General features: G+C 39.9%; 2 protein-coding genes across 9 annotated transcripts; both read left to right on the forward strand.

Annotated features, from left to right (window-relative positions):
* Positions 1 to 27765: 27765 nt before the first annotated feature.
* On the forward strand, positions 27766 to 474630 carry PKHD1 (PKHD1 ciliary IPT domain containing fibrocystin/polyductin). Of its 8 annotated transcripts, none has more exons than XM_061196096.1 (68): positions 27766 to 27918; positions 31870 to 32042; positions 33243 to 33370; positions 34841 to 34918; positions 35540 to 35684; positions 35921 to 36029; positions 40010 to 40067; positions 43392 to 43470; positions 45629 to 45703; positions 46716 to 46780; positions 48065 to 48104; positions 49254 to 49324; positions 50645 to 50746; positions 51547 to 51642; positions 54857 to 54998; positions 56963 to 57077; positions 58073 to 58351; positions 59446 to 59535; positions 59761 to 59851; positions 60597 to 60739; positions 62066 to 62196; positions 62943 to 63118; positions 65874 to 66012; positions 68134 to 68261; positions 70457 to 70641; positions 71541 to 71663; positions 72887 to 72992; positions 73974 to 74246; positions 85102 to 85232; positions 88048 to 88183; positions 91003 to 91198; positions 91904 to 91971; positions 93647 to 95239; positions 97086 to 97229; positions 102988 to 103207; positions 113063 to 113213; positions 165780 to 165936; positions 183367 to 183579; positions 204729 to 204939; positions 206214 to 206371; positions 208627 to 208818; positions 211727 to 211852; positions 222025 to 222081; positions 222317 to 222447; positions 230637 to 230749; positions 232220 to 232325; positions 234309 to 234443; positions 240724 to 240859; positions 243614 to 243860; positions 255175 to 255352; positions 256744 to 256939; positions 268468 to 268533; positions 274901 to 275029; positions 309251 to 309388; positions 329306 to 329419; positions 331909 to 331996; positions 355949 to 356103; positions 357462 to 357614; positions 361757 to 362635; positions 363347 to 363515; positions 365115 to 365272; positions 427067 to 428081; positions 439027 to 439177; positions 440151 to 440238; positions 449006 to 449113; positions 455382 to 455540; positions 459049 to 459162; positions 469204 to 474630. In XM_061196096.1, the coding sequence occupies exons 3-68, from the start codon at positions 33319 to 33321 to the stop codon at positions 469662 to 469664; spliced, it is 12231 nt and encodes a 4076-aa protein (XP_061052079.1). In that variant the 5' UTR covers positions 27766 to 27918; positions 31870 to 32042; positions 33243 to 33318; the 3' UTR covers positions 469665 to 474630. The 8 variants fall into 8 exon arrangements, with proteins under 8 accessions (XP_061052079.1, XP_061052081.1, XP_061052082.1 ...); XM_061196098.1 differs by having other exon boundaries at positions 439027 to 439162; positions 469204 to 474629; XM_061196099.1 differs by lacking the exon at positions 449006 to 449113.
* LOC133094420 (ubiquitin carboxyl-terminal hydrolase 1-like) lies at positions 315070 to 317514 on the forward strand. Its single transcript, XM_061194981.1, is given in 4 exon segments — positions 315070 to 315123; positions 315126 to 316681; positions 316767 to 317391; positions 317393 to 317514. Coding segments are annotated over 4 exon segments (2346 nt in total). The 3' UTR covers positions 317504 to 317514.
* Positions 474631 to 549701: the final 75071 nt, after the last annotated feature.

A 549701-nucleotide genomic window follows, 5' to 3' on the forward strand; every position in this document is an offset into this window, starting at 1 on the left:
CTAAGTTACTAAGAGTTTTCAGATTGAGGGGTTGTACACAACTGGAGACCATCCCTTTGGCTTCCAATCTTACCAGTAAACTTCAAATGGGGTTTGAGGAAGAATGGACATAAAATGATGTGAATATTTTTCTTGAGAAGGTAGCTCAGTAGAGGGTCCACTGACTCACTTGACCTCATATCGTATTTGCACAGGGATCATAATGATAATATAACACAATAATACAGAATATTGATAAAACTCTTTAGCTCCAAAATCTTTTACTTTTTTTTTTTTAAGTGCACCTATTAGATTGAGTGAGGATTAAGAAATACTTAAGATCCAGGGAACACGTTAGAGAATCTGGTTCTTGTCCTAGTTTTCCAAAGAAATACATTGCTCAGGGACTTCGTTTCTTAGTTTTTAAAAAAGATGTAACATTTCACATTGTCTTAGTGGGGACGTCTGTGGGGGTCATCAGAAGAAACTACTGCCATTCAGCAATTATTTGAGATAAATGACAGATTAGAAATAAATTTCTTTGTTTTGCTTTGAAGAAAATTTCAACATGCATTCAAAATATTTAACCAAGGCACTGAAAAAGCAAGCTGAAAGTTCAAGGTCAAGTGCTGTCCAAGTCTCATCCCTCACTCCCCAAACCCTAGCTCTTCTTTAGGTCATGGACCAGCCCCTAGGCGACTGTGAAATCTCTCCCCTCTTCATCGTCCCTCTGTCTTTTACACCCACCCTCCTCCTTCCCCTTTGCTTTTGCTTCAAGCCCCAGCACACAGAATCAAGTTCACTGTCAGGACCAACCGACAAGTCATTCCCACACACCAATCATGCGGGCTGGGGTGATTTCTCTCCTCCACTTCCCCTTGCCTAGCTCTGCCTGATGGAGCTGGATCCCAGCGATGCTCCCCTGCCCATGTGGGATGCAGACGTGAAGCTTCACCTGCTTCTGTAGACACTGAGGAGCTGGCTTCAGATGACAGAAGCAGGCTGCCCGCAGGGCTTCCCCAAAATGCACAAAGAGAGAAAGACAGATGGGCAAGGCAGGAACGGCCAGAGGACAGTTAGAGGAGAAAGCCCCACGTGGGAGCAGCTCAGTACATACCTGGGGAAAAGTTGCCGGCGGGTCCCTCCTCTGTGTGCCTTCTTCCCTGGCAGGCTTCAGCCCCGTGGAGGTGTTTAGAGCATGGATTTTTTTTTTTCCTCCAGAGCTAGCAGTGTTGGCTTGCATTTCTATGCCTTGCTGTCAGAATTCTCTCAAGGAAACAGCAGCTGGTGAGAAATGTCAGTCAGAATCTTGGCCTAGTTTGGGGCCTTGAAGATTTTACAGAAAGTTAAAAAGGTTTCTGGGCCAGTGTCTCCTCTGGGTTTTCCCTCTCCTGCTTCTCACCTTTTCCGTCTTGTTGTTTTTTTTTTTTTTTTCATTTTTACCTCAGGAGCTAGCTGCTTCGATTGCCTGCCTCCGTCTTTCTGATGGAGACCTTTCGGGTCTGGCTATGATGCTTCTCCCAGTCAGCCTAACCGCCTGGTGACTTTCTAACCATTTAGCCTGTCCTATGCACTTATTACTTATTTTGTCTCCTTACTACTTCCCTTTTCCTGTTTCCTTCCTTCCTTTTCACTTGTATCTTTTTAATTGCTATCCTTGTAATCACACACAGAGAAATCCTCTTTGTCTTTCCTTTGGGTGATTTCCCCATCCTGACCGTCCACCTTTTCTCTCTATTTGTGTCCAGTCCACTCATTTGTCCTTCATCCCTTTAGTTCCGTCCTTTTTTCTAGCTTTACCTCTCATTGTGTCCTGCCTAGATGGGACCTCCTCTGCTGCCCCCTCTCCTCTTGTTCCTGGGGGAGCCTCGCCCTCTGCCTTCTCTGTCTCTGCTCTCGAAAGGCCAGCCTCCTCCTTTTGTACCCTCCAGCCCTCTGCCCACCCCCAGCACTCTCTCCCACCTGTTTGTGTCTTTTAAGGGCCTTGGTCATGTCCATGCCTTCTGTCCACCTCAATCACTGAAGTGACGGGCCTCTGAAAGCTGTTAAATGACACCTCTTCAGCTGTCCCTTCGCAAGGAGAAATGCCCGTTGCTAAATCCTTTCTCAGATAGACCAATCTATAGTCATGCTTCCGTTTATGGAATACACTGAAATGATGCATCTATTATTTTAAAGACTAAGAACAGAAATTTTTTTCAAGTGAATGAATCCCCATCTCTCGACACTAGGTTTCTTTTAGGTGATGTCAATATATACCACCTCAGATACAGTCCTTTTAGCTTGTCTGTAACTGATTTTGGCCACTTTTCAAATGGGAGGGTGCTAGTAGTGGACTTAGGGAAAATGTGGCTAGCTGGGGACTTGACGAGACGCTCATTCATCTATACACAGTAGTGGTGCTTGCCGAATCATGGTGTAACATATTCAGTAGAAAGCACTGGTATTACAAACAAGCGTCTATGTTTCCTGCCTTGAGAGACCTAAGGTTCTTTTGGGGATAGGACCTGTATCTGGAAAAATATACACACACAGAAAAGAATATGATAATTGCAAACTGATAGTACAGAAAATAAGTGCTATCGGCATTCAGAAACAGGGATTGATGAATGAGGGACCAGGTTGTGAACACTTCCTGGAGGATGTTGGGTTTCACCTGGGTCCTGAAGGTAGGGAGGGCTGACATACCTGGAGAGGTGAGGGAAGGGCTTTCCCAGATGGGCAAATGCTTGAGCAAAGGCATGGAAGCAGGAATGTACAGAGTATGCTCAGAAAGTCCTAACTAACCAATGGCCAGATCCAGTGCTTTGTAAGGGGTCAGCCTGGGGGCAGCCTTGGACACAGAACAAATATACTCATAGTAGGAGATCTCAATTTTTAAAAAAGTTCCTTTAGCCCACACCTTATAGGTACCTTAATTTTAAAAGGAAAAAAGAATAATTGCTATAGTGTTATGATTTCTACAACTTAAATATATATGGATTCTTTGAGAATCAACATCTGAAAAACCATTGTCTGAAATCTGTTGCTATTGAATATAGAGAGAAATAAACATTTCTCTCCAAACCATAAATGTTAAAATTCTGTTTCTTATTTAATTCTGGCATTTGGTATTGAAGGTCTACTGTTATAAATGTAGAAAACTGCTCTCTCACTCGTTTCCAGTCTGTCTCCAGTTCTGTCTCCTTCACGAGCCTGCCCCAAACTCTAGTTAACACCAATCTTTCCCCTTGCTGAAGGCTCAGATCCCAATTTGGCTAGACTATGCATTTGTTATAGGCCTACGTACAGTTTAATGTGTCATTATACTGTTTTAAAATTTGTTTCACAATTTTTTTTTTTGTATGTGTGCAAGTCTTGAATTTACAAGGCTATAAACTCCTCAAGGTCAAGTTTATTCTTATTTTGATAAGAATGTAAGGCATACAGTGGGCTCCTAAGAATGCCTGTAAATCTAACTGGATAAAGAGGTTTGCTAAAACTCTACAACAAAATATAAACCCACCAGCCACCCTACCGATGGGAGGTAAGCATCTTTTTAACATTGCATCAATCTTTTAGCTCTTCTGAGATTTATCTAGGGTCAAAGGAGGGAAGTGACCTTAATTTCATGACTTATCTGGATAGAGGGTTATACTTCACATTTTCAAGCCACATTTTCTTGTGGGCCTCAAAGACTATTTGGAGTAGGTAAGTCAGAGAAGTATAGATATTTGAACTTGGAGGATGAGCCATCAGAGGTACAGAGCAAAGAGGGACCTTGGGCTTCCCTGGTGGCGCAGTGGTTAAGAGTCCGCCCGTTAATGCAGGGGACACGGGTTCGAGCCCTGGTCTGGGAAGATCCCACATGCTGCGGAGCAACTGGGCCTGTGAGCCACAACTACTGAGCCTGCGCGTCTGGAGCCTGTGCTCCGCAACAAAGAGGCCGCGATAGTGAGAGGCCCGCGCACCGCGGTGAAGAGTGGCCCCCGCTTGCCACAACTAGAGAAAGCCCTCACACAGAAACGAAGACCCAACACAGCCAAAAATAAATAAATTAATTAATTAAAAAAAAAAAAAAAAGAGGGGACTTGCTGAGGGCTACCTGGCTAGTTACTGAAAAAGCTGGCCTGAAATCCAAATCTTTGGACTCCTGATAAATTTATTTATTTACTTGTTTGTTTGTTTGTTTATATTTATCTATTTATTTAACCTTAGCACATTTTAGGTGAGGAATTCTGATTTCCCTGATAAAGAGCTACTTTTGTTTTCCCTAGAGTCTCGTTTAAACCACATTGGTTTTTAAAATTTATTTATTTATTTATTTATTTTTATTGGAGTATAGTTGATATACAGTGTTGTGTTAGTTTCTGGTGTACAGCCAGTGATTCAGTCATCTAAACCAGGTTGGTTTTTAACGGGAGTGAGGAGTGGGGAGGCTCTTTTCCTGAGATCTTTGCCGGTGAGGTGCTCTTCCTCATGGAAATCTCCAGAATCCAGGAAAAGGGTAAAACTAGAGCTGGTCTGAGCAAAATTATCCTCAAGATTAATCTTCAAAATAATCTCACTTGGTTACCTCATTTGATATATGAGGAATCCTATAGCACTGGGGACTGTACTCAATATCTTGTGATAACCTATATTGCAAAAGAATCTGAAAAAGAATATATATATGTATATGTATATGTGTGTATATATATATCCGAATCAGTTTGCTGTATACTTGAAAGTAACATAACATTGTAAATTAACTATACTTCAATTTATAAAAAAAGAAAAAAAAAAAAGAAAATATGAGAAATCCAAGGCCCAGGTTGGCAAAGAGACTTGCCCTCATTCACGAAACTGGCATCCCTGGATCAACTCTGTGCTCTTTGTATCACATTGTAAATTGGCTTCTGTTGGTAAAGAGCCCCTTGAAAGGCCTTTTCCCCACCAAGGCGACCCTGGAACAGAGCAGTGGTGGTGGAGGGACTCCTCGGGCTGACTTCTTCATGGCTGCAGGCCACTTCTTAGAGCCCTCCAACAGTGAGCAGAAACTGGGGGAAAATCCCTCACTGGTGGGGGGAATGCAGAGAACAGACTGTTCCATGTTAAACATGGGCTTCCCGCTTTGTAGTGGGCTCAGCTATGGCATTTCATAAGGGCGATAATAATAATAATGAAATCATGGGATGATAAGAATAAATCCTTTGAGATGCTGCCAGAACTATGAATTGGAGGCTTTAGACGCCAATGGGCAGCTGCTTGGCTAAATGTGGACCCCAGTTGTCAAGCAGAGACCCACCCTGATACAGGAGAAACAAATCAACAAGGATGTGCAGGGCACACACAGGGCAGAGCCACTTGGAGGTGAAGGTTTCAATTTAGACACCATTTCTGCCCTTGAGGAATTAGTCACTTGAAAATGTGCTCAAACTGTCAAATTTCACTTAGAGGCATTTATGGCCCCATGTGCTGGCTTGCATGAATCAGAGATCACATATCACGTGCTCTGGTTGCTTATCATGGTTTCAACCAAATGGTTGACAGTTACCAGCGTGGTGGAGCTGGACACACCTTACGGTAGCGTGAGCAAAAAGTTCCGCTAACTTTGTCATTTCCAAGATGGTTTGGTTTCTTCAGAACTGGAAGGTAAGACTTTGCTACTTTCTGTGTGATTGCCAGAAATCACTGATTCTCACCTCAGCTTCCTCATCTGCAAACTAGTGGTAATAAGTGAACTACCTCCCTTACTGGGAGGATTGAATGAGGTAGCTTATTTGCTGTAAGATATCCCGAAGGGGATCTTAGTTTGTTTTAGTCGTATTTGAGTGGGTAAACAGTACGCAGTGCAATGAAAGGAGGGACCAGTTTGAATTTCATTCAGCAGTGGATGGAGTTGACTGGGGGAAGTTTGCTTTGAGGCATCTGCCCATAGATGTTCATTTTAAGGGGAGATCACCCAGTCCAGACTTCTCATTTCGTAGTAAGGAAATGGAGTCCTAAGAGTTTAAATTGATTTCCGCCCCCCCCCCCCCCCCGCCAATGTCATTCATGGAATAATTGTCAGAGCTGGGGTCAGAACCCAGGCCCAGATTCCTAATGTTACAGAGTCAGCCAGGCTTGTGCTGAAGGCCAAGGGAGACCAAATGAGATCATGATTGTGAGAGTTATCTGTCAACTGAATAATATGACATAAATGTGCAGTGTTATTTTAATGAAATGTGTCCCCAAAATACCGTTATTGCAGAAAATGACACTTCATCCTGGGTGATGGCAGCAGTGTGAGGTCTTGGACACCAGCTGCTCCCTAGAAGTTTTCCCAGCTGCTGCTCAGGCCAGCTCTGTGGAGGGGGAGCCCCGCGGTGGGTATTCCAAGAGTGTAGATTCCTTACAGGATCAGGCCAAAGCAGGTCAAAGGCAGAACAGTTGAAGCTATTCAGGAAACAGGTGGGAACAATGAAAAATTCATTTGGTTAAATGTGTGCTTAAATCAACACAGAAATTTATCCCAGTTGCTTAGTTTGGGAAGACAGTCCATGCAGTGTTTAAAAGCTTTCCTTCCTTTCTTCCTCCCATGTTCCCTCCCTCCTTTCTTTTCTATTGTTTCCTTTTCTTTTGTTTCCTTTTCTTCTCTCCTCTTTCATTTTATTTTCTTTTTTCTCCCCTTCCCTTCCCTTCCTCTTCTTCTCCTCCTCCTCCTCCCCCCTCCCCCTCCTCCTCCTCCCCCTCCCCCTCCTCCCCCTCCCCCTCCCCCTCCTCCTCCCCCTCCCCCTCCTCCTTCTCCTTCTCCTCCTTCTTCTGCTGCTTTTTCTTCTTTTTCTCCTTCTTCTTCACCTTCTCCTCCTCCTTCTCCTTCTTCTTTCTCTCTTTCTCCCTCCATCCCTCCTTCCTTGTGCTTTGTTCTTTTTTAAATTTACATTTGAGGCTTGGTCAGAATTTAAAAGAAACTAGAAATGTGATTGAACTCTCTTTCTGAAGAAATATTAAATGAAAGTTGATTACCAGTCATGTGATTTTTTTTCCTGTTCTGTAACAAGAGGACTTGATTTCAATGCAGGAAAAAAAAAAGATTTGTTAAATGTAAGGGAAACTAAGTTTTATCAGGCCCCTGGCCTGGGACAGCTCCATGCTTTCACACATGTTTTTTAATTTAATCCTCACAAAACTACCTTTACCCCCCAATAGATGTTAAACTCTTCAATGGCAGGGGTTGTCTTGTCTTTTGTATCTTGTCACGGCTTTCTGCATTCAGATTATTATTTTAAAAAAGGTAGCTTATGTCTTTTTTGTCTGTGCTCCACTTAATTTTGAAAATGGACATATTCTCTAACATATTAAAAATTATATTTAGGGTTTAAAATTATAGTTATTTGAAAGACAATTTCTGATATGTTATAAATATTGACATTTTAAGCTCGAATATTATATCATTCTTTTGCATCCCGTGAAACCTAAACCGTAGCAATTTAACATTTGTCATCTTTCTTTAAAGGAATATGAAAGCAAGCTTTTCTAAACAGTTGGAATTTTGTAATGTTCTTTTTTTTTTTATTCTGGAACTTGTATTACTCTCTTTTAAAATGTTATCCTAATGAGGGCATTATGTTTGAAAGTACCTTATCAGATTTTACTACAACGAATGAATATACAAAGATTGAAATTAAATTTAAGAACTTTCTAATTAAAAATTAAAATAAAAATTGTTTTAATTTCCTGTGACTTACAGAGCTAAGATTATAATTTTTCTTTTGGACTGAATTATCATTACAATTATTACTGGTACAGAGTTACTCAAAATACCATAAATATATTGCAAGTAATAATTACTAAATGTAAAAATTAATATTTATTGGAAATACATTTCTCATGAAATTGATAGGGCTCTTAAATTTTTTCCTTCATTTCATACATCCATGGATGGATATTACTAATTGTTAGGGTGGAGGTTTAGCATCAACTCTTTTTTTTCCACTTATAAATATGGACACTGAGAGCATTTGTTCACATAAATAAGAAGATGGGAATGGAAGGAATTCTATGGTGGTGATTTCTCAAAATTCTTTGATACACATCTGAGTTTTATGCCAGAAGTTGTATAGTATCCCATTGTCAAAATTATTATTAATGATCCATCACTCACAGCTTGTTGAGGTTTTCTTTCAATTTTATTGAAAGCTACAAAATGGGAACTTCATGACTTGCAGGAGAGCTTGTTACTCGGTTATGAGAGTATTTTGTTGGGAGAGGCCATGAGTGTCTCTGCACATTCTTGCCTAGTGTGCCAAGAATGCGAGGTTCTGGCTGCTTTTTATCCAAACCATTTCTCAGGGTAGTGAGCAACCTTGAGATGAGGTGAGATCTCCACCCAAAGAGCGAGCTTGCTTCTGTTTGCTATAAAAGTGTCAAATCCCCCAGCTCAGGGTGATACAAACCCACAGTGTACACAGCATCCAAGACCATCCATCTACTTGCATTGCCCCCATGGGACTTGGAGCACATAGGAAACCAATGCAAACCAACATTACACTTATGCTTCTTGCTGTGTCTAAAGCAATGAAGGTCACAGTCTCTGACCCATAAATTTCATGTCTTTTGCCAGCATCCATGGGACCTTAACAGACTAGTTTATTAGCTTTTCAGTAGAGTAAAATCCCAGATCCTTCACAGACCCTGACATATTATGTTTTTAATTTCTGGGAAGAATACCAAGAAGGCATTACCATGGCTCATTGAATTGTTAATTGTAGCAGTCACTCTTTCACATGGAGGCACCCTGTTTACTATAATCCAAAGTGTTAGAAAAATCTAAATATTGTTAACTTCGATGCACCCTTGTCAATATATTTTTGAAAAACTCTTTGAAAAATCTTACTATGTACTTTAAATATATATTCATCAAAAATTTGGAACCATAGATTTAGTTCATTCAATTTGCGGGGGTGTCTTCCATTATAACTTGATTGGCAAAACCAGTCTTTATAGTCAAACCAATCAGCCAAAGTAAACTTATTCAGCGTCATTAATCTGTCTATTTTTGTGTCTAAGGGCACAGAAGCATGCAAACAGACATCTAGAGGGAGAGTCCAGGTGACTGCCTTTTACACTTTTCAGTCACAGTGGAAACTCTACTTTATTCAAAACATCAGATTGGATTTCACTGTTTTGAATTAGACTTTTTCTTTAAGTAATGGAGTGAGAGTTTCACATATCCATAATTCCATCTGGGAGACATCACATGGGTATAAATAAGCTACATTTCTATCTATGTATGTTAGTATTTTATTAATAATTAATGTGTGTAAGATGGATAAAAATTAAATTTGGAGAATGGTGCAGTCAGAGGGCACATTTAATTATACTCTATACAAAGCAGAATGGCATCCATATTCTGGTCTCTAGTACCCAAGGAAATGTCAGTAGTACTAGGAGAGGCCTTAGGTAGGTTGTGCACTCATCTGTGATAAATGAAACCCTCCCTGAGGAGTCTCAGAAATTTTGTTGTAACTGGGGAGAGTTGTAGGAAGTTAAAGTTCTGCTGAGCACGTGGGTAAGGGCAAGTACCACAACATTTGGGTTAATGACATCCCATTTGTCACCACATTCCAATGTATGAGGGGGTCCAGTGGAAACTTAGGTTACATATAAAAACCTTAGTTCTTTTGAGCAGCAACTGGTGAAACCCCTTCCTTCTTCCCTGTGAGCTGCCTCTTGGATTACCTCCCCCAGTGCCCTCCTTCGTTCCATAAAAGGCTAGGGCTGGAAGGTATCATTTTTGCAACGATTCAGGGTGAAGCAAGCCTTTTTCTTTTTGTTTTTTTCCAAAGCAAACACTGGAATGTTCCCTTTAAGCCCTTTGATGGACTAATTGAGACAGATCTCCAGGCCTCCTGGGATGTGAAGGAGGAATGAGGTGGTCCTCACAATGGCAGTGGGAGAATGATGAGCTCAGAAAAGGATGGTTTCTCTCCATGGGTAGAAACCAGCAATCCCACCTGTTCCCAGCTTAGTCCTGTCTTCAGAGCCCAAGGCTGGCAGGTTGCTTAGTTAATGTTTAAAACAAAAACCTGTTGAACAGAAAGAAATTCCTCCAAAGCACAGAGGCCTGCACACTGAAACCCCCTCCTAAACCTCTCCTGGGCAGAGAACACTAGACACATTATCTCCAGTAATGCTTGGTGAGAAGGCATTCAGTTTCTCAGGGAAGAGTATTATTGGCATTTAGGTCAGGAAAGATAAAGTTCTGAGGAAGAGCCTAGAATTTTAGGGCAAGGGAGGGGGCACTGAGAAGATTGTTGGGCCCCAAACACCAGTGTGTCCAAAGAGGGTCTTTGGTCCTTTGAACACAAACCAGCTATAAGGATGGCCATGAGTTGGGTCCATAGAACAGCTGGTGTCAGAGTGGTTTCTGAGAAAGGCCGTCCTGTCAGCCCTTTGGTGATGAGACAATCATTAACCTGCCCTAACGACACTGGAAGAATGTTTTGGAATTCTGAGTAAAAGTGGTTAACGTGGGCAATGAGAGAGAAAAACTAAGTAAATATTTGACATTCAGCTTGTGATCTGGAAAAGTGGAGGGAATGGAGGATTCTTCTGAAATAAAGGGTATTTTAGTATCTGGAGAGTGGATGGTTGAGGTTTCTGTGCACAGAAAGGATGATGGCTAAAATATAAATTCAGCGTTTTGTTCATGGATGTATCCTAAATGATCAGACCAGTGTTTGTTACATGAATGGCTCTGCTCACATGATGGGATGGACAGCCTGCTAAGGCCAGCACAGCCTCTGGACACATGGGTGCTTCTTGCAGTCTTGGCTTTCCCGGTGCCCTGCTCTTGCCTCCTCCAGGCCATGTCTCTCTTGCCCCTCTTCTTAGCCTTCTCACCCTAAAAATCATCTGAAAGTTGATTCTATCCCTTTTTCCAACTGATAGCATTTCTTCTTCCTGTCTTAGGGTAGCTGCCCTAATCCCCCTCCAAAGGGGAGCTACCTTTATAGTTTTCAGGTGAATAAAAGGAGACAAAAAGCACAATTTTATAGTCCATCAGGATATTTGCTACAGGGCAAATAACTGATCTGCATGTGAAGTCGGACTGTCTCCTCAGTGTGCTCCCAACCAGCATTGCATTTCTAAATTCTTAGGGAATATAGCTGTTATTTACAGGATATTTTATGGGATAGAAGAAGGGATAGAGCTTCATTCCATAAGAGAAAAATACTTGGCCCAGCAACAGCCAGGTTGATGTGTCATGATATATCCCATGATGGCACAGAATTGAGGAGCAGGAAAGCAGAGAGGAAATACAATTCCTTCTCCTTTGTCATTCATTCATTTATTCCACAAATATTTATTGCGCCCTGACTCTCTGCCAGGCACCGTTGCCAGAAGCCAAGATGCAGTGGTAAAACAGAGATAAGAGCCCTGTCTTTCTGGAGCTTAAAGTCTTTCCGGGAAGTTAGGTCTTTCCTACCTAGGCCAGTGGACAACTAGAGAGAGGAGTGATAGACAGCTAGGAGGCCTATGGCAATCTACGAATTCTTCCAGAGGAATCTAAAAACAGAAGGCTGGGAGCACTTTGATGCTAAATTAGCCTGACGTAATCAAGGCTATATTAACCCTAGGAGAGCTCTAACTGGACCCCAGGAAAAGAATTAAGAACCATATATAAAGAAATTTTCTAAGAAAATCTAGGAGTACCTCAGGATATGTTTTAAGCTCAGTTTTAATGTTGCAACTATTAATATACGACTTCTTCCTAGCTTATTCCTGACCATACCTGCAGAAAGCCAGAGGTGATACTCCGTGCTGTTTGGATGGCAAGAGTGGAGAGGGAGAAGCCCACTCATCTCACCCCTCCCCATACGCAGAATGTCTGCTGCCCTTATAATGGGGGGTGGGGTGACAGGTGGGGTGGCTGCGAGCACACCTCCTGAGCACCCACGGATACAGGAGGGCTGCACGGGGCTGAGCTGGTGGCTGAAACCAAAGAAGCCCCAAACCTGCTGTCAAAGCAGCTGCATGAGCCATAAATTGTTTGTAAAAGCAGCCCCAGTGGCTGTCTAAGGGGAGGGGGTGACGGGAGCAGCTACAGTCAGGATCGATTTCCCTTTGGTTTCTCCATCCAGCTCAGAGCTGTGGGATTCCAGGTTCTTTTTTGGAGGCAGAAATACATCAGCTGTATTTTCCTTTGGATTCCCTTAGTCAGGGTAGGGCAGGCAAGCTCAACCACCCTTGTGTGTGGTTCTACTATTAGGCTGATTCCCATTCCCAAGAGAGCATTGAAGGACTTCCCCCTTGTGAGGCTGAGAGAAAGGCATCCCTTCTCTAGGTCTTCTAGGGCTTCTTCTCATGTTGGTCTTTACGGCATCATATATGTCTTTTTACAGAAGAGAGAAAGCAATTCTGTGAGTTTGTCTCCACTTTATGTTTTTCCCTTGCAGATTACAAATAAAGACTTTGGTAATCAAGTGAGGTCTCATGCCTGTCTCCAAGAGAGGACCATACACCACACAGAAGTTATGTGTTTTTATGTGTGTGTGAGAAGGAGTGGCTTATGATTAAATTTGAATTTTAACAAGCATGTTAGTTTACTTCCTGTTACTGAAGAGTTTTTTTTTTTTAATCTTTTTTTTTTTTTTTTAGAGGGGCTGCACTGCACGGCTGGCGGGATCTTAGTTCCCCTACCAGGGATTGAACCCTCACCCTCAGCAGTGAAAGTGCAGAGTCCTAACCACTGAACTGCCAGGGAATTCCCCTACTGAAGAGTTTTAAAGCAAGGAGATATAGTTTGCAATTAGCAGATGCAAACTCTAATATATAGGATGGATAAACAACAAGGTCCTATTGTATAGCACAGGGAACTATACTCAATATCCTGTGATAAACCGTAATGGAAAAGAACATGAAAAAGAATATATATATGTATAACTGAATCACTTTGCTGTACAGCAGAAATTAACACAAAATTTTAAATCAACTATACTTCAATAAAATTTAAAAAAAAAGAAAGGAAGTATAGAAAAACTACTCACACTGGACATTAGAACTACTATAAGGGCAGTGATTTTACATCTTATATAACTCCCTGCCCTTCCTTCTCTTCCTCCCTCCTTCCTTCCTTCCTTCCTCCATCCAGGAAACCTTTATTGAGTACCTCCTATGTGCCCATTATTATACTACGTGCTGTGGATATTGAAATGAATTAGAGGCACCCCTGACATTGAGGAATCATCTATACTTGCTGTGTATCGAGAGCATTCCCCAAATCCAGAAGCAGGTTCGTTCTGTGTGCCAGTCAACAATTACCAGGTGCGTATTACTTTGGTGCTACTGCTGATCTAACCTCTTGATGGCCTGTACTTGGAGTTCTTTCTGTCATAGCGAAACTTCTTGAAAAAGTCATCTATTGGGCTTCCCTGGTGGCGCAGTGGTTAAGAATCAGCCTGCCAAGGCAGGGGACACGGGTTCGAGCCCTGGTCCGGGAAGATCCCACATGCTGTGGAGCAAAGAAGCCTGTGCTCCACAACTACTGAGCCTGCACTCTAGAGCCCACGAGCCACAACTACTGAAGCCTGCGTGCCTAGAGCCCGTGCTCTGCAACAAGAGAAGCCATTGCAATGAGAAGCCCGCACACCACAGGGAAGAGTAGCCCCCACTCGCCGCAACTAGAGAAAGCCCGCACGCGGCAACAAAGACCCAACGCAGCCAAAAATAAATAAATAAATACATTTATTAAAAAAAAAAAAAACAGTTAAAAAAATAGAGTCTGAATCTGTAAGACTTGGGGATCGATTAGAAACGGGAAGCTATGGTTGGAGACAAGATGGCGGAGTAGAAGGACTTGAGCTCACTTCCTCTCGTGAAAACATCAAAATCACAACTAATTGCTGAACAACCATGGACAAAAAAAGAAATGGGAAGCTGCATCAAGAATGAATCTCAGATTTCCCTGTGTGAATGGTTGGTTGTTCTATTCCTGGAGACAGAAAACACTGGAGGAGGAAGAGATTTCAGGCAGAAGATCAAGGGCTTAAAGTCTCTGAACTTGCTGAGCTTCGAGCGTCTGAGAGATAGCAGAGTGGAAATACTGTGTTGGCAGTTGGATATTCAGGTCAGGAGCTCAGAAGATTCGAGTCATCAGCACATAGATAGTACACGAAGCCATGGAAATGACGATAAACAAAAACCGGCATTGGGTTGCATCTGTGAGGTCAAAATTCATCAGACATTTTAATGGTTCTAGCATGGCTGTATCAACTGAAAAAAATGCACAGCCTAAAAGCTGAGAATTGTATTTTATTCAGAGAACTTTCTGAGGGCTCCAGCTCGGGAGGCAGCCTCTCAGATAGCTCTGAGGGACTGCTCCGAAGTGGGAAGGGAGGAGCCCGAATATATAGGGGTTTTTGCAACAAAAACCAGGTAGTCAGAACATCAAAAGATTATTGCTAATTAAAGAATTTTAATGAATTTAGCACTTTTCTGTGTCTGGGAAGATGCAAGAGTCCGCACTCATTGAAACCACTCCTTTATGCACCTTAGCTGTCTAGGGCTAGTATCCTGCTTTTCTCCATCCTGAATTCCCTCAGGGTTCACCGCTGGGGAGCAGCTGCAGTGGCGGAGGGCTTCATGGCCGCAACATCCTTTGTTTACTGATACGGCAGGTGACATTTTTCTCCCACAGCTGTTTCTCTCTGGGAAGGCTGGTTTGCTTGGTCACTCCTCTACAGTGTCAGAGTACTCACAATCTCCAACTGGGCCAGAACTTTCTGTTGGTCTGGCCTGTGACCCTCGCACAAGGGTTACTCTGGACAAGACTGGACCTCTCTCTTTAGACTTAGTTCTGTTTTCAAGTTTCCCTTCTGCATTAGGTCTGAGCCTTCTTCAACAACCAAGCTGGCAAGGGGATGGTGACAGTCACCTAACCCAGCTGTGCATGGGGACAGTATTTTCCTGAAGCTTTTGGACCTGTGTTTAGACCACCATCATTCAGTGTTATACGTGGGCAGGGGGACAGACCGCTCAAGAAAAGAGGAGCTCAGGACAAACAGAAGGGCTTTAAATTGAACCAAGATCTTGGTGTAGTTTTGAGAGCATTTTGATATCTTTGTATCTGAAATGGTACTTGTAGGAAACCATGCATTTATTTTAGGCTTTTTTTTTTCCCCCTTTCTTATTTAAAATATTTAAAAATTTAAAAAATATTTAAAAAAATTTTGGGCCGTACCCAGCAGTTTGCAGGATCTTCCCTGACCAGGGATTAAACCTGGGCCACCGCAGTGAAAGCCTGGCAATCCTAACCACTGGGCCACCAGGGAAGTCCTAAAACACTTCTTTTTTTTTTAACATCTTTACTGGAGTATAATTGCTTTACAAAGTTGTGTTAGTTTCTGTTGTATAACAAAGTGAATCAGCTATATGTATACATATATCCCCATATCTCCTCCCTCTTGAGTCTCCCTCCCACCCTCCCTATCCCACCCCTCTAGGTGGTCACAAAGCACCCAGCTGATCTCCTCGTGTGATGCAGTTGCTTCCCACTAGCTATCTATTTTACATTTGGTAGTGTATATATGTCAATGCTACTCTCTCATTTCGTCCCAGCTTACCCTTCCCCCTCCCTGTGTCCTCAAGTCCATTCTCTACGTCTGTGTCTTTATTCCTGTCCTGCCCCTAGGTTCATCAGAACCACTTTTTTTTTTTTTTTTTTTTAGATTCCATATATATGTGTTAGCATACGGTATTTGTTTTTCTCTTTCTGACTTACTTCACTCTGTATGACAGACTCTAGGTCCATCCACCTCACTACAAATAACTCAATTTCGTTTCTTTTTATGGCTGAGTAATATTCCATTGTATATATGTGCCACATCTTCTTTATCCATTCATCTGTTGATGGACACTTAGGTTGCTTCCATGTCCTGGCTATTGTAAATAGGGCTGCAATGAACACTAAAATATTTTTAAACATTACATATTTATGGTAAAAAGTTCAGTGTAGAAGAGTATAAGTGAAAAATACAAGTTCTTTTTCCTCCTCTCCACTTAAAAAGAAAGAAACTGGTTCCATTGCTTATCCTGTTACATTTTGTTTTAAATTCAAATTTGATTGGGTTCAGCAACTTAGCGTGATTCACTCTCCAGTTTCTTTGTGGCAGCTGTTTGCCGTGAATGAATATCTTGCTTGGGCTGGGGTCTCCTATGTGGCTTCTCCAGGCAGCCTGTGACTGCAAGGCACCTGGGAGAACAGTCAGATCTTTTTATTCTTGGGCAGGAGATGGCGTGCTCTGAGGACAGGCAGCTGCCTCCCTGCGGGAGGAGAGGGAGCAGGTGGGGCAAGAGGGCCGCATGCCACCAAATCCCTTGCAAAGTTTCATCCTTCCTCAGCAGAGGCTGCCAAACGGGCTGAATACCACAGGGAGATTTTTTCCACTGTGAACAACTGTCCCAGGATAGCAAGCTGGGATCACATTTCAGGAATCTCGTGTTGCCCTTGAGAAGCCGTGTGGATGGCTGTCAAGTATGTATAGGGGATAAGAAAGCTCCAAAGAGAGGTGATGAGTCACGAGGCACTGGGGTGAAAGGGGTGCCTTCTGGCGGGGTGGGAGTGGAGGGTGGCCAGATACCTCCAGCGTTCCCTTCAACTTTTCATGGAAGTGAATGATCAAACGAATAACTCACACTTCAAGGATTTATCAATATTTTTTGTGTTTAATCTTTTCCTTTCCTTTGAATTTTTTTTCATTTTAATTCAGTTTCCAATCCAATTTGAAATATAGTACTGTGAGATCGATTTATCTTCAATAATTTATTAAAGTTCATTGAACACATAATCATGTTGTTGTACTTATTTTCTTTCCTAATGTCATTTGACTCTGAAACATATCATTAGTACCTTCATTCCCAGCACCAACCACCTGGGATTTTTAAAAAATCACACAAGTTATGTATGAATACATCTTACTAAAATGTTCAAATAACACCCATCCTTCACATTTGAAGGCACTTTACAGTTTACAAAGTGTATTCACAGTTATTCTCTCATCTGTTCTTCACTAGCAGGTGTTCTCAGCTAATGGTCCATATCTGCATACCTTTTGAAAGACTCTGGGAGAACAGCCCTGGCCAGTAGACTTTTCTAGAGCAAGTGTGGGCAAGAGAGATGGAGGAAGAGGGAGAAGGTAGCTGCCTGGAGGTGGGAGGTCAGAAGGCAAATCTGGTCTAGTTCCTAATTTAGTTCAATGACCTTAAATCACTGCCCAGGAGGCTCTGAGTGGCTCCTGACCTTTGTCCCACCCTTTGTTACACTCACCCCCTCAAATCAGGTGACTTCTAGATCCCATACCTGTGGAGGGAGGGTACCCTGATTTGGTGACCAAGGGTATGGACAGGGGTTCAAGGAAGCAGCCACCTAGAGTTAAATAACTAAATACAAACCACAGACCCTGGGGAATGGTGTGAATATCCCATGCCCGCAGGTCTCCCTCCCTCCCTCCCCTCTCCCCACCCTCACCCTTCCCTCCGTGCAGCCCATCATAATTAGGGCCAAATAACCAGGTGAGATGCTCCTCTCCATTTCCCCCTATCCCCTTGAGTGCTATTTTATGTGCCTTTGAGTTACTGAAGTCAGTACTTGGAACTCATTTTATCCATATTTCATCTGCATAAATGTGTTGACGTGCCCTTAAACTTGGGGGGTCTCCCCGGCTCAGAATTCCATGAGAAGAGTCCTATTTGCAGGAAACAATGATGTCATTTCCTGCTTCCCAGAATGTCTCTAAGCTTCTTCCACTGGTCCTACATGCCAGAACTTTTAAGATTAAATCTCTCTGCTCCTAGCCCACCTCATAAATTCTTTGGCGAATAGAGGAGACGTTAGCAGTCAAACGGGTAAACAGGATGGACCAGGTAGCTAGTTCTTCTGGAAATGGTTGAACTCTACCAAACTACAGAAAAATCAATTTCTGAAATCCCATCTGGCATTTGTGGAATATGTTGTTTCTCTCGGGTAACATATTGGGGGCTTTTTGCATCCAACCGTCTAAATCAGGTGTGACCAAAAAACACTCTCCTGGGTGTCACCTCTACTCTCAACACTTCACTACAACACTCCTTCACTTTTTTAAAATTAAAAAAAAATTATTGGGACTTCCCTGGTGGCTCAGTGGTAAAGAATTCGCCTGACAATGTAGGGAACGTGGGTTCGAGCCCTGGTCAAGGAAGATCCCACATGCCGTGGAGCAACTAAGCCCCTGCGCTACAACTACTGAGCCTGCATGCCTAGAGCCCATGCTCCGCAACAAGAGAAGCCACTGCAATGAGAAGCTCGTGCACCGCAAGGAAGAGTAGCCCCTGCTCACCGCAACTAGAGAAAACCCGCACGCAGCAATGAATAAATACAGCCATAAATAAATAACACAGCCATAAATAAATAAATAAATTATTTATTTATTTATTTATTTTTGTTGAAGTATAGTTAACTTACAATGTTGTGTTAGTTTCAGAAAAGTGATTCAGTTATACAGACATATATATCTCTATTCTTTTCCATTATAGGTTATTACAAAATATTGAATATAGTTCCTTGTGCTATACAGTAAATCCTTGTTGTTTATCTATTTTATCATAGTAGTTGTATTCCTTAATCCCAAACTCCTAATTTATCCCTCCCCACCTTTCCCCTTTGGTAACCATAGGTTTGTCTTCTATGTCTGTGAGTCTATTTCTGTTTTGTAAACAAGTGCATTTGTGTCATTTTTTTTAGATTCCACATATAAGTGATATCATATGATATTTGTACACTTTTGACATCAGATGTATGGGTTTTCCACACATTAAGCAATTCATGCTGAGTGCCCTACTATTTTACTCAATTCTGATGCTTATCTACCTAGAGGTAGTGTCAGATCCCTCAGGTTTAGGGCTCAGTCCCAGAAGACTGTCCCCACGTCAGATGCCAATGTCAAGGACAGGTTACCTGTGTTTCTGAACCAACTGCCTATAAATTGGAGGTTGCCATGAACTTCTCCACAGGATTGATTAATTTCTGTGAGCTAGAGCAGCTCACAGAATTCAGGAAAGCATTTTACTTAATAGATGACTGGTTTATTATAAAAGGATATAACTCAGGAACAGCCAGATGGAAGAGATACATAAAGCAAGATAGTAAGTGGGAAGAGGCACGGGGCTTCCACGCCCTCTCTGGGCACATCACTCTCCCCACATCTCCGTGTGTCCACCAACCTGGAAGCTCTCTGAACCCAGTTCTTTGGGGTTTTATAGAGACTTCATCACGTTACATGGGCACGATTGATTAGATCATTGGCCATTGGTGATTGAACTCAATCTCTAGCCCCTCTCCTCTCCCTAAAGGTTCCAAGGCCGGGGCTGAAAGTTCCAACCCCCTAATCGCAGGGTTAGTCCCCTGGCAACCATCCCCCATCTTTACTTTTCAGAAGTCATCTTATTAACATAAACACAGGGTAGTTGAAAGAGGTTTGTGATGACTATCAAAAGTCACCTTTACTCCTCTTATCACTTAGGAAATTCCAAGGGTCTTAGGAGCTCTGTGCCAGATATACATTTCTTATTACAAATATATATTTCTTATTACAAATCACAGAATCACAGCAGAATTTTCCAAAGAATGTTCAGAAACCCTAGTTCCAATGAAAATGATGGCTCTGTGATGAAGTAAGTATTTGGGAAATACTTCAATGAACCTAAATAAGATTCATTTCGGCAGGACATTTCAGAGGCATTAATAAGCCAATAAATATCCTTTGTGAGTCTTTAAAGAAGGGTATAGCTCATAGCCTTTTCCACCCTATTTGACCACAGAACTTGTTTTCTCATGACTTGTCTTTCTAAATTATTGAGTTGCACAGAATATACTTTTTAAGGCTCCTTCAAATGAAAGAAGTTGCTCTAATGTCACACTGTGAAGTTGATTGATGGGAAGATATTCTGGGCCAGATTGGGTGCTAAGGTGCCTGAAATTTTACATTTTGGATGGCTGTCTTTTCCGAATTAGTTTTTTTTTTTTTTTTGGCTTAAATAACAGAAATTTATTTCTCACGGTCCGAATTAATATTTATTTGCTCACAGCAGTCTGTTTCTGTATTCATCTTCAAGGGTTCAATATTGCCCCCTAGTGGGTCCAGTCAGATCTTAAATTTTCTGCGCAATTGTCCTAAACTTGGGAAATGACCTTGGTAGTTTTTACCAAAAAAAAAAAAAAATCTTTTAAAGTCACAAAAAAGATACTACTTTTATCATACCTGATACCACTTGAAAAAATTTATGACACAATAATATGTGTTTGTTTTAGAAGGCGAAAATAAAGGTAAGCAAAATGAAGGGTTAAAAATAACCCATAATCGTACCTCAATTGTTAATCATTACCATTCTAACATGTATATCCTGTCAGTCTTTTTTATATACAGGCACATAAAAATTCAGACTTCCCCTGCTCCTAAACTAAAAAAGTATTTTTTTCCAGCCTTTATCTTGCGTGCCCATTTTATTTGAACTTCAACTATTAAGAACCTGCTCCTTGAGTATTTTTGGTCCTTTTGAAGGAGCCAGGAGGAGAGAGAGGGTGAAACATTAAAGGGGTAATTCAGGGGCTAAGTAACCCACTATGTTTCATGGGTAATTGCACCAGTGTCTTCCAAGAGGGACATATACACTTTAATGGCACCAAATGACAACCCTTCCTGGCTGTGTTAGTTTCCTATGGCTGCTGTAACATGGTACCGCAAACCTAGTGGCTTAAACAATGTGGATTTGTTATCTTACAGTCTGAGGGTCAGAAGTCAAAATCAGTCTCAAAAGGCTAAGGTCAAAATGTTGACAGGGCTGGTTCCTTCTGGAGGTTCTGTGGGAAAAATCTGTTTCCTTGCCTTTTTTTTTCAGCTTCTAAAGGTCCCCTACATTCCTTGGCTCATGGCCCCTTTCTCCTATCACATCAAACTTTGGCTTCTATCATCACATCTCCTACTACTGACTCTGATCCTCCTGCTTTCGTCCTATAAGGACCTTTGTGATTATGTTGGGGCCACATGGATAATACAGGATAATCTCGCCATCTCAGGACCTGTCACTTAATCACACCTGCAAAGTCCCTTTTACCATGTAAGGTCACATATTCACAGGTTCTGGGGATTCGGATGTGAATAACTTTGGGAGGGCCATTATTCAGTCCACCATACATACTGGCTTCTCCTCCTCCTTCTCCTTCTTCTTCTTTTTTTGTTTTGTTTTGTTTTAAGAATTTTAGGTGAGAATTAGGTGTTCATTTTCTGGAAATCATGGTCTCTAAACGCCATGGATTAATCTGATAAATATGAGAGTTTGTCAGATCTTGCCAGAAAGTCAAATAAAGCCCACTTGGATCACCTGCCTTGGCTGAAAGCTGCACTTCTGGGATTGACATAAATGGCTTTGGCCATTTACTGCATGGGGGTACAATCAGGCATTTCTGGCAGGGTTCAGAGCTGGCTCCCAGAAGCTGTTGTGCCCCATCCTTTCCTCTGAGTGTTCCCTCCACATCTCTGGCTTGGCTGTGTGCCCCCTTTGAAGTTCTGCAGCAGTTGTTGTCTATAAATAAGGCATGCCCAGCGCCATCAAAGTTCTGAGATGAAGGGCACAGCTCACTTACAAGACTGTTGAAAGTGCAGGACAGTGTTAGGCAGAGATCCTGCTTTCATACTTCTTCCCCCACCTCTCCTCAATTCTCCCACTTCCGACTTCATGTAAAAAATACATGAAGGCCCCAGAGAGAATAATCAAAGCTCCGTCACACTTGGCAGACTCTTTCTTGCTTCCTTTAGACAAGAAGGAAGAAGAAAGAAACGAGCATTTGGATAAGAGCCCAGGAGCCCATATCAGTTCAGACTTTCCCCAGCAGCAGAGCCTCCTGGAGTCTTCTGGTGGTAACACAAAGGATGACTACATTATTTGACTCTAAGATGCTAGGTTATCTCATCTCATCCTCACGACTTCCCCCTGGAGTGGGAGTATAAGAATTTCCATCTCACAGAAGAGGAGCTTTCCCCAATATTTCAATTCTAGGCACACATAGAAAATGGTAATATTTGAACTCGTGGGGGCAGAGGGAGAGGCTTCTTTCTAAGTGCCTCTCACTTCTCCCTGCCAGCCCTGAGCATCCCTTATGGCATTGGTGCCTATTTAGTCCATACAGCAGAATGCGTATACTAGTTACAGCCGAGAAAGCACGTTTGGGTCTGTGATCCAGGCATTTGGTTTCTAGGCCTGACTCCACATTAGTTAGCTGTGACTTTAGAAGAGCTGCTTGATACTTCCAAGTATCATGAAAAATGGGTACAATAGCCCCTATGATTGTAAGCCTTACCGGAGCCTTCCTCCTGGCATGGTGGCCCCAGGTAGTCGGAATTCTCAGGGATTGGCTCAGAGTTCCAAGAGTTAATGTTCCAACCCACATGGCAAAATTGCATTGTTTTTTCTGACTTAGCCTCAGGAGTCAGGCAGCATCATCTCCGATGATTTCTGTTGGTTTTAAGTGAGTCACAAATCCTCCTCGGTTCAACAGGAGGGCGACATATACCTCCTTCCAATGAGATAATTGACAAAGAACTTGTTACCATTTGTAAAAACACTGCCACACTATCTATCTTCACAAATAAGCATCTGAATGGTTTTCCTTAGATAGAGTAATAGCTTTAAGTCTTACTGAGCAATTTGATCCATTACTGGTTGTTTTCATTGTTTAACTCTGAAGGCAATCTTACTTCTAGACTTTTGGAGTTCCCCTCATTTTCACCACCCATGTTGTCCCTCATATCAGGTATTGGACTCTCTGCTATTTTATCAGCTGTGCAACATTTGCCAGAGAAGGGGAAAACATTTCTTCCATTTTAAAAACAATTTTTCTCTAAGATATAGAATTTGACAGTATCATAACATTCTGCTTCTAAAGCAAGCATTCTACTGGGCTGCAGAAATGTATGACTTCTATGTCACTCATAATTTTAAAACTAGGAGTGAGATACACTTGGGCATCTCAGTTGGGCTCCTGAATCAGAGAGCAGCATGGTATCAAACTAGAAAAAAATTAATTGCTTTTGTGTTGTTGCTCCCTGCTGATATGATTTATTTTAAATCCTGCTGAACCCAGGAGAAGACACTGTACTGTATGTAATTCAGAAACTGACATATGCTGTTTTGCCCACATTTCTCACAAATGCTCCAAATTCAAAGAAAAAGACGTTTCTGTGGTCTGGAAAACATTGGATATTGCAACACCTATTTTATCTGACATGGCAGGAATTGAGTTACTCGACATATAAGTGAATTTTATAAGGAACTGAATGAAATCTATCCTCTTTGAGTGCCAAAGCATTTTAGAAAATGTTGACTATGTCTGGACTAGGAGCTGTCTAAAGTGTAGGGTGATGAGCCATCCTGTTTTCCCCGGGACTTTCCCTGTTTTACACTGAAAGACGCATGACCTCGGAAAGCTCCTAGTCATAGGCAAACTGAGACAGTTGGTCATCCTACAAGTTAGATATGAACTCGATTTCACCGCTTTCCGATTACCCTATGTCATTGGTATGAACCTAGCTATGTTGAGCGTTGTGAGCCAATGATGCCCTCAGGATGATTGAGCATGTGGCCCCATAGGCTGCCAGATTATATGATGCTGGAGTAGCCAGTAAGCTCTGCTCATCCAAATGAGGAACCTACCCGCAGTTCAATGTTACTCCCAAGTTCATGGACTTCATTAAGTTATTTCACCTGTGTCACCCAGGGCACCCTTGATGGTTTTCAGAACTCTCATCAGGATGATGCAGGGCACCACAGTTTGGATTCCAGATAAGTGGGGGTCATTGTTATCAAAATAAGTTAATAAGCAAAACTGACTCCGGTCAGAGGCAATAATGATAGATTACTTTTAAGTAATTTTACTCTAGAGGGAAAGAAAATTTGTCTAAAGAAACTATGAAGCAAATATTTTACCCATAGCTTTGACCCTCTAGTGGAACAGATTCATTTCTTCTCCAAATCTGAGTCCATATACCCATTATCCTTTGGATCCAAAGTTAATCAGGGGTATGATATTGAACCAGAGAGAATATAATTCCTTTAGCTTTGTTTCTTTATGAAAAAGGGAGGCTAGCAAGACTTGAGGAAAAGGAAGGAGGAGGAATTGGGTCAATCCTAGACAGGTGAAAGGGGAATTCACCTGTCTCACCTCACCGGGGAGGATTCTGACCACACAGAAAATGTGAGGGCTGTGGCTGGGGCATACCTCCAGGGCTAGTCACACAAATGGTGTATCAGGAGAGTGAGAACACAGCTTACTCCAGAGTCCCACCTACCCAGTGAAGTTCTTACTTAGATGGAAGGACCATGTTACTGTCCTGTTCCAGGTTCACTTTCTATCAGAAATATGCCTGTACAACATGGATAAGTGCGTGTCACCCTCAGGAATGTATCCACAGTGGCCTTCCCTGCTTGTGGGCGGTGTATCCTGACGACAGGTACGTGTACTTAAGGGTCTGCAACATAAAGCCTTAAAGAGAAACACACACACAAGAGAAAACTGTCAAACATTGAACGTTGTTATTTATATTTTAAAAAATGAAAAAGAGGGGCTTCCCTGGTGGCGCAGCGGTTGGGAATCCGCCTGCCAATGCAGGGGACACGGGTTCGAGCCCTGGTCTGGGAGGATCCCACATGCCGCGGAGCAACTGAACCCGTGCACCACGACTACTGGAGCCTGCGCGCCTAGAGCCCGTGCTCCGCAACGGGAGAGGCCACCGTAATGAGAAGCCCGCGCACGGCAACGAGGTGTAGCCCTGGCTCACCGCAACTAGAGAAAGCCCGTGAGCAGCAAGGAAGACCCAACGCAGCCAAAAACAAAAAACAAAACAAAACAAAACAAAAACAATAAATCAATAAATTAAAAAATAAATAAATAAAATAAAATAAATAAAAATAAAATAAAATACAGATTCTGATAAAAAAATGAAAAAGATCATTTTTTGTGTGCTAACCACTTACTTGATTCTGTTTTGTGGTGGACGTAGACAATTACGTTTGAGTTTTGTATTTTGTGAGAACCGTAATGAAACAAAGAATTCCAAAGACAAAAAAAAAAAAAAAATGCCTGTAAGTTGAAGAGGGTATGATAAAACAATTTTGATAAAGAGAAAGCAAAAAAAGAAAAAAATGCGTTGAGCATTTTTGGTTTCCGTTTAAAACCTACTTTTGACTTTGGTGGCCCTCATCCATTCCAGAATGTTTTTCCTCCAATGGATTCCCAGGCATTCCTTTCCATTTAATTGTGTACCTACTCTATGTAAGGCACTGTGCAAAATGTTTTGAGGGTACAGAGGGAATATCTCATTTTTTTCTTTAACAAAGGCAGCATCTAGTCTGGGAATGACACGTATAACCCAAAAGTTGCCAGGCATCACCACACTCATGAGGTCACATTTACAGTGGCACCCACATTATGATGACTTGTAACTCTGTATTTGCCCATGTGGGAACTTAGTTATCTCTCAGGGCCTATATATCAGTTAGAGTCTGAAGAAATGTGGCCTTAGTGCAAATGTGGAGATGAATCTGAAAGGACAGCAGCTAGGCCTTTGGTCATTATGCTTCCTCTAATTGGAGATCGGTGAGATGCATTTTCATACCACCCCTCCCCAGTTCCCAAAGCTTCGAGTCCCCAGCAATTCAGAGTGGTGTTGAAATCCAAGGGAAAGGGGTCAGAAAATGACCTGCTCCCTTGACCTCCTTGAGTTTGCTTTATAGGCATTTTTTTTGTCTTGAGAATTTCACAAGGTCTTGTAAAAATAGCTTCCTATGGAAGAGTGTCAATGTCTGGGGGTGAGCATGGCTACCTGCCTTGGGGTGGTAGGGGAACCATGCTCTGGTTGCCTTCAGAGACCCAAGCTCAAGATTTTCTTCAGAATTTCTATTCGACAGGGACTTTGGAGTATGATTAGATGGAAGAGTTGGTGGAGGGGACTTGTCTGGAGGTTGTGTTTGCACGACAAACTTAGATATGTGTGTATATTTGAGGGTCTTGAGGTGGATGGAGCTCACAGAGAGGAGTATTTAAGGCTCCCCCAACTTCCATGTGGCAAAGCCACTGCCTGTGGAGTTCTGCAGCTTCTCCTTTCAGGCCTTGGAGCATGAAATGGCTCATTCAACTTCATTTCTTTAACCGTAGAGCTTGATTGCCCACCAGGAAGTTCCTAGAGCACAGAAACCAAAGTCCTACATATCATTAGGTTTCTTTTAGTCAAGAGTAAAGAGACACATCTACCCATAAGAAAATTAGGGTGTTTTAGTCTTGATAGCTAGGCTGCCAAAAAGAATTATAAATATCCATTATGGGCTCTTTACTCAAGGATAGATGGGGTTAATCTCTGGAATCTCTTGTTAAAGTAGCAAGAAATAAAACACGAGTTAAGTCTTAATCACGAGACTTGACTACAATATAGTAAATGAATCTGATCATGATGTCTCCCCTGTCAGACAGCAAGCACTTTGAGGGCAGAAACTGTGTTATAGTCTTTAAAAAAAATAATTTTGGATCATCTAAGTGGTTCATGAATATAATTTTCTTTACAAAAATAAAAATTACCAATAAATTTGAAATCTCCTTTATCTCCCCAGAATCTGGTCTGTCACCTCTTCCTTATTTCCCACGTGCGAAGCACACAAGTGTGGCTCAGATGATGCCTGTGGACCTGCATTGGAAGATCTAGAATGGAATCTGAGGTTCAGTAGGCAGGAGGGTAGCCTGATGACTGACCCCCTAGCTGCCTAACCTGGCCAGGCATCCTCTCTCTAAACTACTGGCAGCAGTGCTAGGAAAATCATTCTGCTTGTCGCCCGTTGCCAAGCTGAGATGAACATCAGATTTGGTATAAACTCCCATACTTTCTAGAGGATAGTTCCAGCACTCTTATGAGGGTTGTGCTCTATTTCCATGGATTAAATCTGGTCTTGCTGGGGATGCTTCCCAGGTCCTTTGAGGCAGAGACTCAGGGTTATCAAATTATGCTGGAAAGGCTTCTGTCTCAAAGGAAAGAAGATGAGAATTTCTTCTGGTCAGGAAACACTGGGCATGGACTGACTCGATCAGGAAACTGGTGATGTGAGTTGGAGTGTATGGTGGGACGGAGACAAGGAAGTCAGATGTGGACCAGGTAAGGAGGTGGTGCTGACCTCCTAGGTCAGCTGCTTGTCTGATTCCTCATCAAGAGAGTCAAGCCAGTGACTGAGACCCATGGTCTGGGTCCTCATAGACGGTGATGGGGACAAGTCAAGGACTTCCTCTTGGCCAAAAAAGCAAGGTCAGGAGGGAGGGAGGAAAGTAAAAAACAGGGAGGGCTAGTTGGCCCTTTCTTAGCAAGACTTTGAGTCAATCATCCTCTCTCTGCTTCTTTAGACTCACCCCCGATAGTGAGAATGCCAGCCCGTGGCAGGCACTTACAAGCCATCAATTTCTCTTGATGAAAAGTCAGAGACTGCTCATGAATGGGGACCAGCCCTCTGGTGGCCCTTTCTCCTGGGCCTGTGTTCGGTCACTGACTTACTGGCAAATTCTTTCAATTATTGAATGTCTGTTTGTGTCATTGGGTGGACTTTCACTTAAAATTCTTGTCTAGGCCACATGCAGTAAGTGGAGAAAAATGTAGGACACGCTTTCTTTGGTCATTAAAAAAAGACCCTGGGGAAAAAGCCTAAATAGCTTGTGTTAATCATTAAACTTGCCCCATGGTCAGCTCTGAACTTTCACTTTGGCGTAGGTTTGGTCGGGACACAAACGAGTTAGGTGAGTTACCTGTGTGGTAGCTGCAGGCTGGGCTCTAACCAGGTAACAGGGCCATCGGTTCTTGACAGAGAGAAACAAGGTCATTTGGAAAGGAAAGATAATTTCTCCCTTGAGTCACAACGAGAGAGAAACAGAAAAAGGTACTGTTGGGTTCAGAAATGTCTCTGCTCTGTGTTTTCTAGGTGTTGCCTTTCTTGCCAAAGTCGTGGTGAACAAAGGAAATGGGGGGTCTGTAGTAGCAACCTTGCAGCTCTGTCTGTCAAAGTCCCAAAGTGGGGGGAGGCTGGGAGGGGAGGGAGGAAAGGAGAAAGAGGAGGAATGAGGGCAGAGGGGAGAGAGAGACAAGGGGAGAGAGAAGACTTGACCCAATGCACACAGCTCTCCTCTGGTTGAAAATATTCTAGTTAAAAGAATTAAATGGAGGCTGAGTTTGTTCTTAGGAAGAATTAGTGGAAAATCACATAAAGAAAAATACATGTATTATTGATTTGATTGTTCTGTTTTAAAGGAAAAGATGTAGCTCTGAACATAGGGCTTGAAGAAAACCAATGTGTGACTATTTACTTCCATTGTTTTAAGCTTGAGAAAAAATGTTAAAATCACAGTCAGATTGAAAATAGACTCTCCCAAGCCGAGCATATTCTGTTGGGCGTAACAAGCAAATCAGATCCTGTGCTTTTGGACTAAGTAGAAAATACTCCTGAGTACATTTCTCTAGGCAGTAGATGTATTTCTGAAAATTGAATGTTTTAAAAACGAATTCTATTCCAAATAGGTGTAAAAATGTAGGGAATTTTGCAATTTAAAGGAACACCTGCTGAATCTACTTGAAAACTTTAGAACTCCTCTTGTAAATGTAAGTAGCCTCCACTCCTACCCCATCCACTGGGGACTTGTTGGCAGGTACACAGATTATTTGCCTCTGTTTTCCCAGCTCCTAGCACAGTGCACAGCATATATTAGGTGTATGATAAGTGTTTGTGGAGTTGAATTAACTAGAGATGATTTTATCCATTGCACTAACTTAATCAGGACATACCCATAAGATATGTTTTTTTAAAAGAATAAATTTATTTATTTTATTTTATTTATTTTATTTTTGGCTGCGTTGGGTCTTTGTTGCTGTACGCGGGCTTTCTCTAGTTGCGGCGAGCGGGGGCTACTCTTCATTGCGGTGCGCGGGCTTCTCATTGTGGTGGCTTCTCTTGTTGTGGAGCATGGGCTCTAGAGCACAGGCTCAGTAGTTGTGGCGGCACGTGGGATCTTCCCGGACCAGGGATCGAACCTGTGTCCCCTGCATTGGCAGGCGGATTCTTAACCACTGCGCCACCAGGGAAGCCCATACACATAAGCTACGTTTATTCTAAGTTTTTTGTAGATATTCCTTTTCTGGGCATTTATCTTGGCTTTTACTTTTTTGAAATGGTATAACTATTTTTTCTGGTCTCAGTGTTTTCTTAATCCCCCTGTATCAATGAAAGGGATCCATTACATCGATGATAGAAAGTTAACACGTGAAGCCTTGCCTCTGCTGCAGGACACTCTGCAGACTTTGCTGGAACATCTGCAAGGAAGAGGATGGGCAGTGAATCCACAGAATATTCAAGGCCCGGGCATCACTGTAAAGTTGTTGGGAGTTGTGTAGTTGGCTAAGACTCAAGTTGTTCCAGAAGCTATAACTAAGATGTAAGCCTATCCAAGCCCTAAGAGTATGAAATAGATGCAAGCCTTTGTAGGGATTTTGGGGATTTGGAGGACTTTTATTGCCCACCTGGCACAATGCCTCTGTCCCTTATACAACCTGGCAAAAAAAGGGCACATGTGGAACTGCGAGTCAAAACTACAAGCTACCTATGAGCAGGCAAGAATACTAGTGAAGCAGATTAAAGCTCTGGGCATCTCCCAAGCAGGGCTACCATGAGTTATATGTGTCTGTGACTCCAGAAAGTGTCAACTGGGCCCTGTGGCAGAGACAACAGAAGGAAAGAGTGTCCCTAGGGTTTTGGTCCCAGCTCTAGAAGGTGGCAAAACTCTGATATGTCGCCAGAGAGCAACAGCTCTAGCAGCGTACACAGCATATCATGGTAAGAACTTCCCTTCCTTTCAAGGGGTGGATTGAGAATATGTTCCATCAACCCACATTTGCCATGACTCAAAGGCCCAGTTTGACTAAGTGGCATGTCTCTGTGTAGCAGGGGAACACCCTGCCCACCAGGCCCCTGTCTCTAGAAATGTGAGTGCTCCTAGGCCCTGTAGAATATGTAGATCCTTCAAATGCCCCCTCTGGCAATCAGGAAGGTGATTGAAGCAACTGACCCTTCAGTAGCCACAGCAGATTGGGTACATAGGAAGAGCAGTCACTGTAACACCTCGGTAAGATGGCATATTGCCAAGGATGCTGGATTGCCCTTGAAATGCAGTGACTTGGTTAATGCAAGTAACGGCATGTCCTATATGTTCTAAACAACACCCAAAGCAACTTCCAAAGAGGTCTGGTACCATCTACTGGAGTTTCCAACTGGTGAAGGATTGGTAAATTGATTATATTGGGCCCCTCCCTCTGAGGGAGGGTTCTAAATATGTCTTGGTTTCTATGAACACTGCATCTGGCCTAACCCAAGCTTCCCTCTGTCTCTGCACAAACCAGGCTGCCACCATTAGGGGATTAGAGAACCGAGCACTATGTTTGGGTACCCTCATCCAAAAGACAGTGATTGATGGGTCACATTTCAAAGGTCATGATATGCAAGACTGGGCAAAAGAACATGACATGAATGGAGGTTCCACCTCCTCTATAAACTGTAAGAAGTAGGGTTAGTAAAAAGGAAAAGTGGAATATTAAAGCAACAGATTAAATTAATAACAGGTAAAGCCACCTTGGCTGGGTGCACTAAAGTACTATCCTAGGCTTTAATATAGTTGATCAACCAGTAAAACCTGTTGCCCCGTGTATGAGACTGAGCACCCTTACCAAGACACCCAACATTGTAAAGGTACAAAAGTCATGGGAGAAGGCCATTGCCCTGATTCTCACCATGTGTCAACGTGCTATGCTGCTGATAACAGCAAGCCCTATCACACCTTCCCAGGTATCCTAAGACATTATCTACTGGAATTTACAATGGGACATCCCACCAGGATAGGTGAATTACTTCAGTCTCCACAGGATCCCATTGTCCTGTTGCCAGCCAGACCTATGGAAATGTACTACATCTGGAATGGAACCGGCACCATGGGAAAGAGGGGAGAAGGTGCGGTCCTGGTATGGCATATCCCCCAGTCCATTTCCTCATGCCTAACAGGGCTGCCTTCCCTGGCCTCGTATGGTATACACAACCAGGTCAAGTTTCCAAACTTTCCAACCTCCCTTTCCTCAAGACCAGATGGGCATGTCTGTTTTCCACTGGTGCCATTGTTTGGCTGCTGCCTTTGTTCCCTCCATTGGCCTGGAGCACATAGAAGCTGTTACTAAATTCACCCAACAGTCCTTAAATGATAGCCAACAAAGCCTGTCCTTACGGAACACTGAAATGTCCCTAATGCGAAAAGTTGTCCTCCAGCATAGGATGGCCTCGGACACTATCCCTGCCTTGCAAGGAGGCACCTGAGCCATTATCCAAGCAGAATGTTGCGTGTTTACACCCGATGAATCTGCTGATGCATCATCTTTATTAAATCACATGAGGACACAAGTGAACTTCCTGAGTGATCTGACCACCAACCCAGGGAACTTGATAAATCAGTGGTTCAGATCATGGAGCTCTTGGTGGAAAAAAATGTTACGTATGTTGGGAATGTTAATCTGTGTTTTCTCTTGCATGTGCCTATACTGTTGCTGTGGCCTCTATCTCCTATGCAGCCAGATAGCTGCCAAAGGAGCCCCCTCCATGCTGGTGAAACCCTTTGCTGACCTCTCAGGGCACAACTCGGAAGAGGGGGCAAGTGAGATTGTTAGAGCTGGTCATGAGGGGCAGACTGCTGGAGGAGGTCATGCACAGGGCGTGACCACCAGTTGACCTGCAAGCAGGCCCCCGGGCAATTGGAGGCTCCTCACAGCCTCCCTGTCCTTGAAATGTACATTCTGCCCACAGGTCCCACAGCCGGAGCTGTTTTCAAGGATGCAGTTTTGAGAGAGTCATGTGGTGTTGAGACCACTGGGATTGAACATGTGACCGAATCCCACTGAAGTCTCTATAAACTTTTAAGATTGTGGAGGGGTGTGGAGATCTACTCATCTCGCTGACGCCCACGACAAGCCTCGTTTGTAAGTTTTCCTGAAACCTGACACCTGCCAATCTGGAGTGTCTGCCTCTTTCTAAGGTCTCTCCTTGCCCTCTGTGTTTGGGGGCCGGTTAATTTATGAACCAACACAGGGACAGATTACGTGGAGAGGCGGCTCCCAAGCTGGGCCCTGATGCAGGCCAGGAGTTCACTGGGGCACAAGAAAATTTGGGGAATCCAGAAAGCGACCAGCAGGATCCAAGGTAGAGGCTGCCGTGTGGGAAGCTTGTCTGCGAGACGGTGGGGAGAACAGCTTCGCCGCAGTACAGGGGTCACCTAGGAGAGCAATGCGAGGGGAAGTTGGAAAGGTGGGGGGCAGATCATGGTGGGACTGCAAAGTCAGAGAGAGGGCTTTCCTTTGGAAGCAGAGAACCCTCCAAAAGAAAACTAAAGTTCGTGGGCATCTCCTCTGTGCCAGGCCCTGTGTTAATTTCTTTATGTATCTATCATCTCAGTTAATCTTGATAAAAATCTTACCAAGTGTTCTTATCATCATTTTTGAAGTGATAGAGGTCTTGCTTTGAATTGAAAGCTTTAAGCAGGAGAAGGGCACAGTGAAGGCAGAGTTTAAAGAGGATGATCCGGGCATCGTGGATTGAGGTAGAGGGACCTGGGGTCATAGGGTCCAGTTTGGAGGGTCCAGTTTTTTCTTCCTGTTTCTTTCCTTCCTGTTTCCTCTGCTGTGAGGATAAGATAATTTCCCCCAAATTTCCATTAACACCATTTTTTTTCAACTTGTTACCATGTTTAACATTTGCTTTAACTCTTTACTCTTTTTGTGTTGATTGGTTCCTAGAGGACTGAGACTTCCAGAAAACAAAACAAAACAACCCGCCCGCACCCCCTCTCCATAATCGCCATTAACTAGTATTTTGAATCTGGAATTCATTTATTTTAAAAATTTAAGTGTTTATTTAATAATGAATTAAGGAAAGAGGTTATTATTACTTACCCAGCTTAAACATGCATAAAATAAGTCAATGGGACAAGGGGGTAGAATAATGATAATTTTATGTAAGATTCTTAGATTATCCTTTTCTTCCAAGCTTGGGAAGAAGGTGGGTCCCTCTGAAGACTCTAGGGTCATATTGGTATAATTTCCTTAATTTCCCAAGTTTTAACGAAGCAAAGCAATTGTATCTAAGCAAAAGTGATAGTAATTTTTCATTTTGTTTTTATAAAGCTCTGCTGCTCCAATCAAAATTGAAAATGTGTTTAATGTCTGAACAATTTTGAAAGGATTGATTTAAGTGAACAAGATGACTGGCTGGCTGGTCTCTCTGACAAGTATCAAAATACTACTTTTAGCAGGTGAGTTGGATGTGTTTTGAAGGGATTTTGGATAGAATGCAGCAGGTTACCTTGAGAACTAATTTATTGCTACTTAAATATTACTTTGGGAGGAAGTGTTATAGTATCTCCTCTAGGTTTAAATTTTCTCTGCTTAATAATTTTTTTCTGTTTAGTAGTTGAGGTTATATATTAAATAGTTATAAATATATACTTTAATTTTTTAACAGCCAGTGGAAGTTGCTGTTAAGTCTAGAGCTTTTAATAATAACTTATAACCTTCCTTTTATAATTTCTTTTTGAGCCATACAATGCAATTCTATTTAGATTTTATTACTTTATCTTCCCAAGGGGAGTAGCTTATCTTGTCTTAGTGATTAATGACCAATAAAAATTTCCTTTTCTCAAATCAGGTCTCTAGTTTTCTCAGTGACTTTGGTTATCCTCTGTATCTTTTTATGGCATTTGTTTTTGATCTTCTTAAGGTAGAAGTATCTAATACACCTTTGAGGGGTGAGCATGAGCCTATCTGGCCAGGGCTGCCACGAATGGTTGTGTCGATGTGAATGATTCTTCACCACTCTTGGTTGTGCAGAGCGCCACCTGCATAAATGTACATAAATGTACAAAGCCCTGGGCTAGCCAGAGTTAGCGTGGCCTGGATGATCCTTTAACTTTTCCGATACAGAAACCGAAAAGTGTTCTGTAGACCTCACTGAGGAGCTAACTGATTTTTGCTGACTTTACCTCGGACAAGGCATGTCCATCCAGGATCATCTTCAAAAATAAGGCATTGATAAGGTCACGCTCAGCCCATAGTCTCTATGCGAGAACCCAGTCTAGCCTAGTGTGTAAGTCTATAGTGGGCTTTAAAAAAAATTCTAACACTGATTCATGCTTTAGCCCCTCTCTGAGCAGGCAAAGCAAAAATCTAGAGAATGCTGTGTCTCTTTGGGGAGTCATTCTGATCATGTATTCAAAAGGGAGAAACTAGAGGATGATGCTCTAAGCAGGAGGACTGAAAGAGGGATAACTTCCAGAACTTTCTCCTCTTCTCTGGGAAGTGGAAATATAAGAAATAAGTGGTAACAGTTAAATATGACCACCTAATTAAAGAGTGGGAAAGAGACAAGACATTTTATGGATTCAGTTAGGAACCAAATGTATCCTGGAGGCTTTTCCAAAGGAAGTGGAAATTCAGGATTGTCCTGGTGAACACAGGGTTTTTCGATGTCTAAGATAAGAAGATCAGTCAAAACTTTCCTTAAAATGGGAGGAAAGTGTGGTCCCCAGACCAGTAACACCAGCAGCACCTGGTTAGAACTGTAAATTCTTGGGATCCACCACAGAACTACTGGATGGGAAACTCTGGGGGTGGGTCCAGCGATCTGTGCTGTATGAAGCCCTTGTGGTGATTCTGAGGAATGCTCAAAGGAAGCCGGTGGATTGAATTTGCACATTGAAGCCAGTATTTCTCCTACTCACTTATAGTGCCTTGTCTGAGTGTCCACATTGAACCTGAAGAAGGCAGCCTCGCAGGGGGAACATGGATCACTGTTATTTTTGACGGTAGGTTTGGGCCTTACCGAATGCAAGTTTCTTATTTATTGATCTAAAGAATCCTAAAGAATGAGTCTTTGGTGTTCTTCCTTGTCTAAAGACAGGTGTAAAAGAGGTCTGGAAGGGAGATGGACCAACTGACCAACTTCTATGTTACCAGATGCCCACATGCTAATGTTACATCACACCATTATATGTCTGTGTCCACTTCCTTATCCCAAGCTGTGGGGTGGAACTCTAGGAACCCTAATGAGATGATACCCATGTAGCACAGAACTTGGCAATGTGACCCTCAGAACCTTGGTTAGCTTCCTTGTCGATAATCCTACATATGGGAGCTTCTAAGCCATGGCTCAGTGTATCCATCTATACCACTGGAAAAGAGTAACTTTGAGGGTTGGAAAATTCTTTCCTGGATTTAAGTGGATGGACCTGAAGAGAGAATTCAGAAAATAAATAAAGTCATAAAGAAGCACACTCATTCATACAGCCTTTGGAAATGAGAAATATTACTTTTAACCCTTAGGTAAACTCAGGGCCTGCCATTGCCCCTGTGTGGCAGGTTTTTGTATTACCCTGTGTGGATTACTGCTCTGTTCAGCCTGAGACTCCACTCTCCCTTGTGTTTAGGTTTGGAGCCAGGTCTCCTTTATCCTGCCAACGGCTCTCAGCTGGAGATCCACCTGGTGAATGTGGCTGTACCCATGCTGCCCATCATACCCTGTGACATCTCTCCTGTCCTCCTGGATTTGCCGGTAGTGATGTGTAGGACCAGGTACACCTGCCCGGGAATGAGAAGACCAGACAGGATGAGTGCTTTGCTCATCTCAGTAGATTTCAGTGGCAAATTAGAGCAACTCCTGCCATGAAAGGCAGGAAAGGTGAAATACAGGACTCCTGGGTTAGCTCTGTTTCACAGCTGCAGGGGGGAAATTTGAAGTGGTCAAGTGGGGCTGCCAGCTTTGGCAATTCATAGTCTGATTCACAAGGATTGCCGCTTTCTGCCCTCAGATCTCTGCTGTCCGAAGCACATGAAGGTCTGTATCACCTGGAAGTGCAGGCTGGGGGACAGGTCGTAGGCAGCCCAAGTTCAGGACCACGAGACAGCTGCACTTTCAAGGTGGGTACTAAGCATGGAGGAATGTGTGTTTGCCTGGTCTGAGAGTGTGCTTGCGCTATCGACAAGCAAGTTATAAATCAGCTGAGGAGTCTTTCTGCTTTGCCAGGATGAGAGGAACAGGTGGATGATAGTTACGGAGTTTCCGAGACTATCTTAAGAAGGTAAGTATTGAGCATGTGTATGTCAGGCTCTCGCTAAGTGCTTTATGCACGTTCATTTAATGCTTACAGCAATTTTATGGGGTAGCTTTTTATTATCCTGCTTTTACGGATGAGCAAGCTGGGGCTCAGGGAGATTAAATAATTTGCCCATGTCATCTAGTTTGTAAATAGCAGAACCAGGATTGGAACCTGCATCTAAATCCTCACTTATACTGAAGCCCATAGAGGAGCCACAAAGATTACCATTGTGCATCAGTGTTTCATTTTACAGCTGAGATCATCTGGAGTGTAAGCATGGTGAAGGGACTCAGGGACCCAAGTTCCGCCTTCTTCTCTGCTTCACGGTTGATTTCTGCTTCTTCTTCCAACCCTAGACCGAAAGGGCATGTGCTGTTGGAATTCTCCTTCGAGCTCAGAGAGAGCAAAAAGCAAGCAGATAGAGAGAGTTTACGAGTCGATGCCTGCTTCTTTTAGAGCTTCCAGATGCATTAATTTTATGTTGGGGCTTCATTTTATGTTGTTGAGTCTACTGTCCATTTCAGATTGGTTTTACACTAAAATGCTCTCTGAAAGCATAGGTTCTAGACTTTCCATAAAATGCAGCAGTTTGGCAGGGTTGTACTTGCCTCAGGGAGCCTCTGTTTAAGAGCAGTTCCTAATAACACAATTTAGTTATTAATCAATGCTCCTTTACAACAAGACTTCATCTTCTAAATTCATCTCTCATATGATCCACGTTTTACATAGGCAATTCATCTTTAGAATTTGGAATTTGCCATCAGTTCACATTTAACAACTTGTTTCTTACTCCAAGAGAATCTTGTTTTCCAGAATTTTGCTTTTGCACGTGTGCGGCAGAAAGAAAAAAAAAATTCTTTTTTGTTAAGACCCACACCAGCACCTCTACATTGTATCAGTGAATAAAACAGAAGAGAGACGGCCGAGCATGGTCCTTAATCACTGTGCTGCTTTTGGTTTTGATGTCCTTTCACCCCAGATAATAGTTTTCCTACTTATTAAAAGACCGGTAGGGAGAGAGAGGGGAAAGAAGAGAAACACTTCCTAAAATTGCACATAAAAGAAAGCAAGTCCTCCGGTGGTTCCACTAGCTTGGTGAATTGATGAAAAATCACCAGGGGATGCAGTTAATGAGAGGCATTCTGAGCTTGAAGGAAACCCAGTGTCTCTCTTTGTTTGGGGGCTGGGGCTGGGGGAACCATATGTATTAAAAATTAATTCCACCTCTCCAGTCCACTCCAAAGAGCCTGCTGCAGGCACTGACAAGTTTGAACAACTCACAGGTTTATCAAGCAGCTGGTAGCTGCGGCTTTATCATTCTCATCCTCTGCTTTTCGGCTCCCCCTACCTTGCTGCTGCCGACCCCACTCGGGCTCAGGATCAGCCTGCAGGAAGCTGGATTTGGAAGCTCGTTAATTTTTCACTTTGTCATGTCTGTAGCTTCGTGGGTGACCAGAGACCTGTTTCTCTTAGAAAAGTGCCATTTTATATTGTGTCAGCTCAGAGAGATTCACAAGTGAAGCCTTTTTTGAGGTTTCACTCTGAGCCTGCCCTGCCACTCTCTGAGGACCTGGGAGGGAGTGATGCAGGAGTCGCCTTTATTTCCCCTGCACTTCTGGTGGAAGGCTCTCAGCCTGAAGGATAGACCTTGCATTTTTTTTTTTTTTAACATCTTTGTTGGAGTATAATTGCTTTACAATGGTGTGTTAGTTTCTGCTGTATAACAGAGTGAATCAGCTATACATGTACATATATCCCCATATCTCCTCCCTCTTGCATCTCCCTCCCACCCTCCCTATCCCACCCCTCTAGGTGGTCACAAAGCACCGAGCTGATCTCCCTGTGCTATGCGGCTGCTTCCCACTAGCTATCTATTTTACATTTGGTAGTGTATATATGTCCATGCCACTCTCTCACTTTGTCCCAGCTTACCCTTCCCCTTCCCCGTGTCCTCAAGTCCATTCTCTACGTCTGCGTCTTTATTCCTGTCCTGCCCCTAGGTTCTTCAGAACCATTTTTTTTTAGATTCCAAATGTATATGTGTTAGCATATGGTATTTTAGACCTTGTATTTTAAGTTGGAAGTCGAGAGGTGTGTTTCCTTGTGTGGTTTGGATTCAGTTGTTCCGTCTGCCTCAGTTTCTAACATCTGGAAGATGGGCAGTAACCACTGCTCTGTATCATAAAGCTCCTATGATAAAGTTCCAGTGGGAATGACAATGGTATGAAGGTGTCCCAGTGGGAGTTGAAGGTCTGGGTGCAGGAGGAAGCTGGGAGGGGGGTAGTGTATGTTTGGCAGGTGTGTGTGGAGTTGCATTAATCTTTATCCTTCAGTGAGATCAGAGCCAGCTCCCAAACTGTGAGGTCACAGCATTCTTATTTTGACCTCCTAACTGTACATATTTTCTGTGAACTCTTTTCTAACCCTTTCTGTTAGGAAGGGAGGAAACAAGCCTTGATGACAGACTGTACAGCCATGTGAATCAATACATAAAACCTGCACTTGCCAAGCCGCCATCAGCTTTGTTAAAATGTCTGTTGATTCTCCATGTCTGATGAGGGTTGTTGATTAACACCAGAGTTATTCTTTATTGCTCTTCTCCCTGGGAAGGTGGACTCCTGGGGTGCTGGAAGCAGACCAAGCAAAACAATTTGCTGTCTTTGTTTTGCAAATGGGAGGTACAGTAGGTTAGGAGAGTAAAGGTGGTCTAGGTGTCTAGAGTAGGATGGGGGTGAAGGTAGCAGGAAGGGGAGACCAGGTCTCTTCCTGGGTGAGTCATTAGCCTATGGGTCAAACCTTGGCCAGGTCAGTCCATCCTTATGATTCTCTCTTTTTTCATGCTGGCCCTGACTGTGAAATGCTCTAATCTGGAACTAACCCAGAGGCCTATAGGTGAGATGGAGTTCCCGGAATTGTCTCCTTCTCTCCTCTGCTTCCAGGCAGTGTATCAGTCATCTCAGATGGGGCCACTCCATTCATTCACAAAAATGTGAATGTCTTTTACATAGCAGGCTGTGCCCAGGGATACAACCAATGACTCAGCCAGGCATTGCCCCTGCCTTTCTGGAGCTTATAGTTAGCAGTTGATGTGCTTCAGGGGGTGAGGGCATCATAGGATGACTTGAGTGCCAGGACCAGGCTTCTCCAGGCTCCTGCCTCTCCAAACAATGCTGGTTTTCTCCTTGGAGAGTAATGTTGCTTCTCATTCCTTGCATCCTTTGAATCATCTTCCTCCCAGCAGGCACCTTCCATTTTCCCAAACAAACTTCCCTTGCGTATCTCTCCAACTTCCAATTTTTTGTAGCTTGCTAATCCCTACCAAGGTGCTGGCTGATAATAATTTAATTTGCAATCCTTTTTATCTAAATAAGCAAACTATTGTCTAGAAAAATTTAAAAAAAACTTCAAGACCCCAAGATATCAAGTTGCAATAATGGAATTAAAAGGTTGGTATTTTAAAGCATGGCCTGCCTACCTTTCCTTTGGTGAAACATGTTCCTGGTATGGCAGGTGGGCAAGTAGAAACAGACTTGCCCAGGTGTGAGTGATATGGTGCAGGGAAGACATATGACCTTGATCAGATTCCCTTGACCTCATCTATGGAAGAACTATAACAATGTCTGTTATCTCTGCTTCACAGAAATATCGTGAAGATGAAAGGAGATAGATGTAAGGTGATTTGAGGAAATGCAACCACTTGTTGCCTTAGATGAATGCTCTGTGTGGAATGACTTAGGCTTCTTGTGTATGTCACTGTGATGTTCTAATGAAATGCTCACTGTGATAACATTTTCTAAACAGTTTTCCAGGGCACAGACACCCATTGTTTACCAAGTTAATCCACCAAGTGGAGTTCCAGGTAAGAAATCTCTTATTAAGATAACAATAAATATAAATCCCTTTGCTGAAGCTTATTGCAAACTCTTCTACCCAGGTGGATGGTTTCTATAAATAGGAAATTTTAACCGCTTCTCTGATGCTGTTTTGAAAATAAGCGTCAATCTCTGGTTTATTTTTAACCTGGTTTGGTTTCACCTCTGGGCACTTTTTCTCTATTACTTCACTGATAACCAAAGGAATCTTAACATGAAAAGAAAAAGAGGCCAGCAAAATCAAACCAGGTGTTGCTGGAGAATGGAGAATATAGACATCATCATCACTCCTAACTTTATAATCATCCACACAATAACAAACCTTTATTGACCCTTCCTGGGAGTCAGGTTCTGTTCTAAGCTTTATTATTTATATTATCTCATTAGATCCTCACAACACCTGATGATATAGGAACTATTATTATTTCCATTTTGGAGGTGAGGAAAGGAGGTACCAAAAGGTCAAGTTATTTGCCTAAAGTCGTAATGAGTGGTACAGCTGAGATTTGAAGGCAGATAGTCAGAATCCAGAGTGGGCCCATGTACCTTACATTTTATTTTGTGTTGAGCCAAGTTGGGTACCACTTGGAAGGCCATTAACCCTGGTTCTGATCCTGGGGGTTTGTTTATGAGTTAGAGAGCACACTTACATGCAGAGACTAGGAGGATAGAAAAGAAGAGAGAGAACGCTGGGAGGGTGGTTATAAAAGAAGGAGTTGCAACTAAGAAACACTTACTTAAAACTAAGTAGTAAACAGAGCTGGGATCACATATAATTTGCTGTCTGATTCTTGACAAATTCCTACATCACTTTCAGGTTTTATTTGTTCAGGGTTTCCAGATGATATAAGTATGGGAATACAAGTTGCTCAATTTTTACATGTGGTTGCATCTCAATGCATAAACTGATCTAGTTGTTTCGAACGGTTCAAGAATGTCAAAATGAATCTCTGAGTCACTGAAAAGTGTCTGTACTTTTGGTGTGTGTGTGTATGTCTGTGTGTATAGACACAGATGATGTATGTGTGTATTTAAATTACATCCTGAAGGATATGAATTTGGCCTTGTCTTATTAAGGCATGTTATTCACAGATCTGTTCCTTTCCATTCATCTGAATAATCAAGATGTGATCATGTTTTATTAAGAAGAGTTGTGGTCTGTGAAAGTCACATGCCGTCATTTAGCTCCCCCCTGCTCTGGTCTTGTTAGAAAACTCCCGTTCGGATGGCAGAAACCTTGTTAGGGTGAGGGTTGAGGAGGAAAGCCCGCCGTGAGAGGTGTGACATGGGGCATCAGCTGGCGCCCAGATCTGTCAAGCCCATTTCTCCCACCCAGTTTGAGTTCTGCACACTGTCTCCTCCACCTTCGGGGAGAACGATTGGTGGCTGAGCTGGTTGGAGTGGTCCCTCCGGGCAGGATCCACACGGCTGCATCTTTGAAATCACTTTCCAGACGATTAGTCTCATCTCCTTTGGGAAGCCTGCCCAGAGTAGCAGACAGGGAGATGGGGGAGGTGGCAGAGACAGGAGAGATGTTTTGTGAACAGCTGAACTCCCATATGTGGTTAACAGTCCTCCACTGTGACGCGGAATCCCCCCTCCCCGCCCAGCACACGGTCTGGCTTAGCCATTTGTCAGCTGCTGTTTGTTGGGCTTCTTTGTTTAGAAACAAAACAAAAACTCCCAGGAATTCCTAGTTTCTATAACCTGTTATTCGTTTGTAAAATTGTGCCCATCAGTTGTAGAAATCATGCCTGCCAAAGCCAGGAAATCCATCGGTTAGCCCTAGTAAAATGAAGAATTATTTTGCTAGCTGGCAACAGTAGCCGAGACCTTCAGACTCTGGGCTTCTGCCAGTTCCACAACCTTTGTCTAAGTCACTGAATTTCCTCTCTTTCTACCCGCTCTCTGGTCAAGTGTCTGCCATACTTCCTGGAAGGTTTCCACTGTTTTAGGGCCAGTCATCCAATGACTGCAGATAAAAGTCACTTCCTATTAATAAAACACATGCACAGTATGTAGGGAAGCATCACTTCTTGCTCATGTTCTTTCGTGGCCTGAAGTGTAGCCATGAAGAGACCCAAAGTCCTCTGAATTCAGTGACCTCATGAGCCCCAAAGATGCCCTCTTCTCTTCTATTTGTGAGGTTTTGCCTCATTAACCAACACCTCTCTTACCTCTGAGTGTTGTGATGCTGGAAGAGTACAGCCTTGATGGTTAAATTCCATAATTACTTGGAAGGCACACACTTCCACGTTGTGGGGTTGTGTGGTGAACTTTAACTTGCTCTGGTGTGTTTGCTTAAAACCTTGCTTTATGCATTTCCGCAGAACTGAATTTAGGTGTTTTTCAACTCTGGAGGAAAGCAACTCATGTAGCATCAGGTATGGGCCCCAAACTCTTTCTGAGAAGGGGCTACTCTAGATTTCTTTCCCAGATCCTCTGAGCAGAGAAGGTGGGGGTAATGCTGAGAGTTCCCCTTGGTAAAAGGGGGTTGTTGATACCTGCACCCCCATTTTTATGAACTCAAAAGAGGCGAGTATCAAGGAAAAACTTGCTACCCAATGGGAATCCCTACACATTGCATAGAGGAGACCCAGCAGTGGAAGTCATCCATTTATCAGTGGACAAGGCAGATGCCAACTGTCTTTGGATCCCCATTTTGCCTGATCTTTGAACATGAGCATATTTGTTGAATTAACTGCATGTGCAGTGGCCCATCCTTTAAGCCATAACTCTGTTGCTCTCTCGTGCCCTTCTTTCTGACTTCCTTCCATTTGATTCATCCATGACATTCATCTTTTGTACTCTGAGATACGGAAAGAAGTTTCGTATCTTTGAATATCTATCCAGATCGTGTGATACGAGCTTCCTCTTATCACATGTATCCAGAGGAAAGTCTCATGAAGCATGGAGCACCCCCAAAGAATATTATTTTTAATCCCATGTGGGTGGATGGTCTACACACAGCCAAGAGAGTGGAACAAGGCAGTGTGTTTAAATTGGCCCCTCCCTGCCTCCCTTCCTGGGACTGTGAAGAAGCCCTGATATCCCTTCTGTGCTCCATACATACATGAATAAGTCCACAATGGCAATGATTCATTATTTTTGCCTCTTTGATATTTAATATTGATGAATGGGTTATACTTGGTCATCCTTTCCTGTTGTACAGTTTATAAAAATGTATTAATATTCTGAGTCATGACAAGCTTGGCCATTTTGAGTAGAGGTAACAAAAGAGAAATACAGTTTACGTTACATATTTAGAGTGTGAGCTGAGTAGATTAATTGAAAAAATGTTTTTCAAACAGGAAACCTTATACATGTGTATGGCTGGATTATCACTGGAAGGTCGGAAACCTTTGATTTTGATGCCGAGTACGTTCATAGGTAAGCGTGTGCTTGTTTCTGTGTTCAACTAGTTACAGATATGCTGGATTGATTCCTGAGACCAGCTTCCACGATAACAATAAATTGTAAGCAGCTGGCACGGAATTCCTCTTTTCCTCTTTGCAGTTTACGGTCCCTCGTGAGCTGGGCTTCAACAAACTTGGTTAATGTAATTGCGACTGGTCGATTAAGTTGGTCCATTTATTTACTGACAACTAGTCACTCTGGGCGCAGTGTGAGTTGTACTGTAATTGCATCTGTGGATTTTCTTTCTTGATTCTTCCCCTTCTCCCTCTTGTTTCTCAGGCTGAAATAAATTCTTTATAATGATGTGTGAACTCAAAAGACCACTATAACATCCTTGTTTGTTATACATTTGGGTATATAGAATTTCTGTTGGTGTGATCAGAGGAAAATGTGGAACAGGTACTGAAAGCCATTGAGTTATTTTTAAGATTTATTTTATTGAAGTATAGTTGATTTACAATATTGTGTGAATTTCTGCTGTACAGCAAAGTGATTCTGCTAATCCCAAACTCCCAATCCTCCCCTCTCCCACCTCTCCTCCCCTTTGGCAACCACAATTCTGTTGTTTATGTCTGTGAGTCTGTTTCTGTTTCATAGATAAATTCACTTGTGCCATCTTTTAGATTCCACATATGAGTGACATCATATGTTATTTGTGAAAGCCATTGAGTTTTTAATGTTTTCTGGGAATGATTAGGATGCCAACATGACTTTTTCGTTGGAGACTTTTAAAGTGCAAAGTGGTACTAGTAAATCATCCTTGCCAGGGAAAGGGGAAGACAGGATGGAAAGTGTTGAAGTTGAGGTGTTTGTGGGAAGGAACTGTGGTTACTCAACATATGAAGCAATTATAGTGAGGATTTATAGGGTAGAAGGACCACAGCTTCATTAGATGCTCTGTTGAGAGATGCTACATTCTGTGCCTAATATTTCCTCCACCCCTTGGACAGAATGGGGGGATCCTCATGTTCTGCTCCAAACCTTTGATTCTGTTCTAGTTGAAAAGAACATGATTTGACAAACTTTCAGGATCTACATTTCTGGCATAAAATAATGGCCAGGGTATTCCCCGGTGGTCCAGTTGTTAGGACTCAGCACTTTCACTGCTGTGGCCCCGGTTGGATCCCTGGATGGGGAACTAAGATCCTGTAAGCCACATGGTGAAGCCAAAAAAAAAAAAAAAAAAATACAGTAAATCCCCTACATATGAACCTTCAAGTTGCGAACTTTCAAAGATGCGAACGTGCATCTGGTTCCAGCAAGGAACCAGAACCTGTGCCATCAACGTCAGGCGTGAGTGAAATTGCAACTTGCCCTCCATCTCCTATTGCTGACAATCCTTCAGCTCTACCATCTCCCACCTCCTCTCCTTCCTCCAGTCAGTAACTCTTCTTGCCTGTTCACTCAATGCCAGCCCCTGTATGCCAGCTGTTGTACTGGACTACCGTACTTTTCAAGGTACTGTACTGTAAGATTAAAAACATTTTGTTTATTTTTTGTGTTTGTTTTTTATGTATTATTTGTGTGAAAAGTATTATAAAAGTATTATAGTACAGTACTATACAGCTGATTGTGTTAGTTGGGTACCTAGGCTAACTTTGTTGGATTTAAGAACAAATTGGACTTACGGATGCGCTCTTGGAAAGGAACTCGTTCGTATGTAGAGGACTTACTGTAATGGTCAACTTGTCTTGAACGGAAGTTACTCTTCCTGTGGAGGATTGAAGCCCCAAGTACATCCTTGATGATATGCCATATTCAGTACTTGGTCCCATCACAGCCTTGGTCTGGGGTACAGCCTTTGCAAGGGGGAACAAAGACACAAACTCCTCCATGGCTCTGTGTGAACCCAGTATAGCCAAGGAGGAGATGATGAAGATTTTTCAGGAAAGGGGCAGTGCTCCCTCTGTGGTGTGAAAGTGTGAGCCACAGACCAGTGTTATGCACCCTGCTCTTGGGCTGAGGGTCTGATTTAGCATCTCCTTGGGGGACAGTCTCCAGTCACCTGCATTAATGCCCCATAAGTTCAGAGATAAATGTTCATAACAGTGTTTCCTCTGGGTTTTTCCAAGAATGTTTGTTGAGAGCGTTCACTCTTGACTTGTGTCTGTTGTTTCTATTTTGTATCCAGCCCATTGATGTTGGAAGCTCAGGGAGACAAATGGGTCACTCCTTGTTCTCTTGTAAACAGACAGACAGGATGCCGGTGAGTGCCTTTCTTGCCAACATGTATGCTTTTAGGTTCTCCCACATGGGCATAACACACACACACACACACACACATACACACACACACACATCTATTTTTAATATAAATCACCCATAACTGTTGACTGCCTCATCTTTAGACTTCCTAGAAAAGACACAGTAATTGATTCACAATGCAACTTGAAGTGGGTTCTGAAAGCTTTCTTGAAAACAAATAGCTGATACTTACTAAGTGCTTACTGCACTAACGGTTTCACATTTAAGACAGATAATAACCTTGTGAGTACATACGGTTATTAGTCTCACTTTACAGATGAGGAAACCAAGGCACAGAGAGGTTAAGTGACTTGTCCAATGTCTCACAAAGAGCAAGTGGCAGAGCTCGGGTTTCAACCTGGGCCCACTAACTAGCCTCCAAAGTTCATCCTCTTTAACCACTATACTGTAACGACTAGCCAGAGAGAAAACAACTAACTTTTCAGTATTCAGTTATTTATTTATTACAAGGAAAATTTAGAAAATGAGTGTCTATGTGCTTGTAGTTCAGATAACCAACATCTTGTTGGATTTTCACTTCCCTCTGGACTGAGTGGATTAACCTTCTGTACCCTATGGCTTAGCTTTTAGGACTAGTGTTTAGTAGAGCCAAATTCTATAATGTGGTTTCTTCCTGGTTTCTTACATTTGATTGCTCAGAATTGTCCTGTTTCAGTTCACACTTGCTAATAGATTTTTTTGGGGGGATAAGGATCTTGCTGTCCTTGTATAAAATGGATTTTGGAAAGAAAGGACCCAATGGAGATTAGGAGTAGGCAAAATTTTATGTGTTTGACTGGTAGCATACGTATTGATGATAACTCTAGTTACAGTTTTGTTTTATTTTATTTTGTTTTATTTTATTTTACATTTTATTTTATTTTATTTTTTTCTTTCCTGGCTAAAGAGCCAGAGCTTCTGAACTGAATTGTCTGGTAATTCTTACCTCTTACCTTTTTCGGTTCTTTCCCTAGCTATCCTATTCAGGAAGACCATGGTCTTGGGACTCTGCAGTGCCGTGTGGAAGGCAACTACATTGGTCTGTTTGAGAAGTAACAGAATTTTAAAGTCTTTCTCTGTGTTGGAAAAAACGATTTCAAGAATTGGTTCTCCTAAAAGGGAACCCTCCTGCACTGTTGGTGGGAGTGTAAATTGATACAGCCACTATGGAGAACAGTATGGAGGTTCCTTTAAAAACTAAAAATAGAACTACCATATGACCCAGCAATCCCACTACTAGGCATATACCCTGAGAAAACCATAATTCAAAAAGAGTCATGTACCACAATGTTTATTGCAGCACTATTTACAATAGCCAGGACATGGAAGCAACCTAAATGCCCATCAACAGATGAATGGATAAAGAAGATGTGGCACATACATACAATGGAATACTACTCAGCCATAAAAATGGACGAAATTGAGTTATTTTTAGTGAGTTGGATGGACCTAGAGTCTGTTATACAGAGTGAAGTAAGTTAGAAAGAGAAAAACAAATACCGTATGCTAACGCATGTATATGTAATCTAAAAAAGACAGTACTGGTGAACCTAGTGGCAGGGCAGGAATAAAGGCACAGACGTAGAGAACGGACTTGAGGACACAGGGGTGAAGCGGAAGCTGGGACAAAGTGAGAGAGTAGCATTGACATATATACACTACCAAATGTAAAATAAATAGCTAGTGGGAAGCTGCTGCATAGCACAGGGAGATCAGCTCAATGCTTTGTGATGACCTAGAGGTGTGGGATATGGAGGTTGGGAGGGAGGCTCAAGTGGGAGGGGATACGGGGATATATGTATACATACAGCTGATTCACTTTGTTATACAGCAGAAACTAATGCAACATTGTAAAGCAATTATACTCCAATAAAGATGAAAAAAAAAAAAAGAATTGGTTCTCCTGAGGATGATAATAATAACTGCCATTTGCTGAGAACTCCCTGAGAGACACTATATGAAGCAACTTAAATATAAACTAAATTAATCCTCATGTATAAACCTGGAGGCTGGTGGAATTGTTTTTGCTTTACAGGTGAGAAAGTTGAACCTAGTAACCAGTGGAGCAGGATTTATCACGCTTGGTCTAACTCCAAGCCTGCTCTTACCTGCTCTGTGCTTCTACATTTATCCTTTTATGGTTAGAAGTCACCATCGCTGATGGTGTGAGCCTGAAACTTGTTTATTTTGGGCACTGTTAAAGAAATTAAGGTGTGGGTGGTACCTTGGTGATCTCCAGAGTCCTTGGGTTTATGGTAGCAGTGACCTGGTCCAGGCAGTTTGTGCAGGTTCCTGTATTAATGTCTGTTTCTTTTTGTTACAGGCTCCCAGAATGTTAGTTTCTCAGTATTTAACAAAGGAAAGTAAGTAACTGGGAGGAAGCAAAATTTATCTTTATCTTACACTATCTACTCTTTTGTCTTGCTTAGCTTCTTTAACCTTTTATAATGGAAAATTTTAAATGTACCCAAATAGAGTAGTGTAATAAAACCCCACGTACCCACTTGATTTTTTTTTTTTTTTACCTGGGTGAATATAATTGTGTCCTATGCACTCATCCTGAAGCAATGTAAATGTTTCAGTGTGATAATGGTACAGAATTTGGGGAATTACTTCTTAAATAATTTCATAATACTGGAAATTTAAAACAGTACAGTTCCATAAAATGCTTTGTATCATTCCAGGAAATGCCTTCTTCAAGATGGAAAGCGTCCAAATTTCATAGCGCTTTGGAAAGATCAGTTAGGATTCTGGATTTCTGCTTGCCTTACCTCATGCTCTGACATTATGTACTTTGTCAGTGTTTTCCTGAAAAGGGCATTGTCTAGCTGATATTAATTTCATCGTGAAGATAGTGACACAGCCCAAAGTAGAGATATTTGCTCTTTGTCTCTCTCTGTCGCTGTCTCTCTTTTAGGAAGGACTAAAACTAATATCTATTGAGTATCTTCCACAGGCCAGCTCCATACCAGGTCCTTTCACATTCATTATTCCATTTAACGCTAGTCACATTCTGTAAAGTAAGTATTATTATTCCCGTATAATTTTCTAGATCAGAAAACAAACTTTGCCCCATTGGTATTCTCTAGTCATCAAAGGGAGCTGGTATCCGAACAGTTTTAAAGATCACTAAAGTTAGTGATCTTCCTTTCAGGCAATCAATTTATTTATTTATTTTTGGCTGTGTTGGGTCTTCGTTTCTCTGCGAGGGCTTTCTCTAGTTGTGGCAAGCGGGGGCCACTCTTCATCGCGGTGCGTGGGCCTCTCACTATCGCGGCCTCTCTTGTTGTGGAGCACAGGCTCCAGACGCGCAGGCTCAGTAGTTGTGGCTCACAGGCCCAGCTGCTCTGCGGCATGTGGGATCTTCCCAGACCAGGGCACGAACCTGTGTCCCCTGCATCGGCAGGCAGATTCTCAACCACTGCGCCACCAGGGAAGCCCCAGGCAATCAATTTTAAAAACGTAATCCCAGATGCAGTTTTCATCCAAAACACAATTTTGTCTTTTTGAAGGTCAATGGTACACAAGGATGCATGGCTGGTCAGTGCTAAGCAGGACCTTTTCTTGTACCAGACGTATTCAGGTACCATTTCCCTTCATCGTGTATTTCTCGCCCCTCCCCTCACTCGGCCCTGGACCTTGGACCCTCTGTCCCTTCTTTCTGGCCATTTCTCTATGACCATTAACACCTGAAGCTGTCCCTGAAGTCATGGATGGCCCTTTGGTTTTGTATGAGAATAGGTTGCTTGTGTGAGTGTCCACTTTCGTTGCTATATTAAAAGAGGCTTGATCATAGATTTTTATACAAAGTCTAGGGATATAGACAATAAAAGAAAGGGGAGTCATCCTTGTTTTATGTTCTAAAAAAGTAACAAAAAAGAGATGGCACTGAAAAATCTAAAGCACATCTTTGCAGTTATTTTAACGTCTCATCTCTGAGCATTCATTCAACAATTTATGACTTGCTGATACAGATACTAAGTTTGTGTATTCCTATCTGATGAGTAAATCTTCATACAAAAAAAATCTGAAAACTGGAAACTTGCATGAAATCGTGAACTCAGTCCAGTAGTAGAAAGCTGGCTACTAAATATGAGTGCTAGATTCGCCGCTTGAATACAGTCCCAAAACCACTTAAAAAATGTCTGTGAGGTTGGTTCAAATTCCAGAGGCAGCAGAGTCTGTCTACCTTTGCCAAAAGTGCAAGAAACTTCCTAAGTCATGGGGCCAATGCCATTCACTCTTAGGTAGCCTACCTCTGTCAAAGCTGAATTTTGACCCTTGGTTTTATTTTGAAGTGGTAACCATTCATAATTAGCCTCTTTGTACCTTCAGTTTATCAGAGAACATGACTACTCATTCCCCTTGCGGAGACGAAACTTAGAACTCTCAGAGTTTGATCATAGGAGGGGGAAGGATCAGAAAAAGTTAAATTCTTGGGGATTTGTGGCATATGACAGTGTAACTCATTCCTTTGCTTAGAGTGAATTGCAGACTCATATGGGTAAATTGAGACCTTGCCTGGTGCATCCAGAGTTGATTCCTCCATAAATGTAACCTACTGTTCTGTGATATGTAAGCAGAGTCCTTGAGGTCAGGAGACAGAGTTCCTAAGAAAGCATCATGGTATGCAGGGACTTTTGCTGATAGCATGAGTGATTGCATTTCCCATTCCTTTCAAATATTGATCCTGTATAATATATATTATTATCCATATTGTTATATGTGAATCTTTTTCTTATATGCACTTTTAAATGACTATTACTAGAAAAAAATTACAACTGTTGCTGGTCTTAGAAAGTTAAAGTAAGAAATAAATTATGGATAGCTTCTATGATTATATTATTATCTGGCTCACATCCTGGTTTATATTTGGAAGCTTACTTTTTTTTCCCTCTTGCAGAAATACTATCTGTGTTTCCAGAAACTGGGAGCCTTGGGGGAAGAACAGACATCACAATTACAGGGGACTTCTTTGACAATCCTGCCCAGGTTACCATTGCAGGTAACTAAGTTGAAATGGCTGAAAAGAGTTCATAGATTTAAATGCCATAGGAGATTATGTATCTCTTACGGCCTGGAGAGGATGGGGGGAAGCAATATTTGCCTCTTCCGACTCATCATGGGACCCTGTTCTGAGGTCTTTGACCTGTGTTTGAGGCTGCAGGGGTTGGGGGGTGTTTTGGTCCTGCAGCTTGGCAAACATGTAACAGAAATAGGGTGTCCTGCTGCAGACACACTCACAACTCATGGGCAAGTCCCTCAGGTGTCCCCATCTTGGGAGTGAAGAGAAGGAAAAGCACAGCTGTGTCTTCACAAAGGTCTACTCCTTCTAAAAGGCGGCCCCTCTTCCTCCCCTTAGCTCTGTCTGAATAAGTAAGAATGGGCAGGCTTTTGCTATGCAGATTCTTCTGGAATGCCCCCTTAGCAAACCCTTTTGTGGAGAACGTGTCTAGAACCTTTTGTTCTGCCTAGTGGGATGCTCCTCTAGTTGGTGACACCAAGGATGCAGGAAAATGTCCTCACACTCTCCTGTCAATTCCTCTCCCCAGCTCTATTCATCTCCAGTGAACGACATGGCAAGGCATTTTCTTCCTGATTATTCTGAGCAGCCCCGTGTTCCACTGCTCTGCACTCCCCCTTTCTTGCCTCCTTCCATTGAGGTGACAACTTTCTTTCTACTCTCCACTTCTGGCCCTTTGCCTTGGAACAGGAGCCTGTCTACCTCAGTGTGGTCCTCTGTCCTGCCACATCTATATCTCCATTGATATTGACATCTGTATCTAATTTAAATGTTCCCCTCAGGCATTCTGTGTGATATTAGACACGTGTCTCCCAGGAGGATTGAGTGCACCACCAGAGCTCCAGGTAAAGGTGCAAGACTCTCTGCTCCTCAGGCAGGTAAGGAAGTCTCCACGGCTGGTCTATGATATGTGGTCAGTCTCAGCTGTTTGACTGGCTGCCCAGTGAGCCCTGGGTCCTGAGTCAGAGCTTTCATTTCAGAGAGGCTCTTAGCTTTACTCAGATGCTTGGCAACAGCCTGCACTCCTAGCCCCAGCCAGCAGAATGACCAATGCGGTTCAGTGGAAACCATGATCCAGGAAGCCTAACTGCCATCAAGATGTTGCTATAGTGACTGGTGGAGACCCCTGAGCTGCCCCTCCATCCTCTGGGTCAGTTGCCCTCCTGCCCACTATTTAAGAAGACAGAGCTTCAGACCATGTCTTCTATGTTCATAGGACAGCTTTAGACGAGGAGGAGGGTGGGGTGCAATGGGGTGCATTTAAATGTTGTTTCTTCTCCCCTGTGGGCACTGTCTGCTACTCTGAAAAGTAGAGATGTATTGTGATGGGGCCACCAGGTTACCCCTGAAGTGGGCAGAAATGGAGGGGGCAAGGGGACAGGTTCCACCTGGCCTTCTGTGTTTGTTTAAACCTTCTACTCCACGGCTGCAGATTGCAAGTGCACCGCGGGAGCACTCTTCTGGAAAGCGTTAGAACAGGAGCTCAGGCTTAGTTAGGGACGAAGGGCAGTTGGCGTGTTGGGCAGCCTGAATCACAGGCTGCCAGTTGGGAGCCCTATGTGCCCCGCAACGGTGTCTTCACCGTTAATCCACAGGCAGGGAGCTCATCTGAATCTCATCAGGGGAGAAACCTTTCTAAAGAAAAGCCATTCAGGTGTGAAACACATGCAAAGCTTTAGCTGGGAATTCTCCAGGTTCCCGATCTGCGGTTTTTACTCAGGCAAAGCTCCCATCCAAGGAAACAAAACTACTGTATGAAGCAAGTGATGGAGAGAATGCGTTTCCAGAGTCAGGAAAGAGGGCGCCTCCTCTAGCTACTGCCGTTGCGGTAGAGGAATTTCCTGAACACAGCTTTTCTTGATGGTTGATAACGTCCTTTCTAAAGCGCTTTTGAAATTTCTTCCATGGAAGTATGCTGGGGCGGGGCGGGCGCGCAGCTGTTAGCAGGTGAGCATTATCGCGAGACCCTTAGTGCGAGACCTTTAGTGCGAGCCAGTGAGAGGTCCTGCTCCGCCAGCGGCGGGTCTCGTGGTGGTCCGTGGGGCAGAGCGCGGTGAGAGGCGGATCTCGGCCTTCTCCCTGGGGCCCTCCAGGCCCTGTGGCCTTGGGCCGGTGGGTGAGCTGGGGGGCCCCGGGGCAGGCTGAGGGCTGTGTCCGGCAGGGCTCCAGAGCCCTCGCCTCGGCCGCGCGCTGGCCGGGCCCAGGCCTTGAGGCGGCAGCGAACCTCTCCCCTCTCCCCACCTCTGTGACCTAATGACAGTGGCAGTCTCCAGGGGTCCCAGTCTGAGGGACCTCGGCCCCCGTTTGGGCAGCCTTAGGAGCCTGAGGGCCGGTTGGGTCCTGGGCGTCTGGCTCCCTCAGTGGTGATGGCTGGGCGGGGTCTGGGGACCTGGCCCTGAGGGTGCCGCCAGCTGAGAGCTGCCTCGTCAGCCGGGCTGGGTGCTGGACGAACCCTTCCGGGCAGGGTAACCAGCCCGCCAAGGGGCCGCCTCCTCCTAGCCCGGGCTTGGAGCTCGGAGGGAGAAGGTTGAGCCTTGGGACCCTGCCCTTTCTTGTCAGAACAGAGAATAACATTTGTTTGGTAGAGATGTACAGGAACATCGTTACTTGACCGTGACCAGACTTCAAGAACAAAGGATCTGACACCAAGTAGTTTGCAACAAATAACCGCGCCCCTCCCTCACCTTTCCTATAAAAGGGCTTTGCCGAAGGCTTTCGGGGAGTTTGGTTTTTTTTTTTAAGGCATGAGCCACCCCTCTCTTTGCATGGCCCTGCAATAAACCTTCCTCTGCTCCAGACTCCGAAGTTTTGGTATTGTTTGGCCTCACTGTGTTGGGCATACGGACTTGTGTTCCGTAACAGAAGGACAAAGGATCATGTACTGCAGTGGTTCTCAATGGCCTGCAGGGGGCACTTGGAAATGTTTGGTCCTTACACCTGGGTTGGTGGTGCTACTGCCCTCTAGTGGGTAGAGGCTGGAAGTGCTGCTAAACATCCTTCAATGCACAGGACAGCCCTCAAAACGGAGTTATCCAGCCCCAAATATCAATACTGCTGAGGTTAAGAAACCTCAAATAGTATGTTAAAATATGCTCTTATGTTTATGCTTATTCCTTATCTGTTTTCCTTTCTTAGGATTTAACAAGGAATAACAATAGTAGTTTAAAATAATAACTACCCTAGCTATCCTTTATTGAGTACTTACTATATTTCAGGCTCTTTGTGTATATATTTTAAACTCTCTTAGTCTTTTTCCCCCCAGAATTGTCAAACTGACTTTATTTCTCTCCCCAGCTTTACTGTGATATAAATGACATATAACTCAGCTCCCTTAGTCTTTAGTGCAGTATCTCTGTTTACTATTGGCCCCATTTTGATAAAGGAGAAAACAAAGGCATGAAGCAATTTGCTCAAAGCTACACATCGACTAAGTGGCAGAGCTGGACTCTGAACGCACCCATGTGTGATTCCAGAGCTTTTACCCTCACCCCGATTAGTAGCCAATATTGATCGCACATATGCCTTTGGTCTCAGGGTTTGTTTAATATAAAACACAAATGAATAAGTACGACATCATTTAGAATGTTATGTAATAGCAGCCTGTCACGTGATTTGCTCCATGGCTACAAATTGAGGCCATGACCTATGAAAAATTTAAGGATTGCCAAATTTCTGGGACCCAGGGTTTTAGGGAATAGAATTCCCAAGCTGAACTGAACATTAAAAGAGACTGAAGTCCAGTCCTGGCTTCACGAGCCTTCATTTGCTCTTTTACATTTTCTCGTATCCAGACACTCCCATTAAAAAGAGCTCCTTCGTCTTTTCTGGTCCTCTGAGAATATTTCCCCTTACTGCTCCTTGTCAAGTCTCTCCTTCCAAGAGCTTAAATCCTACATCAGGCAGTAGTTTCCACTTTCTAGAACATTTGTATTATCTATAGAACATCTCACATGGCTACTCCATCTGTGTCTCAGTTGACTCACCTTCTAGATAGTTCCTGGATCATCTTCACTCTGTAATCTGTAGTAAAGCAGTTCCCCTGCTTGGGGGAGAAGTGCCCTCTGATGTTTATGAGGCTTACATGTCTTACAGGTAATCGAGGGCTTCTCTTTGAAGTTGGAGACACGGCTGAGGGCTTGGACCTGACAGAAGCCACCCCTGGGTACAGATGGCAGATTGTCCCTAATGCCAGCTCTCCGTTTGGATTTTGGTCAAAGGATGGGCAACCTTTCAGGTATGTTGTAGGAAAAGTGGGGGGGGGGGGTCCATATCACAAGTGTCTCTACTGGCCTAGGTGAGGCTAGGAGACAGGTAAGTAAGCCATGAGATTTCCAGGGGAAAATTTAAAATATCTACTAATTCAACAGCAACAAAGTTTGACCGCTGTTCTCAGCTGGTGTTGGTTATGCTTGTGGACCACAGGCCCTTTATGGGTACACACTAAATTTTGATCAATAGGTAAAATTTATATTTTCTACAGCTTAGTTTGGAATCTGTTTTGGGGAGGACTGTTCATCAGAACATTGAGCCGGGTAGTCTAGGAAGCTTGGTAGAGAGCAGGGCAAAACTTGCCGCAGGAACGTGGTTAAGAGGTGCAACTAATATCTGGATGATACTAAAGAAAGACTCGAGAATTTGCCCTTTGGGCATATGAGGGAGCAGAGGCTGGGCAGCCAACAGTTCTGTGGGAACAATTATCCAGTGCCAAAGGTCAACCAGATGGCTGGTATAATAGCAGGGGAAACTCCAGTGGGCTCTGGAGACATTGTTTTCTATAGTGGTGACTGCAGTGTGATAAAGTTTTTCCTGCTTAGTTTAGTTTTGTCTTTTTAATCCCTTCAAGGATGTGGCCAAAATTTCTCAGATTTTAATGTGGGCTTAAAAATATAGAAAGTTAGAGAATTGTGGAGACACAGTGTGCTCTAAGGTGTGGATTCAGGTGACTGAATCCTTTAGGTGTGCTGGATCTCTTCTCCTTTTGAAACTCTTCTCAAAGAGGTTGGTCATGACTCCTGAGTGTGAATTCCAGCCAACCTGTGACCTCTTTCAAGGATTTGGCCATTTTATTGAACTTTTTTCTTTCTTTCTTGTTTTCTTTTTGTCCGTGCTGCACGGCATGAGGGATCTTACTTCCCCAGTCAGGGACTGAACCCGTGCCCCCCTGCAGTGGAAGCACGGAGTCTTAACCACTGGACTGCCAGAGAAGTCCCTTGGCTATTTAAAACTTCAATTCAATTGTGAAATGGAAGGCTTTGTTCTCTGTTCAGGGAATTTCAGACATTGAAAAAACCAAGTAGGGAAGGAAATCTGAACAGAGTAGAGTTTCTGTTGTCTTGGAAGCCATACTAATTAGATATCTAACCACCAGTATGCATGGTTTTAAAGTGGCAATATATATATATATTTTTTTTTTTTGTGGCACCTAGTACTGCGTCTTTGTCATAGTTTTTGAGTCTCATCAATAACGTTCAAAGGAAAACCTTTCAGCTATATTCAGTGTGTGCAGGAGTGTCAAGGAGAGTCAGGCCACCTCAAAAAACAAAAGAACATTTGGACTGTCTGGTATGACCTGTAGGGTATGTCTCTCTAATTGCCATTTCGAGGAGCCACAAACCAGACAGTAACTCTTTCCATTCTTTCTGCCATTCGTTTCTATAAAATTCAAAAATTTTAAATGAAAAAACTGAAATATTTATTGATTGAAAAATTATGATAATGATGGACCTTTACATAGTTACTTTCAAAACTATTATCAGAAAAGATTCTTGGTATTCTTGGTATCTAGACCAAATCAGCGCAAACTCTGATTGGTGACCTCTCTTTATTTGTAATAATGAGAATAATATTTACTATTGATTGAGTTCCTACCGTGCACCAGGCTCTGCACTGGCTGTGTTAGGTGAGTGATCTCAGCTAAGCCTCCAGGCAAACCTACGCTGCGACTGCAACTTTCCCAAAGACAACAGGACTGCTCAGGGAGTTGTGCCAGTGCAAAGAGATGGGCTGAGCTACTGAGCCAGGCAAGCACCACAGGAAAAGCTGCATCCAGAGGGCTTTGGCCAAATAAATGGCACAAGAGTCAAGTGTTTCCTCCTCATTACCATAAAGACAAACAAGGTCCAAGGGCACCATTTTTTGGGTCGGTGATTCCGGACTTGGTTGCCCTCACTTCTTTCTCTGTGTTCCTCTGCTTTCCAGAGCGCGGCTCAGTGGGTTCTTTGTGGCCCCAGAGACAAATAATTATACTTTCTGGATCCAGGCTGACAACCAGGCTTCCCTGTATTTCAGTCAGTCGGAGGACCCCAGGACCAAGGTATACACCTCCCTCTCGTTTTCCTTCTTCTGGTCCCCAGTCCTTAACTCCTGAAAAAAACCCAAAAAATCACAATGAAAGCTCTCATGTTCTACTGATAGTTGTAACATGCCATTAAGCAACCAGAGATTTTTAACGTTTTGTTTTTTTGTGTGTGTGGGGTTTATTTTTTTATTAAAGTTTTTATAAAAAATTGAGATATAATTGACATGATTTTAATTGTTGAAAAAGAGCTTGGCTGAATGTGTTGGCATGTTTATTGAGGTCTTACTGTAAGCTGGGCATTATGCTACAGCTGTTATACACCTTGTTTCTAACCTTCACAGCATCTTGTGAGCTATGTCTCTTTATCTCTGTTTTCCAGATAAGGGCAATGAGGCTTGGAAGGATTGTATGGCCAATCCAAGGCCACTGGGATAATAAGAGGCATATTAAGAATTCAAACCAAGATTTGTCTGACTCCAAAACTTGTATCTTTACCACTAATTCTGGGTAGGGATGTAGTTAGTTTTATGCAGGAAATTTCTGATCAGCTTTGAAGGATAAGAAAAATTGTTTTAACAAACAGCCAAAATTAACTAGTGCCATTGACAAAGAAACACAGTATTTCATCTCAAATGATGAATATACTTCTATGAAATTGCTTTGGTAGTTGGCTAGAGAAACATCATAGATTTTGATGCAGTCAGGTAACATTTAGGTTTCTCAGAGGACTTCATACAACTTTACCCACAGCATCATGTAAAGCTAGGCTTTCAGGTTGTCTGTTTCAGCTCTGAACATGGACCATCCAGCCTCATCTGAATACTATGTAATTGAGAAAGAGAGAGAGAAGAACGGCTGGAGAAACATACACAGGCACAGGTCCTAACTTGTTGGAAAAGGCAGACCAGCCCCCAAATCCCTGTTAAGTAGCTGTCTAGACACTTGCTGTTTGAAAAAGAGAGACGCAGAAGCTTCATAGTGCTGGTCCTGATGTGTTGCTTGGGGTGCAGGTGAAAGTGGCCTCCATCACAGTGGGCACTGCTGACTGGTTTGACTCCTGGGAGCAGAATGGGAGTGAAGAGACCTGGCAACAGAAGACCCCCAAGCGGGAGCTGCTCGGGGGAGCTAGGTACTACCTGGAAGCAGAGCATCGAGGGAGAGCCCCCAGCAGCGGGCTGAGAATTGGTGTCCAGATCCATAACACCTGGCTGAATCCCGAGGTGGTCAGCACGTACCTCCGGGAGAAGCATCAGATCCAAGCCCGGGCCCAGAGACTTCCAGAAATCCAGGTCTCCGTGTCTTCCCTGTCCCATGGGGTTAGGTTCAGGGGGCGAACTCTGCAAGGAATATAGTCCCGCCTAGTGGAAGGATCACTGGCTGGGAGCCAGGAGACTTGAGCCGTGATGCTAACTCTGCTGCCAAAGAGATAGGGTATCCATCCAATAGGGTTGAGAGGACTTTAAAAAAAAATGCAAGGTCTTATTGTTGAGATGCCCTGATTTATGGACTTAGTTTCAGGAATTTAAGTTCCTGGTAAATCTTCCTTTGGAAACATATTCCCCAGAGAGGAGATAAGGTCATCCTAACACCCACACCCATGTATGCATGCCTGTGAGCATACACATACGAGATTTCATAGCTTTTTGACCCATTCGCGTCCTATTTCCCCGTATATTGTGTTTTCTAAGTCTGCTTTGTAAGGGTCAGGGCCTTTGGGTCTCTTGGTTGTGCCGCATATTTTAGTTGAACAAGTTTGGTGTGCTTTCTTTTTTTTAATTGAAATATAGTTGATTTACAATGTTGTGTTTGGTGTACTTTTTGTTGTCCACTTTTTGGTGTACAAGGATGACTCAATATGGACTGTGCCTCTTAAAGCTTACGGTATAATAGTAAAACATGCAGATAAAGAACCACAGAACAAAGGAGAAAACAAGTAATATAAGATGATAGGTGTCACCCCATTACAGAAGTGTGATGTGCCCAGCAGAGAATGCAGTGGAAGCAAAGCAGAGGCTGAATCAGCCTCTGAGAGGGTGTGACACGCATGGGGCTGCTTCTTCCTCCCAGGCCACCCCTGGGAGGGAGCTCGGTGAGAAGGGCTGAGAGTGGGCCCTTCAGTGGTGACATTTAGGTGTCACATTCTAAAGAGAAGGAGGGGGGCAGGCATCAATGGGGAGATAGACATGTATATTCTTCCAAGAAAAGTTTTCATTACATGATGACACTTGTGTTCTCCAGATAGTTCTAGAGGATAGTGAGTTTAACAATTGAAATTGTAATAAAAAGGAAATAACAAGCCAGGGAGGTATGTCCTGTGTTTCTAGGTTGTCTCCCTGGTTCAATGAGCACATGTTCTTTAATCCCGTCACTCTTGACTTTTCAGATGCTGATGGTGTCTGGCACCGGGAACTTCTTCCTTACCTGGGACAATGTCTCTAGCCAGCCAATCCCTGCAAATGCCACGGCCCATCAGGTGGGAACCTTCTTCACTTAAGCAGAGGTGGGGGAAGTAAAGGTGGTCTTTCTGCCCATGGTAGGAACTCCTGGTTGTTTCTCTTTCTTTCTTTTTTTGGCCACACTGTGTGGCTTGTGGGATCTTAGTTCCCCCGTCAAGGATCGAACCTGGGCCCTCGGCTGTGAGAGTGCCGAGTCCTAACTACTAGACCTCCAGGGAATTCCCTGTTTTTCTTTTTAACAGATTCAAACAGCCCTTGAGGAGTTACTTGCAGTTAAATGCAAACTGGAACCCCTTTCAGCGAACATCCTACTCCGGCTGGGATTCGAACAAGGTATGATCTCTGGTTTGACAAATTCCGACCCTCTTTTTCCTCCTTGTCTTCTTTCTTTCTTTCTCTTCTTTTTTTTCTGTCAAAGGGGAACAATCTTCATTTCCTCTCCCAGGTGACTCTGTTAAGAGTCAAATGAAAATATGGAAACTGGATTCAGACCCTGAGTGCTTGGGAGGGAGCTGTTTGGTGTGGGAATCAGAGAAAGAAAAGGCATCCCTCCCGAGCTGTCAGGTGGAGCAGAGTTAGAAACCAAGGATGCTGGGGAGCTGGAATGAGGAACTGTGTCTCATGCCGTACAGTGGGAAGCGGGCAACAGACATAGCAGGGAAACAGCAAAACAGTGCAAATCTTGTTTAATTCAAATTGCGTCTCAAGTAAAGGAATTATACATAAGACAGTAATCTAACAAATTCTAAAAATGTGAGGGTATGTTTTAAAAATACTAAGGTGAACTAAGTTACAGTCAATACTCTTTACCTCCTTGCTTCTCAATAGTTTTTCTGTGTCATGGTATACATAGAAAAGGGTAATAGATTTTCGATGCTGTAGGGCAGACACAATGGGTTTCTCATATCTGGAGCCTTCAAGCTGGGGGGTGGGCCGACCACTTTGAGCCCTGCCCAGCTCGCTCTAGGGCTGAGGGGTCAATGTCATGGCGAACCCATAACCCATTCCCTGCAGACATGTTGGGAAACTCTATTTAACATTTACACCCATCTTCCTATTTTGTTCGAAATGCATCCAGGCCTAGAAAGTTCCAGCTCTGATGGGCACCTCACCAGTGGGACAGAGCCCTTCTGTGGGAGGTTCAGCTTCCATCAGCCTCGACACCTTGTCCTGACACCCCCGGCTGCCCAGAAGGGCAACCGGCTAGATCAGTACACACATGTAAGTAGCAGCCTTTGTGCTTGCAGGCGAGGTGGGTAGGGAGGGATTGGAATTATTCTCTGGGGTTGAGCCTAGAGAAGCACAAGAGAGTGATTGCTGTGCCTCGCAGGGCTATTCGGGCTGAGGTGCTAGGTTTCAGGTGTGAACAGACACCTCTGGTCCTCCCATTAGCTAGTTGCTGTATGGAAATGCCTTTGTATTAGCTGAGACCTATAGAAGTTTTTCTACGCTGTAGTATTTTCTTTGCTCTCCAGGTATGAGCGCCGATTCTACAGTCAGACTCTGGTTTTGAATTCTGACTCTATACCCTGCATGCCCTCCATGTCTTACTTTAGTTTACTCATCTGTGAAATGGGTAATAATGAGGTTTGCCTTTCAGGATTTAGGTGAAGAGTATATGAGATAATCCAGTAAAGTGCTTGGGCAGTGATTAGGACTCATTTAAGGATAGTTTTTATTATTTATCATAGTTATTGTTATTGATGGATGGACTGACACATTCCTTCAATACCCCTTATATCTTTGTGTCAATAGCTCTGCTGTCCTTCATAAAAAAGTGCAGCTTACTTGCCCTTTGGGAACTAGAGTGAACCTTCTTGGGGTGGCTGAACTCATGGTAGTGGTTTCAGGTCCTTTCCTAGTTGAATGGCAGTGGGAGCCAGGACTAAACGGTTCAGGACAGGGCACTGCCCGACTTCCAGCCTTTCCTCTACAGCACAGGCTTCCAACGCTGGGTGGTGGGGATTTTGCCCCATGGGGAGAATTGGCAGTGTATGGAGACATTTTTGGTCACCAAAACTGGGGAAGTGTTCGTAGCATCCAGCGGGTAGGTTCTAGGAATGTTGCTAAACGTCCTACAATGCACTGGGCAGTCCCCCTCACAGAAAAGCATTATCCAGTCCCAAATGTCAGTAACACTGCAGTTGAAAAATCCTGCCATATAATTTTACTTAACTCAGAGTTAGAAGCCAAGGATGCTGGTGAATTAGGGTTAAGGAGTGAGGTTCAGAGAGGTACAGTGACTTGCTCAAGGTTGCACAGGTATCTGGGTCACAACAGGGGGTTTCTATTGATAATTGAGATGCTCTAAAATCCTCATGGCCACGCACAGTGTTAGGCATTGGATAACTCTCTGTTGGATGAATAACAATTTGCTCTAAACTATTTGTCTCTCCAGCTAGACCGGTAAGCTCCAGGAGGGCAGGAGCGGGCTGGCTGTCTCTCTGAGCACAAGGCAGGTTCTAGGGAGTGGATTGTCCTTGATAAACATTGCTTGAATTGCTGCTTCTTAGTGACAGAGCTGAAGGACTTGTTTGGTGTCTCTAGCTGTGCCTTGCATACAAAGGCCACGTGAATACGATCCTGAAGGTGACAGTGTCCTTCACAATTGGCTTTCAAAACACCGTTAAGAAGAACGTCACCTGTGACTGGAGTCTCGCGGGGGCCAGCCCTAACAGGTAGCTCATCTGCGGGCAGGTGTGGTGGGGATTCTGCCAGCTGGGATGATTAGCTTTCCTGGGGACAGTGGCCCACGGGAGGTACTAACTGTCTCTGATATTGGGGACTTGGATACTAACTTCAGCTCTGAACACATTTTATTTGGCAAAGAAGTTTGATTTAAGAGCCGTTAGTTGTTACGAATCTAATACTCCCCAGAAGGAGTCTGACTTTTCTCATAGGGATAGAACCATAGACCACCATATTTGGAAGAGATTTTAGGGAACATTCCTTGACGTTACAGATGAGAAAAATTGGGGCCCGGAGAATTTGTGATTCACCAAAATTCATTCAGCGAGTGAACAAAGATGCTGGAATATAATTCAGCATCCTGATCTCTTGATTCAGCTCTCTTTCCACATCTCTTAAGGGTTTTGTAAGTGTTTTTAAACTTAAATGAGTCTGGAAATGTCCAGAGTATTAATCTTCCCTGACAGTAGAGCCTAACAGGTGATCTGCTTAAGACACATAATCGTATTGTAGTTTCAAAGTACTGCTGACATTGTTATGAATGGATGGTGGACTTAAACGTGATTCACTCGTGTTGCATCCCAGCCAAGCTGAGCCCATCTCGGATGGGATGCTTGTACCGTGGCAGCCACGATGGATTGGGTCTCCTGGCTGCATGGTCCTCAGGCCCAGGCTCTCAGGAGAGAGAACTGTGGTGCTCACAGGAGGCCTGTTTCTGCTCTGCGCTTGTTTTCAGCTGGCAGTTCACCTGCACCGACCTCTGGAAGACATGTGTGCTTCACTCCGTGCATCTCCAGCCACCTCCCGCGAACTCCCCGGTGCTGGTTCATCAGGTTGATCTCCTCCCTTTGTCTCCGGAGATGGGCGTGTTCTATGTGGATGAGATTATTATTGCAGACACAAACCTAACAGGTGATTATCAAATCCACTCTTCTCCATGGGCCTGTCTGTCAAATGCCATCTTCGAACTTTTCTGGAGGGGCTGCTTTTCTGTTAATGGTGAGAGAACATATGATTCTCCATCTTTCCTGCCTCGATCCTGGAGAGAAGATTGAGTTGGAATTCTGTGTCCTTGGCCCCTATATCTCTCTAACTAGTTCCCTTCCTCCCCCTATTTATTCCAATGCTTGCTCTTGCTTTGGGTGTCTGTGATCTTACCCCAATTTTACCGCTTTCTTGCTGAGTGGCCTTGGTTTTCTCATCCATAAAATGGGCTTAATGAGGGCCCTACCCCATTGGATTACTATGAAGAATAACTGAAGTATAGTGTAAAGCACTCATCATGGGTCCTGACTAGTAAGTGCTCAATAAGTGTAAACAATTATTAGTACTATTATCATTACTGTTGTTAGGCCAGCAGGATTTCTCCACCTCTCCATCTGTGAATATCTGTCATACAAAGTGCTGTAAGGAACACAGCAATATCTGGCCCTGTAAATGGGCCACAAGTCTGATTTACAGCCCTTAGGACTGACTCGGTGGGAGTTGGAGGGTCACCGCATCCACGTGAGAACAACCTCGTCTTTCCTTCTCCCCATCTGGTTCCTCTCACACACCACTCAGAGCTCAGGCCTGGCCCCTCTCTGCACAGAGTGCCTTGACCTCTCTTGGGTGCAGTGCTCTCACCTGGCTTTGCTTGTCTTAAGGGCAAGGTGCTCATCAAGGGTTCTCCTGAGGCCACGTGTGACGCACACCCTGGGGACAGAAGCCCAGACAGATGGTGTGGTTTGCTCGCAGGGCCTCCAGGCTTCCAACTTTGTTCCCTCTCTCTTTTCTGTCAAATCCCTTGTGACTCTGGGCCTCGGCTTCCCTGCTTCTCATAGCTTCTCTGTTTTTCTCTCTCCAAGGAGAAAAGTATGGAACAGGCATTTGCATTCTGATTTTCAAGTGTGCAACTTTTTAATCTTTTGCCTGGAAGTTGTAGAGCTGGGGGCAGGGGAGTGTGGAGGTGGGGGGGTGGGGGTAGGAGAACTCTCTTTCAGCCCTGAAAATACATCATCTTTGATACTCTTCAGAATTCCATCTCTTATCTGTTTCAGTGATGTGAGTGTTTTGGGGGTATCTGGGTCAGAATGCGTCATTGCTTATTTCAAACTCTGTTTGTGTTCTGACACACAGAAAATAATATTCAAATGGTGTGCTGGGGTAACTGTCTGAGTTTCTTGGTGCCCAAGACAACTGGCTGGGGCCTCTGGTGACCCCAAGTGCTACCCAGATTCCCAGAGCACTGAGGGGATCATTACTGCATGCACTTGAACCCACTGACTGGACTGGGAAACTCAGGACTGGATAATAGGTGTCGTTTCCCTTTATCCTCCCCAAACCCTCAAAGCCCAGGATCCAGAATCCTTTCTCACTGCCATCACCGCTTTGCCACCAAATGCTCCAGTATCTGGAGCCATGTAAGGGTGAGGTGGGAGGGGAACAGAGAGGCAGAGACAAGAAAGATGGGAGATGGCTTGGGTAAAACCATCTATTTCCTACTGTCCAGTCATCCTGCTGGCCACAAGTTTCCTGTGAGTATTATTTAATGGTAATATAAACTCTATACAATTGGGCTCCATATTCATAGTTAATTGTCTGACATTTATCTGATCAGCTTAACACTTGGTTATATTCTCCCACCGAATATCCTCTATGAAAGTTCTTTTCATCTAGTGGTAGCTACCAAATATTTCTCATTTAATTCTCAGAACCCCATGAGATGGTCCTATGATCCCCGCTCTATAGATGAGGAAACCAAAGCTGACAGGATACTAAGTGTCTTGCCTCAAATCAGCTGGGATGTGGGGGAGATTGGAACCCAGAGATGGTTGACACCAGAGCCAAACCTTCAATGACTCCATACTCAGCTGAGCAAATAAACTTTTATTGAGCCCTTACTCTGTGCCTGGTGTTGTGCTCAGCATTGGGCCTGCAAAGACTGCCTCGATTGTACAGACTTGGAAAAGAAGCTGCCTTTACATGGTGCCTGGTAGGAGGGAAAGAGGATATTAAACTATATTTGCTGGTCATTTAAACCTGCCATCTCACGAAACTCTCCCTGCCATGCAGACTGATATCTGTCCTGAGTCCCACTTTATCAATGAGAAAACAGAGTCGTACAGAGTTTATAGTGATTAGCCAAATAGTAACCCAATAGAAGTGGAAAGTAAGGATTTGAACACTGGTCCATCTTAAAGCTTGCACTCTCTCTGCACACATGTTGACGCCATGCTGCGGATAAAACTCAAGTACCTTTAGTATGTGCTTTGTGTGTTCAGTGTTCCCAAGGGGGATCAGCTTGTGTTCCTGGAGCTGCCAGGCTTTGGGAAGAAAAGGAGGAAAGGGGGCAGTCCGCACTGCCATAGATGAGCTGTGTGTATGTGTGGCGGTGTCGTGGTGGGAGCCTCCAATGACACAGGCAGTGATGCTTGGCTGACTTGGGGCTTATTGAACTTTGCTGTGGAATTAGTCATCGTCTCCTTATGCCATGACCTTGCATTTTCCTTTCGCAACTAAATTCCTACTTCCTCTTCCTTTTCTCTCTCTGGCAGCAGGTAGGTCGGAATCTCTGCTTTAAGTGTATGCTGGGATGTGAGTAACTCAGCCTCTCCAGAGGGGACCTGCCACACAGCAGGTTTTCCACCTTGATTTACTTGATAATGATTGGATCATTGGTCTCTAGTTTCTCAGGCTGCCTCTGGAACAGCTCGCCCTGGCGGGAATCTGCTGGAATTGCTCTCTGTGGTGGGATCCCCTCCCATCTACAGTGTGACCTCCTGGTTGGCAGGGTGTGGCTTGGAGCTCCCGCTCATCACTGCAAGGTAGGGAACCATCTTTGCTCACCTATCCCTGCTTAAAATTGTTAACTGCCCTCAGAAGACACAGAGGTGAGACTTTTTATCAGGAAAAGCTACCTGCCGTGTTGCTCAAAGCAATAGTCCTCAGTCTTAAGAATGCCGTATCAGACTTACCTGGAGGTTGTGTTAAAACACAAATTGCTGGCCCCTAACCACACCATCATAGTTCAGTAAGTTTGGGGCAGGACCTGATAGTTTGCATTTCTAATGAGTTCCCAGGCAATGCTGATTCTATTGATCTGGGGGCTACATTTTGAGAACTAGTTCCTAGTGAATTTGTTTACAGGTAGTTGTATTTTTATGCTTTTCGAGGTTCACATTACCACTGTTTGAGAGGAAAACCTTGTTCCTCTCCTTCCATTCTCCATATATTAATCTTATTGGAATCATTTGAGGCCAAAGGAAATAGTCAAAGGAACAAAACCAGCCAGTTCTAAGAGCTCACCACCAGATGGCACTAGAGCCCCGTAAGCATTGGTTCTTCAATAATCAAACCCTCTGGCCACAGTTTACAAAGCAGTAACTAAGAATCAGGCTCCTCCAAGCTCCTGGAACACATGTATGCTGTAATTTGTTCTTTTAAATTTTCACTAAAATCCCAGTAGGATGGGAAGAATTGAGATGCCCTGTCTTTAAAATTTCTTTTTTCCTCCCATCTCTTTCTAACATGTTTCAAAATGAGTTCTCCTATGTATACTATGCTTTGGACAGTGTGTGAAAAGTAGGCAAAGAAACCTTGAATCTGTGCTCCATTTTCCTTGACTTAGTGTTTCATGGGCCTCTGGGCAGGACAGACACAGAAATCATCAATAGAATGAAGGAGGGAAAGAGCTTCAATGGAGGAGAGGGAGCTGTCAGATTAGCCAGCCCGTGGTCCTGTACTCCAAACCTACTGAATTATGTAGTTATTAACTCTGAAATGATGGCGTATAATTTAGGTCCACACTTAGAGGGGTCCTCACAACCTCCTTTTCTTTTTCTTTTTTTTTTGGCCGAGTGGCATTCGGGATCTTAGTTCCCCGACCAGGGATCAAACCCGTGTCCCCTACTGTGGAAGCGCAGAGTCCTAACCACTGGACCGCCAGGGAATTCCCACAACCTCCCTTTCTGAGTTTTCCTCAAGTCCCTTAGTTCCTTCTGGAAGCCTCAAGCCTGAGCAAGTCAGGACAACCTTCAGAGTGGCCCCCAAAACAGATAGTATCAGTCTATTTCTGTATGGTTTAAGTATGCACATCAATATGTAGCACTTAAGTAATATTATTGATTGAAATCACACATGTTTGTTGTTGAAAATTAGGAAAATACAGAAAAACACTTAGAAAAAGTTACGAAGCACTCAGAATCCCTTTGCTCAGAGATAACTTCTGTTAATGCATTGGATCCATGTTCTAACAGCCTTTTCCCCAAGCAGTTTTTGTATGAATATATACATGTATATGTTACTTTTTAAATCTCAGATTGGGACCACACATAAGACACTATATTTGTAACATGCCCTTTTCACCTACTGGTATAAATGGAATATTTCCCCATTTCATTAAGTCTGCTTCTAGATATGGTTTTTAATGGCTGAATAGTATTCCATCTCATGGTGTGTCATGATTTATTTGACCTATTTATTGTATTAAAAGCAGGATTAGTCAGGCAGTGTGTTTGCATACAGGTGCTGGATAAGGACTCCACTAGATGGAGTGGCCTGTTTCTGCTGGGGATACTGAGTGCAGAGGATCTGTGGACTAGGGCCCAAGTTTTCATCTGACTGTGCTTATGTGGTTAGAGAACACTGGGTTCTCCTTCCACTCTGCGCCAGGACCAGAGCTGTGGAGACCAGAGTCATCACTCTTTGCTCTGCATCCCTGTGCTTCCAAGATCAATAGAGGGGAACTGTGGAATGCCCTAAAGAACCCTCATATTTACCTTACATTTTCTCTGCTGTGATGGGAGAGGGGTGCCCAGTATTTGGGAGCTTGAGCTCATGGTCTGGAACCATGGGAGACCGCTGGTCTTTGAGATGGAGCTCTGTTCTGTCTGGAGCAGCTGCTGGAGGGTCCCCATGGTTAATGCTTTGCTTCTGATATGTCACAGCTCTGTGCCCACTGGAGGAGCAGAAGAAGGATCCGAGTTGGTCCAGGTGACAACACAGAGGCTACAGAGGACAAGTCCACCTTTAGGAGGACACTTTCGCATCCAGCTTTCTAACACAGTGATTCCTGGTAAAGGGGCCATTGGGAGTGCAGTGTTTCTCATTGTACACCATCCTGCCAGGCAGGGTGACAGTCTTAAAGTTATTTTGTTTTCCAGTGTCTGAGAATGACCTTCTTAAAGTTAAAGATCTGGGCAATAACAACCACACATCATTGTTAATATGATCCCAATCTTTAAGTTTTGTAGATGTGGAAACTGAGTGGATTAGCTTCCTGGGGCTGTCACAGCAAATTATACAACCTTGGTGGCTTAAAACGACAGAAATTTATTCTCTTCCAGTTCTGGAGGTCAGAGCCCACAATCAGGTTGTTGTCAGGGCCACTCTCCCTCCTCAGGCTCTAGGGGAGGATCTGTTTCCTGCCTCTCGCAGCATCTGGTGGCTGCCAGCATCCCTTGGCTGCGGGCGCATCACTCCAACCCCGCCTCCCTGGTCACACTGTCTCTTCCTGTCCTGTGTATGAGTGCGTTTAGGGCCCACCTGGATAATCCAGGATGAACTCCTCTTCTCAAGATCCTTAACCACATCTTTTGCTTTATAAAGTAATATTCATAGTTTCCTGGGATCAGGACACTGACATATCCTTTTGAGGGCCACCATTCAGCCCACTATACTCAGGCTTGCCCAAAGCTCATAAAAATAGTTGATGGCAGGGTCCAGGTATGAACTTGAGTCTTTGCTTCTCAGTTCGGTCCTCTTCTCTCTAGAGTTTCCTAGACCAAAATCCACAGTAGCCACGGCCCTTCCAAATTAAACTTCACAGTGACACCACATAATATTGAGGATTTTAGGAATCATAACACATATAGAAACAGCTTTCAGCTGCGATGAGGGTAGAACAGTTTCTAAATCTTCAAGTACATACACATCTCACAAAGGACAGGATTAGACATGATTATAATATGTTATTTATTTGGTAAAAACATAGGGGAATCAGAAAGGAGGCTCAGGAGAACTCAAGAATGGCCGTATAAAAATTGGCACATGGTCCAGGAGTCTTCTACCCTCTCAAGCAGAAGGATGCTGGACTTGCAAAGAATCTTCTTGGCTGGAGGAATGGAGTGGAGTTTTTACTCTAGTAGGGCAAATTAGGAAAAGTTGATGGCCCCTGGGCTATTGGAGTCTGATAAGTGGGTGAGTAAGTGCATCAGAGCCCTGCCTCTGAAGCCCATTACTGTGCTGTTTCCCTTCTCACAAATGAGAAAGCTGCAGCCTGTCTGTAGAGAGACTTTTCCTGCTGTGATATCCTGTTGCTGATACTCCTCACGTCACTGCCTGTAGACAACCGGGGGGAAAGCCAGCCTTCACCTGACCATTTGAAATGGCCCTCAAATGGCGTATTAAATCTTTTTAAAAAAGATGAGAATGTTGTTTGCATTTTGGAAATACAGTGGTATTTCACTAACACTCCAGGGCAGTGTGGGATTCAAAAGGAAAGCTCTTGAGTAGGTAGAAGGCAACCTGGGTTTTAATCTAAACCCCTCTCACTTGGTTGACAAGCTTCTGAATCACACTGGGTTTCATTTTCTTCATCTCTCAAGGAGGTGTTAGGATATTTAGATGACCCACCTCACAGAGATGTTGGGAGTACCTAAGGAGATGGAAACTTTTGGTAAAGCATGAAACAGTGTTCAAACACAGCAAGGCTTAAGCCCAAAGTGCTGTTATTTCTCTACGGGGATGTGAGATGGGGAAGCAGGTGGTTAGGCTTAAAGGAAATTGTAATGGAGAAACCGAAATTCAATGCCAACATTCCTCAGCTTGGTTGGCTAAGTTTTTATGGGTGTCAGCTGCTTTGTGCCTTCCCTACTCCTTGTGAAAGGTGGCCGGCCAACTTTTCCCTGTTCACAGGGCCAGCTAAATTTTTCCGGGGAAAACCCAATATTTAATTAGACTTTCAGGGATTACCAGGGTGTCTGGAATTTACATTTTGAGTTGACAGTTGAGATAGGTTTGTCTGATGCGATTGTGTCCTCTGCCTGAGAGATGTGATGCTGATTAAAGGGACCATGATATAAAAAGTGAGCACCTACTTATATTTGCCCTGAAAATGGCTTAACTGGACTGAGAATTTACTTGAACTTGATGGTCTCTGCACGTGTAGTAGGCATTCTGATGTGTATTCTCTGATGTCTTGATGATGAGATGCTACAAGGTGGACTAATTAGTGTCCTGTACTTTTTATATCATGACCTTCTCCCCCAGCTGTCCCTGTGCACATCTCAGCTAGTCACCTCCAAAAGCTCTTACAAACCAACGCTGATGACTTCACATCTAGGTACCTTAATGTCAGTGACTTCACTGTGACAGAGGATCTAAAGTCTTGCTATGAACATGTGTGGACTCTCTCCTGGTCCAACCAGGTTGGGGACTTGCCCAGCTTTATAAGGGTATGTATGGTATCCCTTTTGGTTTTGTGGATTTGCTGCTCTGGAGCAATTTTGTGGAAAAAAAAATCAGAATTATATGCATGAAAACTGTCATGATTTGTGAATTTTGTTGGAATATTCAAATAAAGGGGTTCAATGATCTTTCTGAAAGTTTTCAAGACGTATTTTATATCTCATATTCCTGATAAAGCAGTTTAAACCCAACATCACCTTTTCTAACTTGATGTGGTAGAGAAGTTGTTGGTCAGTGTCTACCATACAATAATTCTACATCTGTTATTGGATAATTTAAGCAGATGTGATTGACTTAGATTATCATGGAGGCAGATGGCACAGCAGAAGGAAGTTTAGGAAAGGATTTGCTGTCTTTGGATAATGACAAAACCAGATGCTCTTGCATATTTAGGGTTTTAAAAAATAATCTAACGATCATCTAGCGTTTGGTTTTATGAAGTGAAACCCGAGATGAAATTTTATTCTTGTTATTTGGTATTGCGGGTCATCTCGTTTTCATACAAAATCCTTGGGTGGAGATGGAGGAAGGATAGGAGTCATTTCATGGCACTTGTTTCCTGACATTTTATTTTAATATTTTGGATTGAAAACTTGTAAAATAGAAAAGCACATGGAAACAAAGTATCTCAAGACTTAGAAGATCAGTGTAGTGTGCATTTTTTTGGGTAACTCTACTTGCATATAAATATTCTTCTAGTCTACTGGGCTTTCATTAGCCATTTTTTACTGTTAGGTTACTAGATTTCAAGCCCCTGTCTCTCCATTTTCACTTTCTAGCTATCTGATTATCTTAAACAGAATGTGAAAACACCCTTTGTTATTTGTTTTAAGCAAGATTAGACTTCATTCCATGGCAGAATTCACCAGAACTGTAACCATCTTAGGTATCTGATGAAAACCTAACGGGAGTGAACCCTGCTATAACCACTCGTGTGGTATATGATGGTGGAGTCTTCCTTGGACCCATATTTGGAGACATGTTGGTCACTGCCAACCGGTACACTCAGGTGAGAGCGGATGGGCCACCCAAAGTGAAGTACTAGTTTCAGGTCTACTGCAGCCCCTCCTGATTTGTAATGTGGACCAATCCTAAGGGTCAGCTTTCTAATTCGCAAAACAGAGACAGTCGTGGCTGTGCTTTTCTACCTCCACAGGGTATGGAGAGTACGCTGAAAATATAAGTGCTTTGTAAATACAACATCCTGTTATTATAATTATTGATGCTACTGTGGTACCAAAAATAGAGAACCTCTCTAGCTACATATGATTTATACCTCCACACAGTGGCCTTGGAAAGTAAATGAGCTAAGTCAACCCCTTTTCTCTTAAAATGTCCTTTGCTATTTCCCATCTGCCCATACTCCTGTTATAAGTCATCTGCTTTTAATTAGAGACAATTTTGAAATGCAAAAACTATAAAGAATAATATAACCAACACCTGGGTACCCAAACGAGGATTAACAATTGCCAACATTTGATGTATTTATTTTATTTTTTTTTGGTCTTTATGAATAACGTGAAACATTACAGATGAAGAGTTTCTTATCACCTGTGCCTTCATGCCATCCCAGTACCCCTTCCCTTATAAGCAAACACTATCATAAATATAGTGTGTGTGCTTTTAATCCTTATTTTATATGTAGAGAATCAGAGTTCAATCTTTTTCACCTTTCTTATCTCCAAGTATTGTAGAGTTCTATTAGATTAACCTTAGTCCCAGTGAGAGGAAAAGACATATAATTTATTCTTGGGGACCTCCCATTCTAGGATAAAAAAGACCCCAAGCCAAATGTCCAAATACACTCTGATCTTCAGTTATACATCCATGTAGCAATGGTAGAACAGAGGTGCCTACTTCACTGGCATTTACCAACAAAGACAGGGCTTTTCACAGGAAGTAGGTACTCAGTTGAAAATATAAAGTGATAAAAAGTTCTCACTCAGTTTGAATTTACTTCTGTGTGACAGAGAGGGAATTTACTCCAGATTGAACATATTTAATTGCAAAAATTTTAGGTTTCCACATACTTACCATCGTTTTAAAAAAGCCTAACATGTTTGGAGCCATGCTTTACAATTTAGGGTCTATTACTGGAAAATAGAAGGAAAAAAAAGAGAATAAGTGAATCACTAACACATTTTAATTTGGGCAAACTTCGCAAGTACTTTATTAATACCCTTGAGCATATGAAACATGTACGTTTGCTTTTAATGCTTTTGTCTTTTCCAGGTGGTTGTGCGAGTGAATGACATACCAGCTCATTGTTCAGGTTCCTGTTCCTTCCAATACCTTGAAGGGTCAACTCCCCGGGTCCACTCTGTGTGGTATGCCCTCGGTATGATGTGCACTTGGCATTGAGATGGGCGTGAACTTTATTTTTTTATTGAAGTATAATTGATTTACAATGTCATGTTAGTTTCAGTACAGTGATTCAGTTATATATATATATATATATATATATATATATATATACACACATATATATGCACATATATATATATATATATATATATGCTTTTTCAGATTCTTTTCCCTTATAGGTTATTACAAATATTGAGTGTAGCTCCCTGTGCTATACGTTAGATCCTTGCTGGTTATCTGTTTTATATATAGTAGTGTGTATATGTTAATCCCAACCTCCTAATTTATCCCTCCCCCACCCCTTTCCCCTCTGATAACCAGAAGTTTGTCTTCTGTGTCTGTGGGTCTATTTCTGTGCATGAACTTTAGACTGAGAGTGACTTGTTGGAGGCTGTGTACCTGGTGATGTGTGGGTAGAAGGTGTGTCCGTTCATGGGGTGGATGTTGAGCGATGCAGCAGAAGGTGAATTTTTTAGCCAATCTAAATGAAATGGTTATGATTTGAAATGGTGGATTTTTTTTTTTTTTAAATTTCTTGGCTGCATCGTGCGGCATGTGGGATCTTAGTTCCCCGACCAGGGTTCGAACCTGCGCCTCCTGCAGTGGAAGTGCAGAGTCTTAACCACTGGACTGCCAGGGAAGTCCCGAAATGGTGGATTTTTGATGACTTAAAATGTTGTATTCTCTTTGTCCCTTGTTTTGAAATATTCTTTATTTTTATTTTTTTCCCCATTTTTTGTTGACTGGTGATTTCTCATCACTAGTTTGAGAAAATTTAAGATGAGGGCTCTACGCTATTAAAATCAATATAGATTCTAATACATGAGTCAGCATTTAATTCCTTGAATTTTGGGAGAGGAAGGTCAGAGGGAATGAATATTTGATAGAGTTCTTGTAAATGGAGTGATATCACTGAGAAATGATTTCTTTCTTTTAATTTCTTTCTTCTTTTAAGATGACATTGACCTACTGGTCTATATTACTGGAAATAGTTTCTCTGGTGACTCCGAGGCCTTGCAGGTTACAGTGAACAAAACAAGTTGCAAAGTTATTTTCTCAAACCAAACGAATGTGGTGTGTCAGACAGGCCTGCTGCCCGTTGGAGTGCATCAGATTTCAATGTTGGTGAGACCCTCTGGTCTTGCCGTCAATGCCAGTGGAGGAGACCTCTTCCTAAACGTGGAGCCCAGACTGGATGCTGTGGAGCCTTCCAGAGCTGCAGACATTGGTAATCCGGGGGCACCTGCATTGCATCTGACCCTCTGAAGCTAGCATTCTTGCCAATCTGCAGGAATCTAGTCCTGCCGTGTAATAAATTCTGTAGCCACTGTGATTCACAGCTTTCTGTTTTCTGCCATCAGCATTTCTTCCAATGAGTAATAGGCATTTGAGCCCTTAAATGAACTCACTTGCCACATAAAGGACCGTAGTTTGGCTGATGGTGTCAGGCATCACTGGGTCAATTATTGAGTCATTGGGACAATCTGATCAAATGGAAATGACACTAGGAGGGGGAGTTAGGACATGTGCCTGGGTTTTCAGCCTGCCAAAGTCAGAATTGTGACCTTAGAAGTTTCAGATACTTCTGTGGGACTTAGTTTCCTAACAGTGATGAAGATGGGCACAGGATCGTTTACTGAGTACCTCTTCTAGGTAGTCGCACACCCTAAATGCTTACAGCCGCTGGAAAGATGGAATTATTATCCACATTTTTTCAGGTGAGATAATAGTATTTCTAAGAGAAGAGTGACTTGCCCAAGGCTTCCCGATGGAAAGAGGTGGAGCTAGGATGCAAACCAGGATTGTGGGACGCCAAGGCTCCTACTGCTTCTACCTCACCATGCTGTCTTACCCATGCAATGGGCTGAACAGTGCTTAGACCTCTTAGTTTTGAGTGAGATTAAAATGAGCCAACAGGTGGGAAAGTCCCTTGAAAATTAAAAACATTTGCAAATGTGAAGTACAGGCCTGGCCCACTAGGAACTTAGTGGGTGTTTCACAAATGTTTGTAAAATGACGTACACTCGGATACTTGGCTAGCAGGCAAAGCCAACTACCATTTGAGTAGTGGGGTATGGAGAGGTCAGCGGGGCTTGCCAGCATCAGCCCTGTGCATTGGGTCTTAGTGCCATGGCAACCAAGGATCTCCCCAGGCTTTCTGAGGGACACAACCTGTTTAAAACAACCCAGCCAGACTGCAAGAATCTCAGGAACACTCATGCTTTATATGTTAATATATGATTTTTAGAGCATAAAAATTTTTCCTTAATGCCTTGGATTTTTGTCATTGTTTATTCTGTTGGCCAAAGATTCGTGGCTTAGAACACTTATTAAAGTAGTGTTTCCTGGCTACAAATTCATTGTTCAAAGGAACAGTTGATTTCTGAATTTACTTGGCCTTATAGAGTAAATCAAGAGGCCTGCTTTGTTTCTTCTCTGCACATAAAACCGAGCAAGCTTGCCCTTATTTCTCAGTGGTTTAAGGAGGGAGCCAGATGGTCTGTGGTACTCAGAGTGAAAGATCACACTCTATATTAACCCAATAATTATTGGTTTGAATCTTCCCACCAGATGTATAAGTGGCTTTCATCTTCCTATAAAGTTACCTTTGCAGTTCAGGCCACACCATCCTTCCCCACTTGACTCCCCCACTGGACTGCAGGTACCTCCAGGGCAGACAGGTGACTCAATCAGCTTTGTCCTCTACCCAGAGTGACTCACACAGGCAGACTGGCCAACTGTCGCGGTTTCCTGGGACTGAGGGGTTTCCCAGGACGCAAGACTTTCAGTGTTAAAATTGGGACGTGGAACTCTAAGTGCTAAAACTTGGAAAGTCCCAGGCAAACTGAGATGAGTTGGTTACCCTGTCAGGGTATGCTGTACCAACAATACATGGTGAAGGGGTTTGTCTAGGAGGACTGTACACCACCCCTCTGTATTTTAGTGAAAGATGGAAAACTCAGAGAAGGGATAATGTTGGGTGGGTCCAAATTAATCTCTGGTAAGACTGAGGGGAAAGGGAAGGAGAGAGAGATTCTAGCTGCTACTTTCTTTATTACTGGATTTAAACTTTCCCTCTGAACCCTTCCTCCACCCCGCCACCTACCTAGTACCAACCAGTATCAGTCCATCCATCCATCCATGCATCCATCCATCCATCCATCCATCCACCCATCCATCACTCAACACTGACTAAGCCACCCTGCGGAAAGCCCTGTGCCAGGTGCTGAAGACCTTGGTTCTCAAAGTGTGGTTCTGGACCAGCAGTATCTCCATCATCTGGGAGCTGGTTAGAAATGCAGTCTCAGGCCCCATCTCTCACCTCCTAATCAATCTGCATGTTCACAGGATCCTCAGGCAATTTCTATGAATAGGGCAGTTTGAGCAACACCGCTACTGAGGATTTAAAGAGAACCAGGCTGAGTCCTACCAACAAGGAATTTACAGAACAGTTGAGTATGTAATGAATACATGTAATAATGTGATCAGTAATATTCCAAATCACCACTTGCCCATATGCCAAGTGCCCTTAAAAGGATTTTTTTTAAAAAATATTGGTTCATTTCTGTGTGTTAGGTCCTAAGGTGTGGACCCTTGTGAGGCATTTCAGCTTTCAAATGGGAATGGCATTGTCACTGCCTCTCCAACTTTTAATTATTATCAACAATAATAATGACAACAATTTATTTAGCTCACTATGTGCCAGTCACTCTGAATGTTGAGGATACAATAAATTGAAACAAAGTCCCTGCTGTCCTGGAGGTAAGTGTGTAAGAGAAAAATCTAGCAGGCGAATAGTGACAGAGGGAGTGGTGGTTGTGATAGGATAGTCACTGGCATTGGAGAAATGACAAGGATGTCACTGGAGGATGGAGACAGGGAGGAAGTGAAGGAATGAGTCCTGGGGAAATCTTGGAGGAGATTCTACGCTGAGGGAACACCAAATGATAAAATCTTAAGTCAGAATGAGCTCAGCTTGTTCCAACCAAGGAGGTTGCTGTGGCTGGAATAAATTGAGTGAGGGAAGTGGTAGGAGATGACTGGGAGCAGATCATATGGCTTTAGAGGCTATGAAAGGATGTTGGGGTTTTTTTTTGTTTGTTTTTGTTATTGTTGGGTTTTTTTTGGCCATGCCATGTGGCATGTGGGATCTTAGTTCCCTGACCAGGGATTCAACCTGCGCCCCCTGCAGTGGAAGCTTGGAGCCCTAACCACTGGACTGCCAGGGAAGTCTGAAAGGATGTTGGCTTAAATTCTGAGTGAGACAGGTGCCATTGGAAAATTTTAAGTGCAAAAGCAACATGATCTGACTTAGGCTGCTGTGTGAGGATATACTGTAGGGAGGCAAGGATGGAGGCTACTGAAGCCATCCAGGGGAGAGAGAGTGTTGGGTTGGACTAGGGCAATATCTCTTAGAAATATATATTTATCATTTTATTGTTGTTGCTTGTGCCTTGGTGTCCTGTCTAAGAAACGATTGCCTAATCCAATGTCACAATATATATGCCTATACTTTCTTCTAACAGTTTTATAGCTTTAGCTCTTGCATTTAGATGTATAATTCATTTTTAATTTTCGTATATGGTGTGGGTTAGGGGTCTGTATTAGTTTTCTAGGGCTGCTTAACGAGGTACCGCAAACTAGATGGCTTAAATAACAGAAATTTATTGTCTCACAATTCTGGAGGCTATAAGTCTGGTATCAAGATGTCAGTGGAGGTGATTCCTTCTGCAACAACCTGTGAGAAAGAATTTGTTTCATGCCTCTCCCCAAGATTCTGGTAGTCTGCTGGCAATCTTTGGCATTCCTTGGGATGTAAAAGCATCACCCTGATCTCTGCCCTTATCTTCACATGGTGTTCTCTCCGTGTCTTTTCTGTGCCCAAATTTTCCCTTATTATAAGGACACTAGTCATATTGAATTAAGGACCCACCCTACTCCAATATGACCTTGTCTTATCTTAGCTAACTACATCTGCAATGACCCTATTCCCAAATAAGGTCATATTCTGAGGTACAAGTGGCCAGGACTACAACATACGAATTTTGAGGTTGACACAATTCAGGACTCATCTTCCTGGTGTTGAGCCCTAGGGTTGGGGTGCCCAATATGTGGCTCAAACCCCTCACTCCCCAGGGAGGGTCCCCGAGCCTGAGATATCCCCCTTTTCTTCTGTGTCCCCTGCTAGGGGTGTGGGTCCTGAGCTGATTGCTTCTCCTCCCTTCCCACCCAACTCGGTGAGGATTTTCTTACAGCCTTGGTTGTAGAAGAACCTTTCTGCCAGCCTCCAGGTTGTTTGCAGTGAGAGGTGCTCCACATGTAGATGTATTTTGATGTGTTTGTTGGGGGAGGTGAGCTCTGCATCATCCTACTCTGCCGCCTGATCTCCCCAATTATAGCTGTTTTATAAGGTATTTTAATGTCTGGCAGGAGACCCCTTCACTCTTATTTTTGAAATTTTGTTTTCTGGCTATTGTTGTTTATTTTTCATTGATTTTTAAAATCAGCTTGTCTAATTTAAATTAAAAATCTTTTTTGTATTTTTATCATGATTGTATTGATGCTTTAGTTTAACGTAGAAAGATATGCCACAAGCCTCTTAGGTAGCCTCATCCACCAGAGGGCAGACAGCAGTAGCAAGAAGAACTACAATTCTGCAGCCTGTGGAAGGAAAAACCACATTCACAGAAAGATAGACAAAATGAAAAGGCAGAGGACTTTGTACCAGATGAAGGAACAAGATAAAACCCCATAAAAACAACTAAATGAAGTGGAGATAGGCAGCCTTCCAGAAAAAGAATTCAGAATAATGATAGTGAAGATGATCCAGGACCTCGGAAAAAGAATGGAGGCAAAGATCGAGAAGATGCAAGAAATGTTTAACAAAGATCTAGAAGAATTAAAGAACAAACACCTAGAAGAATTAAAGAACAAACAAACAGAGATGAACAATACAATAACTGAAATGAAAAATACACTAGAAGGAATCAATAGCAGAGTAACTGAGGCAGAAGAACGGATAAGTGACCTGGAAGACAGAATGGTGGAATTCACTGCCATGGAACAGAATAAAGAAAAAAGAATGAAAAGAAATGAAGACAGCCTAAGAGACCTCTGGGACAGCATTAAACACAACAACATTCATATTATAGGGGTCTCAGAAGGAGAAGAGAGAAAGGACCCGAGAAAATATTTGAAGAGATTATAGTCGAAAACTTCCCTAACATGGGAAAGGAAATAGCCACCCAAGTCCAGGAAGCACAGCGAGTCCCAGGCAGGATAAACCCAAGGAGAAACACGCCAAGGCACATAGTAATCAAATTGGCAAAAATAAAAGACAAAGAAAAATTATCGAAAGCAGCAAGGGAAAAATGACAAATAACATACAAGGGAACTCCCATAAGGTTAACAGCTGATTTCTCAGCAGAAACTCTGCAAGCCAGAAGGGAGTGGCACGATATATGTAAAGTGATGAAAGGGAAGAACCTACAACCAAGATTACTCCACGCGGCAAGGATCTCATTCAGATTCGACAGAGAAATCAAAAGCTTTACAGACAAGCAAAAGCTAAGAGAATTCAGCATCACCAAACCAGCTCTACAACAAATGCTAAAGGAACTTCTCTAAGGGGGAAACACAAGAGAAGAAAAGGACCTATAAAAACAAACCCATAACAATTAAGAAAATGGTAATAGGAGCATACATATCGATAATTACCTTAAACATGAATGCATTAAATGCTCCAAACAAAAGACACAGGCTTGCTGAATGGATACAGAAACAGGACCCATATATATGCTGTCTACAAGAGACCCACTTCAGACCTAGAGACACAGACAGACTGAAAGTGAGGGGATAGAAAAATATTCCATGCAAATGGAAATCAAAAGAAAGCTGGAGCAGCAATACTCATATCAGATAAAATAGACTTAAAGAATGTTACAGGAGACAAGGAAGGACACTACATAATGATCAAGGGATCAATCCAAGAAGAAGATATAACAATTATAAATATATATGCACCCAACATAGGAGCACCTCAATACATAAGGCAACTGCTAACAGCTGTAAAAGAGGAAATCGACAGTAACACAATAATAGTGGGGGACTTTAACACCTCACTTACACCAATGGACAGATCATCCAGACAGAAAATTAATAAGGAAACACAAGCTTTAAATGACACAATAGACCAGATAGATTTAATTGATATTTATAGGACATTCTATCTAAAAACAGAAGATTACACTTTCTTCTCAAGTGCAACACAGAACATTCTCCAGGATAGATCACATCTTGGGTCACAAATCAAGCCTTGGTAAATTTAAGAAAATTGAAATCATATCAAGGATCTTTTCCGACCACAACGCTATGAGATTAGAAATCAATTACGGGGAAAAAAACGTAAAAAACAGAAACACATGGAGGCTAAACAATACGTTACTAAATAACCAAGAGATCACTGAAGGAATCAAAGAGGAAACCAAAAAATACCTAGAGACAAATTACAACAAAAACACGACGATCCAAAAACCTATGGGATGCAGCAAAAACAGTTCTAAGAGGGAAGTTTATAGCAATACAAGCCTACCTCAAGAAACAAGAAAAATCTCAAATAAACAATCTAACCTTACACCTAAAGGAACTAGAGAAAGAAGAACAAACAAAACCCAAAGTTAGTAGAAGGAAAGAAATCATAAAGATCAGAGAAGAAATCAGTGAAATAGAAACAAAGAAAACAATAGCAAAGATCAATAAAACTAAAAGCTGGTTCTTTGAGAAGATAAACAAAATTGACAAACCTTTAGCCAGACTCATCAAGAGACAGAGGGAGAGGACTCAAATCAATAAAATTAGAAATGAAAAAGAAGTTACAATGGACACCGCAGAAATACAAAGCATCGTAAGAGACTACTACGAGCAACTCTATGCCAATAAAATAGACAACCTGGAAGAAATGGACAAATTCTTCGAAAGGTATAACCTTCCAAGACTGAACCAGGAAGAAATAGAAAATATGAACAGACCAACCACAAGTAATGAAGTTGAAACTGTGATTAAAAACCTTCCAACAAACAAAAGTCCAGGACCAGATGGCTTCACAGGTGAATTCTATCAAACATTTAGAGAAGAGCTAACACCCATCCTTCTCAAACTCTTCCAAAAAATTGCAGAGGAAGGAACACTCCCAAACTCATTCTAACTCATCACCCTGATACCAAAATCAGACAAAGATTCTACAAAAAAAATTACAGACCAATATCACTGATGAGTATAGATGCAAAAATCCTCAACAAAATACTAGCAAACAGAATCCAACAACACATTAAAAGGATCATACACCATGATCAAGTGGGATTTATCCCAAGGATGCAAGGATTCTTCAATATATGCAAATCAATGAATGTGATACACCATATTAACAATCTGAAGAATAAAAACCATATGATCATCTCAATAGATGCAGAAAAAGCTTTTGACAAAATTCAACACCCATTTATGATAAAAACTCTCCGGAAAGTGGGCATAGAGGGAAACTACCTCAACATAATAAAGGCCATATACGACAAACCCACAGCAAACATCATTCTCAATGGTGAAAAACTGAAAGTATTTCCTCTAAGATCAGGAACAAGACAAGGATGTCCACTCTCACAACTATTATTCAACATAGTTTTGGAAGTCCTAGCCACGGCAATCAGAGAAGAAAAAGAAATAAAAGGAATACAAATTGGAAAAGAAGTAAAACTGTCACTGTTTGCAGATGACATGACACTATACATAGAGAATCCTAAAAATGCCACCAGAAAACTACTAGAGCTAATCAATGAATTTGGTAAAGTTGCAGGATACAAAATTAATGCACAGAAATCTCTTGCATTCCTATACACTAACAACAAAAGATCAGAAAGAGAAATTAAGGAAGCAATCCCATTTACCATTGCAACAAAAAGAATAAAATACCTAGGAATAAACGTACCTAAGGAGACAAAAGACCTGTACTCAGAAAACTATAAGACACTGATGAAAGAAATCAAAGATGACACAAACAGATGGAGAGATATACCATGTTCTTGGATTGGAAGAAGCAATATTGTGAAAATGACAGTACTACCCAAAGCAGTCTACAGATTCAGTGCAATCCTTATCAAATTACCAGTGGCATTTTTTACAGAACTAGAACAAAAAAATCTTAAAATTTGTATGGAGACACAAAAGACCCCAAATAGCCAAAGCAGTCTTGAGGGAAAAAAATGGAGCTGGAGGAATCAGACTCCCTGACTTCAGACTATACTACAAAGCTACAGTAATCAAGACAGTATGGTACTGGCACAAAAACAAATATAGATCAATGGAACAGGATAGAAAGCCCAGAGAGAAACCCACGCACCTATGGTCAACTAATCTATGACAAAGGAGGCTAGTATATACAATGGAGAAAAGACAGGCTCTTCAATAAGTGGTGCTGGGAAAACTGGACAGCTACATGTAAAAGAATGAAATTAGAACACTCCCTAACACCATACACAAAAATAAACTCAAAATGGATTAGAGACCTAAATGTAAGACCGGACACTATAAAACTCTCAGAGGAAAACATAGGAAGAACACTCTTTGACATAAATCACAGCAAGATCTTTTTTTGATCCACTTCCTAGAGTAATGGAAATAAAAACAAAAATAAACAAGTGGCACCTAATGAAACTTAAAAGCTTTTGCAAAACAAAGGAAACTACAAACAAGATGAAAAGACAACCCTCAGAATGGGAGAAAATATTTGCAAACAAATCAATGGACAAAGGATTAATCTCCAAAATATGTAAACAGCTTATGCAGCTCAATAGTAAAAAAACAAACAACCCAATCAAAAAATGAGCAGAAGACCTAAATAGACATTTCTACAAAGAAGACATACAGATGGCCAAGAAGCCCATGACAAGCTGCTCAACATCACTAATTATTAGAGAAATGCAAATCAAAGCTACAATGAGGTATCACCTCACACCAGTTAGAAAGGGCATCATCAGAAAATCTACAAACAAGAAATGCTGGAGAGGGTGTGGAGAAAAGGGAACCCTCTTGCACTGTTGGTGGGAATGTAAATTGATAAGCCACTATGGAGAACAGCATGGAGGTTCCTTAAAAAACTAAAAATAGAACTACCATATGACCCAGCAACCCCACTACTGGGCATATACCCAGAGAAAGCGATAATTCAGAAAGACATATGCACCCCAGTGTTAATTGCAGCGCTATTTACAATAGCCAGGTCATGGAAGCAACCTAAATGCCCATCGACAGACGAATGGATGAAAAAGATGTGGTACATATATACAATGGAATATTACTCAGCCATAAAAAGGAACGAAATTTATAGAGACATGGATGGATCCAGAGAGTGTCATACAGAGTGAAGTAAGTCAGAAAGAGAAAAACAAATATCGTATATTAACGCATATATGTGGAACCTAAAAAATGGTACAGATGAACCAGTTTGCAGGGCAGAAATAGAGACACAGATGTAGAGAACAAGCATATGGGCACCAAGGAGGGAAAGTGGCAGGTGGGGGTGGTGTGGTGGTGGTGGTGTGATGAATCGGGAGATTGGGATTGACATGTATACACTAATATGTATAAAATAGATAACTAATAAGAACCTGCTGTATAAAAAATAAATAAAATTCAAAAAAGAAAAAAGAAAGATATGCCACCTTACAATGTTCACTCTTTCCGTACATTTACTTTAGTTTTCTTATTTAAGTTTTAACCCATCTGTTAGGTTTGTCAGCAGCATTTCAAAGCTTTCTTCACATTTCTTCATACTCTTGAATTGTTCTTGTCAAGATTGTTTCCAGATATTGTATCTTTTATGTTGCTACTGTATGTTGGCTCTTCTTCAATGTTACTCTTTAACTTAGAAGTTTATTGTAGTCTTGTCCTGAATCTTAAGGGCATGTTTGTATATGTAACTTCAGGGTAATATTCCATTTAGTCACATGCTCCTGCAAGAGTTTCATCAGGTTGTATAAGTTTCCTTTCTCACCCTGACACATTTGAGAATGACAACCTTGCTTCTGTGGCCTCTCCCCACTGGCATGGGATATGTGTCTCTATTTGGTGGCTTCAATGCCTCTCTTATATCCCTTTCTGGAAAGATGGCAGACCAGAATCGTTGCTCATCAACAATAAGTGGGCTTCCTGTCCATCAGCTGGATCAAGGGCTGCTCCTCCAAATGGTATTGTGTGCCGTGATTTCAATGCGGTTGGTGCCATTCCTCCTCTTACGTTTGTGGTGTGGAGATGGGGGTTTCTGTGGTTGCTCCTCCTCAGTGGTCAGTACAGAAATCCTGGTGGCACTTGGTGACAATGACAGTCACTTCTGTGTCATCATGGCGACCAGAACGTAGTCTGTGTGGTATCGAATCACAAAGCTGGAAGGGTTAAGGCTGTCATTTAAAGATGAGGGAGTAGGAATTCCCTGGTGGTCCGGTGGTTAGGACTCTGAGCTCTCACTGCTGAGGGCCGGATTCAATCCCTGGTCACGGAACTAAGATCCTGCAAGCCGAGTGGCGTGGCCAAAAAAAAAACAAAAAAAAAAGATAAGGGAGATGAGGACCAGTGAACTCAGGGACAATAATGCAGATGATCTGCTCTAAGTGATAGAGCAGTCTATAGCACTGACTCTGGGCCCCCTGCTCTATCTACTGTCTTATACTTGCTCTCTTATACTGGTTTCTTGGGAAAAGAGTGTGTTTTATAGAATTGGCAGGGACAATGTTCAAAAATCTAGAGCAGAAGCAGTTTCCACAGACCATCTGTTGATACTTTACTTCTCTGTTCCATGGCTGTGTTTTATCTCTATGTTTTAGTCTTCAATATCTCCTTCTCTCTGCCCTTCAGTATCTCCCATCTTATTTAGCAGTTTATATTTTTAACTTGAGTCTTTTTCTGCAGTTTGAACATGCCTTGTGTTTTGACTAAGGAGTTTCATATTTTGATTTCATTTATTTCTCTTGTGGATAATTAATTGTTGTCTATCTGTATGGCTGTGTGTCCTATCTGAAAATGCTGCTTTTGTACAGGAGGGCTCTGGGCCACCATCCGCGGCTCTAGTTTGGAAGATGTTAGCCTGGTTTTATTTGGATCCCAGTTTTGTGCCATTAATGTCACCACAAGCGATTCACGAAGAATTCAATGCAAAGTTCCACCCAAGGTAAGTGGAATCTTTTGGCATCTCCTCTCTGAGTGAGTGACCATTGTTAATGTGTAGTGTAAGGTTCTCAGTGAATCGTTTCTTAGAACTAAGTTAACTGACGTGACGTTTTCATCATGAGAGCATGCTTATGTTGCTTACATGGAAACACTTCTGTTATGAATTGGGAAGCTGACCCCGCCAATGGGGCTTGTAATTAGCATCAGTTAATTTCTTTTAAAAGAAGACAACCAGGCAGTCCCAGTCCATACTCATAATGAGTATTAGTGCCACAGAGTAAATATATTTACCTAGTGCACATTCTGAGTGTTGGTTTGCAAGACATAGATCTTAGAATCTTGCTTCTTTCTCAAGTAAACAAATAACTTAGTTTTCATTAGCAATTTTGTTTTCTGGCATGGATGGGACTGGTGGAACTTGGAATCCTCTAGAATGTCTGGTTCCTATGAAATAGCTTCCTAGTTAGTCCCTACTGCTTCCCTTGTTTCTTAGAAACAAGTCCCTTAGCTTTCCCATCCCTCTTCAGCCGGTGCTCTCCCATAGATGGCATAAGAGTTTTTGGTCCAGACCCTTCCCTGGTGCTGTGGATGAGAGTCATGCTCACAACTGAAATTGAACTTCCTATTCAGAGTTCACTTCAGTGCCATCAAGATTCCTAGCACATCCATGACCCCCAAAGAAGGCTGTCTGCTGAACAATAAAGATCTCTGGAAGAAGAGAGGGTTCAGAATAATCTTTGATCTCTGGTCCCATATTTTTATCTCATCCAGTTATTCAAATATTATGAAATGTTAGCTTTTATATATAAACTGCATGCAATTCTAATATGTTTGTGTTGTAATTTGTATACTTCCCATTATTGGACATTTAGATAATTTCCAAAATTTCCTATTTCCTATATTTACTGTGTACTTACTATGTGCCAACAATAACAGCACAGAGATGTAAAGCTTTTGACATGGATATCCAGTTGTCTGAAACTCTTTTTAAATTAATACTCTCACCATCACTGTGTGGGTGTCTGATTTCTGTTGCCTTGGCCAAAATTGAGTATCAGCACTTTAGCATATATTTACCATTTTAATGGGTAAAATTTGTACTGTTTGAATTTCTTTTACTAGAGAGAATAAAAATTAGGAAAGCCAACTTTTAATTGAACAAAGCAATACATGCAAAGTTCAAAAGAAGATAGTAAGACAATCATACTCTCTCGTACCCACTTCCCCATTCTTCAGTCCCCCTTTCTGAAACAACCACTTTAAATTCCTTTGAATATAGTTACAGTGTCATTTGTTGGTTAAATCAATAAACCATATTTACATTATTAAATTATTTGAATGATACTGACAGAATCAGGCAATATATATTTTTTATAGTTTGTCTTTTTCTTAGAGTTTTTTTTTTTACTTTATACATTTATTTATTTATTTGTTTGTTTTTGGCTGCGTTGGGTCTTCGTTGCTGTGCGTGGGCTTTCTTTAGTTGTGGTGAGCGGGGGCTACTCTTCGTTGTGGTATGTGGGCTTCTCATTGTGGTGGCTTCTCTTGTTGCAGAGCACGGGCTCTAGGTGCGTGGGCCTTAGTAGTTGTGGCACACGGGCTCAGTAGTTGTGGCTCTCGGGCTCTAGAGCGCAGGCTCAGTAGTTGTGGCATACGGGCTTAGTTGCTCCACGGCATTTGGGATCTTCCTGGACCAGGGCTCGAACTCGTGTCCCCTGCATTGGCAGGCAGATTCTTAACCACTGCGCCAGCAGGGAAGTCCCTAGAGTTTTTTTTTTTACATGTCTTCCTTATTATAAAAATCCTCTATCTTTAAAAAAATTTCATTATATCAGTTGCTCTTTTTTCTTGAAGCTCCCTCTTCTTCTACTTCAATCTAACTTGGTGTTTTCTAGATTTATTCTATAGGTTTCATCCTAGTATTTCCCTTGACTGCTCTCCTGAGTAGCTTCACTGTTTCTTGGAGTTTTTTTTTCTCTTTTTTTGGTTATTGCTTATTTTATAAGATAATAGCCTTAAGAAATATCCCAAGAAAGAAAATATGGGAGGGAAGTTTTCTGAGTACTTAAATGTCTCAAAGTACTCTCACACTTGATGGATAGTTTAGCTAGATATAGATGTTTATTTGAAATTGTGTTTTTTTTGCAGAACCAATTGGTGTGTTAATTGCAAATCATTCTTCTTTACTCTTTAATCTGTTGGACGCTGCACTTGCCTATTCTAAGCACTTGTCACTCTGTGTGTGTGTGCATGTGAGAGAGACAGAGACAGAGAGAGACACAGAGAGAGACTTCAAAGTAGCAAATATATTCTTTCAAAACAATTTTCTTGAAATTAACCCTTTAAACTAATTCTGTATGGACTTTGCTCAACTCAGTCTTATTTACAGAGTTTTTATTTTATTTTTTAAAAAATATTTATTTATTTATTTTCCTTATTTTTTGGCTGTGTCGGGTCTTAGTCGTGGCACGTGGGATCTTCGTTGAGGCATGTGGGATCTTTTGTTATGGCGTGTGGTCTCTTCGTTGTGGCGCCCGGGCTTCTCTCTAGTTGTGGCATGTGGGTGTTCTCTCTTTAGTTGTGGTGCAAGGGCTCCAGGGCGAGTGGGCTCTGTAGTTTGCAGCACACGGGCTCTCTTGTTGAGGTGCGAGAGCTCAATAGTTGTGGCGCGAGGGCTTAGTTGTGCCGCGGCATGTGGGATCTTAGTTCCCCGACCAGGGACCGAACCCGCGTCCCCTGCATTGGAAGGTGGATTCTTTACCACTGGACTACCAGGGGAGTTCCCAGAGTTTTGATTTTAAAAATTAATTTTTCAGGGGGAAGATGGACCTACAGTGAATGTGACTGTGATCAGAGGGGACCATTCTGTGGTTCTTCCCAAGGCATTTACTTACGTCTCCTCTTTAAATCCAGTAATCGTGTCTCTCAGCAGAAACAGAAGCAACATAGCTGGTAAAATACCTGATCCTGCAGGATCGTTTCATCTTAGAGCACTGATTGTATAAAAAGGCAAACAATGGCCTATTAATTTTATTGAAGATAGTATTATATTTTGGATGGAAGTTATTTTTCTGAAAACCTGGAGACTGATTTTCTCCTCTTAGCCATCATTGAATAAATCTCCTTATTATCTATTTTTCTCTCTGTAAAATTGGGACCATTTCTATCCTGAAAATGACATGGGAATTCGAAGTTAAAAATTCAGTAAATATGTATTTTGTACGTACTATGTGCCAATAATAATAGCACAGACATATAGTAGACATTAATCTTTGTCATTAATTTATAGAATTATTAGCCTCAGTTTACAGATTAGGAAACTAAGGAACAGAGAGAATAAGTTACATGTCTAAGATGTTACCGGGTAGTAAGTACCAGAGTGGAGATTTGAACTCAGGCAGTCTGGTTACAGATTCCAAGCACGCAGCCACTTACAGTTTATTGTAAAATAACATATGGGGCAGCAGGTCCTTTTATAGCAGTTATTTGATATGATTAGAAAATAGTATATTCTGATTAACTTGTTCCTTGAGAAACATATATATAGAGAGTGGATTCTTTGGCATCCCTACATGAAATGATTTAATCTTTCTTTGATGATTCAGGTGATATGACAGGATGGAATTTTGACAATTTATTATCATGTCATAACATATAGATTTGGAAAAGTAGCAGGTAGCACTGTGTTCTGGTTAATTGGATGCCAGTTGACAGAGTTTATGGCAGACATGTCTAAGGGTTTATTATACAAGACCATCAAATTTCCTAAAGAAACAACCTGGACTCAATTTTTCTGGTACTATTTTCATTTTCCATTGCTCAAGAGTACATAAAGGGAGGTGTCCTTTAGCTTCTCAATATTATTCAGCTCAGATAGTGCAGAAGAAGAATTTGCTGCCTGAAGCGACCAAAGTATGTAAAATTCCTTAGTGGTATGGATTCTTCCCAACGAAGTAGAAAAGGGAGGAGGGAGCTCCGTGTTCTATTCAGATTTCAGTGATTTTGGCTTTTAATAAAATTTCCCACCTATAATGAAAAGAATAAATACATTGCATCAGTGCCTCAAAGGCATCTCAGATTAGCTTGACAATTGACCAAGAGCCCAAGGAGTTCATGTTATTGATATATACAACATGATGCATTATTTGCAGGATTTACACTTGCAATGAGATCTTTCTACAGGCAGAATAAAGAAGAACTTGTTATAAAACCCACAGTGAGTGGTGCCCTATTGGGAAAGTTTCTTTTGAAAGTTGGAGGGCTACATATCTCCATCCAGGAGATGCTGATGCTGATGATGACAGTAGAGCCAAGATGAAATCAAAGAAAAAAGAAGAGGGACAGGGAAGGAGGAGGAAGGATTTGATGTGAGGGACCATTAGTGTGGTTTTTGCCGTCAGCGCCCGATCTGAATGAATTCCAACTCAATCACTCCTTGGGCACAATACTTAACTTCCTTTATCTTTAGTTTCTCCAGCTGTTAGGTAGGAATAAATCTTTCAAGGTTACTGGGAAAAATGGAGATAAAGTATCAATAGGTAAAAGTACCTAGCCCAGGAACTAACACAGAGTAAGCACTCAATAAATGCTTTATTGAAGTGAGCACCATCATTCTGCCAGATACTGGGTGTTGTATAAATGGGCCAAAGATGGCCTCTCTACATTGGCCCCATGTGGTTTCCTTCTTCACAGCAGGCTGGGATCCATTAGCTGAAAAGTCCGCCAATGCCAAATTCAAATTCTTACGCACCTAATTGTTTTAAATATAGCCTCAATAAGCAGATTTTCTATAATTGTTTTAAATATAGCCTAATTGTTTTAAATATAGCCTAATTGTTTTAAATATAGCCTCAATAAGCAGATTTTCTATAACCTTTTAGAGCCTATCTGCTTTACATACCCTGCAAAACTTCATTTAACATCTGATAGCCATATCTGTTCCTCTTGATACTCAATAAATATGTGAGATAAAATGAAGTGTCCGTAGTATACATGGCATTTTAGCAGAATTGCTAATAAACTAAAAAGGTATTGAGATACAAGACTGCGCTCAGGCCCTCACATTTCCATTAATCAGCTCTGAGACCTGGGCTACTGAGCCTTAGTTTCCTCAAAAGCAAAATGCCAGTCCTGCTAACTGCCCTGCATATGTTATCAGGACAGTGTGAGGGTCAAATGGGATAATGTGGGTGAAAGGGCTCTGTAACTGCGAATGATTGCGCTCATATATAGCATTGCTACGGGGCTCGGTGCATAATCAAGACAGAGCTTTAGAATTTTACCTTCAGAAAAGTAGAGGCTAAAAAAAGGACATGGGGTGTTATTTTCTGGTTATGAAGACCATCATAACTACTTGATTTGCCTTTGCATGGAGATGAATTAATGCCTCTTGTGTACAATTGTCCTGACAATTTTTCTTTCTATGCCCTTGAAGTTATAGGCTGTAGCTCTATTAAAAGAGTTGTAAGTTTCATGATAAAAATTAGGTTGGCATTAAAAGCTTTTTCAAATTATTTTTATTTGTTTTGGCCACGGTGCATGGTTTGCAGGATCTTAGTTCCCTGACCAACGATCAAACCTGGTTCCAGCAGTGAAGGCACCAAGTCCTAACAATTGGACCGCCAGGGAATTCCCAGCATTAAAACTCTTAATCAGAGTATTATGCACAGGGCTAACTACGTGTTTAATCTCGAAAGATAATCTTAGAATTGAATAAACGGTTGAGATCACAAATCCACTTCACGGGAGCTAATGGATTCTTTTCAACACAGGAGGTGAGACCCTTTCCATTGGAATGGCGCTGCCAATGAACCACACGGATTTGAATGCCCAAGTCCACATTGGGGACACCAGAGCTCGAGTCCGAGCGCAGGCAGCTCAGGGCCTGGAGGTGGTGCTGCCCCCGCTGCCTGCTGGGCTCCACGGAATCTCAGTCTCCATCAATGGGGTCCACATTCACGCACAAGGGTGAGGTGGACCCTTGCCATTCATTTTAAGTCTGTTGATGGTCTAGCGATTCAGTTGAGGAATTCTAGTTTTGAGTTAGGTCTTTATTTTTTCTTCTTCTGAAGTTAAGGGATAAACATATGAGAACCCTAAAATTTGAACAAATCTTGGAGACCCTACAGGACAGTTCACTCTCAAGACCAGTTTTTGGCTTACTAGCTGGGGAAAGGAGAACTTTCTGGAACTAAGATGTCATGTCTCTCAGTTGGGTCGGGATGGGATGGGATGGGCATCTCTATGTGAGGAGGAAGAGTCTGTGCTTAATAAGAGACTGTGATTTCACTAAGACCTTTAATAATAACGGTGTCTTGGGCTTTGAATAAATGGCTTCAATTACTGCACAAGCCATGCTCAGTCCTCTTTACCCTGAAGTCCCTCTGCCCAGTATTTCTCCAGAAGTTCCCTTGCTTCATTCCAGAAAGTAGCCAAACTCTATGAGGCTGATGTGCCCACTTGGTATTGGAGCAGGAAAATATCCCACATAGCTTCTCTTCTTCACGTTTCCTTCCTTCTCTGGTGGACAGTGCCCCTCACCTGCACTCTCCATCACAGCCCCCTTTCTTTCTTCTTCTCCCCCCAATACATACATCTCGGCTGTCTCGTGCCTTCTTTTCTCTTTTTTTCTGACTCTCAGTTATTTCATGACCATCTCCCCATTTTCTATAGTGTGGATCTTCACATCCAGTACATCACAGAAGTCTTCAGCATCCAGCCTTGCTGTGGGTCCCTTCTGGGTGAGTGGCTTTGACCTGACTGGTATTATTTATTCAGCAAGTCTACTCCCTGGATATTCAGAGTTTGTTCCTGGTGAGACCAGAGAAGGGGCTGCAGGGAGGGGTGCTTTCCCCTGCCCTGGGAACTGAGTGATGTACTTTGGAAGGTGTGAAAACTCAGGATCCCTTAGCCCAGTGAGTTCAGGAAATTAAAGAATTTTTACGAAAAGGAGATGTGCCTGGTTTTCTTTTTTCCTAGTGGAAGGAGGCTGAAACATCTAAAAAGTGGCACATCTCGAGTACATATCACCGAATCACTTTGCTGTACATCAGAAATGAACACAATATTGTAGATAAACTATATTTTGATTAAAAAAACAACAGTAGAAAACAAGAGAAGAGCTTCCTGAGTTAGCCTTTTTGATACTGCTTATGCAAGGGCAAGAGGAATGAGTCTTTGATGTCTTTGCTTGCTCTAGGGATGTAACTGAAGGACGAGACAGAGTCAGAAACACAAATGCCAATATGGGAGATGTTAGGACAGGACAAATAGAGAAATCTAGAAAACTACTCATTTTCAGAAAAAACTGAAAGCTATATATTTGCCTGTGATAATCATTGTGATAGTGGATAAAATAACACATTATTATCCTTTTTAAAAAAATTTTTATTGGATATAGTTGATTTACAATGTTGTGTTAGTTTCAGGTGTATATCAAAGTGAATCAGTTATACACATACATATATCCACTCTTTTTTAGATTCTTTTCCCATATAGGCCATTGCAGAGTATTGAGTAGAGTTCCCTGTGCTATATAGTAGGTACATTATCCTTTTTGAACATAGTATAATCCTTTTTAAAGCTGCTTGGCTATACCACTGATTTGGTAATGATAAGGGGTACGTTGCCCCCATCCCTGTCCTGAAGATGGGATTTGATTGTACCTCAACTAGAAAGTGAGACAATGTCTATGAATACAGCAGCAAAATTACAAGCATGTTTCAATGTTTCAGTGGTTCTTGATATGTCATATACACACACACACATGACTACATAATATATGGAATACTGGAATATTACATAGAATAATATAGAAGATAAGTAGAAGACTTCAACAAATTAGATTTTTCATTAGTAAGTTTAATATATATAGAACAATATACATATATACTACATAATAACATAGAGAAAAATATGGAATATTAGGGCAGATAATACAACAGATGACAAGAAGACTAAAGAATCTGATTTTTCATTATGTATATGTTGTATACATATGTATATGAAATATTCATATCCTCTTTCTACATAATAATTTGTAGAATCATATAGACTGACATGTTAGATAATATAGCAGATGATAAGAGCACTTCAAGAAATTTGATTTTTCATTAGTGTCCAAGTTGATGGAGGTGGTGGTTTCTAGGATCTATAAACATACTTGGAAATTTTGTCTTAAATATTATAAACATTCCTCTTATAGGACAATTTATATTGTTTTACTATCATGTGAAATTTAGCCCATCTGACTCCTGCCAAAATGATCACACATCAGCACTGATGGGTGAGGTGAAATACTTTCACTAACACTTACCCCACCTTTTACTTAGTCTTGCTGGGGCTCACACAGGGGCTGTGAGTTCCTAGTTCTGAAATATCAGCTTTTCAGTTTTGTTCTAAATATTTGTGCTTTAGGTGGAACCATCCTCAGCATCTCAGGAAGAGGGTTCAGCAGGGACCCAGCTTTGGTTTGGGTGCTCGTGGGCAATCGGTCCTGTGACATTGTGAACTCAACGGAGATGAACATCTGGTGTGAGACCCCGCCAGCCCCCCTGCCGCCTGGTGCCCCAGCCCCTGTGGAGGTCTGGGCTGGCAGCCAGCCCTTCCCCCACCAACCTTTGCCAAGCCTGGTGGGGAAGGGCTTCACCTTCACATATGAAATGGCAGCAACCCCGGTGGTCACAGCCACGCGAGGAGAAATCACAAATCACAGCCTGAGGCTCTACGTGGAAGGGCAGAATCTCTCCAACTCAGAGGTCCTTCTGGGGAACTTGAGCTGTGATGTTGAGACCCAGTCTCCCAGTAGCAACACAAGCCTGTCTGGGTGCGCTTTTCCTCTTCACAGTTTGGAGGCGGGCATCTATCCTCTCCAAGTACGTCAGAGGCAGATGGGGTTTGCTGACATGTCTGCGGTGCCCCAGCAATTTGTGGTGTTGCCTCAGATAACAGCCATTTCCCCAACACTTGGGTCCACTTGTGGAGGGACAGTACTCACGGTGAGGGGCTCGTCTCTCAACTCCAGCAGGAGGTCAGTTCAGGTTGACATTTCAGGTCCTTTCACTTGTGTGATTTTGAGTTTGGGGGACCAGATGGTCCTCTGTCGGATTACCCCGGTGGGTAACCCCTTGCCTGGCACTTCCTTCAACCTGAATGTCACTGTCCTGGTCAATGGGCTGCCCAGCGCCTGTCAGGGGAATTGCACTCTTTTCTTGTGGGAAGAGACAACTCCTATCGTGGACGCCTGGACCATGACCATCAGTGGGTCTCTGGCCACAGTGCTGATTAGGGGTCAGAGGTTAGGTACCGCGGCTGATGAACCAATGGTGTTTGTGGATGATCGCCTTCCTTGCACTGTGACTTTCTTTAATACAAGCCACGTGGCATGCTGGATCAGTGACTTGGCCCCAGGACCTCACTACCTATCGGTTTTTCATAAAAGATATGGGTATGCTTGCTCTGGTTACGTTTACAGACACTTTCACATTTTGCCTCAAGTGTTTCATTATTTCCCCAAGAATTTCAGCCTCCATGGTGGAAGCCTCTTGACCTTGGAGGGTGCAGCCCTGAGGGGACGGAACTCCACGTTCGTCTATGTTGGCCAGCAGGCCTGCCTGACTGTGAACCTCAGCTCTGAGCTCATCCAGTGCTCTGTTCCTGCAGGGAATGGCTCCGTTGCCCTGGACATAGAGGTAGATGGACTTTCTTACCAGGTGGGCATCATTGGTTACAGCGACGCCTTCACCCCCGAATTGCTCTCAGTTTCTCAGACTGATGACGTCTTAACGTTTTTGGTGGCCGGGATCTCAGGAGCTGCGAACGTTGACATTTTTATCGGGATGTTCCCCTGTGTGGGTGTCTCTGGCAACCGTACGCTTCTCCAGTGTGTGGTCCCATCCCTTCCTGCCGGGGAGTACCAAGTCAGAGGTTATGACCGCCTGAGAGGGTGGGCCTCATCTATCCTGGTGTTCACGTCCAGAGTGACCGTTACAGCAGTGACCGAGAACTTCGGTAAGTCAGGCAGATGAGGCAGAAGAGCTTTCTTTATACAAGTGGATCAGTAGCTCCTGTCCCTACTCTGTGAGGTAGGAAATCAACATCAGTCTCAATGACAGAAGGAGAGAGAAGCCGGTTTTCCTCTTACAGTCCCAGCTTCCTCCTAAAACGTTGTCATGCTCCATTTATGAGGCTTTGTTTTTTGTCGAGGAGATTGTGCATATTCTCTAAGTGTTTGATTGTATTTTAATTTGATACATTAACCCGCTTTAATTTGTGCTTCAAATTAAGTAATACCATTTGTAAGAGCTCATAATTTGATCATTTAAGTAGAGCATAAATGCCTTCATGTATTTTTAAACCTGTCTGCCAATTTGAATTGTTTTAAACTTATTAAATATGATTAATTTTTATCATTTTGTACTATTTCACAGACGAATTCATACTCCACCAATAATAAGCCAATTGCACAGTACGATTGCATTGGTTGAACTTTTTCTCCTTTTAGATGTATTGATATTTGCCTTGCCTTTTCTTCCAATGATGGTTTGGGTTTCTGTCCCCTTAATGTCTTACTACACTTGAGATAGCTCAAATGCGATAGTGATGCAGAAAGTTTAGAAGTAATTGTGGGAGCAGGATCTTAGACTGATGAAGTACGAACCAAGCCATTTCTTGGAACAAATATGTCTGGCCTCAGCTGGGCGGGATGCTATGGGGATTGGGGTTTGGTCCTGAGTCTGTCACTATCTTAGCTGGGTAACTTTTTTAAGCCTCAGCTTTCTTATTTGATAAAGGGTTTGGGGCTGGATCCCCTTTCAACTCTCTCAGAATCCATGACTTTTATGGTGAGAGAGGAGGGGTAAGAATGCACCCAAGCAAAAAGTTTGTCAGGTAGCTGTGTAAGTACCACCTAGATTTGACCTTGAAGGCAGGAGAAACTAGACCTCTATCTCAGTGTGGACTACAGGTCTCTGCACAGCTGAGACTTCAGCTGACATTTTCCTTTATTGATTTTCAGACTGAAGCAAAACATGTTGTCTGTTAAGAACTGACATGATTTTACCCATCAGACAGGCACTCTTCCTGCACAGCAGGTAGGAGTATAAACTGGGGCAACATTATTTTGGAAAGAAATTTGGCAGTATTCATCAAAATTAAAAATATACTTTTCCTTTGACCTAGCAATCCCACTTCTAAGAAGTTGCACCAGTTTTACTCATATAAGTGTATATAGTTCATTGCACCATCCTTAATTGCAGCAAAAGAGGAGAAATTATGGAACTATCAATCAATAGGAAGATTGCTCAGTAAATTATGGCCTAATCATATGATGGAATTCTAAGTGGCTATTAAAATGATGAGCTAGATCTGTATATATAGACTTGGAAAAATGTTTATGCTTCACTTCTAATTTTTTTAAAAAGTTGTAGAATATTATGTATAGAATGATCCCTTTGTATAAAAAAACCTATGTGCTTAGAAAATTCAAGAAGAATTCACAAGAAATTCTATACATGGCTACTTCTGGGGAGTGAGATAAGTAGGGGAAGTTTTTATTTCACTTTATACTCTTCTGTATAAAAAGTTTAAGAACTATCAATAAGCATTATTTTTCTACATAAGAATTTTTACACGTTTTATAGGTTGTTGTATTATTGGGGTTTGACAAAATAAGGGCTCCAGGCTTTGGAGGCCAGAGCTTAGTGAGAAGAAACTGAGAAAACAGGGAATCTAAGGCCAGTGTGTGGACTCAGAAGGGCATAGAAAGAACGAAGGGGAGCAGGAAAGCATGGGTTTGAATTCTGAGTACAGAAAGATTTGCCTCTGTGATGGTGAACTCGTCATTTTGTCTTTAAAGGCTGCCTGGGTGGAAGGCTTGTGCATGTGTTTGGAGCAGGATTTTCTCCCGAGAACATCTCAGCTGCCGTGTGTGGTGCTCCCTGCCAAGTCCTGGCTAACGCGACAGTGTCTGCCTTCAGCTGCTTGGTTCTGCCCCTGGATGGTCAGGAAAAATGCCATATTCGTTTTTTAAACAGTGTATATGAAAAGGACATACTTTGGTTTACTCCATTTTTTGGATAATTAATGCTGTATTGACTCTAAATTTTTCTATATGTTCCTGGGGAAAAAAAATTCACTGATCCCCATCTAAAATGGTAGTTAGAATTGGGGACCACCTGTTAAGATGAGTCATAATAGCTTTTGTCATATTAATGACAACAAAACATTTATCACCTATGTTCTTGACGGCAGTCATATGAAGATGGAGAAAGTAGTTCTGAGTGGTGAATACTAGTTTCAGTGACAGCCTAGGCATCGTGGAGAAAACAATCTTGTCTTGTTCCGAGGTGGGGCTGCTGAAAATGTCTGCCTTCTGGAGGTCCTAGTGAAGGGATTAGACCATTCTGCTGGAGAGCTCTTGCATATTAGGGTGCTCAGGTCTTGAATCTTATTATAGGGAAAAAAGGCCAACATTAACATTATCCTTTTATTCTGTAAAGTCCAGATAATTACCTGAGCCCTTACTCAGTAAAACACCACGATCTCTCACTGCTTTAAGCTTTGTAGCCATCACGTAAATTGTGGCACGGGAAGCCATGTCTTTGTGGGGTGGAGGGTTTAGAATGGAAGGTGCAAAGCTTTGATATTTCTATGATGGGGCTCACAACACATTACCCACTGAGCTTCAGAAAAAAAAGTCTCAGGGATGAAATTACTATTATCACTACAGGGGCAGCTAAGCCAGGTGGTTATTTGGTTTGCATAATCATAGATCTTATACCCGTGCATTTAAAAATCATTTGTACTCATGTTTTCTGTAAAATGCTTTAAGTTATATTCCTAATTTCTGTGTCTGCAACTTGAATGTTGGTGAAAGATTTACAGTGATAAAAGCATCACTTCTGAGCTTGGACAAAAATTCCATGATGGATAATACTATTGTGATGGCAGTTTACATTGGATTGTCTTAGACCAGAAGGAGGAGGAGGAGGAGTGGTGGTGGTGGTGGGGATTGGGAGGAAGGAGAGGAGGAGGAAAGGAGGGGAGAGGAGAAAGAATCCTTGCTTAAAATACTAGAAATTGAGTGTCCTATTACCATCATGTATATGAGCAGAACATTACAGACGAGAGATCTATTCTACTTAAGATTCCACAATAGGAAATTTAGGATATGGTAGAAAATTGAAGTTAATTTGTCTGTTTCTTTCTCTGTTCTAACTCCTGTGCATAGAACTGTCCTGGCTTAGGGGACATGCAAAATTAATGTTTGATGGAAAAATAAATACGGGAATTGGGAAATGGTGGAAACATAAAACCGACTCCGCATTTCTAGGTCCTAATATTTAACAAATACTGCTACAGTTTTTTTGGAGGGGGCGGGGGGCTTTCACATATACACTGTTTAAATTAATCAACTCTTTGCTATTATTTCAAGACATCTAGTTTCAACCAGAAGTACAAACTAAAAACCAGTGAAGTTTCAGGGTCAGGTAAATTGTGTTATTGGGAGTTTTATAGCTCATAGGAGAGGAATAAAATAAATTATTATATTTTAAAAGATTTGATTAAATTTAGAAAAAGAATTCTCAAAACTCCTTGATTTTTAGAAGAGGAAAACGAGTGAGGCGCTGTAACTTTTACCATTGTCACTAGGTGTCAGCAAACACTCATTGATTGTGCAAGGGCTGCTCATTTACTCTAGGGAAATGGATAATTTATTTTCCTCTTTCATTAAAAAAGAATTGGGAGATTGGGATTGACATATATACACTAATATGTATAAAATAGATAACTAATAAGAACCTGCTGTATAAAAAAATAAATGAAATAAAATTCAAATTTAAAAAAGTCTTTTAAAAGACTTTTAAGTACAGTGTCTATAAAGATGTAGAGGAACTGGTGGAATCCAACTCCACTGGTTTCTTTTTTTTTTTTTAACATCTTCATTGGAGTATAATTGCACTACAATGTTGTGTTAGCTTCCGCTGCACAACAAAGTGAATCAGCCATATGTATACACATACCCCATATCCCCTCTCTCTTGCGTCTCCCTCCCACCCTCCCTATCCCACCCCTCTAGGTGGTCACAAAGCACCAAGCTGATCTCCCTGTGCTATGTGGCTGCTTCCCACTAGCTATCTGTTTTACATTTGGTAGTGTATACATGTCCATGTCACTCTCTCACTTTGTCCCAGCTTACCCTTTCCCCTCCCCGTGTCCTCAAGTCCATTCTCTATGTCTGCGTCTTTATTCCTGTCCTGCCTCTAGGTTTGTCAGAACCGTTTTTTTTTTTAGATTCCATATATATGTGTTAGCATACGGTATTTGTTTTTCTCTTTCTGACTTACTTCACTCTGTATGACAGACTCTAGATCCATCCACCTCACTACAAATAACTCAATTTTGTTTCTTTTTATGGCTGAGTAATATTCCATTGTATACATGTGCCACATCTTCTTTATCCATTCATCTATCAATGGGCATTTAGGTTGCTTCCATGTCCTAGCTATTGTAAATAGTGCTGCAATGAACTTTGTGGTACATGACTCTTTTTGAATTATGGTTTTTTTCAGGGTATATTCCCAGTAGTGGGATTGCTGGCTCATATGGTAGTTCTATTTTTAGTTTTTTAAGGAACCTCCATACTGTTCTCCATAGTGGCTGTATCAATTTACATTCCCACCAACAGTGCAAGAGGGTTCCCTTTTCTCCGTACCCTCTCCAGCATTTATTGTTTGTAGATTTTTTTGATGATGGCCATTCTGACTGGTGTGAGGTGATACCTCATTGTAGTTTTGATTTGCATTTCTCTAATGATTAGTGATGTTGAGCATCCTTTCATGTGTTTGTTGACAATCTGTATATCTTCTTTGGAGAAATGTCTATTTAGGTCTTCTGCCCATTTTTGGATTGGGTTGTTTGTTTTTTTTGATATTGAGCTGCATGAGCTGCTTGTGTATTTTGGTGATTAATCCTTTGTCACTCCACTGGTTTCTTACTTAAGATCCAGGATGGAAGTTGGGGATTCTATGTATCCCTGAAATTGGATAAGACATTTTGAGAATATGATTGTGTATTTTTTTTTTTTTTGTAGAAAGTAGGTCTACAGTGTACATCAAATTGTCAAAGGGGTGTGTCTCATAAATTATTAAAAACTACTCAATAATTCCCCTACTTTCAGATAGGATTGCACAGAACCAATTTAGTTAAGAATCTGTTATATTTTAAAAGATTTTTTAGTGGGCAGTTTCACAGCAGCGACCCATACAAGTGTTTCACAGTTGCCTTTCTCAGAGAAATCTATCCTTCTACCTAACTAATGCTCCCCACTCTTCTCTGTTCAACCTTAATCAGCTGGCAGCCTTTGGGAAAGCTGAATAATTTCAGTCCTTCTAACACAGTGCTTCTCAATGATATTATTATTGAGAATTACTGAAAAAAATATTATTACTGGAGCAACAACAGTAGCAGCAGCTGGGAGTTTGTTAGCAGTGTGAATCCTTGGGACCTGCTGTATCAGAAGCTTTACAGCAAGTAAACATTTTGGTATTTCTCTTCTGAGCTTCTTGAGTATAATCTGTAAAAATATGCAATCACTATGCTGTACACCTGAAACTAACATAATATTGTAAATCAGCTATACTTCAATAAAAGTTAAGAAATGTAGAGCTCTAAAAAAGTCCTGTTGCTGCTTTTGGGGTCATTCATCTTTACTTTTCCCCCAAATTGTACTTCTAACAAAAGAAGAATTTTCTTTTTTCATATAATAGGTTGCTAAAGCATCTTGTCAGTCTAATACTCTGTATTTGTTTTAAATCAGCAAGACCTCTGATCTTTTGGTTTCCTGCATTTATATCTTGAGTTATACCACATGACTTCTTCATGGAAACTTTGACTTTTCCATGAGGCATGAAAAGCTAAAGTGATTAAGGTCGCACAGCTATTTTGTGGCAGAACCTTGAGTAAAATCCATGGATTCTGATCCCCAACGCTGAGCACTTTTCATAATCCACCTTGTCAATTTGCATCCACCTAATCACCCATAATGAGTTCATTATTTTATAGGTGTTAAGCCTGTTTTTATTTGCCCCAGGGCTTACTAACTGGAAAGTTCTCATGTTTCCTCTATCCATACAAGACTCTTACTTTCCAGACATTTTAATTGCTGTAATTCTTTGGGAACACAGTCACAGAACCTACTATGTGTTGGGTGCTTTGGAATATACCAGCAATAATAATACTATTTGGGTGTGATTGAATAACGGCAAACCCTCTCATGTACTTGTCTTATCCCTTGCTGCATGCAGCCCTGTGATGTAGGCTGGCCTCTTAGCTTCAAGCTCATAGCCCTTGATAAAATGTGTTACGTACCTGCATGAACAAGCTAGCTGCAGAGGTAGAAGGCTAGAGAAAATTTTTCTTTTCTATTTTATTAAGGTTTTCAGGCAGAGATGCTCCCGAACTATCTCATGTAGAGATTTGTTCATCCTCCTGTTAAAGGTTATTGCCAGTCTGGCTTGGTGATGCTTTTTACATCGTGTCTCATGACCTGGAAAGAAATGTTCTCAGGGTCAGAGGGCTTCAAATCATTGCTATTCTTCTTTATGAAATGTTAATAGTCATAACTCTATGAGAATCAAGAACTTCTGTTAATCAAGAGATCCCATAAAGAGAATGAACAGTCTAGCCACAAATCTGGAGAAGGTATTAGTAAGCATATAACCTCTGTAGCATTAGTACCCAGAATATAAAACTCACAAATCAATAAGGAAAAGACAAGCATTCCAATAGAAAAAAAGGCAAATGACAGAAATGGGAATTTCATAGAAGGGAAAATATGTTATTACTAAACATATAATAACTTGCTCCACCTAAAAAGTAATGATGAAAATTCAAATTAAGGCCACAATGAGCTGCTGTTGTATACTCACTGGACTGGCCAAAATTAAGAGTCTGATAATCCCAAGTGCTGACAATTATGTGGGTTACTGGGAAGTCATAAATATAGGTGGTAGGAACGTGAAATGACACAACCACTTTGGAAACAACATGGCACTCTCTTGTAAAGTTGAACTTGCACCTACCCTATGAGTAGACAGTTTTCTTAGAGGCATATACCCTAGAGAAAATTCCATACGTGTTTGTAGTAGCAAAACCTGGGAATTACCCAAAAGTCCATTGGTGACAGAATAGGTAAATATATTGTAGTACTTTCACAGAATGCAGTGTTGAACAGCAGTGAAAATGTTTGAACAACAATTACATGCAATAGTAGGGCTAAATCTTGGAAACATAATATCGAGTGAAGAAAGCAGGTCTAAGGATATTATGCCATGTAGTCTATTTTCTAAAGTTCAACAAGAAGTAAAATTTAACAATCTCCTGTTTAGGATACAAACCCATGTGAGAAAACTATTTAAAAAATGCAAGTGTTTGTTTCTGAGAATGAGGAGGAAGTGGGTAGACTTGGCCAGGAGCATAGAGACTGGAGAGCATCTTGACGGTGTTGGCTTATGTTGGCTGAATTTATGGTACATTCACATGAGTTTTCTGACTAGATGATTCATATTTTACAAAAACATGATTTGTATCTTCTGTATGAATTATGTATACATAATACACTTTTAAGAAGAGTAAATGAATAAGTTTATTTTCCTATTGGTCAAGGGAAAACACATGGGCTTGGTTGATGTAACAAAGTAAGGCCTTTAGTTCTTTCTGTGGTTATTACCTAACCCAACGTTGTCCATTTCATGCAGTGTCCTTGGCTTTCCTGTGTGGCCTGAGGCCTGCGGAGGAGAACTGTGAGACCTCTGGCTGCAGCTACGTGCAGTGTGATTTGACTGTCGCTGTGGGGACAGAGAGCCTGCCCGAATCATGGCCTTATTTCTACACCTGTGAAGAGAGTTCCCGATGCATCTGTGCACAAGATCGTTGGACAGAGTCCGTCTTTCCGTCTTTCTCAGGCCTCTTCATCAGGTAACCCAGTCCTCTCCCTCCCTGACCTTCCCCACGAATGCACAGCCAGTGGATTAATGGAATTCTCAGGAACTGCAGGCTGTGTGGACACGGCCTGGGGCCAACCCTCTAGTTGGAGGGACTGTTCCATTGTGGATTCCAGCCAGTCTGCATATCAAAGAGTCTCCTGTCTTTTCAAGTGTTCAAGAGAACATCTGAAAAATCTGCCCAGTAAACAGCCTGCTTTGTTCTTGCTTAGATTTTAATATTTATCTTCCGATCCAAAGCAACATCTGGTGAATGCCAATGGGGGAAAAAGATTAGACATTATGAAAAACAGAAGGCTCTTTTCCCGTTTCCTTTTTCTTTTCTTTCCAAACAGATTCACAAGTATGAGAAAAAGTCATAGAGAAATCCAGCAGATTGTACAATGTTTATTCAGAAGAAAGGGGGATGCATGGGCCGAAGGACTGTAGATCTAGGATTTAGAAGCCATAAGCTTATAAGTTTTTGAACTTAAAAAACAAACAAATAAATACCACAACTTTCCAGGTAAAAATCCCCTTTTCTAAACACATTTTTAAAAAAGTGTGGCCCTGTTGGTTGCTCTAGATGACCTTCATTTCTGCAAGCAGCTCCCTTTCTGTGAAGTGTGATATTTCAGTGCTGAATGTGGCCCTGCGTCCTTCTTTATTTCTTATCTAGATAGAGTGGTTACATCCGATTATTTAATGAAGGCCTCTTTCCCCATTAAAAAATAAAACTAAACAAGACCAACTACCCAGAGGAAAAGTGAGAACCAGCCCTTTCCACGGCAGTCGGAATTTCTGATGTCCTAAGGCAGCCCGTGTTTGTTTGTTTATTTATTTACTTTTTAACATCTTTATTGGAGTATAATTGCTTTACAATGGTGTGTTAGTTTCTGCTTTATAACAAAATGAATCAGCTATACATATACATATATCCCCATATCTCCTCCCTCTTGCATCTCCTCCCACCCTCCCTATCCCACCACTCTAGGTGGTCGCAAAGCACCGAGCTGATCTCCCTGTGCTATGCGGCTACTTCCCACTAGCTATCTATTTTACATTTGGTCGTATATATAAGTCCATGCCACTCTCTCACTTTGTCCCAGCTTACCCTTCCCCCTCCCTGTGTCCTCAAGTCCATTCTCCACATCTGCGTCTTTATTCCTGTCCTGCCCCTAGGTTCTTCAGAACCATTTGTTTGTTTGTTTTTTTAGATTCCATATATATGTGTTAGCATACGGTATTTGGTTTCTCTTTCTGACTTACTTTGCTCTGTATGAAAGACTCTAGGTCCATCCACCTCACTACAAATAACTCAATTTTGTTGCTTTTTATGGCTGAGTAATATTCCATTGTATATATGTGCCATATCTTCTTTATCCATTCATCTGTCAATGGACACTTAGGTTGCTTCCATGTCCTAGCTATTGTAAATAGTGCTGCAATGAACATTGTGGTACAGGACTCTTTTTGAATTATGGTTTTCTCAGGGTGTATGCCCAGTAGTGGGATTGCTGGGTCATTTGGTAGTTCTATTTTTAGTTTTTTAAGGAACCTCCATACTGTTCTCCATAGTGGCTGTATCAATTTACATTCCCACCAACAGTGCAAGAGGATTCTCTTTTCTCCACACCCTCTCCAGCATTTCTTGTTTGTGGATTTTTTGATGATGGCCATTCTGACTGGTGTGAGGTGATATCTCATTGTAGTTTTGATTTGCATTTCTCTAATGATTAGTGATGTTGAGCATCCTTTCATGTGTTTGTTGGCAATCTTTATATCTTCTTTGGAGAAATGTCTATTTAGGTCTCCTGCCCATTTTTTGTTTGGGTTGTGTGTTTTTTTGATGTTGAGCTGCATGAGCTGCTTGTATATTTTGGAGATTAATCCTTTGTCACTTGCTTCATTTGCAAATATTTTCTCCCATTCTGAGGGTTGTCTTTTCGTCTTGTTTATGGTTTTCTTTGCTGTGCAAAAGCTTTTAAGTTTCATTAGGTCCTATTTGTTTATTTTTGTTTTTATTTCCATTTCTCTAGGAGGTGGGTCAAAAAGGATCTTGCTGTAATTTATGTCATAGAGTGTTCTGCCTATGTTTTCCTCTAAGAGTTTTATAGTGTCTGACCTTACATTTAGGTCTTTAATCCATTTTGAGTTTATATTTGTGTAGGGTGTTAGGGAGTGTTCTAATTTCATTCTTTTACATGTAGCCGTCCAGTTTTCCCAGCACCACTTACTGAAGGGGCTGTCTTTTCTGCATTGTATATTCTTGCCTCCTTTATCAAAGATAAGGTGACCATAGGTGCATGGGTTTATCTCTGGGCTTTCTATCCTGTTCCATTGATCTATATTTCTGTTTTTGTGCCAGTACCATACTGTCTCGATTACTGTAGCTTTGTAGTATGGTCTGGTCAGGGAGCCTGATTCCTCCAGCTCTGTTTTTCTTTCTCAAGATTGCTTTGGCTATTCCATACAAATTGTGCAATTTTTTGCTCTAGTTCTGTGAAAAATGCCATTGTAGTTTGATAGGGATTACATTGAATCTGTAGATTGCTTTGTGAAGTATAGTCATTTTCACAATGTTGATTCTTCCAATCCAAGAACATGGTATCTCTCTCCATCTGTTTTTATCATCTTTACTTTCTTTCATCAGTGTCTTATAGTTTTCTGCATACAGGTCTTTTGTCTCCTTAAGTAGGTTTATTCCTAGGTATTTTATTCTTTTTGTTGCAGTGGTAAATGGGAGTGTTTCCTTAATTTCTCTTTCAGATTTTTCATCATTAGTGTATAGGAATGCAAGAGATTTCTGTGCGTTAATTTTGTATCCTGCTACTTTACCAAATTCATTGATTAGCTCTAGTAGTTTTCTGGTAGCATCTTTAGGATTCTCTATAGTATCATGTCATCTGCAAACGGTGACAGTTTTACTTCTTCTTTTCTGATTTGGATTCCTTCTATTTCTTTTTCGTCTCTGATTGCTGTGGCTAAAACTTCCAAAACTATGTTGAATAATAGTGGTGAGAGTGGACAACCTTGTCTTGTTCCTGATCTTAGTGGAAATGGTTTCAGTTTTTCACCATTGAGATTGATGTTGGCTGTGTTTGTCATATGTGGTCTTTATTATGTTGAGGTAAGTTCCCTCTATGCCTACTTTCTAGAGGGTTTTTATCATAAATGTGTGTTGAATTTTGTCGAAAGTTTTTCTGCACCCATTGAGATAGATGATCATATAGTTTTTCTCCTTCAATTTGTTAATATGGTTTATCACATTGATTGATTTGCGTATATTGAAGAATCCTTGCATCCCTGGGATAAACCCTACTTGATCATGGTGTATGATCCTTTTAATGTGCTGTGGTATTCTGTTTGCTGGTATTTTGTTGAGGATTTTTGCATCTATGTTCATCAGTGATATTGGCCTGTAGTTTTCTTTCTTTGTGACATCTTTGGTTTTGGTATCAGGGTGATGGTGGCCTTGTTGAATGAGTTTGGTGGTGTTCCTCCCTCTGCTCTATTTTGGAAGATTTTGAGAAGGATGGGTGTTAGCTCTTCTCTAAATGTTTGATAGAATTCACCTGTGAAGCCATCTGGTCCTGGGCTTTTGTGTGTTGGAAGATTTTTAATCATAGTCTTAATTTCAGTGCTTGTGATTGGTCCGTTTATATTTTCTATTTCTTCCTGGTTCAGTCTCCGAAGGTTGTGCCTTTCTAAGAATTTGTCCATTTCTTCCAGGTTGTCCATTTTATTGGCATATAGTTGCTTGTAGTAATCTCTCATGATCCTTTGTATTTCTGCGGTGTTAGTTGTTACTTCTCCTTTTTCATTTCTAATTCTATTGATTTGAGTCTTCTCCTTTTTTTTCTTGATGCGTCTGGCTAATGGTTTATCAATTTTGTTTATCTTCTCAAAGAACCAGCTTTTAGTTTTATTGATCTTTGCTATTGTTTTCTTCATATCTTTTTCATTTATTAATTCTTCACACTTTGATCCAGCAATTTTACTTCCAGGATTTTAAGAAAGCAGTTGGAAATATGTAACATTTATGAAGAACTATAGTCTTCAAAGCTTTAGGTATATTAACAAAAACAGTTGAAATGAAGTAAGCGTTTAGTAATAAAGAATGAATCCAAGTGATAATATACTAAGAACCTTGAAAAACCATGGTGTAGAATATTTAACCAAGAAGGAAATGCTTACAATATACTGAGGAGTGAAAGGTACAGGTCACAAAATAGTGCATCAATGAAATCCTGATGGTGTTTATAGTACATGTACGTGTGTCGCACAACAGGTGATTGGGAAAAACACCGGAAGGATGTATTCTAAAATGCTGATAGTGCCTATCCCTAAGGGGCTGGAGGACTGATCATATTTGTTTTCTTCATTGAGTTTTTATGTAATTTTTTCAGTGAACATGTACTAATTTAATAACCAGAAAACACAATATAAATTATACAAGGGGTGCTAGGAATATCATGTGCTAAATGGCTTACCTTGGTTCCTCTTAAGATTGTGTTTGTGAACCCAGAGAACTACTTTCCAGGATCTTTGCAAAGAACCCATTTCCATTAAATGGTTTACCCCCTGCCAGCCACTACCACTATGGATTTGATGTCATTTGGCAAAGACAGACATTTGTATCTGTGGCAAATATATGCCCAGTTTGTCCATCCATCCATCCATCCAGTAGTTATCAAGTGTTTATTATGTTCCAGGTACTATACCAGGAGCTGGTGACTCAATGGTGAATGAGATGCAAAATCCCTGTCCTTAAGAGTAGAGGAGGAGGCCAGACAATAAACAAGATGATCACATGTTATGATAAGGGCTATAAAGTGATAAAAAACAATGGAGGCTGCTTTTTAAAAATTTTTTTATTTCATTTTTTGTTACTATTATTTTTTAAATTGCAGTATAGTTGATTTACAATGTTGTATTAGTTTCAGGTGTACAGCAAAGTGATTCAGTTATACAAATATATTATATATACATATATATATATATATATATGTTCTTTTTCAGATTCTTGTCCCTTTTAGATTATTACAAGATACTGAGCATAGTTCCCTGTGCTACACAGTAGGTAGTGATATCAAATGATATTTGTCTTTCTCTATCGGGCTTACTTCACTTAGTATGATAATCTCTAGGTCCATCTATATTGCTACAAATGGCATTATTTCATTCTTTTTTATGGTTGGGTAATATTCCACTGTGTGTGTGTGTGTGTGTGTGTGTGTGTGTGTGTGTGTGTATGTGTATATATCTCACATCTTCTTTATCCATTCATCTGTCAATGGACATTTAGGTTGCTTCCATGTCTTGGCTATTGTATATAGTGCTGCAGTGAACATTGGAGTGCATGTATCTTTTTTTTTTTCCCCCAAGGGAAAGATACTCATTTATTTATTTTTATATTTTTTTACATTTTTTTTGAATTTTATTTTACTTATATTTTTATACAGCAGGTTCTTATTAGTTATCCATTTTATACATATTAGTGTATATATGTCAATCCCAATCTCCCAGTTCATCCCACCACCACCCCCACCCCCCCCTGGAGTGCATGTATCTTTTTTAATTATAGTTTTCTCTAGATATATGCCCAGGTGTGGGATCACTGGATCGGCTCAGAGGAGGTTTCTCTGAAGAAGTGCCTTTTAAGCTGAGCTAAGGACAAGTGTCATTATGGAGAGTCAGGCAGTGGGGGCAGCAAGTGCAAAGGACCCATCAAGTTTCATGAACTGTCAGAGGTCAGAAGGGCAGGAGTAGGATAAGAAGGAGGAAAAGTGGCTTGAGAAGAGCTTGGGGAGGTATTAAGGCCTCAAAGGCCATAGTAAGGAGTTTGGATTCTATTCTAAGAACAGACTCAGTATCTTTCTAAAGTCACACAGTCAAGCCCCGGCAGTATCAGGGCTGGAACCCAAGGCTTCTGACTCACAGTGTACTCAGCATGATGCTGTACTGTCGGCATCAGTAACAGAGCCTTGGCCGGGCTGTGTGGGTCCAGGAGATTTGAGACATAGGAAGCAATTTCAGGCTAAGTGAGGGAGACAGAATGACGGCATGTGTTTTTACTGCCTACCATAGAGAGTGCATCCAAGGAGAATATCTGCTTACTTTTGGATATGATTGGACCGACTGAAAGAGCAATAGATTGGGACTCAGGAAACTTAGGTTCTAGAACTCTCTCTGCCACCATTTGGACCAAATATTCTTACCACATTCCCTCAAAATAAATACTTGTGTGCATGCGTGTGTGCGTGCACATCCATATCATCTATATCTGTGTATTTCTCTATGTACATATATGTCTATCGTTAAATCTGGCCAACTGTGTTCCTTAATTTGTAGGATGATTGTGGAAGAAAACATGACATAGTAATTATTAAGAAACTTTGAAATTTTGCAAATGTTAGTCCATTTTTGACATCCTGGTGTCTCTGCTCATCTTGATGATGGCTTTTTAATGAAAAAAGTTCTAGTCATATAATCAGGGCCAAAAAAGAAAAGAAATATGAGCTAAAGGTTGTGAAAAAGTCTAAGCCAGCAGAAAAGGGTTTTAACTCTTTCAGAGCAAAAAGAACATGATTTGTTTTCACTTTCTTCTTTTATCGGGAAGCAGGGCACACAGGGTGGGAAGCAGCCTGGAAACACAGGACAATGCAAGGCAGAGTCAGGGATGCCATGGTGGCCAGGCCTATGCCCGACATCACAGAGGTGGGAGGGAGGTGGACCCTTCTATACCATGGTCACTAGTCTTTCCTGGGAAGATCAGTGGCCCCACTGTGACATCTGCTTCTTCTGTCGTGTGCCTACGACTGCAGGGAACAGACTGTCTCCTCCGGGAACGGCCTGGAAAGCCACAGTGACCCTTGTTACAGCATCGACAGATATCAGCAGGGTCTTCTACTGGGGGACCAGCTGTTAGAGGACTTGCTGAAGAAACAGGCTTTGTTTAATTTGTTCAGGACTCGGTGAGCTGGAGTGACCTTCCAATGGCAGGTGATATATATTGTGTTTCTGGAGTCACTAGCAAAATGGAACAATCCACTGTGAACTGGCGGGCATTGCTACAGGCAGATGAAAAGAGGGCAGGGTGACTTACCTCATTTTACCCTAACCTTTGCTGATGAAGAACCTAGAAAGGGCAGAAGAAGTCTTGTTAGGAGGTGGAAGCCCATGATCAAGAAAGGTTGTAAAGGTCACTCCTTCCCTTGAGTTCAAGTCAGTATCTTAGATCATCATATAGTGAGTATAAAAAACCTGCTCATATGAGTGAAGATCCACAGTTGGAAATGAACATGAGAGGGGAGCACAGAACAGAGAGAGGTGACAGGCAAATATTCTTTCCCTTGCCTAAGAAGCAAAAGGAATTCTGGAAAGGCAGACAACTAAGTTTACATTATCCCTGGCAAAATTCCAGAATGAATTATTAATCAGATGACTTGTGAGCCTTCAGAAATGGGAGTAGCAATCTGGGAACCGATTCACAAGGAACGAGATGGTGTGGAAAACCAACTTCATTTCCTTTCTGCTGGCTTTGTAAGAGATTTATGATGGCAATGGTGATGGAGAGCTTCTTAAACAATTTTAGCAACCCGCCTACCCCCCGCCCCCCAGTAGCAAAAGAAAGGTTCTAGCTGCAAAGCCCAAGGTACCCTATCACAGCATCAAGTTGAAGTCAGGTGTTTTATTTGAAAAGTCCATGTGAATTTTGCATTCTACTTCATCATATTTCCATAGGTATCTAAATATTACATTTTAATTTGAAAGTTAAATTACTTTGCTTTGCTTTTCTGAATCTTTGCATGCAACTGACACTCCAGGAGCAAATGCCGTGTTTATCCTGTGGCTTTGTCTACCCCTGGACGATGGCTCAGCTAAATGGATGTGTAGCTACATTACAGGCTCAGATTCAAAATGTATTTGAGCAATGGGTCCACATCAGTGAGATGACCCATAACAACAATGAGTGTAAATTCCCACATTGACATTTCAACAATAATACCACCTATGTCACTACCACCTAAAACTATAACAAGAACTGACTTTATCGGACACTTCCTTGCACCAGATTCTGGACAGGTCCTTTTGTAGGCTTCATTTTGCTCCAGCCCCAAACACCTCTTTAAAAGAGGGTCTTTATGATTAGTAACTTCATTTTATAAACATGGAAAACAAATCTTAGAGAGTCATGTCTTCAACAATGTCAGATGGATGGTAAATATCTGCTTGGGGATTCAAATCTAGCTGGTTGGCTTTCAAGCCTCACTTCTGCATTATAATGCTTCTCAGAAAATCGGCTGAACAAATGCAGCATGGTGAAACCCTCAGGTAATTGTGGCTCTGAGACTTTGAGTTCACCACCATCTTAATTTAAGCTTAGGGGCTACAAAACAAACACAGTATTAGGTGCCATGGTGGGGAGGGCTTCGATAAAGGGAGACCACAGCCTCAATGGTCAGCCAAACTGGGCTGCACAATATTAACATATTGACAATCTACAGTAGGTCTAGAAGACAGTGAGTATGGAAGTCATGTCTTGGGTGGATATGGAGCTGGGAATGTTTTAGCATGAAGACGAGGAGATGAAGTAGATGTGATAGTTACTCTGCTCATTATTTCTAGCAAAGTGTGGGAGAAACCATTTCGACATTGATTTGAAAAAAGATGTTCTAGTTGGACATGAGTTATAGTTTCTCAAGCAGTGACCTTTTGCCCTTTGCATCACCAATCCTGGTCTTCCCGTGGGATATGCCAACTTCGTGGTGCTGTCCCATCAGCATCTCAAAATTTGGGAGTACTTCTCTAGGAGACGGGACCCCTTGGATTCTCATCTCGGAATTGCCTTATTTTTGTGTTTGACTTTATGCAAATCCCCAGATCTCTTTGAGTTACATTTTTTATGCCTCTACCTAATTTACCGGCTGAAATGAGATCATACATATGAAACTGTTAAAAAGTGTAAAACATCATGCGTTATTATAACTAATAATCTTGGAGCTAGTTACAATAATGCCTAAAGCCAGGATTATTCTTGAGTAAATATCACACCTGTTGGGGGCCATACCCTGCAAACTCCATGCTCTCCTCTCCTCTGGACCACATATTTTTAGACTTTCTGTAATGCTACACTGCAGTTTTTCATTTTAAATCCAGTCTGGTTTCTCTCCTTAAAGCAAGAGGACTTTTAAAGCAAGTGGCTGGTAGTATAACTGGCACATATATCGAATCTCCTTAGTCTGGGCGGTTAAGTAAGTTTAATTAATTTACTAAGTTAATGTTCCACTGCTAGCAACAGAGCCTCATTGCCATCAGCTGGGGAGAGGGAATTGAAAGCCTAAATGAGCTCATTTTTTCACAGTTGGAATTAGGGACCAGTTAGCCAGTCGTGTGGGTTTTCCAATTTCTCCATCTGCCCTGGGGGGATTCAGGCAATTCACTCCCCCATCACTGAGTGTAAGAACAGGAAGAGGGAAGGGGAAAAGCAAAAAAGTTTTTTTTCCCAACATTTGCTTCCATTTTTGGAACTGGAAGTATTATCTGTGCATTGCTTCTTTGGTTGGGTTTGGAGAAGCTTTTGCTAATGTTCCTGATAGACCTGGAAAAGAGAAAGGCCTCAGTGAAAGATATTTACCATGTGCATTTTCATTGCAGGGTGTGCAGATAAAGGGAAAACAAATAAACAATAAAAGAATGGAAACAAAATTACAGAAATTTGCAAAATTTGACAAATGGTGGCCTGTAGTTGCCACAAGCTAATGGCTTGCAATGATTAATAAGAGTAAAAATAATTGCATTTCATTAAGATTGATGACACCCCATTTAACCTCCCCTCTCGTTTCAGCCCTAAAGTGGAAAGAGATGAAGTTCTCATCTATAATAGCTCCTGTACCATTACCATGGAAACTGAGGCAAAGATGGAGTGTGAGACGCCTAATCAGCCAATTACCGCCAAGATTACTGAGATACAGAAAAGCTGGGGCCAGAACACTCAGGTATAATCAAATCTTTCTTACAGACTGATTCAAACAGCTCAAATTAAATTTGTAATATTGTGTACATTAAAAAAACAATTTAGCCCAAATGGCAGCGATATATAATATTAAATGCTCTCAAACTTTGAGGAGCTGGTCTAATGCACAGCATCTGAATTCATAGTTAACTATGGTTAATCATATATTTTCTCAAAAATAAATGAGTGCTGCCTGGGCTCTTTTAAAGCAAATTCTGAACAGATAATCTCAGCATTTTGTCCTGCTTTCCGTGAGCATGTTTGAAAGAAGCTCTCAGTGGTTTATTTCTCCATGAAATAAATGGCCTACAATTTAACCAGTCCATTCTGGAAGGTTTCCAAATCACTCAGCCATCCTCAGTTGGTGGGATGGCAGTGTCTCCTGGTCCATCCTGTTCATCTCTGTGCCATGTAGAGCCGAGTGGAAACTTCTACTTCTGAGGGGATGCCGTGGAAATTAGGACCGAATAGGAAAAAGGTCTGCAGGGTCATCTGGTCCAGCCTCCCTACCTCACCCATCCATTTTTAAATCATCTTAGCTACCCCTCCAAGTGGGTTTTGTAAGAATGTGTCCTTAAAAGTCCCTTGTGGGAGATTCCACAGCCTCCCAGGGAATTTTCAAAAATTGAAATCAGAGGCAAAGGGCTCTTTGGAAATGTATCAGATAATCTTTTACAACTCTCCAGGCTTCTCATGGTACACAGATAAAAAATAATATTTATTGAGCACCTACTCCCTTAGGTGTCTTTCTCTTTATGAAAGCGATCCTCAGATCTCCCTCTTTTGTCTGTTTTATTGGAACAAACGTTTATTGAGCGCCTATTAAGTGCCACACGCTATCGGAGACCCTCACATGGATGCTGCTCCGATGAAACCTTTGCAATCCCAAACTGTACCTCCTGGGTTCGCGAGGCCTGTTTTTCTATAACTTTTAGGCTGGTGCTGAAAAAACATGCAGTTACAAATAACGTGATTTTTCTGTCCTTTCTAAGCTGTTCCCTGTCTGCCTTTCCATCCCCCCTCCCCTGGAGTCTCCCTGTCCATCCTATTACCTCCCAGGCTTTTCACACCCCTTTCCCAAACCTTCAGGTTGTTGCACAGGGCTGTTGTTTCTTCCTTCCTTGTGTCCCCCCCTGCCAAATTCACCTCTTCCTTTCAGTGTACTGATAGCTTTAATTCTTTATCTGCAGCACTATGGTCCCCTAATCACAGCCTCCTCTTCATGCCCGTCCCCCTTCTCAGCAGTTGGCTGGCAGTGATGTCTCAAAGGTTTACTGTAGTGAGCGAGGCTGCTGAATTAGCATCGAATTGTAGAAAGAGAGCTGTGGGCTGAAGACTAGCTGTGGCACACTGAGCATTCTTTAAGGCTTTCCGGGCTTCAGTTTCCACCTTCAGTTTCCAATAATAAGCTGGGTTGTTAGGGCGCACATCTGAGCAAATGCCAGTGACAGGGAGGGAGAGGCAGGTAGCACAGGGGTTAGGGGTGGGCTTTGAGCTGGACTGCTGGGACTGGAATACATCAGTTGCTCCCTGGGGGACTTCAGGCAACTTAACCCCTCTGTGCATCAGTTTTCTCATCTGTAAAGTGGGGAGAATAATGGTACCCCACCCCCCCAAGTAGGGTTGGTATGAGGATTCTAGCATGTGAGCCGCTGTGAACTGCACCTCACACACAGTAAATGTCCAATGTTGGTTGTTTTTGTCCATGCTCATTTGCTAGTCTCAGTGCTAGAAAATGATACAGGATCATTTCTCCGTAGTGCTTGCTGCTTTGACCAGATCATTGCACTTCTTAGATTTCATTGAATTTCCCATCATCTCAAAGACTAATTTTGAGTTTTTTGGGGGCCTTAAATGTCTGTCATCTTTAAATGTTTATACAGCATGTATTTATTGAGTTCCAATCACGTTCAAGGTTCTCTACTATGAAAGAGAAAAAAAAATGTGGAAAGAGACCCCTCTTTAGGGGACAGTAGGGAAGACAGGTCGTGTTTGGAGGTAGGTGAGGTTCAAAGAAGGACATGAAGAGTCAGTTCATCACAGTTGGATGTAATGTTGGACACCATCCGACCAGTGCCTCAGCAAGGGATGAGTTAACTGAGGTCCATAAAGAGAGGTGACCTGATAAATCACACAGCTGTAATTTGGCATCATAACCCATGCAGCCATAAGTCATTGTGGAGGAAATAAGCCAATTAATCTTTAGGAACCAGAGGGGCATGTGTCTAAACCTACTAGGCTAATGTCAGTGCCTAGGAAACTCCAGTCCTGGGATGTATGGTTGTCCCATAGATGTTGGGAAGTCTGGGGACCTTAGGTACACAATTGCCTTTTCTGGGCCTGGGAAGAACCAACACTGCCAGGTGCTTTATCAGGACTAGAGTTCTGGTCTCTAGGTCCAAGTATTATGTGAGAACCTTGGAACACTAGTTCCATAAAATGTTAATAAGTATTCTGGGATAAAAGGGTTCTAAACTCAAATGCATTTATGAAAGTTGGGTTAAATATATATATATATATTTATATATAAAACATATATATATATGTTTATTGAGAGCATTCAGTATGTGAATATATAATGTAAAATTCTAGGAGAGGGCTGTAGTGTGGAGTATTACCTGAACTTGTTTGTCCACAGAGCCCTTTATTCCCAGAATTTCTTTGGGGGCTGGTATCCGTCCTGCTGCCCTCACTTTGGGAACTGTTGCCCATGCCATGCTCTTCCCCCTACCCTAGAGTGGAGGGTCAGAGGTGGGAAAGGTTACCTTCAGATGGGGCAGTCAACTGAAGGTAAGTAGGTAGCATTTGTATTATGCCAGGAAGGATGGGCAGGGTTCAGGCAGGCGGGGATGCAGAGGAAAGGTATTTTTGGTGGCGAAACCAGGATGCACAAGGCACTGAGGCAAGAGCCCACAGGAATAGTGTGAAGAGCATGGTGTATATGAAGGGGACTAGTGAGTCGTAGGTTTGGAAAGATGGGCTAGGATGAGATTGTGATGGCAGGTTCAGCGTTTTGTCCTTTAATTCATCAGGTGACAAGTAGTCCTCAAGGAGTTACTGCAAGATCCCAGGCGTGCTTTAGTCACACTGGTCTGGTAGCTGGGTGTGGGATGCCCTGGGAAACCGAGGGGAGATGGGTGAGAGGTAATCGAAGGAGGGAAGTGGCAGAGGGAGTGGAGGGGAGGAGGCACATGCAATAGTCAGCACTCGATAACTTGTGTTCGGCAAAGTGTTCAGAGAGATTGAAAATTCAGTGTGGGAGGTGGGAAAATTATGGGTCAGTTTTCCCAGTGGTCTTTTCAGATGTTTGAAGTGTATCTATATATCTATATCTATATATCTGTATCTATATATCCATGCTCTTGATTCCAGAATTGTAATCTCCAGCCCAGAACTATTTCCTGAACTTTCGATTCCCAAACTTCATTGCCTCCTGGCATCTTCACTTGGATACCGAAATGGCATCTCAAGTCCAACAGGTTCTGAGTTGAACTCCTGATTTCCACTGCTGCTCTCCCCTAGTGCCTCTCCCACCCACTATAGTCCTGAACTGAGTTGATGGCAGCTTTTCAGTTGCTCAGGCCGTGGAGGCATCCTTGATCTTCCGAATCCCATGTCAGACCCATCAGGAAATTCTGTTGTCTGTACCTTTCATCTGGCTGCTTTGTAGCAAGGCTACGGCTGTCACCTCCGCCGTCATCTACTGATGATTACACAGCTGGTCTCCCTGCCTCTCCCTCTGCTTCCCCTTTCAGTCTATTCTAATGGAGCCCCAGTGACCCTTTCCAAACATGTCAGGTAATTACACTGCTCTCAAAACCTTTCCATGGCTCCCAAATTCTCTCTCAATAAAAGCAAGTACTTACACTTATCTAAAGGGCCATTCTCTGCACCAGCTTCCCACCTCCAACTCCTCTTTGGCTTCACCTCTTGTTTCTGTCACCTGTACCTGGTCTGTCCAGGCCCAGCAGCTCCCTGCTGTTCCTGGAACACGCCAGGCTCACTTACACGCTGAAACTTTTGCATCTGCTCTTCCTTCTGTTTAAAATACTATCTCCTCCTTAAAATACTGTCTTCTGCTTAAAATAGTCTCTTTTTCTTTTTTAAATTGAAGTATAGTTGATTTACAATATTGTGTTAGTTTCAGGTGTACAGCAAAGTGATTTGGTTATACACACACACGCATATATATATGTATATATATATATTCTTTTTCAGATTCTTTTCCATTATAGGTTATTACAAGATAATATAGTTCCCCGTAAATCCTTGTTATCTATCTATTTTATATATAGTAGTGTGTATCTGCGAATCCCAAACTCCTAATTTATCCTTCTCCCTCCCCCACCCCCTTTTCCCTTTGGTAACCATAAGTTTGTTTTCTATGTCTGTGAGTCTGTTTCTGTTTTGTAAACAAGTTCATTTGTGTTAATTTTTAGATTCCACATATAAGTGGTATTTGTCGATGGACATTTAGGTTGCTTCCACGTCTTGGCTATTGTGAATAGTGCTGCTGTGAACGTTGGGGTGCATGTGTCTTTTCAAATTCGAGTTTCATCTTTTCCAGATATATGCCTAGGAGTGGGGTCACTGGATCATATGGCAACTCTACTATTTTTAGTTTTTAAAGAACCTCCATACTGTTCTCCATAGTGGCTGCACCAATTTACATTCCCACCAACAGTGTAGAAGTGTTCCTCCATTCTCCATACCCTCTTCAGCATATATTATTTGTAGACTTTTTGATGATAGCCATTCTGACTGGTGTGAGGTGATACCTCATTGTAGTTTTGATTTGCGTTTCTCTAATAATTAGCAATGTTGAGCATCTTTCCCCATCCCTTTTCAAGTACAACCCTCTGTTTTAACTTTTTGCTGAAATGTTACTTCCTCAATGAAGTCTACTTTTACCACGCTATTTAAAGTTACAACCCAGTGCTGCTCACTCCATATATCATACCTACAATTTTCCTTAGTCTGTTTTATTTTTTCCATAGTCCTTATCACCTGCTAATATATTATGTAAGATACTAATTTATTATGTTTATTGTTTTGCATCTGACTTTTCTTGCTAGAACATGATCTCCAGGAAGGCAGAAATGTTTACCTGCTTTGTTTGCAGGTGTATCCCAACTGCCTAGAAGAGAGCCTGAATCAGTTGTACAAATGAACAATATAGAAATACAAATAAAGGCAGTTAAAAGAAGCCTTCTCACATGTTGCTTCTCCAATTCCATCCCCTGAAGATTCTATCTGAAAGGAGACACACACACACACTCACACACACTGGTGTACATACCCTCATTTGCACACAAAGATGTTATTGCATCATTAATATTGTTCTTCAACTTGTATTTTTAAAAAACCTATTGACACTCCAGGGTATCAGCTCCTTGAAAAGAAGAATTTTGTTTTGTCACTGCTGTTTCCCAAAGCTTAGAACTATGCCTAATACACAGCAGATCCTGTTAAAAATTATTGAATGGACGAATGGATTTATGAATGAGTGAATGCGTCATGGTCATCTTTCCATTTTAGCACAGGTACATTTGTCTCTTCTTCAGAAGACATTGATTATACCTACTATGTATTGCCGTGGTACATGAAACAAGAGAAAAGATATTAGAAAAAGCAAAAATCTAAGAGTGCTGGAAAACACAATAAGGTGCCATAAGACAGCCAGAGGTTTTGAGGGATTTCTGAAGGATAAAGAGTGGATTGGGTTGGATGGGTAGAGAAATCACAGCAGAATAAACACAATGCAAAGCCAGTTTAGAGAAAACAGATAGAGTCAGCTATACTTTTCAATGGAGCTCCAGGAGAAATTCCAAACTTGAGAGTCATATAGGTCAGGTATCAGGGTAACTGAAGAAAGGATTGCTTGGGAGAACTACTAGGGCCATTTCCCTTCCTTTTCCCTCTCCCTTTCTTTTTCTCTGTCCCTGTGTACTCAGAGTGGTGGCTCTGTGGCTCTCAAGACAAAGTCTTAAGAGCAGCTCACAAAGCAAAAAGGGGATTATTCGCTTGGGGACAGGAGATGGGTATGGTCCTTTGTGAGTATTAGGGTCTTTGTTAAACTTGGCCAAACCCAAGGCAACTCTGAAACTCCAGGACAGACTCAGGGAAAGAAGGAAGAAAAGGGCAGGGAAAGCAGCGTTCTCCTCATTTCTGCCTCGAAGGAATCCCTTTACTTTCCCTCCACTCATCCAGATGTTTCACCTAGCAATTTTGGTTGTGATAACTTGAAGAGGTTTCTCTGAACATCTGATCTGCCATATCAGTGGAAAAAGAAGTTGGAAACAGTGCTATTAAAGTTATCTGGGAGATGATTTTAAACCTAGAATCCTATACCCTATCAAATACTATTTGGAACAGAAACAAAATAAAGACATGTACGCTATACAAAATTCAGAACGTTTATCACCCCCATGCACTCTCTGAAAAATCATGTGCTCTGACAAACCATAAAATGAATCCAAGGATGAAGATGATATGAGAAACAAGAAACAGTAATGAACAAAGAACCTGAAAATAGCAAAACCGGAGTAAAAATGGTTGAAAATATGGCTGTGAAGCTTAACGTAGTTAACAATGAACTCTTAACCAAACTGAGGCAGGAACCTCCCGTTTCAAGTAGATATAATAAAAGGAGGACAAGAAACAGAGGCATAAACCTCCCTTTTTGAAAAAATGAGATTTTTATAGCACATGCCCAGCATTATGTGAAGATGGAAAGTATATGGGAGAATGCGGATGACTTCATGGGGAGGAGGAAAGCCAAAATTAAGTTCCTGCAAAGGGACATTTAGATAAAAAGCAAGGCAGTTTGCTCTACTGGGCCCTAGAAGAGCTTTGGATTTAGAGAAATTTAGGTACCAGGAAACGGTCATGAGGCAGGAAGGGGTTGCTTGAAATCCTCAATAAAGAGTGTCTAGAGCCCAGGACCTTGCTATTGGTGGACCCAAGCAGACATCTCTTTCCTACTCCTTCCTCCGGCAAGCAGGGACATAATTTATGGACAGATTGTATTAATTAGGTGCCTGATACCAAGCACAGGGGAGGAGGGGATGGAGAATCTCGAAGATGATTGGAAGATCTGGTTACTCTTTGAAGAGAGGTCAACCTCCCCCGACCCCGCACGAAATTCTGTCCTTTGCCCCCAGCTCCAGCATCCTGGCAATTCATGTTCTATTCTTTCCAGAAAGGAGACTAAAAGATACTTTTCTGGAGCAATTAAACCAGAGTAAAGACCCACAGATTTGGACATTTGGAAGCCTCATGACATCCCGCTTATACAGATCGTCCACTTAGATTTTTACTGCGTTGCTCTTAAATGTGAATGGACAGACTTCTGGTTTTGGCCACGAGAGAGTGATGATTTTAGACTTACCCTCCTGCTGTACACAACTGTGAAACTAGTTGGAATATATTTCAGGCTTTGGATAATAGACGGCACAAGGCTCTGATCCTTGAGAGAAGGGAAACACACAAGGAGAGCAGCTTTCTGTCTGGGAACACTATTCCAGGGAAAGAGACCTCAGGCAGAGAGAAGCAGTCTCCCTTCGGGAGCCATCGGTGGCTGGGGCTCAGGGTTGCTTATGTAGGTAGGAGGTATGGAAATGGAAGAGGAGGTAGGAGGGATAGGAAAATATTTAATGAGATAATGGCCAAAATTTTTTCAAATTTGATGAAAAATACAATCCCATAGATCCAAAAAGCTTAATGAATCCAAATCAGAGGAAACATTAAGAGATCCATTATTGGAGTTTTCAATAATCTTGAGATGTCAGTCCTAAGTTAATATTTAGAGACAATGCAATTCCAGTAAAACAACCCAACTTTATTTTTTGGTAGCAGTTTCCAGGCCGATTAAAAATTTCTATGGAAATGTAATTAATAGCCAAATCTACCTTTAAAAAGAAGAACAAACTTTGATGACTTACTCTGCCCGATTTCAAGTCTACTATAAAGCTATGGTAGTCAGTAGAGTTCCAAGCAAGATCTCATTTGAAAGTAGGTTTCTGTTGCTAAAAGTATCTTTGAAAACTCTTGCTACAGTGTCGTGGAAGCCAGGGGAGGGGAGAGATTGAAGGAAGGGGTGATGAGGTACATCAAAAGGTAATGTGATCAGAAGGTCCTTAGTGATGCTTGAGGCTGCAGGACAGTATTGTTGGGGAGGAAAACCAGATTTTGAGGGGTTAAGGAATGAGTGAGTGGTGAGTAAATGTAGGCAGCTGATACAGATCACAAGTAGGAAGGGAAAGGAGGGATGCAGATAAGTATCGTGGTGGGCAGCCAGCCCCTTCCTTGTGCCCATACTCACTACCTCACTATCATTGGCTCTAGGGATGGTTTCTTATGTTAAAGGTGCTTTGATTCAAGCTGGCATCTTCAAGGATGTTACTTGATTTGACAAGACCAAGTCTCTGCAGGTCTCTCACTCTATTCATTCTTCTACTGACTACAAACTGGCTTTCACGCCCCTGATATTTGGCTGTTAAAAAAGCAAAACCCCACTGCTTAATTTAATCCCTACTTTCTGTTTAAGGAGATTCTCCTAGAAAATTGGTGCAATACAGTGATGCAACAAATTTTACATTTTCTTTATAATGTGTATAGCTAGTTAGAGGCTAATTTGAAACTACGTTCTATTCCCTAATTGATTTTGTTTCTTATATTACTGAAATCCCCAAACACTTTTTGACTTTTGTTTTCTCTCCTTTCCTTTCTTCTCCTTTTGGTTTTTCTTCTTTCCTTTTCTTTTTCTTTCTTTTCTCCCTTCTCCTTTTCCCTTCCCTTCCCTTCCCCTCCCCTCACTTTCTTCCCCTCTCTTTTCCCTTTTCTTCTTTTCTCTCCCTTCTTCCTTTTCTTCCCTTTAAACCACCTCTTTTCTTCAGTGTTTGTCTTCAGGGGTGTGTGCCTTTGGAGGGAGATGCTTTTGGAAGCAGGGTTGAGCTGGTCGTTAAGCCTAAGTGCCTAACAATTAAGTGCTAGTCACCTCCCAAGATGAATGGATATTTAACTGATTTTCCAGAACTGTATCTTTTAACTAAGAACGTACAGCAGCTCTGCAGTTAGTTCCCTCTGTGGTAGTCTCCTTCACTATCCAGTTCTCATCTGTTTTGAGCCCTAGGAAGCTTGGCACACTCCCACCCCTTTTTGAAGTGTGATGGGCCACATCACTTGCTTAGCGTGTGGGTAGAAACCCTTCATGTCTAGGGCTCGACTCTCCAGCCCTCTCTTTTCCTTTGCCGTGATGACTAAATGGTCCAGAGTGTGGTGTCAACTTATAGAGGACAGCTATTCCATCCTGGAGACTTGCCAACATTTGTAGTGGAGTTTGTGTTGTGCCCATGAGGATTTGGGGTTGTTTGTTACTGCATGTCATCTAGCCAGTCCTAGCTATAGACTAATGACCCCATCTAACCTTTAGCCTGGTGGCTGATTCACTGCATTCCACATGATGCCTTTAATTCTTCTCTGTGAGTCCACATGGACTGATGTCCTGGTTTATGTTCTTGGTGCAGGGATGACAAGCTGGACTATGAGATGGGACTATTAGGCAGAACTTATGGCCTGATGGGAGTTAGCGGGGTAAAGCCAGTCTCCTTACCAGACTCTGGATTCCCACTTTCCTCCCCCTTCATTGGTGGTGTGCTTCCATTCTCACCCTGATGCCCTGAAGATCCTCTGTGGAATTTTCTAGTGCCGAGAAATTAATCATCTTCTTTTGCAGTGTTGTTGCAAACTGTGGGAGTTTGGGGGGAGATGTGGCTATTTCTGATATCCCTACCTGTGCTGAATCTCTGTTTATTTCCTCCTAAGAATCACTCTGGAACATTATGTACGAAGAAAGTTTGTTCCAACAGAGCATATATTTATACTGTAGTCTATATGCATATCCATAGCCCTGTAGAATCTATGTATAGGCGTTTTTCCATTACACTTAGGCTCTTTCATTTCTTTCTTTAAATTTTATTTAAAAAATCTTATTATGAAGATTTCAATCACAAGGGAAAAAGAACACGACTCAAGTAGACTTAATAAAGTGACTCACAGAATGGTTCATGGGACAGAAAAGCTCAGTCAGGAGTCACAGGCATGGCCTGACTCAATAGTTCCGTGCTCACTCATGAGATGGCTCTTTCCATGTCTCTGCCCTTCCTTCCGTGGGGTCAGATTCAACCTAAGGCTGCCTGCTCTGTGGGCAAAAGATGGTTGCCAGTAGCGCCCAGGGCTACTTGCTACCCTATCTACATTGCGTGTGAATAAAGGGGTCTTTTATGGGCATGGTTTCAGAAGGAGGAAGTTTCTTTTCCAGAAGCCCTCAACAAATGTCTCTTCATGACTCATTGGTCCAAACTGAGTCCTTGTACATGACCATACTGCCTTGTGCTCAGGGTGATAGGATTTGCTGGCTGTTTTTGGCCAGTTATTGTGGACCTTGGAACAGAGTCAATCCCAGCCCCCAGCACCTGGGTGAGAATATGACAGCAGTGATGCCTGGAAGGAAAATCTTAGGGCTACTGATGAAGGGAAACTGGGGAATAGACATTGGAAGGTCAGCCAACTCTTGACCATAATGGCTTCACTTTTGTCTTTATGGCTCTAAACTAAGGCCTCTTCCTCTGATTCTCCTCACTGGTCCTTTGTGATAATCTAAGGCATTGCTGTTGCATGGAATTTTGATGCGGGTGAGAACAAGGCGCCAGTAAGGGATTTGGCTAAGTGAAAAGGAAACAAAGAGTTTGGTAAACCTCCCTTAGAATTCTGTAGAGTGGTTGCTTTTAAGAAACAAACAAATAAACAAGCAAATGAGAAAGCATCACGACTACATAAAACACACATACCTTCAGTAGCCTGCAGGACCTCAAAACCAGTTATGTGTTTCTTTTGTGATGTGCATCTTCCTGATTCAAAATGACAGTAGTCGTTTTTATGATGTACCAGCTCCCAAAGGGGATGGCTCATCATTCAGTTCTAACCTTCTTCTAACAACAAAGAAAAGAGCAATCTAGGGAAAGAAATGGTCTGTTATAGTGTTTGTTTCTCATAATGGGTCTTCCCAAATGCTTGGCAAATATTAATTAATCCTCCCAGTGTCCCTGTGTAATGAATACCTATATATACACGGGGTGGAGTAGACAGAGTCAACTGACCAAGGCCCCTCCATGAATTAATGTCAAAAGCAAGGACCTGGACTGTTGGGCTCACGGCTCCAGTACCAGTCACTTGAAAGCACTGCCATTTAACTTCTTTACTTCCCAGAGGGGAAAATTATGCATGGCCAAGCAGAAGCAAATATATTTTGTTCTGTTTCTGCTTGACACCAATGAGTATGCATTGGATACCACATGATGACTTTTACTAAGAAGTGAGCAAATACAGCAATATGGCCAGCAGAGAGGGCAAGGTACTTTTACACTGGGAAAATAAGATTATTGTCCTCAACCCTTCTCAAATATCATTTACAGATCACTCTCAGGGTGCCTGCTTTTTTTTTTTTTTTTTTTTGGCCATGCCGTGCAGCATGCAGGATCTTAGTTCCCTGACCAGGGATCAAACCTGTGCCCCTGCAGTGGAAGTGTGGAGTCTTAACTACTGGACTGCCAGGGAAGTCCCAGGGTGCCAGCCATTGTATTAGTCCCTGTACAGGATGGTCAGATGGTTGTTCTGAAAGATGACAGAAGACTTCGAAACTATGAAGGGCTTGGATAAAATAATTCGGTAAACTTTGAAAGGGTTGGGTTAATTCTACAGATGAATAACCCCTACCGTGTGGAATGTTCTCTTCATTAGGGGAGATATAAAAACCCCAATAACTGTAGTATAAGCAAAATGTAATAAATGGGATAATAAAGGTATGCATATTTTACTATGGAAAATCAGTGAAGGCCAAGAAATCTTCTGGATGGAAAAATCATTACCTACAAATTCCCTGGAAGGTGTGTCATTTTATCTGGGCCTAAATTTATGAGGATTTGAAGGATAAGGGGAGATAAGGAGAAAATGTATACTAGTGAAGAGACGAGTGTTACAGAATCCCAGAAGTGGGAAAACATGGTTTTTATATAAGTAATTGTATTTGGCTGGAGTGTAAAGTTTGAAAGGAATTAATGGGAAAGGGAGTCACTGGAAACAAAGGTTGGGAAACATAAGCCGTCTTGAGTGTCAAACTAAGGAGTGTGGATTTAATCCAGGAGAAAATGTAGGGCTGTTTGAGGCTTTGTAAATTTCATAGCTGCCACTTTGTCTCATGAAATATCCCTTAGGGCTGGTATCAGAGTCAGAACTGCTGGCTGAAGTGTGGCCCGACGCCAGGTTAGTACTGACAGCTCAGATGCAAGTGGATGCAGGGCAGTGCTGAGGCAGGAGCCCAGGAAAGGAGGCATCAGAAAGCTGCAGCTGAGAGAGGGTTGAGGATGGGTGTGCTGAATGTAATATGGAGAGACACCCCATGTCTCGTTGAGCGACAGGAAAGCACAGGTGATTCTGTGCTGTGAATTACAGAGAGGCAGTGTGGGACAGCGGTCGGTCTGAGAGTGGATGACCTGGGTCCTACCTCCCAGCTTGGGTGTCACCTACCTGTGTGATTCTGGGCAGGGCCTTGGGAGAACCTCAGTTTCTTCATCTATAATGAGCAATGGGACCAATGCAGCATCTTCCAAGGTGGGTTCTGTGGACAATTAGTAACAAAGAATGGCCCATTAGAAAAAAAGGTCTGGGGTCAAATAAGTTTGGGAAACGCTGCGGACTCACTCACAAAGCCCACATTAAGGGGAAGGTAGTTTCATTCTGTTGAACTCAGCTTTTCCCAAACCTCTCTGCTCACAAGAATCTTACTTATTTCTTGCTTCCATGCAATACCCATTGGCTGCCTGGGGAACATTTTGGGAAATTTTGGACTAGATCATTTTCAGGAAAGGTCCCATCCTCACATTCTCTGATCCTGTGTCACCTCTGAAGGTTTCTTCTCAGTCTAGGATTTTACAAATCCAAAGGAAGTTTTCTCCTCCAGTCTGATTGAGGGAATTTTCCTACCTATAATATAGGATTGACTATCATCCCCCAAGTCAACTTTCTCTCAGAATTGAGGCAAGGAGTTCTTTGAAAGTGTTTTTGAAAGTGCTTTGAGATCCTTAAGGAAGGAGATCCCTGGTGGATTCATCATATGACTTCATTAGAAACGTTGTATGCTAAGGAGCCTTCGACTTCACCTTCTAGTTTGGAATCATCATATTTCTAACGTACTCTATTAACCAGGAAAGAGTTGAGGGATTATTTTTTTCTTCTCTTTTTTGCATCTGTATATAATGTAATTTAACCTAGCAAAAAAGACACTGATTGTCCCACAGGACTTAATTAACTCCCAGCTTCATGGTGAGCTGCAGAAATAATAAGAAAAGGAAAAGTTCGGGTGTTCCATACCTGTCCACTTCCACCTCTGGTGCATAATGAGATGTCAGGAGTGGTGACACTGATGAGATGTGTAAAACGTGCTGATTTCAGGAGGCGGCGAGCTGCCGGCTTGGCTCCTGGGAACGCTGGCCGGGCTGGAGGAGCCGCAGACCCAGGGAGCAGTAGTTTTCTTCAGATGACAATTTCCAGCATCCTCCCCACCCTGCCACCTGAATGGTGGTTTTGCTAACCTTTAGCTCTGTCTTCTGCACCCTGGTCGGAGATTATGACAATTGTCACAGGACAGGTGCCATGTTTATTAAGCTGCCTGTAGCAAATCTGGATGGGTAGTGCAGGATTCTACCAGCCAGCCCTCGGGGGAGCCCATTAAGAAATTGCAGGGCTAATAAAAATCATGCTGGATAAAATTGCAGTCCTCTGGTGCCACTCTATGATGAGTTGAATCTGGTTTTAAATTTTAATGGGGGCAGAGACTGAAGGTTTGAATTGGGACCCTTGTCCCAGCAGCCCTGAAAGTTGTACCTTCTTAATCCAGAGCTAGAAGAGTGCAGGGAGAGGACAGGCTTGCTTCTCTCTTTGTGCGAGGCTTCTGCACATTTGAGATAGGAATTCATTAATGTTTCTTACACGTTAACAATGGAAAAGACTCCTGGAAGAAAGCCTCACTCTGCTATGTGGCATGAAATCTGGGCTACAGTTCACATCCTCTAGCCTCACATTGATTGAAGCCTTCAGCAACCAGGCCTTGAGGGGGCCTTGAAAACGCATGGGGAACAATTCCCAGTTCCTCGGCTCGGTAAAATTGTTATAAAACTGTCCTGTACTGGTAGCTTCTTGAAAAGGAGATTGTGTAGTTCTCTTGCAGAGCCATTCCAGCATTTAAATTCATCTTCACATCGTAACCCCTCCAATCCAGGGGCCACAGCCTCAGAGGGTGATTCTTCGTTTCTTTGCTGAATCCCTTCTGCTCACAGAATTCATCACTTCATCAGGATAAATCGATGATTTTCAAACATTAAAATGGAACAACCAAGTGTATACTTGCTGTTTTGGGAAGACTGAGGAAAATGGAAGGAAAAACATAATAGGGTATTTCAGTAGTAGATATGATACCATCTAGGGAAGTATATTCTGTATTTTCTCGGAAAGAAACACTGCTATTACTAAGGGAAGGAGGTAACGTTGGCTGAATAATGACTTCTTCTTGGGGACTGAATGAAGCCCTTTACTTGAACTTCCCATTCAACCCTCAGAATAGAGCTCTGACGTGATTACTATTATCATTTCCATTTTTTTTTTTTTTTTTTTGGCCGCACCGTGCATCATGCGACATCTTAGTTCCCCAACCAGGGATCAAACCCATTCCCCTTGCATTGAGAGTGCAGAGTCTTAACCACTGGACCACCAGGGAAGTCCCTATCATCTCCAATTTACAGATGCATAAAGGCTCAGAGAGGTTCAGTAGCTTGTTTCAGGACCCACAGCAGGTAAGTGGCAGAGCAGGGACTCAAAGACAGAAGAATTCCAGAGCCTGTATTGTTATTAAAATAGTAATTTTAATAACAATAGAATAGTCATTTACCAATATTACTAAATTAATAATTTTCTTTGGAAAAAAGCTTTCAAAGTAGAAGAAAGGAAACCTGTTCTCTTTTATAAACAATTCCAAAATAAGTATGCGAAGTTACAATATAAATTTGTGGAAGTAGATCTCTGGGTAGTGGAGAAAGTACAAGTATATGAAAATTTACCTCCCGAGCTTCAACCTCAGCTAGGGGCATGGGTCTAGCTGTGCCCGCTCACCCACCACAGCCCCTTCAGCCCCTGCCTTCTTGTGGGCACTGTCCTACCACTTGTGTTCTAGGTCCTTCCAGTGAGATTTTCTGCTTCCTCTACCCTTCTGCTCTGCCAGTGATTTCAGTGGACGTGCCCGTGTGTGGATGTGTGCTCATTTATGCCGGTGGGGTAGCAATTTGCAGTCTGAGGCTTGATATTCATAACTGTAGGAACTCTATAGGAATAAAGTTTTGTTGGATGAATACATAAGTGAGCATCATTAAAGCTGATGGTCACCAGATGGAAATCAGGTCTCAAAACTTTCATTGTGAAGCTTTTAGAAACTGTTATTGAGACTGGAGACATTGGGAAAGACAGAAGCGTCATACTCTTACCAAAGAAATAAGTTGTACAAAGGGTGATTTACTCAGAAAGGCCTTCCATTTACAGAGGAAGGCATCTGGCCTCCACAAACATAATAGTTTGGCCATTTGCCAGCTGGGTTTTCCTGAGGGTTGCAGAAATAGAGATCTGCTTGACAGGTGATTTTCACAATATCTTTCTGAACTGTTTCATTAAGTCTTGATAATGTGAGCAATATTTCGTAGAAATTACTAATCTTTGCAGTACAGAGAGAACCTCGTAAGTTCCTTTGCTGTATTATATTAGTGAAGTAATTGGAGACTAGGTCCGTAGTTCCAGAATATTCAGCTTAATTTTCCTTTTTTAAATTTTCTGGGAAATGAGGCAATGTGTCTTGTAAGGTTAGGGATGGAGGTGCTGTTGTAGGAGACACACAAGTGTCATAATTTTTAGGCACCTGCCAGTATCATATTGCCCGGTAATTCCAGCTTCTCTCTTCCTACTGTTTTGGACTCTCCATTTAAGTGCTTTAGTATACAAAACAAAACAAGACAAAACACCTTTTCATCTTACTGCAAAAAGGATACCTGCTTAGAGCAGAAAATGTAAAAAGAGATAATAAAAAGAGACCAAAAAAGATTCTCTACAATTTCAGCATCCAGTTGCTTTGATCCTGGCCAAGGGAATATTGGCCAGGGATGTCATGAGCTGTTAATGCTTCCCCGGCTCCTCCACCTCATAACCTTCAAGCTGGAGAGTTTAGAGACGGCCACTCCTGAGTTCAGTGTCTACAGGCACTGAGTGTAGACGTATGGTAGTTTGGTGAAGTAATTAAAAGACATGTTCTGTATGTTGGATGAATAAACTTGGAAGGGTCATAGGTTCAATGTCGGCAATGCGTGAGGGCAATATATTCATGTCTATGACTATATACCTATCCATAAATTTTATGACTTTTTTAGACAATTTTTAAGACTTCTTTGTTCCATCCTAAGAAACCATCCCTTTCAGTATCAGCACCGTGGAAAACTGACCGTATTATTTACTGTGTATCACACACTTCAATGGTACAACTGGGAAGAGCAGTGCAGTTAGCCTATATAAGGTAATATATTTATTGGGGCCCATTTTTTTCTTTAACTTTTTATTTATTAAAAAAAATTTATTTATTTAATTTATTTTTAAAAGTTTTGGCTGCGTTGGGTCTTCGTTGCTGCACGCAGGCTTTTCTCTGGTTGCGGCGAGCGGGGGCTACTCTTCGTTGTGGTGCGCAGGCTTCTCATTGCGGTGGCTTCTCTTGTTGGGAGCACGGGCTCTAGGTGCGCGGGCTTCAGTGGTTGTGGCACACCAGCTCAGTAGCTGTGGCGCACGGGCTTAGTTGCTCCGCGGCATGTGGGATCTTCCTGGACCAGGGCTCGAACCCGTGTCTCCTGCATTGGCAGGCAGATTCTTAACCACTGCGCCACCAGGGAAGCCCTCTTTAACTTTTTAAATAGACAGTTTCAAATATACTAAAATGGAGAGAATAACATAATAAACTCCATGTACCCATCTCCCACCTTCAACAGCTATCAACTTACTTACTTTTGTTTTTTAAGTTTGAACGGAAGACTATTTTATATGGGTTAATTTTGAAAGGGGAATCTGCTAGTGGGAATTTTGAGGATGAAGGTAAGTTTTAACCTGGGAATCTCTTGTAGTTTAGTATTTCACACAGAGTACAAAATGCTGTGAAAAGGATGACTAAGTTTCACATTTATTCGATTTTATAGGAACATAAGGGGGTTTAGATTAAAAATTATATCTATATATAAAGTTTCCCTTTGAGCATCTCTTCTTTTTTCATTTTTAAAAAAATTTCTGTCTTCCTTTCTTAACCAACTTCAACTCCTATTTAAGGTTTAAGTTCATAAAATCCAAAACTCTCCAGGTATGTTTGCATTTTATAACAGAATTCTTGGAGACTCAAATAAATGGTTATAATGGTAGAAAAATAAGTGGTGATGATGATTTTCATGTATAGGCTGAGCCATGCTTGGTACCCACCAAATTCCATTGCCTGAGCAGCTAAGTGACTATTTATTAACTTTAAGGCAATAAATAGTAGCTCATGTATATTGAGCTTTTATATGTGACGGGCACAAGGCATATGACTATTTTGTGTACATTATTTTCACAGCACTATGAGTAGATATTATTAGCTCCATTTTATAGATCAGGAAATGGATGCTTCTGAAGGTTGAGAGACTTGTCCAAGGCCCCATGGCTACAATGTTGGAGCTGGGATTTAGAAGTGCAGTCTGCCTCATGTGAAACTTTCTTTTCACTATGATGCTGCCTGCTGAATAAGTTACCAAAATGATAGCAAATGGTATGGGGCTGGGGTGGTGAGGAGAAGACAAGATGAGAAAAGGATGGAGTATCATGGAAAATAAATTTGAGTTGAAAGAAATCTTTTACTAAAATTTCATGTCTAGTGGAATTAGAGCAACACTCTGTGAGTTTAGTTTAACTTCAAGGGCATGGCTGAATTTCCTAAGGAACAAAAGTGTTTCAGTTTTATTTTGAAAAATTTGGCCTGGAAAGCCAGATTCTTTTCCCAGCCCATAACTGTTTCCCTGGCTCTGGAATTTGAAAAGGCTCTGAAAAAAGGGAGGGGCTTCACTCATTCCTACCTAGATTTTGTATGAAAAGATGTCCAGTGGAATAAAACAAAGAAACAGGCCAAACAAGGGAAGAAAACGACTCAGAAGCAGATGTTGTCAGGCTGGGGAGGTGACATCTGCAAGTCAAGATGGCTGCCCGGTAACCACAGGCTAGGCGCAGAGATAAATGGTTGACCCCGGCCCGTGTCAGCCCACGATTGATGCCACTAACAGCCCTAGTGCCTGCCCAATGAGTTTTTAAAAAAATCTTTGATAGAGTGTGTTATCTAGTTACTGGCACGAGGGCAATAGCCCTGAGGGGTGAAGAAAAAGGAAAGAATAAAAGGTCAATCCAGGAGGACAGTCTCTGTCGGAGTAAATGAGAAAAAAGGATCTGGCTGCAAAGGGGAGGAAATAAATAAATAACAATAAAAGTGGCTGTGAGATGCGTGGATGGATAAGTGAGATGGCTTGTTCCCTTTGCTTTCCTTCCTTTTCTCTCCTTTCTTTCCCTCTCTCCCTCCTTCCCTCCCTCCCTCCCTCTCTCTTTCTTTCCTTTCTTCCTCCCTCTTTTTCTTGCTCTTTCTCTTTATTTTCTTTCTTCCTCACTCTCTCTCTCTCCCTTCCTTCTCCCATTTTCTTTTAAATTAACACAGGCCTTGAGCTATTCTGGAGAATTTAACAGATGTAGCCATAGATCCTTCGTTTTTCTCTTGAACTTTTCTAATGGTCTGATTGGGATTGTTAAGCCTTTTAAAAAAATGTCTTGGAGAGGTGAAATTAAAGGCCTTAGTTAGCCCCCCACTTTGTCTGTGAAATAGTAACAATTCAAGTGTAAAAGGTACAAAACAAATAAAATGAAATTCCTCTAGATAATGGAAAATATGTCATTATAATATGGTATTATTAATTGATTTGTGGTAGATATGTGAATTCAATTCTGTAATAACTCTCTTGCCTTCCTACACACACACACACACACACACACACACACACCCCACACACACCTGTAGGCGTAGGTTTTATACAGTTTTGGAAAGACAGGAAAATAATTGCTTTTGCTCAGTATTGCTGCATCCACAGAATTCTACTTCATGATAATAGAATTTTTAATTGGCTCTTTTAGTCTTGAAATACATTTTGCAGGGAGAAAAGAAAAGAAGGGAGAACTGAGTTTTTTGGTCTAAAAGACCATGGCTTTAATTATGAATTTTTTCTTTTTATTTGACCTGGAAAAATTTAGTTTTTTCTTCCCTCGTAGAGTGTTTGTAGAAGGTAAGATGGTTCCAGGGCAAAAGGCCTGAAGGCTGGGCTGGATCCGTGCCATTAATGCTCTCCTTTGAGAAGAATCATGTTGGATATAAAAATATTGGTCCCCAAAAGCAACTCTGGAAAGAGTGGAGAAATATGCTTTAGGCAGAATCCATCCTTTTCTAAGGCCAGAGGAGTTTAATGATGTGACTTCCTGGCCTTACGATATTGGTTCTCACTAGCCAGTACTGGGCGGGGTCATCTTTAGTTGGCACAGGTTGGAGGACTTGTTTTGCCATCCTTTCCTCAGAGTAATGGAAAGAGATGAGTCTTGATGCTGGAAGATGTAGGTTCTAGTCTCTGCCAAGACCATCTTACTAAGAGGCCCCGGGTCCATGGCTCGATTTCTCAGAACCATCATTATCCTCATGTACATGATGGCACTAGTGCTTCACAGCATCTTCCTGCAAAGATTTTGAAATTTAAATGAGTCTACAGATGTGAAAACCCTCTGAAAGTACTAAAGCGCTACTCACCTCTTACAGGTCCTGTATCAGTGTGGATTCCGTTGGTGTATGGAGGTGGTGGTTGGCTATAACGTGGCACTTGCAGAATAGAGCAATGAATTGGTAGTTCCTGTAAATTTCCACAAGATTGATTAAAGTAGGGGCAAGGCGGAGGAATAAAATTTTAGGGCTAGCTGAAAAATATGTAGTGTGTATTTTTTGGGCTTTTAACAGGTTCTAGCTTGGCACCATAAAATGTATGCTGTATAATTTGGCTTGCTGATAGAATTAATATATTTGAAATACTAAATTTAAAGTTAAAGTTTATTTGTCAAGAATTTGTCTTTTATTGACAAATAAATTACATAGAACAAAATGCACAGATCTTAAGTGTATGGTTCATTGACATATGTATATACTATGAATCCCACACTCAAAATCAAGGTATAGAACATTTTCATCATCCAAGAAAGTTGATTCTACTTTGGGTTTTTTTTTTTTTTGCCATAAATGGTGATGCAACAACTGAACTTAAGAAATATATCTTCTCTTTGTTTTTGTTTAAGGAAAAGTATGAGAAAAGCAAGAAGTAAGCATTGTTATGTGTCAGGCACTGAGTTGGTCTTCATATATATTAGTTAACCATATATTATTATATTTAATTATAATGGCCCTTGAAGAATCTCCATTTTATGGTTGGGGGACTGAACTTCAAGGAAATTACATGACTGCCAAGGTAACTCAGTGAGTTAAGTGGTGAAGTTGGAATTTGAATGCGTGTTGCTACCTCAAAACCCTTTTTTTTTTCTTCAACTGATAAGATAAAACGATTGCTGAGATTTGGGGACCCGAGGGTCTTCTGCAGAGTCGGAAATACTGAAAGTCCACATTTTCAGGAAAAAAGGGCTAAAGAAAAGGAACTTCTCCTCCATGAGGGGAGAAAAGTGATTGGTTACAACTTTTGATTGGTGGAGCTCTTTCTGTTCCCGGGGTTATATTTTTCCCATAATTTCAGATTTCTGAAAACTTTACTATTATTGAGACAGTTTTTATATTGCCCTAGATTGTTCTTTAGGGCACAGGTGCCTGTGTCTGGAAACAGAGCAGTGAGCCCTGGCCCCATCACGTCCCAGTGTTTTGTCCTTGGGCATCCTTCTTCGCCTCTGCAAGTCTCAGTTTTCCCATCTGTAAATGGGACTGATAAGATAGACGTCTCAGATGGTGGTTGTGAGGTTCAAATAGGGTTATGACAGCGCAGGTCTTAGTGCAGTGCCTAAGATTGTCATTCCTCCAAGCCTCATGCCTTCAGCCCTGAAGTTTTAGTTGGTTTGGTTTTTATTTTGATATTTTCCAAATTCAGGTCAATTGAAAATCCTCCCCAAATGGGGGGGATCTGAGTGAGTGAGGAAGCCACTGAGTCTGGGACTGTGCTGTGCACATGCATTGCCCCATCCCTGGAGGGCTTTCTGGTCCTGTGGCTGGTGCTTTCTTGTGGTGGCCCGACATCCCCTGTACCCACCGCTGTACCTGATACCTGCTGTGATACCCGTTTTCTGTTAGATGACGTGTCCTGGGGAGCAGGCAGTTCAAGCACCCAGCACTGTGCCTGGCATTAGTAGGTGCTGCCCCACTATTTGTTGAATAAATGACACTTCCAAATTTCATCCCTGGACCAGACTCCTCATCTATTTTTCTGGGGGAATGAGGGATAATGTAGGAGTTAATTTTCCGGGCAACCAAACCATTGCCCTTAAAATACCGAGCCTTGTTTATTTTGGATGTTATCTTCTAGAACAGAGCAAAGGCTTTCCTGCCTTTTTGACTGGCTCTAGGCAGCAGAATCAAATGTTTTCTGGATGCTTCTGGATCATTAGCATAAACCTCAGTGATTTTGCTTTTTAGAAATAACACTTCCGCCAGAGGTAGTATTGAAATAGCAGGAAGGTGTGTGCTCCTCGCCAAATGGCCACGACTGTACTGACCCATCCTGCCCTTTCTTTGCTGTTCAGACTGCAGGTGTCTGTCAGGCAGGCTGCTGTCAGCAGCCTCCACTTCCTTCTAATCTGTCCTTCCGCTCTCTTCTTCACCGACTGACAAGATAACACAATTTTGGTAGATAGATGTGCAAAATCAAAGTAAAACAATTCTGAGTGCAGCTTTGAAAGATACTTCTTTTTTTTTTTTTTTAAATATTACTTTATTTATTTATTTATTTATTTATTTTTATTTTATGGCTGTGTTGGGTCTTCGTTTCTGTGCGAGGGCTTTCTCTAGTTGCGGCAAGTGGGGGCCACTCTTCATCGCGGTGCGCGGGCCTCTCACCATCGTGGCCTCTCTTGTTGCGGAGCACAGGCTCCAGACGCGCAGGCTCAGCAATTGTGGCTCACGGGCCTAGTTGCTCTGCGGCACGTGGGATCTTCCCAGACCAGGGCTCGAACCCGTGTCCCCTGCATTGGCAGGCAGATTCCCAACCACTGCGCCATCAGGGAAGCCCCTGAAAGATACTTCTTGAAGAAGTGCATGAGGTTCGGTGTGTGAATCTTGTGAAATTACTCCTGCCCTCCCACCCCCCACTGAGCCATGTCTCATTAGTCTTCATGACTGAGATTGTGAGAGGTCTGGGATGCACCTTCCACCATGAAGACCTAATCTCATGATCCTAGAGGACCAGGTGCTCTATGTCACTTACACTTCTGCTGCTGCTTCTTTTTTTTTTAATACTTAAGACACAAAGTAATTATAGTTACGCAGATTCCCCCCAAACGGAATTATTCCTGTTTATCATTAAGTTTTTACTTCACCCTCTCACATTTATAACTGGAAATATGCTAAGATGAACAATAAATTGGTAATGCAACCCTGTGCCATTTGTTAAGTAATAACTGTCAAAAGTACATTCTGATGCATTAATAATTGATATATATTATTAAAAAATTCTGCCTATTGTATAACTTTTAGAAATAATTTAGAAGTCACGTAACGTGTGAGAATAAGGGAACATATAACATAAAGATTCTATAATATTTGGTATTTTAAAAGAAATTAGAGTCTGATAATATTTGGTTTTTCTATGAAAATAAAATCTAGTAATGACAAAATATCTTTGGACAAAGAGCCCACCTTTCCCACTTCCTCCTCCTCCTCCGGTTGTAACCTCTGACTTACCTTCAAGATTTGGTGTCATCCTCAAGCCTTTCCCTTTTTGGTGTTGTAGGTGTGGCCCAACTTGGTTTGGTAAATGAAACCTTACACTGTATGTGATTTCTAGGTCACAGATTCTGAACTTCCTTTTCTTTGTAGCTGAGATTCTGTCTGCGTTCCTCAGAGGCATTCCAGATTGGGTTAGAAATTTTGCTTTCACTTTGCTGGGTCGGGGAGTGCCTCAAGGAAAGGATACCCCTAAATTCTCCAGCATAACAATGGCTTCAGGGAAAGGGTGGAGGTTCTGAATTTCATACTGATATTGACATCCCGGTGTGCTTGAGGTCAAGAATACGTACAGGATCACTGAACACTGGACAGTGCTCTTAAGACTTTGGCAGGAGATCCAGAAGGATGCTTCCATTTTGTTTGAATACAGCATGAAGGTGGAGACTGAATGCACAGACTCTGTGCAGGATCGGGGTGTGTGTGAGCATCCTTTTAGGTCAAGTTCATTCCCTCTTTATCCCTATCCTCCCTTCTTCAAAAAGTCAGTGCTCCCAAAGCCTTATCTGGTGAGGAGTAAAGGGAATAGCTTCCTTCTAGGCCTTTCTCTTGGGGAAATGACTGGTTAATGATGGATTCACTTCCATTCAATGAACCAAGATTTTAGCTAAGAAGAACACAGGCCATCTTTCCAGCCTCATTGGTCTACTCACTGTGCTCTCTTTGGAAAACGATCATTTTAATGGCATTGCCAATAACAGAAGTATTGTCATCTTGCCTTTCCAAAGGGCTGACTTCTTTTTCTTTGTGGCCTGCTCCTTTGTTATAACTCCATGGTCTCAGATCTGTCCTTATAATCCAGGTTGCTGTAGAGCAAAGAGCTTCATTAATGTTTTCCTGCTAGACTGGAAAACAATTAGAGCTATGACTAGGACGAGTTCAAGAGGGACCCCGAAACCCTGAAACCCAAGAGACATCACAGGGCAGGGATAGCAGGTAAAGTGGTTGCTATAAACACTTTCTCTTGAAAGCTGTGTCTTTTCAATAAACACACCGTTAGGCCCTAGCAAAATATTTCCAGTTGGCTTCGTGGGTGGTGCGGTGCTGGAAGCTGTTAGCTCATGCTCAGTTGAATTTCAAATGTCAAAGCTCATTAATAGTGATTTTAGCCAAAGACAGCTTGTAAGGAGCTGTGCACACTTAACTTCCTCAAATAAAAGGAGAAGAAAGATGACCATTGAACATTGCTTTTCCTCCCCCTGCTTTTTTCACCTCTGCTTCGAGTTTGTTTTGGGTTTTATTGACAGTAGGTTTCAAGTTTATATTTTGTATTTCCCTTAATTTGCCTTGTCCTTTGATCCCCCCCTTGGGAAATAGGCCTATTACAAAGGTGTCGGGATGTTTCTTTGAGCTTTAGGAGTGTTTTGTCTGTTTGAAGGGGGCCTGGAGGAGTCTGTGAAAGTGTTAAGGCAGACGGTTCAGCTTTTGAGTGAGAGAAACACACTGGAATATGATTATCCCAGTTCAGATGCTGTTTCCAGCCTTGTCTGAATACAAATGTCAAAGGAGATTCCGTTTACACAGTAACGATGTTTCGAATTAAAATATGAATACAAGCTGCACCCCCATTATTTGTGGTCTGGCCAGTTCTCACCGCTGTGGTGACCTGGAAAACTGAATGAAAAACAAAAAAGACCTTTTAACCTGGTCTGAGTTTACTTGTGCAGCTGTGATCGTGGGCTGGCCTGCTGTGTTAAAGTCTGTGAAAAACAAATTCATCATCGAGTTGCCGATTACAAATTTGACATCAACTTGGCCTCCCTTTTGATTCTGGGTTTTGTTAGCAGCAGGCTTTACTGTGTTCCCTTCCTGAATCTTGCAGAGGCTTCCTGGGCACCATGTAAGCAACGCCTGAATTTCAGCTTTGGTGCAGGAGGCCTAAGGACCCAGGGCAAATGCCTCAGAGATGGTCTGGGTGTGGATATCTCGAAGGTTCTCTTATTGGACTCAGTGACCACAATTGTCTTGAGGAATTTGAGCTTGGGTTGCACTGAGGTTTTTGTGTGACTCCAATTAGAGCAGACGTGGAGTGTAGGTGGACGAGTATGTAGGGGAAGTGTGTGTCCGGGGATGGTGTTGAATCAGGGGTTTCTTCTGAAGATTTGTGGCAGTTGCCTCTTGGGGGCAAGCATGGGTCCCAATCAGAGGTTTATGAGCCCTGTGGCCTTCTCCCATTTTCCAAAAAATAAGGGAATTTTTTCCGCCATAAGTTTATTTAGGTTTTTAAAGCAACTGACTGATTTGGACAAATGTTGCTATGCTGGACAAAGGTCATTAATAGTGAACAGTCCACCCTCTTGAAATGAAAAAACCCTAGTTACAGTCTCTAAATGGATGTGTGTCCAGTTATTGTTCATAGATTTTGATAATATTTGACTCCCTGGTAAAGGCTTTAATAACATGAGATCATGTTGAGTAGGTTTTCTTGTTCAGAGTATTAAAAGTGTGCATGATTTCTTTTTAAAAGCCAAGTAATTATATTTTCTGCAAGCAGGATCATAATCTGAGAAGTATTTCTAAGTATACTCTTTTAGCTTTTATCTTTTCTATCTTCTCTTGTAAACATCCAGATTTTGCCCTTGTGAGAAAAGAAACAAGCATGTGTGATATTATAAGGATTGGCTTTTATATTCGTTTCTTCTAGACAGTGAGCTTCCTGAGAGCAGGAAATTATGTTATGTATCATTTTATCCTCAGGACCTACCACAGTACCTGGCTCAACAGATGTTTATTGGTTGAATATAGTAAAACTTCATTAATTGATACACTAGCAAGATTATAGGTGGAATATTTAACTTAAGAGAAAAATCAATTTTATGGACTCCAGCACATTCATTATTTGCACGCAAATGGGGGCTGCAAATTACAAATAAGTGCTATCAATTTATCGAAGCAGGTCTGGAGGCACTCTTCTGGCAGACACAGCACCAGTAGTTTGGATTACGCCTTGATGAATATATTCTGCAATCTTTTAAAAAACATTAAATTATTTTAACAGAGGACAAAGAAATTGTAAAATTTCAGGCAAGAGAAAGGTTTTTGGTGGCACTGTAATCTGCTGTTTGCTGCTGCCTGTTTCACATAGCCGGTCTAATTCATGAATTTGATCTAATTGACTCAGTAGGTGCCCACTGTGTGCCAGGTACCGTGCTGGTGACTTGTGATATGCAGATGATTACGATGCAGCCCCTGCCCTGTGGAACTCACATTCTAGCAAGGTAAACATCAAGATAAATATGGACCACAAAAGTAGTAGGAGCAGGATGCAGGGCAGGCACTGAGGAAAGAATAGTTTCTCAAAGAGAAACTGAGAAAGTCATTGCAGGGAAATTTAATAATTAATTTTTTTTTTTTCATCTTGATCTTTTGTTAGCACTTTTATGAGCTCATCAGTTTTTCATTAGAGTTCTGAAAATGCTTATTCATTCAGTTCAGCAGTACAGTCAGGTACCAGAAACCTCTACTTGTCAGAGTCTTTTCCATGAATTTCCTGAAGGTGAAACCCTTTTATAGGAACATATTTACAAAAGCATCAGAGTACACCCAGAACTGTCTGTAAATGACAAAAGACTTAAAAATGACCACGGTTAAAGATCTGATGAAAGTTCATAATAATGCAGTTGACAAGAAAATTAGTTATTTCTGAGATATACATTTTAAAGTAATAACTAGGATTATGACTTATAACATTATACCAGAACAAATAAGATTTTTAGAAATTTCATGTAATGTCTGAAACATTTATATTAACATATTTCCATACAAATAACCCAATGAAAGTTTAGTATTAGTTGTTTTGTTTTGTTTGTTTATACTGCAGGTTCTCATCAGTCATCAATTCCATACACATCAGTGTATACATGTCAATCCCAATCGCCCAATTCAGCACACCACCATCCCCACCCCACCGCTGTTTTCCCCCCTTGGTGTCCATATGTCCGTTCTCCACATCTGTGTCTCAACTTCTGCCCTGCAAACCGGCTCATCTGTACCATTTCTCTAGGCCCCACATACATGCGTTAATATACGATATTTGTTTTTCTCTTTCCGACCTACTTCACTCTGTATGACAGTCTCTAGATCCATCCACGTCTCAACAAATGACTCAATTTCATTCCTTTTTATGGCTGAGTAATATTCCATTGTATATATGTACCACATCTTCTTTATCCATTCGGCTGTTGATGGGCATTTAGGTTGCTTCCATGACCTGGCTATTGTAAATAGTGCTGCAATGAACATTCGGGTGCATGTGTCTTTTTGAATTACGGTTTTCTCTGGGGATATGCCCAGTAGTGGGATTGCTGGGTCATATGGTAATTCTATTTTTAGTTTTTTAAGGAACCTCCATATTGTTCTCCATAGTGGCTGTATCAATTTACATTCCCACCAACAGTGCAAGAGGGTTCCCTTTTCTCCACACCCTCTCCAGCATTTGTTGTTTGTAGATTTTCTGATGATGCCCATTCTAACTGGTGTGAGGTGATACCTCATTGTAGTTTTGATTTGCATTTCTCTAATAATTAGTGATTTTGAGCATCTTTTCATGTGCTTTGTGGCCGTCTGTATGTCTTCTTTGGAGAAATGTCTATTTAGGTCTTCTGCCCATTTTTGGATTGGGTTGTTTGTTTCTTTAATATTGAGCTGAATGAGCTGTTTATATATTTTGGAGATTAATCCTTTGTCCGTTGATTCGTTTGCAAATATTTTCTCCCATTCTGAGGGTTGTCTTTTCGTCTTGTTTATGGTTTCCTTTGCTGTGCAAAAGCTTTGAAGTTTCATTAGGTCCCATTTGTTTATTTTTGTTTTTATTTCCATTACTCTAGGAGGTGGATCAAAAAAGATCTTGCTGTGATTTATGTCAAAGAGTGTTCTTCCTATGTTTTCCTCTAAGAGTTTTATAGTGTCCAGTCTTACATTTAGGTCTCTAATCCATTTTGAGTTTATTTTTGTGTATGGTGTTAGGGAGTATTCTAATTTCATTCTTTTACATGTAGCTGTCCAGTTTTCCCAGCACCACTTATTGAAGAGACTGTCTTTTCTCCATTGTATATCTTTGCCTCCTTTGTCATAGATTAGTTGACCATAGGTGCGTGGGTTTATCTCTGGGCTTTCTATCTTGTTCCATTGATCTATGTTTCTGTTTTTGTGCCAGTACCATATTGTCTTGATTACTGTAGCTTTGTAGTATAGTCTGAAGTCAGGGAGTCTGATTCCTCCAGCTCCGTTTTTTTCCCTCAAGACTGCTTTGGCTATTCAGGGTCTTTTGTGTCTCCATACAAATTTTAAGATGATTTGTTCTAGCTCCGTAAAAAATGCCATTGGTAATTTGATAGGGATTGCATTGAATCTGTAGATTGCTTTGGGTAGTATAGTCATTTTCACAATGTTGATTCTTCCAATCCAAGAACATGGTATATCTCTCCATCTGTTGGTATCATCTTTAATTTCTTTCATCAGTGTCTTATAGTTTTCTGCATACAGGTCTTTTGTCTCCCTAGGTAGGTTTATTCCTAGGTATTTTATTCTTTTTGTTGCAATGGTAAATGGGAGTGTTTCCATAATTTCTCTTTCAGATTTTTCATCATTAGTGTATAGGAATGCAAGAGATTTCTGTGCATTAATTTTGTATCCTGCAACTTTACCATATTCATTAATTAGCTCTAGTAGTTTTCTGGTGGCAGTTTTAGGATTCTCTATGTATAGTATCATGTCATCTGCAAACAGTGACAGTTTTACTTCTTCTTTTCCAATTTGTATTCCTTTTATTTCTTTTTCTTCTCTGATTGCCGTGGCTAGGACTTCCAGAACTATGTTGAATAATAGTGGTGAGAGTGGACATCCTTGTCTCGTTCCTGATCTTAGAGGAAATGCTTTCAGTTTTTCACTGTTGAGAATGATGTTTGCTGTGGGTTTGTCATATATGGCCTTTATTATGTTGAGGTAGGTTCCCTCTATGCCCACTTTCTGGAGAGTTTTTATCATAAATGGGTGTTGAATTTTGTCAAAAGCTTTTTCTGCATCTATTGAGATGATCATATGGTTTTTATTCTTCAATGTGTTAATATGGTGTATCACATTGATTGATTTGCTGCAGGGAAATTTAAAGTGGAGCCAGACCTTGAGAGATGATGGTATTGCCCAGGAGAGAAGGGACTTATGCATCAGCATGATCATGATGTGTTTAGGAGGTGGTGTGGCTTTTGGCATAACTTGAGGATGGTGCACATCCCAGTGGAGGAGTCGGAAGGAGTGGGAGATGAGGCTGCGGAGACCAATTCTTGGGTGGGGGGTTATATACTTATTTGAATTTGTACTTTATTTTCTAGGCACTGGGAATCAGTTTCACATCTCTGTATTCTAAGGGGGTGTGTGGCCAGGTGTGTGACTGTGAGTGTGTGTGTGTGTGTGAGCAAGGGAGAAAGAGAGGGAGAGAATATGAATTAATGAGGTTAGCTTTTCTAGCAAGAGAATATTGAATATTGGCAGTGCCTGTGGGGAGGAGGAGGATGGAAGGCTGCGAGCAGAGTGGAAGCAGAGAGGCCAGCTCAGCCATCGCCATGGTGGTCCTTCATGCAGCCTGCCTTCATTCAATGAACAAGGATTCATTACAAACCTGCTGTGGACCAAGTACTGTGCTAAACTCTAGGCGCACACACAGACCTGCTCTCTGCCCTCACGGAGCCTTTAGTCCAGAAGATCCAGGCGAGCAATGAGCACCTCCTGTTGCCCTACACACAGCAAAGAAAAGCCTGAACTAAGAGGCATTTCTGGGGTGAATGGACACGGTTTGGTGACTTGTTGGCCATGGGACGTAAAGGTTAGGAGGAATTGCAGGTGACTATATTTCTGGAGTTGGGGGACACTGTAAACTTGGTGGATAGGGCATCACTAAGTGTTGATGGCAGAGTGAGTGAGTTTGTAGGAAGGGGAGGCTAAGAAATGCAGTTTTACCCTTGTTATGGCTGACTGTTCCATGTAACATACATGTGGAGCTATCCGGCTATTTAGAGCTTAGGAGAGAGTTCAGGGTCTGAGATACAAATTTGAAAGCTGTCATAAGGTAGGTTATAACAGAGGCTAAGGGAGGTGGTGACAGTATCCAGGAAGGATGTGCAGATGAGAAAGAAGGGGCTGGATGCTTGGGGACTGCCAGTGCTTGTGGGATGAGCAGAGGAGGGGCTGATCCCCGCCCACATGTTGTATGTAAATCACCCCGTCTCCCATCTCGGCACCATTTGAGGTCATCAATGATCCCCTTTCTTTTCTCTTGTTCCATTAGCTCATTTTCCTCAGTATATAAACTGTTTAATCTTAACCAAAGAACTTCAACCTTTCCCTAATCTTCCTTCGAAGCTATGGCTCCTTTTACAAAGGGGTTGAGTTCTCTTCTTCCCTTGATAGCTGTGTTTTTTGAAAGGATAATGCCATTGGCTGTTTCTAGTTTCCCACACTGTCAGGTGCATCCTTACCCTCAAGCTTCTTGACTTTGAAACGCCCTGACCAGGGTCCCCCATAACCTCATCCTTATCTTATGACCTGCTTTTGAATGCAGTAGTCTTGATAGGCTCTAATAATCATCTAACTCCAATTCAGTTCAATGTAATTTCAAAGCCACAAACTTTTATCAGTTTAAAAATTGACTTCCCCATCCCCAGATGGCTTGAAGCTTGTGGTGGGGGGAGTGGTTATTTCTCTCTTCCCTCCATCCCCTTCCCCACTTCTTGTAGGAGTTGGCCTGGGGGAGGGAGGATTAGGGTAAAATTATACTTCAGATGTGGCAGGTACAGCAACAAGGTAACAAATGCACTGCTGGTGGCAGAGGTACCATTTTTAGCTTCCTCGTGGGCTCTTTTGTGGGTTCACCAGAAATCCTCCAACTAAGGTCCTTGGCCTACAATTCTTTCTGACCCATTCTGGCCCATTTCTGGCCCATTGAGGTTTTTGGGGGTGGGGAACTTCACTCTCCCCAGTAGTTCAGTCTGCCTCTTGGGAAAAATCCTTTTTATCACCCCCAGTCCGTTCCCTTTAATGGGATCCACAGACACCTTTGTTCCTCCTGTAGTGACAGGCAGCTTGCTCCCAGACCAGCTCCATCTTTTCCCTCTGCTGCTGGGCCAGGGCAGCTCCAGCCACAGTCTCTTGTTTAGACTTTCCAGGTCTGAAGCAAATGCTGGTGCCTTTTCTGTTAAGCTCTCCCATTGGTTCCCTTGAATCTGTCTCATCTGGCTTAGATGAGGTGGGCGTGGAGATAGAAAATACCACAAGACACCAAACACTGTGAAGATAAACACTATAGCAATAAGTTCAAAGCCCAGTGCAAGCAGAAAAAAGAGACAGCTCTGTTTCAGGGTGAGGGGACACTAGCTAAAGCTTCACAGAGAAAGGGAGATGATCTGGCTTTTGAAGACTGAGCAAGGGTTTCCCTAGTGGAATAGGGTAGAAAGGTCTTCTGGGCACAGGTAATAGAGGTCACCTCTGGGACTGGAGGCTGGAGATGGGAAGTAGCAGAGTGTGTCTGGGGAACTGCAGGTGATTTCTGTACGCTATCGAGCGGGGTGGAGAGGTGACTAGGGCCTAGAGCACAGAGGACTTCTGGACACACTCATGCACATGCGTTCACACAAACAAGGGGACAAACCCACTCTCCACAGAACAGCAAGGCAAGCTTATATGCTGAGCCTTGTCTTCAGTTTTGGTCTTGCATTCCTTCGTCTGGTTTTAGAACCTTGACAAAGTCATTTAGCCTCTCTGAGATCCAGCATCCTCATCTGAAAAAGAGAAGACAGGAGGCTCTAAAATTCCTTATTAGAAATGAAGAAACATTTTTCCCCCCCAGTTTTTAAATTGTGGTAAGATATGCATAATGTAAAATTCACCATTTTAAGTATATTTAATTGTGCAGTTCAGTGGCATTGTTGTGCAGCCATCACCACTGTCTATCTCTGGAACATTTTCATCTTCCCAAACTGAAACTCCGTAACCATTAAGCACTAACTCCCCATTCTCCCTGCCCCTAGGCCCTGGCAACCACTATTCCACTTTCTGTCTCTGTGAATTTGGCAACATAGGTACTTCATCTAAGTGGAAGCACACAATATTTATCCTTTTGTAGCTGACTTATTTCTCTTAGCATAATGTCTTCAGGGTTTATCCATGGTGTAATGTGTCAGAATTTCCTTCCTTTTTAAGGTTGAATAATGTTCCATTGCATGGATATACCACACTTTGTCCATTCATCTGTGATGAACGCTTGGGCTACTTCCACCTTTTGGCTTGTAAATAATGCTGCTATGAACATGGATATACAAATATCTGTTCGAGTCCCTGCTTTCAGTTCTTTTGGGTATAAACCCAATATTGGAATGGTCAGAATTATATGGTATGCCAATGTTTAATGTTGTGAGGAACTGCCATACCATTTCCACAGTGGCTGCACCATTTGGCATTCCTACCAGCAATGCACAAGGGTTCTAATTCTCCACATTCTCATCAATACTTGTTATTTTGTTTGTGTTTTTGTTTTAACTAGTAGTCATCCTAATGGCTGTCAAGTGACAGTTCATGGTTTTGATTTGCATTTTCCTAATGATTAGTGATGTTGAACATCTTTTCCTATGTTTATTAGCTATTTATAGATCTTTGGAGAAATGTTTATTCAGGTCCATTGACCATTTTTAATAGAGTTTTTTGTTGTTGTTGTTGCAATTCAGAATTTCTTTATATAGTCTGGATATTAATCCTTTATCAGATATATGATTTGCAAATACTTTCTTCTATTACACAGGTTGCGTTTTCACTCTGTTGATAGCATCCTTTGATACACAAAAGTTTTTAATTTGATGAAGTCCAATTTGTCTATTTTTTGTTGTTGTTGTGCTTTTGATATCATAGTGAAGAAATCATTGCCAAATCCAAATGTCATGAAGATTTCCCCTACATAAAAACAAAGAAGTAGTTTTTATATAAATCATGTTGGCTTAAGTTCTATCTTTAAAAATCCAAATCTCTAGCTTAGTCTGCAGAAAGTAATTAAACTTCATTTATTTTCTGCTTTTGCCTCCTATTCTCTAAATATCCTTTGGGTACCTTCTTATCATCTCAGTTTCTTGGGGATTTAGGCAAGGCGTCAATTATCTATGTCCATTACATTGTCTATGAATGTTCCCAATATGTTCAGAAGGTTTAAAAACTGTTTTAAACTAACAATGGTTTAGGTTTGCTTTGGACTGCCCCATATGAAAAACGTAAAGACTTGCAGATTAAAAGCTACCTTCCCACCCCACTTAATTGAGTATAATGGGAAAGAGGAGGGAGTAACAAGGAATCTTTCTGCTTCATGTGATTGATAAGGAGGTGAAGTGATTTTTTTTCTCAATTTTCTAAAACAACAAAAACGCCTTTGGGTAGATCCCGGGCAAAGGAGACTTCATCTGGAGGAGCTGTCCAGAAGTAGGAAATGGGGACTAATGGGAAGCTGTGCCATGTGCTTACCAGCTTTTCCATGGGATCCATTCATGTGGCTCATAGCTGCCAGAATGCATGTTGACGGGTCCATCAAGAAAATTTTAGAAGAGCTCCTTACACTATGTTAACTTAAAAATAAAGGCCACGTCTTTTGGTGGAAAAAACAAATCACTTCGTTTGGCTTTTGTCCTGACTCTACCCCTGCTCAATTCATTGAGTAAGTAGTCTTGTAGCAGTCACTTAATTTCACCTTTTTGGAATGAGATATTAGAATAAATACCTAAGCTTTCATTAACCCTAAGTAATAGAGGGGCTTATGGGAGCTATATTTCTTCCCATTGGGAAAATGGGGAAAGAAGAAGCTCCTATTTCCTTAAGGCAGAACAGAGCTACGTGAATAATTAACCGTCAGCAAGTTGAGGTCCTGATTTTCAACAAGAGGGTAATTCCCCAAAGTTGGGAGAATTCCATGGAAAGGCATTTTGCATGTGTTATGTCAGATGTTGTGGCCTCTGATCGCTCTCCCATATTGCTTATTGAATTAGTCTAGCCTTGGATCCCTAGAGAGTGAGTACTGCTGCTTTAAGGCTCATTTCATGGGGGTCTTTGTGGCTTTTAAACTTCCAAACTTCTTGGGTGATAACTATGCCTGTGGATTGTTTAGTATTCATTGAGGGTTCTGAGTTTTCTGCCTTTAAAGACACAATAAGGAAAGTTTTTCAAGTGTTTGTATAAACTTATGTGTATATGTTATACCCATGTTTATACATGATGTGCATTGTATACAACGAATGCCAGGTGACTGTAATGCAAATGATTAGAGTACATTTTGCTATCTGGAAAGTATAGTGAGCTTTATGAATTTTTGGAAAGGCTTTGGAAAATTTTTGCTTTATGGGGTTTTCTCTGAAGAAGAGTTTGTCGGAAAAAATGCATATATTTCATTAATTTTATTTATCAGCAGTCAAAGCAATAGCTTACACATATATATTTTAAAAACAGTTTAAAGCACACTGCTTTGAGTTACTAAATAGATGGCAGTTCAGTTGATTTTTGGATGTTTTATTTTCAATCACGGGGACATTTAAATTATGTCACTGCCTGCTTGCCACACCTACCCATACTGATAACTGGCATATGAAAATTTGGAAAAATAAAACATAGAGATTTTTTTCCATCATGTCAAAATAGCATGTGGTTTTGATCCTGAGAGTGGAGGTTTTCCATCAGACTGCCCTATCTGAGATCTCCGGGTCTATTTCCTCCTTTGCCTGGACTGCTGTTACTGGTAGTTGGTATTATTCAATTATCTCTACATTTTAACCTTGGTGTTTACCTCTAATGTCGCTCAAGTCAGTAGATGATTCATTGCATCTGGAGCCAATAAACAGGGTTTGGCCGAAAAGGGACAGTGTGTGGCAGATGCGTTTAGAGGAAAGGGAACAATGCACTTGAAACTGGGCTCTAAGAGCTTACAAATTCAGTTATGCATTTGTGGGTCCAGGGCAGGGTCCTGTAACACCTGGCCCATAGAGAATGTCCAGTGAAGGTTCACAAAGGGGATGGTGATGATTTAATCAACACAACCTGTGTATACAAGAAAGGCATCTGCACTGCAGTGGACAGGCAATTTCCCCAAATTCTAGATTCTTGAGATTGCATCCCAGCTCCGAAACCCATCATTTAACCTTTCTGGGCTTCCTCATTCCCAAGTAGGACTGATAATTTTGTGGTATTAGCCTTAAAACAAATCATCTTTTGCATCATCAGACAATACCAGATAATACATGCATGAATATTTAATGATAAAACATGATGCTACTTTGATATCAGGGGATCTAAAAACCTAAATTAACATTTCCTTTGTTCTTCCTAAAAAGTACCTTAATCTCTCCCCTTAAAGAATGAGAGAAAAGTTATTTAGTCAAGGCCGATGAAGATACCAGATACAGGTACAGGCTGGATTTCTCTGGTTTCTGAGCTTGGTTTTCCCCTGCAGAGCATAGCTTTTTTTTTTTTTTTTTTTTTTTAAGTGAGGGAATAAAAAAGTCAGATTCACCTCTCTCCTTGGAAGAAATGCAAGCAAAAGAGTAGTGCTATTAATACCAATTATATTCAAATACTATTCTCAGAAGTCAAGTTGGAATCTGGGCTTTCAAAAATTCTTAGTATCTCCCAAAGGACACACATCATGGTTGTGTTCAGGATCAGGAAGGTTTTGCATTTCTTCAGCCTTTTAAACAGAGAAAGGTTGTGAAGACATAGCAGTCGTATGGTATTTGCTGTTTTTCTTTAGCAGTCTTAACTCTTCCTGAGCAAATGAGTTCTCTATCAGGTCTTAATTTAAACTTCTTGGCATCATAAATGAAAAAAAATTCTGTATTGCCTCTCCTGTGTGCTGGGAGTCACTTATGCAGTGGGAGAACCACCTGGCCTTCTGTCCAGCACCACCATCCTGGCAACTTAGGACAATGCCCATTTATTATCTCCAAGGTTCTGGAGGAGGCGTCTGGGCACAGAGTAGCTGGGGTCTCTGTTCAACATCTCACAAGGCTGAAGTTAAGGTGTCAGCCTCGCTACATCCTAATCCGGAGCTCAGGGTCTTCCTCCAGTCTCATTCAAGTTGTTGGCCGAAGTCAATTTCTGTCAGCTGTAGGATGAGGACCTCATTTTCTTGTTAGCTGTTGGCCAGGGACCATTTTGGGTCCTAGAGGCTGCTCTTAGGTCCTCTCCATAACATGGCAGTTTGCTCCTTCAAGGTCAGTGGAGGAATCTCTCTTTTAAGAGCTCACCTAAACAAGAGATGTCTATCCCCCTTTTGATTAACCCAAAGTCAACTGATTTCTGAACTTAATTATACCTGCAAAATTCCTTCACCATAGCCATGTGATGTAACCTAATTATGGGAGTGAGATCCCATCATATTCAGCAGCTCTGTTCGTACTACAGGGGAGGGGAGTATCCAGGGCATGTACACCAGGGGGCAGGAATCCTGGGGGGCATCTCAGAATTCTTAATATAGGCAGTATGCTTGAATTTGGGGATTTGAGAAGATCTCTAGATAGCCTTTGTGAAAGTCAGGGTCCTGCTGGCATTGCAGTGATCTGTTCCATGTTTTTCTGAACTCCACATATTTTGCTGAGTCCTGAGTTCTCCTGGAGTGCCAAGGAAGGGACCCATTCTGGATCATTTCCATTCCTGAAGGCTTTAATGAGGCTGTTAGTTTTAGCTTCCAATGAGGGGTTCAGGTCTGTGGTGGTCTCTGAGGAACTTACCCCAGGAGAGAGGATTTGTACTCTTGGTAGAATACCTATCTCTATATTCAGTGTTTCTCGAAACTGGACATGTCTAATGCCAGCACAAAGATGGGGAGAAGTCTTGGCTTTGGTTCTGATCCAAATGTAAGGAATTGGTGTGGTGTAACCTCAGACCTAGAAATGTGGCTGGGCATCTCCTTGCCCTCTGTGAGCTGTGGGCATGATTCCTCCAAAGAGGTGGGAAAAGGAGGAAGGGGGAGGGAACCATGAAGAAGACCCAATTTGTTTGTGTTCATTGGAGACCTATCCTCTTTCCTAATTGATTGTTCACTACAAAGTAGCTTGATGCTTCTTTAGCCTGGGAGCTAAATGCAATCAACTTTTGTTTGTTTCTGTAAAAAAAAAATTTTTTTTTTTGCCCTTGAGGAGATCATTATTTCTACTGTATGAAGATGGTAGCCCAAACATTAAAAGTAATTAGAGCAGATGGCAGTGAATACGGCTTTTGTAAAGTACACTGATGCTTACAAACCAGTTTTCATTCTCTAGGCTTCCTCTTTTTCTCTCTGCCACCACGTATTCATTTTGCTTCCCTTCAGGTATAAAGGGGAGGGAAAAAGAAAAGGAGGAAAGAAAAAAGGTTCGCCTGGTACATGAAACTGAGGAGCTGTCAAAGGTTCATAGCAGGGAAAGTGAGCTCCCGTGTATTCAATCACTGAAATTAAGTGTTTTCTAAGGCGGTGCAGTCGCGGGTCCATTGCGTGGGGAAATAACACACTGTAGTCCATCACTTAAAATGTTAACCTTGTCTCTTACTAGTGACTGGGAACGTAAAAACGTGCTCTGAGCTTGCTGGTTAAATGGCAGTGTGTCAGCTCTGCAGAAAAGGCTAGCGTATATCTGTCAGTTTTCCGATTTGACTGTATATGTGTATGTGTGCACGCCCGGGTGACACACACACACACACACACACATGCACCCTCACTTCCACTTGCCTTTATGTAGCCTTCAGAGACCTGGCTTATTGCTCACTGGAAAATGAGGAGAATTGAACCAGTTTTCAGTATTTCAATATATAGCCTTTTGCTTGCCAGTCTGCAGACTCTTAGGTAGTTGTATTATAATTATTTATTTTTAATCGTAGAAAGTTCTATTTTGAATATATTTCAGTATTGATGGAACGTAGATGTAGTGTACTAAGCATATTATAGGTACTTGGACAATATCAGTTCTTACTCTTATACTGATTGTATAAATTATAATATACCAGGAGTAAGCAAATTTTTTGTATAAAGAGCCAGGTAGGATATTTTAGCTTTGGTGGGCCATAGAGTCTCTGTCACACATGGAAAGCAGCCTTCAACAATATGTAAGTGAATGGTCGAACCGATGTTCCAATAAAACTTTATTGATCAATACAATGGGTGGGTCAGATTTCGGCTGTAGTTTGCTGACCCTGTTACAGACTACTGAATATTTTACTTGATCCTTTTCTCTGTGACATGTGGAGAACTTGAAGTCTTCAGGCAGTGGGAAACGTCAATGAATGTCCTGCTGCTTCAGCAGGAAGACTGAAGAGCTGTGCAGCCTTCCTGCCTCCGGGCCCGGCTGCCCTCTCTGGGCTCCTTGCTGAGCCTGCAGCATGTCACACATCTCGTTTCTCAGGGCACCTCTGGCTCGCACTCCACCCACCTCTGCTCCCATCCTTTATCGGGGGGGCTGGTCCCTGATCACTGCCTATGAAATAGCTCCTCCCACTCTGACACTCTGCTCCACTTCCCCCTGCTTTTTCTTCTCAGAGCACATTATTTGTTTTATTTATTTAACTTTATCTCCCTAAGATATAAGCTCCCTGAGATCAGGGATTTGTTTTATCTTGTGCTTAATAAATATTTGTTGGATCCAGAGAGCCGTCTGCTCCATAGTTCCAGGCAAGGAGGCTGAAAAGTGTCTGGAGTGACTGAGAAAATACCTGTTTCTTAAAAATTTTATTGAGGTATAGTTGATTTACAATGTGGTGTTAATTTACGCTGCACAGCAAAGTGATTCAGTTATGCATATATAGATAATGTATATATGTATGTACATATGTATTGCATAAGTGTAATGTATATATGTATTATACTGTTAAGTGCACTCAAAAATGTTAGTCATTATGAGTAAATTTTAAAATTTCACATTAAAAAAATTTAAAGTAGAGAGGGTAATGTATAGGTTTTTCAGTTGTGAGGATTAGTGATACCAGAAATTAAATGTCTAGCACTGTGCCTGGGACATTGGAGGCGCTGGGTCATGGAATGATCTTCAGGCTTATAATTCAGAAGAGACATTATTTGAGGAGATTTGAAGCTTTGAATGGAAGAGAAGATGAGGAAAGTTTCGGCAAATGTGTTCTGTTTGCAGACTGTACTAGTTCCTGAAGCTCAAGAGTGCTAAAATAACTTACATGGATGAAGCACTGAGCTAACATCAATATTCTTAGAGAAATCGTGGCGTATAGGATGTGCACAGAAGGGAGAGAGAAGCTAGTGAACTGCCCGGTTTTCTAACAGGGACAAAGCATAAAATGTGAATTGGGCCAGTGTGGCTGGCAGGAGGCGTTACTGACATTTCCGTGAGTAGTCAATATGCCGGGCAGCAGAGGGGGACTTTCTCATGTTATCTCATCATCGTGAAGGGTTTATAGGCACCGAGAAAAGAAAGTGATCACTTAGAGCCAGCATGAGCCCAGTAAGAACAAATTATGCCAAACTAATTTAATTTCCTTTTTGTTCCCTAAGGAGTTATTGGATTAGAGGTCAGGGGCTCTATTCGTAATCCTGGATTTGTAGATGGTTGACTTTTCCTACAATGAGCATTTTTGGGTTTCATAATCAGCTGCAATCATCTCAGCCTGTGTTAATTCATGTGTAGTGTCCAGACTGAAAAAAAGAAAAGTAATTAATGCACAGGCTTTCATCTGTAAGGTGGTCTCTACCAGAGTTAGCCATCTGATTTTCTGAATTCACATAGTACCTTGCTTATGCCTTTAATTATTGAATTAATCACACTTTATATTAATTACCTGGCTATTTGTCTTTTTTTCAGGGATAACATGAGCACCTTAAGAACAAGGATGAAGTTACATGTATCTAAAAGAAATAGCTTTGCACTAGCTCATACAGGAAAGGTTTAGGATTTTAACTGGCCAACATGCTAAATATCACCCAACATTATAATACAGTTATGAAAATAGCCAAGACTCTATTGTTTAATAAATGGTGTGAAGACATTTCATTATATTTGGGGTAGGGGGGAACAAAGCAAAGATAAAAAATAAGGAAAAATGGAAAACTTCCCACCAACGTAAATTCTAAATTAGTTGAGGATTAACATGCAAATATAAAACCCTACAAATCAAGAAGAACATGTAAGTGCTGTTTGTGTCAGAATGAAAGAAGGGAGTCTTATGTGTAAAAGAATGGAGGATGTTACCAAAAAAAGATCAATATATTTGGTTTCATAAGAATTTAAAACGTTTCTATGTAAAAGAGCACTGAAAAAAGTAAAAAAAAATTGCAGTGTCATATCAAATTATTTTAGTTATTAAAACAATACTTTGAATTATGGCATAGTGATTATGAGCCCACATAAGAGTTGACTATTCATTCAAACACATTTTTTGGGGTACCGACCATGTGGCCAGGCATTGTTGTAGGTACTGGGATACAGCAGAAAGCCAAGAAACTCTCATGAAGCTTACATTCCACTGGGACTTGACTGACTATAAACAATACACAATGTTTCAGTGATGATAAGTTCTTTGGAGAAAACAGAGCAGTGTAAAGGGTGGAGAGAGCGTTGGTGACAGGGACCTGTCTTTTCCTATTTCCAGGGCTTGTTTGCTGAAGCAGGCATTCTGGGGAGGTGTCAAAATAGTTCCTCCTTGTCTTTGTCATCTAGGAGACACTGACTAGAAAGATCCCCACACTCTGCCTTCTCCACAGCCCTGGCTTAACACAGATGCTTGCAAATAGGTCTTTGCTTTGCCTGGTGTTCCACCTTGCTGATCAATGCTTTCTTTCAAGATAACTCTGGTGGTACTGCAAGTACATTTAAGGTGACACGTAAGATTTGCAGACACTGCACATTCCTGAAGTTCAGAGAAGTGCTGACAAGCTGTAAGACGAAAACAAATTGCATAAGCTTCTCGCTGAGCCAGGAAAGTTTTTGCTTGTGTTTTGTTTTGTTTTTTGGTTTCTGTTTTGGTTTATTTGGGGCTGTATGTTCTAAGGTAAAAATGAGGGCATGTTCTGGATAGTTCCCAAGTCTCTATTTTTACTCCACCCCCATATGCCCATAGGGAGATGATTTACTTCATCTGCAGAATGGGAATGAGTGATTTGTTTATCTTGAAGAAGAAAACTAGAGCTAAAGGCTGAACACCTTGGGGACTATGGTGGAAAGACCTGTTATTTGGTGAAAGTGAAACTTGCGTCGACCTGGGAGCTGGGTTGGTGATGCAGAGCATGGCTTGCACCAAAACATTACATTGGTATCAACTGAGAGGCTTTCGAATATATGGACAAGAAGTCTTTTTAGTGATGCTGTCAGCATTCTTTTTTGCTTGATTGGATCAGATTGAAGGAACTGAAGGATAAAGATGTTGGAAAGTGGGCCACCTCCTCTGTCTCATGGGGTTATTGCTCTAGGAGGCCTGTGGAATAGAATTATACTACCATTGTGTCAACTATGAAAATGTAGAGCTACAATTCTTATGACACATGTAACCATGAATTCCCTGACAACTTGAAATCATGGAGATATTTGACTCTTCTACTTCCCTAGGTGCTGTCGGACAGTTGAGGATGCATTAATTTTTTAAGAAGAAATTTTGCTAAAAGTTTAGGAATTTTTTACTTTTAGTATTTAGTCACTGTTTTGTAATAGGCATGAATCATTGATACATTTTATATAATTTCAAGATACCTTTATTATGATAAGGAAAAGCTTTGGGCAGAGGGAAGCTTAGATCTTTTGAAATTTAATGCTTAACATTGATAACCATTTGTAAAGTACCACATTCAGTAAAGAGGCTTAAGGTGAAAGAAAAAATCAGTGGAGGATTTCATAGGGAGATTGAATCTGAGTCTCTGGTTTTAATTTTGATACATTTACCCTTGTTTGGTTTTAAGTTTACATAGAGTTTGAAAACACAGAAAGGAGTGGGAAAGGATGTGGGCCAAACTCAGTGGATCAAGAGACCTAGGGAACATAACATTTTTAAGTAATTTTAGACCTTATCACTTATTTGCTCACCTACTGTATCAAGAAGGCATGTATGCTTATGTGTGTGTGTGATATCTATAAATGCGTGTGGAATTTGCAGGTGGATGATTCACTTAAGAAATCATTTCATCAATTTTTATTTTCCACTTAACTATGTGTCAGACACTTTTTAGGGGGTTGGGGATATAGCAATGACCAAAACAAAGTCCCTGTTTTTCATTTGAGTAATAAGCTCAATGGATGATAAATACACAAGGAATGGTATGGCCTAATACAAAGATGAAGCAGTATTAGGATGAAGGAGTGATGGGACGTAGCATTTTAATAAGGAGACAGAGAAGGAAGTGTTGTTTGAGCAGAGACCTGAATGAAGTAAGGGAGTGTGCCTTGCAGATATTTTGGCCGAGAGCATCCCAAGAGAGGCCATGTGAGCGGGAAGACCCGAGGTAGGAACTTGCTTGGCTGGGTCCCGGCTGTCTTCACCTCCACGGCCTTTAACACAACCTTTAAACTCTTTGAGCCTTTGTTTACTCAGCTGTAAAGAGGTTATAACAATATTTGACCTTCCCACCTGCTGGGTTGGGGCTAAGTATAGCAATTCTCTTTTTTTTTAACATCTTTATTGGAGTATAATTGCTTTACATTGTTGTGTTAGTTGATGCTGTATAACAAAGTGAATCAGCTTTATGTATACATATATCCCCATTACCCTCCCTCTTGTGTCTCCCTCCCACCCTCCCTATCCCACCAATCTAGGTGGTCAAAAAGCACTGAGCTGATCTCCCTGTGCTATGCTGCTGCTTCCCACTAGCTATCTATTGTACATTTGGTGTTGTATATATGTCAATGCTACTCTCTCACTTTGTCCAAGCTTACCCTTCCCCCTACCCACGTCCTCAAGTCCATTCTCTATGTCTGCATCTTTATTCCTGTCCTGCCACTAGGTTCTTCAGAACCTTTTTTTTTTTTTTAGATTCCATATATATGTGTTAGCATATGGTATTTGTTTTTCTCTTTCTGACTTACTTCAGTCTGTATGACAGACTCTAGGTCCATCCACCTGACTACAAATAACTCCAATTTCATTCCTGAGTAGTATTCCATTGTATATATGTGCCACATCTTCTATATCCATTCATCTGTCGATGGACACTTAGGTTGCGTCCATGTCCTGGCTATTGTAAATTGTGCTTCAATGAACATTGCGGTACATGACTCTTTTTGAATTATGGTTTTTTCAGTGTATATGCCCAGTAGTGGGATTGCTGGGTCATATGGTAGTTCTATTTTTAGTTTTTTAAGGAACCTCCATACTGTTCTCCGTAGTGGCTGTATCAATTTACATTCCCACCAGCTGCTGCACCAACAGTGCAAGAGGGTTCCCTTTTCTGCACACCCTCTCCAGCATTTCTTGTTTGTAGATTTTTTGATGATGGCCATTCTGACCGGTGTGAGGTGATACTTCATTGTAGTTTTGATTTACATTTCTCTAATGATTAGTGATGTTGAGCATCCTTTCATGTGTTTGTTGGCAATCTTTATATCTTCTTTGGAGAAATGTCTATTTAGGTCTTCTGCCCATTTTTTGTTTGGGTTGTGTGTTTTTTTGATATGGAGCTGCATGAGCTGCTTGTATATTTTGGAGATTAATCCTTTGTCAGTTGCTTCGTTGGCAAATATTTTCTCCCATTCTGAGGGTTGTCTTTTCGTCTTGTTTATGGTTTCCTTTGCTGTGTAAAAGCTTTTAAGTGTCATTAGGTCCCATTTGTTTATTTTTGTTTTTATTTCCATTTCTCTAGGAGGTGGGTCAAAAAGGATCTTGCTGTGATTTATGTCATAGAGTGTTCTGCCTATGTTTTCCTCTAAGAGTTTGATAGTGTCTGGTCTTACATTTAGGTCTTTAATCCATTTTGAGTTTATTTTTGTGTATGGTGTTAGGGAGTGTTTTAATTTCTTTCTTTTACATGTTGCTGTCCAGTTTTCCCAGCACCACTTATTGAAGAGGCTGTCTTTTCTGCATTGTATATTCTTGCCTCCTTTATCAAAGATAAGGTGACCATATGTGCGTGGGTTTATCTCTGGGCTTTCTACCCTGTTCCATTGATCTATATTTTTGTTTTTGTTCCAGTACCATACTGTCTTGATTACTGTAGCTTTGTAGTATGGTCTGAAGTCAGGGAGCCTGATTCCTCCAGCTCCATTTTTCTTTCTCACGATTGCTTTGGCTATTTGGGTCTTTTGTGTTTCCATACAAATTGTGAAATTTTTTGTTCTAGTTCTGTGAAAAATGCCATTGGTAGTTTGGTAAGGATTGTGTTGAATCTGTAGATTGCTTTGGGTAGTATAGTCATTTTCACAATGTTGATTCTTCCAATCCAAGAACATGGTATATCTCTCCATCTGTTTGTATCATTTTAATTTCTTTCATCAGTGTCTTATAGTTTTCTGCATACAGGTCTTTTGTCTCCTTAGGTAGGTTTATTCCTAGGTATTTTATTCTTTTTGTTGCAATGATTAATGGGAGGGTTTTCTTAATTTCTCTTTCAGATTTTTCATCATAAGTATATGGGAATGCCAGAGATTTCTGTGCATTAATTTTGTATCCTGCTACTTTACAAAATTCATTGATTAGCTCTAGTAGTTTTCTGGTGGGATCTTTAGGATTCTCTATATAGTATCATGTCATCTGCAAACAGTGACAGCTTTACTTCTTCTTTTCCGAGTTGGATTCCTTCTATTTCTTTTTCTTCTCTGATTGCTGTGGCTAAAACTTCCAAAACTATGTTGAATAACAGTGGTGAGAGTGGGCAACCTTGTCTTGTTCCTGATCTTAGAGGAAATGGTTTCAGTTTTTCCCCATTGAGAACGATGTTGGCGTGGGTTTGTCATACATGGCCTTTATTATGTTGAGGTCAGTTCCTTCTATGCCTACTTTCTGGAGAGTTTTTTTTAGCACAAATGGGTGTTGAATTTTGTTGAAAGCTTTTTCTGCATCTATTGAGATTACCATATGATTTTTCTCCTTCAATTTGTTAATATGGTGTATCACATTGATTGATTTTCATATATTGAAGAATCCTTGCATTCCTGGGATAAACCCCACTTGATCATGGCGTATGATCCTTTGAATGTTCTTCTGGATTCTGTTTGTTAGTATTTTGTTGAGGATTTTTACATCTATGTTCATCAGTGATACTGGCCTGTAGTTTTCTCTTTTGTGTGTGACATCTTTGTCTGGTTTTGGTATCAGGGTGATGGTGGCCTCGTAGAATGAGTTTGGGAGTGTTCCTCCCTCTGCTACATTTTGGAAGATTTTGAGAAGGATGGGTGTTAGCTCTTCTCTAAATGTTTGATAGAATTCACCTGTGAAGTCATCTGGTCCTGGGCTTTTGTTTGTTGGAAGATTTTTAATCACAGTTTCAATTTTGGTGCTTGTGATTGGTCTGTTTATATTTTCTATTTCTTCCTGGTTCAATCTCAGAAGGTTGTGCTTTTCTAAGAATCTGTCCATTTCTTCCAGGTTGTCCATTTTATTGGCATAGAGTTGCTTGTAGTAGTCTCTCATGATCCTTTGTATTTCTGCAGTGTCACTTGTTACTTCTCCTTTTTCATTTCCGATTCTACTGATTTGAGTCTTCTCCCTTTTTTTCTTGATGAGTCTGGCTAATGGTTTATGAATTTTGTTTATGTTCTCAAAGAAGCAGCTTTTAGTTTTATTGATCTTTGCTATCGTTTCCTTCATTTCTTTTTCATTTATTTCTGATCTGATCTTTATGATTTCTTTCCTTCTGCTAACTTTGGGTTTTTTTTGGTCTTCTTTCTCTAATTGCTTTAGGTGTAAGGTTAGGTTGCTTGAGATTTTTCTTGTTTCTTGAGGTAGGATTATATTGCTATAAACTTCCCTCTTAGAACTGCTTTTGCTGCATCCCATAGGTTTTGGGCCATCTTGTTTTCATTGTCATTTGTTTCTAGGTATTTTTTGATTTCCTCAGTGATCTCTTTGTTATTTAGTAGTGTATTGTTTAGCCTCCATGGGTTTGTATTTTTTACAGTTTTTTTCCTGTAATTGATATCTAGTCTCATAGCGTTGTAGTCAGAAAAGATACTTGATACGATTTCAATTTTCTTAAATTACCAAGGATTGATTTGTGACCCAAGGTATGATCTATCCTGGAGAATGTTCCATGAGCACTTGAGAAGAAAGTGTATTCTGTTGTTTTTGGATGGATTGTCCTATAAATATCAATTAAGTCCATCTTGTTTAATGTATCATTTAAAGCTTGTGTTTCCTTATTTATTTTCATTTTGGTGGTCCATTGGTGAAAGTGGGGTGTTAAAGTCCCCTACTATGATTGTGTTACTGTTGATTTCCCCTTTTATGGCTGTTAGCATTTGCCTTATATATTGAGGTGCTCCTATGTTGGGTGCATAAATATTTACAATTGTTATATCTCTTTCTTGGATTGATCCCTTGATCATTATGTAGTGTACTTCTTTGTCTCTTGTAATAGTCTTTATCTTAAAATCTGTTTTGTCTGATATGAGAATTGCTCCTCCAGGTTTCTCATGATTTCCATTTGCATGGAATATCTTTTTCCATCCCCTCACTTTCAGTCTATATGTGTCCCTAGGTCTGAACTGGGTCTCTTGTAGACAGCATTTATACGGGTCTTGTTTTTGTATCCATTCAGCCAGTCTATGTCTTTTGGTTGGAGCATTTAATCCTTTTACATTTAAGGTAATTATTGAGATGTATGTTCCTATTACCATTTTCTTAATTGTTTTGGGTTTGTTTTTGTAGGTCTTTTCCTTCTCTTGTTTTTTCTGCCTAGAGAAGTTCCTTAGCAGTTGTTGTAGAGCTGGTTTGGTGGTGCTGAATTCTCTTAGCTTTTGCTTGTCTGTAAAGGTTTTGATTTCTCCATCGAATCTGAATGAGATCCTTGCTGTGTAGAGTAATCTTGGTTGTAGGTTTTTCCCTTCATCACTGTAAATATGTCCTGCCACTCTCTTCTGGCTTTCAGAGTTTCTGCTGAAAGATCAGCTGTTAACCTGATGGGGATTCCCTTGTATGTTATTTGTTGCTTTTCCCTTGCTGCTTTTAATATTTTTTCTTTGTATTTAATTTTTGATAGTTTGATTAATATGTGTCTTGGCATGTTTCTCCCTGGATTTATCCTGTATGGGACTCTCTGCACTTCCTGGACTTGATTGAATATTTCCTTTCCCATATTAAGGAAGTTTTCAACTATAATCTCTTCAAATATTTTCTCAGTCCCTTTCTTTTTCTCTTCTTCTTCTGGGACCCCTATAATTCGAATGTTGGTGTGATTAATGTTGTCCCAGAGGTCTCTGAGAGTGTCCTCAATTCTTTTCATTCTTTTTCTTTATTCTGCTCTGTGGTAGTTATTTCCACTATTTTATCTTCCAGGTCACTTATCGGTTCTTCTGCCTCAGTTATTCTGCTATTGATTCCTTCTAGAGAATTTTTAATTTCATTTATTGTGTTGTTCATCATTGTTTGTTTGCTCTTTAGTTCTTCTAGGTCCCTGTTAAATGTTTCTTGTATTTTTTCCATTCTGTTTCCAAGATTTTGCATCATCTTTACTATCATTGCTCTGAATTCTTTTTCAGGTAGACTGCCTATTTCCTCTTCATTTGTTTGGTCTGGTGGGTTTTTACCTTGCTCCTTCATCTGCTGCGTATTTCTCTGTCTTCTCATTTTGCTTAACTTACTGTGTTTGGGGTCTCCTTTTTGCAGGCTGCAGGTTCATAGTTCCCATTGTTTTTGGTGTCTGCCCCCAGTGGGTAAGTTTGGTTCAGTGGATTGTGTAGGTGTCCTGGTGGAGGGGACTGGTGCCTGTGTTCTGGTGGATGAGTCTGGATCTTGTCTTTCTGGTGGGCAGGACTGCGTCCGGTGGTGTGTTTTGGGGTGTCTGTGAACTTAGTATGATTTTAGGTAGCCTCTGTGCTAATGGGTGGCGTTGTGTTCTTGTCTTGCTAGTTGTTTGGCATGGGGTGTCCAGCACTGGAGCTTGCTGGTTGTTGAGTGGAGCAAGGCCTTAGTGTTGAGTTGGAGATCTCTGGGAGAGCTCTTGCTGACTGATATTACGTGGGGCCGGGAGGTCTCTGGTGGACCAGTGTCCTGAACTCAGGTCTCCCTCCTCAGAGTCCCAGGCCTGACACCTGACTGGAGCACCAAGACCCTGTTAGCCACACAGCTCAGAAGAAAAGGGAGAAAAAAAAGAAAGAAAGAAAAATAAAATAAAATAAATAAAGTTATTAAAATTAAAAAATATATATTAAAATTAAAAAAGTAATAAAAAAAAAAAAGTAAAAAATAAAAAAAGAGAGCAACCAAAGCAATAAACAGATCCACCAATGATAGCAAGCACTAAAAACTAAACTAAGGTAAACATAGAAATCAGAATCTAGTCAGTTGCATACAGCAAACCCCACGTCTACAGTTGCTCTCAAAGTGCACCGCCTCAATTTTGGGATGATTCATTGTCTATTCAGGTATTCCACAGATGCTGGGTATATCAAGTTGATTGTGGAGATTTAATCCACTGCTCCTGAGGCTGCTGGGAGAGATTTCCCTTTCTCTTCTTTGTTCGCACAGCTCCTGGTGTTCAGCTTTGGATTTGGCTCCACCTCTGCGTGTAGGTCACCCTCTGGCATCTGTTCTTCACCCAGACAGGAGGGGGTTAAAGGAGCGGGTGATTAGGGAGCTCTGGGTCACTCAGGCTGGGGGCAGGGAGGGGTACGGAATACAGGGTGAGCCTGTGGTGGCAGAGGCCAGCATGATGTTGCAACAGCCTGAGGCGCGCCATGTGTTCTCCCGGGGAAGTTGTACCTGGATCACGGGACCTGGCAGTGGCAGGCTGCACAGGCTCCCAGGAGGGGAGGTGTGGATAGTGACCTGTGCTTGCACACAGGCTTCTTGGTGGCTGCAGCAGCAGTCTTAGCGTCTCATGCCCGCCTCTGGTGTCCACGCTGATAGCCACGGCTCCTGCCCATCTCTGGAGCCCGTTTAGGTGGTGCTCTGAATCCCCTCTCCTCGCGCATCCAGAAACAACGGTCTCTTGCCTCTTAGGCAGTTCCAGACTTTTTCCCGGAATCCCTCCCATTTAGCTGTGGCGCACTATCCCCATTCAGGCTGTGTTCATGCAGCCAACCCCAGTCCTCTCCCCAGGATCTGACCTCTGAAGCTTGAGCCTCAGCTCCCAGCCCCCACCTGCCCCAGAGGGTGAGCAGACAAGCCTCTCGGACTGGTGAGTGCTGGTCGGCACCGATCCTCTGTGCGGGAATCTCTCCGCTTTGCCCTCTGCGCCCCTGTTGCTGCGCTCTCCTCCGTGGCTCCGAAGCTTCCCCCCCAACCCCCTGTTTCCACCAGTGAAGGGGCTCCTTAGTGTGTGGAAACCTTTCCTCCTTCACAGCTCCCTCCCAGAGGTGCAGGTCCCATCCATATTCTTTTGTCTCTGTTTTTTCTTTTTTCTTTTGCCCTACCCAGGTGCATGGGGAGTTTCTTGCCTTTTGGGAAGTCTGAGGTCTTCTGCCAGCATTCTGTAGGTGTTCTGTAGGAGTTGTTCCACACGTAGATGTATTTTTGATGTATTTGTGGGAAGGAAGGTGATCTCCACGTCTTACTCCTCCGCCATCTTGAAGGTCCTGAGTAGAGCAATTTTCAAAGGCTTTTCGGCCAGGCCAAGATGATAGAACACAGGGAAGGCAGCCAATGATACACACAGCTGCTTCCGAGCCAGAGAGAAAGTCTTTAAAGTTCCCTCAGAGCTAAGATGACAGGTATCAGTACTAACCTTGAGGTTTGAAAGGTTCTGAAGTTAATTACGGGAAGACATCATGGAATGGTCCGCCTCTGACTTCCTTTTACCTAATCAACGTCTAGTTGTTCCAGATCTTCCCATTGTGAGGGTCATGAGCCCAGGTTTTTTGTGTAGTTCTGTAGCTGGGCTTGGATCTGAACACGAGGCTCACGTCTCAGAAAAAGTCAAGCTGCTGAAGCTGCTGAATTCTTCACTCTTCCTCATGGCTCATCCACACACCCTTGCTAGCCTTCCCTGAGCTTCAGGGGCTGGTGTGAAGGGAGCCTCCCAGTTCCTTTTTTGGATCTATCTCCCTCTTCTCTAGCCCTTGCCTTGAATTGGTCCTCAAAATTTGATGCAGAAGTGCCATCGAGGAGATGATTAAAATGACAGATCCCTGGTCCTACCTCCTGAGCGTTTTTTAAAAAAATGGAAGTATAGTTGATTTACTATGTTGTGTTAGTTTCAAGTGTACAGCAAAGTAATTCGGATATATATATATATATGTATTCGTTTTCAGATTCTTTTCCATTATAGGTTTTTACAAGATACTGAATATAGTTCCCTGCGCTATATAGTAGGTCCTTGTTGTTCATTTGTTTTATATATAGTAGTGTGTATTTGTTAATTCCAATCTCCTAATTGATCCCTCCTCGTGAGCTTTTGGTGCCATCCTGGTGGCATTGAGAGAATCTGCACCTTAAACAGCTCTAGGCTGAGAAACCCTGTCTGAAACATCATCTTTAAAATAAAGGGATAGGATTTCTCTAGAGTCCTTTCCATCTCTGACCTTCTAGAAATCCAAGCTTTTTCACATGTCTTGTCTTAGTGACTCAGGGCTGACTTACAGATAATCTGGTTCACCTTCTCTGGAGTTGTCCTCACCATCTTTTGGTCTTTTCCATCTTGTCACCACTTTATTCCACTCCAGTTTCCTCCTATTGGCCCCCCTTTTTCTTTGTGGATTCTGCAGAAGTGAATTAAAGGATTATAGGAAGGTAGAATGTCTAGTCGTATGAGGAGCCCTTTCTGTAATTTTACCTCCCCATGCCTAGCTTCAGTGTGAAATAGGTAGAGAGCTAAACTTCTGTCCCACTTTTTGAGTCTTTGGATGGTCATCCTGTGGTCATGGTTCATACAGCTCACAATGATGCTTGGGTACCACACGTTCTTTTTTTCCTGTGGTGCTGGGACTGCTTATCACTATGCCTGATGCCTTTCCATCTCTTAAATTGGGATGAGTCCCTGACTTATTTCTCCTTTGTAGATGCAGAAAATGAAAAGATCCTGCTTTTCCTTATCCCCAGGTCTTGTTGGTGATCGGGTTCAGTACATAACTCAGGACTAGTGAGCTGGGGGTCAGTACACCTGGAAAATCTACTGACTTCTGGCAACACATTTGTCCATTTTCTCTCTCAGAAGTACTCCAGGGCACTGTTCTCTCTGGAGGTGCAGTTATTGGTATTATAAACATGCCTCGCCTTCTTCATGATCTTCTCCCATCTGCCTCAAACATCTCACAAGAGGACTTTCTAGGCAGTTGTTTTATAGGAACTAGGGCTTCGCATTAGGTTGGAATCTGTGTGGGAAGAAGAACTGTGGGGAGAGAGGCATACACATGTCATCTGTATGACCTTGAGCTAATCACCTTGTCCAAGAGGATGTCATCTGTATGACCTTGAGCTAATCACCTTGTCCAAGAGGATTTCATTACATTTGTCAGAATTACAGTTCCATAGCTGCACAGGACATTTAAACCTGTTCTCCGCCTCTTGCATGAGCCAGATACTGCTTTCTGTGATTCTCACATCCTTGGTTTGAAAACCACGTGAGTTCAGTGTGACTGTAAATTAACAGGAAGCCAGAAGCTCTGAGAGGGAGACGGCAGGGGGTGAAGGGTGCTTCCTCCTCTAGGCTCTTCACAGTCCCGCTCCCGGCACCTCCCTCAAACATTCTGGGTTGTTATCTGAAGTCAGCTGGCACTTTTCCTGTGCACAAACTTTGCCAGAATGGAGGCACCAAACACAGAGGGAAAGGCATCAGTAATATCAAAAGAGGCAGGGTGGGAGGATGGATCTGAACACGTGGAGAGAGGAATGTTCCTATAAAACAGGGACACTTGGCAGCAGAGCCAGTGAAAAATGGTACCAATTATATAAAGCAAAATGCCACCCATCAAGCAGAATGTTTTAATTCTCTCTATTCCTGGCTATTTATGACTTTTTGTCCAAGACTCAGTACACGTCTGTAAAAATAAAAAATGGAATTGACCCCATCTGTTAGGTAGAAGGCAGCCTGTGCTTGGGCAAAAAGGTAAGAAAGTATTACCAGCATATCGTTGGAGAATTCCAGAGGCTGAACACAGAAGAACTTTGAGTACGACTTTGCCCCTTCCGGATTTTCCCTTTTTTGAGTTAGTTGTACGAGGGTGACTAATTTTATGGAGATGTTTAAAATTATATTTAAATTAATTTGAATTTAAGGAGTTTCTGTTCTGATGGATCACCCAGACTATCCTGCTTGAAAACAAAACAAAACAAAACAAAATAACCAAACCTGTTTTCCAGGGCAACTTTCCCTTTCAGTTCTGCCGGAGGTGGTCCAGGGCTCACAGCTGGTTTCCCGAGCGACTGCCACAAGAGGGCGACAACGTCACGGTAGAGAAAGGCCAGCTGCTCCTGTTGGACACCAACACCAGCATCCTCAACTTCCTGCACGTGAAAGGTTTGCGGAGTTTGGAGATGGGGGTGGCGTTATTATATATGATTCTATTATTTTAGGGGCAGAAGGAAGGGGAACTTTTTGGATAAGTTCCAGCACTTGGTTGACAATTTATTCTCGGACCAAATTGAGATTTCCCTATGAAAGGAAGAAGTGGTCAGAAGGTTCAAAATGAAAGCCCTTTCTTTTGACTCTTAAAAGCACAGAGCTTGATTATTTTAAGTTTTCAAATGCAAGAGGGTGAACAGTGTTCTCCAAGAATATGCTTCTTTATTCAAGTCCTTTGTATTCATGCTTGTCCCTGGCAGCACTCACAATACAGCAGAAGGCTCTGAAATCAGTTAATGCTGCTGCCTTTGAAATTCCCTGCCAAGAAAGCAATGCCTTCCTGCTTTTACCCTGTTGTGGTTGACTTCCTTGTCCCGTGGAAAGTCATATAAATAGGCTTCCTTATTGCGAAACCGGCCACATAGCTCTAGGGTCTGGGAATTTGGGAGAGATTGAGAATTCAAATTTTAACTCCTCCCCCTCATTACCAAGTGACTAAGTCAGTTTTTTCTACCTCCTCCTGAGTTTGCTTCCTTATCTGTTAAATGAGAATAAAAATCATTGCCTACTTCAGTGGCAGATAATAAGGAGTGGTTATCAAAGGGACTCTTGTTCACTGGCAAATGAAAATTACTTGGCAAATGTGATTAGTTGTGGAGATCTATAAAACTGCACTAAAACACCATTCTGTACTATAAATATATTTAACATTTACAGGAGCATTTGTTCTTGTTAAAGTAAGCTTGTGGCTATATGAGGGAGAATAAAATATTTTGCAGAGGATAAACTGATGGAGTGTTACTACCTGTCTCTTACAGGTGGACTTATTAGGAATTTTACATTCTTTATTCTGCAAGCTTATTTTTTTTTCCTCTGGTAGCAAGGAGAAGATTTCAGGCAAATCGATTAATTAGTACCCTTTAGGAAAAAGGTCTGTGAGCTTGAGCTCCTAACCTGTCTTTGTGGTGGTTGTGTGTGTGTGTAGCCAGTGGCTATGGGGAGTACTGACTTATTGACAGCTAGCAGCTACCTAAGGACTGGCAATGACAAAGGAAAATTACAGACTTCAAGTCTCAGCTCAGAGAAAAGATGCTCTTTACAGGCCTTTAACCCGGATTCTCGCCACAGGAGTCAAATCCTGTTGGAGGATGGGATGCCCTTCAGGCGCTCAAGGGTCTTTGCCTGATATTGATGCCATTTGGGAGAGGTTTTGCAGCTAAAAGACCTCAAACTCAGCCCATCTGAGTCTCTGGATATCCTAGTAGTTCCAGGTAGATGTTCCAGCAAGGAATGGTGTTTGTCCATAGGGCCAGAGACTGAAGATGGAGAAGAGGCATCAGAGGAGAACAGAGGGCAAGGGAGAGGCAGAGGTATGTGGATACACACCTGGCTTCCACTCTTGGAGATTTCAAGATCCTAGTAACCCAGATACTTGCCCCAAGCTGTCACCTTTCAGTGGTGGTTATTCCTAAATGTTCCTGGTTCAGGCAATACTTCACTCTCATTATTTAGAATAAGTGACTAGGTTTAGAAGGGCTAACCCTCATCCCATGGAGAGGGAAAGTCTGTTATGTGAAGGATCCCCCCCCCATTGGTAGGATTGTGAGGATAAGTGGTGGACACCCGTTTCTGTACAAACAGGAGTTGTTGGTAGGGAGCAGGGTTGCCTAGAGTGAAAGTAAGATTTTAATCACAGAGATATGGGTCATAGCTTCTAGAAAGTATGAGAACTGGGAAAGGACACAGATGAAATTTGGTTCAACAGATGACTTGTGAATACTTATCAAGTGGCCTGGGAACTCTGTGTGAGACACAAGAAGAAGTGAAGAATAATGCTTAACATGAGTAATGTGCATTACTACTAAAGAAAAAGTAATTAGGGAGCAAATATAAACGAGTAAAATGTCTAGTTCTAAAACATGTGATGTAGGAGGTAAGGCAGAATGTAGACAGAAGTAATCCGAGTGTCCGGGATGTAAGATTAGAGTTGGAGAGTGGAGAGGAGGTGAAGAGCATGTACTTTGTACCTGAGACAAGTTTTGATCGTGTAGACGTCAATAGACACACAGATTCAACGTGGGAGGAATTTCCCCATCTCACTTAATAGCCAGTGGCTCAGGCCAGAAATCTTGGTGGCACCCTAGATATCTTTCTTTTTCTTATATTCCATGACCAATCCATCAGTGAATCTTATTGGCTGAATCTTCAACCTGTGTCCCATTAGTACCAACCTAGTCCTATTCAACCTAATTTTTGGCCAGGACCATTTCAAACAACTTCTTAACTGGTTCCCGTGTTTCTAATTTCTTTGTCTTCTTTAGCAGCAGAACCCCAGTTTTTATTTGGGGCAGCAGTGTACCCAGCTAAAATGCTATATTTCCTCATCTCCTTTGTAGGTAGACATAGCCTGTGGCTAAGAGCTGGCCAGTGATATGTAAGGGGAAGAGTGGTACAGGACATCTAGGACATTTCTTAAAGTAGAGATGGCTTAGTAGGAGGCATGCCCTATTTGTCCCTCTTTCTTTCTCCTCCCTGCTTCCTGGAATGTAAATGTGATAGCTACATTTTCAACTGCAATCTTGGACCACGAGTTGACTTGCGAAGAATGGGAAAACAGGGAATTCCCTGGAGGTCCAGTGGTTAAGAATCTGTGATTACACTGCAAGGGCACGGGAACTAAGAGCCCACATGCCCCTTGGTGTGGTCAAAAAAAAGAATGAGGAAACAGAAGAATGGAAGAAACCCGGGACTCTGATGTCATACTAGCATGGCACCTGGGGCTGCCCACCTTCCGAGTTGTCATACTAGCATGGCACCTGGGGCTGCCCACCTCTGAAGTACTTTTTGTGATAGAAAAGTATGCCTTCATGTGTTTAAGTCATTGGTATTTGACTTTTGTGCTATATGCTAAAATAACCCCCAATAATTTATTGTCCACGCCCTTTAAAATATGTCAGATCTTATTACTTCTTTCCTCAACCACCCCTACCCCAGTGGCTTCTCACCTCACTAGGAATAAGGTTCACACCATTATTAAACTTCTGATCCCTTCATTGACCTTGCCTTCCTCATTCACTCTGCTCCAGCTCTTCTGTGAATATACCAGTGACACACCTGCCTCACGGCCTTTGCACATAATGCCCTTTGCCTGGAATATTCTTCCTCCAGATATTCATGTGGCTAGCTCACTTATTTCATTCTCTCTTTGAGAAAATGTCAACTTATTAGAGAGGACTTGCCATCTTTTCTAAAATTATAACAATCCTATTAGTCCATCCATTTATTTTGCTTTACTTTTCTTCATATCACTTATCACTACATGAGATACTACAATTTACTTGTTTATTTACAGTTCATTTCCTCTGCTAGGATAAGCTCAAAAAGGCAGAGAACTTCCATCAATTATTTACTGCTGTCTCTTCAGTGTCTAGGACCGTGCCTGACTCATGATGTGGGCTCAAAGTACATGTGTTGATTTTTGAATGGGTGGACAAGTAAAATGGTGCAGAATTCAGATCCCGGATGAAATTTAAGAAGTATAATTTTTAAGTTCTCCCTCTCTTAAATATCACTTTTCTCAACTAATTTGCTTTTACTATCCTTAGTTGTGCTCACTGATATCTATCTATATACGTATGTACACACATAAATACATAAATTTACATATATTCACATACATACACATGTATACACATCTACACATCTACATAAAAAAGTATATCTTTATGAGTTAGAAATATAAAATCCATTGCTAAGTTATTTTTTTGTTCGTTTCTAAAAGACATATGAAGAAGGCTTTCACTGGGGAAGAACCCCAGCTCTCAACGATCTGGTTGATATGGTGTAGCTCTCAACCCCTAATGTCTTCTCTTGGTCTATAATAGGTGTGAAGGTACTTGAAGGACAATAAAAATCTATTCAAATATAAGATTGAATTGTTATCATCATCATCAATAACAGCAATTCACTCTCTGAGTATCTGTTACTGTCTTTTTCATACACATTCATGGTATCAGAAAAATAGCTGTGTGAAATTTTCTTTATTTTTTGATACTATCTATGGGATGAAACAAGGCATGAAAAATTTCAAGCCAAAAAATAATTTATTCAAAAGATTTTAACGAACAAGATATAAAGTATTCTAGTGGAAGCACTTTCTCAGCCATTTCCACAGTATTATGAAGAAAACATTCCACATGAAGTATGTACACACTTTGAAAGGATTAGTGCTAAATAGAAGTGAAACTAGATGACCTAAGAACTACATTTGGAACTACTTTATGAAGATATTGCATCCTCCATATTTTTTCCATTCATGGAAACCAGGATCCCAATATATACAGGGACCAGGCTCCTCCATCAGGAGGAGTTCAACAGTTCTACATATGGCCCTTGAGAGTTCTGAACTCTCTGTGCCTTCCTTATGTTTCCATGTATAAAATAGAACACACTTTTTTTTCTTGCAAGTAAAACTTATAGTAGAAAGGAGGATTATAAATTTCTTTGAGGCAATTGGGAAATGGCACCCAAAGACTAAGTTTTCACCGTTATTTATGCTGCTGTATGTACTGATTCCTGAACTTTTTGGAAAAAATGGCACATTATTTTGTGACCCTGATAAGAGCTTCAGCTATATCTCTTATGATTTCATCTTAATTAGCAAAAGACCTAGAACTTTTGTCCAGTTACCATTTCTATTTGTTCCCTCCATTCCTCCTTCTCTCTCTTTTTTTTTTTTTAATTATTTTTTAGGAGGTACTGTTAAACACAAAAGAGAATTAACCCCATCAATTAATACTAATGAGCTGGGATGGAAATAGGCATATTGCCTTGATTTAGTTAATTATATTTTTCATTCTTTTATGTTAAGATGCCCAACGGCCATAGGCATCGCTGAATTAAAATTTATTATTTTATTCCAGGTAATTATGATGAGCCATAATAACAGAGACGGAACATTACCCTCTTGTGTGCACTATTATGGATTCTGGTCAAGGATCTTGGGCTTGTGGTCTGTAGCTGGGGAAGCATCCATATTTTCTGAATGAAGCAGTGACTCTCTGTCCTGGTGGTCAAGCAGCTTGATGTGAAGTGGTCTAGATCTGGAGACTAATAAAGGGGAGGATGAACTCTAGAAACCCCTCTTCCCTTGGTGTTGGGCTTTCAAGAGGAAGACATTTTGTAGTTTCTTATTACTCACAGTGCCTTCATTTTACAAGGCTTGAGCAGAAAGTTGTGCTGTTTAATAGTGCACTGGCTTCCTTTCATGTGATTTTCTATTTCTTGGTCTACTGGTGTATACCAAAGCAGTTAAATGCTTGGCAGGCTTCTGAGCCAGAAAGAACTGAGTCTGAATCTGGGCTCTGCTTCTTACCGGCTTTGTGACCTTGGGCAAGTTGCACAGCCTTTGTAAGCCTCAAGTTTCTCCTCTTTAGAGTAAGGCCTGTTTTAGTAATAGCAGCAGGGACAGCGATTGCTAACATTTACTGTTTGCTATTGTGTAGCCATACTACAATGTATCACCCAACTCCTATGGATGCTTTGGGTACTAAATGAAAGAATGTTTCTAAAGCCCTTAGTACAGGGTCTGGCCCAGCACAAGCATTCAGTTCATGTTAGTTGTTGTTTCTTTTGGATTGAAGGGAATAACAGAAGAGATGGCTGAATGTCAGGCCTAAGTTGCAATTTTATTTACAGCTAGTGGCTGCTTCTATATACAAAGCAAACTGGATTACTCAAAGAATTAGCTGGGCAATAAAGACCTCAGATGGCTTCTGCCTCTGTTATCTTCAGAATGCATATTGAAGTGTTTTTCTACAGCAAGAGAGGGAAGGATACAGAGGTGGAAGTAGCCGAGTTATCCACGAGGTTGCCTCCATTCTCCTTGGTATTTTGACTTTGTGGAAGTGTGTTTTTCTGCTGCAGTTGGGAATGTGGTCTCGTTTTCTCCAAACTCTTTCTTTTAGTTCACAGTTTTGAGGACACTCAGATCTTTTAAGTCTATTATACTGGCGATTTCTATAGTCTAGCAATGCATATTCTTGGTTTATTGCGATGAGCCATCTTTTCTTGACCAACTACTGGGTTCATTGTAGAGTTTCTTTTTTAAAAATTAAAAAAAAAATTTATTGTGGTATAAATGACATATTATATAAATTTCAGGTGTACAACATACTGATTTGGTATTTGTATATATTGCAAAATGATCACCACAATAGTCACCATAGATAGGTACAAAATTTTTTTTCTTTGTGTTGGGAACTTGCAAGATCCACTCTCTTAGCTACTTTCAAATATACAATACAGTATTATTAACTGTAGTCACCATGCTGTACATCACATCTCCAGGACGTATTCATTTTATAACTAGAAGTGTGTACCTTTTGACCCCTTTCACCCATTTCGCCTACCCCTCACCCACCCATGTCAGGCAACCACCAATCTGGTCTCAATATCTGTGAGCTCAGATTTGTCTGTTTTTTGTTTGTTTCTTTGTTTTGTTTTGTTCTTTTCTTTATCTTCCACATATAAGTGAGATCAAATGGTATTTATCTTTTTCTGACTTATTTCACTTAGCCTTATGCCCTCAAGTTTCATCCCTGTTGTTGCAATGGAAAGATTTCATTCTATTTTATCACTAAACAATATTCCATTGTGTGTGTGTGTGTGTGTACACACACACACACACACGTATATATACACCACATTTTAATTATCCATTCATTAGGTTGTTTCCATGCCTTGGCTATTGTAAGTAATACTACAGTGAACATAGGGGTGCATATATCTTTTTGAAGTAGTGTTTTTGTTTTCTTCAGATAAATACCCAGAAGTGGAATTGCTGGATCATATGGTAGTTCTATTTTTAGTTTTTTGAGGAACTTCTATACTCTTTTCCACAGTGGCTGCACCAACTTAGATTCCCACCAACAGTGTAGGAGAGTTCTCTTTTTTCCCACATCCTCGCCAGCTCTTGTTATTTGTTGTCTTTTTGATAATAGCCTCTCTAACAGGTGTGATGTGATATCTCATTGTGGTTTTGATTCGCATTTCCCTGATTATTAGCGATGCTGAATATTTTTTCATGTGCCTGTTGGCCATCTGTGTGTCTCCTACAGTTTCTTCATCTTAGTCAAGGGTTTGAGGATTTCGGAGTGAGGTATTAAGTGCTGTATCCAGCACAGCCTTTTTATCCCAGGGTTTGTACACTTGGTTCCTTCTAATTAGAACCAAACCGACCTCAGTTTCAGTAGGTGCATGCTTCAGATAATGCTTTACAATGCAGTGATCTGGGAATGCTGTGAAACAGGGCTTCCTGGGACATCCTGTGTGGTCTCTCTGTGCATCAGGACCTTGGGAGTTACGGGGCAGGTTACCCCGTGTCTGCAGTTTTAAGACTTCACTGACAGCAGCTTGGATTTAAAGGAAATCCATCTGAAGGCATTGGATACAAATGAAATACCCTGCATTAATATTTTTTTTCTTCCTCTCCTAACTATAGAATGTCTTGGTCAACATGGGAGGGTTTTGTGAACTGACAAAATTTGTTTCAAATGGGTAAGTTTAAAATAACTTATGTGCAAGTTGGCTGCAAAAGGAGATTGAGTGAATTGACTCTTCTTCCAGCTAAAAGCTACCCTTCAAGGCAGGAAATGGGATGATTATGTACAGACAAGGTGACAAGGTTGTCTGATTGGGGCTGGGTCAGCAAACAGGGGGCCTGAGTTCAAATATGAGGTACCCATGGACTTTCCTGTGGCTTTGGATAAGGATCTGGGCCTCAAATCAGTGCACAAAATGGAAATGGTGGTGACTTCCTCCCTTTACAGGAGGAGAGTGGCTTGTATAAATGTCTACCGGCTGTTAATGTTGTTCATCTGTAGCCCTCAAGAGGGAAGTGTGGTAAAGGAGTTGGTAAACTTCCTTCCCATAGTTTCAAGCATGGTGCTGAGAAGGGCCTGGGCTGTGCAATGATCTTAAGTGGAAGCCAGATGGAGAAGTCAGCACCAGAAAACATTTACCTGAGTTTTGTGAAATCCACCCTTAACTCCCTTAACTTTGTGCATCTCTATGTGTCAGTCTTTTCTTGGCGACAAATTGGTGTTACTTATTTTATGAGAGGGGACCTTGCTTATATCCAAAGCTAAGTGGATCATTGATAGAATTTTTCACAGGCTAAGAACTTTAATATCATTCATATACAAATCATATAACTTTTATATGAATTGCTTTTATGTTAATTCTTTACAAATTTAATATTAGGGTATGTTTTTTCTGCCCTTTACCTTTTGGCAAGGTGCAATCTAGGCAAGTAAGCTGAAGAAAGCAGGAGCCAGGTCTGTTTTTGCTCACCTTTGTATTGCCAGGATTATTATATTTCCAGGCACATAGTAGGTACTCAAATAATTGTTGAATGACTGAATTTCTGACCGGAAGAGGCAGATTAATGTTGGCTGTGGATTTCTCTGTAATCAGAGTCCTTCCTGTATCCTCAAATGTTAGTGGATTAGTCCAGACAGTGACCAATTTCATTTACTATTTGTGTATCAGGAGATCAGAGACAAAGGCTTTTTAATGTGGGGGACACTTGGCTCTGAAACCCCTTATTTTTCCCAGTCAGACAATGACTTACAATATTTACCTCCAGAGAACAGTCCCAGACATACTTGATTAGCCGTAAATGAAAGATAAGCCGTTGCTATGAGAAAGGACTTGCTTTCAGTAGATGGGCAGACAGACAGATAGATAGATATTAAACAATTTACAGTTTATGTCTTGACAACTTGGATATTGTAACATGAAAAATGCTATTGAAAGGGACCAGCCCTTTCCTAGCACAGAAGCTACAATATTTTCAGTAACAAAAGATAAATATTTCAAACATCCTTCCTTAAAACCCTTCTGGGACTTTCTGTTAGCCTTTAACATCAAGTCTAAACACCATGATATGGCTTACAATGTCCTTCAAGACTTGGTCTCTCCTTACCTCTCTACCTCATTTGTTGATTAATGATTCTCACATCCTGTTTATCCAGACTGCGAGTGAAGTTAGAAATCTGGGATGCTTATGTATCTGGGATTCTTGTGCAGACTGAAATATACTGAAGACAGCTTTTCATTATTATCATTTCCCATGTACTGTAATATTCCTGGGAGTCAAGTAAAGGTAGGATGTACCCTCATTTTTTAAATAAGTGCTATGAACGACTATTATTGTTCATTTCTAAAATTATTATGTTGTAGCTGAATCATGGTTACAATACTCAGAGAATAATTATATTTGGAACCTTTTAAATAGCAGATTGCTAGAGAAACATATCAGGTTGCAGGGCTGGTAAAAAAAAATGTGATTGGGTCAATGCTAATTGACCTTTGATACAGAGAAAGAAGGAGATTATTTGAATCAGTGAGTAACTTGGTAGTTACGGAGATTTTTACCTGCCTGGAGAAGACAGTGTCTTCCCCCCTGTTTTCTCCTTTCTTTTCTGAGGTCTTAAGTGACTTTCTAAGAATCCATGGAACAGATGAGCGGCTTCAGAACTTAAATATCAGAAACTTTGTTGGTAAAAGGAAGTTTTGATTTTCTGGAGGTAGAAAGGAAATCCAGGTTTAGTTAAGTAGTAATTGACAACAGTAGCTATAATAAAAGGCACTTATTTACATCTCAGTGTTTTGAGTGTTTAAATGTTTCTCTTCCACAAATATGTTTATACTTTGTAATTAGCATAGAGTTAATTCATTGATAAGGTTAACTTCATGAGTTTTATGTTTTATAGAAAAAGTAAAAGGCTGAGTCATCACCATTATCTTCTTTCTTGGTTATCTGTAAAGTTGGCCAGTTCACTAAAACCAGGGTATTTCTATTCACCTGGAACAATTAAACTTCACTGTGACCTTCTGAAAGTGTATTTTTAACATTTTTATTATGGCACCTAGCAGAAGGCCTTGGAAATAACAGCAAATGTTAGTTGAATGACAAAGTGAATTAATCTGCAATTCCAGCTTTGTATTTTTCTACCTGTTTTAGACTATGGACTATGGACATCTAGAACAAGCTTAATTTACCTAGAGCAGTGGTTCTCGAAGTGTGCTCCCTGATAAGTAGCAAGAGCATCGCCTGGGAGCTTGCTAGAAATGCACATTTTTGGGCCCCATAGCAAATGTACTCTGAGGGGGCAAGGTCCACCAATCTGTGTTTTAAGACCTCTGGGTGATTCTGGGTGATTCTCAAACACTCAAGTTTGAGAACTACTAGCCTAAAACAACAGAGGGAACCATATAGGATTGTCAGGACTGGAAGCCAATTAACCTGGCCCAGCTACTCTTTTCCCAAAGAACAGTGGAAAAAAATCTGTCTGGCCACATTGACTGGGCCTGTCCTGAGCATGGTATTTTTAGTTAGATGCACTTGTCTCTCCTACCAGGGAAATCCGAGCTGATGAAAACGATCCCTCCCTATTGTTCGTGGCTCTGAGTCAATGATTTCATTTCCGATATGTTTTCTCCTCCACATTGCCCACTTGACTAGTGGTGCCAGGCTAATTAAGGAATTAGTATGTGGCATCCATTCGGGGCGGTGTGTGATTCTTTTCTTGCATCCTGAGAACATTTTTGCAAACACTTTCTGGTTCATATTTTCTTTTTTTAATCAGGCAGAGACTTTACAATTAAAATACCGTTAAAGTGATTCTGGCAAGCATTGCAATAAGCATGTTTTTTAATTAAAGGAAGAACAGGGGGACGCATAAGCAGCATTGTCTAAAGGGGAGAATTTCATCTGATATCTGTTTTAATTGAAATGAAAATAGAGTTGAGAAAAGCGGCAGTAGCCTGTGTGTGTGTGGCTCACTCCTAGGTTGCTAGGCTGAGGTGTTCCGTGCTTGATTAATTAGTAGCCAGCCAGAGCGTCCATTGCCTTTGCCCCCAATCCTTAAAGCCTGATTTATGCCTCACCTCCCCCATGGATATGTGAGGGCCCAGGCATCTATTTCCTGAGCTGCTAGTGGATAAGATTATGGAGTGTGCACTGAGCTCTTGGGGGATCTCATTTGCCAGCCAAATTGATTTTCCGCCTCTCTGGCCGGGGACAAGCCCACCTCGAAGGCTTCCAGGCTCTGCTCCAGTGGATCAGGCAAAAGCCTAATCCGGATCTGAACAACAAAGGAAGCTGTGTGCATCCCCACCAGAATGCAGGCTCCGGGCTGTGGCTGCCTTCCCTGAATGCTAGCCTTCTCCTCTTCCTCACCTTCTCCTGACACCCACCTCCACAGCAACACGGTGCTGTAGGGTACAGTAAGGTGCAGCACGGTGCCCCAATTCTGCCCAGTCACTCAGCCTGCCCTCCTTATCCAGGCAGAGCAGGACCCGTGCATCCTGAATGGATGATCATCTCTAATTCTCCAGGGAAAGGGAATTCCACAGGCTCCCCCTGGGGAATTACTGGAAAGGTAACAAAATACAGGATGCTAAACTTTTTAAGGAATTATTCAGAGTCGACACAAAAAGCTGAATGGAGGCTCATCCACATAGACAAGTAAATTGGATAACTTACATCTGAAAATTTAGGTAATTCAAGCTTTGAATAAAGGAAGGATCTAGTTCGGTGATGCAGATTGATCTAATGAATTGGGGGTCATCCGATCTCTCCCTGCATCTTGCCTTCGTTCATCTCTGTCTTTCCCTCTGCTTAAAATGGAAGTCACTCCCCCCGAGTTCATTTCATCACCTGGCATGTACGTCCTAACCAAGTACACTCTTGCTCTGCACCCTTTTCCCCCAGATCCTCCTCAAAATGACACTAAGTATTTGCCATCATTATCTACCACTTTGCCCAGTTCTTAAAGCTCTTCCAGGAACCCACCCCAACCTTCCGATTCTTCTCCTAATTCACCTGTTTCTTTGACTCCCATGCAAAAATCTTTCTACTTCCTCTCCTGAGTCTAGTCTTTAAATACTATTTGACAGTCTTGTCTCTCTTCTGTTCTCACTCTACGTGTCCACCTAGGGAGACCTCATTCACTTCTGTAACTTCAACTTCTATTTATTCCACACGTATTTAGTGACCACCTTCCCAGCTCCCTGTATGCCTGGCACTGTTCTAGGCACAGGGGCTGCAGCTCTGAATGAAATAGACCGCAATTCTTGCTCTCATGGAGTTTATTTCTGTAAGGAAAACAATTAAGTCAGCAAGTTGTATTTTGTGTTAGATTTTCTGAGCAGCATGGAGAAAAATGCAGCAGGGAAGGTGGACAGGGAGCTGGGTTGTGGTTTGGTGGTGGTTGGGGGGATTTGCACACAGTGAGGGCGAAGGCTGTGAGTCAGGGGAGCAAGAGGGTGAGGGTGGCAGAGGATTGTGAGCCAGTGGAGAGTAGAGGGAGAGGCGGCCAGAAAGGGCCAGCCCTGCAGGGTTTGGTGGGCTTTGACTCTGTGTGTGGTGGGAACCGTTGGAGAATTTCCAGCAGAGAGGTGATGTGATAAAGTTTACATTAAAAAAATCACAGTGACTGTTGTTTTAAGAGTAGACCCTGGGGTGGAGGCAGGGGCAGAAGAAAAGAGCTGAGTTAACTTAGCTGAGCTAAGTTACCTGGGGATGAGATGAGGGTGAATTAGACCCCAGTGATAGGAGTGGAAGTGGTGAGAAGGGGTTGGATCACAGGGATATTTTGAAGGAAGAATGCACAAAATTCCCTGGAGCTTTGGTTGTGGTGTGAGAGAGAGTGAACACTGACTCTTTCAAACAAAGCAAAGGACTTTCAAACTTTCAAACTGAGCAAAGGGGGGATGGAGTTGCCATTTATGGAAAAGGGAAGGACTGTGGGAAGACCTGTGGGGCAAGATGAGGAGCTCACTTTTTGGACGTGCTAAGTTGAGAAACCTTTGAGACATCCAGGCGGAGATGTCAAGTAGCAGTTGGGGTGATGAGCCTTGAGCTGAGGGCGGAGGTGGGCCTTAGGGATGTAAATCTGGGAGTTATCAGCAATGAGCATATGATGGGGTTTAAAACCTTAAGACAAGGTGAGAAAAAAAGTGATCAAGGGACTGAGTCTTGTGACATTCCAAGTGTCAGTGGTTGGGACAAGCAGGAGGAATCAGGTAGAGGAGGTCAGGAGGGGAGGCTCAGGAGGTGGGAGGGAATCCGGGAGGGCACAGCTCGGTGGGCGAGGGGAAGGAGTATCAAGAAAGGAGTGAACAAGTACGTTAGATGCTGCTGGCTGCTCAGGAAAGGTGAGCGCTGAGCATCCCACCTTGGATTCAGCAACGTGGTTCTCATTTGTGACCTCAACAGGACCAGTTTTGGTGGAGTGGCCAGGAAAAGGCACAGCTGGGGAGGGTTCCAAAGAGACTAGAGGGAAAAAATTGGGGTAGAAGGTATACCCAGTTCTTTTGAGGAGTATTCTTGTAAGGTAAAATACTTATACTCTAAATGTTTTCTGTAAGGGGGAAAGTAGCTAGAACTGTGTATTTGTTTTTCTTTAAAACACACACACACACACAACAAAATCATTTTGCGGTTATTACAGAGGATGGCTAATTGTAGGGTTAGCCCAAAGCAGGTTTTGATGTACTTTGCAAACATTAACTAGCTGCTAAAAGTCTCTTTTACTTCCCTTTAAAAGAAATAAAAGAGATGTTTAATGGGAAGAAGTGATTACATGTAAAAAGTTGTGTTCATTTATTTATTTTGGAGGGGAAGTAACAATAATGATGGTTGATTGATTTTTATAAAATTACCCAAGGTCACTCGTGGGACATACTCAGCTTTCATGAACAATCATAACAAGCAATGTAAGGGTCACAGCCGAAGGCTGATTTCAGCCCTGCTCTCTTTATTTCAGCTTTCAGAATGGGGTGAGCTCTATAAAGTGGAGAAATAAAGTCCTCCCACTGCCCTCCCATACTCAAATAACTGTCCTTTAAGGCAGCCTGCTGTATATTTGACTTAAGCTAATAAAGTGTGAGGATGAAAACACTTGGGGCCTTGGCACAGAGACAGATTAAGTATAAACTTTCCATTCTTTCACACCAAGAAACTTTCGCCTTGGTTATCACGTATCTACCAAAATTAGCTGAATTCCGCATCAAACTCTCTTCCTTTATTTACCTAGATTTCTTATACGTACCTGCCACTGACGAAGTAAGGAGGGAAGGCTTTTTAGCAGGGAAGAGCGATTATTGCATTAATTAATTAGTCCTATTTATAGTACTCTTGACAACACAAGTCATTCATGTTTTGGGGCTGAGCTTTTCTCCCTTCATTAGCGTCATAATTAGTTCATGTCAGTAAATGACATTTTCAAATTTCTACCAGTTTGCTTCAGTGTATTTAATATTTTGCTTGATGGTATAAGGGACAAAACCCAGGTTATAAATGTACCCACTAATCCTTGTAATCTGCCTTTTCGGCAGATTATCTGCCTTTCGCCAAATCCTTTTCGGAATGAGGTATATCTACATTAACAAAATTAAAATAAACCACATATAAACAAGCCATAGGCAAAGTTACTTAGGTTAACACGTGTTTTTCCTTAAAAGTAACTATGATAAATAATGAAATTAATGAAATAATTAATGGAAATTAATTTCCTAATTAATAAAAAAGCTACTTGGGAGGGTTTGCCAAGTGGATAGAGTGTGAGTGCCTCTGTCAGGTGGTCCTGGTTCTAATGCTCGCTCTGTCTCCCCCAGCTCACTGTCTGCTCTGAAATACAGAGCATGACATCGACCTCCTGGGCTTGTTTGGAAGGTCATTTCAAACAACATAGCTAAAGGTACTGGCATATGGTAGGTGCTTAATACATGTCAGCTCCCTTGGTTTCCCCATAATCTCTTTTGAATTCCTGACTGTGCAGGTAATCCCTTCCTCAAGTGATATTCAAAGTTCCCTGCAGGGTAGGTGGTGGTATTCAAAGTTCCCTGCAGGGTAGGTGGTGGTATTCAAAGTTCCCTGCAGGGTAGGTGGTGGTATTCAAAGTTCCCTGCAGGGTAGGTGGTGGCCGGAAAACATGAGGTCCCTGTCTCCATCAGTGTCAAATGCACGGCTCTGACAGCATCTTTGCAGATGCAGATGCCAAATGTTCTAGAGCTGGAAGGAGCCTCAGCGAATGAACAATTCTGTTCTGCACGTCGCCAAGGGGCAAACAGACCATACCATAGCAGTGAGTGGGACAGATTTGGAAACTGAGTAGTCCGAGGCCCAGCAATTTTGTGAGACTTACTGAGGGTCATTCAGAGGTCAGTAGCAGAGGGGACAGGAACCTGATCCAATATCCTGTCTCCATCACTGGTTCATCTCGGTTCAGATTCAGATTTCCTGACTGTTCATAATGGTGGGACCCATTGCCCAACCCATGGTCCACCAGCTGAAGATAATTAGTTGGGACATTAATGACACATGGCTGTGAGTGAAAAAGTTCTAGTGAACTCAAGAAGGTGGCCTGTACCACAGGTCACATTTCTTACCTCTTGTTCACAGCAGGATGCGTGATATGATTGCATTTCTAATGATTATTCTTGTCATCATGATGACAATGGAAGGGAAAATTAAGGTCAGAATTGCCAGCAGGCCCTTTGGAAGTCTGGTAAGCAGTGTGGTGCCACTCAAGCATCAAGCCTCTAGGTCACCAAAGGAGAGTTGCTTCTTGGGTCGATTACCTTAGACTGTGATCTCTACGCCATATTTGAAAAGGGATGTCAGGACAATGGAGGGTGAGGTGTTGGAAGGAGGTGGTCTAGTAGGGCTATTACACCACTGCATTAAGTGTCTACTAGGTCAGACCCAGGACCAGGGATCTACAAGCATCATTTCAAGAAATCTCACCACAAATCTCTGAGGGAAGAGTTCTAGCCATGGACAATTTATAGATGGTGAAACTGGATACCCACGGGGGTGTGTTGTTCTAAAATGTGGCTGAAAGGAAATAGGAAAGCACTTTAAGAGGTTGAATCCAAGTAAACACTCTGTGACTGTTATTGATGGTGTGTGGCTCGGGCTTTAGGATCAAAGATAAAGGAGCCAAGGAAAGCTGAAGAGAATGTTAGAACAGAAGGTCAGGGGAGGAGTGGCCTCCATCTGTATTGGTCACTATCTCTGTACTAAGATGGAGATAACAGAAACGGCTAAAAGCGTCTTGGCCTTTTTCTTTGCTCCCTCTCATTCCTCCAGCACATGTTTAAGTACAAAACAACAATCCAGCTCAAGGATTTGGTACCTTGGATTCAGGACTACATTTAGCAGATGGAGTCTCTGCTCTTCACTGGCCCTCACCATGACCCTCCTTCTGCCTGTGGAATCTGCCTTTTGAGCCACTTCTGCCACTTGCCTCCCCCGCATTCTGGGCTTACCTTTAGCTCATTGAGACAATGTGTGGACTTACAGATTCAATGTCATAACAATATCCTTTCTGAGAAAATGGGAGTGAGTATGTGTGTGTTTGTGTGTGTGTGTGTGTGTGTGTGTCTATAAGGAAATTCAGGTACTTAAAACAGATACTCTAAAAGGATATAACCATTTATTCATTTACTCAGCAATTATATATTGAGTGCCAACCTTCTCCCAGTCACTGTTCTAGACACTGGGAATGTAGAAGTGGACAAGGCAGATAAGTGCCCTCATGAAGCATGCATTCCTGGGGGGCGGGAGGGCAGACAGTAAACATGTAAATATATGGTATGTCTGATGCTAAGCGTTATGAAGGAAAATATACGTGGGTAAGGGGCCAAGGCATGCTATTTTCTCCAGCCTGGGGAGGGAGATTTGCTTGCTCCACATTTCCTTTTGAAGCCTGGGTGCATGACTCAGTTGATGGTAGGATAAGACACCATGTTTGAGAGTCCCACTCACCTCTATTCAATGGAGCAGAACAATTCCTTGTGGAAGTTAGTGTCTATTGTCCAAAGAAAAGGATAATGGATGTTGGTCAGCTAAAGTGCTAAAAATTTCATAGTGCCTCCTAATTACACTTCCTTTTACCGTAATTCTTATAATTTTGGCATATTTTCTTCGATTCCTATTTCCCATTTACTGTTTCCCAGTTTTTTTAAACTTAATTTTCTAAGCTGCTGTTACATGGTAAAAACGGTGACCTTCTCGTTTCTTATTTAACCAGTCCTAAACTTGTAGGCATTTCGGTTACTGTCATTAAAAATGCTATAAATGAAGCTGCTGTGAGCTGTGACAGCTATCCTAAGCTAGGTTAGTAATACGGTACTTCTGCTCCTGGGTGTCTGATCCACTCAGCTGTGCTTCTAGAAGAGAAGGCAACATAAAATGAGTCTAAATTTCAGCAGAAGTACCTAAACGAAGAGGATTTCATCAGACATTGGAACTGTCAAAAGGAAGTGAGCCTCATTCTCCCAGAGACTGACTGTCTTCTCTTTGGCTATTAGGAGGAAAGCTGATTTTCCTGGACTCAGGACCCGTCGAGCTCAGAGCGCACTCCATCCTTGTTTCTGATGGCGGAGAGCTCAGGATTGGATCCGAGGACAAGCCCTTCCAAGGCAAAGCTCAGATCAAACTCTACGGGAGTTCCCACTCTACCCCCTTCTTTCCGTATGGAGTCAAGTTCCTGGCTGTGAGGAATGGAACTCTTTCCCTGCATGGTGAGTGAGGCAGTTGACCAGAGGAACTGAGGTAGAGCTGTGTGTGTCTAGCGAAGGTGCAGACAATGGGGAAAATGATAAAACTACTTCCATCTCTTTGGCTGTTAGTCGCAGAGGCAACAAAGTCAATTAGAGCATGAGCCCTGCTTCCTTAAATAAGGAATATTAACTGTGATGATACTCATGGCAGAGTGTACTGTGGTTCTCAGTCATTTGCCCCCCTTTCTGTCACCTCTGCCCACCGTCAGGTGACTTTCAGTGCCTCTCCGTGGGTGGACCATACTTCCCTGTCCCGCTGAGAGTGGGCTTAGCCTTGGACTTGCTTTGGTCAATGGAATGTGAGCAGAAATGATGTCCTGCATGGCCAAGCAGAAGTTTTGAGAGCCATTGTGATACTTTGGTCATTTTTCTCTTTTCCTTCTGCTTGAGAATAGCCCATCCCCCATAGGGATAGGGGCAGCTCCTTAAGCTTGGGCAGACCTGCATACTGCTCCTATGTATGTGTGTGAGGAATAAGCCTTTGTTGTCATGAACCACTGAGATTTGTGTTTGCAACTGCAGTTTAACCTAGTGAAAACTGACCAATATGATTACTTACTGTTACTTAGCCTACACCCGTGGCTGTGTACACTGGTGGCAGCCCAAAGCAGAGGCAACTTCACTTTGTTGTTGTTGTTGCTGTTTTCACCCCCTGGGAACAGGGTTCAGTTAGAGTTCTACCTAGAATTTTGTTACAGGTGGGTTGGTGTTTATGGATTCCTGGGAAAAAATAGGAATTAGACTATAATGTGTTTCTGCTACAATTTCGTTTGCCTTTTGATAACTTCATCCCACTTTGCAAAATGGACATTTTTATTTTCCTTGAGATTCAGGAAATTACTAAATGTGCCAGAATAATCCTTAGTATCAACTAGAAAATGTAAGTGTAACATGATGAGCTTGGAGTGTCTTTCAGTGGATGCTTATATACATTTGATTACATAACACGAGCCAAAGTCAGATCAAAAGTGTGGGCACCAGATAGTAGCCCGATCTCCAGAAAATGTGACATTCTCTACATTGGAATTTCTGTGCTGACGTAGCAAAATAAGACCCTGCCACCTATCACAGAGTAGTTATTCTAGGCATGGCATGTGGCTATGCTGAGGAGTCACCCTTCTTGCTCCATTAAGGCTCTGTCCATCACACATTGTGGCCCTCAATCATTGTCTACTAAAAGCCCTCTTTTGCCTTACTATGAGAGGAAGTGAGATCTTATCATCAAGCATTTATTAAGTGTTGACCATGGACCAGCCAGAGTGATACACACTGGGGATAAATTTTGTAAGGATTAAAATCCCACGATTATCTAGACAGAAATTCAAAATACCTACAATATTGCTTCTTGTATTCTACTTCTAAGGAGGACCTTTTTCTTCCCGTCTTCCTCAGCAAGCACTTATATCGATCTTGTAGCCCAGGATCCATGTGGGGCTTCTGTCTATTCACACGTCAGTGATGGTCTTCAAGTGTTTGCTATAGTCTAACAGCCAGTTAGGTCACCAACCCAATGTGCTGCTGTTTACCATTGAGAAAACACAGCTGGAGAACAAGAGGGCACAGATCAGTGTTTCAACCAGCCCGAAGACCATCTGAAGAATCCTGAAGCTTAACAGGGATCCTCTGGTTTGAGAGCCACTGTCCTATAAGATGCAGATGGCACAACTCTTGCTCGAAATGGAAATTCACCTGAAGAAGAATGAAACTCTTCTAATTCTTTTACTCGGCTTCTTTCATTCCAGCCCCCTTTTTTTTTTCTCACATTCTATTATGAAGGATCAGCAAAAGAGTTTACAAATATACCTTTATGTGCTTGTATTGTAAATGTACCCTGTGCTCCTAACCTTTGTGTTTTAACAGATGTCAAGTTAAGAAAATCCCTAGGACCACTGCTTATAATTAAGATGGGGCAATTAAAGCAAAGTAGATACTTCTAATGTGTTTTGAGAATTCTGGAAGTTACAAGTGTTGCTACTTTATCCTGGTGACATTGCTGGATACTGAGAGTGCAGACGCCTCCTCTCCCCTGCTTCCCTCATTTCCGTCTTCTCCCCTCCTCCTCCTCTCCCAACACTCTTCCTCTCTTCTTTTTCCCTCTCCTTCCTCTTCCTCCATCTCTCCTTTCCTGTATTCCCAGGACTAGGGTGTCATCAATGGCTGTTTTACCCATTTCCCCACAGCCCTGTCAATATAGGCCTGAGTAGAATCTCTCATGAACCACAGAGCTTGCACATTGAACACAGGCGAAATCAAGCTGTTTTCCTCATTGAGGTGATGCTGCCGCATCTCATCCATTTGAAAGAAATAGTATGTAGGAAAGAGCTTAGCCACTGGGTGAGAGGGATTCCCTTCTGCCTTCTCTGGCAGAGAATCCCGGTCACAGCCTGCGGTCCATCAATCCTCTCCCTTCTCTCTCCCTCACCACCTGAGGTCTCAAACAGACTTCCCCTCTGGCGGCGTGGTGGTATATCACGGTTAAAATCGTTACGTAATTTCACTGGCCTTTTCCCAGGGCCTGAGGTGGGTCTGGTGACACTGGGGCTTTAGGGAAAAACTAATTTTCTTTTGCTGTCAAGTATGCAAAACAGTGAGCAACTTGATTCACTGCTTTGCCCCCAGAAGGTCCCTAAAGACCCAACATTCGCTCAGCTTTCCAGGATGCTGTAGGGAGGAGATTCACCAACTTTAGTTAGTGGAAGACTCTTCTCAGGAAGATTTTAAAAATAGAGGTTTCTGGACCTCACTTCCAGAATCTGACTCGGTGGGCTTGGCGTGGGCCCAGGAATGTGCATTTCAATGGAACCCTCAGGTGATTTGATTCAGGGGGCCCACTGACTACACGTGGAGAAACGCTGTTTTTAGTGGTTTATATAAGTTTTGGAGTCAGAAATCAGTCCAGTTCTGCCATTCATCAACTAAGACCTTGGGCAGATCAATCTCTATAAAACCAGGAAAACATAGTTCCCCCTCATAGATTTACTGCTTGTGAACTGCTCCAAAGTATCTGGCACACGGTTTACACTCCAGCACTGTTAGTTATGGCTATTCTCATGATATTTTTCCCCCAAAGCAGTGAGTCCCCTGTGCCTATGATCTCATAGTTTCTTTCAGGGGTGAGGGATGGAGGGACTTCTATTTGGCACGGGTCCATCTCTGTCTGGAGATTTTTCTCCTTATTCATGTTCTTGTCTACCTCTTCATCACAGCAAGAGAGAGGTTTTAGCTTTGGAGGTCGTGAAGGAACGACATTCCTCTTTTTCTGGGTTTGGGAGTGGATGGGGCAGGCCGGGTTCTGAATCTGTGGTGGAGATTAGATGGCTTAGTAAGTTGTCAGCTGCATACTTTGCTATGTTAATATGACTAAAGGGTCGCAGATTCTTCATCGGTGTGGGGTTTGGGGGGCTGTTTTCAATGAGGAAATTTCACTCTTGCTTTTTGCTCCCCACCCTCGGTCTGCCAATACAGGTTCACCACCCCAGACCGAGTGCCAATCACATGTCACTTTCGAGGGGGTCGCTGTCAGCTTGGGCAAGTTGAATTTTTGACAATCTAATTACGGCCCTTGCTTCCACAGTGGGAGTCTGAACAGGATGGTGGGGCTTTTATTGATTGTTCAGAAGGGAAATTTATCAATGTCTCTCACTTCATTTCCAGTTCCTCCCTGAGAAATTTGGCTGACAGTTTCTTAGGAGAAAAAGCCGTCTTCTGGCCTTGAACGGACTTCTGTCTTTGTCCTTTTCAAGAAATTACAAGATCAGGCATTAAATATAAATGGAAGTTTCTGGGAAAAGCGAGAATGTGGGAACATGGTTGAGGAAAACACTAGTATAATGTTATGAACAGGAGACTTTTGTAGGAATAAATAGGAAAAAAGGAGTTTAAATAAGCAGGTTTAAATACAGTTTGCTTCCCTTCTCAAAGTACCAAATATCTGTATGTAAACTCCATGCTTTTTATGAGTACTGTCTATGGACACTCATATTCTGTTGCTAAAGGGTATCAGGCTGTCTGGAAACACAATATTGTGTGCATGGAGTTGATACGTGTGTCCTGGGCAGTGGTTTTCCTACCAGGCTCCACAAAATCTGAATGTTTCCTGGGGGAACTTCAGGGGTTCTGCCAACAATGAAGTATTTGAGGATCAAGCTGTAAAGGTTTAAATTGCTCAAGTAATTGCTTCACTGCTTTTATCTCTAGCTTAAATTTGTGTTAAAGTAATATTTCATTGGAAGAAAGAGTTCTTTTGCTAAAATAGTGACTAAAAATGACTCAAGTAGCTCATCTTTTTTTCTTTTTCTTTTTTTAATTGAAATATAGTTGATTTACAATGCTGTGTTAATTTCTGCTGTACAGTGATTCACCATATATATGTGTGTGTGTATATATATATATATATATATATATATATATATATATACACATACACACACACACACATTCTTTTTGTATATTCTTTTCCATTATGGTTTATCATAGGATATTGAATATAGTTCCCTGTGCTATACAGTAGGACCTTGTTGTTTATCCATCCTATATATAATATCTTACATCCCTCCTACACTGTTGGTGGGAATGTAAGTTGGTGCAGCCACTATGGAAAACAGTATGGAGGTTCCTCAGAAAACTAAAAATAGAATTACCATATGATCCATCCTTCTTATTTTGTGGTCTCTCGGTGCTGGGGCAGGTAGAAGAAGTGAGGCGGGTGCTGGGCAGGTAGAAGAGGTGAGGCAGGTGCTTGGCAGGTAGAAGAGGTGAGACGGGTGCTGGGCAAGTGGAAGAGGTGAGACGGGTGCTGGGCAGGTAGAAGAGGTGAGACGGGTGCTGGGCAAGTGGAAGAGGTGAGGCGGGTGCTGGGCAGGTAGAAGAGGTGAGACGGGTGCTGGGCAGGTAGAAGAGGTGAGACGGGTGCTGGGCAAGTGGAAGAGGTGAGACGGGTGCTGGGCAGGTAGAAGAGGTGAGGCAGGTGCTGGGCAAGTGGAAGAGGTGAGGCCGGTGCTGGGCAGGTAGAAAGATGAGAAGGTTGGCCAGCCTTTTACTGAACCATGCAGTTGTATCCTCTGCTGGGCATTGCTGCCTCTCTGGATAATACTGGCTGACTGCTGATTCTCTCTCCTCGACCACTGGAGTCCTGTAGGAAATCTTCCCACTGTTTTCCAGTGTGGAAGCCCCACCTGGGTTTGCAGTCCCCTTAGCTTCCACCAGAAATTTGGCTCAAGTCAAGCTACCTTCCCCAGAATCCACTTGATCCAGAGGAAACTTAAAAATCTTTAGACACCAGAGATGTTCCTCTCAGCACCCTTTCCTCTGTTCTCTCTCTAAGTCTCTTCTCCCCTGCTCAGATAAGCATGGGTAGCCCACACATATGCTGCATATGCAGACATCCAACCTGGGAAAAAGAAACCAGTCTCCTTTTCTCGCAGGCAACTGTATGACTGGGCTACTTTTGAAGCCCTTTTTCTTTGCTTAAGTGGAGAGAAGTAGCCTCAGATCTCCCTGTATGAGAAGGAGAGGAAAAGGCCATGGCTGTTCACTGAGGCTAATGACTCACCCCCACCTCTGAGAACTTCTTTGTATTTCCTCTCTTGGTTGATCATGTAGCTGGGGGCTGGGGTCTGTCCAGGCGTGGCTCAGATGGTGGAGTTAGATTAGCCTACTTTAAATAAGCCCCAAGGAAATGTCTGCTCCCTGTCTGTTTATGGCTCACATACAATGTGGGTGCTTATCTTCTTTTGTCCCTGGCCTGGGTCCTCTTCGTGGGTTTGGGGGGCTAGAAGTCTGTGCTCAACAGTTTGCTGCATATGTGAAAGGGTGCTGCAAAAGGATATTAGATTGTTAGGGAAGGCAGCTGTTGTGAGTGTGTGTGTGCGTTTTATTTGATTTAGGGGTGGGAAGAAAGTAAGATCAAAGCGAAAGGAGAAATAGAGGAAGAAGGATGAGAAAAACTAAAAACCTATTCGTTGCTTTCTGTAATCTTAAATTCAAACACACTTCAGTCCAACACGGCAGTTCTGGTCACCTGGTATGTTGTGACGGATGGTAATTACTCAGTCAAGTTCATGCTGGTGAGCGTGGTTCCGGTGGACTTGGAACCCTCAGCATGTAGGATGGCCAGTGACTAATGACTGGTTCTCTATTCAGAGCACATGAGGATTGGTCCTTAACTATGTGTCTCTGAAAATATAACCAACACCACCAACAAAAGTGAGGCAGAAATTTTCTCTGTTGCCTAACAAGGCTTCAAAAAAAATCCAAAATACCACTATTCTTTATGTGCAATAACAGAAACATATCTGGTAAAATCTCATTGATTCTTAACTGAGATAACTTACAATTTGTAACTGCTTGATCTGGGCAAGAGTGACCTTGGAACAATGGATTAGAAAGGGTTCCTTCCATTAAGAGTATAAAGCACACCTTAAGGAACTCATTTAAACACTTTAAAGTGAACATGCTGTTTTTAAGGTCCTTAGCATTTTAGGTGTTTACATGTAAATGTATAATGCTAATTAGAAACGAGTTCTAGCTATCCGATAATCCAAGTACAGCAGGAATCCCACTTAGAAACACATTATAAGATACTTTAAGTTTCTATATATACCTGAACATCTTGACATTCGTCAGGTCTTTTTTGGTGGCAAGTGACAGAAAACCCAATTTGAACAAAAAATAAGGGCACTTATTGCCTCGTATAACTAAAACAACTGGAGGCACAGCTGAGTCCAGGTGCTTTGATGAAGTCATTAGGCCTTTGTTTCTCTGCAGCTCTAGGTTCTGCTTTCTCCTGAGCCGGCTTCCTTTTCCAATCTGACTCCTAGAGGTAGAAATAGGCCCCTGTGGCTACAGATGAAATAAGGGCTCTTTTCCAATGACTATATCTGAGCAAATTCCAACATTTCCCCTCATCAAAATTTCACACCCCCTTTGTTTTTCCCATTTGGCTTTTAACACTGTCAAAATGTAACATATTATTAATATATTAATAATATATAATAATATTATGACATATTATATAATATATAATAATAATATTATAACATATTATAATATAACATATTATATATAGTTTATTTGTGATATTTATTGTACTTATTCTAGTGTTTTCCCTAGTAGAATGTATGCATCATGAGGGCAGGGATTTTCCTGTTTTGTTTTGTTTTGTTTTTTATTGACAATATCCTAATCCCTACAACAGTGGCTGGACTCATAGTAGGCTTTCAAGAAGTAAACGTTGTGTGAATAACTGAATGAAAAGCTTAAGCAGAAGACTCAGGATTAACTTTGACCCTGTTTGGGTCATAAGCCCATCACTGAAGCTGCTACCGTGGCTGGGGAAGTGGTGCTCTTACTGGCTGGGATGGAGCAAGTGTATGATTGACCCCCCAGAACTACATGGTCTGAGACTGAGAGAGGATGATTCCTTAAAATTAGAGGTGTGTTATCTAACCAGAATAAGAGAATGAGCAAGTAAAAACAATAGCTTGTGTACTTTTAAAATATTTGACAATCTGACATTTTTACTACTTTTACTAATTTGGAATTGAAAATTAATAAAATTTTACTGGATATTTCAAACCTGTTTAGTTTGCCTAGGAAAATAGGAAAAATTCCAATCAATTACTTCACTAAGTAAAACCAAATTCACTATTGATAGAAACACAATTAATAGAAAATTTAGAATTAAAAATTCTAATGTCTAACAACATTGTGATATTTTCTAGATTCAATTATATGTAGAAAGTGTTACTGAAAGTATGAGGTTGATTTGTAAGATAGTTTTTAGTTAGGGGATTCAGGACCACATGGATCTTGATCTGGACTGGCCACTCTTGTGTAAATATGTATCAATACATCCCGGGGAATGGCCAGCTAAGGCATCAATATTGCGTATTAGGGTTTGGCCCAAGCCAAAGAGAACCTCTTGTGAACAACGATGTATCATGTGACTAATTCTTGACTAAGCTATGAAGGGGATGGGCAACGAGCTTGCGTTCCTTCCTTATCCCTAAGGCCACACAAGACACTGGGGACTTTGCCCTTGATGGATGACAAGTCCAGCGTAGCCAGTCAGTCCAAGAAGAGAGGAGAACACACTTGCCCCAATGCTCAGGGGAGAGCTGGTCTTGCCCACCTATTCCAGGCCTTTCTTGAATAGGAGGCAGAAACCAGGGAGCTGCCTCCTGGACCCTTTTCCCTATCCTTGAAAGGGGAGGAGAGTAAAAATAGAGACCTCCCCTTTGTTTGGCCTAGTGAATTTTCCATCCCCTGGGACTTAAAGGCAGAGTCATTGGCATGTTATAAATATTGGTAGTCTAGTAGAGTCTTTAGACCATATGAAAGATAAATTAGGAAGGTATTTCTCAAATTAGAACAATGGATTTGTTTTAAAACCGTGAACTACTTCCTTCTAAAATTCTAACCGTTGATAGAATGAAGTAATGAAAATAGTACATAAGGCCTTAAATTTCCTATCTAAGCCCTTATAGTTCCAAAGGTTTTTCTGTACTTCCTTTTGGCAGTGTTAGTCATGAGTGAACAAGTCTCTGTATTAGTCAGGGTTCTCCAAATAAATAGAACCAATGTGATATCATATATATACGTATAGATAGATAGGTATATAGATAGATATAGATACAGATATACAGATATCACATTGGTTCTATTTATCCGGAGCACCCTGCCTACAGTGACTATACAGTGACTTATTCATTCACTAATTCACCTATTTATATATACATTAATATAGATATATATACATATGAAGAAACTTATTATAAGGAAATGGCTCATGTGATTATAGAGGCTGAGACCTAGGAGAGCTGATGTGTATGTAGCTGTAGCCTGAGTCCAAAGGCCTGAGAACCAGTGGAGTCCATGGTGTTAGTTGCAGTTCAGAAGCCAGCAGGCTTGAAACCAAAGAGCCAGAGTTTCAGTCCAAATCTGAAGCCTGGAAGAGACCAGTGTCTCAACTCAGCAGTTAGGCAGGAGTTCCAGCTCACTCAGGCTTTTTGTACTATTCAGGTCTTGAATGGATTACTGGATGAAGCCCCCCCACATTAGAGAGGACAATCTGCTTTACTGCAGTCTATGGATTCACATGTTAATCTCATCCAGACACACCTTCCAGACATGCTAGAATAATGTTTGGCTAATTCTCTGGGTACCCCAAAGCCCAGTCAAGTTGACGTATCACCGTTACTAAAGTGGATCCCATTTTCTATAACTGACCCTGCATCATATCTTAGACACATAATCCAGGAAGGTAGCAAGCCTCTTGTCTTGACACAAAACTTTCCAAGGGAGATCCACGTCTTCCTTTGAAGATTTCTGTAGTTTACTTTCTCCTTCTAGGTCATGAGGATCTTGGCTGACATTCTGCATCTTCTCCAGATGAACTTGGCCTTGCTCAGTCACAGAGCACTCACTCATCTTCCTCTGGATGAGCGTTAGGAGCGAGGACTCTGGAAGTAGGCTGCTTAGCTCCAAATGCCATCTCTACCTCTAACTGTCGGGTGGTCTTTGAAAAGGTCAACTCTTCAGTGTTTCAGTTTCCATGTACAAGTTGGAGAGATGATTCTAAAACATTTCTCATGGTGCTGTTAGGTGGTTTAAATGAAACAAAACATGTAAAGCACTTAGCACGAGGACAGGCATTGAGTAGTTACTCAGTAAGTATTATTATTATTATTATTAATTATATGCCTACAGTTTTGATTTGATGAAGCTGCCTCTCTATTCTAAGAAGGCTGGGATGGTTTTTATTGCTTTTCAGTAATCTGTCATCTGGAAACATGGTTGTCATTCTTGATACCCCCATCTCTATCGTTCCCCGTATTGTGTCCATCACTAGGTCTTGATTTTAATTCTTGGGTAACTCCTCTCCACTTCCATGACTATTACCTTAGTTCATGATGCCATGAACTTGTGCCTGGACTATTGTTTAAGCTTTCTAGTTTATCTTTTAGTTGCTATTTTCGTCCCTCTCCAATTCATTGTTTACCCTGGAGCCAGGGTGATCTTTTCACAGATCTGTTCACATCATGCCCCTGCTCAAAACCTTTAGTGGCTTCCTGCTGTCCCTGGGAAAAAGCCCAAAATTTCTAACATGGTTATAGCACGCTCTCTAACTTAGGTTTCTGCCTGCATCTCCTGCTGTGTTCTCCAACCCTCACTCCTCCCTCACTGCGGTGCATTTCAGTCTTAGTAACATTCTTTTAGCTTATTAAATGGTTAATGTAGTCTAGATTTTACATTTTTTACGTTTTTGAGTACCAAAAGAAATTCAGCTTTGTTAAGTAAATGGAATGCTCCATAGGCAGGAGCATGTGATTTTTCCTTCAAAGAGAATTCTTCCACATGTATCATCAAAGCAATATTATTAATAGTATTGCTTTCAGCCTGGTCCTGAAGAAGGAGTATCACTGGATTGGGCATTATATTCAGTATTTGTTAAAATTGGATTTTTACCAAGATCCTGGCACTTTATAATTTTCAAAGCTGCTTCCCATTCTTTCCTCTCATTTAACTTTCACAACAACTCTGTGAAGTAGGAACGACTGGGATTGTTACTTTCATCTCAGAGATGATGAAACTGGAGCCCGGAAGGGGAGTTAACTAGTATTCACTCCATCCTCTTCATAGGCTTATGACGCACATGGGCTTTCTGTTATTTTGCATACACATAGCTGGTGTTTACCTGTGGCAGAAAGATAAACAGACGATACTCCTTCCAGGTTTCTGGAGCATTCTTCCTAATTTTAATTTTTTCAGGTTATTTTGGGATTCTAAGTAGGGCTTTGTTCCTTTTGGCTCCCTTTGTAATATTCTTGATAGGGGTACAAAGAACCTGCTTCTTCCCCAGTTTGTTTCTTATGTTCAGTATTTTTTATGGCATTTTCTGATTTCTAAATGGCAAATCTACAAATATCTTCTTTTATGGTTTCTGCCTTTGATTTCATGTTTAGAAGATTCTCACCTGTACAAAGACTATATAAAAATTTATCTATTTGTTTCCTGGTACTGTTATTGTTGTTTTTTTTTTTTCACATTAGTGTCTTTAATCTAGGGTCAGCAAACGATGGCCCATGGGACAAATCTGGCCCATTGCCTATTTTTGCAAACGAAATTTTACAGAAGCACAGCCATGCCCATGTGTTTAGGTATTATCTATGGGTGCTTCATGCTGCCATGGCAGAGCTGAGTTGCAACAGAGACAACCTGGCCTGCAGACCAAAATCTATTCATTGTTTGGCCCTTTATAGAAAATGTTTGCCAACCCCTTCTTTAGTCCATCTAGAATTTATTTTGATATAGTGTATAAGTTAGTTATTTAATTTTTTTTCCAAATGGTTGGTCAATTTTCTCAACACTATTGATGCAACAGTGCAATTATGGTATGCTGAAAAATGACCTCCAAATATGTTCACACCCCAATTCCTGGAACCCATGAAGGTTTGGCAAAAGAGAATTTGCAGGTGTGATTAAGTTAAAGATTTTAAAATGGGGAGATTATCCTGGATAATTCAGATGGGCCCGATGTAATCACATTGGTCCTTATCAGAGGGACACAGGAGGAGTCAGAGGAGAAGGAGATGGCAATGGTGGAAGCAGAGAGAGGAGTGATGTGTTTGAAGATGAAGGAGGGGCCACAAGCCACAAGCCTCAAGCCAAGGAATACAGGTGGCTAGTAGAAGCTGAAAAAGACGAGGAAACAGATTTTCTTCTCAGAGCCTCTAGAAGGAAGCAGCCCTGTCGACACCTTGATTTTAGCTCAGTGAATCCAATGTTAGAATTCTAACATCTGGAACCATGAGACAGTACATTTGCATTGCTTTTTTGAGACACTAATTTTGCGGTAATTTGTTATAGCGGCAATAGGAAACTAATGCATTTCCCTGGGAATTTTAAATGTTACCTTTATCAGACACTAAATTCTTATTTGATACAGGTACAGATTAATGTCTTTTATAAATAAAGAGCTTTTTAGAACAAATTTAAAATCTGGCCATGGGTGTGAATAGACATATCAGTATAATTAATGCAAATAACCAACATGAATGCATGTGGAGAGGGCTTGGGTTATCCTGTGCTCACAAGGAGGGAGAGATTCTTTTTTATTCTAATGAGTTTTCTCCAATCTTCGCCTCATTAGTAATTACAGAAATGCAAATTAAAACAAAAGTGATTTTTTTTTCTTTTAACCATCAACTTCACCAATATTAAAAAAAGTAGTAGAAAGTCTGAGGAATGGGCATTCACATATACTGCTAATGTGTATAGAGTATGTGCAGTCTTTCTGTAAGGCAATTTGGTAATAACATCAAAAGGTTAAAACTAGGCATATGCCTTGATATGGCAGTGTCACTTTTAGGAATTTATACTAGTGAGATAGATGATCATGAGTATGCATAAAAATTACACTCAAGAATGTTTACATCTGCACTGTTTATGAAAGAAAAATATTGAGAAAAAACTGAATATGAAGAAATAATGGATTAGTATATAAAACACAGATTTTTAAAGTGGGATACTATGATGCTATAATGATATTAAATAGTATATAATACAATTGAAAAATGTTCCTTCTCCATTAAGTAAAGAAAATTTCACAAAATGGTATGTACAGAATTATAGCATTTTTGTTTATATGTATATGAAATTTTGTCAACATATGAATACAGGAAAAGAAGGACAGAAAAGACATATATTAATCTGTTGTAATAAGATCATGGATGCCTTTATTGTCTTCTTTTGCTTCTCTATATTTTTATTTTAAACATTATACATTTATTGCCTTTCTAAAAGAAATTATGTTATTAAAAAATAGCTCTTTCCTCACTGTCACCTCCACTCCACAGCCTAATCCATAGCAATGATTATCAAAACAATTGTCTATCTGGTCAGAAATATGTCTGAGTTTTTATCTTTTTTTTTGACAATGAATAGAAGTGGATGTTAAAGATACTCTATAGAAGTCTTTATCTCTGACCAAGTGGATCTTGCCCCTCTAACTAACGAACTTTCCGCACAGTTCTATAGGGCCTAAGAATGGCATTTGTTGAACTGGCCTGAAATTCACACAGGAGCTAGGAACAGCATTCCAGATGTTTCCACTTATCTCACAATATACGATTTCCTTGGTATTTTGAACTTTATCCTTTGATTCTTCTCAGTCACTTTTAAATCATAGTAGCAACAGTAAAGCTCAGATTGGTTAAAATAAAAAGTTAGCCTTTCTTTCATACCTCTAGAAAAGGCCTTCAATTATAGTAGGGCTCATTGCACCATCCAAATAACCTTGCTTAGCCTTGGTCTAAACCTTTGTGCCAAAAGAATGGCAGACTTCTTAGCACTGGGGACAGATGCGGTACCCAGGTCTTTCATTGCAGGGCAGAAATGCTTGCTGAGCAGCTGTGTATGGAGCCAGCTGATCTGCACATTTAGAGAACGGCTCCATCAGTACCGCTGGAGATTGACCAGTAAGGATGCAGGAGGTTCGCAGTGCACACACAGAGCCAATCTCATACAGGATTCCCCCGCCAGGGTTTGTCTTCATCCAAGGGAGAAATCACAGCGAGTGATTCTCAAGGGCAGAGGGAAATGGTGCACGCAAAATGCCTCCATTCCATCTCTTTGGTTTGCCAGATAGTCTTGTATTAATGCTAATGTCACAGTCTTCTCTTCTAAAGTATAGTAAATTGGATCACCTCCGATTCACAAATGGTTTGGGTGCAAAGAATTCCCTTCTAAGTTGGTTGTTTGCAACTTGGAATACATTTGTTTAAAGATGGTTGGGATTAACATATACACACTACTATATATAAAATAGATAAACAACAAGGACCTACTGTATAGCATAGGGAACTATACTCAATATTTTGTAATAACCTATAAGGGTAAAGAATCTGAAAAAGAATAGATATATATGCATAACTGAATCACTGTGCTGCACACCTGAAACTAAAACAATATTGTAAATCAACTATACTTAAATTAAAAAAAAGAAATGCTGATAAACCTATGGTTAAGGGCCTATGTGAGCCCTCAAAAGTGTGTTTTACTTTTCTGTCTAATGCTAAGGGGAGTATAGCAGCTGACCTCTGTGTATACGAATAATTGTGTGGGGAAGCAGGTCCATTTTCAACATGGGATGTCAGGGACCCATCTCTCTGGGCTCTTATCCCATTTGGACTCTACTATATCAGTCTTTTCTTGTTGAGTACTAGTGACAGAGGGTGCTAAGTCCCTCTGCCCTGAGAGTGGCTTCTGTGGCCCAGAGGTGACACGATGGCCTGGCACAGTGTGGGTTCTGGGAGCAGAGAGAGCCAGCTTAGATGCGAGGTGGAGTAATCAGCAGTAGTCAGCCCTTTCCTAATTCCTCTGGTTACTTATAACCTTCTGCTGTTGTTAGGGTAGTATATGATCAGAGAATCTGGGCCAGCTGCTGGCAGGGAGAGGGGAACTGAGAAACAGTAGAAAGCCAGGGTTTTCTCTCCACCCCTTTCCTCTCAAAGCTCATATCCTGCTACTCTACCTTCTATTGGCAGATGGATGAAATGAACAGTGGGAAACAAGGCTCAAGTACAAGAAATGCTGGGCAGATGCCCAGAGCTTAAAAATTACAAAAAAGAGCAAGGAGATGGGGGAGGAATGAGTCCTCAAGCAGGTGTATGGAGAACTAAAACTTTCCTTCCACTGCATTATTTTCTTTAATTATGGGTAAATGCATACCTTCAATTTTTTGGTTTTCTTCCTTCTTCTGATCCTCTTACATTCCTCTTCATCTGCCCAATCTTTGAATGACGATGTTCCCGTGGGCTTGGTCTTGAATATTCTTCATTTATAATATGTACTTTCTCTCAAGAAACCCCACTTATTCCCAGTGTTAACCTTTATGCACATATTTCTTTATATATCGAGCCTCAGATCTCTCTTCTGAGCCCCAGACTCAACTTTTTACTTGGATATTCTCTTTAGTATCTAACATGTAACCTGTCTAAAATGGTCATCTAAAACTGAATATGTCTAAAACTGAATACTACTAGAATATAAACTACACGAAGGCAGGGATTTTTGACTGTTTTTCTCACTACTGTATTCCCAGTACCTAGAACAGCACATGGCACATAGCACACAGTAGGTGCTCAAAAAATATTTATTGAATGGATTTGTTATTTTTATTTTTTGTTATTTTTTCCCAAGATGTCCCTGTTGTCTACTGACTTGCATCAGCTCTGGATCTGTAAGGCATTATTAACCTCTTTCCCCTTACCTTTAGAGCCAATCACCCAGTCCTCTTGATTCCCCAAAAGGTACCTCAAATTTTTATACTCCTCTCCAGATCCGCTGCCTTACTCTTATTCAGACCTCCAAAACTTCTTGTCTGATCTACTACATTAGCCTTCTACAAACTGCAGAAGGCTTCTACATACACCTCTTACTTTTATGCACTTTCTTGCAATCTACTCTTCATGCCACATCCAGTGTGACGCTTAAAACCATAAATTTGATCAAGTAACTATTCTGAATAAGGTTCAGTTCCTTTAAAGCAGGCCAAGAGGGTCCGGCATTATTTGTCCCAGCTACACCATGGCTTCTTATTCATCTGCTCCAGAAACCCCCATCTCCATTCAGTCCCTGGAGCACATCAAGCTCCCTCCTTCCCCCCTGGCTGGCTCCTACCCAGCTCAGGACATGACTCAGACTTTTCTCGTTCTCCCCAGTGTGCAGTATATACAGTTTCTCTCTAAGGATTCTCTCCCCTCAGTTTGATATGTGAGCTTATGAACTTAAAATATTGCTGGTCTCACAACAGTATGATTCCTTAGTTGTCATGTGAAATATTTCTTTGGTGGTTTCCAAACCACTTTTGGAGTAAACTCTAAGCTCTTTGGGAGGGCCTGCGAGGTCCTTCCAGGGCAGGTCCTGCTCACCTTTCCAGGTGCATTCCCACGGACCCTCCTCAGGTCCCCATCCCTGCCATACACCTGCATTCTGGCCGTGCCACCTCTATGGCAGTTATTTGAATGTGTCATGTTGGCCAACACCATTGTACACAGTGTTGCCTTTGCCTGGAGGGCTCTGCCCATTTTGTCCTCTGCTCCACCGTGGCTTATCCTTCAAGACCCAGCTCAGTTGTCACGTCTTCTGGGAAGCATTCCCAGAAACAACCCCTGCCTCTGTGTGAGGTGTTCCATGTCTCTTCACTGGCGGACCCTGGGTGTCCCTCTGTCTTAACACTTAACAGAGTGCATTTGGGATTTTTTTTGTCTATTTCCTGTAGTATTCATGGACCCCGGAGGGCAGTGACTCCGTTCCCTTTATGTCTGTCTTGCTAGTGCTTGACAGATGTTCATCTACACAAAAGAAAAGATAGCATTCATTGTTTTGCTATGAATAATGGTGAAGCTGCATGCAGAAATAAGGGGAAATAATTTACATATATTTGAGAAAAATATTTCTAGTTCTTTTGTGAATTTCTTTATATTTCTGTTCTGATGTGAACATGATTTTGATGAAATGATTCTTTCCTCCCTCTTTCCCTCCTTCCCCTCTCTGCCTTCCTTCCTCTCACTCTCTCCCTCTTCCCCCCCCCCTTCCCCCCTCCCCCTGCCGTTTACTGATTTGGAAAGGTCTTGGCAGTTATTCACTTGGAATAAATTGAACGATTGAAGTCCTACAAAACAAACAGAGGATAATTAGTGATTTTAAAGTGTGTTAACCCACAAAGTTGATTTTCTTTCTCTCCATGACCATTTGGCAAGATGATTCTCTGGGCCTGTGTAATTATGGATGAATGGCACTGAAATGCTTGAACCATAATTTGTAGGAAATACAATTATGAGTAGAAGTCATTAGTGGGAGTAAATGAGTAATTTGTTGGTTAACAGGTCAAAGTTGAAAGCCCAAAGAGGTTAAACATTGTATTAAATTACAAGTCAAGAGCATAATCTTTTTTCTTGTAAGCATATGCATAAATTACTGAGCTTTTTAAACTGTATTTTTATATGGCTTTTCTTTTTTTTTTGATTTGTGGTACAGAAAGGAAGGGAGACACCCGAGCTGGGTTTCTGAAGAGTTCTGTGAAGTGAAATGACTCACATTTGAAATGTGTACGATGCTGTTTTCATCAGAGAAGTCGGTTGATCTACCTTGTATGGCTTTTAAATAGTATTTATAAAGTAAAGGATATACTGTTTTGAGTATCAAAGCTAATTGGGTACAGTTAATATACAGTTACTTCCAGAGGCTAGAATTCCATTAGGTGTCCAGTTCTTTGGTTCTGGATTCAGAAGAGCCAGTTTCAGAACTTGGCACTGACATCTCCTACTGTGTGATTTTGTCCTGGAAGCGTTATTTTAGCTTCCTAATCTACACAGTCTGTTAAAAGGAAAACAAAACAAAGCAAAACCCAGAAAACCAACAGTTCTTACTTCAGAGTAACACTACTTAGCATAGGTTGGATTTATTCTAAATTCTCAATAATGCTTGTGTTGTTTTTCAGCTTTTTACATGCTGGATATCATATGCTCATTTAGGTATATATCTGATGAAGGTTTGTAAGTGATTGTCCATATGGCAATAGTCAGAATAATTTAAATCCCTATGAGTTGAATGCTAATCATGAACCCAGTTGACTGCTGTGTTAGAAATTGCGACATTTGTAAAGGAGACATGAGGCAGTGGCCCTGCGTTCAAGGTGGGGCAAGAGACATATGTACTGTAATAATTACAGAATAACTTGGTATGAAATATATGGTGCTGACTATAGGTTGCATCACTCAAGTCTCCCAAGGCCTCCCTGAACACTCTCAGCCTGTGGATATTTCAATAGTGATAACAAAAGTATTCCTGCTCACCTCCCTCAACTCTCACAGATCCTCCAGCCCTTACCAACATCCCTGCCTGCTTGTTATAGGTGTTCTCATGACAATTTCATCAGTTAGTCTCTTTTCCTCTTATTTTGGTTTTCTTGGTCATTGTGCTCCCTTCAGGGAGGCAGCTGGGGGCTGCCCTGCTGCCCTTGCTTCGGGTACCTGCCATGAAAATACTGAACACAGGGTGCCAAGGGTGCAGACTTTCATTGCTGCCCAGGTGGTCCAACCCTCAGGTGTGGGAGGGTTGCGCTCCATGATGGAACCAAAGGCAACCACCGTTGCCACTTGGGGTCCCACCGGACCATCTGGGTGCCAAAACTTTGGGGTGCTTGCTTCTCCATGTTTCCATCATGATTTTCCTCCTTCAGTACATATTTATTGAACACTTATTATATACAAGACACTGTGATATGCATTGGTACTATGATGGTGGGCAAGTAGAGGTATAACTTCTGCCCTGTTTAATAGGGGAGATGGAGAATGACAGTAATAGAGGTCAAACCACATGTGTTAAGTGCTAGAAAGGAGAGGGACACAATGATACGACAGATTATAAGTCAGGGTTTGACCTAGTTTGGAGGTCTCAGAGGTTTCTCTGAAGGGCCAAGTTGAACATCGTTCTGAAGAATGAGGCAGAGTGAGTTCATGAAGGAATCCCAGGCAGAGGAGCATCAGGTACAGAATCCATCTGGAGAGTTCCTTCAGGTTCTTTCCTCAGGTTCAGTCATGGGTCCATGAGAGAGAGCCCATGTCTGAGACAGACCCCGTACCATCTCTGTCATCCTTTCCTATCTGTTCCTTTGTGGAAACTTCTTCTCCCATGGAAAGCAACTCAGTCAAATGGCCCACAATCCAGCCAGACATGTGGCTTGCCTAGTCCGAGACGTACACTGACCTTTTACTCCATAAGAACCCCCTTATCACTGTGGCATCTATAGGAGGCAGTGGACATCGGCATGGGCTGAAGTGCTCCCTGACATCCAACAGAAGAGGTGAGGCTTGAGCTGTTTTTAGGAGAGCAGATGAGGGGAAGAAAACTGGGCACCCGGTGGAAGGGATAGAACAGGCAAAGGGGTAGAGGTAGGAATGATCCTGTTAAATGAGAAGAAGTACAGTAAAGAGGCTTCCTGGAATGGAGAGTTTATTCAGGAGTCAGAGACCATACAGTGGAGTCTGATTAAGGAGACTCTTGAAAGTCAAGAAGGGAATTTGTGCCTTTGTTACTGAGTACTGTAGGCAAATACGGCAGGTTAATGAACAAAGAAGGGATGTAATTAAAAAAGAACAATGCATAATGGTCAGAAGAATAAAAGCTGTTTGCAGAGGGTCTAGCTCAGGTGATTATTAAATTTATTTTGACATTCTCCAGTTTGAGATGATGGTAACTCATCCAAATATCCATATCTGCTATGTAGCTGCAAATATGAGGCTGGCACTCATGAAACACTCAGGTTGATGTTTTAGTCAGACATGTAGAGGTGTGTTGTTTTTGCAATGAGAGCGAATAAATTATGAGATAATTTTACTGCTTTCTAGAGGCTCTGTCAACATTTGAAAGGTCTTAAGTTTATGTTAATAGTTAAAAATTCACTTCAAAGATTCTCTGTGATTTTTTTCCATTCATTCTGACTTGACTATTATTTATAAGAATGATTAGCTAAAAAATATCTTTGTTGTGCCTGTTCTTGGTTCTGCCACATGTAGCTGCTTGTTGATAGGTGCACAGCAGGTGTTTGTTGAGTATTGACTGAGTATTATGAACCATTGATCAAGCGTTTAACAGAATTTTGTCCTTGACAAACATTTTCTATGCATATTAGAGATTTTTCTGCGCAGACATTCAAGAACAGATCATAGAAATTCGCATATATATGCATATACATCAAAATAGACTTTATTTCATTTATTGTTCCCAAAGGTTAAAACATACAAACCAGGAATAAAATTAAAATTATTTTCTTTTTGGGATGATTTATGTCTTAATTTTCACCTGCTCTATAATTAGAAATTTTGAACTCTGGGAATTTTGTTTTAAGATAAAATTATTGCCCAAGTAAACTTCGGAAATTACATCATTAACCCAGAGACCTTCCTAAGCCTAGAACAACATTACTGGTACAATGCCCCCGCCACCCAACACAGACAAATAAATAAAGAGGGAAGTTTAAAATAATTTGAAAATGATTTATTGTTGCCCACCTCTGTAGTTAGAGATTCAAGTATTATTACTTTAGTGCAACAAGGGAAGACAGGAAGTTGCTGTGGGCTAGAGGTAAATTATGATCTGTTGCGAAGGAGGAAGGAAATGTGCTGAGGAAAGGAGAAGCTGGGAGTCAGCCTTGTGTTTTCTGAGGTATTGCTTCAGGTAATGGCTGGAAAAAAATCTTTGCCTTGACCCTTGCTGGAAAAGGCCAGAGTAAACTACGAGGCTGGTTAAGGAGCAGCATACTGGTTTGGGGAGGATCAGACGGCTGCCCTGAAGCCTAAAACAAACTAAGGTGTCTAGAGTCACACGTCCCCCCTTGTTCAGCTTTGCTGAGCCATCCTCTCCTGGATACACCTTGTCTTAGAGTATAAGGGGGTCACTTGATACCCTAAGACTTAGGACAACCATTCTGAGGGTAATTTTGACTTAACTCTACTGTTACTATTTGTACAGTGAGTTGAAGTCTTCAGTTTAGAAATACATGGTGAACTTCTATCTTGGAGAGTCTACTTGGAAGAAGAAAGAGGTGACCAATTTCATCCTCAAAACAGTGTGATGCAAGGAAGGAAGAGAGAAGACTAAAATATATTGAGGGTCTGTTATGTGGCAAGGTCCACACTAGTTGTTTCACAGATATTTTCTCATCGAATCGTCCTAAACCCCCAGGAGGGAAGGCTTTGCTGCCTCTGCTTTGTAACTGAGGAAACTGAGACCCACCTTTAAGTGTATCACCCAAAGAAACATAGTTAGACTATGGCAAGACTGTGATTCAACTGTAAAGTTAGTCTGACTCCAATTCCTGTGTTTTTCACCCCATATCATTCTCTATCCTGGATTACTTTTATTGTCCCTGTGTGACAGACAAAAAAAACCCCAATATCCAAAAAAGTGAAGGCATTGGTGCCTATTGAGCCTGAAGCTTGCTTTCCCAGATTCTTCTTTCACAGGATTTTTTTGGCTGAATAACATCACGTTCATATTAAGTTTTAAAAATGTCTAAAGGCAAGTTTCCCTCGGACTTGCTTTAGGTTCACTCCCAGAAGTAGTGGTCACCCATCTTCGAGCAGCTGCCTATGCCCGTGACACAGTGTTGGCTCTGGAAGATACTGTGGACTGGCACACGGGGGATGAAGTCATTGTCATCAGTGGGATGGGTGCAGAAGGCACCAAGCCCTTGGAAGAGATTGTCATTGTGGAGACTGCACAGAATACAGACCTCCATCTGAGGTCACCCTTGAGGTACTGCATGTCACCTTGCCTCCTTTTAGATGGAAGAAGATGAGGTCTTCACTGTGTTGGTGTCTGACATTTGTTTATCTTTCAATAACGTAGTTTTACATTAAATAATAGTAGACATTCTGACAAGACGATTACGAAGCATGAAACATTTGGAAGATTAAGACTTCTTAAATAAGTTTCTCTGGTAAGACTCTAGAACTTTTCGTCTTGCAGTAGATGGTCAGTGCAATAGTCAGCATAGTTCCTGATTTTCACATACTTGTGATGATAGTTCACTCTTCTTTATCTGAGTTTCTAAAGAAACAGAGCCCCAGATGGAGAATTAGGCTAATTTAGTGGCTTACTATTCCTAATAAGGTTTGGAGTGATACCGGTCAGAATGGCCATCATCAAAAAATCTACAAACAATAAATGCTGGAGAGGGTGTGGAGCAAAGGGAACCCTCTTGCACTGTTGGTGGGAATGTAAATTGATACAGCCACTATGGAGAACAGTATGGAGGTTCCTTAAAAAACTAAAAATAGAACTACCATATGACCCAGCAATCCCACTACTGGGCGTGTACCCAGAGAAAACCATAATTCAAAAAGAGTCATGTACTACAATGTTCATTGCAGCTCTATTTACAATAGCCAGGACATGGAAGCAACCTAAGTGTCCATCGACAGATGAATGGATAAAGAAGATGTGACACATGTATACAATGGAATGTTACTCAGCCATAAAAAGAAATGAAATTGAGTTATTTGTAGTGAGATGGATGGACATAGAGTCTGTCATGCAGAACGAAGTAAATCAGAAAGAGAAAAACAAATACTGTATGCTAACACGTATATATGGAAAAAAAAAAAAAAGGTTCTGATGAACCTAGGGGCAGGACAGGAACAAAGATGCAGACGTAGAGAATGGACTTGAGGACACGGGAAGGGGGAAGGGGAAGCTGGGACGAAGTGAGGGAGTAGCATGGACATATATACACTACCAAATGTAAAATAGATAGCTAGTGGGGAGCAGCTCCATAGCACAGGGAGATCAGCTCGGTGCTTTGTGACCACCTAGAGGGGTGGGATAGGGAGGGTGGGAGGGAGACGCAAGAGGGAGGGGACATGGGGATATATGTATACATATAGCTGATTCACTTTGTTATACAGCAGGAACTAACACACCATTGTAAAGCAGTTATACTCCAATAATGATGTTAAAAAAAAATAATGCAACAACAAAGATTTTGGGTGATATCTTCAGATGTGTCATTTTCTTTTTCTTTGTTTCAGATATTCTCACAACTCCACAGAGAACTGGGTGGCTGGAGAGCTCCATGTTTTAAAGGTCATGGTGGTTCTCCTCAGCAGGAGTGTTACCATACAGGGAAATCTCACTGATGAGAGGGTGCAGCTCCTTGCTTCATGCCAGAGGGCCAATGCTTCAGAAGGTAGAGAAACATTTTGTTGGGAAGTCCAGTGGGTGAAAAAGAATGTTCTTACTGTCCAATGATAAGTGGTATGGTTGACTTCTTTCAAGTGCATGTTCCTAATATTCTGTAGTTTTCACAGTGCTCTTGATAAGTCATCATTTCCCATCCTGCCTTCAACCCCCTTGTGAAAGAGATAGACAAAAGTATCTGCTTGAGAAAGTAATTATTTTTCTGGGGAAAAATATTCGTGTTAAATAATGAAATCTGGAGAGTTGAATTAAATTTCCAGGTTAGAGGTTATAATGAAGTCTTGACACTGATTCCAGGCCTCTTCTAAAATTCTCAGGAAAACTGATTAATGCCAGAGTCAGGGATACAGGCAGCACATTCTTATGGGTTAGACCTGTAAGGCTCTTCCCTCCCTCCACCACCCCCAGTTTTAGAGTTCGTTTTCTGAGTGAAATTACCACATACTTTAAGTAAGTGGTTGAAAAAGTCAATTTATCTTCTAGAAGAATAACAGACACTGAATCACACTGATGTACCTATTAAACATCTATTTCAGGGATGGTTAGTTTAGTAGGTTATGTTTTGGTTTCCCAGGCTGTGGATTATGAGGCTTTCACATGTTGTGAAGACATCATTTGTCAACTTTGGTCCAGGATCGTGTGGGTGTCAAGGATGACTCCCAGGCATGAGCTCTGGATGGATGAGGAGGCTATTTATTGAGATGGGAAGAGGAACAGGTTTTGGGGGTGGGAGGGTGGAGATCATGAGTTTAATTTTGTACATGTCGGGGCTGAGATGCCAGGCCAGCATGTGAGTAGAGATGTCTGGTAGTGTCTGGAGCCTGGAAGAAATGTCAAGGCTGGAGTTAAAGGTTTGAGTCATGCCTATGTATAGATGCCTGTGGGTGTAATGTTGGGATGTGGTTGGGTAAGAGGGACCTTGATCCCACTCCCCACCCCTCTAGTCATCTAGCTCATAAATGTGTCATTCTGAAAAAAATGTTTGCATCCAGTGGGTTAGAATCCAGTGACTGCCAACTTTAACAATTCTGCTGAATTGGGACCTGCAGTCTATTCAAACTCTCTTGGTAATTCTCATACAGGTATTCTCAGATCATATTGTACAAATCATGGCACTTGATCATGCTGCAAGAGAGACCATGCTTCTAGGTTTACACCAGTATAAATCTGTTTTCTCCTAATGGAAAAAAAACCCTAGTTACACCACAACTCTTAAACATTACTAAACAATCTAAAAATAAAACAAAATTCATAGACCCTTATTAAAAAAAATAATATGCCACTCACCTCTTCTTTGTGTGGGGCTCAAGTATGGGAACAAGGTAGCCAAATACAATAACAAGAGGTCTGGACACTGGAAAATATTATGGATCAATGTCATATATAATCAAAATTGTGACAAAGTGTACAAATATAAAACACCTCTTTATTCACCTCACACATTCATCCTTTGGGTGCTGGCAAATGACTGTTGAATGGTCCATCATTTTGTATTAGTGACATTTCTTCTTTGGTTTATTAACCTGGATAATAATGAGTTAATTCAGGAGATGATTTCTTCTCCATCCTGAGGTCAGTCCACACCACCAAATGCCATGTGTCAACACAAAGCGTCTGGACCCTGAGGTCACAACACTTTGGTAGTTGCGTGTGGTACTATGTTCATGCTGTCTGCTGTTCTCACTAGGGGCTCTGCTGGGAAGGAGACCCTGGTGTGGGGGGCTGCTCAGTCACTCCTCTGGAGCCCTCTGCCATTTCTTCAGTGGCATGATTGCTGTGCTTCCAAACCATAAAGCGGCAAAATATCGGGAAAGCCCCACTGGACATCTCAAGACTAAAAAGAGCCGTGGTTACACTCAGCGCTCACATCTCTTCCCTACAATTATCCACCACGAGAGGGTCATTTGATTGCACACTCCCTCCGGGGGATCTCTTGGATTGAAATAAGCATCTATTTAGGTTGGGTTTGTGGGTTCTAGTCATCCTCTTTGTGACAGTAATTAAGGTGATTGATTTGGGGACTTCTGGAAATAATAGAGTGAAGGCAACATCATGTCCTAGTTATTGGATGTTTTAATTAATAATCCAAAGAGGAGAATCAAAGTAAAAGGGAAGTAAGATTATTAAAGGAAATAAACAATCATGGTTTGCCCTTTGTGCCAACAGTGCCTTTCGTACTGGGAGATTTGTCCCGAAGCATATTGTAAATACTTCTGCTCCCCTTGACTTCGTTCTGTGTTTCAGGTGATTTGCAGAACTGTTTGTATTTCAAGAGTGAGAAGATGCTGGGATCCAGGGATCTGGGGGCCAGAGTCATCATTCAGTCTTTTCCGAAGGAGCCCAGCTGGGTCCAGTTGAAGGGAGTGCAGTTCCGGGACTTGGGGCAAGCCTTCTGTAAGCATGCGAGCTCGCTGACTCTGGTGGGAGCTCTGAGAGGTAAGGAAGCCCAGGCATAACGTCTCATTTTTCTTTCCTCTTCCATATTCTAGGCTCTCCATGCAGGGGGTCCTGGTAGGTGGTATGTGGGGACATGGGGGGGGATCAGAGATGGATAACTATACCCTAGATCTGTGGTTCTCAAACTTTAACATGCCTAAAAAGTCACTTGGGGAGCTTATTAAAATTCTCACTTAGAGACCCTGCTGAGACAAATTCTGTTATAAAGTGGGCCTAGAGATCTGAATTTTTAACAAACCTTCTGATTCTGGAACAAGTAGTCCAAGGAGTACCCTTTGAGAAATGTCACTATAGGTACAACAGATGTGGAGGGAACCACACAAATCCGTGTTTTGAATGCTGCCACTACGATTTACTGGCTTTGTGACTGCAGGCAGATTGACATTGAATAGTGTAAATCATCAATCAAGGCTAGCGGAAAGCACTTCGTGAAGATGTCCTAACGCAGAGGAATCTCCTGCTGGGAAAATGGGAGAGAATGGCTGAGAACCAGGCACCCTTCCGGGGGATATAGAGCGGGCAGAGTGTGCAGATCTTGGCCAGACCTGAAGAGATAGGAAGGAAGTAGGAAACATCCAAGGCAGGTGGGAACAAGTAGGTAAAAAAGATCAGAATCAGAAAAGAAGAATGTGACCAGATGTACTGATAAAGGCTCTGAGATCAAAGTTGGAGGGATGTGGGAGCATCCAGGGCAAAATGCCAATGCCAGAATCTGATATACAGACATGAGAGACTTGGGTACAGATGCTGAGTGATGAGGACAGCAGCTCCGTCTCACAGTTATGCCCCCCAGACCTCAGCACCTCAGCACCCACATATGCCAGCTTTGCCTTCCTTGATAGGGTGGTGCTCTGGGGGCTGATGCCTGGCAAAGCACATCAGGGCATATTGGAGGTTCAGGTGGGCCTTGAGAGGTGCTAGAATTTCAACAGGTAATGACAAAGTAATCCTTGAGGTCATTGAAAGCAAGATCCTGGCTAGCCAGCTGCAGCATTTTTTTTTTCTTGTTTCAAATCATCTGCATGCCAAGAATGTCTATTTATCCTAATTTTCCAGATCTCTTCCAACTTATTTATTTCTTTTTACGCCCCTATAGGAGGATGGTTCCTCACATGGCTCTTTCCCTAGTACATTAGGACCATCAGTATCTTTGTGTCCTTCTCTCTGTTTCTTCGGTCTCATGGTGCTTATGATGCTGAGGAATATTTCATGTGGGCCAGTTCCAGTAGAAGTGAGGGGAGTAGTCACATATGAGTTATCAATGAACATAATCAACGCCCCCATCAAAAACTCACTTAATCTGCCTCCTCAACCTCTGCTTCAGAGTACCTGCACTTTTATTTATTTATATACATTAAGTTTTATTTGAAAAAGGGGTCGGTGCTTAACAAACGTTTGAAATCCACTGAATTAATACATTATCTCCTGTAGGTCTCTGTTAAAATGCAAATGTGTTTCCTGGGAGGGGGAAACCCATAAACACAGAGGTTAGAAACTTCTGGCATGCTTGCCAAAGAATCCTTTATTGATTCATGCCCTACAGACTCCCATGACCTGTATGGCCAACTGTCTCCAGTTATTGGAGTTGGAGAGTGTTGGAATTTTTGCATGCAAGCTGCTTTTAAAGGTTTACCGAGCCCTGACCTCCACCCACAATAGACAGCTCTGTAAACACATTAGTACTTCCTGGTTGTTCAGATGGACAGGCGTATTCTGATGGAGTGACGTTATGGTGGAGGTCTGGAGTCGGGAAAAGTCTGCAGCAGGCAGTGTTTCCTATGTGAGTGGGTATGGATGGGTTAACTCATTTGTGACTGATGTGAGGGCATCTGGTACTGGGGGAGCTGAGGTCGAGGGGAATCTACAGGCTCTGTGTCTAGGGGACATCATAGTTGAGAATTTTCTTGAGAGTCCCAATTTAAAAGTCAAATTATTACATAATCCAAAGTCATTTTTCCAATACTTCAAACATTTGGTATTGATATAATCTCTCTCACTACCTGGAAATAATACAAAACTCCTTTTTGAGGATTTATAATTTTACTATCCAAATAATACATTTTTATTATTTTAATGTGAGTTTCCTCCATCAGACTCAAGATACACAAGTTCAGAATTTACTTAGTTTTATTCATCTTTATGTCTTCGGCACAAGGCACAATTCCTGAAATATATAGTTGATTCTCAGTAAATATTTATTCATTGATTGATTCAGTCCACATGCATTGATTTGGGGATCATAAAATATGCCATGGAGCCAGTGTAATGGTTTTCCTAAAATGTCAATGTCTCTTAGTATGGTAGAGGGTATTTCCCCTTCAGTTTCACAAACCACCGTATTCAACGGTGGTTATATTCAATAACTTTGCTATATACCTGAAACATTGTAAATCAACTATACTCAATTAAAAAAATTACTTCATAGCTCAGGAAATAATGACCACCTCTCCTCATGCCAGAGGCAGTTTTCAGAGATCAGGGTTGGTCCATAAGCCGTGCTCTTCACATCGTCCTTAACATCTTTTGAGCTGCTGTCCACCATATTGTGATCAGAGTAGATACCAAAGATGACGGCCAGTTGGAAATCTTGACGGCCACGCATTCCTCTGTGGTTAGACCATACTATCTCTTTCTCAGGTGGTTTTCTTTACTAACACGTGGTCCTTGGATTCCACCCTGCTTATCTTTGGTATCTTTGAGGTACCTTGGTCTGTGCTGCCCATTTTCTTGATTTGATTTATGCTGCCAACTCCTTATTTCTTGAGTTTTATATATTGTGTGGGAGAATGTTCTTAGTTATATTCTAGCTTGCTTTGGAGATGATTAACAGAATGTGAGGAACCTTCGAGATTCCCATCTAATTTTTACCTTCCTCTTTGCTGTTCAGGTTCCTACATGCAGGGCTGTACCGTGTGGCGATCTTTCAGCAGAGGCCTCAGCATGTCGAGGACCTTGGGCCTGAAGGTGGACAGTAACGTGTTCTACGATATTTTAGGCCACACGCTGCTGGTGGGTAAGTGAAACAAGCTTGTTTAATTTTGGCATTCTGGTGGAGGACACATCATTTAATAAAAGGAATCATCCCCAAATTTAAATTTCCAATTTGTAAAAACTTTAGCCTCTGATCATTAGAAATAGGCCGTAGTTTAAAATTGTAATTTTAAATTTAGTCATTACTGATTGGCTAACTAAGCTTTACCAATAGGAAACTGATTTTTATTTTTTATTTATTTTTATTTTTAAAATTTTATTGAGGTATAGTTGATTTACAACGTTGTGTTAATTTCTTCTGTACAGCAATGTGACTCAGTTATACATATATATATATATATATATATATTCTTTTTCATATTCTTTTCCATTATGGTTTGCCACAGGATATTGAATATAGTTCCCTGTGCTATACAGTAGGACCTTGTTGTTTATCTGTCCTATATAATAGTTTGCATCTGCTAATCCCACACTCCCAATCCTTCCTTCCTCCACCCCTTCCTTGGCAACCACAAGTCTGTTCTCTGTCTCTGAGCCTGTTTCTGAGGAAACTGATTTTTAAAGATGGCATTTCAGTTCAGGTTAATAAATATACAATGGGAGATTTTAAAATTTATTGTCAGTAATTTTTTTTTTTTTTTAAACATCTTTATTGAAGTATAATTGCTTTACAATGGTGTGCTAGCTTCTGCTTTACAACAAAGTGAATCAGTTACACATATACATATGTTGCCATATCTCTTCCCTCTTGCATCTCCCTCCCTCCCACCCTCCCTATCCCACCCCTCTAGGTGGTCACAAAGCACCGAGCTGATCTCCCTGTGCTATGCGGCTGCTTCCCACTAGTTATCTATTTTACATTTGGTAGTGTATGTATGTCCATGACACTCTCTCACCCTGTCACATCTCACCCCTCCCCCTCCCCATATCCTCAAGTCCATTCTCTAGTAGGTCTGTGTCTTTATTCCCATCTTGCCACTAGGCTCTTCATGACCTCTTTTTTTTTTTTTCCCTTAGATTCCATATATATGTGTTAGCATACTGTATTTGTTTTTCTCTTTCTGACTTACTTCACTCTGTATGACAGACTCTAACTCCATCCACCTCATTACAAACACCTCCATTTCATTTCTTTTTATGGCTGAGTAATATTCCATTGTATATATGTGCCACATCTTCTTTATCCATTCATCCGATGATGGACACCTAGGTTGCTTCCATGTCCTGGCTATTGTAAACAGAGCTGCAATGAATATTTTGGTACATGACTCTTTCTGAATTATGGTTTTCTCAGGGTATATGCCCAGTAGTGGGATTGCTGGGTCATATGGTAGTTCTATTTTTAGTTTTTTAAGGAACCTCCATACTGTTCTCCATAGTGGCTGTATCAATTTACATTCCCACCAACAGTGCAAGAGTGTTCCCTTTTCTCCACACCCTCTCCAGCATTTATTGTTTCTAGATTTTTTGATGACGGCCATTCTGACCGGTGTGAGATGATACCTCATTGTAGTTTTGATTTGCATTTCTCTAATGATTAAAGATGTTGAGCATTCTTTCATGTGTCTGTTGGCAATCTGTATCTCTTCTTTGGAGAAATGTCTATTTAGGTCTTCTGCCCATTTTTGGATTGGGTTGTTTGTTTTTTTGTTATTGAGCTGCATGAGCTGCTTGTAAATCTTGGAGATTAATCCTTTGTCCGTTGCTTCATTTGCAAATATTTTCTCCCATTCTGAGGGTTGTCTTTTGGTCTTGTTTATGGTTTCCTTTGCTGTGCAAAAGCTTTTAAGTTTCATTAGGTCCCATTTGTTTATTTGTGTTTTTATTTCCATTTCTCTAGGACCTGGGTCAAAAAGGATCTTGCTGTGACTTATGTCATACAGTGTTCTGCCTATGTTTTCCTCTAAGAGTTTGATAGTGTCTGGCCTTACACTTAGGTCTTTAATCCATTTTGAGTTTATTTTTGTGTATGGTGTTAGGGAGTGTTCTAATTTCATACTTTTACATGTACCTGTCCAATTTTCCCAGCACCACTTATTGAAGAGGCTGTCTTTTCTCCACTGTATATGCTTGCCTCCTTTATCAAAGATAAGGTGACCATATGTGCGTGGGCTTATCTCTGGGCTTTCTATCCTGTTCCATTGATCTATATTTCTGTTTTTGTGCCAGTACCAAACTGTCTTGATTACTGTAGCTTTGTAATATAGTCTGAAGTCAGGGAGCCTGATTCCTCCAGCTCCATTTTTCGTTCTCAAGATTGCTTTGGCTATTCGGGGTCTTTTGTGTTTCCATACAAATTGTGAAATTTTTTGTTCTAGTTCTGTGAAAAATGCCAGTGGTAGTTTGATAGGGATTGCATTGAATCTGTAGATTGCTTTGGGTAGCAGAGTCATTTTCACAATGTTGATTCTTCCAATCCAAGAACATGGTATATCTCTCCATCTATTTGTATCATCTTTAATTTCTTTCATCAGTGTCCTATAATTTTCTGCATACAGGTCTTTTGTCTCCTTAGGTAGGTTTATTCCTAGGTATTTTATTCTTTTTGTTGCAATGGTAAACGGGAGTGTTTTCTTAATTTCACTTTCAGATTTTTCATCATTAGTATACAGGAATGCAAGAGATTTCTGTGCATTAATTTTGTATCCTGCTACTTTACCAAATTCATTGATTAGCTCTAGTAGTTTTCTGGTAGCATCTTTTGGATTCTCTATGTATAGTATCATGTCATCTGCAAACAGTGACAGCTTTACTTCTTCTTTTCCGATTTGGATTCCTTTTATTTCTTTTTCGTCTCTGATTGCTGTGGCTAACACTTCCAAAACTATGTTGAATAATAGTGGTGAGAGTGGGCAACCTTGTCTTGTTCCTGATCTTAGTGGAAATGGTTTCAGTTTTTCACCATTGAGGACAATGTTGGCTGTGGGTTTGTCATATACGGCCTTTATTATGTTGAGGAAAGTTCCCTCTATGCCTACTTTCTGCAGGACTTTTATCATAAATGGGTGTTGAATTTTGTCGAAGGCTTTCTCTGCATCTATTGAGATGATCATATGGTTTTTCTCCTTCAATTTGTTAATATGATGTATCACGTTGATTGATTTGCGTATATTGAAGAATCCTTGCATTCCTGGAATAAACCCCACTTGATCATGGTGTATGATCCTTTTAATGTGCTGTTGGATTCTGTTTGCTAGTATTTTGTTGAGGATTTTTGCATCTATGTTCATCAGTGATATTGGCCTGTAGTTTTCTTTCTTTGTGACATCTTTGCCTGGTTTTGGTATCAGGGTGATGGTGGCCTCGTAGAATGAGTTGGGGAGTGTTCCTCCCTCTGCAATATTTTGGAAGAGTTTGAGAAGGATAGGTGTTAGCTCTTCTCTAAATGTTTGATAGAATTCGCCTGTGAAGCCATCTGGTCCTGGGCTTTTGTGTGTTGGAAGATTTTTAATCACAGTTTCAATTTCAGTGCTTGTGATTGGTCTGTTCATATTTTCTATTTCTTCCTGGTTCAGTCTCGGCAGGTTGTGCATTTCTAAGAATCTGTCCATTTCTTCCAGGTTGTCCATTTTATTAGCATAGAGTTGCTTGTAGTAATCTCTTATGATCGTTTGTATTTCTGCAGTGTCAGTGGTTACTTCTCCTTTTTCATTTCTAATTCTATTAATTTGAGTCTTCTCCTTTTTTCTCTTGATGAGTCTGGCTAATGGTTTATCAATTTTGTTTATCTTCTCAAAGAACCAGCTTTTAGTTTCATTGATTTTTGCTATTGTGTCCTTCATTTCTTTTTCATTTATTTCTGATCTGATCTTTATGATTTCTTTCCTTCTGCTAGCTTTGGGGTTTTTTTGTTCTTCTTTCTCTAATTGCTTTAGGTGCAAGGTTAGGTTGTTTATTCGAGATGTTTCCTGTTTCTTGATGTAGGCTTGTATTGCTATAAACTTCCCTCTTAGAACTGCTTTTGCTGCATCCCATAGGTTTTGGATCGTCGTGTCTCCATTGTCATTTGTTTCTAGGTATTTTTTGATTTCCCCTTTGATTTCTTCAGTGATCACTTCGTTATTAAGTAGTGTATTGTGTAGCCTCCATGTGTTTGTATTTTTTACAGATCTTTTCCTGTAATTGATATCTAGTCTCATAGCGTTGTGGTCGGAAAAGATACTTGATACGATTTCAATTTTTTAAAATTTACCAAGGCTTGATTTGTGACCCAAGATATGATCTATCCTGGAGAATGTTCCATGAGCACTTGAGAAAAATGTGTATTCTGTTGTTTTTGGGTGGAATGTCCTGTAAATATCAATTAAGTCCATCTTGTTTAATGTATCATTTAAAGCTTGTGTTTCCTTATTTATTTTCATTTTGGATGATCTGTCCATTGGTGAAAGTGGGGTGTTAAAGTCCCCTACTATGATTGTGTTACTGTCGATTTCCCCTTTTATGGCTGTTAGTATTTGCCTTATGTATTGAGGTGCTCCTATGTTGGGTGCATAAATATTTACAATTGTTATACCTTCCTCTTGGATCGATCCCTTGATCATTATATAGTGTCCGTCTTTGTCTCTTGTAATTGTCTTTATTTTAAAGTCTATTTTGTCTGATATGAGAATTGCTACTCCAGCTTTCTTTTGATTTCCATTTGCATGGAATATCTTTTTCCATCCCCTCACTTTCAGTCTGTATGTGTCTCTAGGTCTGAAGTGGGTCTCTTGTAGACAGCATATATATGGGTCTTGTTTTTGTATCCATTCAGCCAGTCTGTGTCTTTTGGTGGGAGCATTTAATCCATTTACATTTAAGGTAATTATCGATATGTATGTTCCTATTCCCATTTTCTTCAATGTTTTGGGTTTGTTATTGTAGGTGTTTTCCTTCTCTTGTGTTTCTTGCCTAGAGAAGTTCCTTTAAAACTGGTTTGGTTGTGCTGAACTCTCTCAGCTTTTGCTTGTCTGTAAAGGTTTTAATTTCTCCATCAAATCTGAATGAGATCCTTGCTGGGTAGAGTAATCTTGGTTGTAGGTTTTTCTCCTTCATCACTTTAAGTATATCCTGCCACTCCCTTCTGGCTTGCAGCGTTTCTGCTGAAAGATCAGCTGTTAACCTTATGGGGATGCCCTTGTGTGTTATCTGTTGTTTTTCCCTTGCTGCTTTTAATATGTTTTCTTTATATTTAATTTTTGATAGTTTGATTAATATGTGTCTTGGTGTGTTTCTCCTTGGATTTATCCTGTATGGGACTCTCTGTGCTTCCAGGACTTGATTAACTATTTCCTTTCCCATATTAGGGAAGTTTTCAACTATAATCTCTTCAAATATTTTCTCAGTCCCTTTCTTTTTCTCTTCTTCTTCTGGGACCCCTATAATTCGAATGTTGGTGCGTTTAATGTTGTCCCAGAGGTCTCTGAGACTGTCCTCAGTTCTTTTCATTCTTTTTTCTTTATTCTGGTCTGCAGTAGTTATTTCCACCATTTTATCTTCCAGGTCACTTATCCGTTCTTCTGCCTCAGTTATTCTGCTATTGATCCCATGTAGAGTATTTTTAATTTCATTTATTGTGCTTGTCATCGTTTCTTGGTTCCTCTTTAGTTCTTCTACGTCCTTGTTAAATGTTTCTTGCATTTTGTCTATTCTATTTCCAAGACTTTGGATCATCCTTACTATCATTATTCTGAATTCTTTTTCAGGTAGACTACCTATTTCCTCTTCATTTGTTAGGTCTGGTGTGTTTTGACCCTGCTCCTTCAACTGCTGTGTGTTTTTCTGTCTTCTCATTTTGCTTATCTTACTGTGTTTGGGGTCTCCTTTTCACAGGCTGCAGGTTCGCAGTTCCCGTTGTTTTTGGTATCTGTCCCCAGTGGCTAAGGTTGGTTCAGTGGGTTGTGTAGGTTTCCTGGTGGAGGGAACTAGTGCCTGTGTTCTGGTGGATGAGGCTGGATGTTGTCTTTCTGGTGGGTTCGTCCACGTCTGGTGGTGTGTTTTGGGGTGTCTGTGGCCTTATTATGATTTTAGGCAGCCTCTCTGTTAATGGATGGGGCTGTGTTCCTCTCTTGCTAGTTGTTTGGCATAGGGTGTCCAGCACTGTAGCTTGCTGGTCGTTGAGTGAAGCTGGGTCTTGATGTTGAGATGGAGATCTGTGAGAGATTTTCGCCGTTTAGTATTACGTGGAGCTGGGAGGTCTCTTGTGGACCAGTGTCCTGAAGTTGGCTCTCCCACCTCAGAGGCACAGCCCTGATGCCTGGCTGGAGCACCAAGAGCCTTTCATCCACACGGCTCAGAATAAAAGGGAGAAAAAATGGAAAGAAAGAAAAAAAGAGGATAAAATAAAATAAAATAAAGCAATTATAATAAAAAATAAGAAAAAAAATTATTAAGAGTAAATTTATTAAGAAAAAAAAATTTTTTTTTAATTTTTGAAAATAAATTTATTAATTTTTTATACTAAAAATAAGAAAAAAATTATTTAGAAAAAATTTATTAAGAAAAATTTTTTAATTTTTTAAAATAAAAAATGTGAAAAAACTTATTAAAAATTTTTTTAAAAATAGAAAATAAGGAAAAAATTATTAAGAAAACATTTATTAGGGAAAAAAAAATTTTTAAGCCAAAAAAAAAAAAAAAAAAAAAAAAAACGGACGGACCTAACCCTAGGACTAACGGTGAGAGCAAAGCTATACAGACAAAATCTCACCCAGAAGCATACACATCTACACTCACAAAAAAAAGGAAAAGGGGAAAAGTTAATATATCCTGCTCCCAAAGTCCATCTCCTAAATTTGGGATGATTCGTTGTCTATTCAGGTATTCAACAGATGCAGGCACATCAAGTTGTTTGTGGAGCTTTAATCCGCTGCTTCTGAGGCTGCTGGGAGAGATTTCCCTTTCTCTTCTTTGTTCGTACAGCTCCCGGGGTTCAGCTTTGGATTTGGACCCGCCTCTGCATGTAGGTCCCCTGAGGGCGTCTGTTCCCCGCCCAGACAGAACGGGGTTAAAGGAGCAGCTGATTCGGGGGCTCTGGCTCAGTCAGGCCGGGGGGAGGGAGTGGTACGGAGGAGGCGGGGCGAGCCTGCGGCGGCAGAAGCCGGCGTGACGTTGCAGCAGCCTGAGGCGCGCCGTGCGCTCTCCCGGGGAAGTTGTCCCCGGATTGCGGGAGCCTGGCCGTGGCGGGCTGCACAGGCTCCCGGGAGGGGCGGCGTGGAGAATGACCTGCGCTCGCCCACAGGCTGTCCGGTGGCGGCAGCAGCAGCCTTAGCGTCCCACGCCCGTCTCTGGGGTCCGCGCCGACAGCCGCGGCTCGCGCCCGTCTCCGGAGTTCGTTCAAGTGGCGCTCTGAATCCCCCCTCCCTGCACGCCGCGAAACAAAGAGGCAAGAAAAAGTCCCCTGCCTCTTCGGCAGCCGCAGACTTCTTCTCGTGCACCCTCCCGGCCAGTTGTGGTGCGCCAGACCCTTCAGGCTGTGTTCACGCAGCCAACCCCAGTCCTCTCCCTGGGATCCGACCGAAGCCCGCGCCTCAGCTCCCAGCCCCCGCCCGCCCCGGCGGGTGAGCAGACAAGCCTCTCGGGCTGGTGAGTGCTGCTCGGCGCCGAGCCTCTGTGCGGGAATCTCTCCGTTTTTCCCTCTGCGTCCCTGTTGCTGTGGGATCCGCGCTGATAGCCGCGGCTCGCGCCCGTCTCTGGAGCTCGTTTAGGCGGCGCTCTGAATCCCCTCTCCTTGCGCGCCGCGAAACAAAGAGGCAAGAAAAATTCTCTTGCCTCTTTGGCAGCCGCAGTCTTTTTCCCGGACTCCCTCCCGGCTAGCACCGAAGCCCGAGCCCCAGCTCCCAGGCCCCGCCCGCCCCGGCGGCTGAGCAGACAAGCCTCTCGGGCTGGTGAGTGCTGGTCGGCACCGCTCCTCTGTGCGGGAATCTCCGCTTTGCCCTCCGCACCAATGTGGCTGCGCTCTCCTCCGTGGCTCCGAAGCTTCCCCCCTCTGCTACCCGCAGTCTCTGCCCACGAAGGGGCTTCCTAGTGTGTGGAAACCTTTCCTCCTTCACCGCTCCCTCCCACTGGTGCAGGTCCCGTCCCTATTCTTTTGTCTCTGTTATTTCTTTTTTCTTTTGCCCTACCCAAGTACGTGGGGATTTTCTTGCCTTTTGGGAGGTCTGACGTCTTCTGCCAGCGTTCAGTGGGTGTTCTGTAGGAGCAGTTCCACGTGTAGATGTATTTCTCATGTATCTGTGGGGAGGAAGGTGATCCCCGCGTCTTACTCTTCCGCCATCTTGCCCCTCCTGTCAGTAATTTTAACAATAATTCAAAGTCACCTAAATAGGTTTTTGTGCAGTCTCATGGAGTGTCAAAACTGGATGTTGAACAAGGAGTTAAAAATGTTGAATTCTGTTCTTTACTGCTCTTGTGGCTTGCTGAAGAAGCCCATGTTTCAAGAATCTTCTAAATGGTCACTTGTATCCACTTTTGTTTCCTAAAGTTCATTCCCCTTGCGATGCCTCGAATTATCCTTAACAATCTCAGATTGCATCATGTCACTCCTCTCCTTAAAACCCTTTAAGAACTTCTGATTTCTCTTAGAATACAATCCAAAATCCTTAGTCTGGCTTAAAAGACTCCCTTAGTGATTTTGCCTTTATTAACCTTGGTACACTTATCCTGCTATTGTCCTCTCCTCATGTACTCTAACTGCACGGACCTATTTTATTTTAATTCTTTCCAAAGACCACGCTTTCTCCTGCATCAGGGCCTTTGCACGGCTCTTTCCTTCTGCTCATACCGCGCACTCTCCTCCTGTAAAAGTGTCTCCCCCACACTCCCAAGGCAAGGCTGTCTGTCTGAGCTCTTTTACCAACAATCATTACTTATTGATTTAAAAATTATATATCACGTTTCTGATCATATGTTTTGCCGCCAGATTTCATGTGAACATTGTCCCCTTCGCACTTAGCACCTTAACTAGTGCATTTGGAGATATATTTGTTGAAAGAAGTGAATGTATTAATGAACAACGGGTCTTTGGTTATATCGGAATAAAAAAGCAAATCAGAGGTTTTCACAGAAAGTAAGACTCTAACTGTACTTGTTAGATAGTGTTTTCTATTTAAATAAATTCTGTGATATCATCAGTGAGAAAATGTGTATGTTTCATTTAGGAATGATCTGTTAAGATAAACGCTAGAAAGGTTCTAACCCTGAGAGGGAAACTGTTTAGTGGGAAATTATGGATCATGTAAACTAACTCAAGCTCGAAAAGGCAAAGAGCTAAGGACAGTAGAAGTCATCAGGTGAAGGAAAATCTTTTGATTGGAAAAGGACAGCTACAGGGCAGTCAGACTAACATGTGGAGGATTGACTTTGCTTATTCTTACTTTTGTTGCTGTAAGGGAAAAGTTTTTTGAAACCTGGAGCAGAAATTCAGGGAGGTACCCTAACAATATTATTTTAGGAGGAAACAATTATATGGAATAGACATTAACTAGGCAAGGAAGAAAACCTGCAGGAGGAATTTGGCCTTGAGTGCTTGGATATCGTGAATTGGAGGCTCTTGACATCTACTGCATTACAGGTGATGGAATTAGAATATCTGTCAGTGCATTTTAGATAATGTACTCAATCCATGCAAGATGAGTTTGCAAACTCAGACTCATGAAGTGACATGGGAAGCCCAGACACCTAAAGACCTAGAAGAAAGGGGGTCTGTGGGGTTGCTCTGTGTGGATACCATGTAAGTGGCTGATCTCTGTGTAGCATGGCCCGTGCTCTTTTATTCTCTTCTATTTCAAACCTCTGGTTTGACTGTGAGGGTCTGAGGTCTTGTCTAGCCTGTTCCTCCAGGACATTCCCGCTCTTTCAGGGGAAGAGAAGGGCATGCAGATGGCTGGTGGCCAATTCAAACAGCTAAGGATGGGGCTGGACCTGACACAGGGGTGTGTGACATTTAACTAAGAAGACAGTCAGACTCTTCCTAAGAAGTAAAACGGTAGATCTATCTCTTTGTTATTATTTTTTTAATTTAAAATGAGCTTCTGATTCATGATACTCTAGAACTAAAAAGTTCACATAATCTGAATCTGTTTGTCTGGTTCATAGATAAAAACACAACACAAAATCAAAACAAGCCACACCAAAAAAAAGAAATAGTATTTCAGCGTCTCTCATTTTCCTGGGTGGCATGAAACATGCTGAGCTAACATGATCTTTTGTTCTCAGGTGCATGCCCCGAGATAAGGTATATCCCTTGGGAGGTTATTCCTGGAAGAGAAAATGGTAAATATGTAAATTGGTTTTAAAACTGTTACCATCCATTTAAGTTGTCATACATTTTATAGACAAGCCTGCTGGCAGTATGTTAGATATCTTAAATTTGTTGAACACACTAGATGTTTATATATATACATATACGTATATGCATGATGAGAACTATAACGTGTATTAGTAGAAATAAGAAGGTTGAGTTGAGTACATTTTAATTATGTTGGTGAATCCCCTTTTCTTAAATTAGACTGGTCAGAACAGGGGAATATAATAAGAAACAATGTGATCGTCAGTGTTTCTGGCGCTGAGGGACTTTCCAGTACTGAAATGGTGACACCCTCTGGTATCTACATCCGCGATCCCACCAATGTTATAGAGGTAAGATCTTCAGCTCCCAGGACGGTCAGAAATGAGAGGCATAAAATTCACTCCGGAAGTTATCCAGAGTGGCAGCATCAGTGGTGTGGTATGCAGCATCTACTAGCTGCACAATGGTAACAGGAAACTACTTTATGATTTTGGGTTAAACAGTGCTTTAGGATAAATGCTATCACTTCCTTCAGAATTCCCGTGAACACCCTTTGAAGCAATATTTATACAAAGCAAAACAAAGTAGATATTGATTATTTTCTGGTCATTTAGATTAATGCAAACTAGAATATCTTCCTGAGCCATCTGCTGTGGTTGCTGAATTTGGTCTCGATTCCAATAATAATTACTTACTAAATCTTCACTATGTTACTATACTAATGTGGTCATATTGTTGCCCTTTAAGAGTGTTCAAAACTGAGGGTCAGCAGAGTCACGAGGTGTGTGAGATCACATCACATTCCAGGATGAATGAATTACATTTGACCCTTGAACAACACGGGTTTGAACTGCATGGGTCCACTTACACTCGGATTTCTTTCAATAGTAAATATTACACTACCACACTATCCACAGTTAGCTGAATCCTTGGACGTGGAACCATGGACACCGAGGGATCATGTATATGGAAGGTGGACTATAAATTATATGCGGATTTTTGACTGCGTAGAGGGTTGGCACTCCCAACCCCTGCATTGTTCAAGGGTCAGCTATACACTCTGATGGCCGTGGTTTTTTATCCCATTATTTAATACAACTTAACATTACTTCTTCTTGGTAAATTTCTCTCTAAACACTTTAAGAAATTAATTTTTCTGGTAGTTTAACCATAGATCCGTGAATGAGGAATTGCATCAGAGTAGTGGGAAGGCCATTTAGTTTCCCCTTTTCCAATAATTTTGTCCCATGGACCATCTATGAAAGGGTTAAGGGTCTCACTCGTCAGGACTCGGCTCCGAGTACCTACTGTGTCATGAGAGTTATGCCAAGTTTCTGAGGACCAGAGAGAAGGAATTTCTCCCTCTCTGATCATCTGTTTTTAATTACCTTCAGCTGAATAACCCCTAATAAAAGTCATGGTTATCTCCTCAACCCTCCGCCAGACTCTTAATTACCTTTATTCCAAGCACAGTGCTTACACACTATTTTCGGTGCCTAATGGGGGCAGCTAATGTGCCAGTGAGGGCAGGAGGCAGCAGTGCATGGATTGAAGGAAACCAACCGGTAGACGCAGAACAATGAGAGTGACGTTTAACTTGTTGGTGACCACAGGGCTTGCTGCACAACTATGCCAGCAAGCTTTGGGGACTAAAGAGTTACGTTTTTGCCTAGTTTCTTGGGTAACATAATCTTGACTACTCTGAAGTAGTAGACCCTCAGGGTTGCCCAGGTCATTTTCCTTCAGGAGGCTGGAATGTATCTAAATCCCACATTGAGTGTCAGAGGTGCTGCCTGGCTTTGCTTCACTGGGTAGCTCGTTGCCTCCTGGGTGGGTGTTCTGGCCACTACTTGACTAGTAAGAAATGAGCTGACGAGCAGTTACCACAGAGAACAGTACGGAGGCTCCTTAAAAAACTAAAAATAGAGTTACCATATGACCCAGCAATCCCACTCCTGGGCGTATATCTAGTTCGAAAAGATACGTACACCCCAGTGTTCATAGCAGCACTATTTGCAATGCTTCCGAGACATGGAAGCGACCTAAGTGTCCATGAACAGATGAATGGATAAACAAGATGTGATATATATATATATATATATATATATATATATATATATATATATATATATATATATATATATATATATAAAATGGAATATTACTCAGCCATAAAAAGAATGAAACAATACCATTTGCAGCAACATGGATGGACCTAGAGATTATCATACTAAGGTGAAGTAAGTCAAAGAAAGAGACAAATACCATATGATATCACTTATATGTGGAATCTAAAAAAAATGATACAGAAGAGCTTACTTACAAAACAGAAACAGACTCACAAACAGAAAACAAGCTTATGGTTACCAAGGGGGAAAGGGGGGAGCGGGGTAAATTAGGAGTTTGGGGTTAACAGATACCAGCTACTACATATAAAGTGTAAACAACAAGGACCTACTGTATAGCACAGAGAACTATATTCAGTATCTTGCAATAACCTATAATGGAAAAGAATCTGAAAAAGAATATATATATATGTATATATATACACATACATATATATATATATATGTATATATAACTGAATCACTTTGCTGTATACCTGAAACTAACACAAAACAAACAAGCAAAACAAAACAAAAGAAATGAGCTGGCTATATAGGTGCAGAGAACCAGAGAGCTGCCTACAAACTTATAGGTCACTTGAGTCTTTGCAGACTGACCTGCAGAACAGTGCCTAGAAAGCAATGAAAAATTTGAGCCCAAAACAAATTGTTTGTTCTCTGTTAGATGCCTTCCCTTTCCATCCATTTACTTTCTTCCTCTTATATCCACTTTACAAAATTGAAAAATAATACAATGCATGTGTTTGGAGAATGAGATTTTAGTTCAAGCTGGTAATGTAAATTCATTAAGTATATTCATTAGGTAAATTCCTGACATTTTCATCTTCAATGATCTTAAAATTCTGTAGTTCTCTTTTCATTAGCTTATTAACTTTTAGACCTTAGCACAGCATCTGGAATATAATAGTTGCTCAGTAAAAATTAATGAAATATAATGAATGAATGGCTGTAGGTATAATTCCATAATCAAAGAATAGGGGGAAGAAAAAGGAAAATAAAGAATAGATTCCAAGATCCCGCAATCATTTTGATGACTGACAAGTAAGATGTTTCATCTGTGTCAGCATTTAGATCCTGTGGAATTCATCTCTCAGTGTTAAATTTTGCACAGTCCTCTCCAATTTTGCAGCTGCGCTGCTGGGGTTCCACTGTGCTGTCTCTTTCATAGTCTATTGTCTGGAGTGTGCCACAACCAAGGACATAGGTGTGACTGGGAGTATGTGTCAGAACCTAAAAATTAGGAACTTCTCCTAGTGCCAACGAAGGTCATTTCAGTCAGTGGGCAAACAGTAAGCTAGTGTTTATTAGGTGTGTCCTATGTGGATGATACACAGAGTACTTTGAAAAATATATTTTAGAAATATATTTTTATTCCAAAGTGATAATAAGGAGGCTACAACAACAATGATAAGGGTGGCGGTGGTAGTGGTGTGTGTGTGTGTGTGTGTGTGTGCGCGCGCGTGCGTGAGAAACCTGTCCTCTTCCAGTGTTGTTCTGATGCTCAAGAGGGGGATATCCCTTATATTGTGAGGAACTGTCTCACGGGGCATGGCGTTTATGTTCTGCTCTGTGAGTGGTTCAGAGCTGACTGCCCCTTAAGAGGATGGAGCCAAGCCTTGCATGTGCTCAGTTTTTGTGACCCCTTTACCCACCTTGCTTTTCAGTTTCCTTGCAGTTTGGCAAAACATTTTTTTAAAGCCACTGTATTACTGTGATTCATTAGGCTATTTCTTTTATAAACTTTAAATTTTGAAATAATTTTAGACTCAGAAGTTGCAAAAATAGAACAGAGAGTTCCTGTGTGTCCTTCCCCCAGCTTCCCCCCCAATGGTAACATAACCATAACCATCGCCATAGAGCAATGGCAAAACCTGGAAATGGACATTGGGACAAGACTGTTATGTAAATGAAAGCCCTTATTTAGGCTTGAAGGTGACCTAATCCTAGTGGCTGGGCAACCAATCCAGAAAGCCTAAACCCTCTCTCCTACATACAGAAGTTGACCTTAAAATCTCTGGCCTGGCAGGTAGGCAGGAAGAAACGGAGCTGATCCTTAATTAAGTCTCTGCAGTTATTTGTGGTTGTATATTGTTCCTGGAATGCTCAGACCCAGAGCCTAGGACCAAATGCTCTGCCCAGTGCATGGAATTCACCTGGGCTCCCAGGAAGCCATCTTTACAGTTCACTCACCCTCAACCCTGCTTGGTATAAGGGGATTTCAAGTGCGATATTCCTTTTTAGTTTTCATAGCCACAAGTGGTCTGCCTGCCTCCCTGTCCAGGCTGCTGCTGAGCCAGGTCCAGGGCAGTTTTTCTGAGAAGCAAAACCTGAGCTTTGTGCCTTCTTGCTGGTGAGGACTCAACATGATATTCCCATCTAAATGTCCAAGGAACTTGGAATATTCCTTTGTATACTCCTTAGATAGGCTTTGCCAGGCTTTGCATGCATCACCTTGCAGTGTCCGGAGCACTTCATTTCCAGGCTGTCTCCCCACCGCACTCCAGCATCTGAGTCTCTGACTCCTTTATGGGTGTTTCTTATCTGTCCAGAGGCTTCGTCTTTCCAGGAGACATAACCTACGTTGACCTCAGGCTGGAAGGTCTTTGCTCTCTGTCAGCGAGAGACTGTTCACTCCCAGAGCTCCAGAATATCCCATGTGTCTGTGGGCATTGGACATTTCCCACGACCAGACCCCTGTTTAGAACAGCCAACAGAAACCCCCTGAAGACCAGCCCTTTGAAAACATCCATTTAATTTGAGGGGAATTTGTTCTGGTTTGTGAATCAATTTTGTAAGGAATTCTGTGTTTAAAGGCCGATTTCAGCTCTCTAGCTCTCTCCACTCAATAGCTAATGTATATTTAAGAGCTGCCTGAAGGGTTAACTCACTTTTTTTTTAGTGACTACAGATGCACACCACAAGGAACTGGCTTACTTGGGCAGTTAATTTCTCTCTGGAATTTCTCTTGCTTGAATGTCCATAATACATTGACTTCCGCAAAGAATTGATTTCCACACAAAATTCCCTGCTTGCCTTAAACCCTTCCCCACAAGCTGCCAGCTGCCTGCATACATATGTGGTTTCTGCTCACAAGTCATTTGTAGCATACCCAACTGGAATGCAGAGTGAAAAGGACTGGAAAGTAATGTCATCTGACTGTTCAAGTGCTTCTTTTAAAAGAAAGTGAGCCTTATTGGCTAACAGAAGACCGAAGTTGCAATATCCTGCCCAACTATAAATGCACTTGGAAACATTTATATATGACCACCCAGATGCTCCAAAAATACTATTGACACCAGGGAAGATGATTCAACAAATCTGTTCATTCATTCAAAATACATGCTCTCTGAGCACCTGTATGGCCAAGGTGATGAATAAGGATGAAGTCCTTGAAATATATTCTGCATATGTTTGAATCTTTCCCTTCCTCGTGGAGTCATGGTAATGAATTAGCATCTTGTTGGTAATGAAATAGAGGTGTACGTCCAAGCGAGATGATCATTTCTAGCCTCTAGTGCACCTTTTTTTTTTTTTTTGGCTGTGCTGCGAGGCATGTGGGATCTTAGTGCCCTGACCAGGGATTGAACCCAAACCCCCTGCAGTGGAAGTGCAGAGACCTAACCACTGGACCGCCAGGGAAGTCCCAGTGCACCTTTCTTATTGTTTGTATACTTGCAGAAAAGGTGGGTGTTTCAGAAGCCCCCATTCCCTAACCCTCAATTCTTATATACTCATGGCCTTTCTCGTGGCTCATGGGGGTGGTAGAGACACAGCCACTCAACGCTGGCTATGTGGAAGGTGGAGCTTCATATGTGCTTCCCCGAGGAAGGTTCCAGTTGTGTAATCATAACAGAATCAACAGCCATATTACTTGCTTGTGTTTCTATGAGGGCACTTGTATTTGGTGCTTCTATTGGATGCTTGTATTTGCCAGCCCAGTGACAGTGATTATTCCAAAACTGAGGATCATAAGTACATGTCTTGTTTTCTAGCACGAGGGAAGAATTGAGATAACTGATTCAGTGCCAGTAAGTGTTCTTTGGGGGAGTGTCTAGTGGCAGATTTGGTTGTTTAAAAAGATATAAATACTCTCCCAGTAAAAACTGTCAAAGTACTCTTATTGTAATTAACCATGTTTTTATATTTAGGTTGGTCTTTCCATCAAAATTTGGAGATGGGATACTGGAAAGTTATTTCAAGAACAAGTGAAGACTTTAGACTTTTTTTTTTTTTTTTTTAACCATGCTTGTATTAACATTTGGGGCCTCTCACATTTGTGAGAGGCTGTCCTCTATATAACAGCATCCCTGGTCTCTATCCACTTAATACTAGTAAAACCCCTCTCCCTCTGACTGTGACAATGAAAACTGTCTCCAGAGATTTCCAGATGCTCTCTGGGGAACAATATCATCCCTGGCTGACAACCACAGCTCCAGACTCTGCCACCCAAGGATAACTGGGGTCCTAGAGATGGCCCAGGTGTCCTGAAGTCATGTTAGCATCTTGAATAGTGATTCAGCTTCATATTCAATGATGCCCAAAAGTCACTTTTAGTATGTGGTAAGACATGTGATTAGAATTTTAAGTGGCCTCAGAAAATTGGAGAAATGCTTAGAATCCAAAGGAATGAAGTGCAGTAAAGAATGGGCCACTAGTGCACAAAGAAAGAAGGCGTTCTGTAATGGAGTGAAAGAGGAGGCATGGCTGGTGGATTACAGATACCCAGGGTGAGAGGGCCTTCAGTGCCCACAGTGAACTACTGGCTGATGTTCAGGAAACGGTACCTGTGGTTGTGTCAGCAAGTGCTGGCTCCCCTGGCCAGGTCCCAGCTGCTGCCTGCTGGTCAGGCCTCCCGTCTCAGTGTCAACTCTGGCCCTCATTCATACTTCCCCAGAGGCTGACGGCCTCCAGGTGCTGGGGTACTGGTGCCTTCTCTCACATAAGCCAGGAGTTGAGTATTGTTTGTTTTAAAACATCCTATTTCAGTTTTTCTTCCATATCGACTTTGCTTGCTTCTGTGTGCTTGTGCGTATGTGTGTGTGTTTGTGTGTGCGCACATGTGTGTGGAACATGTGGCACTCCCAGAGAGGAACAGACTTTTTAAAATCCCCTTCTGTAGGGAGTACTGCTATATAATGACTGCCAGTGGGTCACCCAGGTTCAGAGCGCTGCCTTTAATAATACCTAAAGTCCTTTCATTTAAGAATTAAAGCCAATAAAATATTAGTCTAGAATGGCTGAAGCTATGGGATGAAATGAGTTTGCTAACCTAAGGATAAATAGAGAACAGCTATGATTCAAAGGGTGTGATTGCGGTCTTTGGTCTTAATCCTTACTCACAGTGTAGTATAATAAGCTCCTCGAGCTCTCTAAAAGGCTGGGAGGAAGAGCTGTGTCCTTGAGTGGGTCAGAACTTCCTCTTTCAGTTCTAACCCTTTTCTGTGTCTCATCCCAACGTGCATATCCCTTACCATCTGCATTGATATTAAATAACCATTGCAGATAATCTCAGTTTTTTTCTTCTGTTCAAAGGATCAGAGAGAACACTCTGTGGAGACTTGGCTTTAGGGACGACTTTGCTCCCGAGTATTTTTTACACACTAAAGAGGAGAGCTTGTATGAGGTGACACAAGTAAGCTTCTCACTGTGGAAATTTACAAGGACGTTTTAACATGAGATGCCAGCTACTGAGGTGGACAAAGTACAGTCAAACTGAACTGCCTGGAGGAAGAGGAATGAGCATATATATATATTTTTAGATTTACAATGTTGTGTTTAATTTCTGCTGTACATCACAGTGACTCAGTTACACATATGTATATTCTTTTTCATATTCTTTTCCATTATGGTTTATCACAGGATATTGAATATAGTTTTCTGTGCTATGCAGTAGGACCTTGTTGTTTACCCATTTTATGTATAATAGTTTGCATCAGCTAATCCCAGACTCCTAATCCTTCCCGCTCCCCCACCCCTTGGCAACCACAAGTGTGTTCTCTATGTCCGTGAGTCTGTTTCTGTTTCGTAGACATGTTCATTTGTGTTGTATTTTAGATTCCACATATAAGTGATATCATATGGTGTTTGTCTTTCTCTCTCTGACTTACTTCACTTAGTATGATAATCTCTAGGTCCATCCATCCATGCTGCTGCAAATGGCATTATTCCATTCTTTTCAATGGCTGAGTAATATTCCATTGTATGTATGTGTGTGTATATATATCTATATATATCTATATATACACACACCACATCTTCTTTATTGGAATGAGCGTATTTTTGAACCAAGGTATATCAATACACCTTGGCAGGAAGTAAGTGAAAAAGCAGAATGAGCACATAGAAGAGTGTTTCTTTCCAGCAGCCTTATTGTAATGGACTGACTATGATTTAACTATCCTTAATTTCCATAGGGAAACAGGGTATGTGCTGCTGGCTATGGCTACTTTTTTCACCTTGTGACCAACCAAACATCGCAAGCTCCACTTCTCTCCTTTACCCGGAACAGTGCACATGCTTGTACGAGGTAACTTGGGGGAAGTTCATCTATATTTTGGGTGTAAGCCTTATGGTTTAACATTTTTTTGCACAACACTCACCAAGAGGGTTGTGTAATGCTTGGCATCCATGTGAGATTTGATGATGTGTCTGAGTGAGCATCTTGGATCATAAATTTGGTGGGGAAGGGAAGGGAAAGAGAGAGAGGTCACTTGAAGGGGCATAGGACAGAGGGCACCTTTTGTGGCCAGAGGAGAATTCAATAGAGAGATGAATTAAACTCCCAACAGGTTGGGGGCACCTGGGAAGCCAGAGTGCCTGAGCTCAGGAGCTGAGTGGGGAGATGAAGTTTGGAGAAGAGGCTCTTTGCCTGTGACTTGCACGCTGTGAGATGAGAGGGGCTCATTCAAAGTCTTTGCTATTTAGAGGATAAGGTCGTCTGCTAAGAGCAAGGACTGGGAAACATGGTGGGAACATGGGAAAAATGTGAACTTCAGAATCAGTCAGGCCCCGATTCAAATCTGGACTTTGTCTGAGTAAACTGCCTTTTTTTTTTTTTAAAGAGTTAGATCCCTTATTTGTGAAATAGGGACAGATCTCTAGTGAAAGTTTGATGTGAAAATTAGAGATGACTTCTATAACGCACCTAAGAGAACATCTCGAATATGGTAGGAACTCAATAATTGATATAAATAATTCTATTAAACAGTTTATTTATTTATTATTATTATTTTTTTGGCCATGCAGTGTGGCATGCGAGATCTTAGTTCCCCGACCAGGGATTGAACCCACACCCTCAACAGTGAAAGTATGGAGTCCTAACCACTGGACTGCCGGGGAATTCCTCGATATAAATAATTCTGATAATAGTTATGTTAATAATAGGGAAATAATACTGCAATGATGGGAAACGATAAGGAGAGTGGAATAAGGATTAAGCACCATTGCTCCGCCATGTTGAAGCGCCGGCTGAGGCTAGAATTAGTACATGTGTCATGAAATTATTATTAAGATTATGAAGTTTTTTATCTAGCAGCTCTCAGCAGCCCTGGGATGTGAGGGGAGAAGGTATCCAAAATACCACAATGCTAAGGCATTTCAGGGAGAAGCACAAAAGCTTCAGGGATTACAGGGGCTGGTATCTGCTGTCTCAGCAAAGGGATGGATCTAGAAGGGACTGATGGAAGAGTGAGACTCGTGTTATGAAGGGCTGGACAGGGGTGTCCAGGCTCCCAGGAAGGGGATGGATCTAGAAGGGTTGAGAGAATGGAATGGGACCATGGCAATCTGTGTCTTGTTGAGATCCAGGAGCAGGCCACAGAGGGTGACAGAAAGGAAAGGCTGAGGGATAGGCAATGACAGTCAGAGAGAAGGCTCGCAGGTCTCCTCTTCACTCTCCCTTATTCAGTGCCTTTAGTTTTATATTTTCCAATGAGAAAAAGTGAGACATTTGGAATGCAGAAATTGGCTGAATTTCACTCTTTATCTTTCTTCCTAGGTGTGGCCTCTTTGTATACCCTAAGTTTCAGCCAACTTGGGATAATGGCACTGGTCCCACCCTGTTCCAAAATTTCATGGTTTGGGGAAGTGCAGGTGGTGCCCAAGTACGTCTCTTTAGTTTTTTGTTCTTGTGGTGATTTATTGTGCATCTCTACTTAAAGGGGGATGATTTGCTGCTGGGGGAGCATTGCGATATTCTCACAGCTTTAAGGAGCCAACAGCATCATAGGTGTGTGTGAAATAGTTGTTGAATGAACAGATTCCTAGTCAGTAAGCCAAGGTTAGTTCATTGCCTGCCTGGCGATTTTCCAGCAGCTCTAATAGGGAACAACAGAATCGTAGAGATTTACAACCAAGAAAGATCATAGGGGTCATCTGTTCTTCCCCTCACATGCCTATTTAGAGAGAAAAAATTAAGGTTCAGAAAGTAAAGGGATTTGCCAAAGGTCACACAGTTTGTTAGCAGCAAAACCAGGTGCAGAATCCAGACTCCAAAAGTTGTGCATTTGATACCCTAATATCCTGAATAGTACATGTTTCAGTTGTAAGGAAAAGTGCTGTTCATCACTGAAACACAAAAATTCCAGCTCAAGGGGGCATTCTTACCTTCATCAATGAGCCAAATTTTCTCCTATTTTCCTTGAAAGGAAACAATGTTCATGTTATCCATTTAATTTTCATTATTTCAGTGATGTCTTATAAGAAAGCTTTGTATGTTCACTATTACCAGCACCATATAAAAATTATCCAGGGTCACTATTTGGTGCTACACAGAGAAAATTACATACATTTGGTCTCTGCCACGTAGAAATAGGGAGCCTAAGATACACGGATGAAGAAATATATCTATAGGGCATTCAGGAAATAGAATAAAAACATATAATTAAGTCACAGTAAGAAAGTTAGGCATTTATTTCACATATCCAACATGAGGAGAACTATTTGGGAAAGTCCCAAAATACAAAATTGGGTGAGCTAACAGGAAGAATCCCTATTGTATTAAGTATTTTCTTCTCATTAAATTTGATCAAGTACTTTGTTTCCCATAAGCATTATAAATATAGAGGTGACAAATCCCTCTTTTGCAGGGAAGCAATTCGTTTCTTGCAGAAGGGCTGATGCCTGTAATTAGGTAACAACTGTTGTCAAGTTATCAGTTCAGATCGTACCTATTTTGTTTACATAAACGTGTCTTCAAAGATCTATCATTTTATAAAAGCTGTCAGCGCATACATAGTGGGAAATGCAAGCTATTCAGTTCTTGAAAATTCAAGCACAAAGACTGATCGACAAGTAGAAGCACCATACTGTGATAAATCAAGGCTTCCTTGGCCTTAATTTATTGGAAACTCCAACTTTAAGGTACGAATGTAAGCATGACCCTATTTAGTAAACAAAGAGGCAACTGTGTAAGGTTAACTGGTAGTCCTAACGGCACCCTGATTTTCAGGGTGGTTGAGCTGAGGCCTAGGAAAAGTTAAATGTCTTGCCCAAGATCACATAATTAGTTAATATGAGTGCTAGGTAAAAACCAAGGGCTCTGTCCCCCAAGCTAGTGTGATTCAACTCGAACAAGCTCATTTTGTTAATACTTGATCCTTGTTTGGGGCCACTAGCCCAAGCTGTCATCATTATATATGCATGTAACATATTTTGAGTCTGTAGTCATGCTGAATTACTTACTTCATATTTACAATTTTCTGACAATATTAGTAAACGTATACAACACTGAGGAAAATGTTAAGTACTGGAGTTCTTGGATGCTCTGTTTTTCTCCGTTAATTTTGTGTTACTTGACAGTTGCAAGTTTACTTTAGGTACACGAAGAATTCACATTGACCTTTTTAATGCATCAATTGTTAGGAGGAGAAATGAAAAGTACAGAGGGGATGTTACCAAAGGGGACTAGTTAGTGCTGACCTCACGGCAACTTTGGGATGCCCGCACAGATATTGATGGACAAAAGCTGCTTAAATATGGTATAGCATGCTTATTTATACTTCATCAATAATTAAAGAAGCTACAGGAAGTCTGCAAGAAAACCCGAGCCTCAGACCTTTGACATAATATATGCTGTTGTTTTATAGATTTTTAGAAGTAGCAATCTTCACCTGAAAAACTTCCAGGTTTATGCATGCAGAGATTTTGGAATTGACATCTTGGAAAGTGATGCAAATACTTCAGTTACTGACAGCTTATTACTTGCTCATTTTGCCCCCAAGGTAAGTGCCTTCGTGTGATTCTTTTATGTTGTCCATCAAAACAGAATCGCATGTGTTGGGTCCCCTGGTAATCCAGGATATGTAATTTAAATAGCATTCTTTAGTAAATCTTGTATTTAATTGGTCAAATTTGGAGGAGCTTTTGATTTGTAACAGTGGTGATGTTTATCATAAAATTCAAATATACACAAGATTTCCATGTTATGTGTCCATGTACATCACAAAAGCCCTGAGTGGTTCGCAGAACTCTTATTTGTTTGCGATTTAGCATTATTGTCCATACAATTCAATAATAAGCCTAATAATTTTAGGGTCATTTACTCTAACTTCACAAGGATTATGAGGTGATTCCATATCGTCTTTGTGCATCTGTGATTTGCCAAGTTTCGACATCAACATTTTGTTCATAGGGTTCTTACTCTATTTAGGGTCCCTGCCCCAGAAAAAAAGGTGATATAATTTATATTGTTTGCTTAATATACTAGGGTTTCTTATGTGATTCCCTAATACTTGCCTAAGTGTGGGTTTCTACATGATAAACATCAACCTATAGATGACTTCCCTGCCACTGCATGGCCAGGGGCCCAGAATGTAGGTGAGCCTTAGAGGACTTCCTGGATAAGAAGCACTAGTTCTCAAGGGAAGTCCATGGCTGCCATTGGCTTCAGACCTATAATGGTTCCCCCAAGTTCTTTTTCTTGAAGGAGTTACATGAATATTAGTGTCCCATTGTCAGAATAATCATAGATGGAAGGGACCTAGAGTACTTCTGGGGACCAAGGAAAGAGCATTCTCTTTAGTTTGCTCCTGAATGCTTTGATCAACTGATATTTAAATGATAATTATTGACTTTCGTACTTCCCTTGACTATTTCATAGCTATAGATACAAACATTAAGAGTAAAAAAATCATTTTCTTACTAAGCTACATTTTCCTACATTTAATTCTCCAACTTCCTTCATTACTTCTCTTCTGAACCATTCTTTTCAGGAGGGAAATACCTGCCAGTTTTTCCTTTTCTCTGAAAGGATTACCACCTTGAGAGATTATTCTTCTTTTCAGGTTGCATAGTTTTCAAAAGAGCATGGGACCCAGATTTAGATTCTGTGACTCTGGTTGACCCAGGCCCTTAAATTTCTCCAAAATAACCATAGAGAAGATGCTAAAAACAAAATGCCCATCAAGCTGAGGAAATAACTGTCCTGGCAAATTAATGTCACAACATCCTAACTGATGCTAAATAGACATCATAATTAATGGGAGAGTGACATAAGTTAAGAGATAGATTATGACAAAAGGGTGCTTATCATGAGATAACAAAAAATAATCTCACCCCTGGGGTGTGATTCACCAGCAAGGTAATGCAACTGAGGGCTTCTTAGTCTCCTAACAAGTAAGTGCAGAACCAAAGTCCCTGGATGGAAAATGTTAAACAGCTTGTTTTAGGAAAGGTCTAGATCTTGGTTAGGCATCCAAATCATAAAACCGTGCAACTTTAGAGGTAAATATTACCTAAGAGTTGGTCTAGTTAGAACTCCTGAATTTACAGGTAAAGAAATGGAGGCGTTGGGAAGTCAAATGATAGCCCAAAATCATTCCCAGTATTGTGGAGCTAGGACCACCTGGATATCTTCCCACGCCTGGTCTAATACTCGTTTAATTACATATGGAAAATGGCTTTGGCAATAAGCATTTATTAGTGCCTACTCCAGTATTCTCTGAAGTGTTTTTCATTTAAGGCTGGTCCCAAGAGAGGCTCTGAGAAAAGAAAGATTCTTAGGTTAATTACATACAGGATATGCTGTTTACCATCCCTCCCATCCCCTGAAATTCACATTGCATATTAACACTTTAAAGTCTTTGCAAAGTTCTAGAGTTAAAAACAAACAAGAAAAATATCTATGAATCTTTAGTTAACACAACATTGCTCAGATATATTTGGGAACCACTTTATTGCTGTATAAAACTGTGTTAATTGTTTTTTTAAAAAAAGGAGGATGCCAAACCTTTCTGTGGTTGTGGAAATCTGATTTTAGCCTCTTTCTTTCAAACCTGCCATTTCTTTAGGAATTAAAATTTTCAGAGAATTTGGCTTAACTATTCTTAGACCTTCCACCCACGTATAATTGGTGACACACAATTATCAGTGAGTCTTTTTAAATTTATTTTTATTAAAAAAAAAATTTTTTAAACATCTTTATTGGAGTATAATTGCTTTACAATGTTGTGTTAGTTTCTGCTATCAGTGAGTCTTATTCTAAAACAAACACTAGTTTCTGGAAGAAAACTAATTTTTCTCTGGAAGAAAAAAAGGATTTTTTTTCCTTTAGGCATATTTGTGTACGCCTTATACCCAACATTACCTTGTTACTGAGATGGGTAGAACAATTTTCAATGAGGATGGCTTTATTATGCAAGAGAAAGAGGCGCGCTAACCATCACTATACATGCTAGTTTGGTTGTGTGGTTTTGTTTGTTGTGCGGTCCTAGCCTTCTGTCTAATTAGCACCCTTTTTCACACTCTTCAAGATGTCCTGATTTGGATGTAAACTATGGTCATCCTACTTTTGGAAGTAACTGTAGGATGGTTGCCTTTTTGTTGTTATTGTAATTAATTCAAGCAGAGGATACTACTTAAAAAAAAAATCTTATTCAGACAGGTGCTGTTGGGGATGCTTCATTCTTTCTCCTATTTGTCTCAGGGTTACTCCTCATCTTCACTTGTGGATTTCTCTTCCCCAGTTTAGACCTTTCATCTTTTTGTTTGTCTAAATTCTATCGTAGGGCCCCTTCTTCTCTCCATATACTTGCTCTCCCTGGGAGAAATCTCATTTTCTCTAGCGGTTTCAGTTACCATCCGCATGCTGATGTCTCCCACATATTTGCATTTATTTCCACCATCTTATTTCGTGTTTTCAGTTTGCAACCCGTTTTCTATGTTTCTTTTTTTTTTTTTAATCAATTGCTCATTTTTAAAAAATTAATTAATTTATTTATTTTTGGCTGTGTTGGGTCTTCGTTTCTGTGCGAGGGCTTTCTCCAGTTGCAGCAAGTGGGGGCCACTCTTCATTGCGGTGCACGGGCCTCTCACTATCGCGGCCTCTCTTGTTGCGGAGCACAGGCTCCAGATGCGCAGGCTCAGTAGTTGTAGCTCACGGGCCTAGTTGCTCCGCGGCATGTGGGATCTTCCCAGACCAGGGCTCGAACCCGTGTCCCCTGCATTGGCAGGCAGATTCTCAACCACTGTGCCACCAGGGAAGCCTCTATGTTTCTTTTTTTCTACTTTTGGAACTTGATTTGTCCTGCATTGAATAATACCTTTTTTATATTTACTCATTCGAACGTTATTCATTCTGTTATGATTGTTCACTTTGGACTTAAACTTGTGACACACCTGCTCGTCTTCACAAAGTCTTAATTACATCGGCACTTAATTACATGAGCCATGCAAGGACCTTAAACTTCTCTAACCTCTTTCTTCACCCTCCCGTCTTATACGTTACTTTTCTCTAGTATTGTCCCACCTTTTAAAACAAATTGTTTCATGGAAATATAACGTTTATGGGGAAAAGTGCACAAATCACAAGTGAAGAGCTCAATGAATTTTTATAAAGCAAAAACCACGTGCATACCACCCAGATCTAGAAATAGCACATCACCAATTCCTCTGAAACCCCTTCATGCCTGCTCCCAGTTAACCCAACCCCCAGCCCCCAAGCCAAAGGAGAACCATTATTCAGACTTCTCAGACATAGGTTAATTTCAAATCTGTTTTTGAACTTTATATAAATGGAATCATAAATCGTGTAACTCTTCTGTGCCTGGCTTCTTTGGCATAATATTATGTCTGTGAGATTCATCCATGTTTTTATATGTTGCAATCATTTATTCTTCCCATTGTTACGTAGTATTCCATTTTATGGACTCTATCACAATTTTTTAAAGCTATGTTGCTGTTGATGCACATTTGCTTGTTTCCAGTTTTAGGTTATTACAGAGAAGGATGTTATGAACAATCATCTATGTCTCTTGGTGTTCACAAGTATGCATTTCTGTTGAACATGTGCCAGATTGTAAAATTGCTGGCTCAGAGTATATCCCTTTAGCTTTAGTGGCCGATGCCAAATGACAAACAACAATTACAAGTATTTAAACTTGTACCAGCAGTGTGAGAAAAGGGTTTCATAGCTAGGTCTTGGAATTTCTCTTGACCAACATTCTGGAGATTTTCTTCATGTCTCTGTAGTATTGGAACTCTTGTTCCTGATTCCCCTGTCTCCCTCCTTTCTGATTTAATTCTCATTTTATTAGCCTGCAGTAACTTTCTTAACTAACTGGGGGTCTATGGAAGTTAAAGATTTTGACCTACAAATGGAGACCCCCTTCTTGGAAGGTTGTGGCTATAGACTACTAGGTTGGAGTTCATTTTGCCTTGACATTTTGAAGGCAATTCTTCATTGTCTCCTAGCTTCTAGTCTTGAGGTTAAAGAGTTTTTAGATACTCTGTGCAAACCATTATATATATATAGGATGGATAAACAACAAGGTCTTACTGTATAGCACAGAGAACTATATTCAATATCCTGTGATAAACCATAATGGAAAATAATTTAAAAAACCATATATATATACTGAATCACTTTGCAAAAAGAAATGAGTTTTTAGATACTCTGATTCTAGGTCTTTTATATGTAACCTATTAGTTTTTCCTCTTTGGAGATTTTTAGGGTCTCGCCCTTGTCCCTAGTATTTTGCAATTTCAATATGGTGTACCTTGCTGTGTGGCTTTTTCTTCTAACCACTGTATTAGGCTCTGGACCGGACTTTTCACTGTGGAAAATCATATCCTTTCCTTCTGGGAAGTTTTCTTCACTTATTTCTTTGATACTTATCTCCTATATATTTTCCTTTTTCTTGAAACTATTATTATTCAGATATTGGCTCTCTAAATTACTTACCTAATCTTCTTAATTTTCTCTCTGATTTCCCACTGCCCCACTGCCTTTTTATCCTGCTTTCTAAGGTATTTCATTTTTTTTTCTATTGAATTTATTATTACTGCTCTCCTGTTTTTGTTCTTTTTTTCTTTTCTGAAAAATTCCTTTTTAGGCTTCTTCTTGTTTCATGCACATGATACTCTTATTTCTCTGATGTTATTAATGATAGTGTTTAAGTTTTCTTCTGATTTCTATACTGGCTTTGTCTCCACTGGGTTTCTTTTCTTCTGTTTGTTTCTTTTTATCACTGTCTTGCATGCTGGAGACCCTTGACAATTTCTGGTGATCCTCAGACAGACAATTATCTTTAGCAGTGGAACAGTGAAGCACTAACAGCTTGATTAGATGGAGTCTGTTGAAGAGATTTTGTAGAAAATCCTGGAAGTAGTTTTTGTTTCTTTTTAGACTTTTTACTATTTATTTTTATATTAACATACAGTAAAATGGACTTTTTTGATGTACAGTTCTATAAATTTTAACGTATGTGTAGATTTCTGTAACTACCAATGCCACAATCAAGATACAGAACAGTTGCATCAGCCTGAAAAAACCTCCCTCTGACTCCGTTTCTGTAGCCACATCCTCTTCTCATGTCTAACCCCTCGGAGGTCACTAATGTATTCTCTGTCATTATAGTTTTTTCTTTTCAACAATCATATAAATGGAATAAGATAGTATGTAACCTTTTGAGACTGGCTTCTTTCGTTCCCAAATCCTTTGGTATTTATCTAACTTGTATTTTATTCCTTGTTATTGTGGGGCAGTATTCCACTATAGGGATCTACCACAGGTTTACCTACTCATTTGTTTAAGGACATTTGAGTTGTTTCCAGATTTGGTGATTGACTACAAAGAAAACTGTTTTAACCATTTGTGTAAGGGTTTTATATGAACATAAGTTTTCATTTCTCTAAGGTAAACACTTAGGAGTTGAGTTATTAGGTCAATGATAAGAGTATGTTTAATTTTGTAAGAAAGTGCCAAACTATTTTCCAAAGTGATTGTACCATTTTGCATTTCTACCAGCAATGGATGGGAGGTTCATTTATTTCTTTTCCTCATCAGCACTTGGTACGGTCACTATTTTTTCATTTAGCCATCTAACAGGTGTGTAGCGTATTTCATTGTGATCCTTTGTCATATATTTGACTTGCAAATATTTTTCCCAGTCTGTAGTTTGTCTTTTTACTCACTTAATTGTTTTTATTCATGTATTAAAATTGTATTTCATGTGGCCAGTCCCCTTATTTTTCTTCCCTTTTTTTCCCCCTTCTAAATCACAGGGAAGCCTGTGTATGTCAGCTGGGATCAAAACTCCCAAAAGGTGGGAACTGATAGTGTCTAACACAACCTTTGTGAATTTTGATCTCATTGACTGTGTGGCCATCAGGACCTGTTCAGGCTGTTCCCGAGGACAGGGTAAGTTGAGTAGATAAGATAGATAGTGAATAAGGTGAGTACTCATATAAATGTGATAAATAGTGGCAAAAGCCATTGTGATTCATTGTTTCTTTTAGTTATAAGGTTGCATTAGTTGAAACTGCTGCTCAAATCTCCTAAAAGAAATTCTAGAGGAGGCCAGGTGCTCCCAATGTGGCTCCTGCAGCTCCCCAGTCTTTCCCTATATGGTGCCTATCACACTCTATGACTATGGTGCCATGTCTCTGCTGCACTCTGAGCTTCATAAAGGCAGGGATCACATCTTTCTCTCTGTCTCTTTTTTATTGAAGTATAGTTGATTTACAGTTAGTTTCAGGTGTATAACATAGTGATTCAATATTTTTATGAATTATACTCCATTTAAAGTTATTATGAAATATTGGCTATATTCCCTGTGCTCTACAATATATCCTTGTAGCTTATTTATTTTATACATAGTAGTTTGTCCCTCTTGCGCCCCTCGCCCATCTTGCCCCACCCTAGCCACCAGTTTGTTCTCTATATCTGAGCACATCTCTTTTGCTCAGAGTTTTATCATTAGTAACTAGTAGCCTGATGCCCAGTAGGTTCAGTGATTAAATCAATGAATGGAACTGGATGGCTAGACATATGGATATAAACTAACACACGTGCAAGCTTTCCTGAAAGAGCCAGAGTTCAGGTACTTTATGTTTGCAACAGCCCAAGACTTGTTGTATGCACCACAGGAATTCTTGTCCACTTGTTAACCACATCTCAGAGGCAGTGAGAAATACCTTGGAGAACTCATGGGCCAAGGTGAAAAGAAGCAGAGAGCAATCTAGTTGATTTGATCATTGTAAACAGACAAACCAAGTGATTCAAGTAAATATGCTCTTGTGGTTTGAATCACCAATTTAGATAATTGTTTGTTTTTTTAATTAAATGAATAATCAGCAAGTTTCCACTGTGCTTTTTTCCGCCCCACCCCCCCATAGGCAGAGCCAAATATTGTTTTTATTTGGGTGGCATCTGAGTTTAAGATTGTAGAAATAATAATAGGAATAAAAAATGCCTTATGGCAATCACTTCAAATCATAATTCCTCAGTCATTTAATAGCTTCACTGTTTCATATCATTCATAAGACACTGAAAAAAAAGCACACTGCTCCTTACGAGCTCTAATCTCTTCTCACTGGATGGTCTTGGCGAAGCCATCTCTTTCCTTTGTTTAAAAATTGTCTAGTCCAGGTTCTGTTTAAGGAACTGGGCAGTACAGAGATGAAAAACACATAGTTCTTCTCTTCCAGCATCTCTCCATCTAGGCACAAAAATAAACGTCTAAGCCAGTGCTTGTAATAGTGTGATGAGTCCAGTACTAGAGGACTGAGCAAGGTCAGTGAGGGGAGCAAGGAAAGGGGTCAGGTAAGATTTCATCATAGAGTGCCTTGAGCAGGATTTAGAAAGGTGAAGAGAAGTTTGCAAGGAGGAATAGGCAGAGAAAAGTTTCTACGTATTAGAAACAGCACATGCAAAAAAAATTCCAAAGAGCAAGTTATGATTGGGGAATTGCAAAGAAATCCAATATAACTGAATTGTAGAACTGCTTGTGGTATTAGATGAACTACAGAAGTTGCCAGAGGTGGAATCGTGGCATCTTGAATGTGTGACGATTCAGTACATGGACTCTACTGGGATGAGAATGAAAGCATTAGGGCCTCTCTTTGTATCAATATTTTATTTAAAAATTTTCCTTTTTTTGTGTATTTTATAAGGTATATAATACAGTAATATGGTAGCATATATACTAAGAGATGTGTACTGAATTTTTAAATTTTAATGACAGGAAGGTGAGTATTAGAAGACCACTGCCATCATTTCTTCCTGGGCAACTGGCCCGGCAGCAGAATCACAGTGAATCACATGGAGGTGGTATGAGGGAAACCCTGCTAAGGAGTGTAGCCCTAGAGCTAATATTTGAAAAATGTGTTACTATTACTATTTACCCACGTGATTGATTGACTATTGCTTTTGAGGGTAAATGTTTAAAGTATAAATCTCATAAAAAGTGGGGTTAGGTTTGCCGTAGAAGAACTAGAGCAGAAAGATGGAGAGACTAACCCACAGCACTTTTAGCATTTAATAATCAGTCAATTAATGTTCTGTGTCATCATTTCCCACTAGACCACAATTTCTCACCCTTGGCACTATGGCATTTGGGGTTGGATAACTTTTTTTTTGGCTGCACAGAGCAGCATGGGGATCTTAGTTCCAGGACCAGGGATGGAACCCGTGCCCCCTGCAGTGGAAGCACGGAGTCTTAACCACTGGACCACCAGGGAAGTCCCTGGATAACTTTTTGTTGTGGGGACTGTCCTGTGCATTATAGAATGTTTAGCCTCATCCTTGCCTCTACCCACCAGATGCTTGTAGCACTGCCATCCACCCAGTTGTGACAGCCAAAAATGATTGCAAATGGTGCCAAATGTCCCCTGGAGGGCAAACCACCCCTGGTTGAGAAGCATTGCCCTAGAATACAGGCTGCATGAGAGCAATGCCACTACTGTTCTTGTTTCCCTCTCTCTCCAGTACATAGCACAGAGCCTGGCATATAGTCAACACCTAGGATTTTTTTTTTTCTTGAATAAATGAGTGGATTGTAAAACTGTATAAATATGCAATTTAAAATACTGAAAATATCCCAGTGACTTCAGTTGCCATTTGTGATCATATTCTTTGGTGTCATTGCATCACAGTCTTTCTTCCAATTTATAGGTGGATTTACTGTCAAGACCAACCAGTTGAAGTTTACGAACTCTCCAAACTTGGTAGCATTTCCATTTCCTCATGCAGCAATTTTGGAAGACTTGGATGGGTCTCTGTCCGGGAAAAATAGAAGTCATGTTCTTGCTTCTATGGAAACCCTTCCAGCTTCTTGTTTGGTCAAGGCCAGCTTCAGTCAGCTTGTCCATGGAAGTGTCTGTGAGGAAAATGTTCTCTTTCATCGTATGTCTATTGGTTTGTAAGTTGAATTAACTCTACATTTTGGCTTGTCAATGCACATGCATATATCATTCATGCTGTTGATATTCGTAGAAGCGAAATTGTTTTCCGGAATCTTCTGGAAGTATTTAGTTCTACAAAAGTGACGTGGGGATAATTTTGACAGCTGTCAGATCATAAGTTTATGGTAGTTTTAGACTTATTCAAATGGCAGCTAACTTTCAATGACAATGGACCAGGTCTCATAGCCCTTGACCTCTTATTGGCATTTTGAGCTAATAGCTTCCTCTTGAAAAGACTTGCAACCAACAGAGAATTTGAAATATATTTAAATTAAGAGGATTATTAAAAATTCCAGTAATGTCCATTCTCATTTATGTACACCTACTCCCCCTGAGCTCTTTTTAAGTGTTCAGTATGCTCCAGGGAAGCAATTGCTGGTGCCTCCCTATTACTTGCAAAGTTGCTTCACCCCAGTTCATTTTCCTTGTTAATTTCATGAACTATTGGATTTGTACAATACATTTCCTATTAATATTGGAGCAAAGACTCCTCGGTTATGCTACTCAAACTACCATTAAGTCAGCAGCTGGGCTGTTTATAATGCATAATAGGATTGCTTCTGCCCTCTTTAATTTCCAGGTAAAGATTGCTGAGTGTCTAGGGTTCTATCTTTTACCTATTTCAAATGCATTCTATACATTTAGCCACACTTCTTTCCTTTTGTTTTGTGTCCTAACTGCATGAATATTAAGTCAAGTGCTTCAGCCAGATCATGCTGGCATCTTATTTAAACAGGTAAACTCCAGAGAGTGAGCCTATATGGTCAGGATTGCACTAAGTCTGCATTCTGAATGCATATGGCATCAGTATCTTGACTTTCTGTTTTAGACACCTTAGTAATATAATACCCTGCTAGCATTGAATCATCTGAAAATGTTCCACTTTTGCTTTCCAAACTGTTTATTATTCTATCTGATGTTAATGGACCCAATTCCAGTGAGTAAAATAACAATGTGGAGGGATATATTTTCATTTCTAATCATTTTGATTATGCAGAGCATGCCTTTCCTTTTCATTCTTAGGAGTGCATCCTGATTTTTATCATTTTAGTGATTTTAACAAAGATGTTTTTAATGAGCATTTTGAGCTTTATTAAAGTTAGCGATTTATTTCTTATATGAGTTTTTTCCAAATGAGGAAAATTAAAATAGATTTATGCAGTTAAAAAGAACATTCTGTGCTTGCATGATATTGATTTCTCTGTGTTGTTGATATTCCTTTATTTATTTATTTATTTATTTTATTATTTATTTTTGGCTGTGTTGGGTCTTCGTTTCTGTGCGAGGGCTTTCTCTAGTTGCGGCGAGCGGGGGCCACTCTTCATCGTGGTGCACGGGCCTCTCACTGTCGTGGCCTCTCTTGTTGTGGAGCACGGGCTCCAGACATGCAGGCTCAGTAGTTGTGGCTCACGGGCCTAGTTGCTCCGCGGCATGTGGGATCTTGCCAGACCAGGGCTCGAACCCGTGTCCCCTGCATTGGCAGGCAGATTCTCAACCACTGCGCCACCAGGGAAGCCCCGATATTCCTTTTTTATGCCTTACTTGGAGACCTACTGGGAGACTGTGTCTTAGAGAGGCATTTAGTGGCATTAGAAGGCTCCGCAGGGTAATCCTTCTGAACATCTGCTCTTGGAGATCTTTAGGACAGGATTATTAGGTGCTTACCTAGGCAGCAGGTCATGATCCCAGCACTCAGGGACTGACAAGGTCAAAAAGATAATAATCCTGATACTGTATTCTAAGTAGATTCAAAAGACTCCTACTAGGGTGAAAAACTTGCCTTGGTTTGTTTGTAATTTTCTTGGTTTTAAAATAGAAAACCTTGTGTCCCAGAAACCCCTTCAGTCTTGAGAAAACCAGGATGGTTGGTCACCCTACTCCCTAGGCTTCTATTTAAACATTTTCAGGTTGATTCACAGGTCTGCGGACAAGTGCTCAATGACCCCAAATTCGCCCCAGGGGAGTCTTAGCACACTTCCAATTATGAGTCTCTTAGCCTTCGTGTCCTCGTCTCTAGGGTAAGGAGGTTGGGTTAGATGATCTCGAAGGCCTTGCTAGTCAGAGTGCATCAGTGTGACCTGGGATTAGACTCGGGAATCTCAGACTCACCGCAGACGTTCTGAGTCAGGACTCACAGGGGATTTATATTCAAGTTTTAGAAGCACTGCCCTAAGGTCTTTCTAACTTGAGCTTTCCAGGATTCTATCCTCAGCTATTTGTGTTCAGTGACTTGATCTCTGTCCCAGAGCATTTCATTAGGAACATGTCAGAGCTAATGAGCAATTTGAATTCTGCGTAGATACAAACTTTGCTGCATTTCATGGAGAAAGGATTAATTTGTTGTGCTATTTGCCCTGGAGCACGCACCCTGAGAGTTGATTTACAAAGCTCTCACGGTCCCCATCTTTTGGGGTTGCATGTTGATGGAGATCTGATGTGGCACAAGGACCCTGCCCTCTTCCCTTTCAACTCTTAGCCTCCTCCTGCCTCCCTCAGCCCAGGTCCCCAGAGGGCAAGGCGTGAAGGCTGCACAGCTGTTTAACGGGGCACCTCTGCCCCCTAACCAGCAACCGAGTGCTTGGAGTGTGATCTCTTCCTTGGAGGCCCCTTCTGGTTCATGTTCACTATAAGTTCCTTGTTTGACATTGGCGACCTTCCCTCACTACCTTTTCCAAGAGTGATGGGTGCTTACATTGTGGCATTTCCGGTTTTGTAGCTTCCTCTGACTTGACCTTGCAGTTGGGTTGACTGAGGCTTAAAAATGTTTGAAGTTGGTAATAATGTTTAATATTTAGGTGAAGGAAAGATTCCCACCCTCTACAAGGCAGAGTCTAGTTTCTGTTTTGTTAAAATGATGACATGCTTGGTTTGGGTGAGTTCTCTCTCACTTGCCAGTTCTAAAAACATGCTTTCTTTAGGGGCCACAGTTACTCAGCATAGCGTTCCTTTCCTGGCTTCCAATCTCATTCTCCCAACCCCATCCTTCCTGATAAGACTGGAAAGCATTAGCCCTATCAGTGTAAGTCAGGACCTCATTTCAGAAAAATGTCAGGAACGTTTCCTATAGAGGCCTCATAATGACAACATGCCTCACATAGTTCCTGGATTTACTGATCCCACATTTCTTATGTATAGAGATAAATTACCTGGAACAAGGATCATCTCACCAGTAGATTTCTGTGTGCTCCTTCTAAACCTCCTTTGTAAGTTCTTCTCCCTGCCCCTTAAATGCTAGTGTTCCTTAGGGTTCTGTGAGAAGCTTTCCTCTCACGTCATGCTCTTCCCAAGTGATCTGGATTATTCCACAGCCTCAGTTAACAGTCACTGATGATTCTAGATTTTTTCCCTCCAGTCTACATTGCTTTATTGAATTCCAGATCCATTTATCCAACTGCCCTTAGAATCTGCCCTGCCCAGTACTGAAGTCACTCGCCACAGGTGGCTACTGAACACGTGAAATGTGACTCGTCCAAATGGAGATGTGCCATAAGTGTGAACTATACACCTTATTTCTAAGACTTTGTATGAAAAAAAAGAATGTAAGAGAGCTCAACAATTTGTTTATATTGCTTACGTTGAAATGATAAGTTTTGAATATATTGGGTTAAATATATTATTAAAATTAATTTCACCTGTTTCTTTAAAATTTTTCAATGTGGCTACAATAAAACTTAAGATTCTATCTGTGGCCTGCATTTATGGCTTGTATTATATTTCCGCTGAGCAGCTATGCTTTCAGTATTTCTAGTAGAGTATTCAACAGCCATCTCAAACTCAACTTGTCAAAACTGAACTTATGGTCTTTATTCCTTGGACCTATTCCTCCCTCGGTGTTCAGAATCTCTGGGTGTTCAGACAAATGATTCAGTTATCTAAGCCAGAGATGGGAGTCATCCTTGACTCATCTTCTTACTTATTCCTCACAGAAATCAAGCCTTGATCTCTCTTCCAATTAGGTACTGAATTGAATGTGGGGGAAATTAGAAGAGTTTACGAGATGTTGTAGGTTGGCCAACCAGTCCTTCTGAGTTTTAACAGGAAGCACATAAAAGAAAGTCAAGATATATGCATATGTTTGAAATTATTTTTCAAAGGCTGAAGAATAGAGAGGTAATTAAGAACCATTTGTGGGCATAAATCATAGCCCACCCTCCCTCTGCCACTTCCTAGGTATGTTCCTGGACAAGCTCCTTCACCTCTTTCTGCTTCAGTTCTCCTATCAGTAAAATGAGCCAAATGGTACTTAACTCACAGGGTTGTTGTCTGGCATGTAGTAAGTGCTCAGTAAATGTTGTCTTTTAAAAGTCTCTACATTTATGAATGGTCTGATGAACCTAGGGGCAGGACAGGAATAAAGACGCAGAGGTAGAGAATGGACTTGAGGACACGGGAAGGGGGAAGGGTAAGCTGAGACGAAGTGAGAGAGTAGCATGGACATATATACACTACCAAATGTAAAATAGATAGCTAGTGGGAAGCAGCCGCATAGCACAGGGAGATCAGCTCGGTGCTTTGTAACCACCCAGAGGGGTGGGATAGGGAGGGTGGGAGGGAGATGCAAGAGGGAGGGGATATGGGGATATATGTATACATATAGCTGATTCACTTTGTTATACAGCAGAAACTAACACAACATTGTAAAGCAACTATACTCCAATAAAGAAGTTTTAAAAAAAAGTCTCTACATTTATGATTGACAAAACAACATATAAACTTACTACTAATAGAATAAAATATTATAGATGATTATGTTTCTGAGAAGCAAATGCCTGGCAAGGGAATTAAGTTTGCTCAAATGAAACTTAATCCAATTCTTGAAAAATAGGGAACACTTTCCAATAGCCACATGACACTGCACTTATCCAACGAAATATCCCAGAAAGTCATGGAATCTGGAGTCTTTCAGGACACAGTTTATGGTTCATTGTGCCCCAAAGCTTCTGTTTCTTTCTTCCTATTTCTCCTAGAAAAGAAAAGGTTAATGTTGCTGTTGATCACCTTGATTCTTAGATCCTGCTTAATATCCTTCCCTGTAGTGCTTTTGCGTTCAGTGTTTACCTATGGAACTGCTCTTAATGTGTCAGTGTTCAGAGTACAAGGCACCCCCTGCCTCTATGAATGCAAAAGTAAAGAAGAGTTGAAATGGAAATTGTGGCCTAGCTTTTCCTTTAATAATCGCCTAACGCTCCTTCCTAGGGATAAATAGGCATAGCATCACTAATGGTATCTTTTCAGTTCTCAAAAAAAACGCATGTGAGACAGGAAAATTCCAAGAAGTTTTATCCGCTCTCGGCAGCAGAGGTTACAGCAGTAAAATAGAAAAAGATCTAAACATCGAAATGGAGCCCAAACTGAGGAATATCATCAACAATACTCCATGGTTATTAAATTTCATGAATAATAAAGGGGTCCAGGGGTGTGCTGGTACCTGTTTTACAACTAGCTTTCTAGAATAAAGACCCGGATTTGTAGCATTTGCTTAATTCCGTGGTGAAAATACTCTCACACGATCTGTCCTGATATCACGGAATACGGAGTTGGGAAGAGGAGCTGATGGTGAGCTCATGAGGGGGAGGCTGTCAGCCCCACCAGCACCAGGTGTGCATATATATATAAGAGAAGGTAGGCTTTATAGTCTAACTCCCTACTAGATGCATAAAATTGTTTTTCAATGTTTCTGACAAGTAGTTGTCTACCTTGGAGTTGTGTAGCTCCAAGGGGTGGTGTTTTCATGTTCTGAGATTGTCATTCCAGCTGCATTCCACAGATCAAGAAAGAGATGCAATAGTATGTGAAGGATAGACAGATAGACAATAGACATCTATTGCTTCTCTTCAAGGATTAAGGTATAATAAGCAAGAATTATTATCCCAAGTGTGTCGCAAAAACTTTAGACACTACCTTTGGGGAGGTGCTAGGTTGATTTTGGGACTTTTCTACAATCAATTATTATTGCTTTAGCTAACTCTGAAAAAAGATAAACAGAAATATATATCTGCAAAGTCTTGGAGGAGTGATGTGGGGTGTACCTGCCGGAAACGCAAGGATTCATACGGCTTGCCTCTCTGCCTATCATTTCTATTTTTTACGTGAATTTAAGAATTGTTAAAAGTTTGGAAGAAAGTCTGAGGGTTATGGTTTCTTTTCTCTTAGGTTTCTTACTCAGAAGGAGAAATCTTTGTTTCTCAATCAATAAGGGTAGTATATACAGGAAACCCCTTACTGATACATGTCAGTTATCACTGGGTGATGGCAGATCAGCAGATAGAATAGTGGGTCTCGGACAGGACTTTTTTTTCATTAAAAAAAATTTTGTTTATTATTATTGCTCACCAATGGGGAGGTGCGGTTTCTTTACACCAGTAGGCATAGGGGCAAGGGGAATACACAGTTAGCAACCTGTATAGGATGGGCTACTTATGCAAAAATAAGACTCTCCAAAACAAAGGACAGTGGTGAGCTTCTGACAAGGACTTCTTATGAGCCCAGTGTATTTTTTTTTTTTAAACATCTTTATTGAAGTATAATTGCTTTACAATGGTGTGTTAGTTTCTGCTTTATAACAAAGTGAATCAGTTATACATATACATATGTTCCCATATCTCTTCCCAGTGTATTTTTAAAGGATGCTCAAGAAAAGTTGTGCCACAAAAATTTGTCGGCTGTGCTCAACATTTTGATTTTGTCCTCTTTGTGCAGTAAAAGATGAGAGTAACAGCAGCAAGCATGAATATCCAGGCAATGCTGACAGTACCATTTGGGGCTAGTTTTTATGATGTGTCTGGCTTAGGAGATGTGTAATTATAAAGGGTTTATTTCACAATTGCTCCGAATCTAGAGCATTTAGAGCTCAGTGCAGTGTTTGTCTTAATACACAGAGATATGGACCCTCAGGAAAAGTAAGCTAATGGTAAACACAAACCAGGGAGTTAATATTTGTTCTCACTGGTATTGTTGATTGCCTAACAACTCCTCTGTGGGCAGTATACACTCAACAGTTCTGCACAGTATCTGGGCACTAAATTACATAACTGTTGATGCAACTAGTATTGTAAATTGGTACTTAGGTTGGGAAGTTTTATCAAGTGATACTGCTATATTTCTAAAGGAAAATGTCCCTTAATTAAAAACAGGCTTGGTGATTAAAAAAAAAATTAAGCTACCTCATAGAAAAGGAAAGGCTTGTAGTCCTCTTGTCTTTTTGACTGTATACAGGAGCCATTGCTGACTTGGAGGTAAGGGTTAACATTTCAAATGGACTGGTTGCCTCCTGATTTCTTGCACATAAAGCCATGAGAAGTTCAGGGAGAGACTTCTTCCCCTAGTAATGAAGCTTTCTGCTGCTAATGGCCCATGCAGACTCCCTTGGCTCCTCCAAATTAGAAATACTTGTGTGCTCCTTTGCTTCATTAACAGTAAAGAGAGGGAGATTGGTGGCTATTTAGGGCACGGGGAAATTAGTGGCTATTTAGGGCAAGCGAAAATTGTAGTAATTATGGTTGGTAAATTCTCTTCATGGTATTCTTCTACTCTTGATGTTCTTTGGGTGCTTTTCAGAAGAGCCCACCACTGTCACTGCTGGCATTTGGCCTAGAAGGATGGGAGCTGATTTGACCTAGAATTTTTGGCCCTTGGGGTGATGGTCAACAAAAGGCATCTTGCCTACTGGGAGATGGGTCTTTCACATTTCGATTTGCTTTTCAGAATGCACAATATGATCCTTTCCACTACCGACTGTGATAAAGGAATATTTGATAACCTCCTTCTCTACCTGTATTTCCCTAAAGGAAGCTCATGCTGCCCTCGAGTGCCTGTGAAATTGCATCCCACATGAACCTTGGTTGAGGTGGATGGGGTGGCTTGATAGGATCGGGCAGTGAATGAGGAAGGTAGAGGAAAGGACGATTTAGGATCACAGTGTGCTATGGTTGGGTCTCTGGTTGACCAAGGGGTTAGCATCAGATTACTGGATGCTGTTGGAAGAAGGGCATCAAAAAGAAGGTGCAAAAGTCCCGAAGACGAATAGAACTGAATTAATCTTAGCATTTAGTGGTTTTACAATATTTGAAAACAGGGTCATGTTTATAGGGGCCTTCTGAAACTGGGGAGTATGGCCTGAAAAATGGCTCCTTCAGTAAGTGAAATTACAATCTATAGAAACAGAATCAGGAGAAATTAGATCTTAAAACTGACTTATAAATGTGATGCTGATAGAAATCTGAGAAATAATTAAGTCTAGTCCAAGTGACCAGGGGGAATTCTTGGGGCCACATTGCTGGAATGAAGAAGAATTTCTGGAAATATGCATTATCTCTTAAGAAAAGAGTGATAAAATATAGGCTGGTCAGGGAAAGTAAGTGACAAAATACAGGTTGGAGTAATTAGATGTGAACAGATGGATGCATTTGAACAAATAGAATTCTTTTGGTGTATAGTTAAAAAAAAAACCCAAAACCCTAATGTAAAAGTGGTTTAATTGAGAGCACTCAACTAGGATAGAAGAAATCTAAGTTCATAAGGAAATCTTAGTATTTTCCTAAACCAGGGCCCACTGTTAGGCAGATTGCTTGTATATGTCCAGGAGAGGTTTTCTGACCACTAAACTTAAGTGTGTAAGTCCTTTTGGTGAATATCTTATTGATAATGGGGTTGACTGTATCAGGATCTGATAACTTACGATCAATTGCTTATCTCCTTTGATGAGTAAGTTTACAAGAAATCTCCTGACACTCGTGTAGTTTTCTGGGTAGACTTCCCTGGGACCAAACATCACTAAGTAGCCAGTTAGAGTGTTCTAGTCCATTTAACACTCATTTATTCATTCAACAAACATTTGTTGAATACCCACTATGTGAAAGGCAGTTTTATTTCTCACTGCGAATTATTAAATGCAAATTCTGATTTATCAGTGAGTCTTTCTTGGAATTCAGTCTTTGTGATTAATTTTCCAGAGCCCATATGTCTCTGTGAAAGCTGAAGGGCTGCTCTTTCAGAACCTGAAATTCTCGGCATCATTTTCTGGACTGTGGGGAATTCCACCTGATGTATTGACCACGGTACTTGCTGCGTCTAACTCATTTGCCTCTTTGGTGTTTCAGCTTATCTCTTCTTATCACATTTGTTTTACATTTATTTCCCAGTAACCTATCTTCACTTAGTAAATATATTAGTTGGGCCAAATTGTGCTGGCTGATCTCCTGGGACCCTGGGACTCATGGTTTCAGTCAGGGTAAGAGAAAGCCATAGCGATTGAGGAGAAAGGGCTAGAAAATACAAGGGAGAAAATTAAGCTTTCTCAAGCTTGTCTAAAATTAAAATTTACAAATAAATTTCATAAATGGAGGAGGAATTTGAGGATGTGAGCTCCCCAAAGCTGGAAGAAGGAACAAGATAAAATATGGAGGGAATTTCCACAGTAGATTGGATGTTAGAACAGATGACCTTCATATCCACTCTGATTCTAAGAATGTGAGTCCAGGATTTACTTAAGTTCCGATTTAAATCTTGATATACATGCAAAAAAAGCCCTCCGTATCCCAGGCCCAAAGAGAGGAAGAAGCCCCCCCACCCCAAAATTTCTAAAGGTTTGGTGAATGCTATGTAGGGACATCTGGGAAAGAGTAGTTCTTTTATTCCAAATGCCCTGAGCATTCTTTATCCCTTTCATTTTACTTATTAACGGATGAAACAAACGCATTTAATCTTACAAGAAATATGTATCAAGTGCTACATTGCCAGGGCTAAAGCTCTGTACCATGAAAGGTTTTGAGTGTGTTTTTAAATGACCAAATATCCTGGATAAACTCTAGACAGTAAAATAAGTAGACAGAGTGGCAAACCAGGCACATCTGAGGTTCTTTCTTAAATGAGCTATAGGTAGACTTATTGGGCTTAGCGATGGTTACTGAATACTTCACATAGACTATCACTTTAAGTTTCACAGTTGCTATAGGAGATACATACTGTTGTTGTTTCCATTAAAAAAAAAAAAAGGAAATTAAAGCTTAAAGAGGGTCAGTGAGTCCCCCAAATTCATACACCTAGTGCACGCAGATATAGATTTCCAATTTACACCCATTTGACAATGGTGCCCAAGCATTTAACACTAAAACCAGTCTCCTCTCTATAATATGCCACTAGATTGTAAATTGGCTTTCCATGTGCTCACATCACCCCTCACTTTGAAAACCCAACATCCTCCTTTGTCTCATTTCCCTTTACTTTGAGAATTTAATTATCTGCCTGTAGCAACATGCCACAGTTAAAGATTCTCATCAAAACTAAACCAGAGGGGGAAGGACGGTCGTAATGGGTGTTGATTTCTTTTAGCTTTTGCTTTATTTTTTTTCTGTCCACTTTTTCTTTTAGGGTCTAAGCAGGTGGCAAAATCTATTTATCTTCTATTGAAGTCTTAAAAATCACTTTCTGGAATGGGCTGCATAGAATACTTTGTAGAAATTTAAAACTTTCTAGTTCTACCTGTGATGTTCACATACTACTTTTACCATACTCTGTCTCAGTTTCCTCACTTGGTAAAATGCTGTTCTTCTAGAAGCCCTTTCTCTACATTGGGAAGTTGGCATCGCTTTTGGGAAGAGCTCCTCCATGCAGGCTTTGTTTGTGTAACAAACATGATTTGAGTGCCCATAATGTGCTGGGCCCAGTGCCAAGGGGCAGGATACCAAAAAAGAGAAAATGTCTCTAACTTCAGGATGTCACATTCCTTGTTAACAAGCAAGAACGCAAACCCACCGGCACTGAGTGAGCCCTGGGCATCGCGTAAGCTCACAGGAGAGGACCCAGGGCCCTCTTCGTTCCGGGGAAGCTTACTGCGGCTGTTCCTGCTGGGACGTTCTAGGTAGGCTCTGAGGTTCTGGGCTTCAGCCACTGCTCCCCAGAGGGATAACTAGTAACTGTGTAATATGCTTTCTGCTGCTGATAAACCTGGGTTATGGCAATATTCTGACCTTGGACATTTCTGTGTTAAAATAATAGTATATAGTCCTGGCCTATATGAACTCATTAAGATGGCATTGATTAGTGGCCTAAGATGTGAGTGTTACAGGTCAGTGTGATGCACAAATGGTCCAGTGACACCTTCCCACTGGGCTTTTTGACACACACCATGACCGCTAAAACCTCTATAGACACTGGGACGAGAGACGTACATGGAGAAAATAGATGAATTATAGCTGATGGGAGAGGAGTGCCTTAGATCCAGGATGGACAAAAAACTTACCACCCACTTTTTTTCTTTTTAAATCACTCTAGAGCCAATGCCCCAAAAGTTTCTTATGATTTAACCATAACGGACAGCAGAAATAAGACAACCACTGTCAGTTATGTGCATGACACACTGTCTAACCCTTATGGCTGGATGGCGCTGCTCTTGGATCAAGAAACCTACTCACTGCGATTTGAGAGCCCTTGGACCAACAACTCTCTGCAGGTAACCCCCGGCATCCACTTGATGGTAGATTCCATTCCCCAGGGCTTCCCGTCTTTCCTTCTGTGATGTAATAGTTTGCAGGTATTAGCATCGTCTGGTGCTGATCAAGAAAACTGCAGCAGCATTTTGACCAGATGAATGTAACCTGAATTTGAGGTATGATTGTTTTTTATTTTAAACTTGAAAATTTTAGAATCTCTTTAAACCTCACCTTGAACACAGAATGGTTCTGCCTGAAATTTTAACTTTATTAATACAATGAAAAACAGCTTCTAAGCATCCTATAGAATTGTAGTCTTATATATTATGGGTTAAGAACCAACTTACCCCAGGGAAGTGTTTGTAGCCCAGAGAAAATATCTTCACAAGGCATTTTTTTACGTTGCACACTGCCACCTTGTGGTCAAAGATTAACTTGCACCTGAAAACGAAAGGCACTAGCCTTTCGTTTGGATTGGGTTGAAGGAGTCAGATGGTTAGGGGGAGGGAAGGTAGGAAAAACCATAAGGAAAATAGGTGCATTTTCTGAAGAAAATGAATCCAGTGGATTCCCTCAAGCTTCTTTTATTCCTTTTAACACATTTCTTTCTTCCCGTCTCATCACACACATTCTCCCTAAAGGTCATAAGAGCAGGTCTTAGGGAGCTGGAAGCAGGTGTGCCATAGATCTGAAGAATTCAAAGCAGAATCCCTTTGATCCCCTCACCACGGCTCTCAGGAAGAATGTGCACCTCTCTCTCCTTCCCCTGAGGTTCCCATGAGAACATTCTGGGAAGGTGAAGGCAGTAGTATGGTGACTCTGGAGGTGGACACCTGGGTCTCTGTCCCAGATCAGCGCTCTCCTGCTTTGTGATGTAGGGAGAGTTACCGAACCTCCACCTGCCTCAGTGTCTTCGTCTATAAAATGGAGGCAATACTAGTAACAATCCCCAGAGTCTTTCAAGGGTTGGATGCCTTGATATGAATGATGCCTGAGCCAATGCTCGACCATTAGCTGTTACTGTCATAAATGGATGGCACTCCTGTCATTGCCTGCCTGTTTGAGTCTTGGGGAAAACTGGACAGGAATTCTACATGTGTCTCTGTCTCTTCTTGCTGTTTGACCACGGACAAGTTACTTCGCTTGTCTGAACTTTGGTTTTCTCCTCTGTTAATTGAGATTGTTAAACAAGAAGAACCTTACAGCTTTCCGTCCTCACACTGTATGATTTTGTAGCTTTAGTTATGAATTTATGATGGAGTAGATTTAAGTAAGCCCATTTCCCACAAGAAAAGTAGCTGGTGTGAACAGTCCTGTTTCTAAACACTCCATCTGAGTTCTTTGTAACTCTTTTTCTGGGAAGAGTCTTCCTCACTCAATGAGCAATTTTGTACTTTTCTCTCACTTCAAGTACTCAGCGACATTTGAGAACTTTGCTCCTGGGAATTACCTGCTGCTGGTGCACACATACCTTTGGTCTTACCCTGACATCCTCATAAGGTGCGGGAGTCAAGCGGGGCGGTCCCTTCCGTCTCTTCCATCACCTGGTCGGGACCAAGGCTGTGACTGGTTCTTCCACAGCCAGTTGAGACAACTCACCTATCTGGGTAAGTATAATTGGATGAGCATGTTGAGCACATAGTCAGAAACCACTATTCCCTTTGGAATACCAAACACTGGTGCTATGAAGTGATGAGGAACTGAAAGAGACCGCTGTGTGTTATGGTTAAGTGGTTGGGCTGTGAATCAGACTGCCTGCCTTTGAATCCCAGCTCTAGCACCTACTAGCTATGGGACATCGTGCAGGTATTCTTTCTAAGCCTCAGCCTCCTCATCTGTAAAATGGGATAATAAAAGGACCTATCTAAAGGATAGGAAATTAAATCAAGGATAACATGTAAAATTCTTTAGCAGAGGATCTAAACCAGAGCAAGTGCTTAATAAACTTTGACTGCTATTCGTATTTTTCATTCATGTTAAGGCCATGTTGTATTTGTAGAAAAGTCAACTGCACATGTAAAGACAGGATGGCTGGTTGTGATCACCGATACAAGGAGCAGCAAAGGTACAGAGAGGCAGGATGAAGAGTGTAGTCAATGTGGAAGGTGAGAAGCCTTGGAAGGAAATCTGAGGTCAGGAAAATGAGATGCATGGAAGGCTATCTGAGGACTGGGGGATGGGCTGTCTTGTCTTGTGTCAGATGCAGCATCAGGGTGAAGGGTCCAGGAGCCTCATTTTATAGTACCAGAAACCCTACAGTGATTGCAGAGTAACAGGGGCCAAAAGGATTTCCTTACCTTCTTACTGTGCATGTTTCACGGGAGCCCAATGTGTGGGTCAGGGCCATAGATTTCTTTTGACTTCCTGGAGCTCATCTCATATTTCTTTTCCATATTATTTCAGCATTGGTCACTCTGGGTACGTGGTGTCCACTTATACCAACCTTAGCTCAGTGTGGTCTGTAAGAAGGAGAATCTGACAAAATGAGTCTCTAGAAGGACAATTTTGTTATGAACTGGTCTTAATAGATCCTGGTCGAAATCAGGGCCATGTCAAGCATGGCAAGTCCCAGTCTCTGCCACAAGCCAGACTTGGCCTTAAGGGTTTAGGGAGCTGGTAGGCATCCTGAGTTCTTTGTCCCTCTCACTTGTGCCTATCCATTTGTCAACTGGGTCTGATTACACTTGAGCCCTGGGGCGATTACATTTTAATAGCACCAGAGAGGAGAGGATGGTGCTTCCTGGGTTTTTAAAAAGTCTTGGCCAAATGGATTGCTCTATATTTTATTTGCACTGAATTGTATCATTCAAATTTTATTTCTGATTTGATTCATCCATAAATACAACCTAAAACTATAAAAAATCAGGATGGACAGAGATCCCTGAGACTGTTTTACCACTAGAGTCAAATACAGCCATTAAGTAAGAGCAAATAGTTGCCATTAACTTTAACTATGGCTATTCATTTGATGTATATTCCGAAACAAAATTTTAATTTCAAATTGCTTTTGTGTTATTAGTTAGCACGCTTCTGAGGAACCTGTCTTGTCCATGGATCAGATTTGTTCATGAACTGCAGACTAATTTGAACAGTCACATAAACCAAGCATGATAAAGGAACATTTGTGGCATAAAGAAAACAAAATCAAGTCATGCAGCTAAAGATTTTCTTCCCCGCATTATTTATTGAATTAACAGCAAGTTATGGTATTATACTATATTTACACATATGGTATAAATGCACATCTGTATAAGTATATATATATTTTATGTAGATGTGCATCTGTATTATATATGTACATATATAGGACTGAGGTGAATATTTCAGTATAAACCATTTTTATTAGGCAGACGGCTTTTATTAATTAAAGAGTCTTTGTATCAGAATACCTTGGTATCTCCACTTTTGAATAATATGAGTTGGGCAAGGACCAGGAAGTCACAGAGGGTTGCTGGAATGTTTAGTAAAGTTGGATACCCTGACTCCTTGGAGAGGATTCCTAGTCCTCCAAGGAGCGGCTTTCATGGTCATCTGTGCTCCCGTCATCCTCTGTCTGAATGGAGTAGGTAGGTGGCGAGAGCCAGGCCTGTTCCCATTCCTGGGCTGTCACAGTGAGGACTTGAGGTTTCAGGCGGAGCCGAGGCTCACACTGGTCTTCCGTGGTGGTGTCCCGTGCAGCTATATTGGGGTGTGTGCATTGGTCATGATTGTGGATATCCTCTGTGTAAAGTCTGCACCACCACTAGGAAGTTGAGGAGGCTACCATGGTGTCCGCAGACCAACAGCCCAACGGCGGTGACGTAGCTGCGGCTGACACCTCCAAAGGCTCCAAGCAGGAGAGTGCCAGTTATATGTTGATTAGTTTGTTACTTTCACTTAATTGTCTTCTTTGGACCATGGGGCTTTATAGGTCTCTGTGATTGGGATAATTTACATAAAATACATTTAATCCAAGAAGAGAAGCCCTCACAGTCTATGTGGACATATTCCTGGAATGAAAAAAAAACAAAACAAAACCCATGGGGAGGTTGTGTATACAGAAGATTCATTTTATTATAGGGAAACTGCTTGACCCTCCTCCAGGTCCACTGAGTTTCCTGTCAGGCTTTGGGGGGTGGGCATGGTTGGGGGAACACTGCTCCTTTCCCTGCTGGCCTTCCATCTGGAGTCCTGCTCCACTGACAGTTGGCTGGCTTTCACTCATTCCTTGACCACTTCTCAGTAGACCATCTTTTGTATTGTTGGTGTGCAGCCCTACCACATCCCCCCAGAGGGGAAGTTTTAAAAAAATCACAATTATCTTCATTTCCTCCATTTGGCTCCTTGCTATGTGATTTAAGATGCCTGACTCATCTTCCACCCAGCCGAGAATGGCAGAGAGCAGAACCCAGGCATTCTGGCTCCTGGCTGTGACTCTCTCCACTAGAGTGTGCTGCCCCCTCAATAATCATGGGCCACTGACCAACAAGGGTGGGGGGTGCCAGGCAGTGGTGCAGGAGAAAATTTCTCACTGGTCCCCATGACAAGGAAAAAAGTCCCGCACATATAGTATTTTTTGACTCTCGCCTTTCTCTTCTTTACCAAGGCAAGTTTTGTCTTTGTTCAGCAATGTCTTTACAGAATGCAGCTTCTTTGGAAAGCTCATGGCCAGAGTTTAGGGCTTCGGGTTTTAATCAGTGGCTGGCTGGCTATTTTACCTGGGGCATGGAATTATAAATTCTCCATGCCTCCGTGGCTGCATCTATACAACGAGGTTAAGAATGCTTACTTATCTCTTGGAATTGTGGTACAAAACACCCAAACATCTTCAAGTGTGATTAGCATGCCCATGTTATTTTATTACACATTTTCTCAGTAGATTGTTTCTCTAGAATGTTTCTTTTTTTCCCGGAAGGTGGTCAGTCTCAGGTGCCTTGAATTCCATATACCCGTCATAACTTGTCTAAAAGAGTCTCATTCTACTTTCCTTGACTAGCTTTTGTAAGATAACAGATTCATGATAACATGACGTATATGATATATGGGTCCACTGATTGAAACTTAATATCACTTAAGCAATTGTTACCCACAGAATAAGATAACCTTGCTCATTTAAGAATCTTTATTAAGGAGATTGGTTCTAAAGCCTTTCTAAAGCCCCTTAGACTTCTGCCCAAGGAGCCACTTACAAAACAGACCACAAGTGAAGTCCTTGTGTGCTACAGTTTGTGGTAGGATCCCGGAGGGGCAATATTTGGTGTGATAAACTATCATGAACGGCAGTGGTGAACTGCAACTTCTACACCATGCTTGCGAACGGGTCTGACTATAAAACAAGCGTTCCTTCATATTGTCAAACTTGGAGTCAAATCCAGAGAGCCCATTTTTCAGTCTCTGTGATCGGATTCACTAGCACTCCTGTCTCTGACTTACACAGCCAGTTTCCCACTGCCTCTGTCCCTGTTGGTTTTTTCCCAGGGATGTTTTAGTTCGTGGTGAACTATTTTTATTTTTTAGTTACATTCACGCTATGAAATAATTAGTCAGCTAATTAATCTGGTTTACAAGCTTTGTAGGATTCTTCAGCTGTCAGTCAGGCCCAGGCCTGAGGCCTACATCTAGTCTCAGCTCTCTTGCCCATGTGATTCCCGTTGCCATGGCTACCGGCTACATCTGCTGACACCCCACTCTCTATTTATTGCTTAATTAAGAATTTCACGCTCTGCCCTTATCTGCCTCTAAGAACAAGCGCATACTGTTAAGAAATTCCGAATTTACGCCCGGGCACAAGGAAAGCCTTTCTTGCGGGCTTGGCTGGATGGAGCCTCTCTAACGATCTTCTCGGCATCCCAGCCGCCACCCTTCAATCAAAAATCATTAAATGGGGCAGAGATAATGAGCATGCAGCGTATCAAAAGCAGGATGTTTGCTTGGTCCAAAGGAGGAAAAGCTGCTAGGCCCCATGGTCTGCTCCACTTCAAAGGGAGATGAGACCCCCTCATCACTGGGGCCTGATAAAGCCTCATTTGTTCTGGGCTTGACTTATGCAAAAGGTCTGGTATGTCAGAGTCCCATCTCACAGACGTGGGCTCCCCCCACCTCTTGCCTCCACCTCCACCGGCCCGGCCCCCTCCCCGGCCTTCCGCACACTCGTGTGTCAGCACTTAGGCAGCTGGGTCCCCCAAAGCATCAGGCGGAGCGTGTAATCACTGACTCCGCGCTGACAATGGCCACTTGTAGGGGGGTGGCCAGGAGGAGGTCTTCATCACAATAGGGACACAATTATTGCAGCTGCTAGGGAGGGCTATGCTTCTTCCTGTGGAAACGCAATAGGACTTGCCCAAAACAGGAGGACAAGGCTGGGGGAGGTGGTGGGGGTGAGGAGGGGTGGAGAAAACACCCTTGAGTTGATTATTCATATTCTGACTCTTGGAAGCCTGATGCGGAACCGGTGGGGTCCCAGCAGCTGTTCCTGCACAGTTCTCTTCTAATAATTGTACATTCTGTCCGGGGTCAACTTACTTTTGACCCTGTCCTTTTATATTGGGAAGAGGCTCTTTAGGGCAAACTGTTGGGTTGTGGCAGTGTGCATTAAACACTCACAGCCCCCTTCCCCTTGCTTTATCCCCTACCCAACCAGCAGCCGGTGGGTGATAAATTCCTATCAGATGCCGAGCCATTCACACTCGCCCCCTGGCCCGAGTTCACACAGCAGAGATGCAGCCGAGCTGGGATATTGTGTGAGGCGGCAGCTGAGAAAGTCCGCCTGCTAGGCTTGGAGGCTCTCGTGTACCACCTTCTTCTGATCAGACTGAAAAAAAAAGACACGTCTAGCCAGGCTGGTCAATGCTTGTTTCCAAATGTCCCCCTCACCAAGATAAAGGCAGGCTGTTTGGCAAGAAGCCGGGGCTGTTGTCTATGAGGGCAAGTGGGCTGTGGATAGAAAGACAGATGGACTTTATTGTCTCAAAAAAGAACTCAAGTCACATCACCCAGAAGGCTCAGAAAAGATGCTGTTAACTTGGAACATCCTGAAAATAAGGCATGTTTTCCCAAGTTGGCAGTGAGGCGAGCAGGGATTCGGCCCAGGTTTCTCTTTTCTCAAAGCGCTAAGGCACTGGGATGGAGCAGGCTGCCGCCTAGACCCTTCTGTTCTTCAGCTGGTCTAGGAGACCCCATGCAACTCCTTGAGAAGGAATCTTGTTAGGTTCTAATGAGAGAGGACTCAGCTGGCTCCCCAGAGCTCTTTGGGAGGATTTTATGAGCAGAGCAGAATCATAATCCTTTGAAAATCTGCAGCCATTCCCATGCCGAGGCCCTCTAAGGCAATCTATAGCATTCTAGTTAATAAATTAATTTACATTCTTATAGAAAACTCATTCCCCAAAGATCCCCAAGGATTGGTACCGGTAATATAGAGAGCTGACTTCAGGGAAATGCACGACAAACCTTTATGGCAAAAATATAGAGAACGGAACAGGAGCTGCGCATGTGAAAAGGGATTTTGCCTCTCAATTACAAGCAACTTCTCCAAAAGGAGAAGGAAGGAAGAAATGGAGAAAAGGAAAGAAAGAAGGAAGGAAGGAAAACTCAGGAGTCAGAATCAGATACTTTTTCAAGGAATCACTCAAGGTTAAGGAGCTAATTCTCAGCGATGCTGGTGGCTGGCCTCCGTTCACACAGGTCATGGGTGGTATAACCAGTATCCCGACTTGGCTTTTCTGACTCTATTTCAGTGTTTTTTCTAGTATACTAGTGTTTTGTTTTGTTTTAATCTAAGCTTATGTACCTACCCACCCTTGTAAACCAGTTCTTCTTTCTCCTGTTTGTAGGAAAAAGCTGTACTTGTTAACTCCTCTGTGCTTCTTGAACTTTACATATTTGAGTATCGCCTTCACACTTTGTCACATCCTTATGCCTCCTGTGCTATTACTTACTTGATATTTTTCTTACATCAATTCCCACACTGCCTTATTTTTAAAACCTGTCTTTTTTTTAAGCAATATTATCCATAAAATCATGGGTTTAATGACCTACTTGCTTTCTCTAAAACACATTAACATTCATAACTATTAAAATAAAACTTTTATACTACTAAAATGATCACATTACATTTTATATTTTGGGAGTATACTTTGGTTTTCAAATTTTTGGTATAATTGATGAAAAGTAAGAATTGTGAATATAAGGATCTCTCTCTCTCTCTCTCTCTCTTTTTTTTTTTTAACCTGGGTTCCTTTCCTCACCTGCTAAGAATACCTGCCACTTGCTAAGAGAAACTTTTACTCACAGGTTTTTACCTGTGAGTAAAAACCACATTTTTAAGAGTAGAGTATGGAAAAGTTTGTAAAATTCCTTCAAGAAGTGCTTTCTAAGTGTGCCTCATGGGCAAACAGCTGGAATGCTTGCTCCCAGGTCCCCCGCCCCCGGAAGTTCTGGTTCTGTAGATCTGTGCAGGGCCCAGGAATCACACACGCCCTGTGCAAGCATGGCAAACCTTGCTCTGAGTCAGAATAACAATTGTTATTGTTCTCTGAGTTAATTAAGAAGGTTTAATTGAGCTAACTCTCAGGACTGGTTAATGCAGATGTATCTCTCAGCATCTTGATCAAGTTCTTTTACTCTTAAAAAAATTACACCTTTTTATGAATGAATGTTATTGGGAATAATAGAAGACTCACAAGTGTTGGAAGGATTTTCATATCATATTTCTGTGAAGGTCTTGAAAAGATCCTGGGTGACGAGGTCAAGGTCATTCAGTGGCTGTCTCCAAGAGGCTGGAATCAGACGAGAGTGGTCCTGCGAATCAAGCTTTAGCTGCCCAGGGACCAGTTGACAAGAAAGCCTTCTCTGTGGCTGAGTGAATGAAGCTCATTTCTGAGGAGCAAGAACTGAACAGGGAGGGAGAAACAGAGCAGGCGGGTGCAGGAGTGTGAGAAGAGGTGGAGGTCGAGGACAGGGCAGGTGAAGATGAAAATGCAAAGAGAGGACCAACCCAAGAGCTGGCCCATGAAGATGGCACTGGAACTGGGTCCAGGGCCAAAAGAGAGGGAGAGCAGGCACGAGTCAGGTGAGACTGGAAGAAACTCACAGACACAGAAGTAGTTGCTGTTTCCCATTCTCTCCACGTGTAGTTAGTAGCTGACTCATGCTAGATAAATGTAAGCTGAGTGAGAGGTCCTAATACGTGTACAGTCCTCAGTGGCAAGGTGAGCATGTGGATAGAGTGAAGAGGAAAACAGGCAAGGGATCTATTACTAAGATACCAGCTGGTTTTTCTTTTTAGGTAAGCAGGTACTCTCTCCCTCCAAAATTCCAAGAGAAAATGGGACCTGCCCTGGGAGAGAATCAATTAATTTTTCTCTTCCTTAGGGCCCTCGTGAGGACAAAATTTGCCAACACATCACTCTGGCAGGCATGAGAATCAGATCTACATGAGTAACTCTCTTTTCTCTCACCAGGAGCCATTTTCTTACACGTTTCTCTCTTTCTCCTAGATGTCTGTGTTTATAGCAAGCTTAGATCATGTAGCACTCATCAGAATAATTTGGCTATAATTGACCCAAAGGTTTCTTTTCTTTTTGAGGACCAACCAGATATTCTTACAATCTGTAAGGATCAACGGCAGTGAGGCTCCATTGATAAACAAAGGAGATTAACCATTCTCATATTACAAATACAAAATCAGAAATCATAAGCACTGAGAAAGCATATGTACAATATCACAGCTTGTGTTAGGCTCTTAAACTCTTCCTGAGTCAATACCTTTATTCTCAAATGATTTTTATCCCTCTTGGTATTTCTCCAAATTGGAAATGACACTGCATTTACGCTGTCTTTTATAGAGTCAAAGCACTTAGCAAACTTCAGCGGATCTGGTTAAGTTGCTTACAACTCTGAATACTAGGGCTTATCGTGATTAGGTGCAGCTGTCAAAAGAGTGAAAGCATATTTTTTGGGTTTTGTTAACTGGCTCCTAGAATAATGAACCTGTCGTAATAACGGTATTGATGATGACTCACATGTATTGTTCATTTGAGCCAAGAGCTATGCTAAGCACGTTACCTGGATTTTCCATCTTTTCTTCCCAATCACCCTATGATGTAAGGCGGTACGATGATTCCCATTTTCACAGGAAGTGAGTGAGGTTCAGAACTTGTCAGGTGCCCGCATCTAGGACCTGGAAAACCCAAGATTCAAATCCAGGCTGTTGGATTTCACCCACACACTTCCTGCCCACTCTCTGTGGTCTCTCTCCGCCTAGAAGTGGTGTTTGGGAAGAAACAGCCCTCTGAGCCAGCTCCCACGCTCAGAACCAGCCCGCAGGGGGCATGTGGTATAGGAAATCAGACTTTTCTAATTTTTCCTGCTTTTGGTGATGTTGCTCCATTTCCTGTGATACTGAAACTGCTTCTCTTCTCAGATTGAATGATATTCACACACCTGCTTTAATAAAGTGAACAGTAGCTTTCCAAAGCATGTTTTAGTTTCAGTGTCTGCTTTGGGGAAGAGGTTGCTCTGGAGGTGGGAGCCATTCGTGCACGTGTAGAGGCTGAACAAAGTCAGAGTTCACCCAGATCAGAAGCCACCAGTGTCGAGGTGCAGGCGTGACAGCTCGCTGCTCCAGGGAGCCTTGGTTCACCAGGGACAGGGCCTGGGTAAGGGCTTTAATGGATGAAGGAAAGGGGGACAGCCTATACTGGGGGTCCGGTATGTCCAGGGCTCACCTTTTCAGTTTTCTGGGTGATCATCACTGCTGCCTATGACGACTACGTAATCATCATAACTACAGTTCCTGATACTGTACTGGCTGGGGGTATCCTTTTCACCCAGGGGATTCTGGATACACTGATTATTTTCCCTCTACTTCAAATTCCCTCCTCTATATAGTGGGAAAAATGATGTTTCAGTCTAGTTGATTTACAACGTTTTGTTAGTTTCTGGTGTACAGCAAAGTGATTCAGTGATTATATATATATATATATATTCTTTTTCATATTCTTTTCCATTATGGTTCATTACAAGACATTGAATATAGTTCCCTGTGCTGTACAGTAGGTCCTTGTTGTTTATCTGTTTTATATATAGTAGTGTGTATCTGCTAATCCCAAACTCCTAGTTTATCCCTCCTCCCCACCTTCGGTAACCATGTTTGTTTTCTATATCTGTGAGTACAAGGATGATTTTTATAACATCTTTAAATGAACTGACTTCCCTTTCCAAATGATTCTTGGAATTTTTAAAAAATTTACCTTTCTTAGAGTTTGATTCCATTACAATATTTTATTCCTTTCTCTTGTACAAGGGTATTCTATTGTTACAGACTTTTGCATGTTTTTAGATGTCATTTTGCCGTATTCCCTTTCTCTTTTCTTTCTGATGGAACCTATCTTTTTTACCATTTTGTCTTTTGGCTCCTTTAAAAGGGTTAATTCCTGCCTCCATTTGTTTAATTTGTCAAAATTGCCAGTTAAGTTCTGGCATCCAGAGTAGAGAAGTATAAATTTAGGATTTCTGATTGGTCCATGAAAATTAAGTATCTACATGTCCAACAATGTCTAGTGTCTTAAGGTACAGGAGAAAATTCCCTCCCTCAAAGATTTAAAGACAGAGCTAAGGACTGAGGCAATCCTAAATTCACCACAGTTGATGCACAGTGGTATTTGCTCAATTGAAAGAGAGCTTGGGATAAGTATCACTGCATGGTTTTAGAAATGCTTTTAAACTTTAGAAAATGCATAGATCAGTGTGAGCAGAAGTGGATGAGTTAGACATGATAGAAAAAAAGAGATGTTAAGCTGGTGGCTTTATTATTAATTACTTTTATTATTTAAGTTAGAAAAGTGGGTGAAATTTGCAATAGTATAAAGAAACAATGTAAGTAAAGCTTTGGAAGTGATGATAAAGTAGAGCACATAAAGAACATGTTGGCCATTCTACCTGGTCAAAAAAGTGTGTACAGTGGAAGGAGAAAGCCACAGACTCATGCATTTTATAATGGGAAAGAATTTTAAATTGAAATATAGTTGATTTACAGTATTATGTTAGTTTCGGGTATACAACATAGTGATTCTGTATTTCTGCAGGTGATACTCCATTATAGTTTATTACAGAAAAATTTTAAATGAGAATAATGAACAAGATAAGAATAGAATCAGAGAGGTCTCATCATGGGTGTTTTGGGGGATTATTTTCTTTGTAATGTTCTGAAGCTTATGCTTTGTAATTAGAAAGAATGATCCTAGGTCTGCTCCATTCTGTGATAGAGGAAAGGGTTTAGGGTTCCAGGGAGCGGCAAATGGAGAGCATGGGTGGGACCAAGGCCCCAAGGCAGCAACCTTCAGCATCATTGGGTCCTTCGGTGGTGGGAGGTGCTGGCCTCCATGGCATCAAATAAAGCAGAAAGGTAATTAACCACTAAGAGACAAGGTGTTACTGAAAAGTGGAGTTGGCGCACCTGATTACTAATTAATCAGGCGTGAGAGGACCTTGTAGATGCATTCACTATTTAATTACAGCAGCCTCTCTTGGCAAAGGAGCATATGTTCCCAGCTTAATCTACTGGTTTATACTGACATCAAATTGTCATTATCAGAAAGAATCAGGCCTTTTGATTATTTCCACTAATTTATTGAACACTTAAAATTAATGAACCCCAGGCCTTTAAATGTGCTCAGTTGGTTTGGAAGATGGGAGGAGAAAGCGGGGTGGGGAAAAGGCTTCATTAAAAGGACAATTTGTTTGGATAAAGGTAAAGCAAATACATTTCATGGGTGATCTGAACTCTACTGGTGAAAAATACATGAATTCTAAGAGCTGAGCCTTCAAACTGTTCAAGGGGAAATAGGATATGAGGGGTGTCCTGCTCACCAACACTGGCCTCCAAAGAACATACAGTGAAACAATTTTTTCCCTAATTATTTATGTGCCAATTCTTTTGGAAAGCTCACTGCAATTAAGTTTACAAATAAAAACAATCAAAATCAAATATTAGAAATCAATTGTTAGACTAACTAACAAGGACTTCATTTTTTTATTTTGAAAATTTAGTTAGGTTGGGGAGAATTTAGCACAAAGCCATTGTTCTCACATATGAATCTCTTTCGTATTAAGATAATCTTTGTATCACATCCAAGTTATGGTTTTTTGTGTTCAGTTTCAGGTGAAGGCCAAGTTCAAGTAATTCTCCAGGTGAGGGAAGGTGTGGCGCCAACTATTTCAGGTGAGTATTAACTCATCAAATAGAATTGCCTGGTACAGCAGAATGTCCTCCAGTCGTTTTATAAATTCCTCCCATCATACTGTTTGTAGGGCAAGTACCATACAGCCCTAATGCTTTTATGTCTGACAACTCCTTATTGTGTCACCCTTACGGCTAAAATATACGTCTGCATGTCAAAGAAAGATATAAGAATTGGTGCATTTCAAAACATAGGAAAGTAAGAATTACAACATGTAAATAAGCACATTTCATGAATTATGGACCACATGTGCACACAGGAGTCCAGATCTGCAGATGAGCCATTAGGCCCCCACCAAATGGAAAGAAAAATTCAGGGTATCTCAAAACTCTAATTGTTCCCAGTAATTTCAGGAAATCAGGGTAAACAAATGCTCCCCATAAGTCAGATGGTTCTGTGAAATCTTTCTAACTCATAAAAGCTAAACTCTCAAAGACTAAATGACTCATAAGCACCTTCTAATATATTTCATTGTTTGTTTTTGTTTACCCTGAGTTAATTAAGTTTGTTTGTTTTAATTGAGTTTGTTTTTATTTGCAGCCGGGATAAATCTTTTCAAAGGCTGAGTTTTCCTTTGATTTCCAGGGGCATTTTTGTGTTATGTCAGAGAAGAGCTCGGGCTAATCAGAAAATGATCTAATTTCTCCATTTAAATTAATAAATAAATGAGGTTAAGGTATAGGACTAAAACTGTATGTAAACTAGAAGTACCGACGATGACCCCTTCATGCTTATTGGACCAAGAAGAAAGGGATTCTTTGTTTTTATATCTGTTTCTGAGCTGCCATAGCCTTTGCTCTTTCTGTCCCTGGTTCTTTATCACTTTTTTCCTTTAGGTGACTCAAAATGCTTTGTTTGTTGAATGCCTCTCATGTGAGGTGTGGGAGGTGACAACAGTGAACAAGATAGAATGGTCTTTGACTTCATGGGATCTTATGGTCACCGGGGAATGTCAGTCAAATGACTAAATAATCAAGGAATATGTTTCCTTTAAAATAACTGTTACCAAAGAAAAGTATCTTACAATTCTCTCCTCTCTGGATGTCCTGTGTTCAAATTCCCCCGAGAAGAGATACGTTTGGTTGGGTCAGCCCCTGTTTTGTAGAGAACCTACCTGTTGGGGGAGCTCTCATGTCAGGCCCCCTCAGAGGATACTGGACCATCTGTGGGTGGCCATTCCTGGGTGCGGCAGCTTTCGTCAGCATGACATGCCTCTCAGCACTTAGTGCGAAGATTTCTGTATTAAGGACTCTTTGGAAGGACACTGTGGGTGGCTGGCATCCGGGGCTTTTCAGCAGGGGTCAGTTTAACTGGGAGATGCTTCACTTGGCCTGTCAATTACAACATGCTGAATAAATAGAAAACTGATGCTTCATAGAGTTGTAGAATTTTAATAAGGGAAGGAACCTCACAAGCTGTCCTATCCAATTGCCTCATTTTACAAATGAAGGCATGGAAGCCTAATCATTAAATAGTTTACTTAGTCACATCAGTAATCAGTGGTTGAGGCTGGATGAGAACTCAGGTTTCCAACTCAGTCCAGTGTTCTTTCTGTTATACCATGTAAACCCTAATGTATTCAAATTACCTTTTTGGCATATATTAACTTATGAGTTAGATTAAAATTAATTATATATATATAGCCAATTTTCCTATCTTATACAGGTTGGGACAGAAAACTCCTAAGACCCAGGGAGTTACAGAACTAGTACATTACCATTTGTTATATTCAAATATTTATTATTAATATGGTTCTAAGACATTGCTTGATTTCTATCGTGTGGGGTGTAAGTGCTAATGTCAAAATTTAAATATGGCATGCATTTTGTTTAATGGAGAGCTCTATGAAAAGCAGTACAATTTTTGCAATATCAAAAATTCTTTGACAAAACAAGAATGGAATAAATAATGGAGTTCCATCTATATGTTGACCCATTCAGAGATTCAATGAATATGTAATGCAGAAAAAACATTTTGGGTTGAGGTGTTCTGCTATAGGGCCTTTTAGCTCACTCAGTTAGTTGAGGGTTTATTCTGTGTACAAGATTGTGCTGGTCATTATGGGGACCTGGTAGACAGGATACTCCAGAGGCAGCAGAAATTAGGGTATATATGGGCCAATGTTGGAAAGAAGCAGAGGAGATGGTGCTGATGAAAGTTGTTGTATGGGTGCTTAGTGGGTTTGGGGTAAGGATGTATGCTAATTTGGGTCAAGATGGTACCCAGGTTTCTGAAGACCCCAGTGCAGGTTTTTCATGCTCCTCCAACACTGTGGCTCCATTGATTTCCTCTTGGTGTCCATGATGCATTATAAAAGATGGGAGAGAGGAGGAGGGTGAAGCAACCCACCCTGGGGGAACACAAAAAATATTTCAGAAGAGCCTTTACCTCAACCATGTTGTCTTTTCAGTGGGGGCTAGTTGCAAATATTGTTGACAGTCATATAAAAATATTCAGATGATCAGATACTCTCTTTGTAAATTTGCCATCCCTTTCCCCACAGATCGAGTTTATTTCCTTTTCTCTGGTCTCTGGATCTGTCAGCCTTTCTCCTGTTTAAACTCATCCCATCCCTTCTAACATCTTCTGAACTTTGTTTTATCAGCAAATGACTCTTTGTCACCTCTCAGTTAAAAAAATCAGATCAAAACAAAATTCATAGACCCTAAATCCTCCTGTAGTTTATATCACTCCTGCAAACTTCTCAAATTACTAGCTCCTCTTGATGTGGAGCCATAGAATGCTGGGGTAGATGAAGGATTAAAGTGGAGACGGCAATACTTGGCTCACGTACCACGTTAGAGACCATCTCAAATGGTGGCTGTTGTTGACTGACAAATTTGAGAGGAAAGCAGGGTGAGGGCTCATCACAAAGGTTGGTCCTGACCAAAATTCATGGACTCCAGTTTCAAGATAAGTCTAGCTTATTTAACGATTGGGAAGACAGATCAAAGGCTGAGGATCTCAAATCTTAAAGCTGTTCATTCCTTAATGAGCTTTCTGCAGGATCAGACCCAGCGTCTTCCCTTCCTTACTTCCAGTGCATTCCTCAGTCCACTGTAATCCAAGTGGTTGCCACCTCCATCACTCCACTGGGACCCTCTTCATCTTGATCACTATGCTCTAGTTGTCACATTCAATAGCCACTTCTTATTCCCTCTCTTATTGGAACTTTGCTATTAACAAGATCACTTCTACTCTCTGTACATTCTCTATTTCTTAGTCTTCCAAGACATTCCTCTCTTCTGGTTCTCCATGTATGCCTCTGATAGCTTCAACTCTTTAGGCTTCTTTTCTTCCCCTCTTCTTTCTATATTAAAAATAGTCATCTAGAAGCTTGATTTTAACTGTATAGACATCTCATAATTCTGCAGGAGACTAAACATGTCCTTGTCCATTAAGGGTTCTTATTTTAAGGCAGGATGGTATAGAATGATCAAATTCATTCATCATAACGTTGCTTAGAATAGCTACCTTAAGATTTAGTTTGTTCAATTAAAGGCAGTTTCAACCTTCCCATAAATGAGAGTGAAGATGACAAAAGTGAAGACTGTTTGTTTCCAACATCTGTGATACAAAATTGAAGCAATGAAGGGTTTTTGGAGCTTGGAGTAGGGTTTTAAAGAAACTGGTCATTTCCTGTTTGAAATATCACTGGAAGTAAGAACATCTTTTTCTGGACCTTCTGGTGTTAGTGGCCACCTCAACAAATACCCCCACCCTATCCCCACCTGGGTATTTAGGGTATAGCACTGAAAAGGAGACAAAACTGGGAGGAAACTTAGAAAGACATTATTGGTGTTTATAAACTATTTATATTTTTTATTTTATTTTAATTGAATTATAGTTTATTTACCATGTTGTGTTAGTTTCTGGTATACAGCAAAGTGATTCAGTTATACATATATATATATATATTCTTTTTATATTCATATATATATTCTTTTTCATATTCTTTCCCACTATGGTTTATTATGGGATATTGAATAAATATAAAATATTTCTAAAACCTCTTTCTGAGTAGGGTTTGTTGCAAAACGTTGCCTGGCTTCCATGGTGTGGGGTATATTTTGTGTTAATTAAATTGTCTAGGATTTCTTTTTTTTTTTTAAACATCTTTATTGGCGTATAATTGCTTTACAATGGTGTGTTAGTTTCTGCTTTATAACAAAGTGAATCAGTTATACATATACATATGTCCCCATATCTCTTCCCTCTTTTGTCTCCCTCCCTCCCACCCTCCTTATCCCTAGGATTTCTACTTGACCACAATCCATGTACTTTTAAGTTATCCTGGGGCCCTAATTAGGCCACGACCACTGGAGAGTTGGGTTCAGGTAGACAAAATAGTCAGGTGTTCCCCGTGGTTCTGACCTTAGGCATTTTGTCTTTCCACACTGTAGTCCCCTGGAGCTCTCACAACCATCCTCAGATTTTCAAATACGGCCTCTGGGGTGATAATGCCAAAATCCATCTCTCGGACTTAGAGCTCTTTCCCATCCTTCAGATTCACAGCCATCCCCTGCTTGCTGTGTATCTCCACCTGGAGGCTTCAAAGACACCCCAAACTCTAAATGGCCCAAACTGAATTCATCGATGTCTGTCCTAATGGGCATCTCCACCTGACACCACACCTGCTGGAAACCCAGGGCTTACCCTTGGCTCCTCCATCTTTGTTACCCTTCCCACTCTGACCTCTGGTTATTCCTCTAGCCCTATCACTTGCCTCTTTCCAGCTCTGTGACTCAGCAACACCAAACTGCTTATAGTTCTTCCACGTGATCTCTCATTTCTTGCCATCGCACATGCTCACCCCTCTGGAGTGCAGACTCTCACCACACACCCTCGCCCCCTTCACCTGGGTGGGTCCCAAGCCTTTACAGTGCAGCTCAGATCTCAGGTGCTTCTCTCCAGGAAGCCTCCCCTGGCAAGGTCTCACTCCCTCCCTTGGTCAGGTACTCCCTTTAGCGTTCTATCCCCCCAGTGTCTACTTACATACTTACACAATGCCAGTTGCTCCTTGGGAGCAAGCATGACATTTTATTTCTTTTTGCATCACTGTTTTGTAGGACCGTTCTGATGGACAGGGCACTCATTATTTATGCTTGTGAAATTAGCAAGTAATAGATGAGATTCCCTCCCTCATCATGTGAGTTCTTGAATCTCCTAGGAAATCTCCCTAGGTGGAAAAGAAAATATTTTTCATAGAACAAATATATTTGCCCTAAAAGAACCTAATGTCATTTATGGTTTAACTTGAACTTCTTAAGTGAATGCTGAATAAAAGAAGATCTGTACTGGAAGAAGAGAGTTTGGTCATCTGTGAATCTTTTCATCCTCCTCTTTGGAGACAATCTCTCTGCCCTTCTGACTCTGTACCAGGGATCATGTTCCAGAAAAGAATGTGTGGGTACATTTCACATTGGCGTGGTATGGTCCCCACTGGAAATTATTAGATTTCTGCTTCAGAGGCCAGTGGGATGGTTGAAAAGAAGATGCCACTTGATCATCAGTGGCAGAATCAATAAAAACCAGTTGTTAACTTATGAACTATATGTAAATTATTGCAGTGAGAGGTGTTCAGATGATTGCCCTGCCTTTAATATGCATTAAGAGCTGTGAGAAAATCATACCCTTTGACTTAGTGATTCCATTGCTAAGATTCTATTTTAAGAAGAAATCATGATTATTGGCAGATTTGCACAGAGATATTTAACACTGCATTCTCTATAATTTGAAAAGAGAGTGGACAAAGCCTAAATGCCAAACATTAGGGATTAAGTAAATTGTGGGCTTTTCATGTGATAGAACATTATGTAACCATTAAAATCATGTTTACAAGGAGTTTTAATGACATTACAAAATGCATATGAAAAACTACCAAGTAAAATAAGAACTGAATATAAAATTGCATGTTATAGGATCTAAATTATGTAAAAATGCTGAGAAATTCTGGAAGGAAATACAAATAAAAGGTTAATGGCAGTTATCTCTAGGTGGTGAGATAGCAGACAATTATTATTTTTCTTTTTCTTTCTATATTTGCATTTTCCAAATGTTTCGTGATAAACATATGTTGTAGTATTTATAGTAAAGGCAAAACACAAAAGTTTAATAACAAAAGTAGAATATATTTTCCCTAGAAGTGGAGGTAATCTTCTAAGGATTGAATAATTACCTGCTTTATGCCTGATAAATGTTTTTATGGAACCTTATAAAATATCTAAAGGCAGCTTCTTTGGGAAGTGAAAATGTCACCAGGATCCTAATATAAGGATAGAATTTGTAAGTTATCATAGTGAATCAGATTTTCATAGTTACCCTTGCTATCTTCCTTTTGTTTTCTAGCTTCTTCCTCTGCACCTGAGTCAGTTTTGAAATGGTCCCTCCCCGAAGCATGGGAAGGCATGGAGGAGGGCTGGGGAGGACACAGCGGTACCATTCCAGGCCCTGGGGATGACGTCCTGATTTTACCCAGTGAGTGAAACAATCTATGGGGTAAATAATCACAGACAGACTGAACTGGGCCAATCTAATTGGGGATTATCTGTCATTTAAATATATTGAACAACACAGTAAAGAATGTGGAAATAAATAGGCAATTATGTCTACCACTTTCTCTTTTGGGTTATTACAGGAGAGGAATTTCATAATCCAGTAAAAACCAGAAAAAATAGTTCAGCATACCTTCATTAAAGGTGGGATAAATAGTCTCCATGCCAAAAGGAGTTAGACTAATCCACTAACTGGATAATTTTTCTAACATGTCAGAGAACAGATTTACAGAAAATTTTAGTATCCTTACGTTTGAAAGACACAGGGTATATGGAAAGAAGCAATTTTCAAATGCCTCCTATCTTTTGCCTTTGTGAATCTTTTAAATATAGGACTGAGAAGAATGACAAGGTCTTCTGTTGCCATGATTTTTCAAAGATGATGGATAAGGAACAGATAAATCAAATAGAAAAATAAAATACTATCAATCTATCAGCTACCTAATCTATCACCTATCTATCCATCCATCCATCTACCTAGAACTCTCTTTTTGTTTACATAAGAAGGGAAAGATGATTCCTCAGAGGTACAGAAATACACACCATACTTATAAAATTCTTCTTTCTTAGGAGAGAATTCTTGAAACTACTAGAAAATTTCCCTAACCCGAGAAGAAAATGTTTTTCTTACAACAGATATATTTCTTAAGACCTATTTCCATTTATGGTTTACTTTGAACTTCTTAAAGTAATAGTGAATAAAAGAAGATCAGTACTGGAAAAAGAATATTTGGTCATCTGTGAAATAATAATAATGCTAATATCAAACATTTGTTGACAACTAACAATATTTGGGAATTGTTCTCCATATATTAACTAGTTTAATCCTCACAATAACTCTGCAATACAGGTAATATTATCATTCCCATTTTTACTGACAGAGAAACAGCGGTCCAAGGCAGTTAAGTTGCTTGCCCAGGGTCACACAGTTTGCAATTCAGCACAACCAGGATTTTGAACCGGACGATCTGACTCCAAGTCCTTATTCTTAACCAGTCAAGTACATTTCCTTTCTAAAAGGACTAAGGGTAAATGAAAAGAGTGGTGGTGTTGTTTGCTTTATTTACGATAGGAAATGAAGGAAGAAAGGTTAAAACGTACTGACCACCTTCTGGGCATTGGTGGAGTGCACATGTAACTGCACAGAGAGGTGAGGACAGAGGGAGCGGGCTGACTGATACAAACTTAAACTGTTATTATCATCCCACCCCCCTATCATCCACCTCTCTCCATGGAGGATGGAACTTTTTGAATGAACAAGCTCATGAGTCATTCCTATACGGAAAGGAAAAATCTGTTCTGCCTCAGCCTTCTTTTTGATGAATGTAGCCAGTGGATTGGCCCTGGGCTATGGTTTTTCCCACTAAGCAAGCTGTTTCCCCCACCGCATGCAGGAAGCAAGAGAAGCTTTTGAAGGTTGCCAAGCTTTTCGTATCCTTGGGACCTTTATGCTGAGCGAGGAGCAATCTTAGTGATCTTGCTTGGCACTGCATTGACTGTATCCACTGTGTGTCCTGGTTGCTGGGGCCCCTGGCATTCTCCATCATCCTTCATTCCTTTGTTCATGGTCAGCTTGTAAGATGGACCCGAGTTCTCCGTGAAGCTGCTCTTAAAGAGCACAGATCAGTGCTCTGGAAAAAGGCGGCGGGGGGGTGGGCGGGCACAGATACTGGATGTCTGAAGTATCTCCCAATTGGTCCTTCAGTATTATTGTAAAGATCAGAGAAGTTAAGATTTTTAAAATCTGCAATTATTGTTCATTATTTAGTTTTCAGTTGGAAAAATAAGGGAATGAAAACAGATTTGTAATATATAATAAATGAAGTCCTTACTTCTTTCTGCCTCTCTCCTCGAAGAAGCCCTAATTCCAGAAAATTATCTTATAGTGGCCAGTGTTTTAATCTGTTCTGTTTAGTTTGGGGTCTTTTGTAGGCGCTGTACTAGCTTACTCTTCTGTTTTGATTTTTTTGGCAAACCCTGATATTTTGACCTCTGACGGACCTTGGGATTGAATTCACCTCATCTTTCTACTTGTGGTTTTACCTTCTTGACCCTTCTGGCTGTTCTGGTTTCTTTCACTCCCTGCCTCCTCTGAAACAAGTCAGTTTGTTCACCCAAGTCTGGCACAAAAGAGACACCGAGTATTGCTTGAATGAAGCGCATGTTCTCCATGCTGCCATCCAAAATTTCATACCAGAACTGAATCTTTGGATTTCACAGGATCAACCCAGTACAACTATAAGATTTTACAGTTCTGTGGAAAGTAATGCCTTCTCCTTTGAACAGAGTCCTAAGAATTAAGATGTTCCTGATGATGACGATGATGGTAACAGCAACTGTAATTTTAGTGCTGGGTGTCTGCCATGCACTGCGCTAAGTGTTCTACATGGGTCATCTCGATCATTCCTCACAACTACTTTGATTTGGATCCTGCTGTTATCTTCCTTTTTATAGCTGAGGAATTTGGGACATATAGAGGTTAAGTAACTTGCCCAAGTTTCTCCCAGCTAATAAGTAAAAAAGCTGGCCCAGGAAAGCAGACAGTTTGATTCCAGAGCCCTAACTCTTTACCATATATATATTTTTTAAAAGTCACCATTCCTACTTGCTCTGATTCACTCAAATCAGACTCCATATTATACTGAATTTATACTTCTCAACTTCCTGTTCCCATTGTTCCCTTCACTTGGAATTAAAAAAAAAATTTATTGACTACCTAGCATATGTCAGATACTCTACGTGAGGAATTCAATCTTGCTACATTCTCGTTAGGTACATACATGTGGAGAAATTGGAGAAACTTCCCAAAGAGGTATCTGATGCCATGAGCCGTTGGTAGAAGTATCTGCTTTGCATCTGGTAGCAAATATAGTTTTAATTCAAGTTAACATTCCTTTCCAATTCAGTTTAACCAACAATAACTGAACACTCACCACACCAGGTGCTCTGATCTGGGGCTCCAGAGGCAAGTCGGATACAGCCGTGATCTCAAACAGCTAGTAACTTAGCTGGGTTGATAAAACACATACTAATACTTAATAATACAACAAATAGCTGTAATAAACACCAGAAGTGTTTAGAATCAAAGTGTCTCAGGCAAGATGAAGAGAGATGACTTCACAGAGGAAGGGGCATTTGAAGAGGACCTTGATAGATGGGATAAGAAACTGAAGGTCAGTTACGAGACACAAGGGTGTACTGGGGAGGGAGCGATGTTTTAGGAGATACAGGATGGGCTGTTGACTAGGGCAAAGCTGTGTTCACATTCGGATTCTGACATTTACCAACTGTGTGGCGTTAGACACGTTTTAAACGTTTCCGACCTTCATCTATAACATGAGGGTTAAAATTAATATATCATCATGTTGAGGGGATTAAGTGAGATAACATCAGCACACATGACCGCCACGTGGAGTGTTGGCAATAATGGAATTATAGATGAACGCTGTGATTCTTAATGTGTCAGGTGCTCTTTTCCTTCGTTTTTCCATCTGCCTGCCCCTCTTGGCCTCTGGTATTAGCAACACTTTGTATTTGCTTTCCAATGGCTTATTATTTAATTTTCACACCAACCTTGGGAGCTAAATAGGTAATAACTATTATTACAGTAAAAACCCATTTTTACGTAATACGATTTTAATGGAACTGCTGATGTTACAAAATGAAAGTGACTGGTAAAGAAGATTTAAGTGATACTTTTGAACCTCTAATATAATTTTATGATGTTTTGTGTATTTTAATTCATTAATAAAGGAAATGCGTAGAACATTCCCATCATTATTCAAATAGAATAGCATAATTTTTCAATAAAATTCTTAGGGTAAATTGCCTATTTCCATTTTCTGGGAAATCAATTTTATGGAATGACCTCGGACCCATCCTATTCCATAAAAATAGGACTTTACTGTACTAATAAAAGATATCACTATTTTAAGTATGGTACCATTTTCCTTTGAGGCATTCTGTCTTTATAGACATTGGATTTTGAAAGCTGTAAATTCTTCTTGGTGGTATTATATGGAGTGAGCTGAAGTCATCATGGAGAATTTGCTTTTGTAGTTTAGTTTATGATAACTTTGCTTCCCACAAACAAGTATATCTGATTGTCTTTGCCTCCTAAATACTGGGAGAATTGGTCTAAATGCATTCAAGACATCTTGCAAAGTGGGAACAAGTTCTATCTAATAAATCATGCAAATTGCAAACCCTCACAAATGATCCTGCTAACTTGTACTCCAGGTTTTGTCCTGAACTGACCTGCGAGGATTTGATGCTTCCAGTTCTTTCTCTGAAGGAGTTTCAGCCATGACAGGATGACACCCTTTTCACACAGAGCAGCTTTAATGAAAGGAAAATGTGTTATAATTCCAAGTGGCAGGATTCTGTTTTGAAGGGTACAGATATGATATCATATAGCCTCCAGCATGGTTTTATTTTTGCGTGTATGTGTGGTAGAATTTACTGTGTTCCATTTTCCCATATTACTTTGAACCGTCCTTATTTGAAGAGATGAATGGAGAAGTACTGGTTTTCTTTCATAATAGTTCTTCTGTTTGTTCTGATTTTCAGTACTCGGGTACTTTAAATGGCAGTGAGGCTCATCAAAGTCCTGGGATGTTCAAAGTCGACAATGTTTAACATATTTCCTTGTTAAATCGCAAGACGTTGAGGTTGGAGATATGAGTTAAGATGACCATAAATCAGGAAATAATTTTTCTGGGGGAGGAATTTCTACAGAATGCTGTGAGTAGAGCATTACTAGCTTAATATACGTTTTTCTTACCCGAGATTATAACTGATATAGGGTAAGATACAGGTAACACAGAGATTTGGGTCTGCAACGTCAGTTAGAAACCAAATACCATAAATATCAGTGTTGTCTCTTGAATAGTTTCAAAATTCTGGTCTTGTCCCATTTGGATGGGACAGAAAGTCACACAAGCCGGTCACCCCCATTTATTCTGGATTACTAGCAAGTGGGAAGGGGAAGTTCATTTAAACTTGAGTTACTGGGGTCCTTTGTAGGATGCATGGCATTAGCATGGTGCCTGCAGGAGTGTGTGTATTCTGGAAATCTATCACTATTTAACAAACCACCTAGAAACTTCATAGCTTAAAACGTACATTTTATTTTGTTCACAATTTTGTGAGGAAGGGCTAGGCTGGGGTATTCTTGCTGGGGTCTTTCATGCATTGCCGTCGATGGTGGCTGGGCTCATCTAAAGGCCCAGCGTGGTTGGGTGGTCCAAGAGAGTTCACTCATGCAGCTGGCGGTTGACACTGGTTATTGGCTGGGAGTTCAGTCAGGCCAGTCAGCTAAGAGGCCTCGGTTCCTCTCCACAGGGGTTTCTCTGTGGGGCTTCTTGGGCTTTCTAACAGTGTTGCAGCTGGATTCCAAGAAGGAACATCCTGGAAAAGAGGAGTTCCCCGAGAGTGAACAGTCCAAGAGACCTGGGTGAAAGCTGCATGCCTTCCAAGCCAGCCTTAGCAGACTCAGAATATCATGACCATCACATTCTCTTAGTCAAGCAGGGCACTAAAGCCAACCCAGATACAAAGGAGGAGAATTAGGCTCTACTTTCATTGGGAGGAAGAGCAAAGAACTTGCAGCTGTCTTTAATCTACCACTGTGTATGCGTTTATGTGTGTAGTGTGTGTGCATGTATGTAATTAAGAGCAGATGTACCTGACTTAATTCAAAAGGTTTGAGAGTTTTAGGGTCTGGTCAATTTGTGCTGTCTTCCCTCTCTGGGCAGACATTATTTAGATTCTGTTGGCTTACGTGAGTCAGAAATTGAAGCACACCAGGAGACAGACTGGTCAAAGGATTTTAGTTTCTTTATTCTCTACTACCTACCATGCCAGGTGTTATGGTATTGCCTCTTCACTGCCTGAAAGTGGGATTCTTCAACCCTTGAACATAATTGGGGCCATGATCTGGGATTTCTCACCCTGAGATGGGCAATGGATGACAGTGTTTGGGCCACAGCCTGTGTCCAAATCTCTATTTGGGTGACCAGAAGCCTCTTCTTGGGAGAGAGAGGAGTGCTTTGGGGTGAGGGGAGAAGTGGAGCACGAATACGGTGAGCATTTTGATTCCTTCAGGGCAGAAATGAAAAGTCTGCAAGAATAACAGTCAACAATTCTTTTACCTTATTTAGAGCATGAATGGGAAAGCTATTCTTTAAGATTATATAAGGGAAGAACAAACAAATATGATTTCAAGAGGTACTCGACACAGAAATTTTAATCAGCATTATTAGCAAATAAAAATAAACAAATAAAAAGAAAATCTGAAAACAGAGATCAAAGGACCTTTAGATACTGTATAAACCTCCTTCTTTTAGGCAGTTTCTTAGAGGTGAGCACAGACCTCCGGGAACCTTGCTTCATGGTAAAGGGTGTTGAGGCCATGTCCTTCCCACGGGAAGGAGACATCAGGATCCCAAGCTCCCTGGAGCAAGTATTTCCACAGGCCTCCCCAAACAGTTCTGAAATGTTTAACTTAAACTGACTTTTTATATATCCAATATTTAAGAATGTACCATAGAAGCTTACTATTTAAGGCAATCTAAGTGCAAAATCCTTTGCAATATGGACTCCTTTGATGAAATGAATGATTGTCGAACAATTTATTTGTTTTATTTGTGGTGTTTTTCCATGAATTTAATTGTATTAAGTAAACATTAATATATATGTAAAATATGGATACATAGAATTGTTGAGCTGGTAGGGAACTTAGTGACACTCAACTCAAATGAGCTAAGGTAATGCAAGTGTTTTCTAAATTGTAGAATCCTATGAAACACATTATTATCATTGCCCAAACATATATGACATTTGGTATCAAGGATAAGAGTGGGATTTCAGTCTCCTTGTTTTCAACCCAAGTGTTGCAGATTGCCTTCTAAAATTTATAAGAAGAAGTAGTGTTGCTTTATTTGTTATATTTTAGATGATTTGTGTCCTTAAAATAGGTTTACATCTGAGAGACACACTTGGAAGCTAGGGAGTTCCTTTTAGTTGCAATGACTGTGATTCAAACGGGTTTTTACAAATGAATAGCAGTAATGCCATAACTACCAAGCAAGACCTGTGATAGGGTGTCCTTGCCAGGGGTAGACAACCAGGAGTTGAATTTGTTTTTAAAGTATTTTTACAACTGTATATGTTTTCCCCACAAAAATTAAATTTCAGTTAAAATCACAGCAGAGATTTTTATTTCCTGCAAGTGACAAAAGGAACACAATAAAAAAATATTAAAATAAATTGATATCCTTTCTCTAATCTCAGTTTGTCAATCTCTGCTTGACTCAGTCATGGCGCTTGTTTCTGGGCTAATTAGAACTTACTTAGAATCTTCTCTTGGAACCCAAGACATGAAGACCCTGACACTCTTCATGGCTTGCTAACTTGCTGGAACTAATTGGAGTTTTAGTCTAACTGAGCGGATTTTCAAACCCTTTTCTGTCCTTACTCACCTGAGAAACACACTCATTGTCATAGTCCATTAGTACTAGGATCATAGCAATTTTCTAGGAGGGCACATACTTCCCCAGGGTTTGCAGATCATAATTTGGGTGGGGGGATATTGGAGTGTGAAGTGTGTAGGAGACCTAGGATTTATTTTTGGCACTTACCGCACCTAGAGAATCACTACTTTTATAACTTTACAAACTCCTAACTCCAGTCTCCCAGAAGTGTGACCCTTCTGGGAACTTTGGGTTCTAGCCTGAGAGGAACCTAACAGGTATACCTGTAAAACACCTGTGGTGCGTTTCTTCCATTGACTTAGGTGTGATTCCTTTGCTACTATAACAACTTCTTTCTCCATGTGCAGTTTAAAACTAATTTTTAAAGGAATTATGAGTTATTTTCCTTAGGACTTTTAAGAGTACTTTGACAATCACAGTACAAACTATAAGATTCCTAGTAGCAATAAATGCATTGGTGGTTGCTATGGAAAAATACAAGTAAGTGTCATAAACTTGATAAGAAAGGAGAATTGGCAGGACCTGGCATTTTATTAATTGTTAAGGGTAAAGGAGAATGAGGTTGAAAAGATGACTCAGGAGTTTGGGAAGGAAGCCAGTTGGGAATCTGGATTTAGATTTGGTCATCTTCGAAGAGTTGACTAAGGAAGACTTGGAGATTGAACTAGGGTTAGAGCCAGCATGGGAGCCAACAGAGACATGCAAGGAGCGGGTAGGAGACAACATCTTGGAGGAAATTCTAATTTAAATTGCAGGAAGAGAACCCAGAGAAGGAGCAATCGTGAAACCAGGAGGAGAAGTCAGACAACAGAAGGCAAGAAAAGAGTGATACCGAGATGGTGGAGGTGGTTCATAGTAAACGTTCCATGGAGGACCAGGAGGATGGTAGTTTAGAAACTGCCTGAGAAAAAACTGTATACTCTCTGCAGGCTCCTACAAATCAAATGCAAAATCTAATGCTTTTCTTGGCTTATTGTTTAACACATCTGTATCGGATCTTTATAAAAACCCTGGTAGAGATCAATGCCTTCAAGGATCCCCATATTATTTTAAGGTTATATTCCATTTATAGTTATTATAAAATATTTGGCTATGTTCCCTGTGTTATAAAATATATCCTTGTAACTTTTTTTGTACATAATAGTTTGAATCTTTTACTCCCCTATCCCTACATTACCCTTCCCCTCTTCCCTCTCCCCACTGGTAACCATTAGTTTGTTCTCTATATCTATGAGTCTGCTTCTTTTTTTTTAAAATTATATTCACTAGTTTGTTGTATTTTTTAGATTCCACATATAAGTGATATCATATAGTATTTATCTTCCTTTGACTTATTTCACTTAGCATAATGTCTTCTAAGTTCATCCATGTTGCCGCAAATGGCAAAATTTCATTCTTTTTTATGGCTGAATAGTATTCCATTGTGTGTGTGTGTGTGTGTGTGTGTGTGTGTGTGTGTGTGTGTGTGTGTGTGTGTGTATACCACATCCTCTTTATCCATTACTCTGTTGATGGACACTTAGGTTGCTCCATATCTTGGTAATTGTAAATAATGCTGCTATGAACATTGGGGTGCATGTATCTTTTCAAATTAGTGTTTTTGTTTTTTGTTTTTGGATATATACCCAGGAGTGGAATTGCTGGGTCATATGGTAGTTCTATTTTTAGTTTTTTTAGAAACCTCCATACTGTTTTTCACAGCGGCTGCACCAATTTACTTTCCCACCAACAGTGTATGAGGGTTCCCTTTTCTCCACAAGGGAGAAAATTAAAAGAAAGAAAATTTGTTAAAATTTAAAGCAGTTACTCCCTGGTGAGATAGCATCACTTCTAGGGTGGCAGCCTGGTTGTCCCTAGCCACTCTCTTTCTAGAATACTGCCAAATGTTCTAAATAAATAGGTCATATAATAGGCTTAGTCCAACAGAACTGGTCAATTTGTATAGCTCAGTCAGTTTGGGAGACTAGAATAGACTTAGGCTATCTTCTCTAAGATATCATTGTCATTTCCTAAAGGGGTACAATATTACAAAAATATAAATCAACACAATAAATATATTTTTTATAAAAATGTAGATGATTGTATATAATTGTTACAATGAGTTCAATTCTGGAGGTCAGAAGGTCATATTGAAGGTCATATTTTAAACAGCCAGTAGTAGTCCATCAGAGTACATTGGTGAAGTCCTTTCAAATTCAGAATACTGAAAGCAGCATCCAGAGATTTTGATATTTATTTTGGGATGTTGACCTTAGGAGCTAATCTCTTTAAAGTCATTAGTAAATAGAGTGACCAACTACTCTGATTTATACAGAACAGAGGAGTTTCCTGGGACACATGACTTTCAGTGATAAAACCTGGAAAGTTCAAGGCAAACCAGCACGAGTTGGTCACCCTACTAAGAAATCACCTTTCAAGCTCTTACCGACCTCATAGTCTGTGATCTGCACTGCAACAAATTTGCTGAGAATTAATGAAACTTTTCCTTGACGTTAATGCAGAAACCTATATTTTACCTCGTTTTATTCCCCCAAGAAATTTGTCTCATGGAATTAATATCCTTTGAGGAGACACAGGCACTTCTTACAAGAGAAGGGGACCTGAGTGACTGCATATGTATTTTACCCTCCTGGTTGGGGCCGGGGAAGTTTGAGCCAAGTAAGGAACAGCTGCCCATGGGGCCCTTAATCTAGAGCAGGGCTTTTTTCACTTGCTCTAATTGAATTACTTCTTTTTCTCTTTACTTTATGGTCTGTTTTCCATGCAGATATTCTCGGAATGTTGAATTAAATAATTCATGATTTCCCAATTATTGGTTTAGGTACAGTTGACATTTCTTGAATTGATTATACTTCTTGAGAGAGCTTTTGGAGTCTCTTCATATGTAGAGCTTTAAAGATAAGAAGTTTGCCCATGAGAGGTACAGCCGGGCCAGCAGGGGCGGGACTAACACAGTGGTTCACTGTTGATCCTTGGGGGTCACCACCCTTTCACACAACCCAGGGGTTCTGAACTTCTTGTGTGCCCTAGGTCCCTTTGGCAGTCTAGTGAAGCCTAGATCCGTTCTCAGAATAATATTTTTAATGCATAAAATAAAATAGGATCATAAAAGAAACCAGTTGTATTGATCCAGCTATCAAAATACTAAAAACCAAATTTGTGATGTAATAATATATATGCTTCTTTATTAGCACATTAAATAACGGTATCTAGTTCTGGTTCTAATTACTATCATAATGTCCATGTTGTTGTTGTTGTAGATATTCTGTGAAAAGTGCTGCCATAAATTCCTTCTCTCCCTGTAAGTGTGTGCTATTCCTCCCCTGGAGAAGTGGGGGCTCACTCCCTTTCCTTTGAATGTGAGTCTGCCTTCCTGACTTGCTTGACCAATAGAATATAGTAGAAGTGATGTTCTGGGACTTTCAGGCCTAGGTCACAAGAACACTTGCATAAGAAGACCATTTTGCCTGGATGTCTTTCTTGCTTTTGGGATGCTCCCTTTTGGGATGCAGCCCTCAGGCTATGGGAACCCCAAATCCTATGGAGGCCCTGTGTTTTTCACACTGGTTGGCAGCCCAGATGAGCTCTAGCTAGTAGCCAACATCAGTTTCCAGCCATGTAAGTGATCTCTCTTGGACATCCAGACCAGAGATGAGCCCAGTAATGGGATCTGGCTGGTAACTCTGTTTTTTCCCCTTTATTTGAAAACACATGAAAAATCTCTTATTTTACCCTTATGTCAATATTTCTCAGAATTTCTTATGTGTATTCAGGAATGCTCCCTTAGATGGCGGATTCCTACATTCAGTTCATTAGGATCCACATGGGCCCTGAGGAGTCCTTGGCCTTCACCCTATCCAAGGGAGTGAAAGTGGTTAAAACTCCTCCTCAAAGTGAGCATTATAAACTAATAAAATTAAGAATTGCTGTAGAGGGACTTCCCTGGTGGTACAGTGGTTAAGAATCCGCCTGCCAATGCAGGGGGCACGGGTTCGAGCCCTGGTCTGGGAAGATCCCACATGCCACGGAGCAACTAAGCCCGTGAGCCACAACTACTGAGCCTGTGCTCTAGAACCCGTGAGCCACAACTACTGAAAGCCTGAGTACCACAACTACTGAAGCCCTCGTGCCTGGGGCCCATGCTCTCAACAAGAGAAGCCACTGCGTTGAGGAGTCTGCGCACTGTAATGAAGAGTAGCCCCCGCTCACCACAACTAGAGAAAGTCCATGCGCAACAACGAAGGTCCAACGCAGCCAAAAATAAATTAAAAAAAAAAAAAAAAGAATTGCTGTAGAAAACATACAGAGAGTTATGAAAGTATATACCTGAGGACCTGGACTGGAATGACATGAATCTAATTAGGTAAACCAAACTGTAAGGCTAAAACAGTCATGTAGATGTTACCTATTACTAACGGTAAGTTTACCCAGAATTTCTCAAATTGTTTCCTATGAAATTAGCTCTTTATAAGCATCCCAGGTAAGAAAGATAACGACGTCAAATGAGTTTGGGAAATTTGGGACTAAACAGAAAAATAATTTCTTTGCTTCTGGTCTTTTCAAAGCCCTTTATATGATAATATGGATTGTGTAATTTCCAGGGGGGATATAGTAGGTGCTGTTTCTCCAGGATGTTTAACCATGTAACCCTTTTATTCACAGAGCAGCTCATGATGCCAGGATTTTAGGGAAACACTCCAAGTACAAAGTACTCTCACACTTAACGTTTGCTACCACTCCATGAGGTTAGGCATCAGTTGTATTAGGTAAGATTAGGTCTTCTGTGAGTAACAAAGACCTGAAAAAGAGAAGTTTCTATCTCTCTTATGTCTGTTCTGTGGTGTCAGGGACTTGGACTCTATTTGCTCCATTATGTGCTGTTTCCATTCCCAAAGTTACTCTGTGGTCCAAGATGTCGGCTGGAGCTCCAGCCATTGCAACCACATTCTAGGCAGCAGGAAGTAGGAAGGATTCCACCTCTAAGTCACACTTGACACCTCTTCTTACATCTTATTGGCCAAAACTTGGCCGAATGGCCATAACTAATGGGAAAGGAGACTGGGAAATGTAATCTTTTGGCTAGGTGACAATGTATTAAGCTAAAAATTGGAGTTCTTGTGACTAAGGGAAAAGAAAAAAGATACTGGGAGACAACTAGTGGTCTCTGCCACAATTATCTCTGATTTTATAACTGAGGAAAATGGGACCCAAAAGGGGTGTCCAAGAAAGAGTTCAGAGATCATGGAGACAGCACAGATTCAAATCTAGGCCTCCAGATTCCTTGAGTGTGTCTAGTTCATTACACTATCCCTATTTAATCATGTGGGAGGGATCAGAATAGAGCCCTTCAAAGGCTATGATCTAAAGGGTCATGGTGATATAAACAGATACACCACTGTAAAGCATATCTGTTTCTTAGAGGTATATCCCCATATTTGGAAATTAATAGCATTTGATAAACAAAAACCTATAGGTGGGATGTGACTGCCTTTTGCTACGGATGTGTTGTTAAGACCAGGATCCTGTTTGTCAGGCTGCTGTGTACTCCTAGGGCCTGCTCTGTGTCTAACGGCTTGTCCTCACTTTCTTGCATTTGTCACATCAGTGATGCTTTGTGAGCCCTGGATCCTGTCTGAAGCCATCCGTTTGCCTCTCTTTATTTACATGATAACATCGCCTGATGGCAAGTTAGTGTCTGGATAGAAAAACATTGCTCTTACCTGGATTGAGCTGGGTTTTTGTCTGGTTTAAGGACAGGCGGATAGCCCCTCTGACTGCATTTCTCGGGCGGCAGTAGTGTGTGGAGGGTTTGCACAGAGGTGGTGAGCTTGCTGCACTGTGCCAGGATCGTCTGGGCTGTGCTCACAGGTGCAAAAGGCGGGCGTCACCCTGCTGTCTTCCAGCACGTGATGAGTACCAACAGAAACTTCGCATCTTTGTGTTCCTATGGTCCATGATAGCTCTGGAACAGAGGAGATGCTCTCTGTGTTTTTGTTAAGTGAATGAATGAACAGTGAACTGGATGGGATGCTGATGAATCCCAGCCCCTCTCTTCCATTCATATTGATGGCATCCTTGCTGGACTTGCAGTGGGTCAGCAGGAATGATTGTTGTTGGCATAGTGAGGCTGGATGCCTTGGGGTGGTTGCTCTAATACCATATTAGTGTTTACTAACTGTAGTAAGAGTCCTCTATATTTGGACTGTGTGTGTGTATGGTACATATCATTCTATGTGTATATCACTTTAGATGTTTTAAAAATTCAGTGACAAAATATAAAATTAGAAATTTGACTTCAGAACCTATTTTATTTTGAGAATAGGTTAACCTTTTTGGAAACCTGAAAAACCTAATTGTCAAAAGCAGCAAGTTTCAATTTTCCAAAGGCCTTGGTCTTGGGTATAGAATATTGTAGAATATTCCAGGGCCTCCCCAAGGCCTTTAGGGTAAATCTCCACGTCATTGATTTGGACCACAGAGTCGTTTGTGATCTGACCTCGTTGCCCAGCTCTTCCCTGTGTGCCCTGCCGACCAGTCGCACACGTCTACTTACTGTTTTCGGACGGAGGCAGCTCTTTCTCCTCTCCGCTCATTTATACTTGCTATTCTGTCTGCCTGGAACTGCCCCACCCCTCCTTCCCAATTCTCCCCACCCCCTTTACCACCCTAACACTCTGCCAGTTGCTACTTTCTGTCTTTGAACACTCAACTTAGTGTCACCTCTTCCAGAAAGTGTCCCCGAATCCCGTTTGATGTAGTTCTCTTTCTTCTGTGTTTCTGCAACACCTTGGGCCTATTTCCATCCTATTTCCTTATTCTATAATTATTATTTACGTTTATGTTGCCTTGAGGACAGAGGCCATATCTTATTCAACTTATCCCAGTGGAAAGCACAAGATTTGGTGTGGAGCCAAGACTCCATAAATGCTAGAGTGAGTAAAGGAGAGTGAGAGGCAGGTACTGCCTAGCCGGTTCCTGCGAAAGTGTTTCTAGGGGTTTTGGAAGCTGCAGGGACAGCTGTCACTGTCACTCTGAGAATCTTTGCACACTAGGGATGGGTGGAGGGTGGTGAGACCCTAAGAGCTTTAGCAACTGACTAGCAGGTGCTGACCTTGCTGGGGAGCCCTGGTGGTCCGCTGCAGAACCCGGCCTGGGAATCGTTCAATGCCAGCATTTATTCAGGTTCCTTGGGCCAGAAACTTATTCTCTGTGAGTTGTGCTTCCCACAGCTAAGAGGATGCTCTGTGCAAGAGAGCACAGGCTCATTCCTTTTGCTAATGGAGTTCTCCGAACTCTTGTGTTCCCAGTGGGTTTCCCTTCTCCCCTGCTGAGCTGGTGGCCTTCGTTCAAGCTCCTCCTCCACACAGCTTGCTCCTTCCTCCTTCCCGCACCTTGCACCTGAGCCTGATGGTCCTCCCGTGGGTCAGCACCTGAGGATCTGCTGGGCCTGGCGTGGCTTGCTGAGCAGGAGCTCGGAGCTCTCTGGGGACTTAACTGCCTCCCCAGCCCTCAGGCCCGCCCTGGCTTAGCACCTGGGCGGTTGACACACCTCCTGTGGTGTTAGCTAGGAGCAGCTTGAGGATCTTCTGCTTGCTGGGAAGTTGTTTCAGAGGTTACCTTTTCTCATTTGCATAGCGTGGATGCACCTGGTTTTGTTTGTTTTCTTTTTTTGGTGAAACTATAAAAGGAAGAGGGTAAACGAGAAGACATCAGCGCCTGCTTAGAGCTATGACACTGGCTACTGCAAAGGGACCCAAGTGCTGCTGTTTGATAACTAGTTCAGGCCTGAATCGTAGTACTAGTGAGGAAATCATTGTAACTGAGGGAATTTTTGGAGTGGTGCGGTATGTCTTTTTGGCTCCGGGTGTGTGTACCTGGTGTGTATTTAATGATATCTTATGAGTCTGAATGAATTAAAAAGGCTTCTCATACTTCTTAAATTATCTCATTCATCAGAGAAGGCTTCCGGCAGAGTAGCCCAGTAGTTCAAGTGGAAAGGGAAGGAAACAGTTAAAGGGTTTTAAACTGCTAAAGAGGGCTTTTCTGTTTTTCTGGGAAGGCAGCAGTTTGCATGGAAATCACAGCTTTTATACATTAAGTATGGTTATGAGTCTCTTCTCTTAAGCTGTGTGAGAAATGTGGACTTTTTTCCCCAAGGGAAAAGGAGAACTAGGACCAAAGGGGCATGTAGCTTCGTGCCAAGGTCTTTCAGGTAACAAAGAAAAGGGAGAGACTGGTTGGTACTTAGAAAATAGAGGATTTTGTTGGTAAATAGTTTTTGCCATAGCATGCTTAATTCAAGCCCCACTCAGAGAGGAAAACTTTAGCCACAATTTTTGGAAACTCTACGATTTTACTCTTTTCTTCTCCCATCCAAATTCCACCATATTTCATCACAGGCAAACCCAAATCACACTGCATAATAAGGACCATTCCAGCACTTCAGTGCCAAGTGCTGGCCTTGCTACAAGGTCCCACATTACTTGAATGATGGTAGTCAGAGAGGCTGGGTTAAAATCAGAAGGCCATAAAATATTATCAGCAAGAAATGATGCAAGAAATAGCAGAAGTATTCAAATTTAATTTTTTGAGCCAAAAAAAAGGAATACATTATGTAAATATAAGGCTACAGAAACATATGACAGATCAAAGAGATTTAGATCCTTCATTTAGTAATAGTAACAGTAATTACAGTATAGTGTTAATAGTAGTGCCACTGGTAATAATATACTCATTTGTTTAATAAGATAATAAAATGAGTTCAGTTTTTTTATGTGCTGGGCATTGTGTTAATATTATTTTATCTCACTGAAGCGTTATAAAGATGCTGTGATGTTGGCACCACATTCTATGCACAAGGAGACCAAGATTGAGAGCAGAAGTTCTTAAACTTTAGCATGCGTGAGATCAACTGAGATGGTTGTAAACTACTAATGATTTGCATTTTGAACCAATTCAGCATGAAAATATGTCCTAAGTATTCATATGGACTTTTAAAAAATTAACAATATATCTTGGAGATAACATATCAGTAAAAAGAAATCTACTATGTCCTATTAAATGACTGCATACTATTCCAGAGAAAAAATGTAACGTGATTTATTGAACTACTATTTTACTGATGAACTTAAATTTTCCCCCCAATTTTTACAAGCATTATTACAGCAAAAATATTTATACCTTATTGTATGAGTGGGAGAATTTCTCTGGGCCAATTGATTTCCAAAGTGGAATCCATAGCCCACCTATGTCTGAAATCACTCAGGATGCTTCTTAAAAAATTCAAAACGTACCTTCAAGGAACATGTAATCACCATATTATCAACTCTCTTTGAGCCCGGAAGAAGACACAAAGCTTCTGAATTCATTCTCAAAGCTATAAAATTGATTCTAAAATTAGACAAAGAGAGCACAAAGAAAGAATATTAGGTGCTAATCTAATTGACATTGATGAGAAGTTTTAGAAAATCAAATGTACCTGTACTTTAGAAGAATCATATATAATGATTAAATAGAGTTTAATCCTAGGAATGCAAGTATGTTTCTACTTCAGGAAAAATTTATTAACATAATTAATTAAGGCAACATTAGAACACTTTTCTCTCCCCAAGACTGTACCTTGAATCTCTTTATAATAATAAGGCACACTTTTCAATATATGAAGAGCCAGAGAACGGCCAAAAAAGTTTAACTTACTCCCCTTATCAAATACAGTGCCCGTTTTCACCTACACTACTCTGTCTCTCTACCTAAGAATGGGCTCTTGAAGACCTAAAACGTCCAAGGCTGCAGAGCCTGCGTAGTCATGGGGGTGAATGATGGAAGTGTTGTTTATTTTGGGGAACTAACTTTGAGTATGAAGAAAAAAAAATACTAGGACAGTGGGGCAGAGAGGATGGGTTAAGAAGTGCTGAGGAAGGAGTAAATCATTGAAACAAGTTATAGGTTTATAATGGTGTCCAGTCACAAGTTTCTCAGCATATTTGGGACACTGAAGGGAAAATTTCTCCAAATTATTTCATAGAAGCATCTAAATAAAATAAAAATAAAATCTAAGCAAATATTTCAAGCAAGATTTTTTGACAGTATTCCATTTTTTGCTTTTTTTTCTTGGTGTGAAAAATATGCAGTCTTCCTCTTGAATGGGGCACAGAGCTATCTTTATGCATTGCTTAGGGGCAAAAGTTACAGCTAATGATCACAGTGTGTCAAACTTATCTTCTCCCCACCCAAAGGAAAAATGTTTACATGGTAATAACAAGAGGATTCTGTAGGAGTAACAAGAGGATTTCCCACAAAGGCTTACCAGCTTATGAAAGAGAAAGCATTTGATCAATTTCATTGCCTACTCAACCAACCCCAAAATTATTAGGCTAGAAATAGAAGAAATTTTTCTTAACCTGATATAAAGTATTTACAAGAAATCCACAGGAAAGTTCAAAGATAACCATGAAAGATTAATTACTTTCTGTTAGAGTCAGGAGCAAAACATCTCCTATGACTGGAGATGACAGACAATGCAATAGGACAAGAAAAAATATAATAAAGGGCATAACCATTAGAAAGAAGGAGGAAAACAATTACTGGTAAACATTATTTTTCACTAGAAAAATACAAGAAATTCAAATGAAATATTGTTAAACAAAAGAGGTCAGTAAAACAGCTGAAACCACACCAATATATAATGAGCAATAGCATTCTTATAATAATCATCAATTAGAAAAGGTAATAGACAAAAGATTCTAATTTTTATGGGAAAAAAACCCTAGATGTAAACTTAACAAGGCATATGAAAAAAAGAAAAACGCTTAAAACTTAGGTGAATAAATGGAATGACACACCAGTACAAGAAGACACAACTTTGCAAACATTTCCCCCCCATATGAATCTATAAATTCAATTACTTTTAAAAGAACCCCATTCAGATGTTGTAGAGGGAATATAATTTCTTAGGGAGAAACTAAGCCAAATGCCCAGATATATAGATTCATTTCATACTAAAAGTTTTGTAATAGAGATCATCCCTGATTGGTTATTGTCAGGTGGATTTTAATGTTTACATTATGTGATTTAAAGGCGAGCTGAAAGGGTGTCCCAAGTTCGCAATCTTTGCAGGGTATTTTAATTTTTACACTTTGTACAAATATTCAGTTTCCTCTTGAAAGGAGATGAGTGCACACGGATTGCATGTGCCCCTACCTTCTACTCTTCTGTTCTAACAGAGAAAATGTTTTACCTTCTCTCAAAGGTCAGTCTCGCCTGGCGTTCCCTGCATCACGTGCCGGTCTTCCCCTCCAGGTTGTTTCCTTTCCCTGTCTACAACCTTTCCCTGCTACAGGATGCTTCCCAACAGCATTTATACATCTTTTTGCATGTCCATATGATTAAAAAATTCCCTTGAACCCTCATCGACTTCTTGATGCTATTTCTTCTCTCCTCATTCTGTCTCTGCTTCCCCAGTATTTCTGAGAGTGTAAATTTGATAGACATCAACCTATAGACAGTATTTAAAGCCAGGAAAATATTTTTTCTTTTTCCAAGTATCAGACCCATATGTCCAACTGTCAAATTGAAACCTCTACTAAGATGACTTACAGGTATCTCAAACTAAACCCCTGGAGAGCATCCTCTATTCCTCTCCTCCCCGCACGAGTCTGCCATTCCCAGCTGCCACCTTGCTCCTCCCCAGCTTTTCGGATTGAGCCCATGATGTCGTCTCCCATTACCGACTGCACAGTTCTTCTTGACACTTCAGCCAATCTTGTATATTCTGTTCCTAAGTATTTCTCCCATCTGCCTGCTTTTCATCATCTCTCCTTTCACCACCTCTCGGGTGAACCACTAGGATGCCCCTTAGGTATTCTCCTCTGGCTTGTCTTGCCCTCATCAACTCCATTCTTCTCCACTGCAGCCAGAGTGATCTTTTGAAAATACAAAGTGGTTATGTAATTTCCCTGCTTATAACTCTTTGTTGGCTTTATGTCACTCTTAGGAGAACATCTCCAATTTGTCACGTAGCCTTCAAAGTCCTGCCTGACCCGCTTACCTGCCTGCCTTTCCACCTCCACCTCTCACCACTGTCCTCCAGCTTCTTCAGTCTATGTGCCCTTGCTATTTTTCAGTCTTCTGAGTGTATGGAGCTTTTCCCCACTTTATGCTATTCATATATACTACTTTTTCTGTCTAGAGCGCTCTGTCCCCACGATATTTTGCATTTTTCCTTCTTACCACTTAGCACAGTTTGTGCCTATGTAGTTATCTGTGTGATTATATTTAGATGTCTATTTCCTCCACAAAAACTTAAGTTTCATGAGAGCCAGGCCTGTGTCTCTTTGGCTCACCAAATAATGAAGTGACAGGCATAGAGAAAACACTCAAAAATATATGTTGGATGTAAAAAACAGATGATAGCTAATACTTTTATGCCTGGTAAGGGCAGGCACTGTAATACTTTTATATGTGGTATTTCACCTAATCCTTACTATCACCTCCATGAAGTATTAGTTCTCTTATTTTGCACGTGGGGAACAGAAAATCAGAGAAGCTAAGCAATTTTCCCAAGGAATGGCTTATTTGGGATTCAAATTTAGGTCTCTCTGAATTCTAATAAGGTGAGTGCTCTGCTGCACTTGGGCAAATAGTAGTAGATGGATTAGCCAGTGTGTTTTTCCTACACTAATTCTTTATTAGTCACCTGTCAGTGACTATAGCCTGGAGAGAATGGGGGTATAGTTGAGACATGAATGGGACTATAGAACTACTTAGACCCTGGATATGTGTGGAGGGTAGGTAGGTGGGGCATCATGGGGATTCCAGCCATTAGAGGGTTATGAGCAAATGAAGGCATTGAGTTCTCCGGGATGGATGGGCACTAGAAAGAAGGGAGAAACAGACACAGTGTTCCTTACTTTGAAATAGTGCCTGGGCCTTGCCATGATTATTTTGGTGCATATCAGAAGCAAATACTAAAAAGGATTCAGATCTACTTCTTCCTTCCACCAAAAACTCATCCGATCAATCTCATAAAAGTATTTACTTCTCTCTGTGGAATGGGAAGCCTTATTTTATTTATATTCATTTCTTTGACATATATCAGTATCCAACAAAGCACTTGATAATATTTGCTAAGTGAATGAATGGGTGAATGAATAAACTTATTGGCCAGTGATAATGCTTTGCTTTATATATCATTCTTCTCTTGGGAATTTCTAGACACCCTGGATTAAAAAGAAGGATTAAACCTAAGGATGGGGATTTCAGTATCTTTGCCAAGCAGTATGAAGATATTGTAGAGTATTGGGACTTATGGCAGGGGTTGTAAAGTCTGGATATTATTGTTGAAATACATGTGAATTGTGAATAAAAGTTTTAGGAAACTTCATGGTCTCTGGGATGTATTTGAACTCAAGGGGAAAGGAAGTTATTTTGGAAACCCCAAGCATTAAATAAATGTAATTTATTGGAATTTACAAAGAAATTCTTAAAGACTTTGGGAATTTTAAAAATATATAACAATGGAAATGTTTAGAACAGTGAACACCTCTACAGAAGTAATTCTTATATTTATATAGAACATAAGTACTTAGGAATGATCTTAGGAATGGAAAATACAGACTAGTTTGCTCAGAAGTTATGAACTTGAATACAACGTGTTAAAATGTAGAACAGAGGTTATTTACTCAATATTTATTAATCAGGTACTATATTCTAAGTTCTCTTTTAAGCATCAATTATGCATTTATGAAAGAATGCATATAATTTTTAAAACAAATAGAATACAAGCATTTTATTTTTAAGGAATTTAATAGTGTTTTGGAGGGGTTTTTCCCCCCAGCTGGAAGAAATAATTGAAAGCTTGAGAAAACAATAATCAATAACATTAAAGGCAAGTAAAGAATCTCATAGTTTTCTGGACACGTTGCCCTCTCTAGTGTCAAGCAGAGAAAAAAAGAGAGGATTTGTTTTCAAAAAAGAGCTGAAGGGGAAATAAACTCATTGAATATAATGTTTGCTACATGGAGCTATATCACTTATTTCATAGATCTTCATGTTTTTTCTTCAGGATTAAATTGAGAAAATATATTTATTTACTAGAAGTTGATTTCATTATTTTTCTTAAGGAAACAAATCAAAACAAAAACCCACATAGGAAAATAAATTTGGTGCCTCATTTGGCTTTAACACTAACTGCCACATGTAAAAATTTAATAATTGGATCACCTGAGACTTATCAGTTTATGCCTTTCCAAATATGAATGTATCATTTACTGCAAGGGATGGAGAGGAATTTAATCATGAAACTTCAGGTTAGTACAGATTCATTAATGATATATTGAGATAACAGAATTATGTGGATAAAGCCTCTGACCTCATTATGTGGATAAAACATCTGACCTCAAATTTATCAGAATGCCTGCTCTTCAATTTTATGTCTCCTGGGGATTGCAAGGTCTAGGTTTTTGCTGTTGTTATCCTGTTGCTTGTTTTTTTTGAGTCTCGAGTCATCTGAGCAATCAGAGCACCATGGATCTTGTTTCAAGTGGCAACACCAATGACCATGGGCATGCAGATATCTCTGAGGTCCTGTTTTCATTTCCTTTGGGTAAATACCCAGATGTGGAATTTCTGGATCATATGGTGGTTCTATTTTTAATTTTTTTGAGGAGCCTCCATACTGTTTTCCATTGTGGCTGTGCCAGTTTCTATGCCCACCAACAGTGCACTAAGGTCCCATTTTCTCCAATTTCTTGCCAACACTTGTTATCTGTTTTTTCTTTTTTCTTTTTGATAAAAGCCATACTAAGAGTTGTGAGGTGATATCTTGTAGTTCTGATTTGCATTTCCCTGATGATTAGTGATGTTGAACACATTTTCATATACCTGTTGTACATTTGTATGTTTTCTTTGGGGAAATGTCTATTCAGTTCCTTTGCCCATTTTTTAAATTGAGTGGTTGCCGGGACAGGGAAGATGGGGAAACGAAGAGGTACTAGTCAAAGGGTACAATGTTCAGTTATGCATGATGAATAAATCCTAGAGAGCTATTGTACAGCAAAGTGCCTTTAGCAAACAGTACGATATTCTGTACTTAAAATTTGCTAAGAGGGTAGATATTATGTTAAGTGTTCTTATCCCAAAGTAATAATTAATAATAAATAAGTAAATAAATTGATTAATTAAAAGGGTGGGAAGAAATTTTTGGAAAGAATAGATAGGTTTATGGCCTAGATTGTAGTGATGTTACATGGGTGTATACTTATCTCTAAACTCATTAAGTTGTATACATGAAATATGTACAGCTTTTTGCATGTCAATTATACATCAATTTTTTAAATATTAAAGTTGTTTTAAAGAAAGGCAATACCAAGTTGGCCACGCTGAATTCTTTGAAGCCTAATGGAGAGAACTGCAGCATAACAGCATCTCAAGACTAAAAGCAAAACAAAACCAAGAAAGCTGGAATGAAAGAAGGCACAAATTCTTTTCTATTTCTATAAAAATGGCAGCACCTTCTGGTATGTTCCTTTCAGAATTTGGGCTTTAGAGGATTGATCTGATACAGTTGGTAATTTTACTTAAAGACCTTCCTATTAAATAGATTCAAAATATTTTTGAAGAACAGATGGTATAGATTAGAGGAAGGGATAAACACTGTATGTTAAACATTTTATTGATCAATTAAAATATCATAATTTAAAATGTTGATTCTACTGTGGGAATTATGCACATTTGTCTGTGATGGAGAAAGACACAGAGAGAGTGTGTGTGGGGAGGGGATGGGAATTTGTTGTCTGAAGTTTAGATTGGACTCTCCTCATGAGGTGAGAGTGAAGAGAGCAGCCTACCCCCACCCCCACCCCAAACACACACACACCAGGCAGGCAGATGGCTTTTCTTCAAGGTGTAAGGAAGCTGGCTTTCAGGCCTGAATCATGTGCCTCTGGGTACTTTGAAAACTGCCTCTTCTGCCTATTTTTAAGACCAGTTTGAAAAAAATGATAGAGTAGAATAAAGAAACTACCTGTGTGGATTTGACAAAAAAGGCAGGCTGTAAAGTTAGCAGCTCTTTGAAAAGCATATAGTTATAGAAGGACTGCATCATCTTCTAGCACTTCTTTGTTCTGCTTTTTCTATAAGAGAATGAATTCTTTATAAATGAATACCAACATCTCTGTAAATTAGTCTACTTGACGTTCATTTTCAATCATGTTAACCTTTCATTCCTGTGAACTGTTTATGTATGACAATTTCCATTCTATTATAAAAGTAATTTTTTTGGATGAGCCATCCTCATATATCATGATAGATGGAATATTTGGATAAATCATTAGAGTCACCAAAAGCTAAATGACTACAAAGGAGAGAAAATACTACCAATGACTGTGTACATATGTATATCTAAGTATCTAAAATAGTTACTTTAGAGCTAAAAATAGTCTTCTCTTTTTAAAAAGGAAGATTGGGTCACTTAATAGTGATTGAAATGGCATTAAAACTTATTTTTCCATTGGTTCACATATTTATGGGAAAGTATTGGAGCTAAGACTGAATGTAGAAACAAGCTCATTAATTATGGAAGGTACAGGAAAATAACAAGCCTACAAATAGTCCTTGTATGTCCTGCTCTGCCCTTGCATGCCATCATTCTCCCCTAGAAGTCAGAGACATGTCCAAAGTTGGTGTAGGCTGTGTTCCTGACAATAGCAGGGTTGTAGTGGAAACTGTCTTCACCACCTAAGTTATGGGCCTGATACAATGAATATAACACAAGCAGTGGGTCTGGCTGCCCTAAATTGTGCTTATTCACGAGACCCCATCATTATTCCCAAGATCTGTGCCCTTCACCCTTGATCTCTTTTCTACAGGATTTAGATGAATGTCAGACCGTTGGAATGCTATGCAATAGTGACCTTGATTCCCTGACTTTTCTGGGGAAAAAAATGAGTTTAAATCTAGTGTTGAAATTATATGGCACGCTTTGTAGCTATAGTAGTCAGATCATTCCTGATACAAAGAAGCCCTCGCCTTCTGTCAGAGACATCTGCCTTTTGATTTGGCTCAGGATTTCTGGTCTTAAGGGTAGCTATGCATTTATAGAAGACTAATGCCTCTTTTTTTAAATTTTTGTAGTTGCATTTGATACGTGGGGAAAGTCAGGTGCTTTTTCCTTAGTGTTAACTTTCCAGATATTATTTATAAAGCTTTATCCTTCTCATTGTCAAAATACAACCATTTCAGGGGAGAAAAAACCCCAAACACCGCTTGGGAAAAAACACTAAAATAAAGATGGTGGATGTTTAGTGTTTGATGGATGAACAAGTGGAAAGAGGGTGTAATTTGGGACCAAGAGGCACCACCCCATGGCTGGTCCTGAGCTCCTTTGAGGGGGAAAGCAGTCTTTAATTACATCTGGTACTCATTAATTCTTTTTGGAGTCTCTTTCCAGATATGTTCCCCCATCAGCCTCCCATCGAGCAACAGAAATTCCAGATGGTTCCCTCCATATGCCATTGCTCACTCTCTTCAGTAGGATAGATTGGTCACTGACACAGTAGGATGCAGGAGCCTTGGCCAAGTCAAGACAAGGTGAAAAGCATTGGGCCACAGTTAAATTAGATGTGGTCCATCATTCAAGTTTCTAAGTGGGTTGTGTGCGTAACTGCTTCTGAATGATTTTTCTGAAACATCTTGAGTAACTTCATGGAAATCATGCTACTTCTAGACAATGTGGCATATTGGTCCTAACTTTCCACACCTGGAACAGAGAGAAATCCTCTAGAAGCTGTCATTATAGCTGAGGGTTGGTCCATTTGGACCTGATTTGCTCCAGGGACTAAGTCAGGAGGAAGTGTTTTGCCTGCATCACTTGCAATGCTAGCTGTCACCTCTGTTACCGTAATACAAGGAGAATTCTTTTACAAAATTCTTTAGCGGTAATAGGTTTATTTCATTTTCACAGAATTTTGTTATAATAGGCACTTGGACAGACCTTCTATTTTGAAGTCGATGAAAATGAAGATGAGGTCAATCTCCATATAATGAAAAAGTATATTAGCATTTCAAGGATATTGCATTGTATTTATTTGTCTGTCTTCACCTGATGATGGGAAACATGTCTAACATATTTTTTTTAACATCTTTATTGGAGTATAATTACAGTGTTGTGTTACTTTCTGCTGTATAACAAAGTGAATCAGCTATATGCATACGTATGTCCCCATATCCCCTCCCTCTCGCGTTTCCCTCCCACCCTCCTTATCCCACCCCGCTAGGTGGTCGCAAAGCACCGAGCTGATCTCCCTGTGCTATGCGGCTGCTTCCCACTAGCTATCTATTTTACATTTGGTATTGTATATATGTCAGTGCTACTCTCTCACTTCATCCCAGCTTACCCTTCCTGCTCCCCGTGTCCTCAAGTCCATTCTGTATGTCTGTGTCTTTATTCCTGTCCTGCCCTTAGGTTCATCAGAATCTTTTTTTTTTTTTTTAGATTCCATATATATATATGTTAGCATACGGTATTTGTTTTTCTCTTTCTGACTTACTTCACTCTGTATGACAGACCCTAGCTCCATCCACTTCACTACAAATAATTCAATTTCATTTCTTTTTATGGCTGAGTAATATTCCACTGTATATATGTGCCACATCTTCTTTATCCATTCATCTGTCAATGGACACTTAGGTTGCTTCCATGTCCTGGCTATTGTAAATAGTGTTGCAATGAACATTGTGGTACATGACTCTTTTTGAATTATGGTTTTCTCAGGGTATATGCCCAGTCGTGGGATTTCTGGGTCATATGGTAGTTCTCTTTTTAGGTTTTTAAGGAACCCCCTTACTGTTCTCCATAGTGGCTGTATCAAGTTACATTCTCACCAACAGTGCAAGAGGGTTCCCTTTTCTCCACACCTCTCCAGCGTTTCTTGTTTGTAGATTTTTTGATGATGGCCATTCTGACCGGTGTGAGGTGATACCTCATTGTGGTTTTGATTTGCATTTCTCTAATGATTAGTGATGTTGAGCATCTCTTCATGAGTGTGTTGGCAATCTGTATATCTTCTTTAGAGAAATGTCTATTTAGGTCTTCTGCCCATTTTTTGATTGGGTTGTTTGTTTCACTGATATTGAGCTGCATGAGCTGCTTGTATATTTTGGAGATTAATCCTTTGTCAGTTGCTTTGTTGACAAATATTTTTTCCCATTCTGAGGGTTGTCTTTTCATCTTGTTTATGGTTTCCTTTGCTGTGCAAAAGCTTTTAAGTTTCATTAGGTCCCATGTGTTTATTTTTGTTTTTATTTCCATTTCTCTAGGAGGTGGGTCAAAAAGGATCTTGCTGTGATTTATGTCATAGAATGTTCTACCTATGTTTTCCTCTAAGAGTTTTAGAGTGTCCGGCCTTACATGTAGGTCTTTAATCCATTTTGAGTTTATTTTTGTGTATGGTTTTAGGAAGTGTTCTAATTTAATTCTTTTACATGTAGCTGCCCAGTTTTCCCAGCAAAACTTATTGAAGAGGCTGTCTTTTCTCCATTGTGTGCTCTTGCCTGCTTTATCAAAGATAAGGTGACCATAGGTGCATGGGTTTATCTCTGGGCTTTCTATCCCGTTCCATTGATCTATATTTCTGTTTTTGTGCCAGTACCATACTGTCTTGATTACTGTAGCTTTGTAGTATAGTCTGAAGTCTGGGAGCCTGATTCCTCCAGCTCCATTTTTCTTTCTCACGATTGCTTTGGCTATTCGGGGTCTTTGGTGTTTCCATACAAATTGTGAAATTTTTTGTTCTAGTTCTGTGAAAAATGCCATTGGTAGTTTGATAGGGATTGCATTGAATCTGTGGATTGCTTTGGGTAGTATAGTCATTTTCACAATGATGATTCTTCCAATCCAAGGGCATGGTATATCTCTCCATCTGTTTGTATCATCTTTAATTTCTTTCATCAGTGTCTTATAGTTTTCTGCATACAGGTCTTTTGTCTCCTTAGATAGGTTTATTCCTAGGTATTTTATTCTTTTTGTTGCAGTGGTAAAAGGGAGTGTTTCCCTAATTTCTCTTTCAGAATTTTCATCATTAGTGTATAGGAATGCAAGAGATTTCTGTGCATTAATTTTGTATCCTGCTACTTTACCAAATTCATTGATTAGCTCTAGAAGTTTTCTGGTAGCATCTTTAGGATTCTCTATGTATAGTATCATGTCATCTGCAAACAGTGACAGCTTTACTTCTTCTTTTCCAATTTGGATTCCTTCTATTTCTTTTTCTTCTCTGATTGCTGTGGCTAAAACTTCCAAAACTATGTTGAATAATAGTGGTTAGAGTGGGCAACCTTGTCTTCCTGATCTTAGTGGAAATGGTTTCAGTTTTTCACCATTGAGAATAATGTTGGCTGTGGGTTTGTCATATATGGCCTTTATTATGTTGAGGTCAGTTCCCTCTATGCCTACTTTCTGGAGAGTTTTTTTTATCACAAATGGGTGTTGAATTTTGTCGAAAGATTTTTCTGCATCTATTGAAATGATCATATGCTTTTTCTCCTTCAGTTTGTTAGTATGGTGTATCACATTGATTGATTTGAATATACTGAAGAATCCTTGCATTCCTGGGATAAACCCCACTTGATCATGGTGTATGATCCTTTTAATGTGCTAGTATTTTGTTGAGGATTTTTGCATCTATGTTCATCAGTGCTATTGACCTGTAGTTTTCTTTTTTTGTGACATCTTTGTCTGGTTTTGGTATCAGGGTGACAGTGGCCTCATAGAATGAGGTTGGGGGTGTTCCTCCCTCTGCTATATTTTGGAAGATTTTGAGAGGGATAGGTGTTAGATCTTCTCTAAATGTTTGATAGAATTCACCTGTGAAGCCATCTGGTCCTGGGCTTTTGTTTGTTGGAAGATTTTTAATCAGAGTCTCAATTTCAGTGCTTGTGATTGCTCTGTTTATATTTTCTATTTCTTCCTGGTTCAGTCTCGGAAGGTTGTGCATTTCTAAAAATTTGTCCATTTCTTCCAGGTTGTCCATTTTATTGGCATAGAGTTGCTTGTAGTAATCTCTCATGATCCTTTGTATTTCTGCAGTGTCAGTTGTTACGTCTCCTTTTTCGTTTCTTATTCTGTTGATTTGAGTCTTCTCCCTTTTTTTCTTGATGAGCCTGGCTAATGGTTTATCAGTTTTGTTTATCTTCTCAAAGAAGCAGCTTTTAGTTTTATTGATCTTCGCTATCGTTTTCTTCATTTCTTTTTCATTTATTTCTGATCTGATCTTGATGATTTCTTTCCTTCTGCTAACTTTGGGGTTTTTTTGTTCTTCTTTGTCTAATTGCTTTAGGTGTAAGGCTAGGTTGTTTATTTGAGATGTTTCTTGTTTCCTGAGGAAGGATTGTATTGCTATAAACTTCTCTGTTAGAACTGCTTTTGCTGCATCCCATAGGTTTTGGAACATCATGTTTTCATTGTTTTTTTGTTTCTAGGTATTTTTTGATTTCCTCTTTTATTTCTTCAGTGATCTCTTGGTTATTTAGTAGTGTATTGTTTAGCCTCCATGGGTTTGTATTTTTTACAGATTTTTTTTCCTGTAATTGATATCTAGTCTCATAGCATTGTGGTTGGAAAAGATACTTGGTATGATTTCAATTTTCTTAAATTACCAAGGCTTGATTTGTGACCCAAGATATGATCTATCCTTGAGAATGTTCCATGGGCACTTGAGAAGAAAGTGCATTCTGTTGTTTTGGGATGGAATGTCCTATAAATATCAATTAGGTCCATCTTGTTTAATGTATCATTTATAGCTTGTGTTTCCTTATTTATTTTCATTTTGGATGATCTGTCCATTGGTGAAAGTGGGGTGTTAAAGTCCCCTGCTATGATTGTGTTACTGTCGATTTCCCCTTTTATGGCTGTTAACATTTGCCTTATGTATTGAGGTGCTCCTATGTTGGGTGCGTAAATATTTACAATTGTTATACCTTCTTCTTGGATTGAACCCTTGATCATTATGTAGTGTCCTTCTTTGTCTCTTGTAATAGTCTTTGTTTTAAAGTCTATTTTGTCTGATATGAGAATTGCTACTCCAGCTTTCTTTTGATTTCCATTTGCATGGAATATCTTTTTCCATCCCCTCACTTTCAGTCTGTATGTGTCCCTAGGTCTGAAGTGGGTCTCTTGTAGACAGCATATATATGGGTCTTGTTTTTGTATCCATTCAGCCAGTCTATGTCTTTTGGTTGGAGCATCTAATCCATTTACATTGAAGGTAATTATCGATATGTATGTTCCTATTCCCATTTTCTTAATTGTTTTGGGTTTGTTTTTATAGGTCTTTTCCTTCTCTTGTGTTTCCTGCCTACAGAAGTTTCTTTAGCATTTGTTGTAAAGCTGGGTTGGTGGTGCTGAATTCTCTTAACTTTTGCTTATCTGTAAAGGTTTTAATTTCTCCATTGAATCTGAATGAGATCCTTGCTGGGTAGAGAAATCTTGGTTGTAGGTTTTTCCCTTCCATCACTTCAAATATGTCCTGCCAATCCCTTCTGGCTTGCAGAGTTTCTGCTGAAAAATCAGGTGTTAACCTTATGGGGATTCCCTTATATATTATTTGTTGGTTTTCCCTTGCTGCTTTTAATATTTTTTCTTTGTATTTAATTTTTGATAGTTTGATTAATATGTGTCTTGGCATGTTTCTCTTTGGGTTTATCCTGTATGGGACTCTCTGTGCTTCCTGGACTTGATTGACTATTTCCTTTCCCATGTTAGGGAAGTTTTCGACTATAATCTCTTCAAATATTTTCTCAGACCCTTTTTTTTTCTCTCCTTCTTCTGCGACCCCTATAATTCGAATGTTGGTGTGTTTAATGTTGTCCCAGAGGTCTCTGAGACTGTCCTCAATTCTTTTCATTCTTTTTTCTTTATTCTGCTCCCTGGCAGTTATTCCACCATTTTATCTTCCAGCTCACTTATCCATCCTTCTGCCTCAGTTATTCTGTTATGGATTCCTTCTAGAGTATTTTTAATTTTAGTAATTGTGTTGTTCGTCACTGTTTGTTTGCTCTTTAGTTCTTCTAGATCCTTGTTAAATGTTTCTTGTATTTTCTCCATCCTGTTTCCGAGATTTTGGATCATCTATACTATCATTACCCTGAATTCTTTTTCAGGTAGGTTGCCTATTTTGTCTTCATTTATTTGGTCGTGTAGGTTTTTACCTTGCTCCTTCGTATGTAACATATTTTTTTGTCGTTTCTTTTTTTTTTTTTTTTTGATGGGTGGTGCTGTATTCCTGTTTTACTTTTTGTTTGGCCGGAGACATCCAGCACTGGAGTTTGCAGGCAGTTGTATAGAGCTGGGTCTTGGTGCTGAGATGAGGACCTCTGGGAAGCCTCACTTTGATTGATATTCCCTGGGGTCTGAGGTTCTCTGTTAGTCCAGCAGTTTGGACTCAGAGCTCCTTCCACAGGAGCTTGGGCCTGACTTCCGGCCTGGGAACCAAGATCCCACAAGCTTCGTGGTGCGGTAAAAAAAAAAAAAGTAAGAAAGAAAGAAAAAAAGGAGAAGTACAATATCAGCGAATAAAAAACAAAATAAAATTAGAAAGATAAATATTGTATTTGGAAAAATAAAACTATAATTGAAACAACCAGTTGCTGGGGGTCCCTTCCATCCTCTTAGGTGCCCGTGGTCCCCCACTGGTGTCTGGTAGGTGCCCTAGCTGTCCTGACTCATCTTTGAATTCCTACCACCCAATAAGATTTGGCACAGGAAGGAAAGAGGCAAGAAGGAAAAGGGGACTGGGTGGATCCAGGAAATTTCAAAGTGAAAGGTGGCACTGAAAGAAATAAGAATAGTGTTTCTACTCTTGCCTTCAACCTATACTTTGCTTCTGATGGCTGTTGGGTTTTACATGTGGGGGGTGTGTATACACTCTTTGGTTTATTTTTGAGCACCTACCAAATTACGGGTATTGTTCTATGTGCTGAGCAAATAAACCTTAGAGTCACAGTTATGGTCTCTGTTCTCACAGAGCTTAAAATAGTTAGGCTAACAATGATTTGTGGGAAATTTGTTGGTATATTTGGAGTGGGTAAGGCGATTTTAAGAAAAACATCTACGAAGGGGAAATGTGCTAAAGACCAAAGGGAAAACTTTAAATTCCATGTAATAGACATATTTTAACTGAGAAGTATATTCAAAAGAGGCCTAATATCATGCTTTTGTATATGTGTGTGTGTGTGTTGTGTGTAAGTATTTTGTGAATGAAAGAAAACATTTGTTGAAGAAATTCAGTTATTTTGTACAATCAGGTTCAACAGCCAAACACTGGTAGAATGGGCCATAGGTTGGAAGAGATAAAGGCTATTTATATAGAACTCTTGTATTGAAAGGCGTTTGCTTGAAATAATTTCTATCTTGCTTTTGAAGTCATGTTAAAATCATGAACCTATAAAATATATGTTAAACCTGGAACATTCTCTAGATATTTCACTCTTTTGTTTGAATGTGTGGAAAGGAGCAGACATGAAATTGAAATGCAAATTTATTTTCATCTGTTTAGTCTGATTATTCATTTTGTATCAGTCACTAATAAACTCTTGAATTTTAAGGAGTGTCGGGAACTAAACTCAACAGATCTGGGCAATGTTTATTTAACAGCTTTATCTTTGATGTCACAATAAGCACTAGGGATTTTTAAAAAGGGATGTTCTCTTCTCCTAAGGAAGTAACAGTTGGAGAGAAAGACATAATTACACTGAGGACCATCCCAGTGACAGTCCCCTCCTTACAAGCAATAATCATGTATGTAATTACAATAATGTGTTTTAGTGCTATGTTGTAAGAAGGTCCAGGGTATCACTAGAGAGAGATTTCCACAGGGGAGTGGTGGATCCAGTGTGAGACCATGAATGGCTTACCAGCAGAGCTAAAACTTGGGTTACTTCTGATGGATGAGTGAGTGATGCAGATGCTGTTTGGCCCATGCCCACACCATGAGAACCTGTGTTCTACTATTTAACGGAGACACAAGGGGAGGGAGGGAATACTTGCAGGAGAATTTAGGGACCAGGTCTGGAGATGTCACACTTCAATTCTGCCTACATTTTATTGACTACACCTCAGTCACATGGCTTCATTTAATTGTAGAGGAGGCTAGAAAAGGTAGTCTAACTATGAACCAGGAGGAAGAGGGAAATGGTTGGTTCACGACCCTCTACTCTCTGCCATAGGAAGGTGTGGTGGTCTCATCCTTTGAGCAGTAGGCAGGAACCAGAAAAGACAACTCCTGAGAAGTTAATTTGGGTGAGCAGGTCCTTAAGAACAATAGGTACATTGTTTTCTGGAATGAGAGGTGAGATTATGTTAAAAAATTCCTTAAATATAAAACAGAAACAGACTCACAGCCATAGAGAGTAGACTTGTGGTTGCCAAGGGAGAGGGGGTGGGAGAAGGAAGGACAGAGTGTGGGATTAGCAGAGGCAAATTATTATATATAGAGTGGATAACCAACAAGGACCTACTGTATAGCACAGGGAACTATATTCAGTATCTTCTAATAACCTATAATGGAAAAGAATATGAAAAAGAATAGATATATATGTATAACTGAATTACTTTGCTGTACACCAGAAACTAACACAACATTGTAAATCAACTATACTTCAACAAAATAAATTTTTTAAAAAATTCCTTAAAAATCTTTGCGTGTATCAGTGATTATGGTACTTAAGACGTAAGCAGAAATGTTTATTTGATATCTTTAATTTGGGTTGAATTACTACTAAGCCTCAGAAGGTAACACTTAATACTTTGGCACACATGAAATATTTACTGTTTTAAAGGTGAATTTTTACTCATGTATTACTCTATTGTTACTTTCAAACAAGAATCAATGTTTCTTTCTCCTGAAGTTGGATGGTAACTGCTTTTATGGAAGGGGAAATGAAGAATAAGTTTTAAGTTGTCCCATGAGCTCTGCAAGCTTGCCAAGCTAATGGACAACAGTACTAATAATGAAAATTTCCAACGTTTATTGAGCACATACCAGACACTGGGCTTTTTGTGGTGGGATTGGGGAATTGAGAATGGTTCAGCCCTTTAGGTCTATTGATTCATTTAATCCTCACAAAAACCTTATGAATGAAGCAGGTATTTTGATTATCATCCTCACTTCACAGATTAGAAAACTGAGGCACAGAGGGGTAAAATTGTTGGTCCACGCAGTCAGACAGTAGCAGAGCTGGGATTCACATCCAGATAGTCTGACTTCAGAGGCCAAGGTCGTCTGTATGGTTGTCTACCTCTCAGACATGAGAGCCAAACTGGAGGGATGGGGACAAAGGGTGTGGAGCTCATCTGGACGTTTGCACTAAAGTAGGCCTGGGGCAGGGTTTGGGGCATCGGCAATGCCTTTGGCCATGACCCTCGGTTTGTGAAGCGATGGCAGAATGTATGCATCATGCCTTCTTGTTTCCCCTGCCTCTTTATAAAAGCCTAGCCTTTGGAAAGCCATTTGTTATTCCACTTCCTGCCCCTGTCCTGGCCCAGGCAGCAAGGGAAGCAGCTCCTGAACTGCCTGGAGCACCGCAGTGCAGGTCACTGGAGGAGAGGAGGTAACTCTCGTTGTGTTTATGGGTCTGAGCAATTTCTTTTCCTTCTGCAGACAGGACTGTCCTTGTGGATACAGATCTTCCATCCCTCAGAGGCCTCTATGTGATGGGGACTCTAGAACTCCCTGTGGACAGAAGCAACGTTCTGAGCATGGCGTGCATGCTCATTGCAGGCGGGGAACTGAGAGTTGGTGAGTCAAGGGCAAGGGCACCAGGATTGGGAGGAGAGAGAGGCCTTGGGAGAGGACGGTGTCCTCCAGCGGGTTGCTTGAGGGAGTTTGGGGAGGGCTGAGGCAAGGAGGAAGTTTGCTAGTAAAGCTTCTCCCTGGCAGGCTTTGGACACAGAGGTGATGTTTGTTGGTCACCCCCTCCTGTCCACCCGCTGTCTGCTGCCATCTGGTCCCAGGGTCCTCATGCTCATTGCAGGGCTCTTTTTGCCTCCTTCAGGCCACACATCAATTCTCCCTTTAGTTCTTTGTGTGAGAATTTACCCGTGGCTCACTCTTTCAGAAGATCTTATAGGGTGGATTGGTTATCCTTTGATCAACCAACTCACAAGAAAATTTCAATTGCTGTCTTAGTGCACATCCTTCAGAGAACAGACCTGAAAGCTAAGCTGTGCGCTCGTGCTATACTGGGGCTGAAATCGCTGTGAAGTGAGAGTGAGTCTCTCAAGGAAACAGGGCTGTTTGCGCAGCGTGGGAGATGCCTTGAGAGGAGCCTTATAGAACCATCACATCCTAGGACAGTAAAGGGAGAAAGCTTGGGAGAAGGCAAGCAATTCACCTGGCCCCCTCCCCCCCAAACCCATGAACTGCTCTGTCTGTTATGTTTTGTGGCTTCCTGGTCAGGGGCCAGAGATGCAATGGTGCTAGGAGATGAGGGTCCTCCCGCTGGGAAGTGAGGGATGTTGCAGGATAGAGTGGATCTGGGGTGGTGTTTAACCAGGTCTGGTACACTGGCTTACTTAAATAAAAACCCGAGTTGCTCTAGGTAGGCTCTGTACTTGAAACTGTTGTACACAATGATGGGAAGACGTGTCCCTTGCCCTCAAAGGAACTACTTTTGAACTCAGAAAGGCATTCTACTTTGCCCCCACAGAGGAGATTAAAAGAGAATTTTCAGAAACAAAAATACCTTATCCCAAAGAAACAATCTCTGATGGTGAGGAAATGTTTAGATATTGTTGTTCAGTAGCATGCAAATTTTAGACTCTCTGGAAGGAGAGACTTCTAGGCCTAACTACCTGTCCAAAGTTTAAATCACTGCAAGAAGCTTCCTGAAAAATTTTGGTCAAACCTCTTCTTGAATGCTTCCAGTGACAGAAAAATCAAACCCTTTTGAGACAACATGTTCCCACTTTTAAAAAGTCTATTAGAATTCTTTCCCTTCTTATAGACAAAGTCTATCTATCTTCCTCTAATTTCTGTTGGTTCAGGTTCTTCTGTTTGATCTATTTAGGACGAGTGTCAAACTCTTTCTTTTGATAGCCCTTCATCTACATTTTATTGAATCTTTTCTTTTTCAGGTTATGCAGTTCCTATTATTTTAGCCATATATAAATCGCAGTTATTTTAATCACAGTTATTATTATGATTATATAATTATAGTTATATCATTTTAATCACAGTTATTATTATGATTATATAATTATATCATTTTAATCACAGTTATTGATGTTTTAAAATAATTTTTATTTTTTGCTTCTATTGTGCCACCTGGAAAATATAGAAAAGCAAGTAGAAAGTTATACAGAAGAAATAAAGTAATCACTTATACTCCCAAATGTAAAGATAGATGCAGTTAATGTTTTGTAGTCCTAAAATCATTTTTTTCCCTACACGTGCATGTGTACATGCACACACGTGCTTTAAAACATAGAGTATGCAGTTTGATAATCTTTTGAATCCTATACTAACAATGTGAGAATTTCCTCAATTCATTCTATTTCCAAGACACAATTTTGATAGCTTTAATATTCCACATCCATGTGAGTCTATACATATACATACCTGCATAATAATTTAGTTAACTGTTTTTCTATTGTTGAACTTCAAGGTTATTTCAGGTTTTGTTTTTTTTGTTTTTCTTGTCCTTGTAACTTACTCTGCATTGAACATCTTAGTACTTAAGTCATTATTTACATCTCTGATTATTTTCTTAGGATAGACTTTTATAAGTGGAATTAATGGGCCTAAGGGTAAGTGCATGCTTTAAGGTCCTGGATGCATATTGTCAAATTGCTTTTCGGAAAGATTTTACAAATTTGCACTGCCTCCACATTTCTGAGTTATGAGATCCCCTCATGCTTCCTGAAATAGTTGCTAAACACACTTGTTTTGTTTAATTCCTCTGAAAGTATGAAGCCAGGGGGAAAGAACTATTCTCCAGATTAAGAGTATAAGCATAAATCATGACTTATTCTGAACAGAGTGAAATGAATATCGCAGAATTGGGCTATATTCATGGGCTCTAAGTCAGACAGCCTGGGGTCACATCCAACCTGGTTACCTACTTGCTATTTGGCCTTAAGTAAATCAGCCTCTGGATGCCTCCATCCCTTCATCTGTAACATATGATAGAACCTACCTCAGAGAGATGCTGAAACCATAAGTATAACAGCTCCTACTAAGTGCTTGGCATATAGTAGGTGTTTAATAAATGCTAGTTTTTCTGTAAGTGTGCCTGCGGGAAGTACATGTCATACTAAATTGGGCAATTGGAGGAGATTTTAATGAAGGAACCATTTACAAAAATCCAAATGGCCTGCGGCAAACCCCAGGGCTAGAAACAGGAGAGTATCCTTATCATCCCTTCCCCTAAAGGAGTAAGAGAAGGAGATTGTTACTGGAATCAGAGATGGAGGTGAAGGCCTGAAGATGGTTGTCAGACAGCACCATGAACTTTTGTGTGACTGGGACACACTCAGTACCCAGAAGGACCTCTGGGAGTAAATACCCACATCTTACTCTCTGTCCTCCCTCGTCTCCTGCTCATGCTACCATTTAGCCAAACCCAACCGGAACTCCGAGTAAAGGAAGACTCATTGATGTCCTGTATCCAGGACAGCTGTGTCCCGGGGCAGTGAGCAGAGTAAAGGAGTTTGGAAATGAGGTGTCAGTGGACGCTCTCCACCACAGATATGGTTTTTCTTTTAAAAGAGCCACAGATTCAACTTCATCCAGCTGATTATGCCAACTACTTCATCAACTCTAATTCCTTCTCTTTTTGCATATGCTGCCTCAAATACATATCTCTACATTGTACACTTGTGTAAGAATTATTTTGCTTTCACTTGGGTTTTAGGGAGACCTAAGTGCAATATTCTTTACTCATCTCTTTTTTTTATTATTTCAATCCATCTTTCCACAGTGAGGAAATCCTTTTGGCTTCTGATTTTTTTCCTCCCAGATTAATATCACTTGCTCATTTGTTTAATATTCTATAAAATTCTCATCCAGTTAACTGATAGAAATATTCAATAAAATTGAGCCTTGTTCTTGTTACTACAAAACTTACTTCAGGTTGGCATCTTCTATTGCTAAGAGTGGTCTTTTTTGTAAGTTTTTTAGGTTTCTGAGGTCACTTATTACTATAATTCAAACTTGTTGCCTGAAAATCTGTACCTTTGAAGGGAAGTGACACAATGCCACTTTCCAGTTTTGATTTATACATTTCAAATCTTATTTTTAATTGTGTCCATTACCAACTATATTTTTATCTATTACTAGACAATAGTATGTTCTTTTTCTCTCTGCTTGTCCATGTCTTCCAGGCTTAAAGGTTGATTATCTGAAAGGAACCCATCTGCCCAATCCTATGTGTATGATGCCTGAAGGAAGACTTTCAACCCATCTGTCCCATTCTACCACACCCTAAAGAAATCCCAACATGAAATAGATAATAAGACTAGTTAGCAAATAAACCTAATAGATGTGGACATTGGCACAGAGCACTGCCAGAGTCTGTCTGCTATCTGATGCCATTTGATCCAAGTCCCAACATTGTGGAATTATATTTCTTGGTGGTTCTGCTTTTAAGGCAACTGGTGCTGGCAAAAGGTATCAATTGACTTTTAGTAGAGTGGAATCATAATGCTAGCATTAGAAAGGAAGTTTAAGATCAAAGCTTTGCTTAGAGGGCTGCAGCTGCATCACAAATGCCAAATTCAGTTTCATTCTTTGTTCAGTGGTTGTCTCATTAGTCTGATAAAACACTTAAGATAAGCTTAAGGTATTTCACTTTTTTGTCCATCCTTTCATTCATCATGTTTTTTGCTCATTGCCTACCACGTGCCAAGTACCACAGGAGAGGTTGATGTACAGAAATAGAAGTCATGAACCTAGCTTTCAAGAGATGTCTCAATAAAGCCATGGAGACAAACAAATAAAAACATAATTGGAAGTGTCACCTCCTCCAATGTGGAGGGGGATTAAAGATAAAAGAAGAGATCAGAAAAGGCACATATTTGTGGATGAGCGTTATACCTTCAGGAAATTGTAGGGAATGGGTAGGTCTGGATTGTAGGATTTATAGAATGGTGGTAGCTGATGAAGCTTCTTGGCCTTATGCATTATGTTAGGGAGTTTGGGTTTTACCATGAAGGCAGTGCACAGTCACTGGGTGGTTTTAAGCAGGGACGTGACATGATTAGATCTGGTCTTAGAGTGATCACTCTTGGCAGTGTGGGGGGATGTGTTGGAAGGGGCACAGTGAAAAGTGAGAAGGCTACGAGGTGTTTCGGAAAAGAAATTGTAAAAGATTGAACTAAGGCACTGGAGTTAAAGAGGAAGAATGAATTAGGGAAGTACTGAGAAAGTAAAAAATCACTAGAACTGCGTGGCAATTTTGATGTGAGGAGAGGAGTTGGTTAGGATACATCTTAGGGTTCAGGTTGGGAGATCTGGGTCCACGGCGGTGCCAGGACAGAACCTCCTTCCCACCACTTTTTAGTTGAGTGACTCTGGTAAATTAATGAGCTTTCTCTCTCTAAAATGGGAGCAATAATAATCATGCTTATTTTATAGAGTTTTATAAAAATTAAGTGAATTAATATTTATTAAAGTGCTTGAACAGTGTCAGCCACCTAGTAAGCCTGTACAGTAGTTTGTTGATTACATAGATTCATATTTGTCAAGTTTAGGTTTCAGTGGGATGTGTAAGTGGTAACATGTAGAGGGCAAATAGATTTATGCGAAAGCACAGGAGAAAGGACTGGGTCATCAGCCAAAATGTGCAATCAAAGCTGTGAGATAGAGAAGAAAAAATGACCAGTGCTGAAATTTTGGCAAAAACCAACCTTTTAAGGTAATGGAGGAAGCTGAGTTCAGGAAGGAGAAAGGAAAAGAAACAGCTGTGAAGGTAGATGGAAAGTGAGAAGAAAATAATGTCTTGTCATCCCAGCGGTTCGGGAGCCGGGCGAGCGGAGCCGCTTCTGGCGCTCCTTGCCGTCCCCGGGTGCGGACGGGGGCGGGCGCGGCCGGGCGCAGCTTCGGGGATGTAGTCGGTGCCGGCGCCTGGCAGGACCGAGCGGCAGCCCGGGTTCCCGCTCTTGAGAGCGAATGGTCACTCCCCTGCGGGGAGGGCGATCCGGCTAGCTTTTCCGTGGGTCGCGGGCCCCCGCGGGCTCGGGGCAGGGGCTCACCTGTCGCACCCGCCCTCAGCCCGGTTAGACTCGCTCTGGGCCATGACCAGAGTTACGGGAGAAACATTTTTGATGTAACAACCCCCAGTGATAAGGACAGCCAGGAGCAAGAAATGGTGTAGCAGAAGATTCGGCACCTGGTAAAATGTTATATCCTAGATATGATTGGTGATTACAAGGTCCCTGTATAAATTAATTCTTGTCAACTCCTTGGGATTTGACAAGAAAATGCCTGGTGTCGTACCTAGTGAAAGTAATGGGCTTTCAAGAGGTAGTCCATCAAAAAAAAAACCAGACTTTCCTTGAAGGTTTTTCAGAAAACGGAAACCAAGAGAGCCTTGGATTTCACAGATTCTCAAGAAAATGAAGAAAAAACTTCTGAATATAGAGCGTCTGAAATTGATCAAGCTGTTCCTGCAGCACAGTCCTCACCTATCAACTGTGAGAAGAGAGAAAACTTGTTACCGTTTGTGGGACTGAATAATCTCGGCAATACTTGTTATCTTAATAGTATACTTCAGGTATTATATTTTTGTCCTGGTTTTAAATCTGGAGTGAAGCACTTATTTACTATTATTTCAAGGAAGAAAGAAGCCCTAAAAGATGAAGCCAGTCAAAAAGATAAGGGAAATTGCAAAGACGATTCTTCAGCAAGTTATGAACTAATATGCAACTTACAGTCCTTGATCATTTTAGTCGAACAGCTTCAGGCTAGTTTTCTCTTAAATCCAGAGGAATATACTGATGAACTTGCTACTCAGCCAAGGCGACTACTTAACTCACTCAGGGAACTCAACCCTATGTATGAAGGATATCTACAGCATGACGCACAGGAAGTATTACAGTGTATTTTGGGAAACATTCAAGAAACATGCCAACTCCTAAAAAAAGAAGTAAAAAATGTGGCAGAGTTATCTACTAAGGTAGAAGAAAAACATCAGAAAGAGGAAATGAGTGGTAATAGTGGCATGGAGATGGACAATATGAGGCATTCTGAAGACGATAAAGAAAAATTGCCAAAAGTAAATGGGAAAAGAAAAAGTGACACTGAATTTGGTAACATGAAGAAAAAAGTTAAAGTCTCTAAGGAACACCAGTTTTTGGAAGAAAACCAGAGACAAACCAGATCAAAAAGAAAAGCTACAGTTGATTCATTAGATATTTCTGCTAAAATAATCCCCAAGTACATTTCTGAAAATGAGAGTGCAAGACCGTCACAAAAGAAATCAAGAGTTAAAATAAACTGGTTAAAGTCTGCAGCTAAGCAACCCAGCATTATTTCTAAATTCTGTAGTCTGGGTAAAATAACAACAAACCAAGAATCCAAAGGACAATCTAAAGAAAATGAATATGATCTTGAAGAGGACTTGGGGAAGTATGAGAATGACAATATAGCTAATGGTTGTGGACTTGAATCTCCAGGGAATAATGTTATGCCTGTTAATGAAGTTAAGCCCATAAACAAAGGTCCAGAGCAAATTGGTTTTGAGCTAGTGGAGAAATTATTTCAAGGTCAGCTGGTATTAAGGACTCATTGCTTAGAATGTGAAAGTTTAACAGAAAGAAGAGAAGATTTTCAAGACATCAGTGTACCAGTGCAAGAAGATGAGCTTTCCAAAGTAGAGGAGAGTTCTGAAATTTCTCCAGAGCCAAAAACAGAAATGAAGACCCTGAGATGGGCAATTTCACAGTTTGCTTCAGTGGAGAGGATTGTAGGAGAAGATAAATATTTCTGTGAAAATTGCCATCATTATACTGAAGCTGAACGAAGTCTTTTGTTTGACAAAATGCCTGAAGTTATAACTATTCATTTGAAGTGCTTTGCTGCTAGTGGCTTGGAGAAAATAAAGAAAATTAAGGGGGGAAGTGCCATATATCCTTCACAGAAGCACCTGAATATTAGTACTTATTTCAGTATTCTTTGTGTTTGATTGTTATGGTGGTGGACTTTCCAAGATCAACACTCCTTTACTGACACCTCTTAAACTGTCACTAGAAGAATGGAGCACAAAGCCAACCAACGACAGCTATGGATTATTTGCAGTTGTGATGCATAGTGGCATTACAATTAGTAGTGGGCATTATACTGCTTCTGTTAAAGTCACTGACCTTAACAGTTTAGAACTAGATAAGGAAAATTTTGTGATCGACCAAATGTGTGAAATAGGTAAGCCAGAACCATTGAATGAGGAGGAAGCAAGGGGTGTGGTCAAAAATTATGACGATGAAGAAGTGTCAATTAGAGTCAGTGGAAATACCCAGCCAAGTAAAGTTTTGAACAAAAAAAATGTGGAAGCTATTGGACTTCTTGGAGGACAAAAGAGTAAAGCAGATTATGAGTTATACAACAAAGCATCTAATCCTGATAAAGTTGCCAGTACAGCATTTGCTGAAAATAGAAATGCTGAGACTAACAATACTAATGGGACCCATGAATCTGATAGAAACAAGGAATCCAGTGACCAAACAGGCATTAACATGAGTGGTTTTGAAAACAAAATTTCATATGTAGTGCAAAGCTTAAAGGAGTATGAGGGGAAGTGGTTGCTTTTTTGATGATTCTGAAGTGAAAGTTACTGAAGAGAAGGACTTTTTGAATTCTCTTTCCCCTTCTACATCTCCTACATCTACTCCTTACTTGCTATTTTATAAGAAATTATAGAGTGAGTGTATTTTCCTTGCATATATATTAAACAGACCTGGACAAACATCGGTAAATTGATTACATCAAAAAAGTCTTTAGCTTATCTTTTGAAGCTGTTGGATATTATTGGTGTCTCTAGGTTTTTATATAAATAGTGAAATTTGAATTATTGAAAACCATGTTAATTTTTAGAATTCATTTTCCTTAGTGGAGACTAGTGATTGATGCATTAGCTTCTGGGAACAAACTTGTATAGGTTCTTAACTGAATTATTCAAAATGGAAGCATTTAAGCACTTTGAATTTACACCTATCTTTTGTGTTTGCTTTTTCAAATAAAGTGCTTGTATTTGTATCTCCATATTTTGGAGTAATTATCCACACGATGTTTATAGGTTCTGTGGTTTTTCAGCTAAGAAGCAGAATCTCATTTCAGTACATTTAGTTTTGTAAGTCATGAAGCCAAATCTTTGATGGGCTGTATTAGAGGCACATGTATGTATTCACAGTAGTGCACATTTTGTGCCTTGAATCACTTTGAAAAGTGTCTCAGAAAACCTGAAGAGTCAGTCCTCTTCTATCTTCACAAGAATTTTATATGTATTTATGAAAATGATTCTGTACCCTAGTAAATCTTTTTCGGCGTGGACTAATTTGTATCTCTTCATAGTCATACTCTGCACGATCTGTATATAATGCATCGAACTTAGAGGTGTGACCTTAAATTTAACTTTTTTTAAAAAACCAGGAGGTCAATAAAATTTAAACTGCTTAACAACTATGTAAAAAAAAAAAAGAAAAAGAAAAAAATGTCTTGAAACAAAGGAAGAAATTTGCAAGAAAGAGGGAGTGGTTAGTAGTATGATATACAGCGGAGAGAATAAAGAAAGCAGGAAAGGAAATTGTCCATCTTTTTTTTCTTTTTTAAAATAGTGGCTGTCAAATATAGTGTTTTTTTTTTTCATATATAGTTTTGATAGAAAATGTTACTTTGCATGTTTTTTTAAAATTCTTTTTTTTTTGTTTAGGCTTTTTTTTAAAAACATCTTTATTGGAGTATAATTGCTTTACATTGTGTTAGTTGCTGCTGTATAACAAAGTGAATCAGCTATACGTATACATATATCCCCATATCCCCACCCTCTTGCATCTCCCTCCCACCCTCCCTATCCCACCCCTCTAGGTGGTCACAAAGCATGAGCTGATCTCCCTGTGCTATGCGGCTGCTTCTCACTAGCTATCTATTTTACATAAAATTAATTCTTATTGGAGTATAGTTGCTTTACAATGTTGTGTTAGTTTCTGCTGAACAGCAAAGTGAATCAGTCATACGTATACATATATCCACTCTTTTTTAGATTTCCTTCCCATTTAGGTCACCACAGATCATTGAGTAGAGTTCCCTGTGCTATACAGTAGGTTCTTGAACAAAGAAAAAAATTCGACACAATACCTGAAAGACAGTAACTTCTAATAAGTTTAATGCCATTTATCTATACTTTAACAACTTCATTTTTTGGCTTAAAATATAGCCTTAAATACAATTGAACAGATTCAATCTCATGTTTGAAATTGAACAGTTGTCTATATTAAGAGTGATGTCATCAAAACTTTCTATGCTTTCATGAGTAACAAACTTTCTTTTCTATGATAAAATGGAGCAACACAGTAGATATTAAGGAGAAAATAGATTTGCCCCTGTCTCCATCCCCTTCCTCCTCTCTTCCCTCACTTTCTCTTTCATTGAATGCCAACTCAGTGCCAAGCATTCTTCCTGGGACTTGAGTATTCAGCAGTGAGCAAGACAGGTAAGATTCCTGCGTGCACTCTTTTGTTGGGGAAATAGACAATGAAGTAGTAAAATAAATGGGGAAGATAATTTTAGATGGCAATACATGCTCTGAAGAAAACTAAATAGAGGAGTGAGCTGAAGAGAGGTGTTGGCACCATAGATTAGGTAGTCGGTAAACACCTTTCTGAAGAATCAGTGTGACTGCAGACCATAGAGCCAAGAAAGAGCTAGACTCACAAAGATTTGAACAAGAGGGTTTCAGGCAGAAGGAAGAGCTGGTGCAGAAGTCCTGAGGCAGAGCCAGGCATGTGCTTTACATAGTTGTGAGGCAGAAAGGCTGCCATGGTAGCTGGAGACTAGTGACAAGTAGGCAAGAGTTTCACAGTGTAGGATGGATTTTAAGCTATGCAGGGTTGTTTTCTAAAGCGATGAAGAACGCAAGTGATTCCAAATTGTGCTGAAAATTGCTACTTTTTGATAATCTCATGCATATGACTTTAAGAAGACAGAAATTAGTGTAGGACCTTCATGAATATGGGAATTCTAGAAATCTGGATTATAAATCTAGTTTAGCAAGTCATTATACAACTTCTGGAAAATTCCTCAATAGTGGATTTATAACTGTGATATCTCAGACCTCAGAGATTATGTGAATCATCTGTATCATTGTATGGATAATGGAACTGAGATCCAAAGAGATTATTGATTGGTTCCAAGGTCTCATAGCTCGTAAAGAGCAGGACCAGGATTAGAGGTTATTTTAGTCACTTCAAATACTTGTCCTTCAAGCCTTTGCCCAAGGACTACCTTTACTATGGGCATTTTCCATTCAGTAGGTTTCAGTGTATCTTTTCTCCTGGTTCATTCTGTCATTCATATTGTCATTACTGCATTCATTTTACTGTTATGAAATGGTATGTTTTCATGAATGTCTTCTCTGTATTAGATGATAGGCTTCTTTATAGAATTTTGTAACCCTAGTACCTTGTGCATAGTAGGCTTCTGATAATGTGCTGTGTGACTGATTAGTGTATTGATAAATGAATGGACACATCTAAGTCTGTCCTTCAGCTCAATGCCTTTTTCTTGTAATACATCCAGTCTACTGACACCTAAATGACAACATCTGTGAGGAAGGACTTACAGTGTTAATGTATAAATGACCACAATGTTTCCCCCCTCTCACTACATGAAAGAAATGAACGGGCTAAAAACACATTGAAAAAATTGATGATCTTATACAAATCTAAATTTTATTCTGTCTAGGAGAGGAAAGCTAATAAAAATGCCCGACTCAAAGCCTGTTCAATAAACATTGGTTCATTTAGTGTTTTAAATGTTTGTATTTCTTTGCACAGGAATAGCTGTCTGAACTCATCCTTTTCACCAGTGTCCTTTTTTAGTTGAGACATCATTTCCATGCTTTAATATGCGTCCTTTGTTATCTTAGATATCAGTGATATTAACATGTTATTGATCCAAATGTGCAACTCAATAGAAAGTGTTTTAATCTTATGCATACTTTTAAAATTGCAAATGGAAAATTCTCTTGTGATAGTTTGTAGGAGGATTTCAGAGAGGGATAATCAGTAATAATATATGTGTGTCTTTAAAACTTAACAGAAGTCTCCTTGATCCCTAAGTAAACAATACATGCCCCACATTTCAGAGTCCCTGAGGACTCAGCAGTGCATTGTTCCTTCAGCCTGTCACAGCCAGGTCACATGATGCACTGCCTAGTCACTCAGTAATTATGCTAGGAACTGGGTTTTTATCCTAAAACTTGTCACATATTGTTTTGCAGAGCCAGTGATGTGTATTTGTCAGCCCTGTCTCACATTTGTAGCCAGGAGCCTAAGGTCATCATTAGCCCATGACTTTGATTGTCAGGAAATGAAGTACTAGGTGTATAGAAGTTTCTTTCATTGCTTGCATGATTGGGACTTTCTCAATCCTAAAGAAGAAGAAAAATCCATACACAGTTTATTGCCTTCCAAACTGACAGTTCTGTAAGGCTCATTGGATGATTAAGTAATAAGAAGGAGACAAACCAGAGAAAAGTGTAGATTAAAACATATCCTCCAGCTTAAAGACACAATACCCAGTAGTCAGACTCATTGAGTAGCCAGAGAGAATCTTGTGGTGATGTTTGTTTAAAAATAATATATTAAGTGAAAAAAACAAACCAAACAAAAATATATTCTTTCAAGTTTATGATTAAAAAATAATACAAATTAACCACAAATTTAATGTGTAAATATAAGTGTACATAGATATCTGTAAAGTAGATGGTTTATAAGTTAGCTAATATAGATCATCCGTCAACAAATCAGTTTCTGTTTATACTGACCATTCTCTAATCAAACTACTAGTTAATAAGAAGGTGAAATCAAAGGGATGTGATTTTTAAATATCATACTTACTTAACTCTAAGGGCAAAAGCATAAAACCTTTGTTCTTTACAGGTTCAGGAAGCACTAAACTCCACTTCTGTGAGTTCCTAAGAAGATTGGTAGCCAACAGTTAAATAATACTTATTTCAAAGTTAGATCAAGCATAGAAATATCTGTTTGTTTTCAGATGGATATTAGTTCTCTGACAAATATCACATTATTCCTTTTTTTTTTTTTTTTGGTGTGAAACATTTTTTAATTTTTTCCATTAAATTAACTGCGTACAGAGACAGCATCAGGTGGGTGCCAGGGTCCCTTTTTGCACTCATCTCATCTCGTCTTCCCTTTTTTTCCCTCTGCCCTATCCCCAGGATCCTCTCCATCCAGTCAGTGCTCTCTGTGGTCAAGTCCACGGAAATTCCTGTCTCTAGTACAGTTCTAGGAGGGCAACTGTGAGACCTCTCAAACCTTCATTTTAATTGACTAAGGCCTTTTAGGGTCTTTAGAGTGTAGCACCTACAAAATAAACACACAGACACATTTTAAAAACAAGAGTTTTTTCCTGCAAATATTGCTCTCCTCCTATAGTACAACTCGGGTATATTATTTTACTAAAGACCTTCTGCTCACCCTGTGTGAGAAAGCGAAAGATTCTGGGGAGAGGGCAGGGAAGATGAAGAAAGAATGGAGTGGTAGCTGGAGATGCAAGTCATGTCCAGAGAGCATTTCAGGAAATGGAAATAGCATGTTGAAGGCCCCAGAGCTGGGAAGCTGGAACATTTGTGGAACTAAAATAAGGCCAGTGTAACTGAAGCTTTGTTAGCAAGAGAGAGAATGGTTTGTGAGATAGAGCTGAGAATCAGAGAAAGCAGAGCATCATGGGTCACATTAAGGAGCTTGACCTTTATCCTAAGCAAAGAAAGGGTGGATGGTTTGGGGGAAACCAGAGGGAAGGCAAGTTAAGTAAATATTGTAAAAGTTTGGTTAAGAAAGATTGAGAAGCTGGCCCATGTATCACATTTTTCTTAAATGTATATGTATTTTTAAGCAAAACACGGATACAAGAAATAATCCTTCCATCTTGTTGGGTTTGTCTCTACTAAACACAATTGTAGTAATCATTTTACTTTAATATTTTAATATTTTCTAAATCAGCATTTCCCAAACTATATTTTGGACTCTTGAACTTCTATCACAATAACATAAAATTCCTTAGAAATTTATTAATTATTTTAAAATGATTAAATAGTTAATTATATAATAAATAAAAAATTGTTAAATATTAATTATTTTTTCATGGAAAAGCTAGATAATTTTAAGCAAACAAGTGAATGAATGAATGAATACTTTATTTTCTTGGTTAGAAAACTCTTATGAGAGTATTTGAGTTTAAGAGGAATTTAATTGTGTTTCCTGCAGTTCCTTGGTCTGGACATTCAAGTAAGTGATCACCTAATATTTTTACCTTTGAAATGTCTAGTTTCTAGTACCTTAGGGATAGGACATTACTTGCTAGGAAGAGCTTGCCTTCTTTCTCTTAATTTCCAAATTTAAACATTGATTTTAAAATGTTTCATTTCTCTATTGTTACTACTACACTGTTATTACTACTAAGAGCCAACATTATTTTTCTTAATTAATTAATTTTTATTTTTGGCTGTGTTGGGTCTTCGTTTCTGTGCGAGGGCTTTCTCTAGTTGAGGCGAGTGGGGGCCACTCTTCATCGCGGTGCGCGGGCCTCTCACTATCGTGGCCTCTCTTGTTGCGGAGCACAGGCTCCAGACGCGCAGGCTCAGTAGTTGTGGCTCACGGGCCTAGTTGCTCCGCGGCACGCGGGATCCTCCCAGACCAGGGCTCGAACCCGTGTCCCCTGCATTGGCAGGCAGATTCTCAACCACTGCGCCACCAGGGAAGCCCCAGAGCCAACATTTTAAGAGCATGTATTATATGCAGACCCTGCCATGTATCTTTAACATGTACTAAATCATTTAAGCCTAATTAAAAATGGATGCTTTTACTGTGCCTATTTTATATGAAGTTGCAGAAACTGAGGCTTACAGAAGTAAATTAGCTCAATCTTATTTATGAAATTATAAGGGTTTTTATACATGTTGCAAATATGTGAATGAATAGGTTATATATTAACTTTTATTTTAATTTCTATCAATTGTTAACAAATTGAGAGCCCTCCTCATCAATGATAGAAATTTGTCAGCTTGAATAAAATCACTCTCTGAGGGGCTGGAGATTATCATTTGATAATGTCTACTGGTTATTCTTATAACCATGTCTTATTTCATTGGGCTGAAAGCCCTTCCACCCTCCATTGTTTTTTTTTTTTTCACATGGGATTGATTTTGTTGAGGAGGGTGTTTTAAGGCTAAGTGGGTCAGGTATACACTGGGAATTAAAAGCTAATTCAGAATAAAACAGGCTTCACAATTTAATTGATTTATCAGTGTTTGTCCAGAATGTTCTGGAGGCTCTACTCTGAAGAAAATAGCTACAGCAAGACATGAGAAAAATAGTCATGCTTCAGTTGGAAGCTCAGCTTCCAAAGTCATCAGTGTAAAACTTAGTTCTGAGGGCAGGAGAAAATGTGTAAAATTGATATTGGGGGTAATTTCTTAACCTATCTTTTATGGGCAATCATGATATTTATGGAATTTCAAGGTTAACTTGGAGGGAAATACAGATTATTTAGAAACACAATTTGTTGTTTTGGATTCAGTGAACAGGACCCGACAAAAAGTTTATTAGGGAGATGAGTCTAAAATTTTGGTCAATATTTATTAAATACATGCAGTTTTTTTATACATCAGTTATACCTCATTAAAGCTGTAAAAGAATTTAATGCGTTAGAGAAGCAGAAAAACAAATACAATTTTGATCAGTTTCCATTCTATTGATGAACAAGTACATATTGATGAGTGTCCTTGAAACATAATAGTTTATTATGAAATATGACACACACGTTCAGAAAAGTTTGTAAAGTAAAAACTACAAGTTCAACTAAAAACGAATCCATTCTAGTGGGTATGTAGTGGGATCTCATGATTGTTTTAATTTGCATATCTCTAATTTTTAATGTGATTTGAGCACTTCTAAAATTTTTATTTTCTGTTTGGTATCTTGTTTTGTGAAGTAGCTGTTCTCATGCCCTTTTTTTTTTTTAAATAGATCTTTATTGGAGTATAATTGCTTCACAATACTGTGTTAGTTTCTGTTGTACACCAAAGTGAATCAGCTATATGCATGCATATGTCCCCATATCCCCTCCCTCTTGATCCTCCCTCCCATCCTCCATATCCTACCTCTCTAGGTCATCGCAAAGCACCGAGCTCATCTCCCTGTGCTATGCTGCTGCTTCCCACTAGCTAACTATTTTACATTCGGTAGTGTATATATGTCGTTGCTACTCTCACTTCGCCCCAGCTTCCCCCTCCCACCCTGTGTCCTCAAGTCTACTCTCTATGTCTACATCTTTATTCCTGCCCTGCACTTTTAAAATGATGAATTATCTTTTTTATATTGATTTGTTGAAGTCATTTATATACTTTGGAATGTACCTTTTGTTGGTCATATGTGTTACAAATACCTTTGCCCACTCTGTGGCTTGCTTTTTCACTCTCTTAATGGTATCTCTATATAATTGGAAAACCTTTATTTAATACAATTCAGTTTATAGACCTTTCCCAAGATGAATTGTACATTTTGATTGAACTATTGTAGGCGAGTATATGCGATATGGTTTTAATTCTTTTAAGTTTGCTAAATTTGCTTTAGGGTCATCATATGACCAATATTTGTGAATGTTTTATGCAAGCTTGAAAAGAATATGTATTCTTTGTGAGTCTAGTTTTGCATCTACACATATTATGTTATTTGCTAATTGTATTAGTCAAAACTGTTGCATCCTTACTATTTTCTTGTTTATTTAATTTGCCACTGTTATTTTTGGTATATCTGCTCATTTTTGCTTTATTCTGAAGCTATGATGCTAGGCACATACATACTTACTATTCTTATAACAGCGGTGTCTTTTTTACTGTGGAGTATCCCTCTTTATTTCTAATTGTTTTCTGCAAGAGGATTAGTTAAAATTACCTAGTTCACCATTTTGGGGACAAAATAGATGTGAACTTCGCTGGAAAGACACAGCTCCTTCTCTCAGGGAGTGTACTGTAAAGAGGAGGCAGTCTGATAAAAGACACTTACAGTACAGTTTTGAAGCACTGAGGTCAAGCATGGCCTGTGTGGTAGCCCACAGAGGGCTACTTAACACAGACGTAGTTGACAAGGAATGCTCCCAGAGGAGGTGGCCTCTGAGCTGGGTTTGCTCTTGTTTGGGGACTCGGTTTAGGTGGCTCAGCTCTCAAGCGTGGCAAGGAAACCGGGGCGCAGGTGGCGGGGAAGGAAGGGGTTCTAAATGCACAAAGCTGTTCCCAATCATTTGCTGTTTCAAAGAGTTTTCCGATGTCCGCTATTGTAAATAGGTAGCACTGCAGTGGAGAACTTTGAGCATTAACCCTTGCCCGTGTTCTATACTATTTCTTTAGGACAAGTTCCTCGAAGAAGACTTACTGCAGCAAGAGGTGCGGACATTTTTATGCACAAAAAGGGGCATCTAGCTCTAGGTCATAGGAGGCTTTTAGAAATAAATTATAGTGGAGCCAAGTTTTGAGGGATGATTAGGAGTTAGACAGGATGAAAGTAGGCATATAAAAGCCTGGGGAATCTCATGGGCACAGAGGAGGGTGGAGGTAAATAATTCAGTGTGGGCTGGCTTAGTCACAAGCTATGGAGAGTCGTGCTAAAAGAGTGGACTTAAATGTAAACTAGGTTTATATTTGATTCCATCAAAGAAGTTCAGTTAATAAAATCATATAAAGTCCTTTTCCCTTTTTCTTACCTTTGAAGTTCATGGAATCCATTTGTACCATATTCCTCAAATCACTATAACCGTTATCTTTTATATACCAGAACTTATTTTCCTTCCATCTCCCCAGGTGATTTTAGCATCTGGAACGTATTCTGTTTCCCCTCCGTTGCCCACCATCATCCTAAGTTGTGACAACTTCCGTTTACTTCCTTCCTATTCCGCTACGTCCATGTGTCCTCGGATGCGGCTTTTAAGTCTAAGCCCAGCTTCCCCACTTTTTAGCTGTGTAATTTCTGACAGGTTCTTTAACCTCTCTCTGTCTCCGTTTCCTCATGAGAGCCTCAACAATATCCTTCACAGGGTTGTGAAAATTAAATGAAATCATGTATGCAAAAACACCCGGCATGTCTCGGCAGCATGACGGACGACAAGGATTTCCCCTCCATTATAAGTATCTGCATTCATCCAGGTTGAAAATGCCTTTTGTTACAGTTTAGAGCAGCTTGAAGCAGCTTTAAAAAGGAAAATCAGAGAAGAACTGCATGATCCCGTGAGCCTTCTCTTAGCGGTGGCTCCTTTCATTTAGGGACAAAGCCCAAGCTGGTGAGAGCACCTCACCTTTCTTTGAGTGCTAGATTTGAGAATAAAATGAGGCGTTCGGACTTTAAGGCTTTCCATTTACCAGCTTTCACACATTTGAGAAGCACTGCATTTTCATGTTAAAATAGTATCTATTTCCTTCTCTTAGGTCACTCTTGCCCTCTTTCTGCTCCGTCCCTATTCTCCATCTTTCCCTTCCCCCACATCACAAAAAAGAATACAAACTCTGGTCATTTCAGATACCAAAAGATCACGGCAGGCTGACTAATTTTGCCCAGACTTTCTGTGAAAGCTCCACATGTGCTGCCGTTTTGGGTTGCATAATTGATTTAATCTCTGATTTTAGAGGAACACTGAACTCTTTTCGTGGGACTCTGCATACGTTTCTCTAGGGCAAAAACTGTCCTACTTTTTTTCTCTCTGGTATCTGTTTAGTGCTAGACCATTTTTCCCCAAGAATCTAAACTATCCTCCGTGAAATAAATGAAATCACAGTTGGAAAACGGCTTACTGGCCAGACAAGAGCTATACCACGCCCACTTTCTCAACATTCTGCTCCTCCCCACATCCCTTCTTTCTGCTCTCGCACATCTTTGTTTTGGCTAAGAGGATGTGTTAGTCACTCAGCTGAGGATTGGCGTTACCTACTTGGAGCCACTGTGTACCTTAGCGTTTTATTGGGAAAGCACATGCTGTGGGGTCCAATCCTTGCATGCCCGTTGGCCTACTGTGTGACTCCAGGGAAATTTACTTACCCCTCTGAGTCTTACTTTCAACAGTCCCTGTAGACCAATGGCTGTGCAGGCTGAACTATAGAGCTAGGTATGTAGCAAGCTGGAAACTCACACCGAGCCTTTGGCTAACCAGGTATATATGGGGTGCCAACTGGGGAAAATGATTTTATGCCCCTGAAAGACCACTTAGCCAAAAGCACAACCAGGCAATTTTAAGTTTCCATTTACTTCATTGTACCATATTTGGCAACCTCATTTTGGGTTATGTTTTCAGGAATTTCTAAGTGGAAAGGCATGTTTGATAGCAGATGTGTTTTGTCAACTTCTCCAATCCAGTATATAGTTTGGAGACAATCTTCTCACTAGTTGCTTCTTAAAAAAGCTAATGCTTTGTAATATTTTATGTACTCTAAGATACATTTTCTGAAGAAAATAATCTTTGCTAGGTCCATACTCAGAAACACAATTTTAGTAATTTCCCCAAATTATTCTCATACTGTGAAAGTGACCAAAGTCTGCTGTTTACATCAGCAGATTAAGGTCAAAAGTAATTCCCAACTGCTATTTGAGTATCACAGCTTGAAAGTTGTGTCCTTGTACTGCTGAAAGAATTTAGGCTTAGATAATAACCTATTACTTGTTTAATAAAACACAGCATAAACAGACCATTGTTCAAATTCAGACTGTTACTTACTAGTTGGATAAATTTGGACGAGTCCCTTAACCCCTTAGCCTCATTCTGTATGAATATTTAACACTGAGATAAGAATCATATTTACTTCTCAGGTGTGTTGTGAAGATTAAATGCTAAAATGCATGTAGAGCAATGTGGGGATCCAGCCGTAGACAGTGTATCAATCAGGTTTTGCTGTAATAATGTTGTGTAACAAAGAATCACCAAGTCTCAGTGGCTCACAACAACAAATATTGATGCCAGACTTGGTTTGACTTGGTTCCAGCTCATGGGTTCTATTCGAGTCTGCTGTGTACGTCTCTTCATCCAGGCCCTAGAGGTTATTTAAGGAATTCTCCTTTCATGGCAGGGAACATTATTGCAAGTGATCTGGTGAAACTTGCCAAGCATCTTAAAGCATCAACTCGGAATTGGCATTACTGTCACTTCTATCTGAATTTCATTGGGCAAAACAAGTCATGTGTCCAGGCTCAATATTAGTAGGTCAGGAAAGGATACTCTGCCCTAAGAAGAGTGAATATTTGCTGAACAGTAATCCAATCTCCCTCAGAGAAGTTTACTGCATCTCATTTTTCCACCTTTTCTTTTTTCATCTATGAACACTGGCTTTTCTCCATCTAGTCTACTTTATAGCATCTATTTTGCATTCTCAAAGTTACATCACAATTTCCCTCTCCCTCCTTAAATTTCAAATTAATTTACATGATATACTTTTCTTGTAAACAGGTACTTTAGAAAATCCCTTAGAAAAAGAAAAAAAGCTTCTGATTCTCCTTAGAGCTTCAGAGGGAGTCTTTTGTGACCGTTTCATTGGAATTCGTATTGATCCAGGAACAATTGGTAAGAGTATAATGCAGTTTTTATTAAAAATGAAATGTGTGTGTATTTCTGATAGGGAAGTACCATTCATAGAACACCTACTAAATTCCAGGCAGTCTTCTAGAGAATTTATTATTTCACTTACCAGCTCTTCTGTAAGGAGTATGCATTTTACAGATGTCAAAACTAAGACTCAGAGATGATGAACAATATGCAGAAAGCCACACAGTTTTATACTGTCAGAACTTAGATTCATATCCAGATTGGTCACACACCAAAGGCTGGATGAAGAGTCTGTGTTATCAACTTTAAATACTATGTGGTTATTGATTTATTTTTTAAACTGATAGGTCTATAGATTACAAAGAAACATTTACTGTTGGCAGTTTCTTCCTTTGATACTGCCACAATACCAAATCCTGTTTTATTTTATTTTAATGTTTATTTATTTATGTATTTATTTCTTATTAGTCATCCATTTTATACACATCAGTGTATACATGTTAATCCCAATCTCCCAATTCAAATCCTGTTTTAAAGCACAGAAGAGCACAGAAACTAGGACTGGACTTGTATAACTATGATGTAAGGGCCACGCAATAACTTACTTTTAAGGGAAAGGTATAAGAGGCTTTTTATAGATTTCTAGCATTTTAAAATTTTCTTTGTATGGTAATCCTAATTTTATAAGATTTCAGTGACTCAGTAAAAACAATCATGTTAAGATGTTTTGAAGTTTGGTAACCTAGTTTCATAAAGTATAGCCATTGCCATATAATACTTTGATAGTGCTTTATTGTTTTCAAATGATTTTTCATATATGCTATTTATTTTATCTTTTTAAGAATATGAGGTTAAGGAATATTTTACTTTTTTCAAGTTGACAAACTAGATGGATCACAGCAGGAGCATGGACTCTTTTTGCCTGTGGTGTCCACTCTGTTCCAGGGAGCGCCATGTTGAACTAGACTTTGTGTTAGGAGCATATGAGGGCGCCTGTCTTTATCCCCAAGGCCAGCTGTATTGCCAAACAAGTGTTTCTAAAAATTTCTCTGATACTAAATTGAAAAAGGAATGAAATGTTTGTCACTGAATGCTTAAAATTTGGTGATATCATAAGTAAATAACATATTTTAATCTCTTCAAGTATTATAATCTCCTTGAAACAACTAAGAAATGGTGTCATTTTACAGTTAACCTTTGGTGATTGGGAATGATCAAGAAATCTGCTTTCTGGTAAATTAAAGGAAATAAACTGGTTTTGGTTAAAATCTTTGTAGTTGGAAATTTCTCTAAATTATTCCATGTTACTCTCCTGTCTAGCTTACTTAGCTAATAGTGATTAATTTTTTGATGATGATGATGATATTATTATTGGAAAGATTGATTCCAGGTCATGTCCTAAAAGTGGGAGTATTTTTTCCATTTCCACTAATTCTTATTTTAGTTTTATTATCTTCTGAATTTTTGCTGAATTAGAGTATGGTAAAATTATGGATGTTGACTTAAACACTTGGTTAGGTTCTAATTAACTGAGCTTTTTTAGTTCACATTGGATGAAAACCCAAGGCATATTATTTGTACCTTACTGGTTTTTACTTCCCTTATACATTTTCTGCTAAAATTTGTGCAATCTTTAGATTTCAAGATTAGTGATTTGCAATAAAATGGGGGTGCACTAATCCAGGGGTATGAAGACAATCAATCCATTTGGGTGCAGGAAGAAAATATTAGAACTTTTATTCAAACATGTATGAATATATTCATTTGTATATATGGTTATTTATCTACAAACAAATAGACATGTGTTAGGTGTGCATGATCATAATTTTGTTACTGCTTGGGTTCATGCTCAAAACATGTTTAGACCACTAGAATATGAGGAATTTTGCTTCATGTGATTTTAAATGGCAATAAAATGTGTAAGAGGAAAGACCTGAAGGAATAAAACTGGACTGCATCAAGCATGTCCCTGGTAAGACTTTAATTTATGAGTCTGAAATAAATTATATTTTGAACAAAGGAGCTAGAGATTTATCCTTTGATATCTGTAATACAAAAATATCTGAGGTCCAGCTATGGAAAACAAAGCTAATAGCAGCAAATCTCTTTCCTCAGGAAACAAAATTAACTTGCCTTTGGAAAGTCTACTGTATAACACAAAATATCAAAACCAGTTAACTTCCAACAGAATTGCAAATGGTTTGGAGTCACTTACTGGTAGAAATCTAACTAGTTAGCTGGGAATAGACCATTAGAGTGGTCTATTTCCCAGCTCTTGGATTACTAGATGTGGTGTAGCATTCATTTCTCTATAGCTTTTGAGAGAATAAAAATGTTTCATAGCCAAGTGAGATATTAAGTGTTCTTTTTCTGATAAGGTGGACATCTTCATATATAGTTTCTATATCATGTATCTTGCACAATAAGCTCTCTAATGAGTTTTGCTTATGTGGCTTTAATTTCTTGGAAGGATTTTCCTATCCAACTGTTGCTTCTTTTATTTTCAGGGGTGTTTGGGAAAGTTCAGCTTCATAGTGCTTATCCTAAGACATCCTGGACACATCTTGGGGCTGACATTGCCTCAGGCAATGAGAGGTAAGGAATGAGAGTAACTTAAGGATGTAGTTTTTGGTTTGGTTTGCTTCTGCTGGAGGTTTTGTTACAATATGAAATTAAATTTTAGATTAAGGATCATAATTCAAGGATGAATAAATAGAAAAATAAAAGGCTAGAAGGAATTTAAAATATTCTCTGTAACATAATGGAAGAAGAACAAAACAAGCTAAAGGCAGGGGGGATATAATTTATTTAAGGAGTAAATTTTAGATCATACATGTTTTCTGCCACCAATAAATCTTTAAAAATATGAATTCTATGAGATAATAGATGAAATATAAGGAGGGACCACAATGTCTGAATTGAAATGATAGCTGGTGAAGAGATAGATAGAAATGAAATAAGAGTGAGATGAAGCATATAAAGAATCTTACGGAATTTAAATTGCAGTAATAGAATTTAATAATGCATTGGAGGCAGTAAAGAATGAAATCACCACTGCGTCAAAGTGAGCAGGCAACATGAAGAAATTGATGGAGTCTACATGAATGAAGAAGACAAAATCAAGAGATAAAAATAATAAAAGAGAAGGTATTAGAAATAGAGAACAGAAAATACAAAGCACATTTTGATAACTGCTCTTTTTAATGAGTCCAGAATAATGACAACACAAAGAATAATTAAAACTTAACTAAAATACACATAACAAACCTGGGATTATTCTTATTTAATTTGAAAAACATCGAGAATAATGATAGATACATATCCTCACAGTACAAGAAAAAAAGTGAAAAAGTAAAAGAAAAACAAAAAGGGACATAAAGCTTGATAACATTAGAATTTTCTACAACATCAAATGTAGGAAGATAGTGGTGCAAAATCTATAAATGTTTAGGGGAAAAAAAATTATAAGCAAAGGCTTGGCTTGTAAACATAGACCCTGCCAAAATGCTGTTCACATGTGAATGCAAACAAAAGATTTCTTTTGCTTTGCAAGAACTGAAAAAAATTCAAAAATGTGTTATAATAAAGAGATTAAACTGAGTCTAAAATTTAAGAATACAAATAAAATTCAGGAATTGTGTAAAGGTAGATAAAGTATAGATATCAAAGGCAAGCATTGGAATAAGTTAAATATAATACTGTAACTATGGTTATTAAAATAAGACAAATTCTAATTGCTCTTATAAAAGAAACTACATAAAATCTGAAAGTTAATGTATTAGTCAGGGTTCTGTTTCTATAAAATGTATATAATAGTAGGTTATATGTGTATGTATGTGTATGTGTGTATATATATTATATACAGTATATATTATATATAAAGAGATATGTTTCAAGGAATTAGCTCATATGCTTAGGAGAGCTATAAGTTCAAAATTTTGTAGGGCAGGCTGGCAGGGTGCAAAGACTTGAGCAGGATCTGATACTATAATCTTGAAGTAGAATTTCTTCTTTTTCAGGGAAACTTCAATTTTGCTTTTAAGGTCTTCCAACTGATTGATGAGGCCCACCCACATTATCGAGGGCCATCTCCTTCACTTAAAGTCACCTGATTGTATATGTTAACCACATTTGCAAAATACCTTCACAGCAACACTAAGCTTCCTGTTTGATTGAATACCTGGCTACTATAGCCTAGCCAAGTTGACACATAAACTAACCATCACAGGTTATAATTCTCAAATAAAAATCTAGGTTTGAAATTGGGGACTGTAGACACAGGAAACTGGAGATGGAGCATAAGAGAGCCATAGGAAGTAAATATGTAAATATGAGTTAATTCTAACAGAATTTAAAATAGGACATATACCTTCCAAATCACCAGAGAGAAAAAAGAATGAAAGAAACTATAAAATGAAGGGTGAAATACAGAGAAGACCGTGAAATAGTAAGAGAACTAAAACAACAAAAAAGGTACAAAATGACAATAAAAGTAAGAAAGTAAGACTAAATCTGCCAATTATAAAAAGAAAATATGCTTGTTAAAAATGATCCTATATAGAAAAAAATAATTAGTAATGAAAAAAAATGTAATCATAACTTTTTTTATCAGAGGAAAACAAACCAGTTCAGAAAAATGTTTAGTTAAATATTGGACAAAATGAATCCTTAAAATAAAAATAAAATGGAAGCAAGAACTTCAAAATTATTCACAAGAAAAGTAAAAAATCAAAATGAATACATTTTTCTATTAATAAAGACTTCAATCTTCAGTGAGACCCCAGTAGTAAGGAAAGTTTTATACCAGATAACATAATATAGAAATATATAAAGTAAATCTGTAAAAAACATGAGAGGAAATTAACAGAAACAAAAATAGTAATGAAAGTAATGAAATTTACTTACCTCTTTCAGTTTTTAACCTTTAGATTAAAATTATAAAGAAAATATTAAGAAATATAACCAATATAATAAAGGCAATTTAATTTGTATATATGTATATCTTTACTCCAATATATATAATTAAAAACCTTAATAAATTTTAATAAACAGAAATTATATATTGATACAATATAATCACAATAAAATAAACATGAAGATTAAAACAAAATTTTAGCCAACAACCTTAATCTCTTGCAAGATGGAAGAAAAAAAAGATAAACCCTCTCCTACATAACTTTTGTATCTAAGAGGAGATCAAACCTTTATCAATAGACTACTTGGAAAATAACAGTAATGAGAGTATTGCATGAGAGATGGCTATACGTGTCATCACATTAAATGCTTTCATTGTTGAATAAGAAAGTACAAAATAAACAAAGTTGTCAATGTAAGAAATCAGAAACAAAATAACCAACAAATCTAATGAAATCAATCCGTACCTGATAAAGGCAGAAATTGATGAATTACAAAGTAGGAAATTAATAGACTTGATTTTTTTTTAGAGGTACTGGTTTAATCTCTAATAACGAACCATACAAAGAAAACAAAATGTAATTCAGAAATGGGGATTCAACTATAATAGCTATCAAAGAGATTAAAATTGTAATCTAAAAATATGTATATCTATATAGTGTCATTCTGAAATTAAAAATTTATATATAGAAATATAAATGATTGGGACTTCCCTGGTGGTGCAGTGGTTAAGAATCCACCTGCCAATGCAGGGGACATGGGTTCAAACCCTGGTCCGGAAAGATCCCACATGCCACGGAGCAACTAAGCCTGTGCACCACAACTACTGGCCTGTGCTCTAGAGCCCGCGAGCCACAACTACTGAAGCCCGCATGCCTAGAACCCGTGCTCCACAACAAGAGAAGCCACCGCAATGAGAAGCCCATGCACCGCAATGAAGAGGAGCCCCCGCTCGCTGCAACTAGAGAAAGCCCGCGCACAACAACGAAGACCCAATGCAGCCAAAAATAAATGAATAAATTTTAAAAAAAGAAATATAAATGATCATAATCGGCTAAAGAAGAATAAAACTGAAAGAACCAATAACAGCAAGACATAACGTTATCACAGATTTATTCCCAAGAATACATTTGGCTCAAGTAAATTTATGTCATGTTTTTCTAGCCATTCATTTAGTCATCAGACATTTATTGTGTTGTACAATCTATTCCATAGCATAGGAAAATATGTGAAGCTTTCCAATTTGTTTTAGCAAGCAAGCATAAAGTAATTTATAAAACAGCTGCTAAAGGTAACTCAAAAAAAGAAAACTGAGGCAACATCCAAGTCATATCCTAAATAAAACAGCAACAAATGAAATCCAGTAATTTATTTTTTTAAAAAAGAGTGTGATTTATTCAAGTAAAGAAGGATGGTTCAAAATGAAATAATTAATTAATATAATTTACCTAAACAAAAATATAAAGACTAAGAATCTGTTCAGTTTGATACAAAACAGAAATGCATTTAGCAAAATTCAGCTTGCATTCTTGGAATAAACAGTAAATTAAGACTGTAAGGATACTTTTTCTTCTAAAAATAGAACTACCATACGACCCAGCAATCCCACTACTAGGCATATACCCTGAGAAAACCATAATTCAAAAAGAGTCATGTACCAAAATGTTCATTGCAGCTCTGTTTACAATAGCCAAGACATGGAAGCAGCCTAAGTGTCCATCAACAGATGAATGGATAAAGAAGATGTGGCACATATATACAATGGAATATTACTCAGCCATAAAAAGAAACGAAATTGAGTTATTTGTAGTGAGGTGGATGGACCTAGAGTCTGTCATACAGAGTGAAGTAAGTCAGAAAGAGAAAAACAAATACCGTATGCTAACACATATATATGGAATCTAAAAAAAATAAAAAGGTCATGAAGAACCTAGGGGCAAGATGGGAATAAAGACACAGACCTACTAGAGAATGGACTTGAGGATATGAGGAGGGGGAAGAGTAAGCTGTGACAAAGTGAGAGAGTGGCATGGACATATATACACTACCAAACGTAAAATAGATAGCTAGTGGGAAGCAGCCGCATAGCACAGGGAGATCAGCTCGGTGCTTTGTGACCACCTAGAGGGGTGGGATAGGGAGGGTGGGAGGGAGGGAGATGCAAGAGGGAAGAGATATGGCAACATATGTATATGTGTAACTGATTCACTTTGTTGTAAAGCAGAAGCTAGCACACCATTGTAAAGCAATTATACTTCAATAAAGATGTTTAAAAAAAAAAAAAAAAAAAAAAAAAAAAATATAAAGACTAAGAATCTGTTCAGTTTGATACAAAACAGAAATGCATTTAGCAAAATTCAGCTTGCATTCTTGGAATAAACAGTAAATTAAGACTGTAAGGATACTTTTTCTTCTAAAAATAGAACTACCATACGACCCAGCAATCCCACTACTAGGCATATACCCTGAGAAAACCATAATTCAAAAAGAGTCATGTACCAAAATGTTCATTGCAGCTCTGTTTACAATAGCCAAGACATGGAAGCAGCCTAAGTGTCCATCAACAGATGAATGGATAAAGAAGATGTGGCACATATATACAATGGAATATTACTCAGCCATAAAAAGAAACGAAATTGAGTTATTTGTAGTGAGGTGGATGGACCTAGAGTCTGTCATACAGAGTGAAGTAAGTCAGAAAGAGAAAAACAAATACCGTATGCTAACACATATATATGGAATCTAAAAAAAATAAAAAGGTCATGAAGAACCTAGGGGCAAGATGGGAATAAAGACACAGACCTACTAGAGAATGGACTTGAGGATATGAGGAGGGGGAAGAGTAAGCTGTGACAAAGTGAGAGAGTGGCATGGACATATATACACTACCAAACGTAAAATAGATAGCTAGTGGGAAGCAGCCGCATAGCACAGGGAGATCAGCTCGGTGCTTTGTGACCACCTAGAGGGGTGGGATAGGGAGGGTGGGAGGGAGGGAGACACAAGAGGGAAGAGATATGGGGACATATGTATATGTATAACTGATTCACTTTGTTATAAAGCAGAAACGAACACACCATTGTAAAGCAATTATACTCTAATAAAGATGTTAAAAAATTTTTTTTAATTAAAAAAAAAAAGGAAATAAATAGGGTGGTATGATCCAAGATAGCTGGGGCGGGGGGTATGGGGTGTACCCTTTTATATTGAATGGACAAGGAAGATCTTTCTGGAGAAGGGAAATTTAAGCTGAGATATGAATGGTAAGAGGGATCCTCCTGTTTGGTGAGAATGGACAAGAGTTCTCAGTGAAGGACAGACATCCAGCTGTGTCTCTGAGGTGGCCTTTGGGGCTCGGGGAACAGAAAGGTGGTCACTCTAGCTGGACCAGAGTGAGCAGTAGGTAGAGTTGCATGACACGACAGATGCCAAGTCACATGGTACCTTGTTTAGGTGTGAGAGGTCAAAGGGAAAATCACTGAAAGGTTTTATGCAGGGGAATTGGTGGAGTCTGATTTAGGTTTTGAAAATCACTCTGGCTGCTATGTAGATGATGGATCATGGAGACAAGAGCAGAAGCTGGGGTATCAGGACGTCAGTCGAGGTCAAAAATCATAATGGCTAGGACTAGAGGCAGTGGAGATCGAGATAAGAAATGATGCTGTCTGGACTTAATCATGAATTGAATGTTGAGGTGAGGGGAGTCCTTCAGGTTTTTGATTGACCAACCTGGTGGGCAGTGGAAGCACGCACTGAGATGGGGAGACTGGGAGAGGAACAGGCTTGTCAGGGTGGATGATAGTAGGGATGTGCTGAGTTGGAGACACCAAGTAGAGATGTGAAGAAGGTAATTTAACACATAACTTAGGGCTCAGGGAGACAATGGCAGGGAGTCATCCTGGAAGTGGATGATGTTACTGATAAGAAGACTATCAATAGGTAGAGGAGAAAACTGAGGCCTGGAAATGAGATTGGAGCCAGTCTAATTTTTTAGAAGTTGATAGAGGAGGACCCAGCACAGGTGGTTGAGAAACAGAGACCCAAGAGGTGATTCTGTGCTGGGAGAAAGAATGGAGAACACGAGGGACTTGAAAGAATGCCAGGATGGCTGACAAAGAGAGAACAGACCAAGCCGTGATGATAGGGTTCCAAGGGGTAGTTACAGGTCAGGGCCATATTCATTGGTGATGTCAAGAATTTTAGTGTTTGGCCTCCTGAATATTGTGCAGCTGTTTTAGGTTTCTAAGGGGGTAATATGGGTGGAAGGTAGCACCGATAATCACATTTTTATATCTTAAAAAATAATCTGGGGCTTCCCTGGTGGTGCAGTGGTTGAGAATCTGCCTGCCAATGCAGGGGACATGGGTTCGAGCCCTGGTCTGGGAAGATCCCACATGCCGCGGAGCAACTAGGCCCATGAGCCACAACTACTGAGCCTGCGCGTCTGGAGCCTGTGCTCCGCAACAAGAGAGGCCGCGATAGTGAGAGGCCCACGCACCGCGATGAAGAGTGGCCCCCACTCGCCGCAACTAGAGAAAGCCCTCGCACAGAAACGAAGACCCAACACAGCCATAAATAAATAAATAAATAAGTAAAAAAAAAAAAAAAAGTGATGGAAGTTTAAAAAAGAAAAATCTTTCTAGCTATAATGCAGACTATAGGAGGAGTCAAAAATGGATCTAGGGATATCATTTAGGAGGTGCAAGCAAGAGATAGTGTAACTTGTGGTCAGGAGCTGAAGTGGCAATGGAGAGAAGTGGGCAGATATGTAGACAGGAGATAGAATCTCTTGGATGAATCGGGTGTGAGGTGCTTTCTTGGTTCTGGTTTACGTAGATGGATGGTGGCACCCTTCACTAGAGGAGGACTAAATTTGTGGGAAAAGATTATGAGTTCAGATTTGGTCATGTTGAGTTTGAAGTGCTTTTCTGATCCCCAAAAGGATTTGTGAGGGAGGCATTTCCAACAGGGATCAATAAGAATCTTTCATTATTATCAGGTTAGCAAGTTGGAATTTGGCAGGAGCCATATGAATGGATTTTTCTTATAAGAATGTGTTAAAAACCTCATTCAGAATCTGAGCTACAGGCTATTTTGAAAGAAACTCAATTTTATTAATTAAAACTATCGATAGTAATTAACTAGCTGCCACTTACTGAGTTCTTATCATGTGGGCTCACTCTGTGTCAGGCATCTACCAAGCATTTTATATACATTATCTCACTTAAATCTCTCAGTGCTATAAGTTAGGTATTATTATCTTCATTTTACAGATATAAAAACTGAGGCTGGAGAAGGTAAGTAAAATTTCCAAGGTCATAAAGCTAGAATTCCTGAGGCTCAATTTTTACCACAGTGGGTCTGATTCCACTGTTTGTGTTCTATATACTGCAAATATTAAAAACAAAATCATATTAAAACCAAAATTATTTAGTATCAGTCCTGATGAGGAGTACTTTAATGAGTTTATATGAATGATACATAATTATCACAGTGTATTCATTTTATGGATAATTTCTTTTTTTAACCTTTTAAAAATTTGTAACATAATTTAAGACTCACAAGAAGTTGCAAAAATAGTACAGAGTTCCCATGTACACTTGACTTGGCATTACCTGGTGGTATCTTACATAACCATAGACTTTATCAAATCCAGCAAGTTGATATTAGTACAGTATTAACCAAACTACAGACCTTATTCAAACTGTTTCTTTAAACATTGATCTACAATCTTTCTTCCATCAAAAGCCAGTTTAGTAAGTCTTTCTAATATACTGTTATGGGGACAGATTTTACTTGGACCCCTTTAGGAACTTTCACCAAGAATTCTTCCTACCAGAATTGTTGATCTGAATTTATTTGTATATAATGTATTTATTTTTATGAAGGATGTTACAGTGAAATCTTCAGAGGAAAATTTTCATTCTATAAACTTAGACTTTATAAACTTTAACTTTATAAACTTAGGCTCATTTCTTACACTACCAACCAAAGTAAGCTTAGCCAGATATTTGAAAAAAAAATTAGTTTCTTTTGTTATATATTATTATATCAATTTCTCTCTAAATTAAATTACTCTTTGCTGTTGCTTGCTTCAGTTGACTTTTGGGGAGACTGATGAATAAAAATGTTGGATTTTTGGATTACAGATAAGTCAAAGGAGGTTATACCTAGATGAAAAGAAATTCGTTTTTTATCCATTAAGTATGTTTTACTGTGAGTCTTTTTAGGGAGACCATGTGCTCTTTGAAGTTAAATGGTTACTTTTTCAATCCTATGATAAAGTTTTCAGATTTTATACTGGTCTGGGAAGATTTTAAACAGGATATGGTCCAATTTATGTTTGAATCTGATTTACGCTGTGTGGACAATTGACTGTTAGGAGGACAAAGGTGGAAGCAGAGAGATTAACTGTTAAAACATTGCAATATTTGTCTTTTTGAATTATGGTTTTCTCTAGGTATATGCCCAGTAGTGGGATTGCTGGGTCATATGGTAGTTCTATTTTTAGTTTTTTGAGGAACCTCCATACTGTTCTCCATAGTGGCTGTATCAATTTACATTCCCACCAACAGTGCAAGAGGGTTCCCTTTTCTCCACACCCTCTCCAGCAGTTGCTGTTTGTAGATTTTCTGATGATGGCCATTCTGACTGGTGTGAGGTGATACCGCATTGTAGTTTTGATTTGCATTTCTCTAATGATTAGTGATGTTGAGCAGCTTTTCATGTGCCTCTTGGCCATCTGTATGTCTTCTTTGGAGAAATGTCTATTTAGGTCTTCTGCCCATTTTTGGATTGGATTGTTTGTTTTTTTAATATTGAGCTGCATGAGCTGTTTATATATTTTAGAGATTAATCCTTTGTCCGTTGATTCATTTGCAAATATTTTCTCACAATCTGAGGGTTGTCTTCATCTTGTTTACAGTTTCCTTTGCTGTGCAAAAGCTTTTAAGTTTCATTAGGTCCCATTTGTTTATTTTTTTTATTTCCATTGCTCTAGGAGGTGGGTCAAAAAGGATCTTGCTGTGATTTATGTCAGAGTGTTCTTCCTATGTTTTCCTCTAAGAGTTTTATAGTGTCCGGTCTTACATTTAGGTCTTTAATCCATTTTGAGTTTATTTTTGTGTACGGTGTTAGGGAGTGTTCTAATTTCATTCTTTTACATGTAGCTGTCCAGTTTTCCCAGTACCACTTATTGAAGAGACTGTCTTTTCTCCGTTGTATATCCTTGCCTCCTTTGTCATAGATTAGTTGACCATAGGTGCATGGGTTTAGCTCTGGGCTTTCTATCCTGTTCCATTGATCTGTATTTCTGTTTTTGTGCCAGTACCATATCGTCTTGATTACTGTAGCTTTGCCAATGTTCACTGCAGCACTATTTATAATAGCCAGGTCATGGAAGCAACCTAAATGCCTATCGACAGACAAATGGATAAAGAAGATGTGGTACCTATATACAGTGGAATATTACTCAGCCATTAAAAGGAACGAAATTGGGTCATTTGTAGAGATGTGGATGGACTTAGAGACTGTCATACAGAGTGAAGGAAGTCAGAAGGAGAAAAACAAATATTGTAGATTAATGCATATATGTGGAATCTAGAAAAATGGTACAGATGGAACCAGTTTGCAAGGCAGAAACAGAGACACAGATGTAGAGAACAAACGTATGGACACCACAGGGGGAAAGCGAGGGGGGCAGGTGGTGGTGGGATGAATTGGGAGATTGGGATTGACATATATACACTAATATGTATAAAACAGATAACTAATAAGAACCTGCTGTATAAAAAATAAACTAATTTAATTAAATTTAAAAAAACATTGCAATAACATTGCAGTATTTCAGGTGACACATGCTGATGGCTTAGATTGGGGTAGGATGATGGAAGAGGAAAGAAGTGGTTAAATAGATGTTGAAGAAGAGCCAACATGATTTGCTGGTGCGCTGGGCAAAAGGGAAGAGTTCAAAGGTCACTGACTTGAGCAACTGGGTGAAGAGTGGTATAATTTAGTGAGTGAGGACAACAGGGAAAAGAGTAGGCTTATGGGGAACCTTTCTCAAAGGCTCTCATTTTTTTCTTATTTCTTATCTCATTTACTTTTTTTTTTTTTTTGCATTAAACATTATTATTTTTTAATTGTAGAATATACATAAAACTTACCATTTTGACCATTTTAAACTATATAGTTCAGTAGCATTAAGTATGTTCACATTGTTGTGTATCACCACCATCCTTCTCCAGAATTTTTTTTTTTCACACACACTGTATTTTATTTTTACAAGCGATAAATAGACTGACACCAAGCATTGTACATGGATGACCACAACAAAAGCAACAATGATTGCAATTACCAAACATGAAACACACTCATACTATGTCATAATATTGACATTCAGTCCAGTAATCCTCCACTGTAACAGCTCCTTTACTTTGCAGTGAAAATTGATTTGTATATTCTTTGCCTCTGAGTCCTTGTGGGATTTTTTCTTTTTTTAAATTCAACCAGAAAGTCACAAAAATTATACTCATCCTCATCAGTTCACTCAGTCCCATGTAATTAATTTTTTTTTTTCATCTTGATCTTTTGTTAGCACTTTTATGAGCTCATCAGTTTTTCATTAGAGTTCTGAAAATGTTTATTCATTCAGTTCAGCAGTACAGTCAGGTACCAGAAACCTGTACTTGTCAGAGTCTTTTCCATGAATTTCCTGAAGATGAAACCCTTTTATAGGAACATATTTACAAAAGCATCAGAGTACACCCAGAACTGTCTGTAAATGACAAAAGACTTAAAAATGACCACGGTTAAAGATCTGATGAAAGTTCATAATAATGCAGTTGACAAGAAAATTAGTTATTTCTGAGACATACATTTTAAAGTAATAACTAGGATTATGACTTATAACATTATACCAGAACATATAAAATTTTTAGAAATTTCATGTAATGTCTGAAACATTTATATTAACATATTTCCATACAAATAACCCAATGAAAGTTTAGTATTAGTTGTTTTGTTTGTTTGTTTTTACTGCAGGTTCTTATTAGTCATCAATTTTATACACATCAGTGTATACATGTCAATCCCAATCGCCCAATTCAGCACACCACCACCCCGACCCCACCGCTGTTTTCCCCCCTTGGTGTCCATATGTCTGTTCTCTACATCTGTGTCTCAACTTCTGCCCTGCAAACCGGCTCATCTGTACCATTTTTCTAGGTTCCACATACATGCGTTAATATACGATATTTGTTTTTCTCTTTCTGACTTACTTCACTCTGCATGACAGTCTCTAGATCCATCCATGTCTCAACAAATGACTCAATTTCATTCCTTTTTATGGCTGAGTAATATTCCATTGTATATATGTACCACATCTTCTTTATCCATTCGTCTGTTGATGGGCATTTAGGTTGCTTCCATGAGCTGGCTATTGTAAATAGTGCTGCAATGAACATTCGGGTGCATGTGTCTTTTTGAATTACGGTTTTCTCTGGGTATATGCCCAGTAGTGGGATTGCTGGGTCATATGGTAATTCTATTTTTAGTTTTTTAAGGAACCTCCATATTGTTCTCCATAGTGGCTGTATCAATTTACATTCCCACCAACAGTGCAAGAGGGTTCCCTTTTCTCCACACCCTCTCCAGCATTTGTTGTTTGTAGATTTTCTGATGATGCCCATTCTAACTGGTGTGAGGTGATACCTCATTGTAATTTTGATTTGCATTTATCTAATAATTAGTGATGTTGAGCATCTTTTCATGTGCTTCGTGGCCGTCTGTATGTCTTCTTTGGAGAAATGTCTATTTAGGTCTTCTGCCCATTTTTGGATTGGGGTGTTTGTTTCTTTAATATTGAGCTGAATGAGCTGTTTATATATTTTGGAGATTAATCCTTTGTCCGTTGATTCGTTTGCAAATATTTTCTCCCATTCTGAGGGTTGTCTTTTCGTCTTGTTTATGGTTTCCTTTGCTGTGCAAAAGCTTTGAAGTTTCATTAGGTCCCATTTGTTTATTTTTGTTTTTATTTCCATTACTGTAGGAGGTGGATCAAAAAAGATCTTGCTGTGATTTATGTCAAAGAGTGTTCTTCCTATGTTTTCCTCTAAGAGTTTTATAGTGTCCAGTCTTACATTTAGGTCTGTAATCCATTTTGAGTTTATTTTTGTGTATGGTGTTAGGGAGTATTCTAATTTCATTCTTTTACATGTAGCTGTCCAGTTTTCCCAGCACCACTTATTGAAGAGACTGTCTTTTCTCCATCGTATATCTTTGCCTCCTTTGTCATAGATTAGTTGACCATAGGTGCGTGGGTTTATCTCTGGGCTTTCTATCTTGTTCCATTGATCTATGTTTCTGTTTTTGTGCCAGTACCATATTGTCTTGATTACTGTAGCTTTGTAATATAGTCTGAAGTCAGGGAGTCTGATTCCTCCAGCTCCGTTTTTTTCCCTCAAGACTGCTTTGGCTATTCGGGGTCTTTTGTGTCTCCATACAAATTTTAAGATGATTTGTTCTAGCTCCGTAAAAAATGCCATTGGTAATTTGATAGGGATTGCATTGAATCTGTAGATTGCTTTGGGTAGTATAGTCATTTTCACAATGTTGATTCTTCCAGTCCAAGAACATGGTATATCTCTCCATCTGTTGGTATCATCTTTAATTTCTTTCATCAGTGTCTTATAGTTTTCTGCATACAGGTCTTTTGTCTCCCTAGGTAGGTTTATTCCTCGGTATTTTATTCTTTTTGTTGCAATGGTAAATGGGAGTGTTTCCATAATTTCTCTTTCAGATTTTTCATCATTAGTGTATAGGAATGCAAGAGATTTCTGTGCATTAATTTTGTATCCTGCAACTTTACCATATTCATTAATTAGCTCTAACAGTTTTCTGGTGGCAGTTTTAGGATTCTCTATGTATAGTATCATGTCATCTGCAAACAGTGACAGTTTTACTTCTTCTTTTCCAATTTGTATTCCTTTTATTTCTTTTTCTTCTCTGATTGCCGTGACTAGGACTTCCAGACCTATGTTGAATAATAGTGGTGAGAGTGGACATCCTTGTCTCGTTCCTGATCTTAGAGGAAATGCTTTCAGTTTTTCACTGTTGAGAATGATGTTTGCTGTGGGTTTGTCATATATGGCCTTTATTATGTTGAGGTAGGTTCCCTCTATGCCCACTTTCTGGAGAGTTTTTATCATAAATGGGTGTTGAATTTTGTCAAAAGCTTTTTCTGCATCTCTTGAGACGATCATATGGATTTTATTCTTCAATTTGTTAATATGGTGTATCACATTGATTGATTTGCATATATTGAAGAATCCTTGCATCCCTGGGATAAATCCCACTTGATCATGGTGTATGATCCTTTTAATGTGTTGTTGGATTCTGTTTGCTAGTATTTTGTTGAGGATTTTTGCATCTATATTCATCAGTGATATTGGTCTGTAATTTTCTTTTTTTGTAGTGTCTTTGTCTGGTTTTGGTATCAGGGTGATGGTGGCCTCATAGAATGAGTTTGGGAGTGTTCCTTCCTCTGCAATTTTTTGGAAGAGTTTGAGAAGGATAGGTGTTAGCTCTTCTCTAAATGTTTGATAGAATTCACCTGTGAAGCCATCTGGTCCTGGACTTTTGTTTGTTGGAAGATTTTTAATCACAGTTTCAATTTCATTACTTGTGATTGGTCTGTTCATATTTTCTGCTTCTTCCTGGTTCAGTCTTGGAAGGTTATACCTTTCTAAGAATTTGTCCATTTCTTCCAGGTTGTCCATTTTATTGGCATAGAGTTGCTTGTAGTAGTCTCTTAGGATGCTTTGTATTTCTGCAGTGTCTGTTGTAACTTCTCCTTTTTCATTTCTGATTTTATTGATTTGAGTCCTCTCCCTCTTTTTCTTGATGAGTCTGGCTAATGGCTTATCAATTTTGTTTATCTTCTCAAAGAACCAGCTTTTAGTTTTATTGATCTTTGCTATTGTTTTCTTTGTTTCTTTTTCATTTATTTCCGCTCTGATCTTTATGATTTCTTTCCTTCTGCTAACTTTGGGTTTTGTTTGTTCTTCTTTCTCTAGTTTCTTTAGGTGTAAGGTTAGATTGTTTACTTGAGATTTTTCTTGTTTCTTTAGGTAGGCTTGTATAGCTATAAACTTCCCTCTTAGAACTGCTTTTGCAGCATCCCATAGGTTTTGGGTTGTCGTGTTTTCATTGTCATTTGTCTCTAGGTATTTTTTGATTTCCTCTTTGATTTCTTCAGTAATCTCTTGGTTATTTAGTAACGTATTGTTTAGCCTCCATGTGTTTGTGTTTTTTACGTTTTTTCCCCTGTAATTCATTTCTAATCTCATAGCGTTGTGGTCAGAAAAGATGCTTGATATGATTTCAATTTTCTTAAATTTACTGAGGCTTGATTTGTGACCCAAGATGTGATCTATCCTGGAGAATGTTCCGTGCGCACTTGAGAAGAACGTGTAATCTGCTGTTTTTGGATGGAATGTCCTATAAATATCAATTAAATCTATCTGGTCTATTGTGTCATTTAAAGCTTCTGTTTCCTTATTTATTTTCATTTTGGATGATCTGTCCATTGGTGTAAGTGAGGTGTTAAAGTCCCCCACTATTATTGTGTTACTATCAATTTCCTCTTTTATAGCTGTTAGCAATTGCCTTATGTAATGAGGTGCTCCTATGTTGGGTGCATATATATTTATAATTGTTATATCTTCTTCTTGGATTGATCCCTTGATCATTATGTAGTGTCCTTCCATTGTCTCTTGTAACATTCTTTATTTTAAAGTCTATTTTATCTGATATGAGTATTGCTACTCCAGCTTTCTTTTGATTTCCATTTACATGGAATATCTTTTTCCATCCCCTCACTTTCAGTCTGTATGTGTCCCTAGGTCTAAAGTGGGTCTCTTGTAGACAGCATATATATGGGTCTTGTTTTTGTATCCATTCAGCAAGCCTGTGTCTTTTGGCTGGAGCATTTAATCCATTCACGTTTAAGGTAATTATCGATATGTATGTTCCTATGACCATTTTCTTAATTGTTTTGGGTTTGTTTTTGTAGGTCCTTTTCTTCTCTTGTGTTTACCACTTAGAGAAGTTCCTTTAACATTTGTTGTAGAGCTGGTTTGGTGGTGCTGAATTCTCTTAGCTTTTGCTTGTCTGTAAAGCTTTTGATTTCTCCATCAAATCTAAATGAGATCCTTGCCAGGTAGAGTAATCTTGGTTGTAGGTTCTTCCCTTTCATCACTTGAAGTATGTCATGCCACTCCCTTCTGGCTTGTAGAGTTTCTGCTGAGAAATCAGCTGTTAACCTTATGGGAGTTCCCTTGTATGTTATTTGTCATTTTTCCCTTGCTGCTTTCAATAATTTTTCTTTGTCTTTAATTTTTGCCACTTTGATTACTATGTGTCTCGGCGTGCTTCTCCTTGGGTTTATCCTGTATGGGACTCTCTGCGCTTCCTGGACTTGGGTGGCTATTTCCTTTCCCATGTTAGGGAAGTTTTCGACTATAATCTCTTCAAATATTTTCTCTGGTCCTTTCTCTCTCTCTTCTCCTTCTGGGACCCCTATAATGCGAATGTTGTTGCGTTTAATGTTGTCCCAGAGGTCTCTTAGGCTGTCTTCATTTCTTTTCATTCTTTTTTCTTTAGTCTGTTCCGCAGCAGTGAATTCCACCATTCTGTCTTCCAGGTCACTTATCCGTTCTTCTGCCTCAGTTATTCTACTATTGATTCCTTCTAGTGTAGTTTTCATTTCAGTTATTGTATTGGTCATCTCTGTTTGTTTGTTCTTTAATTCTTCTAGGTCTTTGTTAATCATTTCTTGCATCTTCTCAATCTTTGCCTCCATTCTTATTCCAAGGTCCTGGATCATCTTCACTATCATTATTCTGAATTCTTTTTGTGGAAGGTTGCCTATCTCCACTTCATTTAGTTGTTTTTCTGGGGTTTTTTCTTGTTCCTTCATCTGGTATATAGCCCTCTGCCTTTTCATCTTGTCTATCTTTCTGTAAATGTGGTTTCTGTTCCACAGGCTGCAGGACTGTAGTTTTTCTTGCTTCTGCTGTCTGCCCTCTGGCAGTTGAGGCTATCTAAGAGGCTTGATCGGAGGCTCTGGAGGTGGGTAGAGCTGACTGTTGCTGTGGCGGTCAGAGCTCTGTAAAACTTTAATCCACTTGACTGTTGCTGGGTGGGGCTGGGTTCCCTCCCTGTTGGTTGTTTTGCCTGAGGCAACCCAACACTGGAGCCTACCCGGGCTCTTTGGTGGGGCTAATGGCAGACTCTGGGAGGGCTCACGCCAAGGAGTACTTCCCAGAACCTCCGCTGCCAGTGTCCTTGTCCCCACGGTGAAACAGAGCCAGCCCCCGCCTCTGCAGGAGACCCCCCAACACCAGCAGTTATGTCTGGTTCAGTCTCCCCCAGGGTCACCGCTCCTTCCCCTGGGTCCCGATGCACACACTATTTTGTGTACGCCCTCCAAGAGTGGGGTCTCTGTTTCCCCCAGTCCTGTCGAAGTCCTGCAATCAATTCCCACTAGGCTTCAAAGTCTGATTCTCTATGAATTCCTCCTCCCGTTGCTGGACCCCCAGGTTGGGAAGCCTGACGTGGGGTTCAGAACGTTCACTCCAGTGGGTGGACTTCTGTGGTATAAGTGCTCGCCAGTCTGTGAGTCACCCACCCAGCAGTTATGGGATTTGATTTTACTCTGATTGCGCCCCTCCTACCGTCTCACTGTGGCTTCTCCTCTGTCCTTGGACGTGGGGTATCCTCCTTGGTGAAGTCCAGTGTCTTCCTGTCGATGATTGTCCAGCAGCCAGTTGTGATTCTGGTGCTCTCGCAAGAGGGAGTGAGAGCACGTCCTTCTACTCCGCCATCTTGGTTAATCCTCTCATTTACTTTTTAAAGAAAGTGTGTAAAGCATTGGCCAGCCTCTTTGTCCTGATATTTTTCTGTTTCTTAAGTGGTTTATTAACTTATTCTGTTACTTATAAGAAAATAACTCTGACCTGAAGAACAAATAATTTCTCATCTCAACTTTTTCCAGGACCTAGGCTTTTAATTCTAAGGTTATCATTGATGATATCTATTTTATTATCTCCCATATCCAATCAATGATGGTATTCTATGGATATACTTTGGTTTTTTTCCTGTTCTTTTTCATTATAGTTTATTACAAGATATTGAATGTAGTTCCCTGTGCTATACAGTAAATCCTTGTTGTTTATTTTATATATGGTAGTATGCATCTGTTAATTCCATGTTGCCAATTTATCCCACCCCCCTTCCCCTTTGGTAACCATAAGTTTGTTTTCTACATCTGTTTCTCTTTTGTAAATAAGTTCATTTGTATTATTTTTTAGATTTCACATATAAGTGATATCATATAATATTTGTCTTTCTCTAACTTCACGTAGTATGATAATCTCTAGGTCCATCCATGTTGCTGCAAATGGCATTATTTCAGTATTTTTTTTATGGCTGAGTAATAGTCCATTGTGTATATATACCACACCTTCTTTATCCATTCATCTGTCAGTGAACACTTGGGTTGTTTCCATGTCTCGGCTATTGTAAACAGTGCTGCCATGAACATTGGGGTGCATGTATCTTTTCAAATTAGAACTTCTGTCTTTTCCAGATATATGCCTGGGAGTGGGATTGCTGGATCATATGGTAACTCTATTTTTAGTTTTTAAGGAACCTCCATACTATTTTCCATAGTGGCTGCTCTATGGATGCACTTTGTTTGGAATATTTCTTGTTTGTCTCCTTTCTGCTACATTCTCACTTTGGCACTTCCACGTGGTTCTCTATAACAGCTTCTGTACTGGCTTCCTAAATATTTGATATATGCAATTAGGGGGTCAAAAGTACCCTTGCCTCTCCTCTCTACCTTTACACTTCCTACTGATCCTTAAATATTCCATCACATCTCCTACAAGACATTCAATCTCCCCTCCAGCACACAATGATTTTCCCACTGTCTGAATCACTATTCCATGTGATTTTCTGATTTATAATTTTAATAAAAATGTGCTTCTTAGTGATTGGTACTGAACTGCTTCAGGTATGTATTTCCTGTTCTTCCAAGCAGCTTCTATAGGAGAGGAAAATATTGTTTTTTTTATTGATTTGGTGTATTACTTAGCATCTAGTACACAACAGAACATAGAGAAGAGTTCCAATAAATGCCTGCTACATTGGATTGATGTATCTTTTCTGGAAATCAGAACTTGTTGAGCCTGTTGACTCAATGGCATCTTGTCTAATAAATTAGAATCTTGAATTTAATTTCAAAAACTACTCTAATTTTTTGGCTCATTAATCAAACCTCATTATTATACTATAAAAATTCAGTTCAAATATTAGAACATAGAGCTGGTGGCCTTATTCATTTATTAGCAGGAGTTCAGGATCACTTTTGTAGTCTCCAAAAGAAGATGATTCCTTCTGGTCCAATGAACTAGTGGGTGTTAATCTCAGATTGGCTATTTTCTCCATGCTAGGAAAAGACATGTGAGTTAGGAAGGGAGGAGGGCAATAGATTTCTACAATGAAAACGAGCTTGGACTTTTAGATCAGGCAGGTTAAAATACTTCTAATTATGCAATTAACTAAATGTGTAATTTTGGGTAAAGTATTCTCTCTGAGTCTCAGTTTCTTTTTCTATAATATGAGAATAATAATGCCTGGTTAATAGAGTAGTTATAAGGATTAAGTAAATTAATGTGGACAAAGAACTTAGCCCGGTTTCTGGCACCAAGTCAGCCTCACGACATGGTAGTTATCGTAGTTATTGTACTGTATTGTAAGAATCCTGATTCTTTCAGTCAAAAGTAAAAGTAAAAGCCACCCTTCTTCATCCACTTGGGAGATTGCATCAGGCCCTCCCTCCACCTCTCCTGTTTCTATATTTCAACCTCATTTAGTTCTGCTGAAGAGGTTTCCACATTCTGTGGGGTGCACATGAACCCAGAGCTGTTGGCTCTTCCCAGCTTTACCACCAGAGAGGCCATTTCTCTTTCCACTTAGTTTCGATTCAAAAGTCCAGGTGACTACAGTTGATAACACTGTACTGTGTAATTTGCTAAGAGAGTAGAACTTAAGTGTTCTCACCCAACAAAAGAAAAGGGTGAATATGTGAGGTGACAGATGTATTAATTCAATCAATGGGGGAATCCTTTCACAATGTGTATGTATATCAAATCATCATATTCTATGCTTTAAATATCTTAAAATTTTAGTTTTTGATTATACCTCATAAAGCTGGAAAAGGGGAAGGATTTTGACCAACGAAGGCAGGTTGGATCCCTTGCTCACCCTTTGGCAAAAGGCTTGTGAGACTGCAATTCGCAGCTCTCACTAGGACCACTTAGTGTGGTGGGTGAGGAGAGCGGTTCTCAGAAGAGATGTGGTGGATTTCCTGGAACAAAGGAGAAAGGAGGTCAGGTAGACAAACAGTTGACACCTACGACAGCTATTCTTGTTGTCACCATCAGCATCATTACAGGATTCGATTTCTTAAACACCTCACATAGTCCAGTGTGGTCTGAGAGTGTCAGTAGATTTCAACGGCAGTTGACAAAAGAAAGTTTAAACTGGAGTTTAAAAAAAAAAGCCTCAGTATTACTAGAGTTCAGAAGTCTATGGCCACTCTTATTCCTCGGGGGAAAACATTTTGGCATCTGGACACTCTGAGACTGTGGTCAAGTGCAGCTGTTATCATTAAGACCTCCCCAAAGTTTAGTTAAATTCATTTAAGTTGTAGATGTTTCTATGTGAATGTTTTATACACAGTGGTAAAAACTTTTAAATCAAATTTGGAAGTATTTTTTTTTCATTCTTTGTAATGATGTTCTTTTGACCAAAAGTGTTATATTTTCCCTATACTAGGTAAAATTTAATGCCAGAATAACGGAAACTGCTGATATTTTGTTTATACTTTTCAAAAGTTATCTTTCAGGAGACTTCTGCAGTGATTATTGTTTCCTCTCTCTTCTCATATGGTTTCCATTTAGGTCCAATTATGTTGCAAACAGCTCTTTTAATTTTTTTGTTTATTTATTAATTTTGGTGTGTTTTGCTCAGAACAACAAGCAGGTCTCTCCTCTTCCCTGTAGCTATAGGATTCTTATTAGTATTAATCAGATACATGAAATAGGGCTGGGATTCAAATCCTTAAGCTGGGATTCAAATCCTTACGCTAGGATTTCTTGAAACGGTTGAAGGGCAGCCATAAGAGTCAAAGACTGCAAGTGGGAAGAGTGGATATTGGAATTTTAGGAATACTGAATACTGATACTTGACTAGCAAAACTTTTTAGGCTATTGATATGAAGATCAAAATTTTCTCTGAAGTTACCGCTGTTGCTATGTGGACATAGAAGGGGTCATGCTCCCTTGCCATCTGTGTATGTTCTTATGAGATATAGACTCCCAAGGCTTCAGGAGTATAGAGGAGAGAGAAATGTTTATGAATCTGTAAAGTTTTGGAAGCCTTCATGAAAAAGCTTGACTTAAGTTCATTTATGTCTTTAATATAAAGTTTGGGATAATAATTTCAATAATTCCCTTTTCTCTTTGCCTAGAAAATTGCGAGGTGCTCTGGGGTTTACATAGCTGGATAGTCACATTTTCATTAAATATTAGCTAACAATATCAAAGTTGAATAGCCACAGAAGACAAGAGTACAAAATCATTTACAAGGCAGCAGTATCTATTGTGTCAAAATGATGAACAGAAAGGCGGCTGGGTGTTCAGTGGAGAAGAGACCCCCATGTGATGAGACCCCCTTTGCCCCCTTCTTGAAGGCAAAGGAACTCCAGTAAGTTTTTAAGACTGAAGAGCAGAATAAGGGTGATGATATTTTAAGTGACAGGTGAGAAACACATTATCTGTTTCTTGGCAGAGTGAGTAGATTCATCAGGCTGGAGCAGAGGACTTATATAAGGAAGTCGGGGGATGAGGCTTTGTTTATTTCTTAGTTACATTACAGTTCATGCATTGTGTTGTTCTGTAGGTTTTGACAAATATATAATGACATGTATCCATCCTTATAGTATTACACATAAGACTTTTACAGACCTAAAAATCTCCTGTGCTCCATAGACAATAAGTTTTAATCTCATTTTCACAAGGAACTTTCCTGAACATTGTGGTAACGTATTGTCTGAAAAGTTCTATTCAACAATATAGACAAAATAAAAAGATTATCCCAGTAACATTGGCCATGAAGGAAAGAATTGATTTCAGTTATACTGCTAACTGGGTTTGGTGTGACTTTATACTCATCACCTGATTTTCTTTCTTTCTTTTTTTTTTAAAAAACATGTTTTTTAAAATAAATTTATTTATTTTATTTATTTATTTTTGGCTGCGTTGGGTCTTTGTCGCTGCGTGAGGGCTTTCTCTAGTTGTGGCGAGCAGGAGCTACACTTCGTTGCGGTGCGCAGGCTTCTCATTGCGGTGGCTTCTCTTGTTGCAGAGCACAGGCTCTAGGTGCGTGGGCTTCAGTAGTTGTGGCATGTGGGCTCAGTAGTTGTGGCTCGCAGGCTCTGGAGCACAGGCTCAGTAGTTGTGGCGCACGGGCTTAGTTGCCCCATGGCATGTGGGATCTTCCCGGACCAGGGTTCGAACCCATGTCCCCTGCATTGGCAGGCAGATTCTTTAACCATTGTGCCACCAGGGAAGCCCTGGTTTTATTTTTAAGAAGTATTTTTTTTCTTACTTCAATATACTACCTGGTAAGTTAGAAAATTTAGATTTAAGTGAAAATGACTAATAAACCCACCTTCCACTGGTGAGCTGACATTTTTAGTGTGCATCTTTCCTATTTTCTGTTTTTGTGCATGCATTATTTTTATTAAAAATAAATGGGGCATATTATTTTATATCCATCTTTTTTCAACCAATACATAATGAACAGAATTCATTGTAATTCAGTGCTCTGCTACAATGTGCTTTTTAATGGCTATATAATAATCCACTGTATGGGTCATAGACCTCATAAATTCATGGATTATCATAATATAGTCATTATGAAATGTGGGAGTTCTGCTTTTTTATTGCAGGTGAAGAACTAAGAATCAAACAGGTGGAATGATGTCATTTAATGGAAAGAACCTGGACTTGATCAGGAGCCTTCCTTTGTCCTAATTCAACCTCTAACTCCATTTAGTTATCTAATCTTGAGTTTTGTTATTTTTCCTTTCTGAATCTTAGCTTCCTCACCTTTAAAAGGTAGGGGTTGCTTTATTATTTCGTAACTGTGAGTTTTCTAGGATGTCATAGCAAATCAGCAAATCCTGTCTTACAAAGGTAAGACTCTAAATTCTTTAATTAAAATTGCAACCATTCACAATTGTCTTTTTTTCTCTCTTTTTCACTCTCTCTTTTTCTCTGTCTAACCTCAGGCACACAGATTTAAATTAATTACAATCTTTGGTTCATAACAGATTCATATCATTGGTCCAAGAATGACCCCCTTTAATTTCTTTCTTTCTTTTTTGGTGTTAATATTATGTACGAAACATCTGTGAATTCCCCACTCACACAGTAGACTCTTTAAGGGTGTCTGCTAGTCAAAATTTAAGTTGTCATTTTTTAACACAAAGGCCATATGTTTTATTTACCATATGTCTCTAGCACCTACGATAGTGTCTGGTGCATACTGTTGCTTAGAGCGGACAATATATATTGCTCGGTTGAATGGCCTTCACGTGGACCTGCTGCCTGGATGAACCTTTACTGGTAGAGGAGACTATTGTCAACACTTGCTAAAGTGTGGACATTAGCAAAAGAGGCAGGCGATTAATATAAACGTACGCCACTGAAGTTGGTAATGACTGTACATGGAGAATAAAGCAAATATATTCACTGGAAAAGCTAGGCAGCAGGGAACGACTGAACAAAAACTTTATTAAATGTGAGTTAAAAAAACAAAAGTGAACAAAACCCTTATTACATATTGTGATGAAAGCACAATGCTTGGAACTTAGCACCCTCAGGGAATGCATACCTTTGTCCCTGCAATAACAGAGAGATGGGGAAGGGAAGCTCGAAATATCATCACTTTTCAAATGAAGATATGAAACTCAGAAGAGTTACGTGACCTCTCAAGGTCACACAGCTACTAAGTGGAAGCTCTAGGATTCACACTTTATCTGCTTGACCACGAAGGTATGAGCCTTAATGCATGATGATTAATTCTCTGAAAATGGTATTAGAGATCTTCAGAAAATTTGAGAAAAGATCCCTTCTGAAATACCTTTATTATTCAAACTGTTTCCCAATCGAGGAAGACGATTTCCATTTTAGGAAACCATATGTAGATGGCATATACTAACTCTGGAACTTTTACTCTTTCTTGTTCCTTTGTCTGGTACTTCATGGCCACAGAGTATCTTTGTTATCCCTGTATTGTATACATATCAGCCAGAAGATGAACTCCATTGGCATTAATTTTTTTGCAAAGACCTTTTTTCTCTGTCTTGACTTGATATTTCTACTTTACTCTCCCTGGTGGGAATTGTTGTTTGCAGTGGATTTCCTCTTCTCCCTGGAGTTAGTAGGTCATCTGTGTTGTACTGCCAGTGTACCTGATTCCATCTTTATGCTGTTACAGAATTATAGTAGAGAACACAGTGGATTGGCGACCCCAAGACAAGATTGTCCTTAGTTCCTCTTCATATGAGCCTCACGAAGCAGAGGTCCTCACTGTGAAAGAAGTCAGGGGCCACCATGTTAGCATCCATGAACGGCTCAGACACCGGCACATCGGTAAGGCTTTGGTTTGTTAGTTAAGGGAAGTGAATGAGCCAAGAAAAACATGTTCAGCAACCTGCCTTGGGACCTTGGATCTGATTGGCGTTCAGAGGGGATGGATAATATTTTACTGCTGCCCTAGGCTCATCCTTAGAAGGCTTTATCTCCATCCCTTCATTAATTTTATTGCCTAATTAAAAAAAATACTTTGATGTGAGGGAATTTTTAAACTTTTTATTTATAATGGCAAGCCTAGAAGCAAGCAGAAGGGTTAAGAACCTTGTTCAAGGTCACCGGGCATTTTCATGGCTAAGCCAGAATAAATCTCATGGGAGATGAGTTTCCAGTTCATTTCCTGGCATATTGAATCACACAGCCACTTAGAATGTGGTAGTTATTGTAAATAATGACTCCTTTTTCCATACTTAGGAATGTGTCCTTCCTGACATGAAGTTCATTTTATCAATTGACTACTACTACTGCCCCAAAATATAAATAAATAAATAAAAGCCAAATACCTTTTTCTTGGAAAAAAAAAAAGTACTGAATATTTTAATACAGTATACACACTTAAAATATATTGCATATAAATAATAAATAACCATATTTCCCGCTTCAGCCTAATAAATAAATTTAACCCAGGAAATATAGCTAATAAGTAAAAAACATGGACATAAAGGGATTAAGGGATATCTCTTGTCTCTGATATGTGAGAGGGAAATACATGCTTTCAGCAGGACTGTATCTAAAGCTATTTCTAAATCATGGTTTTAAGGATGATTTTGTTTCCAAAGAGTGGCGGGGAAAAGAGACATCGTTAGCAATCCTTGCCTATAATACGCAACGTACAATGCAAAGGGGGGTGGGCAGTGGAACAAACCCGCAAGACTGGGGAGGCTCTTTCTGGGAGTGATGAGTTCCAGACCCACCAGGAGAGGGCGCTGCCGCTGCTGCTTCAGTCCTATCACTGCCTCAGTGGATCTGCGATTCCTCACTCTCTTAAAGAGGTTCAGGAACAATGCACAACCAAAGGCGGGAATCTCACACTGAGGAATTGAAGGAAGGAGGCTGGGGACCCCACTAATTGGACCGGTCTGCCCTGACATCCCTGTCCCGGTACCCATAGTGATTGAGGAGAAATGAATTCTTGCTCAAACACGCTCACTCTGATCCCAATGAGGGACCAGTGAACGGGCTTTTCATTTCTCAGCTGACGTTTGTGGAGGACGCCCGAGGAAAAGCAGACCTTAATGTTGGGAGGACTTCCGCGGGGAAAGGAGTGTTTTCATTTGTCAGGTTCGCTGGGTCCCCAGCTGGCGATCTCCGAAATAGGTTTTAAAAAATTTTTCCTTTCCCAACTCCCGTTGCCCCAGGAAGTGTCCACGTCATGGAGGATGGCCGACACATTCGTTTGGCTTCAGAGGTTGGACTTCTGACCCGAAACATACAAATCCAGAGTGATACGTCATGCGGGGGGAGACTACTTGTGGGGTCCTTCAGGAAGTCCAGCGTGGAAGAATTTTCAGGTAACTGAAATTTTAAGTTACGAAGCACTACCAATTGGAGGCTATGCATCTGGGACATTCAGAAATTCCAACGGTGGGAATTTTCATTTATAAAACAAAATATTTGAAATAGATGCTTCTCTGTGCTCTGAGAAGCTATGAATTTTCAGTCCTAATCTGTGCTTAATTATCAGTGTGATGTTAAAATAATATACTAGCTATCAGCACACAGGCACATTTTTACCTCAAAAAAAAACTATCTTCAGCAGATGTGAAATTTCCTCTGCTTTGAAATTATAGATGATTTAATGACCAATTGAATTTTATCTCTTTCCTGAATTTCTATTACTCTTTCCCAGTAGCATGCTCTATTTGATGGCAGGCCTCATCTCATGCTATAAATTAATAGTGTAAATTTAAATAAGAATGATTTCCATATTCTAGACTGCTTTAGGGATCAGTTAAATTTCTCTCATTTCTTTCAAGCTTTAGCTCTTCTGGAATGCTGCAAAGTTATTTGATTAGTACCTTTTTCTTAAACTTAGGTTCCTTAAAATTGATTCCCAAGTTGTCTCCTAGTCAAATAAAGCTCCATCTTAGAAACTCCCTGCATTCATGAATATAGGCTCTGAGAAAGCCTAGAGCAAAGGATCTAACGGTTTCCCAAATATATTGAGCATGGAACACTTTTTGTGGGTATATCTGCTTTACCAGTATGGTAAAGGGCAATGTTTGGACCTTAAAACAAAAGTTCGGGATTTCTGGTTCATAGAACAAGCTCTCTCTCCATAAGCTCCAGCTCCAGCAGTTCTCAACAGAAGTGGTTTTGCTCTTCCCTCCTGGCCAAAGGACATTTGACAATATCTGGAGCCATTTTTGCTTGTCACAGCTTTGGTGGAGCTTCTGGAATATAGCGGGTAGTTGCTCAACATTCTATAAGGCACAGGACAGCCTCCCACAAGAAGGGATTATCTGGTCCAAAATGTCAGTCATGTTGAGGTGGAGGAACCCTGCTCTGGAAGGCTAGACAAAGGCTGAATCCCGGTTGTAGTTGTGTAAAACCAAAACTACCCTGCAGTTTATGAAGACAGAGAATTAGGGAGGGAGCGCAAGACAGGGCCCCTTTCCACGGTAACTGTAGTCCAGGCTGGAACCTGAACATCAGAGCAGGACAGAAGGCCGATTCTTACAGCTGAGCACCAAAGCCAGAGCCCAATCACCAGCAATGCTGGCTCGGTCCTGAGCCTCTGGCTTGCTGGTCAGGGCTCTTAAATCATCCCCGGGGAAGGGAAAGAGAATCTGTATTCGATGCTTCTTATGGACTAGGAACCACGATGGTTTTCATGCCTACTTTGTTTCATTTAATCCTAATATCTCTGTGAGAAAGACATTTTATCCTCATTTTTATAGATGAGGAAACTGAGTCTATAATAAAATAGCCTGCTAATTTATAAAACTCCATTATGAACTTATGAACTTCTTGAGGGTAAGGTTGGGACTTTCAGCCCTGGTTTCCTAATATGGTAACTGCTGAGTATTAGGTGCTCAATAAACGTGAGTGAATTAAATAAATGAAGAGTTAGAAAAGTCATCCAGCTTGCAAGTGGCAGAGGTAACATTCAAATTCAAGCCTGATTCTGAAGCCCTTGATAACCTTTTAATTTTATAATCACTTTAGATTTATAAAAAAGTTGCAAAGGTAGTATGGAATGTTCCTGTGTACCTTTCATCCAGTTTCCTTTACTGTGAAAATCTGATAGAACTCTGATACATTTGTCAAAACCAGTAAATTAACATTGGTGCATTAGTGTTAACTGAACTCAAGACATTATACAGATTCCACATGTTTTTCCACTAATGTCCTCTTTCTGTTCCAGAATCCAATCCAGGTCCTGACACTGTATTAAGAACCCTTGCGTTTTTCTGTAACATACTCCAGAGCCTAGATGAGGTAGCATCTTCAGGTGTAGGTCAAGGGTGCCAGCTATGGCGTTGAATGGTTACAGGGCAGAAACGCAGGCCAGGACTTAACAATTCCTGCTTTTAAATCAGAGACCTCTGTCATTCTCTTCCTTCTGACCGGAGATATCCAGCAAGTTGTGCTCAGAATTGTGATAAACAAAAGGAAAAATAAGAAAACAGTCGTGAACAAAATCATTGCTTAATTCTCCATCTGAATGCTCAAGACATCTTAAGTATTTACTATTGACTAGTTTTCAACCGTTGGTTAATATGCACACAAGTAAAAAGATCTTGTACAATTTAAAACTATGAATTACAACCATGCAAGTATGACGGAAAAAAAGAACACTAAGTAAAATGATAATGATGCATCGCCTTGACCAAGATTCTAGAACCACTTTCCGTTCTACAAAATAAGCTTTTATGTGTGGACACACACTAGCATGGTGTCCTTTGTGCCAAAGTTCTCAGAGGCAGGTCCCATGGCCCTTTCAGCTATGTGCTGCTGGCGAGGGATGCTTTAAATTACATCCAAAAGTGTTATCACCAGACAAATAGTTTTCAGATGTTTTATCATTCTGTGAATGTTTCCACACCGCCTACCAGTGTCTCCTTAATCAGTGTCATTTGAGAAATCTAGATACATTGGAATCCTGTTTGACCATCAGGAAAGACACACACACTTCATCTGTCCTTCTCACAATAGCTTGGTTCTTCTTGGCAGCTGATTTGCAAGGGTTCAGATTTCTCATCTGTGAAAAGGGAGTGGGGAAGGTGGAGGATTAAGGCTGGACTATCTTTGTGCTTTAAATACTAAAACGACACAACTCTCTCCATTTTTAATGAGGGGAATAACTTTATAGTTTACCTTGGGCAGGACCTTTAAAAAAGAAGAAGAATAAAGAAAAGAAATAAGGGACAAAGCTGTGGCCTACCTAGCTAAGGACACGTGATATCTGTTGGCACAGGACTGTGGCCCAATCACTGGAATCTCAGTGCAAAGCTGTTCTGTTTATTCCATCACATCCCGCATGCTCCCCACTGAGCCTGAGTGGGGGTTAACAGTACAGCCTCTGCATCCATATGCCTGGGTCCAAGTCCTCGCGTGCCACTTAGCCCTTCTCTGCCTCAGTTTTCTTATCTGTAAAATGGGGATAACAGCACCTATCATATATAGGATTTTTACAAAAATTAAGAGCATATATATATATATATATATATATATATATATATATATATATATATGACACACATACACACACACACATATAGAACAGTGCCTGGTATATAATGAGTGCTATATTAGAGTTAGGTGTTATATTTATTAATTCAACTCATTTCCCCCCTATATTCATGTTATTATCTATTTTACCAAGAGTATATACACTGACAAATTAGTGCTCATTATATTTTCAAATCAATCTAGTGACTGTATTTTATACTGTTTTAACAATATCTATTTTAAAAGTACAAATAAAATTCCCAATAAGACTAAATAATTCACTATCCTCCCTTGACATAAAAAATGTAGAAAATCTTCTTACTGTGAAAAGGAAACAGGGATTATAGTGTGGCTAGAATAAAATACAGAAAAAAATTTAAGGGTCTTAAAGTCACTTAAAAATATGTTATCACCTGTATCATGTCTTCATCAAGAAGAATGTTATGTTTCTGGACATCCACTGAGCAGAAGTTTTGCACTTATACTCTTCTTTAAAAATACTTAAAATATTGTATATAGTTGGCATTTCATTCATGCAATATCTTTGTGGGGATGGCTGTGGCCTTTTCACATGGGGTCCCTGAGAGGAGACATGACTTTGAGGTGAGTGGCCAGGAAGCCACATTCCCTTCATTCTTAGCCAGTTCCTTGACCCAGCCCTGCAGACAGGTGCCCAGAATCTTTAAGCTAGCTAGTGCCCATCCCCAAAGCCTATCTCCTTCTCCTGTCTTTCTTTCATCTCTCTCCATCCTATCACCAGACTCTTCAGAATGTACAGGAAAATTTTCATGCAGTATTGTGATATTTTTAATGATTCAGATTTTGTTAGTGAGACTCAATGACGTAAAATATAGTGCTGGTGCTGAAAATAAACATATTTTAATGAAAAATCTGCATATCCCGATGCCATTGAATGGACCATCCTTCTGCCTTTTGTAGGGAAGAAGCAAGTACCTGATGACATGCATTTTGCTTGCAGGTATCCTTCAACTTTTCAACGTGGAAATTCAGAACTTTGGTTCGCCGCTGTATTCCTCCATCGAGCTCATTGATACGTCGGCAGGATCCTGGATAATATCTTGTACTCTGCACCAAAGCTGTGGTGGGGGCATTCGTGCAGCTGCCAGTCAGGGGATCGTTTTAAATGACAATGTAGTGTTTAGCACAGCTGGCCATGGCATTGATCTGGAGGGTCAGGGCTTTTCTCTCTCTAATAACCTTGTGGTTCTGATGACACAGTCAGCGTGGTCTCCCGTTTGGGTGGCAGGAATCAAAGTGAATCAGGCGAAGGACATCCATCTCCATGGCAACGTTGTGGCGGGATCCGAGAGACTTGGCTTTCACATCCGAGGCTACAGATGCTCCTCTCCTGAAGCTCTTTGGTCTGACAACGTGGCCCACTCAAGTCTTCACGGCCTTCATCTCTATAAGGAGACTGGACTTGACAACTGTACCAATATCTCTGGCTTCTTGGCTTTCAAGAACTTTGACTATGGCGCCATGCTCCACGTGGAGAATGGCATGGAAATAGAGAACCTCACTCTGGTGGACAATATTATCGGCCTTTTGGCAGTAGTTCATGTGTCTTCTGCTCCACAGTGTTACAGTGAAAATCTACAGATTGTGGTTAGGAATTCAGTCATCGTGGCCACTAGCTCATCTTTTGACTGCATTCAGGACAGAGTTAAGCCTCGTTCTGCCAACGTGACATCACCTGATCGAGCTCCTTCCAATCCCAGAGGGGGTCGAGTTGGTATTTTGTGGCCTGTATTCACCTCGGAACCAAATCGGTGGCCTCAGGAGCCATGGCACAAAGTGAGGAATGGCCATTTAATTTCAGGCATCATGAAACTTCAAGGTAGGATGTTTGGGTTTCCAAGCAATGTAGTGTCATACATCTGTGCGTAGAAGCTTTAACAGCATTTTGAAATTATATCAACAAAAGCGTACAGTGTAGTCTGGTGCTTGCTGTCCAATTGACCGTCTACCGAGCATTGATAACCACAATGGTAGTTTATAATGACAGTGAGTGATTTCTTTAAAAAGTCACTGCTCTATACATGTTGAAGAGCTTTCACAGGGAAATATTTAATTGGATTATATGCCTAATCTCTTAGGTACGTGTTACTTTTCCTGTCATACAGAGGAGGAAATTGATACACGGAAGTTGTGCCTCACAACAAGTTGTGAGGTTGTCAAGTAGTTGGTGGGGCAGCCAGGATTAAATTCAATTATACTACAACCTACACAGAGAATCTTCTATCAGCTCTCTTTTGTACTATTGTACTCACTCCTCACTGGATTTTGATCAAACCTTTGATGGAAAGTATTGCTCTTAAGATGTCAGTGTGTTGGAATGCTCTTCTACTGTGTATACAATGTCCATGTCTTCAAGAATTAAAGATATTTTAAGTCAAGATTTATGTAAACTCCTGGAACTACCCTGGACAGTTGCTTAAACTTACTCCTGGACATACGTTAGTATAAGAATATTTAGTTGTGTAGTCTGTATTTGTGGTTGGTAGTTTACATGATATAATGTTGTAATACCTTAAACATTTTTTTTCAGATGTGACCTTTTCTAGTTTTGTGAAGAGTTGCTATAGCGATGATCTAGATGTCTGCATTCTGTCCAATGCAGAGAACACTGGAATCGTGCCTCTAATAACGGCAGAGAGGACCAGGATGCTGAAGATCAAAGATAAAAACAAGTTCTACTTTCCTCCTTTACAAACCAGGTACCGGTTTTGGTATTTATAGTAAGCCATATTTATGAAGGGTTTGGTAATTCTCCAAATACCTGAACATGTTTTTTAAACAAGGATAAAATCATCAATGGGAATAGAAATAAGTCCTTCTAGAAAAATACGGTAGATTGATTGGTCCCAATTCTTTACCCTCCTATATTTGTGCCCTTTGAGATACGATTTTTGCAATCTCTCTCACTGAAAAGAAAGAGACTGTTTCTCTCTTCCTTGAATCTGGAATCCACCACGTGATGTCCTCTGGCAGACAAAAGCGGCAGAAGTGATGGATTGCAAGTTTTATTGATATTGTTTAATTGTTTTATCTTTATTAGAGGTACTTCTTTGGGATGTTTTCTAAATCAATGGAAAAAATTGACCCTGATTCTTGAACCTTCCATGGAGTATGGTGTCACTAGTTTTCAGAAGGAGGCTTGGGTATCCTTGTGCAGGCACTGGTGGGGAAGGAGACCATGTCTGCTGTTAGGAATCCCTAAAATGAACCATATGGCTTAGACAGATATTTGCTCTCAGACCAGGTGTAACTACTGTTCTTGAACGTATGATCTGAGAGTTTTATTCAAGAATCTGAAAACTAGACAAGGAACTTTTTTTTTTTTTTTTTTTGCTGTAAGAGGGAGTGGGAAAGTCAGAGCAGGGAAAATGGGTTATTTTTTCTTTCCTATAACATTGGGAAAACTTCTTTAGTTGGAATAAAAGAATCAGGAAAAGCACCCTAATTAGAAAGTTTATATGTGTGGCCCAACACCAGTCTCTTTTTGATGCCCATCCCTGAACCGTTTTTGGAACCTAAACATTATTAGGTATACAATTTGTGTTATTCTGTCACTTTTTTCAACGGTCCAGTCTTCCTTATATTCAAGTCTTACCTATGGGATGAAATAGTTATAAAGCTAAATGATATTAGCATTTGATTCTTTGTACTATTAATACCTGACACATGGTTGGCATGCAATAAATATTTAATATTATTACTAATGGTACCTAAAAATGTTAGATGAGAGGAAATCAAATAAATTCTCTATAATTCAATGTTATAATTGCCAATAACTTGTTTATATACCCTGCTTGACTCTAAATTCTGATGCCTATGTTTATCACCATTGTATTCCCCAATGTACAAGTAGTAGGTTTTCAATAGATATTTGTTGAATGAGAACATCTTTTTTTTGCATTGTTTTTATATAGCACAAGTATAATCGATATTTACAATGATAATCTTAAAATACTGCAAGGCCCCAAAGTTCCATAAAGCATTGATCACATCATGTTTAATAAATATTAGTTAGGGCCATTTTATTGTATCTTGCATCTTAGAAAATTAGTGATTTATATAAAGATTATATAACTCGATATCCAGAATATTTGGTTAATAAGAATTGTCTTTTTTTCTTGACCATGTAACTGGGAAATAACATTTTCTATAGAGTGTTATTTCATATCTAGGTAACATGTTATTAATAATAAAATTTTATTGAATTTATTTTTCATAACGTCAGCACTACCAATATATGTTTCCTTTTGGCGGCTTATTGTGGAAATGAGAGAGTTGCTTTCTATCTATCTTCCCAGGAAAGATTTAGGAATGCTGGTCTGCTCTGAATCTGATTGTGAAAGTCCTAGAAAATATCTCTTTAAGGATCTGGATGGGAGAGCCCTGGGTCTGCCTCCACCAGTTTCTGTATTTCCTAAAATTGAAGCAGAATGGACTGGATCCTTCTTCAACACAGGTCAGTTCTATCTGAACTCGATGTCTCCAGTAGAGGGAACAAGCATGGGATGGAGCTGGTTTGACTGGGTGGTCCAGTGGGAATAAAATATCCTGGAGAGGAACTGAGCAATAGAGTTGGAGTCTGTGCCAGTAAGCTGCTCAACTCACCGCTATCTCAGGAATGTTGGGTGCTTAAGGGATGTCACAATACCACCGTTTTGCCCTCCATGAGATTGCCTGTGGTCCATGTCAAAGGTACAGACTCCCAACACCCACCTGTGCACAGGTGAAGAGAATGGTCCTCTCACTAGGTTGGTCTCCTGGGCCTGAAGCAGCACTCTCTGTGCTCAGCGTTTCGCAGTGTCTGCCTTGGAAGCAGTTCCTCTGGATTCTCAATCTTTCTCTTCCACCAGAGCTAAATGCCCTCACTCTGGAAAGGGTGGTAGACTAGATGGCATGCCTTCTTTTTTGCCTTCCTTCTCTTCATCTTCTAATTGTCCCTGGGGGACTATAATCAAAATCCCTCCTTATTCTTCTTGCTTTTACAAGCCCATCCGGCTATCAGTTTTTATAGCTGGACCCCTGGAGAGATCATCGTCTTTCTACTTCTACAAACAATGCAACTCTGAGTTTACATTTTTGTTCAGGTGGAAACTGCTGCAAGTACATCCAAAGAACTTTCCCAACTTTCTTCCTACTTCATTGGATGACTCTTTTCAGACTTCTTTTCTAGTCTCCCTTTCTCTTTTGAAGTTTTGAATATCCCAGGACTATGTCCTCAGACCTCTTCTCTTCCTATCTTGCTCCTAGGTTCAAAGTTGAAATACCATTTACTGCTGATGAATTTATATCTCCAGCCTAGACTCCACCCTGAACTGTAGACTGTTATAACCAACTGACTCCACTGGGAGGTATAATTCACATCTCAGACTCAATATGCCCCAAATGGGGACTCCTGGAGACATGACCCACAGTTGTCCCAGCTAAGCCACGCAGAAGCTAAAATGTTGACACTTCAAAACCTTACTCTTCATTGGCCGAGGGATGCTCCTGGGTACACTAACTCTCCAGCCCTTTGGCTTTCCCTGAACAGGCCAGTCATGCTGTTTCCCATGGCCAGAAAAACCTTTCCTGGAAGGTTTTTTTTTTTTCCTTCCTCAGAAGGAAGGAAAAACCTTCCTCAGAAAGGAGTGGTAGGTTTTTGTAGCAGCCATCTTTGGTATGTGAAGGTGAATGCCAGGAAGATATGGGGTGACATTGAAAATGTCTCTTGCAAACAGGAACTCTAAAATGTCCATCAAATACTCCAGGTGTGAATAATAATATTCTTTCAATGAATTCATAGGTGGTGCTTACCATGTGGTGTAAATATACTGTTTAGGCACAAGCATATTTGCTGCTGGTTGAAAAGCTGTATATTTTATTTTTTCACCACTCTTTGTCTTGGTTGTGAAACATGATTCAATGGTAAAACTCTGATAGGTATTATAATATTACATGCTACTTACTATCAGCATATGGACAAGCGTGAGCATATGTGTGGGAGGCTGAAGGTATATTGGGAGGTGTGTAGGATGGACTGCCTTAAACTCCTGATGTTTTAAAGCTTTATAACATTTTAAATGAGGTTGCTATAGGTCCCAACTGTAAGGATTCCCACAATAGAATCCACTGTTTATTGCACTACAAATACAGTCTGTGTCTTCTTGCCATGAAGGAGACAGCACATAGTAAATGGTGCCTTCCGGGTACTAACAGGATTGGAGTGTTTTCCTGTGACTTCCAAAATAGGAATAGATCCCTCCTTCCCTAGTTCAAGTCCCTTCTCATTTTTTTTTTTTTTTTAAAAAGCAAGGAAAATGACTTTTTTTTTTTAAATGGGAATTATTTATTTATTTATTTATTTATTTATTTTTGGCTGTGTTGGGTCTTCGTTTCTGTGCGAGGGCTTTCTCTAGTTGCGGCAGGTGGGGGCCACTCTTCATCGCGGTGCGCGGGCCTCTCACTATCGCAGCCTCTCTTGTTGCGGGGCACAGGCTCCAGACGCGCAGGCTCAGTAATTGTGGCTCACGGGCCTAGTTGCTCCGCGGCATGTGGGATCTTCCCAGACCAGGGCTCGAACCCGTGTCCCCTGCATTGGCAGGCAGATTCTCAACCACTGCGCCACCAGGGAAGCCCCCCTTCTCATTTTTTTAAACCATAATTTTATGCTACTTTCCAGTTTCTGTCCACAATATGGTGGAGGAGAAAAACATAAATTTAATCTTAAGAGAATAAATGTCTATTTTGTATTTTTCCTCTTCAAGATAAGAATCTATGGTCATCTATAAAACAGTGGAAGCAGCCCAGCAAAGATGAAAATGGAGGCCTCTGGAACCAGCTCTTATACTTATTCCAAATGGTGTTGAGTTTAACACACCCTTTTGGCCTTTCTCCATTTTATTAACAAACAGTTTGGAGTCCATTGCCTTTGAGGTTTATTTTTAATTTGAAAAATACAAATTTTATTTTCACATATAAGTTCATATGCAAAACTCAGACAGATATCCACAGGTCCCAATGTATTGTCATATGCTCCGGTGTTGGAAGCAAAAATTATCCACGTGGATCAGCTATGAGGAACACTGTGCCAGTGGGTTTTGCTGTCTGTGTAATGCAGTGTGTAGCCAGGGGAAAAGTGAGCTGTTAATTTTGTTTTGTACTTATCTGTAAGTTCGCATCTGCAGCCAACTTTGAAACATGCATGGCAACAGGGTGCAAGGCAGCTAATCCCAGGCAGGAGAACCTCTAAGAATCATTTGCATTTTATTCTGGAAAGAATTTCTTTTGATGATGGAGGCATCTGATCATCTGAAAATCCAAAATTATAAAAACAAAGTCTTGAAATTAATATCCCATTTAGGTAGGACTAGATCAGTACTAGAGCTTTCCACCCTGGCTTCTGACTCATTTCCTGTCTGTCCCAGTCTACAAATGCATGGAATCACCTCTCAGCCCACTTTGTACATATGGCTACTGATGTTATTGGGAGAAGACTGAAAGAAATCAGAGCTTTGGTTTCAATGGCATTTTACAATTTCTTAGCCATGATATAGAAAGTAGAAAGGGGGTGTAACGGAAGCTAGCATCCCTTGAGCACCTTTTGCACGCGATGTGCTGAAGTTGGCATTTTCACTCATTCAGCAAATGCATTTGACCATCTGTAGTCTACCAGTGCCTTTCTAAGGATGGGAACCATAGTTGTGAATAACATTCCTGCTTTCATCAAACTTATGTTCCAGTGGAGATTATATCTATATATCTATATCTATAAACAAATAAATAAAAATATTTCAATAGTGATGAGAGGTATGAAGAAAATAAAACAGAGTTTTGGGCTAGAGAGGTAGCTTCAGGTGTGTGTGGGTGTATGTAGTGTGTGGTGTGGTGTGTGTGTGTGGTGTGTGTGTGTAAGGGAGCTGCTATTAGAAATAGAGTTACAATTTCAATGAGGCCTGAATGAGGAGTAAGGAATCGCTCCTCTGAGCAGACAGAGGAGCTTTCCAGGGAGAGGGACCAGCCAGAGCAGGGGCTCTGATACCAGAATGGCCTCAGTGTGTCTGAGGGGTGGGTGGAAAAGAGACCCATGGGAGTGATGTATAGTTAATGAGAGGGGACGTAGTTGCAGGTAGTCAGGGCTTAGCCCCTTTATAGGCCAGAGTAATTTAGTAAGATGGTGTCGGAAGGTGGTGCTAGGATTTTATTCACTCTCTGAAAAGATCGTACAAGCTGCTGTGGAGTGAATGGATCATGGTGAGAGCGAGGCTGGGAGCAGGCAGTGTAGTTAGAAAGCTGGGGGTGAGGGGTTCCAACAGACACAGGACTCCACGAGTGGTCCACCGCCCTGTGCTGCCCACAGACTGTGCCGGTCCACAGTGAGGTGATGACAGAAATGTCACCTGTAGAACCAGAGCTACTTGACAGTAATTGTACATCTGTTGGATCTAATGAACAAAACTTAGGGCTTTCATTTTGTATGTCTAATTTGTCTGATAATTTGCATTATATTTTAAATGTGTTGGTTCTCAATAGACTGGAAATTTTGAAACAAACAAACAAAACAAAACATAAAACCCCCTCGTTCTCCTGCCCTTGTTCTCCTTCTTCAATTTAGGAGGTAAATTTGATGTGCTTAGGACAGTGGCTCCCAAAACTGGCTTATTATCAGAATCACCTAGGGCATTAAACATTTGTTTGCATGAGTCGATAGGTGTGTGAAGCCCGAGCCTTTGTATTTAACACACACACAAACACACATACACACAAATACACACACATACACACACATACATACACATACATACACATCCACACACATGCATACGTACACATCCACACACACACACACAGAAGTCCTCCCCAAGTGATTCTGCTGTGCTAAGGTTTGAGAATCACTGTTATAGAGTTATACGCCCCCTTTGAAGTAGACAGGATGTTAAGAAGACAATTAATATTTTTAATTTAAAAAGCGGGCAGTTTCAGTTTCTCATGAAGAATCAAGAATTAGCTCTCTGTGCCAAATACCAGCAGACATAAACATACTTGCTTATACGCACACTGGATATATTTCTGAAAGGGAAAAGAACATTAACTAAAAAGACATAGGAGTATTTACAATCTAAATTAAGTCTTTAATAATAAGAATATATTAAACCTTTTTTAAAAATTCAGATTATTTTTCCTAGTGTTGAAGTGAGTTAAATGACCTCAGCATATCACTTTCACAATATATCACTGGACAAAAATGGGTTCAATGTTAAGTTTATTTTTTAAACTATATATTGAATCATTGTATTAAAAGTCTGAACTCGTGATAAGCTTTTCCCACACTTTCCTCAACATCATGCCCAGCAAAGTACTGTGGTCTGACTGGGACTTCTGACCAAATCCACCTTCAGGGCAGGTGAGAGTTTCCCATTCTTTCCCAGGAAAGAGTAAGAAACATTTTTCAAATCGTGTTACTTCTTGGACACTTCTTGAGAAAGAAAGTTATAAAGTTATAAACCTCCTGTAAGGAGATCTTACAAGTGACTAGACTCAAATCAAAAATAAAAGATGAGGTTGGTGAAAAAGAAAATAAAGCTGGCATTTGACTGTCAGCACACAGAGTGATGAAGTGGTTTGTAACTGAATAATGGGGAAACTCAAGCTTCAGTGTGGGGACGTGTGCTCAGCTGCCTAACAGAGAGCAGCCAGCATGTTTTCAACTGTTTGTTGCTAGGTCTTAAATGTGTCTTTTCTTTAAGCTTTCCAGGCTTCTCTTTTTTCCCATTTGCCCTGGGAATGACAGCAAGATGGTATTTTAAAATGGGAGAAGGAGAGGGAGGGAGAAAATGAGAGGACAGAACGGAGAGAGGAAACGGTTGTTAGAAAATTTGTCTGCCAATATATGTGCTTGTAGAGGTCTTTTCTTCTAGCTAGAGGGGGAAATACCATTCTCTTTTCCCAAGCAATTATAGGCCCCAAAGATTGAAACTTGGTATATAGCTCTTTAATCTCAGCAGATATTTACGGTCAAACATTAGACTTTTAGGATTCCAGATGTCAGGGTATTAAAATATAAACGCACAGTGGAGTCTCAGAAAATATTAGAATCTTTGGGATATGTGACTGCAGGGATTTTTATCCTGAGCAGAGGAGGATAAAGCTTCCGGGGATGCTTTGTAAGACCCAAAGAGCACCTTCCTTCCACCTTAGTCTCTCCCTCTTCCACGCCTTGTCTGGTCTCCAGGCAGTGAAGGACATAACAATATTTGATTGCATTTTAAAATAATCCATACTGTGAATTGGAATGATCTTCCTGTGTGACTTGTAAAGGGTGATGTAAAGAGGCATTATGATGTACAGGAGCAATTTCCCTTTCCTTTCTTCAATCTAGACATCCTATTTCTGTGATTTTCTTGCTCTTCAGCCCTTCCATTAACAACTAGTACTTGTTAAGTATGTTTCTGACTCTGTGCTAAGACCTTCAGATGAATGATCTCATTTAATGCCATGGACAGGATCTATCCTAGGAGATAAATATTCTTGTCCCCTCCATTTTATCGATGTGGAAGCTGATGAGACACATAGGCAACTTGCCCAAGTCATGCAACTAATTAATAGAAGATTCAGGACTGAACCCGTGTTTTTAACACTGTGCTGTACTGTACACAGTACCCTCCTTCGACTTTTTCTTGCTTCTTTCACTGCATTGTCCAAGGTAAGCTCTCTGAGATCTATCAGCTTTTCTCACACACAAAGCTCTGTCTACGAAGAACAAAGCAAACTGAAACTGTGCAATTATTCCAGCAATTATCCACCCCAACTAGCAATAATAATAGTTACCATTTATCTGGCATATTCCATGTGCCACGCATTATGCTAAGTGGCTTATAAACATTCCCATTTATCCCTACAACAACCTTAACATGTAGGAATTATTATCCCTTTCAGCATTTGAGGGAATAAGGGTTTAGAAAAGTTAACTAATTTTTCATGGTCCCGCAGCTAGAATGTGCAGAACCAAGATTTAAATCTGTATTTGTCTGACTCCAAAGTCTGGGCTTGTAACCACTTCTAGGTAATTATCATTGTGTGGTCTGACTCATCTGGTGGGGTGCTGTACAGAGATATATTTAACCGAGTAGTTCACATATTTCCACTTTACATGGTAGGAAATAGATGTTTAGATTTAAAAAAAATAAATGTCAATTACTATGACGTTTTTAAGAAACAGTGTAATAGCAATCACACAGAAACCTCATTTAGTTCCTCTTCTTCCTCTTCTTCTAGTATATATGTGTATATATATTAGTTTTCATGGACAAACTAAATGGACTCTGTCACATCCAAGAAAAGCCTTTTGCCAGCATTAACCACTGAAGGTTGTGTGATGACAATAGAGTTGTATGGAGAAGAAGCTTTGGTCATGAGATCAAAAGTGTATTATGGTAATTTTTCTGTACCTTCTCCTTTTCCCCCAGTGACTTAATGCAGGGTTTTTTTTTCCAACCTAGGCAAATAGTTATCGAGTACGCAGTGAGAGCAAAGCACTGTGTACTGTTGGAGTAACCTAGAAAGAACATCAAGGTAGATCAGAAAAGAAGGCATATGTGAAAGACGCAAGTAAAGAATTGTGTTTAGAAGCAGCAGACGCAGGGCTTCCTGTGCGTTGCAGTGTAATAGCTCCCCTATGGAATGCCCCTGGCTCCCACATGCAGTTGGGACTCTGTCTCTTTATGTCCTTGTTTCATCTATCACTCAATTCCATTATAGCTCATCTCATGCTCTACAGCCATCACTTTACAAGCCTGCCTTCTCACCAGACTGAGTACCTTGAAGGCAAACATCTTTGAATTTTTAGTGCAATCTTTGGAACATAATATGTGCCCAGTACATGTTTGCTGAGTGAGGGAATAAATGAATAAATGGGTGACTAAATGAGTGAAAAAGTCAAGAATTGAAGTTTGCCATCAGCTGTTTCACAAAATGTTTTGTAGATTTACTCAATGTATAATTTGTTTTAGCATTTTTAAAGAGTGTTTCCCATTCACTTATCTTAGGAGATTGTGAAAAATGTGATGCATGGCCAGATATATGTTGAAAACTCTGACCGTTCCCGTTTTGGAGATTCATCACATGCATTAAAATATTAAAGGTTCTGATAAGTCCTGCAATTAAAAAAAAACAAAAAACTGTTCAACTTTGTGTTATCCAGTATTCTCAAACTTTTTGACTACAGAATACATTTTCACACTACACATGAGTACTCCTTGGAATTAGTGTAGTTCAGAATGCATTTTGGGGAATATTGTCTCATATTAATACATTAAGCTGCAGAAATACAGGCCAGTTGGAAAGGAAATGATAAGATTACAGTATTTTTGATTTTGATGGTTTCTTGAAGGTCAATCAGTTGCACTTCCCATTCAATGTGAAGATGGCCTCTATTGTTAACTTTCCCAGGAAGTGGGAATTCATTCTCTTACAAGACTGCCTAATATATTTTGAATAATTTTAATTGTTAGGATCTTCCTGTATGATTTCTATCTACTAACCTAGTCTGCTTTCTGGTGACAAAGTATAAGTAATTCTTTCCATATTGCATCTTTTTACATATTCAAAAGTGGTTACCTTTTTCTAGCATAGAAATTCTAAACTTTTTTCTGTTAGTAAACATATGACAGAGTTTTTCAGGTTTTCACTTTCTAAACTGGCTTGTTTTGATGTTCTTCAATTGTTGATGATTTTTCCAAAATGTAGAAACCAGAACTGAGCATTGCCTATCCAGAACAGCATTGTCCAATAGAAATAATAATGCAAACCACAAGTGTAATTTAAATATTCTAGTGTCCAGATTAAAAAAAGGAAAAAGAAACAGGTGAAATTTAATTAATAATATATTTTATTTAATCCAATATATTCAAAGTGTTATTTGAAGATGTAATCAGTACAACATTACTGAGATATTTGTATTTTTTTCATACTGTCTTTAAAATTTCACATGAATTTTACAGTTACAGCATATCTCAATTCAGAAACTACATTTTCATAAGAAATATTTGATCTGTATCTAGATTTCATAAACTTTACAATTGAAAAGTAGATGCACGTACAATTTGTTCCAAATATACCTAAACATTTTTTGTAACTAAATTATCAGTTTTACACTTTAAATTATATTTAATTAAAATTATACACAATTTAAAATTTAGTTCTTCAGTTGCACTAGTCACTTTTCAAGGCCTAAATAGCTACACGCAGATGAGTATTTCTTCCTTTGTTCTGGAGGGATAAATATTAAAGAGAACTGATTTTTTAAGACATATGTGCTAGACTGTATTTGTCTCTGATAAATTTCACTTTTATAAGTCCTTTTTATAGGTCATCATATGCATCTTGGGTTTCTAGAATTAGAAACTAACCACAGAATTAGAAGCCATTCTGGAGACCACCTAATTGGTTCTAGGCATATAACTCGGTCAGTAAAAGAGAGAAGCTTGCCTAGCTGGGATTATCTGCCATTAGCAGAAGCTACTGTTTAAATATCCAGTCCTCCAAATAAAGCATCAAGGTTTTCTGAGCCTGGGAATTTTACTATTCAGGGTATAATCCTTTATTAAGAAATCTATTCACATTTCTGTGGTTTGTTATGTGAGAAGCAGTAACATCAATGTTCCACAAGAGGGGCTATTTTTGAATGTCGGTCACTAAGTGAAATTACTTAACTTTTTGCCATGATGATATACTGGCTCTCTCCTTTCTCTTTTTCATTTTCTTGTCTTTCTTTCGCCTTTCCTCCCCCAGCCTCTGCCCCTGGATTATTTCCAGGACTTCACTGAATAGTAAACTGTGGTCTTATTCGTAAAATTTTAATAATGGAGGAATCCTTCAATGCTGCTTTCATTCTTTTGGTACAAGAATTATTGAAAGATTTAGAAGGCAGAAGCTCAAACTTTAGCTTGTTTTATGCCTAAGACAGATGGATGGTTTCTATGTGTTTGATTATTTTGTGTGTGTGTGTGTGTGCGTGTATGCGTGCACACGCATTTTAATGGAAGGAAACACTTGGGCAGTCCCACCAATAAATAAAGCACTTGTGCTTTACCAATAGGTGCTAAACAAGTTCACGACTGAGACCTTTTCATTTCAATATTATGGATCTGAAAGATTCTTTGATTTAGTTTTAAGTTTTTTCTCCATATATTTGCACACTCACTAGGTGTAAAATTAATGCTATGTTGTGACATTCTGAATGCAATCATTAAAATATCCTAGAAATAGATATGTGGATGGAACAAAAAATTTTTTAAAGGTCAGAAATAGATATCAAATACATTAAAGAACTTAGTTTATAACAAAGATGACATTTTAAATCATGGGAAAATAGAAACTATTCGTTAATGATATTGAGGCACTTGACTAATCACTCAGGGAAAAAAATTAGGAATTCGTATCTTTCTCGTTATAAAAATAAATTTCATACAGATGCAAAATGAAAAAAATATATAGAATTACCAGGAAATATTGGTGAGGTTATATATTCTTAGCGTTATGGAGATTTTTCTTAGCATGAATCAAAATCTAGGACATATATGTAAATATTTGATAAATTTGACTCTTTCCAAATTAAAAAGTTCTGCAAAGAATATTAAAAACTAAACTAAAAAACTAAGGAAAAAATACAACTCATATAGAAAAGGGCTAATTTCCTTAATATACCAAAAAAATTCTTACTAATATTTAAGAACAAAAAAAGAACAAACCAATTCAAAAAATATTCAGAGGATTCTAAAGTGCATTTCACAGAGAAATAAATACAAATGCCAAAAAAGCATACAAAAAGCCATACAAAACATACAAAAAGAGAAAGACGGTTTCTCTCATAATCAGAGCGTAGGTTAAGAGTTTTGACACTGAGTTGAGCTGCCTGCATTGTGTCCACTTACTAGATGGGCAACTCCAAGAAAGCTTCTTATTCTCTCTGAGCCTCAGTTTCCTCATTTAGGAAGTGGAGATATTAATAGTATATACTCATACGTTTATTGGAAGGATTAAAAGAGAGCAACTCAACAAAAGTATCCACCACTACTACCAAGACAGTGATGACCACTGCCACTATTATTTACTATTAATATGATTATTTTAGCAGTAGTGTTGGCAGCTGTCTAAAGGCCTATACCTCTGACTCCACAACTCCACTTTTAGGAAATTATCCTAAAAATTTTTGTTGAACGAATAAACAAGACAGTAAAACATATATAATGAAAAAGAAAAAACTCCCTGCCTTTACCCTCTGCTGTCCTGATCTTCAGTGCTGCAGCTTAGAGGGAAGTTTCCATTTTTAAAAATCATGTATATGTATTACTTATTATTTTAATAAGAATAATGATAGTAAAACTCATTTATATAACAAATGGGAATCCTGAAATATGAGTTGGTTATTATGTAAAGCATGTCAGGAAAAGGGACGCAGAAGAAAAGAAATTTTCCTAGCCCTAGAAGCCAATCTCTCTACTACGGAATTACGGACTCCCTGTAGGACCCAATTCCAATTTGCTTAACTCCCTCACAGGAAAAATATTAATAAAAATTGAATATAAGTTCCTGAAAATAATTGCCATGGAGAAAGGGATTTGAAGCTGATTTTTTCTGTGCCTGTGGATAATAATCTCTTCCCTTTTGGGTGATGTTGGTGAGATGCAACTTTCCCTAAGCATGGCCCGTGTGGAAACCAGCCTATCCCTATATCTAGACCATATTCTCTCTTCTTTGAGCACTTTACAGGCAAAGGAGCAGATCCTAGAGCTATAAAACTCACAATGCCTATAAACTATTCAGCCCCTCACCTGGCTTGGGATAAGCACTAAGCAAGTACTAGTGACCACTGTTTTGTTGCCTCCATTTATCCTGCCTCCGACTGGCGTGATGACTTGAACATTTGAGCATCCATCTTAACTGGTTATTTTACCAGTTTTCTGCTGCTGCCATAGCAAATTATTATAAATTTAGTGACTTAAAAGAACACCCATGTATTGTCTCACAGTTCTGCAAGTCAGAAGTCTGGGATACTTGGCTGGTTTCTCTGCTTAGAGCCTCTCAAGGTTGAAAGTTAGATATTGGCAGGACTGCATTTCTTTCTGGAGTTTTTATGGATGAATCCACTTCTAATCTCACTCAGGTTCTTGGCCTGATTCAGTTCTACGTGACTGTAGGACTGAGGTTCCCATTCCCTTGCTGGTTGTAGACTGGGGGAATCATGCTCAACCTCTAGGGCTGCCCACACTCCCTGACTGTGACCCGCTTCACCTGCAAAGCCAGCAAGGGTGGCTTGTGTCCTTCACATGCTTTGAATTTCTCCTGCCTTCTCTTCTGCTGCATATCTCTGATTCTAGCCAGAGAAAGTTCTTTGCTTTTAAGCATTTATAGGATTAGATTGAGCTCACCCAGATAAACTCCCCACTTTAAGATCCATGAACTTAATTACACCAACAAAGTCCATATTCACATGGTCAAGACTAGGGCATGGACATCTTTGGGAGGTTATTACTCAGCCTACCATAGTTCTTTGTAAGGCCTTAGTTTGAGTTTGGAAGGGGGAAGAACAAGAAATAGTAAGTTGGAATACTGATGCTATCTATGAAAGATTTCTCTCAGGAAAGAAGGAAGACCTGGTTTATCTGATTTTAGAGGTACTGTAGAAATATGGAGGTCTCCATATATGCTCTCCAGGGTGAACATCAGGTTTTGATGGAAAAATTATCAATAGAACTGGATTTATTTGATATGATTATGTAACATTATGATTCTTAGCCTGATTTTTGTCTCATCTTTGTTACAATTTGAAGCAAAAAATATTTTATAGGCATACCTCATAGATATCGCGGTTTTGGTTCCAGACCGCCTAATAAAGTGAATATCGCAAAAAAGCAAGTCATAAATTTTTTGGTTTCCCAGTACATATAAAAGTTATGTGTACATTATGCTCTAGTCTGTTAAGTGTGCGATAACATTTATCTAAAAAACAATGCACATCCCTTCATTAAAAAGTACTTATTGCTAGAAAATGCTGAACATAATCTGAACCTTCAGTGAGTTGTCATCTTTTTGCTGGTGGAAGGATTGAAATATTGCGAGAATTACCCAAATATGACAGAGACACGAGGTGAGCCAATGCTGTTGGGAAAATAGTGCTGACAGACATGCTCAACGCAGCGTTGCCAGAAACCTTCAATTTGTAAAAATCTCAGTATTTGCAGAGTGTAATAAAATGAGGTATGCTTGTGTACTGATATGCATTTAAATATGTATTTTATTACATGTGTTTTAACTATGACTTTATTATAAACTGTCTTTGATATATTTATTTACAATGCTATCACTTCAAAATACAGCCTCAGTCACCGAATTTCCCCTGAATTAAGGGAACCAGAATCTAGGCATTAGAAACTCCTGAAGGTCCAGTGCCTGATGATGCTTGGTGACACAAATGTGAACTTCTGTAATAAGGGAAAGCGGCTCATTTTCCCTGGCTCTCAGACACATCAGTGGCCCACCCAAATAGCTGAGTATGAACTTGCAAAAGCTTAGATGAGGGAGCACCGCATTTTGCAGCAATTAATTTTGCAGAGGAAGCAGTCTGTTTAAAGATGCCTGCAGCACTCACTAAAATGGGGGCTGTTTTTCAAGGCCACCAGAGCTGCAGTGGGCTCTGGCTGGTTCATCAACAAAACAATGCTAAAATATGGCCTCCTGGGTTTTGCAAAAGGAGGGACTGGAGGGGCAATGAATTATGCTCACCTGCTAGAGCTGGGTGAAGTCTGTAATTGTTTAGCCCCCTAGCACTCCCCTGCAAGGGTTAAAATGACAGAGATATTAGTTGGCAATGGCTAAAATTGTTGGTTTGAAGCTCTCGGCAATACGCAGACTGTTATTTACCGGACTTGGTCGATTTACTTCTTAATGCAATAATGACCTGTGAAATGAAACGTGAGCTAGACAATTGTTCCTCATTGTTTCCAGTAAAACAGCCCTTCATACCCCATTAAACCACCATTAATTCCATATGAAAGAGAGTCGTGCACCAGCGCAGGATGGTCTCTCTCTTTCTTTCTCAGACTTTCCTGCCCTCGTGCTCCTGTTTCATTTTTCTTCGTTTACTTTGTATTTCCCCTTTTCTTCCTCTTTCCCTCCATTTCTCCAAATGGAATATGTGGGTCATGGAATCCATGGTGGGACATTTTTCCAAAGGACACTCGGAGTTACATCTCCTCCAAAACAGAGGCAAGGTTTCAGTTGCCAAGCCTCCACCGTCTCTCTGTTTGCCTTGAACGTGAAAACAGCTACAGAAACAAAAGAGTTTTGAAAAAGAAGGAGCAATTGTTTAGTCTTGTTTAAAAAAGATCCAAATGCCTATTCCTGATGGGTACGTGCTAGTCTTCCCACACTGGTTGCCTAGTAACTGCCTCCAGGTAAACCAACCGTGTGAATGGGTGATGTACCTTCTCTGGCCTAGGGAGGGGTCCTTCCCACAGCAGGAACGCACACAGGTCACAGAAAGTTCCTGTGTTCCAGGAACCTGACTAGTTTCAAACTGCTTTCCCTTCTCCCAGGACCTACTCTAACTCCCCCATAACAAAGGCCCCAACCAGGAAGCACTGAAACACAGGGCATGAAAGCTGCTTCTGGAGCATTTCTTCTCGCTGACCCTTTTCTCCCTACAACCTCATAGCTGGCACCTGTCTTAATTTTTTTTCATTGCATGACTGGAATGTTTTGCTTCATTTTGCATCTTGTTGAAACCTAGCAGGGCCCCTCTGGGTCCCCAATTTCTTGTTTGTAAGAAAAAGGCTTTAGTCTCCTAGACCTTTCTGGAGTTTCAAAGAGCAGACTCCAGCAGTTACTAATTAGGGAAGTGAGAGAATACAGAAACAAAGGAAAAGCAGTCAAGAAACAATATTTCAGTGATAAAACAGAGTCCTAACTCCTCCTCAAGAGATATACATAACAATCTGATACACATCTTTGAGTTGTTCTGCTGAAACTAAGACCCCACCCACCCACCCGGGTGGAGGAGGGTGAATACATGCTGAGCACAAGCACAGAGACACCAGACTGGTTGGAATCAGTGGATGATGATGAAGATTTCTGAAACACCACCCTGTCACCTCACCACCAGCCAATCAGAAGAAAGTCATGCCCCCTGCAGCCCTCACCCCAAATGTTGCCTTTAAAAACCCTTTCCTGGAAGCCATCAAGGAATTTGGGTCTTTTGATCATGAGCTGCCTATTCTCTTTGCTTGATGCCCTGCAATAAATGCTGTACTTTCCTTCTCCACAACCTGTGTCAGTAGATTGACTCAGCTGTGCATCGGGCAAGGGGGCCCAAGTTCAGTAACATTGCTGTTTGCAGGATCCCTGCATGACTCTTTCTGCCTCTGTAGTCACATTGTCTTCTCTTCTTCCTTCAAACGTTTTCAGCATCACTCTTCTGAGGACACTTGTGATTATATTTAGAACTGTTGGGGCCCAGGGTAGATGACTCCAAAATATGCCTTAACAGCATATGATTATTTTGAATTAAAGTTACTTAAGAAATGGTCGATACAAGAGGGACACTCTGACCCTCTTCTCTGTCTCCCTGAAAGGAGGAAATAAATCTCCCATGTGAAAGGTGCCCTTCATGCATCTGGAGGTAGAAGGGACACGCTTATCGCTAGGGACATGGAATTCAGGGCCAAGAAGCTTGTATAAATAAACCTTGTTACTTCTTTCCTAATTTATTACCCAAGCCCAAACTTTGCTTACATTTCTTACTAATTGGGCACCCAAACCTAAATTCTTTTGTCCTGCCAATTCCTCTCAAATTTATTGTTTCTATGTCTAAAAAAATATAAAAGTTGTTGGCTTTGGCCACTTCTTAGGTCCCATTTCTATGAGACCTCTGTGCACATGAATTAAAATTTGTTCCTCTTTCTGCTGTTAATCTGTCTTGTGTCAATTTTATTATTAGTCTCACCAAAAGAACTCAAGAGAAGTAGAGGGGGAAATTTCCCCCTCCCCAGCAGAGCCCACCTGGATAATGCAGAATATATATATTTTAATCTAGAAAGTCCAGATTTGACAATTAGGGTATTTTCTTTCCCTTTCTCTTCTTGAAAGGAATGAAAAAGAAAGGGGAAAGAAAATATTCTGAATCACCTAAATCACTCTTGATCTCACACACACACACTCAAAACAAATTCAAAATAACACCTCACCATCAATTTTTTATATCATTTTAAATTTTCACTTCTGGTTTTGGAGGTAGGTTTATCATCACCATTTGAAATTCTCAACAGTTGACTTTCCCACCTCTCTCAAAATGGTTCCACTCACACATGAATTGTTCTTGAATAGTCAATCATTTTATAGGTATCAGCTCTGGCACTGGTTTGTGTGATAGTACCTAGTAATTAGAAAGGCTTGTAAATTTCCTATATTCCCCTTCCACACAGGGTCATGTGTACTGGGGAATGAATATTGCAGGAGGCTGGGCGCTAACAAAGATTATCTCCCTACGGGACAAGGAGAAAGGCTGTTTATTTTTTTAAATTCTTATTTATTGTTTTTATTTTTAACTTATTTATTTATTTATTTATTGGCCATGCCGTATGCACGTGAGTGGCTTGTGGTATCTTAGTTCCCTGACCAGGGATTGAACCCCTGCCCTCGGCAGTGAGAGCACGGAGTCTTAACCACTGGACCACCAGGGAATTCCCAAGGCCATTTAGATCTTCCATATGAACTCACTCTTTTTCTAAAAAAATTGAAGTATAATTGATTTACAATGTTGTGTTAGTTTCAGGTGTACAGCAAAGGGATTCAGTTATATATATATATACATATATATTATATATATTTCATATATATTATGAAATTTCATATATTTTAGATTTTTTCCATTATAGGTTACTACAGTATGTTGTTGAATATAGTTTCCTGTGCTATACAGTAGGTCCTTGTTTTTTAATCTATTTTATACATAGTAGTGTGTATCTGTTAACTCCAAACTCGTAATTTATCCCTCCTCCTGCTTTCCCCTTTGGTAACCATAAGTTTGTTTTCTGTGTCTGTGAGTCTGTTTCTGTTTTGTAAATAAGTTCATCTGTATCATTTTTTTTTTTGCTTCCACATATAAGTGATATCATGTGATATCTGTCTTTCTCTGTCTGACTTTCTTCACTTAGTATGATAATCTCTAGGTCCATCCATGTTGTGAACTCATTCTTGAATCTGTTGTAAAATGGGTTTCATCACCTCATTCTTTCCTCAAAAACGTATCTGGCATTTTACTGTTTGCAGCTGATATCACAAAGGTCCCAGGAACAAAGTGACTCCTTTATAATCATATAGCCTATCAGACCAAACTTTTAGTTCCTTTTCAAGCCAGTATTTTTTCCCCCTGTATTAAAATCCCTTTTAAGAAAAAGTTAATTAAAAAGGAAATCAGTAATTAGTGAAGTAAACACTAATGAAGTGACTAAGGTCTCATTTAAAACAAGCTTCAATTTTTTTTTTAAAGAAAAAATAATAGAGGGTAACCTTTACTGTTCAGAGTAGGCCTATTCCTGTGGCTATTCCATCTTTCAAGAGTTTACTGAGGATCTACGCGTCCTTCAAGGGGATGACCTCTCCACTCCAGGAGGAAGTGAAGTCTTCCTCCTCAGACTGCCTTGGCTCTTACTGGAATGTCATCATTCATGTTACATTTTGCTCAGCATGATTAATTATATTAGAATGTGGTGGTGCCTTCTTTCCCCGATTTGATTATAACCTTCTAGAAGGCAGAATAGATTTATTATGCTAGTTTTAGCTTAATTTAACCAATACGTATCGATTCTCTATTACAATTTAATGATAGTTACTTCTATTACAGTAGTTTCCATTTACTGGGTGCCTCTTACATGCCAGACATTGTGTTAGGTGCTTTATATATCATACCTTTACAGTAACTTGGGAAGTAAGCCTCATTTTTATCATTCTAAATATGATGAAACTGAGGCTCACAGAGTTTAGGGGCTTTGTTTAAGATGTACGTCAAGTGATAAAGTGCAGATTTATGCCCAAATCTGTCTGAACTCAGTACCCATGCTTTTTTTTCTTAATGACCATGACCTTTCTTGGATATAGGCTGTCTGGGGAATTATGCATAAGTGAGATTCATCTTTGACCCTCAAGGAGATAATTTAGTATGATAATTCGAGTACTCGACCCTAGTTCGAAACAATGTAAGATAAGCACCTGCAAATACATAAATAGTACTCTGAGCGAACTGGATGGGTGGGATTTTGACAGAAGGAGAAAAAACTTCCCTTATCGAGGCATGAATAAAGGACACTGACATCACAAGGTGTGGGGTATTTTCATTTGGCTGTAGAATGGGAAACATGTTGAGAAGAAAGGGAGAACAGAGCTGTAGTTTTGGAGAGCCTTGAAAGCCAGACTGAAGTACTTTTCTTTATTTACTTCATGAGCTGTTGAGGGGACTTTGAAGAGTCCAGGATAGAGGAGGAGCCTATGGGAAGCTGTACTGTACTCAGGCTGCAGGAAGCAGGGCGAAGATTGGGTTGGAGCATGGACCAAATGGAAAGACTTGATAGGACACTGTTTTAGTTGTGTAGCTTTAGAGGAAATGCATTGAGGATCTGGAGGAGATTGATGGCCATCAGAAGTGAGAGGATGGTACAGATCAAAGACATACAAAAGAGAGGGAAAAGAAAGGGCTTGCCCACTCCTGACTGTTGGGAACTGATGAGAGGAAATCAAGAGTGACTCTATTGTCCATAGTCAGCATATCCTGGGGAACAAAGGTTCCAACAGTAGATATGGGGAAATAAGAAGGAAGAGGTTTTTGGCCTAAGCTTTGTCTTTAGTGAGTTTGGGATGCCCACTATAAGGGAGAGGAACTATTCAAATATCCATCTGGCAGCGGGAATCTCTGGTATTAGAAACTGAAAGATAAAGCACAGCTAGAGAGAAAACTGAAAATTGTCTGGAATTAGGTGGTAGGTGAAACAATACAGCAAATGATTGCTGAAGAAGGAAGAAAGAAAAGAAACTGAAGCTCGAACTTTGGGAAATGCATGGCATTGAGGAGAGCCTTCACTGGGAAGTGTGCAAGCAGATAAATGAAGTGTAACATTTTACTGTTTGTCACAGAGACAAGGGGGCACAGAGGTAGGACTACTCACCAGAGGCGGGAAAGCTCTCACTCTATGCTCCTTGCTGGGTTCTGAGGTGCTTTAAGGAAAACAATGTGACAAAGATGGAATGGTTTGTCCTCTAGTGAGAGGGGAAGCTGGGCCAGTCTTGTGCGTCGATGGAGGAAACTGGTGCAGGTACAAGGTGATTTAAGGGACTGGTCCACCCAAGGCCTTGCTGACCCCCAAACACTTTCCCTACCCATGCTGTGTCCTTCCTTCTAGGCTGAAAATGCTACCTTTGCTGCTAGAGCTATTCCTTCAGGAAGTCAGTGTTGGGTGTGGAGAAAAGGGAACCCTCTTGCACATTGGTGTGAATGTAAATTGATACAGCCACTATGGAGAACAGTATGGAGGTTCCTTAAAAAACTAAAAATAGAATTACCATATGACCCAGCAATCCCACTACTGGGCATATACCCTGAGAAAACCATAATTCAAAAGGACACATGCACCCCAATGTTCATTGCAGCACTATTTACAATAGCCAGGTCATGGAAACAACCTAAATACCCATCGACAGACGAATGGATAAAGAAGGTGTGGTACATATATACGATGGAATATTACTCAGCCATAAAAAGGAACGAAGTTGGGTCATTTGTAGAGACATGGATGGACTTAGAGACTGTCATACAGAGTGAAGTAAGTCAGAAAGAGAAAAACAAATATTGTATATTAACACACATATGTGGAATCTAGAAAAATGGTACAGATGAACCGGTTTGCAAAGCAGAAATAGAGACACAGATGTAGAGAACAAACATATGGACACCAAGGGGGGAAAGCGGGGGAGGAGGGTGGTGGGATGAATTGGGAGATTGGGATTGACATATATACACTAATATGTATAAAATAGATAACTAATAAGAACCTGCTGTATAAAAAATAAATAAATTTAAAAAAAAGAAAAGAAAGTCAGTGTTAAGATGTGCACATTCATTTATTCATCCATTTATTTACCCAGCTGATATTTAGTGGGCAGCTACTGCATTCCAGGTATCAGGATAAAAGCTGGTGTACAAAATGACATTCCTATCCTCATATCTTATTAGGAAAGGTAAGCAATAAGAAATATATACATAAAATAGACAAATAAATATATGATTACATATAAATGCTATAAAGAAGAGAACAAGCGTGCCATAAGTGCATCACAGTGGTCGTTGTGGTGGTGGTGAGTCAGTGAAGGCTGCTCTGGGAAGTAATATTAGAACTGAGACCAAAACTGAATAAGAGTTGGCCAGGTAATATGTGGAGGGGAAAGCCTTCAAGGCAGAGAAAGCAGTTTGTGTGTAAATCCCAAAGCTGGAGGAGCAGAGCCTCGGAGGAAGGAAGGCCACAGGGACTGAATAACAGTGGGCTTGCATGCAGATGAGTAGCCTGTGATGAGGTTGCACAGGTGAACAAGAGCTGGATCCTGAGGAGCTTAGGGGACATTTTAAGAACATGAGATTTTATTCTACTTGCAATGGAAACTGATGCAATTTACTTTGCATTTTTAAAACTTTGGAAGAGTAACTGGAGGTTTGCAGGAATGGATAAGAGAAAGATGAGTTAGCCGTTCTATTGCAGTGATCCAGGTGTGAAAAAATAGTGATATGGGTTACTTTTGTTCCTTTTGTTAATTTTATTTTATTTTTAGTAGACATTTTTTTAGACTTGAGGCTTGAACATAAGAACCCCAATTAATTTTTTTCTGTTTTATCTAAGATTTTAGCATCATGAAAAATGGTCTTGTATTCATTTGCTTTAACACATTCTTAGTCCAGAACCCAGATGTCAAAATCTATCTACTTAATGATTATCTAAAAACCCGGTAAATATGAATCTTCTCTTGTACTCTGACTTTAAGAGAAGCTCCAAGCCCTGAGAACAAAACAATAGTTGACAAAACCTTCACCTTCTAAAGTGAGGTTCCAGAGTTCCAGCTCTGTCTGTGGAACTTTCTGCAATGATGAAAATTTTCTATATCTGTGCTATTCAATGTGGTAGCCACTAGCCACGTGTGGGTATTGAGTGTATGAAAGTGACTGGGAAGATTGAGGAACTGAATTTTATTTTGTTTTACTGTGATTAATTAAAATTTAAACTTACATAGCCACATGTGGTGAGTGGCTACTGTGTTGGACAGTGCAGACTAAGATAATCTATGTTGATCTTGTAAACAAAGTGGCTAGAACCTAGTGTAAACTCTGACTCTCTAGCCCTTCACGTACCTCCGGGTATAAGGGAAGAGGAGAATTCACTGGGAGGTGGAAGGGGACTGTTCTAGGATCATATTGTAGATAATTTTCAATGTGCAATGAACTCTTCATCTCTGCTCACAGGAGGGCAGAGCTTAGTGCTTGCCCTCATATTCCTCTCCAAAGGAGTTGGGTTTTAAAGCTCCACTAGTAGTTTACAGAGACTGTTGTCTGACACACTGAAGAAGAGTCTACTGGTGAGAGACTGGCCGAAGTGCCTTGTGCTGAAGAAGTTTCCATTTCCTAGCTTGCTGAGCAAAGAGGCCAGGCCCACAGTATTCCAGGTGTGGACTCGTTAGGGGAGCGTATCATGTACCATTTTAACAGAGACCCACCCAAGAGGTGTGAGGTGACCTCAAGTGGGGGTGAACACTGGGCATCAGGGGCTTTCAGGTAAGTCATAAGTAGCCACCAGGAATAGGTATCTCCCATGCCAGTCAGGCAACCGCAGATCCTTAGTGCAAATCTCTGTGGAACCCACAGGAGGACTCAAAAAAGAGTCAGTTTTAGACATCTGCGATACTCAGAGGGTATCAAACCCTCTGAGCCTACAAAGCCTCTGGAAAACCAGAGGCTTTGTAGTGAGTGGAGGAAGAGGAATCAAGGTGGAGAAATAATGCAAAGCCAACAATATTTTCCCCATCACAGATTTCCCAGATTTTGAAGCTGAAGGAAGGAAGAAGGTTTCAAAAGGATTTGAGATTGCATTGGATTGAACTGGAATGTTTCATATGTGAAAGTAATCAGAAAAGCTGTGTCATCTGCCTGGGGTTTCATCCAGGATCTGAGCAAAATAATTTGACAGCATGAGTTTAAATGGGAATGGGTTAGGAAGACTAAATTTCCTCTCTCGCACCTGCTGAGTCCAGGTCACTCAGTAAACAGATTATAATAATAAGGATAATTGTACATTATTAATGATACATTGATAATGATGGTGATGAATAGCTAACATTTATCAAGTATTTACAACCTGCTAGGCACTCTTCTAAGCATTTTATCTGTTTTAACCCCTCAGCTGGAGATGCATATGGAATTGATTCCTCTCTATCTGAGGAAGCTCTGATAACTGGACTGGAAGATTTTCTGAGTCTCACTGGAAGATAAAATCTCATCTACTGAAAAATCGTGATCATCTAGTAGTTATTAAACACACTTAGCAGGCATTTCATGTGCATTATTTCATTTACTACTTTAACTGTACTATGAAATAATCACTCATTTTGTCCATTTTATGAGGTTCAGAGGAGTGAGGACAGTTTACCTACTGGCAGGTCTAGGCTGGGAATCTAGTGCTGCCAGGCCTCAGTGTCTTGCTTTTCACCAAGACCCTACATCTGAGACCAGGACTAAGGCTCACCTATCTTCTCTTCTTGAAAACAAGTACATTAATTATGAGGAACAAGAAATTGTCTCGTTCAAGCAAAATTAAAAGTTGGTCCATTTGAACATTGCAAAACACTTTGGGTACTAATTAGTAATAAAATTAGTTCCTTCTCTTGCCCCAAAGTCTTAACTTTAGTATGGAGAAACAAGAATACAGAAAATGGCTCACAGGGACCATCAACATGTATTCCGGCAAATATAGGAAAAACAAAAGCCAGGGCCAGCTCTTCATTTCTGACCCCCTAGAGTCCTCCTGATCCTCTCAAATCTTCTTCCTCTCCACTTTATTTCATTGTTGTTCTTAAAATGAATTCCAAAACCCAAGAGAGGGATAAGGCTCTTACCAAGAAGAAAAAGAAAAAGCTATGCTGTTACGGTTCAGTGTATTCTGAACTCTTGAAATTTGGGGCCTATTTATACTTCAAGACAAACAGAGATCATTTTAACAATAGCAGATGTTGCAAGGGAAGGATAGAGTTTATTACAGGCAGACCTATGTGGGGTCAGAAGCAATAGGTTCTTCCTGGGGAGGAAGTCGGATGGGCAGCTGCAACTTGGCTAGAAAGAGCTCGTTATCGTATTACAGTCCAGGCTGAGAGCACGGTGTGGTGCCCAGCTCTGTGGGTTGGATACACGTGCAGCTTCACCACCCCTTGCATGATTTTCTCGTTGGTCCCAGGTGTTACTTCCAAAACTGCGGAGGTGGCTCAGATGCAAGGAAAACATCTAACCATTTTGAAGGGGCTAGGAGACGACCCATATTTGCAAATATGATTGGAAGCATTTATCTTTCCTTCCCCCCCTACATCTTCTAAATATTAGCATTTAATAAAATACACATTTCTTTCATTTATTTTGAACTCCCTCCAAAGCCAGCAAATACCAGAACCTCAAATATTATGATAGGATAGGTTCTTTATTGGTTTGTTTTCTTTTCATTCTTTCTGTTTTTACTGTGTGATTCTTTTTCATTATAAATCCTTATGTTTCCAGCTCAAGGAGCCTGACTAATCAGAAGGGTTTCCAGCAGAGGTAGACAAATATTCTCAATGTGGTCCTGAGACCCTACAGATGCAGATAGCTCTGCTATTCACAGGAAATGAAGAAGTCAGGTCCATCAGAGACAGAGGATTTCCTCTTCAGATAAAGTATGTTAGCTGTTGCATATTAGTGATATAAAGCTCAGGAGGAGAGAAACAAGATGGTCTGATGGTGGGGAAAAAGGCCTCCTCTTATCCTGGATGCTGTTAAAAGCAGAGCCTGAGACAAAATTTGCATATAGTTTATTTATTTGGGAGATGATCTCAGGGAGCAGGAGTGGGGGACAGAAGTAGTGAAACAAAGGAGGGAAAGCAACTCAAGATGTCTACAGGAGATGCTTGATCCTGTGAGGACCCTTTTGAAGTGTATCTCAATTCTGCCCATGGGCAAAAAGAGAAGACACTGGTTCATGTCTCCAATTGGTCAAAGCTCCAAACCCAACACTTCCTGGTTGCACAGGTATGAATGCTAAGTGGTTCATCTCATGTGGCAGCATGAGAGAGGCCCAAGGGTGGAAGGCAAGGCACTGTCAGCTTTCTTTTGCATGGAAATGGGAGCCACGTCAGTGGCTGGAATAAGAGATGGGATGGAGAGGACTTGACATGGTACACACAGGTATCCAACACAGCATCCTGAGGAATTTGTTATTATAGGCTGGTAGTTCATAGAGATATGAGTTGAGGCCCCATCTGGATGACTTACCAGCTCTGTGTCCTGGGCAAGTTATTTGCTCCTAGGCCCACCTTTCTCCCTTTTAATATAATAACACTTACCTCATCTGGTTGTCGTGACAAGGAAGTGAATCACATAAGCTTAGTGCCTAGTGCCTTGTACAAATTCAGTAAATACTATCATTATAATCAATAGTATGAATAATCGACATAAGTTTGATGAGTTTGGCCTACAGCTCAGACCAATGGTGGCAAAACACTCTGTAGAGAAGAAGTGAAAAGGGAATCTAAGACAGATGTAGGACTCGTGCCTTTCTTTAGACAGGTGAGATTCATGTACACATAAAGTACAATATAGACTTCTGTTCTTGAAGATGAATCTCAGGCATGAAGATTCCAAAGTGATGTCACAATCATTAAAGAAATAGATACAGGATAAATTTGATTATTAATGATGTTTAATTTAATCTAAATTTATGGGAAAATTTTAAACAGGCCTGATTCCAAGGGAGCCTTGCACAGAGCAGGAACATTTGCTTCCTGTGTTCTCCAAATTCATATCTGTAAAGTCAGCGTGTTAAATCAGATGATTTCTGAAGTTTATTTCAATTCTTAAATTTTGCATCCCCAAATAACTTATTTTATTATTCCTGAATATTAATTAGCTAGAATGTCTGATTTCCCACTTATACTGAAAGACAAAAAGATTGACTCACCTGTGTATGTCAAAAAAAGAGCTTGTCATAAAAGTATTTATTCACAGTAATTATACTGGCCATTCCAAACTCAAGGTGGATTGAGTTTTGAAAGCTGGTTATTTACAATGAGGGATGTGTTTTCACACAATGACTATGTTAAAAATAATAGGCAAACTTCCAGGTCAGTAAAGCAAAAGTCTATTTTAATCATGATGTTCCATAAACACAGTATTTTTCTACTATTTGCCTGGTTTCTGAATACTACGTGTTACGATGATTTGAACTCTTCCATGGAAAGAGTTCCACCTTTTGATTACAAAAGCCACTGTGGTTTTTGCTCCAGTGATCTTAGGAAATTTCTCTCTTCCCAGGCAGTTGGACCTATGAACTTTTTCCAAGTCTCCTAACTCCTCCAAAGCGGGACACTTTTGAGTGTAGAGGGGGAGCTATTAATATTTTTTCTGGGACAACGAGCATAAATCATCATTGTCCTGAGAACTCTGGGGGGATGGTTGTCCTCGTCATACTCTTTTACAAGTACTTCCATGGCCTGTCTGTGGATGCAGCAATATGAAGCTCTCACTTATTTTCATTTTCGTTGCAGTTCATTCAACAATGTTTACTAAGTTTCTACCATGTACTACATACTGGAGATATAGTGTGGTAAAGATGAACATGGTACCCAACTTTGCTGAGCTTAGAGTCTAGTGCAAAAAAGAGACATTAAATAACTAATTGTAATAAAGCATAAGTGATGACTGAGGAAGTCTAGGCACCAGGGGAGCACATAGTAGGGGACCTTAGGTTGATGCTCTAAGGCAGGGGCTAGTAAACTTTTCTGTAAAGGGCCAGATAGGAGATATTCTAGGTTGTTACTATTTTAGCCTTTAATGATCATAGATGGTTTCTGTTTGTCCTCCTCCTCCTCAACTCTCTCTTCCTCCTTTTCTTTTTCTTCTTTCAAAATTCTTTAAAAAATTAAAAACCCGTTCTTAGCTTGAGGGGTGTACCAAAACAGCCATAGGCAAATTTGTCAACCATAGTTTGTCAACACTTGTTCTAGGAGAAAGCTTTTTGGAGCAAGTGCTATGTAAGCAGAGATTTAGAAGGTGAGTGAGTTTGCCAGGTAAAGAGTTGTAGAAAAAGTATATGAGATGGAAAGATAATATGTGCAAAAGCACAGGGACCGGAGAATGAAAAGAAATCCATCCTGGCTGGGAATGGCCCAAGATGATGTCGAGATGTGTGAGATCTGTTCCCAGAATGTTTTATAACCCTGCTAAGGATTTTGGACTTGATCCTAAGGGTTAAGAGGCATTCATAAAGGACTTAAAAGGAAGGAGGATCATGATCAGATTTGCATGTTTCAAAGATTATTCTGACTGCCCTGTAGAGAACAGATTGGATGGGACAAGAGAGGAAGCAGGGCATCCAGTGCAGTGGCAAAAGTCCAAAGGATAGACAATGAGGCAGCACAGATCAGGATGATGACAGGAGAAATACAGGTACTCAAGTGAGATTTGTGAGGTGTAAATGGCTGGACTTGTTGGTTGATTGGACGAGGAAGAGAAAGGAGTCAAGAATGACTTCTGACTTCTTCCTTAAATAACTGGGGAGCTGGTGATACCATTTACAGAGGGAGAACCCTGGAGAAGGAGCGAGTTTAGAAAAGAAGAAGAATTCCGTTTTAGACATACTGAATTTGAGGTATATGCTAGACTTCCGAGAGGGGATGCCCAATAGGGGGTTAGATGTACAGCTCTGTAGTTCACATGAAAGGTCAAAGATGTAAGATTCATCGTGTAGATGGGAACCAAGGCCAAGAAACTGAATGAAATTATGTATATAGGGTGAGAAGAGCCTCCCAATGTTGAAGGAATGGCTGGGCAAGTAGATGGAAAACAGTTTCTGGTGTTTAATGAGTCACCTTCCACCTAGTCTACCTGTTCCTCCTCTTCTTCGGTCTTCTCCTTCTTTTACTAGTTATGCTACACATTTTCTACCTATATAGACCAAACCTGGGGTGAGGTGAGAATTAGAGATGACGTATGAAGCTGTCCTTGATAGGGATGGGAAAGAACATTCAACTGGAAGTAGAAAGGAAGGTCCTTCTTGGGGCTGCGGTACCTCTGATACAGGTTTAAAGTGTTTTTTTCAGTTGCTTCTGTGCACATAGGGATGTGAATAGGTTGGGCATACATAAATTGTGAATGACCTGCCTTCAGTATATGAGAGAATATGATCCAAAAAACAAGACTTGGCATGGGGAGAGCAGCAGACAAAACAGACACAAATAACAGTGAGTTGTTCCAGGTGTTGAAGAAATATCAAGAGAGGAATGCGTAGGGGAGGAAAAAATTCTACCCATCTTAGGTTCATTGGCTGGAGTCCTATGACTTAGACTAACAAAAGACAGATTAACAAGTGAAAAGCAAACAGAAGTTCATTAATGTGTACATTGTGCATGGACATGGAAGTACTCAGTGATGAGTAACTCAAAAGGGTGGTTCGAACTTGAGCTTAGACCTTGAGCATCTTAGCAAAGAACAATAATTGCAAAGAAAAGTGACAGGCAAAAGAAAGGGACTTTGAGCTTCCAGAGGTGGCAAATTGTGGGAAGGTAAATGTACGGAGACACTAATGGTAGATAAGGGTTATATGGTTTCCCTGGTACTATCTCTGGGCTAATAAGGGTCCAGCGTCTCAGAGGACTAACTTCAGTCCTTCCTGGTAGAGAGGGGAGGGGAGACACCTTTACAAATTTATTTTCTGCTTTTAGGGAGAGTGCAGAGGGCTTTTCTTGTATCTGCTTATTTATAAATTATCTTCAGCTCAAAATAATCAGCATGCCAAACTGGTGTTTTTTGGGGGGAGGCATATTCTGCTACCCTTCAAAAGTCACCTAGTGACCACTGTCAGACTTAGATTTCCCCACATCCTCACTTCACTTCTGTGATTGTAGTTAGGGGAAATTACAATGAATTCCTATATGTTTGACCCTGGGCATTTAACATTTTTAAGTGCCATGTATATCACCTAATAGATTTAATTTTTATCCAAATTAGTATTAAGTTTATTAAGTTGAATTTTTATTCTTGGAAATTGACAATCTATGTATGATGCTTCTCTGTATGTAGGGCATAAAGGATAATTTCAGCTAAACAGCACCAGTGATTAATCAGTGTTCTCTGCCCATTACAGAACACACGTAATATTCTGTTATTACTGCTGATTGAATTCAGGGCCAACTCAAGCAAAGCTGAGAGGCAGGCACTGGTTTTCTTTCGTGTTTGCCTTCTCACTTCCCTTTTCTACTTCAAGCATCTATCCTGGCCTCATTTCCAGTTGTTACTTGGGTATTTGCCCTTTAATAGAAAATTGCTGCCGGTAAAAAGCCTTTAAAGTCCAACTAAATGGATCTTTCATAGTGGACTTTTAGGTGGAAATGGGGCCCTATGGGAGAGATGTTTTCTGGAGAAGGGCAGCCATCAATTTGTGCGATGGGCATTGCAGGTCTATCACAGTGGGTTGTGAGGAACAGCTCTGAGACAAGACCTCTACTTGTGTCTTCAAACTATTCTTGAGGCCCTTTGACCCTGTATCCCCCTGTGGCTCCTGCCATATCCTCTTCATCTCTTCATAGTCAAACTTCTTTAAGGAAAAGTGCCCTGGCTGACACTTCCTTATGTCTCATTCAGTCTCTCCCGCTGCATTGTGGCTGGCCAGCATCAGCAATTGCAAATTACTGGACGTTTTCTCCTTATCTCTATGGTCTCTGCAGAATTTGACTCTGAGTCTGCTCCCTGATTCTTTAAATTGCATCCTGCTTTGGTTTCCAAGACAACGGGCTCCCCTGGTTCTCCAGCCTCTCAGTAGTAGGGTAACTGAAAGTGGGGGCTGGGGTGGAAATGTAATGTCCAGCAGCATCCCCACTCCTGGGTACACACGACTGAATTTCCTTATTCTTGTAATGCATATTCAAACCCCCTTCTGACCTGATTGCTTGTCTGAGTCCTTTCAAAATAGAAATTTTGGAATCTCCACTGCCCCAGCTGTTGCCTCCTCCTAATATTCTCCATCTGAGTCCTTTTCCCCCCATCCCTCCAATGTTAGTGATCTTTAAAGTTTTGTCATTAACAATCTTCTCCTTTTCCTCTTTTTCCCCTCCTGATCTTATCTATGACCTGGCCTTTGACTCTTAGGTCACAAATCTCTACTTCTCTTCCAGACTCACCCTTCCTTCCAGATCTGAATATTCAACTATCTGTGTGATATCTCCATTCTACCTATGTTAGAATGCCTTATCTTCAGCCCTCCTACTCTTAAATATCCCAAATTAGTAGTCACCCTTGGCTGCTTTTCCCTCTCAACCTCTTCCTTCATGCAGTCGCAAAGCCTTGCCAAATCCATTAAGGTTGTTAAATTCATCCTCTCTTCCATTTCTCCCTACTGCCTTAGAGTAAGCCTTTATCTGAGCTGTAGCAGTGAATATTGTTCTCCCTTTCCCTACTCTAAACCTCTATAATTCTACAATTTACACAAGGAAGAAGTGCTCTTTATAAAATGCAAATCTGATCATGTAAGCCTCAGCATAAAACTGTTAACTGGCTTCCCTTTATTTTGCAGAATAAAATCTCAGTTCATTAGCATAACATCTGATGGACTTTGTGATGGAACCTCCATCACAAGACCCCACCCTCCTCTTCAGGCACCACTTCCCTCCACAGTACAATTAAACATTTCATGTTGCTTGAGGCCTCTGTACCTTTGGACAGTATGTGCTTCTGGATCATTCTCTCAATTTCATGAGTGTCTATCTATCTAGAATATAGACTCCACGCTAGAAGGGACTGTGGAGTAAAATCCCTTTCTACAGGTATTGCTCGATTGACGTGAATGTCAGGGGAACAATAAAGAAGGGTAGAGGATGTATCATTTCTCATCTGGTTACCACCGCCTCTCATCCGTATTAGCAGGACTGGCAGGACTCTGAGGTAGAAATAACTTTTTGGAAATGTGCTAGGAACCCTCCAAACTAGGATCATTAGAGTAGAGATGTGAAGAGCCTGGATCCCTCAGAAACGGCAGAGCATCTTCTAAACCCTTGTATTTATGTTTATTACCAGATAAGCTTTCCAGGAATTAAAACTAAAGGTGGTGTGGTACATATATGCAATGGAATATTACTCAGCCATAAAAAGGAATGAAATTGGGTCATTTGTAGAGACATGGATGGACCTAGAGAGTGTCATACAGAGTGAAGTAAATCAGAAAGAGAAAAACAAATATCATATATTAATGCATGTATGTGGAATCTGAAAAAATTGGTATACACAATCTTATTTACAAAGCAGAAATAGAGACACAGATGTAGAGAACAGACGTATGGATACCAAGGGAGAAAGGGGGAGGTGGGATGAATTGGGAGGTTGGGATTGACATATATACACTATTGATACTATGTATAAATAGGTAACTAATGAGAACCTACTGTATAGCACAGGGAATTCTGCTCAATGCTTATGGTGACCTAAATGGGAAGGCAATCCAAAAAAGAGGGGATATATGTATACGTATAGCTGACTCACTTCGCTGTACCGTAGAAACTAATACAGCATTGTAAAGCAACTATACTCCAATAAAACTTAAAAAAAACAAAACAAAAAAAACCAAAGGTGGAGCTTTTGGTATAATACAGGGAGATGCTGAAGTTATCATCTGACTGATATCTGAAGAGGAAAAGGTTATGAGCCTTTTAAGCCTTCATCAATCAGCCAGGTTGCCCCACTTTAGATCATAGTTTACCACCAGCCTCCTCAGGAGAGAGGAGACATAAGACTTTGGTTTCTTTCTGAATTTATAAAATATGTGTGTGGTTTTGGTATTTATTGTCTATTGTATATTACACTAGTTTGAAAGATAAAAAAATAATGTTAAAGTTTTCTCTCTTCTTTATTCTAGCTTGGATTTGTATTGAATAATCTGGGGTTTTCTTGTTTGTTGTTGTAATTCCTCATTTTAATTCTTGAGATGGCTAGGGAACAATTCTCCATTAACTGGAGCTTTCAAATAAAAAGAATCTTAATTGTCAGAATAAAAGAAAATTTATTGTGTTAGATGTAGTGAAAAAATATAAATAAAATACTCTTGACTGTGTCCTCATTGTCCCTTTCAATTCAGTCAAATTTTCTGGAATGCCTGTCTATAAAGCTATACAGTGAAAATAGACCAGAATTTTTATTCAGAAGCGATACAGGGATTCTTCATTAAATATTCTGAAGATCCAATGTCCTTATTGCTAAGATTGCAAGAGGAGAAATATACATTTTTATTATGAGAAACTTTCAACAGCATATTCCTAAGTCCTCCCTCTGTGTTTATGTAGCACTTTAAACAGATGTTTATGTAACGCTATGTATACATACTTTTATTGCAGACACGTTACATACCATTATTGTACTTTGTCCATTTGTCTTTCTGCTCTTGAATTTTAGTGCTTTGAGGGCAGGAGGCCATTTCTCTTTGTGTCCTCATCACCTAGCACAAATTCCAGGAGAATTATAGTAAATAATATTTAATGGATGGCAACTCCAAGCAAAAAAATGGATTTCTGAGTCCCAGAGAAAGTTTGGTACATTCCATATTATTCATTGAGGTCTTAGAAGATAAAACATATGGCAATTACTTCTGCTAACTACATTGTCTGAGATAAGGTAAATCTGATACAAGTTTTGAATTTCACCCATAAAAGTTTGTGGAAATTTGTTTTCTCTCATTAAATAGGTATGTATGTAATATCCTCAACTTGGCCTCTTTGCCTGTGAAGTCTAAAATACTTACTATCAGATCTCTTACAGGAAGTGTTTGCTGACCACTGTTCTGTAAAATACTTTATATAAGTTTAAGAAACAATTGATTTGTAAAAATTTCTCTAATGTAACATTTTAACACTGGCCTGGACGTTAAAACTGTGAGTTCTGCTTGTCACGTATAGCTATGTCTGACCTTCTTTTGTACTTTACTTGACTGGGCATAGGGCTGAATGCAGAATGGATGCTTCGTAGTAATGGTTAATTGATTTTTTTCTCAAGCTGCTCAGTTTTAGGAAAAGATTTTGCCTGATCCCATTAGAGTTTTAATGAATGGCATCCTAAAAATGCAATGGAAACCCAAATATTTATTTATTTATTCGCCCGTGCCCTAAGGCTTGCGGGATCTTAGTTCCCAGACCAGGAATTGAACCCGGGCTCTTGGCAGTGAAAGTGCAGAGTCCTAACCACTGGACCTCCGGGGAATCCCTGAAACCCAGATATTCATAATGAGGATTATTTTAAATGACTGGCCTGGACTATGAGGCGTATGCTCAGAAGTAAAGGCCAGAATCTTCAGGCAGACTTAACTCTCTGCCACATGTTACAAGCTGGCAAAATCTGTGAAGGACTGGGGGTGATAACTCACACAGGTTAAGAGATGGCTCTGAATTAATATGTCAGGCTAAATAGATTGATTGTTACTTAACTCTAATTTAATATTTTCAAATGCAGCATTACCCGTGACATCAACCATAAAAATATTTTAAAAGATCTCAAAATTAGGTAACTACATAGCAAAGGAATTGCATCGAGTGAAAAAAACCCAGAGTTAATGTCTTGGTTAGTGAAGTTGAGCGTTTTAGTGAAATTTCTTTTTCCCTTTTGGTTACTGGGAAGTCCTTCCTAAATTCACTTGTTAAAAGAGTATATTTTCGGCTGCCTGGATAAGGCGGGTTGTATTGTAAATCCTGCCTAAATGTACTTGGAATAAGCCAGTCAAGAATTTAACCTCTCTTTGACAAACTAATTGGCTGGGGTTTAAAACCATCAGTTTTGTAATAAAACTGTGTGCAATCAATTAGGGTAAACTGATTATGTTCCCTTGGCTTCATGTCTGAGGAATCTTGTTAGCAGTTGAAGTCTCTGAATGACTTGCCTAACTCTTAGAAAATGACTCAGCCTTTTGTAAAAGCATGAGGTTTTCAATTCCCTGCAAATTTCACAGGGCTTTCAGGTAATGGCTGCATGTTACCGAAGGGAGTAATGTTAAGTGCATGTGTAAAGAACGGTTCAGGATATTATCCTTTCCTTAGTGAATCACAAATGAGCTTTTCATGTCTGATTTCCTCTCTGGATGAGCGAGCTGAGGGGCTGGAGTGCAGCGAGTTAGGAGTCTGAGATTGGGACAAATCCAGTCCTTCGTGGTCTACTGTCTGCCACTGCGAAGCTCCGGATATGATCCAGAGTCAGCAATCCAGAGGACTTAGAAAATAAGAACCCTGATATGATCCTTATTAATGAGATGAGAACTGGGAATCTGGACAAGAGAGCATTCAGAGAAAGAAGAGGGGAAAGCTGTGGGGACTGGTGACATTCCTCAGCCAAAGAGAATTGACTTTTAGCTATTGATAACACTCATATATTCCCTCCATTTATCAAAAGAGGTTTGATATTTTAAAGTACCGTTCATGGTTTTCTGTTTGCATTATAGATCTGCTTCTTCCAGAATTGGAGGTTTTTGTTCAGTTATCACAATTTGTATTGTATTTTAGGTTTTAATTTGTACTAATGTCTCAGGAACACTTGAGAATTTCATTATTTGCTACAAAGTCAGAATTAAAGCACATTTGACATTTTCTATTTATGCTTCCTAAGAGTGAGTACCAGGCATTGTTCAAACTAAGGCCAAGTTCTAAAACATCCCCAGCTAATATACCCTATGCATATCTTTAGACTGAATAATATTGTGATTGAATAATCACAATGATTGAATTATTGTATGTGTATATGTGTGTGTATATATATATATATATATATATATATATATATATATATATATGCCTCATGAGTACAGAAGCCGAATCTGTTCTCTTCACAATTATTCCTAGGATAATAACTCTCACTGAATATTTGTTTGCTGAACTAATGAGTGTGGTTCTGGTCCTTGCAGTGGCCCCAAAAGCATGCAGCACATTTTTATAGTTGTCATAAATACAAAAAGAAGTAAATAAGTAGTTCAGAGCCATTACAGCTCCCCTGACCAATTTCATAATACAATTTTAGAGGATATTACAGTATTGAATACAATATTTTATTATGGTTTCAAATATTTGATATCAAAGTACTTTCTACAAAACACTTTATTGGAAAATAATGCTATTCCCCAACTGGAGTGCTAAAATGTATTATCTTATAACAGTTGATAAAGATTTTTATTTTTTTGGCTGCGCCACGTGGTGTACAGGATCTTAGTTCCCTGACCAGGGCCAGGGATTGAACTTGGGCCCCGTGAGTGAAAGTGCCCAGTCCTAACCACTGGACCACCAGGGAAGTCAATATTCTGTAACAACCTAATTGGGAAAAGAATTTGAAAAAGAATAGGTACATGTATATGTATAACTGAATCACTTTGTTGTACACCTGAGACTAATACAACATTGTTAATCAACTGTACTCCAATATAAAATAAAAAAATTTTTTAAAAAGCTAAAAACATATTTTTAAATAAAGTCATTCTAGAATTCTTATTAAAACTGTCAACCTGTAATAACAAGTGCTGGTGAGGATGTGGAACAACTTGAACTCTCATACATTGCTGGTGGGAGTGCAAAATTGTACAGATACTCTGAAAAACAGTTTAGCAGTTCCTTACAAAGTTATACATATACTTAACATATGTCCCAGCCATCCTCTTTCTGGTTATTTACCCTAGAGAAATGAAAACTTATGCTCCCACTAAAACATGCAGACATATTGTTACCACCGAATGCAAGTGCAAGTTTGTGTGCCCAACACACAGTGAGGCCAAACAAACTGAAACGTTGGAGTTTGGAGCAGAGAAAGATTTATTGCAGGGCCATGCAGTGAGAAAGGGTGACTCATACCCAAAAAGCCCTGAACTCCTGTAAGGGTTTCAGCAAAGCACTTTTAAAGGCGAGGTGAGGGAGAGGTGTGGTTAGTTGTTGCAAACTTCTTGGTGTCCGATCCTTTGTTCTAGCAGCTGTCCACTTAGGTCAGGTCAGGATGATCCTATAAACCTCCAATAAAACAAATGTTATTCTCTGTTCTGCAACTTTTTATCTCTATATGAAAGGACTCGTAAAGGTCAGAGACCTGAGTATAGGCTATCCTTTATATTTCAGGCTATAGGTGCAGAGCCAACATTTCTAAGCACAGGCAATAGACCAGGCCTAACATGGAATCAGATTTGTTCTTTCCTATTACAAAATGTTCAGAGCAGCTTTATTGGTGATAGTGAGAAGCTGTAAACAACCCAATGTCCTTCAGGAGGGGTCTGGATAAACAAGCTGTCATATATCCATGCAGTAGAATACTACTCAGAGATAGAAAGGCACAAACTATTGATACATTTTGATACTGATACAGGCAAGATGGATGATTCCCAAAGACGTGGGAGTGAGAGAAGTCAGTATGAAAAGGCTACATACTGTATGATTTCAACTATGTGATGTTCTGGAAACGGGAAAACTGTAAAGACAGTGAAAAGGTCAGTGATTGCCAGAGGTCTGGGTGTGGTGAGAATAGTATTATAATGGGGTAGCACAGGGGGTTTTAGGTGCATCAGCAAGTTGTTTTGTATCCTAATTGTGGTAGTTACACAAATCCATACATTGTTGAAATCCATAGACCCTTACAGCAAAAGAAAATAAATTACCATATGGTAATTTTAAAAAATAACATAAAAAATCTCCCAGTTAATAAGATTTAAGTAATTGTATAACCAACTGGCTGCTTAATTACAGTCAAGTGGTATCTTCCCAGGCACATCACAACTGGAGACCGTGGGTTTTAAAAGCCATGATCTAGTTATCTGAGAGGTGGAAAGTTAGAAAAGTAAGCTATAGTATACTTTTTACAAAAGAAATAAAGTAGTATTATCAAAAAGGAAACTCTCCTATACTTTTATTCAAAAAGCAGAATTGCGAGATCTTGTTTGAAGCCATCACTTTATTGTCCAGTTATGTAGATTTTCCCCTCTGGTGCTTATTCTGGCATTAATTAATATAACAGAATCTGAAAGAAAGATTAGAAATGTGTTATGTTAGAAATAGCCTTGCTTTAAGGGACATGCATATTGATATGCCAGGAAAACTTGGACAGTTTTCTCACTGCTGAGATTTTGTTTTCACCCAGTCTGGAGTCCAGTGGAAACCACATATTTATTAAATGATTGATGTTTGTGCTCCTCAGGAACCATGGGAATTACCATCTTAGATCAGATCATCAGTCTGCTTAGTCTAACATCTTGCTTCTGTCTTAGGTAATTATCTGATGCTTTTGAGGGACATTTAAATCTTTCTTATAAGGCATCTGACCATTGTTTCACATAGTGTTGATTCTCATTGTTGAGACGTGGATGAGAAACTTGGGCTGAAGTTTCTTTCAGTGCAATTAAGTTCATTTGTATTTTCAAAATCTAATTTTATTTTGGCCGTTTTGAGCATACTGGTTAGATCCCAGATGATAAGAAATGCTGTGACGCACTTGATTTAATGCTCAAAGATTTGATTTTTCTACTTCCCGATGAGGCTACAAGAGTGACTAGATAAAAATCCCATATAATGTAACGTGTTTTATACTTCTAGAAGTCCTATATTTTATAAGACGAAAAGCAAATGATCCTCTCCATGTTTGTAAGATGACTGTTCAGAGCTTTATGTGCTATGGTCTCAGAACTAATTATTCCCAAATAATTGACAACTAATAACTCTTTAGACAGTTACTTTTTACCATTTTCTTTCTAATATATTGCTTTGATTCTTTAAAAATGGAACAGTTTAATTGGCTGGTACAATGTGATCCTTTTCTGCCTTCCTATCTCCTAGGTAGATATTAAATGCATAGACATTATTTTAGGGTCAACAGCAACTTATTTAGCGTCTACATCTTCTTAACAAAGACTTTTTTAAAATGAAAGCCAGGTGAGAGACATATCCTTTTACAAACTTGCAGGAATTGGAATTTAGGCTTCCTGCTCAATGAGAATATTTGCTGTTGCTGTTGTTTATAAGCAGAGTTCTAGCTGAGGTGTTTGTTTGGTAAGGAGGCAACTACACCACATGAGTAGTAAATAACCTCAGGATAGGGTATGTAGAGAATCTTCTACAGCAGTGTTTTCTCAACCGGGATGCTTAACCCCCAGGAGCCATTTGGCAATATCTGGAGACATTTTTGGTTGTCACAACTGGGGGCTTGGAGGTGTAATTACCGACATTTAGTGGGTAGAGGCGAGGGATGCTGCTAAACATCCTACGATGTCAAGGACACTCCCAACAACAAAGAACTGTCCCGTCCAGCATGTCAATCGTGCCAAGATTGAGAACCCCTGCTCTATAAAGTGCAGAAGATGTGTTTTTAGCATCAAACACAGTGCCTTGAATATGATAGGTGCAAAGAATATATTGAGGGGATTTTCACAAGGGACCGCTCAAATCAGACTCAGGGCAGAAAGGGAGGGTATTTATTATTGGAATCAGGCAAGTTGCAAAGCAATGCTTATTGACCACAAATTTCATGATACGCATTACACTTATTTCATAGCATGTTTGATTAGGCACACATGCAAAGCAGCTTATTAAGAGGACTATTACTAGTATCATTTTTTAACCTGTGAGACTAAGCATTGTTTTCCTCTCTTCTCTGTTATAGTTTTCAAGGATTGGTCATCGGTTTTTCCTCCTCTCCCACAATCAACGGCTATCAGTTTTTGGAGCACGTGTCCCACCAGCTGGGGTTCTCTTGCTCCCCCTGACAGTTCTCCAGGGCTACAGTTTTATGTTTCACCTCTAACTTCTGTTTTGCTAATCCTCTCTTTAGCTGTTTGATCTTAAACTTGAGGGGTTTTAGAGCAAGAAAAATCCTGTTGATTTGTCTCTCTCTGGATTCTGGATCTTGAAAATAAACTTTTTATAATGAGATAGTAAATAGTAGGGTATCTGGACCAGGAGATGACTATATACAGTGGGTTGTCCAGGACAGGATGGGTATCTCAGTCCTTGGATTGGGTGATTTTTTTTTTTTTTAAGTTTTATTTATTTATTTATTTTTGGCTGCGTTGGGTCTTCGTTGCTGCGCACGGGCTTTCTCTAGTTGCGGCGAGTGGGGGCTACTACTCTTTGTTGCGGTGCGCGGGCTTCTCATTGCGGTGGCTTCTCTTGTTGCAGAGCACGGGCTCTAGGCACACAGGCTTCAGTAGTTGTGGCTCGCGGGCTCTAGAGCACAGGCTCAGTAGTTGTGGCGCACGGGCTTAGTTGCTCGGCAGCATGTGGGATCTTCCCGGGCCAGGGCTCGAACCCGTGTCCCCTGCATTGGCAGGTGGATTCTTAACCACTGCGCCACCAGGGAAGTCCTGGATTGGGTGATTTTTATCCAAAAAAATTTGGACAGATTTTTGCCTTGTTGGGTGGTGCTCATGATGGCTTTCGTGAATCTTGCTGTGCTGCTCCTGAGAACTCACCTTCTAAAAATCTTCAGTCCCATTTGTCCCTTTCCTGGGGATCAATAATGGGTCTATGGGCTATAGACCAACAAGCACCCTTGGCTAATTTAGTGTCTGTCTATCACTGCCAAATCCTTAAAGCAGAACTGGATTCAGATCCACCTTCAGAGTGCTATGCGTTTGCAGCCTGGGGAAGACCCTTTTCTAAAAATCACAGCACTGCTTGAAAGCTTGTTGCATTCCTTTACATGAAGATAAACTTTCAAATCCACTAGAGAGTTTAAAAGTTAAACTTATAAATGCAAACTGGGGGTGCCAACTTGTTAGAACAAATTTTCATAAAAATTCAAATAAGGATGGCAGATTCTTTCTTCTTCTGTAGGAACAGAGAATAGTTTTGGGAACCCAAAAGCAGGAGAGGTTTTTTTCTTTAAGGCCAGGAAGGGCATCAAAGGCAAACTTTTCTTACTTCAAAATTTCACTTTGGGCTTGTGCCATTTTTCTTCTACTTTTCTTATCCAGATGTACAACAGATACAAGATAGTAGAGAAGGGAAGAGAAGGGATTAAGATTTCTTTTCTAGAATTCACTGTTACCTAATAGAATTTCAGGCTAGTTAAAGTCTCTACAAAACCCAGAAATTTATAATTAATATACTTCTCAGAGATATTCACATATACCCATATTGTTATTTTAAACCAATGATATTAAATAGCCATCAGTTATTTTCACGATCTATGAAAAAATGTTCTCGAGTATCAATTTCTGAGACAGGTAAGTGCAACATTGTTTTAATCTGAAGAACTATAGCAATGAACCCTGAAAATAGGTTGAATAGGTCAAAGTTATTTCTTGATCATTACCACTTTAATAAATTATGAAGTCAGGATTTCATTTTATATATTATTCATCTTCTTTTTCATTTTCTTCTTCTTTTTTTTTTTTTTTTTTGGCAACCTGGCCGTTCTTTATGTTTCAGAAATAACAGTATTAAATACTATGGAGAAAGGTTAGAGGGTTGACACTGAGGTTGCATTATAAAGACAAGTTAAAAGCTTTAATTTATACTTGAGAATAACAAGATATGAAAGGATTTTGTGAAAATCCTTTGTTCATTAGATAATGTTTATTTAACAAGAAATGAGTGTTTTCAATAAGATTTAACTGAGGATTTTGTTGGAAAGACTTTAAGAAGTAAGGTCTCTGTTCTTTAAACCCTGCTGATTTAAAGAAATATTACTAAATACTTTTAAGTCCATTTTTATTCAGTTCTGTCTACTTGCTATTGGTTATAATAGACTTAGAACCTTAAGGCTTATTCTTTTATTCTTCATTTTTTGTTTTAAAATTTTGGCAAGATTGTTTTCTTTGTGCTTGTTGTTATTCGAAGGCCCCAGCAGAATTCTGATTCTTCTGTAGCCAGTGCTATTGGAAGAAGACATGATATCATTGCCAGTGGGGAAGCTGTTAGCTAGGAAATCTCTTTTAGTCACAGTGTGGTTGTGTAGCTAAATTGTCCTCTGTGTGTCAGAAGTGATTTGACCATACCTCCTGGTTTGCCCAGGACAACCTAAGTTCATACCTGCTGTTCCAGTGTAATTGTAATACATCCACTCTCGAAAGTGTCTTGGTTTGAACAATAAATTACATGATCACCATCAACTTAGGAGGCTATATGGAGAGAATGGTAATTGGATCAAGCGTTTATTTTTTGGCTTTTCTTGTTTATTTTTTTATTTTTTTATGATATTGGGAGTGTGTGGCTTGTGAAAAAGAATCAATAAAATTAGATGATCCAGAATGAAACTGAATGTGGAAGGGTTTTGTGGGAACTGAGAAAGAAAACATTTGCAGACATTGCTATAAATTAACAAGCCAAAACAGGGAGAGGGAGAAAAGATAAAAGTAAGCATCGTGACCGCAGGGCTATAATTATTAGGATAAAGCCAGGTGTTTTGGTGATGGTGCTAGTGGAGGAAGGGATGCATAGGAACCAGCACTCAATATTATTTTAAGAAACACAGTAAAATGCTTAAATAGCTGGAGAGTGTAGGATAGAGGTCAAGGACATGGGCTTTGGAACAGACTGCCTAGTGTTCACTTTCCTCAAGCTACTGAAAAACGGAAAAGATGCTTAAACCATATATGCCTCATTTCCCTCATCTGTAAAAGGAGAGTAAGAGTAGTACCTATGCCATAGAGTCATTGTGAAGATTCAATGAGTTGATGCTTATAAAGCACTTAAAACTGTATGAATCACATTAAAATCACTCGATACATGCAGCCTGCTATTATTATTATTATTGCGATTGTTTTCAATGGGCAAAGGGGGCAACAGCTGTACCATGGTCTTCAGGTGCCTTACATGAAGCTGCATATACTTCTGGACGCAGCATCACACACAGAGCAGCTCTGGCTGGTTGGGAGTCCTGTCTTTATCACATATTTGTTCAGCAAGTTTCTGAGCTTCTCTTTACTCTGTCTCCACATGTTTAGATGGAGATGAAAATAGTGTAGATGTTTTAGGTTTATTGTTACGGTTAGACTTGCCACAATGCTGGTAAAACCACTCCCCACGGCCTCGGGCATACAGTCAGGGTTTCAATGTTAGAAGTTATTCTATAGGAAGCTCTCCCTATAAACTTACATATGTGATAAGGGATGTTACCTTCTGGGTTTCTTAGCTCTAATCATTCTTACGTAGAAGATAACGAGCATGTAGTTCATATTGAGGCATAGAGGGGCTGCAGGACAGTGGGTGTGTTTGAGGTGTGTGTAATGCCTTGAAAGAGAGGGTAGTTGACACTCAGTTCTGTCATTCAGGAGAGATGATGAGTTTGGGGTCCATTAGCACATGAATCAATCAATCTCTCTCTCTCTTTCTCTCTCTCTCTCTGTCTCTCTCGTTCTGTTTATATGTGAGGGGCATACAAACAGGGGGCATATGTGTTGTGAGATGAAGACAAAGAACTGAACCCTGAAGAATACCTTCCCTTAAAGGGTTGGATGAAGGAGGCCCCCCAAACAACAACAACAGTTGAGGAGAAGCAAGGGTAAGAGGAATAGAAGATAAAGATGTCCTAGGAATTAGGACAAAAGAGTATTTCAAGAAGAACAACAAATGCTATAATGAAGCCAACTATGATTAAATCAGAAAAAAGCAACTGGATCTTAGAACTGGAACTGAAGCTTCTAGTAACATCCCTGAGAATAGTATCAATAGAGTGAGTGGGGCAAAATGTAGATTTCAGTGGATTGAGACCCATCTAGAAGATGAGAAGAATTAATAAATAACATAGAACAAAATAAAAAGAAAACCTATCTTTTCAAGGAATGTGAGAGTAAACGGAAAGAAAGGAAGGTGGGAAACGTATACATGCTTCCAGGTAATGGGAAGAGATTTGAAGACCCAAGAAACGAGCAGCAGTTGATGAGGCTAATTTGTGACTTTCAAGGAGAAGGAGACAGGGCTGAGGTCACCCGTATAGAAGTTAGCTTGGGAAAGAGGAAAGATACCCATTTCTTTGAGTCAGATGAGAAGAAGAAAAAGAAGAGTGAATATTTGAAAATGTTAGGAGTAAATGTAGGAAAATTAGTTCCTCGTATCCCCAGATTTATTTGTGAAGTCGGTGACTTGGTCATTAACGTGAGAGGGTAGGGGCAACTAAAGCCTCGAACAGAAGAGAACTTTAACTAGAGGTGAATGGAAGAGGGCTTGGTTAATACTGAAGGCTCAACTGAGGTTGCAGATAAAATATTTGTGATAGCACCAAATGATACAGTTCTCAGTTATGTGAGCTTTTATTCTTGTTTTATGCTTGTAATTTTTATTTTTATTTTTTCCTCCAGTTTTATTGAGATAGAATCGACCTATAGCGCTGTATAACTTTAAGATGTACAGCATAATGATTTGACTTACATACATCATAAACTGTTATCACAATAAGTTTAATGAACATCTGTAATCTCAAATAGATACAAAATTCAAGAAATAGAAAAAAAATTTTATCTTGTGATGAGAACTGTTAGTATGTACTCTCTTAGAAACTTTCATATATAACATACAGCAGTGTTAATTATATTTATCATGTTGTATGTTACATCCCTAGTACTTATTTATCTTGTAACTGGAAGTTTGTACCTTTTGACCACTTTCATCCAATTCCCCACCTTCCACCCTGGCCTCTGGTAACCACAAACCTAATCTCTTTTTCTATGAGTGTTTATTTCTGAAGCATAATTGACCTGCAACACTATATTAGTTCCTGTTATGCAACAGAGTGATTTTTTTCCCTGTACATTTCAAAAATCATCACCACAAGTCTAGTTACAATACGTCACCACAAAGATATTACTTATTGACTATATTCCCTACATTGTACATTTCATAACTCATTTATTTTGCAACTGGAAGTTTCTTTCTTCTTTTTAATTATGTGATTTTCTACAGAATTCTTAAACTTCCCAGGAGCAAAAGTGGTGGAAATGGATGCATAGCTTTGTCAAGGATGGGGATTTTATATGTAGACATGGGAGGATGAGGGAGGAGATATTGGGATTACTGAAAATGCTGATGACAGGGTCAAAGAAGTGATGAGGAGGAAGTACCATTAGGTAAGAAATGGAAGGAAGTGAGGAGAGTGTGAAGAACCAAGACTAAAGTTTCAAGGAGGTAAAGGAATAGGTACAGCAGGAGTATAAACACAAGGAGTTTGCTTGCTTGTTCATTTGTTTTTGTAAGGCAGGAGGTTTGGTTGGAGAGACGAGTTTCCTTTCTAAGATGTCAGAGAAATGAAAGGGCCAGAGTACGGCCATTTGAGGGGATAGTAGCATAATGTATAAGTGATAAAATCCTTTTTGATGTGAACGTTGAAAGGGATCTCAACAATAACTTATTTAGCCTAATCTCATTTTTTTTTTTATAAAGTACATGCACAGACTCTAGACAATGCTATACTTTTTTTTTTTTAATTTTTATTTATTTAGTTTTATTTTTGGCTGTGTTGGGTCTTCGTTTCTGTGCGAGGGCTTTCTCTAGTTGCGGCAAGCGGGGGCCACTCTTCATCGCCGTGCGTGGGCCTTTCACTGTTGCGGCCTCTCTTGTTGCGGGGCACAGGCTCCAGACGCGCAGGCTCAGTAGTTGTGGCTCATGGGCCTAGTTGCTCCGCGGCATGTGGGATCTTCCCAGACCAGGGCTCGAACCTGTGTCCCCTGCATTGGCAGGCAGATTCTCAATGACTGCGCCACCAGGGAAGCCCTAATCTCATTTTTAAGATGGTAAATTTGAAGTTCTGAGAGCTAAGGCAACTTGTTTAAGAATGGTGGATTTGGGCAAAACAAGGAACCCAGGTCCCCTTGTTCCCAATATGGGGCTATGTTTAATAAAACATACTGTTATGTACTTGAAACACTGAAGTATTGATTTGCTCAGTAAAGGTGGAAACACTCCTAAAATGATTCTAGATCATGCTTAGAAATTAACAAACCAATCTCTTCTTCATACTTCATCAGATAAATCCATGGTGTCAAATCCTGACCAATGGCTTGTATATCAGAAAGAAAATGTAATCCAGGTGACACGTGACATAAAAAAGTCACATTGCCTCACACCAGCCCTTGCTTAAGTCTAGCTAATTAGTGGCACCTTTTGATTAATTCAAGTGGATGGCCCTCAAGGCTGTAATTGCAGAATTCAGTCTGAGAATTTAGCTTCCCCTCTATGTTCTCATTAAAAATGTTTTGGGTATTAATCCATATGGTTTGAAAATATGAAAATACAGTAATTTCAGGGTCGCTTTGACGATTACAGAGTCAAACCTTGGTTGATTTATTCATTCATAAGTCTACCCACTACTCGTTTTACAGAAAACACAAAGAACATCATGTTATGGCAAGATCTTTGGACTAAGATGTCAGTTAGTTGGGGTACATAAGTGTAAAATGAGACAAAGATCTTTGCCCTCATGAAGCTTACTTTCCAGAGGCGAGAGACAGTAAGTGATCTCCGTAAAAGATAAGCGAAGTATCTACTAGGTTAGAAAGTGAAAAATGCCATGGACAAAATGTTAAAATGTAGGGCATCATAAGAGGCAACAAGAGCATGTGTGAGGATAGGCTGGTCAAGGTGGGCTTCGTGGAGGGGGAAACGTGAGAAAATGAAAAAAGCTTTAGAAATGGGCCACATGACTAATCTGGGAGAAGAGTGGAGAGATTGCCTTGTCCGAGGCCCCAAAGAGCGTGAATGGTCTGAGCAGAGTGTTGGAAAGGAAAATTATCAAAAGATGAGGTCAGACGTAAGGCACCCTGTTTTTTTGCAAAGAAATCCAGCTTTTGGTGTGGTTTTAAGGATTATCAAGTCTAATTCCCTTCACATATAAAGTAGAAGGGGAATCATCCATCTTTATGAAAGAACATGAATCAGTTGTTCAAAGGGCTTTTCATCCTGAATCTTTACTGCCTTTCTGAATTCAGGAAAGTAAGATTTAGGTGGTGTCAGCCAAGGCTGCCATCCATCTGGGACAACACTTTCAATTTTAGTCATTTTACAATGATTCTTATCAGCCAGTGATTATAATTTTCAACTTTAGAGTAAATGATGGAATACATTTTGCCAGCCAGTGATTAGCACAGAAAGAATATTAGGAAAATATTTTTAGACGCTTAGAAGTATGTGGATTGGTAGAATAGAATTTGGATAGAATTCTGGATAGTGGGTGGACTAGGGATGAAATTCTGGTTCCATGACCATGGGAAGCTCACATAAGTTCTATTGAGCAAGATGTTTGCATAGCAGATGTAGTGGTATTTGTATTGAGAGTAAATTTTGTTGAAGACCCACTGTAGGTATACCCCTCATCCCAGCAGACTACTCATCTATCACAACACTTTTTCTAATGACTCTTTACATGATCTCATTGCCTTTCCTAAGACTATATTTTGGTAACTACTGCCACAGATGGGCACCAGCCTTTGGAGTGAAACCTTTTGGCCATTTTGGCAGAGAAGTCGCTTTGGAAAATACTGAGGTGAAGTTTGCACAGAGTACAGTGGAGCAACTGGCAAAGAATCTTGGATTATAAGGTTAACCATGGACCTACAGGTTGAAGTCAACGCAGAGTAGGACCTCTGGATAGTGAGATAACAAAAGTGAAAAGTTTTAGAATCACTGGGAGACAAGAGTAAACATTTTCACATTTCAAAGGAGTAGTGGAAATTCGTCTTCTTTTATTTTTTTCTTTACCCCATTTCACAATATGAGAACAAGTATGCTCTCAATGAAATGAACAGTGGGAAAATTTAAAACAAATAAAAGGAAATACTTCTACACTTAGTGCATAATAAGTCCATAGACTTTTCAGTTGAGGAAGGTCAGGGAGTCAAATGTTGAAGAGGAACAGAAAAGAGAGGAAAATCTGGTTAATTTTTTGACCAATAATAACATTGTAATTATGCCTTAAGATAAGAATAATGAGGTTGAAGCTTTGGGGCAGAAAATGATCGTCTCAGAGGACAGGAAGGAATTCTCCCACTCTTACCCCTAACAATTTGAATGGCACCAAAGGATTGACCAGGTGCATTATGGGGTGTAATATTTTCCCAGGAGGCAGCTCTTATTAACCTGGAAAACCATTCTTGAAAGACCAGTGGCTAGTTTTATCTGGAAAATCCTGTATTTCAGGGGAAATCAGCCTTGAATCCAAACAAAAAGAATTTTGTAGTTGGTGGAAGGATAAACTCCCCAATGACAGATATGGTCTAATTTTGCTTTTGACCCAGTGTGTGAATGTGTCTGAACATAATATTCATGTAACTAACTCAGTGTATCGTAATGGATGGAAATTGGCCTTTGACACAGAGCAGGTCCAATGGAAAGCACATGAGCTATCCCTTAGGAATTAAAAATATGCTCTTGCCCTTTTGCCAAACTTTTTTCAAAGTTCAAACTAGCTGCTTGTAGCTTTTGACTTTCTTTCTTGGCATGTAGGATGCTGCTGGAACTCTTGTATTCCAGACCTTAGTGGGGCTCTGAATCCTTAGCTATCTTTAAGGGCTCCCGCATAAATTTTGAGCTGGCCACCGAGTGGAGGTCACCTAGGAGGGCAGAACTCATTTGTAGTCAATTCTCAGTGAACTTCTAAGAACAGGAAAGCCACTACTCTTATTAAATGGAGCCTCTTTAAAATGGTAGATATAGTCTAGGTCAGAGAGTCAGGGCCTTTGGCCTTTCCTCTTACTAATGCTTCTAAACCATCTGGGACCTTAACCTTGTTTGTTCTTTGTCTCTGTGTACTGATTCACTTTTAAAATTGACTTTGTTTACTTAGGTAAAACAGGAACATTGTGTAGGGTAGAGTGATTAACTCCAGTTAACAGATAACCCCCAAATCTCAATTTTTTAACAAAATGGAAAGTTTGTTTCTACTCACATCTCAGCCTGATGAAGAGTGGGTGGTACCCCTGGCAGCTGTGCTCCTGGTAGTGACACCGGGATTGAGGCTGGCTAAAGTCTGGCTTTGCCATTTTAGAGTCCTTCAAGTCCAACTTCAGGTTTGTTTCCTTGTTTGGAAAATGGAAGCCATAAAAACATACCTCTGTGTTAGTCGTGATGATTAAATAAAATATGACATGTTGAATGACTCTCACAGGACCTGGCGCATAGTACATGGTCAGGAAGTTTTGATGTTTCTTCCCTCTGTGTGTGTATCAGGCACAGGTGTGAGTGTACAGGGAAGGAGGGAGACGCACCAAGAGGAAGTGGGGCTGATACCTGTACTCAAACTGCTCACGAGCTCACTGTCTCTAAAAGAGGAGGCACATTTGTTACTAGAAACTTGACTAGGTCAGTCCCATGAAGGCAAACACTGTGTCTCTCCTTTTATTGTTCACTATCATGTTCCCAAGGTCTAGATCCTATCAGGATAATGATAAAAGCTTAATAAATAGGGTTAAATCAGTGCAATGAAGGAACTAGAAAATGAGATTCTTTTCCTGTTTTCTCTTTCCATCACCCACCTGCCCCCAGAATTTACAAAAATCCAAGATGATAGGGTAATGCTCAGGATGGCTATCGATTTCCTGATTCTACACCAGCCTTCATCCAAATTGAAGAGATTATCTTGAAGGATCCCTATATGCAAACCATAGTATGCAACTGCTTATAAAAGCTAACACATATATATGGAATCTAAAAAAAAAAAATGATTCTGATGAACCTAGGGGCAGGAGCGGAATAAAGACACAGATGTAGAGAATGGACCTGAGGACATGGGGAGGGGGAAGGATAAGCTGGGACAGAGTGAGAGAGTGGCATGGACTTATATATACTACCAAATGTAAAATAGATAGCTAGTGGGAAGCAGCTGCATAGCACAGGGAGATCAGCTCGGTGCTTTGCGATCACCTAGAAGGGTGGGATAGGGAGGGTGGGAGGGAGATATGGGGATATATGTACATGTATAGCTGATTCACTTTGTTATACAGAAGAAACTAACACACCATTGTAAAGCAATTATACTCCGATAAAGATGTTAAAAAAATCTTATATATGGTTGTGTATAACTAAAGTTTTGCTTAATCTGTTATCCTTTTCACGTTAAGCTTGTATGTAGTGTTTGTTGGCATTTGTTGATCTTTTTTGAAGTACCTGTTTTTATAGCTCTAGCCACTACTTTGTCTCCCATTTTGTGTAAAGCCTTTGCTATAAATAAGCCATTCTGTCTGAATTTTTTTTTTTTTTTCCAAGATAGGGTAAACAAGTGGAAGGGTAGAATTTAAAGGGAGATGAAAATTTCAGGTTTTTTTTTTATTGAAGTAAAGATGATTTACAGTATTGTGTTAATTTCAGGTGTGTGGTAAGGTGATTCGGTTATAGACCTATATATGTGTATATCTATATTCTATTTTCTTCTGATTCTTTTCCATCAGAGGTCATTACAAGATATTGAATATAGTTCCCTGTGCTATACAGTAAATCCTTGTTGTTTATCTATTGTATATATAGTAGTTTGCATGTGTTAATCCCAAACTCCTAATTTATCCCTCCCTCCCCTTCACCCCCACCGCTATCCCCTTGGTAACCACGAGTTTGTTTTCTATGTCTGTGAGTCTGTTTCTGTTTTGTAAATAAGTTCACTTGCACTTGTTCATTTTTCTGTCTGAATATTTGGTGCCAATTGTGCATCTCAGTAATCTAGCTATGCTTGTTACTCAAAGTTGAATTCCAAAATGTCCTTAAAACACTTTCACCTTGCTGAATTGTGTTGCACCAGTTTTCAAAAGGAAACATTGAATTTAAAAGATGACTTGGAAGTTGCTTACCTGCAAGGCCCTGGTCTGTTACCTTATTTGTAAGAATCCTAACAAATTATTTGTTCAAATGACTGAACAGTGTCTGGTCAACCTGATCATGTTTCCCATCCACTCTCCCACCTGGCTCCTATTTTTTGCCCTCAGTGAGCAGATTGCTTGGGTGGCTGCCTCCTCTCTCAACCCATTTTCCCCTGCCACGTTTCCTAGACATTAGTGCAGTTAACGTTTATGCCACCTCACTGTAGATCAATATCCATGTATATTGTTTTGCATGCATGATAAGGAAACTGAGGTGCATAGTGATCCGTCTATTGCCAAAGGTTACCAGGAATAGGAAGAAAATAACTTGGAATCGACATTTCACACCAGTGTCTCTATCCATCTGATCACAGCACTTCTCTTGGCAAGATACCCCTTGGCTCCCCTTTCAATGTCTGACACCAGGAACACAATGCTCTCAAGGTGTCTCCATCACTTCCTGCTTCCAAAGAGCAGCAGGCTGTCCGCTCTACTTGTCCTTCTGTGAAGTTGAAAAGGACCACGTTGTCTTCTGCCCCCCCAAATGGACCTTTTCTTATTCTTCCAAAGAAGATCTAGATATAGCAAAATGAGCAAGTCGGGCCAGCTGTATGCATTTTTTCACCCATATTAAAACTGCTAAAGCCCAAATGCAAGAACTCATTCTGAAAGACATGAGCATTTCAGTTCTGGGCTTATGGAAATCTTTCCTCCTAATGACGTTAATAACCTTCTCTGTGCAGTATATTGAGGAAATTTTATGGCAAAGAAAGTAAATTTGCAGAGATTCAGGGACTAGTTTTTCAAGGAGCTTTAACAGAGAAGATTGATTCTCAGGTATTAGAAGCAAATATCAGGATCAATTATGTAAAGAATATTTATGTTTAGAAAGTTCTAGGCCAAATGTTAACTGAGAATTCAAACATTTCATGTCCTCATCCTGTCTCCTGAGGACCAAAAAAAAAAAAAGTCATTTTATGCTCTTTGTTCGCTTCCCTAAAGCTGGATATATTATGTATGTTCAGAGAAAAGGATACATATGAGAAGAGCAGAGATGCTGTATCCATCAGGGTAGGCTGGATTAGGATGCCATAGCACACACCCTGCAAATCTCAGTACCTCAAAAAACAAACAAAAAAAACCACCAAGGTTTATTTCTTGCTTACACTTCTTATTTATCTCTGGTTGACAGGGACCCAGTCTGAGAAATCAACCTTCATCTTGTACTTTGCTGGTCACTGTCTTAGCGACAAACTTGGAACTCTTTAGAGCAGGAGTTGGCAAATATATTCCGTAAAGGGCCAGATAGTAAATATTTTCAACTTCACAGGCCATAGAGTTTCTGTTACAATGACTCAAGTCTGCTACTGCAGTGCAAAATCAGAGTTTACTGTAGTTTACAATGCATAAACAAATGAGTATGGGCTGTGTTCCAATAAAACTTTATTTACAGCAATAGCCAGTGGGCTGGATTTGGCCTGTGGCCTGTAGTTTGCCAGCTGTTTCACTTAAGTTGTATAGCCCCAAAGGGACACTTGGTACCTCTGCTCAATGACTAACGACTAACTAATGATTCTACTCAACCACGAGAGGATGGGGAAGTACAAGCCTGTCACTTCCCGAGGTAAGCCCGGCCTTACATGTGTTCACACACATACCTGGAAAATGATGAAGAATAGCTGAGCAGTTATTTTCACAGCTCCACAATGCTTGATTAAACCTACAGGTCTTTTAAAGTTTCTCTGTCCCCTCAATTTTCTCCTTAACTCAGAAAATCAGACTTTACAAGGTGCAGTGTTCATTTGCTCCTTAACAGGAGGTGGAAGTGGCTGGGTAGTCAAAGAGGACGCTGCTCAGCTCTGTTTACGCAGCCTTCGGGGCCATGTACCTTCACCTTTGGGGATTCTAAAGTGAGTCAGGATATGCACCCTGGAAGCAGACCTTGGAAAGGGATTTGGAAGGAGCAAGAGAGGCATTTTATCAGATGACATTCCTCAACAGTGAAATTGCCTAGGGGACAAGTCATTTTCTCGCAGACTAGTTTTTGATAATTTTCCTGATGTCACAGTGCAGCCTGGTCACAGGGAGCAGTGACAGATGGGGTTTTCAGTTCATCTTACTATAGATGGAGTCTCACTTAAACCCATTGTACCACAGGATGATGTCACTTTATGTATCTGGTTTTCTAGCAAAACCTACCTCCCTCCCCAAATCAAACCAACCCCACCTTGCCCCCTCCTGGTTCACCATTGTTTTATAAAGTCAAATGGTTCTGTGCCTTCCGCTGACTCACCTCTTTTAAGTTTTATTGGTACTTACTGCTCTAAGAGCAAAACTTAATGAGTGCCTTTATTTTTACACACTTCAACTCATTAATATATCTGACTTTTCTCCATAGGAAGAGTTTGACTAGATATAGAGAAATGTATATTCAAGTGGATCTGTCAGTTAAAACAGAGACACTAGGAATCTATTATACAGGTAACAGGCTCTCTATACATGGAAATATCTGCTCATATTGATTATAATCCATACCTTCTAGAATTTTAGGGCATTTTTTGCATATTATCAGACAGCAAAACACTTCAGTAAGCCATTTTAATAATTACATTTCAAAAAGATAAAAAACAGAGAACAAAACATATACCTGAACTAGGATCCCTTAGTTGGTGATAGCCCTTAACCTTCATCCTCCTAATCAGTGATATTTCAGTTGAATGTGAGAAGATTCTAAAGGCAAAGGTTACTTGACCATGACAGAGAGGACCACTTAAAAAGAGTGAGAATAACCTACATGTAAAAAAAGTACTTTCAAGGTCCAGATGATATTTTTATTTAAAGTAGTGTTGTACTGTACCTTGAAATTAATTGTAATTTACTTGAAGGTGCTATGTTTTCAAATTTCATTTCTCAGATTAACTGCCAATATCAAGCTATTATAGAGAAAAGCTCTAGTGTTTCTAAAAAGACTATTATCTAAGTTTCTTTGTTTGGAATAATAATAATGATAATAATACCACTGATTATGTCCCAGGCATTGTTCTGAACCTTTTAAAATACATTTAATTGTCACAGCTGCCTTATGAGCTTGTTACCATTCCATTTTTCTTCCCACTTTGTAAAGGAGGAAACTGAGGCACAGTGAAGTTGTTACTTCCCTAATATTACACGGACAGTAAGTAGCAGAACCGAGATTTGAACCACCGCAGTTTGCACCAGAATCCATAAATAACCAGCGTCTGTAGGAATAACCACTGTGCTCTAACATCTTTCACAGCTGGGACAAGTGGATTAGAATTGAGATGCCAGTGAAGAAGCAGCAAAATTTAAGGACTTATAAACAATCAACCCATGTCATGTAGGAAAATCTGTGCTGTTTTGGTGTTTATCTAAATTGACCACAGATTCACTGAATAGAGGCAACTTCATTTTCCTGGGACTGTGGAGATACAGGGGAAATGCTAACCCCCTTTCTTTCAGCAACTGTCTGGTGTAGACATTTCTCTTTCTGGAATGAAGAGAATGTGAAAGAAAAGGAAGCACTCAGAGGCTTCAGTTTGCTGTCAACAGGTAATCAATGAGCTGGGTCATTATTGTCACCTCTTCTCCCTCCCACCTGAACTGTCCTTGGTTTGTCTGCCACAAGCTTCCTTGAAAACCCTCTGCTGTACTTGAGTTCCCATACATGACAGTCTTGCCTTGCAAAGCAGATTAATACAAAATATCAGCCAAAGGTTTGGTATTCCCAGCCCAGATCTTTATCTCAGAATAAAGGGGGGGAATTTATCTCTCATGAGTCATGGGCATTGAGAAGCTGGGAACATTTCACTGGCAGGAGGAGTTGGCATAAACAGTCCCAGTGGATTTCAAGTTTATTTGACTAATTCTTTCACCACTTGTCAAATGAAACTACTTTTGTTTAGGTGACAAAACAAGCTGTTTCCTCTGCCATTTCTCCACTGAGCGGTATAGGCACTTGTGGCGAACACACATTACTGCTAACTGTTATGATGTTTGCTGTCAAATTCATTTATTTATACAACTGCTGGAAAGAGCCTGCGGCCCATAAGCAGCCATGAAAGATTTCAGAGTTGTGGTGTGGGGTCATGAGAGGGAAAAAAAAAGTCTCCACTGGTTATGAGAAAGGAACTGACACAGGAAACGGTCACATATGGTGCAGATTTATTGTGTCCGGGTTTTCCCATTCAAATCTCATTACAGCCACAGCTCAGAGCTGGGCATGGCATGGCTACATCCATTTCAGTTTTGGCATCCGACAGAATTACTGCTCTAGCTTCACACCGAGGACTGGAGTGGTGATAAGTTTATCACTCTGGGGAGAGAGTGTGCCCGAGTTGTATTTGTAAAGAAGGCTGTTGGCTGTCCCTTCCTTTAATCTAACCCATGGACATCACTTTCTTCAAAACTGGCAGGCAAAGTTTGCTAGTAAAAAAGAAATAGGAGGGTGGCGAGAAAAGGTGGAATGGGGTGGAGAGTATTGCAAAAGGAATGAAGGGAAATGTAAAGATTAGATGAAAGGGAAACCACCTTGAATTTTGCAGGTTTTAATTTATTTTTGATTAGTGGAAAAAAATAGGTGTCCTGCTTAGAGACGTGTGTGCGTGCATGTGCCCACATACCTATGTATGTGTGTATACATGTATTTCTTTCTAACCTGTATTTTCTAAAATCACAGAATCTTATGTCCGCATTTTAGTGTTTTCCTCAACTGTAACTTGTCTCTTTCAAAATCCTTATTGTGAATGCTTGCAACACTTACAGGTGCTGTTTTAGACTCCTATGAGGCAAATGTCATTAGTTGGAGATGAGGATAGTGCCAAAAAAGGCAAGAGGAGAGTGCAAAAAGTATTTTAAAAAATACTCCTTTTTAAATTACGACGAAGGTAACAGCTTGTATATATTAGCAGGTGTTTGTTCCTGACTCTGCACGTGCATCATCACATTTAATGCTGTCCATCAGCCTATGGATTGGGAACTGCTCTCAACCACTTTTACAGATGAGTTACCTGAGTCAGAGAGAGGATACTTATGTAACCTGCCTGTGGTTTTGCAGCTGGAAGGTGGCAGAGCCAGGATGCAATGCAGGTTTCTCTTACAGGAAAACCTGATCTCTCGCCCCCAAAACTGGGCTTCCTGAACTTGCATTTACATTGGCTGTTTTCAGAGCAGTATTCACTGCTTCCCTGGTGGCGCAGTGGGTAGGAGTCTGCCTGCCAATGCAGGGGACATGGGTTCGACCCCTGGTCCAGGAAGATCCCACATGCCGCAGAGCAGCTAGGCCCGTGCGCCACAACTACTGAGCCTGTGCTCTAGAGCCCGTGCTCCGCAACAAGAGAAGCCCCTGCTCGCCGCAACTAGAGAAAGCCCGCATGCAGCAACGAAGACCCAACACAGCCAAAAATAAAATAACAAAAATGCAAAAATATTTTCTATGACACTTATTTCAAGCAAAATATAGACAATGACATTTCAACATAGTGAAATCATATAAAGTAGTCCTCTCGAATTAATTTGAATGGACTTTCATCACCAAAAATAAGATTATTTTTTTAATATGAAAAAGGAAAAAGGAAAAATGGTTGATTCAGAAGAAAGGTCTATTTGATACATATCTGACCCTCTCCCTCATCTTCATTACCACTGCATTCAAAGTAATTTCATCTCCTGATCAAAGTAACACTTTTTATAAAAAGGGAACAAATATTTCAAAATATTCACCAAGAGAACTTAGTAAGGACAGAAGGACCTTTCACAGAAGGCCTTACAGGCATCCTTGCTTCATATAACGGTTGGTCTTATGTGGTTTTCCATTTTTCTCACATTAGTTTGAATATGTATTCCCACAGAAAATAGACTCAAGTTCAAGAACTTTGGTGAGATTGCTCATAAAATGGGCACAGATCCTAGAATCTGTAGCTCCTGAAGTCTGTTAGCCCATTACCCCTATGGATGTGCATTCCTCATTAAGAGCCTTTCGTGCCTGTGCAGTATCTTGTCGCTTAGAGCTGTCTTCATGCTCGGACATCTCTCTTTTTTTTAATTTTAATTTTTTAAAAATTGAAGTATAGTTGATTTACAATGTTGTGCTAATTTCTGCTATACAGCAAAGTGACTCAGTTATACACATATGTACATTCCTTTTTTATATTCTTTTCAGTTATGGTTTATTTCTGTCCTCTCTTGACTCCTGAACGTGGGGAGTCATTTCGCCACGCCAACCACCAGCTGTTAGAGTGTCTTCCTCACTGAGAATGATGCAAGGAGACTCAGCCCCTGAGTGCCACTGCCTAGCAATTTGTGAAAACCAACCTGGAAATGCCTTTATTTTGAAGCTCCAGGACCCGAACTTGGAATACATTAAATTTTCCAATTCATTGACATTTAAGTCTCTCAAATTACATTTTCTTATAATACTGAGTGTATGGGTATATGTGCAAACATATATACCTTATCTCTTTTACAAGGATGAGAACTTCCATATTATGGTCACTGGATATATTTTAAGACCAATAATTCTTGACTCCAAATTAGCAAGGTTGTGTTTTTTGTCACCTGTATGGAACCTGTTATGCACAAGAACATTACCTTCAATTTACCTTCACTTTACAAATATAACACATGCCCATTCGTTCTGAGGTTTTAAAAAATAATTTTTAGCTTGAATTCCCCATTCCGAAAGAGTAGTTTTTCTCTATTATTGCTAATATGACTAAATACATATTTTCTTTAATATTTCTTTGCAAGATTTCAGTTACTCCATTTGTACATTTAGGAACACAGATTTTGGAGTTTCATTCCTCATAGCCCGAAGGTCTATGACAACCTATATAAATGGGGATAAATTCAACTTGTCTTCGCTTTATTTGATCTGTGGCCATTTATATTTGTTAAATTAGAAACAATGAGGTGTAAATGTTGTTTGACAGAAAAGAATTGTAAATGATTTCTTTTCATTTCTTGAAAATAAGAGAATGATTATGTATTTTGTTTTTGTCAAAATCTGCTATACTTTAGTGTACCATGAATTGTGAAATCTATCACAAAATGGCTAAAAAGATTACCAAGGGAAATGGTGTTAAGCTCGAGGAAAAAAAATCATTAATGTTGATGTATTTCATTCAATTTCAAACATATAAATTTTTCTCTTTTGTTGAAAAGGGGAAGATGGAAGGAATCCATGTGCCTTTGAGTCAAAACATTTATTTTAAAAATACTTCTTTCTTTCCTTCTGATCCATTTTTCTAAATAAAGGATAGAAATTGTTTCTTTTTTTTTCCTTTTTTTTAATTTTTTTTCCTAGCAAAGACGACCCCTTTGGCATATTTTCTTTTCAAATGTGAAATGAAGTGGAAAATCCTCATTTCAAGACAGGAAGGACAAATATTGACACAAAGTTAATAATTGTTAGAACCCTGGAAGCAACCTGAGTGCACACACACTCACACACATTCACATACATACCCACCCGCCTTTTCCTCTGCTTCCTCCTTTACCAGGAGTACCTAACGCTCCTCCTTTCTGGTTTCTAGGTCCATGGTTTCCAATCTAGGGAAAGGCAGACAGAGCGTATTGTATGTCTAGGATATTTTAGGATGTTAAAGTACACACAGAAACAAGTGCACGTATGCACACATGCACACACACATACAACCTGCTTCATCTAATTTCCCCCACTTAGAGAGGAGCTTCTGGACTTTATCACTGGTCTTGTCCATCTTGAATGAAAGAGCATAGGCCAAGCCAATACTCACCGGTCACTCAGCATTTATTAAGTCCTGTCCACTCTTGCCTTCTGGAAAGGAATGCCCTGGGGCGACTGGGTGGCTGCCCCTGACAGGCTGGGTCACTTTATCTATTCACATTGATTATGAAAGTCAGCTGTGGCCAGACCTTGGTGGTTTTTTTTTTTTTTTTTCACCCTTCTTCTCTCAGCCCCTCTTACAAGCACCCCTGCCTGGATTTTCATGAGGAAATAATCAGATTAGGCCTTTCACGGTGAGTTCATATGGAGTTCTCTTTCTCCAGTGTGCTACTAACTGAATAAACGTGTTTAGTGGTAAATTGTAAATGACATTATGATTACCAAAGCCAGCATGGGTTTCATTTAAAAATGATCAGAATTGCAGACCACAAAAATTGTGACTGGCAGATAAGGCCATTTGGAGAAGTCAGAAAAGAAAAGACAAAAACAAGTGAGAAAGAGAATCATTACTGAAAACTACATCCTTCTCCAATGGAGAGAGGCAGGAGGGAGAGAAACCCAGGGAAGGAAAAGATGGATCGCTATTTAGAAGGGAAGCCAGACTGTCCATGTGGGTGCTGCCAGCTGTGTTTGGGAGAGGGGACATGACATGTGTTTGGGTGTGCGTAGCTCTCTCCTAAGGAGTTAATGTCAATTCTCTCCCACAATGAAGAACTGCACCCACGTAGCAGCTTTGGAATCCCAGCGCATTGCTTTCCTGTGCTTGATTTTTGCCTCACATCAAAATTAAAATACTGGCATTGATTAACTCTGAAGATGAAATAGGAAAATGGATGGTAAGATACCAATAAACCACCATCTCTTAGTCATTGGTAAGTTTTGGAGAAATAAAAGTAAAGTTTCTTATTTATGAACACCAGGAGTCCACATTTGGCTACAAAACTACATAATGTGACTTGCTGATAATCTTTAGGCTATTGCCTTTGTTAAATTTGTGGCTATACGTTTATACTTCAGGGATAGTATGTTAAAATATTAAAAAGGCCAAATGGTAATAGAAAAGAAGCAAATGGACTCTCGCCAAATAGGTGACTTGACAAATAACCAAAAACCTTTGTGTGAGTTCCTGTCAATAGACTGTGTTAAGAGAACTCCTGACTATACAGCACCCTTCCCACAGGGTTAATCATCACAGCTGACCCCACATCTAAATACAATCCCCAAATGAAGTTATTTGGATTCCATTTTATTTTGCCAAAAGCATAGGTAGAAGTTAAAAAATATGTTTTTCTCTTCCTCCTCTTCCTCATGGCTGTTACTAAGTAATTGTGTGAATCATAATTGCTGTGACTCAATTTTTCTATCTATAAACTACGGATAATTAAACTTGCTATTAGAAAGTTTTAGGTAAAGGAAGTTAGGGAAGGAAGAAGGGAAGGAAGGGAGGAAGGAAGGGAGGGAGGGAGGAAAGAAAAAGGGAAGGAAGGAAGGATCACCAACCTTATAGCTTGAGGGTATCTTTGTAGTGAGGTCAAGTCTTCCTCTTGGCATTCTAATCCCTGTTTTATCCCATACCCCTTCCAGGTACCATTCCCATGAGTCTATGGACTTCCTGTCAGATATTTCTCTATCTGAAGCTCTCCCAAGCAACCATTATATATTATTTGCAACAACATGGGATGACCACCTCTGGCCATCTAAGACCTGTTGAAGCGATAACTCAGAGTCTCCCATTGACAAAACTGTGTGAAAGTTTTGTCTTATCAGGACCCCTCTCATAGTTTCCATGCCACTGTTACAGAATATAAGGATACGGTGTGTTTTCCATAGTATCCCTGCTGCCTCAGTCATTACACCAATCCACCAACACATTCTGTTTACTATCTGCAGAAGACACATTGTTCTCCTGATTCATTCATAGGCTCATCCAACCTTTTACTCCCTTCCTCCACTTGTTTAATGTATGAATGAATCAGCCAAGAAAAAAATGCTTTGTCATAACAGAATTCTTTTGTGTGTGGACAAATCAATTATGTGATTCAAGAGCAGAAGATTCATATAAATATAATCAGCCATAATTTCAATCTTATGGTTTCATGTGAAATAGTTGGAACTCTCACAGAACGCTATCAAATATTAACATTAATTCAAGGGGTAATTCTCACAATGCCCTTCTGTAGTATACTCTGTTATTGTGATGAGTTGGTTTAAATTGTATTCAAGCTATAGAATAGTAATCTTATAACTAGACACCTGGAAATAATAGATAAAAATTATTTGAAGAATAGGAGTTTTGAAAAGGACATTACATGTCAATCAACTAATACATATTAAGGAATTTCTACTGTGTTTGAGGTAGGATGTTAAACCCTATGGTAATTTAAATATGAGATACAGCCTTAGGCCTTGAGAAATAACACCTTATGGACACCGGTTCCTAGTGTTTATGTAATTTATCAAAGTACGTATAGTTCGTTAGTAGCAGAGAATGATTGAGAATCATATCAACTAAGAGAATAAGTATTTTATTTAGGTACAGTTCCAAGAGTTTAGCAATCTACAGAGGTCACTATGAAAGACCTTATAACTCCTGAATGAGAAGCAGGAAGAATAAAGCCAGAGATCTATAAAACTGGATGGAATGTGAATGATTCATCAATGGCATCAGCATGGCTGAAAAAAATGTGTAAAAAAAGAGAGTGAGCAGTAGGTTTAGAAAAGAGGAACTAGTGTGATTTAAGGATATTCCATGAGGAAAGGCTACCTAACTATCTCATTTGAAAATGATATACCTGTAGTAGCGATTGATGTATCAGGGTCTCAAAGCAAAATTTTCATGGCTATTAAGATCGTGCAATTAATTAATTCCCTTCATACTGGTTCCATGCTTTTGAAGATAATTCTTGATTTCACACTAGTGTTACCATATTATATTACCACAGGGAAAAAACACACTGTGTAAAGGTGACCATTTAAAAAATATTTTATAATTAAATCTCTACTTAAATTAACAATTTAATATTGAATTTAATGAATTCAAGTGATTTAAGAGACATAGAGCAATTAGAATTTTCCGTTTTGTGTCAGTTTTCAAGGAATCTGCCTATTTCATCGAAGTTGTTGAACTTGTTGGCATAAAGTTTGTTTGTAAGAGTCTCTTAATCTTTGCCTGTAGGATCTGAAGTAGTAATCCTTCTTTCATTCCTGAAGTTGGTGATGTGTCTTCTTTCTTTATATCTTGATCAATCTAGCGAGGAGTTAATCAATTGGTTGACATTTTCCAAGAACCAAATTTTAGCTTTGTTCACTTTTTCTGTGTTTTTTTGTTTGTTGTCTATTTCATTGACTTTTGCTGTTATATTTATCATTTCCTTTTTTTCTACTTACTCTTGGTTTACTTTGCTATTTTTCTGAATTTGTAAGGGAGTACCTAAGGCATCGCTTTTAGACAATTCTTCTTTTGTAATATAAGCATTTAGCATTATGTTTCCTTCAAAGCACTGTTTTTGCCACATCCCACAGTTTTGATATGCTAAAATTTCATTATCATTCCATTTGAAATATTTTACAATTTTCCTTATAATTTTGACCATTTTGTTGCTATTATTTTTGAGGTTCAGGTAAACTGTGTGTCCTACTCCTGAAGTAGCATTTTGGTAATTAAGTTTATTGATACCATAGGCAGCTTTGGCACAGATTTTTTTTTTCTTCTTTCAGCTTTCCTCAGTGCCCTATGACACTCTTTTTTTAAATTGAAGTATGGTTGATTTACAATGTTGTGTTAGTTTCTGGGGTACGGCAAAGTGATTGAGTTATACATATCTATATTCTTTTTCATTTTAGGTTACTACAAGATATTGAATATAGTTCCCTGTGCTATACAGTAGGACCTTGTTTTTTTAATCTATTTTATATATAGTAGTTTGTATCTGTGAATCCCAAACTCCTAATTTATCCTTCTCCCTCCCCCCTTCCCCTTTGGTCACCATAAGTTTGTTTTCTATGTCTGTGAGTCTGCTTCTGTTTTGTAAATAAATTTATTTGTATCATATTTTAGATTCCACATATAAGTGATATCATATGATATTTGACTTTCTCTGACTTACTTCATTTAGTATGATAATCTCTAGGTCCATCCATGTTGCTGCAAATGGCATTATTTCATTCTTTTTTATGGCTAAGTAGTATTCCATTGTATATATGTATACCACATGTTTATCCATTCATCTGTCGATGGACATTTAGGTTGCTTCTGTGTCTTGGCTATTGTGAATAGTGCTGCTATGAACATTGGGTGTATGTATCTTTTCAAATTACAGTTTTCTCTGGATATATGGCCAGGAGTGGGATTGCTGGATCATATGGTAACTCTATTTTTAGTTTTTTAAGGAGCCTCCATACTGTTTTCATAGTGGCTACACCAATTTACATTCCCACCAACAATGTAGGAGGGTTCCCTTTTCTCCACACCCTCTTCAGCATTTATTGTTTGTGGACTTTTTAATGATGGCCATTCTGACCGGTGTGAGGTGATACCTCACTGTACTTTTGCTTGGCACAGATTTCTTATCATATCACATGGAAGGAAGGATGCAGAAGGAGGCTAGATCATGTTCAAATGTAGTACATCCTACATAGTAATAATTTGATTTTTTTTTGTTCCAATTCTTAGGCTACTTAGATGAACATGCACTAAGGAAAATTAAAATATGTAGAAAACAATACAAGACAATTTTGTAACTATTAATTTAAAGTCAAAGGAACTTTTTTTTGTTGGAAGGTAACATATACCTTTGAATTCAGAACAGGAACTACTCTAGGTTCATAGACAGGAAGATTAGGAATAGTGGGAATAGTGAATAATGCTGTTTCTTTAAATGTTTTCATTAGCTGCAGTCATCCTCAACTTGGGTTCTATTTAATGTCAACACTCCCCAAGTTACTACTTTCCTCTTCTCCTCCTGTTGTATTTCTTTATTCTTCATGTTTAGAGAAAAAGAAAGTATGAGGAAATTATATAGTCTGACATCCAAACTATTTCACAATCTGGTCACAATATACCTTTTCAATTTTAATATACCTCCATAAAATCTCTGTTCCAGCCCCCTCAATCTACCTCTTTCCCATTGACTCAAATATCATTACCCTCTTCTCTCCTATCCTTTTTCCATTATGGAGACCTTAGTGATTATTCCTTTTTCTTAATTACTTTGTTTATTCAGCTCTTTTACCACTTAGCTATTATGCCCATTATTAACTTTAAATAACATATTATGTAACATATACATTTAAATTATATTAAAGAGCTGTATCTTTCCATATTTTGCCCAAGAATTTTTTGCATTCTCACACTTGAATATTCAATAAATGTTTCCTGAGGTTACAGATGATGGTGAGAGTGATGGATTGTAAATCATCTTTGAGAGATTGTGGTTCTTATGTCACTTGTTTATTTTCCTTTATTTTATAGGCACATTTAGAGAAGAGCAGAAATGCACATACCGATCGCTGATACAAGGCTACATCTGCAAACAGACTGACCAAGTGATCTTAATTCTTGACAGTGCTGATGCCACTTGGACAATGCAAAAGTTATATCCAGTTGTATCTGTGACTAGTGGTTTTGTTGACACCTTTAGTAGCGTAAATGCCAATACTCCCTGCTCCACTTCAGGGTCTGTATCTGCTTTCTATTCCATTTTACCCACCAAGGAAATCACCAAGGTCTGCTTTGTGGATCAGACTCCTCAAGTTTTGCGTTTTTTTCTATTGGGGAACAAAAGTCCTTCCAAGCTCCTCTTGGCTGTATTCTACCATGAACTCCAGAGCCCGAATGTTTTCTTAGGGGAAAGATTCATTACACCTACTCAGGTTCAATCAACTTCCTCACTGCTGAATGGGTCTATTGGCGCCAACTATTTCAGCACCATGGATAACCTCTTGTACGTTGTCCTACAAGGAGAGGAGCCCATTGAAATACGCTCAGGTGTTTCCATTCATTTGGCCCTCACTGTGATGTTTTCAGCTCTAGAAAAAGGCTGGGAAATGACGACCCTTGAAAGACTAACTGACTTCTTGCAGGTTAGCCAAGACCAAATCAGATTTATTCATGAGATGCCTGGCAGTGAAGCAACCTTAAAGGCCATGGCTGACCATAGAGCAAAGAGAAAGCGCAATTGCCCAACTGTGACTTGTGCCAGTCGTGATAGAGTTGGTCAACGTAGACTTCTCATGATGGAAATGAGCTCATATAGAGTCCTACCGCCCACCACTATGGAAGCTATCTCAAAAGTGATGGTCGTTGAAATTGGTGATCTGCCAGCAGTAAGGAACACTGGAGTAATTCCATCCTTATCAAGTAACAGATTACAGACTTTGGCTCACCAGGTTATCACTGCTCAACAGACTGGAGTACTAGAGAATGTTCTGAATATGACTGTTGGGGCCTTACTAGTGGCTCAGTCAAAGGGAGTCATCGGCTATGGGTAAGTACTAATTATAATAACTTCTAAATGAGAGCTGATTTCTTGGATGCATATTGCAAATGTCAGTCTACTTACACTGAATCACGTAACCTGTCTGCTTTTTAAGATAAGAATAAAAATGTCAAGAGCCATTTATAGACTTAAATTCTCAATTTAAAAATTCTTTATTAAATCTGTAGTCTTCATGGTTATTCTATTTCCTGGGTAGATGTAGATACTATATTTTGGTACTTTAAAATGAAAAGCATGGAGGAAGAAATTTTTCTAAGGCGACTTGTTTTCAATATGCTTGTTCATTCATTTATCATGTAATGCATATTTAAGCAGTGGGCTAGATTCTGGGTTTGCTAAGGTGAAACAGATATGATCTTTGCCTTATGGGACAAAAACACAAAAATCTATCACAATTCCATAGAGCTATGAGCTAAAACTTGAGTACTCAGGGTGTTGATAATAATACTGCCTTTAGGAACTGGGGAAGAGACTTATATTTAGGAACATTTTGGAGGGATGTCCAGGAGTTTACTAAGCTAAAGCCGTGACTCTGATTGGGTTTTATTTAACCTAGGATTATAAAGCCCTGAAAGGATGTCAAATTGTGTGAGGCAAGAACATAATTGCTGCCAACTATGTTTATGGCACAGACCTGTGTAGGATCCATAATATCCTTTTTGCTATGCTATTCTGACTCTACAAGCTTGTATTTTGAAGTTCTTTACCAGATCAATGTTTACTACACGCTTCAGAAGTAAATTTACCTGAATATTTCCCTGAGCTTAGTAAATGAAGAAGTGCATGAAGTACACAATAAGGGAAGGCAAGTATAAATGACTCTCAATTTTTTTGTACATCGTATTACCCAAGAAATGAATTGTCCAGCCCAAGTTCATCTAAGACATCTGTCACGAGGTCAAGACTGTTAGAGTCCCAAGCTCTAATTTTTAGCAGATACAAAAGAACCAGAAATGATACCCCAAACTGAGAGACAATATGAAATTGCCATAATGCTTAGAAAACGTGTATAAACTAACCGTTTCACACATGCATGCTGCTTGGTTATAGAGGACTCAAAAGATTCAAACATGGATATTCCCTGCAAGCTTGTCATCACCACTGGAAAAATAAGCTCAAACCTATGCACATTTTGAGTTGATATAGTAGATGTTGGGTCCCTGAAATAGGTAAAAATTATTTAGATTCTGAGCTATATTACTCAATGAAATTTTAGAGTGTTCATATTCTTTTAGATTATTCTGTTGCTGCTTTTTCACTGTATTTGTGGTAGTGCTAATAAATAAGCAACTCATATTTAATGGGTATTAATTACTTCTATACAACCATCTCCAGTGCATGTGGTATTCACTATAAAATAAAAAGCAAAACAAAAAGACACACCTTCACATTTTAAGGAATATTCATTGATTGCCTTTTTATACATAGAGCAACATATCCAAATGAAAACTTTGCTAATGTTTATGTATCATATTTTACCTGTCTTTGGTGTTCCTCTTCCTTACAGTACACTAGTATGTATGGAAGATATGGAAAGAAAACTCAAGCAATTTTTTTTCTGGATTCTGTTTGATTTGAAGGGCTTTGAGGATTGTTAGCTTAGAATTTAAAAGTACTCCTAGTTGCATGAGTGCTCAGAATCTATTATATCTTGGATGTTTTTACTAACCACTAAACCTTCACCATGTTATTGATGTAATTATGATATTATGCATGATAATATAAAAATCAGGAATCTGAGAAAAGATGGTGCTAATGTATCTTAGCTTACGTTTAAATATATTTTCTTTCCTTTAGTCCAGTTTCATTTAGATTCCACCGACTTCTTATGAGCATATTGTATGTATGGGTGACTAGAGAGAAATAGGGCCAGTTCATTGCTAGATTTTATTTAGATTTTACAGTACTGAGCTTTCTTAATAGGTCATCCTTCCAAAATGACTGATTTTTATATTATATAAAAAAAGACTCGATTGGGATTGACATGTGTACACTGATGTGTATAAAATGGATGACTAATAAGAAAATAAATAAATAAAAAACCCAAAAAAACAAACAACAACAACAACAACAAAAAAGACTCAGTGAATATTTAGCTTTTAACTAGAAGGAGAGCAAAGTCAAAGAGTAGAAACAATGGAGATAAAGCAGAGGAAACCCAGGAAAGAGAGTGGACCCAGCACAAGTGTAGGTGTGCACACATATGTGTGTGGGATATCATCCTATCATGAGCTTCAGAGAAAAGAGCACCTTTATTGCCCACCATCTGTCATAGCCATCATGTTTTCATTTTTGACTCAGGTATTTCTGACGTAATAAGAAACTGCTGAACATGTATCAGCAGTTTCACATTAGTAGCTTTTTAAGTTTCCTTACTCTGTATAAGGAGCACCTTATCAAGCTGACTTGGAAAAGAGAAGAAAACTCGGACAGACAATTGGTGACATGTAGCATCAATTTTCTGTTGGGATGTGTTATAGTCCCCATCTCTCTCAGTTTCTTTACTATTTTAAGAGAGGTTTCCTAGATATACAAAAAACAAATCTTCTGAAGGTAAGGAAAGGCTGCTTCTTAAGTATATGTGAATAAATCTCTGCAGAATGAGAAATGCCATGTCCTAAGGGACTTAATGAGAACCAGCAAGTTTTCCCATGGTCCTAAGAATTGCACAGTATGGTAAACAACACTGAAGCCTTGGGCAGATCCCAGGGCCAGCCCTGTTTCTTTCAACTTTGATCAGTGTTAATTCGGACTTCCATTGAACTCACTGGAGAGCCACTGACAAGCTAACGAATTGACCTTTAGATGGCAGAAATTAGTCTGAGGACATAGGCCTTTCAGTGGAAACATCTAGGATGTTCTTTAAAGGTTCACTCTTGTAAATAGAGCTGCAATGAACATTTTGGTACATGACTCTTTTTGAATTATGGTTTTCTCAGGGTATATGCCCAGTAGTGGGATTGCTGGGTCGTATGGTAGTTCTATTTTTAGTGTTTTAAGGAACCTCCATACTGTTCTCCATAGTGGCTGTATCAATTTACATTCACACCAACAGTGCAAGAGTGTTCCCTTTTCTCCACACCCTCTCCAGCATTTATTGTTTCTAGATTTTTTGATGATGGCCATTCTGACCAGTGTGAGATGATATCTCATTGTAGTTTTGACTTGCATTTCTCTAATGATTAATGATGTTGAGCATTCTTTCATGTGTTTGTTGGCAATCTGTATATCTTCTTTAGAGAAATGTCTATTTAGGTCTTCTGCCCATTTTTGGATTGGGTTGTTTGTTTTTTTGTTAATGAGCTGCATGAGCTGCTTGTAAATATTGGAGATTAAGCCTTTGTCAGTTGCTTCATTTGCAAATATAGCCAGGACATGGAAGCAACCTAAGTGTCCATCATCGGATGAATGGATAAAGAAGATGTGGCACATATATACAATGGAATATTACTCAGCCATAAAAAGAAACGAAACTGAGATATTTGTAGTGAGGTGGATGGACCTAGAGTCTGTCATACAGAGTGAAGTAAGTCAGAAAGAGAAAAACAAATACCGTATGCTAACACATATATATGGAATCTAAGAAAAAAAAAAAAAAGGTCATGAAGAACCTAGGGGTAAGACGGGAATAAAGACACAGACCTACTAGAGAACGGACTTGAGGATATGAGGAGGGGGAAGAGTAAGCTGTGACAAAGTGAGAGAGTGGCATGGACATATATACACTACCAAACGTAAAATAGATAGCTAGTGGGAAGCAGCCGCATAGCACAGGGAGATCAGCTCGGTGCTTTGTGACCACCTAGAGGGGTGGGATAGGGAGGGTGGGAGGGAGGGAGACGCAAGAGGGAAGAGCTATGGGAACATATGTATATGTATAACTGATTCACTTTGTTATAAAGCAGAAACTAACACATCATTGTAAAGCAATTATACTCCAATAAAGATGCTAAAAAAAAAAAAAGCCGATTCAACCCAAAAAAAAAAAAGGGTTCACTCTTGTTAATTTAATGGCGTTACATGCATTTCAACAAATTGAGGCCATATCAGACATTTACTTATCAAGGGGAGTACTACCTGCTTTCAAAAAGCTACCAACTTCTGCTTTGTGGGGAGAAATGGAGTGCTATTTTTTTACTTAAATAATATACAACAAATTGGCCTCTCCCAGTCTTTATCCTCCTCTAGAGGCATCTAGATTTAAGTGTCTTCTGCATGGCTAAGTCAGTTTCATGAACCTGTCTTCCATCTTCCAAAACTTTGTTAACCTCTGTTGTTGGTTGCTCTCTCCTCTCCTGCCTTCTTTATCCATGTTGATTTACACCATTTTTATTCATTTTTCTTCTTTTAAGTAATTTCGGTGGAGTAGAGGGAACAGAGATAAACATATGTTCAACCTCTGTTTTTTAAACTTGGGGTTCCCCACAAGGGTCTTATTTTATATTCTGCCTTTTATCTGGAATCCTGGCAGTAGAAATTTGATTTTTGCTCTTTTGAGTTTCTTTCCCTCCTGTCTTTTCTTCTTCTCCCTCTCTTTCTCCTGCTTCATAAAAAAAACCCACCTCTAAATAATATTCTTTGTCATATAGTAAGCATAAATATATCTGTATCTTTCATGGAAGTTTAGCTATTGAAATGCTAAAGCCATTTGTGGTTGGCAGAATTTCTAAAATGACCACCCAAAGGTGTGCTGCCCTAATCCTGGGAACCTATGAATAGGATCAGATAGCATGTCTATGAAGACACTGTGTTATGTGGCACAGTTGACCTTAAGATGGAGAGAATACCCAGGATTATCAAGGTGGCACAATTACACACAACAACCCTTAAAAGAGGAGAGCTTTATCCTGCTGTGGCAGAAGAGGAAGGCAGAGCTCCGAAGTGTGAGAAGGAATTGAAGTGTCACTGCTTTTAGGATGAAAGGCATCACATGAGAAAAAAATCAGGTGCACTTTGTAAGTACAGAGTGGACCTTGGCTGACAGCCCACAGGGAAACAGGGACCTCCATTCCACAGCCACAAGGAAATGAATTCCACCAATTGGAATAAGTTTGGAAGTGGATTCTCCTGAGAGCCTCCACTTAAGCAGTGAACCCCCAGCCAAGCCTGTCTGAACTCTTGACCCACAACCTGAAGATCATAGATTTGTGATATTTTAAGGCTCTGAGTGTGTGGAGTTTTGTTTCACAGCCATAGAAAACTAATATGCTATCTCACATAAAACTCTTTGTTTATGACGTTGCCATGAACCTTGGACCCTAAAAACAGTTATAGGGAACGTGAGCATGGCTCTGTGGCAGTGTACATCTGTGTGTTTTTGCACCCTTCACATTAGTAGCTTTTTAAGTTTCCTCACTCTGTACGAGGAGCACCTCATCAAGCTGACTTGGAATAGAGAAGAAAACTAGGAGAGGCAATTGGTGACATGAGTCTTTTGGTGACATTCAGGCTCATTTAACATCTTCTCTTGTGCAACCTCTCCCTGCCCCTTGGGCACCTGCTTTCTAGGAAACAGCTATTTGGAGTATGCAAGGACAGAATCTTTCTGTCAACACTGGAGGATGCTCTTACCAAGACTGGCAGAATATTCATCTGGGAAGGGATTCCCGTACTGCTAGCCTGTCTCTTTCCTCCCTCCTGGCAAAACCACAGCTTTGCCATTAAAGAGTGTTTTTGCACCATTTCTTTTTTTCACTACAATACAAATTCACTGCTTTGTTGAGTTAGGTGGATGGCAAAATTATCATAATGGTATTTTATATATGTGGCTTTGTGGGAAAATGAGATGCTCTGCATAAGTAAACTTTCCATTTAATTAAAAATTGTTTATTTTATCACTACATTTTTAAAAAGATTTCATCTCTTAAACTAAAAAAATATATATATTATCCAGCCTTATTAAATGGAAAATAATGTAGACCTTTCACATTTTTATTGATGATTCATGGTCATCATTAAAGCTATCATTCATTTCACAGCCCTGTTACTGCAGTGATGCCCTTAGGGACCCTTGTTCTTATACTAAATGGCCCCAGACCACTAAATCTTTGATTCTACTTCTGCAGTTTACATTTTTCCTGCTCTCTTCCTTATAAACAGGAGGAAAATTCTAATCCATTATTGCTGTTGACTTATCTGCATCCAGTAGTTTTCCACCCACACGCACATGTAGTTCTAATTCCAAAATTGAACCAGAACCATACTACCTTACAATCAATTTAAGATTTATGTGTACAGATGGTGAAGTTGTAGCTAAATATAATAAAGACTCATGAAAACTTACATTTGAATGTTTTTTATTTCCCAAACATTAATTGAACACTTATTATGTCCAAAAAATTATATGGCTCATATGAAAATCTAGAGATTTAAAAATTAATAGATAGGGAAAACAAACATTTACACAACTGTCTAATAAGAATATGGTATATTAAATCTCATTATTCTATATCTATTACAAGGAAATCATTAATTCAATATGAGCCTGCTTAACCATTAATCTAGTTTTTCATAAAATTAGTATATTTTTATTTTTATAATATCCATTAGCTGGTCAAGGCTTCAACTTACTATTATACTCCCAAGAGTACCTAAGCAGTGTCATGCACCATAAGTGATCGTTAAATACATGTTGCAAATAGTGAAATGTAACCAGTTTGACTTCTCTGCTATTCTAATACTCCTGTGCAACCAATATCCCGTAACAAATCTCTTCCATCAGAAAGATCTTGAGTGATTTCTCTTTTCCTGGTTAGACTATGACTGCTAGGGGACTCCATCACAAACAGGAAATTTTGAATATTTGTGTATGATCTTAAAAATTGTATTCAGAATTTACATTATCCCAGATAAGATATTCATGCTAGATTTATTATAAAATATTATTTTGAACAATTTTCTGACTAAAATACTTAGGTTTTGACCTCTGAGTTGACCTTGTTGGAAGATGTGCCATGTTTATTTTGTGTCTTTATATTCTCATGGCACAGTGCAACCTATGCCTATGGTTACTCAAATCTCAGTTTGAAATGAAATATTCCAAAGAACCATAAGAGTTTAATAATAAGTATTAGAGCATAGCAGTAAGTGCACCAGTTCAAGAGTGTATCAGAACTTGAAGTTGGCCAGTCCAAGATAGGTGGCGGCTTTCTAGAGGCACTTAATGACCTAAGAACAGAGGAAGTGCATGGTGGGTACTTATTGGTCATAGTGTTAGTATAGTAACATGTATTGGACGCTTGTAATGTGCTAAGTTTGGAATCACTATGCTATAGTGCCAGAAAGAAACCATGAGATCATAAGACATTTTTTTCTCTCTTAGGAGTTGATGGCAGCTAAGGGCATTTGGCTAGGTTTAACAGGGAGCATGAGGGCTATGAAATATAAATGAAATGGTATGTGTCAGTTCTGAAAGATAGGCAGGAAAGTCATTCTTGCCTTACGGACTCTGTGGAAGAACATTCCTGAGGGACAGAGGTTATGGTGTTGTATTTATCTTTGCTTATCTCATAGTGCCTAAAACAATATTTGTACATAGTGGAAGGGTTAACATTTGTTTGTTAAACTGAACTGAGTGGAGAACTTGCTTTCTTCTTCCAGGGTACAGAATCTCGCAAACTCCTCTGAAATTTAAGTTCCCTCACGGCATACCTTAAAAAATTTAATCAAAACATGGGGCTCTTTTATAGGAACCTGACTTAGTAACTTTGAGGAGGCAAAGGCTGAAGAGGAAGTGAGGAAGTATCTCAAAACCCCCAACCTCACCTCACTGCCCAGGACTAGCCTTCATCAATATGATTTATTTATTTGTTTGCTCAGTTTGCCATGCAGATAGAAACAATCCCCTCTTCTGTAGGGGAAGCATTTCAGATCTGGCAGATTAAAAAGCAAGAGTTGGAATGAATAGTAGTGATCTCTGAACTGAGACATTTCTGTATTTTCTTGGTCTTTCTCTTTTGCTAGCACTTAAGCATTGAAGGAAAAAAAAAATTCTTCCACATACCTGGCTGGCTATTGGAAGCCGTTAAATAGTGGTTAAACTGGGAGGATTGGAGGGAACTTTCCTCCCCCATTTTTTAAAGTTTGGCTGTAGGTCCCTCTGCCTGCAGGCTACAGTCACATTAGCGGTTGGAAATTGGATAACGACAGCACAATGACAAATCCAGGTTGCTTGCAATAAGTTGCTAATCCCTTTGCTTTAATATCGGAGCAGCGGGTAATGATGTTTGGACATCACTCCGGTTTACTGACGACCCCACTGGGGCCAGCAATAGAACCTTACAACTGTCTAACAAGGCGTCAGGTGATTCCCGTCGTCACAGCAACGGACACTGGAATCTAATCTTCCCTCCATCCCTTCTAGCACCCAATAATGCCTAGGTTATATAAGTGGCCCATCATTGCTTGGTAACTTGAATCAATTAACGTTAATTCGCACAATGCTATGATGTATTGTGATCACTTTCATTTCATGGAAGGGGGAGAAATTGCTATAAGTCACCTAAAATGAGGTTGTCTGTGGTGCTGAGGTATTAATTGGGTGTCCATATTAAATGCAAAAGGAGCCCCATCGTGAAAGAAAGTGGATGAGTGACTCTCTTGGCTGCTATTGACCTATCAGAAGAAGACAGTGCCCTTTTCCTTTGCTTTTATCTATTACAGTTTTCCCTATTGCGTGTCAAGTTGATGTATTATAAAAAATTAATTTGGTGACCTTTCACCCCCTTAGCAGATTAAACAATTTCACTTCGATGGCATCATTAACAAGACCCTGCATTTAATGATGATTTCTCTAAAAGGCCACGGAGATTCGATTTTAAGCTAACAGATTTATTGCACTATTATAACATATCGTAAAAAACTGTACCACCTACGGTCAGGTTTTAGGTTAGAAACTGCCTAAGAGTTTATGTGGAGCTTAAAGTGGTATTACCTTGGGATATGCTGTAGCAGCAAGTCTCTGACCTCCAGTGGGATGCTGTTTACATTTAATCAGAGATGTTTGCTCACAATAAACTTTAAAGTGTGTCAGGGATGGGCCTTTTAGCAAGTGTTCAGGCAGTTGGTTCCCATCCCTTCGTCTCTAGACATCAATGTACTTATGTCAGGACCTTGGATGGAGTCTTTTGGTTTCTTTAACCTACACGGCCAGCCTGCATCCTGTCCTGCATCAGAAAGCTTTTAAGAAATAGGCCAGTGGAGAAATAGCATCTGGTAACAATGTTAGAATTTTCCAATAACCTAGGAGCCATAGAAGGATGCAATGAATAGCATGGAGTTTTAAAATATGATTTCAATTTTTTCTTTAAATAAAAAGGAGCCTTACTCATTCAGGCTAAGCAAACTAATAAATGATGATCAGACTAGTGTATGTTGAATTCCCAGTGAGTGATTCTAGCAGAGATCAGGGCCTTAGCTGGTAAATGACCAAAAGGGATTCGTAGGACCACACATGCCCCATCCCCCATTTTCCAGGATTCTCAGGGGAGAGGGAAACTGCTCCCTACAGAAACTTCATAGTTTGTGATCCTCTGTATTTGTTCTTCCACTGTTTCCTCTTCTTAAGACTAATTGTCACCTTTACCTCACATACACTCTCTGTTAAAATAAATATCCTTTTCTCCTCACATAAGAAAACAAAAAAAAGATTAGGGGTTCAAGTAGTTGACTCACAAGCATTTAATTGAGGGCTGGGTAGGCTACTATTTAAAAAAAAAAAAATCAAATCTTGTTAGACCTGACCTAGGGTGTTTTGAGGGTAATCTATTACCCTATATTAGGGTAATATATGTGATATATGGTGTCTATATATCTCCATTTAATTGCTAAAACTCTATTGCATGCCTCTGATGTGTAATACACAATAGGCTTAATGGGACAATAGTTGTATAACCCAGAATATTCGTTTAATAGAGCTGCCTTGGTCTTCAAAAATACCGAAGCTCTGGTAAAAAGATGTTTTGAGGTATCATGAATTACGTAACTATTTTATTTTATAATTATTCCATTTTATTGCTAAGTCACATCAGCAATTAATGTGCTCAAAAGAGATGAAAAACAGTATAGCTCTAGACCTTGGGCATACACTTACTCTTGGTAAGACCTTTGGCAAAATACTTAAGCCTTTTTGGACCTCAGTTTCTTCATGTGCAAATAAGAGCACCTATGTCATAGTGTCACTTTAAAGATGCAATGAGTTTATAGGTGGAAAGCATAGAATAGTACTTGGTACAGGGTGTAAGTGCTCAGCATATATTAATTATAAATAAGTATTATTCTCCCTAAGGACTTCATTCAACTGAAATCAATTAATCAATGAATTCCACAGTTGTCGATTCTATTTAGTGCAAGCATCCTGTGGAGACGATGAATATGAAAGGATTGTCGTGAGATTAAATGAGCTATTCCATGTGAAACAGTGGTGTGGGAGGTTGCTCCCAGGCATCTCTTTCCAGTTCTTTTCGGTGATGTCATCTTGGTACCACAGAATTAGCCATGGTGAATGTATTTATACTGTGGAAATTGGAAAACACTAGCACCTCTTGGGGGAGAGCTGGTTTACTAGCATACTTAGAACATATCCCCACCTTTAAATATTTTAGTCTGATAAGTTGCCTCACTAAGGCTTTTTTGGAGCTGATATGAACAAATTGTGATAAAAATCTAAGTTCATGATATGTGCTCCTCCCACCTCCCCCCCCCCGCCCCAACCAGTGCATTCTTTCCTATGGCAAAGCAAACATATAAAGTAAATATATAATTATTCTTTAGTTATAAGATCATGTTTGCTATACAGTGTATTATTCAGTTTCTAGAAACAAAGGCAAAGGCAAATCTTCTCACTGGTAATAATGTATTATGGAAAAAAGCTACTGCAGTGATATGATATCTGTAATCTTAGGCATGTATTCTTTTCTTTTTTAACATGTGCCAGAAATACAAGCAATTTCGCAACTGGGAACTTGATATATATTCGGCCCTATGGTCTTTCAGTCCTAGTCCAGCCTTCAGATGGAGAAGTGGGAAAAGAACTTACAGTACAACCACAGCTCGTTTTTCTGGATAAGCAGGTACCTTGTGCACAGGTAACAATCTTTATTTAGAGCCGGGTACCATGTTGTATTTGGCGCATGTTTCATATTCCATCATCTTCACGATACACATGTACAGAGTGCACACCCTGTGACATTTGGTGCACTCAGAACATCTAACTACTTTCATTATTTTCCTTCCATTTCACAGCCTGCTTTCCTTCCACTTTCTATAAATGTCCAGAATTTGATCAAGGGTAAAAATAGAATTCTGATACTTTTTCTCCTCAAGCAGATTCTTACAGTAGGTCTCATGTATCTTCTCAGAAATCTCGCCTTCTCCAAGTGCTGGATCTATATCTGAAGAAGTCATTTCATATGCTAATGAAGGAATTTATGCCATCACATCTGCATTATAGTTCTATGTTGTTTTAAATGATTTCTCCTGTATGTGGTTAAGTACAGCATCAACAAGAGGCTTCTGTGCTTAATTCTAATTTCAGTGTCCATGCCCTCTGATTCTATTTTATCTTGTCTATATTTACTAATATCAAGGGGGGGAAAAGTGAAATACGATACTCAAATCAACTTTCCACTCTTGACTTTAAAAATGCCTCCCCTGACGTGCTTACAGAGGGATGAAGGCCATGGGCCTGAGGTCCACACTCCTGCTCTAGCCTGGCACTCACCCAACTCTCTCCTGCTTTGTCGTCTTAATCTTTCCTTCCTTATTGACCCTCAGCACACCATGCCACTCTCCTTTTCTGTAAACTTAACTTTCCTTTCTCCTCTTCACTGCCCTGCCCCAACTTTTCTTGCAATAATCTCCCTTCTGTCCTCTCAGTAAGCTAATTTGATATAGTCTTCTTAACATGAGAAAGGATATTTATTTATTATTTTTTTTCCTTTGTTTACTTCTCATGAATGTGCGTTTTATAAAAGTTTCTGTGTGAATCCTCTTCTTTTTCAGATAACTTCACAAAATTCTCTTCTGAGTCCAACTTTTCCCTTTTTTTTCTGTTTCCAGAATCGGAGAGTAGAGTCGTTGGGGCCCCCGTCAGAGCCTTGGGTCATTTCTGTTTCTCTGGAAGGGACATCAGATTCCATGCTGAGAGGTAGGTACCTGTGACATTCAAAGACCTGCTATAATTGCATCTGCACAGAAATGTTTGCTACCCTTGGGAATCTATAACAAAAGTCGCTAATACTCAGTATCTTTGTTAGTTTGGAAGAAATCCCCTTCACCACCAGTCTACAATGCCAGTGACTGCAAAAGGGAACATTAGGTTGGCAGGAAATAATTAACAAACCATCTGCCCACCTACCCCCACCCCTGCCGGCATGGTGAGGAGCATTATTGTCATACCCGTATCTTCAGTATGGTGTAAGGTAAAGGGCATGGCCCTCTAATCATGTACAGATGATTCTCTGGTACAGTATCAAGATATAGGTACAATGTGGTTTCTATGGGGAAACAGAAACACTGGCTCTCAATGTTATAAAGAATAAATGTGATGGCAAATGCAAAGCGCCTGGCCCAGAACAGGCCCTGAGAGCTCATTTTCTCCTCTCCAGCTTTCTTGGTCCTCCGTTACCTTCCTGTTCAGTCCGAGTACCACTGCTAGCTTCATTTACTTCCCTGGAGCTTGTGCATATGAAAATCAAAAACCACCATTCTGTTCATTGCTTCTATAAGTTTTACTATTTTAGATACTTCATATACATTAAATCATACAGTGTTAGTCCTTCTGTGACTGGTTGATTTCACCTAGCATAATGTCCTCAAGATTCATCTATGCTGCAACGTATTTCAGAACTTTTTTTTTGAGTTTTATTTATTTATTTTTTATACAGCAGGTTCTTATTAGTTATCTATTTTATACATATTAGTGTATATATGTCAATCCCAATCTCCCAATTCATCCCACCACCACCCCCTCCCCCAATTCCCCCTTGGTGTTCATACATTTGTTCTCTACATCTGTGTCTCTATTTCTGCCTTGCAAACCGGTTCATCTGTACCATTTTTCTAGATTCCACATATATGCGTTAATATACGATATTTGTTTTTCTCTTTCTGACTTACTTCACTCTGTATGACAGTCTCTAGGTCCATCCACGTCTCTGCAAATGACCCAATTTCGTTCCTTTTTATGGCTGAGTAATATTCCATTGTATATATGTACCACATCTTTATCCATTCTTCTGTCGATGGGCATTTAGGTTGCTTCCATGACCTGGCTATTGTAAATAGTGCTGCAATGAACATTGGGGTGCATGTGTCTTTTTGAATTACGGTTTTCTCTGGGTATATGCCCAGTAGTGGGATTGCTGGGTCATATGGTAATTCTATTTTTAGTTTTTTAAGAAATCTCCATGCTGTTCTCCATAGTGGCTGAATCAATTTACATTCCTACCAACAGTGCGAGACGGTTCCATTTTCTCCACACCCTCTCCAGCATTTCTTGTTTGTACATTTTCTGATGATGCCCATTCTAACCAGTGTGAGGTGATACCTCACTGTAGTTTTGATTTGCATTTCTCTAATAATTAGTGATGTTGAGCAGCTTTTCATGTGCCTCTGGGCCATCTGTATGTCTTCTTTGGAGAAATATCTCTTTAGGTCTTCTGCCCATTTTTTGATTGGGTTGTTTGTTTTTTTGATATTGAGCTGCATGAGCCGCTTGTAAATTTTGGAGATTAATCCTTTGTCAGTTGCTTTGTTTGCAAATATTTTCTCCCATTCTGAGGGTTGTCTTTTTGTCTTGTTTATGATTTCCTTTGCTGTGTAAAAGCTTTTAAGTTTCATTAGGTCCCATTTGTTTATTTTTGTTTTTATTTCCATTACTCTAGGCAGTGGGTCAAAAAAGATCTTGCTGTGATATATGTCAAAGAGTGTTCTTCCTATGTTTTCCTCTAAGAGTTTTATAGTGTCCAGTCTTACATTTAGGTCTTTAATCCATTTTGAGTTTATTTTTGTGTATGGTGTTAGGGAGTGTTCTAATTTCATTCTTTTACGTGTAGCTGTCCAGTTTTCCCAGCACCACTTATTGAAGAGGCTGTCTTTTCTCCATTGTATATTCTTGCCTCCTTTATCAAAGATAAGGTGACCATATGTGAGTGGCTGGGCTTTCTATCCTGTTCCATTGATCTATATTTCTGTTTTTGTGCTAGTACCATGTTGTCTTGATTACTCTAGCTTTGTAGTATAGTCTGAAGTCAGGGAATCTGATTCCTCCAGCTCCGTTTTCTTCCCTCAAGATTGCTTTGGCTATTTGGGGTGTTTTGTGTTTCCATACAAATTTTAAGATTTTTTGTTCTAGTTCTGTAAAAAATGCCATTGGTAATTTGATAGGGATTAAATTGAATCTGTAGATTGTTTTGGGTAGTATAGTCTTTTTCACAATGTTGATTCTTCCAATCCAAGAACATGGTATATCTCTGCATCTGTTTGTGTTATCTTTGATTTCTTTCATTGGTGTCTTATAGTTTTCTGCATACAGGTCTTTTGTCTCCTTAGGTAGGTTTATTCCTAGGTATTTTATTCTTTTTGTTGCAGTAGTGAATGGGATTGTTTCCTTAATTTCGCTTTCTGATCTTTTGTTGTTAGTGTATAGGAATACAAGAGATTTCTGTGCATTAATTTTGTATCCTGCAACTTTACCAAGTTCATTGATTAGCTCTAGTAGTTTTCCAGTGACATCTTTAGCATTATCTATGTATAGTATCATGTCATCTGCAAACAGTGACAGTTTTACTTCTTCTTTCCGATTTGGATTCATTTTATTTCTTTTTCTTGTCTGATTGCTGTGGCTAGGACTTCCAAAACTACGTTGAATAATAGTGGCGAGAGTGGACATCCTTGTCTTGTTCCTGATCTTAGAGGAAATACTTTCAGTTTTTCACCATTGAGAATGATGTTTGCTGTGGGTTTGTCATATATGGCCTTTATTATGTTGAGGTCGTTTCCCTCTATGCCCACTTTCTGGAGAGTTTTTATCATAAACGGGTGTTGAATTTTGTCAAAAGCTTTTTCTGCATCTATTGAGATGATCATATGGTTTTTATTCTTCAGTTTGTTAATATGGTGTATCACATTGATTGATTTGCGTATATTGAAGAATCCTTGCATCCCTGGGATAAATCCCACTTGATCGTGGTGTATGATCCTTTTAATGTGTTGTTGGATTCTGTTTGCTAGTATTTCGTTGAGGATTTTTGCATCTATATTCATCAGTGATATTGGTCTGTAATTTTCTTTTTTTGTAGTATCTTTGTCTGGTTGTGGTATCAGGGTGATGGTGGCCTCATAGAATGAGTTTGGGAGTGTTCCTTTCTCTGCAATTTTTTGGAAGAGTTTGAGAAGGATGAGTGTTAGCTCTTCTCTAAATGTTTGATAGAATTCGCCTGTGAAGCCATCTGGTCTTGGGCTTTTGTTTGTTGGAAGATTTTTAATATCAGTTTCAATTTCATTACTTGTGATTGGTCTGCTCGTATTTTCTATTTTTCCCGGTTCAGACTTGGAAGGTTATACCTTTCTAAGAATTTGTCCATTTCTTCCAGGTTGTCCATTTTATTGGCATAGAGTTGCTTGTAGTAGTCTCTTAGGTTGCTTTGTATTTCTGCAGTGTCTGTTGTAACTTCTCCTTTTTCATTTCTAATTTTATTGATTTGAGTCCTCTCCCTCTTTTTGTTGATGAGTCTGGGTAATGGTTTATCAATTTTGTTTTTCTTCTCAAAGAACCAGCTTTCAGTTTTATTGATCTTTGCTATTATTTTGTTTGTTTCTATTTCATTTATTTCTGCTCTGATCTTTATGATTTCTTTCCTTCTGCTAACTTTGGGTTTTGTTTGTTCTTCTTTTCTAGTCCGTTTAGGTGTAAGGTTAGACTGTTTATTTGAGGTTTTTGTTGTTTCTTGAGGTAGGCTTGTATTGCTATAAACTTCCCTCTTAGAACTGCTTTTGCTGCATCCCATAGGTTATGGATCGTCATGTTTACATTGTCATTTGTCTCTAGGTATTTTTTGATTTCCTCTTTGATTTCTTCAGTGATCTCTTGGTTATTTAGTAACGTATTGTTTAGCCTCCATGTGTTTGTGTTTTAACATTTTTTTCCCTGTAATTTATTTCTAATCTCATAGTGTTGTGGTCAGAAAAGATGCTTGATATGATTTCAATTTTCTTATATTTACCGAGGCTTGACTTGTGACCCAAGATGTGATCTATCCTGGAGAAGGTTCCGTGTGCACTTGAGAAGAAAGTGTAATCTGCCATTTTTGGATGGAATGTCCCATAAATATCAATTAAATCTATCTCGTCTATTGTGTCATTTAAAGCTTGTGTTTCCTTATAATTTTCTGTTTGGATGATCTGTCCATTGGTGTAAGTGAGGTGTTAAAGTCCCCCACTTTTATTGTGTTACGGTCAATTTCCTCTTTTATAGCTGTTAGCAGTTGCCTTATGTATTGAGGTGCTCCTATGTTGGGTACACATATATATATATATATATATATAAATTGTTGTATCTTCTTCTCGGATTGATCCCTTCATCATTATGTAGTGTCCTTCCTTGTCTCTTGCAACATTCTTTATTTTAAAGTCTATTTTATCTGATATGAGTATTGCTACTCCAGCTTTCTTTTGATTTCCATTTGCATGGAATATCTTTTTCCATCCCCTCACTTTTGGTCTGTATGTGTCCCTAGGTCTGAAGTGGGTCTCTTGTAGGCAGCATATATATGGGTTTTGTTTTTGTATCCATTCAGCAAGCCTGTGTCTTTTGGTTGGAGCATTTAATCCATTCACGTTTAAGGTAATTATCAATATGTATGTTCCTATTACCATTTTCTTAATTGTTTTGGGTTTGTTATTGCAGGTCCTTTCCTTCTCTTGTGTTTTCCACTTAGAGAAGTTCCTTTAGCATTTGTTGTAGAGCTGGTTTAGTGGTGCTGAATTATCTTAGCTTTTACTTGTCTGTAAAGCTTTTGATTTCTCCATCGAATCTGAATGAGATCCTTGCCGGGTAGAATAATCTTGGTTGTAGGTTCTTCCCTTTCATCACTTTAAGTATATCATGCCACTCCCTTCTGGCTTGTAGAGTTTCTGCTGAGAAATCAGCTGTTAACCTTATGGGAGTTCCCTTGTATGTTATTTGTCATTTTTCCCTTGCTGCTTTCAATAATTTTTCTTTGTCTTTAATTTTTGCCAATTTGATTATTATGTGTCTCGGCGTGTTTCTCCTTGGGTTTATCCTGTATGGGACTCTCTGTGCTTCCCGGACTTGGGTGGCTATTTCCTTTCCCGTGTTGGTGAACTTTCCAACTATAATCTCTTCAAATATTTTCTCTGGTCCTTTCTCTCTCTCTTCTCCTTCTGGGACCCCTATAATGCGAATGTTGTTGCGTTTAATGTTGTCCCAGAGGTCAGTTAGGCTGTCTTCATTTCTTTTCATTCTTTTTTCTTTGTTCTGTTCAGCAGCAGTGAATTCCACTATTCTGACTTCCAGGTCACTTATCCGTTCTTCTGCCTCAGTTATTCTGCTATTGATTTCTTCTAGGGTATTTTTCATTTCAGTTATTGTATTGTTCATCTCTGTTTGTTTGTTCTTTAATTCTTCTAGGTCTTTGTTAAACATTTCTTACATCTTCTCAATCTTTGTCTCCATTCTTTTTCCGAGGTCCTGGATCATCTTCACTATCATTATTCTGAATTCTTTTTCTGGAAGGTTGCCTATCTCCACTTCATTTACTTGTTTTTCTGGGCTTTTATCTTGTTCCTTCATCTAGTACATAGCCCTCTGCCTTTTCATCTTGTCTATCTTTCTGTGAATGTGGTTTTTGTTCCACAGGCTGCAGGATTGTAGTTCTTCTTGCTTCTGCTGTCTGCCCTCTTCCAGTTACTTCTTGCTCTACCCTGGCTTTGAGTCTAAGCTCATTCACATGCCTCCTATAAAATATGTACCTTGCCATACTGCATACATTACCCATACCCAATTCCTTACTCACACTCCATACCTTATCATATCCCATACCTACTCCTCTACTATACCTTACTCAGCCTCCATACTTTACTGTGCCCCACTCCTGACACATACTCCCCCCAATTCTTCATTGGTTTCCTCTCTGTTATCCCAAGGATATCATCACTGTCTAGCTTAGAATCATATTGGATCATGCAAAATGAATGAGGCATGAAACCGTTTGTTATTTTCCTCCATTAACACCAACTCATGCTTAAGCTAACTGACTCCTCTGGATCAGTATAGTCACCGTTGTCCTCTTTGGGAGATTCAATGAGAGCGTATGAGGAATGGGCTGAGGTCATATTATATGCACACGTTTTTGTGCATGTGTGTGAGTGTCATGAAAGAGGAAAAAAATCTTGTGTCTTTTTCTTTGTAGAATGCCCACATCACCAAACACTCTATTTCAATGATTGAAAGTATCTCTTGAAGCCATCATGAAATATTTCTCCTTAACTTCAGAAAGAATGGAAGCAAAACCATTTGGCATGGATTACCTTAACTTATTCTAAGTAATTCATGCAGAAAAATAAATTAACAATAACAAAACCTGATCTATATGTCTAGCCTAAATCTTTTGTTCTGCAGTTTAACTTCATGTTCTTTTGTCTCAGTAAATCCTCTTCAGGTCAAAAAAAAAAAAGAGGTTATAACCAAAAGTGGGTTTATATACACAAAGACAATTATTTTAGGGTCCTTCAGATCCTTTGATATTTAGCTATAGATCCTAGTTGTAGAAAAAATGTGTTCTTAATACTAAAAAAAAACTCTTAACATTAATGATGTAACAGTTTGCTAGTGTGGATAGCTAGGGGTAAGAGGGATAGTTTTGGGGGTGAAAAGTATTTTAGAAACCCTATGCCCTACAGAATCACATTCAAGTAGCATTCCCTGATAAAGCATGTCATCAGCTTCAATCTTGTGTGAAGCCCAACACCCCATCTCTTCCCAGGTTCCCTCAGCCAGGACCAGCTTGATCAGGGAGCCTGTCAATGACATTTGTCTATTTTACAATTACCATTCCAGAGATATGATGAACCCCGGAGTAATGCACTGTACTTGGCAGCAAACTGCCTCAGCTCTGGGGCACATATGCTTCAAAGCTGAGAATATTGTAGATATATATGGGAATCTTTGTAGAGATCTCTGAGGCAAGCTGGTATTTAACACAAAAGCAAACCCATTTGGAGCTAAAGTACTTTCCATTAGGCAGTTTGGCGGCTGTTCTATGAGGCAGACTCACTGTGCTCGCCGGACACATTTTGATTAAATGCTGCTTTGTATTCCTCCAAAGATGGGAACAATAAGAACGTTTGTCAAAGGGAAAACTGTAGCAAATGATTTCATGTTGAACATCTGTACTCTGCAGTTCATTGTTTGCAAGAGTTTATTGACCATAATTTTGATGCATATAGGTTTTAAAGAGTATAAACGGCATTTGTCTTGGTGCCTATCATTTATTTGAGTCTTGGCTTATTTATTTCCATTTTTTCTGGGCATTTTATTTATTTTGGGACTCTGAAGAGATGAAGGAAAGGATGTTTCTGAAAAAGGAAATTTTAGTTAGCTCTGCAAAATTGATGAAGAAAGACAATATTTTCCCAAAAAGGATTGAGCAATTGAATTGAGAAATAGAGCACTATGCATATTCTATCTTTATGATACCTTTCAGCCTTAAAGATCTCAAACCAATTTTTAAACATTAGGACCACTTTCCTATCTCATTGTCCATCATACCAATCATAGTGACATTTCCAGAGTGAAATGGAGCAGCTGTTAATTAGCAAAGTAATTTGAGGATAGTGGAGTCAGAAGACTAATTAAAGGCATTGTGAATGGGATCCAGAGCTAAGTTTCCTTCTTTTACTTTATAAATGGATGGCCTATTGTTAGAAGATGTCAGCTTTCCTTTTTGCATTTTATTCAGGGAAACCATAGCCCAGACAATCCAAGTTGCTGAACAGGGTAGCCTTTATCACTCTTGATTTGATGCATTGCTGTGGTCCTGATCTATTGGCCTAACTCTGTCACCGCATAAACCACAGATCCCTTGAATAGAAGAGAGGCAGAGCCTAGAAACTGACCACCTAGAAAGAGAATAGACTTTCTTTCTTGAGAGACATTTAAATAGTCAGTATATAATAGTGGCTAAGAATACAAACTTTGAAAACAGGCAGATTTGAGCTATAACCCCCTCACCATGTAATTTAACCTTTCCTGAGTCTATTTCTTTTTATTTATTTATTTATTTATTTATTTATTTATTTATTTATTTATTTATGGCTGGTGTTGCGTCTTCATTTCTGTGCGAGGGCTTTCTCTAATTGCGGCAAGTGGGGGCCACTCTTCATCGCGGTGCGCGGGCCTCTCACTATCGCGGCCTCTCTTGTTGCGGAGCACAGGCTCCAGACGCGCAGGCTCAGTAGTTGTGGCTCATGGGCCTAGTTGCTCCGCGGCATGTGGGATCTTCCCAGACCAGGGCTCGAACCCGTGTCCCCTGCATCGGCAGGCAGACTCTCAACCACTGCGCCACCAGGGAAGCCCCTGAGTCTATTTCTTAATCTCTAGAATATTGGTAATAGTATAGTTTATAGGGTTGTGTAGTTTATGTACAATGATGAATATAAAGCACAACGTCTGGCATAGTAAGCTTTCAATATATGTTGACTGTTGTTGTTATTATTCTATCTTGGATTATTTGCTTCCAAGATTTGTCTAAGAGAAGCCTGATGGATTTAGTAACCTCTTCAATTAAATTTTTTTCTATATTGTTCATTTGCCTCTCTACAGGGAAGACTTGAAGTAATCGCTCTTGTGTAGGTAACTAACATTCACTTTTTGGTTTTGTGTTTATTTGTAGGATGTACTCAGGCAGAAACTCAAGATGGTTATGTGAGGTTCTCCAACTTGGCAGTTTTGATCTCTGGGTCAAATTGGCACTTTATTTTTACTGTCACTTCCCCTCCAGGTAATTTCAGCACAGTGTGTTTTTATTATCTGTTCCTTTTTTTAAAAAAAATATAACCCCTTCTCCTTTATAATGGGACTAGCTTCTATCATGAATAAGAAGTCATTGTAGTTTAGAGAAAAAATTCCCTTGGTTGTATCATTAAGGTGTGAGAAGCAAGAACACATGTAGAAATTAAGCCTCATGAGAATCATGGTAAGCAAGAATCCAAATGTACATTTTCCTCTAGTTATTAAAATTTACTTTGAATGTTCTATTTTTTTTCTGTGACATTTGATGTAATTTGGTTGGGTATTAATTTAAGAATTTTAATTTATAAGGAGAGTCCTGGGGTATCGAGTATTATGAAATCTTATCTTTCAGTCCTGCCCTCCTCATCCACTGTCCCACCCCCACCTTTAAAATGGTGACTATACCCATTCAAAATCCTGGTACTTTAGAAGTGTAGGTATAAGGTGTGTGTAAATTGCTTATATGATCCAGTTCTTCTTGACAAAACATTAAAGAGAAACCTTCTCCCTTGGGAAGTATTCTTGACAAATTTTGCTTTATTAGAGTGTAATACTATTCAATAACTTCGTAGTGAATAATATGTTACTTAAACTTCAAAGCCAGATGAGCTTATGAAAAATACTACTCTCCCATTTCCATGATGGGTAGAGTCCAGGCTGCTCCCTACAGAGGAGTGGCGAGAGTCCAGTTTTGGACATCCTTTTTATAAAGGATTGAACTCTGATAGAGACACAGAATTACCACTTGAAAAAAGTGATTTAAATATTGCATCCAATATTGTAATTTACCAGAAAAAAACCCTCCTCACCTAAGAGAGCATCTGAAAAAATTCTAAAAATACTAACATCACGTTTGAACTGAAAGGTAGATAATTATAATCAATTATTAATTTGAGTCAGGGAAATTAGTCTGGTACTTAAGACATGCAGTTGTGGAAAGTAGTTAATGCACAGCTGTGATAATGCAAAGTTTTAAAAAATACACTAGAACAATCATGAGTGGATTTAAACTGCTTAGGTATTGGAAATGGCAAAGGAAATTAAATGTTTTGATGTGAGGTGTCTGAAACCCAACAACAAATATTGAATTAAGGCCAGGTATTAGTTCTCCTTCATGAAACTTAAATTCAAACCACCAGTATACTTTTCAAAAAATGAAAAATATGGCTCTCATGAAAATATATAATGAGTACTTGTCAACAAGTTACTTTACTCTTTAATGAGGGAACCAGGAAGATGGCAAGGTTTATAGCCTGGGAAGGACTGCTTTGAAATCAGTTTGCTAAATTGGATACAGGGCAGTCAAACTCTTATCTTTGAGTTGCATGTCTACAAATATCACTTACATTCTTACTGGATGAAAATCACTTGCAGCTTACCAATCTTCTACAAATTCACAAGAGTGGACCCCTAAATATTGAATATTAAGTCAAACAAAAGTGTGTTCCAGAGAATTTGAAAAACCTTGGATGGGCTTGTTCGAAAATGCTCCAGTATGATATTGTTAAGATCTGTAATCATTATTTTTCTCTCAGTTCCAAGTTTTGGACAATTTTTCTTCACAAAGGGAATATCATCTGGGGTCAGGTAATATTATTAATTTTGTAGGGCAGCTATTCTTTTAATACCTAAGACGTTGTCCTGATGTAAGTACAGATTCATGGAGAAGAATGTTCAGCGCCTTGACCATGGGATTCCCAAGGATATATTTTGAAGGGTGACACATGCAGAGCTGGATATTTTGGTCCCGATTTGTTGCATATTTAAAAGACCATTGCCCTCCAGTTTCCTCAGTGGTTAACTAAGACTAGATACTTCATCACGTTTATTTTAAGGCATAAGTTATACAACTGGATGTAAACTACAGTGTAGACAGAAGCTTCTCAGTGACAGTGTGATTTTGAGCTGGCCCTGGTGTTCACATTTACTGGACTACTGCTTCCTTTAATTTCCACCTTCGGCTTGTAAAGTCCCCTAAATGAGGAATCATCTTGAGAAGTTTTCCTTTAGAATTTTCCTTAAATTATTCTTCGTAATTTTCAAGACTGACTCTATGAGGTGAGACTCTGTTTAAGTGAGAAGAGAAAAGATGGAGGAGAAATAGAAAACATCAGAAGGCTGCACTTCTGTGACCCCATAGCCACATGTTCATTACCAGTACAGATCCAGAGAGTGACTCCTCGTTTCCAGGTGTATCAATGTCTAAGGCTGGAATTATTTGGGAAAGCAGCTCTCATCCTCACGTTGATAGGCCACTCAATGACATTCCTCCTTTTTAATAAGCTCCAAAAGAATAGTTGTGACAAGCATTGATTCATGGGACTGTAATTGTTGCTTCATCCCTGAATCAAGCAGAAGACTTGCAATCATTTTCATTATTTTCCCTCTTCTCCCATAGAGAGAGGAACACATCATTATTCCTATTTTACTATTTTTTTGTCTCATTATTTATTTATTTTTCTTAAAACTGAAGAAAAAGGACAGAATTCAACATCTGCTTAATGCCCAGAGATGACAGATAATGGCAATTGTGATTCCTGATTTTATTTAGATCATGGAAATTGGCAATCTGTCTTTCTAAAGTTTCCAAGATTGTCCATGTCTTTATGTTCTTAAGTGGAAATAGATATCACTTTAATCAATGTTTCATTAATCACTGCATACAATGACGTACATTTCTTCAGCTCCATAGATACACCAAAGATTTATAATTAAGGACTTAGTTCATTAAATATATATGTGTATATATATACATATATATAATTTATTTTCTACTGAGATACAATTGACATAACATTGTATAAGTTTAAGGTGTACAGCATGTTGGTTTGATATATTTATATATTGCCATATGATTATCCCTGTAGTGTTAGCTAACACCTATATCACATTGCATAATTATCACATCACATAATTATCATTCTTTTTTGTGGTGAGAACAATTAAGACCTAGTCTCTTAGCAACTTTGAAGTTTATTATACAGTATCATTGACTATAATCGCTATGCTATTTTGGAAATATAGAAATTGAGGAACTGAGAAGTTACATAGGTCTAACCAAGTATATATGGAATCCTCATAAGTCTTTATAACATGTGGACTAATCCAGCTCATTTATCTGTTTCTGAACTTCCTGAGACACTGTCAAGAGGGCAGGGTGTCTGTAAGTTTGTTCTACCGACTTCCCACCCAGCCTTTCCACGTGCATTGTCATTACCATGGTCTAGGCTGTGGTTTCTCTAACCATTTCCTGGAGCCATGGGACTCTTAGGGGGTTCTCCAGGGCCGCTGGGCTGAGATGGGATGCACCCTGCCACCCAACCCAGAAAAACTCAACTGCAGTGGCCATTTCCGAGTCTGGAATATTCCTCCTCCCTAACTTCTCATGGCTCACTCACCAGTTCACCCAGGTTTCTTTTCAAATGTCACCTCCTCAGAGAGCCCTTGTCTGCCTCACTCTGTCTACACCACAGTCTCAACCCTGCTCCCCTCTCCAGCCATTCTCTGACTTCTGCATGGCACTCATCACTCCCTTAGCGTCAGAGTATCTGTGTATTTGCTTGTTTGTCTATTGCCTGCCTGCTGTGTCCCCCATTAGCACCTAAGTCCCAGAAGGGACAGGACTTCTGCTTAGTTCAGCATTACATCCTCAGGGTGTTAAAAAAAAAAAAAAAAACCAAATAAATATTTGTTTATGAATAAGTGAGTGTACTGAGATTCTGCCTAAGATTACATTTAAATAATGTTCTGCTGCTAAAAATATTTAAAAACTGGTGGTCTTCACCCTTAGACTCAGGTTACTGCTCCAGGCTTATAAACCTTAGGCCTGACTTCAGCCTCTCTGTCATTATTTGTGTTCTAAACACTTCCATGGCTTGATCTTCTATATCCCAGGTAGCTCATGCCACTTCTCAGGTCAGAATTTTTCCATCTATGACACCTCATTGCCTTCAGAATGTTGTCAAGGGCCTTTTGGCTTTTGACATTTAATGCCCACCAAACTTTGCCTCACATGCTTTCCTGCACTGATTCCTAGTATTTCCTGGCAGTACTATTTTCAACATTGATTGCTTTTTTTCTCTTTTCTGTCTTTATTTGCTCAACCTTCAAATCCCCATCTAGATACTCTCTCCTCTGGGAAGCTTTCCCCAATCATATTGCTAGAAAATAACCTTCCCAAGCAATTGATTTGCATTATTCTGGTGGCATGGGTCACATTCTGATTTGTATGGAAAACATTTGTATGTGTATCTTATTTCATTTATTAGCTTGTAAATATCTTAAGAATGAGAACAGTGACTTATCTACGTGGTGAAGTAAACAATCACTGAGCAGTTATTGGAAAACGGATAAAAGAATAAAGAATTTTGTTTTAAATTCTGGGAATCCCTAGTAAAATCCATACCCCTGTCTCTGGGCTAGAGTTAGCTTATTCAGTTGCCCATAAACAGCAACTAATTGATAACAAACAAGCCAAATATGGCTCAAGGATAAGATGTACCCACAGGAGAAGCATTTCTAGATAATTTTGTTACAGTAGCTTTGGGACTGAGTCAGCCAGGAGTCAAGAGACTGGAGCTCTAACTGTGGCCTCCAATCAAATTGTCAGTTTCAGCCCAAGGAAAGCACAGCAAAGAAAACATGGTGTTTCCTTGAGTAGAGAAAATACAAACTCTGCTTTTGCCTGAATTATTCAGATGAAAGCAGAGATTTGGGGTTTGTTTGTTTTGAACGACCTACTCAAAAATGCTGGTTATAACTAACTTATGATCACAGGCAAGTGCTTTATTTTTGACTTAAAATTTTTGTCTTGAGATATAATCGACATATGATAAGCTATACATATTTAAAGCATACAGTTAGATAAGCTTTGATGAATCTATACTTCCATGAAACCATCCCCACAGTTAAGATAATGAACATATCTATCATTCCCAAAATGATAGGCAAAGTTTTTAAATTTTTATTTTTTGAAATAACATACAGTAAAAATGATGGGTTTTTTTGGTGGGTCATTTTATAAATCCAAAGATATATATAGATTCATGTAATCACCACCACAACAGGATACAGAACATTTCCCAGAAGTCTCCCTTATGCTGTTCCTCTGTCCTCACATCCTCCCACTAATCCCTGCAACCACTGGTCTGTTCTCCATCTCTATAATTTTGTCTTTTCTAAAATGTCATATGAATGGAATCATATCATATGTACCCCTTAGAGATGGGCTTTCCTCACTCAGCATAATGCTTTGGATGTTCATCTCAGTTGTTACAGATTATTAATAGTTTCCTTCCTTCCTTCCTCCCTCCCTCCCTCCCTCCCTCCCTCCCTCCATCCTCCTTCCCTCTCCTCCTCATCCTCCTCCCCACTCCTTTTTCTTTTTCTCTTTCTCTCTTTGGCTGAGTCTTACTCCATTGCCTGAAAAAAACACAGTTGGTTTATTCATTCATCTGTTGAAGAACATTTGGATTGTTTCCAGGTTTTGGTGGTTATTGAGGTGCTACAAAGATGTGTGTACAGGTTTTTGTGTGTATAGACAAGGGTTTGTTTGTTTGTTTTGTTTTGTTGCTTTTTTAGATTCTTTTTTACCTTGCTTCAAAAACACTAATGGAGTGAGAACCAAATTTGTCAGTCTACAAAACAGGGAGGAGTTTGAGACGAGTTCTTAGAAAGATGTGCTCTCTGAAGGGAATGGCCATTCTGCCCCTTCTTCCATAGCCACGGTGGCTCTATCCATCTACCCCTGCTCTACCCCTAGTTTTCCAGATAACAAAATTCTTGTGGACCTTAGAAATTCTCTTGGTTCCATATTAGGAGTCTCTGTGCCCTTGTTTTGATGTGTTACATGTTGTATTTGAAATGAGATACATATGTCATAGCAAGTAGTTTCATGCAATCTGGAGTCCGGAGTGCTTCTGTTCTAATTAGTGGAACATGAGAGTGAAGCTACAGCTTTGCACTGGTGGAGAAAAAAGGTCTGAAAATAGGAGAGCATTGGAAGAATTCCCCATCATAATGGACAGAAGTGGAAAGAACAATCATATATTATTGTTGGAATCTTGAAATTCTTTAGAAATATGAGTCTCGGATTTATTATTGACTCATATATTGAACCATCTAATTCAATAAATATTTATTGAATCAACTATGTGCCAGGTACTATTGTAACCATATCTTTTCCACAATATTTTATTTTAGCATCTTATTAATATGCTATTGTTATTATTTTGTTTTTTTGTTTTTTTTTTTAACAGGGGTCAATTTTACAGCTCGCTCCAGGCTGTTTGCTGTCTTACCTGCAACTCCATCCGAGAGGCCCACCATCATCCTGGCTGCTTCCCTGTGCTCAGGGGTCTCGTGGCTGGCTCTGTGCTGCCTCGTATGCTGTTGGTTTAAGAAAAGCAAAAGCAGAAGTATGTAAATTTTTTTTTAATAAAAATATCTGAAGGAAATGCCATCATGTATATTAACTATTCTTTTTCTTCCCCCAAAGAGACATTTTTATGAGCCTCTGTAACATATCAAACCACATGGAGCCAAATTACTCAACTCATACAGTAGAGACAAGGATTGTCTAATTCTAAATAATAATAATAGCAATAATGATGTCAGCTCTTATTTTTGAATACTCACTATGGATAGGATTCTAAGTACTTTAGAGATGTGAATTCATTCAATTCTCCCAACAACTCTATGAAGTAGGTACTAAGTACTACATCTGTGTTTCAGGGGTGGAGCATGAAGCCCAGAAAGGCTAAGTGACTTGCCCAAGGTCTCACCACCAGGATCAAACTGGGTAGTTTGGTTCTTTCCATATCTGACTCTCTGAAACACTGTGCCGTACAGCCCAGGTGACCCTCCAAAAGGAGAGTTCAATAAAGGGGAAATGTCCTCTGCTTTTTCAGAAGAAGGAAGAGAGTGCTTGGTGTGGTTTTTTTTTTTTTTTTTTTTTCCACTAGGAGCATAGAAATTGTGTTCTTAGGCATTTTCCCAGAAGCTGATCTTTTTCTTTCTTTCTCTTTTTTTTGGGGGGGGGGGCGCGGGGGCAGTGGGTGGAGACATGGATGAAACACTTTGATATTAGGAGATACTAGGAAACCAAAGTGATAAGGAAGAGTGAGAATAAAAGAGGTGAAATGAGGAGAGGCAAAGAGAGAAAGTGAAAAATTAAGAAAGGAAAGAGGAGGTAGCATGGTGCCACCACTAGACAGTTCACTATGCTTGGATTTCTGAGAGATGCTGAGGGATGGAAGCTCCACTAGATGCTCTTTAGTTTGAACCAAGCTTCAGCCTGGTCTCTCCCTCCCTCCCTGGCATCACCAGGCTTCACAGACTTAAAGAAAACTCAAGGATCCCTTGTCTTTCTCAAGAAGAATGGGATCTCATCCTGGATTGTTGCCTGTGATTTGTTGAATCACGGATTTTGGTCTTTGTTTTAAAATCTAAAAATCTGTGTGTGTGTGTGTGTGTGTGTGTGTGTGTATGTGTGTATATGTGAACAGTGCTTTCTGGTTTGAAAGTAAAGACCTTTCATAATTTTTAATCTCATGGTTCGTAAAGTAGGTGATTTAATTCTCATCCTCCATTTTATAGCTAAACCTCCCAGCCATGGAGGGACTGTCCTCTAAGCTCGCTCACCCCATCTCTTCTCTTTTGTTCACCCAACTCTAGAGGAAGCTTCTTCCTGCAGTTACTAACGTTATCAGTTATCTCAGTGTCCTCTTTTTGCTTTCTCAATCTTTCAGTATCTTTGGACACATTTCCCTGTATTTAATTTCCATATTTTCTTGACTGGACACAGACTTCTAACTTTCTTTTAAAAAATTTAAAGAGATTAGGAGGAACTTCATGAAAAAATACATAGTCATCAGTTCTGTATGAATAATTTCTATTTCCCTCTTTATATCTTTCTGTATTTTTCATATTGCTATAATTAGCATTTATTACTTTAGAATCAGAGAGGATATTGTTCCCCATCTTCCTCCTAGAAAGTGATTCTCTGATCCAGCTGTACAGACTAGAGCAGCACTTTACAAAATTTTGATCTCGGGACCTCATCACACTTTCAGTAATTATCGAAATCCCCAAAGAGCTTTCGTCCCCGTGTGTTCTATCCATCAGTATTTCCAAATCAGAAGTTAAGAGAGAACATGTAAAGCTTATTTATTAATTTATTTTAAAATACAAATAAGACGTGCATTATATGTTAATATAACATATTTTTAATTTAAAAACTATGTTTTAAAAATATATAGTGAAAAGAATGACATTTTTTATAAACCTCTTTAATGTCTGCCTGAAAAAAAGTCAGCTGGATTCTCTTAGCAGCTTCTGCATTCAGTCTGTTGCAATGTATTGTTTTGGCTGAAGTATGTGAAGAAAATCTAGCCTCACGCAGATACATAGTAGAAAAAGGAAGAGTATTAATAACCTTTACAGATACCATAGACATTCTTCTTTGATACTGCACCCAACCTGGACAAGAGGAAGTTACTTAAAGGTACATCTCAATGTACTTTTTATATTGTTACATGAAAATGCACCAGCCTACCTTGTACTTTGAATGGAGATTTTGCCCATGTGTGATTTTGAAACATTATGCTTTGGCCATTTAGAAAATGTTGTTTCACTGAGTTATGCAGGTCTACAAAATGCTGATATATTTCCTTCTATAATTAAAAAAAGAATCAAATTAATATCAACAGAATTAGAAATCTGTGAAGCTTATAGTAGTTGATAAAAATTTTCTAAAGTTCTAAAATTTCCCATGTGAGCTTGATTTATATCACTGGCAACAAATACTGTCAATCGTTTCTTTGAAGTTACAGGCTCACTTCATTTACTTAAAAAAAAAATCTCCCAAGTACCAAAGTATGAATAACCATAATTTGTCTTTCAATCATTCTTTCAAGTTCTTTCAATGTAAAAATGGTGTCCTGTGAAAAAAATCAACTAGTTCAGCTCAAAACTCAATCACAAAAGTGCCTTTCCTTGAGAAAATCATCATATGTCTTGGCATGGCATTATCTGACATCATATTACAATTTATTTTTTTTTTCTTCTGCCATCCAAACTAGAATAAAGGCTCTATAAGGGCAGACCTGGTCTTTCATACTTATCATTGGCTTTCCAGTGCCTAGAACAGTGCCTGGCATGAAGAATGTAAATGTATTTTTATTAATATATTTAATGAATAAATGAATAGGAGAGAAGGCATCACTCTAGTCAAGAGCAGACTGAAGATATAAAGTCTTCAATCAAAAGCACACAGCTGTATGAGCTCTGTGGATTGCACCAATGCCAATTTCCTAGTTTTGATGTCATACAGTAGCAGTTATACAAGTTGTTGGAAGTAGAGAGAAGGCTGGGTGAAGGTGCATGGGTCATCCCTGTACATTTCTTTTGACACTTTCTGTGAATCTATAATTATTTCAAAATAAAATGTTTTTAAAAAGTATTAGGAACATTGCAGCTCTGGTCAACAGAAAGATAACACGAACCACCAAAGTGAGACACATAGTGTCATTTTCTAGCAGCCATTGAACCTTAAATATCAAGATAATAATTCAACATGTAATGGATATAAAAATATTAGATATCTTACATTTTTGAAAAATCAGGTGTGTATTTTACACTTACGGGACATCTCTTTTTGAACTAGTCACTTTTCACATGTTCGGTAACCACATGTGGTGGCAACTATATCGGATGGTAGTTTTATACCTCAATGTTGTGGTCAGTATATGGGATTTTATTTCGTTATTCCTTAAGCTCTGAGACTATTAAATGCATTGTACTGCATGTATATCACAATAATTTGGGGGGAGCGGAGAAGGGAAATATTCTAACACTTAGGGCCCATTTATAATAAAAATGTCACTTTATTCTAAAAAAAGCCAATGTATTTTTTCATTAATACAGAAATAAAAAGTGAAGAGATTTCTGAATCCCAGACTAATGATCAAAAGAATCATAGCCACGTCTCACCCAAACGCCAAGTAGAGACTGAAAAAGAAGGTACCATGATGGCAGAAGGTAAGCTTGGACAATGGGATGATTCCCACAAGAGAAACAAACCCATTGTGTGTGAACTGTAGCCTCCCGCTGGCTGCCAGTTTCTGAATCAGTTTAATTTATAGCCCCTTCTTTAGCCTTTGTTACTTCTTCTCAAGGAAATTATACCCCAGCATAAGAACACACGAGTCCAGCTGATTCACTCAGCTACTAACCAGTTATTCGAGTTGACATTTATATATATTTTTTCTTACTAGAAGATTATGGGTTTAACATTTGAATTCATTATATAGAGGAAAGAAAAACCAGAGTATAGGCATATAATCTTTCCCTTAGCTAGTGCAAAGCTGCCAGTTTGGCAACATAATTGAATCTGGGAAAGAAGAGAATGGAGTTGCCAAATACCAACTATGCAAAGTAGATTGAATGCAGAACCCTCAAGAAATAAGTCAGCTCTGTTAAGCTCTGCTTTGTTGTTTAGTTGTACTTTTTGCAAAAGGTATTATTTGCCTACGTTGTGCATGATGCCAGATGATTTTGTTTGTTATATTGTTAAATTGTCATTAGAGTTGCTGCCAAGCAGAGAAAAGGTAAGCATTTATCGCAGACCAATGTTTTGTCCTTCTAAGGACACAGAAATTACAAAGACAATGGGCAGAACACAAGATGGATTTGCCAAGTGCGAGTATGGTGTATGAAAAATACTCATGAAACTTCCATGGATCTGAAATATTTTGAAACATACGCTCTAACTAGGAGAATATTCCTTTTTTCCCCTAAATAATAGCCAATTATCATGATATTTTCTGCTCGAAAAGGAATCCAGATCTTACCGGTTCTGAGTGGATGTTTCACCAAACCATAGCAGTCCGAAGTTGTTCTGCCTCTAATGAGTTTAATGAACTCTGGTGACTGTGTGTATCTATGTATCAGTTTGTTTGCCTGTTTGGATTTTTTCCCACAGAGTAAATGCGGTTTTTTTTGTTGTTGTTAAGTTTCCCATCAAATTAGCCATCCATACTCCATTCACCTCGTGGACCTGCATCAAAAAGTAGTAGGGAATGTGAGTGGGTGGGGGTGTGAAGGATGAAGATAGAGAGAAGGGGGCAGGAGATCTTTCTAGATTCCATCTAAGACCACTTCGACTTTGGTTTCCAGAAGCTTCTTGTCCATATTATGGCATGCAAATTCAGGACAGGTGTTTGAAAATGGTCCTCTGAACCCAGCTCTGTGTAGAAGGGCATATTCAACTGCATTTTCCAGCAACCAGCAGGAGTGATGCTAATCTTTCCCCTAATCTAATATGGCCATTTACATGAATCTCAGTTTCCCGGCTTAAATTAACTACATTACACAGTCCACAATGCCTGGATGTTTTATTAAGGGACATTTTTTTATGTGGGAGCTTATTAATAAATTATCAGAGATGAAACAAGGGACAGGGCTCCTGTGGAAGAGTTTAGATTGAAGAGACAGAAGAATGAAAGAGGCCATTTTATTAGGACCTCCAAGTTAAAAATAGAAAGATGTGTGATCCAAATCCTCCCCTGGGGATCAGAGAGGATTTGTTTTCTTATCTTCTAAGCTTTGTCCGAATCTTAAGAGCATTGTTTCCAAGGGAAGTAATTAGGCATCTCTTGCTTTTCTTTGGAGATTATTACCAGCTACAAAACACCTAATTATTGCTAGCTTTAAATAAATTAGGTTTTATTTTATTATTACCATGGCACTCTAGTTTCCTTTTCCTTCTGTGTTTTTAAACTTGTGGCATTTGCTGATCAAGCGATTGGCTGTCTCTCTCATAAGCACTCTGCAAACACAGAGCATCACCTTTACATATTTAGCTGGTGGAATCAAGCATTTCCACTGTCCAGTAGATTCAGACTGTAAATTCATCATGTTACGGCTTTTAGCAAAAATTGTATGTATGCAACAGGGAAGGGAGTAAAGCATGTATCCCTTGTGTTTTACTTTTACCGGGGTTTTTGACATAGGGAGCATCTGAGCTAGCTTTTAAAATTGACATCCGCTTTTGTCACTTTGCTACTCAGAAGATTTAATGGATTACCAGCCTCAGTTAGAGAGGCAGGAGAATGTGACAGTTAAGAGCGTGAAACTCGGGTGTCAGCAAGACTGGGTTTAATCCTGATTCCCTTGTTGACTTACTTCGTGGCCTCAAGCAGGTCCACAGTCCTCTCTGTGCCTTTCGGTTTCCTCATCAGGAAAATTGTCCTAATAATATTGCCCACACTCAGATGCTGTGATGCTGATTGAGTTAATGTCACTCTAGAGTGCGGAAAGATTCCTGGCGTGTTGTATGTGCTGTGTATGTGTTATTTATTGTTGGTCTTTCTTGTTACTTAGGACTCAACGCTCTCCAAGACCTGACTCCACCCTGTCTTCCTCCTCCTACTCTGGTTGCACCTTCTTGCCCCCTCCTCACACTCACCTGTTCAAACCTCCTCAAGCTTTTCAGCACCAGCTGGTATGCCCTTTTTTTTCATAAAATCTTCTCTAATCCTCCCCACCTCAATGAAAATGAATATTTTCCTCTTTGGGGTTCCAAAAATACTGAAATCATACCTCCATAGTATCACTTAACGGTTTTTGGAATTTGTTATATAAAGATGGCTCTCTGTTCGCACAGGCCAATGGTTCTTAACTGGGGCAATTTTGTCTCCCAAGTAGGGTGACCAAGTCATCCTGGCTTTCCTAGAACTTTTCGTAGTTTTAAAAATGAAAACCTTGTGTCTCAGTAACTCCTTCAGTCTCAGGCAAATTGGGACATGTGGTCATCCTACCTCCAGCGGATCCTTACATGGTCTGGAGACATTTTTGTTGTCACAGCTTGGGGGAGGAGGATGCCCCTAGCATCTAGTGAGAAGAGATCACCCCCACCGCAAAGATGATCTGGCTCAAGATGTCAGTGATTCCAAGGTTGAGAAATCCTGGCAGAAGCGATTACTCGTTTTTGTAACATTTAGGTGAGAGATTGCTGGAATTACAATGAATGAACTTAAATTTTATCTTCCAGTACATATTAAATAAGTATTTATTTATTTCCTGAATTTTTTTGTGCCTTATATGGTCCTCTCTGTATAGTTACAAAGAGGTGATATTTGGCTACCTATCCTTTATGAATTTCTAATATGATTGGGACATAAGAATAATATTTTGGGGAAAATGAAAGAACAATTCCAGGCAATAAACAAGTAAGTGTAAAGCAATCACAACAAACAATATGTATTTGAAGAATTTGAAGAGGGGAGAGAATGCCAAAGGAGAGAAAGAATGCCATTATCCTAAGCTACATGTTTAGTGCTTCCAGCTCCCAAATCATATCACACGGTTTCAAATCCCATTTGCTAAGGGTTTAATTGTGTATTTTGCACAAACTCAGGTTCACAGAAGAGCAGGGAAGGAGCCCTGCTTTGCTCTGCTGGAGCTCAGTTTTGTACCATTCCTTCTCGACTGTTCCCTGATTCCCCTTATTTGGTTAATATCCCCCAAATTTCCCAGGCTAGACACCTCAGAGTTACCTTTAACTGCTAGTCTCCCGTTACCACCCTGCCCCCTTGCTTGCTAGGTTTTATCAATTCCACCTCTGTTGTGTCTTGGTTTTCATCTCCCACCCACTCCATTTCCCAGATATATCTTCAGTTCAGCCTCAGTTAACACACTCCTTATAGATGTTCTTCCTTCACTCTTTCTCTTTTCCCACAAGGACAGTATTCCCTGTACACAGAGAATAAGACTCTTGGTTTCAAGATACCCTTCTATAATGTACCCACAGATCTAAAGTTTCCATTCTTTCCAATCCCAGATTAAATACTTTTTCTCTTTTTTTCAAAATATTTTATCTAGGAGGAATAGTCCCCTTCTCTCAACTTTTGTGACACCTCCTTTTTATTCATTTAACACCTTTTATATGTAATATAATTATTTGTTTTTATCTTGTCCAGATTCCTCTGTTTAAGCTCTGTATCTTTTCTAATCCCAGCAGCACCTTTACCAGAGGGTGTTAGGACATGAGACCATTGATCACCATTGTTGAGTAAATGGTGAAGGTAGAGATGAAATGAGCCTTTCTCCTTTCCCTCTCCCCTTTCCAGAGACCCCTGGATTCCAGCAGTTCCTACAACTGCTGACAAAAAAAAAACGGCTACTCATCTCATCTAAAAGAGATGGAGAAATTTTATCCTGGTTCATAAGATTAACAACAGGACAATGGCCACACATGTTTTGGGTCCTAACAATGGGCAAAAAGCGACAACTTCCTTCCAGGCGATGCTGTCTGCTGGCCACCTGAGTTTCCTCTCCCAGTTTCCTGGGGACTGCCTTTTTTTTTTTTTTTTTTAGAGCTAAGGGTCTGGCTTTTTACTTATTTATTTATGGCTGTGCTGGGTCTTCGTTTCTGTGCGAGGGCTTTCTCTAGTTGGGGCAAGCGGGGGCCACTTTTCATCGCGGTGCGCGGGCCTCTCACTATCGCGGCCTCTCTTGTTGCGGAGCACAGGCTCCAGACGCGCAGGCTCAGTAATTGTGGCTCACGGGCCCAGTTGCTCCGCGGCATGTGGGATCCTCCCAGACCAGGGCTCGAACCCGTGTCCCCTGCATTGGCAGGCAGATTCCCAACCACTGCGCCACCAGGGAAGCAAGCCCCTGGGGACTGCCTTTGTCTTTGCAGGACAGCTACTGCTGGAGATCTCAGTGCTGCCTTCTCCAAATCGTACCCTGATCTGTGTCTGGCTACTGGTCACTATTGTGTGTGTGTATGTGAAATACATGCCCCGAATGTTGGGAATGAAAGACTGACATGTGAAAAGGGGCTCCATACCATGCAAGTGTGACCATAAACATTAACTTCGTGGATTTCTTATCTCTACCACATTTGAATTCTACTGACTGTATATGCTGTGTGTTGTGAATGTAAAATAAAAAAGACTGTCAGTTTACCTTTTTGTAAGTACAAATCTATAGGAATGACAGGGAGAGGAGAGGAGAGGAGAGGAGAGGAGAGGAGAGGAGAGGGCTGGCCTCAAGATGTCTGGAAACAGTGAAGAGCAAAACAGTTTAGAACAAGAATTTGTCCCAAGTTCCCAAGAAAGTAAAACTATATTTGGAAGTTATTAATAAATAGCATGTCCATGCCATATAATAAAAAGATATGAACATCTCCTAATTTAAAGACATAAATAAAATCTATCACTTACTCCTTAAGGAAACTTTAAAATAAACTAACCAGGAATAAATAAGATGCCTGGTAAATAAGATGGAGAGTTCCAATGCTATTTGCAACCGAGATCCAATATTACCTTTAACAATGGAATATTAGAAGAATTCCTACTTAAATGAGGGTAAAACACAGAGCTCATTCTTACCATAATTTTATAACATATATTTTGGAATAGGAAGAAACAAAGTCAGATATAAAACAAAATTTAGAGGACAATTTTGGAGAAAATATACAATGATTTGCAGATGATTATTTAATGATAACTTAAAGATTCAACCGCTAACTGCTATAATTTATAAATAACTTGAGTAACTTACTCAAATATAATGTCAATCTATGCAAAAATCATACTGTATAAGCCAATGGTATACAGTTAGGAAAGACAAAGAAATACACATTAGTGACAAAGAATATGCTGCCTTGGAGAAAAAAATCTAAACAAGAGCTATATGGGACTTATATAAAAAATAAACTATATTTTATAGAATAGTTTAAAGAGAAGACTTGAATACATAGGGAATTACAACATGTTTCTAATTAGGTTGACTAATATTGCAAAGACCTCAGTTATTTCTATATTAACTTTGGTTTAACACAGTTCCAATTATTTTATACAGGAGTAGAACAGCATAAGATGATTCTAAAATTCTTCAGAAACTATAGATCAATACTAGAAAACTAACTTTTTACAGGAAATTGGTTTTTTTTGGCAATGGGAAAAGTTAGCTCAACCAGAGAGATAATATTTATGTCACTATTCTTCAGACAATGTGATACTGACACAAGAATATATGAGCACATTATGAGAAATAATCTCAATTAGGTATAGATATAGATACTAGATATAGAAATGTAATATGTGATGGAGATAATAAAAATAAAGGAAAACACAAGCATTAGTCTATAAATGGGGCTGTAAATTTGACTATTTAGAACATTTTTTAATCTAGATGCACACTTCAAAAAATATACCAAAGTAAACTGTAGATAGATTAATGAGTTAAACTAGGTTTACTAAAACATAGCCATTGCTAGAGTATTACAAACATAATAAAGTGGAGATCACTTATGATATGTGGGATTAAAGGCATTTTTTTCTTTATCTTCTAAAAATTTTCATACTTCCTGATTTGCCATGCATTGTTTATTAAAAATAAATAATAATTTTTCATTTAAAGGAACAAATAATCTAGAAAGGACATTGGTGATAGTATTTATAATATTTATCCATTAATATTAATTAATACTTACCAATTAATAATGAATAATTTAATGTTATTTATTAATTATGTATATGTCTTCTTCAACATGTGGGCAGGACTGTGCCCTTATTGACAAATGAGAAGCCAAAGTGGAGTCCATTCTTTATGTTGGCTGATCAGCCATCCATCTTGCTGCTTTAGATCCTATTTAGGCTTCAAAATAGAGGTCATTATACTGGGTCTTTTGTACTGAATCCAGGTCATCCAACACTAAATGCAGCACATGGAGACTGTGCTATGAAAATATAAAGAGTGGGAGTGGTGTGGGGAGAGGGGAGATTCATTGTTAATTATCCCATTGCAAAAGAAACCAATGAGTGAAATAAGTCAGACAGAGAAAGACAAATACTGTGTGATTATCACTTATATGTGGAAACAAACTAGTGAATGAAACAAAAAAGAAACAGGAAAAAAAAAAGAAGCCAATGACTACTACCCACACAAATTTTTAAAACCATAGCTCAGCATATTTGTTGCCCAAGAAAGTTCTGGAAGCCAAAAGAGATCAAGGTTACCTGGAAAAGTTTCGCTGACTGTGGATGAACCTGGATGGACCCAAAACCACGGAGTCTTCCTTTTCATAGAGAAAGGATCTGTGTTCCCATAGTTTACCCCATTCTTCCTGAAACTTGATCAAACCCACAAATGGGACTCTGAGATAACGTGGAGGAGCAATGTGAAATGCTATCTTTCCATTTTAATGGGGACTCACCAATGAGATGGAGGTGGAGAGGAGGCATGCCGTTTCATATGATTTGATACTCACTATTCTTCCTTCCCTAAAACCCAAATATTCAGCTGAATGCCTTAGGACACATATCTGCTATAAATTCATTTTTTTATCTCATTTGTCTAAGATCTAAGCTTCCTGTGGAGGTCCAAGATCAAAGGATCGGATTCCTTCTGATGTCGGTGCTGACATATAATGTGTGCTGACTTAGTTCTGTCTATAACCTCACAGTGGGAAGTGGCCAGCCTCCCTCGGCACCTTTACTCAGTGCACTCTCATTTCAGCTGGGGAGTCTGTCAGCTATGTTGCTGATTGGAGCTGCCATGTAAATAATTCATGGGAGATTTTTAAATGGTTTTGGGCCTGCAAAGGAAAGCTACACTCGTGTTAGTCTTTTATGAATAGACGCAGACCTGAAGAACAAGGGGGAATAGATTTCCAAAGACGGTCTCTCAAAAACAGAATAACAATACCTTCAATGGATTGAAAATAGGTGACTTGCAGTGTTTGATTCCCCTTATATGAGATGGTATTGTTTGTACCAAGGGATAAAAATTCAAAGCCCTTTTTCCTTTTTAAACTTTGCTTCTATCTGACAATTGATTATTCTTGTTGTTTGGTTATTTGCTGATCTTGATAAACTATATCTTTTCCTCCTGGTGGGAGCGGTAATTATAGAGATGACACCAAGCTCAATACTTGGCATAGGATTGGGCTTAACAGAGGGGCAAGGTTAATGGCAAAAAAAGTTCCTTCCCTGAAGGAACTCAAAGTCCTAAGAGGAAGATGAGACTCTCATACAAGGAAAGGTGTCCAATAATAGAAAGCGTTGCCCAAGTCAAATGAGAAACTCCAGCCAGCAAGTATTGAGGCACAAAGCAATGTAGTTTGAGCTGTCAAGGAACAGTTCTGGAAGGATTTGAAGATCCCATAGTGAGACTAGGATAACCTGAAAGCTCTAAGCAAGAGAATTATCCCATAGTTAGAGGACCATGGCAGGTACATGCTAGGCAAAAGGACTGTGGAAGAAGAGAGAGAAGATTTGGATAATGTGGGCTTCGCAGAATATTAATTGACACATCATCAAAACTATATAAGGAACATGATTACTATATCTTGTTTTACTGCTCCAAATCAAAAGTGTGTTATATATATTTTATAGAGAGAGAGAGTACTCATATTTATATTATGTTACTATTACCTTCTTTCTTCCTCACCTCAGCTCCCATTCATTGTTAGATTAAATCGAGGTGGGAAATTGTTACCCTTTGCCTCAGTATTGTCTCTTACACCATGATATAGACATGATGACTGTCTCCTAACACAAGCCAAGATGGGTCTCAGTAAACTAAGAGAGAAGCATAATACACAGGTTCATAAACTAACATCTACCTTGTATTTAAAACTATACATGTACCAAAAGTTCACATTATGCATTTGGTGGTGAGATATGAGATAAGCAGGGATGGGAAATGTCATGCCCCACTCTCATGCATGTATCCAGCCAGACTTTCTTCTTAACTCACTGCTATCTTAACTTTACACAGTATTGTGTGGTTCTCACAGTACAGACTCTGGAGCCACAAATCTTGACCTCTGTAATGTAAGTAAGGTCTGCCATTCCTTTATATGTTGTCTTGAGAAGTTACTTAATCTCTTTGTATCTCAATGGCCTCCCTTCTAAGAGGGAGATAATAATAGCACTTACTTCACAGAATGCTGGTAAGGATTAAATTATATATATGTATATATATGTATGTATATATTTTTATATACATACATATATATGTATATATGTATATACATACATATATATATAAAATATATATATATATATATATATATATATATATATATATATAAATTGGTGGCCAGCATGTGATAATTGCTATAATTGCTATATAAGTGTTACTTTAAATGATTATTATCCTTTCTCTCTTCAAAGAACACATACTGGAATGTAAAATGATGAGTATCACTAACATAGAATAATTTTGAATTTCCTTTAATTTGTTTAAAAACAATAATTTAATAAAATTATTTAAAAAGTTGAACTATAGCATTTTATTGTTTGTAAAAATAGATTGATACATACCTCAACACTTAATGAATTATGAGGATGAGACATTTATGAGTTAGGAAATACTTTCTGAAGGAAGTGAGAAATTTGGGGAGGGGAGTAAAAGAAGGCAGAGAGTTTTGAAAGACAGCATGGAAAAAATATTTCAGGCCTAGGGTGTGTTTTCTTATAGGTTGGTAATTATATATACACACTCATATGGATATGTGTTTATTTATATATTTATATAAATATATATTTCTATAAATATATATTTCTATATATATTTATATATCTCTGCATATGTTTATATTTATGTTTTTGTAAAATCAAAAATACTTAAATGATGAATTTGGCATAAAAGCCAAAAGTATTAATAAGACTGGTTTTTAGAGCTCACATTTCTAAATACAAGTGTGAGTTAACCCACTTGGTAAGGTCTGACTCTGGCCTAATTTTCATATTTAAGCTGCCATGCTTACAATGAAAAATCCTGATTGACTTATCAACATCATAAAAGTTTTTTTCTGGGAAGCTATATTATCAAATTTGTGTTAGATAGTTAATATTAATTATCAGTTGGGCTTAGGATATCGTGTTTTTCTTTTTTTTTTTGAAAAAGTATGTATTCTCAAAGATATTTGGAAATCGATAAGGTGATATAACTCAATCTTTAATTATTTGGATATATCTTTTTAGGAATGCTAAATATGCAAAATGTGCAATCAGCTGATTGGGAAGTAGGTCTATTTCTTCTCCTCCTTCTTTTCTCTCACAGATTTGAGGATGAAGGTCATGCTGGGCAAGCTGAACCAACTCCCCCATCAGTCACTGAATGGTGTGTCCAGAAGGAAGGTAAGCCGCTGTGCAGTCCAAGAGGAAGGTGGCAGCCGAGAAGAGGCCGAGGCTGCTGTGCCTGCTCCCAGTATTACCAGTGTCGCATCACAGGGGAACACCTGTGCTTTGGGCTCTCCTGCTCAGCAGGTGTACCTGCAGGAGACTGGGAGCTGGAAGGAGGCCCAGGAGCAGGTGCTCCGATACCAGCTGTCAGGCCAAGATCAGCTGCTGCTGCCCTGCCCAGACCTCAGACGAGAGACGCAGCGATTGCAGGGCCGGAGTCGCCTGGGCAAGGAGCATGTCAGCCTGGGGCTGTCCCAGGAGAAGCCAGCCTCCTGCGGTGCCACCGAGGCATTCTGCCTCCATTCAGTACGTCCGGAGGCTGTTCAGGAGCAGCTGTGATCAAGGAGTAGTGAGGGCATTTGGGCTGAAAGTCATAACGTTCAAAATATATCTGGCTCATGATGAGCAGGGGAGATGAGGCCTGACCAGTCTGGACACTAAGAAGGGAGAATATGGACTCTGAATTCTCTGTTTTCAACTTCAAGACGGAAGACAGTCATATAAATGAATGTACATTGAAATGGTATCTGATACATCTTTTGTATTTATCACGAATCCTAGTCCAATGTCAGGCAAATAATAGGTTCCCAAATACTAGATAATTTTTTACTTGTTTTTAGCTTAAGCTGGTTATCTTTCTGATTTACCAATTTTAATAATGGTGTAATGCTGATTTATACCAGTAGGGGGTGGTATTAAGCTTCCTCTAGGATGATCACCCACAAAGCTTTGGGCTTCTCTTATTGAAGGGATCATGAAAAAGTCTGGTCTGCTACAGCTATTTCTGCAGTGTTAAAGCAAAACATTTCTTTTTCCTATGGGAATATTTGAAGGACAGGAGAAGACCCCGCTCCCTGGTCTGTCAGACTTACCTGGCAACCACCTGGTTTTTCACAAGATGATTTTACTTCATGGCTTGAATTCAATCATTATTAGGAGCCCACAGTTGAGCAAACATACCAAGCTTGCACCTCATGAGTACTGACACGTGGAAATTGAGATTCTCTTGGGCTTTGCTGAGATTTTAGTTGAGGACAAAATATAAAAATAGCAAGTTTGGGTAAGGAAATTGTCCATGGACCACAGTTATATTTTTCAATAGTTCTTTCTGTTAATAACTGAGTCAAATTTACAAGTGGAAAAAAACTGTATTGGGAGACTAGCAATGACCAAGTGGCCAAGTGGATTATCAGCTAACTTAATTATTAGAGAACAGCTTTTTGGAGAAGATAGTGCATAGGAGAGATTACATCATGTGCAGCCTCTCTAGGCTGTGTGCTAGGGGTTCAGATGGAGACCAGAGCAGAGGGTTAGCTATGCTGATAAGTTGAGTAAGGATATGAAAGGCAGTTTCACCCAATTCACACATTTGCAGAGGGCCCATCTGTGTCCAAACTAACTGATACTTTAAGCAGCCTGTGTCCTTGGCTGTGGATCCAGAAGGTCTTATGCACCAAGGGAGTAAAGCCAAGACCACAAAGGTGAAGAAAATATCTAGAAAGAACTTGCTCTGAGCTTTTCCCTAAATCGAAACCAGGATTTTCCAATCTCTGAAAGATGAAGGGGCTGTCCTATGTTTGAATTAGAGCAGAGGAAGGAAACACACTCTACCATGGCAGAATTTTAAACAATGATGTCCTGGAATTAGCCCTGGAGGAGGTATTAATGGCAGAAAGTCATCATCTGAGGGCATCAGCGGGAAAGTATGTCTCACTCTACCATGAGCTGGCAGGGAAGTGCTCAGCCCCTGTGTCCATTCTTTAGGTGTCTTGCAGACATCTCAGATCTTAAAGCTGCCCCTGAAAGGAGGTAAGCAGTCTTCTCTGTGACACTGTGTTGGATTCTCTGGGTCCTCAGAGAGCTGTGATCTTTCACTACAAAAACATTTCAGAAGTTAAGGCTTTTGAGGAGTAGAAAACTGCCCACTAAGGGTTGTCTGTACATTCTCCCTTTCACCACCTCCAATTCCAGCCCAGGTGTCTTTCCTGAGCTCTATATTGTTTATCGAGCTGCCTACTGAGAACTTCCACTAGGTTATCCCACAGCCACTACAGGGTTAACAGGGCCTAAAACCTGCTTCTCCTCAGGCTTGCCCTCACACAATGCATGGCATGACCACATTCAGATTAGAAATCTAGAAGTCACCCACGACTTCTCCTTCTATCTAACCCTTCCCCAAAAGTCAGCTACCAGCTCTTATTTCTACACCTTCTTTACCCTTCTCCCAATCTCTACTATCTTCTTATCCATCCTCCATGTGCTAAACACTGATCTTTTTGGAAGGCAAGTTTGATCCTATGCCTCTGGCTGGGAACAACCATAATCAACCTATTAATTTTACCCTAGCAAAACCTAGGATCCCTGAGTCCAGAATGGACTCTTTGGGCCTGAACGGCAGCCAGAAATATCCAGAGTAACTTGCAGGGCTCTTGCATGTGTCATGGGATTTCAGAGCCTAGCCAGAATCCCCAACCCATAGTTAAGGCAGTTCTTTTTTTCCTCCTCAAAAAATGGGAGAATTGGGTAAATTCTGGAAGCAAAGAGAAGAGTTCTTGGTTCCGTTTTGTCTGGAGATGAGCTGATTAAATAAAGCCCCACTGTAGGTCAACCCTAAACTTACTCAGACCATTAACATAGTTCCCGAACCCAGTAAGTGTTTCCCAGCAGTAACAAGCCTTACCCTTTATTCAAATAAGTAATTTTAAAATGTCTTGTTGCTGTGTAATTTCAAAGGACCTCTTCTTGCCTCCCATTTCTGATTTTCTATGTGTGATGGACTCCTTTCCTCCAAGATACTGAACAAACTAAAATTCTAGAGAGTTCAAAATTATTTGTAAATATTTATGGATGTTAAAGCTGAGAGGGATGATGGGAGCTAGGGTAGTTTCCACCATCTCTTGAGTTTTGGGGAATGTGTTCAGGGAAGTTACTGGACTCTGACAGAGCTTCGTGTGTCTCTCAGAGTGAGAGCCTGGGCCAATCTGACCAAGGTTGTTTCCTGAAGCAAACTTGCCCATCTCATTGCCCAAAGAGGCTGCTGAGTACTGAGAGGCTTTAGTCCCTCAGGGACGTCCCCTTTCAAGGATTATTCAGTTGAATGACTCCCTTCCATCTAACAGTCTAACTCCAAAAGTATAAAATTACTATACATTGAAATGTATGCAAACTATATGCAAAAATGAGCATGGGGAAATTGAATGTAAATTACATGCAAATATTAATCAACCAAGCTTCTATAAAATGTCATGTACATGTCAATAACAGTAAAGGATTTTAATTAATTCTGTCATTTAAAATTCATGCATTTATTCCATATTTTGTTTCCAGAACTTGTATTGTGTCAATTTTGAAAGAGCTATAAGCAGAAGGAATTACTCTGATGAGTGTAGAACTGTTGATTTCAGCTTACACTATATCACTGTGACAAATTACAGTTATATTTGAGAGGCAAATCACATTTCCAGAACTTAATATTTTTAAAAGGGATAAAACATTTTTTTATAAAGTTAAATGAGGTTTAAATGGTCGAATACATAGATTTGGGTGTTTACAAGTATTCTTCTAGCCTTTTTTATCTTTAGGCCTCAAAAGATTGGGAATTTCTTTGCTTGGAACAATTCAAAAAAAGAATAGATTCTGCCCATAAATCTGGTCTGTTTTGAGACGGAAGGTCTGTTTAACACATTTGTAGGACTTTCTAGAATTTACTGGGATTTGAATTGATTGCTCTATATCATCCCTCATTTCAGTCTCAAAATGACGACTCATTTATTATTATCACTATATCTTTTAACACTTAACATAGGATCGACCCTCTCAGAAGATTGTATCAATAGGTACACATGCAATTGTACTATGCCATTTTATGTAAGGGGCTTGAGCATCTGCGAATTTTGGTATCTGCAGGGGCTCCTGAAACAAATCCCCTATGGATACCGAGGGACCACTGAGGGTAATACGGTATTGTTAGCAGTTGGCACTATGCTGGATGGTAGACCTTCAGAACTTATCATGCATAACTGAAACTTTGTGCCCCTTGACCATCACCTCCCCATTGCCCCCAGCCTCTGGCAATCACTATTCTACTTTCTGCTTCTGAGTATGACTGTTTTAGATCCACATATAAGCAAGACCATATATTATTCATCTATCTATGTTGGCTTATTTCACTTAGATAATGTTCTTTAGGTCCATCGGTGTTGTTGCAGACAGCAGGATTTCCCTCTTCTTTAAGACTGAGTGATAGTCCACGGTGGGTACTGTTTTAAGTCACTCCGTTGCGGTAATTTGTTATGCAGCTATAGAGACACTCTGGTTTCCCTGAAGAAAAGGGGAGCCCAGTCCTCTTGTCTTGTCCTTGCTCCGGTCTCTTGGACATCTCCTGATCTCTTTTTCAGTGGGCATGAATCACTTCCAGCCCCCCAGAAGCTTAAACCCCTCGCTCGACCCGTAGATTACCCTGTGGGCATCTGGATGGCGTCAGTCTTGGTGCCTCTCTGGGTGTCCCACTGGCGCTCGCTCCTTCCAGGGTGGAGGATGCCGGCTCTCAGGTCCTCCAGACACCATGGATTTGTTCCCATCCTGGAACCACAAGATGGAAACAAGCCAGACTGTCCTCGTCTCCCTCTCTCCCTTCTGTCTTCTCATTTCCCAGTCTGTCCCCCCAACTAGATTCTGAAAAAAGTTATTTGCAGCATCCCCATCAGTTCCATGTGTGACAGGAGACTGATGTCAAGTGAGAAAATGAAATGTAAATTTTATTAAACACCCCCTCTCCTCTCTGCGTATCAATCCAGATTCCAGCCGAACATAGCAAATCAAATCCTGCCTATGCCCGGCCTCGGGGCACACGGAAAATCATTCTCCTTAATACCACTCCCTTCTAGTAAAATATTTTTCTGTTTGGTAAATGAAAATTGTAAATGCAAACCCTGTATTAATCCTAGTGAAAAGTATATCTTCAAAATGAACAGTTGAAGGAGAGAGCAGAGAAGAGACGAGGGGAGATTCCGGGGCAAAGGGGAAGAGGTAGGGGATTGGGAAAACAGAATTGTATTTAGCTGTGTCATGCACAGTCCTGGCTGGTGGCTGTGCAGGGATGCATATCCACAGAATAAATGCCGACATTCTTTGAAAGCTTGGACCATCCGGACATTTATCTACATGCTGTCCTGTCTCAGAGATAATAAAGATCTTAAATCTGATACACTGGCTTGAAATTGCATTAGAAATATAGATGCTTCATTCTGGGTGTATGTGCACAATTACAGGCTTGTCTGGAATTTTGACAGGCGATGTCAAAAATCTTGAGAGAAAAATCTTGATTTGGGGTCTTAAGTGTGATTAACTTAGTGGGAAAAAAAAGCAAATTTTGACTGCATATTTATTGAAATAAAAATAACACAAAATTTGAACCAAAAGTGAACATTGAAAATACCATGACTACTTAAAATACACACTCTATTTATCCAAATTCCACTTGACAAATTTAAATGAAAACTGTAAATACTGTTCTACGTTTTTGAAAAAAGAAGTTAATTTATTGAATCTATTTTCTTTTAATTTGCTCATTTTAAGTGGGTAAACTATTTTTGAAATGACATTTTGTCAAGAACATATCGGTATTTGGACCACCTGTTCTGATTTGCCTGAGACTGGAGGGTTTCCAGGATATAAGACTTTCAGTGCGAAAACCAGAAAACCCCAGGAAGTTCCAGGCATACCAGGATGAGTTGGTCACCCTAATACATTACTATTATAAATAATATAAAGTAGTAATCCCTTATGCTCTAATAAATTATTAGTATTGTAGACTTTATTTTTGAGAAATGATTTTGAGCTAAATAAACTTATAGCTGTATCTGGAAGTGATTTCCTTGACTTGGTCAAACTTGGCAGATAGAGTTCAGGCTTCCAAAATAGGTGAGGGCACAACTCAAGCATTACACTTGATAGCTGAGAAAATGGCATTCTTATCCTTTTCTTTCCTTGTGGTTAAGCTTTAAGAACATTCTTCCTGATACAGCTATAAGTAATCAATATAAAGAAATCCGAGTTTTGCTTTTCAGAGGCTTAGGGATGTGCTAGAACACAACTGATATTGCATAAACAAATGCCTCTAGTTAAAAGATAAAACCCAGTTTAGATACAGTATTGCATTTAAGATCCGAAAATGTAAGTTAAGTATTGGGCTAAACAGTGCATTCGTTTCCCACCTAGCAGAGGTCTGACCCCTGAGATAGATGGTGCTATGTTTAGAATTTTAAAATAATGCCACGCTATTTTCTGCACAAGAAGAGAGTTTATATGGTAATGTAGAAATTTTAACTTGAATTATTGTATTGGAAGCCACAATCCTTGATTGCTTAACTAAATATATTTGAGTTCTTAACTACTCTTCCTTTTTGGTATTTTTGTGTACTAATTAATTAAAATAGGGTACTTTGTTTTAAAAATGGGTACAAATTATATGCGTAAAGAGCATAAAAGCAGCACTAACTCAAGGCAAAACTGTGGAATCATTAACGTGTGTATTTTGGGTTTGCCCTGACCTTTGTCTTATTTTATTTCTTCCAATCTTAGTCTCCACACCTTTGGTACTCAAACCAGCTCATACCATATGTATTTCAAGCTCCAGACCTATCATTTCTATATCCTTCCATCAAACTTACCTATCCAGTGACCCATTTTGTCTAGAGTTTCTAGATAGTTTCACAGACTAATTCACACTAGTGTTTTAATGTTAGTTATATCACACCCCCTATGGTATTTTCACTTTAACAGATTTCTCAAGGCATGGCTTAAAGGAATAGATCTAAAGATTGAATTCCAGTAAGTGGAGAAGGCTATTTTAGGAGAGGTCCCTCAAATAACGTATTGGTACTAGTGTCCTATTGCTGCTATTACCACAAACTTCCTGCCTTAAAAACACCACAAATTTATTCTCTTAAAGTTTTGGATGTCAGAAGTCTGAAATCAGTTTCAATGAGCTGAAATAAAAATGCTCTCAAGGTTGATTCCTTCTTGGGATTCTAGGGGAGAATCTGTTTCCTTGCCTTTTTCATCTTCTCATGGCTGCCTGTATTCCTTGGCTTGTGGACCTTCTTCCATCTTCAAAACGCATCTCCAATGCCTCCTTCACTTCGGATTCTTGATTCACATCTAATGTTTTTCTGATCTCCCGCCTCTCTAAGGACCCCTGCAATTACATTTAGGGCCCATCTGGATAATCCTAGATAACCTCCTCATTACCTGGTCTTTAATTTAACCACATCTGGAAGTCCCTTTTGCTATGTAAGGTACATTCACAGTCCCAGGGATTAGGATGAGGATAGCTTTTGAGAGGTCATTATTCAGCCTCCTACAAATAATATTCTCTCTGGTTATTTATGTCTATGGTGAGATTGGCTCTGTAGGAAGGAAAAGCTATAGTGATGACAAACCCTATCCCTCCATGCAGCTGAGCATATAATTTGGGAACTGGGGATGGAGTACTGCATGGTGGTAACCACCAGCATCACATACCTTTGTGGTCCCTGTTGTAGTGAGAATGGAGAGGTCATAGAATGAAGCCCTTCTGTCCACTTCTGTCCAGTCCTTTCAAAGGCCCCCTCTCAGTGCTGCTGGGATGGGGTTATAGGAGCTTCAGGAAAGGGGCCACAGACACTAAGATCAAAGTAATTGGGCCTATTGGATCTTGAGGCAAAAGTGGTATGTTTTAATGCTCAAGAAATCCAAGAGAGAATATTTATCTTTTTCTTTATATGTACAATTTTCCTTTCCTTTCCTTCCACAATTCATGTCCTATACATTCTTTGGGGCCCAGACAAGGTCTACCTCTGGTCTCTCATGCCCCAGTGAGCTTTCCCTTGCCTGGGATTGTCTACACTGCCTTCCTTACAATACGAGGCCATACCCAGGTGAGGAGTGGCTGTTGACATTTTAGACAATATGTCTGTTTCCCCAACCAGGTTATAAACATAGTGACAGCAGGGACCGTGTCTCCTGTATCCCTGAGTTCTCCACCACACTCCTAATACAGTGACTTAGTAACAGAGTGGATGTGGATGTTGAATGAATGAGTATGGGAAAACTGTTTTCCTAAATCAGACTTGAGTCAAGACCTGTGCTTTCAGCACATTTGTAAATAAATATTTCTAAATTTTTATGATGCTCTTAGGCAAAGAGGAGGAGAATAGTTGCTCGATAAATATGTGTTGATTGATCAATCAACAAATAGTTCCTTAAGTACTACAGAAGGAAAGTTATTCTGGGTTCATTTTCATGGCATTGGCTAGATTTATAGCCATTTCCCCCCAAAATTCTATGCCAAAATGGTTGAAGTTTTAAGTGTAAAACAAGTTTAGGAGGAGCTTACAATAATATTTTTCCCCTATATCTGCTCCTGGATAATGTGAGTTAAAAACAAGTACTTTATGCATATACCACATATAGTACTGTTTTAAAACCTAAGGTTTATATAATCACATGATGTTTCATAAACCTTTGGTAGAGATACTATACCTCAAAGTCAATAATGTGTCTATTTCACTATCACACCACTTTTAGATCTTTAATTTAATGCTACCTCAAAGCTCTGGTCACTGGATAAAAATATTTGTAACAAAGAAAAGGAAGATTAATATACTTAATAAATAAAAGCCTCTTAAAATTATTTAGGAAAAGATGACCGTGGCCAAACCCCACCCCTAACTAAACTGGTAAACATACTGTTTACAAAAGAAAAAATACAAACAAAAATAAACATATAAAAAGGCTCATTTCAATGTGATCAAATGATGCAAATTCAAACAACACGGTGACTCCACATTTCATTTATCCAATTGGCAAATACTTAAAGAATATGTAATACCCAGTAGATGGGAATACTCTTGGTGTTGGCAAAAATACCGCCTAATAAGTGTTCCCATGTGGGGTGGCTGTCAGCTGGTATAAACTTTATAGAGGGCAATTTGATCATTATCAAAGGACTTTAAAATGTATATATTTGTCTAAGTGATTCAAAAATAAAAGTTTTACCTAAATAATTCATTGGAATATACACTGCACTTATATGCCAAAACAATAACAACCAATTCCCGAAACTATGGACAAAAGAGAAACAATTAAATTAAAAACTAAGTAAATGAGATCATTAAATTGATACAGCCATATAATTAAAAGACTTTGATTCATTAAAAATTATGTTTTCATATAATAATTGCATAAGAAATCCTTATTTTTCACTAGTAAGTCAAACATATAGGGTACAAATAGAGCATGATCTCACATACATTTGTATGTCTGTCTTATGCCCATATTTATATATGTATGTACACGTGTTAACAAGAGTTATCTCTGAAAGATGGTTTTACTTGTATTTTACGTTCTCTTCTTTTTTGTTTTATTCAGAATTTCAACCATTAACAAGTTACCTTGTAATCAGATAAAAATCCAACAAGTTCTATTTAAAAAGGACTAGAGACCCCAGCCTCTGCACTGATAAACACCCCTCCCCACCGCTAGCCTGGGAGGTGCCCACCTGCACAAATTCACTTTGTACTGGCTTGCCTCCCCCTTGTTCCCCCGTGAGAGAGTCAGCTGAAGAGGACCCAGCTGCAGCGTGGTGAGGTCCTGGGGAATATGCCAACCACGGAGGGGTCATGGAACCTGAGGTCCCTTGGCAAGCCTCTATTACTTCCTGCTTTTATTCCTCATCACCTTGGTCACCCTGGTCCAAAATTAGGATGAACATAGTCTTCTCATTGTGGTACAGCAGAGGGGTTTTCCACCAGACCCAGCTGGGGAAATGTTATTCTCATTGCTCTTCCCTCTGCAGTGTCCTGGCTCAGATGAGATGGAAGAAGTGTGCTTTACTGTGCAGTTGGCAGAGGATGGAAGTGGTAATAACACGAGCATTGACTAGACTCAATATTAGTGATGGTGCTGGGGAGTCGTCCCGGCTTTGGGCTGCCTGAAGGCAGTGGTGATCCCCTGCTTGTCCTATCTGTCAGTCTATTTGATCTCCAAATGAATTGCTTTTGATAACAGCTATATAAATGCAGAACTGATCCGCTGGGCCTTCTTAAATGAGACTCCTCGCTTTCATCTCCCAGTCATTTCAAAAAGCAGATAGACTTGTTAGAGGTTTTAATGCAATGATTTATGTTTTATCTTGCCTGGTTTGAGGCAGCATTTATTTAGCACTAAATTCTTCCCAAGCTTCTACGTGAGGGGAGGCTCACATATGTTGTATGTTGAACATACAACATTTGGGGTTTCTTTTTAAAAAAAATAAATTCAATAATATATGTTTTTCTCCTTTATTATGGTCAGGAAAGGCAATAAACTTTATTTTAAGGAAGGAGGGAGGAAACAGAAAAATCACCATACAAAACACTTTCATTATCAGACCCTTGGCAATGCTATAGGGAACCAGAAAGGAACAGTATTAATTCTCCAATTCTGTAGAACAAAGCATTAAGCTTCCCCCACCCAATGACCACCAGAAAAAGAAATCACAATTAATTTCAATTAAAACAAAGGAAGACAAATTTTCTCATGGTTTTGTCCCATGTCGTTTGCAATTTCTATAAGAAAGCAAACTGTGGAAGTCTTAATTATTTCTCTTTCTTATAATTTTCTCTCCTTACACCTCATTTTCTAACCTCTTTCTGCTTTCACCCCTTTCCCATTGTATGAATGAAGAAAATTCTATTAAAGAGAATGGAGCAGCATTTATAATACACAGAACCTTTTGTAAGAAGCTTTGTCCATTTACCACTCAAAGGCTATAAGTAAGCTTATTTAAGGGATATATTTAGGGGAAAAGACACAATGTATTGCAACTTGAGAATGAAATAGAGCTTGATCTCTTTTTTTAAAAATTAATTAATTAATTAATTTATTTATTATTTATGTTTGGCTGCATTGGGTCTTCACTGCTACGCGCGGGCTTTCTCTAGTTGTGGCAAGCCGGGGCTACTCTTCGTTGCAGTGCGTGGGCTTCTCATTGTGGTGGCTTCTCTTGTTGCAGAGCACGGGCTCTAGGCGCGCAGGCTTCAGTAGTTGTGGCTCGAGGGCTTAGTTGTTCCGCAGCGTGTGGGATCTTCCCAGACCAGGGCTCGAACCTGTGTCCCCTGCATTGGCAGGTGGATTCTTAAGTACTGCGTCACCAGGGAAGTCCCTTGATTTCTTTTTCATTAGAGGAATATCTCGCTTCATGAAATATTGTTGTAAGAAGCACATTGTAAATTGTATATGTGTATACAAATAGAACCATCTAAATGAATTGTGACAACTTGCTATTTGAAATTGTGGTTTTTAAATCAAGTATATTGTGATTTTCAAATAAAACGTCAGCCCAAATCTGAACTTTTCATTGATCATGTTTGGTTAAAAGGAGATTATTCTCCCATAAAACACCATAACAATTTATTCCAATCACTGTGCAGTATGACAAACTGCAATGGCATCTTCTTAAAGCGATATATAATAGAGCAGAGAAAAAGAGACCACATGGTATGAAATACTTGACATCTCCACTTCTAGGAGATAGAATTCATTTTTGAGAACTAAGGGAACTCATAATTCAAAAGTGTCAAAGCTGCCTGGAGATGGATTAAGATTTTTTTCTCTGTGGTAGAAAACACATTTGTGTCCTGTGTAAGGCTTTCACTCTGTAATTTCCTTTTGAATCACAAGAACAGAGGAAAGAAGCGTTTTAAATGCTTGAACATTTGGTTAAAGTAGCCTAGATTGTAATCCCCGCATTGAATGCAACAGGTTACAGCTGCTGGTAATAATTAGATTACCCGTGATTCTTTTTATCTTGTTACTCTTTCTAAATGTTTATATAAATACTGAAAAACTAAGTTTTTTGAAATAGAATATTCAAGTTAAAGGAGAATTGACAAGTATATTGTTTTCTTGAAAAAAAAATGCTTTGTATTGATAATTGTAAAAATAATAATTACAGTTTGTAGTGATAAACATATATTTTCCAATGAAGAAAATATAGTGATGAAATAGTTTGATTTCCATTTTTCAGATGAGGAAGGCAGTAAAGTTAACTAAAGACCATACATCTTAGAAACAATATTATGACGATTATTCACCTGATACTCACTTTGCTGCCTTTCTGGTAGGACACCAGATAGTTTATAGTTTCTTTTGAATACAGACATTTTTGTTGAGTATAGAGTGCCATATAAATAGCCTTAGGAAAGTATATTCTTAAAAAGTACAGTACCATTTTATATCCTATAAAGAGAAATAATCATAATAATGAATTTCAAAAGCTTTGTAAATCACAATAGCTACACTGATCCACTGTAAAAACCAATCCTATTTATTAGATAGTCTATTATTAATCCCACGTTATACAATGTGAAGTGTTTTTTTTTAACATCTTTATTGGAGTATAATTGCTTTACAATGGTGTGTTAGTTTCTGCTTTATAACAAAGTGAATCTGTTATACATATACATATATCCCCATACCTCTTCCCTCTTGCGTCTCCCTCCCTCCCACCCTCCCTATCCCACCCTTCTAGCTGATCACAAAGCACTGAGCTCATCTCCCTGTGCTATGCGACTGCTTCCCACTAGCTATCTATTTTACATTTGGTAGTGCATATATGTCCATATATACACTACCACTCTCTTACTTTGTCCCAGCTTACCCTTCCACCTCCCCGTGTCCTCAACTCCATTCTCTAGTAGGTCTGCGTCTTCATTCCCGTCTTGCCCCTAGGTTCTTCATTACCTTTTTTTTTTTTAGATTCCATATGTATGTGTTAATATACAATATTTGTTTTTCTCTTTCTGACTTACTTCACTCTGTATGACAGACTCTAGGTCCATCCACCTTACTACAAATAACTCAATTTCGTTTCTTTTTATGGCTGAGTAATATTCCATTGTATATATGTGCCACACCTTCTTTATCCATTCATCTGTTGATGGACCCTTAGGTTACTTCCATGTCCTGGCTATTGTAAATAGTGCTGCAGTGAACATTGTGGTACATGACTCTTTTTGAATTATGGTTTTCTCAGGGTATATGCCTAGTAGTGGGATTGCTGGGTTGTATGGTAGTTCTATTTTTAGTTTTTTAAGGAACCTCCATACTGTTCTCCATAGTGGCTGTATCAATTTACTTTTCCACCAACAGTGTATGAGGCTTCCCTTTTCTCCACACCCTCTCCAGCATTTATTGTTTGTAAATTTTTTGATGATGGCCATTCTGACTGTTGTGAGATGATATCGCAGTGTAGTTTTGATTTGCATTTTTCTAATGATTAGTGATGTTGACCATTCTTTCATGTGTTTGTTGGCAATCTGTATATCTTCTTTACAGAAATGTCTATTTAGGTCTTCTGCCCATTTTTTGATTGGGTTGTTTGTTTTTTTGATATTGAGCTGCATGAGCTGCTTGTAAATTTTGGGGATTAATCCTTTGTCAGTTGCTTCATTTGCAAATATTTTCTCCCATTCTGAGGGTTGTCTTTTCATCTTGTTTATGGTTTCCTTTGCTGTGCAAAAGCTTTTAAGTTTCATTAGGTCCCATTTGTTTATTTGTGTTTTTATTTCTATTTTTCTAGGAGGTGGGTCAAAAAGGATCTTGCTGTGATTTATGTCATAGAGTGTTCTGCCTATGTTTTCCTCTAAGAGTTTGATAGTGTCTGGCTTTACATTTAGGTCTTTAATCCATTTTGCGTTTATTTTTGTGTATGGTGTTGGGGAGTGTTCCAATTTCATCCTTTACATGTAACTGTCCAGTTTTCCCAGCACCACTTATTGAAGAGACTGTCTTTTTTCCATTGTATATTCTTGCCTCCTTTATCAAAGATAAGGTGACCATATGTGAGTGGGTTTATCTCTGGGCTTTCTATCCTGTTCCATTGATCTATATTTCTGTTTTTGTGCCAGTACCATACTGTCTTGATTACTGTAGCTTTGTAGTACAGTCTGAAGTCCGGGATCCTGATTCCTCCAGCTACGTTTTTCTTTCTCAAGATTGCTTTGGCTATTTGGGGTCTTTTGTGTTTCCATAAAAATTGTGGAATTTTTTGTTCTACTTCTGTGAAAAATGCCTGTGGTAGTTTGACAGGAATTGCATTGAATCTGTAGATTGCTTTGCAAAGTATAGTCATTTTCACAATGTTGATTCTTCCAATCCAAGGTCATGGTATATCTCTCCATCTATTTGTATCATCTTTAATTTCTTTCATCAGTGTCTTATAGTTTTCTGCATACAGGTCTTTTGTCTCCCTAGGTAGGTTTATTCCTAGGTGTTTTATTCTTTTTGTTGCAATGGTAAATGGGAGTGTTTCCATAATTTCTCTTTCAGATTTTTCATCATTAGTGTATAGGAATGCAAGAGATTTCTGTGCATTAATTTTGTATCCTGCTACTTTACCAAATTCATTGATTAGCTCTAGTAGTTTTCTGGTAGCATCTTTAGGATTCTCTATGCATAGTATCATGTCATCTGCAAACAGTGACAGCTTTACTTCTTATTTTCCGATTAGGATTCCTTTAATTTCTTTTTTTCTCTGATTGCTGTGGCTAAAACTTCCAAAACTATGTTGAATAATAGTGGTGAGAGTGGGCAACCTTGTCTTGTTCCTGATCTTAGTGGAAACTGTTTCAGTTTTCACCATTGAGAATGATGCTGGCTGTGGGTTTGTCATATATGGCCTTTATTATTTTGAGGTAAGTTCCCTCTATGCCTACTTTCTGGAGGGTTTTTTTCATAAATTGGTGTTGCATTTTGTCGAAAGCTTTCTCTGCATCTGTTGAGATGATCATACGGTTTTTCTCCTTCAATTTGTTAATATGGTGTATCACATTGATTGATTTGCATCTATTGAAGTATCCTTGCATTCCTGGGATAAACCCCACTTGATCATGGTGTATGATCCCTTTAATGTGCTGTTGGATTCTGTTTGCTAGTATTTTGTTGAGGATTTTTGCATCTATGTTCATCAGTGATATTGGCCTATAGTTTTCTTTTTTTGTGACATCTTTGTCTGGTTTTGGTATCAGGGTGATGGTGGCCTCGTAGAATGAGTTGGGGAGCGTTCCTCCCTCTGCTATATTTTGGAAGATTTTGAGAAGGATAGGTGTTAGCTCTTCTCTAAATGTTTGACAGAATTCACCTGTGAAGCCATCTGGTCCTGGGCTTTTGTGTGCTGGAAGATTTTAAATCACAGTTTCAATTTCAGGGCTTGTGATTGGTCTGTTCATATTTTCTATTTCTTCCTGGTTCAGTCTCGGAAGGTTGTGCATTTCTAAGAATTTGTCCATTTCTTCCAGGTTGTCCATTTTATTGGCATAGAGTTGCTTGTACTAATCTCTCATGATCCTTTGTATTTCTGCAGTGTCAGTTGTTACTTCTCTTTTTTCATTTCTAATTCTATAGATTTGAGTCTTCTCCTCTTTTTTCTTGATGAGTCTGGCTAATGGTTTATCAATTCTGTTTATGTTCTCAAAGAGGCAGCTTTTAGTTTTATTGATCTTTGCTATTGTTTCCTTCATTTCTTTTTCATTTATTTCTGATTTGATCTTTATGATTTCTTTCCTTCTGCTAACTTTGGGGGTTTTTTTGTTCTTCTTTCTCTAATTGCTTTAGGTGTAAGGTTAGGTTGTTTATTTGAGATGTTTCTGGTTTCTTAAGGTAGGATTGTATTGCTATAAACTTCCCTCTTAGAAGTGCTTTTGCTGCATCCCATAGGTTTTGGGTGATCGTGTTTTCATTGTCAGTTGTTTCTAGGTATTTTTTGATTTCCTCTTTGATTTCTTCAGTGATCTCTTGGTTCTTATGTAGTGTATTGTTTAGCCTCCATGTGTTTGTATTTTTACAGATTTTTTTCCTGTAATTGATATCTAGTCTCATAGCGTTGTGGTCGGAAAAGATACTTGATACGATTTCAATTTTCTTACATTTACCAAGGCTTGATTTGTGTCTATCCTGGAGAATATTCCATGAGCACTTGAGAAGAAAGTGTATTGTGTTGTTTTTGGATCGAATGGCCTATAAATATCAATTAAGTCCATCTTGTTTAATGTATCATTTAAAGCTTGTGTTTCCTTATTTATTTTCATTTTGGATGATCTGTCCATTTGTGAAAGTGAGGTGTTAAAGTTCCCTACTATGATTGTGTTACTGTCGATTTCCCCTTTTATGGCTGTTAGCAGTTGCCTTATGTATTGAGGCGCTCCTATGTTGGGTGCAAAAATATTTACAATTGTTATATCTTCTTCTTGGATTGATCCCTTGATCATTATGTAGTGTCCTTCTTTGTCTCTTGTAATAGTCTTTGTTTTAAAGTCTATTTTGTCTGATATGAGAATTGCTACTCCAGCTTTCTTCTGATTTCCATTTGCATGGAATATCTTTTTCCATCCCCTCACTTTCAGTCTGTATGTGTCCCTAGTTCTGAAGTGGGTCTCTTGTATACAGCATATATATGGGTCTTGTTTTTGTATCCATTCAGCCAGTCTATGTCTTTTGGTTGGAGCATTTAATCCATTTACATTTAAGGTAATTATCGATATGTATGTTCCTATTACCATTTTCTTAATTGTTTTGGGTTTGTTATTGTAGGTCTTTTCCTTCTCTTGTGTTTCCGCCTAGTTCCTTTAGCATTTGTTGTAAAGCTGGTTTGGTTGTGCTGAATTCTCTTAGCTTTCGCTTGTCTGTAAAGATTTTAATTTCTCCATCGAATCTGAATGAGATCCATGTTCAGTAGAGTAATCTTGGTTGTAAGTTTTTCCCTTTCATCACTTTAAATATGCCCTGCCACTCCCTTTTGGCTTGCAGAGTTTCTGCTGAAAGATCAGATGTTAACCTTATGGATATTCCCTTGTATGTTATTTGTTGTTTTTCCCTTGTTGCTTTTAATATTTTTTCTTTGTATTTAATTTTTGATAGTTTGATTAATATGTGTCTTGGGGCTTCCCTGGTGGCGCAGTGGTTGAGAATCTGCCTGCCAATGCAGGGGACACGGGTTCGAGCCCTGGTCTGGGAAGATCCCACAACAAAGCAACAAAGCCCATGAGCCACAACTACTGAGCCTGCGCGTCTGGAGCCTGTGTTCCACAACAAGAGAGGCCGCGACAGTGAGAGGCCCATGCACCGAGATGAAGAGTGGCCCCCGCTTGCCGCAACTAGAAAAAGCCCGCGCACAAAAACGAAGACCCAACACAGCCAAAAATAAATTAATTAATTAAAAAAAAAAAAGTGTCTTGGTGTGTTTCTCCTTGGATTTATCTTGTATGGGACTCTCTGTGCTTCCTGGACTTGATTAACTATTTCCTTTCCCATATTAGGGAAGTTTTCAACTATAATCTCTTCAAATATTTTCTCAGTCCCTTTCTTTTTCTCTTCTTCTTCTGGGACCCCTATAATTCGAATGTTGGTGCATTTAATATTGTCCCAGAGATCTCTGAGAATGTCCTCGGTTCTTTTCATTCTTTTTTCTTTATTCTGCTCTGTAGTAGTTATTTCCACTATTTTATCTCCCACATCACTTATCCATTCTTCTGCCTCAGTTATTCTGCTATTGATTCCTCCTAGAGAATTTTTAATTTCATTTATTGTGTTGTTCTTGATTGTTTGTTTGCTCTTTAATTCTTCTAGGTCCTTGTGAAACGTTTCTTTTATTTTCTCCATTCTATTTCCAAGATTTTGGATCATCTTTACTATCATTATTCTGAATTCTTTTTCAGGTAGACTGCCTATTTCCTCTTCATTTGTTAGGTCTGGTGGGTTTTTACCTCACTCCATCATCTGTTGTGTGTTTCTTTTTCCTCTCATTTTGCTTGACTTACTGTGTTTGGGGTCTCCTTTTCTCAGGCTGCAGGTTCGTAGTTCCCGTTGTTTTTGGTGTCTGTCCCCGGTGGCTAAGGTTGGTTCAGTGGGTTCTGTAGGCTTCCTGGTGGAGGGGACTAGTGTCTGTGTTCTGTTGGATGAGGCTGGATCTTGTCTTTCTGGTGGGCAGGTCCATGTCTTGTGGTGTGTTTTGTGGTGTCTGTGAACTTATTATGATTTTATGCAGGCTCTCTGCTAGTGGGTGGGGTTGTGTTCCTGTCTTGCTAGTTGTTTGGCATAGGGTGTCCAGCACTGTAGCTTGCTGGTCATTGAGTGGAGCTGGGTCTTGGTGTTGAGATGGAGATCTCTGGGAGAGCTTCTGCTGTTTGATATTACATGGAGCCGGGAGGTCTCTGGTGGACCAATGTCCTGAACTCGGCTCTCCCACCTCAGAGGCATAGGGCTGATACCCGGCTGGAGCACCAAGGCCCTGTCAGCCACATGGCTCAGAAGAAAAGGGAGAAAAAAAAAGGAAAGAAAGAGAAAAATAATAAAATAAAATAAAGTTATTAAAACAATTATTAAAAATTAAAATTTTAAAAGTCATTAAAAAAAGAAAGAATGAAAGAAGAGAGCAACCAAACCAATAAACAAATCCACCAATCATAACAAGCGCTAAAAACTATACTAATAAAAAAACAAAAACTAAAAAACAGACAGACAGAACCCTAGGACAAATGGTAAAAGCAAATCTATACAGACAAAATCACACAAAGAAGCATACACATACACACTCACAATAGGAGAAAGAGGAAAAAAATATATACAAAAAAAAGGAAGAGAGCAACCAAATCAATAAACAAATCTCCCAATGATAATAAGCTCTAAATACTAAAATAAGATAAACATAAAACCAAAAACAAATTAGATGCAGAAAGCAAACCCCAATCTACAGTTGCTCCTGAAGTCCACCACCTCAATTTTGGGATGATTCATTGTCTATTCAGGTATTCCACAGATGCAGGGTACATCAAGTTGATTATGGAGATTTAATCTGCTGCTCCTGAGGCTGCTGGGAGAGATTTCCCTTTCTCTCCTTTGTTCCCACAGCTCCTGGGGTTCAGCTTTGGATTTGGCCCTGCCTCTGCGTGTAGGTCGCCTGAGGGCGCCTGTTCCCTCTCAGACAGAATGGGGTTAAAGGAGCAGCTGCTTCGGGGACTCTGGCTCACTCAGGCCGGGGGGAGCAGGGGGTACGGATGTGGGGCGGGCCTGTGGCAGCAGAGGCCGGCAGGACGTTGCACCAGCCTGAGGCACACCATGCATTCTCCAGGGGAAGTTGTCCCTGGATCATGGGACCCTGGCAGTGGCGGGCTGCACGGGCTCCCGGGAGGGGAGGTGTGGATAGTGACCTGTGCTCGCACACAGGCTTTTTGGTGGCGGCAGCAGCAGCCTTAGAGTCTCATGCCCGTCTCTGGTGTCCGCACTGATAGCCGCAGCTCGCGCCCGACTCTGGAGCTTGTTTAGGCGGTGCTCTGAATCCCCTCTCCTTGCGCACCCTGCAACAATGGTCTCTTGCCTCTTAGGCAGGTCCAGACTTTTTCCCCGACTCCCTCCTGGCTAGCTGTGGAGCACTAGCCCCCTTCAGGCTGTGTTCACGCCGCCAACCCCAGTCCTCTCCCTGGGATCCAACCTCCGAAGCCCAAGCCTCAGCTCCCAGCCCCCACCTGCCCCAGTGGGTGAGCAGACAACCTCTCAGGCTGGTGAGTGCTGGTCGGCACCGATCCTCTGTGTGGGAATCTCTCCGCTTTGCCCTCTGCACCCCTGTTGCTGCGCTCTCCTCCGTGGCTCCGAAGCTCCCCCCCTGCCCACCCCCTGTCTCCACCAGTGAAGGGACTTCATAGTGTGTGGAAACTTTTCCTCCTTCACAGCTCCCTCCCACTGGTGCAGGTCCCGCCCCTATTCTTTTGTCTCTGTTTTTTCTTTTTTCTTTTGCCCTATCCAAGTACGTGGCGAGTTTCTTGCCTTTTGGGAAGTCTGAGGTCTTCTGCCAGCGTTAAGTAGGTGTTCTGCAGGAGTTATTCCACATGTAGATGTATTTCTGATGTATTTGTGGGGAGGAAGGTGATATCCACATCTTACTCCTCCGCCACCTTGAAGGTCTCTCTCACAAGATCATATCTTGACTAAAGTATATTTTATTCTTTCTTGAAACTACGCCAACTTCCTCATTCTACAAAATAATCTATATATACTATCTCTTTATGTAGCTGCACACTTTCTCTATTTCTGTCATATTTATCTAAGTACATTTCTCTCCCTTTGCCTATAAAGTTTTGAGGTCATAGGGGTCTTGATTTGCCTTCATAGGTTGGACTTAAAGAATCGTAAGGAACTTAAGAATTCTCCCCCATTTAATACCCTTGTATTAGAGATAAAGAGTAAAATCTAAATAGATTAAATCATTAAACTCCACAGAGAAGCAAAAGGATAATTTAAAAATCCATGGTAAGTATGCCTTCTGCTTTCCCACTCACAAAGGTTTAGTGGTGGCTTTCAAAAATCATTAGTGTATTTCTAAAATTATATATGGATTTCAACCATAAAGCAGCATCTCTCCCTCCCCATCTTCTTCATCTTTTTTTTTTTTTTTTAACACATATGCTTAGCTTCACACAGGCAGGTGCCATAAGTCAGGTTAGAAAGGGAGGCTCTGGAGTCAGATATTGGGGTTTGAATCTTCACAACTTATGAGCTCTGCAACCTTGGGCAAGTTGCTTAACTTCCCTATGCCTTACTTTTTTCTTCTGTTAAATGGGCATAATAGTGGCCACCACCATGTGGGTTGTTTATAAATTAGTTAATCTATGCAAAAGAAAAAGAACGTGCCTGGAGAGTGAAAACATTCAATAAAGGGTAGTCGTCATTATTATTGTAACCAATAAATGGAACAACATGGAAAGTGGTAATAATCAAAATGTAACACATATTTCTCTTTCACCACCTTTTTGTACTTTATAGACTGGAGAAAACATTTCTCCTGCCACTAGATGAAAACTCAGCAGACCACATGAGTTTCCTGTCCTTCCACTTATACTAGATAGTTCTGTGTACTTTATGATACAAAAATGTAGTTTTATTTTTTAAAAAATGTGTTCCATTCAAGATAGCAGTAAACACTTCAGCTTCATGGGAAAGCAAGAGTCTCCCCACCTCCTGCTGACTTGTACGTGTGGACAGTTTGCTTTGTGTGCTTGGCTTCTGCTTTCTTATTCTGCTCATCGCTTCCTGCTCTAGCTGCTGGGTTGCACTTTGAAAAAAAGACAAGAAAATTTGTATTGGCCAGGTGACAGGTATTATTGGAAGTTGACGTTTACCCTCCCTGGGCCACTCTCTCTGAGCAGATTTTCAAAGCTGATTTTTTTGTGGTGTTGGAAGACAGTTGTTGGTGGGTCTCTTCTGTTTCTAGACACCTCATGAGTAGAGGCACTGATTGCTTTTGTTCTACACTATCTTTTTAAGGGTGTTTGTATAGTGTGTAGCCTCAGAAGATAGGAATAGGGTCTCCCTCCAGGGAAAAATATAGTCATGTGTACTTTCCAGTATAAAAGATTTAGATTCCTTGAGCTCAGGGCTTCTCTTCTGTAATGCAACCCATTGCTCAGGTAGGTGTCATCTGACCCTTTCTGCCATTCCCTGTAGAAACTGGGGCTTAGGGAACTAGTGCGAAAAAATGCTGATTTTTCTGGGTATTGCTAGTGATGTGAGTAATAAAGCCCTTGGTTTCTGACGCAGGAGTCTTGTATCCTCTGCCAGCATCCATGAAACTGTGGGACGTGAACTCCCCAGCTTGTAAAAAAGCAAAATCTCAAAACTTTCACAGTTCTTAACAAAGGGATGTTCCTTGGAGCCTCAGAGTCCCCTGCTTTGGGAAACCTCCTCTTAATTACATTTCTCTTCTCATGGGTAATGTATTCCCTGGGACTCCCAACTCCCTCTTCAGCGCCTACTTTTCCATAAATTCACACTACACAGACTCTCTGTTAAAATGTATTCACTCTTGGGCTTCCCTGGTGGCGCAGTGGTTGAGAATCTGCCTGCTAATGCAGGGGACACGGGTTCGCGCCCTGGTCTGGGAAGATCCCACATGCCGCGGAGCAACTGGGCCCGTGAGCCACAACTACTGAGCCTGCGCGTCTGGAGCCTGTGCTCCGCAACAAGAGAGGCCACGATAGTGAGAGGCCCGCGCACCGCGATGAAGAGTGGCCCCTGCTTGCCGCAACTAGAGAAAGCCCTAGCACAGAAACGAAGACCCAACATAGCAATCAATCAATCAATCAATCAATCAATCAATCTTTAAAAAAAAAAAAATGTATTCACTCTTGGAAGAATAGAACTAAAAAGCTCCAAGCTGGCTCTCTCTTCCATGTGGCCAACCTCTGGACCATAGGAAGTACTGATGCATACTTTGCCAAACTTTGCAAAAGAAAGCCAATTCTGATGTTGACATATGCCACTGTAGCTCTCCGTGGCATGAATCAGGCACCAATCCTCAATGTTACCCAGGAGGGCATGTATTTCAAGTTCTCCAAGTGATCCCATAAAAGTCACTTTCATAGTTAGCAGCCTGGTCCCTCCCTAAATATGTATTGTAAAAATGCAATAACCAAGATAAAACTCACTCAAAGTGCTCCACAGGAGAATGGAGATGACAAAGGAGTTAGTGAGCTTGAAGATACATACATCAGTAGAAATTATCTAATCTGAACAACAGAAAAATGTTGAAAAAAACATACCCAAGATAAAAAAGATAACCTGCCTGTCCTATAATAATTGATAAAATTGAATTTATTGTTTTAAATCTCCTTAAGAAGACTCCTCCACACCCAACTGGTTTCAACAAATTGTATTGGCATAATTGGTCATCCAAAGGTGGAAAAAAGTAAACTGACTTTATACAAAATGTAACTCAAAATGGATTATGGACCTAAAAGTGAAATGTAAACCTATAATATTTGTGGAAGAAAACTTAAGAGAAAATCTTAATGACTTAGATTAGAGGAATATTTCTTAGACACGACATAAAATCACAATTCATCAAAGAAAATATTGATAAATTGGACTTCATCAAAAATTTTAAAAATTGCTCTATAAAAAACTCTAGTAACATAATTAAAAGACAACTACAGGTTGACAAAAATATTTGCATGTCACATATCCAACAAAGGACTTGTATTCAGAATACACTAAGGAACTCTCAAACTCTGCAATAGTAAAACAAACAACCTAATTTAAAGTTGAACAAAGGGCTTAGACACTTCAGACAAAGGACAAAGATGGTAAATAAGCCCATGAGAAGATGTTCAGCATCATTAGCCATTAGTGAAATGCTAATTAAAACCAGAATACATCCATTTAGATAGCTAAAATTTAAAAAATACTAGCACAGTATCAAGTGCTGGTGAAGATGTGGAGGAAATAAAAATCTCATACATTCTGGAGCGAATTAGAAGTAGTTCGTCCACTATAGAAATGGCCTGGCAGTTTCTTATAAAAATAAACATACATTTACCATACAATCCTACAATGCCCTTCTGGATATTTACCCTAAAGAAATGAAAACAGTGTTCACACAAAAATCTGTACATGAATGTGTATAGCAACTCTGTTAATAAATGCCCCAAACTGGGGACTTCCCTGGTGGCACAGTGGTTAAGAATCCGCCTGTCAATGCAGGGGACACGGGTTCGAGCCCTGGCCCAGGAAGATCCCACATGCTACGGAGCAACTAAGCCCGTGCGCCACAACTACTGATCCTGCACGCCTAGCGCCTGTGCTCCGCAACAGGAGAAGCCACTGCAGTGAGAAGCCCGCGCACCACAACGAAGAGTAGCCCCCGCTTGCGCAGAGCAACGAAGACCCAATGCAGCCAAAAATAAATAAATAAATGTATTTAAAAAAAGAAAAAAAGAAGCTTTAAATGCCCCAAATTGGAAAAAAAAACATGTCCTTCAGTGAATGAATAAACAAACTATGTTGTACATCCATACAACGGAATACTGCTCAGGAAAAAAAGGAGCCAACTGCTAACACAGGCACTACGGAAAGGTCTCAAGTCCATTATGCTGAATGAAGGAAGCCAGTGTCAGAAGGCACATGGTTTCTGGAAGAATTCTGTCATACTACTAATGTAGATTTAGACACCCCTCATTTTATTTTTTGTTGCAGGGCAGCTGTTTTAGTTGTTTATAACCGGTGAGTGATAACGGTGGAGGCGGGTGGAGTGGGGAAGTAGCCTAGAATGAACAGAGTTAACAACCTATTGGAAACAAGAAGTTGCCAGAAATGAATGGTCCCCTGAGTCTGTGATTCTTCGATGAGACAAAGAGACCTTGGTCACCACTTTTGCTGCATCAAAACGCTTCTGTTACCCTGTGTTACCAGAGAACGAATATCCCTTCATCAGGAAACTAAACTGGTTACCTTAGTTTCCATTTTGTTGAGTTTTTTAAAGGCTGTTAGTTTTTATGGGTGAAGAGAACAGACAAGTCCATTTGTCTTTGTGAATCTTTTGTTTACACATCCCTAGCCACTCTTCAATAGCAAATAATACAATTTTCAGTACTGTTGCTTGATTTTAGATAAGAGAAAGTCAACATCGACCTTACTGCTCCTTTTGCTTGATTCTCCTCCTCTCTTCTTGCTGTTGGGTTCAAGCAACCTTCTGTTTCCAGCGTTAGGGAGGTTGCTTTAAAATAAAGAGGGTAGAGGAAGAGGCTTAGTGCTTTTGTATTTCCCCCTATGTATCACTTATTAAACTCCTGTTGCCCTGACCATTGTCGCTTCTCACTGGAGTCTGGTTTATTTACTTGAAAATCTGATTTGTTTCATTTTATTACTGTGTTTGTGAAGTAACTGATATCAGATTCGGAGGGCAAGAACTGCCATTTACCAGCAGGCTGTGATGGCTTTGCCTCAGTCTGCAGGCCTGATTTTGAGGCCTCGTCTGCCCTGGGGCTCCCACAGAAATAAGATTACTGGCAATAACTGCTTCAACTGCTTTGAATAACAGACACAACTCAGAGAGCATAAAATTAGCATAAACACAGCACTGGTGTGTTCTCTCAGCGGATGTGAGATAGGCAGGCTATGGAAAATTGACTGAAATGGGGTCAGACCACGTAGAAATCTGAAACATAGGAAATACCGCCTAAGAGACAGGAGGTATTACTACCTTTCTCATTTTCTTTTATCTCTCTCTCTATATATTCATGCAGTTTTAATGATAAAATGTTAGAACTGATGAAAATTAAAGATGCTAAATCACTACCCCCCTAAAATGCCTGTGTTATCTTTCTAGACAAATTATTATTAATCATTTCTCAGCTTTTTTAATCCTGAGGGTAGAAAAATAAACACATTTCCACAGTCATTTAAAATTGATTTTCCTTTTTGGAGGGGGGATATTCGTTTGAGGATAGAGAGTTTGCTTCAGAAAGGAGGTGAACAGCTGAAGCAGTACAGGATTGTAGCTTGAAACAATTCGTTCTGTATCTATTTATCAAATATTAAAATAGAATATGCTGCCGACAAACGCAATAAAGTCTAACATTACAGGGAAAAGAGCGATGCTGTGCATCTCAACAGGCAGTTGGAAGCTATGACTTTGCTCTTTTAATAATATGTTGTCACATATGGAATACAATTTTCGATACAGCTGCATATAGATGGGTCCCGTTGCTTATTTATTTATTTTTGGTGTGATACTGGCAAAGGCCCAAGTTACGGTTCCAAAAAGTGGAAGTGCTCTTGGAATTTAGCATTTTCAGATCTTATCCTGCCAGAGATAGTTTCGAAGGTTGATAATCTAACGCTTCAAATTTGGATTATGGGGAAAGGGTGTAAATGTTTGGTACTATTCTCCTCCCATGAGATTAACTTTAGGTCACTCCATCATAGTCTGTATATGTTTTCTCTCGTAGCATTTTTTACGTCTGGAACTATTTAACATCAGTCTTCCTCAGTACTCTGTGAATTCCATAAAGCGAGGGACACTTCTTTGTCTTATTCCCCTCTGTACTCCTAGTGACTAGTACTGCACCTGGTATTGATTAAACACACAACAAATATGGACTGAATGTGTGAATTAAATATAACTGAGGGATGGGGAATATAATATTCTGAAGGATATTGCAAGTTTTAGATGATGATTCTCACAGAATCTCTATCAAACTTTTTACTACAGTCTTGGGATTATTGTCTTTGGATTATAAAAGAAGGTGTCTTTAAAATATATAAAAATGAGCTGTCGAGTAGCCAGTACTATAATGTTTCTGTAAACACCAGTGATAGAAAGTATATCTCACAGAATAAGTCCAGGAGACCCTGAGGTTGTGAAGTGCATCTGACATGTGACGTCACTTCCTTTGACAGATTTGTAGGCAGTTAGGAAGTTTAGGCTGTCAGGTCTATGCCCAGGTACTATAGTGGTGTCAAATAGTTGCAGACTACCAGATTCCATTCCACTCTGTGTTACAGAAGATTTTGGCAAGTCACTCCTTTATACATCTGTGTTTAGATGTGTCTTCTCAGACACTAACTCTGCGGTTCAATGGAGAACCATCACATGTAGTTTTCTTTTGTCTAATTATAATACATGCTTCACCTTGGGATAGAACTTGATTTGTCATTTTCAAACAAATTTTAATGACAAAGAACCATCTTCTCTTTTTTCTCTGATCTCTTATAACAACTGTGATCTAAATCATATTTTGGGGGCAGAGAAACTGGAACTTTACCTTATTAATTACTTTTATGTGTATACCCTGCCTCTGTAGGTAAATTATAAGTATGAAATGACAGACGCCATGTCTCTTATTGCAAATATATTCCAGTCCTTGCATATAGGTGGTACAGATGGTATAGACAGTGTCCTGACTGAATTTGGCTCCCACTTATGTATAAATGAAAACCCACACATACACACACACACACACACACACACAGAAATTCTGAAAAATGGATGCCAGATCAAAGACCCTCTTATACACATATCTGATCTCAACTCAACTTCCAGAAAAGTTCTTTCCACCCAGAAATGCTCCCTGCTAAGGAGAACTTAAATCATCAGGCACAGTTGTATCTGCACATGCATAATAGAAGTGATCAGAGAGTCAGATGCTGTGGTTGAGTTCACTGAATCTAAATAAAGTGATAGCAATTCACATGGTTAGACTATCTTCTTCCTTTATGTTGAACCCTTTTCTCTGAAATCCTTCAGTATTAGGGCCCGGGCAGCCATATTTATATACGTTATCCTGCCCCTACACATAGTTATTTGGACCAGCCAGGCTCATCAGATTCTTTCTCTAATGAAGCTCACCTGGAGTCTGAGAGATTCTACTTCAGTCTGGACCATTCTCACCAACTGAGATAATATAAACTGCAAATACGTGGGCAGCCATCTTTCTCCAGGGACCAGAGCAACAGAGAATGTGTATCTGCCCAGAAAGAAAGATCTAGTAGATGTTTTATCAATCAGAGATTTGTTGAAAGCATGAAACAGAAACCCAACTACTTTGGCTTACTTTAAAAATTTTTTTCCACATAATGAGAGGTACAGAGATAGGCAGTCCTGGGCTGGTAAAATACCCATAATTCTTCTAGTTTTCTGCTCCACCACCCTTAGCATGTGGCTGTCACCCTCTCGGCCACAAGATAGTTACTCCATCTCCTTGCATGGTGGTTCATTCTAGGCAGAAACGAAAAAGGTCCACACCATCAGAGTTTGTTTCATTAACAGCTTTCTGAGATCATCACCCTGTGATATCTGCTTCTGCTTACATCTCATTAGCTCGGACAATGTCCAAGATGCAAAGGTATCTGGGAAAGCTAGGCATATTGCTTCTCTGAGCACACTGGAGTTCTGTTAGTAATGGGGAAGGGACAACTATACAGAGAATAGACACTGAGCAAGCAACCACCAGTGTGGGCTACAGATGCTAGTTTTTGGGTTTTTTTTTTTTAGAAAAGCATAGACTAGGGATTGGTCTAAGAGGAAGGAAAAAAGAGAATGCCTGCCTGCATTCCAAATAGTTTTCTTGTTTTCTGCCCAGCCCCTTATCAAGCCTAGCTAACATCCTGCCCATGAACCATAAGTGTCCCTATAGCAAATTACTTTTTTTTTTGGCTTACTTTCTTTCTATAAATTTCAATAGATGTTATATTTTAGAGTGGTTTTAGCTTTAGAAAAAATTGAGCTGAAAGTACAGTGCATTCCCATATAGTCCCTGCCCCTAGACATTCATAGCCTTCCCTCCTGCCACCATCCTGCATCAGAGTGGAACATTTGTTACAATTGATGAACCCACATCGACACATCATTATTACTCGAAGTCTACAGTTTGTATTAGAATTCATTCTCGGTGTTGTACAATGTATGAACTTTAACAAATTTATGATGACAAGTATCCATTATTATAGTGCCATACAAAATAGTTTCACTGCCCTAAAAATCCTCTGTGCTCTGCCTATTCATCCCTTCTGCTACTCTAAATCCTGGCAACCACTGATCTTTTTACTATCTCCATAGTGTTGCCTTTTCTGAGAATGTCATATAGTTGGATTTCATACAGTATGTAGCCTTTTCAGATTGGCTTCTTTCACTTGGTAATATTCATTTAAGTTTCCTTCCTGTCTTTTCATATCCTGAAAGCTCATTTCTTTTTGGCATTGAATAATATTTCATAGTTAGGATGTTTATTTATCCATTCACCTACTGAAGGACATCCTGGTTGTTTTTAACTTTTGGCAACGATTAATAAAGATGCTATAAACATCTTTGTGCAGGTATTTGTGTGGACATAAGTTTTCAACTCATTTGGGTAAACACCAAGCAGCGTGATTGCTGGATCAGAGTCTTATTTGTACATATGGAATTTTGAACAGAAGTTTTGCAAGGACCAGGACTCTACGTATGTGTGTGCACATTTTCCATATTATAGCCTATGAGCAGGGTATGAACTATTGCACACATTTGCCACAAATAAAACAATCTAATTGATTGGATTTTATCAGCCCCCAGACTAATATCTGATTTAACTTACATGTTGCATTTTCTTTTCTGCACATTCACTGAACTAAATTCAATTCATTTCAGCAGAAATCTATAAATGCTTGGGTTAAACTGGGATAACCCAATGGAATAATGACTGGGAAAAGTAATTTCCCTTCCAAAAGAAGTATAAGGGCAGTATGTGCATCTACCACAAAATAAATGAAAAACTTTAAAAAAAGTTTTAGAATTATGGAAATATGAGGAGAAAATAGTGTCAAATCATATCCACACCTTTTCCCCATGTTCCTGTATCTGGACACCTTCATTGTACTTCCTCTCCAAACTTGGTTATTTATCCATGAATTATCTAATCAAGTAAAGACTCAAGATCTACTCAATGCTTTTATTTTAAAACTGATTCTGCACATTTCCTAGTTTTTGTGTTGGCGTGCCAGGTACAAAATCAATGAAAGTCTTAATTAATAAGCCACCAAATATTTATGATATTCCTGGGTTCGAATATGTGCTTAATGAATATTGAGTTGACTCATTCGTTCAACAAGTATTTATTGAGTACCTCTTTCTCTGCCAGTAAACTTCTAAGTACTTGGAATACAGAGTTAAAGGAGGTAGACAAGGTCCCTATTCCCTTAGAATCCACAAAAAGCAGATGGGCATGTGGACTATCCATTAGAAAGATTTCCCCTCACCTCCATCAATTAAGGCCGCTCCTGGCAGGCAGTCTGTTTTCAGTTTGCATCCACATACCGACCCAACTCATCCATGAACCAAGCTTGGCTTTTTCTCTCCTCTGTCAGCTGGTCATAAGGAACACACCCCATGTGGCCACAGGTCTAATCCGAGGGAGAGGTGCAATGTCACAGTGACAGGTATAAGAGAGTCTGGGCTGCCTGCTTGTGCAGCTCCATTGCACCCTTTGGTCTTGTTTGCTGCTAGTCATAAGAAGGTCACAGCTAGTCATGAGGAGCAGATGTCTCTGTTAATAATTTTAGTGCTTTTCTAGATATGAGAAGATGCAAGAAATTGGGCTCATAAAATCTTCTCCTGAAAATATCTAATTATCTGAAGGCCTGTTCTACCAGTTTTCTCAGAGCACAGAGTGTCCCATTCCTGATCTCCACCGGGAACTCTTTTCAGGGTGTGTTGAAGGTCAGTGATTGCAGTGGCTAGTGGCTTCATCCTTGTAGAGACAGATGGCAAGCGACAATTTTTAGTTGGCACCTGGTACTCCAAAGGCACCTAGGAAGGGAGGAGTGGATGCCTGGGTCTAAAGTGAGATGGGGAAAGGGTGCAGAGAGAAGTGTTAACAGGGCAACGGAGATCAATTCTCCTGCTATTTCTCTGTAGAGGTAGATGGCAAGGGACAATTTTTAGTTAACAATTAATATCTGACTTACCAAACTTTCCTTGTATTGAAGACAAATATTGTCCCAAGCTTATGGCCAAGGAAATTGACACCCTTGAGAGTCTCTGAGGACCCTATGGGTTCTGTCTCTGATTGGCTTTGTGTTTCCCAAGATCTGGGAGAAAAATTCCTTGTGCGTCCTTTATTTCTTTCAGTAATCCCCATCTTGTGTTTACTGACAAACAAACAACTTCAGAGTGAAAACTCCATTTGCACGCCAGGCATTTTCTATGAGCTAAATGTTTCACATATAGTTACTGTTTTTCAAATATATGTAGATGTTAGGAAAAATAAAATGTAAATGTACTTAAAACATGACTTCATTCATAGAACTATAGTTTTCAAAAGTATGTTTTCCAAATCAATAGATGCAGCTCAAATAAAGTTACTGTCAATTAAGAATCCATGATAGTTTTTGACATTATGACTAGGTTTTCAATCTTTAGAAGATTGAGAGAGTGGAGAACTTATCTCATTTTCTTCTGAATGTTGATGTTTTTAAGGGGGAAGACATACATTCATGTTGGTGATAATAAGGTTATGTAACAAACTACCAATTTGTCAAGTGGATAATACAGTTACACACTTATGAATAAGATAGGTACATTGGTTTGAGTTTATGCTGGGAATAAAGGTAATTATAATTATTTTTAAAACCTCAGATAAGAGGCTTAGTTTATCTTTCTGACTCCCGCAGAAAACTCTGTATGTGTGTGCATACCCAAGTGGGTGTGTACACTGATAAATTAGAAATATAGATAAAGCATACTGAAGATATGTTTTCATAGGAAGAGAAGTCACTGCATGAAAGTATTGTCAGTTGTTTGATATCTTTCTCAGTTGTAAACTTCTTTTGGTGGGATGAAAATTGGTCTGCTGTGGAGACTAGATAAAAGAGTAATACTTCCTCTGTTTTTAATGACAAAACTGAAGTCTTAATTAAGCACAGTGAAGATGGAGATCATGAACAGATTTCAAAGTCTCTTTTCCTCTAGGCTTTAAAACACATGCATGCTATTGTAATTCTCCAAGAAGGCAGCTTTTTCCTCCAGAACAAAACCAGCCAATTCACTCTGCTATACTTCCTAACCCATAGATTGAACACTGTTTCCTAAGCAGCATTGAATTAATCTTGAAATATCTTCATCACATTTCTACCTATATCTAGTATAGCCCCTGGTATTAAATAGGGGCTAACATATTCTTAAATAAATAAAAGACTATATTCTCAACTTCCATATGTGTTCTCCTGATTCCCCCCTTTCATGGAACATCACGTAAATAAATTTTCCAATTTGCAAGTTAACAAATTATGACACCTTGAATCAATTAATGGGGTGACACAGATATAGATAGGAGAATCCTCCAGATTGGTATGAAAAAGATTACTGCTCTAATAAACCAAGTAATCAAGAAACAATAAAGTTACTGATTTATTAAATATATGCATCAGCCACCACTTTTACTTCCTTAGTGTTGCCCTTATATTGTCTGGAGTTATTTCAACAACTGCTTTGGATTTATTTGATCTAAAATTTTTGAGATGGAAATCAAGAAAGAAAAAGGACTCTCTTTCTACCTCAGCATCTAAAAATGATGTGATTTGGTATTTCTTTTCATAGCTGTAATGTACATATATCTCACCATATGGGTCTCTATGCACATTTACTTAGACTTTCAATATTGATAAGTACGTGCTACAAGTAATTTTGGTGTGAACTCTGGAGGCTCAGAGCTTAATAAGACGAACTACTTTTAGAAACTCACTATTACAAGAATGTATAAGGATGCACGCATACACGTTTAAAATCATGGTCTCATTTGAAATATGGTGTAGGCCAGTGATTGCCAACTGGGGGGTGAGGGGCAAGGGGTAAGGGGGTCTCTGCTGTCCAAGGGACATTTGGTAATGTCTGGAGACATTTTTGTCTCCATCTGTCACAAGCCAGAGGTGGGGGGACAAGGTGCCACTGGTGTCTAGTGGGTCGAGACCAGAGAGGCAGCTTAACATCCTACAGTGCACGGGACAGACCTCACAACAAAGAAATATCCAGCACAAAATGTCAATAGTGCAGAAGTTGAGAAATTCTAGGGTAAGGGAAAAGGCACTGGGCATCTGGATTAGAACTCAAATCTGTTGACTAAGATGTGACCATAGGACAAATTACATCGTTGAGTCCATCTCCTTGTGGAACACAAGACAAGCCCGTTTTGCCCCAATGGAGAAAATTCTACCTACCTTAAAGAGTTCTTACAAGCAGTAAATGAGATACCTGTGGATATCCTAACACTTTTTGGTACTCTTCTCTCTAACAAGGGCTCCAGCCCTCTGCAAAATTAAGGACTGATCCTTAATTTATTATTATCCTGATTTTCTAATTTTTCCCAGTAATAAAGGCAACATACCTGGCCCCTTTTCTTTAGGACTGCATTACTTCCCAAGGATCTCCTCAGTGCTCCTTATAAATTAGTTTACCTGAAATCTCTAAACTTATCTTAGCCCCAGCAAAGAATGAGTCTTAGACTCAATTTGAAATTCCACTACATGTGAACAATTTTTAAGGGTAAAATATATTATATATAAATCATCATTAACTTTTATGTTCAGTTTAAGAAATAATAATAACATAAACACTGTATCGCTACCACTTGGCTTAAGAAATGAAACATTACCAGCCTGCTGTATGTTCCAATACAGCCATCTCCTCCACCCTAACCACTCATGAACCTTCACCCTCTCCAGGGAATGACAATCCTGATCTGGTGTTAATCATTTACATGTTTTTAATTTATTTTTTAACTAAATTTGTGTGTATTTTTTGATAATATATTGTTTAGTTCTGCTAGTTTTGATTTTTATACAAACAACTTTATATGGTCTACACTTTTCTGTGACTTGTCTTTTTTTTTACAACATCATATTTTTGTGATTTCTCCGTGTTGAAAGTTGTAGTTGGTTTAAGACCACCAGCGGAAGATGAGAACTTTGAATGCATTAATCCTTACTAATGCATTGTTATGCTTTTCATTTGTTTTCCAATTTAAAGGATATAAAATACTAGTGCATTTTGGCTTTAATTTGTACTTGATAGAACTAATGAGATTGATTTCTTTTAATGTATTTATTGTTTGATTGCATTTCCTTATAAGTAAAATGCCTGCTTCTAGCGATTAGCCATTTTTTTCTTACTGATTCATAGGCATCCTTTCTATATTCTGTATACTAGTCCTTTTGTTATATGTATTATGTATTCCAAGTATTTTGTTGCCTTCATGGTATTGTTTGTTAAATAGTAAATCTTAAATTTAATGAGATTAAATGTCTTTAATCTACGTGGAATTGATTTTTGTGTGAGCTAGAAATTTAATTTTTTTCCCAATAAATAATTTTCCCCCATACCTTGTTTTAAATAGCCAACCCTTTACCCATCAATGTGAGCTTTGTCATATGTCAAGACGGCATATATGCCTAGGCCTGTTTTGTGGCTCAGCTTCTGTTTTCTTGGTGACTGCATTGGCTATCTCTGGACCAAAACTACACTAGTTTCTCATTGTTAGTGTGTGTCATACACTCCTCGTGCCATACATTAGTCTTCTTTGTTCTTCTTCAGGAATGTTTGGTGCTTTTTTTCCCCTAATGCTTTGCTCTTCCATTCAAATTCAAGAAGCATCTAGTCAATTCTCTCTTTCTATAAAAAAAAACAAAAAACAAAAAAAACCCCAAACTCTAGCATTTTGACTAAAATGTCATTGAAATTGTACATAATTTGAGAAAATTTGACCTCATGATAGTGAGACTTTGTATTCATGAACATAGTATATACCTCCATTTATTTAGATTTTTGAAATGTTTTTCAATAAAGTTTATAATATTCCCCAGAAAAGTCTTACATTTATTTTTATAGATTTATTCCTAGACATGTCATTTTTGGAATACCATTACAAAAGATATCACTTTCATTAATTTTTCCAACTGTAACTGATCTAGAGAAATTACTATGTGACAATTTGTATTTTGTGTGTGACAAAAATCAGTTGATGGTTTATAATCTTTTGATTATACAGAAGGTAATCAGCTTTCATCTTGTTATAATTTTATATATTTATTATCTACCTTAAAATAATGTAGAGTATTAGATTCTCTTCCATTCCATGGATGATATTCATTAGACTGATCATCCCACTAATAGTAGGTATCAGAATTTTGGATTTATCCAGCGTTCCACCAGTGTCACCTTCCACAAAGTATTCTCTTTCCATCTTGTGAGGACAACACCCTTACTGAAAACCAAAACTTTATATGGATGTCTTATATGTAGTGACATGTAGGATCTACTAATGATGTATTTAAATAGCTATGGTGAATTCACTGGGTCGTGTTTATACTTTTATTACAACCTCCATAACAATTTGTTTAAGTCTCATTTAATTACATTTATCATAGCCTCTGCTTAAGAAGGAGTATACTTGAATTTCACAAGAGAGTGTGATTTTTCTGGTTTGACATTTTTATTGTAGGAAATTATGACACATGATCATTTCTGTCAAATGTTACGCTCTTCCTTAACCTAAAAATTAACTTTTCCTCATATTTTTAAAGACAGCATCTTTAAAAAGTCCAACTAGTAAATTTTCTAAAGAATGTCAGGTGCCCTGTCTTAATTTACCACTTCCACTTTACTTCTTGTCCTTCCAGACATACACTAGCAAAAAGAAATAGATAGCCTAGAACCTTTGTGTTGTCTCAACAAATACAGTTTGAGAAATAATATATGGGGAAAATATTGATGTGAAAAATCAAAAGATATGCCCAAACTAATCTTCTAATTCTTATGGTCAGGAAACAAACAAACAACAACAACAAAAAATCAAATAACCTGTAACCTATTCTCATCCCAGAGCTGCAGGCATTTGACTTGCATTTGGGTCGAGAAGCCTCTCTTTAGCTAATTCTGTTTTTATTGGCCAGTTCTTCTTTCATTATTTTTATATAAACTGATCAATGTAAGCCCTAGTCTAGACAGCAAAATCAGCAAGAGTCCCTTCTATGTACCTCTGTCTGACATCCAAGGGGCTGCTACCACGCATCTCTAAAAGATACGTGTTAAAACTTCCTACTACATTTAACAGAAATAGGAGTAAGGATTAATGAAATATTATATAGTTTCTGCTTTTTCATGCCATATTTATTTGCATCTATTTTATTCCTACTTACTATTTTTATTTCTTATTTCATTTTATGTAGTCTTTATAGTATAGTTGTAAACTAGGGGGCTAATGATAGTCACATAATGACATGTAACACTTACTCTCTAACCCATCAGAGGAAAAAAAGTCCATCTGATAATCCTTTTCTCTACCACTTAAGACTTTGTTAATAGTCTTCATGATCTCTGAAGACCTAATCCAGAGCAAAGGTAGAGAAGCTCTAATATGTTTCGCTGTTTGCCACCGTTCTGTGTCTTATACCCCATTTCATCAGGCGGAGCAGGAGAGAGGGGAAGTGTTATTTATGCTATTTCTCCCAGGCCGGATGAAATAAACCTGGCAGGAACAGATGTTAAATTGAAGACTATGAAAAGTTAACACTATCTTCCGTAATTGAAACCTTAGGGAGGAAGGCTTGAGACAATTGTCAATGGACAGAGAATACCAAAGCAAGAATATATTCCCTGGGTCATTTCTTGCACCTTCTCATACATGAAAGCAAAGTAACCAATTGATGGGCAGTGGGCATGGACAGGAAGTGATTGGCCCTCATGAATAAAAGACTTCAAAAGACAACCCTCCTCAGTTTTAGTTCCACGGAACTCCCACAGCCAGCCTTTCACAATGGATCTTTCCTAGGCATTTCAGGCAGGAGAGCCCACTAACTTTCATGTCCTTTATAAAGTGGACTCCCTTCCAATTTTCCAATTTGAAGAATTTTTGGAATGCATCCTTCCTTCCAATGTTTGCCTACAGGATGAACACCCAGAGGATACAACCAGACCAGAGCTGCTGAAAATACCGTGGTCTTTCACCTTTTTGGTAACTCTTTTTAGTCTCATTGTCATACCTTTAGCACCCAGTCCCTCCAGATTCTTTTTTATAAAGTCCCTCATGATCATATATGTTGGGTTTGTTTCCTATAATCCTTTCATTTGAACACACAGAGTGTTCATTTTGCATAAATCAAAGTTTTATGTATTTGTTGCCTCTGAGTTTGGGGTATGTAGGTACATATATTCCACTTATGATTTTTTAAGTTAAAAAAACACACCATTTGAAGTTATTAAGACTTAAGGACTGTGAACTTAGCAGTTAGAATTATTGCTTCATCTCTTCTTCATTGTTTTTGTTGTATGATTCAGTTTTCACATCTGTAAAATGAGGATAATTATTATATCTATCTCCCAGTTCTATTTTGATGATTAAATGTTTTAATGCATGAAAAGCACCTAAACAGTTCCTGGCTCATAGCAAGATCAAAAAACAATTACTTATTATTTTTATAATCATTTTACTTGACTTGCATACTGTAGACAAAATATAATAATGATTCTAGTATTTTAATATTCAGGATAGAATGACTAATACTGCAAGTCTCTTATCTATACCGTATCACACAGAAAATGGGAGCAAGCTCAAAAAAAATTTTTTTTAAACCAGTAAGATGTAGTCTTGAAGTGAAAAGAAAGACGCAAGTTCACTTAAAATATGTAGGTGAACAAAACAGCAGAAAGAAGTGCAAGACAAAATCCACGGACAGGATTATTCTCAACATGCCTCATTTGTGGGTAACACATTTCAATAAAAAGTATGATGATGCCCAACCACTAAAAAGAGATGATAATTACGTAACCTGATGGAGGTGCTAATTATTGCTACAATGGCATTCACATTACACTATGCAAATGTATCAAATTAACATGCTGCACATCTTAAATTTACACAATATATCAAATATATGTCAATAAATTTTTTTTTTAAGTAGGATGAAGAACACTCCCCAACACAAGTATGTCTGCAAAACCACTGTACAAAGTTTTCCTGGGAGAGTAATTGTTCCCACCATCCTTGGTACTGAGGATGAGAATTACATTCAGAAATCTTAAGTCTCAAGTCTTAAGAGGATATGGGAGAAGAAAGGGCAGCAGAAGATGAAACTGGATGTACAGTGAGAGTTGCAGACGAAGACGTTGCTATGAAGAGTCCAAGAAGCTGTTTCTTTATCTGTGTTCCTTGCATTTCCCTCAGGTGTGTTTCCCAGTTACTAAGAAATCTCCTGACCCACCTCCTTCCCACCTACCCTTGTTCTTACTAAGTCCACCTGTTTTGGTATCCTCAGTTCTTTCCTGTAGTAAAGAACTTTACTTCATTTCTATCTTTCTTTAAACTTCCATTGTTGGCCTCTAATTTTGTACCATGTCCCTTGGAGGGACATGAGTCCCAGTGTTCTCATGCTTCATGTTGATAAGAGGAAAAAGTCGTGCAGAAATATTCTTAAAGATTTAAGTTAAGCCCCACCCCCCATATATATTTCTTCCTGTGGTATCATAAATCCTACTGGGACTTAACTGCACAAGATCTATTTTTAATTTTAGTCCTATTAATTCAGGACTGAGAGCATTCTCCAGGTTTCAACATCACATTCTCTTCTGTTCTTTCAGTGTCTTGCAGTCCCATTTTTTCTCTTGTCCTCCATCATTTACCTAGATCTTGCTTTGTTCCTTCCTGAGGAGGAAGCCTTCAACAGAATTAGTGAGGCGTCCCCAGCCAGGGGCCACATCTCTCAAAGAGCTTGATGTAATTTTGCCCGGGTTTGTCAGCACCATCCCTCTGCTGGACACCTAATTGTGAATTGCGTTCCCTAAGTCTCCTGCTGCCACCAGCCGGAAAGTGGCCGCTGCTCAGGCCAAGGTTCACCATGGCAGGTGAATGCAGTAGTAGGAATCCACCTATTAACACATATGCAGAGTAGGAAGTGAATTCACTCTGCCAATTTTCCAAGAGTTAACTTTTCAGCTTGTTTCTCGTTCTCATCAACTGGTGGATAGGAGTTTTAGCTTTCAGGATCAGAATAGATTTTTCCACGGTGCTCCCTTTTTTTCACTTGTGAAAGAAAGAAAACGCATTTGAGCAAGAAGGACTCCCACCATGCATCAGCGCCCCTGAATTGTAAAGAGAAAACAGAGAATCACTTGGTCACTGTGGCAGTTATAGGAGCAGGAGAAATTATTTTTGTAATTCTCACAAAACTCCTGATTTCTCTGGGGCTGGTACTTAGAAAAGGTGGTTTTGAGGGATTTTTCATTTTATTTTTTGTTCTCAAGATGGCGCATGCTCTGTGAAGGCCATCTCTACCCACACAACTCAGAAATGTCTGTAATCTTATGTTAGTAGTGTAATTGCATTATTTATCATTAATATTTACCTCACTATTTTTTAAAAAACTGGAAAAGGTTAGTGATCTTGGCTAGGCATTCAAAAGCTCTTTAAATTATCCTTCCAGATTTTTCTCCAAACACTCCTCACCTTTAGCCGAACCAGTTGGCTATTTTTCCCCCATCAGCATTTTTTAATGTTACATCCTTATCTTTTGTATTATCTTCCCACCACTGTCAAAATACTGCTCATTATTCAAAACCAAGTTCAAATCTCACGTACTCAGCCACCTTTCCTGATCATCTGGATATAATCTCCCCCTTCTACTGCTGGCTGAGAGAACTTCTAATTCTTAATATTTTCTGGTAGTTCCATATACTACAAAAAAAAAAAGGTGCAAACTTTGGAGTGTCTGTAACATGCAGCTTCCTAGGCCCTATTCCCATGAATTTCTGACTCAGTAATCTGTGATGGGACCTAGGCACATCTGTTTTAACAGCATACTAAATGCATCTGATACAGACCATGTGTAGACCATATTTTTAGAAGTATCAGCATAATGTTTTTTGTATTTGTTACTTTTATAAGCATATATGTTTTATTTCCCTGTTCAGTTACATGCTATTAAAGGGCAGGGATTATATTTTATACTGCTATTTATTTTACACAGTGTCTTAAATTTAAATAATATTAATAGCACTAATTTATGTAGCTCTCCTTAGACATGTCAAAAGTCCATTTTTTTAATACTAAGTATAATATTAGGAAAAGGGTTGATCTGTAAAGTTACTCAAAAGGGAAGAATAAAGAAAACAGCAATATTGGGGTTTTTATAATAAGAAGAGGGCAAGAAGAAGGTTCAGACCAATGGTTATAATTAAATATTGATTTACTTGGGGTCAGATACTCTCCTAATCGTTTGGTGCACTTCCTTTTAGGGGACATCTAGGATTCTTTATTTTCTAAATGTCATCCCTTGTGGTAAAAGTTAGTACTGAAAACTGAAACCTAAAAATTATAAGGATGCCGTAGGACATCTTGCTGAATGGAAACTAATTTTTCCCGGTGAGAAACTTGGTTTCATTTTTTATTTTATAAATATTGGCTTAATACTGGTTATGTGTCATGGAAGGGCCCCACCACATTCACTACATCAAATGCAGTGAAAATTATCCAGCTCATATTATACCTCTAAGCACTTCACCAAAATGTAATAATTTCCTGAAACATAGAAGAAACCTTTCACCATCTTTATTTTTTGTCAAGAGAGCGGACGATGTTTGTACTTTAGTGCTCACATTCAAAACCAGAGGCAGTGAATTCACTTGATGTCCTCTCAGTGGCTGTGAAGTTGGGAGGCTGGTGACATACCTGCCCCTGGGACCACTGGTTCCAGCTTCCTGGGTATAAACGGAGGCAAACCATCTCTGTGATTCTCAGACAAGGTGAGAATCCAAATCACTGACTTAAAGAACGAGAAAATCCAATTTTTGGAAGGTTCAATGACTATGTTTCCCTGATCTGGAAAGAATTGTACAGATACTCTATAAAAATAACTGTAAACTCCCTTCCAGAGACGATGGCTCCACAGCATCCCTGAAGGCAATAGAGAAGGTTTGTACATCTCTTCCTGGATCTGTGTTCTTTCTCCCAGTGATTGCCACACGTGAAGTGCTTTCCTGTTTAAACTCATCACAATGCACTCCAGAGATGTGAGCTAGGGGAAGGATTTAAAAATGGGTCCTTGTCCTCTCCACAAGTAGCAAATAAACTGCCAACAAGAGGCATTTTACGAACATCACGTCTACTGCCCGGTTCTCTGATGTCCTATTTCTGGAGGTCAGCTGCTCTGACTCGATATTCGTTGAGTTGTGGGGGGTTTTTTTGTTTTTTTTAAGTTTGACTCTCTGGAGTGAAGATGCTCTTTGTTGAGAGGTCTGGTTGACTGCTACATCTTCCCAGTTCCTTGTCTCTCATTATGGCTTAGTTCACACACTACATCTTAAAAGAGTGGAGGTCTACCTACTACACTTTGGGTCAGATTAGACCTTGTATGCCTTCCTTGGAGAGGGTCTCACTTTGGTTTTGTCATGCTTTTTAGGCTTCACAAGAAAGTTCTAAGCCTCTCAGCCATCTTCCTAGCAGATTGCCTGAGGCCTTACACTTCTGATACCATCTTCAGGTTGAAAGTATGATGATGCAAGTCTTTGTTTTACATAGAAGGGGTTAGATGCCAGGGTTTCTTCTAAGATTGAGACTCCGTAGAAACGATTTTCTCTTTCTTTATTCTTATTCCTTCCTTTCTTCATCTCATTTTCTTTTACCTCTTCTTTCCTTTCTCTCTCTTTCCTTCTTTCTTACTTTTTTTTCTGAAATTTAGGACAAAGACTATTTTTAATATCTCACTTAAGAAACCAGAATTATTCCCCTAATTCTTCAATTTTCTAAATACACTGAATTTCCCTTTACCTTCTTATATACCATGACCCTCTTCCCCTACCCCATACATGTCTAGTACCTATTTTTTTCTCTAAGTATATCTTTTGGTGGTCCTCATTCCTTTATTCTCTTAGCATTGCCCAATATCCATTCCCCAAAATGATTGTTCTAAGTCAATCATGGTTATACTATTTTTCTTGCAATGATTGGTTTAGAAATGGACGTGTGACCTAATACTGGCTTATGATATTTGAGACGTCCAATGGGGGCTTCTGGAAAAAGACAATTTTGCAGAATATTTTTTCACTTAGCTGTCTATCAAATAATTTCACATTGTTAAAGTCTTCATAATTTTTATTCACAAAAATTTTATTTGTACAGGAAGATGAGCTAATTCATTTAATTATTTAAATGATGAGCAATAAACTGCACCATTTAACTATTTCTAATTTTTAAAAAATAATACATATTTTTAGAGATATAGTCACTTCCTTTTTTAAAAATATTATTTAAATAGTATGCTCAGAAGTGGAATTACTAGGTCCAAATTAGAAACTTTTATGTCTCTCGGTTTCCAAAAAGTTTATACTAACTTCAACTGCCATTGTCAGTTTAGAAATTTTCAGTCTCTCCATACCTTGAAAGCACGAGGCATTATCCATTTTTGCTAACTTGTTTGAATTCGATTTTCTCTGATTCTTGGCAAGTTTGAACACTTTTGTCTTCACGCATTTATTAGTTGTATTTCTTTGTGGACACTTCTCATCTATTTCCTTTCTGTCAATTGTCTATGGGGTCTTATTTTACTTAAAAATAAACATCTGGGAGCTTTTAATATAACATAGTTATTGGCCCTTGTCTTATTTGCTGAAAATATTATTTGCTTTCTTATTTGGGCTACCTTACTTTGACTGCAGAAGTTTGTAACTTTAATGTCATCAAATTTGTTTATTCTTCCTTCGTGATTTCTTTTACTGTTTTTCAGTGTTGTGTCCTCTCTCAAATCCTCCAAATCCAGTGAATATTAAATTCCTCATCTGGTTTTCCTAACATTTTGATTTTCATATTTATATTTAATTATTTTATCCATCTGGAATTACTTTTGACCAATATTCAGAGTTACAAGTCTTGATTTATTTTTCTTTCCAAAATGCTAAGCAACCATTCAACTACCGTTTACCGAATAATCCTTCTCTTCCCTGCTGCTCTGATAAAATAAATCTTATATATAATAAAGTCAGTTTCAGAGGACTCTCTTCTGCTTCATTTAGCTTTGCTTTGTAGCTCACAAGACACTTTAACCTACATCATCTCATTTCATCCCTCTTCCTCCACTCTGATTGCCTGGGTCCCTCCCCACTGCTCCTCCTGCAATGCTAACATCAAGCAATCTGACTTGTCCCATGTCTGTCTTATAGATGGAAAACAAAACCCCGAAACATGAAGCCACTTATTAACCAGACTTCCCAGCCATTTAGTATTAGGCAGAAATGGAAAATTTCAGTTTCCGCTCACCCTATGCCCTGGACATCTCATCCCCACACTGGGAAGACATTGGCTACCACCTTGGCTAGTGTTTGTTTTGGCTTCAGGGTCATCCATGAGCCTCCTTTTGGGTTCCCCCAAACTAGGACCTATTTCCTACACACACATTTATTTCTCAGGATTCTTTGGTAACTTCTGCTTCTATAGCAGAGGGGAAACAAGCAGTGGGCGCAGACAGCCGTCTGCCTCTGAGCTTCCCAGCCTGTGTGTACTTGGCACTGAGGACTCTGCTTTCTGTCAGTGCATTTGCGAGGTGACACATATTCTCCGGTGATTAGATTAGCGCTGGCAAAGCCAATATGAAAAACCCACACAGATTACCACTGTCACCCGCAGTAATTACATTTATTCATTTCCATTTAGCCAAGTTTTTACAAGCCGAGCAAAGGGCCAAATAAGCAATAAACACAGAGGCAAGAAATTAAAATGCTGATCTGTTTGCTGTGAAAACAATCAAACTATCATCTTTCTTTAGGCACCTCATTCATCATTAGACGGGGCCACACTGGTGAAATGGAGGCGGGGAGCCTAATGTTATTACATGTAAATTCACTAACATGAAATTACTGCCCCTGATGTGATTTTACTAATAAATTAGTTCATTTCTACCTTTTCGCTAGAGACTTCAGGGACCATGGAGAATTGTACATGTGTCTTGTAATCGCGCCTGCTTTATTTCAGGCTGGCTAGCTGTTAAATTTCTATTTCTTTGCACTCCCTCCCAGCTGATTCTTTAGTTTTCTTGCTATGCCTTATTGGATCAACATGCCATACAATTTGTTGTCTTCACATGTAGTTTGAAAATAAGCAGCTTAAGGACAAATTCTCTTTTGCAGGCGATGGGCACAGCATCGGGAGCATTATGAATATAATGGCCCTAGCAGCTAGTTGGCAGCTATTATTAATTCATTGTTGGGTGTGGTGTTTTTTTCTCATTTCTGTATCCATTTTCAATTGGAAAAGAGAATGGAGCCAAACTTTGCCATGTCAAGGAGCTATTGAAGCAAGGAAATCAATCTGCAAGCGGCTCCCTTGGCTTGCTCACCCCTCTGCTGTGTCTTCAGAGGAGCAAAGAGCTCACAGTGGAAGGGCAGCCAATGGTTCACAGAAGACAGATGTAGGGTCTCTTTGGATCCGCTCCCTCCTTGGGACTTGCATGGTGCTTCCTTGCTTATTGTTAATGGCCCATGTCTGGAACTAGAATATTTCATTTATTCTTAAAGATTTCATCTTCTCTGCTGTTTAGCCCAACCCAAAATCACAATCCATTTTTGCAAGATTACAAATTGTTTCTATGAAAGTGACTTTGATGCTGTCAATGACAGAGTGGAGATGCTAAGAGAACAGGAGAGGGAGGGAGAGACAAGAGAGACAAGTCTTTGGTGGAGACGCCCCTCCCTTTTCCAATACTTCTTCTTCTGACCCTAAATGGAGATTCTGTATGATATGGCTCAATTTTAAGCCTTAGAGAAACGTAAAATATGCACAATAGTATATTCCTGCTTTGTACAGTAAAAATGTGTTTAAAAGAGTTTCTTTGAGGCAGTGGTTCAGTGAAAATCTAAGGCATAGTAATGGTAGACATGGCTCATGACACCCACTTCACACTTGAGCATTGAATAGAGTTCCCTCATCCCTTCCATAGAAATAGCATTAATTAAATTTATGTGTTAAGGAAATGTACAGGAAATAACTCCTCCTTGATTTGAATTTAACTTTGCACCATGCAAAGTTATATATGAGGGGAATTGTGCATCTAATTTTTTTCTCTTTTTTTTTTGGAAAAAAGAAATAAGTACCTGTTTCTGGATTTATTAAGTAAGAGAGTACTCTGGCTTACTGACTATTCTCATTAATGAGTGAAATATTTGGACTATCAATTTGAAAATAACTCCATTCAATAAATACCTATTGATCAATTACTGTAGACAGAACCCTAAGTTAAACGCTGTCCCAAAAGACAAAAATAAAAGTCTAGCTTTTCAGGATTTAAGGTAATTCAGACGTTTCCAGTTTCTGGGGTTGCCATAGAGACCCACATCTATGGGTACTCCCATAGAACCTTGTATTTAGCTTTCATAGTTCTTACCACAGAGTTTGCCATTTTCTTTCATTTGTTTGTAATTTTCTTAATATCTAGATTCTTAATTAGATTATATTCTCCATTACAGCAAGGACTGTTTCAGGTTTTCTCACCATAGTATCCCCATTGAGTACATATCAAGTATTAAATAAATATCAAATAAACAAATGAAAAATTGAATTATACAGTCCTGTAGAAACACAGATAGTGTAGAATATTGCTTTAAATCAGCATTGTTGCAAGACAAATCACTGCACAAATATGGTTAAGAATGACTTCTTGAGCATCTATTATGTGTTAGCTACTCTTCGACACGCTGAGGATACTACAGTGAACAAGACGGATAAAAACTTGTACGCTCGCAGAGCTTACATTTTTTTAGTGAGTGAATAGAATAAGGAAGATGTTTCAAATAATGAGCAATGTTGTTTGTTATATTTTTAAATATAAACCTCTCTATTAGATGTTGATCTTATATTTTGGAGCCAATAATTATTTTTCATTTCAGCTTTCTTAGTGCAACACTAAGAAATCACGTATAATTAATAATATAGCAACTTAATTATAATAATTTCTTAAAATTAAGCATTAGAAATTACAGCAGTGAAAATACTCTTTATGACACTATAATGGTGGATATGTGTCATCATACAGTGGTCAAAATCTATAGAATATACAACACCAAGAGTAAACAGTGATGTCAATATGGACTTCGGTTCATTAAAAAAATATATATATATATATATATGCTTATGCATGAAATATGTGCTTATATATGAATATATGAGAATATAATATAATGTGATATAATATAATAACATTATATTATTAATAATATATCAATAATTATATAAATTATGTAAAATATTATATCACTATATTATGTTACATTATATTATATTCTCATAGTGAATAAAAGATTCTCCACTGTCACTACAGCATTGTAGTTGTACTATGGCATTGTAGCAATACTTCTTCCTTTACACCATCCCATACTCTGTCCAATCCTGATTCTTCCTCACCAAATACTGTTGAGAGTCCCTTCCTTTCTACTCCAGCTAACGCCATTTGCTTTCATGGACTTATCACCTGAGATGCGGACAATTACTGTTGTCTGACTCTGCATCCTCCAGGGGTCCCTCCAGGCTAGAGGAGAGACCTCACTGCCTGTGGACATACTGTGTCCATTCTGGTCACCTTCCCTTGGCTCAGGTTTTCTCCCTCCTTGAGCCCCCTCCTCCTCTCAGAATTCACTCACATGTCAAGTCAATGCTCACTTTGTGCATCGCTTTCTTTACAAAGTTCTCTGACCTGAGCACGAAATAACCTCTTCTTGCTCTAGGCTTGTAGCTCATCATCTACTGCCAGGGACAATCCCACATGGCCAAATATATCATTAACTCATTTTTTCACACTTTTCTCGTACTCTGTGTTTTCTTTCTTCAATCAGAATCTGATCTCCTCAGGTAAATTATGTTTATGTTTTCCACAGTGCCTGCTCCAGTCCTGTGCCCATGATGACCACTCAATAATGTGTTATTAAGTGAATGAACAGATGAATGAATGAAGTCCCGAGGTTCGGGTCCTCCTTCAGAACATTTCCAGTGGAAACTGTCAGTTTAATTGGTATCATTCTATCTACACCAAGAATCTCTTCTCTTTTCTGCTTCAGAACCAAAAATGAAAGGAAGGTTCATGTTATTTGCTAAGTTCTCTGAAGTATAAAACGTGGATGGAATAGGTGAATAGATGCAGATATAATCACCTGTAGTTTAAGCCTTCTCCAGACAAAATTTCTTTCCGTAAATTTTCTGTCTACATTAAATTTCTAATCATTGAATGTTAATATATCAAAACTATTATATAGATGTAGAAGGCAAACAGTGCTTTAGAACACGTTACTTTTGTGTTGTGGTGAAATGAATATAAGATAAAATTTACTATTTTAACCATTTTTAAGTGTATAGTTCAAAGGCATTAAGTACATTCATATTGCTATGCAACCATCACCACTATCTTCAGAACTTTTTCATCATCTCACTCTGAAACTCTATATAAATTAAACAGTAGCTGCTCATTCCCCTCTCCCCTCTAGAAAGTATTACTTTTAATCATTGAAACATTGGTAATATTTATGATGAGTGGTTATGATTTCCTGAGATCTAAATAGCATATTGATGATGAATAATTTGGATTTAGTGAAAACTGTACTCTTCCTTAGAAACAGATTACTGAATGTTGGAAAATAAGAATGACCATGTAGAGATGAATACAACTCACATAAAAAGGTAGAAACTTCCTATATTTAGTGCATTCTTCCTTCACCTATTTCCATGAGTATAAAGAAGAATTCAAAGGGCAGAAATTAGTAGGTGCAATAAACCTATGCATTTAGGTTTTATACATTTGGGGGAAATCAAGACTTACAAAGTATGACATACCCCCAAGTTCTGGTATTTTATCCTGTTTTAATATTTCTGGAAATGAATCTCTTATTTATTTATTTTTTCATGTAATGTCTGAAACATTTATATTAACATATTTCCATACAAATAATCCAAAGAAAGTTTAGTATTGGTTGCTTTTTTTGTTGTTGTTTGTTTGTTTTTTTATACAGCAGGTTCTTATTAGTCATCAATTTTATACACATCAGTGTATACATGTCAATCCCAATCGCCCAATTCAGCACACCACCATCCCCACCCCACCGTGGTTTTCCCCCCTTGGTGTCCATATGTTTGTTCTCTACATCTGTGTCTCAACTTCTGCCCTGCAAACCGGTTCATCTGTACCATTTTTCTAGGTTCCACATACATGCGTTAATATACAATATTTGTTTTTCTCTTTCTGACTTACTTCACTCTGTATGACGGTCTCTAGGTCCATCCACTTCTCAACAAATGACTCAATTTCGTTCCTTTTTATGGCTGAGTAATATTCCATTGTATATATGTACCACAACTTCTTTATCCACTCGTCTGTCGATGGGCATTTAGGTTGCTTCCATGACCTGGCTATTGTAAATAGTGCTGCAATGAATATTGGGGTGCATGTGTCTTTTTGAATTATGGTTTTCTCTGGGTATATGCCCAGTAGTGGGATTGCTGGGTCATATGGTAATTCTATTTTTAGTTTTTAAAGGAACCTCCATAGGTTCCTCCACTGTTCAGTAGTGGAGGAGAACCTCTACTGTTCTCCATAGTGGCTGTATCAATTTACATTCCCACCAACAGTGCAAGAGGGTTCCCTTTCTCCACACCCTCTCCAGCATTTGTTGTTTGTAGATTTCCTGATGATGCCCATTCTAACTGGTGTGAGGTGATACCTCATTGTAGTTTTGATTTGCATTTCTCTAATAATTAGTGATGTTGAGCAGCTTTTCATGTGCTTCTTGGCCATCTGTATGTCTTCTTTGGAGAAATGTGTATTTAGGTCTTCTGCCCATTTTTGGATTGGGTTGTTTGTTTCTTTAATATTGAGCTGCATGAGCTGTTTATATATTTTGGAGATTAATCCTTTGTCCGTTGATTCGTTTGCAAATATTTTCTCCCATTCTGAGGGTTTTCTTTTTGTCTTGTTTATGGTTTCCTTTGCTGTGCAAAAGCTTTGAAGTTTCATTAGGTCCCATTTGTTTATTTTTGTTTTTATTTCCATTACTCTAGGAGGTGGATCAAAAAAGATCTTGCTGTGATATATGTCAAAGAGTGTTCTTCCTATGTTTTCCTCTAAGAGTTTTATAGTGTGCGGTCTTACATTTAGGTCTCGAACCCATTTTGAGTTTATTTTTGTATATGGTGTTAAGGAGTGTTCTAATTTCATTCTTTTACATGTAGGTGTCCAGTATTCCCAGCACCACTTATTGAAGAGACTGTCTTTTCTCCACTGTATATCTTTGCCTCCTTTGTCATAGATTAGTTGACCATAGGTGCGTGGGTTTATCTCTGGGTTTTCTATCTTGTTCCATTGATCTATGTTTCTGCTTTTGTGCCAGTATCATATTGTCTTGATTACTGTAGCTTTGTAGTGTAGTCTGAAGTTAGGGAGTCTGATTCCTCCAGCTCCGTTTTTTTCCCCTCAAGACTGCTTTGGCTATTCGGGGTCCTTTGTGTCTCCATACAGATTTTAAGATGATTTGTTCTAGTTCCGTAAAAAATGCCATTGGTAACTTGATAGGGATTGCATTGACTCTGTAGATTGCTTTGGGTAGTACAGTCATTTTCACTATATTGATTCTTCCAATCCAAGAACATGGTATATCTCTCCATCTGTTGGTATCATCTTTAATTTCTTTCATCAGTGTCTTATAGGTTTCTGCATACAGGTCTTTTTTCTCCGTAGGTACGTTTTTTCCTAGGTATTTTATTCTTTTTGTTGCAATGGTAAATGGGAGTGTTTCCATAATTTCTCTTTCAGATTTTTCATCATTAGTGTGTAGGAATGCAAGAGATTTCTGGGCATTAATTTTGTATCCTGCAACTTTACCAAATTCATTGATTAGCTCTAGTAGTTTTCTGGTGGCATTTTTAGGATTCTCTATGTATAGTATCATGTCATCTGCAAACAGTGACAGTTTTACTTCTTCCTTTGCAATTTGTATTCCTTTTATTTATTTTTCTTCTCTGATTGCTGTGGCTAGGACTTCCAAAACTATGTTGAATAATAGTGGTGAGAGTGGACATCTTTGTCTCGTTCCTGATCTTAGAGGAAATGCTTTCAGTTTTTCACCATTGAGAATGATGTTTGCTGTGGGTTTGTCATATATGGCCTTTATTATGTTGAGGTAGGTTCCTTCTATGCCCACTTTCTGGAGAGTTTTTATCATAAATGGGTGTTGAATTTTGTCAAAAGCTTTTTCTGCATCTATTGAGATGATCATATGGTTTTTATTCTTCAATTTGTTAATCTGGTGTATCACGTTGATTGATTTGCGTATATTGAAGAATCCTTGATTCCCTGGGATAAATCCCACATGATTGTGGTGTGTGATCCTTTTAATGTGTTGTTGGATTCTGTTTGCTAGTATTTTGTTGAGGATTTTTGCATCTATATTCATCAACGATATTGGTCTGTAATTTTCTTTTTTTGTAGTATCTTTGTCTGGTTTTGGTATCAGGGTGATGGTGGCCTCATAGAATGAGTTTGGGAGTGTTCCTTCCTCTGCAATTTTTTGGAAGAGTTTGAGAAGGTTGGGTGTTAGCTCTTCTCTAAATGTTTGATAGAATTCACCTGTGAAGCCATCTGGTCCTGGACTTTTGTTTGTTGGAAGATTTTTAATCACAGTTTCAATTTCCTTACTTGTGATTGGTCTGTTCATATTTTCTATTTCTTCCTGATTCAGTCTTGGAAGGTTATACCTTTCTAAGAATTTGTCCATTTCTTCCAGGTTGTCCATTTTATTGGCATAGCGTTGCTTGTAGTAGTCTCTTAGGATGCTTTGTATTTCTGCGGTGTCTGTTGTAACTTCTCCTTTTTCATTTCTAATTTTATTGATTTGAGTCCTCTTCCTCTTTTTCTTGATGAGTCTGGCTAAAGGTTTATCAATTTTGTTTATCTTCTCAAAGAACCAGCTTTTAGTTTTATTGATCTTTGCTATTGTTTTCTTTATTTCTTTTTCATTTATTTCTGCTCTGATCTTTATGATTTCTTTCCTTCTGCTAACTTTGGGTTTTGTTTGTTCTTCTTTCTCTAATTGCTTTAGGTGTAAGGTTAGATTGTTTACTTGAGATTTTTCTTGTTTCTTGAGGTAGGCTTGTATAGCTATAAACTTCCCTCTTAGAACTGCTTTTGCTGCATCCCATAGGTTTTGGATCATTGTGTTTTCATTGTCATTTGTCTCTAGGTATTTTTGATTTCTTCAGTGATCTCCTGGTTGTTTAGTAACGTATTGTTTAGCCTCCATGTGTTTGTGTTTTTTACGTTTTTTCCCCTGTAATTCATTTCTAATCTCATAGCGTTGTGGTCAGAAAAGATGCTTGATATGATTTCAATTTTCTTAAATTTACTGAGGCTTGATTTGTGACCCAAGATGTGATCTATCCTGGAGAATGTTCCATGCGCACTTGAGAAGAAAGTGTAATCTGCTGTTTTTGGATGGAATGTCCTATAAATATCAATTAAATCTTTCTGGTCTATTGTGTCATTTTAAGCTTCTGTTTCCTTATTTATTTTCATTTTGGATGATCTGTCCATTGGTGTAAGTGAGGTGTTAAAGTCCCCCACTATTATTGTGTTACTGTCGATTTCCTCTTTTACAGCTGTTAGCAGTTGCCTTATGTATTGAAGTGCTCCTATGTTGGGTGATATATATTTATAATTGTTATATCTTCTTCTTGGATTGATCCCTTGATCATTATGTAGTGTCCTTCCTTGTCTCTTGTAACATTCTTTATTTTAAAGTCTATTTTATCTGATATGAGTATTGCTACTCCAGCTTTCTTTTGATTTCCATTTGCATGGAATATCTTTTTCCATCCCCTCACTTTCAGTCTGTATGTGTCCCTAGGTCTGAAGTGGGTCTCTTGTAGACAGCATATGTATGGGTCTTGTTTTTGTATCCATTCAGCAAGCCTGTGTCTTTTGCTTGGATTATTTAATCCATTCACATTTAAGGTAATTATCGATAGGTATGTTCCTATGACCATTTTCTTAATTGTTTTGGGTTTGTTATTGCAGGTCCTTTCCTTCTCTTGTGTTTTCCACTTAGAGAAGTTCCTTTAGCATTTGTTGTAGAGCTGGTTTAGTGGTGCTGAATTCTCTTAACTTCTACTTGTCTGTAAAGCTTTTGATTTCTCCATCGAATCTGAATGAGATCCTTGCCGGGTAGAGTAATCTTGGTTGTAGGTTCTTCCCTTTCATCACTTTCACTCCCTTCTGGCTTGTAGAGTTTCTGCTGAGAAATCAGCTGTTAACCTTATGGGAGTTCCCTTGTATGTTATTTGTCGTTTTTCCCTTGCTGCTTTCAATAATTTTTCTTTGTCTTTAATTTTTGCCAATTTGATTATTATGTGTCTCGGCGTGTTTCTCCTTGGGTTTATCCTGTATGGGACTCTCTGCACTTCCTGGACTTGGGTGGCTATTTCCTTTCCCATGTTAGGGAAGTTTTCGATGATAATCTCTTCAAATATTTTCTCTGGTCCTTTCTCTCTCTCTTCTCCTTCTGGGACCCCTATAATGCGAATGTTGTTGTTTAATGTTGTCCCAGAGGTCTCTTAGGCTGTCTTCATTTCTTTTCATTCTTTTTTCTTTAGTCTGTTCCGCAGCAGTGAATTCCACCATTCTGTCTTCCAGGTCACTTATCCGTTCTTCTGCCTCAGTTATTCTGCTATTGATTCCTTCTAGTGTAGTTTTCAGTTCAGTTATTGTATTGTTCATTTCTGTTTGTTTGTTCTTTAATTCTTCTAGGTCTTTGTTAAACATTTCTTGCATCTTCTCAATATTTGCCTCCATTCTTTTTCCGAGGTCCTGGATCATCTTCACTATCATTATTCTGAATTCTTTTTTTGGAAGGTTGCCTATCTCCACTTCATTTAGTTGTTTTTCTGGTGGTTTATCTTGTTCCTTCATCTGGTACATAGCCCTCTGCCTTTTCATCTTGTCTATCTTTCTTGAAATGAATCTCTTATTAAGAGAGATGTTTTCACCCTTTATCTTATGTGAATATTGCAAATAATTTTGCAGAATGTGTGCTTTAATTTTCTACATTCTGACGATTCTATTTTGAACTGTGTCTTATCCACCTATAGTGCCTTACTAGTTTTTCTAATGTTACCTTGTACAACTAAAGCTTCAAAAAAAAAAAAAAAAAACTGGAAAAGTAAAGCAGTTGTCCCAAAAGATAGACCCTGTTGCTTGACTCAACCATTGTCTTGGGCTCACCATGCTCATTGCTTTATTAGTTGAGAACAAGGGAAGGGATGACAAACAATTTTTTTTTTCCTCAAAGAAGAACTGATTGAAAATCTATAGATGGGGAAAAGTGGAATGTGTCATTGGAAGGACCAGCATTTATTCCTCTATGAGCAGTTGAGGGAGATGAGTGACCACCAGAAACAAATAAAACTCAGAGAACAAAACAAAAAGACTAAGGTTCTATGTCAGTAAGAAGGCTGGGCAGTCTCAACCATCAAGAAATCAGTAAGGAAGACCTGGCCACCAATGCAAGTAAGGATGGAGACACAGTGTGATGTCCTGAATCAATTCTGGTCCACTAAGAAAGACAGCTATGCTATGCAACTTTGAACACCAAAAGTTCTACCAGATTGGTTGGTGGTGCTATTTAGGGAAGAAATTAAATGTGTGTATATATAGATATAGATATAGATATAGATATATAGATATATAGATATATAGATATATAGATATGCACACACACACACACACACACACACACACATACATATACATACATATATATACACAAATATATAAATTAAATGTACGTATATATAAAATTGGACATAGCTACATAAAGTACTATAGTGAAGTTTTCCTAAGTAGAAAATAGAAAATTGCTCCTGGCCAACAAGACATTTTAATAAGTTGGATGACTTTATCTGGAAATTGCAAGGGTTAGTCAATTCATCATCTGTGTTCATGAATTCAAGTGTTGCTTTTGCTAAGTTATGATTTGTGAGAAAGTGTGGTAGGATCAGATTAAAGACATGAAAAGGTGGAGAGCCATGTATGTGTCTGTGCTTGTGTGCTGGTTCCGTAGATTCTCTCCATTGTCAAGGAACATAGCCCAATTCCTCTATCTTTTTGAAATGGGCCTTTAAGTATGAGTATCCCGAGTCCCACAGTTTTCCTCCTGATCCATGACTTTCTGGGTTAATTGTGAGAATCATTAAATGGATTTGCAAACCCTCCATACATACAGTAAGCAAAGGTGTGGTCTAATGTTTGTTTAATAATACAGTGTTATGTCGCTCAACTACTGTAATTTCCATGTTCTTATTGACTGTAATTTATAACATCATTAGCTTTCTAAACTGCCATTAACTAATGATGGACTCTGTAGGCTAAACAGCTCTTTGAAATCAGTTACTGACAAGTTAGCCCCAGAAGCATTTATCAAAAGGGTAATGGATCCCTATTGGAGTGACAATAAATTAGGTTATGCTCTTATCGAATTAAACAATGGATGAAGGAAAATTAGCTATCAATAAACATCCATAAAACCTTCTCGATTATTCCCAGTCAATTATATCAATTAGAGATCAAACAGGGAACCCCTGCAGTAAGTTAAATAAGACTAACCAGAGCCCAAAGAGGCCAAATTGTGTTACAAAAATGCAACACCAGGGGCAGCTGCAAAAGAGGTAATTATTACTGCCATTGACAAAAGGGCTGCTTTATTAGAACATGGGGTATTGCCTGGAGGCTGGCTTCTGGCTAAAGGACAAAGACTCCCTAATAAAGGCAAAAGGAAAGAGAGGAGGAGACAGGGGACTTGGGAGAACAGGAGAAAGAAAGGGAGAGTTGCGTGATGCAGAGTGCATAGTTGGGTAAGAAAGAGGACTGCAGAATTATTTGTATATATGCAGCCTATCCTTTTACTGATACAATTTTTTAAAATTTATTTCTTTATTGACGTATAGTTGATTTACAATGTTGTGTTAATTTCTGCTGTACAGCAAATTTAATTAAACCTTTTGGCTTGTGAGGATGTTTCCTTAGCTCTCTGCAAAACAACTTTTGTGAAGGCCATTATCATCTTGAAAGTCTTAGTTAAACATACAGACGTATGTATATGTATGTGTATACATGGACATACACATCAGTAGATAGATACCCACATTCAGTTTTGTTGGAGAAGGGTCTTAATAAACTTTTGTTGATTTTCATTAAACTTCTTCCTTAAAAAAACTAGAAAGCTTTAAAAAAAATGGCTTAAAGTATGCTTTCAAGTGATTTGAGATCACTGATGAGATTCAAGGGGAAATAAAAAACAGGTGAGTTTTCCTAATGGTCAGACCTTAATTTCCATACACCTCTTACACAGGAGACTCTCAATAAACACCTGTTGTTCAGATTTGTCATAAGGCCTGAATTTTACTCATGGCTAAGAGGAAATCACAAAGGAGAGAAGAGTTTTGAGAGGTCATCTGAGGCTGTGAGTCCAAAGCTCTTCTGACATATGTGCCTTTTGGTCTTGCTGGTATTTTTTATAAGGGATGTATATCCTTTTGTTCCATGCCTTTGAATTGTGTGGACAATTCATCATGTGTTTCAGACAGATTCCACTTTATTGTTTTCCATGAGAAATTGCTCACCAGGAGCTGCCTCGGATTCTTGGCCTCTGCATGTTTTTCACCCCTCTTGGAGCCCAACTTGATATCCATCTAAGGACCTTAAATTACCTCTTCCCATTTATGATCTTTATAAAGCTCTGTTGGGATTGGCTGATGGTGCACAGACACTAAATAGACCTTAAAGAGGGAAAGGAAATGCTGGCGGGGAGGCAGCGTGTTGTGTTGTGGGCCTTGGAGCTAGGAATGAAGAGCTCAGATTCAATATCTGCTGCTTGTCTGCTCTTTTTTCAGTTGGTTTGCTTAAATTCTCTCTCTTCATCAGTAAAATGGAGATGATACACCCAACCTCGCAAAATTTTCTGCAGGTGACATCTGCATCATGCCTCCTGGCCATGTCAACCTTCCCATGAATTCACTTAATTTTGAGCCTTCAGTCTCCTCATCTGTGAAGTGAAACAATGATCCTCAGAATCTTGCAAGGCTTTTGTGAGGCTCAGAAGTGAGACACTGTTAGAAAAATACTATGTCAACTAGAAAGCACTCAACAACTGTTAGCTGCTATAAAAATCATAAATCCACAATTGTGACCTCCCTTTTATTCCAGTGTTGATTCTAATGGGATGCTTCTCAGAAAAAAAGGCCATTTTACATGGAACTAAGAAAGAAGTCACCCTTTTCCTACCCCCATGCTGACCATGACCCCGCAGTCACTCACACCACCATTGGTCCCCATCAATCTGCTGCTGGTAAACATGCATGCTGTAACCTTGACTCTGCATTGACCTCTGAGACACTGGGGGCTGCTCCCATCCTCTAGGAGTTGTAGGGCTTCTAATTCCTCAGTTCCCATGTTCTCCTGGTGTCCTTCTCAATGCCCCATCCTGACCAGGAAGTCCTCCAACAGCACTGATCCAGCCTTCTTTTCCACTTTGATTTGGGGATGGAAGGATATCAGATTTGCTACAGAGAATCAGAACAGGATTTTATCTGAATGGGGCACAAAGTCGTTCATGAGAGGGCAGTCTTAGCCTAACATAAGAAGATACCTAAAAGGTTCACTTCTATAAGGCCGAATATCTTATTCCTTTACTATTTAAGGAAAGACCAAATTCAGGGGAAATGTCCTTGGCTGCAGAAAATGAACTTGGGAATATCGGCAACTACCTACGAGTCAGATTCTGCAAAACAAAATACACCTCATTTAGTGGTGATGCCTCAGGAGTATATGGGGTTTATTTAGAAAGATCTAAAAAACGACTCAATGTGTAACTGCCCTTTGTAGTATGAAGGGAAATTAAGGGTTTGGGTTTTGTACCGGGGTTAAAAAATCAGGAAACCTAAATCTCAGTGTTGGCGCCATGAGAGTCTTTGACAAGTGCTCACTGCTCTGGTCTTTCCCAGGGAAAAGCAAAGGCTTCGTAACTGCAGGTAAGATTTTTATTGTTATTTTGGGGGAGTGAACATTTGTCAAGCTTTTACCATGTGGTAAGTACTTTACTTACATATTTTTCTTTTGTAAACCTTCTGAGTCTTTCTTTCTTCCTCTGTATAATGAGTATGTAGTACCCATTTCAAAGTGAGTGAGTGCCAACTTACTAAAGATGACACACAGTTTGTAAGTAGTGGACCTAAAATTTAAACTCAGCTTGTTTCACCAAACACCATACTCTTTCTACTACCCCTTGCTGTCTTCCAGCAAAGTCTATTGTGAACCCTTTTATTTATTATTATTCTTTCCTTCATGCATTCATTACTTTTACTACAACTTGGTCCAGTCCCTGAAAGGTATTTTATAGATATTCATTCAAAGGAAATGCAAATTATGCTTAAGAATAGAGGGTAAGGGAATGGAACTCTTCATCCTTCCTGTGTTGTAAAAGTGAGGAAATACACTTCCCTGCAAATAACAGAGCCATTCTTTTCCAACATTTACTCTAAGAATATTTTCTGTCTACAGATGGTATAACACAAGCCCTTCCTACTAGTAAGCATCAAAAGCCTACGTGCAATCTCACAATTGGGGAAATAAATTGTGAAAAGATATGACCTCTCCCTGAAGAAGTAGGTAGTTTAATAGTTGTAGAAGCAGCCTGAAAAATAAGTTAACCTCCAATCTTAGGATATGATAATCTCGCCGTGATATGAGTGTATCTGTTTCTATATAGAGGCCAGGAGCAAGTATGCACACACACACACATATACATACATCTAAAATTTTTTGTTTTTATAAACAGTGATTTATTGAGATTATTTCTACATATGTAGCACTGTTTTCTGCAGCAGAAGATTCGAGGCAGGAAGAAAAGATGTATCTGCTGGGGATTGGTTGGAGGCAATGGTCATAGACGAAATTCCGGCATGAATTTGAGAAGCCTGCAAGGGAGAAAGAATGAACATACATGAAACACGGGTGGGAGTTCTAAAGCATCTTAGCAACATACATAGGGTTATAGGAAAGTAATGAGATTTAAATGGGAGCAGATCATTAGAAAATGACACAAATGACCTTACTTACAAAACAGAAATAGACTCACAGACAGAGAAAAGAAACATGGTTACCAACGGGGAGAGGGGGAGGGAGGGATAAATTAGGAGTTTAGGATTAACATATACACACTACCATATATAAAAGAGATAACAAACAAGGACCTACTGTATAGCACAGGGAACTCTACTCAGTATCTTGTAATAATCTACAAGGGAAAAGAATCTGAAAAAGAATATATACAAAAAACTGAATCACTGTGCTGTACACCTGAAACTAACATGGCATTGTAAATCAACTAGACTGCAATGAAAAAATTAAAATAAAAGAATAAATAAATGGGAGTAGAGAAAAGGACCTTAATACACAGTGCTCTTCAAAAATGCTTGCAGGGACTTTCCTGGAGGTCCAGTGGTTAGGACTCTGCACTTCCATTGCAGGGGGCACAAGTTCGATCCGTAGTTGGGGAACTAAGATCCTACCTGCTGCGGGGTGCAGCCAAAAAAAAAAAAAAAATGCTTGCAGACCAGCTATGATATTGTTTTAAGCCCATTTGCCAATGACACTCCCTTCTTTTTTTGGCAACACAGCTCCTTTATGCCTTCATCCCATTAGTCTGAGGGGTAACAGGTAGACACCAGCTGCAAGGTTTTCAGCATCCTTCCCCAAAACCACATTTTCTTGCTACTCCAGTAAGAAGAGAGAAAGGAAGGGAAGAGTTTACTGATTTCTCATCAGGCTTTCAGACCCAGTGTCCTTCCCGACTGGCTCCATGCAGAACTAAGCATGTTTTCACATGCTTTGCCTGGTGGATGTATCGTCTGAAGGACAGCCTCTAAAATGTACAGAAGAAAAGAAATCTAGTTAACACAAACACTTCTGAAAGCCTAAATATGTATTTAAAACATCTGTGGTTCCACATTACAAAATGCATATTAATGTTAGCAGTAGACAAAATGATACACAATAAAATGCAGATTTTAATTCAACACAATGCCTAAAATTAGCGAGTTAAATTAGCTACAGTAGTTAAGGTTTATAAATGAGCTTCACTGAAGCTACACAAGATTTCTGAAAGAAACACTAGCAGTTGAACAGGCATTTATCACTCTGAAATAGACACACTTTGCCACATTGCTTTTGAAATCATCTGGGCGGTTTTGAATGAACTTGTGGCAGTTTCATTAAAGGCTTGATGGCATAATTTGGTCTGTGATTTCCATTTGTTCAACCGGCCACTTTAAAGAAAGTTATTTCTCTGCATGCTTACTCACTGCCTGGTGCCTCCACATTTACGCATCAGATTTCTATGAACGATTTCTGCCTTTCATCCCCAGGACTTTCCGAAGATTCCTTTAACACATGTCTCTTGAGCACCTACTAAGTGCCAGATATTGTTCTCGGTCCTGAGGATAGAACAGTGAACAAAGCAACAATTCCTGATGGTATACGCTTTTGTCTTACTTGGGGGATACCAATGCTAAACAAGAGAAAGAAGTCAAATGTAAACAATATCAGGTTTATAAGAGGGCCAAGAAGAAAAATATGGCAGAGTTGGAGGAGGGAAAGGAACATTGAAAAATTAGTTGAAAGCCAGGGAAGACCCCCCTCGGAATGCGAAGCTTAAGTCAAGACCTGAAGGAAGTGAGAGAAGGAGCTATGTAGATATCCGGGGAAACAGAAGATTGGAGAAATGGCAAGTGCAAAGGCCCTGAGGCAGGTGTGTTTCTCAAGTGCTTTAGGAACATCAGGGAAGCCTGCGTGGAGTGAATGACTGGGCGAGTGTAGGAGCTGAGGTCAGAGGGGTGAGGGGGACAGACCAGCCAGGAACCTGTTAGCTGTGGTAAGGACTTTGGCTTTTTTGTTTGTTTGTTTGCTTTCAGATACTAAAATATTGACTCTAAACTCAAATGCCACAGTTATTTTGATACTAAGGTAACAGGCCAGTGTTTAAGATAAAATCAGAGTACCTTGTTTTTCTTATTTAATGTCATGGCTCATGGCGAAACTATTATTCATTGCTTGTATGTTTTTACTCTAATTTTTTAAAAAAATTGAAGTATAGTTGATTTACAATGTTGTGGGAGTTTCATGTGTACAGCACAGTGATTCATATATATATATATATATATATATATATATATATATATGTATATATATATGTATATATGTATACATATATATATCTATTCTTTTTCAGATTCTTTTCCCTTATAGGCTATTATAAAATATTGAATATAATTCCCTGTGCTATACAGTACGTCCTTGTTAATTATCTATTTTATATATAATAGTGTGTACATATTAATCCCAAACTCCTAATTTATCCCCCCTTTCCCCTTTGGTAACTATAGGATTCTTTTCTATGTCTGTGAATTGGCTTTTATTCTACACGAGATAAGAAGTCACTGGAGAGTTTTGGACAAAGGAGAGATGCTTATGTTAAGAGTGTCTTAATCTTTTGAACCAGAGGATAGTCCATACTCATGGTTGGATGACAGAACCAACTGGTTGCTGTTGTGATCAACAAAAGGAAGTGAGGGTCCTAAGTGGGGAGAGAGACAGCCAAACTGAGGGAGAAACTTGCTGAGTTCTGCCTTCAACTCTGATGTCCATGTATATAACCCACAGCACATCTCCACTTTGTATCTCCTCTTTCCCTAAATCATTCCAGAAGTGAAGATGAAGCCAAGCAGCAAAAAGATCTTTTAAACCTCCCTTCCCTGATTCCACTCATTCCAAATGTTTTATGGAAATAAAATTTTGTTTCAAAGAATACAGAACTGGAAATGACCCTCCAAGGCTGTGAGTCCTAAAAATAAGTCTTTCTTAGTAAACCCCTTGGTTTTTAGGTCCTACGCATGTTCTTTTATATCACTGGCTGCTTTGCACATGGGAACGTATTTCCAGTGCATGACGGTGTTTTAACTATCCAACTTCCGCTTCACCCAGGAGGCATATAACCTTAAAAAAAAGAGGGGAATACATATTTGTTAATATTCACCTGGTATAAATTGTTTCTGTCTTAGGCAAGTAGCTGCATATCTGTAGGAAAAGAGAGTACACAAAAGTTTGATATTAAATTCTTCTCTTAAATCATAGACCTATAAATGGTAATACCCACAAGCTGAACCGGGTCCTGAAACTAAAAGAAACCTAGTGCCATACTGATGGATATTGGATGCCTCGACTCTCAGCACTATTTGATGATGAAGCTGTCTCCCATTTTTGAAGGGAGTGGCTTTCAAAATTGTCTTTTTGTCCCATCATTGGGAACTTTATTATTTTCCCTGATAAGCAAGATTATTGGTGGTATTGGGGCTTCCTGGTGAGCTTCTGAAGGCTCCTTAACCCAAAGCATAGTTGGATGATAGCAAAGAGGTGATGTCTGGGAACAGCAGGCCAAGCTAAGGGCAGAGAGGGGAGGAGAAGAAAGAGGAAGAGAAAGGGGTTTCTTCCCTTACTGAGTCATTGAGACAGAGCCAGGCAACATCTTGAGTGATGGTTTTTTGGGTACCTGTCCGTAGACACCTCTTTCCCTCTAACCAGTAGCCCCCCTCCCAAGTCTCCACAGGTCTTATGTCCAGTAACACTTCAGCCTGCCTCTCGCCAAAGTGAACCATAGGTGCAAATGGCTCCACCACCTCAAACCAAAGTCCACTGGATCCAGGGCACCTGGTCCCAGCTACATGTTGGGAGGGAAATTGACCAATGATTTCCTTCCAATGGATGAATGACTAATAAACTGGTCATGTATGAAGTCTAAAAAATGGAATATCTTCTAAGCTAATAAATTTAGAATTAGTACAATTTCTGTCAGTATGACAATATGAAGTGAAAGGAAAAAAAAAACCACATTACTAGAGAATAGAAGAAGGGGACCCACTAGGAAAGGTGCCGAGGCATCAGCTCTGCTCTTTGGCCCTGCTTGTCTAAGTATTTCTTTTTTCTCTAACTCTGAGCCTAAGTCTAGGGTTTAATTTTCCACAAATATGCAAATGAGGTAGCAGTGTTTGCGGTGACAGATGTGGGTTCTTGATGTGCCTGGGATTGTGGGGGGGAAGAGTAATAGTGCCCAGGGAGGTCGAGGTCAAGGTGGTAACTTTTAATTTTGGTGTCAACTCCAGAAGATAAGTACCTCCAAGTCCCCAACAGCCATTTATGCTCACTTAGGGTCACTTTACTTTGCTGTTACCTTTTTCCAAACCCAATGAGTACAAGAGTTTTGAGCAAAATAAGTTGTTTTAAAGGTAGCTTATTGTTAGCCTCATAAAAACAAAGCATTACAATAACTTCTACGACGGATATAAAGCATTTCGTGAGTCTTCTATCATGTCTTTGTGTCTGCAAGCTGGTGATTTTACAACACCTTTCTTTTAAAGTAGAATATTACCTTTCAGCTTAGAAATGAACGGTAAGTCTCAGAAGTGTTAGCTCCATGAAAATAAATAAGAATCATGCCTAAAATAAGAACGTAGAATAGTTACCACTTAAAAAAAGTAACAGCTGAGCCACTGCCATAAAACAAGACTAGGAGGGTTCGAAAGACAGTCAATTTATATAGCTGCACTCAAGACATAGTTTAAATTCCACAGCCTCCGAGAGTATTTTTGCATAGAAACTTGGCTGGAGTTTCTCCTTCTCTCCTCTTCTTTGCACCCCCTTCCAAGTTCCCACCTCCACCATACACGAAGAAAGTGTCTCCATCATAAATCCAAGGGCTGTCCTTCCATCACAGCCCCTTAACAACTACCAGGAATGCCCAGGCAGGGGAAAACCCTTAGCAAGGAGCTTTGTAAATGGGGCTGAAAAGAAAAGCTTGGATATTTTGTTGATAACTCCCTCCCTCCAATTTCCTATATTCCTATGGATATTTTATTGATAACTCCCTCCCTCCAATTTCCTCCCTCCCTCCAATTTCCAATTTCCAATTTCCTATATTTCCTAACTTACGAACAACCAAATTAGTTAATGTTCAGGCCCTTGGAACTTGTGAAGTAATCATTCCTTACTAAAGAGCACAGTGGGGGTAATTCTTAGTTTTATTTGTTTTCTTTAACATTCACCGTACCTCTTTTTTTTTCCCCATCCTTAATTCATGCTCCTACGGTTTCCCCCTCCATGTCACAGCTATATATTGCTTTGAAAAATCAATAAATCCTTTGCACATAATAATGCTTACCTACTCTACCTCACAGGGGTGCTGTGATGAGTAATTAATTAATGTGTGTAAAGAGCTGGGAGATCACGCGACGCAAGACACCCTATAAGTGTGAGGAATTATTATTAATAAGTGTTATTACCCAAATGCCTCTAGATGTCAGCAAAACATCTTTTTAAAAATATAATTGGCAGCCAGTTTCGCATCGTGCAAGTTCATTCTTTCTCCAGTGTCGGGCAGACACAGGGAGCGTGGCAGCCATGCCCGTGGAGCCTTTTCTTTTGGCTGAAGGAGGTTCATTTAATCTGAGACTCTGAACTTCGTATGGAAGTAAGCATTGGAACAAAGCAGTGCTTGACTGCCTGGAGGTCTGAATGTGTGGCAGGCTGGGTCAGTCTCTGGACAATCAGTATATGAGATCAGTCTTTTCTCCAAAAAGAGCACTTCATTTCCTCATTAATGAAGCAATTGGTGTTGGTAACAAGGGGATAGGAAGAGGATATAGATCCTTTACGTGCATATTTAAATTTATGCACATTTTCTCTCTCCTTGTTCAAATATATGCACGAGAAGTTTGTAATAGAGAAACAGGCATGGGCAATTCTAAATACACTGAACCCATCACTGGCTGCTGTATGGGTTTTACTCCCTGGGGGAAAGATGAAAATGAAAATTATGGGAATTTTCCACAAAATGCGGTGATGGCACGTCAGACTCATTTTTAACAGAGAGCACCAAGTAACCTAAGTGACTTGGTGTTTATCTCAGTAACCAGTTGCTCATGCCTCTGCTTTCTTCTTGTGCATCATTTGGTCCAGGGAGATAGAATTGTGAGATGCAGTACGGGAGAGGGAAGCCGTGGCCAGGGGACACTGTGTGAGTGCCAGGTGATGGTGAACTGGGACAGCAGACAGTAAGCTCCTCTGAGAAAGAGCTCGCCACTCAACTTATTGTAGTTCAACTCAATGCCCCTTGATTTTGTGGTGGGGTGTTAAGACCATTTAGCTCAGCGAATACTTCTCAGAGTGGTTAAAATTTTATTTCGAAGTCCCCAGGGGCTTCCCTGGTGGTGCAGTGGTTGAGAGTCTGCCTGCCAATGCAGGGGACACGGGTTCGAACCCTGGTCTGGGAGGACCCCACATGCCAAGGACCGACTGGGCCCGTGAGCCACAGCTGCTGAGCCTGCGCGTCTGGAGCCTGCGCTCCTCAACAAGAGAGGCCGCGATAGTGAGAGGCCAGCGCACCGCGATGAGGAGTGGCCCCCGCTTGCCGCAACTAGAGAAAGCCCTCGCACAGAAACGAAGACCCAACACAGCCAAAAATAAAAATGAATAAATGAGTTAAAAACAAACAAACAAACAAACAAAAAGGATAGAGCCAAAAAACTTAAAAAAAAAAAAAAAGTCTCCAGGATTAAAAAACAAAAACAGTTCCTACACGTTATATTTAAGTATGGTAAATTTCAAATTATTTTTCCCATTATCCAACATCACACAGACTTTATTTCTCAAGGGAGTTTCACAAAGACGAGGTTGAACTGTTTATTCTGTTTTGCTTTTTTAGGTGATTAGGGGAGTCCTTTAAAGAATCTGGCTCCCCAGGGCAGAGCAGGGACCAGCCTGTGCCCCGGGCCATATGCCTGTACCTGCACACGGTCCTCTTGGGCAAGAGTGGAAATGCCCTTGAAAACTCTAGAATAGCTTTCTCCAGGCCAGAGCTTGAGCCTCTGACCACTGGGATAGGAATAGGGTCTGGGCTTGGCATTGACAGTGAACGTGGGCATTTGCTTTACTTGATTGTGCCGCAGTCAGTCTTGTTGCTGGCACATTTGAGCCCCAGAGAGGTGGCCAAGGAGGAGGGGGCAGCAGCAAGAGAGAGAGGAAACAAATTTAAACATTGTTTAATCAGCATTTTCTTTAGTAAATTTAAAATCGCACCTAGAACATTGGCTCGCATAGAACACTGTTCTTATTTTGGAGTGACAAATGTCAAACTCCACAGGAGCATTCCGGAAGGATTCAGATACGAGAATTTCCTCCAGGTATGAGGCTGGTGGCTGGTCAGTAAGGTTTCGGTGCACATCTGCCATCAGTCCCTCGTCTCTGCTTAACCTGCCAGGCTGTCTCCTCCTGCACCGTTGCCCTGCTCCTCCTGACACCTCTCTTTACCCGCGCGGAGGTGAAGCCAATCTTTCAGTTTCCCAGTTCCCCTCCTGGGATCATCATAAGGCTTAATTAAATAATGTTCATAAAGCATTCGGCTGTTCAGGTGTCCCTGGATAAAATGCAAAGCACAATATTATTGTGATTATTATTAATTAGGGTGATCCTGTCAGAGGCAAGGGATGCTTCCTGTCAGCTCTGGAGAGTTCTACCCTGGCCTTTATCTCTGCAGAGAGCATTTGCAAGTGAGATGGCGGAACTGTAATTCTTGATGTTAGAGGAAACTTAGAAATTCCAGAAGAATTGACGACCTGGAGTTGTCAGGATGATTTTTAAGGGGAATAAAGAAAGATTTTGCAAACAACCTACAAGGCTCCTTCGTTCCAGTACTCCTCCCCCGAAAATAATCAGGACTTTTTATTAAGGGGCTGGATTAAGAATCTCTGGAGAATGTAGTAGTGATCGTTAAGAACCAACACGGGGTCACCAAAAACAAGCACTTTCTTCAATCTTCAGTTTTTTCCTTTGATAGGACCCTTAGACTAAGAATTAGGGAAATGTGATCAACATAGAGGCGAGACTTTAGTAAAACATTTGAAAAGCCTCTCATGAGAGCTTTTCATCGGGCTTTCAGTGGATGAGTTTGAGGACCACTGACTGTTTATGGGTAAATAACCAGCATGCAAACAGCAGGCGCCATAAGGCAGTGGCTACTGGGTGGGTTTAGTGCTGGGTGGTAGGGTTCCATCCTTGACTGCCCTGTCCAACATTTTTAATTCATGACTTAAAGTGCCATATCATCTAGAGTGACAGTGAATATATTGAATAGTTTTAAATCGATAACTGGGGCTTGATAGACTAAATCTTAGAAGATAGAATTCAGCAGGAACATGGGGCTTCCCTGGTGGCGCAGTGGTTGAGAATCTGCCTGCCAATGCAGGGGACACGGGTTCGAGCCCTGGTCTGGGAAGATCCCACATGCCGCGGAGCAACTAGGCCCGTGAGCCACAACTACTGAGCCTGCGCGTCTGGAGGCTGTGCTCCGCAACAAGAGAGGCCGCGACAGTGAGAGGCCCGCGCACCGCGATGAAGAGTGGCCCCCACTTGCCGCAACTAGAGAAAGCCCTCGCACAGAAACGAAGACCCAACACAGCCGTAAATAAATAAATAAACCCAAAGTTTAAAAAAAAAAAGAAAAATTCAGCAGGAACAAATGTAGGCTATACCAATTGCCAAAGCCTGGGCAGAGAGCAATGAGGTTAAGCACAGAATACATGATTTGGGGCACTCACCAAGCTTGGCAGGAGGCCAAGGCAATCAAGAAAGATAGATGCCATTCAAATTCCATCAACCAAGTATGCTGTTGAGTCCTGGGCAAAATAGAAGGGTATTCAACACGCTGGGGCATGGACTATACGGTCTTCGAGGGGAGAGGCTGTACCTTATTAAGTGCGGTACCACCGAAGCCCCTGACACAGTCTCGACCCCGTAAATGTTGAATGAACAAATTTAGGATTTGGAAACATGCCGAGTGAAGCAGGATTGATGAAAGTCATGATGCTTAACTTGGAAAAGAGAAGACTTGGAATAATATGATCACTATCTCTAAGTATTTGAAGGAGCATTGCCACGTGACAGAGGGACGAGATGGGTCCTAATGGTGCAAGGAATTACCCAGGGGCTGGTGTGTTCAGGGCTTCCCAGTTACACACTTCTGGTGTCAGTGTTCACATAGGAAGCAGCTCAGGAGCCCTGGAGATGTGCAGTATACAGCCTGTACAACTGTACAAAGCAGCTCTGAGAGTATGTAGGCTTGAAAGGAGTGGAGACTTTTTCCCTATATTGAGTGAAAATCAAATCAAGCTTTCCAAAGGGTCTATAAGCTGCTTTCAGATCTAGAGATATTGCCAACCTGCTTTTCTAAATCATGGGGTTTGGAAGCACGTTCCAGGAAACTCCTGTTTTAAAATGTGGTAATGAAGTTAGTTTCAACTTCAGTTAAAAAGTAATTATCTAAATGTTTTCCCTTAAAGAAGGAGGAGCTTGAACATTTGCAAATAAGGACAGAATCTGCATGCTGGCTGAGAGATTCTGAGTATGCATGAGACCCAGCCCCTGGAGTGGGCCATCCAGTAGAAAAAAAAAATTGTTATTTAGAGAGTTACACATTTTTAAATCATTTTTACTCTTAGACATCAGGATATAATTTATACAAATAATAGACATGAAAAAATACCACTGGTATTTTAATTTTAATACAAATTAGCAAGAAGAACATAAATGATTATCTAATATCTTTAATACTGGTATGCACTATATGCCAGGTGCTACTCTAATAGCTCTAAAACTTCTAATTCACTAAATCCTCCTAGTAATCACAGAAGGTGGGCACTATTGTTATCTCAAATTTACAGATGAGGCTACTGAGGCACAGAGAGGTTAAGTCACTTACTCAAGGTCACACAGCTAGAACGTGGAGAAGGGGAGTTTAAATTCAGGTGCCTGGCCTTAGGGTCCCTCTTTTAACATCACACTGTGCTAGCTCTCTATAAAAGCTCCCCAGAACCCACATACACTCATCTGATCAGAGTTCTTATATTACTTTATCTCCAGTCCTTCAAAACAAATATTAGAAATGTAGCACGTATTATGGCTGATTTTGCTGTTCATTTGTTGGGAACAAGGACTACCCATATCTAAGATATATTATTTTCAGAGACACAATGCAAGTAGCAGCCCCAAACCTTCTCTCTTATCTTGTCCTTTATAAACACAACAGAAAAAAAAGGTTTTAAAGATAATTACTTTAGCATAAAGTGCGAAATTCCAAACAAGAGGTTATAATAGTATTTGTAAAGGTTTTAATGCTGTAAAACATAGTTAATTTTTAATCCATGGTTTAATACAAATGCCCCCCCAAACCAAATTTAATATATTAAAAAAAATTTGTGCACAAATAATGCTTTGTCTTACATGAATAAATAGTAAATTAACCACCTCACACTGGTCAGAATGGCCATTATTAAAAAGTCTACAAATAACAAATGCTGGAGAGGGTGTGGAGAAAAGGGAACCCTCCTACACTGCTGGTGAAAATGTAAATTGATACAGCCATTGTGGAGAACAGTATGGAGGTTTTTTAAAAAAACTAAAAATAGAATTGCCATATGATCCTTCAATCCCACTCCTGGGCATATATCCTGAGAAAACTCTAATTCAAAAAGATACATGCACCCCAATGTTCATAGCAGCACTATTTACAATAGTCAAGACATGGAAGCAACCTAAACGTCCATCTACAGATGAATGGATAAAGAAGATGTGGTATATATACACAGTGGAATACTACTCAGCCATAAAAAAGAATGAAATAATGCCATTTGCAGCAACATGGATGGACCTGGAGATTATCATACTAAGTGAAGTAAGTCAGACAGACAAAGACAAATACCATATGCTATCACTTACATGCAGAATCTAAAATAAGGCACAAATGAACTTATTTACAAAACAGAAACAGACTCACAGACATATGAAACAAACTTTTGGTTACCAAAGGGGAAAGAGGGTGGAGGAGGGATAAATTAGGAGTTTGGGATTAGCAGATACAAACTACTATATATAAAATAAACAAGGTCCTACCGTATAGCACAGGGAACTAGATTCAATACCTTGTAATAAACCATAATGGAAAAGAAAAAAAGAGTAAATGAAACAGTGCATACTTATTAAATGGGAATAAGTAAAAACTTACTTTTACATGTCATAAATGTTATTAAATACAATATTGGAATGTACTTTATCAGACGATTTTAAGCTATATACAGTCCTTAAATGAAATATATTTTATTTGTAAAATTTTCTTACCCTGTACCAGGCAACAATGGTGAAATGATTAATAAATGGCTTAGGGGGTTCTCGAGATTATGTTTCTGGGAAAGGGTTTCACAGTTTTAAAATGTTGCAAAATCCCATTACAGACTAATCCAGAGAGAAGTGATTGAAATCACAGAATGTGGAAGGCCTTTCTCACTGTGGCGTTCTACCGTCTGACAACGCCAGCATTTCACTCTGCTTAGAAGGTGAGTTTGGAATATTTATCGGCACCTATTAGGTTTATTCAGAAGAGACAACAGCCAGGACTTAAGGTATTTTCTAAAAGATGGAGCCGAGGTAGCTCATAGTTTGTGGTTTCAGGAGGGAGACATATTAAAAGGGCGCCTTCTGTCTATAATACGTCTATTATACTTATCGAAATCCTACTCATTTCTCATTCCCAGTGATATTATGACCACACCCAGGCCATCTCCAACTACCCCAGCCTCCTTAATCTTCTTTAGGGATTAATGCAGGCTCTTTGTCACCTGGTGACTCGCATTGTTATTACAAGAGTCTCCTGCCATTCTCTTGTAATCTCCTTAAGGACCTTTGCCATCCTCTGTATTATGGTTTAAAATTCAGGTACCTGGTTCCGGGGCCTTAAAATTTAAAAAAAAAAATTGTGAAATGTCTCCTTTGGGGTATGGTAATGTACGCCTCAGTCCTGCGCATGAGTAGACGCTCAAAGTTGTCTTGGTCTTAACTTGCTCTGAAAAGACTAGGTGAGATTCTTTAACCTTACCTTTCCTTACCTTGCTTTTAGTGTCCTTGGCAAAAGACAAACAAACAGAAAACTTAGTGAACATTTGGAGTTTCTTTATTCTGGCTCTCAGCCCTATGGACTAGAAGGGAATAAAAAGGCAGTTGAGACCCTGAAGGGGACAAGATTGGAAGGTGGTAACCCTTTCCTAATGACCAAGATTCTTTGGGGTCTCTTCTCAATTTGCCGTGCTAATTTATCACCTGAAGTATCACCAGAGCCATCTAATCTGTTTAATTTTACAAAGTTTTACTTCCTTTCCATCCATAAATCTCCTCATTCCCAGGTTTATGCCAAGGATGATGCTCTGTGTCTGCATTAACTAGAAGAGTAATGGAAAGTTAGAAAGTAACTGATGACCCAAAGTTTCCTGGGAGAACTTTTAAAAATAGCCCCAAGGATTGAATTTCTGACCCTCATACTCTCACTCTGTTGCAAAAGCCCCGCCCCCGACAAATGTCTTCTTCACTTGAACATATTTCTATTGTGATTTGATTGAAAAATCTTTTCTGAGGATTGAAAAATAGCAGCAGACATCCCCTCCAAGGAGGGGATGTGAGAAGACATGAATAAAGAAACATATAACCAAGCATCTGCAAAAGTGGTCCATAAAGAATGGAGAAGATGCAACTTACTCAGCGTTCTCTCTCCCTCTCTCTCTCTTTCTCTGCCTCTCAACAAAAGCCTAAACAGTTAAAAATGGAGACACCCTACGCCACTTAATAGCATCTCTGTTGATCTTCCTCCAGTAGGTGTACGTCCGGAGAGCAACAGCACCTTTTGTCACCAGCTGTGGCTGGGGAGTGGCTGCCTCAGGGGATCTGAGCCTAAAAAATCCACCACTGAGAAAAGGCAATAACAGAAGTCTGTTGCTGTCTAACCTGCCACATAAATGAAACAATCAAACAAGACAACAAAGGCAACTCCAGTCACCACCAGAGGCAAAAGCAGTTGGTGTAATATATCCTGGCTTCAGTGACTATTTTTAGTTTCCTCCCATCCCCCCTCCACCAAAAAACAACAACAACAAACAACAACTCTAATTTAGATTAACTGGGGAAAAACATTAAATAATTCAAGAGAGTCAGAGAGAGAGGGGGGAGTAGCAGAGAGACAGAGAAGACACACACCTGAATGAAATGAAAAACACACTGATGCCTCAAAATGTAGGTGTGAACATGCTCCTAATCAGTGGCGATGGAGATTGTCGAAGAATCAAAGAGGAGGGATGGATGAACAGTTTCATCCTCTGTTATTTTCTTTTAGCTCATGAATCCATACTCTAAATACGATCCACTCAGAGAAAGCCCTTTCACAAATGGAGGGAAGAGAAATGATTATTAATCTCAATCATTTTTATCAGCTGACTGTAGCCTTCCTCTGGGCTCACTCCTGCACGCCTTGGACCAGGAGATCCAAGACTATCTCCCAGAACTTCTGTGGGAACAGTGTCTGCAAATGTTACTAAATCACTCCTTAGCAAAGCGCATATTTTTTCCAGTTTTATTGAGATAGAATTGACCTACAGCACTATATAAGTCTAAGGTGTACAGCGTAATGATTTCACTTACGTCCATCATGAAATGATGATCACAGTAATGAACATCTATCTTCTCATACAGATACAAAATTAAAGAAATAGAAAAAAAAATTTTTTTCCTCACGATGAGAACTTAGATCTACTCTCTTAACGTTCACATATAACATACAGCAGGGTTAACTAGAGTCATCATGTTGTACGTTACATCCTTAGTACTTGTTTATCTTATGATTGAACATTTGTACCTTTTGACTACCTTCATCCAATTTTTCCTCCCCCCACCTCCTGCTTCTGGTAACCACAAATCAGATCTTTTTTCTGTGAGTTTTTTGCTGTTGTTTTTAGAGTCCACATGTAAGTAAGATCATACACTATTTCTATTTTTCTGTCTGACTTAATTTCACTTAATATAATGCCCACAAAGTTCATCCATGTTGTGGCAGATTTCAGTATTTCCTCCTTTCTTAATGCTGAACAGTATTCCATTCTCCTTGTAGTTCACATCTTTTTTATCCATTTGTCTATTTTTTTTCTTTTTTCTTTTTTCCTTTAACATCTTTATTGGAGTATAATTGCTTTACAATATTGTGTTAGTTTCTGCTGTATTGTTTCCGTAACTTGGCTATTGTAAATGAACATGGGTGTGCAGATATCTCTTCGACATAGTGTTTCCATTTTCTTTGGATACATTCCCAGAAGCAGAATTGCTGTATCTTATAGTAGTTCGATTTTTAATTTCTCGAGGAAGCTCCATAATGTTTTTCAGAGTGGTTGTACAGTTTACGATCCCACCAACAGTGCACAAGGGTTCCCTCTTCTCCACATTCTCACCAACATTGTGCATCTCTTCTCTTCTTGATAATGGCCATTCTAACACATGTGAGGTGATATCTCATTGTGGTTTGATTTGCATCCAAGGCACAAGTTTTTAGTAACACTTGATCCAGCACCCTGGTTCCAGTTGGCAAGGCTATTAACTGAATTCTTGGTGGACCTGTGTAGCCCTTTGGACTCAAGAAAGAATTAAATACTTCAAACACAAATCCACAAAATTTCATATGTAAGATTATTTTAGAGAACTCTGGCAATGATCTTGCTGCTGTAATTAACACCTGAATATAACTGAAGCAGAATGGAGTTTTCTAAGAATCCCCTCATTATGCCTCATTTATTGCAAAATGCAGCCACCTAAGGATCGAGTCCTGACTAGATAGCCCACTTACCTTTTCTCCTGGCACAGTGACATTTGTTCCAATAAGAACTTGTAGAATTTTGTTCCATCCAGTCAAATCTTAAACATTTTAAGGTGTTGGATCCCCTTTCACCAACCTCTCCCAAATGTTTACTAATGGCTTAATTACTGATACTCCTCTGAGAGGTATTTATATTAAGAAATGGATGCATAAGGGTAGAATTCAGACACCAAGGCAGACCAATGTAAGTAGAATAGAGGACAATGATGGAGTACCATGCTCAACACAGGACAGAATGAGGATACTGAGGGAAGGGAAGGGAGCCTCCAAAGTGAGGAGAAAGGTTTGATTGTAAAAAGGGAAGGACAACACTTAAAATTCCCAGGGTGGAAAATTCTCCTAGGACTAGCCTCGATCATCATCATTTTCACTTTCCTATCAATCCTATCCAAAGCTATCTGGAAAAATCATGACCCAGGCAGACATCAAACACTCCCTCCCAGGATACCGGACAGAAGAAGATTCTGGGAAGGAGGACGATGACTTAAAGCAGATGTAAGGAGCTGGGAGCCATGGCTCAAATGAGAGATGGCCCTGGAGCCGTGGCTGGAATAGGGATTCCTGGCCACAGGAAAAGAGCCACGGCAGGATCTTACAGAATCCTTGTGGTCTCCTATGCGGTCAGGAAGGGAACACTTAAGGTCAAGGGTCTGGCTTAGTACTGAAAGCAAAAACTTCCATACAGAGAGAAGAGTGATAGTATTAAACACAGGCATATAGAGCTCTTTCTGGAGATGTTAGGTAAGTACATTTCAATGCATTTCCATAATTTTGTTGTGTTGCGTAAAACCATGTTCTTATCAACATGGGTTGGTTTATTTAAGGACATGGCCCAATGACTTATTTATATAATATGTAGAATTAGCCTCCATGAACAGTGTCAATTCTGTCATTGCAGGTGGCCTGTCACCTGATGTAAGATTCTACTCTACGTTTGCTCTGATCTATGGCAAATAATCACTTGCTTGCAGTGATACCCTTCAGATGCTTATTTTTCTGAAATAATATAAAGTCTACCCATTTATCTTCTCAGGGCTGCTTTTCACTTAAGCCTACCTCTTATTCAAAGTCTTTGTATCTCTGGGTCTCTATTTATCTGTCTGTTTCTCTTTCCTTTTCTTCTGTCCACTCTGAAATGCCTCTGAGTTTTTTCCTTGATCATTCATCGCATGTCTCTGTGTTTCCCTTACAGAGGACGTATATAAAATCCCCAGATGTAAAGCTACCCACACTTAGCAGTAATCATAGCTGATATTTATGGAGATTACAAACATTTATGGACAAGTAGTAATCCAGCTGACATTTATAAAGCATGTTTAGGCTAGCCATATACATTAATTCTTTCACTCGTTATGACAGCCTGATCAGAGTAGTAGGTAGGTTCTATTACAAACTAGGAAGCTGAGTTAAATGTGGTCAACCCAGCAAGTGGCAACTCTAGGATGTGAACCCCAGCAATCTGCTCTGAGCCCACACTCTTAACCTTTAGACTACAGCGCTGGCCCCTTTATGAATAGCATGTGTTCAAAAATAGCCCCTTGGGGAACAAGACCTTAGGCATAGCTTTAATGCTTTATAGCTCATAATGTTCCTTTACATATACTATTTCATTTGGCCTCTGCATCCAGGAAAATGGGTGTTATTAGAGAAAGGAAAAGACTTATTTTCAGGATTCTGCAGAACCAAGGCTTGGATTTGGTTCTTGTGATCTGAACTGAGTGCTTGTCCCACTTCCACTGCTCTAACTGCAGAATGGGCATTCTGCTGGCAGGATCCAGATGGCCAGGGGGGCAGAATGTGCGAGCTGGGTGGGCATAGAGAAGATGTAGAAAAGGGCATAGAGGGAGAGAGTGGTGAAAGGGGGGGATAAGGCTGATATGAGAAGAGGTTTGGTGGAGTCCTGGTTCTGAGCCCAAGAAAGAGCTCTGAGTATAGAAATCCTTTTTTTTAAAAAAAAGTGACCCCTTTTCTCATAAAGCGTCCTTGTAGTCAAGGATATAGACCAGACCAGTGCTTTTCAAATGTTAAGATGCACAGGAATCACCTGATGATTTCATTAGAATATAGACTCTGACCGAGAGGGCTGGGGTGGAGCCTGAGATTCTGCATTTCTAACCAACTCCCCAGGGCTGCTGTCCTTTGAGTGACAGCTTCTCCTGCCCAGGTTCTCAACATTGCATGGACTTTTCTGAATCCCCGCTGCTCTAGCATCTCCTTTCGTTCACAGAGTCCACCTGCCCGTCTCCCTCTGACAGGAATTTGCTAGGCTGAGGGGGCTTGATTCTGAAAGCCCAATTACGGAAACAAACTACCGCTTTTACCAAGGAAGCATTTCCTTCACGTGGCCACTACTCTCAGACACCTCAAGGAAGAACTGAGATCTTTCTATGAGTTAATGAGGCAAGGGCGCTTCCTGACAAGACAACCCCCTGCCCCCCTCAAAGTAAAAAGAAGTTTCCAGAAGTTTTTTCTTACATGCCTCAGGATACCACCTGCCTGGAGTGACCTACATTTAGGGAGCAAGGTAAGTCAGGAATGGACCCCCCCCACCCCCCAGTGCAAGCCCTGCCTCTCCACCGGGAGCCCAGAGCTTCACTCACAGATCATGCAGGCTGCGTGGCTCCCCTAGGGTGCTCTCCCCACTTGGACACAAGTCCTTTGAAATGACATTAGTGCCAGCTAATGGTCTGTAAATGTGTCGGATGATGCCACCTAGTGCCACGGGTGCCATTTTCCCTTGTGAAGTCACAGTGGCTGCACCACAGCAAGCCAGAATATAATTAGTGCTAATTTGGTTCCTCACTGAATGACTACTGCACAGCAATCGTGGTCTTCACTCTGTGCTGATTTGGGAGATGTTGGTTTGTTTGTAGCATGTTGAGGAGTTGGGGCAAGAATATTAGGATGGAGGCACTGCACAGTTGCCTCTTTTTTGGCTGATGTCTTGGAGGCGCTGGATCAGTGCATGCGAATGGAATGTGTGCAATTTGCTGTTTTTATTTTGCTTTCATTTTGAATTTTATGGCTCCATATAGGTTTAGAAAGAATCCCAGAAGGACAGATATTCTGCGTCCTTCATTCTGCCCCCTTGGGCAAGCTAACACCAGAAATTTTCCAGCTAGACCAGTACCCCTTGGCTTTGTAAACTAGTTCAAAAAGCCTTCCAGGTAATTAATATGCTTACCAACAGTAGACTCTAATAGTGCACCTAATAGGACCTTTAACTTAAAGTACGATTCTAGGGCACTAAGGCCCATGTCACATCTTTTTTAAAAAAATAACAATTATATTGTTCTACTGCCTGGTTTCTTTAAGACTGGACTGGTTTCTTTCAGGTTCAGATGTTCTAGCTTCAGAATAATTTTGTGGCTATTCTAACTTATATATAAAAAGTTCTTATGTAGCCCTATGAGTTATAACCCCCTCAATAAGGAAGCTGATCTATAAGTACAACCTGCCTTTTTGCTGAGACCTGGTTAGCCCATTTCTTCTGGTTAAGGTCCCAGGAGAAAGAGAATATCCAGACCCATCTGATTGCTTCTATCTAGTGGTAGGGCTACCTGGTAATGAGCCCTACCTGGGCCTTCCACACGTTAGCATGTGACGGTTTGCTTGTGGAAATTTCCTAGAACTCTATGTCTACATGTTCAAAGACTTATAAAGGGAAACTTTCCAGATACTTTGCTTCATTTGGTGGGGTGCCAGTCTCTGGGGATCACTGATGAGGTACTGGGACAAGGAATAGTGACTTTATTTGGAAAGCCAGCAGACTGAGAAAATGGTGGACTAGTGTCCCAAAGAACCATCTTACCTGAGTTAGAATTCGGGCTTCTTTTATACTAAAAGGGGAAGAGGTGTGGCTGGTAGCTGCAAACTTCTTGGTGCTGGAATCCTTTGTTCTTGCAGCTGACCACATAGGTCTGGTCACAATGTTCCTATAAACCTCCAACAAGACAAAGGTTATTCTCTGTTCTGCAACTTTTTAATGGAAAAGCGTTATACCTTTAAAGGTCAGAGCCTTAAGAATGGGCTATCCTGTATTTCAGGCTATAGGCAACATTCTTTTACAAAAGGTGCAAAGCCAGCATGACTAAGCACAGGCTACAGAGCACAAGGGTTAGAGCTAAAGGGATAGATCCACTATGCAGTCAGGTTTGTTCTTCTCTGTTACAAGTGTGATAGGTGATTCCAATACTGCAGAAAGGCTGTATTGTGAAGGTATTGTATTGTGAAGGGCGTTTACAAGCTGCATGATGAGTGCATATACAAGCTAGTTGATACTGAGCCATTCCCATCCTCTTTGCCTTCCCCTATGCCCACCCTCTTCCTCTCTTGCTAGTGCCCCCTGGCATCTTCACCAGGATCCTTTCTATTTCTTCTTCAAAGCTCAGCTAAGAAAAGCTTCCCTGCATTCCCCACGACCACCCAGTGTACAGGGTGACCCTCCAAGGTGTTTCCCTATATGTAACCTCTCAAATAAGCACTTAGGGCACAGTCTCCTAACTACGTATTTGCCTTTTACCCCATTGGACTTGGAGCGTCTGAAAAATAAGAAGTGTGCCTTTTATCTCCGCATCTCCAGGGTCTAGCCTGGCCTGAAGTTGTTCGATGAATGTTTGTTGAGTTCAAGTGCCCTCCCTTGAACTGAACTTGCCCTCTCTTGACTCCCCAGGTGGCTCCAGGTCCTTCCTCTGGGCTCACGTTATTAACACATCCTCACTGGGTTTAAGTGCATTGTCTATGGGCCTCCAACCCAGGGCTGCCCAGGAAGGAGAGGGGGTCAGGAGATGGTGGAGGCTCAAGCATTAGATCTGTTTTATCCATACAAAACAATCTTTTTTGTTTAATTTTGTTTGGCTTGTTTTTGAGTGATATAGGCTGGATCTTCCACCCAAAGCAATATATCACCAGAGCATCCAGGGAGGCCCTGGGCCAATTAGAACCCTGGAACTTGTTTATCAGTCAGTCAACAACCGTTAGTGGAACCCACTGCGTGACAGGGCTCTGTGCGCAGCATGCAGCAGCAGTTATATTGGAGTTAGGCTGAATTAGTTTCATTTTCACAAACATATAAAGTCCCTAAGAATCCTCACAAACTGTTAATTCGACTCTTGTTTTACGAGTGGACTCATGGGGCAGACAGATGTAAACTACACCGGACTCTAAAGGAAAAAAATAATAACAAAGTGATTGTGAATTTAGCACAAATCCTTCTGCAGAGGGTGCCTGGGGTGCTCTCATAAACCCGCTCTCAGAAGGCGGCCTTCATTCTCCAAAGAAGATATACAGATTGCCAACAGACACATGAAAGAATGCTCAACATCATTAATCATTAGAGAAATGCAAATCAAAACTACAATGAGGTATCATCTCACACCGGTCAGAATGGCCATCATCAAAAAATCTAGAAACAATAAATGCTGGAGAGGGTGTGGAGAAAAGGGAACCCTCTTGCACTGTTGGTGGGAATGTAAATTGATACAGCCACTATGGAGAACAGTATGGAGGTTCCTTAAAAAACTAAAAATAGAACTACCATATGACCCAGCAATCCCACCACTGGGCATATACCCTGAGAAAACCGTAATTCAAAAAGAGTCATGTACCAAAATATTCATTGCAGCTCTGTTTACAATAGCCAGGACATGGAAGCAACCTAGGTGTCCATCATCGGATGAATGGATAAAGAAGATGTGGCACATATATACAATGGAATATTACTCAGCCATAAAAAGAAATGAAATGGAGGTATTTGTAATGAGGTGGATGGAGTTAGAGTCTGTCATACAGAGTGAAGTAAGTCAGAAAGAGAAAAAGAAATACAGTATGCTAACACATATATATGGAATCTAAGGAAAAAAAAAAAAAAAAAAAGGTCATGAAGAACCTAGTGGCAAGATGGGAATAAAGACACAGACCTACTAGAGAATGGACTTGAGGATATGGGGAGGGGGAGGGGTGAGATGTGACAGGGTGAGAGAGTGTCATGGACATATATACACTACCAAATGTAAAATAGATAGCTAGTGGGAAGCAGCCGCATAGCACAGGGAGATCAGCTTGGTGCTTTGTGACCACCTAGAGGGGTGGGATAGGGAGGGTGGGAGGGAGGGAGATGCAAGAGGGAAGAGATATGGGAACATATGTATATGTATAACTGATTCACTTTGTTATAAAGCAGAAGCTAACACATTATTGTAAAGCAATTATACTTCAATAAAGATGTTTAAAAAAAAAAAAAAAAAGAAGGCGGCCTTCAGACACTGCCACCTGTCAAGCATTAACCAGGCTAGTTTAAAAACAGAGATCTCGGTTACAATTTTAACTAAGGTAATATTGGGGATTCCCAGCTGCCCAGTGCTCTAAAAAGAACCTAGAATCCCAGACGAACAATAGCAAACTTTGGAATAAAATCTTGCCTCCTATACTGGTCCAGGGTACAACTTGGGGGCTGTTTGTAGCCACCCTATATTACACACACACACATATAAAATTGCAGCTCCTCAGCCCCAGTGAGTCAGCTTTTTCTGGACGTAGTGGGAAAGCCAGGGAGTCGAGCCCTTGTGTTCAGAGGTTGACTTGTATTTTTCCACTTATTTCTAACTAGTCATTGACTATAAAGAAGGAGGAGATAAAATGTCATTGTATAGAAGGTGTTGTGTCCAGCAGCCTGATGATTCAAAACTTTTCTCCAGAGTTGCTGGCTTTTGGTTTCTTGCTTAGATGATCTTTTCTCTTAGAACTTTGACAAAACCATTATGTGGAATATACCCTGTTTCCTCCCCATCTGTCTCCACCCCTGACTTGGTGAGTCTTGGGATGAAGAATTTGGGGTGTTGTGGACTCATGCACATCCATGCCACACGTCTTCTTTTCCTCCCTCCGATCTGCCATCAGCTCCTCATGCTGCCATGGGTGGAAAGTTCCAAGAGGACACCCGGAGTTCCAGATGCTGTACCCAACGCTAGTATGAGGCTTTGGAAAATCATCTGCCAAGTAATATAAATGAGATCCCACTCATCGCTACGAAAATCAACAAAATGATTATTATTGGAAATAAGGTGTACAATGTTGATGACTGACTGGCAATGCAGGCTTCAGAGAAAGTGTCTGGAAAGTTTAATTCTGTTCAGTATGTATTGGACACCTGGGTATACAAAGATGGAGAGGACGCAGGCCCTGCCCCTGGGAAGTTAATGCCTACTGTAGTATAGACAAACATCACCGGCCTGGTAAACATTGACTTTGAGGGTTCTGATACTGGTATTCTTCATGACCCCTAGTTTCTCCCTAAACACATGTAGTTGTTTGTCAAAGACAAACTAAAGAAACTCACTGTTCCATCTTGGGCACAACTAGATACATTTCTTAGAAGTCTCTCAATTCCTGGGGATAGTGGCTTCAGTAAAAGGTGCCAGACTCACCTCTCTCTCCCTGGGTAACCACTCATTCCTGCAGCTCTGCCTGGGATGGAGTCTCAGGCGGCAGCCAGGGTTTGGGGTGAGCAAGCGTAGCGGTGGGGAGGCAACCTCAGGGACTTCACAGAGGGTGAACCCCTTGGAGCCAGTGGAAGCTAAAAGTCCTTGAAGGAGACTTCTGATACTAAGGGTGAGATATCTATATACCTTCCAGAAACAGTGGGCTGGCGGTTTCTCTCTATCAGATCCAAGTGGTAACCAGAGAGATAAAACTACAATGGCTCCATTTTTATCCTTGGGCTGGCATGTCCCGGAGAATGTGTGTTACATTCAATGAGATTCAGTGAGTAAACCTCCAAAGTCCCTTGCAGGTTTAGACACCCAATTATTTTTCTAAATGTAACGATGACTCTCTCCTCCATTGCTTCTCACTCCTCTCACACCAGCATCTATTTATCTATCCATCTATCTATCTATCTATCTATCTTCTATCTATCATCTATCTATCCATCTATCATCTATCTATCATCTATCTATCCATCTATTATCTATCTATCTACCTATCTAATCTATCTATCTACCTATCTATCTATCTTCTATCATCTATCTATCCATCTATCATCTATCTATCTATCTATCTATCATCTATCTATCCATCATCTATCTATCTATCTATCTATCTATCTTCCAGACACCCCTTATCTTTTGAGTTCTGACTGGGAAGAGAATTCAGACTTT

The sequence above is a fragment of the Eubalaena glacialis genome, chromosome 7, assembly GCF_028564815.1.
Source record: "Eubalaena glacialis isolate mEubGla1 chromosome 7, mEubGla1.1.hap2.+ XY, whole genome shotgun sequence".
NCBI classification, from domain to species: Eukaryota; Metazoa; Chordata; class Mammalia; order Artiodactyla; family Balaenidae; genus Eubalaena; species Eubalaena glacialis.

Coding starts and splice junctions, on each gene's coding strand:
- PKHD1 (XM_061196096.1), top strand. CDS start 33,319: ATGACTGGCTGGCTGGTCTCTCTGACAAGTATCAAAATACTACTTTTA. Junction 36,030..40,009: donor GAGACAGCTGCACTTTCAAG/GTGGGTACTAAG, acceptor TTTTCTAAACAG/TTTTCCAGGGCACAGACACC. Junction 255,353..256,743: donor GGACCAACAACTCTCTGCAG/GTAACCCCCGGC, acceptor TCTCACTTCAAG/TACTCAGCGACATTTGAGAA.